A 475,821-nucleotide genomic window follows, 5' to 3' on the forward strand; every position below is an offset into this window, starting at 1 on the left:
GGGCCTGCTTGTAATAATAATAATAATCTGACTCAAACCATCTTACTCTTGTTATCTTATTATAACCACCTGACTCCAATCATCTTACTATAACCATTGACTCCAATCATCTTACTATAACCATTGACTCCAATCATCTTACTCTAACCATTGACTCCAATCATCTTAATATAACCATTGACTCCAATCATCTTACTATAACCATTGACTCCAATTATCTTAATATAACCATTGACTCCAATCATCTTACTCTAACCATTGACTCCAATCATCTTAATATAACCATTGACTCCAATCATCTTACTATAACCATTGACTCCAATTATCTTAATATAACCATTGACTCTAATCATCTTACTATAACCATTGACTCCAATTATCTTAATATAACCATTGACTCCAATCATCTTACTATCACCTTCTGACTTAAACCATCTGACTTAAACCATGTTACTATAACCATATGACTCAAATCACTTGACTCAAGCCATAGACCACTCAACCATCTGACTCCAACCAGTTTACAAAGTAAATCTCAGCCCCCCCCCCCCCCCCCCCCACTACCCACCCCGGCCCTTCATGTCCTCCAACCCACAATACCCCACCATTCCAGCCCCTACAAGACATCTCTACAGATATTTCCAGACTATCAAGTCCCACACCATCTGCTACAAAACATCCTTCTATTCAACCTACCAAATATTGTTTTGATCATGTGTCAATCCTATGAATACCTATCTTCAAAACACCTCTTTACATTTCTAACTATAGCTTTTTTTATCATACAGCCATAATTTGCAGGCTTAAAAAATTCCTTACTTCAACACGGCATTCATTTAAGAGTGTCTATATATTGTGCAAATATGGCAACCCCACTTCGACCCCTGGGCATTTTGACTGCAGTTTTTTTTTATATTTTTTTATTACTGAAACTGTTGACAATCTGGGTGTTGCAGGAATTCAAAGGGAGGGAATGCGGCGAAGGGGAGGTAAGAGATAGTTATCTCAAAGGTAAGCCCAAAGTCCATATATCTATCAACCAATCGTGCCTCTCCCCCCCCCCCCTCTCCTATAGCCGCCCACACAGAAAAAAATAGAGGGGCCAACTGGCTTATTGAAAGGGCGAGCTTACGGATAAGCGATCCATCATTCTTTAAATCGGAACTTGAGTTATGTCATTTGTGTTTAACTTGTAGTAGTTTTCGGTAATTTATGAGTTGGGTGGGTGATAACGTGGGCGAATAAGGTAGGCAGTAACAGACGAAAGATGTAGGCAATAACAGACGAAAGATGTAGGTAATAACAGACGAAATATGTAGGCAATAACGTGGGCGAATAAAGTAGGCGAAGTATACAAGTACGTATGTACATACACCACACACTTTAGTGTACACCCCCCCTCCCGCCCCCTAACACACACACACACACGTGCTATTTTAGTGTTCAACGTCCCCCCACCTCTAACACACATTTAAGCTAGTGTCCATCCCCCACTTTCAAGCCTCCCCCCCCACACACACACAACGGTACCCCACACACCAACCATAACCCCCATATTTTAACCTTCAGACATCTCCACACATACCCCACTTCACCAGACTTGCTGTTGTAGTAATATTCACCACAGCAACCACTTTACCATACAAATAGCTGCCAACATTCTACCACGGCCGTAATAAACCTATAGCAATACAGAAAATGCACCAGTTCGTTTTAAAACTATTTTAACAGCATGCATTAACATAGAAACACTCTTCAAACCGGCCCAAAAAAAAAAAAAATCCACAAAAACAAATTAAAATCGTACAATAGGCGGTGTCGTCTGTGGGGATTCCCCTTGAAATTCTGCCCTAGCGGTGTCCCACTATCGTCCCTAAACAAACATCTTGTCCACATCTTTGCATATTTTAATCCCGTGTAGGCTGTAGCGTATGTTTACGAACGAACATTCTCGATGCTCCCAAATTTAATTCTGGATATACTAGGATTATGTACTGGTATCTATTCTTATCATAAATTGTGCATTCAATCCAGCACATTTTGGGGGCGTTATAGAGTGGGTGTGGAGATGAATTTGATATTTGTAGCACCAAAACCTAATAGTTGTTGTAGGCTACATTAAGATTTGTTAGAGGATAGAGCATTGCTGTTGGGCGAGGGTTCGAATCCTCCGAGGGATATAAACATTAAATGGATCAAGATAAGATTGTCAGTAGAGCGGCTGTTTGTTCTTTTCTGTTGACAAGAGTACGTACATGGGAATACTAGCATGGGAAAACTGCTCACCCCATATCCCATCCTCATCCCCAGAGTTGAGGTTTGATCAACGTTTTTGTTTAAAACCATGTTGGTAGATAGTAACAATATAGTGGTTTAGCTCATAGATCATCTCCCTTTCTCGCTCTCACTCTCCCCCTTTCTATCCCTCCCCAATTCCGATCAGTGTCTCACCCTACGATACAAGATTAATTACATACATGTGGTGTGCTATACACAGACAATACAATGTCCAATTCTACAAGCCCTACTAGACTTTTCATGTTTTCACGCCTTGGTTTAGTCGTCCTGGAGTTAAACATTACCCTAACCCAGCTTGACGTGGTATAATTGTATGTGATTGTGGTTGATGAATGGCTGTGGTTGTAAACACAGGGGCTAAGGTTAGAGTTTTCCGCATTACAGAAGAAATGTAAACGTGGGGTGTGAAGACAACACCCTTGTAGTGTAGGACACCTCTGTGGTGTGATATGTCAAAGACAACACGTCTGTGATGTGTCTAATGCACAAATGTGCAATATACTCTACTCCCTCTAGCGCACAAATGTGCAGCCTACTCTCCTGCCGTTAGCACACAAATGTGCAGCCTACCCCCTCTAGCGCACAAATGTGCAGCCTACTCTACCCCCTCTAGCGCACAAATGTGCAACCTACTCGACCCCCTCTAGCACACAAATGTGCAACCTACACCCTCTAGCACACAAAAGTGCAGCCTACTCTACACCCTCTAGCGCACAAAAGTGCAGCCTACTCTACCCCCTCTAGCACACAAATGTGCAACCTACCCTCTCTAGCACACAAATATGCAACCTACCCCCTCTACCACACAAATGTGCAGCCTACTCTACCCCCTCTAGCACACAAATGTGCAACCTACCCCCTCTAGCACACAAATGTGCAACCTACCCCCTATAGCACACAAATGTGCAACCTACCCCCTCTACCACACAAATGTGCAGCCTACTCTACCCCTTCTGCCACACAAAAGTGCAGCCTACTCTACCCCCTCTACCACACAAATGTGCAGCCTACTCTCCTGCCGTTAGCACACAAATGTGCAACATACACCCTATAACACACAAATGTGCAGCCCACGCCCCTGTCCACCACACACAGAAACAACACGTCCCCACAAAAATACTCTGCACCTGAATCATACGTCGCAGCGAGCTATGAATCATAAGTTTCGTCCCTTACCTGAGAAATATGAGTCAACAATCTAAAACTATTCCACGCATAAATCTGGTTCACCTTTTCAAAAAGTTGATAGCTTGTTGCTTTGGAAGACTTGAAATCTTCAGCCAAAGAAGTTTTAAAAGTTTATAGATCTAGTATTGTGGTCTGTAGAGCTAAGATCCTTTTGGCAAGAATTGAGTCAATAGATTTATGGGAGGTATAAATGTTTATAATCTTTAGAGTAGGAGATCAACAACTACAAGTAATAAAAAATAATACGTACGAGCTTTTGATTAGAAGCATTAAATACTTTTGAAAGTTTTAGGTTTTGATTTTTACTTTCTCGTATATACGAAATATAGAGAAAGTTGTAATCGTGCAAAAAAAAAAAAAATCGAGATTTTTACAAATCTCGACGTTTTACACCTCACTGATACGGAAAAACATAATTTTGCAATCTTGTCCGTATGTCTGTGTGTCTGTGTGTGTGTGTGTGTCCGTGTGTAAACACGATAACTTGAGTACCGTTACAGCTAGGTTGATGAAATTTCATATATAAGTATTTTATCAAAATCGTAGATCCGTATCAACTTTTGAGCGATTTCCGATAACCGGAAGTGGTACTTTTCCTACTTTGAATTTTTCAAAAGCCTATAACTTGAGTACTATTTCAGATAGATAAATGAAATTTCACATGTAAGTAAAAGATCTAATTTTCTACCTTCTGTTAAATTTTGAGTAATTTCCGTTGACCGGAAGTAGTAATTTACGCTACTTCCGATTTCTCAAAAAACTAATGTAAATTTTTAAAGTACTAATAATATTGCGCACTATTATGCACTTTTTGATTTGGCGTTCACTTGGTGTGCAATAAATTTGTCTACGAGATTTTATTCTATTTTTAAAACTTTAAGTATTTAAAATGGGTTAAAAATCATGTCTATAGCCCGAGTTCCCATCCCCTGTTGTTTTATATAAGAATATTCGAGAAAGTTTAGGGGAGATCACTCCCGGTTTATTTTAGTACAAAATTGTATTTTATTTTGAACATGCCATTTGAATAATCTTTCGATTGGTAAAGTTATTAATCTATCTGTATTAAAGTTCATATTCTTGTGTATAACGCATAAAAGACTATGAAATCTGGACATAAAGTCTTGCAATCTATAAACTATAAACTCTGTGCATTAAACCTTGCAATCTATGAACTCTGAGCATAAAATCTTGCAATCCATCAATCTTAAAGTTGCATGACGTTATTGATTGAAAACTGCAAGTTTATAAACCTTTTAACAAAAGAATGTAAAACTCGAAAGACCGCTACGCTAGCAATATGCAGTTTAGCTAAACATCAACACAGTGAAAATAATAACGGACATCAGCCCTAATAAAACGCAACCTAGTTAAACATCAACATAGCGAATTTATGAAAGACAACAGCCCTAATAATACGCAACCTAATTAAACATCAACATAGTAAAAATAATATAAGACATCAGCCCTAATAATACGAAACTTAGCTAAACATCAACATAGCGAATTTATGAATGGACAAAGCCTTAATAATACGCAACCTAGTTAAACATCAACATAGTAAAAATAAAATAAGACATCAACCCTAATAATACGAAACTTATCTAAACATCAACATAGCGAATTTATGAATGGACAAAGCCTTAATAATACGCAACCTAGTTAAACATCAACATAGTAAAATAAAATAAGACATCAACCCTAATAATACGAAACTTATCTAAACATCAACATAGCAGAAAAATGAAACCCCCACAGCCTTAGTGCTAGTAAAATGCAACTTAGCTAAACATCTATAAAAACGAGGTATCAACTTTCTTGCACTTTATTAACTCCGCGGATTACAAAGTGTTGTTTTCTTTTTTCGTTTTTGGGGAACTTGATACGTCGCGTTATGAGTAAGCTCAAAGTTAGGATTCCTTTTATTGCGGCGTTTTCCACCTTGTCGAAAATATTATTCCAAATGTCGGAGAGTGCATTTTAATAATCACACACACACACACACATATACAAACACACAGAGACTTTTTAGCCCCCACACACCACGTACTAGCAAGAAAAGCGAAAGTTGGCTTAAAAAACTGATCCCTAGTCGTTGTATTAGCATGATGAATGATCCAGGTACTTTTCACTTTGAAGTAGACTTACAACCTAGCCATAAAAAAAGCCTAGTTATAGTGTAAACTACGTTGTGTTGATTAGCATTGTGAATTTATAACTTCATAACTAGAACTGGGTCGAATAAGTCAGTCTATGTAGGCCGATATAGGCCATAGATTTTATCTTTAATACCCTCTACCCTGTTTTCACTTAATACAACAAAATGCTAGCGTCAACCTGAGCTAGGTCAGACGTTCCAGAACAGTCTTTTCTACTGCTTGCTCCTTAAAATAGCTTTTTCAAGTCGACAGGTTTTTTTTTCTTAAAGAGCCCAAAGCAAATCCTGCTTAACGCCCTTGGTTCCTGGCTAAAATAAACTGAGCTAGATTTAGTAACGAAAAGAAAAGCGTGTAGGTTATAAATAATAACTGTTTGATGATGTTAAAGCTGTTCTTTTGTTTTTTAATAAACACATTTTTTACACGTCGCCATGTGCTTTGGGTACAGTTGCACTTGAGAACCTTTAGCAAACAACATGGCGGACGGGGGCGGTGTCACATGATCAATCCAAGGGAAACCACTGTCGTTGTAACCGGCTTCCTCTTCAGTGGGGGAAAAAAATATGTGTGGGCTTTAGTAAGAGTTCGTGAGAAAATGAAGGGGTTGAATAGTGGGGTGGGGTTGGGGTTATAGGTGGGGGAGGGGGTAAAAAAAAAACAACGCGCCCTAACAAGGTTATGAATTACTGAAGGAAGAAATATGTGTAGTATGACATCTAGTGTTTTCTAGGCGTCTGTTCTTACAATGAATGCAGGAAAAATGGGATCAGTATTGGTCGAGGCGAGTTTGTCTATGGTGGTTTTTTTTTATTCAAATAGACGCAATAGGTGGCTTTTATTACAATGGTTTTGAAGCTGTAGCAAAAAAATTAAAACTAAATAATTTAAAGCCGTCTATTATTATGTCAGCCATTTTACGGTTGATGAAACCAACTAAATGATTACAGCGGCTTTCTTTGTTCTGAAAATTTAAGAAAATTCTATTTTCGTAGGTCTTTTTTTTTAAATAGGAGATTGGTCAGGATGGTCGGGTGGTAGGGTATACAACTGCTTGCTGTAAAGCATCAGTTCGATTCCAGGTAGCGGTTTGTGAAAACGTCACTGTCTTCCTAGAGCCAGTCGGTTGTGGAGTCCACATAGTCTTCACCTGTATCATACAGTGCTTCTTTCAGGCATCTCTTCGAGGGAGGAAAATATCTGAAAGCAACGCTGATATCGAACTCCAAGAAACAGACGAACTCTTCGTAATCTGTTGTATGGAACTACAGGTTTGAAAGAGTACTACAATACAAATTTTTTTTACATTAGTACAGAACAAAATGCGCTCAGTATAGAAAAATGAATCAAATATCTTTGGGGTCATCCATAAATGACGTCACACTCGTAGGGGGGAGGGGGGGGTCCGTAATTTTGTGACGATGTGTGATGAGGGGGAGGGGGGGGGGGGGTCAGATGTTGCGACGTCACATTTTTGCATTATAAAAAAGCAATGTTAGAAAACGAATTTTAGACGTTATTTCGCGTTTTAGATAACTGTTTTAATAAATTGTAATAGTTTAGACAAGATTTTGGAAAAATATCGATGTTTAAAAAAAATTCAACTGCGATTTTGAGGGGGGTTGTAGGTTGAGGTGTGACGTCATTTTAGGGGGGGGGGTCTGACTTTTTGTGACGACGTGTGACGGAGGGGAGGGGGGGAGGTAAAAATCGTCAAAAAAGCGTGACGTCATTTATGGATGACCCCTTTCTGTCATGTAAGAAACTAGTCTAGAAAACTGTACGATGCTACAGAAGGAATGAACACGAATATCAGCGAAGTAGACTAGATATCGACGTGAATACTTTATAAACTAAGCAGTGACTGTAGAATAGATGAAATAAAACCTTCTTATCTTACATCGATGCAGTTTTACTTATCAAATACCTGAAGAAGGCAATGTAAAAGTTACCTCCTGTTGGTGTACGCCCCTGATTAATTTGGCCTAGTAAACAATCACTCCACCTACCCTTCCCCCACCTCTTTAGTTTACGCCCCTGATTAATTTGGCCAAGTAAACGATCACACTGCCCTCCCCCCCCCCCCTCCGCCCACCACTTTCTTCCCACGATAAGTTTGGCCAATAAACGCCATCGTTAAATAGCTCAAATATGACATCATTTTGTAAAAAATTGTTTGGATTACAGTTTGATCATAACAAATGGCTCATTGTAATGTCGTGATAGACTTAAGGTGATTGGGTTTAAAGTGATTCGGTTGTAGAGTGGTGTTACAGATTGATTTAAAGCAAAGAGACTTGTAAAAGGCTTGCTCGTTATTTTTTTAAATATGAAACATACGCAATTATAAACTATATAAAATAATAATATACAAACACATACACACCTTAGCAAAAACGTATCTTAAACTAATCTCTTAAACTCCGCTGACTCACCAGTCAAACCTGAACACACATTGAACACTTCAAGGTGTGTCGTTTAACGTGTGTCTAGGTGTGTCGTTTAAAGTGTTCACACATCTTAAATTACACATCTAGACACACATTAACTTACACACGTTAACCTGCACACTTCAACACATCGTTGTTTTCTTTACAGAAATAGTTGTAAAATGTAGAGGAACTTTTTTTTCTTTTTCCACACACAATATACAGCATACACAATCTGCATACAACAACAACATACAACATCAGCATACACCCTCGGCATACACCATCAGCATACAAGATACAAACTCAGAATACAGCATACAACATCAGCATACACTATCTGCATACAACAACATCAGCATACAACATCAGCATAGACCACTCGTCACTTACACACCAGCATGTAATCATCTACACAATACCGCGTGACGCATCAATTATGTAATTCAAGCAAAAACTGTATCTACTTGCTAATCGTGTAGTTTTTAGCCAATCAAATCGTGACGCGCTGTTCCATGACAGAGCACTCGAAGTCACTCAATTATTGGTGCCATCTGCTGGTATATGGTCCATTGATTGATTGATTTGTCTTGTTAAAGATACAGCGAAAATCGAGTCTCTGTACGATGTTACTTCTGTGTATTTTTGTATCGACCACTCGCCCTAATTTTGTTCGTAAATACTTTGTTAAAGACTTTTGAGCCACTGTACGATTTATCTGTAACGTCAGAACCTTGATTAGAATTTCAGAACCAATTTTTTCAACGTATCAGAATTTTAGGACCCAATAGTTTTATCGCAACATCATACCAGGGACAAATGTTCCTTCGTTTAAAAAAAATGTAGAACCCACAATTTTATCGCAATTCTACGCACAAACCCGAAAACTTACATTAAATTAATTCTAAGTATACCCAACAAAGTTGGCCTTTTTCTGTGAAAGCCCTTGTATACTGATTTCTTCCTTTATTTTCTTACTTCGTTTAATTAAGTAAAAACGCTAACCAAAAGTTCAGGAACGAAAAGTTGATGCCTATATTATTTTGGCTGTAGTTGACGCCTACGTTAGACCACCTGTAGTTGACGCCTACGTTAGACCACCTGTGGTTGACGCCTACGTCACACTACCTGTTGTTCCACAATCGCCTACGTCTGCCAAAAACAGGGTGGGCGACTTGTCACAAAACTTTAATGACGTCATGTGTTATCTACCGGTTGTCGTAATGACCAGGATTTGCCGAGACGAATTCAACTTTTTTTTCAGGATAAGGGATATTTACATGTCCCCCCCCCCCCGGTCTGGTGTGACGTCAGAGTGTATCTCATCCTATCCCCACCCCCTTTAACGCCTGCTGTATTTAGTTAGGCGAGACGTCTACGGTCTAAGCTAAATATTGCATACAACTGTGTATCTTATTAGTGCGGCGCCCACCTTCAAAATGCCTGATGTCATTGCGTCGCACAAAATATACTTTTGGCCCAAGACGTGTTGCATCGTGATGCGCTATGGTGCACGGTGGTGCACGGTGGTGCACGGTGGTGCGTCCGTGGGTCACGTGAGCCCCGTCTCAACAGACAATCTTGTGTGAAACTTCACGTAACTCTTACATTACGTTAACTGTCAGGGGGAGGGGGAGAATGGAGGTGTTTAATGACGTAAAGTTATAAGCCGTGATTGACATAATTATGTCAACACGAGATTTGAGCGAAATGGTACCTAGAACGTCTAGGGCTGGAGTTTTTTTTTTCTATTAAAAACACGATGGTGGTAGACACTATATATGTACATACTAGCCGTCCCGGCCAGGCTCAGCACTGGCTTCTGTGGAAAAAAAAACTTATGCAAAGAACCGTGTCTTGTATGTTTATTGAACAGCATAGACCCGGCATATATATATATATATATATATATATATATATATATATATATATATATATATATATATATATATATATATATATATATATATATATATATATATATATATATATATATATATATATATATATATATATATATATATATATATAGGGAGACCTTCCCAGTTCACACGAGGGGCTAAATATTGCCTGATAAAAAGTTGTTTGTCCAAACACTCGATTTTGTCTACCCGCAAGTGATGACGTCACGTACGTATAACGAGTAAGGCTGAAGTTCTCGCGTCGTGTCTTTAATTACAGAAGCGCTACCTGTGTGTACACACTCACCTGTATCAATGTGTGACAACATCTTTACATACACGTGTTTTAAGAGTGCGGGGTAAATGTGTGTGTGCATACATTTATGTCTGTATGTGTACATTTATGTCTGTATGTGTACATTTATGTCTGTATGCGTACATTTATGTCTGTATGCGTACATTTATGTCTGTATGCGTACATTTATATCTGTATGCGTACATTTATGTCTGTATGCGTACATTTATGTCTGTATGCGTACATTTATGTCTGTATGCGTACATTTATGTCTGTATGCGTACATTTATCGCCATCTTGTTCTGAATTACTCTGATGACGTGTATTATCTACCGACGTCTGTCTGATGTACCTGTGACGTCAATTTTACGCAGGTGCAGTAGATTTTATCTGTTTCGTTGACTTGGCACTCATGGCATAGTGTGTGTGTGTGTATACTCAAGCCGTCTTTACTTTCCACCAATCGAGTCAAGTATGAACGTCCTACAGACTCGAACCCGTGAGCACAGCTCGAGGCGTGGATGCTCGTACTTGTTCGTTCTACTACTTGACCACGTTGAAGATGTGGTCAGCCAAAAACACATTGACGACAAGAGCTTGCGGCGGATACCATCAAGATGGATCACATGTGGTACCATCTAGAGAAGACCTTTGAGAAAGATAACTCTTCATCTTGCGGCCCACGAGATACTGGGTGTGGCAGGGTATGATGGTGAAGACCCAGTGCTGGGGCTGTGGGCTGAGACAAACCTGGATCAGTTGCTCGAGTTTAGCTGGAGTCAGGTATAGCATGATAAGCCGTGTGAACATGCTGACGACCCAACAGTGACGTGAAGAAATGACCCTCAAACACCTGCACACACCCTGGAATGTCGCTCCGTCAAAAGCTTGTAAATCTAGAACCTTCAACACCTTTTTACTATATAATCTATTCCTCCCCCCACCCCCATCATTATCAGATTACAAAATTTCTTTACATTTATACAATCCATTCAAATGCAGCCGATGCATTTTTCTAAGTGTAACCAATCTAATCCTATTGAAAACGACGACTGAATGCATTCCATATGCAGCCCTCGTCTCGCCAACAGTTCAGATTTCACACCGATAGCAGTTTAGTGTCGGTCTGGTCGTAAACTGCATGTTGCTGACCTAAGTTGTAGCGATGTTGCTGATCCTAGTTGTAGCGATGTTGCTGATCCAAGTTGTAGCGATGTTGCTGATCCTAGTTGTAGCGATGTTGCTGATCCTAGTTGTAGCGATGTTGCTGATCCTAGTTGTAGCGATGTTGCTGATCCTAGTTGTAGCGATGTTGCTGATCCTAGTTATGGTGATGGGATCTCGTCAAACTTGGACATCGTGCAGGATTTATTGCTGGCTGGTTTTCATATTGCCAGGCTAGAACTGAGGCTCAGATTTGGCTTTAGATGGGTTTTATGTTCGTAAATCTTCTTAGCTTTGGTTCTAGGTGGGTTTTAATGCGCGATGATCTACAGGTGGCTCAGTCATACCTGGATCAGGATAATTCAGGGTTTTGTCATCGGCTCAGGTATCGGGTCGTGGCTTGTTCCTGCTGTCTGGTGCCACCAGAGCATGCTGGGAAGGTGACATGCCTCCACTTCCCCGGGGAGGTGTGTGGGAGGTGAGGGGGGGGGAGCTCGCTTCATATAATGTGATGGAATTTCTTTAGGCAGTTTGCATCATCTAGTATTACATTCACAGAAAAAAATTCATAAAAAACGTTTTAATAACAAGCTTTTATGTAATCATGCACTAAAAAGTAGAAAATAAATTATAGACTACTATTTAAATAACTATAAAGAAAAGCGTGGGTCACTTTAGTATCTATTGGATACCTTTACTAATGTTAAGGAAGACACCCACGCTTTTCTTTATAGTTATTTAAATAGTAGTCTATAATTTATTTTCTACTTTTTAGTGCATGATTACATAAAAGCTTGTTATTAAAACGTTTTTTATGAATTTTTTTTTCAGTACTTTACATGTTTTATCTACAATAGAGTTACATGACTAAAAACCATTGCGCGCCTACTGAATATCACGTTCAGTAGGCGCGCAATGGTTTTTGAACGCAGCCATTACGTGGTCGTGATGGCGCAGCTATTGATGACGCGTGTGGTGTGGTTGGCTAGACATGCCTACTAATTCGGTCCAAATTTTAATTAATTCATAAAAAATTAATTAGGCATCCAATTAAGTCAAATTTAGATTCAGATTGCATTGTCTTCATGTCTTGACCCACGTGCCAACTGTGAATCGTATCGGTCAAGTAGAACTGTCCGAATTTTCACTCCTGCGTTTCCGTCTAGACAGACAGACAGACTGTCGAGGAAGTGAGTTAAATAAAAGCTTGTAAAAACTAGCTCTAAGTTTAGCACCGAACGTAATCCACAGCATTCCTTTAGACTACACTACATTACAAAGGTCATGAGAATGATCACGATGCATGGTCAACCATGCTCTGTTTATCTAATGCCCTTGAAGGCTAATGTGTATACACCTGGAGGATTTTAATTCTCTGGACACACCCGTTGCCTCCCTAGACAAAACAGAGCTTTATAGGTACCAAGCTCAAGATCACCCTCCGACCTAACTGAATATATATATAGTTAGAGTGTAGGTCTAAGTGTTACATACGTTGTTAAGCAAAGACTACCCTATGCAAACACAGTGAGCTCTTGAGTTTGATTCCTGACTGGCTTGTAAAGAACAGCAGATAAAGCCAGCAGATATTGGTCAGATAATATATTCATCTGCTGTATAGGTAATGTCTTGGTTCCATCCGCTGTGGAGAGAGGGGGGATATGTGGAGAGAGGGGGAGAGGTGTGTGGAGAGAGGGGGAGAGGTGTGTGGAGAGAGGGGGAGAGGTGTGTGGAGAGAGGGGGAGAGGTGTGTGGAGAGAGGGGGAGAGGTGTGTGGAGAGAGGGGGAGAGGTGTGTGGAGAGAGGGGGAGAGGTGTGTGGAGAGAGGGGGAGAGGTGTGTGGAGAGAGGGAGAGATGTGGAGGAAGGAGGAGAGGTTTGTTGAGAGATGGGAGAGAGGGGGGAGAGGTGTGTGGAGAGGGGAGAGATATATGTGGAGAGAGGTGGAGAGAGGGGGAGAGGTGTGTGGAGAGAGGGGGAGAGAGGGTGAGAGGTGTGTGAAGAGAAGGGGCCCAACACATGAACAACTTCTGGCTTCTAACTTGCTGCCCTTTTGTTGCTCGGATCCAATCGTCGATCATTTATTTTATGCTGCAGCACCAGAAGCAGATCAACTAACCTCAATATGATATGGCTAGAATGGTATGGTAAACATTAGATGGTTAGATATGGTAAACATTAGATGGTTAGATAAACATTAGATGGTTAGATAAACATTAGATGGTTAATGATATGGTAAACATTAGATGGTTAATGAAATGGTAAACATTAGATGGTTAATGGTATGGAAAACCGGAGCTGAATAAAAGATTCTGAAAGTTGTGAGTGACACCATTCTAAACGTTGAGTGAAGTTGATGTCACAGATGTTACCATGACAGTTTTATGTCCCGACCCCAACCCCCCCCCCCCCCCCCCACCCCAGCTCCAAAGAGGTCATGCACCGACCACACACCACCCCATCCCCACCACCACTGAAAGTGATCACGCCCCTACCCCCTAAACTAATACATTGGTCATGTCCCGACCCCCATCACTGGAAAGTGGTCGTCCCGAACCCTACCGTTGGAAGGTGGTCATGTCCCGACCCCCCCCCCCCTAGAATATGGTCATATCACGCCCCTTCCTCCCCTTACCCCACCATGTCATGTACCGACCCGCCCTCTCCCCCCCCCCCCCCCCCCCTGACCCGTGAATATGTTCCTCACTTTGTGTTGTACTGACCAGAATCTCGACATGGACACAAACCCATCCAGTATTTTCAAACGCCAAACAGCCCAATAATCCTGTTAGTAGTCCTGGGTCGTCGCAGCTCTCTGCCACAGTTCCAGTCTGTTTCTTCAGCCTACGTGTCAACAGAATGGCAGGCCTCTGCCTAAAAATCATGCCCATATTTGGGTTAAAGATCTGACGGTCTTACATTGCCTCAACAAGCTACCTGGGTTGGGGCGGGGCAGGGAGGGGGGGGGGGAGCGGGATGGGCGTGGCATACCTTTAAAAAAAATATTATTAATCACCGATGCGTGCAAAGCCAGCCTTGTTATGTAGGACACGACACGCTCGCGTAGGTAGAAACTATCGATTGTATATGCAGAATGATAGGTAGGTCAGCCATCTTGGTACCTTGTCTATTTTTAGAAAGTCACAACTAGGTCAGCCAATGTATACAATTTTATACGTATAATGATTAAAAAACCTCTTGTTGAGGATATTTATTTTCAACAAAACAACAATACATATGGCCCTTAGGGTTAAGCAAATGGCGTATCTCGTTGATAAGATTCTAAAAATAGCTTTAGGAAAACATCGTTTCCTTGACGTATGTTTAGTGAAATAATTTATGGTGTAGTGCGGTAGTTCATGTCAGCCATCTGCCTCTTGTTGTAGCAAGCCCACACAGTTTAAACTTTGCTGTCTGTTAAACTTGTGTAGTGACCAACTGTCTAAATGTCCACCCTTGTCCTTGTTGTAGCAAGCCCACACAGTTTAAACGTTGCAGTCTGTTAAACTTGTGTAGTGACCAACTGTCTAAATGTCCACCCTTGTCCTTGTTGTAGCAAGCCCACACAGTTTAAACGTTGCAGTCTGTTAAACTTGTGTAGTGACCAACTGTCTAAATATCCACCCTTGTCCTTGTTGTAGCAAGCCCACACAGTTTAAACGTTGCAGTCTGTTAAACTTGTGTAGCGACCAACTGTCTAAATGTCCACCCTTGTCCTTGTTGTAGCAAGCCCACACAGTTTATACGTTGCAGTCTGTTAAACTTGTGTAGTGACCAACTGTCTAAATGTCCATCTTTGTCCTTGATGTAGCAAGCCCACACAGTTTAAACTTTGCAGTCTGTTAAACTTGTGTAGCGACCAACTGTCTAAATGTCCACCCTTGTCCTTGTTGTATTAGGTCCACACAGTTTAAACTTTGCAGTCTGTTAAACTTGTGTAGCGACCAACTGTCTAAATGTCCACCCTTGTCCTTGTTGTAGCAAGCCCACACAGTTTAAACGTTGCAGTCTGTTAAACTTGTGTAGTGACCAACTGTCTAAATATCCACCCTTGTCCTTGTTGTATCAGCCCCCCTCAGTTTAAATTTGCAGTTTATTAAACTTGTGTTGACCAACTGTCTAAATGGCCACCCTTGTCCTTGTAGTATCAAGCCCACACAGTTTAAACTTTACTGTCTGTTAAACTTGTGTAGTGACCAACTGTCTAAATGTCAATTTTTTCATTGTTAATGCAAGCCCACACAGTTTAAACTTTGCTGTCTGTTAAACTTGTGTAGTGACCAACTGTCTAAATGTCAATTTTTTCATTGTTAATGCAAGCCCACACAGTTTAAACTTTGCTGTCTGTTAAACTTGTGTAGCGACCAACTGTCTAAATGTCCACCCTTGTCCTTGTTGTATCAGACCCACACAGTTTAAACTTTGCAGTCTGTCAAACTTGTGTAGTGACCAACTGTCTAAATGTCCACCCTTGTCCTTGTTTCAGCAAGCCCACATAGAATCAAACTTTCTGTTGTCAAACAGCTACAACCTATTCCTACCTTGCTGACAGATTTATGGTTTGTTGGATCTAGCTAGTACCATCTTTACAACACCAAGAACGTTAAATTTTGGTGGAAGATTTGAACCCATTTCGTCTGGGAGATACCACGACATCACATCGAGTAATTTGAGCCGCAAGATTTTTTTAGTTAGAATTTTTCTTTGCTTTTAGAATCATACAATCCACTGATTTGCTAAATATGAAAGATAGTCGAACTAAGCGAAAGATAATGACTTGATGGACTCCTGGCCATCGCATTTCCCCAGTCTTGTGTTTAGTACTCACTCTATTGGACACAACCGAGAATAGTCTCGAAATTATTCGAAAAGCCCCTCAAATATTTAAAATATCATACACGATGTTATTAAAATAAACATGGTTATAAAAATCTGACTTTTTTTTAGTTAACTCAATAAAAATGTTAAAAGAAAAGTCAAAAACTAATTGTTTTCTTTGATAATTTTCTTTGATAAAAATGTAAACAAAAATGGCAGAACTATGTCATTTGGTATAGAAAACAATAATGTTATTAGAAAACTTTATCAGCAAAGTTTTAAAAATAAATGACTATGAAGTGTGGTTTTCAGAACACCTATGTTCCTGCTTTGTGTTTCATTCTATTGCTCTATATGCCTTACTATAGTTCAATGTTTCATGTTATTGGTTTTCTGGATATTTAAAAATAAACGTGAAATTCCCTTTCAGGAACAGCAGGTTCTAGGGATAAATTAAATATAGCTCGTGTTTTCCATGCATCGTCATATAGATAGTCACCACTAATACCAGACGGCATTTTTTTACGAGGCAGGAACTTACCAGAACTGAGTAGACTCAAGCAGGAGAACCGAACTCGCGATTCTCGGGTGAGTATTCATTCGCTCTACCCCTCTACCACTCTGTTGTTGTTTTCTATTCTATAATTGATACCAAACGTGTTAAATGTTTGGGGTGAGTTCTGTTTGTCTGGCACAGTTTGGCTGGAGAGGAAGTGAATACTTAGCGTGACCCGGAAGTATCACCCCGACATGACCTCCCATTACTTGCAGACACCCCAGGCTCGGATGGGGTGCAGACGACATTTTAAACCGTTTAGTTCTAGCTCTCTATGTCAGAGCCAGGCTGTCACGAATATGTTTATATGGTGCGTATTGGGCGTGGATAAGTCTGACACTGGCGTTATTTGGGACTTTAAAAATAGCTGAGTGGACATGCAAGGGACGTAGGTCAGGTTACATTGTACCATATCCAGCCCCCCCCCCCCCCCCAACCCACTCCCCCCCTACACACCACACACATACACACAGCCCAATCGCTTCATCCTTTTAAAGTTCAGTAACATTATTTTACCCCATACCCACCTCTCAGTAAAGTAAAGCTCACCCCGATTCTACTAGTAAAAAATCGAGTTTCGTACACCTTCATAAGACCATAGTACAGATGCAGTAGAGTTGAGCAGTTTTTTTAACCATTATGGCAACTGCCAATACTTTCCACTTGGGCTGCTGGTCACTCTATCTGTGATTGTGCATAGTGCTGACCACACTATTCCCTGTATTCCGAGGTCACTGATACTGATGAACTCTACTTCCTCTGCCGCATGTGTTTTGGGCATTAACTGGTAAAGATAATGAAATGAATCGCCTTTGCTGAAAACACCATGAATTAGCTTGCAATTTTGACTGAGAGAGAGAGAGAGAGAGGGAGAGACTACCATTGAACAACCTAGACAACTGATCAGCAATTTCTCTAGAACACTAGCCTGTGACCTCCGACCCCGAGGTCACAGAGATTAAAACACAATTCCTTTGGGTCAGGTTACTCCAGCAGCTATCAGACGATTTGTTCCAGCCTTCGATAGCACCGGCCGTCCTGATGAGCAATTAATTATTCCCAGCCTGCCAGGGAATCTGTGGTTATGTCATAAATGTATGCGACAAGTGGGGTCAGGGTGGGGGGTCAAGGAGGTCATGGGATTTGTTCGCGTGTCGCATAACGACCTTGAACTTTTATGATATGCGGATGAGTCTTGGCATTTGCATGTCAAAATGTCATCGCCTGGCAGGATGGAGCTCATCATTTTAGAGATTCCCAGCCGTCCCACCCCCGAACCTACCCAGCCTCCCCGAACCTAAAAAATCTCCCCACCCCCCTCCACAGAACCTCCCCAGTCCTGCTACCAAATCTCCCCACCCTTCCCTTGAACCTCCACATCCCTCCTTTGAACCTCCCCACCCCTCCCCCTGAAACTCCTCACCCCTCCCCCGAACCTCTCAACCCCTCCCTTGAAACTCCTCACCCCTCCCCCGGACCTCCCCACCCTCCCCCAAATCTCCCCAACCCTCTCCTGCACCTCCCCACCCCTCACCTGAACCTCCCAACCCCTCCTACCGAACGTCTCTACCCCCCCCCCCCCCCCCCAAACCTGACACCATAACATGGAGGTGTCGGCAGTGAAAGGCTGTGTTGCCCAGGCAAGGAATAATGTGTCTGGCCCGGCAAGTCTGATATCAAAGGCAGGTGAATGCCCACCTTGTCCACGCTAATTAATTAATTAACACAATCTCCCGGATAGGTTTTTTTTTTCTCGGAAGAAAACAAAAAAAGGCATGTCTCCAACTTGTTGGTTGATCAAGCTGTTACTATTTATACCTGGGCTTCAGCCAATCGTTGACAAGCTTCAAGTCACGCGATGACGCCATCACGCTTAACCGATTGAAACTTACAGTAACATTGTTGTACTTTAATTACAAAACACCAGCAGTAAAAGCCACCAGCTTAGCTCAAGTTGCCTCCACTCAACGACTGCTGGGATGTAAAAAAAACAGAATTACCCACCATTTTATAATGAGACAATCTGCTGCAGTTGAGTCAATTGCATCCCGTTTGACCTCAATTAAGGTCTAAAAATAGACCAGTGTCATCGCGCCGTTAGGCAGACAAAACAATGTCTGACAGTTACAACACAGTTGGTCATGTGACCTGTGCTGGCCAATGGGAGCTCTGGATATGTAAGCCACGCCCCGGCTGTGAAGATAGTGAAACAATGTTATGTTACGCCCTGGTTGTGTACGTGTGACGTCCATAGTTGTGTACATGTGATGCCAATGGTAGTGTACATGAGACGTCCATGTTTGTGTATGTATGACGTCAATGTTTCTGTACATGCGACCTTCATGGTAGTGTATCATGCGCACACTAGCATGTACGTGTAAGATACACAATTTGGTGCCCTTAAAATCAGCGCTAACCTCCAACTCAAGATAACCTTTAAACAAATACTACCCACTACTACCCCCTGCCATACCCACCCCTTACAATCCCATACGCCTACCATTTATCTAAACATTCGTTTTATGTCTTCCTGTATGTTAAGTCCTAACGGTATATACCGATGTCACACATATGATCCTATGGACTATGACGTCTCTTGTATGTCATGTATTCAGTTCCGACATTTTTCAACAAAAACCCGATAATCCTAGGCCACGACATTTTTCAACAAAAACCCAATAATCCTAGGCCACGACATTTCTCAACAAAAACCCGATAATCCTAGGCCACGACATTTCTCAACAAAAACCCGATAATCCTAGGCCACGACATTTTTCAACAAAAACCCGATAATCCTAGGCCACGACATTTCTCAACAAAAACCCGATAATCCTAGGCCACGACATTTCTCAACAAAAACCCGATAATCCTAGGCCACGACATTTCTCAACAAAAACCCGATAATCCTAGGCCACGCCTTTTTTCAACAAAAACCCGATAATCCTAGGCCATGACATTTCTCAACAAAAACCCGATAATCCTAGGCCATGACATTTCTCAACAAAAACCCAATAATCCTAGGCCACGACATTTCTCAACAAAAACCCAATAATCTTAGGCCACGACATTTCTCAACAAAAACCAATAACCCCATACCAAGACATTTCTCAACAAAACCCAGTGAGCTGATACCAGTCCGATAACGCCACAGTTATTTAATCTTATTTCAAAATGTGTGTTAGGATACTGGCAGTAAACTATAAACTTATCCAACTTTTAGCGCTAACACTATCCCTAACCTAACCTAGATCTTACCCTCGCCCTAGCCCTAATTACGGGAGCCTACAGATCTTACCCTCGCCCTAGCCCTAATTACGGGGCCTACAGATTACCCTCGCCCTAGCCTAAAACAGATCTTACCCTCGCCCTAGCCCTAATTACAGGGCCTACAGATCTTACCCTCGCCCTAGCCCTAATTACGGGGCCTACAGATCTTACCCTCGCCCTAGCCCTAATTACAGGGCCTACAGATCTTACCCTCGCCCTAGCCCTAATTACAGGGCCTACAGATCTTACCCTCGCCCTAGCCCTAATTACAGGGCCTACAGATCTTGCCCTAGCCCTAATTACAGGGCCTACAGATCTTACCCTCGCCCTAGCCCTAATTACGGGGCCTACAGATCTTACCCTCGCCCTAGCCTAAAACAGATCTTACCCTCGCCTTAGCCCTAATTACAGGGCCTACAGATCTTACCCTCGCCCTAGCCCTAATTACAGGGCCTACAGATCTTACCCTCGCCCTAGCCCTAATTACAGGGCCTACAGATCTTACCCTCGCCCTAGCCCTAATTACAGGGCCTACAGATCTTGCCCTAGCCCTAATTACAGGGCCTACAGATCTTACCCTCGCCCTAGCCCTAATTACGGGACCTACAGATCTTGCCCTAGCCCTAATTACGTGGCCTACAGATCTTACCCTCGCCCTAGCCCTAATTACGGGGCCTACAGATCTTACCCTCGCCCTAGCCCTAATTACAGGGCCTACAGATCTTACCCTAGCCCTAGCCCTAATTACAGGGCCTACAGATCTTACCCTCGCCCTAGCCCTAATTACAGGGCCTACAGATCTTACCCTCGCCCTAGCCCTAATTACGGGACCTACAGATCTTGCCCTAGCCCTAATTACAGGGCCTACAGATCTTACCCTCGCCCTAGCCCTAATTACAGGGCCTACAGATTACCCTCGCCCTAGCCCTAATTACGGGGCCTACAGATCTTACCCTCGCCCTAGCCCTAATTACGGGGCCTATAGAAGAGCTAATGTGTGAATTATTCTAACAACTTTACACACATATTTTTGGACAACAGCAACATGATTTAAAAGCGATACTCATGATCGTAATAATTTAATTCTTCGTTATAATTCGTAAATTTTACGACATGGTTTTATCAAATTTTCCAAGATGATATGCTAGAATATTTTGTCGATTTCAGAAATTTTCAGCCTATTGCCCCAAAAAAAAAATATTTTTACTTTTAACCTATAACCCGTTGTGTTGACCTTAACCTACTTCCCAGAAATAATCCCCGTCCTTATTATAATATCGCCTAACACTCATCTTCCTACGACTTGACTAAATGAGAATGTTTTCATGCGTGCTGTGTTTTTTAAACGGTGTCTTCTGCAGCTTTCAAAGCGAGGTATCATCGGTTCCGTCGGGTTGTGGGGGGGGGGGGAGAAGATGGGGTGCCTAAAGAAACACGACGCCTACACCTCAGGGAGTCGGGTGTATGCGGACAAAATTACCGGGCCATGAGGATGATGGATTCGAGAAATAATTACCGGGCTGTGTGAAGAAATGTCCGTTAAATTTTTTTTTTGTCGTAACGCTTGCAGGTTTTATCTGGCTAAAAATGTTTAGAAGTTAATATCAGATGCGGACAGGCATGCCAGATAAGAATCTCACGCAGAAGATAAGTTTTAAATACGCAACAAGTGACCCTGAAATTATCTTTCCTGATCAAATACAGCGGGTGATGTTGGTTTTCGCTTTTAAAAATAAATGCAACAAATGACCTTGGCATTGGCTTTCAAACTTCGAGCCTGTAAAATAAATATTTTATTTATTACTTGATCACCGTCATTAGCTGAGATTTGTAGCCACCAATATTGAGGCATTCGAAAACCACATTTAAATGTTATAGTACTCGTGTTCTTCTTTGTTTCGCCGTGTCGGCACATGGACCGCCTTAGACGATACCCCAGAACGACGACAACAAGTAAATTAGCTGTCGTCGTGTCGGTTCATGGACCGCCTTAGCTAGACGATACACGAGAACGTCATCAGCCAGTTACCTTGAACCCCCCCCCCCTTCCCCCCCCCCCCCCTCAGCAATAACACTGAGCCCCAGCTAGGATACAATTTCAGCTGGGGTGAGGGACAAACTGCCCTACCCTATCAGGTTACTGTGGATCATGAATTAGATTCAAACAATTTGGTTCTTCATGTTTACTTTTTAAAACATTTTTCTTTACATACGACACTTTCTGTATGACGTACAAATAATTTTGTAGAGCGAGTAAATATTCTGTTTAAAACATTTAGATTTAAACTTCCCAAAACAACCTGTAAATCCTAAACATTTATGTAAACCTTACAACACTTTAAAGTGTCCCGTTACCTTAAAAGAGTCTATTGACGTAAACATTTTATCCCCGAGGCTTAACAGCTACTCATTTTTTTCTCAAATATTTTGTTATCCTACATTGTGCTGTTACCCTAACCCTAAGCTGTAACCAAGGGAGGGGATGGCCCTAGCGGTAGAGAGCTTGACTGCAGACCCGAAAGTCTCGAGTTCGAATCCGGGTTCAAGTCAGTAGACCGTCCCTGAGTCCACCCTTCCCTGATGGGTACCTAATTTACGTTAGGGAAGCAAGGACGGCTAACCCCAGTATCCCTTCATATGCCGAGATCACAGAAACAGGTGAATTCTGCTTCACTTGCCTCGTCCGATTCAAAAGGGAAATTTTAATATAACCACCAATCTCACTGTAATGTTCAGTTGAGACGCTTATGTTTTGTTTACATATTGTTTAATTAGTGTGTTATGGCTAATTAAGACTTTGGCCACGCCCATATTTACTCCTTTTTTCCACAACCGCCGCAAGTTATGCAATTATCGAACGGATTATCAAAGTAAGCAACGGATAAAAGCATACACATACATTTACATGAGCTTTTGTTTTATTGATAAAATCTTGGTAAGTACTACAGCCAGTTAAGTATTGCCTCAGGAACAATTACGTACCCAGCATATATTAACATTCAGCTTACGACATGTGTTGATCAGATTTTAGTAGCAAGAAACTGATTTTAAAAGGACAACTCTAATATGTGTTAGAATTTGAAAGGGGGAAGGGGTGGTAAAAAAATAGACGAAAATTTCACCTTCAATAATGGAATGGACGAAGTTTTTGTCGCGAAAAAAAAAATGTTTTTAATTCACTTTTATGTTAATCCCGCTTTAATATCTGATGTTATCGCCTCCTGAAAATGTATTTTAAACATTCCTTCCTGCACATCTGAGGCTTAGGTTTGAATTCGTGCCTGGAGTTCACTAGCTTTAAATTAATCTAAAAACATTTTGGATGGATGGGTGCTATTATTAGCATTCGTTTACATCAAATTCTTGGGTTACATTTTGGAATTAAATAGTGCTATAATGGTTGGGTGATACATCTTTTTTCTAGTCGGGAACTATCCCTTCTAAGAATGATGAAAGAATTAGAACTAACGGTGGGGGAATTAATCTTTTCTTGAAGCGTCGGGAAATATTAATTCTAAGAATGGTTTAAGAATTATTTGAACAGAAAAAACAATATTTTTACGTTTATCTTTCTAAATGTCTTGTGTCTTAGTTTTAGCGTAGGGGCTGATATAATATCATGATAAATACCCTGTTGTATTGTTATCATAAATATCAGCTACCTCTAGCTCTAGTCAAAAACCCTAAACTCTACTACCATTTGACTACAGCGCCCCCTGTTGGAAGAGTTCACTGTCAACTTCCGGCAAGAAGAAGAAAAAAAACACTACAGCCTTTTTTAACGTCACCAGAGCGTGGAGAATAAATCCAAGTGCTGAAAAATCTGGCCAATAGAAACACCCACAAGTAGTAGGACAATATAAGCAGATCAAAGTAGCCTACATCGTTTCAGGTGAAATAAGGTATACGGTGAATTAACCACATCCCATAACAAGACGGGTGCATCAGCTAGTTAAAGACTCGATACATCCCGTAGCAAGACGGGTACATCAGCTAGTTAAAGACACATTCCGTAGCAAGACGGGTACATCAGCTAGTTAAAGACACATTCCGTAGCAAGACGGGTACATCAGCTAGTTAAAGACACATCCCGTAGCAAGACGGGTACATCAGCTAGTTAAAGACTCGACACATCCCATAGCAAGACGGGAACATCAGCTAGTTAAAGACACATCCCGTAGCAAGACGGGTACATCAGCTAGTTAAAGACACATCCCGTAGCAAGACGGGTACATCAGCTAGTTAAAGACACATTCCGTAGCAAGACGGGTACATCAGCTAGTTAAAGACACATCCCGTAGCAAGACGGGTACATCAGCTAGTTAAAAATTCGACTTGCCAATCTGGCAAGCCAGTTAATTATTTCAGAGTTTTAGGCCGCAGTCCTGATCTGGTTAGCGCAGATCACATGATCGCTGAGATAGAAACCAAAACATCAGCAGTTTGTCTACACATTCGGCAGTTCATGGAAGCTGGCTCAAGCGTGACGCGTTCGACTCCAGTGACTCCAAGCTCCAGTCAGTGCCAATAAATAACTCGCTGACTCTTCAAAAAAAAAAATTTGGACTCGACTCCCCAGGGAGAACCTGTCAAGCGGGTGACAGCTCTAAAGTAGGAAAAATGTCCGCCTGTTGTGACGTCACTGTATTCGTTGAATGGTACGCGTTATCTGGTCATGGGATCCATGCTTCAAGTTTTTGTCAACAGTGACAAGTTTGTGATCAGTGCTTCAAATGTTCGGCAACAGGGTCAAGTAAATTTAACCTGTCTTGTGTTGGGGGTGGGCGGTTCATAATAGACTGGTTAGCATGTGGTCTATGTGGTCTCATATGGTCCGCCTACACGAGTCTTACAGGGAAGTCGGCCCTGGGATAGTTTCTCCAACCGTCCCCAGTGGTAACAATAGTTCATGTACTAGTGGTAACCCATCTTTCTTGTGCCCAACTGTCCCCAGTGGTAACCCATCTTTCTTGTGCCCAACTGTCCCCAGTGGTAACCCATCTTTCTTGTGCTAGTTTCTCCAACTGTTCCCAGTGGTAACCCATCTTTCTTGTGCTAGTTTCTCCATCTGTCCCCAGTGGTAACCCATCTTTCTTGTGCTAGTTTCTCCAACTGTCCCCAGTGGTAACCCATCTTTCTTGTGCTAGTTTCTCCAACTGTCCCCAGTGGTAACCCATCTTTCTTGTACTAGTTTCTCCAACTGTCCCCAGTGGTAACCCATCTTTCTTGTGCGTCTCACCAAATGTCCCCAGCGGCAACCCACTTTTGTGGTAGAAAGGGGGGTTCCATCTCACGCTGGGTTGGACTGACATTTTTACACACTTTGTGGGTGAGTACAACTCCGTTGATCACGCAAGCCAACATGGCGCTTGGCCAACATTCAAGTGAGGAAACTTAATTAATTGACATTAATTATTATTAATTTTCCTTTTTTTTTAAATTTTAAATTTACTTTGTTTTCTCTCTCCTTCACATAATCGATTTTTCTCTCACCTCGCAAGATAGTTGCTGTTGTCGTTAATGCCCCCTCCCCACCCCCACCCCCCTCCCCCACACACACTTCTCTATTAGAATGGTGATTTAGCTGGCACGACTTTGGTGCAATGCTTTGTCTCACGTTAAAAATGACATGTCATTGCTGACAGTAATGACACGTACTTGATGTCACATGTCATGACGTTATAGCTTCTCGTCATATTTGTCCGTGTTAATGTCCTAAAATATTTCTACGTGAGTGGATGAATTTCTCACTTCCGCCTGGGTAGGTTAAAATCTAATAAATTATTAACATCTGAAAAATACCTAAAATATATGCATGTCTTTTCTAAATTAAATCTCTAGACTAAATCTACAGAAAGATTACACTTAAAAAACTGCGTCAGATATGCAGCCAGTGTTTCACACAACTAAAGCGAACTACAGTCAAATCTTTTATTAAGTGCAGACCGTTCAATCTTCGCCCCTATAGAAATTGACATATATTTTAATTTAAATCTTAGGTTTAGGCACAACGTTTTAATTCATCTAGGGATAATGGGTTTCTGTTTTTTTAGAGACAGCTTAGATTTCTTTGGATAAAATGTCATTTGAAGATTGAAAGGTAGACAAATCCGTTAGCAGCACTAAAGGTAGACAACCCTATTAGCATGTCAAAGTAGATACTACAGCAGGACTAAAGGTAGACAACTCAATTAGCATGTCCAGTTAGATACTACAGCAGGACTAAAGGTAGACAACTCAATTAGCATGTCAGAGTAGATACTACAGCAGGACTAAAGGTAGACAACGTAGCTACAGTATTAAAGGTAGACAACTTAGCTGCAGTATTAAAGGTAGGTAACTTAGCTGCACTAAAGTTAGACAACTCTGTTAGCAGGACTAAACGTATACAACTTAGTTGGACTAAAGACAGACAACTATTTAAGCTGGACTAAAAACAACAACATAAAACAAACCTCTCGCTGACCTACTGTTGTGGTGCCCCTATAGATTTATCTTTTCTTCTTCTTCTTCGTTCTTAATTTTAGTGTTGGAAGGGATTCCCTCCAACACAATTAAGTATACGTGTCAACTGTTTATGCGCCATTGGGGCCTCCAATTTCAGCCTGCTTTTCTTTTTAGATTTACTTCCATAGACTTTGTCCAATCAAGAACAAACTACACCTTCTTATTCAGTATTTCATAATCCTGCCTGTTTAGAATCAAGACTGAACATTTTGTCGAGTTATTTTCACAATGGCACAAGCATTTAAAAGATTCATCCCCATGTTTGATAGGGTGCTTGTTGAAAGATTTCTCCCCGAAGTTAAAACCAAAGGTGGTATCATGCTTCCAGAGAAGTCGCAAGGAAAAGTTGTAGAGGCCACAGTTGTTGCTACAGGAACTGGTGCTAGGAAAGATAATGGTACTGTTGTGCCACCTAGTGTGAAAGTTGGAGACAAAGTTTTGCTTCCAGAGTATGGTGGAACTAAAGTTGTATTGGAAGAAAAGGAGTATTATTTATTCAGAGACAGTGATCTTCTTGGGAAGTTCGAGAGCTAAGGATAGGACGTAAATGGAGTTGTGGCTGGATTTAACTATTATGTATACATGCTTGACTTTGATGTAATCAGTTATGAAGTTCTACAATACTTCACTGACCAATGTGTTCTGATATGAGAGGCATTTATAGATATTTGCTAAATGTGATTTGATTATCCAAATGATTAGTCTGACTGTGAATATTTTTACTTTTGTTTTATTTGACAATAAATCTCAGATTTAAAAAAAAAAAAAAATAAATAAATAAATAAAAAAAAAAAAAAAAAAAAAAAAGAACAAACTACAAGGCAGCAGTTGTTTAATTTGGAGTTGTCTCTTCTAGAAGAGTGGCTGTCTCCAGCTAAGGAGCCTCATCTGCCAGATGTTTCGAACTAGAGACTTTTAGGTTAAGCAACCATGAGCTTTCACCGACTCGACCACGCCGACCCCATTTATCTTTTGACAACCAGCATCCTCCGCCATCCTCCCGTCAACAAAGTCCACATGACCACACAAAGCGTGGCATCAAATTGTTCTTTACCTCAGTAGTTTTCTCCATGAACTCAAGACATGATCTGTGAGTAAAGCTTCAAGCTGAGCAGTTGTTGTTTTGTTTCTAAACTGAATGTAACTGTTGGTGTTTTCTGTGACAACTTATTCCATGACTTATGTGACTGTAATACCTTCATGAAGATTTGGGAAATTTGTCAATTTCAGCAGACGTGGGAGGGCAGGTGAGCTCAGGAGAATGTGCATGGGTGTGACTGTAAATGTTACAGATGAAGTAGAGTTTTCTGTATAATAGTAAGTGAGCTAAAGAGAATGTGCATGCCTGTAATAGTAAATATGACAGGTGAAGTAGAGTTGGACTGTTTGATAGTAAGGGAGCTAAGGAGAATGTGCATGCATGTAAAAGTAAATATGGCAGATGAAGTAGAGTTGGTCTATAAGCTCAGGAGAATGCGTATGGGTGTGACATTAAATTGTGGCAAGTGGAGTAGAGTTGGTCTGTTTGATAGTCAGTGAGCTAAGGAGGATGAACATGCATGTAATAGACAGGTGAAGTAGAGTTTATATGTGAGCTCAGGAGACTGTGAAGTAACGTGCCATCTCCAGCAAACCCTCCCCCCTCCTCACCTTTTTGTCAGTGAGCCGGCCTGCACAAAGGCGTCAACTGTCAGGCACACGGTGACATGCGTGATGACAAAAACACGTGCGTGTCGTGAGTGCCCAGAGAACAAAAGACATCAGCAGACAAAAGGTGAGCAGACGACTGGCAGCTCACAGCTACAGCAGGCATACGTCAGACATGCAGCAAGCATGGACATACAAACCCCGCATGCATACAGACATATACTGCAGAATCTACAGGCAGAAAAACATGGCAATTCCTAAACGACTAAATAAACAAACACAATGCTAAAGGCAAACATCGGCAAAAACATACAAATCGAAACATACAAACCCACATGGAGCCATACAAAATAAACATTAAAGAGGCATCCATCAATATACAATGTGTAAGAGTTGAAGCAGGCGTCGTTACTGAAATAGTAATATTGACAGGGTTATTTCAACGCCAAGGGTAGACACGGGTACAGAATATAGTCCAAGTAGACAGAGCATATGTTTGAATGGTTGTTGTTGTGATGGTTTGTGTGTAGGATTGTTGGTGTGTATGCTTGAATGTTTGTTGGTGTGCATGTTTGAATGTTTGTTGGTATGTTTGAATGTTTGTTGGTATGTTTGAATGTTTGTTGGTATGTTTCAATGTTTGTTGGTATGCTCGAATGTTTGTTGGTGTGCATGTTTGAATGTTTGTTGGTATGTTTGAATGTTTGTTGGTATGTTTGAATGTTTGTTGGTATGTTTGAATGTTTGTTGGTATGTTTGAATGTTTGTTGGTATGTTTCAATGTTTGTTGGTGTGTTAGTGTATGAGTGTATGTCATTTTGTTTGCTCACATGGCTGGGTGTTTGTATGTTTCTATGTTTTCAGGTGTGGTTTTATAGTTTGTTTGCTTGTTGGTATGAATGTATGTGGATACGTATGTCGTGTTGTATGTTTTATATGGATGGCCATACACACACATTCGCCACGCCTCACATGCATCTAGTCACAAGTGGTGCCGTTTGATTATACACACCAACATTCAAATAAACAAAACACACTATCCTATATACAAACCAATACACCAACAAACATTCAGACATACACACCAACAACCCTACACAGAAACACACCAACAATCCTACAAACAAACACACCAACAAACAAACACACCAACAACCCTACAAACAAACACACCAACAACCCCACAAACAAACACACCAACAAACAGACAGACGTCAATAGTTCAACCAGTCCAATCCCTCACGCTCTCACCCTTGATAGAATCTGCTCGTGCGTGATATACATAAAAGGATTAATTGATTTCTCCCCCACCCCCCTTTACATCGTGCCCCGCCCCTCCCCCGTCCCGGTACAACATGCAAGCTGGAACGTACAGCTTACACTTTACACCGGTTACCATAGCAACGGCTGCCGGTGACAACAATCACTGGGGCTAGTTTTTAAACTTTTGTCAGAAGATTTACTTTCTTCTCCGTAAGGCTTTGGTGTGTTAGAAATAGTTGTATGTTTGTGTTGTTGAAGGTATGTTTGGAGATGAATGCGGTGTTTTGAAAGTTGACTGTGGGTGTGTTATGGTAATTTAAGACTTTGTTTTTTTTCCATAACGAAATAAAAACCGCACTTTAAACCTGTTCACGTTTTGTGTCAGGCTGTCACGGGTACGTGGGTCACGTGATGCTATAAATAGGATTATATTTATAGCTTTTTAGATAAGGTTGTCCCGTGCCACTCCATCATTGGATGGCTGTATCGATTCGTCAATAATCGAGACGGTGCTGATGATGTTTCGATCCTACGTGGGACACTTGGTGCCCTTCATTGTGGTGGAGCTTCGGAGGAAATGTGTTCGTCGATGACCGGAAGTGTGTAGAAACCTGGAGATGACCGGAAGTGTGTAGAAACCTGGAGTTGACCGGAAGTGTGTAGAAACCTGGAGTTGACCGGAAGTGTGTAGAGACCTGGAGATGACCGGAAGTGTGTAGAAAACTGGAGTGGACCGGAAGTGTGTAGAAAACTGGAGTGGACCGGAAGTGTGTAGAAACCTGGAGTTGACCGGAAGTGTGTAGAAACCTGGAGTTGACCGGAAGTGTGTAGAAACCTGGAGTTGACCGGAAGTGTGTAGAAACCTGGAGATGACCGGAAGTGTGTAGAAACCTGAAGATGACCGGAAGTAGGCAGGAGCTCCATGTTGTGCTGATTGGTGAAACGATTACAACAGTAACAGGTTACTGTATGTGCAACACTAATAAGCATACACTAACAAGCCCACACTAGCAATTCCACATTAACAAGCCCACACTAGCAAGCCCACATTAACAAGCCCACACTAGCAAGCCCACACTATCAAGCCCACACTAACAAACCCACACTAACAAGCCCACACTAACAAGCCCACACTAGCAAGCCCACACTAACAAACCCACACTAACAAGCCCACACTAACAAGCCCACACTAGCAAGCCCACACTAACAAGCCCACACTAACAAACCCACACTAACAAGCCCACACTAACAAGCCCACACTAACAAGCCCATACTAGCAAGCCCACACTAACCAGTCCACACTAACAAGCCCACACTAACAAACCCACACTAACAAGCCCACACTAACAAGCCCACAATACTAATTCCATATTAACAAGCAAGCCAACATTATAAAGCCCACACTACCAAACCCACAACCCACACCACTAAGCCCACACCAAAAACATTATATAGCACCACAACAGCATCTGTTTGTGCTCATTTAATCAAAGTTCCCTCCTCAATGTTCTGTGAAACAGTTACCATGGTTTGTTTTTTAATCTCCATTTGTGACCACCAATCTCCAACTTATCGAGAGTCATTTAAAGATTGAAAGTTACAAACATTTTATTCGTTCGTCTCGATTGTACTGTAACCAATCCAACCCAGGTCAGCTAGGGGCAGTTAATCTATTGGAATCTCACCATTAATTGCGGGCCTTGAATAAGGGGCGACTACCGGCAGTCCAGGCTTTATACCATTCGCGTCTGTCAGATCCAACTAATTATTTATGGCCGTTGTTCACGCTCAGTCGGGTAGCAATTTTAAGGCAAGTTTAAAACAAGTGGAGTTCGATCGATTGGAAAAAACAGCGAGAGATGAAACAGTTCAATATTTCAAGTCCATTTAAATAGAACAGAAAACGATTTTTTTAAGGTTGTGATTAACACTTGTGTGATCAATTAACTATGATCTACTAGTTTATGTGTAATCAATCAGATTTTGAAAACTAAAGCTCTAGTGTCTTTGATCAATGGACTAGATATCGATTATTTACTGATCGTTTTGCCAAGTGATCGATTGGTTTCTTACCATTTGTTAATCGCAATTAGGATTGGAGATCAATTTGTTTAAAATCAATACGACAAACGATCGATACGCCCGATCAGAAGGATAATGAATCGATGCATTACCCAGAACACTGTGTCAGGAGCAGACAACTAGAATCGCCTGGAATTCCTGAACAATGGCTGAAGACGAGTCACTTCTGCTCATTACATGGCGGTAATTTGATCGCCCGATTACACATCGATCTTAGTTTTATTCAATTGTTTATTTTAATCACAGCATCGAACAAAAACAGCAATAAATATTTTATGGACAATAACAATACTGAATTGGATTTATTAATTTTTTTCTTAATTTTCCAATTAAACAAATTTTCATCATGTGACTACAAACTCTGCGATGATTGGTCAAATTTCCATCGTTCTGGTGTGTGAAGATTGGCGTGCTGAGTTAGAGATTATCTGTGTGAAGATTGGCATGCTGAGTTAGATTTTATCTGTGTGAAGATATGGCGTGTTATCTGAGTTAGAGATTATCGATGTCAAGATATGGCGTGCTCTCTGAATTAGAGATTAGTTGTGTGAAGATTGGTGTGCTATCTAAGTAAGATATTATCTTTGTGAAGATCGGCGTGCTGAGTTAGAGATTAGTTGTGTTACGATATAGCTTGCTATCTGAGTTAGAGATTAGTTGTGTGAAGTTTGGCGTGCTAAATGAGATAGAGATTAGTGGTGTGAAGATTTGCGTGTTATCAGAGTTATAGATTAGCTGTGTGAAGATATGGCGTGCTGAGTTTAAAGATTATCTGTGTGAAGATTTGCGTGCTATCTGGGAGATTAGCTGTGTTCAATTCTTCGGCTTGTTACACAAGAAATATCTAAGCCGATTACGGATTGCACAAGGTACAGATGCTAAGGCATGTGAAGCCTAGACCCACAACAATAAATTCTACTTTCGTTTTCATCGATTGTATATTCTAGTTTTAAAATTGGATTATCTTGTATTCGTAACTATAATTTTTTTACTTTCTCATATATACGAAGTATAGAGAAAGTATTGTAATCGTGCACAAAAATCACTTGAAATTTTAACTATTTTCACCGTATTATACCTCAGTCCTTCATCACATCCGAAGTATAGAGGACTTATTTTAATCGGACAAAAAATTATCAATCCAGATTTATCAAATTAAGAGGTTTTATGCGTAATCCAGTCTGAAAAACTGGGCTTTGCAATTCTGTCCGTATGTCTGTGTGTCTGTCTGTCTGTCTGTGTGTGTGTGTGTCCGTGTGTAAACACGATAACTTGAGTACCGTTACAGCTAGGTTTATGAAATTTCATATGTAAGTATTTTATCAAAATCGTAGATCCGTATCAACTTTTGAGCGATTTCCGATAACCGGAAGTGGTACTTTTTGTACTTTGAATTTTTCAAAAGCCTATAACTTGAGTACTATTTCAGATACATAAATGAAATTTCACATGTAAGTAAAAGATCTAATACTCTACCTTTTGTTAAATTTTGAGTAATTTCCGTTGACCGAAAGTAGTAATTTACGCTACTTCCAATTTCTCAAAAAACTAATGTAAATTTTTAAAGTACTAATAATATTGCGCACTATCATGCACTTTTTCATTTGGCGTTCACTTGGTGTGCAATTCTTTTGTCTACGAGATTTTATTCTATTTTTAAAACTTTAAGTATTTAAAATGGGTTAAAAATCATGTCTATAGCCCGAGTTCCCATCCCCTGTTGTTTTATATAAGAATATTCGAGAAAGTTTAGGGGAGATCACTCCCGGTTTATTTCGAAATGTGCTTATTTTTCAAATAGTATTGTGTTATTGTTGTGCATTCTATTAAAAAATACGAGGCGTTGTACAAAATACATAAGCAAATATAAAATTAAGTAACAAGTAACAAGCAAAAATTCCCTAAATATTTTATAGTGCATTATAAGATTGGCTTTTATATTATCATACTTTTAAAATCACACATGTTATATCCGATAACGAGATGACAATAAAAGTTCATACACTTTATTTAAGTCATCAGATTCAAATGTTATACTGACCATCAACTCAGCACTGACCATGACGTCATCAACTCATCACTGACCATGACGTCATCAACTCAGCACTGACCATGACGTCATCAACTCAGCACTGGCCATGACGTCATCAATCCAGCACTGGCCATGACGTCATCAACTCAGCACTGACCATGACGTCATCAACTCAGCACTGACCCTGACATTATTAATCGAACTCCGACCATGACGGCTGTAAAATTGAGGTCGGGTGTTAGCGCTCGACTACCTACTCCAAAGTCTGGAGTAAGAATCTCAGTCCGGAATCCGACCTACTGAACGTCCCTGAGTCCACTCAGCTCTAATGGGTATCTGACTCTAAGGGAAAGTAAAGGTGACTAAGCATTGTGCTGACTACACCACTCTTTCATACACTGAGGTCAAGAAACATCAACTCTACTTCATCTGCCCTAAGCATCGTTTGGTTTGTAAGGGGAACTCTACTTATTGTATGTGGCCTCGAGTTACTTTCTAATTAAGAACCCTAACGTGGCCTCTAATTAATATCTAATTAAGTACCGTAGTGTGGCCTTTAGACTCCATATAAAAACTGTTTTGTGTCTTCTGATGATTATTTAAGAACCTCTTCTAAGCTCGAGGATAAAGTTCAAGGTCACATAATTCCGACCATGTTCCGGTGACCCAATCGATGTCTCAGAAACTATCGAATTCAGCTTTGGTGAGAATAATTTGCTGACTCAGCGGGAAATAAATCCCAGGGAAAACCAAACCTTGTTTTTTTTACTCACATCGAAAACACCAGCAGTAGTTTTATACGTGGAAATTCTTTTGTTCAAATACGCGGGGAACGGACAAAGTAGAGGATTATGTTAAAGGCAGTTAGCTCCACAAGAAATACAAAGTACTAAAATTTTCTTTTGTTCCGTTATCTCTTCTTTTGCTTTTTTTTATGAATTATAATTAATTGAATTTATATCAAGCAAATGGTTCAGATCCCTCGTATTTATATTTTAAAAAACTAATCTATAATAACTTAGAAAACAAACAAATGTTGTTTTGAGTTTAAGTATTAGTAAAACAAGACCTTGCAAATATTACAAAGAAATGATTGATACAATTGTCGATTCGAGATCTTTATTTAATTAAGCTAGTAGAGTACATTCAGTGCAAAGTGTGGAAGATTGTCTCCATCCATTGGATGATGGATTAGTAGAATCCTTCACGTCTCCTTGCATTTTAGTTGTGGTATTTTTGTAGAGGATCTAAGGCATTAAAAGCTGATGTGTTTTCATTTCTCGCGACTTTAGCTAGGTTATAGGTGCAAACTACAGCTCTCCAGAGTTCTCTGTCCTGCCGGAGTATGGGTCACCAACTACAGCTCTTCAGAGTTCTCTGTCCTGCTGGAGTATGGGCCACCAACTACAGCTCTCCAGAGTTCTCTGTCCTGATGGAGTATGGGCCACCAACTACAGCTCTCCAGAGTTCTCTGTCCTGCTTGAGTATGGGCCACAAACTACAGCTCTCCAGAGTTCTCTGCCCTGCTTGAGTATGGGCCACCAACTACAGCTCTCCAGAGTTCTCTGTCTTGCTTGAGTATGAGCCACCAACTACAGCTCTCCAGAGTTCTCTGTCCTGATGGAGTATGGGCCACCAACTACAGCTCTCCAGAGTTCTCTGTCCTGATGGAGTATGGGCCACCAACTACAGCTCTCCAGAGTTCTCTGTCCTGCTGGAGTATGGGCCACAAACTACAGCTCTCCAGAGTTCTCTGTCCTGATGGAGTATGGGCCACCAACTACAGCTCTCCAGAGTTCTCTGTCCTGATGGAGTATGGGCCACCAACTACAGCTCTCCAGAGTTCTCTGTCCTGATGGAGTATGGGCCACCAACTACAGCTCTCCAGAGTTCTCTGTCCTGCTGGAGTATGGGCCACCAACTACAGCTCTCCAGAGTTCTCTGTCCTGCTGGAGAATGGGCCACCAACTACAGCTCTCCAGAGTTCTCTGTCCTGCTGGAGAATGGGCCACCAACTACAGCTCTCCAGAGTTCTCTGTCCTGTTGGAGTATGGGCCACCAACTACCGCTCTCTGATGGGCCACCGACTACAGCTCGCCAGAGTTTTCTGTCCTGCTGGAGTATGAGCCACCAACTACAGCTCTCCAGAGTTTTCTGTCCTGCTGGAGTATGGGCCACCAACTACAGCTCTCCAGAGTTCTCTGTCCTGCTTGAGTATGGGCCACAAACTACAGCTCTTCAGAGTTCTCTGTCTTGCTTGAGTATGAGCCACCAACTACAGCTCTCCAGAGTTCTCTGTCCTGCCGGAGTATGGGTCACCAACTACAGCTCTCCAGAGTTCTCTGTCCTGCTGGAGTATGGGCCACAAACTACAGCTCTCCAGAGGTCTATGTCCTGCTTGAGTATGGGCCACCAACTACAGCTCTCCAGAGTTCTCTGTCCTGATGGAGTATGGGCCACCAACTACAGCTCTCCAGAGTTCTCTGTCCTGCTGGAGTATGGGCCACAAACTACAGCTCTCCAGAGGTCTCTGTCCTGCTTGAGTATGAGCCACCAACTACAGCTCTCCAGAGTTCTCTGCCCTGCTGGAGTATGGGCCACAAACTACAGCTCTCCAGAGGTCTCTGTCCTGCTTGAGTATGGGCCACCAACTACAGCTCTCCAGAGTTCTCTGTCCTGCTTGAGTATGGGCCACCAACTACAGCTCTCCAGAGTTCTCTGTCCTGCTTGAGTATGGGCCACCAACTACAGCTCTCCAGAGTTCTCTGTCCTGATGGAGAATGGGCCACCAACTACAGCTCTCCAGAGTTCTGCTGGAGTATGGGCCACCAACTACAGCTCTCCAGAGTTCTCTGTCCTCATGGAGAATGGGCCACCAACTACAGCTCTCCAGAGTTCTGCTGGAGTATGGGCCACCAACTACAGCTCTCCAGAGTTCTCTGTCCTGATGGAGAATGGGCCACCAACTACAGCTCTCCAGAGTTCTGCTGGAGTATGGGCCACCAACTACAGCTCTCTGGAGTTCTCTGTCCTGTTGGAGTATGGGCCACCAACTACAGCTCTCCAGAGTTCTCTGTCCTGTTGGAGTATGGGCCACCAACTACCGCTCTCTGATGGGCCACCGACTACAGCTCGCCAGAGTTTTCTGTCCTGCTGGAGTATGAGCCACCAACTACAGCTCTCCAGAGTTTTCTGTCCTGCTGGAGTATGGGCCACCAACTACAGCTCTCCAGAGTTTTCTGTCCTGCTGGAGTATCAGCCACCAACTACAGCTCTCCAGAGTTTTCTGTCCTGCTGGAGTATGGGCCACCAACTACAGCTCTCCAGAGTTCTCTGTCCTGATGGAGTATGGGCCACCAACTACAGCTCTCAAGAGTTCTCTGTCCTGCTGGAGTATGGGCCACCAACTACAGCTCTCTAGAGTTCTCTGTCCTGATGGAGTATGGGCCACCAACTACAGCTCTCCAGAGTTCTCTGTCCTGCTGGAGTATGGGCCACCAACTACAGCTCTCCAGAGTTCTTTGCTGGTGCCATTTTCTTTATTCTATTTATCTTAATTACACCCCACTTTCAATTAAAATACATCTTATTTCATAAAAACAATTTCTTTGGCTTCTGTTAATGTCCGCCGTTTGAAAAATAAAATAAACTCTCCACTCCTTATAAGGTTTCCCTTCCCTCACCACCCCTCCCACCGCCTACCTCCAGCCCACATCCCCACCTCCTGGGATGCCATTAAAGCTGAATCCTTATGGAAATGACCGCAACAATTGGCACGGCAAGGGAAGAAACAAAAATTCTTGTCCATCAAGGGAGCTAATCACTTTAGCCTTTAGATCTGGGCTTGGAAATTCCCTGCTGACTTAGATATTCGACCTTTGACCTCTCTCTAGAAATACATCTTTATTTGTTCGTCTCCTGGACGTTCGCGCCACTCTGGGAGTACATGTATGTTATTTACACTCTAAAACAGACACAACAACCCAACAGGAATAGCCTGTTACAGCTCGTCTATATATTGTAAGGTCTAACAATGATGTAGCCTCTTTCTCGTTTTCTTAGAGTCAGTTACGTAACTGAAAAATCCCAAAATTCTTCTCCCATGACCACCCCCTCCAGCCCCCTTCCCTCCTGCTAATTCTCTATTTCCCCAGCACTTCCGGTCTCAATCGCGTCACTTCCGGGTCGTCAGAGGTCATCAGACTGCTAGACATGGGGGGGGGGGTCTCTGCTCAAATTTAAGAATTTGTTATAACACTCTCAGTCTCACACTGTCACTCTGACACTGTCAGTCTGATACTGTCACTGTGACACTATCAATCTGACACTGCCACTTCAAAACTGTCAGTCTAATACTGTAATTCTGATACTGCCACTCTTACACTATCGTCTGGCTGAAGACACTTGTAACAACCAGATGTGTTCGTGTCACGTCTCACACACATCTAGACATACAGTCACGTTTAGTGTCACGTCTCACACATATCTAGACATACAGTCACGTTTAGTGTCACGTCTCACACACATCTAGACATACAGTCACGTTTAGTGTCACGTCTCACACATATCTAGACATACAGTCACGTCTCACACATATCTAGACATACAGTCACGTCTCACACATATCTAGACATACAGTTACGTTTAGTGTCACATCTCACACATATCTACACATACAGTCACGTTTAGTGTCACGTCTCACACATATCTAGACATACAGTCACGTTTAGTGTCACGTCTCACACATATCTAGACATACAGTCACGTTTAGTGTCACGTCTCACACATATCTAGACATACAGTCACGTTTAGTGTCACGTCTCACACATATCTAGACATACAGTCACGTTTAGTGTCACGTCTCACACATATCTAGACATACAGTCACGTTTCGTGTCACGTCTCACGCATATCTAGTCATACAGTCACGTTTCGTGTCACGTCTCACGCATATCTAGTCATACAGTCACGTTTCTTGTCACGTCTAACACATATCTAGATATACAGTCACGTTAATTGTACACAAGATGCCCCAAGTTAGAGGCTACTGAACAAACTTCTGGACATCAGAAAAAAAGTGCAATAGAAAAAACGCACAAAATAACTTGCGCATATAGAAAATTGTGCTAAAGAAAATTCTGTACATAGTTAAAAACGCCCAAAAATGCGCATACAGAAAATTAGGCAATACGGTTTTTTGCAATAACTTAATAAACCTGGCTTTTGGTCCCAATTCTGAATGTCCTAAATGTTAACACAAAGACCTGCTTGTGTTTACTTAATCCATTGACTCATGTTGAGTCAAGCATCATCATCATCTTCATCATCCCCATCATCGTCATCACCATCTTCAACATCACCCAAAATTAAATTCACTCTAAAGATTCCCTGTGCTTGAGACATATATAACATACGTGCAGCATGCGCAAGTGAAGAAAAAACAACTTTTCTGTGGCTTCGCCCAGGGCAACAACAGAGTTTTAATTATGCTACATTATGGAACATGTTATGCCGTCCAACTAGATCAGGGGTCTCCAAACTTTTCAGCCCGAGGGCCGCATTAACTATCAAATATAAGTTCGGGGGCCAGAGTTTCTTCCAGGTATATCATTGGGGTGGCATTTTTCCGCAGCCACCTACAACAAACATTTTTTACCGTGGACAAGAAGCTCTCAGAGGGCCGGAAGAGAGGACCTCGCGGGCCGCATCCGGCCCGCGCGCCGTAGTTTGGAGACCCCTGAACTAGATGAAATAAGCAGCTAAGCCTTGGTTTTCTCATAGATTATTAGAAGATAAATTAATTACAATTTACAACAACGGAGCTGACTGTGTTCCTGGTGTAAAGCTGGAGCAGACGACTTAATGTAAAGATGGAGCAGACGGTGTGATGTAAAGACAAAGCTCGTGCCGTCTGCTACAAAAAATCGTTAATCACCTGACCTTCTCGTGCACACTGTCGCATACGTCACGACCACATAAACCGCACACGTCACCAGCACATAAAAAGCACACGTCACCACCACCTAAACCGCACAAGTCAACACCAAATAAACATTCTCTTTCGAACACCTCGCTCCTATCACGGCCTAGCGGTAGAAAGCTAGACTGCTAACCCGAAAATCTCGAGTTCGAATCCAGGTTCAAATCAGTAGAATGTCTCTGAGTCCACCAAGCTCTGATGGGTACCTAACTCACGTTAGGAAAACAAAGGTGACTGGGCATAATTCTGACCACATTATCCCCTTGTATACCGAGGTCATTGAATTACATGTACTCTACTTCATCTGCCAATTGAGTCGTGAGCACACACGGAAACACACGCCACCCCCAAATAAACATACACTTTCAACGCCCCACCCCTAAAACTTCCCCTCCTTCCCCTTATTCCCCCCGTTCCCCTCTCTCAACCAGAAAACTTAATAAAACTTTTTTCCCTCTACCTTTACCATTTTCAACGAAACAAAATCACGTGCCGGCAAACTTGCAGTAAGTGGTGACGTCACCCGGCGCGCGCGTGAATCATCGGAAGCGGAAATCGAAATCTAGGCATCAGCGGGGTCAACCTGACATTGGCCCGGTACTGTAAGCCCTCTATTGATCAGATCGTCTGCCCAACTCCTGCATCTACCGCCAGGTTGGCCTGTGCCAGATAAATATGTACACACAGCTACATAAATGTATACACATCCCTACGTGACCTCATGACCGGACCACCGCCTCTCTCCACCCCCCCCCTTACTGTGTAACGAATGGCTCTCGTCATAACTGACCAGTACACCAAGCGATGACCCCATCAGCAAGTGATTTGACCTTCCGGTGACCTTGAACCGCAAGATGCTATGCTTTAAGTCTGCTTAAAAGATCTGTAAAAAAAAAACAATGTACCTCCTGAAACGTTGACGATGATATATTTCTTAGAATCACTAACCATAAGTTTCAAATTAAGCTTATCTGTAATCCTGGCTATTCATAGCCAAAAACCTAACCCTAACCTCTAACATCACTCGAGCCCTATATCACATGACAAGTCCTTACTCTAACCCCAGCCATAGCAGAAGTCGAAACTAGCCTTGATCCTAACCCTAACCCCAGCCATAGCAGAAGTCGAAACTAGCCTGGATCCTAACCCTAACCCCAGCCATAGCAGAAGTCGAAACTAGCCTGGATCCTAACCCTAACCCCAGCCATAGCAGAAGCCGGAACTAGCCTGGATCCTAACCCTAACCCCAGCCATAGCAGAAGCCGGAACTAGCCTGGATCCTAACCCTAACCCCAGCCATAGTAAAAGCCGGAACTAGCCTGGATCCTAACCCTAACCCCAGCCATAGCAGAAGCCGGAACTAGCCTAGATCCTAACCCTGTGGTACCTGCACAGAAAAACTTCCATACGATACGGTGTTGTCCGGCAATTGAAAACAAATGTGTATGTGACCAAATCATGTTGACCTCAAATGTCAGTACACGCTGACCTCATCGCTCCCACCAGCCTCTTTGTGAGAGTGAGTGGCCTCGGTCCACTGACACGAATAAATGCACATGCATGAGTTAATCTCACGTGACTTACCGGCAGTAAAAATCCATTGGCTGGAACAAATCACTCATCCCCCCACCACCACTCCCCCCACCCCACCAGACCCTGAGCTCATTGTACAGTGACGTCACGGCTGAGCGGATCTGGTCACCAAACCGTGACATGAACACTGAGACAAAGACCATCAGGTCACGGTGACCTGCCTGTCATTGGTGTCACATGACGTCACTGATGACTTACTCACCTGGCATCTGTTATAATAGTTCTGGGGTTTGTGAAGGGTTTGTGCTTGGTTTTGTTTTACTGGGGATGGGAGGGGATGGGGAGATTGTTAGGGTTAGTGAAGGGTTAGTAGTTGGTTTTGTTTTACTGAGATGGGAAGATTGTTAGTTAGGGTTAGTGAAAGAATAGTAGTTAGATTAGACTATGGAAGATGGGTTAGCGATAGGGTTTGTGAAATGTTCACGGTTAGTTCAGTGTTACTGTGGGCAGGGTGCAGTTAGTGTTTGGATTTTCGAAGGGCTATGAGTTAGTTTATGGAGAGTGGAGATTTAGGGTTGTGTAACATTAGTTAGTTCTACAGAGAGAGAGAGAGAGAGAGAGAGAGAGAGAGAGAGAGAGAGAGAGAGAGAGAGAGAGAGAGAGAGAGAGAGAGAGAGAGAATGAGCTGCCTCCGGTTAGTGTTGGGGGGGGGGGGGAATGTTGCTGTTCTTTTTTCTTTGCAATCTGTAAAGATATTTATGCTTGACGCTAGAGTTTATTGAAAAATTGTGGAAAAGACTTCAAGTTAACATTTTCTTTAAATCTTTGGACTTTATTTAAGCCTGTCTATATCGTGTGCTGTACAATTCAATGGTTTAAAAAAAAAAAACATACAGTCATACTTTTAAAAAAGAAATTACCCTACTCCAATCCACGTTATTTTTCAATTTAAAACTCTCAGCTTTTGTTAATTAAAAATTTTAAAAACAAAAGTGAACTGATGACGTGCATCTATTATTTATCTTACGCCATGTCCAGCGGAAACCCATTCTTCCATTTTTTTATTTACTTCAGCCAGTATTGATCGTATGCCGCCCGAGCTGTCAAGGTCATCATAACCCGGCTGTCTAGCAGACGATCGTTCGCTTGCTAGATGTCGTCTGCTGGATCTCTGGAACCAGAAAACTTTTTTTTTTACTTGACGTCACATTGACACGGTGCCGATGGTGGAATTGTTAGAAGGGCGTAACTAAGGGGAGAAGGGGAGGCTGCCCCGGGTAGTGGAATGGTAAAGGTTGCGAAATTGAGTTTCCGTCACTTCCGTATACACGGAAATATGTCATGGATGGAACGGCGTAGTTGGGCAGTAGAACTCTCGAGTGCTAACTCGTAAGTCTCGAGTTCGAATCTAAGGACTGTAGGAGGTCCCTGAGTCAACCCAGCTCTGATGAGTACCTGACTCAAGTTAGGGAAAGTAAGCGCGGCTGAACATAGTGCTGACCACACCATCCCTTCATGTGATCAAGAAACACATGCACTCTACTTCACTTGCCCTATGGAATGTCAAATCCGAAAGGGCAACTTTACATTCTGTAAAATTACTCATGCATGATTTAATATAAATGCAATCGTCTATTTTACATCACATTATTCATACACAACTATATTTAGTTTTTTTTTTTTTTTTTTTTTTTTTTTTTTTTTTTTTTTTTTTTTCTTTCGCCAAAGCCTTTTGTTGCTTCTGAAAAACGTTGTACATGCCATATCTTTTTTTTTTTTATAAAATATGCATATGATAAAAAGATTATTTTAAAATCACCATAATTAGATGCTACTGAAAAAACTTGCAGCAGGTGCAGTAGAACAGTCTAAGTAACCCAGGGGAAAGGGTGTGGAAGAAGAAAGGGCTGCAGGGCATACATGGGGGGCTCCACTGAAGAGATTTACTTAAAACAAGGGTCTGGTGGAGAGGGGTAGCTGCAGCTCGTTGCTTCTCGGGAACGTCACGTGATTAAGTAAAAGACAAATAGAACCACGATCAGCGTATATCATAAACCATACTTGCATAAGATTGTAAAAATGTACCACAATAACTGTCAACTGTTCCAAATGTTATAAAATTGTACCAAAATGTGTAAAGCATAAGAACTGTGTACCATTATAACATAGAACTATAAGATTGTACAATAAAAACTCAGTATGATTGTAATGCAACATTATAAAGACTTATATTGCGACAGTTGAACAACTGAATACCATAATAACCATCATCATTAGGATGTAGTATAAAATGGTACACCATAAATACTACACATCATATGATGTTTGGTTATTATGGTGTTGAACGGTACTATTACAATGTAAACCAGATATTGAACGCGATTGAAATAACCTTGTAAGTCGATAACCTTGTGCCGTAATGACGTTACATACCGGACAGTTAGCGCGACTTTTCTGCACGATATAACAGTTTCTCACCGTCGTATAGGCTACTAAAAACTCATTAGCATAATTTATAGTGAAAATTTTACGTCTCAATGGTTTATAATGTGAGAAAAAAAATGTGGACTATAAATCGTGTTTTTTTTCAATAAAACTTTTAACTCATTTGCATTAGAACTGGATGTTTTTAAAACTGAATGAAGCGAAATCTGTTCCCTTCTGAGTTTTGGCCTATTTTTACACAATTGGCCTGATCATGTGACGACGCTTGCACTTTTTTAGCCAATCCTGGCTGCCGATACAAGTCGTGTCTGTTTCTTATTGGGGCATGGCGAGCAGGAGTTTTCTGAAGTACAAGTGGATGATGGTATACAGTATCTGCCCAAAGATTGGATACAAGGGGCTGATAGTCTAAAGTATATGCCCAAAGATTGGATACAAGGGGCTGACGGTCTAAAGTATCTGCCCAAAGGTTGATTACAAGTGGATGATAGTCTAAAGTATCTGCCCAAAGATTGGATACAAGGGGCTGACGGTCTAAAGTATCTGCCCAAAGGTTGGATACACGTAGCTTATGGTCTAAAGTATCTGCCCAAAGGTTGATTACAAGTGGATGATAGTCTAAAGTATCTGCCCAAAGATTGGATACAAGGGGCTGACGGTCTAAAGTATCTGCCCAAAGGTTGGATACAAGGGGCTGACGGTCTAAAGTATCTGCCCAAAGATTGGATACAAGGGGCTGACGGTCTAAAGTATCTGCCCAAAGGTTGATTACAAGTGGATGATAGTCTAAAGTATCTGCCCAAAGATTGGATACAAGGGGCTGACGGTCTAAAGTATCTGCCCAAAGGTTGGATACAAGGGGCTGACGGTCTAAAGTATCTGCCCAAAGGTTGGATACAAGGGGCTGACGGTCTAAAGTATCTGCCCAAAGGTTGGATACACGTAGCTTATGGTCTAAAGTATCTGCCCAAAGGTTGGATACAAGGGGCTGACGGTCTAAAGTATCTGCCCAAAGGTTGGATACAAGGGGCTGACGGTCTAAAGTATCTGCCCAAAGGTTGGATACAAGGGGCTGACGGTCTAAAGTATCTGCCCAAAGGTTGGATACAAGTGGCTGATAGTCTAAAGTATCTGCCCATAGATTGGATACAAGTGGATGATGGTCTAAAGTATCTGCCCAAAGGTTGGATACAAGGGGCTGACGGTCTAAAGTATCTGCCCAAAGGTTGGATACAAGGGATGATGGTCTAAAGTATCTGCCCAAAGGTTGGATACAAGTGGATGATGGTCTAAAGTATCTGCCCAAAGGTTGGATACAAGTGGCTGATAGTCTAAAGTATCTGCCCAAAGGTTGGTGAAGTCCGTTAAAACAAAACTGCAACCAGGGGCTCTCAAAATACCCGAGCACTCTAGGACTAGCAATAACCAAATGTGGCCAACAGGAGCTAAATGTGGACCGAAAAGAGAAAACTGTGGACTGTCAAGAGACAATTATGAGCCAACATGAACCGAATGTGGCCCAAGTGAGGAGACAACTAGGCTATGGAGCCAACTAGAAAGAGCCAACTTGGCCAGGAAGAGCCGCCCAGATATCCTGGATCCTCCACGCTCCAGTAGGCTCACGTCAATGAGATCCTAAACCCGTTCGACAGGAACATCAGTCACGTGACTGACATTGGCTGACCTTACGCTGTTGAATTCAGTCCCGACGGCAAACAGGTCGTGTAGGGGGGGGGGGGGGGTGTAAAAGGGAGGGGCGGTGACGGGCGAGGGTTAAGGCAATAAATAATTTCATTTGGAAATGTCACTTTGCTGCGTCCGCACATTTCCACTTGCGACATTCTTGGCTGTTTACGCGAAACTACGCATGCGTATCAAGGCTGAAAAGATTTTTTTAAAAATATATTCTTGAACAGATCGTTGTAAAATTGAAAGGATTTCGGCAGTGTTGAATTAAGAAACGCGAAAGTTCGCTTGGCTGGTTTGAATTCAAGCTGTCTACGGAGCTAGTATGGTCTATTTGGTTTGGAGAATCGCTACTTCCCTCAATTATGGACGCACATTAATGCTGGCTTCATTCTACACCTGTTATGTTTTTCATTAATTATTGAACTAGTTTAATCGTTATTTTAAAAAAAAGTGTCTATTATCATTAAGAAGTTTGGGAACATTGTAGAATATTATTGTGCCCCATCTACGGAGATTTTTTAACTTTCTAGATTACATTTTAGTATGGGATATCAAACGATTTTTTTTCTCTCTCATGGTTTACGTGGAATATTAAATTTATATTTTTTTATGTCTCGAGTTTGTTGGTGAATAGTTGTCTGTTTATACCACGATTCCGTTTTCTACATTTTTGCTACTTGGCAACATGAATGTTGTTTATAATATGTAACATGAAATAGTCAGTTATCACATAGACACATATGACAATTCACATGCTGTTTTACCCAAACCTCCATCGAATGTCTGGTGCCCACAAAATATCAGAAGACCAATATAGGCCACACGGAGGGAGGATTAAACCAAAACTATCCAGGAAGAGATCTTTATCAGGTAGATCAGGGGAGGCTGGAATGACATGACCGAAGGTAAAAAAAATAGCGATCTGAATTTGTTATTTTTAGATGTCGTTTTGGTTCAATATTCCTTGGCCGACGAAAGAATTAGCAAGAAACCAGGACCCAAGTCTCGCTGGTAGTTCAGTGGATACGTATGGCATTCTATACAAACTATAAATATGGTATAAAATAGTTTAAATTATGGCATTTGACTACCATTTAGAGATCAGTCCAGAGCTTAGAAGGCTGGGCTTTAGGATAATAGGGCTTGTAAGTAGGTCACAACTTCTCGTTCTCGTACTTGCCAGCTAGTAGATTTCGAGACCGTAGACTTACAAGCCCTATTGTTAGGTTCTAATGCAGACATCAAGACGCCGTAAATTGTTTATATACAACCCAAGTCTGACCGGCGTCAAGTACAATATTCACAGTTTACTAACATCTGTAGTTGTTGTTTTTTTTTTTTACCTCAAATAGCATGTTGGAAAGACGAAGTTACCAAGAGAGCTAGGTGTAAACTTTGATATGTCATTTTGTGGATACATGTCATCATTTTCTCATCAGTAAATGTCAGCAGCTTTTCTTGTTTTGTGCTACTTGCTACCTGTCAGATGCTACAATACAAACACAAAGTGCTACCTGCAAGCTACCAACGGCTACCTGTCAAAGCCAAACTGAAAACTACTGATAGTTTTCTTACCAAATAAATCCTTTAGTAACCCCCACCCGTAAACACATACACCCAGGAGCTCACATATGCACACATACTCACACACACAGACACTCACACGCAGACATACACACATACATACAGACAGACATACAGAGCCACTGAATAAAGACCCCCCACCCCCATGATCGTGTCTGCCAAGTCCCCGCGATACCATATTACAGATAGTCCCGCCCCCTCCTGAGACCATATTACAGATAGTCCCGCCCCCTCCTGAGACCATATTACAGATAGTCCCGCCCCCTCCTGAGACCATATAACATACTAAGAACGATTGAATACAGACCATAGCTCATCATGATTGTGTTTAGCCAAGTCCCCATGAGACCATGTTACATAGTCCGCCCCCCCCCTTCCCCATGAGACCATGTAACATACTAAGAACGATTGAATACAGACCATAGCTCATCATGATTGTGTTTAGCCAAGTCCCCATGAGACCATGTTACATAGTCCCCCCCCCCCCCATGAGACCATGTTACAGACTGAGAACCATTTAATACAGACCAACCTCACCTTGATACCATGCCATAACGGTCTATGGTCCCGTCCCCCTGAGACCATGTAAAATAAAGCGCCCCCCCCCCCCCTCAGAGAACTATGTAGTAGACCACCAAACAACACGGCCATGATGCGCCATTCAATCGATCACCATTGATCTCTACCAGCAAATGTGTACCACTGTAGTACGTGGGGAGGTAGGGGGGGGGAATTTCACTTAATCCATACTCACGTCATCTGGATATCATCACAGCCTGGATAACATCAGTCACGTAATAACATCACAGTCACGTGGATAACATCACAGTCACGGGGGTAACATCACAGTCACGTGGATAACATCACAGTCACGGGGGTAACATCACAGTCACGTGGATAACATCACAGTCACGTGATTAACATCACAATAGCTTGACACAATCATGTCCATCCGTTGAACTGAGTATGTCCTACAGTCCTTACCTTGTCCCACCTGTTATTAACAGCAGAACTGTCCTACCCAGTCCTTATGCTGTACAAACTAGCCCAACAGCCAAACTTTACAACACTATACTACTTACCATACATTGAAACTTGTGTTTAAAGATCACTCATTCACATCCGTGATTAATTTTGTAAAAATTGGATAATTTAATTAACAAAATGAAAAAAAAAATTTTATATTTAAAAGTTTCATTTATCTTAAAAATAAATTCGTTTTTTTTTTCAATCAATTGTCTTTCAGGCGATTGGAATTTGGCAATTGTCGTAGACCTCATGAAAGATTTATCTTCCCCTGCTTCACACATTGATCAGGATAGGTGCTCAAGGGACGTAAGTCTAGAGTCCAGGCATTGTGCGTGTTAGATTGGCTGAACTGAAACTTTGATGTTACCTAGGGATTTGTGCTGGCACGAAGACCGGATGTGTGGCTGGTTGTACGGATGTGTGGCTGGTGGTACGGATGTGTGGCTGGTGGTACGGATGTGTGGCTGGTTGTACGGATGTGTGGCTGGTTGTACGGATGTGTGGCTGGTTGTACGGATGTGTGGCTGGTTGTACGGATGTGTGGCTGGTGGTACGGATGTTTGGGTGGTTGTACGGATGTGTGGCTGGTTGTACGGATGTGTGGCTGGTGGTACGGATGTGTGGCTGGTGGTACGGATGTGTGGCTTGTGGTACGGATGTGTGGCTGGTTGTACGGATGTGTGGCTGGTGGTACGGATGTGTGGCTGGTGGTACGGATGTGTGGCTGGTTGTACGGATGTGTGGCTGGTTGTACGGATGTGTGGCTGGTTGTACGGATGTGTGGCTGGTGGTACGGATGTTTGGGTGGTTGTACGGATGTGTGGCTGGTTGTACGGATGTGTGGCTGGTGGTACGGATGTGTGGCTGGTGGTACGGATGTGTGGCTGGTGGTACGGATGTGTGGCTGGTGGTACGGATGTGTGGCTTGTGGTACGGATGTGTGGCTGGTTGTACGGATGTGTGGCTGGTTGTACGGATGTGTGGCTGGTGGTACGGATGTGTGGCTGGTGGTACGGGTGTTTGGGTGGTGTAGGCTATATGATGGTAGTAGGCAAGTAGGCAGATGTTTGTTGTAGGCAATATGGTGATAGTAGGCAAGTTGGAAATGTTTGTCGGCAAGGTGGCAGGTGATTGTTGCAGGCAATATGATTTTAGTAGGCAATTTGGGAATGTTTGTCGGCAAGGTGGCAGGTGATTGTTGTAGGCAATATGGTGATAGTAGGCAAGTTGGGAATGTTTGTTGTTGGCAATATGGTGATAGTAGGCAAGTTGGGAATGTTTGTTGTTGGCAATATGGTGATAGTAGGCAAGTTGGAAATGTTTGTCGGCAAGGTGGCAGGTGATTGTTGTAGGCAATCAGGAAGGCACGATCTGAAGGCATTTTAACGGTGGGGGTTGCGATATACGGTCTTTAAACATGATAGGGAAGTGAATTGACGCTCGTTATACATGAGGTGACGTGTGCTTTTAAACAAATGCACAGTGCTCAGCCGTCCAATAGTCAGTTGTCTAATGCCCAACCGTCCATTGGCCAGAAGTGTAATCTCCAGCCATCCATTGGCCATTTGTCAAATGTCCAGCCTTCCAATGTCCAAACGTCCTATGTCCAACCGTTCAATGTCCAACCGTCCCACGCTTAGACGTCCAATGTCCAACCGTCTATTGGCCAGATGTCCAACCATTTAATGTCCAACCGTCCAATATCCAACCGTCAAATGTCCAGCCGTCCATTGCCCAACCGTCCAATGCTTACATGTCCATTGCCCAGCCGTTCAATTTTGGTCCAAAATTCAGTTAACGAATCTTTCAGCAATTAAAACGACAACATTCAATCTTTGATTGTTCAACCGTCCAAGACTTTTCACACCTGCACTTTATAGCCGTTGTCAGAAAGATCTCGACTTACCTGCCCTCAAGTTTTAAACCCCCTACCAGCAAGCGGAACGAAATAATTTGTCGTCAATTTTAGAATTTTTTTTTTTTACTTTTTTTACCCCACCCTCTCCGCTAGAATACTTGCAAAGCTGTTAACATTTAACGTTGTCAAATTGTACTCTACCCACTCCACCCCAACGACCTCTTTTTATTCTCTTCTTCCACCCCCACCCCCCCCCCCCCCCTCCTCGCGGCCTGTAAAAATGAAATGTTTTCTCTTACACATAATATCACATCTTGTTGAACTTTAACTTCAAGAACCAACTACAAAACGTGTGTGTTAACGTAATTTAATGAAGCCGAAGAAACAGATGAGATTCTACTGTCTGCTTTCTTTAAGCTCTGCTGAGAGTCTCCTGTCCAATGTCTTTAATATCTTTTGGAGAATCTATTGCCCGCTGTCTTTAAGCTATGTTGGAGAGTCTATCGTCTCCTGTCTTTAAGCTCTGCTAGCGAGTCTATTCTGAGCTATCTTTAAGCTCTGCTGAGAGTCTCCTGTCCAATGTCTTTAAGCTCTGTTGGAGAGTCTCCCGCCCGATGTCTTTAAGCTCTGCTAGAGAGACTCCTGTCCGCTGTCTTTAAGCTCTGCTGTCCTTTGTCCCTAATGTCTTATGGAACATCAGACTCTTTACTTTATTTTCTTGTTCATGCATCCAGTTTAGTTGCACATACCGCATGGTAATCCCATTCTTTATGATCCCATTCATTATAATCCCATTCATTATAATCCCATTCATTATAATCCCATTCATTATAATCCCATTCACTATAATCCCATTCATTATAATCCCATTCATTATAATCCCATTCATTATAATCCCATTCTTTATGATCCCATTCATTATAATCCCATTCATTATAATCCCATTCATTATAATCCCATTCATTATAATCCCATTCATTATAATCCCATTCACTATAATCCCATTCATTATAATCCCATTCATTATAATCCCATTCATTATAATCCCATTCATTATAATCCCATTCTTTATAATCCCATTCATTATAATCCCATTCATTATAATCCCATTCATTATAATCCCATTCATTATAATCCCATTCATTATAATCCCATTCATTATAATCCCATTCATTATAATCCCATTCATTATAATCCCATTCATTATAATCCCATTCATTATAATCCCATTCATTATAATCCCATTCACTATAATCCCATTCATTATAATCCCATTCATTATAATCCCATTCATTATAATCCCATTCACTATAATCCCATTCATTATAATCCCATTCATTATAATCCCATTCATTATAATCCCATTCATTATAATCCCATTCATTATAATCCCATTCATTATAATCCCATCCCTAATCCCATTATCAGCTTCACAAAATGTGTCTCACTTGGTTCTATCAGGACGAAATTCTTCAACTAGAATAAATGGACGATTTTTTTTGGGTCTAAGAAACAACTATGTTTACATTAGATGACCTTCACCTCCCACAATCTATGCGATGGCAGGAAAACGTGATTAAAACAAGCTAGTTTGCATAATTGGAACACATCTTGTCCATTCCTTTAATTTCCGATACACAGATATCCGAATGTTTCTCGAAAGATTACCATCGGGGTGTGTGTGTGAAGGGGGGGCGGGGGTGGGAAGCGGGGAGGGGGGTTGATAACCTCCTCATTACATCAGGGGGAGTTTGACAACGACATCTTGTAATTAGCCATCGTTCAAAGAACGGCTCGCCAGGCGAATAGGCTGTTTTTTCACAATTTCGCGACAAAAAAGTGTCTCCCTTTATTTTAAATATGGAAATATTGTAATTACAGAGCGTCTGTGTTTTTTTGCAAGCGTATTTTTACTTGGTGTGTTTGTTTCATGGATGTGTTAAAAGTGTTTTGTCTTGTGTATTATCTGACGAAGACCTAACGTCGAAACATCACCTGTTTTTTTGTTAACTTTTTGAAATACACCTTGTATTTGTATGCATTTTCAAATATTTGTTAACGTTTTCCTTTAATCAATGACGGAACACAATATAAAGAAATTAACCATTGGTATCACATAATTAATTGAAATAATTTACCGCTTCTTTGGGGTCGGCGAGACCACTAAATGACACGTCAAATTTTTGTGGAGGGTGGGAAGATGCGGACTTAATGATAATATGTGTTAAATTGTTTGAGGGGGGGGGGGGAATGTTTAAAAAATCTTTTTAAAAAACCATGCTGATTCTCATTAGAATTAAGGCTATTAGGGATGGTAGAATGTTGAGATGTTATATTTAAAGGATGCTTATAATTTATCAAGACTACTTTGATAGTAGGTGACTTGGGGGTGGTAAAATTAAAACGTGGGGCCAGTATGTGAAATCTAAGAATGTGGCGGGGCGGTATGGTGGACCACTAAAGCATATGACTGTTAACTCCAAAAGTCGCGACTTCGGACCCCCGGGGAAATGCCCATTTGCTGGGGACAGCCCTACGGACGAAAGCGACCAACATGTAAGATATAGACGAACACCTATGTTGGCTCCTTTAACCGGAATTTACCATATCGAGGCGTGCCTGGTTGATGAGGGTGGAGGGCTGATCCGGAAATGTCCGTGTTTTTGAAGCCTGGGACAGTAAACTCCAAACTCTAAACTCAAACAACTGCTGCCTTGTAGATTGTTCTTGGGTGAACAAAAGCTATGGGGAAAAAATCCAGAATGAAAAGCAGGCTGAGTCAATGTGCCACATTGCGCATAACATGTCGACACGCAATACTTGAATGTACTGGAGGAAATCCCCCATCATTATTACAAGTAAGAAGAAGGGGCTTTTCAAAATGTACGTCGCATAATACCTTATGATACCGTTAGGAGCGTGATCGTTATCATGAATCGGATGTGACCTGCACCGTCAACACAGACAATCATTCCAAGGTCATCTGAAGGTCAGCACGACCCAGAGCCTTTGATGGTGAGGTGTGAAGATGTGGATTAAGATAAGCGCACGTGCGTCGTCAGGTGAGCAGTGTAACGTGACGGTAAATTGCGTCATACCTGATCCACCGGATGACCCGAGGGGCGTCCAGTCTCCGTGTCACAAGTCTATCAGTAGAAGGGTGTGGGTGTTTGGGGGGATGGGGGGGGTCTGTCATAATCAAAACTTAACCGTTAAGGTTTAGAAAGTAGGGACATACATCATTGATGAACAATTCAAGGGATATTTCTCTAAATAATGGTTATGTGTCATGCCAAACTTCTATATAATTAATTCGTCCAGCACACCTAATTAGCATGCAGCGACAGGTGTCTCCCCCTGTGATGTCAGCCACCTGTTGTCACGTGCGTGTTTACCTGGGTGAGCAACCACCTGTGTCTCACCTGTGTTGTTTGACCGTGATCTCATGCTAGAGGCATTGAGTGCACGGTTGGTTGAGGGGGTTGTCACGTGATCTCATGAGGGGGTTGTCACGTGATCTCATGCTGAAGGCATTGAGTGCACGGTTGGTTGAGGGGGTTGTCACGTGATGATCTCATGGAGCTATTGAGTGCACGGTTGGTTGAGGGGGTTGTCACGTGATCTCATGCTGGAGGCATTGAGTGCACGGTTGGTTGAGGGGGTTGTCACGTGATCTCATGAGGGGGTTGTCACGTGATCTCATGAGGGGGTTGTCACGTGATTTCATGCTGGGGGCATTGAGTGCACGGTTGGTTGAGGGGGATATACCGTGACGGGACCTGGGGGTCGGGTCTAGGCCTTACCCCGCCGTCCCACAGTTACTTTACTCTATGGTAACTACCTTTCTGAAAAGCATGGCAGTCGATAGAAAAGGTTTAATAGAGTAACCTAACCCTAGCCCTGGCCCAATTCTAGCCTTAACCGTATACCGAGTTATTTAGAATGGGCTAGGGCAAATTTATAATCGAAAGAGTCGATCTCGTCTGATCTCACCTGTTCTGTATGTTTATTTGTCACCCACCCCTTTCCGTTGTAAACAAGTTGTGAAAACTTTCAATGTGAGGTCATAATGTACCCGATGTTGTCATTTCCCACTGTCTTAATGTTCCCATTTTAAAAATATTCCCACTGTCTTAATGTTCCCATTTAAAAAATGTTCCCACTGTCTTAATGTTCCCACTGTCTTAATGTTCCCACTGTCTTAATGTTCCCACTGTCTTAATGTTCCCACTGTCTTAATGTTCCCACTGTCTTAATGTTCCCACTGTCTTAATGTTCCCACTGTCTTAATGTTCCCACTGTCTTAATGTTCCCACTGTCTTAATGTTCCCACTGTCTTAATGTTCCCACTGTCTTAATGTTCCCACTGTCTTAATGTTCCCACTGTCTTAATGTTCCCACTGTCTTAATGTTCCCACTGTCTTAATGTTCCCACTGTCTTGATGCCCCCATTTTTCCAATATTCCTGTTACTGGCATACTCTCTCGATCCGATGCCGTTAACAAACTTAACCAACCAAACCACTTTGACCGTCACTGCTTACTAATTCAGCACTTAACACAGTGCACTTTCAAAAATAAAAATTGCCAGTAAAACGTTTTTATTTATCTTTTGTTGGAGATTTCAAAATGTCATTGAATAGTTTTTTTACCTCCGAAATTAATGATCCCTGAAATAGTTATTTTTAATTTTTAGACCTTGTCATGACGTTTAGCGAGTTGCGTGGAATACCCGCCGTGAATAAATTAAGTCTGAATCAGACCCCTGTGGGATTTTTGACAAATATGTTACAACATGCGATAGTTTATTTTTACCCGGATACACCGCACCTCCACACACCACCCCCAACATCCCACACTACAACATCATACAACCCCATCCTCAACATCCAACAGCCCCACCCCCAACATCTCATAATACCCCCCAGTACCCCCACTCCCCACCCTCTTTACTACGAATAAATCTTCGCGTTGCTAGGTCTTCCAGTTCTCATGTAACGAAAATAGCAACATTGTGACTGTGTCTATTGAATGTCCTGATCCCTGTCTTGTCTAGCTGAATAGCACATACAACCAAGGGGTGGGGGGGTATACATTAGCTGGCTGGCTACTTTTGAACCTAAGGGTACTATATATACGCATATATTAAAATTATATATATATATATATATATATATATATATATATATATATATATATATATATATATATATATATATATATATATATATTGATCGTATAGACGAATAGACGAAGCATGTGGACAACTCATTTTGTGTTGACATAACCAAACACCTGTTGAACTTGTCGTCGGTTTTCTCCAGTCTGTTATTTTAATTCAAATTGTGTTGGTCACTTTCTAAACTTCTTTCAACACAAGACCAATGGTGACGTCAGTTTATGGGTAGGGTGACCTCCACCTCAACGCTTCGACCTTCGGATGCTATTAATAGTGAAGTGATGCTTGGAGAGGTGGTGAGGTGTGCACCAAAGGTTGCATCAAATGGTGCACCAAATGGTGCATCAAATGGTGCATCAAATGGTGCATCAAATGGTGCATCAAATGGTGCATCAAATGGTGCATCAAATGGTGCATCAAGTGGTGCATCAGTGTGCATCAAAAGGTGTGTCAAAAGGTGCGTCAAATGGTGCATCAAAAGGTTCGAGAAAATGCGAGACACAGCTGGGCGTCTGATCCCTCGCGGCGCTCAAAGGGCGTGGGATCAAAACCCGATCAGACGCCGTGGGACAGTTGACATTTGTGATGAGACTTGAGGTGTATGTCACATGACACCAGTTTTAATCCACTCGTCTCAGCTATAAAGTGAGAAACTTTCGACGACTGAGTTTAGTACACATTTAGAATTACGACCTTCCCCCCCCCTCCAATCCCTCCCCGACCTACCTACACCGATAGCGTACCCCGACCCGACAATGACCTACATGTAACCGGGTAAATGAGCGTCAGTGCAAGAGTTATTGGTCCTTAACCTGGGCGACTATTCGATCATAGGTGGCGCCAGGGCTGGGATTTGTGGGGCCCACTACTTCCTGGGCTGGGGTATGTGGGACCCACTAGTTTATGGTGTATGGTACCCGCTAGCTCCTGGGCTGGGTTATGTGGGACCCACTAGTTACAGAGCTTAGGTATGTGGGGCCCACTAGTTCTAGGGCTTGAGTATGTGGGGCCCAACAGTTATGGGCTGCGGTATGTGGGACCCACTAGGTCTAGGGTTTGAGTATGTGGGACCCAAAAGTGCTTAGGCTGGGGTATGTGGGGCCCATGAGGTCTAGGGGAGGGGACGGAGTGGTCTAGCGGTAGAGAGCTGGACTGTTTACCCGTAAGTCTCGAGTTCGAATCCGGGTTCAAGTCAGTAGACCGTCCCACCCAGATTCCACCTAACTCTGATGGGTACCTAATTCATGTTAAGGAAAGCAAAGGCGGCTGGACATAGTACTGTTAATTTTTAGCTTGATATAAATACGTTGTCTAGATCATCCACTCCAACATCTAACTCTTACGGAAACATAAGGCTGTAATTAATTGTCTATATTTCATGTCTCGCTATCCAGAATCACAAATGCAAAGATCTTAATCACTCATTATTTTTATTCTGATATCGTTTTTTAAATATAGCCTATTACATTGTGTAGGCCTGTAAACCAACTTGATACATTGTCAATAAATTTTACTATAACAAACTGAACGCATGTGATAAATTATGTCCACAATTGTTTGAACTTCGAATAAATCGTTGAGGATTTTTATCGGTTCTTACCTGGCCATAAAGCCACGCTCCACCTGGCTCCCTTCTGGTCTGTTGTAAATCTACATGGGTCTATGGTTTTACTGTAAATCTACATGGGTCCATGCTTTTGCTGTAAATCTACATGGGTCCATGGTTTTACTGTAAATCTACATGGGTCCATGCTTTTGCTGTAAATCTACATGGGTCCATGGTTTTACTGTAAATCTACATGGGTATATGCTTTTGCTGTAAATCTACATGGGTCCATGGTTTTACTGTAAATCTACATGGGTCCATGCTTTTGCTGTAAATCTACATGGGTCCATGGTTTTACTGTAAATCTACACGGGTCCATGCTTTTGCTGTAAATCTACATGGGTCCATGGTTTTACTGTAAATCTACAAGGCTCCATGGTTTTACTGTAAATCTACAAGGGTCCATGGTTTTACTGTAAATCTATATGGGTCCACACAGTTTTACTGTAAATCTGCGTGTGTCCAAGGTTTAGCTGTAAATCTACATGGGTCCACTGTTTTGCTGTAAATCTACATGTGTACAAGGTTTTGTTGTAAATCTACATGTGTCCACGGTTTTGCTGTAAATCTACATGTTTCCATCGTTTTGTTGTAAATCTATATGTGTCCACGGTTTTGCTGTAAATCTACCTAAATCCTACATGACCCAAGCCCTTGCAGGTAGCCTTAGTTCACCTATCATAAGGTTGTCTTCCTACAAATTCCCCATCCAACGTCTCCATTTCATGGTGTCTTGGTGTCCGTGTCCGTATAAAACACCACGTCTCCACATGGCCACCACTGGCTACATAACCTAAAACCCCAAACCATTATCGGCTAGCCATTAAACCACAAATTTTCCAACTGGCCAAATACCACCTAACCCCTATTTACTAACTACATCTACACACACAATACACCATAGAACCGGTTCTAAATGAAATCACTAAACAAGATTACGCCAAAAACTTCGATCCACGCGATAAGATTTGAGTCTAATCCTCCACAAACCAAACGGACCAAATTTTTTATGACTAACTCCGAGAGAGGGTAAATCTTGAAACCGGTTGTAACCGGTTGTTCCTGGCGTCTGTCCTACACTTGAGTGGTTATGGTTGGTGTTTTAGACCAACTTGGGTTGTGTACGTGTGTATGGTTGAGGTCATCAACCTTGACCTTGATAGTATCATGGGTGACCTTGCTAAAAAATTACATTTCTGGATGGTGGTGGTGTTGGTGGTGGTGGTGGTGGTGGTGGTGGTGGTGGTGGTGGTGGTGGTGGTGGAGGTGGTTGTGGGATTATATGGTAACCTTTAGCCTGCAAACAACACAGACCATAAGCCTCGAAACTTAAGAAACACCTTTTATCTATTGAAACACCTTTTATCTATTGAAACACCTTTATCTTATGAAGCACCTTTTATCTTATTAAAAATCTAACCTAACAAATTATAACTTATGAAACACCGTTCACCTTATTAAATACCTTAGAAGTTACGAAACACCACTCACCTTATTGAATACCTTAGAAGTTACGAAACACCATTCACCTCATGAAACACCTTACTACTTATGAAACACTACTTACCTTATGAGACACTCACCTTAGGAAACACCTTACCAGTTACGTAACACCCTGTCCCTGCCACAATGAAAACATACTCAGGTCACGGTGACCTGCTCCTGTCTGAGTTTGCACAAAGTAAAAAAAAAACGGTGAAATAATTTTCAATGGTCCAAAAATAGCCGCCTGTTTGCCTAAAACCCAACTGTTGACTTATCTGCACGAACACACCAGGAATGGTTTGGCCAGTTATCGGAAGCCAAATGTGCCTTTTTACAGCTGTATTTGCTACGTCAGTTTTTTCAATGTCCCTCATACAGTACGTGAAATTAGAGGCGATTTGTTGTATTCATCCATTCTGTAACAAGCAGGGGTAAAAAATAAATAGAAGAGGCTTCTTTTGTTGAGTTAGAATTCTAGAAGTAACGTAACGTCTAAGGGAACATGTAAGTGTAAAGCAATATGTAAGTGTAAAGGCGACATGTAAGTGCAAAGTCAATATGTAATGTAAAGGCAATATGTAAGTGTAAAGGCAATATGTAATGTAAGGCCAATATGTAAGTGTATAGGCAATATGTAATGTAAGGCCAAAATGTAAGTATATAGGCAATATGTAAGTGTAAATTGTAACTTGTTTGGTCCAAATCTCCAGCGTGTGTTTTGTTGTGTTTAGTGTGTTCTATCTTGTCGCTTTGTTTTTGTTTGTTTTTTCGTTTTTTTTTCTTCATGTTTGAATTTTTATTTATTTAGATTGCCTAATAATAGTGACTCTTTTGTTTTTAATAGCTAACACTTTCATTTTTAACAGGTAGCACTTTCTTTTTAACACTTTCGTTCTTAACACTTTCGTTTTTAACACTTTCGTTTTTAACACTTTCGTTTTTAACACGTTCGTTTTTAACACTTTCGTTTTTAAAAGATAACACTTTCATTTTTAACAGGTAGCACTTTCGATTTAAGCTGAAAATATGAGCTCTTCCAACGTGTTAGGTCCTGTTGGTACTTCCTGTTGACGTGGACCAATGAAAAAAAACCCCAGCGATAAGATCTAGCTAGACAGTCAGACATACACAATCAGACAGACACAAAAAAATTTTCTATGCTCTAGCTAAACAAATCGTCTATAAATGTACTGTTAGTTTTAAAACACCAAGCGAATCAAAGATAGACTCTATATTGAATTCAATAAACGTAAAAAAAATGTTTTAAAAAATACGTTCGACAAATTGTGCAATCGAACGGCAGTAGCGTAACTGACATGTATTGCATTTTTTGTTGGAGAGGGGAAAAGTCTCTGGCAGTGGCGATATAAACAGGTATTGTGAATAAAAGATTGGCCATAGTTCAAGCGCATTGACTGCTTTGTGTGGGTAGTATGGCTGCAAATGGCAAATATTTACTCTACTGTGTGGAATTAATGGATAAAGCTAGACAGTGTTCAATGGAAAAAAATGGCTAGATTTATTTGGTTGGTGAAGTCCTAGTATAAAAACAAGATGGCTGCTCCATGTACTAATACCCTGAGGTAAAAGCGTAACGCATCTTTAAAGGTTTTTTAAAAGTGTTATACATCCAGAATTTTACTACAAGCACATTGTCGTTAACGGTGGTTGAAGGCTGCTAAAATGTAATTAAGCTTTTGGCTTTAGAGCTAATTGTTCTTTTCGTGTTAAATATGGTTCGGGTACTCATTAAACCTGACTGTGCTAAGGAACCTTGTAAGGATTAAAAACTGGACCCAAAATGACAGTGTCTTCTCAAACCAATGCAAGCAGCCCTAACTTATTCACAAGCCCATCATGTATTTTATCCAGATCATCATTTATTTTATCCAGACCATCATTTGTTATGTCCAGACCATCATTTTGTCCAGGCCACTATTTATTTTATCCAGACCATCATTTCATTTTTTCAGACCACCATTCTTTGTCAAACATATCGTTTTCGAATAACCTATCCATATTATGTAACAACCCATCTATGCTAATGTACAGCCGACTTTATCAACAGCCGATCCATATTTAACCATCCATCCTTTCTGAACCACTATCAATTTTTACTTTCTCGTATATACGAAGTATAGAGAAAGTCTTGTAATCATGCAAAAAAAAAAAATCGAGATTTTTACAAATCTCGACGTTTTACACCTCACTGATACGGAAAAACATAATTTTGCAATCTTGTCCGTATGTCTGTCTGTGTGTCTGTCTGTCCGTGTGTAAACACGATAACTTGAGTACTTTTACAGCTAGGTTGATGAAATTTCATATATAAGTATTTTATAAAAATCGTTGATCCGTATCAACTTTTGAGCGATTTCCGATAACCGGAAGTGGTACTTTTCCTACTTTGAATTTTTCAAAAGCCTATAACTTGAGTACTATTTCAGATAGATAAATGAAATTTCAAATGTAAGTAAAAGATCCAATTCTCTACCTTCTGTTATATTTTGAGTAATTTCCGTTGACTGGAAGTAGTACTTTACGCTACTTCCGATTTCTCAAAAAAACTAATGTAAATTTTAAAAGTACTAATAATATTGCGCACTATTATGCGCTTTTTTATTTTACGTTCACTTGGTGTGCAATTAATTTGTCTACGAGATTTTATTCTATTTTTAAAACTTTAAGTATTTAAAATGGATTAAAAATCATGTGTATATCCCGAGTTCCCATCCCCTGTTATTTTATATAAGAATATTCGAGAAAGTTTAGGGGAGATCACTCCCGGTTTATTTTTTGTCCATATTTCTTCAGCAATCATCAGACGGAGGCGGGTCACATGACCCATATTTCACGTCCCTGTGATGACGACAGCAGACGACTTGTGACGTGTGATGTTCTTAGTATGGTTTTGATGAGCTCCGTCGGTGTGGAGGTGGGGGGGGGGGGGGGGGGGGGGGTGATTAGGGGGGGGGGGCGGGCAGATGATCGGTATGTGAATGGGGGACCTGTTGATTTGTCCCTAATCCTTATGAACGAGGCCCTATATGGGTTAATGCATCGTCGATGACTCGTGTGACGTTTCTCTAAGTGGGTCAGGAGGGGAGCGGCGTGGCGTGTATGTGGGTCAGGTCTGGCCCCGGGGTGATGGTATCTCGGAGCCAAATCTCTCGCGTGACTGACATTTTTTTCAAAAAGTCAGATACAAAATATTTGTTTTTTTTTTTCAATGCGAGTCGGTCAACCGTGACGCTGATCATTAAAAGTAGACGCTAAAATGCTGCAGGACTGGCTCTTAAACATTGAGGAGGAGGGTGGATTCCATTTGTGTTTATATCCCAATACTTTTGTCACATAGAAGGAATTTATTTTGGGATACAAAGGAAATAACACCAATAAAAATGGTGTTGAATACAGTGAGAAAATTGTACGGTCGAGTGGTAGGCTAAGTGCCTGCTAACCCGAAAGTCCCGAATTCGGCTGTTCTGATTGAGATAAATCAAAAGTTGGATGTGTAAAGAAAAATGTTTAATGCGATGACTTAACTGTATGAAGTTCACATTACTAAATGACTTAACCATATGAAGATTACATCACAAAATGACTTAACCGTATGAAGACAACATCACAAAATGACTTAACCGTATGAAGTCTACTTTACTAAATGACTTAACCGTATGAAGTTTACTTTACTAAATGACTTAACCGGATGAAGTCTACTTTACAAATGACTTAACCGGATGAAGTCTACTTTACTAAATGACTTAACCGTATGAAGATTACTTCACAGTTGAATGATCCCACAAACGAAAATGTGTCTTCTCAAACATTGGAAGTAGGACTCGAGTTCAAATCCCGTCAAGAAACCACAAAATGCCAGTCAGTCCGCCCAGTGACGTAGCGAGGTCGGGTATCACCCGGTGCGGCACTTAATGGTCTCACCCCCAGAGGCGTAGCGACCCTTCCCGGGGACAAACTTTCAAATTTTCGATTTGCACCCCCCTCAAACTTTCGATTTGCACCCCCCACTCAAGTTTTCGATTTGCACCCCCCCCCCCCCCCCCCCCCATCAAACTTTCGATTTGCACCCCCCCCCCCCCCCCTCAATTTTTTCTCTATATATTTTGCTATTTTTTGCCTTGGTGTCGCCCGGTGCGGTCCGCCAACCGGCGACAAAAAAGTTTCCAGAGAAATGCGTCCTACGGCGAGTCAATAAACTTACCAGCAGCAGACGTACTCATAACTCAGAAAAAAAACAACTGTAGATTTTTGTTGTGAGTAGCCATCTTGAACTAAACACCCTGGAGTTTTCAAATAGCTGTTTGAAAGTAGCTGTTTGATAGTAGCTGTTTGAAAGTAGCAGTTTGAGGTAGCAGTTTGAAAGTAGCAGTTTGAAAGTAGCTGTGTGAAAGTAGCCGTTTAAAACTAGCTGTTTGAAAGTAGCAGTTTGAAAGTAGCTGTGTGAAAGTAGCCGTTTAAAACTAGCTGTTTGAAAGTAGCAGTTCAGATCAAACACATTAGGTAGATAAGTGTATAGTCATTTAAATAACATATTTATCCGGTGCGCGATTAGAAAAAAAAGCTTAATCGGCTATAACTATAACCACAAAAGTATTAGTAATAATAATCATTTAAAAAGTTTTAAAAAACCCACGTTTTCTGATTGAACTAAAAAGTAGAAAATAAACGCTATACATCACAATAATGCAAGCGATCACTCTACTATAAGCGATGAAAACGTGGGTTTTTTAAAACTTTTTTAATGATTATTATTTTCTACTTTTTAGTCTTTGTTTGTTTGCATTAAAATCTTGCTATCGATTTTATCTTTTCACTTATTTTGGGTAAACGAAGACAACTCGTAAAAAGACAACTCGTAAAAAGACAACTCGTAAAAAGACAACTCGTAAAAAGACAACTCGTAAAAAACACGTTGTGTTAACACATAGATTTGAACCCGTGTCGAGTGGGATAGCAATCGTGTGCCCAACCACTCGATAATATCGTCTCCCCCAAACTGGCCTACCTCCTGTAAGTTTAAACTCGGTTCAAAAACTAAATTATCTGCCCCTAAGCCTGTGGCGATGTGGGATCGTTCGCTTCACTGCGCGCGAGGTACGCGTCGCTCGTTTTTTTTTCTAATGGCTCGCAGAGGAGAATTATATATATAGATTATATAGCGGTCTAAAATGCAAAATAAAATGTTTCCATTGATCAATTTAGTAATAATAACAATTGAATATTCAATGGTCATCCAAAAGAAAGCTTCCCTGAAAATTTCAGCGCGCTAGCTAACTGGGAAGTGCCAGAAATTTCGATCGCAAGATTTGATTGGAAAGACAAACACAAAAACACAGAAACACAGACACAGAGAAAGCAAGTTAAAGAAAACGTGGGAAAAAGAAAGGAGAACTAACTTTGAGCACATAGTTAGGGGAGGTAACTTTCAGTATACAATAAGGGGAGGTAACACTTCCCTTATCTCCGAATTTGTTTTCTCCCGTTTCCAGCACTCCCATGTTCCGTATTGATTGTCGTCATGTCTATTTTTAGACCAGCCGGCCTGGAGTTAGCTCAGAGGTCAATATTAGTCGAGCTGTCCGCCATTATCAGATGGTCATCTCATATCTAAGCGGGATGTCAGTTATGGACACTGGTCTTGTTTTTGACATCTCAGTTTTGTTGACATTAGATTTGTTGACATCCAGTTTTGTTGACATCATTTTTGTTGACATCAGTTTTGTTAACATCAGTTTTGTTGACATCCAGTTTTGTTGACATCAGTTTTGTTGACATCCGTTTTGTTGACATCAGTTTTGTTGACATCAGTTTTGTTGACATCAGTTTTGTTGACATCAATTTTGCTGACATCAGTTTTGTTGACATTAAATTTGTTGACATCAATTTTGTTGACATCAATTTTGTTGACATCAATTTTGTTGACATCCAGTTTTGTTGACATCAGTTTTGTTGACATCCGTTTAGTTGACATCAGTTTTGTTGACATCAGTTTTGTTGACATCAGTTTTGTTAACATCAGTTTTGTTGACATCAATTTTGCTGACATCAGTTTTGTTGACATCAGTTTTGTTGACATCAATTTTGCTGACATCAGTTTTGTTGACATCAGTTTTGTTGACATCAGTTTTGTTAACATCAGTTTTGTTGACATCAGTTTTGTTGACATCAGTTTTGTTGACATCAATTTTGCTGACATCAGTTTTGTTGACATCAATTTTGCTGACATCAGTTTTGTTGACATTAGATTTGTTGACATTAGATTTGTTGACATTAGATTTGTTGACATTAGATTTGTTGACATCAATTTTGTTGACATCAATTTTGTTGACATCAATTTTGTTGACATCCAGTTTTGTTGACATCAGTTTTGTTGACATCCGTTTAGTTGACATCAGTTTTGTTGACATCAGTTTTGTTGACATCAGTTTTGTTAACATCAGTTTTGTTGACATCAATTTTGCTGACATCAGTTTTGTTGACATCAGTTTTGTTGACATCAATTTTGCTGACATCAGTTTTGTTGACATCAGTTTTGTTGACATCAGTTTTGTTAACATCAGTTTTGTTGACATCAGTTTTGTTGACATCAGTTTTGTTGACATCAATTTTGCTGACATCAGTTTTGTTGACATCAATTTTGCTGACATCAGTTTTGTTGACATTAGATTTGCTGACATCAGTTTTGTTGACATTAGATTTGTTGACATTAGATTTGTTGACATTAGATTTGTTGACATTAGATTTGTTGACATTAGATTTGTTGACATTAGATTTGTTGACATTAGATTTGTTGACATTAGATTTGTTGACATTAGATTTGGTTCAATATTTCAAAGGGACGGCTTGGCCTAGCGGTAGGGCGCTTGACTGCTACCCCGAAAGTCTCGAGTTCGAATCCGGGATAAAGTCAGTAGAACCTCGCACCCAGCTCACGGCGGCTGGGCTTAGTGCTGACCACACCAAACCTTTCAGATACCGAAGTCACTTATACAGATAAATCCCATGTTTTTTGGGCACTAACTGAAAAAGATGATGAAAAATACTTTAGTTGACCTCCCCAATTACGTTTGACACTAGGATGTTAGCGAGAGTCTTGTGTGAACTGTGTCACGTATCACAACACAGCACTAATACACCACCAACACAATACCACCCCAACACACCACCACCCTGAGGCATTAGCTGGAGATATATTAACACTATATGGAATGGCAGCACTCACATTTCGGTGTAACATTCGTGTAAAAAATGTTATCGTATAACATTCATATAAAAAAGATGTTGTTCATGATATTTTTTTTTATTCTAGGATAAATCCGCGCTCAAGTATAAAATATCTAGTGGTTACGGGATAGACCAAACAGATCTCATCTAGAAAATTCGATCCGAATATTCGATCACAGGATCACGTGTTGAGGAGAAGGCCAAAAGGTGACACCGATATGTGTCACAAATTTCGGTGAGATAATGTCGTCAATGACTTGTGTCACATGCTTGATTGATGCGTGCAGTCATGTCTGCTGGATGACTGCTGGATAACTGTCGGACTGCCGGAGCCAGACGTACAGCAAGTCATCCATCATTACTGTGATATTTTTTTCTCTCACTGCGGACCTCTAAACGAAAGCGGAAATCTCTTTCCGGAAATTCGATATACCGGAAGTGGGGAGAAATGTTTTGTTTTCCGTGAATAATGGATTGATTGTTTTCTTAATGGGTAGCAGTGGGGGCTTTAAATTAGATTTGTGTTCGAGAAAACAGAGATATTAGGGGGGGGGGGGGTGTTAGCGTGGGGGTGGTGGGAGCTTAGGGTGAGACAGTTTGATATGGGTGGAGGGTGGGGGTGAGAGAGTTGGGTGGGGTTAGTGGTGACATGGATTGGTGGGAGGGTGAGACAAAGCAGTTCAATGGTGAGATGGTGTGTGAATAGTGAGATGGTGGTTGTGGTGACACAGGGTGTGAACAGAGGGTGATATGGGAGGGTGAGACAAAGTGAAATGGGAGGGGGTGTGGGTGGGGTGAGGGTAAATAGTGAGACGGTTTGGTTTAGGTGTATGATGAGAGGTGGGGGGCTGTGGGTAAAGGGCGTGGTTAAGTGACGATGGGGTGTGGATAAGTGACAATGGGGTGTGGTTTGTTGACAATGGGGTGTGGTTTAGTGACAATGGGGTGTGGTTTGGTGACAATGAGGTGTGGTTTAGTGACAATGGGGTGTGGTTTAGTGACAATGGGGTGTGGTTTGGTGACAATGGGGTGTGGTTTAGTGACAATGGGGGGTGTGGTTTAGTGACAATGGGGGTGTGGCTTAGTGACAAAAGTTGTGGTTTAGTGACAATGTGGTGGGGTGTAGTGAAAAAGGGCGTGCTTTAAGGGCAAAGGGGTGTTGTGTTGTGACAGTGGGGAGGTGGAAAAGTCTAACAAAACAACTGTATTCTGGTGCAATGAATTTGTTTTAAAATTATGCCTTCTCAATTTCCTCAAATCCAATAAACAAATTACATTATTTTACCCCAAATTCTAACAATGTCCGAACACTTTTTTTCACAGCCTGTTCAATTAAATCATCCATAGAACAACGACAAAAAATATTTCTTACCCAACAAAATAATTTTATTTCTACACATTTTTTTTCCCGAAACATTTTGCACACGAGACAAGTTAAAGATGTCCATTTTAAAAATGGTTTAACGTGAAACATTCGGGTGCTACAGTGTACGGGTGTCACATGTCTGCCCCTCTCCCCTCCCTACTCACATCCCCACCCCCTCCCTTGAAATATGTGTTGAGATTGTCTGAACGTCCAGTTAGACATTCGCATCAAATTTACTTGGATAAAAACTCGGCGATTTTATCTGGCAATATTGTCGTGTCTTGATCACTTGCCAGTGGCTTGTATCATAACGATGCTAAAAAAACTGGAAGTTTAGATAGCGTCCTTTGGTATTTGTTTAGTGTGTATTTTGTAGTTGTCTAAAATAAACGAATAGTTGCTATTTACCGTGTTTGTTGTCATCAAATGTTGCAAAAGCCATTCGTATGTTGTGTCCCATGTGAGCTGAGTTGAAAAATGTTTGTTGTTTGTTTTTTTATATTGTGTGAGGCCAATGCAAAATGTTATCTCAATGTGTACAGATGAAGCATACACAGAGGAAATATGTGTATGACAGATGCTGTAGAGTTGTATACAGAGGAAGTTGTCTGTAGCTTTGTACACAACGCAAGTCGAGCATTGATTTGTACACATCGCAGTTGACAGCTAAATAAAACTATGAACGACCTACATGTAGGCCTACACCAAAAACAACCATCTGACACTAATAACGACACAGCGATTTTCATCAAGCAGACGACATAATCTACTCTACATGACAACCTACACCGTCAATAACTGCCACATTACGTCGTCATTTCTTGCTTCCGATCAGGTAGTTCTGGAGAACTTAAAGAAAAAAGTTAGGAGGTGGAGTGGGTAGTTTGTGAGGTGTGGGGTGGGTAGTTTGTGAGGTGTGGGTAGTATGTTAGTTGTGTGGGTGCTTAGGTTGTGAGGTGTGGGGTGGAGTGGGTAGTTTGTGTGGTGTGGGGTGGGTAGTTTGTGAGGTGTGGGGTGGGTAGTTTGTGAGGTGTGGGGTGGGTAGTTTGTGAGGTGTGGGGTGGGTAGTTTGTGAGGTGTGGGGTGGGTAGTTTGTGAGGTGTGGGTAGTATGTTAGTTGTGTGGGTGCTTAGGTTGTGAGGTGTGGGGTGGAGTGGGTAGTTTGTGAGGTGTGGGGTGGGTAGTTTGTGAGGTGTGGGGTGGGTAGTTTGTGAGGTGTGGGGTGGGTAGTTTGTGAGGTGTGGGGTGGGTAGTTTGTGAGGTGTGGGGTGGGTAGTTTGTGAGGTGTGGGGTGGGTAGTTTGTGAGGTGTGGGGTGGGTAGTTTGTGAGGTGTGGGGTGGGTAGTTTGTGAGGTGTGGGGTGGGGAGGGTAGTTTGTGAGGTGTGGGGTGGGGATGGTATTTTGTGAGGTGTGAGGTGGGTAGTTTGTGAGGTGTGGGGTGGGGAGGGTAGTTTGTGAGGTGTGGGGTGGGGAGGGTAATTTGTGAGGTGTCGGGTGGGGTGGGTAGTTTTGGAGGTGTCGGGTGGGTAGTATGTGAGATGTGGATGGGTGGGTTGCTTGGGAGGTGTGGGGTGGTTAGCTTCAGAGGTAGAAAAGAAGAAGAAAAAACGATTTAAAAATTTGGATTCCGGTTCCAAAGATATGCAATCTTGAACGCTAATCCTACCTGAGTTAGCCGCGTGACATTGTTATGCAAATAAGTGAAATTGAAAATTTAAAAGGCTTTAAGGATTGGCAACTAGGAAATGGTTTTCAAGGGAATTTTTATTTTTTGAGTTACATGGGTAGGCCGAGAGAAATAATTCTTAGGACCAGCCACAAAGCACGGCCATGATTGAGATAATTATGGGATACTCTAGGCAAGTGATAGATAGATCTGATGGTGAGAACTAACATGTATAGCGCGTTTTGTAGCGCTGTTGTGGTTGTAGCGCTGTAGCGCTGTTGTGGCTGTAGTCTTGTTGTGGTTTTAGTCTTGTTGTGGTTGTAGTGCTGTTGTGGTTGTAGTGATGTTGTGGTTGTAGTGTTGTTGTGGTTGTAGTGATGTTGTGGTTGTAGTGTTGTTGTGGTTGTAGTGATGTTGTGGTTGTAGTGTTGTTGTGGTTGTAGTGCTGTTCTGGTTGTAGTGATGTTGTGGTTGTAGTGATCTTGTGGTTGTAGTGATGTTGTGTTTGTAACGCTGTTGTGGTTGTTGTGTTGTTGTGGTTGTAGTGTTGTTGTGGATGTAGTGCTGCTGTGCTGATGTGCTTGTAGTGCTGTTGTGGTTTTTAGTACTGTAGTGATTGTAGTGCTTTTGCGAGAGGCTAAATACATCCAAAATGTACGCACGGTTCTAATGCCAATCCTTTACACCATTACACCCTGTTGACTTGTTGGTTTTTTCTCCTTCGTTGTTTATAATTGTAATGTTGGACGGGATTTCCTCCAACACAATTAAGGATTACGTGTCAACATGTTATGCGCCATAGAGGCCGTTGACCCCGATTTCAGTCTGCTTTTCTTTCTGGATTTGCTTTCAAATCCTTTTTTTCCATCAAACTACAAGCTACAAGGCATCAGTTGTTTGATTTTAGAGTTTTCTCTTCTATATGAATAATGGGTTGCTTTCACAAGCGAAAAATCCTCATCTGCCTAGGTTTTTTTGTTTTTTGTTAATTATGTTTGAATTTGGCCTCGTAGTTGTTCAATTTTGACAAAACGTAAACAACAGCACTTGTTTGATGTGCTAGCTTGCAACAAATTCAACAGCACTTGTTTGATATGCTAGCCTGTAACAAATTGAACAGCACTTGTTTGATATGCTACCCTGTAACAAATTCAACAGCACTTGTTTGATATGCTAGCCTGTAACGAATTCAACAGCACTTGTTTTATATGCTAGCTTGTAACCAATTCAACAGCACTTGTTTGATGTGCTAGCCTGTAACAAATTCAACAGCACTTGTTTGATATGCTAGCCTGTAACAAATTCAACAGCACCTAACAGACTGCCTAGCCTGTAACAAATTCAACAGCACCTAACAGACTGCCTAGCCTGTAACAAACTCAACAGCACCTAACAGACTGCCTAGCCTGTAACAAATTCAACAGCACCTAACAGACTGCCTAGCCTGTAACAAACTCAACAGCACCTAACAGACTGCCTAGCCTGTAACAAACTCAACAGCACCTAACAGACTGCCTAGCCTGTAACAAACTCAACAGCACCTAACAGACTGCCTAGCCTGTAACAAACTCAACAGCACCTAACAGACTGCCTAGCCTGTAACAAACTCAACAGCACCTAACAGACTGCCTAGCCTGTAACAAACTCAACAGCACCTAACAGACTGCCTAGCCTGTAACAAACTCAACAGCACCTAACAGACTGCCTAGCCTGTAACAAACTCAACAGCACCTAACAGACTGCCTAGCCTGTAACAAACTCAACAGCACCTAACAGACTGCCTAGCCTGTAACAAACTCAACAGCACCTAACAGACTGCCTAGCCTGTAACAAACTCAACAGCACCTAACAGACTGCCTAGCCTGTAACAAACTCAACAGCACCTAACAGACTGCCTAGCCTGTAACAAACTCAACAGCACCTAACAGACTGCCTAGCCTGTAACAAACTCAACAGCACCTAACAGACTGCCTAGCCTGTAACAAACTCAACAGCACCTAACAGACTGCCTAGCCTGTAACAAACTCAACAGCACCTAACAGACTGCCTAGCCTGTAACAAACTCAACAGCACCTAACAGACTGCCTAGCCTGTAACAAATTCAACAGCACCTAACAGACTGCCTAGCCTGTAACAAACTCAACAGCACCTGACAGACTGTCTAGCCTGTAACAAACTCAACAGCACCTAACAGACTGCCTAGCCTGTAACAAACTCAACAGCACCTGACAGACTGTCTATCCTGTAACAAACTCAACAGCACCTAACAGACTGCCTAGCCTGTAACAAACTCAACAGCACCTGACAGACTGTCTAGCCTGTAACAAACTCAACAGCACCTAACAGACTGCCTAGCCTTTAACAAACTCAACAGCACCTGACAGACTGTCTAGCCTGTAACAAACTCAACAGCACCTAACAGACTGCCTAGCCTGTAACAAACTCAACAGCACCTGACAGACTGTCTAGCCTGTAACAAACTCAACAGCACCTAACAGACTGCCTAGCCTGTAACAAACTCAACAGCACCTAACAGACTGCCTAGCCTGTAACAAATTCAACAGCACCTAACAGACTGCCTAGCCTGTAACAAACTCAACAGCACCTAACAGACTGCCTAGCCTGTAACAAACTCAACAGCACCTGACAGACTGTCTAGCCTGTAACAAACTCAACAGCACCTAACAGACTGCCTAGCCTGTAACAAACTCAACAGCACCTAACAGACTGCCTAGCCTGTAACAAACTCAACAGCACCTAACAGACTGTCTAGCCTGTAACAAACTCAACAGCACCTAACAGACTGCCTAGCCTGTAACAAATTCAACAGCACCTAACAGACTGCCTAGCCTGTAACAAACTCAACAGCACCTAACAGACTGCCTAGCCTGTAACAAACTCAACAGCACCTAACAGACTGCCTAGCCTGTAACAAATTCAACAGCACCTAACAGACTGCCTAGCCTGTAACAAACTCAACAGCACCTAACAGACTGCCTAGCCTGTAACAAACTCAACAGCACCTAACAGACTGTCTAGCCTGTAACAAACTCAACAGCACCTAACAGACTGCCTAGCCTGTAACAAATTCAACAGCACCTAACAGACTGTCTAGCCTGTAACAAACTCAACAGCACCTAACAGACTGTCTAGCCTGTAACAAACTCAACAGCACCTAACAGACTGTCTAGCCTGTAACAAACTCAACAGCACCTAACAGACTGTCTAGCCTGTAACAAACTCAACAGTACCTAACAGACTGCCTAGCCTGTAACAAACTCAACAGCACCTAACAGACTGTCTAGCCTGTAACAAACTCAACAGCACCTAACAGACTGCCTAGCCTGTAACAAACTCAACAGCACCTAACAGACTGCCTAGCCTGTAACAAACTCAACAGCACCTAACAGACTGCCTAGCCTGTAACAAACTCAACCAGCTTTACAAACTTTGCCTCAGTGCCCAGCTAACTGTCACAGCGTTTAACCTACTGGGTCGTCTGCAACATTACAAAACGAAAGTAGACGTACCGGAAGTTGACGTTTATGTGCTTAGTCTACTTTGATCTCCGTGTCATGTGACACTGCTTGACTTCATTTGCATAAATAATTTTTTAGAAGTTTCTTTTTGACATTTGGATTATTTAAAAATAAACCAAGCATTACAGTTTTGTTTGTTGTTTTCTTTTATAAGAAACTTTATGCCATCATCTGCATTTTACTGCGTCAGCAGTCAATCGTCTGTGACTCCGTTAAATTTCTCCAAAAGCTTTGACTCCGTCAAATCTCTCCACTTTCTGTGACTCCATCACATCTCTCCACTGTCTGTGACTCCATTAAATCTCTCCACTGTGACTCCAACAAATCTCTCCACTTTCTGTGACTCCATTGAATCTCTCCACTGTGACTCCATTAACTCTCTCCACTGTGACTCCATTAAATCTCTCCACTGTGACTCCATCAAATCTCTCCACTGTCTGTGACTCCATTAAATCTCTCCACTGTGACTCCATTAAATCTCTCCACTGTCTGTGACTCCATTAAATCTCTCCACTGTCTGTGACTCCATTAAATCTCTCCACTGTCTGTGACTCCATTAAATCTCTCCACTGTCTGTGACTCCATTAAATCTCTCCACTGTCTAGCCAACCATTTCAGACGTCAATTAGTGTCAAGTGTGAGTTCCTCTACCAAAACTTTCATTCCCTCACAGTTCTAGTCTGGGCGGAACATACTCAGTGAGTTCCGTCCAGACTCGGCTACAATAAACAGGCGGAAGTGCCGGAAAACTGGGGTCGATACACTGAACTCTCAATTGATTGATATTTTGATCGATCTCTGCCGGAGTATCTGGTAATGCTGATTCAAAGCTGATGTACAAAGGTTAGGGGAGGTACCCTTAAGCTAAATCAATGTTATGCCCTGGGGCAAATAAAGTTTGAGTGGTTCCACCCACCCCTACCCCTCTCCTCTTTTTAACTATATAGCAACTGAATGGTGTTCAGTGATGACTATAACACAATGACCATTTATATACATATATATATATATATATATATATATATATATATATATATATATATATATATATATATATATATATATATATATATATATTTATAAATATATATCTTTATTATTAAAATACATATAAGGATAAGATAAAATTTGGGAGCCCTGTGTAGATTGCTTACCTTTTGGTAGCCATCAGGTGAGGGTCCGTGGTTCGAGTTCAATGGATGCCGACTTTACTATTATTGTTTACATTTTATTTATTTTGATAAATATGTTAGACGCGTAGGCAGAGGAGACAAACGCCAATTTAAATATGAACCTTCTGAGACAGTTTGAGACGGTAGACACACCTGAGACACAACTAGCACAGACACAATGAGACAAAGGCAATGAGACAGAGACAATAAGAAGAGACACAACGAGACAGACATAACAAGACAGACGCAATGAGACAGAGATAGAGAGATGAGACGGAATATGAAGACAGAGACAATGAGACAGAGACCTAGTGTTAACCAGTACAACCACGCCACCACCGATCCTCCCCCCCCCCCATCCCCCCCCCCCCCCCCCCCGATTGTTCTACTGTCAGCTGTACGTGACTAGGCACTCACACTGGGGTATAACCTAACAATACGGTCAGGCTAGATCCTCACACTGGGGTATAACCTAACAATACGGTCAGGCTAGATCAGATACAGAAGGTAAGTCTCACCGACGTTGTAAGGGGGGAGTTACTAGACAAGTGAGTCCCTCGGAAGTATTCAGTTGAGCAATACAAAAACAGTAACATTTCTAAAGTATTCAGTTGGGCAGTACAAAAACAGTAACATTTCAAACGTACTTAGTTGGGGAATACAAAAACAGTAACAACTTTAACGTATTCAGTTGGGCATTACAAAAAGAGTAACATTTCTAACGTATTCAGTTGGGCATTACAAAAACAAAAAAATCTCTAACCTTATATCGCTGTGTTTGGAAGAGCCATTTTTTGCTTAAGCGTATAGGTTTGTGTTTGGATGTGTAGTGCTCCAGGCTATGTTTGGTACTCTTGTGTTATGTGTAGCTAGCTTATCCTCTCGTGTTATGTGTAGCTAGCTTATCCTCTCGTGTTACGTGTAGCTAGCTTATCCTCTCGTGTTATGTGTAGCTAGCTTATCCTCTCGTGTTATGTGTAGCTACCTTATCCTCTCGTGTTATATGTAGCTAGCTTATCCTCTCGTGTTATGTGTAGCTAGCTTATCCTCTGGTGTTATGTGTAGCTAGTTTATCCTCTCGTGTTATGTGTAGCTAGCTTATCCTCTGGTGTTATGTGTAGCTAGCTTATCCTCTCGAGTTATGTGTAGCTAGCTTATCCTCTCGAGTTATGTGTAGCTAGCTTATCCTCTCGTGTTATGTGTAGCTAGCTTATCCTCTCGTGTTATGTGTAGTTAGCTTATCCTCTCGTGTTATGTGTTGTTAGCTTATCCTCTGGTGTTATGTGTTGTTAGCTTATCCTCTCGTGTTATGTGTTGTTAGCTTATCCTCTCGTGTTATGTGTTGTTAGCTTATCCTCTCGTGTTATGTGTAGCTAGCTTATCCTCTCGTGTTATGTGTTGTTAGCTTATCCTCTCGTGTTATGTGTAACTAGCTTATCCTCTTGTGTTATGTATAGCTAGCTTATCCTCTCGTGTTATGTGTAGCTAGCTTATCCTCTCGTGTTATGTGTAGCTAGCTTATCCTCTCGTGTTATGTGTAGCTAGCTTATCCTCTCGTGTTATGTGTAGCTAGCTTATCCTCTCGTGTTATGTGTAACTAGCTTATCCTCTCGTGTTATGTGTAACTAGCTTATCCTCTCGTGTTATGTGTAACTAGTTTATCTGCCCTCCCCTGCACACAGACGTAGGTTTATCTGACTTATTTTGTGTTTAGTTTGCACAGATTTTATCGTGTACTATATTTTAAAACAAGTGACAACGTTCGACCCCTCACGACATTGAATGTAATGCAAATAATACTGTTTCACCATAGCCGGCAATATATCCGACCCCCCCCCCCCCCTACATTATTTTTAGCTAATTTCAAGAAAGTACTGAAAACGTGAGGTCACGAGACGGCCTCCAGACATGCGCAGACGAGAGTACAGAGCTTCCGGGGGTCACGATTTAACGAGAAAGCTTTGCTGGCTAAAACTGTTTTATCCTAACGTGTCTTGCAAACTATATATATATATATATATATATATATATATATATATATATATATATATATATATATATATATATATATATATATATATATATAAGTTTATGTAGGTCTATATATAAACCTATTTGAAATAAATGTAATGTGTAATTAAGATGGTTAATATAGAGAGTAGAGCCTAGAACAAGGAACACATAACAAGGAACCTGGAACGTATAAAAGGAACAAGAGACGTGGAACATGGAATAAGTAACATGGAACATTGAACATGGAACATCGAACATGGAACATCGAACATGGAACATGGAACATGGAACATGGACCATTGAACATGGAAACACTGCCCTTCATTAGCATCGGACCAAGCCCTGGCCATGACGACTGCTTAAGCTTTTGTTATATTCATGAGCCGTCTATTATGTAACATGATTGGCAGTCGGTGACAGGACGTAATCAGCCATCGACTAATTAAAACTTGATCAGGAAATAAAGTACAAGCATTGATCCAGCTCCCCCCACACACAACAACCACCACAGCCACCACCACAGCCACCACCACAACCGCCACCATCACCCCCACCACCCCCACCACAACCACCTACCCCACCACCTACCCCACCACCACCACCACCACAACCACCACAACCACCACAACCACCACCACCCCCACCACCACCACCACCACAACCACCACAACCACCACCACCACCCCCATCACAACCACCTACCCCACCACCACCACAACAACCACAACCACAACCACCACCACCCCCGCCACAACCACCCCACCACAACCACCCCACCACAACCACATCACCACCACCACCCCACCACCACCCCACCACCACCACCACAACCACCACCACCCCCACCACAACCACCTACCCCACCACCCCACCACCACCACCACCCCCACCACAGCCACCAGCCCCACCACAACCAATCTGTGAGCTGACGACACCGTCATGGTTAGACCACACGTGACTGGTATTGGTGTATGTCACGTGGTGTTTATTTCCCAAATCCCGAGAAGCGACGTGTACATGCTGCTAGTCTAGTATATATACTAACGCTAAAATCGAAAAATTATATAATTATAAAATCACTAGGGAATAAAGCGGGAGTGATCTCCCCTAAATGTTTTCGTATATTCTTAAGTAACAGTAAGGGGTCGCACGCCCAGGGCCATTGAAATTTTTTAAATAATTTTTTTTACCTAATTTTTTTTTTTTAAACCGAATAGAATCGTGCAGAAAAAGAATTGCGCACCAAATGTGAACTCCTATCCAGCAATCAAAACAATGTAGGCCATTTTCTTGTCTGGCTCTCTAGCTTGGATTGTTCTCTTGGCTGCAAGATATCAGCTCCTTAAATGATCTTTGTTTCAACGTGTAGGACTGGAACTTCAGAGAAGTTCTCTAAGTTTGTTTTTTTATGTCCATGACATTAGTGGATGAGCTTCTAAATGAATAAGATTTTTTTTTTTGGGATGTCAAATTCCGGCTTTACAAGTTTCATCCAATCCTGTGGTATAAAACGCTGATTTGGGATTTAATTTCAAGCGTACACTATACGTGATATTTTTCTTCTCCTTAAAGGCAATGGGTGCGCCTCTAGAATTAATTTTTTTTTTTTAAACTTTTATTTGCAATTTAAAACAAGTGCAACAACATCAGCATATTTTACATTTTTCTAAATGTTCTTAAAAAAAACATATCAAGATGAATTTACAAATGTATACACCTTTTTTACTAAATTTTATCATCTAATGAAACCATTTTGTCCGGATGAGCGTATTAATAATAAGTATGTACATGGTTATCATATTTGTTTTATATATGTTGTTATACAAAATTTTAAGGGATAATCAGTAAAAGGGGTTAAAGTAAAATGAAAGTGTTGGAATCCGGATGAGGAGGGATTGACAAAACTTGTTTAAGTGGTGAGTACAGCGTGTCATATTTGAAGAGTTGTCCTTCTCGCTGTTTATGTTCTGTCGTCTGCATATATGTAAGAAATGGATCTGTCTGGGTTGAGGATGTAGAATATTTGATTGTGGCAGGGGTCGTTGTCGCGGTGCTGGTCGTTGAGGTGTTTTTCTATGTCGTATTTGGTGTATAGACTTGTTAGGCAGTATCCACACTGGAAGACAGCGGTGTCTGGGTGTTTTAGTACGTGGTGCTTTATTGCTCCTCTGCTTTTGATCAGATTGTTGCAATGCGGGCATTTACTCGTATCAGGATGGGAAGTTTTTGTATGTGTTTTACACTCGCTGGCAGTACTGAAACTGTGAAAGCAATAACCGCAGCTCTTGTCTTTTCCAGGAGTTAAAAGTTTGGGAATTTGAATTGGTTCAGTGGTAGTTTCTTGTTGCGGCTGGGTTTCTAAGGTGTTTGTCAGGCGATCGAAGATTTGATTCGCGAGTTTTTTTGTTAATTTTCCTTGTTCTGTGGGGCTGATTTCATTTTTTCTTTTCATTGACGTGGTGTAATCTATTTCTGAATCTGGGCTTTGTGTTTCTCCAGTGTTTTGGATTTTTGTTGATGTAGTTGGTGACTTCGGGTAAGCCGTACTTGGGATCGCTTTTTGGTTCGACAGGTTAGGGGTTACCAATGTTTGCTGCGGTGTGGGTGGTGCTCTAGGTGGTTCTGTTAAAATTGTCTGTGAGGATGGTTGTTGAGTTGGTTCCTGTATTGTTGACAGGTGAACAGTGGGTGTTGACTCTGGTGTTGATGATTGGCAGTGGTTGGTCCAGTGTCTGTCCGAGCCGCACACCTGACAGGCTTGGCGTCTTCCTGGCAGTGCGATGAGGATATTACGTGTTGTGTCTTTGTATGTAATTTGGATGTAGTGTGGGATGTGTTGTGGATTGTCGTTCTGGATGGTGAATCTGCGATTGTTTGTGTGCGGGATTGTGGTTATTGTAGGTGTAGATTTGCTGACTGTTTGCAGTGCCTTAATCAGTGTTTCGTTGCTCAGGGCTGGCGGGGCCCATCTAAGGGTTCCGATGATTTTGTCCTTGTGGTATCTGTCGAATTTCAAAGTGTATGGGCCGTGTGTTTTTGTGGTGCCGTCCAGATCCGCTACATCAAACTCGTTGGACAAGAAGTACCAGGTATCCCCTCGTCCATAGTTGAGCAGCAGGATCTGGTGTGGGCTAATGATATTGCGCAAGAGGTGGCCAGGGATGTTCTGGTGGTTGCTTGATTTGATGGTGACTTGAATTACTGTAGGCGAGTCGAAGAGCTCAGGAGCTATTTCATCAGACTTGTCTATTGTGATTGTTGTCTTGATATCTGAAACTGAAAGAGTTTGGGCCCAAGTTTTCATTAAGCCACCCGAACCGTAGCCCGGGTGGCTCCTCTCCGGATCTCTCGACCTAGAGGGAACAAAAATGGGCGCAACCCCATTGTTGACCTTCGTGATAGTTGCATAGTCCATTTCTAGTGCATGGAGATGAGGACTCTGTGCATTTGCTCAACGTCCCGGCAAGACCAACTTTGGCAATGTTCCCTAAAAGTATGATCTAGAATTAAACTACTGTTGTGGTAATCAGAAAGGTCCAAGATATGCACACAAATGTTATTAAGCAGATATAGTTTAGTCAATACTTGAATTATTTAAAAATTAAAATAGGTGTTAGTTTCGCATTTAAAATAGTGTCAAACAGTAAATCTAAAATTAAAGCATTTACATTTCGGAGAAAAAGTCATATACAATTTTTAATGTTTGTATTTTACTATTAAAACAAACACAAATCGGCTTTTTTATTTTATTACTAAGAAATTTCTTTGTGTTTTTATTACTTTTGGTAACATGGTTATTGGTTGTTTCCCCTCGTATTTTTTGTGTTCACTAAATGGGAAGTAACTATTTCTATTTTGCAATAGAAAAATTATTTATTTTTCGCCTTTTTATTGTGTTGACAATATGAAATAATCACGTTGTTCAATGAATGCAGAGGGGTAGCGATCCTTTCCGGCGCCTGGGGCGAACTATAAATTTTGCGCCCTCTCTCAATTCATTTTGTATCATGTTGGCGAAAATTTCTCCCTCCTCCACGAATTTGAAAAGTCTAGGAGCTTTTACCAGTCACTGTCCCGAAACAGTTTTTATTATAGTATCCCGTAATTGATGTAGACAACAGTCCGTAGAGCAATTGAATCTCCTTTCGTTTGAATGTGTGTGTGTGTGTGTGTGTGCGTGTGCGCGTGTGCGCGTGTGCGCGTGTGCGCGTGTGCGCGTGTGCGCGTGTGCGCGTGTGCGCGTGTGTGCGTGTGCGCGTGTGCGCGTGTGTGCGTGTGTGCGTGTGTGCGTGTGTGCGTGTGTGCGTGTGTGTGTGTGTGTTTTTGTACGTTAGCTAAAGCTAAAAAAAAAACTATCAAAAGTACTATATAACATGATGCCCCCCCCCCTTTTCGGTCGCTATCAAAACCATTTCTAGCTGCTCCATGTTCTCTGTCTTACCTTCACTCCCCTCCCCCCACCCCCACCCCATCAGGTGAGCAGCTCTGGAACGCTCACGATGACCTCTAGCGTGCCTGTGCAGCCTTGCCCATCGATCTCTAGGAATTATTCATCATTGAACATAGGGACGTATCGACCCCCACAGGGGTGTATCGACCCCCGTGTGATGAAATTGGAGATCAATCGAGGGGAATTGGATTCGCTTCACGGTCGTCCGCGTCTGACGTGAAACCGTCCAATCAAATTGGAGTGGAGCCTTGGAACTCTTCATTGATTGAAATGTACATTTCACATGTAGAACTTCGTATTGATTTACCTTCAAATAATAATCGAAACCGGTTTGTTGTAAGGACCCTTGCATTGTTTTTATTAAGACGACTTTAGAAGTTAGGTAAAGTGAAGAATAGAACAATGCATCGATTTGCGTCACGAAGATTTTATGTTACAGGCGAAGCTGGCTTTTTGTTTCGGTTAGTGGATTGATTTACATAACATGTTACTGGTGCAAGATCGTTTTCTAAGAAAGATGGTAATAGCTTTTGCCTAATGATCGAATTCGTAGAAAGGTTATAGTATTATCTAGCACCTGAAGATCGAATCGACTGAAGTATCTAGCGCCTGTCTTCTTGTTTTTTTTTGTCGAGGTGTGGGATTTACATCGACCTACACACGACTAAGTTAGAATTAGGCGGATGTGACGTAGTAAGCATGAAACCATAGCAACAAGGCTTGTAAGATCTCATTTTGACCTGTCACGAGAAGGAATTGATCCTTTTCCGCTAGTGGTAGTTGTCTGTAGTAGTGATTTGTATGATGGCGTTGTTCTGTTCATGTGGTCTGTTAGCGGTAGTCTATAGTTTGGTAATGGTCTATCCATGTGGTCTGTTAGTGGTGGTCTATTGGCTGGCAATGGTCTGTTCATGTGGTCTGTTAGCGGTGGTCTATGGGCTGGCAATGGTCTGTTCATGTGGTCTGTTAGTGGTGGTCTATGAGCCGGCAATGGTACGTCCATTTGTGGTGTTTATAGAACGTAATTGGTCTACTGTAGCACAGCACTGCTAAATAAAACCACCAAGTCAGCACTTTTAAAAACTGGTTTTAGTGGGTTTTTTAACCTACGATATTGATTTTTTCTTGATCGAATCGAGATTCGATCTCTGGAGCCTAGGGTCACCTGTTTATACCGAGAGGTTGACACTGTCTGGCTCTATACTCTATACAGGTAATTAAAGTGTGTCCGTACCTTCCAGAGCTCGACCTGTAATTACTGTGGGAAAATCGTGAGGTTGCACTCTGTGCTGAGGTATGCTGGGGTGTGCTGAGGTGTGCTGAGGTATGGTTAGGTATACTGAGGTGTGGTTATGTATGCTGAGGTATGGTTAGGTATGATGAGGTGTGTTGAGGTATGGTTAGGTATACTGAGGTATGATGAGGTGTGCTGAGGTATGGTTAGGTGTGTTGAGGGTGCAAGTTCTAAACTGTGTATAACGCTTTCAGTCACAGCAATGACATCTAAATAGTGACATACATTGGAAGTATTGATATCTAGAAGATGACAGATTGTCTGAAATGACATAATCGCAGGATTGGCATTTGTAAGATGACATAATTGCTGAAATGGCATCACTATAATTACATACTGACAGGAATGGCATATACATATGTATAAGGGTATGTGTAAGTAGCATTCATTCTGCAGACTCCCTGGATATTAAAGAAACGTGTGTTCTGGCATCTGTAGTCACACCAGTTTATTAAAACCTGCATGTCAACATATATCTTTTGGGCACAAATGGAAAGGTTTAGTCATGTAAAGAATAGAGGTTTTACAAGGTAAGAAGAAATAAGTGTTAAGCAAGACTCAAAACAAGAAAAAATATTTTTGAAATTCAGGTCATAGATAGGTGTAGTACGGTAGGTTTGAGTGTGATGACTTACTCCACAAGACCCCAGTTCGAATCCCGGGCAGATGAGGCTCGTTAGCTTGGGAAAGCAACCCATCTAGAAGAGACAACTCCAAAATCAAACAACTGCTGCCTTGTAGTTTGTTCTTGGGTGGTCAAAGGATATGGATGCAAAAAAAAATTCAAATACAGGCTAAAATGGGAATCAATGGCCCATAACATGATGACACCAATAGTCAATTGTGTTGGGCGAAATCCAACATTACAATTAACAAGGCTAGCCAGGAGATCATAGATTTTTAAATTAAATTTATTTTACGAAGATTTTATGTTCAGTTACAGTTAAGGAAATTTGTTTCGCTATATTTTCAAGTTCTCTGTGTATTTAAGTGCAACTATTTTATTCAATTGAATGAGCCATCATATTTATGTAATATTTTTGCCTTCAAATCCTCATCCAAAATAAAAATTATTTAAATTACTTTTCAAATCCTTTTAGCCAATCCTATCCTCTATTCACACGAACTCATGATTCAATTTTCAATTAACATTTCAAAATATGTTTTGCGAAGTTCGTCGATGGTTCTCCCCCCTTATCTGGGGTGGTCGTGCAGAGTTCCCTTCCTTTGAAGCAGCGGTTTCGTCCCCTTGGCGTGTTAGCTTTGTGGCAGGAGAAGACACTGAATGTTCTGTTCAAGATCTTAGTCAACACATCTGGCAAACAGCGCGGACCAATCTAGCAAACACAAGTTGCAGACAGGACGGCCATTCGGGCTTTCATATTCGGTCTTCTTTTTTTATGTAAGGGGGTCGTCCATAAATAAATGACGTCACACTAAAGGGTACGGACTTAAGTAAGGAGGTGAAAGTAGGGGGAGGGGAGGTGAATGTGAGGGGAGGGGGTGAAAGTAAGGGGGGATGTGAAAGTAAGCGGATGGTGGTGAAAGTAGGGGGAGGGATGTGAAAGTAGGGGAGAGAGGGAAGATAAGGGGAGGGGAGGTGAAAGTAGGGGAAGGGGTTGGAAGTAGGGGGAGTAGGGGGGGGGGGTGAAAGTAGGGGGAAGGGGTGAAGATAAGGGGAGGGGCGGTGAAAGTAGGGGGTGGAAGTAGGGGTAGGGGGTGGAAGTAGAGGGAAGGGGGTGAAAGTAGGGGGTGGAAGTAGGGGTAGGGGGTGGAAGTAGAGGGAAGCGGGTGAAAGTAGGGGGGTGGAAGTGAAAGTAAAGGGGACGGGAGCTTCAGAAAGTGTGACGTAGCATTTGATTAGAATTTTTTGAAGGACATAGACTATGAAAACGTATCAATGTTCTAACTTTGGTAAATTTATTGGAGGGGATGGGGGTGTAGAATTTCGAGTCGTTGTTTTACAGCAGGGGTGGGGGCCTAATTTTTTTTTAAAGACTCGGGACGATTCGTGTGAGCTACGGACGTTAATGTCCGGAAGTTTTCTTCATTATTTATTTATGGTTTTCTTTGTCTTGGGTTTGTTCTTGAAAATGTTTGTCTTCAAAACCTTTAACTGTGGTTGTTTTTCTTTTTTTTTTTACGTGGCGGGAGGGGGTGGCTTCAATTTCATTTAGCGTATGTTAGTGTTTAAATTTTCACCTTTTTAAAATTCTTCATATTCTCTTGGGTCATTTTCATATTTGCTATAAGAACATCTTGAACCCGTCATTATTGAAGCGAGCTGATTAATTAAACATTAACCTAGCACTTACACAACAGTTAACCCTGGCCACCAAACTCAATTATGAGTTATAATCAGTGGCGTAGCGAGGTCGGGTGTCACCCGGTGCGGCACTTAATGGTGAACCCCCCCCCCCCCCCACCCAGAGGCGTTGCAACCCTTCCCGGGGACAAACTTTCAAGTTTTCAATTTGCACCCCCCCCCCCTCAAACTTTCGATTTGCACCCCCCCCCCCCTCAACTTTTTCTCTATATAGTTTGCTATTTTTTGCCTTGGTGTCACCCCCCTAAATGGTGTCACCCGGTGCGGTCCGCACCGCCCCCCCCCCCCCGCCCCCCCCCCCCTCGCTACGCCCCTGGTTATAATTAGAAACCTGTTTTTCTTGCTTTCAACAGTAGCCATACTAAAAGAAAACAAGATGCATTATTTAATGTCCACATGAACTAATGACAACTTTAAATAAGATTAAAAATGGATTTTACAAGCTTAAACTAAATCATCTAAGACATTTTGACAACACTACCAGCATATAAGCTGATGGAAAATTGAGCCTAAGTCACACACTATAGACATGTAGACATGCAGACAGGTAGGCAAGGTAACCTGGGGTAAGCTTGGGTAAATAAAGTTACCTCAATGTATTCAAAACACACAAAATTGAATACCGCGGGGATCAAATTCAACGCGACTTTACAAGAATCGCCACATTAGCATATCTTTGGAGAAGTTTCCATACAAGGATAAAAATAGAACTCTGTGTGTATTTAGGTCCGCGCATGACATTACCATAATACACTTCAAAAGACAAGGTTGCAACATAACATCAAGGTTAAGGGATGAACGATTTGGATATTGCAAGTTATAATAGCATTAAAATCACAAGGTTATAGTATAAAGTTGACAATGTCAATTGTCATTACATGCTACTATTTATCATAGAGTCTTCAGATGTTGACTCTCTTGATAGGTAGTTGGGCTGATCGGGTGGGAGTGGATGGGGGGAGGTCATGTTGACATTCACTGGTCCAACAAGGATAAGAGATACAAATCTGACTTGGAACCAGCACAAAATATTCACATCAGCCAAACCGCTGGGCACCGCCAATCGATATCTGTTAGATTATTTATACTTTGTTTCGTTAATTTTCTGGCTTTGTTTTTAGTTTCTTTCTGCGTGTGTGTTTACGTTTTTAGAACCTTACAGCATCTTCTCGAGATATTTTTTTTAAATGCCGATTTCGCTTTTAAAAAAAAAATTAGGATTAACATTAGGGTCACAGCTAAATACAATGATAAGGATTAAGATGAGAGCTAGTCTTGGGTTTAGGATTAGGTTTAGGCTAGCAATACTAGTAATGAAATTTAATGAAACATTTTAGGCTAGCAATACTAGTAATGAAATTTAATCAAACATTTTAGGCTAGCTATACTAGTAATGAAATTTAATCAAACATTTTAGGCTAGCAATACTAGTAATGAAATTTAATCAAACATTTTAGGCTAGCGATACTAGTAATGAAATTTAATTAAACATTTAATGACGAGAAATTAAAAAATATAAAACAAGCAACTTGTAGTGTAATGCTGCAGTTGACTTGGTGCTCATGGAAATTACTGGTGAACAAGGCATACAAATATTCGAATCAATATTAATGGTTCGTGTAATTTGTTTTCTAATTTCACCCTGTGTTTTTAAGACGACAATCATGCTGTTGGATCTCGCGCATAATGTGTGAGTACACGCACATTGTGTAAACAGTGAGCAGTTTCAGCATGCATCTGAGTCAGAACACAGCTTAGCAGGCGGATCAATGAAGTTTATTTTCTTTAATGCTGTGCATAAGTCAAAAATACATCTCAGCAATATAACTTAAATTGACCATCTTTTTACTTATATTTATCTGCCATCCATCCACTATATATATATATATATATATATATATATATATATATATATATATATATATATATATATACACCACCCACACATGACTCCAACAATTCAACACCCACATATCTACCATCCACACCTCCACCCAACCTTTCACCACCCACCTATCTACCATTCACACCACCTCCCATTACCATCCATACCTTCACCAACCATCCACCAACCACCCCAACACCCTCCTCCAATTTCTCGTATTCTATCATCCACCAGCCACCCACCCTTCCACACACCCTCCCCCCACCCTTCCATCCCCCCTCCTCCCCCCCCCCACCATTCCATACACCTACACGTTACACTGGCCACTTTCCTGAATGAAAACAACAAACCACCCACCCCCACCCCCCTACGGTCTCACACTTGTAGAGTTTGGATGGAACTAAAGCCCCTAAATATTTCAGTCTTCTGTGACGTCAGTGTCAGGCGTTATTTTTGTGATCATTAGTCACGCTTGAGCTGGCACCGTGTCTGTAAGCTGGTTCGGTAGATCTGTAACGTGTAATCTGGTACAATAAGTAATATATTATATGTAAGCTGATATATGTAAGCTCATATTTGTAAGCTGATATTTGTATGAGTGCTCATGTATTGCCCGTGGTACCCAATGTTTTATGTAGTATCCCGAGTTTGTGTAGGGTCCCGAGTTTGTGTAGGGTCCCTTGTTTGTGTAGGGTCCCCTGTTTGTGTAGGGTCCCGAGTTTGTGTAGGGTCCCATGTTTGTGTAGGGTCCCTAGTTTGTGTAGGGCCCCGAGTTTGTGTAGGGTCCCGAGTTTGTGTAGGGTCCCATGTTTGTGTAGGGTCCCATGTTTGTGTAGGGTCCCATGTTTGTGTAGGGTCCCATGTTTGTGTAGGGTCCCGAGTTTGTGTAGGGCCCCGAGTTTGTGTAGGGTCCCGAGTTTGTGTAGGGTCCCATGTTTGTGTAGGGTCCCATGTTTGTGTAGGGTCCCATGTTTGTGTAGGGTCCCATGTTTGTGTAGGGCCCCTAGTTTGTGTAGGGTCCCATGTTTGTGTAGGGTCCCATGTTTGTGTAGGGCCCCTAGTTTGTGTAGGGTCCCATGTTTGTGTAGGGTCCCATGTTTGTGTAGGGCCCCTAGTTTGTGTAGGGCCCCTAGTTTGTGTAGGGCCCCTAGTTTGTGTAGGGTCCCTAGTTTGTGTAGGGTCCCGAGTTTGTGTAGGGTCCCTTGTTTGTGTAGGGTCCCCTGTTTGTGTAGGGTCCCGAGTTTGTGTAGGGTCCCATGTTTGTGTAGGGTCCCTAGTTTGTGTAGGGCCCCGAGTTTGTGTAGGGTCCCGAGTTTGTGTAGGGTCCCATGTTTGTGTAGGGTCCCGAGTTTGTGTAGGGTCCCATGTTTGTGTAGGGTCCCGAGTTTGTGTAGGGTCCCATGTTTGTGTAGGGTCCCGAGTTTGTGTAGGGTCCCATGTTTGTGTAGGGTCCCGAGTTTGTGTAGGGTCCCATGTTTGTGTAGGGTCCCGAGTTTGTGTAGGGTCCCATGTTTGTGTAGGGTCCCGAGTTTGTGTAGGGTCCCATGTTTGTGTAGGGTCCCATGTTTGTGTAGGGTCCCATGTTTGTGTAGGGCCCCTAGTTTGTTTAGGGTCCCGTGTTTTTGGTAGATGCCTAATATTTGGAGTAGGTGGCCAAGGTTTTGTGTAGGGTCCCGTATTTTGAGTAAAAAGTAAAGTTCCCTTTGCGAACCTTACCGTCCATGGGGCAAGTGAAGTAGAGTTCACCTGTTTTTGTAACCACGGCATATGAAGCGATAGATTGAGGTCAGCACTATGCCCAGCTGCCTTTACTTTCAAACAACGCCAGTTAGGTTCCCATCAGAGCTGGGTGGACTCAGGCACGTTTTACTGACTTGAACGCGGATTCGACCAACAAAGTTAGTAGCTTTCAAGGTAGCAGTTTAGAGCTCTACCGCTAGTCCCATGTTTTAAGTAAGGGGCCAAAGGTTTTATGTAGATAGCTAAGAGTTTTTTGTTTGTTTGGGGTGGGGGGGAGGGAGGATTCCCATATTTCATTTGCGGGCCCACATATTGCACTGTAACAGCGAACATGCTCACCATAGATATGTTGACTGACAATTCCAGCAGATTTGACAGTGTTGTACACTAAATTTTTTCATCGCAAGTTTTTTTCAGCAACAAATGCGCACTATCCGGTCACTGTATACCCCCTCCCCCCACCACCACAACCACCACCCACCACCACAACCACCATCACCACCCACACGCCCTTCCAGGAACCCGACTACGACGCATATGTTATATTTTAAGGCACTTTTAGTTCAAAAATGCATATCTTCACAAAGGCCGTATAATGAGTGGGGCATGGGGTGGCATTATTTCGTCGCGTAATTTCTGTCAACCACTGCTTGTAGGCCGAAATCTGTATCATTATCGTAACAAGGAGTGTCTCTATTCGTGTGGGGGTGGCAAGGTTACCTTCACCGGTTTGGGAGGGTCCATTTTTCACGGGGGTGTGCATGTATGCGGCTTGCAAGTCGTTCGTTTGTTAGCAAATAATGTTTTGTATAGGGGCTGGAAAGTTCGAGCATGGACCAGGGGTTCTGCTGATGTGGGGGCTTATCTGAAGTGTACAATAATAGTCGTGTACACGTGTGTACATATAAGTCTATATGTGACAGGAGGTGGGTGTTTAAATAAATTACAACAACCAGTTATGTAGGTCTGTGAAGGGGATTGGGCAAATAAAACGAATGTTTTTTTTAGTGTGTTATATTGTGTTTTTTTATGTAGTTAATGCTTATACTTCAAGGTATATGTCATTTATGTTGGTTGTGCAAAAAATGTAATGATCGTTTTTTAAACATAATATCAAGCTTTTTATCGCTCATGTTGTATGTGTATTATGGGATTAACATACTTGTATATAAACCGTAATAGAAATGCTTTAAAAAGCTACGTTTTATATGGTAGAGTATGTTTGAAAGTCTGAATACAGATCTACAAAACTCGTTATTGTGTGTTTAATGAATATTTGGCTCAATTCGGTTATCAGTGTATAACATATTTTTAATCTTGCTAGGATTGTGAGGTGGTATTTTTGGTGGTTAGATGAAGATGTAGTAAATCATTATAGGGAGTGTAGGGTGTGAGGGGTTTGTAGGTGTGTCTGGTTTATAGTGTGTAGGTATGTAAGGTGTGTATGTGTATAGGGTATGTACTTGTGTATGGTGTTATGGTGTGTAAGGTGTGTAGGTTTGTGTGTATGACTTTAGGTGTGTATGGTATGCACGGTGTGTATGTGTGTAGGGTATGTATGTGTGTAGGGTACGTACTTGTGTAAGGTGTGTAGGGTGTGCAGGTGTGTAGGTTTGTAAGTGTGTATGACTTTAGGTGTGTATGGTATGTACGGTGTGTATGTGTGTAGGGTATGTATGTGTGTAGGGTATATATGTGGGTAGGGTGTGTTGGATATGTAGGTAGATCAAAGAACATGTGCAGAGTCCCTCTAATGTTCTCGGCACCTCTGTATGTACCACAATCTTCACGATTTCCAGGTAAATTTCAATCCTTCCCCGCTGCAAATTGTAACCAAGAAATACGAACAAGCTGGTAACCCATATCTTTTCCTGACGTTTTTGTTTGATTTAAACCGGGTTTTTTTGTTTGCTTAAGAACAAAAGTTAGCAAAAAAAAAACGAATACATTTCTTATCAAAAAGTAAATTTCTTAGGCTACCGGTGCAGTACGTGGCGAGACACGGTCTGTTATCGTTTATTACGTCCTGCTAGGCTTGTGAACTGGCGCGATGACGTCACCAGTTTAGGAGTACGTTTTAGAAAAGCCTAGAAACTGTTTGAAGCTTAATGTGTTTTTTCCCTTATAATGCAGAATATTGATGTTAATAAATTACATACAAACGCACTCAAACGAAAGCGAAACAGAAACGTGTGTAATCTATTTTAAGAATAGTTTGAATCGGTGACGTAACCGTAGTTGAGGACGCTGGGTTTGTATGTACCCAAACAATAACAAACATAAAAGGATACTGTATGGGGGAGCTGTTGAGTATTTCCTGATTACATTCAACGGGTTTAACAGAAACCTATTTTAACACAAACACATGGGGGGAGGGGGGAATTACCAAATCTTTTTTTTTAATTTACTTTTTTACTTACTCGTATACAGAGTATAGAGAAAGTATTGTAAGTGTAGAGGAAGTATTGTAATCGTGCACAATAATTAAATGAAAGTATGACAGTTTTTGTGACCATTTTTTTTATATTGATGTGTTGATAAGTTTAGTTTTTCTCTCAAAGTCCTAAATCCTAGTGAGTTTTTCAGCAGATTTGTCATGTTTTCGTGAATTGTACCATTTGTATGTGGGTGTTCCTTGCAGCAGAAGAAGTAGAGTTCATCATCCAGTACCCACCTACAAGACAAAACAAAACAAAAAAACATGGTCATTATTGTTCTCTGGTCAAGTGAATCTACCCCCACCTCCCACCCCCACGCACACACCCCCACCATACACACACACACACACACACCAGTAGCGTAGACAGGATCGTCTCAAGGGGGGGGGGTCCAATTTTTACCCGGGGACAAACTTTCGATTTGCACCCCCCCCCCCCTCAAACTTTCGATTTGCACCCCCCCCCCTCATACTTTTTATATATACCGAGGGGTCTATGGGGGGGGGGGTCATAACCCCCCCCCTAACCCCCCCTGCCTACGCCACTGACACACACTGTGTTAAGATTTAGACATGTCATGCTGACATGCCAGTGTCATCTGCCTTACACCAGCCTAACATCTCCAGAGCGGAGTAATTTAATATTGTAATGGCCTCATAACGCCACTAACAGAGGGTATACCTCCACGTGTTAAACAAGAGTTTAACTGTCGTGGTAATAATTCATTCCGCACCGACACCTCAAGACTATCAGTGGTAATTTTAAACAAACATTAGGCCTGACCTGGGCTTGTGTTTTTTACCTATAATAAAACAAAAATTAGCTCGTTCTTATCCAGGTGTGGCAATAAATCCATTAGAATAGGCTTGAAAAACTGGTTTCAAAGGTCCCAGATGGTTCCAAATGGTTCCAGATGGTTCCAAATGGTTCCAAATGGTTACAGATGGTTCCAAATGGTTCCAAATGGTTACAGATGGTTCCAAATGGTTCCATATGGTTCCTAATGGTTACAAATGATTTCAAATGGTTACAAATGATTTCAAATGGTTACAAATGTTTCCAAATGGTTTCAAGTGGTTCAAAATGGTTACAAATGTTTGTTGCCAGAGAGCATATTTTCAGCCAAAAATATTTTATACATTTGTAAAAGTAGTACAAAATGACTAACGCTAGAAATATTCAACCCATTAGGCCTGCGAGTAATGTGATAGTAATTTAGCTTACACTTTTATTTTAATAAATTTGGGTTAGTAAACTCTGTGTGTTGTGGTGATAGTGGATGTTATATTTTTTTATAATAAATAAACTACCAGCTAAACCCCATCGACCGATATTATGTATTTTATTATGGAAAACAATTGTTGTGACTTTCCTTGTTTTACTTTCCATTGGCCACTCCGGTTGACTTCAAGGAGGGGTTGAGGGCAGTTGTTGTTTTTTTTTTAATATTTGAATATCTATATATATAATTCTCTTCTGGGTGCCGTTAGAAAACAAGCTGCAAGCGCCTCCTTGCATTCACCTCTCTTTCTCTCTATCACTATCACTACCACCCCCACATTGTCTGGTGAGCTGTGGTCACGCTAAATGTTTACAAAGCTAAATGTTTACAAATCGTAGAGCCGTAGAGCCAGGTTTCTATTAGGGGCAGATAATTTAGTTCGATTTTAAACTTACAGGAGGTAACTAAGAAATAACTAAGAGGAGGCTGCTTTCACGGGGGGGGGGGGGTGTAGGGTCGGGGCTAGGGGAAAGGGGGATTAGTGTTTTAAAGCAAATATTTTCAGTGGCAGCATTGGTACTGTCGAATTCACAAATTATGAATTACTGAAAAGTAGAAAATAAAACAACTAAATAGCGGCGTATGATACGCTGCGGGTCGGCTCGTATAAAATAATTCTAAACGACTTTTCGTCGACCTATATTCAATACAAAAATATGAAAATAAGTATAGTTGATGGTTCCCAAACAACTTTTTAAAAATGTAGCTATGATGTGATCGCTCGCCATATTTTTTAACGTTTTTTTTTAATATTTAGTATGATTACATAGACTTTTCAAGCCTATTGTACAAATATTAGCCGTGAATTATGTCAAATAGTCTCAGTGCAGTGAAGCTATTTGTTGTTGGTCTTACCTCATGTAAACAAACACTGTTTTAACTCTCAAGTCTAATTTATCTGTATCTTTGAGAGGTTTGTACTTGTAATCTCTTCGCCTTACTGGTTACCATGGATACGACGCATACCTTGTCCAATCAAATCACATCCTTTTGTTTTGCTACATTTTTGTATTTTCATCGATACTTTTCTCGAGCTGTTGGTCTCAAAATTTTCGTAGAGAATCTAGTACACATTGTACACAACCATACTCAGGCCTTAGTTGGTCACTTCAGCTTGACCCAGCAACGAAATGCCCAAAGACCGCCATAAAAAAAAGTGATGCATTGTCTGTTTGTTCCAGAGATTCATTCCCAGCACCTTTAGACAAGATTTCACATAAAGCCTTAAATCCAAGAAGAAATACTGCTTACTATATATGTATATATATATATATATATATATATATATATATATATATATATATATATATATATATATATATATATATATATATATATATATGAATTTCTGCTACAGTCTTGTTTTAGATCCACGGACCGTAAAAATACCGTGAGCATCGTTTATGTAGGATTATTAAACTAGGCTTAATGGTAAAAAAAATGTGTTAAAAGTTCAACAATCTAACTTAGCCCATAACATTTTTACAGCACAGAGGAAAGAATGATAAAGGTGCCTATATAAACCTGTGTTTAGGGTTGGATTCTTGAATGAATTAAACGAAAAAAATTGAGTGAATGGACAGAAAATTAACAGCCATCAAGGCGGAAAATATCCAAACAAAAATATATCAACATACAGGTACGGTGGTGACAATATTACTCAGTGATCCAATGTTTCTGTGACCTTTTGTGACATGCGTAAATCTAATTTAATCTATCACAGAGAGGAAAAACTGACAGACCAGCAGTTCCATTAGAGCCACCTCATTCCTCCACACTCGGCTCTACCCCCGAGCCGTTTAGCTATGCAGCCAGACTAGGCCATTGTCATTAAAATGACGCTATGAAAATAGCCGTGGAGAACTAGTCCAACAGGTTTCGGATCCCGTCGTGGCCCGGCAGGAAAGCGAGGGTGCGACAAGTAAAAACCTAGCCTCGCGTCCCCAGTCGTCGCATTCGTCCCTTGCTACTCTCCTCGCAAGCACGCACGTTTCTCTCTCTTTGCTATCTCGCCGGCCGGCTAGTTAGCGAACCACAGCTAAAGTATATATCCACTTTATTTCACAATTTTTTTTCGTGTATTTGATTGTGATTTAAATTATTTCTTGTGTAGGTTTTGTAATTATTTATTGTGTATAATTAAAATATATTTTTTGTCTTCGTTTTCCAGGAAAGTTAAAACATTCAAGGACCGTTAAAGCTTTGCTTTATTGGAACTTACGAGTTTTATATTTCTCTGAACCCGCTTCGTTAAAACCAGAATTCTCAAGATGCAGAAGAAAGAAGAAGAACAAGGAGGCCGCCAGAGCCATATTCAGTCCAGGAACATCATCATCACCCGTTCCGACCCCCGGGCGACCCGTGGCTCCGGAATTTACTCCTCCAGGTCCAGCAGCGTCAATGTCCGCAACTCCATCTCCCCCGGGGTCTACCAGCAGCTGTCAAGCTCTGGGATCACCGACTTCAAGGGAAACCGCGAGAAGGAAAAACGCGAGATGCAGAACCTGAACGAGCGTCTGGCCAGCTACATCGAAAAGGTTCACTTCCTGGACGCCCTGGTCAAGAAGTTGGAGGCTGAGAACGAGGCTCTGCGCAACAGGAAAACCGAAGATTTCGAGCCCATTAGGGCCGCCTATGAGAACGAGCTCCGACAGGCACGTAAAGTCATCGACGAGCTAGGCGTCTCCAAGGGACACAGCGAGGCCAAGGTCGCTGGCCTTCAGGATGAGATCGCCTCCCAGCGCGAAATGTAAGTTACATTCACTCACTCTCTCACCGTCTGGCAATGCAATGGAAGTAAAATATTCTTGTACCCCCCCCCCCCCCCCCGTGCTCAATTATGCTCACTACTTCTTACGTTAATACATCAATGTTTTACATTAGCTGATTTGTCTCCCCTATTGTAGATTTATCAAATTATCTACCCTTGTAAAGCTAGTCTTATTCCAGTTCCATAGCTCCCAAAATAAAAATCAGCCCCTAAATTTCCATCAGTAGAAGTATACTTTATAATATATATATACACCTCATAACAAACGGTAGAAGCATACTTTATAATATATATATACACCTCATAACAAACGGTAGAAGCAGATTTTATTTACCACAGTGCAGCAAACTATAAACTTACATGTGTTTAAAAATAAATTGCCTCCCCCACAAAGGTAAACTGGCGCCCACAAAGTTATGTCGATGTTTGCTGTTCGTGTTATGGACATAATTTCCTGTTAAACACAGAATGGGCGTGTCCAGTCTAGCTCTTTGGCTCCCAGTCTAGCTCTTTAGCTCCCAGTTTAGCAAAGATCCAACTCCTCCCTCTTCCTTCCTCTCACAACACAATACATAACAAAGATACAACCTCTACATCCTTCCCATAACAATACAATACACAACAAAGATATAACATCTACATCCCTCCCCTCACAACACCATGCACAACAAAGATAGCTCTTTCCATCCCAAAACAATTCAGATAGATGCACACCCACCCCCCTGACATCACCATACACAACAAAGGTCCAACCTCCCCCTCACAACAAAATACACAACAAAGATACAACCCTCCCCCCCCCCGACAGCACAAAACACAACAAAGATAGATCTTACCATTACAAAACAATTCAACAATAGTACAGCCTATCTGTTACCATACATTACTAGTTTTACATGTACATTGATCAAAGAAAACACTTTACCCTTATAACCTTCAAGAGATCCACTGAAACTGCCCCCCCCCCCACCTTTTAATATTTCTGTATACAAGATTCCCTATTACAACCAACTAAGCATAACAAGTCCACCGTGTCTTCAGCATGTTATAAAATCTCTATCATTTCTCGCCATGACAAATTCCTCAGCAGACACAAATGTGACCTACGGGTCATCTTCCCATTTAGCCGTCTGCTGAGGTGAAACATTAAACCGGTTTGTCGGCTGCTGGGGGTGTGAACTAACCCCCTACGACAGCAGGTTGTTTCCTTACATCCGGGCTAGCATTTCACACTTTAGGTGTTTTCATTGTTCACTTTAATACCTTATAAGTATGTGGTTTTATTTCAACAAGAACGACACAAATCCACACAAAAATAGTTGCATAAAATATTTATTGTATAGATGGAACACTTTAACAATAACATAGAAAATACTTATGAGAGCAGTTAAACACAGGAAATAGTTATCATATAGATAGCATAATGCAGCTTAGAAAATAAACCATATTATATTGTAAAGACAAGATTGTTTAACGAAGAAATTAATTAGTGTAGACAGCACATGTTAAGATATGATATGGTTATTATAAACATAGCATAGCACAACAGGATCCAAACTCCCTTAGACGTAATGGCACCCTATTTATGTTAACCCCCTTACAGTATATTGTTCTCATTTTGGAACATCTTCAACTATAAGTTGAATTATCACTGTGCTCCACTATTCCAAGCACTCTTAGCGATAAAATCAATATTAAACCACACCAATCTTGATTTATTCTTTGTAGTTCTCCGATTGTAAATCTAATAAAATATTTAATTAACTCTCTAGACGCCACATCTGTTGCAGGCAATGTATGGGGAAATTTTCTTTCAGTATTGGTGTGTTCTTTTCTCTCAACATTTGATAGTCTACGTGTGCTTAGCACAGTAGCGAGAGTCTACGTGTGCTTAGCACAGTAGCGAGAGTCTACGTGTGCTTAGCACAGTAGCGAGACTAAGGTTTGATGGAAAACACAAACAGAACATGTGTAAAGAGATTGTGATAACTAAGTCGGATAAAGTGATAACCTGGACTTAAATGTTGACTATTTTGCTCACTAGCATTAATAAATGGTCTATTAGGGTTTTACAGTAAAAAAAATCTTCAGCAAGTTTCCCTTATAAGGTACTGGTTGTAGCTCCAGGGACTGAGGTGTGTTACTAAAGGGTTTGTTGAAATGGTTCAAACTTAACATGTAAAGACTTGCATTTATTCTGGTCATTTGTAAATAAATGACTAATCAGACACATTTTGTATTGAAGAAAATTGTCTTTGGGTGTCGCTATAATGTCTTTAAAGTTATATTAAGGGGTCGCTATAATTTATAAAATTGTATAACTTAGGGTCGTTATAGTTTATAATTTGGGTTGATTTAAATTGTAATTCAGTTGGACTATATTTTATGGTCGCCATATTTCTGCGACCTTTCTCAGCCTTGTGCCTTCTGCTGTAGGCTGCTGGAGCAGCAGAATTTACCGGCACCATAAAGTGCTTTCAGCCGGCATGACCAGGCACAACTCGCTTAGTCGGCCAAGTGTGAATAACCCGACTTGCCTGGTTGGCTTTTATCAATGATTGAAATGACGGGGGGAAATCATTGAATGAATCGAACACAAGCAAGCGGACTAAAGAACAGTAATGAATGCAAGGGATTTCAATGTACTATAAATAGATCTGTTGATCGAGCTTGTCAGATAAAAATCCCACGAAAACACCAAGATGTCGGACTTGCCAAAGGAGAGTTATTGATATCTGACATGTTAGGTTGTTATTCATAAGTTTAATCCAGAACATTTCCCCTGCAAGTGGAAATTCATAGCAATGTGTCGCACCTAGAGCCTAGCAATGCTGTAATGCGATCGATTCTAATTGGATGTTACATTCGATAAGCCGAAATCAATGGTTCAAGGTGCTGACCCTTATATGAAGGTTAAAGACTGAAGGTTAATCGATAAGGGTCACAGTTGAGAGGTCAGGGAGTTTTTTCTGTCTGTGTATCTCTGGATAATGCAATGATGGTCATCAGATGTTGAATAGGCTGGGGATGGGGGGGGGGGGGGGGGGGACAGTGTGGGTGGGAGGGTTAAGATAAGATGGTAGGTAAGGAGGTATACGTGCATGTTAATTCAGGATGCCTATACTTGGTATATATATATATATATATATATATATATATATATATATATATATATATATATATATATATATATATATATATATATATATAATGTGTATGTAAATATGTGTATATGAGCTTATGGTGTATGCCATGTTAGGATATAAAGTAGGCCATGAGGGCATATGTATAAAATGTATGCTGTATATGTAAGTGTGGGCAAGGCGTGCCAGGTGTATGCTGGGTAAGCAAGTATATTTGTTGACTTTGGTGTTTGCGGACGGGACGGTCTCCTGCCCTGACACGTCACACGTACGTCAACCAATCCGGGCCATGAGTGTATCTTCCTCGCTTGAATGAACACACCAAAAAAGGAAAGCCGTCCGATAAGGAGGGGGGGGTGGATTTACGTCAAGCCGGCGGAGCATAACCCGTCCGTCTGCTTTTGTCTGTTTTGTAAGTTTTACCAAATATTACCAGCAGGTAGGGAGGGGCAGAGGGAGGGGATCTTGTTAGACGGGATCTTTGGGAGGTCATAGTCATGGTTGGTTGCACACACAAGAGCCGGCGAATAGCGGTGTGGCGGTGTGAACGGAATGGTGGTGTTTTGGATGGTGGAGTTATATGTGGTGTTTTGGATGGTGAAGTTATATGTGGTGTTTTGGATGGTGAAGTTATATGTGGTGTTTTGGACGGTGAAGTTATACGTGGTGTTTTGGATGGTGTTGTTATACGTGGTGTTTTGGATGGTGAAGTTATATGTGGTGTTTTGGATGGTGTTGTTATACGTGGTGTTTTGGATGGTGTTGTTATACGTGGTGTTTTGGATGGTGAAGTTATATGTGGTGTTTTGGATGGTGTTGTTATACGTGGTGTTTTGGATGGTGAAGTTATATGTGGTGTTTTGGACGGTGAAGTTATATGTGGTGTTTTGGATGGTGAAGTTATATGTGGTGTTTTGGATGGTGAAGTTATATGTGGTGTTTTGGATGGTGAAGTTATATGTGGTGTTTTAGATGGTGTTGTTATACGTGGTGTTTTGGATGGTGAAGTTATACGTGGTGTTTTGGATATCGATGTGGATTTTGGGATTACATGTAGTGTTTCAGGGGGTGGGAAAACAGGTGTTTGTTCAATTAATGGTATCACAGGTGGTTTTTTAATCAGTATGATTACAGTTGGGATTTTTTTATCAGTGGGCTTACATGTGTTGTTTTTTTTTCGATTACATGTGATTTTTTTTTTCAATCAGTGGGATCACATGTCCTTATAAATTGAGGGTTTAAGTTTAAGCTATTGTTGAATCGGAGGTGTCACCAGTGGTGTTACAGTGGTGTTTACACACCTATGGTGTCTAAAGTGGGGCCGTATGACAATACCCACTACCATAGTTGCCTGACATTCGTGTAGTCGGCTCTATGACCTAATCCACTGTAGACTGGAATCATTACATCCGACGTAACCTTTAACCCTGTTGTTACGTGTCCCCTACACAACACCACATAGCACATCACAACTAGGGGGGAATAGTTATTTTTTTTTCAAACCGCACGTAAAGCACATTTCAAGCAGACGACAAAATGGTGTCTTCCTGAACTCGACCTTGACATTGCACACTGTCATCGGACGGTGACTCTGTCAACATCCGGGTATTTTTGTTACGGCTAATGGAAGCGGATCTTTCTACCCGGCCTCGCTGTATCAGGTGTTTTAATGTCGGTTACTTCCCTTGTTTTAATGTCGGTTACTTCCCTTATTTTAAAGTCAGTTACTTCCCTTATTTTAATGTCAGTTACTTCCCTTATTTTAATATCGGTTACTTCCCTTGGTTTAGTGTCGGTTACTTCCTACTTTATAATCTGCCGGGTAGGAAAGCAAAACACAACGTCTACGTTTTTATCAAAACAACACAGCCGTCTACCAACGAATACTTGACGACTCAGCACAGCCTCGTCTGAAACCTGCTAGCTCATCTATTCTTAGCGTCTCCAAGGATTGCGCAAAAAAGGAAAATCGATACCAAAATACAAGAGCCGCTTCTTTCCTCCCCCCCCCCCCCCCCCCCCCCCAGTCCGTCAACTGACACACACCCCAACGTCAACATGATCTTGTTGGCAAAAAAACTCTCCCAACCAAACATTCGTCCCGACTTCCGCTGTGACGTCACACGGTCTTGTGTGTGTGTGTGTGTGTGTGTTAGCTGTTTTGTTTTTATTTAATTTTACACGTAACATGCAGACACATTGCTGTCCCCTTTTTACACGCTAAACGACCTTTAAGTTTTAAAAAAAAATGAACTTATTTTAAAATTACCATTTTTTTTTATGGCAGCGAAACAAATTTCGAATGCAGGACGTATTTTTTTTTTAGAATGAGTTCTCAGGGTTCAGAGGAGATATAATACCCCAGGGCTCATCTAGGGGCAGGCTGACCTTTTATTTGATTCCTCCGTATCTCGAAAATGTCAACAGAGCCTTCGATGGCTATCGGCACGGATGCTGTCTCCGTGTTGACCGAAGATAAGATTCGTGTTAAAAAAAAATCAATTCTGTTAAAAATGGGGTGTATTTTTAGTCAGGGTAAATGAGATTTCCTTTAGTCAATCTATTTTACTAGACAGAGTTTATTTACTGAGGTTTTTTTTTTGTTTTTTTTTTTACTGTACAGAGTTGCATTCCAATTAACAATTTCCTTCATGAAAAAAAGATCGCGAGGACAAAAATATCCAGACGTTTTGAGAAATATGAAGAAGGGGGCGGGGGGGTGTCAGGGGAGAGAACGCTGATAGACATAATCAATATTCTGACACAAAGCCACCAGGGTTATCTTTTCCTGGGTTGTCGTGTGGCCAAACCAACCGCGACAGAAAGTAGAGCCGGATATCGATACAATGTTCGTCAAGTTGGCTCTAATCTTTATGGTCCATTTATGGTCTATTAAATCTCTCAGAGTGGCTGGGGGTTGTGACATCTGACCCACAACACGACGTAACAGGTTAAGTTTAGGGGGTCTATTGACTTGTTGGGGGTTTTTTTTAGGTTTTTTTTAGGCAGGGGAAGGAAATGTCTCAAATGCCAAGACAGCAGAAATCAATCTCTAGTTCCAAGCTTCGCTGCTGTTAAAGATTTCTAGTCATGTTCCTCTCAGATACTGCTTGCTATTTTTCTCTTTATTATTATTTTACTTACGTTTATCCAACTAGCACTAAAGTCGTGTGGCTTTGAATGTTGGACTTTTTTTACTTTAATCACAACACAGCTTTGAAAGTCAAATTACAATTAAAACACTTTTTTTTATATTTTCATTTATTGTACTTGCTTAAACTTATAAACCACAGCTGTTATTTTACCGGGTATACACTGTACGTACCCCCCCCCCCCACTTCCCCCCTCCCACCTACCTCTGATACCCCACCCCACCAGCGATCATCCAATAGTAAATGGTAGCTGTGTAGGTTCAGGATTAGACAACTGTCTACTCACCCACCCTGCCCTTCATTGTTTGAATTATCGATCTTCTCAATGCTTCGTGTGTCAGAGGGCGATAGTCTCAGGGTCATCGTCTGGCTGGGTAGGGGGTGGGGGTGGTCTTAGTGACGTCGTCTAGCTGGGGAGGAGAGGGGGATAGATGTATATCGATCTATAGAAGACGCGTGTACAGGTTCAACACAATTCACAATGCCTTGAGTATCGTTTGATCTTCCCTCGCTTCTCTCCCCCTTATCACCGATACAACGTGTCACAGTGCAGTTTGAAAAGCATAAATAGATCTATTTTTATATACATCTACTCAAATATCTCATGCAATATGTAAGATGTATTCCGCGAACCAAAACGAAATGCTTGGTTTTGCAAATATCAAATCAAGATTCCTAGTTTCCTTTCGATTTTTCCCTGCTGTTTCTCACATGGGTACTATCGATTTGTGTAAGACTTAAATCTTCGCGTGTAATTATCCTGTACAAAAATGGCTGTGCTTTATCAGCACAGAGACCTACAGTCTGCCGGCAGGCATTGGTTTTTCTACAGGGAGGCCCACGGTCTGCCGCTAGACAGAGGTTTGTCTACAGCGAGACCAACAGTCTGCTGGTAGACATAGGTTTGACTACAGGGAGACTCACAGCAAGCCAGACATAGGTGTGTCTGTACCGAGATCCACAGTAATCCAATCCGCCGGTGGATTAGAGATCTGGCTATCCCGTCAAGTTTGTGCGACCGCCATGACAACGAGGCCACACGTGTAAAAATAACCTCGCTGTTTCTGGGCTGGTTTTTTTTAACCTGCTAAGTTATTGCATTGTTTGGGACGTGACGCCATTGTTCGTTTTAGGTGGAGGTGTATTTTTAGTCATCACGTGGTTGAGCTGAAGGTCACATGACAACTATTTTATTCCATTTTTTAAAGTAAAAAAACTAAAATAACTTCAACACAAAACTAGCCTAGGAAGTTTTTTGTATATTATTTGTTGCTTGATGTGTGTGTTTATCATGCTGTGTACATTCGTGTGACTGTGTGTGTAGTGTGTTGTGTTTATTCAAGCGAATTCTCCAGTAGTACCTGCTGTGTGAGTTATCGATCAGCCAACATCTGTTTGACAGATGCTGAAATAAAATAGGTCACAAAATATTCTGTTTCCATTCGTACCTGATCGCTAGAGTAATGTCCCCTCATTCAAACAAACTACCAACTACTGGCGTAGTTTTACACCGCTTTAGGCTAGGCCTATATATAAACTAGCGTAGTCTACACACAAGCAGTGGCGTAGGCAGGGGGGGGGGGGGTTAGGGGGGGTTATAACCCCCCCCCCCATGGACCCCCAAAATGACTACTTTTTTACGTTAAGCTATAGCTATTGACTTGTGTCAATATTGTTTAGGGCTTAAACACTAAACACTTAAGCCTGGCAGCCTCTAGAACAACAATGTATATCATTGTGATGAGAATTGCCTGTAGAATTTAATTATGAATTTTATTATCGCGCTAAAGTAAAGTATAATAATCTGGAACGCAGTAGGCCAAGGGAAAGTTGGCCAAGGTTAGATCAGTTAAGGAGTGTCGAAAGGGAGGGGTGGGCTACGTGGGTAGGCCTTTGTTGTCTAATATGATTGTAGTGCAATCGGAAAGCGTCTAGAAATGAAAAACAAACAAAGGAATTGATTATTATTCGCATTGAGGTTCTATAATGTGTATGTTTTTACTACTTCAAACCATTTGAAATTCATTTCACTTAATTTTTAAAAAGATAAGTAAACTGAAAATGATAAAGATGGCAGAGGGAGGAGTAGGCAGGGGTGAGGGGAGGGGGGGGGGGTAGAACCTTCAAAATGACAATCCTTTACGTTAAGTTACAGCTATTGACGACGATGGACTTGTGTCGCTATCATTCAGTGCTTAAACAACAAACACTCAGGGTCGCAATAGGCGAAGGGAAAGCTGAACAAGGTTATCAGTTAAGGGGTGTAAAAGGGGGTGAGGGTGGGATGAATATTGGTACGTATCAATTATAAAATACTACCGGATGCACATCTGGCAGGAAGGCGTGGGCTTGACCCACAATTGTTGACACAAAACTTTGTGTTGGTAGGCTATATAAAAAAAACTGCGTATTTGGTTAAATATAGATGTAAAGCCAGGAACCTACAGTAGTCAATTTAGACAGAATAGAAGACCAATAATAATTTGCTTTCTTCTTCGTATAGTCGTGTTTTAATGTGTATCTTTTAACTACTTCAAGCAATTTAAATTCATTTTAATGATGGCGGAAGGAAAAAGGAAATTAAAAACTACTTTATTAACTGATTTCTTTACAAAGAAAAGTAAAACTGAAAATGATAAAAATGAAGATGGTACTATTGCTTTTCAAAGTACATTACATCAAGAAATTTCCATAAATTCAGCACCTTCGACTGTTTCTTACGCAAATGATATCGGCAATTTTATCAAAGGAGTTATAACAGACGATACACGGTTGTATTTATTAGAAAACATCTGGCGTCCTGATGAACTTTTAAAATTTCCAGCAAGCGGACAAAGAAATTTAAAGTTTCAATATTTGTGGCTACTTAGGTGGAACTGGTTGACTTATTCCAAATTACTTGATGGCGCATTTTGCAAATATTGTGTTTTGATTAGTTTGAATTATCGTGGTGTAGGTAGTCAGCCTATGGATAAGCTATCAAAAATTTCATTTTCAAACTGGAAAAAGGCAACAGACAAGTTTAATGAGCACCAGCAATGTGAGTATCATAAAAGAGCAATTTTACTTTCCCAAAATCGTAAATCGGTGATGGAGAAAAAAAAATTAACTTATTAAAATCTCCTTAAATTTATCATAAGTCAACAAATTCAAGAAAATCGTTTAAGATTAGCGCCCATAATAGAATCTCTAATATTTTGCGGCCGACAAGGAAATTTTTAGTTGGAGAAAACTGCTGAAAATGATGGAAATTTGATTTTTATAATTTTTTTACGATAGTGTACATGTGTTACTTGTTACAAAACAATAGCTAATACTAAGATAAGTTAGTCGGTGGCACCCACGAGTTTCTATTGTCACCAGCCACCAATACTTTACACGCACGCACTTACACATGCATATGTACACACACACACACACACACACACACACACACATATATATATATATATATATATATATATATATATATATATATATATATATATATATATATATATATATATATATATATATATATATATATATATATATATATATATATATAAAATGCTGGAAAAAATTTGAACCCCCCCCCATGAGACGATCCTGGCTACGCCACTGCACACAAGAGATAAAAGGGAATGGCTCCCACACACCTACAGACGTTATACCATTTCATCTTTGACCCTTTAATTAAAACTACTAATTAGATCCTCTTCAGTGTGGGTGTGTTATCTCCCCTCTCGTCACTACACAACGTTCTATAATCCCTATTCACGAAGCCTCCTACAACCTATCCCTAATGTTAACTTTCTTACTGTTACAGCACGTTACCTGGACGTGGGCGAAGGGGGGGGGATGGAGGTTAATAAGTGCTAATTAAATTTACCCCTGTTTCGGCTCTGCATGACTGATTAGATCTACGTTCGTGACGTGGCATGTTTTTGACGTCCGTCAAATCACTGACCTGAATATCGTCTCCCCCCCCCCCCCCTGCGACACATGGTATCATCTGGTTTTATTTCTGTGTTGGTTAAGGGAGGGGAGGGGGGCATAAGAAAGACTTAAGAATCGCAACACATTCTCGCGTATACCAAAGATCGATACTGGCGTAGGTTGATAAATAAACCGGAAACGGGTCACTCTTCTGAATGATTTGTAGCGTCATAAATAACCGTATTCGATGTTTTTGTAGATTCGCAACAAGATAAACGTATTCGACTACTCCATGGGTTTTGCGTGTGGTTGCATTTAGAAATGCTATTCATTACTTAATGTTACATTTGTATAGGCCTACTCGAGTATATAAATTTTGATATACATGTTACTGAAAACCTTACACTAAAGTACAAGGTACAATTAGAAATCAAAACTAGATGTAGAAAATACCATTTGAAAATATGGAAGTTTTGTGTAAAGAGGATGGCTATGGTATATTAGTGGGTAATCTCTAGTAATTTATTTTTTCAGTTTTATTTCGTATTTTTCCTTTGAACAATTTTGTTACTGTTTTCATAAACTTGATCAAACTTACAGTATTCTCCAGAACTTGAAGAGTTCCCTTTTTCATCTCAATATTTCATTGACATGACGTCAAATGTATGTGTACACTCTCGCGACAAGACAAACTATGGCAGGGAATGGGGAGGGAGGGGGGGGTGGCGTCCCTGTTTGAAGTTGCCAGTGTACCACGTGATAAGGCTTAGCAAACAAAATTTTAAGATTAAGATTCTAAGAGATCGCTGAGGAGGATATTTTTTTCTCGGCACTATTTGCTTTGTTGAGGACATAAGTAAACACACTTACCCGTACAATTTTTTTTTTAAATAAAGCGGGGTATGACAGCCTGAACTGTTCTGAACGTAAGATTTGATAAAAGACTTAAGTTGAGCTGTCTGACAAGCCGGCAAGATAAAAAAAAAGTTTAATGTACGAGTCTGTGAAACCTGGCCACTAATTGGAGACGTAACTCGTTTTGTGCAGACTTACTACTAATACTACACAATAAATTTATGATTTTATATTCTCCGCGATATCTCGTGGTAATCAAAAAGTTATACATTTTAAATTGAATGGGCGTGTGGGGTACATTCCTGAACTTTCGGTTGAGCCGTTAAGCATTATCATAGGGCTTCTAATTAATATTTTGGCGCACGCAGCCTATTGGATGAATCATCAAGCTAGCCGCCCATTAAACATAATAGTTCTCCCAGATGTCTCCATTAGTGAATATACTTTTAAAAGTATAATTTTCGTATAGTATTTCACTCGCGGTCAACGTCTGTTTGATTACGTCATCGCCGCCCGCAGAGTTGGGATGAGTCCAACATGACTCAAGCATAATGTGTTTGTTTTGTTTCGCTAATCGTTAGTTGTTTTTTTTTCCCGTGCACATTTTTTATCAGTCACACCGTTGCTAGATGCAGCCACTTGAATTGTGATGCACACTTCACAAAATCCCACTCTTTACGGCCCCGGGGGGGGGGGGGCACAACTTAGGCAACAGGTGGTTTTTCACTAGCCGTGTCTAGGAGCGGGGGGTCCCCACCTATGACAGATGTCCGCGTAAAACTACATACATTGTGTCATCGTTTTGTCTCGTATCCCCATAGCTGCGAGCGTTTTAAACTTGTGCAAATCCGGTAACACTATAGCAAACTGAATCGGTCTACTTAGTTTATAAAACATAATTTATTACTCATTAATTGATTAGTTTTAAAAGTAATTTCCTTTAAATAAACTCTGTTTAGTTTCAACGCTGAATATAAATGTATGTTGATTGTTTCTCCTCCCCACACCCCACCCCGATCCCCTTTCTTAACACGACTCCTTCTTCCACTTTTTAACCCCCCCCCCCCCTCCCCCCAACAGTCTAATGAACCGGGCTTCCTGTTGTTAGGTGTAACACCAGCCATCAATGTCAACCTACCGCAAAGTTTTAAAAAAAAATGTAAATCTTGGGCTAAATTCTTGTCAAGCACAAGCACACACACACCTACACAAGTACACACACACTCATACATACACACATACAGGCGTACTTATACATTCCCGCAATTCCTAGTTAAACGCTGAGATATTCACAAACAGCCGAGATATTATCGGATCATTGTGTCACACGGCAAGTTTTTGATCGATTTTCTCCCCCCCCCCCCTTGCACAAATGTTCCTGCACATTCTTGTACGCGGTGTACTTTTGATGTACACAATGGCGAGATGGTGGTGATTATTTGCAATGGGCTTGTCACTTTTTAATCGGCGATGAATAATTTTACTTTTAAGTATAGTTATTGAGATTCAAAGATGCGAGAAATTTATTTTTGAACTTGGTTGTGCAATATAATAAATCAGAAACTTTAATGGCGGGAGCAAACACCATTGCACTCTATATCGTTATAAGTGGACCCTATACTATTTCAGCTCACTTCTGCATGCCTAACTGTAGACCTATAATAATGTAAACGACTATTACATTTTGGTATAAAGATACACAAACGCCATGATCGGCCACCAGATGCCAACGATCGCTAAGTTTAGGCTATTTCGAGACACAGAGAAGCCACGCTGACTTGGCAAGGAGTTATTGATTTTGTCTGGCTAGATATTAGCTAGTCTGGGTCAAAGGTGAACGGGCCGGGCGGAAACTCTTGAATCGGCCAAAAAAAACATGTCATTGCTACTTTAGAATTCTATTTTCTAACCAGCTAATGGGAGAATTGCGTGATTGGCTAGGTGTGTTCAACACGACAGCCCTGTGCTGCCTGTGGGAGGGGGTATGTGTAGGAATGTTTTCGATAATACATCACCACTAGGGCCTAGACATGTCAAGATTGACACCTAGGCTTCCGGGCGAATCGAGTAGTCTAGAGTTACTTTTTCCTATATCTTCTCAACGAGCTCGATTCGTCTTTTTCTTTTCCATTTACCTTCTGGTCATAAAATATAATTTTACTTGCGTTGTGTTTGCTTAATTGAATAACACTCATTACCTTAAAAAAATCTATGACCGAAACTCTAAACAGTTTTTTTAACATTATGACCTGACTAGTTTTTAATATTTACTCACTTAATATGGAAGAAAAACTCATCAATTTTTATAAAAATGAAAGTGGAGCCACCGTACGACATAAAATGCCATTGTAGTATGCCGGACGCCATACAAATAGCCACCTGCCAAGTCTGCGATGAACAGCCTTGATGCCATCTATACAATATTTCACTGTTTCTCCGCATGGACCAGCTTGGGGGAAGAACAAAAGCGACATTTAATCAATACTAATTAGATAGCTGGTGGCGCCCTCTGGAATAAAGTCTCGAGTGCTGTGTGAGCACGTTTGACGTCATATCAAGACAGGGGGAAATGTCGTGTTCTGGAATATTCGATGTACGGACTGACCCCGGCAAAGAGAAAACTTTTCTTTAAATTCTTCTTTAAGTAGTAACTTGTATGTCGTGAACTGAATACTATCGTGGGTTCAACAACAAATTTGTTTTTAAAAAAAAACTTAACCATTTGAATCAGAACTGTTGTATAATTACCCATATGAAAAATGTTAAAGCTATACTCAGAGCGCCCTTCAACATCCTCCCCATTCACTCTCACCCCTCCACCCACCCCACTCGTACACACACACACAATTTACATAATATTTTCTGCATAAGTCTTGCGGCCATTGGGTTGAGTAGGCTAACTCCAATTACTTACGATATGAAACCCAAGGGAGGCAATCAGTAAATTGTAATTACTCGTTTACTTTATTTTACTTCCCTTGCATTGCTCTATTAAAATCTAAATTCTAATCTTTGTATTAGTTAATTTAAACCAATATTTTAAAAAATATTTTTTTTCTTTTCAGCATTCTTACCCTAGAGAACCAAGCCAAAGACTACAGAAAGAAGATCGACACCTTCGGAAACCAAATTGGAGAGTACGAGGGAGAACTCCAGACCCTGAGACACAGAGTTGGCTCCCTTGAAGATGAAAATGCTAAGATCCGTGAACTCTTGGAGAAGGTCCAAGCACAGTGCAGACGTCTTCGCTCAGTACGTCATGTTTATACTTTCTCAAACTTGCAATGCTTTAAAACTTAAGGAAATCGATAAAAATAAAAGAAATTCTAAATTAATGGTGCTACAGTTTGTAAATCTAAACCACATTTTTATTACATTTGTGGCAACAAAAAAAAAATTTGTAACTTATAATTATAATACATATAATTTCCTTAAAAATTTTTTGTCTTGTTCTAACATGTTTGATAAATTTTATATTTTATTAATTTTAAGTATACATAATTTTTTTTATGCCAAATACTAAATAAAACTTTGTACTGTTTTTTTCTACTTAGGATCTGGATGCTGAGACAGCAGCTCACATTGAGGCTGATTGTCTTGCCCAGACTAAGACTGAAGAGGCTGAGTTCTACAGAGATCTCCTCGACCAGGTAACTATTGTTTCTTTGTTTTTAGTTGGTTTTTTTTTGCCAGATATTATAATTATAATAAGTAGACCTAATACCCACACAAAAAAAAATTATTTTATATGGCCATGTGTATACAATGTATCTAACAATTGGTTTTTTTGCTGTCCACCTAGTATGAGTTGATGAAGCCAGAACCAGTCCAGATCAAGGGCATGGACTATGCTGACTTCTGGAAATCTGAATTGGCCAAGTGCGTCAGAGAGATCCAGGCTGCTTACGATGAAAAGATTGACATCATCCAACAAGACTGTGAAGCTAAATACTCTGCTCAAGTAAGTCAACATCACTACAACTAAAGAAACCTTTACAAAAAACATTTTTTGAAGTAAATTTTAATGAATTTTGTCAATGTACATACGATATCAACTTTATAATTTTTCTTCAGATTAACCAATTGCGCTCCGGCAATGTTAAGGATGGCATGCAATTATCTCACAGCCAAGAAGAGTGCAAGAAATTGAAGGGTCAACTCCAGGAGAAGAATGCTGCTTATGCTGATCTTGCTGCCAAGGTAATTTATAATGCTATACTTAACTAATCCTATTGTTTTTGCTATGTGTTGTCGTTTTTTTTTTTTATATTTATTTAAATTATGCAGTCCATGTAATTAAAAAAAAAATTTAATTTCCGCTCATAAAAGTCTCCTTGAATTTGTCCGCAGTTTGCCACCATCCAAGCTGAGCGTGATGAACTGGCTCGTCAAGTGAGTGAACTGGAGCGCGAGTTGGAGGAGCTGAGAATCAAGTACAACCAGGACTGCGAGGCCATGGAGAGCGAACTCCAGAGTGTCCTTGCCCAGTTGCAGCACCTGATGGATGCCAAGATGTCCTTGGAGCTGGAGATTGCATGCTACAAGAAGCTGCTGGAGGGTGAAGAACACAGGTCAGCATTTTAACTTTCTCTTTCTTTAAACATGCTTCAAATTTTGAACTTTCTTTAATGTGTTAGATGAATAGTAAATTCATTTTAAGGATAGCATAGCTATTTATAAGACATGATATACATTCATTTCGAATAGTAAAGAGTGCTGTATCCTAAGTAATAGAGATTTGAAAAGGATTCAAACTAAACAATATAAGAGGGAAATTTTATTAAAGCATTTTAAATATAAATAAAATACTAGCTCCGATTTGTAAAGCAAGCTGCTTCTACACTGGTAAGTCAGTGTAGGCCTAGATTTGTACGATAAGAAATTTGAGGTAAGAATGCCCTAATCTGACTGAAGTATCCCTGACTTGTTTCAGGGTTGGTCTGAGGTCACTCGTTGAACAAGCCATCGGAGTACAAGGAAAAGGAGCCGCCAATCTGAAGGATGTCATCCAATCATCTAGTTAGTATGGCACCCAGTTGTGCCGAGAGCCTCCGGTGTTCCATAGTTCTGTTCTTCAGACTTCTCTTAGAAATTTACGCAAACCTTTTCAATCTTTTTAGAGGAAGAAACATTTTCCATGTGATCAAATAGAAAATCAAAACCTGCATACTGTTTAAAAACCTATGCAGTCTATTTTGTACCAGCTGTGACTAAATTTTAGAAATTTTAACAATTTTAGACTTTAAATTTTCTCCAACTAACATTACTGCAAGATGAAGACATGTCCAATGACAAGCTCCTACTAGACTATAGAAATTTCCAACAGAGCTTTGTTAGAATAATCTAATGCCTCGGCCATCTTTGTGCTAGAAACTTTTTTTTCTACTTGAAAGACTGCCATTATGATAACAAATTTTGAATATATGTTTAACAACTTATAGTGTTATGGGCATTTCATAATGTTCCATAAATAGAAGTTTGGTGCTTTGTACTTTTCTAACCATTGTAGTTGATCAGTACTTTGTACTTTCTATCATGGGTGCTGGTGTGCTCGGCTCTTGGTTTTGTCCTCACAATTTATTATTATACTTGTTCTTAATCTTGTACTATTAATTGTTTTTTATAGTTACTACTACACTGCTTGGATCTGTCTTGCTTCAGACTACTTTCATACTCAATTCAGTTCAGTCTTGTGTGATAAATACAAATGTCCACTTACAATGTGTACGTTAGTGTACCATAAATACTTGGACAGAAAATGTTTCCACACTATTTTTTTTTATTTACTGGTTAAGTTGGGTGTTGTTTTTTTTTACCTCCACCAACTATGAGGTTTAAAATTTTAAACAAAAAGGTTGTGAAATTTACTTTATATTTTTTGCTTGAGCGCTTGAGCTGTTAAGCGTGAGTGAAAAATCAGCATGACTGCATGATTTTCACCATGCATTTCAAGTAGTTTGCAACTGCTTCCTTGCTGCATGGAAGAATCAATAGCTGGATGATTAAATCTGACAAAAAGCTTTTATTTCGCACAAACAATATTTGCGTAAGGGCATTGATTATGGTAAAAAAATATCAGATTCTTGATAACATGAAGTTTAAAAATCAACCAAGTTACACCTTCATACTAACAAATCCTTTGACTGGAATTGTTATAGTGGAGACTACACCTCCGGTAAGTAAACTTTCAAATGTGCTTTGACTGATCATATCTGTCAGTATTCACTTTCCACTGTGCTGTGAGTTGTTTCTTGCATTGTTTCAAACAAGTGCTAACTACAATCACTTATTGATTGTGTATAATTATGTGATACTTTTTTTAAAAAACATTTTTGAGCAAGTTTTTTTACCTTGTCATTTCCCTGCTCCTTTTTATTTTATTCTGTGATAAATTCAAAAAACGTTCTGACAGTTGGAATATAATAATAATAATAGCCTAAAACCTCACAACTTTCAACAGAATTAGTTTACTTCTAATGGTGAAGGGAGATGAACATGTTTTAGCAAGTTCATTCCAAATACAAAAACTGCTTAACTTTCGTTGCTGGCTTACTGTTTGCTAAACATTCCATTTACTTGGAGACATTTTCTGTTCAATCTTATGTTTAGATAATAGAGATTTAGATATTTTCCATTATATCTTACGGCTTTACTGTAACCATCATAATTCATTTAATGTTTTCCTTAACTTATGAGTATAATATTAAAAATGTGGATTTAATAACCAACGAGACTAGCTTTTTTATAAAATAAATGTTGCAATGAATCACAACTGCAACTATTTAAGTACCACATTTTTTACTAATAACTTATGTAACCTATAGTATCTCCCCCAGTTTCAAATTGAAATCAGAAATTATTTTCCACAATCAAGAAGATGATTTCATATTTAAGTTTATTTTCTGATTTAACTACAAAATCTTGCTTTCACACATAAAAAAAATGTATACCCTTTTTTGTCCAATGTTAAGTGTTATATTTCTTATTTCTATCGACAAATGATCTTTATTTACAGAGTTATTTCCTTTAAGCAGTTTTGCTATGTTGCAAAGTCCAACAATAAAAGATATACATAAGACAAAAATGTTGGCCCTTTTTATTTATACTATATTGTGTAAATGCAAGAATCCACAGTGACTGCCCTTTGATTGCTGTGTTGCATTTAAAACACATAATAAAACAACTGTGACAAAATAGGTTGAAAATTGTAACATTTTGCCTACTTGAAAACCCTACACACTAAAACCCAAAACCCTAAAACACTACATTTTGTTATTTCCAAAAAAAATATTCATAGTTGCTTTTCGTTCCCAGAAACTAAAGAAGAAGAATATGAACTAGGTATGAAAACATAATTCATACAATCCTATTTTAAAATTTACCAATACTGAAAATCTTCTATATTCCTTTTGTGTTGACATTTAACAGCTTCATTATAATTTATAAATTATATTTAATTTTAATTGCACACGTTTTATACATGTTAAAATTAAATGGGATTGGATAAACAGTGTATATAACAAACAAAAAAATTATAATTAAGCTTACTCTAAAAATTAACTCTTAATTAATTAATTTTTTTGCCAATTAAAAAACAAACTTCTCTGGTAATAGGTTACATATCAATATTCCTCACTACTATCTGTTTTTAAAAACTAACACTAAAGATAATTACAGAGAAATGACATAAGAATCCCAAAACATTAAGCTTTTTAACAATTTAAAAGCTAAAGTCATTCAAGCATAAATTATTTGAGCTTTTCTAAATTTTATGAATGGCCCCAGGCCAAGTCTGCCTTGTCACCTGTCAACATTTTTAAAATTACCTTTATAAAAATTAGTGATCTTTAAGATGCTCAGCATAAAGTTTTATCTAAAAATTGAAAGTACTAAAAAGTTTTATTTTATAGGACTTTAAGTGCAGTGTACTGATTTTGAATAGCAAAAGTATATTATTAAATCATAAGATTATAATATTATTCTCTTTTTATTTTGAGAAGAGACAACTGATGTTAATTTAATCATCAATATCAAAATATGCTAATTCTCTAAAAAAAAATCATATAAGTAGGTCACAAAACAACAAAAGTAGGTCAGGAAATATTTTCTCAATGGAAAATTTTAATGTTAATGCTTCTTGGGCAGGATTTAAATTATCAATATTCCTCACTACTATCTGTTTATAAAAACTAACACTAAAGATAATTACAGAGAAATGACATAAGAATCACAAAACATTAAGCTTTTTAACAATTTAAAAGCTAAAGTCATTCAAGCATAAATTATTTGAGCTTTTCTAAATTTTATGAATGGCCCCAGGCCAAGTCTGCCTTGTCACCTGTCAACATTTTTTAAATTACCTTTATAAAAATTAGTGATCTTTAAGACTTAAGATGCTCAGCATAAAGTTTTATCTAAAAATTGAAAGTACTAAAAAGTTTTATTTTATAGGACTAAGTGCAGTGTTCTGATTTTGAATAGCAAAAGTATATTATTAAATCATAAGATTATAAGATTATTCTCTTTTTATTTTGAGAAGAGACAACTGATGTTAATTCAATCATCAATATCAAAATATGCTAAGTCTCTAAAAAAAAAATCATATAAGTAGGTCACAAAACAACAAAAGTAGGTCAGGGAATATTTTCTTAATGGAAAATTTTTATGTTAATGCTTCTTGAGCAGGATTCAAAATATCCATTAACTATACAACTTTATATAAACCTAGTAGAATGTGATGCATCCGTGCATTAAAAATAATATAATAAAAGAAAAGAGATACATCCTTGATAAGTCAGTGAGGTAGAGATTTAGAGATACAGTGTAGGTGACATTGTGCGAAGCCATGCGCATCGAAATACCCTACCCGCCGTACCCTCCTCAACCCCTTTCCCCCCCCCCCCCCCCAACAGTGTTATTTACCAAGTAGGCATATATATAAAACGCGCACTCTTAAAAACAAATCTCCAACCATCAGCATTTTTTACTGTAGGCTTGTACTTGTAGGCATAGAATTACCGTGTCACGTAGAGTGAAAGCCACAAGTGAACAGAAAAAGACAGATGCGTTGGCTCAACTTGAATGTCAAAATAAAATAGCGTCACGTTCACGTAGGGGCGCTAACCGCGTATGACGCATCTAAACAACAAGAGGGCACCTACTTCACGATCGCACCATACTTATAGGGTGGGCGTGTTTTAACAACAACAGGGGGTTGTTAAACGGTACAGTGGTTTTCGAAACTAAAGGGGAGTGTTTCGGTGTTGAGTTTACCTTTTGCCAGCTCCGGTTATTGCGAAAAAAATTATTCGAAACTAACGCTGAAAAGTGAAGAGTAGCTAATGTCATATGTGACGTGGGGGGAAGGGAAAGGGGGACCTATCTAATATAGATGAAAGTATTACGTCTACGTTGAAAAAATGGGGGTGGGAAATAGATCTTTGTTAATTCCTCCCTCCATGACTCTTATTGTGTAGGTTAGAACGTAAGTTTTGAAGCGTTAACGTGGAAGGGAGGATATCTGATTTATTTTCAATGGTGAATCTCTAGACGGCTTATTCATTTATTGACTTTAGTTGTAGGCCTATTCTTTGTGTGCGCTCAAGGATTTACGTCACCTTTTATTCTTTGCTCAAGCAGATCCTTTCAATAGCAAATGTATGTCTAGTTTCAATCGTTAAAAAAACTGCATACATATACAGATATTTTTTTTAAGAGCATGTCATTCATATTAGATGCTTCTTAAGTAGGTCTTGGTCTTTAAAAAATAAATCATATAGATAATTGTTACGTTGAATAAGGGTCTGATCAATTCGAACCAAACTTTAGAGGATAAAACACAGTGAAAAATAAAATGAAAAAAATCCGCACAATAATGTCGCTAGACCAGACATGATTATTGATTATGTAATGAGGCGTTTCTGGGTAGCTGGAAGAAACCAGACTAGAAAAATCAATAATTACTGGTAACTTTCCTCCATTAACAGGCATTAATAAACCGTAGTAATTTTTTCTTTCTTTGTCGACACGGCCTTTTTTAAATCCCTATTCTTTTTTTTTTTTTTTTTTTTTTTTTTTTTTTTGTAGACAGACTTGTATGTATTTGCCTTACGTGACAAACGTCGGTAGAAATAAAAGTATGTAAAATGTGGGTCAAAGTTCATTAGTATTCACGACTGGCGTAGTTTTTTTAAAATGATGCCTTATACTGCCTTATAGTAACCAACATATATTTTTAGATTAAGTTAATAAGCTCAGCCAACAATTCTATTTGAAAATAGCCAATCCCAGTTAATTATTTATTTTGATATCAATTTTTTAAAAAACCTGGCCCGTTTAGTTGTCAAAAAGGTGCACTTGCAGCTTACCTGGTATTTAAATAAATTATAATCTCGCATTCTTCAATCTTCTGCGAATAAAAAAAATGTACAATCATTTTTTTTTCTAATTAAATGTACTTTAGTAAAGCTAGAGTTTTCTTTCTCAAAACAACCCCATTTTGATTTCTTTTCCCACTATTTTTTTATTTCTTACACTTTTACTCAAATTTCTCCCTATTCCGTCAAACTGATGCTCCGTTTTAAATTTAAATTAATACTTAGGGCAGGGGCCTAATAAAGATAAATATCTAAACACATTTCCTTTAAGAATATTTTTATGAGAGGTGTATTTGTTTTTCATGGATGCATTATTTTTCATAATACAACCTCTTCACATGATTAATGGATATAAACCCGATGTTAAAGTAGGTAATAGATCTAGTTAACATTAAAGTAAAGCCGATTTCGCATTTCGATTTACTTCCATGATGAAACAGAATAGGAAAACAAGTTGCCGCGTTTTCCTATTCTCCTTAGCTTTTGTTTACTATTGATCTGAGCATCATTTTTTTTGGGGTGTACCTCGGTGATTGGATGCTATTCTATCTCATTCGTGGGAAAGATCAGGATTTAAAAAAGATGAGTTGAACTTCATTTAATGTTTCACATTGCCAGGTTGTGACTTTATGGAAGACACTTATTGAACGTTTGCATTGTAAAGTTACCAGTATTTAAAATAATTACAAACGTTGATGTAATAATTATTCAAATATTTTTGTTATTGTTTACTGGCTTTTTAACGAGATTTTTAATTACTTCTTCCATCAACCAAGTCCCAGCCTGGAAAACAGTTTAAATTACTCATGAATTGTATTTGCTTGAAACGCCTTTTCTCACTTTTCCTCCATTGTTGTATCCTCAGAGCCACACAGCACCCAATAATTCTAACATATTTTATATTATATAATATATTTCATTATTTATTAATTCATCGCAATCGTTCTTCAAAAAATTATAAGTAAATTACCAAATGCTATTGCTCTATTAACTTTACTAATTTAATCCTGATAATCTTTGTTAAATAAAAAACGTCAGACCAGTATTACTTTTTTTAAAAATTCAATTTTAATATTGACTTAATTGCTATTGACTATAGACTGCACTCAAATCTTTTTTTTTTTCTGCTACCAAATAGAATTTCCAAATTCAGCAACTTGTTTTTCCACCAAAATAAAATAATTTAGCATTCAATCTGTTTGTACTATGCTCTTCTGAAAACTTAATGTTGGAGTTTCACAGTAACTCTTTCAGGAAATAATTTTACATTTCTCATTTTGAAATGCTGGCTGTATCTGACATCCAATAGTAAAGCTTTGAAATAATAGCAATAAATTTATTATTCACTTTGTTTACAATTGAGCCTTTAACATTTTTAGCATTTAGCTCTAACAGTAACAGAGAAACACTGTTGTTATGAAAATACCAATCTTTGATCTCTAACACCAATAACTTAAATAAAATGTTATATAAATAAAATATGCAATATATTAGTGTAGCTAGACTAGTTTTTTAAAGAAAAACTTATATTGACTTGTATTATTAAATCAATAATCAATCACTTGCATTGCCTATTTATTTTACAGTAGTTTACAGCACACCTAGAATTTGTTACGGTGAAACTTCATGTTTTAAAATGCAATAACTTTTTATGTACCATGCTTTTGACTGTGGCAAGTGTAAAATAACTGTTTACTAGTCTGTGTATTTATTAATTTTTAAATATAACTGCACAAACTACATAAACAGATGCTTATAAGAGAAAAAAACAATTTTCCAAAAATGAACATAATAATAGTGTAACATTGTTGTTTTCAGCTTTGAGAGAATCAACCGGAAGTTTGACTGTCCAGAGATCATCCAAGGGTCCTATTGGATTCGCCAGCCTTGACCACAGTGGTGGAAATGTTGTCATTGAAAACACCACATCAGGTGCTCGTGCAAAGGTAATTTTTCTTTACTATTAATTTTCCAATGTATTCATTTACACATGACTAGAGCATGTTCACAATTTATTTCTATTTCTGATGTGTTTTTATTTATTTTTAAACTTTAGAGCCAGAGTTTGAAGGGATGGAAACTGGTAAAGACATCTGGTGGAAAGACCACTTGTGAGGTTGACTTGAAAGATTTGGAACTGACAGCTGGTCGCCAATACACTGTAAGTATATTTTGAATTTTTACAGAGGCAATAATTGTTTTTAAAAATATCAATGATAATTTTCATGGAAAGTTATCATTTACTGCAAGCAATATTAGATAAACTAATGATAAACTTTGTGTTTATTTGTCTAGAAATCCCATGATTGGTACATGAACACAAACTAAGACAAAACAAAAACAATCTTCATATATCAAAATGTTCTTGTTTCTTTCTCCCAGGTATGGGCCAAGGGTGCCAAGGACAGGGCAACAGCTGATAACGAACAGGTTGCAGATGTTTTCTCATTCGGTGTTGGAACCTGTGTTTGGAAACTGCTGGATGAAGCTGGCAATGTAAGTTGTAATTCTGCTTATAGCAAGTAAACTTCTTTTCTTCTTCTTCTTCGTTTTTAGTGTTGGGAGGGATCGAGCCTTATCTGCCAGAGGGTTTGAACTCGAGACTTTTTTTCGAATTTATCAACCATGAGCTTTGCCGACTCGACCATGCTTCCATCACAATTAAGGATTACGTGTCAACTGGTTTTGCGCCATTGAGGCCATTGACTCCGATTTCAGCCTGCTTTTCTTTTTGGATTTGCTTCCATAGCCTTTGTCCAACCAAGAACAAACTACAAGGCAGCAGTTGTTTGATTTTGGAGTTGTCTCTCCTAGAAGAGTGGCTGTCCCCAGCTAACGAGCCTCATCTGCCAGAGGGTTCGAACTCGAGACTTTTCGGTTTAGCAACCATGAGTTTTACCGACTCGACCAAGTCGACCCTGCAAGTAAACAATTCTGGCCAATAAAGTCAGAACTAAAAATAAAAATATCAGGAAAACATCCACAACTATGATTTATTTTACATCAATCATAGTATGAATTATACTGGATGAAAAAACATTGTGCTTTTTAATGTAAATAATATTAAAAAATCCACTATTATTCTTTCTTTCCTACCTAAAATTTAAAATAACCTCTTTACTGTTTTGCAGGAGAAAGCCACTCTTACTGCCAAATTCAGCGGTTAAATGGAGTTAACTCACTACGCCTGACGTGGGAATGTAGACCACTCTTACTTCTCCATTTCCGTTTCGTGATTTGGTTGAATGGCAGCATTTACATTTCGAGGGCATGGAGACATGGGGCGGGTTAAGAGAGGGATATTTTTTAGAGTGCAGAAAAAATTAGATTACCGATACAGGTGTATTTAGACTTTTAAATTGGAATTTATTTGGTCAAGGCGTATGTTATATAAACTGAACATAAAAACTTGTAAGCAATTGTTTTTAAATAATTTTCAAACTGTTGTACAGACTGATGTTTCCAATATTTTTTTTTTTTCAAAAAAATTTTATACCTATCTTGCACAAACCATTTTTCTAACAACTTAATAATCACTGATACTTCAAATTTTTTAATCTTTTAAGTACGATCATTGATATAATTATATAATGAACACTGAAATTTTATAATATAGAAAAGATAAAGAGTAATAAATGATTCTAGGTTTATGTTTTTTACAGTAAAATGCCTGAATCTGTATTCTGCTGCAGTGAGTGTGATCATGTTTTGTCAATATTCCCAGCAAATGGTTGATTGTGTGCTTTTCCATTTCATGTGATTTTTTAAAAAATAAATTTCAAATTTTTCATTTCTCAACTTCAAATTCCATTTTTGCACAAGTAAATTTGGATTATTAACAAAGATTAACATTCCTAATTTTATTTTATTTTTGTAAATGAAAATACAGTTCAATATTGATGTCATCACCAGTTCCAAATAATCAAAGTCCCTTTATTTATGTGTGTATTGATAGGTTTTGTACGACCATGTTAGAAGTAGATTTTATGTAGTACAATACGTAGTTTGTATGCAATGTTGAACCCATTATTACAGAATGCCTGTATACATGAAAAAACAGAATGGGACTATGTGATAAAAATATAAAGATAATGGAACATAAAGATAACTAATTATTTGAGTTGCTGTATTTCAAATTATTACTGTGTAGTAAACTGTAAACTCAGGTTGTGATTTTTTTGGAGTAAGCTCAAAGGTTGTGACCTCGACATTGAACAAGCATGTTTTTAACTACATATTTTTTAAAACAACGATTGAAAATTCCAAGGTGTTTTCCTACATCTGTGCAAGTCTGGTAATTACACACCACAAGATGGTCATGATACACACCACAGACAGTTCTTTGCACGGCTATGTAAATATTTTTATGAATGATTATTTTTTCTGCATCCAGCTTATGCAGGCAAAACTTAAATTTTATTTGTTTCCTGCTGCCATTTTTTAAAAAATATTTTAACAAGCTGCTCTACTTTAAAAAGTAAATGACCCTGACAGTGTCATATATTTTTTTCAAATACATTCCTCTAGTTATAATTTTGTTTGTTTCACATTTCATATGCAAAGAACTTTTTTGGCCATCCCAAGTTGAATGTGTATTAACAGTATTGTGACAGAAAAAGCTTATTTTCCTTACTGTTTTTTTTTTAATTGTACACATCTCAGGCTTTTGACTGCAGAATGGGAGTGAGAAAGAAAATTCAAGTAGCTTAGACTTCAAGGTGCTCTGTGTATAATTAGGGTTGTTTTACTGCTTTCAAATGTAATAAATAAATATATAATAATATATATTCTATTAAATATAATGAGTTGTTTGCTTGGCATTTATGAGATTGTGGGAACTGTAGCCGAATTTAATTACAAGCCAAAGACTGGAAATGTTATTGATGTACTCAACCCAGTGTGTATTTCAACTACACTATTAAGAAATACTAAGCTAAGAATGTTTAGCACAGAATTTTAATCTAATTTGTGCTATGACTTGGAAACATGGAAGGTTACCTGTGTATTAGTAAAAGTAAAGTTCCCTTTTCAAACCTGACAGTCCAGGGGGGCGAGTGAAGTAAAGTTCACCTGTTTATGTTACAGTAACATGTGAAGGGATACAACTCATGACTGTTCTATCACAATCCAGCACCTACTGTTTGACTTGACACTCAATAAGGTGGATGTATACAGATAGGTGGACTTAGGTCAATCCTATGACCACAAGAACTGACCTAAAGATTTGACATGGCTGTCTCTAAAAATAGAATTAGAATTTGTGTGTGACCTCATCATTGTGTGGTCTGAACTAAACAATCCATGTTTACTATGATTGATTTCAGAAAGCTTTTAACTCTGATCAAAATTCACACTTATTCATACCAGTGAATTACACCATAAGAAAACTTCAAATATTTATTTATTAGATTTATAATAATAATTATATATCTTCAAAAGACAGTAAAAAAAATGTACACAAACATTTTTAAAAAATATATTTTATTATTTAAAAAAGTTTTCATCAAGATATCGCTGTTAATCTGTTGGCAGCTGTAAGCTTAGGTGTCAAAGCTGTGAGGGCTATCAACAAAGCCTCCTAAAAAATGGGGGGAAACATAAGAATGGTAGAGTATGCCAATATTTTTTTAAAACAAGTATTACACTAAAGTAACATTAATAACATACCAGGCAATGAGGTACACTTATTTTTATATTAGTTCCTTTTCAAATACAAAAAATATAATCTAGAAAGCTATTTCAGTCAGATGATTTTTTTATACTTGAAAATTAAAAAATGCTAAATTTGCAAGCTAGACTGTATCTACATCTATGTTAACTTTTGAAGCTGTAGAAAAACACAATAGGAATGATTCTAATATCTATACAATCTATAAGATCAGTAAATTGGGAGGCACAGAGGACATACATGCTAGAATTAATGTGCCCACTGTGCTTTCACAGATCTGCAACCCATTTGGAAAAAATCTGACATCACCAACACAACAAAAATTAGGATTCTAAATTCAAATGTTAAGGCAGTTTTGTTAAATGGATCAGAGATATGGTGAGTCTTCAAAGCAAGATATGGAGAGTCTCCAAGGCAAGCACAGAAGATTCAGAAAAATATAAACTAATATCTTAGACAGATTCTGAAATAAAGGTGGTAGGACAAAGACAGATGGAGAAAGACAAGCCAGAAGCCCATGACAGTACAATTAAGGAGGAAGTGGCACTGAGTGTGACACACTGTGAAAGGCTCACTCTAATGTGACATGCCAGACGCTGGAGTGGAACCCCCAGGGAAAGCAAAAGAGAGGGCGCCAAGACATACCTGGAAGAACTGAAGACAGCCTGAACTGCATAGCCCTAAAATATGCCTGCAATTTCTCTGGGTTCATTAGGGGAAACAACAACACCTTAGAAGATTTTATTTGTAATACAACATAATATCATATTGTTACCAGTCTTCCCTACTGAAATTAAATAGTTATAGTAATTCAACATTTCTTTTCACTATGGTGTTGAATCCTTTTGGTTGATTTTTTAACAATCTTCAGAAATCAAAAAGTAGTTTTATTCAAAGTATGACAAAAAATAATTAAAATGTTTTATGTTAAAAAACGTATGAAAAATCTTTGTGACTGACACCTGGAGTTTGTTCTTTTAGTTTTACTGCCAAATACCATTTTCATTTTTCAGTCAAATAGAAGTTTTTGGAATATTTTGTTGTTTTTTAAAATACTTTTCTTTTAAATTCATTTTAAAAATTAGAATTTTTGTATCTGTTAACTTAAGATGATGTAAAAATCCAAAACATATCAAAACTTATTGAGATGTTTTACTCATCTACCGAAAATGAAATGAACAAACCTGTTTTAAACCAATATTTGCAAAATATCCTGCATATTGTTTAACGCTGACAGGCTTTTGAATCTGATTCTCGAAGATGATGAGGGGTGTCAAAGGGGTTCAACAAGCCTGGAAAGATATTTTTATGTCTTCTAAAATAAACTTTCACTTAGATTTACCATGAGTATTATGTGCTTGTCATCAACAATAATGGATGCTAAATATCTTTATCAGGCTGGAAAAAGCGCAAAATCATTAACAGGGCAAAAGAGTACAAACTAAGAAACAAATGGCATTTATCATTAAATGTTTTACAAATTAAGGCATACAAAGGAGACTAACAAAGTATACTTAATAATATCTTGAACTAGATAAATTAACAGAAATAAAATAGCATGTATAAACAGGCCGTAAATTAATGATTAATTTAAAACAAATGTTTTCTAAGCTTAAGATAATAACCGCACAATATAGGCACAACAAGCAAACTGAAAATTATATACTGAAATGTATAAAATAACATGACGAGCACTTCAATCAAATACAAACTCACCTGCATGGGCTAGATCTGGGTGGTAAGGAAAAAATGCTTTCCGTAGATACTGTGGACACTCAAGATACTGAAGAATGTGGAACAGCTGTGTATTGCCATGACCTGGCTTTTTGAGGCCACTGAATTCAGACTTAACTGAAATTTGGTAATTCAATAGTTACAATATTATTAATAAATAACATTGGAGCAGGCAGTAGAAAGAAAAAGTAAGTGGTGATGTAATGTTCTAATAGTGGGAATTTTTAAAATAAATAATTACATTAAAAAAGTGTTACGCTAGTTAACCTAGTTTTTGTATTTCTTCATACACAATGATTTCATCAACATTGAAAACTGCTGCAGCTCTGGCAATCTAAATTAGAGGATTGGAAATCAATTTTTTTAAAGACAAAAGCAAACAATAATGTAAAATTTATAAAATCATATAGATAATTTCTGTACATTTTAGGACCTTTTATTAATGAAACTTAGATATATCTAGATCTATCTAAAAAAATTAACAAAAAGCATACTACATAAATCCCCTATCTTTCACTATGACTATGAGACTACTTTTAGTACTTTAAATTGTTAACTATTATCATCTATAATTTTAATTTATATTTCTTTATATTAATTAAAGGTTACTAGATTGTAGATAGTGATACATACATGCCCTGCAATTAGTTTTTCTTCTCCCCATTTCCTTTTGAATGCTTTTCCTGAAGAAAGGTTGAGAATTTATATTGTCTTGTATAAAAATTGTAGCATAACAAAAATTCTTTTTAACACGTTTTTATTAACTCAGCTTCGCGTTTGTGGATGTGTTTGTTGTTAAAATTGACATCGAAAATTAGCCCACTTCTGATTGCTCTATAGATCTGAAATTTGGCATGCAGGCTACTTTCGCCTAACAATTTCAGATGCAATCATAAAAACTAGCAATTAGAGACCGTAATTAGCTTAATTTAATTACGCCCTAAGGACCATAAAATTGAGGACGTGATTTCTAAAGATACCGACAAGACTGAAGGCCTACTGACACAGTTACTTCGGCCCCAATCGATGTGAGCGCGCTGGCCGTGATCGTATAGTGGTTAGTACTTCGCGTTGTGGCCGCGACAACCCAGGTTTGAATCCTGGTCGCTCAAGATTTTTAGTCCGTGTATTTATAAACACTTAGTCAAGTCATACTTAATCAAGTCATTGGATAAAGTAGAAAATAAACTATATAAAAAACTTTTTTTAAAAACCACGTTTTTCATGTGTAGCAACGGACTAAAAAGGAGAAAATAAAATACTTAAAAAAATCTTTTTAAAAAACCACGTTTTTCTTGTGGACTAAAAAGTAGAAAATAACTATTTACATACATTTGATGACAAAAAACGTGGGTCGGGCAGATGGGTCGGGAAATTTGATGGTGAACGTACCCACGTTTTTTGTCATCAAATGTATGTAAATAGTTATTTTCTACTTTTTAGTCCACAAGAAAAACGTGTTTTTTTTTTAAGTTTTTTTTAAGTATTTTGGTAATCCCTTAGTTTAGCGTCGGAAATTATCGGGTAATGTTTGTTGAGTCTCGGTAACTAGAGTTACGGTAAACCATGGTTTATTTGACCATTGAAATATAAATAAATTGAAAGTCGATTGTAGTAAATTAATGTTTTAATTTTTTAAGTTTAATCGACAAAAGGAAACAAGAATAAATATAATAGTAGATTTAAATTAGTAGATCTAAAAATTTAAAAAAAAACATATATTAATATAAATATAAATAATGAAGTCAAATGTAGGCTAATAAATAATTTAATGTTTTTTGCTTGCAGCGGATTTGCTACCATTAATTAATTAGATCTAGCTAGATATCTAGCTGCTAGGCCAAGTAAAAAAATCTAGATTACGAAAATAGTAAAAATGATTACAAAATGTAAAAATGATTACAAAAATAAATCTATCTAAATTTTAAACATTCTATAATAGATTGACGATAGAAGCATGTGGTTGTATATAACGTTTATTGGGTCTAACTACATGATGGTACCACAGAGAGGAAGGAAGTACAATGCACAAGGGACATCACTCAAGATAACAATATAAATATAATACTAATACAGAAGAGTGAGTTCCCTTGACCTCACAATTATCTCAATCTATTACATCCCTTTACCCTTAGAACACAATAACACATCTCTCAATAGAACAATTGATAGTATCCTAAAATCACCAATTATATTGTAACATGAACACTATGGTAGATTACATCCTTACAAACAATGCACAATATGCCACAACATAATCAAGATACAAAACAATGATGTCAAAGTCCTTTTGACCTTTAAAATCATAGGTCTAACTTATTTGGGACTTTGATTGTCCTGCTTGACCTTCTCAGTGGCTTTTGATTTGGTGACTCAAGATTCTGACCATCTAGATTCTCTATCTCAGGAGGTCTAGGATTTAAATCATTGACTCCAGAATTTACATTTTCTGACTCCAGACAACTTGGTTCACTCATATCAACAGAACTTGGTTGTGGAACAAACTGAGTTGGTGTGAACTGATCAGATTTGGTGGGATTGACAGATTCACACTTATTATCTGCACAAGTTATTTTTAACTGTATAAGGCACAGGTCCTGTACATTGAACAATTTGACCTGGTATCCATTTTTCCTTTCTCCCATAATTTCTTAGATACACATTCTCATTAACACCAAATTCTCTTTCAATGAATGTTTGTCATGATTTAATGGAACTATTTTTGAATTGGCATCTGAAAGTATTATGCTGTTATTCAGATCCTTGACTGACATAGATTTCTTTGATTGATCAATTTCCTCAGGTAATCTGATAGTGCTTTTTGGTAACCAAAAATACTGTTTAAAAGTAATATCCTGGACTATATCACTTTGCAACTGTGATCCAGTATTTGAAGTGGGTGTATTAAATGGCAAAAATCTTTTTTCTTTTCTTTTGATGTTACTCTTTTAGTTTCTGTAAGTGCTAATGATGTTAGCAAAGTTGTTTGATGATCACATTCCTTCTTACTAATGTATTCTCTTTAAAACATTTGAAATTGCCATATCACCATAATCATTTATTAAGTTACAAATACTTTGTTTAGGCAACTCTGACTGATAATGGACTGCATCTTCTCCATCTTTTAGATTATCTTCACAAAGGTTTTTATTTCTTATTTTATATGGCCTTAAGTCATCATTCACAGACTCTTCAGGCCAACCATTCTTACAGTACTCATATACTTTTATTAAGCACTCATCTTTTTGTGTTTCTCTTTTAATATCATTCACATTTATATTGGAGTTATCCATGATAGTGAAGAGAACAAATACATCTTCTGGTACATAGCTAAGGCTTTGGTTTTTTAAAGGTAATCTACTAAGGCTATCTGCACTATTCTCAGATCCAGGTTTGTATTTCAATTCATAATTGTATGCAGTTAGTGTGATAGCCCATCTTTGAATTCTTGGTGAGGCATGCTCAGGTAGGGTTTTGTTTTCTCCAAATAAACCTAGCAATGGTTTATGATCTGTAAAGATGGTGAACTTCCTACCAAACAGAAACTTATGAAATTTCTTAACACCAAAAATGATGCCTACGCCTTCCCTATCTAACTGAGAATAATTTTTCTCAGCCTGGTTCAAAGATCTACTGGCAAAAGCAATGGGTCTGTCACCCTTCTCATCCATGTGGGACAAGACTGCTCCTACACCATCTGGTGAAGCATCACATGTTAATATAAGTCTTTTCCCTGGGTCATAGTGAGTTAGTAAGGTGTCAGAAGACAAAGCCTCTTTTGCTGTATTAAAAGCAGTATCTTGTTGTTTACCCCAGTGCCAAGTTGCATTTTTCTGTAGCAGCTTGTACAGTGGTGATAGTTTACCAGACAGATTCCCTATGAACTTTGCATAGTAATTTATCAAGCCCAAAAAAGCTCTTAGTTGTTGGGTATTTTCAGGTTTGGGTGCTTCTTTAATGGCTTTTGTTTTCTCAGGTTGAGGTCTGATACCTTGCTTGCTTAATATATAACCAAGAAAACTAATTTCTGTCAGCATGAATTGACATTTATCTTTGTTTATCTTTAAACCTTTTTCACCAACAATTTTCAAGACTTTATCTAGTGTTTTAAGATGTTCAGTGTCATTCTTACCAGTTATGTACACATTGTCAAAGTACACACAAACATTTGGAATATCCTTAAAAATACTGTCCATGACAGCTTGGAAAATTCCAGGGCTAGATGATATGCCAAAACATAGTCTTTCATATTGGCAGAGTCCTTTATGTGTGTTTATTGTCGTATAGACTTTTGAATCTGGATGCAGTTCTAGTTGAGTGTAAGCATGACTAAAGTCTAATTCAGTGAATTTGTCTCCTCCTGCCAAATTCAAAGAAATTTCCTCAATGTTAGGTATCGGGTACCTATTTAGCTCTATTTGCTTATTCAGTGTAGTTTTATAATCTCCACAAATTCTTATAGAACCATCCTTCTTTAACACTGGCACAATGGGCGTTGCCCAATCGGAATAGTCTACCTTCTTTATAATGCCATTAGATTCCAATCTACTTAGCTCATTTTCAATTTTATTCCTCATTGCATAAGGTGGAACTCTAGCTTTGCAGTATCTTGGATTTGTGTCTTTAATGCTTAACTTCACTGTTCTATCATTTAGTAATCCAGAGTTACCAAAAACACATTTATTTTCAGATATAACTTTATCTAGTGAAGTAAGACTAGATTCTTTTGCATTGATCACTGAACATATACTCTTCCAATTTAACTTAAGATTACTTAACCAGTTCCTACCCAGTAATGGTGGTCCATTTCCTTCAACCACAAGAAGAGGAAGTTTAACACTTTGACCATTATAACTTACATGAACCATACACTCTCCTATTACCGGAACATTGTCACCAGTGTATGTTGTTAGACACTTGTGACATGGTTGTAGAGGCACTGATCCTCCTGTGACAGCGTCAAAGTCCTTCTTTGTGATGACTGTTAGAGATGCTCCAGTGTCAAGTTGGAAGCTGATGCTCTTACCGTTGATATTAACTGGTACATTGATGGGAGCATGACTTATTGATTTCACAGAGAACAGGTTGAAATCCGGCTGCGAATCAGTTTGAGCATTTTCACTGGTAGAGTGGTTCATTGGTTGGGTTAGGTAGTCTTGGTGAGAGTTAACATAGTGCTGCCTTTGGTTGCGGTACTGTCTTGACTGGCTAGATTTAGCAACAGACGAAGACTTTGCAAAGCAGGCCTTGGCAATGTGACCTTGCTTACTGCAATTATAACAAGTTGCAGACTTGAACTTGCACCGATGAGATGCATGGGGACCTTTGCATCGATGACATTTTTGATAATTATTACTAGATTTAGATCTAGGATTTGAACGAGCAGGCTGTTTAGCATAAGTTGGAATGCTCTGATGGGGTTGATGTTTATTGACTAACCTGCTGTTTACTGCATGGATCTCTGAAGGTGCTAAAGATCTCGCCACATCAGATGACTGCTGGAATGAAATTGCAAGTTGTATTGCTTTTTCCAATTTTAGATCTGACTCGAGCAGCAACTTTCTTTGAATATCAGGGCTGTTTACACCTGTCACAAACTTTTCACATAATCTGTCAGACAGCGTGTCTCCGAATTCACAAAATTCACTTAAATGACGTAAAGCAGCAACATATTCTGATATTGACTCGTTTGGTTGACGAGTCCTACTGTCAAATCTAGCTCGACATAGAAACTTTGATGGGGTAGGCGCATGGTGGTCTGTTAGCAATTTGCTCAGCTCGTTAAAGCTCTTGGTAGTTAGACTAGCTGGTGCGCATAAGTCCTTTAGTAGCCTAAATTGTTGAGGCCCTATGACTGTTAACAAAACAGCTCTCTTTTTGGCTTCTATCGTCACGTCGTTCGCTTCTAGGTAAAAGCTTAACCTATCTAGGTAATCCTGAATGATTTCATCATTCGAATCAAATTGTTTTATTTGGCCATACAGCGCCATTATTCTAGAAATACTTAGCCAATAAGCTCTAGCAAACCTCTTTTTTGCGTAAGTAGGTGCTCTTTCTAGTAGATCTTTATCCTCGTCGTCAGATATAATAGATTGACGATAGAAGCATGTGGTTGTATATAACGTTTATTGGGTCTAACTACATGATGGTACCACAGAGAGGAAGGAAGTACAATGCACAAGGGACATCACTCAAGATAACAATATAAATATAATACTAATACAGAAGAGTGAGTTCCCTTGACCTCACAATTATCTCAATCTATTACACATTCTGTATAAAAATAAAAGATGACACGAAATAAAGTATGGTTTACAGTACTTCCGGTGAATTCCGGAAGTGTGTGACAGACTTTGGCATTGTTTTACTGTTTTTTACTGCTATACGATTCCGGAATAACAACCGACGCTAAACTAAGGGATTACCCTTACTTAATCCTCATCACTCCCTGTGGAGTATAGGGCAACAACAAATCTCCGCCATTCCACCCTGTCCTGGGCGAGCCACTTTAGTTCATGCCAGGTTTTGCCAGTAGCCTGTACTTCTTCTTCCATCTCCCTCCTCCATGTTCCCAGTGGTCTTCCTCTACTTCTCTTTCCGGGTGGGTTCCACTTCAGCGCCATGTTGGGGAGTCTTTTTTTGCTCATGCGTAGGACATGGCCCAGCCATCTCCATCTCCTCATTCTAACTTCTGAGACAATGTCGTTTAATCCTGTCCTTCGCCATATTTCCTTGTTCGGGACTTTGTCGTCCCACTTTATCCTGAGGATCCGTTGGAGGGATCTTCTTTCAAAGCCTCTGAGTCGGCTGTCTACTTTCTTGTTTAGTTTCCATGACTCTGCAGCATAGAGGAGTACAGAACGTACATTAGACTTATAGATGCTTATTTTAGTTCTCTGCTGCAGTGAGGATGATTTCCAGATCTTAGCGAGTCTGTTGAAAGCTTGTGCTGCCATTGCTATTCTGGTGGCAATTTCTTTCTCCATGCTGCCATTTGCTGATATATAGCTGCCGAGGTACTTAAAGTCTTCGACCTCTTCTAGCTCTGCTCCATTCGCAAAGGTCTTGAGAGCACTTTTGGTTTTTATTTTCATTAGCTTGGTTTTTCCCGAGTTTATCTTTAGCCCAACGCTTTTGGCAATTAGCTCTATTCTTGTGGTTTTCGCTTGGATGTCTTTTTGGATATAATTAAGTAGCTTATTAATATTTGTTTTGTTTACAAAAAAATGTCTACAATCATAATAAAATATATTTTGGATCATCTATATACTACTAAAACTCAAGTTTGTTTACATGTTTGAATATTTATTTTTTTGTTTTTTTTTTTTGTTTTTTTTTTTTTTGTTTGTCTGATCGATTATTGTGAATACTTCTACTCTATCTGGAGAGCTGTAAAATAGTATGTAGGCAGAGAATAATTTTTTATTGCAGACAGACTGTTAATCACAAATTTATTGAAAGACGTTAATTAATGTATTGATTTATTCATAGGTAGATTAACCACATTTTTAAAAAAAGATTTGAAAAACCACTACACTCGACGGAAACAGTGACGTCACATGATGTGTTTATTTTTTTACATAATAATGGCGGCCTATCGAAGAAGATTGTGTTCCCATTCCAATGTTTAACGCGTTCTAAAGCTAATTTTCTGTCGGCTTTAACTTTAACAATACGTCCGTTTGCTGTATTTATTACGTTCCAACACTTATATCAATTTTCAACTGTCTTTTTCATTTAGTTATACGATAAATTTCTCTAGATCTACAATCTGTCCAAGAAAGTTATGTATAGATCTAGATCTAGAATCTAGGTCAAATCAAAGATTTATTAGTTATAAATACAATCCAAAAAAAAACGAGACTTAAGCAAACCAGTCGTAGATCTAGAATATAGATAATTATTTCTAGATTTAGATAATAATGAGTTTCTATATACTAAAATATTTTAGACCTTTATTATTTTGTTTAAATCTTTGTTTCGACTATGCTAATTTTGAAATGCTGGATCCAGGGCCTATTGCATAGCTTAAGATTCATACGCGTCTTCGATACCGGTAATTTTGCTAAATTATTAACGTAAATTCTAAATATAGCTCAGTCGTAGATCTAAAATATAGATAATTCTATCTAGATTTAGATAATAATGAATTTCTATATACTAAACTATTTTAGACCTTAATTATTTTATATAAATCTTTGTTTGGAATATGGTAATTTTGAAATGCTCGCTCCAGGGCCTATTAGCGTAGCTATTAGCTAATGATTAGATCTAGATTCTAGATCTAGCAAGAAAAACTAAACTTAAGACTTAAGCAAACGAGTCGTAGAATCTAGATCTAGATAATTCTATCTGGATCTAGATAATTTCAGACCTTCTTTATTTTATATAAATCTTTGTTTGGCTAATTTAAGATAAAATTTAATTTGAAAGTTACTACTACTAGACTTAGATCTAGATCTATGCGCGTAAATCAAGTTGCATAAGGAGACTCAAAGTATCAAACTATAGTATAAAAATTCACTTGTGACGTCACGAGTAAATAGCTAAGTTGGTAGTGTAATCGGCTCTCATGCGGGTGGCACAGGTTCTAGACCAATTCAACAATGATATTTTTTTTTTAGATGTGAATGATAAAGTTGCCTATCTGAACTTGGCCGGATACAGGGCGGGTAAAGTAGAGTTCATCTGTTTCTTTGTCCTAAGCATATGAAAGGATAGTGTGGTCAGAGACATGCTCGGCTGGAATCGTTTTTTAAACGATAAAAACATGTTGTCTGAGACTTGGCGGGACACTGGGCAGGTGAAAAAGAGTTGAGTAGGTCACTTGTGAAGTCAGTATATGAAGGGATAGTCCGAAATCGGTGTTTTCGGTGTTTTTAAAAGATAAAAAACATATTTTTGAATGTGGGGTCTGTTTTTTTGTGACGATAAGTGACACTGCAGTAGCGTAGCGAGGAGGGGGGGGGCGGGGGCGGGGTGGACATATGTCCCCGTGCGCCGACCTTAGGGGGCGCCAAAATGGGTTGGTAAAATAAATTGAAAGGTTGAGGGGGGTGCAAATCGAAAGTTTGAGTGGGGGGGGGGGGTTCAAATCGAAATCTTGAGGGGGGGGGGGGGCACATCACAAGTTTGGGGGGGGGGGTTGCAAATCGAAATCTTGCGGGAGGGGGGGTTCGAATTGAAAAGTTTGTCCCCGGGCGCCGGGAAGGGTCGCTATGCCTCTGAGTAACAGACGTGATGTTTTTTGATGGATGACCCTCGAAACCCACAGTTATCCAACGGATGACGGGTAGTCTAGTAATTAATAAAACATCGCACCCTAAAGCTTATGAGAGCAAAGTTAGTATAAAGCCGCAAAATCTTTTTGAATCATAGACTAGAGTAACTTTTTGAATCACCATTTTATTACACATTTGCATCTTAAGGTTTGTAAAATAAAATCGTAATTAGATGTTTTGTATTAGATATATGTATACGTAGGCTGCATGTAAGAAAGAAGTATTACTATCGTAAGAGAAAAAAACTTTAGTAATTCTTTATTTAACGTTTTCTCATTCATCTGTTGGGGGCAGATATAAGTCTTATCCACATTTTTTTTATCATTGTTTCTTCCAGGCTTATTTTTCCGGGGCGCTCCCTCCCCTCTCGCCGAAGAGATGCCTGAAAGAAACTCTGGTTTTTATATTCTTTTAACTAAATTTACCCGAGGTATTTAAATATATATATATATATATATATATATATATATATATATATATATATATATATATATATATATATATATATATATATATATATATATATATGGTAAACAATTACCCTAAGTTTCTAGACCGATCTTAAATCCTAAAGTCAAAAGGCCTCCGGTATAAAAGAGAGATGGCTGTATTTAGCCTGACAACTCAAGCAAAGACTACACTTGTGATTTAAGATCGATATGTCGGTGTTAGACGGTCTATGTCCAGCAGGAATAACACAAACAGCAGATGTACATGCGCTAAAGTGGACAGACAGGGAGACAGAACAGCGCCTCCAACATGTCTGGCGCTGAGCTAGGCGCTGTTAAGTCTGCCAAAAAGTAGGCTATATATCTAATTGAAAGTTATTAAAAAGTATGACGTTTAGGGTACATAACATGACAGCTTTTAATTCGTAGTTTCAGTAATGTGTTTGCTATTGTTGTTTTTTCTTCTTGTGTTGCGGGACCTGTTTTAAATGTTATTTAATTAATCTCCAAAAAGGCGCCACTATCCTTAAAATGTTCGTAGGCGCTCCCCCTGATCCGGCACCACCCACCTAAGTACATTTGCTAATATTAAGGAAGAGAACCTAATTTTTAAATAAATTGGCCTGTAGTTAGTTGGGAAATGAATGTTACCTTGTTTGGGAAAAAAACATGTTTCCCACTGGGATGTTGACCAAGCTGTTAATTTTTATACATAGGCTTCGACCAATCGTTGACTATCTACTGGTCACGTGATCACATCATTAAAGTTAGAACAATTGAAATTTACAGTTAAACTGTCGTATTTTTACAAAACTCCAGCATATAAAAAGATACCAGTTTAGTTCAGATTGTTTCCTCCCCACGACTGATTGGATGGAAAAACAAAATTGCCAAGCATTTAAAAAGAGACGAGTAAATTACATCCAGTTTGACCAAAAACTAGACCAGTATCATGGCGCCGTTAGACAGACAAAACAATGTCTGACATTTACAATGCAGTTGGTTATCTGACCTGTCCTGGCCAATGGGATATCACGATTTCTAAACCACGCCCTGGATTTGAAGCTAAGGAAACAGTGCTATGCTACGCCCTGGCTGTGTACTTGTAACGTACATAGTTGTGTACATGTGACATCCATGTTAGTGTACTTGTAACATCCATGTTCGTGTAATGTAACGTTCGTGTTAGTGTAATGTTACATACATGTTAGTGTAATGTAACATCCATATTAGTATAATGCAACATCCATGTTAGTGTAACATGCACACACTAGCATTGACGTTTAAGATACCCAATTAGGGGCCCCTCAAAATCAGTGCCAATCTCCAACTCAAAATAAAACAATTACAAATAACCTTTAATAAATACATTTGGCGTTAATTGGTCCCATCCCCTTCTCCCTTCCCGCCACAGCACACCAGTGGCGTAGCCAGGATCGTCTCAAGGAGGGGGGGGTTCCAATTTTTACCCGGGGACAAACGGACAAACTTTCGATTTGCACCCCCCCCCCCCCCTCAAACTTTCGATTTGCACCCCCCCCCTTCATACTTTTTATATATATACCGAGGGGTCTATGGGGGGGGGTTATGACCACCCTACCCACCCCCCCCCCCCGTCTACGCCACTGCAGCACACTCTCGAGGTCCGGTGGAACTGTTAGAATGCCAATGTGCGAACGTTATTTGGCTGTCAAATGTGGAGCAACGAGTCACATAAGGGATAAATCATTAAAATTTGAAGTTTTGTCTATCTCTTACACTACAGTTTGAGTAATTGTTTTTAATGCTTGTGACGAGCGTGGTATAGTGACAGTGGCGTACTTAGGATTTTCGGGCCCCTATGCAAAAAATACCAGTAGGTCCCTTGTCAACCGTTAGGCTACAACGGAGTGAAACGAAGAAATCAGAAGCAATTAAGCGTATAATACTCGACTAGTGTTAAATTATTTTTTTATGTTCGAATTTGGTCACTAGAATAATTCAGAACAAGATGGCGACGATAGTGTAGGATATCGAGCAATAGCATGGGACACAGAACCACAACATGAAACATACCGCAGTTGTATGTAGCACACAACTCGGGTAGAGCGATTGTCAGGATTTCATCAAGTCATTGTCTTTCACATAGTTTGACTATCTTTCACTCTGTAGCAGATCAGTGGATTGTATGATTTTTAAAAGAAGAGAAAAATTCTAATTGAAACAATCGTGTAGCTCCAACGACTCGATGTAATATCTTCTTGCCTCTCCAGGTGAGGTTCTAGATGTTGTAAAGATGGTACAGGCTCGATCCAACGAGCCATGACTCTGTCAGCAAGGAAAGAATTGATTGTAACTGTTTGACAACAGAAAGTTTGATTCTACGGGGGCGTGCTGCATCAATGACAATGGTGGACAATTAGATGGTTGGTCACTGCACAAGTTTAACAGACTGCAAAGTTTAAACTGTATAGGCTTGCTACAACAAGGACAAGAGTGGACCATTAGACAGCTGGTCACTGCACAAGTTTAACAGACTGCAAAGTTTAAACTGTATGGGTTTGTTGCAACTCTGCAACAAGGGGCAGACGGCAGACATAAACTACTCTACTCTACTACACCATAAATTATTTCACTGAACAAACTTCAAGATACGACGGATTCCCAAATCTATTTTTAAAACCTTATCAACGACAGGCGCCATTTTCTTAACCATAATGACCATTTATAATGTTGTTTAATGTAAAAAAAATTCATTTTGCAGGGTTTTTTTTATTATTTTATGGCCTATATATAAAACATTATAGATAGGCTGACCTAACTGTGACTTTCTAAACATAGACAAGCTCCAAGATGGCCGACCACCTTATCATTCTGCATTTAACAATCGATACAGTTTCTACCTGCGCGAGCATGTCGTGTCCTACAACAGGGCTAGATAAACAATATTTTTAAAAAAGCTATGCCACGTACATGTCGCCCACACCAGTGGCGTGGACGCCTATGTAGGTGCCCTGGGACAACTCAATGGGAAGATATATATATATATATATATATATATATATATATATATATATATATATATATATATATATATATATATATATATATATATATATATATATATATATATATATATATATAAGCTTGATTACAAACACATGGTGACCAAAAAGATGCGCAATGGAAAAAAGCGCAAACATAAAACCCGCAACAGAAAAAAGCGCAAACAGAAAGAGGCGCAAATAGCAAAAGCGCACACGGAAATAATTACAAACAGAAAAATGCGCACACAGAAAAAAAGCGCAAACGGAAATTTGCGCACACAGAAAAATGCGCAAAGAGAAATTTTAGCACAAAGACCTATAGGGACTAGATGACACATGTATACATGATTGTTAGGGCTGCTGTGACAGGTTGTATTTGACAAGACGTGATCTACTACCATTTAAAGAAGAACTAATATTCTCATCACAACGATACAGGCGATAATCGCTTGACACAATGCCTATTATTTTCTTGTTCAATATTTATTCAACAACTATTCTCGTTTAAATAAGCATAAAACTATCCTTGATATCGGTATTACACGGAGTATCTCTTACATTAACCCTAGTCCGAACTCCCTAGCTTGCATACCATAACAACCCGTTCCTATCGCAAAGCTTCACTTTCTTTCATCCGCTTCATCAAATATGCATTAGTTAGATCTCTCGCAATAACATTCATTCGCACCGAAATACCCTGATAAAACACACATCATAATGATGTATTTAATCTTATTTCATCAAGACGCACCTACCTACCTACCTACCTACCTACCTACCTACCTACCTACCTACCTACCTACCTACCTACCTACCTATCTACCTACCTACCTACCTACCTACCTACCTACCTACCTACCTACCTACCTACCTACCTACCTACCTACCTACCTACCTACCTACCTACCTACCTACCTACCTACCTATCTACCTACCTACCTACCTACCTACCTACCTACCTACCTACCTACCTACCTACCTACCTACCTACCTGCCTACCTGCCTGCCTACCTACCTACCTGCCTACCTGCCTGCCTGCTTGCCTACCTACCTGCCTAACTACCTACCTGCCTACCTACCTACCTACCTACCTACCTACCTCATATACATATATATATGCATATATATATATATATATATATATATATATATATATATATATATATATATATATATATATATATATATATATATATATATATATACGGGTTGGTAGGTAGGTAAATGGGTAGGTGAATAGGTAGGTTGTTATGTGGGTGCGTTAGGTAGGTGGTTGAATGTTTGTGTAGATTATATAGATTATGCACATTTCCATTTTACTCCATTTTTTGTCTGGCCAGTACAATGCATCGGCTTCTTCAGGCTAGTCTGGGATCGAAGTAACAACTCCTAGTTAGCAAAGCGCAGTCTTTGCTCAACGTGTTTAATACCTTCGCTCTAAAATTATTTATTCATTTAGGTCACAGCTTGATTTTGAGCGTGTTATCAAGATAGCTCCGCTTTACCTCGGGAAACAATTCCTTTCACATTACCGAGTGAAAGCTCCCCCCCCCCCCCCACCTCCCAGAGGCGTAGCGACCGGCGCCCGGGGCGAAATTTCAATTAAGGTTGAAAAGAGTTTAAAAAGTATGTAAAGGCTTGTAGCCATTACATTTTTAACTTAGACTGTATATAATTAAAAAGAGTAGCACAAAATCAGCTTTAAAATTATGTTCCCCCTTTTGCTCCCCTTAGGGTAGGCACCCTTGCCGGCAGCCCTCCCCACCCCTCCCTTCTCCCCCCCCCCCCCCGCACCCTCCTAGCTACGCCTCTGGGCATGTCACCTTCCCAGCTCTGGGGGCTCCAGACACCAGGAACGAGCCACGACATGAAAACGTGATCCAATCCAGGTATGACTAAGTGTACATAAAACCCAAATAAAACCAAAGCTAAGAAAATTTACAAACATTAAAACACACACAAAGCCAAATCTGAGCTGCAGTTCTAGCCTGACAATTTGAAAACCAGCCAGCAATAAATCCTGCACGACGTTTAAGTTGGCGAGATCCCATCGACACAACTAGGCGAAGAAACATGCAATTTATGACCAGAATGACAATAAACTCTCCGCGCATGCAGACACGTTCCCATTCTCTTTGCTGTCTCGCCGGGCGTTAAGTTGGCGAACTTCAGATAAAGTATATATCTGCTTTTCTTTATCACAATTTTTCGTGTTATTTGATAGTAATTGAAATGATTGTCTTGCATAAATTTTGTAATTAGTTATTGTTTATAATTAAAATAAATTTTGTCTTCGTTTTCCAGGAAAGTTAAACATACAAGGAAAGTTAAAGCTTTGCTTTATTGGAACTTGCAAGTTTTATATTTTTCTGAACCCGCTTTGTTAAAGCAAGAAGTCTCAGGATGGAGAAGAAAGAAGAAGAACAAGGAGGCCGCCAGAGCTGCATCCAGGCCAGGCATTTCACGATCTGCCGCTCGAATTCCAGCGTGAGCAGCCGTTGCTCAGGACATTACTCCCACAGGCACAGCAGCGCCAATTACCGCAACTCCATCTCCTCCGGGGTCTACCAGCAGCTGTCCAGCTCTGGAATACTCGACTTAAAGGACAACCGCGAGAAGGAAAAACGTGAGATGCAGAACCTGAACGAGCGTCTGGCAGACTACATCCAGAAGGTCCACTTTCAACAGGCTAGAATCAATAACCTCGAGGCTGAGAACGACGCTCTGCGCAGCAGGAAAAGCCAAGATTTTAAACCCATTTGGGACGACTACGACAACGAGCTCCAACAGGCACATAAAGTCCTCCTAGAGCTACGCGGTTCCGATGGGGAAAGTAAGGTCAAGGTGATCGGCCTGGAGGATGAGATCGCATCCCAGCGCGAAATGTAGGTGACATTTACTTACACTCTAAACTTCTGGTGATGCAATTTAAGTAAAATATTCTTGTTTCTCCATTCTCAATTATGCTCACTACTTTTTACATCCATAAATCATTTGTCTCCCCTATTGTAGATTTATCAAATTATCTAACCTTGTCTTGTCCAAGTTCCATAGCTCCCATAGTTTAAAAAATCAGCTTGTAAATTTCCATCAGTAGAAGCAGACTTTATAACATATTTACCATAGTACAGCATACTATAAACTTGCGTGCGTTTAAAAATAAATTGCCTCCCCATAAAGGTAAACTAGCGCCCACAAAGTTCTGTCGATGTTTGCTGTTACGGACATAATTCCCTATTAAACCAGTCTAGCTCTTTAGCAAAGATCCAACCTCTCCCTCCCTCTCACAACTTACAACACTAGCACAACAAAGACACAACCACCTTCTTACAACAAAGCCAAGATAAACCTCCCAATGACAACAAATATGCAGCCTTTCTGTTACCATAAATTACTAGTTTAAATGTATACTGATTTTTATAAAAAGCACTTTACTCTTATAACTTTCAAAAGACCAACTGAGACGGTTACTGAACGATCCGTGACGTCATATACAAGGATCAGTGCAAGTCAGGCTAAACCCAGACTGTTTAAATTATACCCTTAGTCTTAAGTAGTCTAAAATGAAACAAAAAGCTTATCAATTTATAAAATAACACTAAAAATAGTTAAAACACTTTATAACAAGAAAAACTGAAAGTGAAAAACACCAAATCGGACTACGAACAAACCTAAAAAGACTACTTACGTGAAAATCATATAAATAGTAAAGTGGTTCTATACAAATATGTAAATACTAGCTGCATTTGAAATGAACCAACTTGGGAAAAGAACAAAACTAAACACAAACAAAACAAAAACACAAACTCAAACACAACATAACACAAACACAAGCACAAACACAATGCAAACACAAAAGAAAACAGAAACACATACGAAAACACAAACGCAACACACAAACTCAAAAGAAAAAACAAACGCAAATAAAAACAAATGAAAACACAAACACAATGCAAACACAAAAGCAAACGCAAAAAAAACCAAAGCACAAAAACAATACTCATAATATAAACACAGCTTAAATGCAAAGATAAACGCATGGTGCTCACAATGTAGCCCGTGGCGCCAAATCGCACCCTGACCGAACGCTGGCGGAAGCGCCTGATTCAATTAAATGAACGAATAATCCGAATATAAAAAAAACAGCTTGTCCACAAACCGAAAGATAGAAACAATAATTAGTATACAGTTCGTTCAGTGTATAAAATAAATAAAAGATTGCCTTTTATCAATCCATGCTAATTATAATATTCTAACAATAATATACTCTTACACATCAACATATATTGCATTCACATTTTGCTAATTATATTATTCTCTACCTTCTGTTAAATTTTGAGTAATTTACGTTGACCGGAAGTAGTAATTTACGCTACTTCCGATTTCTCAAAAAATTTATACAGTACTAATAATATTGCGCACTATTATGCACATTTTGTTTTTGGCGTTCGCTTGGTGCGCAATTCTTTTTTCTATGAGATTCTTTTTTTTTTTTTTAAAGTTTAAGTAATTAAAAATCATGTCTATATTCCAAGTTATACAAGAATATTCGAGAAAGTTTAGGGGAGACTACTCCCGGTTTATTTTTTATTAGCATGAGTTGAATTTATTTTTAAATTACCTCCCTTGGAAAATTACAAAACAGTTTAATTCGTTTTTTCGACCCTTTTATTATTAAAATGTATCCACTTTTTCTAGGAATCTAAACGAAAATGATATTTGACATTGATCCGTTTACTATGTATTAGCAATGTGTTTGTGTATTTAATATTTTTTTTACGTTACGCAAAACAGTAAAAACAGTGACAACTATAACATAAATTTCAGTCGTTATATAAACAAACCCTACTCTATTACTAATAATAAGACAATGCGATGTACTGAAAAGCACTGCATGGTGCGATGTTTACTATAATGGTTCCAAAACCTATAGCGATGACACGAGGAAGGAAGGAAGGAAGGAAGTAAGGACTGACACACTAAATGCCCGCTTATATTATAGATATAGCGACACATGAGTGAAAAAAGGATATATATGCAAGATCTAATTTAAGAAATGAACAAGTCTGAAACAAGTTGAACATTCACGCTAGGGGTGACAAGACCCAATCTTTATTAGCAGCACACATAAAAAAGACCATGACTAAAATTGATCCAAAGTTTACAGTTTTGCAAATTTATATATCATTTTGTCATTTTCAAAAGATCAGAAAATCCGCTGTATGTGTAGAATTTTAAAATGCATATTAATGTAGAAAATATTGTTTTTTATTTTTCTGAAATCATCGATGTTTAATCTTGTCTAAACACTGTCAAACAGATTATTTTAGTCAATATATCTTACAATTTATTAAAACAGCTCTCTAAATGTTGAAATTACGGTTAAAATTCGTATTATAATATTTCTTTTTTATAATGCAAAAGTGTGACGTCACACCAACTGAACCCCCCCCCCCCCCCCCCCTAATTACACACCTTGACAAAATTGTAAGCACCAAAATAAGTTTTTGGATAAAATTAACTTTTGGCGGGTTATGTATTCTAAACATGTATAGTATACATGTCGCAAGTGTAAACGTTGTGTAACACTCTAACAGCACTAGGAGACTGATCAAGATTGACACTTAATCTTCCTGTTGAATCTAATAGTCAAAAGTTACTTTTCCTAAATTTTTTCAACAATTTCGATTGGTCATTCTTTCTTTTTTTTTCTTGGCCTTCTGTTGACAAAATATATTATTCTTACGCTCTGTTGACTAATTGGGAAAAAAAACTCATTACTTTAAAAAAAATCTATGACAAACTCTAAATAGTTTTATTTAATATTACGACCTGACAAAGATTTTACTTTTTATGCCTATTCATAAAATTTGGTGTTTTAAATTAAACGGAGATGATCTCGTGAATTTTTTTTTATAAAAATGAAAGTGGTGCCATCATTCAGTTTCTCTGCCTTGTCAATCTTTTGAGCAGAACAAAAGCAACATTAATCAATACTAATTAGACAGATGGTGGCGCCCTCAGGAATAAAGTCTCGAGTAATGTATGAGGACGTTTGACATCATATCAAGACAGGGGGAAATGTCGTATTCTGGAATATTCTATTTACGGACTGACCCCGGGCAAAGAGCAAACTTTTCTTTAAACTCTTCTTTAAGTTGTAACTTGTTATGTCCCGAATTGAACAACGAAATTTTGTTTTTTTTTCTAATCTTTGAGTTATTTAACTTGGGCCGTTATTTTTATAAATGTTATTTTTTTTCCAGCATTCTTAAACTAGAGAGCCAAGCTAAAGACTACAGAAAGACGATTGAAACCTACGGAAACAAACTTGGAGAGTGCGAGGGAGAACTCCAGACCCTGAGAAACAGAATTAACTTCCTTGAAGATGAAAATACTAAGATCCGTGAGCTCTTGGAGCAAGCTAAAGCCCATTGCAGACGTCTTCGCTCAGTAAGAAGAGGTCGTCCATTTATGACGTCCACAAAAAAATTGGAATTTTATAAACCACCACCCCCTCCCCGCCCTCACGCGTCCACTTTCGGCACCCAACCCCCCCCCCCCCCACTCCGCCCCTTCACTCCGCCCCCCCCCCAAACACACACACACACACACACAATTTAGTAGACCTCTCGAAATATTACTAATTCATTAACATGTAATGTGTACCTTGCTATATTATTAATTATAACCGAAATAATTAGGTCTAGAAAAAAGTTAGGAATTTGATTTTAGAAATAAAACTTGTCCACGATGACCGTAAGTCTAAAGCGTGTAAACTTCCTGTGAATGTGTCAAGACTAGAGATCTATCTAAAATAAACCGGGAGTGATCTCCCCTAAACTTTCTCGAATCTTCTAATATAAAACTACGAGGAATGGCAACTCAGGACATAGACAATATTTGTAATCCATTTTTAATTACTTAAACTTTTTATAATAGAATGGAATCTCGTAAAAAAAAGAATTACACACCAAGTGAACGCCTAGTAAAATGTGCATAATAGTGCGCAATATTATTAGTACTTTATAAATTTACATGCGTTTTTTGAGAAATCGGAAATAGCGTAAATTAGTACTTCCGGTCAACTGAAATTACTCAAAATTTGAAAGAAGGTAGAGAATTAGATCTTTTACTTACATGTGAAATTTCATTAATCTATCTGAAATAGTACTCAAGTTATAGGCTTTTGAAAAAATTCAAAGTAGAAAAAGTACCTTTTTCGGTTATCGGAAATCGCTCAAAAGTTGATACCGATATACGATTTTGATAAAATACTTATATATGAAATTTCATCAACCTAGCTGTAACGGTACTCAAGTTATCGTGTTTACACACACACACACAGACACGCCGACAGACACACAGACATACGGACAAGATTGCAAAATTATGTTTTTTTCCGTATCAGTGAGGTGTAAAACGTCGAGATTTGTAAAAATCTCGATTTTTTTTTTTGCACGATTACAAGACTTTCTCTATACTTCGTATATACGAGAAAATAAAAAAATTATTGAAATAGTGATCGCGCCTTGACGCTGTGTGGGCCGACCTCTGGATTTTAAAGGCTTTTAATACCCACAACTTTTCATAAAGATAGTCAAAGATTGCAGGCAGTCAAAAAAAAAAAATTTTTTAAATTGTTTTATGTAAATATTTTGTTATAAAAATATTTTGTTATTAAATTCAACATGTGAAAACCCTCCCCCACCACCACTGAGAGTCCACAAGCGTCCGCAAATGTCGATTTTTTTTCACGAACCCCCCTCCCCCTCCTCTGTGTGGACGTCATAAATGGATGACACCCCTCCCCCCCTCCCTCCAAGTCATATTTATGCTTTTTTTTTTAAACTTGTAATATTTTAAAACTCAAGGAAATCAAGAAAAATGTATCAAGAAAAGATTCTACATTAATGTTATACTACAGTATGCAAATCTAAACCACATTTTAATACTTCTGTGACAAAAAAAAAGTAGCCCATCTATTTATTTCCTTAAGATTTTTTTTAAGCTTAGTCTCACATATTTAATAAATTGAATATTTTAAGAAAATATAATTTTTACTTTATCGTATACAGAGCATAGATGATGTATTGTAATCATGCACAAAAGTTAAATGAATTTTCGACAGTTTTTGCAGTTTTACACCTCCCTATTTAGAGGGGTGACACCAAGGCAAAATATTGCAAAATATACAGAAGAAAATGCTTTCTTACCAATTCCATTGATAATTAATTAAAGTTTAATAGTCTTTAAAGTTTACATCGACATTTAATACAAGGGGGTGGGAGTGACACACATTGTTTTTGTTGTTCTTGTTGTTGTTTTGGGGGTGGGGGGTGGGGTGACACCACGGAGTGCCGCACTGGGTGACAACCAACCTAGCGACGCCACTGCTATAAAGTGAAAATTACCCATTTAAAAGTATTTATTAAAAAAACATTTTGTTGCACTTAAAGTGCCACCCCTTAACTGTTATATATGAATTTACGAGAAAGTTTAGGGGAGATCACTCCCACATTATTTTATGCTAAAAACAATGTTTGGACTTTTTTTAGGATCTGGACGTTGAGACAATAGCTCACATTACGGCAGATTGTCTGGCCCAGACCAAAAGTGAAGAGGCTGAGTTCTACAGAGCTCGGATTGAGCAGGTAACTCTTGCTGTCTTTTCTTTGCCAAAAATAATAATAATGAGACGTAAAACCAGGCGTGGACTGGCCAGTTGGTCTACAGGGAACAATCCCGGTGGGCCCCCTGAAAAATCTGGATGGGCCCCCAGGAAAAAAATTCAGTGGAACGGAGATGTAATATTACCAAGGCGTAACATTTAGACATTTAAAGAAAAAAAAAGAACAATAAAAAAGTTAATGTGGGTTTGGGGCAGTGGCGTAACAACCATTTAACCAAGGTGGACAAAGTTCGCGGATTCCATAGGTCCAGATTCCACTACGTCCAGGGCCCCCCGAGCTTTTTACTTTGATAAATCGAGTAGTTGGAGGCTCGATATTTATCATTTTATTTCTTTATTTTTGGAAAAAAAATACACTGAATGACATACTGTGAAAAACGGGTCTACGACAAATTCCTGAAAGACCCTTGTCCGAATGCCGTTTGTCCGATGACCGTATTTCCGAATCCACTCTTGCCCAAATGCAACAAATGTCCTAATGGGCACTTGCCCGAATGCGAAAAATTCCCGAAAGGACACTTGCCCGAATGCAACATATGTATGAATTAACACTTGCGACAAATGCATGAAAGACACTTCTCCGAAAAAATAATTACATTATATTTTACCGAATAGTAGTTCTTAATCTTTTAAATTTGAAATTTTGATAATCAATGCATGTCTAAGCAAAAAGAAAAGGACAAAAACATTATATCATTGATTCTAGAGTTTTAAAAAGTTCATTAAAAACGTTTTAATAACAAGCTTTTATGTAATGACGCACTAAAAAGTAGAAAATAATTCATGCACTACTATTTAAATAACTATAAAGAAAAGCGTGGATACATTTTAAATGTTTTAAATTTACAATAGAGTTGCATGACTCAAAACCATGCGCACCTAAAGAGCGTGTTGACGCGTGTCTAGTGCGGAATAGTTTGACGAGACAGCCTACTAATTTGGACACAATTTTAATTCATTCATAAAAAATTAATCAGGCAGCCAATTAAGTCAAATTTAATGTCTTTTTGCATTGTCTTTATGTCTTGTCCCACGTGCCAACGTTGAAACAAAGCTGTCAGTTAGAAGTGCCCGTAATTTTGCTCGGGCGTTTCGATCTAGACTGATGACTAACGACAAACAGAGATAGTGAGTTTATATATATATATATATATATATATATATATATATATATATATATATATATATATATATATATATATTTATATATATATATATATATATATATATATATATATATATATATATATATATATATATATATATATATATATATACTCGATTTAAAAACTTCCGCCAGTCCATCCCAGCTTAAAACTCTTTACAAACAAAATTATTTTGTATGGCCATATTTATACAATTTATTTTTTGCTTTACCCTTAGTTTGAGTTGATGAAGCCTGAACCAATCCTAATCAAGGGCATGGGCTATGTTGACTTCTGGAAATCTGAATTGGCTAAGTGCGTCAGAGAGATCCAGACTACTTTTGACTATAAGGTTGATCAAATGCAACAAGAATGTGAATTTAAATACAGTACTCAAGTAAGTAAACATCATAATAGCTAGGAATCTAAGCCAGAATATTTTTGGCCATTGATCAGTTTAATATATTTTAGCAATATGAATTATTTTTAAAAATTTCATGTTCTTTTTTTTTTTGACTTCAGCGAAAAAGCAGAAACTTTGCCAACTATCTAAAAATTTAAGGCGTTATATAAATAAACACTACTCCAATGCTTATAATGAGACTATGTCATGCAAGTAATGCATGGCATGTGTTTGGTAACTTATAAGTTTCTAGATTCTTAGCGTTGACGGGAGGAAGGATTAGGACACTACCTAGCGGCTTATATTATACATATAGGTCTGGCACATAAAAATCTTAGTCTTAGGTATTTTATTGTTATACATTGCAGTCATTACTATATATAAAACATGATACCATTACTGTTAATCAATTTTGCATTAGCAATAAAACTTAGTTAATGTTCACCTAGTATCAACATTGCTATTATTTTTTTCCAGATTGAGCATCTGCGCTGTGGCTTTGTTAGGGATGACGCGCAATTATCGAAGCTCCAAGAAGAGTGCAAGACACTGAAAAGTCAAATCCAGCAGAAGAATGCTGCTTTTACTGAGGCTACTTCCAAGGTACTTTACAAAGCTATACTTAGCTAATCAAATTTTGTGCTATTTATTCAAAAGTTCACATTTCTCTTTAAATATTTATTTTAATATGGCAGTCCCTGTTGTAAAAAAAATGATTTCTGTTTTATAAAAGTCTACATGAATGTGTCCGTAGATTGTCGCCATCCAAAGTGAGCGTGATGATTTGATTTATCGAATGAGTGAACTAGAGCGCGAGTTCGATGATCTGAGATTCAAGTACAACAGGGACTGCGAGGCCAGGGACGAAGAGCACCAGCGCCACCTTATCCAGATGAATAGCCTTACGGCTACCAATGTCAATTTGGAGATGGAGATTTCAATCTACAAGAAGTTGCTGGAGGGCGAAGAACAAAGGTCAGTTGTTGCGGCATTTTAACTCTCTTTTCCTCTTAGCCTGCACTCACGGGAAACTTCACTTTTTAAAATTTTCTTTAATGAGTTAAATAAATAGTAAATGCATTAAAATATAGTATAGCAGTTTTGGAGTTATGAGACATATTATATATGTTCTTTTTGAACCGTTATTATTGCTGTATCCCAAGTAACAGATTTGAAAAGGATTAAAAGTAAAATTTAACAACGAAGAAACTGGGGGAAAATGTTATAAAAACTATTTTGAATATAAATAAAAACTAGCTGCTCACCAGTAATTAATTAATATAGGCCTATAAAATTTGTATTTTGATGATAAATTGGGGGTAAGAATGTCATAATCTGACTGAAGTATCCCTGACTTGTTCCAGGGTTGGTCTTGTTGGTTCTGGTGTGAGATCTTTCGTTGAACAAGCCATCGGAGTAGAAGGAAAAGAAGCTGCCAATCTAAAGGCTGTCATCCAATCATCGCGTTAGTATGGTACCCAGTTGTGCCGAGAGGCTCCAATGTTCTATACTTCTGTTCTTCAGACTTCTCTTAGAAATTTACAAAAAACAATTTCAATAATTTTAGAGGAAGAAACATTTTCTCCAACTACTATTACTTTAGTAGGTCCAATGAAAACTCCTACTAGACTATAGAAATTTCCAGCAGAACTTTCTCAGAATAATCAAATGCCTCAGCCATTTTTGTGCTAGAAACTATTTTTCCTAATTGAAAGACTGTCATTATGAAAATATTTTTTAATATGTTTAACAACTTATAGTGTTATGGGCATTTCATAATGTTCTATAAATAGAAGTTTGGTGCTTTGTACTTTTCTAACCATTGTAGTTGATCAGTACTTTGTACTTTCTATCATGGGTGCTGGTGTGCTCGGCTCTTGGTTTTGTCCTCACAATTTATTATTATACTTGTTCTTAATATTGTACTATTAATTGTTGTTTTTTTTTATAGTTACTACTATGCTGCTTTCATCTTTATTGCTTCAGACTATTTTCATTTCTCAACTCAAAATTACAAAATTGCACATATTTAATCATTTATATCACTTACATAAACAATTAGATATGGAACGTATTTGTGTATCTACATTTTAAGCATAAAATTGTATTCATAAATTAGTAATCAATATAGATCCAACTCGGTGTCCGGTCAAAAAAAACCTGGACAAAAACCCCATGGACATAAACCCCCAGAAATAAACCCCCTGGACAACCCCCCCCCCCCCCCCCCGCGACATAAACCCCCTGGACAAAAAAAACCCGCGACATAAACCCCCTGGACAAAAACCCCCCGCGATATAAACCCCCGGATAATAACCCCCGGACTGAAAAGTAAAGGCGACTGGGCTCAGTGCTGATCACACAATGAAGAGCAATGAACTATACTTTATTTGCCCGATAGATCGTCAGGTTTGATAGGGAACTTTACAACTAATCAATGACATGCATTACCTATTTACTATATACCTTTGCAGCACACTTAGAATTTACTTGTTTTAAAATGCATTAACTTTTAATGTACTAGGCTTTTGACTGTGGCAAATATAAGATAACTGTTTACTCGTCTGTGTATTTATTAATCTTAAAATACAACTACGCAACTACATAAACAGATGAGTATATGACATCCCAGCAAGGGAATAACAAGATTTCATACACTGGTCCTATTCGATTTGACTACTTTGATCAAAATGGTGGATATATTGTTATTGAAAACGATACATCTGTTTATGGTGCAAAGGTAATTTTTCTTTCTTGCTGAATTTCAAATGTATTTATTTACACATGACTAAAGCATTTACACAATCTATATACTACTAAAAGTCAAGTTTGTTTACATGTTTGAATATTTATTTGTTTGTTTGTCCGATCGAGTATTGTGATATGTTCTACTCTATCTGGAGAGCTGTAAAATAGTATGTAGGTAGAGAATTATTTTTTAATGCAGACAGACTGTTAATCACAAATTTATTTAAAGACGTTAATTAATTTATTGATTTATTCATACGTAGAGTAACCCTATTTTTTTAAAAGTTTAGAACGACCACTACACTCGGCGGGACCGTGACGTCACAGTTTTTTGTTTACTCTTTAGTACAATAAAATGGCGGCGTCTATCGAAGAAAATTGTGTTCCCATTCAAAAGTTTAACGCGTTCTAAATCTAATTTTCTGTCGGTGATAACTTTAACAATACGTCCGTTTGCTGTATTTATTACGTCCAACACTTATATCAATTTTCAACTGTCTTTTTTCATTTAGTTTTACAATAAATTTCTCTAGATCTAAAGATCAGCTGTCGAAGGAAAGTTATGAATCTAGCCTAGATCTAGATCTAGCCTAGATCTAGGTCACTAGACTCAATGTAAATTCTAGATCTAGACTTAATGTAAATTCTACATCTAGAATCTATTTCAGGCCTTAATACATCTAGAATCTATTTCAGGCCTTAATTATTTTATATAAATCTTTGTTTGGCTAATTTAAGATAAAATTTAATTTGAAAGTTACTACTACTAGACTTAGATCTAGATCTATGCGCGTAAATCAAGTTGCATAAGGAGACTCAAAGTAAAGTATAAAAATTCATTTGTGACGTCACGAGTAAATAGCTAAGTTGGTAGCGTAGTCCGCTCTCATGCGGGTGGCACAGGTTCTAGACCAATATGTCAATAATATTTTTTTTTCAATTTTTTTTTTTAGATGTGAATGATAAAGTTGCCTATCTGAACTTGGCAGGATACAGGGCAGGTGAAGTAGAGTTCATCTGTTTCTTTGTCCTAAGCATATGAAAGGATAGTGTGGTCAGAGACATGCTCGGCTGGAATCGTTTTTAAACGATAAAAACATGTTGTCTGAGACTTGGCGGGACACTGGGCAGGTGAAGTAGAGTTGAGTAGGTCACCTGTGACGTCAGTATATGAAGGGATAGTCCGAAATCGGTGTTTTCGGTGTTTTTAAAAGATAAGAAACATATTTTTGAATGTGGGGTCTGTTTTTTGTGACGATAAGTGACACTGCAGTAGCGTAGCGAGGAGGGGGGGGCGGGAGGGGAGGCGGGGGGGGGGAGGGGAGGCGGGGGGAGGTGGAGGGGGAACATATGTTGGGGCGCCAAAATGGTTTGGAAAAATAAATTGAAAGGTTGAGGGGGGTTCAAATCGAAAGTTTGAGTGGGGGGGAGGGCACATCAAAAGTTTGAGGGGGGGTTGAAAATCGAAATCTTGGGGGGGGGGGGGGGGTTTAAAATCGAAAAGTTTGTCCCCGGGCGCCGGGAAGGGTCGCTATTCCTCTGAGTGACAGACGTGGTGTTTTTTGATGGATGACCCCCCGAAACCCACAGTTATCCAACGGATGACGGGTATTCTAGTTTAGTTCTATTTCTGATGTGTTTTTATTTATTTTTAAACTTTAGAGCCAGAGTTTGAAGGGATGGAAACTGGTAAAGACATCTGGTGGAAAGACCACTTGTGAGGTTGATTTGAAAGATTTTGAACTGACAGCAGGTAGCAAATACACTGTAAGTATATTTTGAATTGTATATAGGCAATAATTGTTTTTAAAAATATCAACAGTTTTCACAGAATGTTATAATTTACCGGGTAATGCAAGCAATATTAGATAAACTAATGATAAACTTTGTGTTTATTTGTCTAGAAATCCAATGATTGGTACACGAACACAAACTAAGACAAAGAAATCTTCATATATTAAAATGTTCTTGTTTGTTGCTCCCAGGTATATGCCAAGGTTCTCAAGGATAGTACAAGACTTGATAACGAACAGATTGCAGATGTTCCCACATTTGGTAGAGAATCCTGTATTTGGAAACTGCTGGATGAAGCTGGCAATGTAAGTTGTAATTCTGTTGTTGTAATTTGGGCCAATAACGTCAAAATAAAATAAAAAGATGCCAGGAATAACAACCTTGATTTTACGACATCAATCATCTCTATATATAATTCTCTACGTGGACACCACCACGCACCCAAGGCGACTACCTGACCCTCCTCCCTACCTCTCTCCAGGCATGCGCATTACACCATATCGCTATCACTCCCACCACCACCAGTCTGATGAGCTGTAGTTCACGACGAATATTTACAATCGTAGAGCCGTCAATTAGTGACGGCTATTAGGGGCACAATTTACTTTTTAAACTATTTGAAACTATGGGGAGGTAACAAGTTCTGCTTGATCTTTTCATTGTCATCTGTAAACTTCTTCACGGACGGCTGATTTAATGGGGCGGAGAGGGTGAGGATAATCATCCTTCACAAGCTACTGATAGTGTTTTAAAGCAAAATATTTTCCGTCGAAGCATTGGTAGTAACGAATTCACAAATTAAGAATTACTGAAAAGTAGAAAACAACTAAATAGCGGCGTATGCTACGCCGCGGTTCGCCTCGTACTAGACGAAAAACCACTGTGCTTTTTAATATAAATAATATTTAAAATATGCTGTTATTCTTTCTTTACTACCTGAAACTTAAAAGAACCTATTTACTGTTTTGCAGGAGAAATCCACTCTGAATGCCAATGTCGTACGTTAAAAAGAGTCAACTTGCTACACCTGACGTGGGAATGTAGACCACTCTTACTTCTCCATTTCCATTTCGTTATTTGGTTGAATGGCAGCATTTACATTTCGAGGGCATGGAGACATGGGGCGGGTTAAGAGAGGGATACTTTTTAGAGTGCAGAAACAATTAGATAACCGATACAGGTGTATTTAGACTTTTAAATTGGAATTTATTTGGTCAAGGCGTATGTTATATAAACTGAACATAAAAACTTGTAAGCAATTGTTTTTAAATAATTTTCAAACTGTTGTACAGACTGATATTTTCATTTTTTTTTTCAAAAATTTTTTATACCTATCTTGCACAAACCATTTTTCTAACAACTTAATAATCACCGATACTTCAAATTTTCAACCTTTTAAGTACGATCATTGATATAATTAAATAATGAACACTGAAATTTTATAATATAGAAAAGATAAAGAATGATAAATGATTCTAGGTTTATGTGTTTTACAGTAAAATGCCTGAATCTGTATTCTGCTGCAGTGAGTGTGATCATGTTTTGTCAATATTCCCAGCAAATGGTTGATTGTGTGCTTCTCCATTTCATGTGATTTTTTTTTAATTCAAAGTTTTCACTCCTCAACTTCAAATTCCATTTTTGCAGAAGTAAATTTGGATAACAAAGATTAACATTCCTATATTTATTTTTTTGTAAATGAAAATACAGTGATGAAAATACAGTTCAATATTGATGTTATCACTAGTTCCAAATAATCAAAGTCCCTTTATTTATGTGTGTATTGATAGGTTTTGTACGACCATGTTAGAAGTAGATTTTATGTAGTACAAAACGTAATTTGTATGCAATGTTGAACCCATTATTACATTACATTATTGCCTGTATACATGAAAAAACAGAATGGGACTATGTGATAAAAATATAAAGATAATGGAACATAAAGATAACTAATTATTTGAGTTGCTGTATTTTAAATTATTACTGTGTAGTAAACTGTAAACTCAGGTTGTGATTTTTTTGGAGTAAGCTCAAAGGCTGTGACCTCGACATTGAACAAGCATGTTTTTAACTACATATTTTTTAAGACAACGATTTAAATTGCCAAGGTGTTTTCCTACATCTGTGCAAGTCTGGTAATTACACACCACAAGATGGTCATGATACACACCACAGACAGTTCTTTGCACGGCTATGTAAATATTTTTATGAATATTTTTTTCTGCATCCAGCTTATGCAGGCAAAACTTAAATTTTATTTGTTTTCTGTTTCCATTTTTAAAAAATATTTTATCAAGCTGCTCTCTTTAAAAAGTAAATGACCCTGACAGTGTCATATATACTTTTTTTAAACATTTCTCTAGTTATATTTTTGTTTGTTTCACATTCACTTTTTTGGCCATCCCAAGTTGAATGTGTATTAGCATTTATTTTCATTACTGTTTTTTTTTTTAATTGTACACATCTAAGGCTTTTGACTGCAGATTGGGAGTGAGAAAGAAAATTCAAGTAGCTTAGACTTCATGGTGCTCTGTGTATAATTAGGGTTGTTTTATTGCTTTCAAATGTAATAAATAAATATATAATAATATATATTCTATTAAATATAATGAGTTGTTTGCTTGGCATTTATGAGATTGTGGGACCTGTAGCCGAATTCAATTACAAGCCAAAGACTGGGAATGTTATTGACATACTCAAACCAGTGTGTATCTCAACTACACTATCAAGAAAAACTAAGCTCAGAATGACTTAAAACATGGAAGGTTACCTTTGTATTAGTAAAATTAAAGTTCCATTTTTGAACCTTGCGGTTCAGGGGGCAAGTGAAGTAAAGTTCACCTGTTTCTGTGACAGTAACATATGAAGGGATACTACTCATGACTGTTCAATCACAATCCAGCACCTACTGTTTGACTTGACACTCAGAAGGGTTGATGTATCCAGATGGTTGGATTTAGGTTAATCCTATTACCACAAGAACTGATCTAAAGATTTGAAAAGTTCCCTTTTCAAACCTGACGGTCTATAGGGCAAGTGAAGTAGAGTTCACTTGTTTCTGTGACCTGGGCATATGAAGAGATAGTGTGGTCAGCACTATGCCCAGCCGCCTTTACTTTCCCTAACGTGAGTTAGCTATCCATCAGAGTTGGGTGGACTCAGGGACGGTCTACTGACTTAAACCCGGATTCGAACTCGAGACATACGGGTTAGCAGTCAAGCTTTCGACCGCTAGACCACTCCGTCCCATGAAGATTTGACAAGGCAGTCTCTAAAACCCGAATTAAAAGTTTTATTTGTGACCTCATCAATTTTTTGTCTGAAATAAACCATCTATATTTACTATAATTGAATTCAGAAAGCTTTTAACTATGATCGAAATTCACACTCATTCATACCAGTGAATCACACCATATGAACTTCAAATATTTATTTAGTATAATTATTTTAATCTAATATATAAAGCTCAATTCTGTATGTTTGTAATAAGTTTGTCGTGGATACTTGGATGGATTTAAGTGTTAGATTATTATAGGTTTTATGGTCTAAATTTATGAGTTAAAAAATTAATACTGAAATTGTTGGGAAATAATTTTCATTTCTCAAACTGATAGTAATAATTGTCGGCATGTTCATTAAACACTATTTTTAAAAATTTTTCATAAAAAACGTTTTAATAACAGGCTTTTATGTAATGATGCACTAAAAGTAGAAAATAAATTATACACTACTATTTAAATTACTATAAAGAAAAGCGTGGGTCACTTTAGTACTTTAGTACCTATTGGATACCTTTACTAATATTTGAGAAGAGACCCACGCTTTTCTTTATAGTAATTTAAATAGTAGTGTATAATTTATTTTCTACTTTTTAGTGCATCATTACATAAAAGCTTGTTATTAAAACGTTTTTTATGAATTTTTTTTCAGTACTTTACATGTTTTATTTACAATAGTGTTACATGACTAAAAACCATTGCGCGTCTATTGAACGTGATGGCGCAGCTATTAAACCTGATGGCGCAGCTATTGAACGTGATGACGCGTGTGGTGTGGTTGGATAGACATGCCTACTAATTCGGTCCGAATCTTAATTAATTCATAAAAAATTAATTAGGCATCCAATTAAGTCAAATTTATTTCAGATTGCATTGTCTTCATGTCTTGACCCACGTGTCAAATGTGAATCGTATCGGTCAAGTAGAAGTGTCCGAATTTTCACTCCTGCGTTTCGATCTAGACTGACGACAGACAGACTGTCGACTGACGACTGACGACAGAGGAAGCGAGTTAAATAAAAGCTTGTAAAAATATCATCTTTTACAAAAAATTCTAATTATGTCTGAAAATTATTTATATTTAGTCCTTTAGCACTTACTTCCCTTGGATAAATTAGGAAAACACAATTACTTCCCTTTATAAAACATTGCATTAGTGGAAAAGAATTTACTTTTTATTACTTTGTTTTGGTGTTGGAAAAAAAAATAATTACATAATTAGCTGGGATTGATCAAGTGCAAATGCTGTAGGTATTTTACGGATAAGCTTGGAGTATTATAATTGTTCATTAAATTGAAACAGACACGTCCGCCGGCGCCCCACCAGGGTTCAATTTGGCGACCTGGGCTATCCTGTGAGCGCTATGGTGCATAATTTCGCTTTAAACAGTGCGATAGAGTATGGATAAGTAAGGTTACTATAGACTTTAAGTGAATCGAATCCGGGCGTCCTCTGGCGCCCAGACAGGGTGCTATTTGGGTCCCCGGACCTCCCGTGTTCGGCTTGGCGCCTACGTTCGTTTAAGTGAGTGCAAAAGACTATGAATATGTCGGGGTACTATAGACGTTTATTAAGCTGAAACATGCGATTCCGCCCCGGGCTAGACAGTGAGCACTTTGCGTTTATGTTCGCGTTAGTGATTTCTTTGTGTTTAGGTTGGGTTTGCGTTAGCGGTTGCGTTTTGATTTGGTTCGTTTTTGTTCTTTCTTTTTTCGCTTTCGTTTGTGTTTTTTTCTTAGGGTTTGTGTTTGTATTTGTGTTTGTGGTTCGTTTTGCGTTTGGATTTGGTTTGTTTTCGTTTGCTTTTTCGTTTGTGTTTTTTTTTCTTTGGGTTTGTGTTTGTGGTTGGTTTTTCGTTTGGATTTGGTTTGTTTACGTTTGCTTTTTCGTTTTTTTTCTCTTTGTGTTCGTATTGGTGTTTGTGGTTGTGGTTGGGTTTGTTGTTAGGTTTTTGTTTTCGTTTGCTTTTTTGTTTGTTTTTTCTTTGTGTTTGTATTGGTGTTTGTGGTTGTGGTTGGGTTTGTTGTTAGGTTTTTGTTTTCGTTTGCATTTGTAATTGTGTTAGCGTTATGTTTGCGTTTTGTTGTTTTGTTTTGGTTGGTTGTGGTTTGGGTGGGCAATGCCGGGTTTATGATGATTACTAAACACACAGGTAATGGTCTTTAACAGAAAGGTTTTTCACAGAAGCCAGAGCAGGGCCTGGCCGGGACGGCTAGTAATTATATATCTTCAGAATATATTTTATTATTTAAAAAAAAAGTTTTCATCAAGATATCGCTGTTAATCTGTCGGCTGCTGTAAGCTTATTTGTCAACGCTGTGAGGGCTATCAACAATGCCTCCTAAATAAACCGGGAGTGATCTCCCCTAAACTTTCTCGAATATTTTTATAAAAAACAACAGGGGATGGGAACTCGGGATATAGTTATGATTAATCCATTTTAAATAGCCTACTTAAACTTTTATAAATAGAATAGAATCTCATAGAAAAAAGAATTGCGCACCAAGCGAACGTCGAATAAAGATGTGTATAATAGTGCAGAATATTATTAGTACTTTATAAATTCACATGCGTTTTTGGAGAAATCGGAAATAGTGAAAATTACTACTTCCGGTCAATGAAAATTACTCAAAATTTGATAGAAGGCAGAAAATTATATTTTTTACTTACATGTAAAATTTCATTTATCTATCTGAAATAGTACTCAAGTTATAGGCTTTTGAAAAATTCAAAGTAGAAAAAGTACCACTTCCGGTTATCGGAAATCACTCAAAAGCTAATAAGGATCTACGATTTTGATATGATACTTATATATGAACTTTCATCAATCTAGCTGTAACGGTACTCAAGTTATCGTGTTTACACACACACACACACACACACACACAGACACACACAGACACACAGACATACGGACAAGATTGCAAAACTATGTTTTTCCGACTCAGGGAGCCCTAAAACGTCGAGATTTGCAAAAATCTCGATTATTTATTTTGCACGATTACAACACTTTCTCTATACTTCGTATATACGAGAAAGTAAAAAGACCAATGTGGTAGAGCATATACAGTTTCTATAGCTCTGCATATACTAGACAATGCACAGTCTATGGAGCTATGAGCTTACCTAGCAGGGCAGGTATGTATCTAGAGATCTTTAATTAATATAAAGAAATATAAATTATAGATGATAATAGTTAACAATTTAAAGTAGACTCATAGTTGCAGACTGGGAATTACTTATGTAGTATGATTTTTTGTTAATTTTAGACAGATATAAGTTTCATTATTAAAAGGTCCTAAAATTTACAGAAATGATCAATATAATTATATAAATATTACATTATTGTTTGCTTTTGTCGTCATAAGAAATTGATTTTCAATACTGTAGCATTTTTTAATGTTGATGAAATTATTGTGATTAATGAAAATACACAATCAAGGTTAAAGATGAGTGAACATTTGTTTTAAATTAATCATTAATATAACACCTGTTTATACATACTATTCTATTTTTGTTAATTTATCTAGTTCAAAATATTAAGTTGAGTTGGTTGGTCTCCTCTTTAAGCCTTAATTTGTAAAACATTTAACGATAAATGTAATTTGTTTCTACTCTTTTGCCCTGTTAATGATTTTGTGCTATTTCGTACCTAATAAGGATAATATTTAGCATCCATTACTGTTGCTGACAAGTACATAATACTCAAGACGATTTTTTTGTGTGTCTTTTTCTATTTGAACTAATAGTTTTTCTTCTCGCCGTTTTTTTAAAATGCTTCTCCTGGAGAAGGGTTGACAACTTGGTATATAAAAATTATAGCATAACAAAAAATCTTTGTTAATGGGACAGATGTTTTCTTAGTTCAAATTGAATTTAGAATTGAAAGATATATGAAACATTTATTTCTATTCATTGCCTTGATTTAATCAACTATTTTAATATTATAAATTTTTACTACAACTAAAACACATTAAAAAATTATCTAGTCTCAGATGAATTTACTATCTTTGTTGGAAAACCTTTGCTCTTTCAACGGAAAAAAATAATATGTTTGCATTATTACTTAATTATAGGCTTACTAAACAATTTTATAAAGGGTTGGATGTTTGGATGATAAAACATGTATAAATTGAATGAAAACCTGAATATAAATTTTTAAAAATGAATATCCTGACTATTGTTTACTAGATCTAGATCTAGATCTAGATTTATTTATATTGCAAAAGTATGTTTTTATATTTAAGACATTAACTTTTTTTGTTTACTCATTACAATAAAAAAATAATTGAATACACAATAAATAAAAATATACAATTACATTTTTGTCCTTCCACTCATTAAATTCAAATTTATTAAAATGATTTTATAACATCTGAATTATCCCGTCAGAAACTATCCGGCAATGTTTCTTGGGTCTCGTAACCTAAAGTTACGGTAATCCATGCTCTATTTGACTATTGAAATTATAAATAAACTATAAAAACTAAAACTACAGTTCACTACTTCCCTGAGTCGTAACGACCCCTCCCGGCGCCCGTGGCGAACTTTCAATTTGGCGCCCCCTCCCCCATATATATATATATATATATATATATATATATATATATATATATATATATATATATATATATATATATATATATATATATATATATGTGTGTGTGTGTGTGTGTGTGTGTGTATGTGTGTGTGTGTGTTTGTGTGTGTGCGTGCATGTGTATGAGTGCGTGAGTATGTGTAGGGGGTAGGGGTGGGTGTGTGTGTGCATGTGTGTGCGACAGTTCGGAAAAACATTTAATAATTACGGTGTATGATATTGTATTAAATTCCATTTCCATCTGTGTTTAAAAGAAGTTTGTAGCAGGCGCTAATTCGTTTAGGCCAGTCTTGTTATGTTCTATCTTTGGAAAAGTCTCTGGTATGGTATATGGAATATGTTTATACAAGTGACATTCAATAGCAAATTATCAAAAACATTTATGATTTATTGTACACAATGAATTTAAATTCATTGTTAAAAACATTCAGTGTGGATCTTTAACTAAATGTGAAGTGTCTTTTACAATATGGCTAGGAGCTTGATGGTTACAGACAGTGGAGAATGAAATAAAATCAACAAAAAGGTGGTAGTTAGGACAGAATTTTAGTAAGACAGTAAATAACATCACTAAGCAGGTGCTAGTGTAAAGTCCACGGGGAAGAGAAGGAGACAAAAAAGTCCTGAAGAAAATCGTTTGAAATAGAGATGGGGAGGCTCGATTATTAGTGTTCGATCGTCATAAAAATCAATATAGTTGACGAAGTATTGCCTACGTCTATGCTCCTTAGTAAGCCGAAAAGAAGAAAAAGAAGAAAATCAAAAGAGTTTAGAGAAGTGGTTAATAACCTTGTTCAATCGAACCCAAGAGGTTCGGTAAATAATTCTCAGAGCTTCGGCGGAGATCACGCACAAATCATATGATTCGCGATCGGATTTTGTCAGTGTGAACGATAAAAGTATTGAGAAGGGTTCGGTTAATGCGCATATGAAACTGATTGGGTTCGGTACCTCCAAAACGTTAAAGAACCACTGCTTCAGAGTGTAGGCCTATTTTGTAGAAGATGCAAACTTATTTGGTCTACTTTTGATCTAGTCTTTAGAACAATTTCAATAGTTAACAAAAAGTTTCTTTGCTAGTTAAAAAGTAGATTTTAATAAGGACATTGAAGAAGATGAAGACGAGGTGGTGTTGTGATCTATAATGAACTCTATGCATTCTTACCTGATAAACTGTTCGATGCTTCTCTTTTCTATAGTAATGTGTAATGTGGTGGATGGAAAAGGATGGCGTTGGCTTATTTTATCGGGGTGAAGTTTCATTTTGTTTAATTTTTTTTCAGTTGACAAGTTGATGGAACATATTTGAAGTAGATACGCAAGTGAATCAGCGCTGCCTGCAAAGACATACATAGTACTATCAACAGCGAAGGTGCAAAGCAAGGTCATTTATGTGTAATGAAAAAAGTAAATGCCCTAAGATTGAGCCCTGAGGAACTCCTATATATCAATATATTTCTGTAGTCTCGTGAATTTGTGAGGAATTTGTTTTTTATTCTATTGATCACAAGTATGATGTGATCAATAGAATAAAAAGCTTTTTTGAAATCGACGAACAGCGTACCGCAAAGTAGGTTTTTCAAATACTTTTCAGGCAGTTTCATTCATTTTTATCAAAGCTGTGTGACAAGAATAAAGCTTTCTAAACCCGAATTGGTTGATGTGGAAAAGCTTATGCTTTTCTGGGTTGTTTATATGAATTTCTAATGGTTTAGAGAGGGAAGAAAGTATAGAAAATGGCCTGTAGTCATTTGGATAATGGATGTAACATTTTTTGGTTATCTTTTTTCCGAACGAAAAAAAACATGTGTCCCACCAACATGTTGATCAAGCTGTTGTTTTTTATACCAATTGCTTCGACCAATCGTTGACTATCTACTAGTCACGAGATCACATCATCAAATTTAGAATTATTAAAATTTACAGTAAAACTGACGTATTTTTACAAAACTGCAGCATATAAAAAGACACCAGTTTAGTTCAGATTGTTTCCTCCCCATGACTGATTGGATGCAAAAACAAAATTGCCCTGCATTTAATAAGAGACGAGTAAATTGAATTCCGTTTGACCAAAAACTAGACCAGTATCGTGGCGCCGTTAGACAGACAAAACAATGTCTGACATTTACAATGCAGTTGGTTATCTTATCTGTCCTGGCCAATGGGATATCAAGAGTTCTAAACCACGCCCTGAATTTGTGAAGATAAGGAAACAGTCCTGGTTGTGTACATTGACGTCTGTGTTAGTGTGCTTGTAACGTCCATAGTTGTGTAATGCAACGTTCATGTTAGTGTAACAAGCACATACTAACATAGACGTTTAAGATATACAATTAGGGGCCCCTCAAAATCATCGCCAATCTCCAACTCAAGATAAAAAATTACAGTAACTTTTTAAATAAATAGATTTGGCGATAATTGGTCCCATCCCCCTTCTCCCTCCCCGCAACAGCACACTCTCGAGGTACGGTGGAACTGTTATAATGCTAATGTGTGATCGTGTTACCTGCCCATATTTGGCTGTGAAAGTGAGGATCTACAAGTCATTTAAGGAATAAGTCATTAAAATTTGAAGTTTATCTTTTACACTGCAGTTTGTGTAATGGTTTTTAATGTTTAACACGAGCGTGGTATAGTGACTGCAGAAAAGTAGTGTACGCAGTAGTGGAGCAGGGCATATATCTGTAATGTGGCGCCTTTTTTGGAAAATTATTGTACCAAAAGGTTTAAACAATGGTTCTTATCAGAAGTTTATTTTCGGTTGGCACATCAATGTAAACCACTTCTTTACAAGATGTCTTTTCATGCAGCATTTAAGCGTATAATACTCTACCAGTGTTAAATTATTTATTTGTTATGTTCGGGTTTGGTCACCAGAATAATTCAGAACAAGATGGCGACGATAGTGTGCAATTTTGAGCAATAGCATGGAACACAATTTTTAAAAAAAGAAACAGCAATTGTATGGAGCAACAAGACTGGGGTAAAGCGATGGTCAGGATTTCATTAAGTCCTTTTCCTTCGCATAGTTCGACTATCTTTCACACTTTAACAAATCAGTGGAATGTATACTTTTGAAAGAAGAGAGTAATTCTAATTGAAACAATCTTGCATCTCCAATGACTCGATATATTGTCTTCGTGCTTCCCTAGATGAAGTTCTACATGTTATAAAGATGGTACAGGCCAGACCCAACGAACAACAACTCTACCAGGCGAACCAGGGTCATTGCTACAACAAGTGCTGGACCATTTGATGGTTGGTCAATGCACAAGTTTAACAGACTGCAAATTGTTAAGGCTTGATTGAACAAGAGGCAGACGGCTGACATGAACTACTCTACTACACCATAAATTATAGCACTAAACATAAGTCAAGATACGAAGTTTTCCCAAATCTATTTTTAGAACCTTATCAACGAGAGACACTTTTCTTAACCATAAGGGCCATTTATAATGTTTAACGTAAATAAAATTTCCATTTGCCAGCGTTTTTATTATTTTATAGGCCTATATATATAAAACATGCATAGGCTGACCTAGCTGTGACTTTCTAAACATAGATAAGCTCCAAGATGGCCGACCACCTTATCATTCTGCATTAAACAATTGATACAGTTTCTACCTGCGCGAGCATGTCGTGTCCTACAACAGGGCTAGATAAACAATATTTTTAAAAAAGCTATGCCACGTACATGTCGCCCACACCAGAGGCGTGGACGCCTATGTACATGCCCGCGGCCAACTCAAGGGGAAGATATATATATGAATATATATATATATATATATATATATATATATATATATATATATATATATATATATATATATATATATATATATATATATATATATATATATATATATATATATAAAGCTTGATTACAAAAACATATAATTGTGTTTAAAGTTAATACAAATAAAAACCTTCAGGAAAATAAATTGCATAAAAAAACGTTTCAATAACAAGCTTTTAGGTAATTATTAACAAGTAGAAAATAAATGACATTCTTTAAATATATAATAATACTATAACGCGTCCTCAGTGGGGATTTGGTGTCATCATCACTCACTGTGGTGTAGTGTTTTTATGGGTTGACCCCAGTGGCGGATTAAGGAGGGGGGGCTGAGCGGGCTGCATTCAGGGGACCCCGATTTTTACGGGCCCCTCAAATTTTCACTTACAAATAATAGTAAATTTCACTTTACAACTTAGTTTTTGCTTTTTACTATAAAAAAAAACATTTTTAATGCATAAATCACGGAAGGACTTAATTTGAAAATAAAAGTATTTTAAAAAGTTCAAAGATCTAAGTTAATGGGGAATAATTTCCTTTCCAAAGAACAAAAGATAACACCTCTCTCCTCCCATTTGGAAACCCAATACATCTCCTCTTTTCCGCTTTCTACCTTTTTGGAACATATTGTTAATATTTCCTATTAATTTCTTACGCTGTTTATATCGTCAAAAATTCTCATAAAAACTGTAAAAACATTTAAGGCTATCATGGTAAAAATACTATTTTTGTATTTTGTTATTTCTAATTACCTTCATTTGAATTGTTGATCTACAAATCTTTTTGTTTAGTAATGTTCATCATTTTGCTCATGTAATTACAATTTTTGTAAATGTTTGAATTATGATACAGAATACCGCGCACACACGTGATATAATTATTTCTATTTGAAAATAAAAGTATTATATATATATATATATATATATATATATATATATATATATATATATATATATATATATATATATATATATATCTGAACATATGGGGGCCCCCAAAACATTTTCAGCCGGTGGACCCAATCAAGTTTAATCCGCCCCTTGCTGAGCCTGAGAGATAACACAAGCAACGACGCTTTTTGCTTTCGGATCCTTATTTATTGCACAAAATAGTGCAATTGCAATCACAAGTGCAAGTGCAAATACAAGTTGTAAAACGAGTCCTATGACAAGTTCAATGACAAGTTCATATTGCCCTAAAACCAATGTAAACAAACAATAAATCACATATTTGAATACACAACCACGTGTAGACTATAACATATATACACGGGTGCCGAGGCTCATCAAAAAAGCAGCCTCCTCATAAAATAATGCAGTAGAAGGTTACCCTCAGTATAATAATAACGCCAGCAAGGCGTATAAATATAATTCACTTCTCCTATCAAGTCCGCAACATGCGGCACTAGTATGATAATAAAAATCAGGTAATATAAAATTACAATACCTTCGTTGTTCCTATATACAACTTGGTTAATCTAGGTCCATTTTAGCAACTGAACTGTCGTGGTCATCCGCAGACTGGGGTTTGAATGGCGTGGACCCAACAACTATCCAGAGTCCCATCATAAATAATAGCACCAACACAGGCCGCAACCAAATAAAGCTTATATTATCTCCCCTGACTGGTAACCCATCGCAAACAAATGTAAAAAGTGTATACATAATCATTTACATTTGCAGCTAACAATAGTAATAAATAAATGAACTTTTACAATTACGGAAGAGTTGTAAAAACATTATAGTCCTATAGCTTACGAAATATTTTCTCAATGAACAATGATATAGACTCAGGTGTAGGCATACACATAACTGCACAGAATAGTACAACTGCAAGTACATAGATGCATCTTCAACCCTAAAATAATAAGAAGAAAAATAGATTACACTTTGAATACATACCACGTGTAGGCTATATCATACACGGGTTCAGACGCTTACCAAACTAGCAGTCAAATCATAAAATAATACAGTAGAAAGTTACAGCCAGTATAACAATATACTGCCAACAAATAATATAAATATACTTTACTTTACATACGACAATTGTCTAATAATATACACACAGATATTATAAAATCAAAATACCTTCATTTGGTCTATATACAACTCGTTATTCAATGCATTATTGCAGAGGCGTAGCGAACCCTCCCCGCGCCCGGGGCGAACTTTCAATTAGCGCCCCCCCCCCCCCCCCAAATACGTCACTAACTTTTTTACGGTTACACAATCGTAAAATACGCTTTAATACAATTGGTTTCTTTTATAAGTGTTAAAATTTGATCAACTCACCTATCCAGTCTAAATCCTTCCGATTGTAGTCGCGAACCCCCCCCCCATCTAGGAAAAGCTGGAAAGTGGTTTTAGCCGGTCACTGTTTCTCAAGGGTATATGTTAACAATTACACAATCAATGTAGAAATCAGTTAAATTAAATTACTATCCAAAGACATGCAACAGTAAAATTTCTTAACTTTTACTGTTTATAATTTAAAATTTCAGTTTAAATGAGTTTTTAATTATTTTTACCACTTTTTGCGCCCCCTAGGGTCGGCGCCCGGGACGCCCCCCCCCCCCTCCCCACAGTTACGTCTCTGATTCAATGCTCATGTCAGCAACTGTCCTAGTCACCCGCAGACAGGAGTTTGAATGTCAGTTGTCGCAGCCGAAACTAGTCCCAGAGGTCACATGACCCGGAAAACACGGGGAAACATTGCTCACCGAAAAGCATAAAAATTAACATCAACAGTTGTTGATCAACAGGGACAATTCTGCTAACTAATTTCAGAAAATTTTTATTGATTCATGAAAATTAATTAATCATCCGAGTAATTAAATTGTAATGTCATATTGCATTGTTATCGGGTTTTGAACCACGTGCCGAAATTTAGAAAATTGATTGGTTAGAAGTCCCCGGAACTTTGCTCTCCAGTTTTATCTAGACAGACAGGATTAAGACAGAGGAAGCAAATTAAATTAAAGCTTGTAAAAATTGCATTTAGCTAGATAAAATATGGACTTCGCTAAATCCCAAGGAATGAACAAATGTAAAAGTGTAACAATGGGTGGAACTTCGGGCGGGGAGACATTGTTTGCGGGGGGGGGGGATATATACCATGCCCCACAAAAGAGTCTCATCCGGTTTTGTATTACCGAACGGGACAGCGGTCACAAAAATGTTGGGTTCGTGTCTACAATTAGAGCGTAAGAGACGCCTTTATTTATAGACTGCTTCTCTCTTAGCCTGTTCGTGAATATCTTAAGGTGAGAGTGTACATTGAACGAGAGATGTTTCACATTGTCATCTCTAAACCACTAGGGCAAAACGTCAATCTCAAGCAATTTGATTATAAAAGAAGTGAACATTGGTCGTCCAAAGCTATTTGCCCTACCACACCTTATAACCTTAAAAAACGCTTCTACTTCCGATCTGTGTCTAACCATCCACTGTGATATGTCAGACACTGCCTACAGCTTGGACGTGTTTTCTCAAATTTAACACAGGTAATCATATCGAATTACTACCTGTCCAGTTCGGTGGGGGATACTCCACTAACGCTGAAAATGGCCTGAATTCTCCCCCCCCCCCCCCCCCAAAAAAAAAACAACAAAAAACAATATGTTGTTGCTTATTCTTGAAGGTGTCCTTACAGTCTGTCAAAAACAAAATGTGCATTCTTGTTCTTATGTACGCTCATATAATGCATCAAATTGAATAAATTCTAAAGGATGCCTCTACAATTTAACAAAAACCGAATGGGCTTTATTACACTACAAATGGCCATATATATCACCTAAGATCCCCCAAAGATTTATAATATTAACATGGGCATAATTAAAATGTATTATTCAACATATACATATAAACTTTAAAGATGCTCCCAAAAAAAGACACAACGATTATTGGTATATTCACTACAAATGGTAGTTGCAATTAGTAATAAAACAGATAGTGTTATTTGCCCCACAAGTTAAAGACAGTTACAATTACCGAAACGGTATAGGTTTGTGCTGACGAAGACCTTGGGTCGAAACGTCCATAGTATTTGTAACTGTAACTACGAATGTATTATAAAAATATAAGTGTGCGGCGTCAAAACGGCCAATGACAAAACGACCCAGCAAAACGTCCCCAACATAGGGGCTTCAGTGAATAAGGCTCCCGACCAAACGGCTCCCGTCATTGCGACTCACGACAAAACGGCTCCCGTCATTTCAACTATCGACAAAAGTGTACTTGTCGAGACGGTTTCCGTAGAGACAAAGTGTCCTGGCGAAATGTCCTCATTGAATATGATACCTGCCAGTGGGATACCTTCATCAATACTCTTAAGAGTTAGCATAACCAACACTCTTAAGTCATACAACTTCTGCATCTCTTGTTCTGCAGGCCTTTTTTTTCATTTAGTATAATAAGTAGTGTTTTATATTTAAGGTTCCTCTAACTATGACTCCCATAAATGAGTCGGTTGTAGGCTGTTTAAGTCCGTGTGTGGGGAGAGAAGCCCATGCTGTACATGCCTACCTGCAGTATACTTGTAGATTATCAAAACAAAATGTCGTTAACCTGTAAACATCATGTATACCATACATTTAAGCTTCGTGCTCGCTTTTAAGCAATATACTTTACTTTTGTAAATTAAACATTATCAAAACTTTTAGAATTGGTGGAATTTAGCTGTTAAGGACTCGATTTGTTTATGAATTGCTTTTGGTTCATGGCATTTTTTTTCAATCAGGCATTTAAAAGAGGTTTTAGTGGTAGTGGAGGTAGGACAAAATGATAACTGTTATGCCAATAGTGGTCATACGATTCATTTGTCTGGAGCCAATATGTCAGTAGCCCATTTGTTGGGAGCCATTATATCTGAGCCCATTTGTCTGGAGCCCATTTGTCGTTAGCCCTAATGCCGGGAGCCGTTTGTCGGGAATCCATTTGTCGGGAGCCCATTTGTTGAGAACCTATATGTTGCGAGTCAATTAGACGAGAGCCCAATCGACAGAAGCCATTAGGTCGGGTCCTTATGACGAGGCTATTTTGGCTGGGTCGTTTTGTCCGGGTCAATTTGACAGGGTCATATTAACGGGGCCGTTTTGACGAAGCCGTTTTTCCCAGGCAGTTTTGACTGTGCAGCGAATATCAGCATAATTAGTTTCAAGATGCTTTGAAGATAGGCGTACTTACTGTATGGATGCCTTTATAAGTGGGGATACTAATGGATGCTCTTAAAATAGAATGAATATACGAATAATTTTATTTTAAAGATGTCCCTACAGTGTATAAAAATAAATATGGATACAATTACTCTACGGATGTCCTTGAAAATCAGTAAAAAGAATATGAACATAATTACTTTAAAGACTCCCCTATAGTGCAGAGGAATTAAATGGGCAAAAGTAATCTAAAAGATACCCCTACACTACACTTAATGAATATCAAACACTTTAATATAAATACGCATTTATTACAGGAATATCAATGACTACCATAGAACTATCCTACACTCATGCCCGCTATTTCTATAAAAGTTTTGCGATACGGAAAGTATAATGTCAAAAAGAGTGATAGGCATTGAGATTGTCAAATTAATAAATCAGGCCTGCTCACCCCCCCCCCCCCCCCCCCCCCTCTGCACGCAGGTAGCTTGTTGAGGCAACGTAAGACCGGATCGTCAGATCTTTTACCCAAATATGGGCATGATTTTTAGGCAGAGGCCTGTCATTCTGTTGACACGTAGGCTGTAGAAACATACTGGAACTGTTGCAGAAAACTGCAACAAGTCCGACACGACCCAGGACCACTGACATGTTTATTGTACTGTTTGACATTTGAAAAACTGGATGGGTTTGGGTTTGTGTCCATATTGCAAATTATCACTTTTCAGTGGTAGTGTAAAGAGGTCGGGATACGACAAGTTTCAAGTGTTGTGAGGGGCGCATGTCTAGTTTCCAGCTGTAGGGTAAGGGGGGGGGGGTGACATTACCAGTTTCCACTGGTGTAAAGGGGGGTGGACAGGACATGATATCTTTTCAGTGGTGGGGGAGAGGGTCAGTACATGAAACTGTTATGGTAACATCTGTGACGGCAACTTCATATCACAGGACTAATGTCACTCACAACTTTTAGAATTTTACTCAGGTACGGTTTACAAAAAAATTAACCATCGAATGTTTACCATAATATTATAACCACATAAAATTAACCACGATGCTTGGCAAACGTCTTCATTGTAAGCGGACTATGTCTCGATCCTTTCCACTTGGAGAGTAGCCTACGAGGGAAAACTCCATACCCTGAGAAACAGAATTGACTTCCTTGAAGATGTAAAGTTTATTTGCATCTGGTGCAACAGCATCATATAAATAAATGGTTCAATTATCTGATCGACGATTGGATCATAGCAAAGCAATGGTAGCAAGTTAAAGCCAGACGTTGCCAATGTTTCGGACTCCTCTCTCCCTACAGCTGATGGATCAAGGACGAGGCATAATATTATCTGGACAGTACAAGGCTCGTCTTCCTAAAGCTAGTTTGGAATTAAACTCACAACTGATAGTTAGCAAAGCTCAACGTGTTAAATACTTACACCTACGCTCTAAAATTATATATTCATTTAGGTCACAGCTTGATTTTGAGCTTGTTATCAATATAGCTCTGCTATGCCTCGGGAGACAATTCCTTTCACATTACCCAGTGAAAGCCGCCCCTCCTCCACCCCCCCCCCACCTCCCAGGGGAAGTTGGGGCATGTCACCTTCCCAGCATGCTCTGAGTGCTCCAGATACCAGGAACGAGCCACGACCTGAAAACGTGATCCAATCCAGGTATGACTAAGTGTACATAAATCCCAAATAAAACCAAAGCTAAGAAAATTTACAAACATTAAAACACATCTAAAGCCAAATCTGAGCCTCAGTTCTAGCCTGGCAATTTGAAAACCAGCCAGCAATAAATCCTGCACGACGTTTAAGTTGGCGAGAACCCATCGACACAACTGGTCGAAGAAACATGCAATTTATGACCAGAATGACAATAAACTCTCCGCGCAAGCAGACACGTTACCATTCTCTTTGCTGTCTCGCCGGGCGTTAAGTTGGCGAACTTCAGATAAAGTATATATCTGATTTTTTTTTCACAATTTTTCGTATTATTTGATAGTAATTAAAATGATTGTTTTGTATAGATTTTGTAATTAGTTATTGTTTATAATAAAAATAAATTTTGTCTTCGTTTACCAGGAAAGCTAAAACATTCAAGGACCGTTAAAGCTTTGCTTTATTGGAACTTTCAAGTTTTTTTCTGAACCCGCTTTGTTAAAAACCAGAAGTCTCAGGATGGAGAAGAAAGAAGAAGAACAAGGAGGCCGCCAGAGCTGCATCCAGGCCAGGCATTTCACGATCTGCCGCTCGAATTCCAGCGTGAGCAGCCGTTGCTCAGGACATTACTCCCATAGGTCCAGCAGCGCCAATTACCGCAACTCCATCTCCTCCGGGGTCTACCAGCAGCTGTCCAGCTCTGGAATACTCGACTTAAAGGACAACCGCGAGAAGGAAAAACGTGAGATGCAGAACCTGAACGAGCGTCTGGCAGACTACATCCAAAAGGTCCACTTTCAACAGGCTAAAATCAATAACCTCGAGGCTGAAAATAAGGCTCTGCGCAGCGGAAAAGTCCAAGATTTTAAACCCATTTGGGACGCCTATGACATCGAGCTCCGACAGGCACGCGATGACCTCAAAGAGCTACGCATTTCCGATGGGGAAAGTAAGGCCAAGGTGGTCGACCTGGATGGAGAGATCAACAACCAGCGCGAAATGTAGGTGACATTTACTTACACTCTAAACTTCTGGTGATGCAATTGAAGTAAAATATTCTTGTTTCTCCATTCTCAATTATACTCACTACTTTTTACATTAATAACTAATTTGTCTCCCCTATTGTTGATTTATCAAATTATCTAACCTTGTCTTGTCCCAGTTAAAAAAATCAGCACGTACATTTCCATCAGTAGAAGCAGACTTTATAACATATTTACCATAGTACAGCATACTATAAACTTGCGTGAGTTTAAAAATAAATTGCCTCCCCACAAAGGTAAACTGGCGCCCACAAAGTTCTGTCCATGTTTGCTGTTACGGACATAATTCCCTATTAAACCAGTCTAGCTCTTTAGCAAAGATTCAACCCCTCCCTTCCTCTCACAACTTACAACACTAGCACAACAAAGACACAACCACTTTCTTACAACAAGACAAAAGATAAACCTCCCACTGTCAAAAAATATGCAACCTTTCTGTTACCATAAATAACTAGTTTTAAATGTACATTGATTTTTAAAAAAAAGGACTTTATCCTTATAACTTTCAAAAGACCAACTGAGATAGTTATTGAACGATCCGTGACGTCATATACAAGGATCAGTGCAAGTCAGGCTAAACCGAGACTGGTTAAATTATACCCTTAGTCTTAAGTAGTCTAAAATGAAACAAAAAGCTTATCAATTTATAAAATAACACTAAAAATAATTAAAACTCTACACAACAAGAAAAACTAAAAGTGACAAAATACCCAATCGGACTACAAACAAACCTAAAAAGACTACTTACGTGAAAATCATATAAATAGTAATGTGGTTTAATACAAGCCATAAAATTAGCGACACATAAGGACTGACACACTAACAGCCCGCTTATATTATAGATATAGCGATACATGAGTGGAAAAAAAAGATATATATGCAAGATCTAATTCAAGAAATGAACAAGTCTGAAACAAGTTGAACATTCAAGCTAGGGGTGACAAGACCCAATCTTAGTTACCAGCCCACATAAAAAAGACCATGACTAAAATTGATCCAAAGTTGACAGTTTTGTAAATTTATATATTATTATCTTTTTGTCATTTTCAAGAGATCAGAAAATCCGCTGAATGTGTAGAGTTTTAAAATACATATTTATATAGAAAATATTGTTTTTTATTGAATGTATATGGTCATCAATAAATGACGTCAAGCTTTTTTACGGTTTTTACCTCCCTCCCCCCGCCCCCACGTCCCTCCGTCACATATCAATACAAAAAGCCCGACCCCTTCCCCTGCAATGACGTCACACGACAGCCCCCCTCACCCCTTACAATGGCAGTTGAATTTTTCTGAAATCATCGATATTTTTCCATAACCTTGTCTAAACACTATGAACAGAGTATTTTAATCAATTTCTCAATTTATTAAAACAGTTCTCTAAAACTCGAAATAACGGTTAAAATTCGTATTCTATTATTGATTTTTTTATAATGCACAAGTGTGACGCCACACCAACTGAAACCACCCAACCCCCCCCCCCTCCCTCATCACACACCGTCACAAAATTGTAAGCACCATGGCTACACCATTTTCCTATCTATATATATAAAGCAAAGTGGTCAGGTGCCCGATAGGCCACTTCCCGACGCAGCAGGCGCGTCAAATTTGGCACGATGGTGCCTTGGGGCAATAGAACACGAGAACTGGGGACGGTTGGCCAAAAAGTCTACGGAGAGGGGGTTCAAAACTGAACATGACTGACCGGCGCCTTATATGGGCTATATTACGAAAAAAAAATTCCTCCGACGACCCCCTTTGAAATTTTGTGAGGTGGTAGGAGAACGCCTTGGGGTGTCACAAAAAACTCGCCATGTCCGGGAAAATTCGTTAAATGGGTCAAAACTGACCAGTCGTATTTCCTATATAATCTTTGTATTTTATGGGAAAAACATAGGGTAATTTGAAAACGGATTTTAGGGCACTTACCCTCTTTACATCTGGCTAATTTTTTGTATACACCTCTATAGATTATTACGCCGTATAGAAAAACTGTTGGTCAGACTTAAAACCCTCTAAGAGGGCTAAAAATGACCGCGAATGAAATTATCATTATACGAGATTTGGTCTATGAACAGGGTAGGTAACTTTTTAATGAAATAATTTTTAAATATTTTGTATACTCTTTTAAAAAAAAAACCAAAAATCATAAAGTATAGCATTGTTTTAATTAAATATTTTGTTATAAGTTAATTTTTGCATTGTACTGAAATTGTAAAAATTAATTGCGAAAGTTATTTATTATAATATTTGATTGATACTATTAAGAAACCCCTTGCAGTTCTAATAACCGTGCGAGTAATAAGTTTGCGAATATTCCGTCACTATTTCAGTAACATGAAATTACTCCACTGTATAAATTTAGGCCCTAAGCATTTAACATAGCAGCCAATCACCTATTAATTAAACATTCAATTCCTCAATTTTTTTGAAAACCTAAGCGAAGCTAGGCAGTATGCCTAGTAAAATAATAAAGTTGCTTGCCCACAATCTACGAGTTATTTTTTACTTTGATTACTCTTTCTATTATTTATCTAGGCCTATAGCAGACGCTATAAACGTTATGTTTATTTTCAAAAATGTTCGATAATATTATATGTTCTGTACGAGTGAACGGGCTTTGTATTCTAAACATGTATAGTATACATGTCGCAAATGTAAACGCGTTTTTTTTTTAGTCATGTAACTCTTTTGTAAATAAAAACATGTAAAGTACTAAAAAAAATTCTTGTCTTTCTGTTGACAAAATATATTATTCTTACGCTCTGTTGGCTAATTGGAATAAAACTCATTACTTTAAAAAATCTATGACAAACTCTAAATAGTTTTATTTAACATTACGACCTGACAAAGATTTTACTTTTTATGCCTATTTATAAAATTTGGTGTTTTAAATTAAACAGAGATGATCTCGTGATTTTTTTATAAAAATGAAAGTGGTGCCATCATACAGTTTCTCTGCCTTGTCAATCTTTTGAGCAGAACAAAAGCAACATTAATCAATATTAATTAGATAGCTGGTGGAGCCCTCTTGAATAAATTCTCGAGTACTGTGTGAGCACGTTTGACATCATATCAAGACAGGGGGAAATGTCGTATTCTGGAATATTCTATGTACGGACTGACCCCGGCAAAGAGCAATTTTTTCTTTAAATTCTTTAAATTCTTTTTAAAGTTGTTTGATTTTGGAGTTACCTCTCCTGGAAAAGTTGCTATCCCAAGCTATCGAGCCTAATTTGCCGACCCCTAACATGTTTTACGATATTTACGAAATTCTAAACGTGTCTAACTACTGACACTACTGAGACATATAACATAGCTTTTTTGATATTGCGGCAATGGGGCTCAATCTAACCATTCTAAAATGCAATGGTATGAATATAAAGGGAAGCAATGTGTAAATTGTAATTGCTCGCGTACTTTAATTCCCTGCTAAACGTGCAATCTAAATTCTAATCTTTGAGTTATTAACTTGGGCCGTTATTTTTATAAATGTTATTTTTTTCCAGCATTCTTAAACTAGAGAGCCAAGCCAAAGACTACAGAAAGACGATTGAAACCTACGGAAACAAACTTGGAGAGTGCGAGGGAGAACTCGATATCCTGAGAAACAGAATTGACTTCCTTGAAAAAGAAAACGCTAAGATCCGTGAGCTCTTTGAGCATGCTCAAGCAAATTGCAGACGTCTTCGCTCAGTAAGAAGAGGTCGACCATTTATGACGTCCACAAAAAAATTCGAATTTTAGAACCACCCCTCCCCCCCCACCGCCCACACGCGTCCACTTTCGGCAACACTCCCAATCCCCCCCCCCTCCCCACACACACACAATGTGGACGTCCACTTATTTTAGTAGACCCCTCGAAATATTACTTATTCATTAACTTGTAATGTGTACCTTGCTAATAATTGAATTAATTAGGTCTAGAAAAAGTTAGGAATTAGATTTTAAAAATAAAATATTCCACAATGACCGTATAGCGTGTAAACTTCCTGTGATCTTGTGAATGTGCCAAGACTAGAGATCTATCTAAAATAAACCGGGAGTGATCTCCCCTAAACTTTCTCGAATATTCTTATATAACACTACGGGGGATGGCAACTCGGGATATAGACATGATTTTTAATCCATTTTTAATTACTTAAACTTATTAAATAAGTTGTTGTTGTTTTTTTTTATCAATTGGAAAAAGCGTAAATTACTACTTACGGTCAACGGAAATAACTCAAAATTTGACACGAGGCAGAGAATTAGATATTTTACTTATGTTTGAAATAATTTCGTTTATCTATCTGAAATTTTGAAAACCCAAAAGTAGAATAAGTTCCACTTCCGGTTACCGGAAATCGTTGAAAAGTTGATACTTAACTACAAATTTGATAAATTACTTGTATTTGAAATTTCATCTACCTATCTGTAAAGGTACTCAAGTGATCGTGTTTACAGACAAACACATAGACATAAGGACCGAATCGTAAATCCATGTTTTTCCTTCTCAACTACGCATAAAACGCCAAAATTTTTATAAATCTGAATTTTTAATTTTTGCCCCATTAAAATAAGTCCCTTGTACTCCTTATATGATGAAGTACTGAAAACGATGAAAGCTGTCAAAATTTCATATGATTTTTGTGCACTCTGTATACAAGGAAGTAAAGATTTCTATATTGAAAGAGTGATCGCACATGGACGCTGTGTGGGCCGACCTCTGGATTTTAAAGACTTTTTATACACACAACTTTTCATAAAGATAGTCAAAGATTGCAGGCAGTCAAAAAAGAAATATTTTATGTAAATAATTTGTTATGTAAATATTTTGTTATTAAATTCAACATGTGGACGTCAACATTGACCTGCCCCTCCCCCCAACTTCCTCCGTGTGGACGTCATAAATGGATGACCACCTCCCCCCACCCCCCCCCCCCCCCCCCCCAGGTCACGTTTATGTGGGTTTTTTTTACTTTCTCGTATATACGAAGTATAGAGAAAGTCTTGTAATCGTGCAAAAAAAACAACAGATTTTTACAAATCTCGACGTTTTACACCTCACTGATACGGAAAAACATAATTTTGCAATCTTGTCCGTATATCTGTATGTCTGTGTGTGTGTCTGTCTGTCTGTGTGTAAACACGATAACTTGAGTACCGTTACAGCTAGGTTGATTGAATTTCATATATAAGTATTTTATCAAAATCGTACATCCATATCACCTTTTGGGCGATTTCTGATAAACGGAAGTGGTACTTTTTCTACTTTGAATTTTTCAAAAGCCTATAACTTGAGTATTATTTCAGATAGATACATGAAATTTCACATGTAAGTAAAAGATCTAATTGTCTACCTTCTGACAAATTTTGAGTAATTTTCGTTGACCGGAAGTACTAATTTACGTTATTTCCGATTTCTCAAAAAACGCATGTAAATTTATAAAGTACTAATAATATTGCGCACTATTATGCACATTTCATTTGGCGTTCATTTCATGTGCAATTCTTTTTTCTACGAGATTTTCTTCTATTTTAAAAATTTTAAGTAGGCCTATTTAAAATGGAGTTCCCATCCCCTGTTATTTTATATAAGAATATTCGAGAAAGTTTATGGGAGATCACTCCCGGTTTAGTTAACTTGTAATATTTTAAAAGATTCTATATTAATGGTATACTACAGTATGTAAAACTAGACCACATTTTAATACTTATGTGACAAAAATCGAATATGAATTTACGAGAAAGTTTAAGGGAGATCACTCCCACATTACTTTATGATAAAAACAATGTTGGACTTTTTTTTAGGATCTGGACGTTGAGACAATAGCTCACATTACGGCAGATTGTCTTGCCCAGACCAAAAGTGAAGAGGCTGAGTTCTACAGAGCTCAGATTGAGCAGGTACCTCTTGATAAAATATTATATATATATATATATATATATATATATATATATATATATATATATATATATATATATATATATATATATATATATATTATATAAAATATTATATTTTTTATTCTAAAGTAAAAATACAATTAGATATATTAATTAAATATAATTAAAAATCTAATGCCGAAAACAATACAAAATAATAATTACGTCATCGATATTTGATTATAAAAACACTAAAAACTACTGCCTAATTTATTTGTCTAAGCTTGTAAATGATCTGCATGATATAGGTTTAGCGGCCAAAAGTATGAAAAGGGTCTAGATTAAACCAGGTACAACTGGTACAACACTACTTCTACTGCTTTATTACTTTGTTCATCCTAATTGATAATTTAAAACCCTAATATACCTGTTTCAAATCTTTTCTAAAGACACGACCAAAAGTGGAACAAATACGTTTGCACCTTGTATGAACCTTCCTTTAAACAGAAGGTTCTTAATCTTTTTGAAGATACCGAACCCCACCATCATCATACATGCGCTTTCACACACACACACATATATATATATATATATATATATATATATATATATATATATATATATATATATATATATATATATATATATATATATATATATATATATATATTCGATTTTAAAACTTCCGTCAGTGCATCCCAGCTTAAAACTCTTTAAAAACAAAATTATTTTGTTTGGCCAATATACAATTGATGGAACAATTCATTTTTTGCTTCACCCTTAGTTTGAGTTGATGAAGCCTGAACCAATCCTAATCAAGGGCATGGGCTATGTTGACTTCTGGAAATCTGAATTGGCTAAGTGCGTCAGAGAGATCCAGTCTACTTTTGACTATAAGGTTGATCAAATGCAACAAGAATGGGAATTCAAATACAGTACTCAAGTAAGTAAACATCATAACAGCTAAACAAAATTTATTACAAAAACATTTTTTTAAGTCAATTACAATTTTGTTTTAAATTCAACTTCATCCCTACAACCTAAATTCATTGAATTCTACTACAAGGTGGTATTTAAGAATTTATTATTTAATATGTATAATTTTCTTGCATAACTATCTTATCAATATTACCTTGACACTATAATTATAGCTAACTAGCTGTATACCCGTGCTTTGCCATTGGTGTGAATGGAGAATAATATACCTCACCACCACCCGTACAAAACCATGAACCACACACCGCACCAAGTCGAACCATACCCTCAACCCCAATACCACACCCCATACCCACCTAATCACCTATCCACGCCAAAACATACTCCACCGATATTCTAGATGATAAAACACACACCGCTACCTGCGATTTCAGTGTCTCACACAGCATAACCTAAGTATCACTTCACACCACTACATTCACCCTTCACATCCAATAACTCATCTCACACATACACCCCATTTTCCACACACCACACAATTCATCATAAATCACTTGCAAACGAAGAACAATGACTGAATTTGACAACATGGAGAAGGCACTTAGAAAAAAATAGCCTCTGAGACTTGGCGGGACACATAGCAGGTGAAGTAGAGTTCAGCAGGTGAAGTAGAGTTCACTTGTGACGTCAGCATATGAAGGGATAGTGTAGCCAGACCCATGCTTAGCCGAAAACGGTGTTTTAATAGACAAAAACATGTTGCCTGAGTTATGACGTCTTTTTAATGTGGGGTCTGGTTTTTTTGTGACGATGTGTGACAGTAGGGAGGGGAGGGGAAAGATGAAAATCGTTAAACAAACTTGATATCATTTATGGATGACCCCCGAAACCCACAGTTAACCGAGGATAACGAGTAGTCTTGTAGATAATTTAAAACTAGACATTACTAAATATAAAAGCTGATATCATTACTACCAATCATTTTTGTATTAGCAAGAAAACTTCATTAACGTTTACGTAGTATAAACATTGTTATTAATTTTTTTTCAGATTGAGCATCTGCGCTGTGGCTTTGTTAGGGATGACGCGCAATTATCTAAGCTCCAAGAAGAGTGCAAGAAATTGAAAAGTCAAATCCAGGAGAAGAATGCCGCTTTTACTGACATTTCTTCTAAGGTAATATGCTATACTTAGCTAATCCTATTTTGTGCCTTTTATTCAAAAGTTCAATTTTTTTTTAAATATTGATTTAACAGTGGCAGTCCCTGTTGTAAAAAAAAAATAATCAAAGAGATTTCGGTTTTATAAAACTCTACATGAATTTGTCCGCAGATTACCGTCATCCAAAATGAGCGTGATGATTTGATTCGCGAAAGGAGTGAACTTGAGCGCGAGTTGGATGATCTGAGATACAAGTACAACTATGACTGCGGCGAGAAGGATAACCAGCTCGAGAGCGTGTTTAATGAGGTGAACAGCCTGAAGCTTATCAAGCTCTCCTTGGAGGCGGAGATTTCAGTCTACAAGAAACTGCTGGAGAGTGAAGAACAAAGGTCAGTTCTTGTAGCATTTTAACTCTCTTTTTCTCTTAGTATGCGCTCACATGGTACTTCACATTTTTAAATTTTCTTCAATTAGTTAAATGAATAGTAAATTCATTCAAATATTGAATATATTATAGCAGTTTTGGAGTTATGATACATATTATATCTGTTCTTTTTGAACCGTTATGACTGAATGTCATAATGTAAGAATGTCATAATCTAACTGAAGTATCACTTACTTGTTTCAGGGTTGGTCTTCGTGGATATAGGGATAGTATAGGGTCACTCGTTGAACAAGTCTACGGAGCACAAGGAAAAGTAGCTGCCATCAGCGATGCCATCCAATTATCTGGTTAGTATGGCAACCAGTTGTGCCGAGAGCCTCCGGTGTTTTCCATTGTTCTGTTCTTTGGAACAATAAAAGTAAACAACAGCACAAGCCGTGCATTTTACTTACATCGAATTGTCTTTTTTTAAGTAATAGGGTAGGGTTTATCTATATAACGACTTAATTTTTTTGAATAGTTGGCAGTTTTTACTCTTTCGCATAACGTAAAGAAAATATTAAAAACACGCACATTACTAAAACATATTAAACAAACCAAGTCAAATAATGTTATCGCTTAGATTCCTAGAAAAAAAATATTGATACATTTTAATAACAGTAGGGTAAAAATGTAATTACTTAAAATGTTTAATAATTATGCAAGGGGGAGGGGTGGTTATTTTTTTTTAATTCTAATCACACTAATTAAAAAAATGTAAATGCAAATTCCACGGATGTCCAGGATAGCATTATTGTTGGAACAATATAATTAGCATGGATAGATAAAGTGCAATATGGTAGGTAAAACACGGATACTTTAAATACTGATTTTTATTTATTTTATACACTGAACGTACTGTTTACTAATTATTATTTTTAATCAATGACAGTTTAGAAGCCGCTCCTAAATGTCTTCTATGTTTATTTCTAACTTTCCATTTGCTTGGGGTATTACAGTCGTTTCCTAAATTGAATCAGGCGTGGCCGCAGGGTTCGATTTGGCGCCCTGTGCTATCCTGTGAGCGCTATGATGCAAACGTTTGTTTTAACAAATGCGATAGGCTGTGAATAAAAAGTGTTACTATAGTCGAACACTAAATCGAATCCAGGGCGTCTTCTGGCGCCCCAACAGGGAGCCTCATGGCGCCTAAGTTCGTTTCAAACAGTGCGATAGACTATGGATAAGAAGGGTTACTATAGTCCTTAACTAAATCGAAACCGGGCATCCTCTGGAGCACCAATAGGGTGCTATTTGGCGCCCCGGGCATTCCCATTAGCGCTATGGCTTCGACGTTTGGTTTGAACTGTTGGTTAGCTTATGGATATGATGGGGTATTTTAGTTGTTTACTAAGTTGTATCAGGTGGTTCCGCTAGTGCCCCGGCAGGATGCGGTGTGACGCCCTGGGCTATACTGTGAGCACTATGCTTTTATGTTTGCATTCATGTTTGTGTTTATGCTATGCGTTATTGTTTCCATTTATGTTTGCGTTTGTGTTTATCTATGTGTTGGCGTTTGTGTTTGAGTTGCGTTTGTGTTTATGTTACCGTTTGTGTCGCGTTTATGTTTGCTTTTGTATTTGCTTTTGTGTCTGCGTTACGTTTGTGTTTCTGTTTTTGTCTGTGTTTGGGTTTGCGTTTGTTATGTTTGCGATTGTTTATGTGTTTATGTTTTATTTTTAGTTGGTTGTGGTTAGGGTTAATTTTAAAAAGTAATATATTTCCTAAACCCGGGCAAAGCGGGGTATATGCTGCTTGATAAACACAGAAATCATGGTCCTTTACATATAGGTTTTTTATAGAGGCCAGTGCATGGCCTGGCCGGGACGGTTAGTATAAACATAATAGTTTAATGTCTATATTTTCAGCTTTGAGAGAATCAACTGGAAGTTTGACTATCCAGAGAACATCCAAGGGCCCTATTGGATTCGCCGGCCTTGATCACAATGGTGGACATGTTGTCATTGAAAACACCACATCAGGTGCTCGTGCAAAGGTAATTTTTCTTTCCTAGTGATTTTCGAATGTATTCATTTACACATTACTAAGGCATTTACACAATTTATTACTATTTCTGATGTGTTTTTATTTATTTTTAAACTTTAGAGCCAGAGTTTGAAGGGATGGAAACTGGTAAGGACAGCTGGTGAAAAGACCACTTGTGAGGTTAATTTGAAAGATTTGGAATTGACAGCTGGTCGCCAATACACTGTAAGTATATTTTTTAATGTTATAGAGGCAATAATTATTTTTTTTAAATATCAACAGTTTTCACATAATGTTATCATTACCTGGTACTGAAAGCAATATTAGAAAAACTATTGTTAAACTTTGTTTATTTGCCTAGAACTCCCATGATCGGTACATGAACACAAACTAAGACAAAAAAGTCTTCATATATAAAAATATTCTTGCTTCTTTCTCCTAGGTATGGGCCAAGAATTTCAAGGATACTGCAACAGCTGACAACGAACAGATTGCAGATATTCCCTCATTTACTATTGGATCCTGTGTTTGGAAACTGCTGGATGAAGCTGGCAATGTAAGTTGTAATCCTGCTTAGAGAACGTAAACAATTCTGGCCAATAAAGTCAGAACTAAAAATAAAAATAACAGGAAAACATCCACAACTATGATTTATTTTACATCAATCATAGTATGAATTTTAATGTAAATGATATTAATAAATCTACTGTTATTCTTTCTTTCTTTCCTACCTAAAATTTAAAATAACCTGTTTACTCTTTTGCAGGAGAAAGCCACTCTTACTGCCAAATTTAGCGGTTAATTTAAATGGCGTTACTCACTACGCCTGACGTGGGAATGTAGACCACTCTTACTTCTCCATTTCCGTTTCGTGATTTGGTTGAATGGCAGCATTTACATTTCGAGGGGCATGGAGACATGCTGTATTTCAAATTATTACTGTGTAGTAAACTGTAAAATCAGGTTGTGATTTTTTTTTTTTTTTTTTTTTTTTGGAGTAAGCTCAAAGGTTGTGACCTCGACATTGAGCGTTTTAACTATATATTTTTTAAGACAACGATTTAAATTTTCAAGGTGTTTTCCTACATCTGTGCAAGTCTGGTAATTACACACCACACCAAGGCTATGTAAATATTTTTATGAATGATTATTTTTTTCTGCATCCAGCTTATGCAGGCAAATTTTAACTTTTATTTGTTTCCTGCTGCCATTTTTTAAAAATATTTTAACAAGCTGCTCTACTTTAAAAAGTAAATGACCCTGACAGTGTCATATATTTTTTTTTCAAATACATTCCTCTAGTTATAATTTTGTTTGTTTCACATTACATATGCAAAGAACTTTTTTTGGCCATCCCAGGTTGAATGTGTATTAGCAGTATTGTGACAGAAAAAGCTTATTTTCCTTACTGTTTTTTTTTTAATTGTACACATCTCAGGCTTTTGACTGCAGAATGGGAGTGAGAAAGTAAATTCAAGTAGCTTAGACTTCAAGGTGCTCTGTGTATAATCAGGGCTGTTCTATTGCTTTCAAATGTAATAAATAAATATATAATAATATATATTCTATTAAATATAATGGTTGTTTGCTTGGCATTTATGTGTTTGTGGAAGCTGTTGCCAAATTTAATCAAAAGTTGTGTTCACCTTAGAATTTAATTTTTTAACTGGGATAAGTAACCAGATTTTGAAATTCTGGTACATTAAATTAATTTAAATGTCTTTTAATTTAAGCCAGACACTTGGAATGCATTTAATATACTTAACCCAGTAAATATTTCAAATACACTGTCAAGAAATATTAAGCTCAGAATGCTTAGCACAAAATTTTAATCTGATGTGCTTGTTACGTTCTGGGTTCGTTTAAAATCAACAACAACAACATCAGGCAAACGTCAGGACAGCATCAGGCAAACGTCAGGACAGCATCAGGCAAACGTCAGGACAGCATCAGGCAAACGTCAGGACAGCATCAGGAAAACTGACAGCATCAGGCGAACGTCAGGACAGCATCAGGCGAACGTCAGGACAGCATCAGGCAAACGGACAGCATCGAGTCTTTGCTTCTACTGGCCACCTGTTGTTACGTTCTGGGTTCGTTTTAAATCAACAACAACACTTAGTGTATAACTTCACTACTTTTATTCGTCTCAATGCATTCAAGCGTACAAGAACAGCCCTCGTCCTAACCGCTACTAACCCGCTGACCGACCATCCCACAATCGTTCACTCGCCCTTTTATACCCGCATTCGACCTTGGGATTACAAGACATAAACACACAAGGGTAACTACACAGTAGGGTGAACTCCACTCACACCCGCACTCTCCCCTAGTTCTAGACTATTCTAACCTATTCTAATCTAACCTACAACTGACCCGTAACAGTGCTCTATGACTTAAAAACATGGAAGGTTATCTGTGTATTAGTAAAAGCAAAGTTCCCTTTTCAAACCTGACAGTCCAGGGGGGCCAGGGAAGTAAAGTTCACCTGTTTCTGTGACAGTAACATATGAAGGGATACTACTCATGACTGTTCAATCACAATCCAGCACCTACTGTTTGACTTGACACTCAAAAGGGTGGATGTATACATAGTGGCGTGCAGAGGGGGGGTGGCGAACGGGGCCCAGGCCCCGGGCGTCCACCACTATATCGCATCCAACGGAGGTGGAATTTTTTTTTTTTTGGTCATGGTGTCTCTTAACTTTCCATATGTTTGTCGATCTCACCCAAAACAAATTGTAACACTCAATCGTCTGTCACTCGTTTAGACATTACACTGTCCGTATGGCAAAACTTATATAGAAAAAGCGGGCATCAGTCGTATGGTAGTCATTGATATTCCCTTTATAAATGTGTGTGATATTTATTTAGTATAGTGTAGGGGCATCTTTTAGAGTACTTGTGACCAAATTATTCCCATGCACTGCAGGGGGGGGGGCGCCAAAATGGGTTGGAAAACAAATTGAAAGTTTGAGGGGGGGGGGTGAAAATCGAAAGTTTGTCCCCGGTCGCCGGGAAGGGTCGCTACGTCTCTGATAATACGGGGGGGGGGGGGGCACGAAAAAAATTGCGGGGGGGGGGGGGGGAGGGGGGCGCTTTTAATAAGTTTTGCCTAGGGCGCTAAATAACCTGGCGCCAGCACTGTGTGGGGAGGCGGTGTAGGTTTTCAGGCCATGGAAGCCGTTAGTGGATTATCTCCCACCTGAACTAGACAGGCGTAATCTAGGTGTTAAATTTGGGAAAACACGTCCAAGATGTAGGGAGGGTCTGACATAGCACAGTGGATTTTTAAACACAGTCCGATGTAGAAGTGGCTTTTTTTTAAGTATTAAGGTGTGGTGGGGCTGGCAGCTTTAGCCAACCAAGGTATACTTCTGTTATATTCAAGGTTCAGATAGTTTGAGAGTATCTAGCATCACCCATCTCTTTAATTTTAATGAGTTGACGTTTTGACCAAGTGGTTTAGAGAAAAAAATGCGAAACATCTCTAGTTCAATGCACTCTCATCTGTATTAGTTACACTATAGGAATGCTTAAACAGGCCAAGAGAGAAGCAGCCCATAATAAAGGCATATCTGACGCCCTAATTGTAGACACGAACGTTTTTGTCACCGCGGTCCCAGGCGGTAATACAAAACCGGATTAGACTCTTTGTAGTGCATCACAGCCCCCCCTCCCCCCCCCCCCCACCATGACACGTCCCCCAATTGTCTCACCGCCCTGAAGTTCCACCCATTCATTTCTTGGGATTTAGCTGTAGTCAACGTTTTCATATTGATTTAGACAAGTACAATTTTTTTTAAAAATGCTTTTCTATGTGTATTAACGTTCAACATAACTTATTTCTACTTTTTGTAACTAAGCTTTATATATATATATATATATATATATATATATATATATATATATATATATAATGTATTTATGGGGGCATCTTCTTTAGAGTTGGCCCCAGGCATCTACATAGGTCTGCACTACAGTGTGTATACAGATAGGTGGACTTAGTTCAATCCTATGACCACAAGAACTGAGCTAAAGATTTGACAAGGCTGTCTCTAAAAATAGAATTTGTGTGTGACCTCATCATTCTGATGAGGTTGTGTGGTAAGAACTAAACCATGCATATTCAGTATGATTGTTTTTAGAAAGCATTTAACTATCTGAATAAAATTCACACTCTTCCGAAGACAGTAAAAAATGTATACAAACATTTTTTTAAATATATTTTATTTTTAAAAAAAAGTTTTCATCAAGATGTCGCTGTTAATCTGTTGGCTGCTGTAAGCTTAGGTGTCAAAGCTGTGAGGGCTATTAACAACGCCTCCTAAAAAATGGAGGGAAACATAAGAATGGTAGAGTATGCCAATATTTTTTAAAACAAGAATTACACTAAAGTAACATTAATAACATACCAGGCAATGAGGCACAAGTATTTTAATATAAAAATGAATATATTAGCAAATACAAAAATCTAATCTAATCTAGAAAGCTATGTCAGTACAGATAATTTAAAAATTTAAAATGCTCAATTTGCAAGGTACACTTTATCTACATCTATGTTAACTTTTGAAGATGGAGAAAAACAATTATTCTATTTCAAGTGTTCTCTTTGTCGCACTTTTAGACTAGATCGTCTGAACTGTTGACATCCAACTGTGTGTTAAGAACACTTTGTCTATACAAGTTTTTAGTAACTGTTAACGTCAAATTAAATAACTTCAACAGAGGCTACACAATGCTTTTTTAGTCCCTAATTGCCATATCCTTATGCACACTTCTAACTATCACCGTTTCTACCCGCTACCTTACTACATAAAAAGCCCCCTCACAATAATTTTTTTACACACGGATTTTACCAATTTTTTACACACATTCCAACATGGGGTACTAATACATAACATAGGGAGTTAGCTCACAGAGGCACTACCCTTGACTTCTGGGCTATACTAACCTTACTTACATATGACCCACAACAGTCACCTTATCAGAATGAGAGTCAACATAACCAAGAGGCCCCAGTAACAACAGACAGAAGACATGTAGATGATGTGGAAGAATTCATCTACCTTGGCAGCAAGATCAGCAAATCAGGAGGCACAGGGGACATACATGCTAGAATTAATAGAGCCCACAGATCTGCAACCCATATGGAAAAATTCTGCCATCTCCAACACAACAAAAATTAGGATGCTAAATTCTAATGTCACAACAGTTTTGTTAAATGGAACACAGATATGGAGAGTCTCCAAGGAAGGTACAGTGAAGATACAGACCTTCATGTAGAAATATATTACATAGATTCTGAAATTGAGGTTGTAGGACAAAGTGCAGAATATAGACCGATGGAGCCCATGACAGTACATTTAAGGAGGAAGTGGCACTGAGTGGGACACACTGTGAAAGGCACACTCAAATGTGACACACCAGGCATTGGAGTGGAAACCCAGGGAAAGCAGAAGAGAGGGAGCCCAAGATAGATCTGGAAGCAAAGCCTTCTTGAAGAACTGAAGGCAGCAGGGAAGTCTTGGGAGATCACAAAAATAACAGCAGGGGACCATCAAAATGGAATGTTATGGCTGAGGCCCCCATGCTTCACAAGGAACAAAGAGGATTAAGTAAGTAAGAAAGATAATCAATTTGTTTTTAAATTCTTCCATACAGGGAGAGGAATCATTGTGTTTAAATCTGATGTAACACTCAGTCCTTAAATATTATAATCACACATAATATCTCTAAAATAAAAATTCTCACCTCTGTGCGTATTGTCCGGCTCCCCTGGTTGGGGCATACATTGACATAATGGTGAAACAGCTCACTAGGGTCATCTGTCTTAATTTTGTCATCAGATTCTACACTTGCCTCCAGCCCCTTCAGGCCACCAAACACAATCAGGGCGTGTCTAACAAATAGCAAAAACAACCAGACATTGAGTAATAACACACTAAATCTTAAAACTTGAAGAAAATGTACAGCTGTTTTAAAGCTGGTGAGCTATTTTACTCAGGGAAGTGATAAATAATTTTTGGTCACTTTGATTAAACATCTTATACATCTGATGCATAACCTTTTTTTTATCATTCCCTTGATTGGTAATCATGCCTTCTAAAAAAGACTAGGTGTCATTTTTTTGTTTTTATACAAAGTTTTGAGGTCATTTTAAAAAATATACTCTTATCATTTAAAAAATGAATGCTTAGTGTTTCTTGTGTACTTGTTATTTGTATTTTAATTGACGAAGCGCTTGGTAAACTGGTGCAGAAAATAAGGTAAGAGTTACATGTTAAATAGTATATAAAATCCTTAATGCTTTCCAACAAAACATTGTTGCTTTTAAAGATACTTCAATATTCCATAGTGCCAAAACTATCAATCACTAATGAAAGAATCTAAATACAAAGATAATTACTAAAGAAAATAACAATGACGACAGCCATCTAAGCAAATCCCTATTTATTTATTTTTATTTTTTTTAACAGTAAATTGGGTCAAGAGAACACATGAAAAAAAGGGAACACAGCATTAAAAAAGTATAGAGCTTTGTCTCGGAAACTATTTAATAACAAACAGCTTTTTTAAGAAATCATTTTCTAGGCTATCTTTAAACTTTGAAGATTGAACTTGGTATCAAATTAAAGGTTAAATAATCTAGTTTTTATTTATTAAGCTCTTTTTAAATAACAAAATTTGTTTTTTAAATCTCATCAATGTCTATTTATGAAAATAATTATTTTTCAAAAGCTGCTGTTTATGGCAAATTGTTTAAATAAAGGCTTTCTGATAATCGACTTGTATATGAATCAAAATTATTTATCTTTGGATAAATGTACAAATTAATTATTCTAGGGGAGTAATTCAATAGCTACACAGTACCTTTATCAAAAGCGGACCTTTTTTATTTTTTATTTTTGAGACGTAATTAGATTATTAAGAATATTTCTGAAATGATAAGTTGATTTCATGAAATCATGTCTTACTTAAATGCTCCAACTTCAACATCATTTGCAAGTTTCCCCTTTTCTGATGTTCCAATGGTCAAATCATAGTTCTCATCATATGGTGACATTGTAAACACTTCACTAAGACAGGATGCCAGTCGAACTGTATAGCCCCAGTATAAACCTGCAATTTCTCTGGGTTCATTAGGGGAGACAACAACACCTTGGAGAACTTTCTTTTCTGCGAGACAACAGAATATCATATTATTACCAAGGTATTCACTATTTAGATAAAATAGTTATAGTAATAAATATTAACATTTCTTTTCACTATATTGTTCAATTGTTTAGACAAACTTCAGAAATAAAAATTTACTTCTTCAAAGTATGAGGAAAAATAATCAAATGTTATGGTTATAATAAAGTTGACTAGTTACCTGGAGTTTGTTCTTTTAGCTTTACTGTCACTCTTTGGCCAGGTGGTACTACCATGTTGAGGTGAACTTCCTAGATAAAACAAAAAAAATCCCATTTTCATTGTTCAGCCAAATTGAAGTTTCTGGTATATATATTTTTTTCTTCTAATCGATGGTTTACTTTAAAATTCATTCTAATATGATTTAATATGTTAAAATAAAGTAAGTCTAAAACTAAAACATGTATTTTTTGTGTTAACTTAAGATGATGTAAAAATCCAAAAAATATAAAAACTTAATGAGATGATCTACTCATATGCCAAAAATGAAATGAACAAACCTGTTTTAAACCAATATTTGCAAAAGATCCTGCATTTTGTTTATTGCTGACTGGCTTTTTTAATACAACACCTTCCCTGTATTGACTTGTATCTGATTCTCGAAGATGATGAGGGGTGTCAAGGGGGTTCAACAAGCCTGGAAAGACATTTTTAAGTATGCTAAAATAAACTTTCACTTAGATTTACCATGAGTATCATGTGCTTGTCATCAATAATAATGGATGCTTAATATCATCTTTATTAGGCTGGAAAATAGCACAAAATCATTAACAGGATAAAAAGAGTATAAACTAAGACATGACATTCATCACTAAAATGTTCTGCAAATTAAGGCATAAAAAGGAGACTAACAAAATATCTTGAACTATAAAATGACTAGATAAATTAACAGAAATAGTATTATGTATACAAAGGCCATAAAATATTGATTAATTTAAAACAAATGTTTTCTAGGCTCAAGATAATCACAATACATATTAGGTGCAACAAAGAAACTGTGAAAAATATATACTGAAATGTATAAGTTGACATGACGAGCACTTCAATCAAATAAACTCACCCGCATGGGCTAGATCTGGGTGGTAAGGAAAAAATGCTTTCCGTAGATACTGTGGACACTCAAGATACTGAAGAATGTGGAACAGCTGTGTATTGCCATGACCTGGCTTTTTGAGGCCACTGAACTCAGACTTATCTTGTCTGAAATTGGTAATTCAATTGTAACAATGTTATTAATAAATAATCCTGGAGCAGTTAATAGAAAGAAAAATTAAGTTGTGATGTAATGTTTTAATTAAGTGCCTTATTTTTTTTTATTAAATAATTACATCACAAAAAAAGTTTTACGTTAATTAACCTTGATTGTGTATTTTCATCAAACACAATAATTTCATCAACATTGAAAACTGCTGCAGCTCTGGCAATCTAAATTAGAGGATTTGAAATCAATTTTTTTATGAAGACAAAAGCAAATAATAATGTAATATTTATATAATCATATCAAGCATTTCAACACCTTTTTTGACTATTTGATAATGAAATTTATACGTGTCTAAAAAAATTAACAGAAAGTATATTACATAGGTAATCATCTATCTGTCACTATCATGTAAGCCCACTTTAAATTGTTAACCAATATCAGGTATAAATTCTTTATATTAATTAAAGATCTCTAGATACATACCTGCCCTGCTAGGTAAGCTCGCAGCTCCATAGACTGTGCATTGTCTAGTATAGACCCAGGCAGCGCTATAGAAACTGTATATGCTCTACCACATTGGTCTTTTTTCTGTTTCTCTTGCTCTTCCTCTTTTAATTTTTTCTCCTTTTCAAGACGAATTTTTTTGTCTTTTTCCATTTGAGCTAGTAGTTTTTCTTCTCGCCATTTTCTTTTGAATGCTTTTCCTGAAGAAAGGTTGAAAATTTGTATTACCTTTTATGGGTATATAAAAATTGTAGCATAAAAAAAAAATTTTGCTAATGAAACAGATGTTTGCTTAGTTCAAATTAAATTTAGAATTTAAAGATATACGAAATATTATTTATTTCTATACATCGCCTTGATTTAAACAACTAATTTAATATTATAAATTTTTACTACAACTAAAACACAGTAAAAAATTATCTAGTCTCAGATGAACTTACTATCTTTGTTGGAAAACCTTTGCTCTTTCAACTGAAGAAAAGAATATAATGTTTGCATTACTTATAGGCTTACTTACTAATCAATTTTGTAAAGGGTTAGATGTTTAGATGATAAAACATGTATAAATTGAATGAAAACCTGAATATGAATATCTTTACTGGATCTGGTAATTTTGTAAACTTATATATAGCAAAACCATGTTTTAATCTTTAAGACACTGTCTTTTTTTGGTTTACTGATTAAAATTGAATACACAATAAATACGACTTCAATTACATTCCTTGTCCATCCACTCATTAAAGAAAAAGATTTTATTTTATTGAAATATTCTGTTAGGTTCTTAAACTAATGTTGAAATTTCTTTGTCTGGAATGATAAACAAAATCGTATTGGTATTAGGCCTATTGTATGTTAAAATTCTTGTTTCAATCATAATAAACTAGTTGAAATTTAGTGAGCTGATTGAAAGTGACAATCCCCACAAAACTGTGTCACAAACTTAATACTTATCTATGAATGCTTACAAACTTGGGGGGGAGGGGGGGGTGGGGGGGGGTGTGGCCATAGCTAACAATAATATGGCTACCAGACCTTAGCATCTATTGAATGATTTTTCCAGCTTAGTTCAACTAACCATTTCAACGTTAAGTTTGGAAATACCAGCCACTCCAAAAGGCGGGTATTTTTGCGTCTTTTATGCCTACTGTAACCGATGTTATTTGTGGCAGGAAAAAATATATTTGCTTCCAATAGTGTGGGTCAACGTAAAAGTTGGTGAAGTTTGGACTATGTGATTAATGATTATCCTGCCTTTAGATTATATTTTTGTCACTGCATCACAGTCATACTTCCGCACTTTTTAAGATTCTCAACCCTAGCAACCTCTTACGACTTACATACTAAATTACTAATACTTAATACATACACTACTAATACTATCACTGACACCCTCTTCTTAACGTCCAGTTGTGCTCATTCCTTGTATTGTTGTAACATCTAGATCTAGATTTAGACTAACCTAGAGTCTAGATTAAAATTTTAATTTAAATGCCTAAAATATCTAGAATCTAGATTTATTTAGCATTCTAGTCTATCAATTAATTCAATTATCTAATTAATTATCATCATCATCTGATAAATTAAAATTAATGATGATTCATTGCCAAGCCAATCAGAATCATTAATTGCGTGACTAAAAAAACAGATCGCAACTTTAAAAAAAAGCCTAAGAAGTAGCAGAAATTACATCACTAGCAGAAGCGGGTGTCCTCTTATACGATACTTCTTTATTTTTCCCAAGATGGTCTTGCGACTGAATGTTATTTGAATGAGACATGACGTTAAAGAATAAGCAAAATACTTCGATAGGCCTACCAATGCTGCAGTCAATGAAAATTTGGGTATCGCCCTTATTCTACACGCCAGCAGTTTAAAAAGCGTTGTTTACTTGCTCTTTCTTCATCTACACCTAGATCTAGAGCTAGACTAGATCTAGATCTATATCCAAATTTAAAGTAAATGAAAATGTGGGCATTATCATCTACTGTTAGATCTAGATCTAGATCTAGACTCTATATTGTACAATAAATTATTAAAGTCTTTAAACATTTATTGTTTTCCTGAATAGAATATATATATATATATAGGATATATTTTATTTTCACATTCGTAAAACCTAACTTGAATTAAAGTAAAAATCGGAGGGTCGGAGACCCGACAGTAGGGTGCTTTTAGCACACAGAGTTCCCCAGCAGCTATCTTAACACTTGGGTATCCTTTGGTTGTGCTGCCAGCGTTTCTTCCATGCATCTCTTCGGGGGGGGGGGAGGGGCTTAGTCCCGAACGAAATGAAATTTATATAATTTATATAGAAAATATAAACTTTTAACAGTGTCCGCCCCCCCCCCCCCGAAGAAAGTCTACCGCCCCCCGAAAATTTCAAGTGCCCCCCCCCCCCCCGGAGAAAAAAGTCTGGAAGAAACACTGTGTGCTGCCTGCACAAAGGCAAGGTCACGCGTCTAAAAATACGTGATTTGTAATTTAACGCGTTTGTTAAACCCTTATAAAATAATACGTTGGTCTGTGAGTAGCACTAGATCTCAGCAACGCGCGCAAAGAGTACGCTAGTAACTATAAAACAAGAAGGTGAGTATAGAGATATGTGAGGTGGCTTAGAATTATTTTTATGTTTTACTACAGTGGTTCTTAACATTTCTGAAAGTACCTAACCCCACCTGCTTTATAGGAAGAATAAAATATGTTTTTTTTTTTTTCAAATTCAAAACTTAGGTAGGCCTATATATTCTATATCTACACCACTGTACTCAAAGAACAAAACCATTAAAATATTATTTTCACTACATAATGAATATTTACAGCAAATCAGTGTTTGTGCTGTACGCTGTCTTTAAGAAATGGTGGCTTCATCTTATATCAGCGTGCGCGGTGTTCTTGTCTTTCCCATCTCCGTGCAGCTTAAGATGTGTTCTCTTAGTTTTGTCGGCGCTATACTAGTATCGCTCTACTTGGCATTGCAAATTATTATAGATAGTTAGGACGCAGACCCCCATTAAGTTCACTTACGCATGTGAATCAATACCGTTGTTTTTTTTTTTCCCTCACTTACCATCACGACAGTCACAAGTCACTATTGGGCAACAATAAAAATTATCTTTTTCACAGCGTGTTTAACGCGCGCCTGTATAGGTGGCGTTGACACAATTCGTGAAGTATGTGTGTCGTGATGTCAAGGGTTCTACGATATAGATACTGATAGGCCTACATGCTACTGCTATCTAGCACTTTATTACTAGGTCTATGTCGCGCTGTTGTAATTGAACTGTCATCGGCTGCTAGCTCTACCGGCCGCACTAACAAAATCCGATCGCAAATCATTTGAGTTGGATGTGTGTCTTAACCGCCGAACCAGAGGCGTAGCGACCCTTTCCGGCGCCCGGGGCAAACTTTCAGTTTGGTGCCCCCCCCCCCCATATATATATTATATATATATATATATATATATATATATATATATATATATATATATATATATATATATATATATGCGTGTGTGTTTGTGTGTGCGACCGTCTGGGAAAAAATTAACAATTACGCTGATTGTCGTTTCCTAAAACTTCACTGGACGCCAATTAATTCCCCTTAAGATGCCGAAACGAATAAAAAGTATAAAATCAAAAGAGCTTACAACAGATGTTCGGTAATTCAGTCTCAGGGCTTCCGCGGAGGTCAAGACACACAGCCGACTCATAGGATTCACGATCGGATTTTGTCAGTGTGGACGATACAACTATTAAGGAGGGTTCGGTGATTGCGCATAAGAAACTGGTGGGGTTTGGTACTCCAAAAAGTTAAGAACCACTGCTTTAGAGTGTATTTTGTAGAAGGTGCAAGCCTTATTTGGTCTACTTTTGGTCGTGTCTTTAGAACAATTTCGATAATAGTAGGCCAATATTGCAATTTTGAATTATCAGTTAGGTTGAACAAAGTAATAATCAGTACAATTTACTCATTTTCTTCTCTCTTAAAATTTTGGCAAAGAGTGTCGCTTCCCATCCCCCCGCTCCGACAGTCTGCTATTTTACTGATCGGATAGCGATACAAGAATCCGTTATATTTTTTTTTAATAATGCAGTGATCCAGGCAAGATGTTATGCAATCAAGTAAAAGTATCTGATCTATCTCGATCAAGTTGAGAGAATCGTAATAAATGTTCAAAGAACTAGTCGCGTTATTACTTAGCAAAACTGGGTAGTGAAATCGTACATTAAGTGTTAGCAACCGATCTAGTACAAATCCTGCGATTTTTGTTAGTGAAAAAGCGCCCCACGATCTTGGACAAAAATGGTAGAGCGGATTTTAAACGTCACTAACTCTTTTTTATGTTATATAATCGTAAAATACGCTTTAGTTCAATGGGTTTCTTTTCTGAGTGATATCGGTTATTTATTCCTTAATCCGTTGTAAATTTTTCCGATTTTAGTCTTCGAAAAAGCGCCCCACCCCCTCCCCATCTAGGAAAGCTGGAAAGCGGTTTTTCCGGTCACTGTTTCTTAAAGATATACGTTTTACAGTTACACAATCAAGGTAGAAAACAGTTAAATCAGTATGCAAAGTCTCTCAGCCGTTAAATTTCTTTACTTTGACTGTTTATAATTCAAAACTGCAGCTTAAAATTAGCTTTTAATTTTTTTTTCTACCCCTTTTGGCGCCCCCCTAGGGTCGGCGCCCGGGGCGGCCGCCCTCCCCGCCCTCCCCTAGCTACGCCTCTGCGCCGAACCCCTGAGACTGACTCCCCGAACCCCTTTAAGAACCACTGGCCTACTATATCAATTTCTGTAATAGACATAATACATTTTAGCAGTATTAAATTAATTTTAGGTTCAAAACTTGAATAAATAAATCTAATTGTCACTTTTAGAAATTGCTGCGGAATTAATTATACTTAGTGAAACACAACCATTTGTATCCGGTATTATACAGGAAGTTAACTCACAACAAAATTTCCCGATCTAGGTCATCTGTTCCACGGTAGCTAACAATACAACCGTAACGGGAAAATCGTCGACTTATTTGAGTCATTTTAAAAACTGTTTAAGTAAATTATTTTGTCACAGGTAAATCTATTGGACATTGGGAAATACAATCATCAAACCACTCTGTTACAATTGAGTTATATTTTAATTATTTAATTTCTTAACCTTTCCTCGTTACTTGTCACTTGAAGTTGATTGTGTGTGGTGATTCTAATTTTTTTGTGTGAGTGTTGTTGTGAGTAGATGTCATGTCTACATCTAAGTCTAGATCTAGACCTAGTCACGAGTGAACTTGATTCATTTTACTAAATTTTACTTGAATCTAATGACTAGTTTAGGTCAAGAAACATGTTCTTTAGCCAAAGTTATCAAATTGTCATATTTTATTATTATTTTTAAATATTTTTATTTGGCCGAACAATTGTTTTGAATAGGCCTACTAAATTTTTTGGCCGATGCTAGCCGGAAAAAGATATGCATACGCAATGGAGAGAAGCTACGACTTGCCATCGTGGCAATGTTTTCGATGGTACTGCGCATGCGTGCGTTTACAACCGCAGAACCCTATCCCTAATCGGATCCTAATCCTATCCCCAATCCTAACCCTAGCCATAGGTCACTGCGCATGCGCAGAACTATCTTTTGCAACTAAGTGGAGACGGTGGGGAGAAAAATCTTTTTCCGAGTAGTCACGTCGAAATTTTTTAAAATTAAAGCTGTCTAAATTCTAAAGTCAAATGTGCATGCTTCACAGTACCTGTGCTGAGTATAGTAAAACTCCAAAAATATAGATCTAATTGTAAAAAAGTAGGCTACACTACTTTAAAAAAGACATGGATGTAGCAGTGAATTGTATGGGGGAATTTTTATACAGGTGTCCGATAATGGAATCTTCTTTAAAAGAGGTGTTAGTTTACTGGTAGTTAACTAAATACACACATGGCTGGCTCACGTCAATGCTAACCCTGTCCCTAACCACAACCCTGGTCCTACATAATGCCTAACCCTAACTTCAAACATAAAATTAGTCGAGATTACAATACTACTAACAACCTAAAACACCTATTTTATGGAAGAGTCTATTATAGGACATAGGTATCTAAAATCATCCAATAGTATTAGTACCGAATGGTTTATAAATATTTAAACGTTAGGGCCCTAATAAAATAAAGTAAAAAATGGTGTCATAAAAACTTTTGTATGATTGAGTATACCTATGTCCCATAATATGCTTCCAAAAATAGGTGTTATGCTAGTATTGTAATTTGACTAGTTTTTATGGTTAGAAAATAGGGTTAAGCGTATAAGGACTCAAGAGTTGAGGTTAGGGTTAGCATTGACATTGGCTTATCATGTGTATTTAGTTAATTACCAGTAACCTAACACCCTTCTTTAATGAAGATTCTATTATAGGACACTGGTATAAAAATGTATCAAACATTGTGAGATTTTTGTCAGATATAAGTTTGTCACTTAATGATTAGATGAAGAATCTAGATCTATTTGATATTTTTAGTAAGTATTTTCTTACTACAGTGAAACTTCAGGTTATAATTAAGGGTTGATGAAAATAAATAGAAATGTTGCCTTAAACTCAAAATATTATTTTGCAACTTTTAAAACATTGATTATAAAAAAAATGATTTTTTATCAGGTTTTTTGTTTTATTTATGGCTGCTTTGATAGCAAATCTTTTTTAAAAATCATGTTTTTTTACCATATTAACTATATTGATAGTACCCATCCCATCAACTTGGCAGTTGAAGAGTTATTTATAGTTTAACATGTTTGGAAATTTTCATATATTTTTCAAGTGCTAATCTACAACTCTAGAAATCAAGCTGCTTTATAAGACCATAACTCTGGTTTATCAACAGTTTTCTTTTCCTGTAGTCCTACCAACTCTTTTTAAAATTTCTAATCCTGGCCTTAACACTGGCCGATTAAAACAATTCAAAACAATACCATAATATGCGCAATAATATGATATTGCAATTTATCACCAACTGGCAAGGTTACATGTACCTGTGTTGATTAAATGCCAGCTACTCCATTCTTTTCCACATTCTTTTCACTCAAAACATGTTTGAAATTTGAAACTATTGAAAACTAACTTTGAAAAACATGGGGTTGGGTGGGAAGAAAAATAAGGATCTAATTCAATTATTATCAAGGACTACATGTTAGAGGTTTCTAACTTTTCAAATTTTTATAACCAGCCCAATTTTTAAAAGATTAAAATTTTAACTTTATCTAATTATAATTGATTTATTGATTAAAATTCAACAGATGTTTTAAGTCAAGTGTTCTCTAAGTTTAATAACATCAGGTTGAGTTGTAAAGTAATCTTTAGGTGCTAAATAAATGAAGAGGTATTTATAGTTTAACATGTTTGGAAATTTTCATATATTTTATGTCTGTATTTCTAGCTCAGAAAGCGTGCCAAAAATTGTATGACAGCATGGCGTCTGAGTCAACTTCATCAGGTGCTATGATAGACATAACTGTCAAGACATTGGATGGTCAAAATCGCACCTTCACAGTACCAGAAAATGTATGAACAGCTTTTTACTCTGCTAGTTTTCACTTAAATAGATTACACCATTTTTTTTTCTCTTTAAGGTCTATTTCATGTTTTGTTTCTTATTAATCTAAGACAGAAATAGTTATTATGCCTTATTTATTGTTACAGATAAATGTACGCCAATTTAAGGAAAAGATTAGTGGATCAATTGTAAGTAAAGTGCTTTAATAAATTCCATTAACAATTATTTGTGTCAAAAGAATATAGCTTCAAGTTGCATTGATTTGTTTCCGAAGTTTTAAGTTTTTAAGCCATTTGTTGTAGTTAGGTATAACAACTTTTATATTGTTAGGAAATCCCGGCAGACACACAGAGGTTAATTTTTCAAGGGCGGGTAATGCAGGATGAAAAAGTTTTAAAGGATTATGGTAAGATGAATTGCTAATTTTAGTATATTGTTGGTTTATTGAGAGCATTTACCCTTATTTCTATTACTGGTTTGTTTGTTTTTTCCATGTTTAACAAAGTAACTGAATATAATTATGCTATTCAGAAAATATTTTTACTTCAGATATTCATGGAAAAGTTATACATTTGGTCCAAAGGCCACCACCTTCAAGTTTGCCATCTACAAGTACATCAACTACTGAACCTTCTTCAACTGGACCAGGGAGGCCACATACACATATTGTATGTCTTTGGTTTTTTTCTTCTTAAATATATTAAAAGGCTTAGTGATGTTCAAAGCTTTTGGTTTATTAAATGTCATTAAATTGGGATAATAAATTTTAATAAATATCTTCTATTTGTGTATGGTGATTTTTGGAAAAAATTAAAAAAACCAGAAGAAATTGTTTGTTCCCTAGGATGGTAATTTGTTTGATGTTCAAATTCACCTTGGCCGATTAAGTCAGAATGTACCTAATTCAAGAGAGGCAAGAGCACGGATTAGACAAGCTGACTTTAACCTTGGTCTTATAAATAGTGCACTGACAGCTCTGGAGGTAGGTTTATTCTACTTTGTAATGGATTTTAAGTTAAGTGTAAGTTAATTGTTTGAAATTAGCTAGTTTTAAAAATTATGTACAAATGAGTTGCACACATATTTTGTTTACACAAATTTTCAAATTTTTTTAAAACCTACAATTCCTTTCTAAAACAGCGTGCGCAGAATAATTGCCAAGGGCAGGAGGATGCTTCCCAAGCTGGATCCTCTTCTAGTAGCCAGCCAGCAAAAAATGACAACCAACCAGAAGAGAGTATGGAAACTGATGCTGAGAGACCTGATCCTGAAGGCAGCAGCACTCAGAATCTTAGAGCTGCAGAAAGTTCTGGATCTGTCACAGGCGAAGGGTTAGTCAACACTAAACATTCATAAATGCTGATTTTTCCTAAATATAGTTTCATATAGTTAAAGCTTAATATTGTTTTTATTAATCAATAAGAATCAACAGTTAAACAAGATGAACATGGATTTGAATTTATATTCATTTTATATTTTATTTATTTATTTTTTTTGCTTTGCATTACATCATATAGGCCTATATTAAATATTTATTTCAGGAACTTGCTTGCAACTGAACTTGCAGATTTTTTGGATAGAGTATTAAGTACCAACAGGAGAATGACACCACACATAATCAGATACAGGGATTACTTAAGAAATGAAGAGAGCTTCTCAGAGTCCACAGTATGTTTCTTTACTATTATTTGTTCATGGGATGTTAAGGCAACACTCAAATAAATCACTTCAACCCTTTTTTTTTTTTTTGTGTTTTAAAGGAGTCACAAAATGCTCAGGAAGTTGTGAACAGAGTGACAGAAGCCCTGCATGCCATGAGTCACATGCTGCATAGCCTGAGTGATGTCACCGTGGACATGAGCTCAGGTCTTCCCAGACAAGCAACAGCACTTCCTTCATCTCCTTTTCCTATCCCTGGTACAACGAGCATGGCAATTCCAATTCACGTAAGAATACAAGTTATTAAACATACTTGTTCAGATTGCTTTATTGATTTGGTTAAAATGTGTAAACCGTTGTTAAAAATGTTAAGAACTTTATTTCATTGTCATCTTGAAACAGTGAATAAGTATTTTGTAACTTTTTAAAATTTTTGTTATTGTAGATAAATGAAATATACAGCTAAGCATTTTTTGTACCATGCTTCTTAATTCAGATGAATGTGCGAGCTAGGCAAAATGGCAATGGCAGTAGACAGAGACCAAGTCAGTCGGACCAGACAACAACAGCAGCAGCTGCCACAAGTTCCACATCCAGTTCAGGGGCTCCTACACAAAGCTTTAGCGGTGGCACAACCACAGTTAATTCTGCTGGACCTAGTATGGGTCTTGGGTCTTTTCAGGTACTATTAGCGAGATAAATATCATTAGCTGTAAATAACCAATGAAGAATTTTGCTTGTTGCTTGTTTTTATTTTTTTAATGTAGTCAGTGATAATTAACATTTTAAAGCTGGCCTTTTTATTCTTTTTTATTAATACTGTATTTAAGCAAACATAAAATTTCATTATTTGTGGGGTGTTTTTTTTTAGATTCCCCAGGTGTCTATACCTTTGCCACCTCACTTAGCTTCAACAGGTGATCCAACTGTGATGGTAGAGGTATTTCCAACAGGTGTGACAGTTCATGACATTAGGGCTGTTGTCACTCAGGAAGTACCAGATGATGATGATGCTCACAGTGAGTATTCAAAATTTTACCATCATCTACTGTCAGACTAGTATTTTATTTGAGTTAAAAATGAATGGTGCCAGTTTTATTTCCCTTCTATTAGGGTCTGTTTACTTTCATGTCAGCCTTCTATTTTTGAAGATTTATTGTCAACTAAATCTTTTACATCGTTTATTGCCTTTTTATCCAAAAACTCCAGCTTGAGAAGACTTTGAGTGTTAACTACCTTGATTATATCAAATAAATCAGCTCATTTTATTTCTTTATGTTCAAGGATGTTTTGGAAAACAGAGTTTAAAAATTTGAAATAGACTTAAAGTGACATATTTCCCCAGATGACCCCAATAATGGATCAGGAAATATTACTGTGGTTTCTGCAACTACAATTGATCCTGTCGTTGTCACTGCATCAACAAACTCTTCATCTGCCGCTTCAACCCCTTCATCAGCTGCACCGCCGCCGCCACCATCTACTCCACGAACTACTGACAATCCTCAGTTCACTTCAACCTCCACCACATCCACTTCAACTTTCACCTTTAGCCCAACCACAGGAGTTAACATGGCTGGTATGCCTGCAAATATTGGCATAGGCCAGCTGCCTAATTTGCCAGGCCTGCCACCAGGAATGCTGCAAAATATTTTGGGATCCATTTTGAATTCACATGGTATGTTGCCCATTTCTATTTTCTGTTTTTGAGTTTAAAATATGCACATTTAGTTTGTAATGGAGTCTTTACATTTTCTGACCATTTTTAACCAGGGGTGAGACCTGGCCAGCCAGTGCAAGTGAATGTGCAACAAACGACAGCTTCACCAGTAGTTGGTCCAAGGTTACATCGTCAAGCACGCCCACAACCAAATCCTGAGGATTTGCCAGTAGATGAAGACAGAGGTGGACCAAGCAGAGAGAATCACCATCACGTTGAAGGTATTGTCCACACCATGCTGTTCTACTTTACGATCAGTCTGAAATTGGTTGCTACCTATCAGCTTTTATATTTTGACCAAACCAATTTAAATGGGGTATTAAAAAAAATTATGATCAATAATTTTTTTGTTACAAATTCCTCTTTTATAGGTATGACAACACAAACGCGTGTGGATGCATCCCATCAAGTAACCCCCACAGTTAGTGCTGCTAGCACAGTAACACACAATGATATTGCAACAAACACATCTGACACCAATACTCCAAGTACCAGTGACTACAGCCCTCTTACAGGGAACCACAGTTCTAATGCTTCACCTGTCACTGTGAGTGGGGGAAGAGAGTTTGGCAATTTGCGGTAGGTCATAATGTTTCAATACCCAATGATTGTGTGGCAATAGTGAAAATTTGTTTTTATAGATTTCTAGATATTCTTAGCCTTATTATTAATGATAAACTTTCTACTGTTTGTTTACAATCGAGTTTAACAAATTTTGTTTTTAGAAATATGTAATTACCTCAGGTATAAATGACCTTTATTAAAATTATGATACATTGTCTTCTCAGAAACAACATAGGAACAAGAACGGATCCAACCCCAGCCGCCAACAGTCGCTCTGCCCGCACACATTTTCACATTCACAGACCACCACCTGGAGGACCCCGTGGTCAAGGCCCATTACCACCTCATGGAAGGTCTATGCCTGGGGGTCTTCGACCAAGTGGCACTGGAAATCTCCTAAATCGTGGCTATGTTGATCCTTACCTTCCATGCTCTTCCAGCCATTACAATTCAGAGTCTGCAAGAGCGGCATTCAGAACAATACAAAATCAAATACATGCTCGTGGACAACAGCAGGCGCAACAAGTGAGTCTAGGATTTTTTATTTTACAGTTTAATCAAATTAGCGGTTAAGATTTTGGTTACTTTTTTTTAATTGATGTAAAGACCTTTAGTTTAATTGACCCTAGCCTAAATAAAAAAAAATTCTTTCAGAAGTTTTTATTTTTTAACAAAACACATTTAGTAAAGTTTCATTATTTAAAAGTGACAGTTATTACTCTTTTTTTCTCAATGAAAGTATGACAGATATTGTTGTACAATACTTAGGTTATGAAAGCTGTTTTCATGCCAAAATTAATGAACTGCTTTTTCTGCAACAGGTCCCCAACCTAAGTACTATGGTTTCAGGAATGGTTGGTGATATCATAGAACAAGTTGGACAAGGTACGATATAATTCATCTATAGAACTAGATTTATATATTTATTTTTTTAAAAGTTGTAATTTTCCATTATTTTATATATTATGACAAGTAAAGGCAAAGCCTTAACTAATTTTGCGCTGTTGATTTCTAGTCTTGTAATGTGCTTTTATTTTTATAGCAGCACTCAATGGTGGTAGCAGAACTAGCACTACAGCAACTGGCACATCATCAACAACTACAACCTCCACATCTAACACAAGTAGCAGCAGGGACAGTGGCCCACGTCCTGTGTTAATTAATCCCATGGAGATGTTTTCCAACTTCATGTCTAGTGGGGTACTTGGTGGCCAGGGTACCTTTGATATAGGAGCCATGTTAGGGAACCTGCTACAACCCAGAGTAAGGATTTGTAGTTTCCATTTAAAATTAGTAATATACAGCATATATGCTTAATTTTGTGCTGGAAGTTTTGTATTGTTCTATCACGTTTTGTGTTAAATTTGGTAATTGTAATTGTACTTAGCAAAAACCATCATAGTTGAACTAAATTAGCAGTAAGAAAAGTAAAAGCAAAGCAAGCCTATTTTCATTGGACGGGGCAAATCAAATGATTGATTGGTCAACACTGTACCCAGCCATCTTTACGACAGAATTGTATTTAGATATTTGGTTCCTATGAGCTGAATAAATATGACTATAATATACAACCATAAAAATGAGCTCATTAATTTTTATTTTTTTTATAGTCTGCCCCTCCTTCTAATGAAAGCAACCCTGCTGCAAGAAATACATTGGCACATTTCTTCACTCAGTTTAGAACTGGTGATAGTGAAAGTGGTAAGTCAACAAAAACATATTTATAAATATACATTTGTAAAAGAAATATAATCTGTTGAGTAAATAAAAAAATTGATTACTAATTCAAAATGTAATAACAAGTCATTGCTTCATTCATTGAACAGATGGTGCAGAAACCAATGTGATCATGGGGCTAGTGGAGGCTATTGCTCCACACATGGGACTCCCTGATCTGTTCTCCCTAGTCACTGGAAACACACAGGTGTTATCACAACTTCAGAGGCCCCTACGCGAGTTTGTTAGAAGCAGGGTGACACAGTACACCTCTATTGACAGAGTAGTGGAAGTAACATTAGGTGATATGAACACAGAGATCCAGTTTTTGCAGGTACTGCTTTTTTATGTTAGTATTGTTAGTGATGGAAATTTTCTTCCAGGTGATAATAACTATTTTATGTAAACATTCTTTTATTTAGACATATATAACCCTGTATTAAGTTAACTTAATGAAGTTTATAATTTTCTTAACAAGCTTCATTGAGAAAATAAAACAAAAATTACTTTAAGTTAATGCTGAGAATTTATCTTTAGAGTCTTGTGGAAGTACGCAGTGGAGTTAATATGGCTGCATCAGTACGCAATTGCCTGTCAAACCATCTAACTACCATCTTTAACACAATCAATTCAGGTAATATTAGCACTGTTGAGATCATCAAAAAATAGCTTTGGTTTTAAATTTTTAACAAAATGCTGCAGATTTGCAATTATTATCAGTTAGGCTTTATTTATCTTTTAGTTTGTTTGATTTGATTAAAGTAAAGGGTATTATCAGATGACAAATTTTTTAAAGAAAAAATTTCAGCCTTTAAGCAGTACCCAACAGGAATTGTTCTTCTTTCCTTCTCGTGCTAACACTCTAGCAAGGGTCTCAAGAGAACACACATACTTTATTGTGCTTTTATAACTAATTGAGGATTTAAATATGTGTATCCTAATTTATGAATATCCTACTTCAATAGATATTCCTGCAGATGAATTTGGCAGGCAGCTGTATTCTCTTTGGATGAAAATGATGGCTGAGACTATAGGACTTTGTATTTACTGTATTCGTAATGGACAATCAGGGTTTTCAAATATGCTGACACGTTATATGGTAAGTAGGCTAAATAGAATGGATTAGTTTGAATTGTGCCCGAATCGTTGTTTTTTTTTTTTACTGGAGAGAAAATTTTAATGCCCATCAATTCTCCATTTCAGTAAGTAAACACAAAGTATTTGTTTTTATTCTTTAGCCAAGGATGACACAGGGAATGGATCCAACAATAACAATGTGGATGACTGGATCATTGCAAGAGATCCTTGGTACCTTTCATCAGAATCACCCAGTGCCAGAGTCTGATATCATGCGTTATATTGTTAGGTCTGAACTTGGTTTCATTTTGTAAATCTAATTTTTAGTAGTTTGGAATTAAAAATGGTATTTGTGTGAGCAACAATCCTAATCATAATTCTAAAATAACGTACAATATTTTCTGTAACAAAAAATAGAAGTGATGAAGCCTCTAATACAGTGGAAAGAACAGTCAGTGCAGCCGCACCTGCAGGCAGTCAGACTCCAAGTTCGAATAAAGCCGGCACCAAACAAAATGCAGATTTACAAAAGTCACCTCCAGCCCCTATGGATTTAGGAGAATCCCCTTCATCCCAGCCACCTAGGGCTAAGGTTTGTTGAATATTCTCTAAACCTAAGACATTTAATTGCATTCACACATACAGTTTACTTACATTAAATATTATTTATTAACCCTTTAGTTTTGCGTATATGGCTTTTTATTTTAATTTTTTAACGTAAGTGGTTATTATTTTTTTTTAAAGTGCTGTGGTTAAAAAATGTGTTGTCTTTTTGCCCGGCTTTAGGGGAAGTAATATAGTTTTGATGCCCAAGCCGGTAAATGGTTAAATATACCTGTTTTCAATCTAGCACTGGATTTTTGATAATCAAAAATGTAGTTTCTAATATGTAAATAAAATTGTGCAGAATTTAGTAGCACAAGTTATTATGTCTTAATCTTGGAATATATATATGCTTAATTTGTGAATTATTTATATTATAATTTAATAGGTACCAAGGACTGCTCCAGAATCTGAAAATGATGCAAATGATATTTTTGTTGATGCCCAGGAAACACTAGTCAATCAGACAACTAGACCAAGCACCATCACATCAAGCAGTCGAACTAGTGTGTCTAACACAAGGCTGAGGAGCAGTAGGGTTTCTGATGACTGGCAGTCTGTGATACCTCAGGTTCGTTGGCACCTTTCATACATCATTACAACTTTTGTCCAGATTAACTGTATCCAGAATAAAATAAACTTCCACTTCTTGCATAATTTCTGTAGGATTGGATTCCTGTAATTAGTCAAGATATTGTCAGGCAGCAAGAGCAGAGAACACAGTCACCACTTAGTGATGCCTATCTGCAAGGTCTCCCTGCAAAACGCAGACGTGTAAGTACACACATCACCACACCATATCCACCCTGTATGGCTCTACATGTAAGTTATAAATTCCCTTGCAACTTATTAACTGCAGGCCATATGAATCTAACTTTTATTTTAAAGATGATGACACTTGAACACTCAGGGGAAATGGGAAACATGCCTCAGTACCTACCAGCATCCTTAACTCGTGCTGCAAGAGCTGCAGGTGTTGAACCCATCAGCAGTGAGGAAAATCTCATACAGGAGGCTTCAGATAATATAGAACTCCAAGCAGACCTTGAACAAGAGGTGACTGCTATTCTGGGTGCTAGAATTGCTTCAGACAGGGATTTCAGTTCAGAGAGATTCCCCAACAGCAAAGAATATTTTCACAAATCCAAACAGCACTAAAACTAAAAGACCTGAGTTCCAGAGTTTTGTAATTGTAGATACTAAATATTGAAAGACTTTTTAACAGCAAATTATGTTGTGTATGTCTGTATGACACAAAGTAAGAATACACACATTTTTCTTTTTATTTTATGGTTTGGTAAGCTTTATTTTAAAAACGGTCTAAGGAAAGAAACTATTATACCATTAAGTTTACTTTAGTTTCTTATTTACTACTGTCAGTTAATTTTAAAAACTAAACTTTTTCTCTGAAAAGCTACCTTTAATTTTTATTTCTCATTAAATGGATGTATTTATTTATCTTGGTGATTAATAATAGTATACTGGATTTTCAATAATATGAACATCTTGTATATTTAGCTTTGAAATGTCTCATGCTACAAGGACACCATTTATTTTCTCATTGATTTTAAAATTGTCTTAATATAAAGTAAAGTAAAAAATTATGTACTGTGTTTTGTTAAACATGGGAGCACAAAAATTAACCTTGCTGTAAGTGTAAATTATGTATGCCAGCCAAAGTTCTTTTATATTTAAACTCTAATTACTTCAATGAATTATCAAAGAACATGGGCAGTAATAAAGTAGGCAAAGCCATCCAATGGTCTTCTGACATCGTGCAACTGTAATTTAAGTAATGGTAGGCTACCTACTCGATTGTGATTACTTACTCCAGTTGTTTCTGGAGTTTGAAGGTATTTTATTAAACTTTTAAAAATCTATCTTGTCCAAGTTTCTTTGAATTTCCTTGCAGAGTCAATATTCACAAATGGTGTGTGTGTGTATATATATATTTATGAATGGCTTTTTAAATGCTTACTTACTCACTAATCATAAAATTCAAATTGTAGTTGTAGCAAACCTGACCCAGGTTTTTAATTTTAAAAGTGATTGAGCATTTTAAAATGGCACACATTTTTGCATCTCCCTACACATTTTTAATTATGCTTTGTATTGCAGTCTGTGAAAAAGGTTGTTTAGAAAAATCATACATAATTTGCACATGGGAATGAGAAAAAAACACCCTGCATTCTGTGCTGTATAATAACAATGCCCCTAGTGGTGTAGTAGCAAGATGTTGGACACCTTTTGAAAAAAGTAATTATTTATAGAAAGTTATGAATATTCTGAAAGGGCTGTAATTATGAAAATATTACCTTAAGCATTTTAGGTGGGTACTATAATAAAGTACAAAATATGACAATTGTTCGATAACCCATTTCATCCGCATTATGAATATATTACATATCAACCATTCTGTACTTAAAAACTGATTTATCAAATCTCAGAATAATGGCTTAGATTAGAATTTTTTTTAAATGAAAATTATTCTAAAAGTATGGAACAAAGTTTAAATTACTGCAAGAGAATTCAAAGAAAATAAACATAGGCCCTAAACATTACTTTGATAATTGTATGTTATTCTACTCTTTTGTTATTCACAACTGTAAAGTCAGTCTTAAAGTATAATAAGCCATTAATTATATCAACAGTTGAATTGAATTAACGATAAATTACATTGAATTTTAATGTTTAAATATTAATACCAGTAGGCCTACTTGGTATAAAAATCTAGCATTGGATTGTTGGTACCATAATCTAAATGTAGTTTGCACTAGCAATTACCCACTGGTGACTATAATAAGTTTCTGAATACGCAGAAATATGAAAAAGCCAAGTTTTTTATTTGGCAAATTTTCATATGCTACCTGTTTCGGCTGAAGGTCACAAGACAACACTAACATCAATGTAAAAAACTTGAAATAACTTTTAATCTAATCTATTATTACTATTTACACTAAAACGTCAGTGCCCTGGACCTGATTAGCCATTACACTATACGCCTATCTTTAAAAGAAAAAACATGGTTATAAGTAGGTATTCTAAATGAGCCGAAAAAAACGTACTGCGCGCAAAAAAATTTGGTCGGGTTGCGCCAACGCTCGGAGATCCGATACCATAATACATACGCTTACACTAAAAACTAATATAGAAAGTAGAATGGACGCCCTTTAAGATGATATGACTTTGCCCGCTGTAAAATATAATTTAATGCTAAAAATAATAGATTTAAAAGTTTCAAATGATTTTTTAACACGAAAAAAGTATTTTACAGCCGGCAAAATTATATATTCAGATCGGGCGTCCAATTTACTATAAAAATGTTATAATTTAATTAACACTTAATGTATGGTATCGGATCGCAGAAATAAAAACGAACGCATACGTATCGTGAAGACCCGCGCTAACTTTTGCCGGCTTAAATCTAGTTTTGCGTAATGTCACGGAACACCCGGCTCAAGTTCAAAGCAGGATTTTGTGTTTATTCGCGGATTACCATGGATTTTAAACAAGGTCTAGGTAAGTTAAGTGCTTTATAAATTATTAGCTATATTCATTTTATTTATAATAAACTGCTGCTTTAAACTATTTGCATTTTAGTGTCCACTTATCGGTAATTGCTACACGCTTAAAAAAACATTTACCAAAAAATTATCTAGACCTTTTTAAAAGTTCTTTGTATTTAATTTACGATTACCAAAATAAAAAAGGAATGCACAATTAAATCAAAAAGATGTTTAAAAGAGTGATAGAATTTAATTTGTATTCGTGAATTTTATTAATTACTAACATCGACCGATTAAACTATCAACATATTGTCGATATTTTAAGCCGCTTGTCGGCCATTTTTTTTTTTTGCCTTCTCGTAATGTTGGATTCAACTATTATATTACGCAGGGTTAACAGCATACTTTCAATTTATTGTAGCATTGTTTATTTTGTTTTTCCTAGTTTAATAGTTAACTATTCTATATAATTGCAGTAATTACATTAAATTTTAGAATACTACGATCGTTAATGTTTCTTATCTCTAGGTTTATTGAACTGACGACATTAAAATAAAATGTACCCCCCTTCCATAATAGTTTAACCCAAAATTGTTTCTAGATCTACTTAGATTAGTTAGATTCACTATTGCTTTCATGTTAATATTTATTTAGTAGTAGAACTATCTAAAGTGTTTACATTTAATATCTAAAAAAGCATTGAGCAGCCTTACTTTTAATATTATTCTATTTACAGAGCAAGATATTAGCAAAAGAAAGGGGAAACTGAAAGGCCTGGCAAAAATGTGTAAGCACCAACAGGACTACTGAATACTTTTGAAGGAAACCATATGTCAGATGTTAGTATTTTCTTCACTTTGCTTATTAGTTATAATGATGTAATGTTACATGATTGATATCTAAGTAGGTATAAAGATATACAGACCTACTATATAAGTCAGTATATTGGAAATGCTAATTAATTGTTTTTATTCACAGACATTTTCTATACTCTGGACCAATGGAAAGATCCCTTACTAGTTTCCATAATTTGATGTGTGCTGCCAGTTCACAATAATTTATTACAATGCTACTCCAAACCTTGAAGAAGAAGACTAACTCAACCAAGATATTGACTATTAATTACAATGCTACCCAACCTCATAGAGAACTTTCCCAATCAGGATATTGACCTGTCTTTTTGAACCTGCTCTAAGATTTCTGATAATTGTATAAGTTAGGACCTAGACATTTCCAGAAGTTGACATTGATTAATAACTAACTAGAAGAAATAAATTTACTGATAACAAGTAAATTTAGGCTAAGCATGTCATGATTAGGGAGCAGAGTAACAAAACTAGATGAACATCACAAAGCTAACAGTTAGGATCATTTATAAAGAATTTTAGTTTAATTAGTTATCTTACTTCATCAGTGTTTAAAAGGCATGAAATTTCTTCTTAGTAAGTATATAAGTAAAGTAATAGTATAGGTATTTAATTTTTTATAACAAAGTAATGCTAACATGTTTCCTACACAATTTATATTACTTTCTTAAAAGTAAGGACACTTTTTGCAAGATGTTAGGTAATGAAAATTCTTGATTTTAGGCATTAAGGAAGGATGCTTTATATTGTTTTGCAGAATGATTATTTTATGTTTCTGTGTTTATTATATATTAAGAACATCATGTGCTTTAAGATGGTGTAAAATTTATTAAGATACCTTACTTTGATATTTTTTAATCATTTTTTGAAAAAGGGTGAAATTTCTATTTTTTATAAACTGACCTTGCAGAATCTGGTCTCGCTAATTACTTTCTTTATTAATTCTTTACCTGCTTATTTCATATTAACATGCTTTGAATTTCCTTTCTTAGAACATTAATATTATCAATGTGGCTTAATTAGTTTATTTTATATGATTTTTTAAAAATGACTGTAAATTGACTTTTTGTCTCCCTTTTCGTACTTTTGTAAAATTGTGCTTTGGCTCATTTTTAAGTGAATAAATTTTCCATTTATATCTGTCTGACAACCTTGAAAAAAATTGGGTTTGCTATTTGTATTACTGGCTGTGTGTGCAAGAAATTTGTGAGTTCTAACTTAGTTATTTTAGAAGTTAGTAGGGGTCTCAAATAGACCCTTTACTGCTCGAAAAGCGAACACATTTTTCGAGTTTTAAAAAATTCATAACTTTTTTAAAAATGGACATACATCAATAAATTTGGTGTTTCTGTTCTGATGAAAGCAATCCCTATCAGGTGGAAGTGTTAAATTTTATTTAATTTCATTATGAAAATTTCATTTAGAATACCTATTATAAGGTAGAATCCTCATTTTACTCTTTGTGCAATGTTTTATTGAGTGAAAATGTTGCTTTCAAATTGAAAAGTGTTCCAACAACTATGGCAAGAAATATAGTAAGTAGCAGAATTATTTAGTGTTTTACTTGTTTTAGTCTTGGGAGAAATTTCAAGCTAAAAATTTATTCTACTTACTTTTATAGATTACATTTATAATTTAAGAATTCTACGAGATTTAAGTATTCTGCATATAACTATAACAATGAGTGAGGTCAAATTGTTTCCTCCATCCTAAGCAGTGGAAAGCAAACGCATAGTATTATTTACTTTGTTGTTGTACCTACTTAAATACTTTTTAATATAACTGATCTCAGACTAACAGAAGTAATAGCTTGTTCTTAATTATTATGTTGGGATTTCCTCCAGACCTTTTTCTCCAGGGGGGTGGTACTTTCTTCAGGGGGGAAGCTCCCCACCTAAGAGATGCCTCGAAGAAATTCTTATTTCCTCCTACACAACTATCCACGCCATTGACTTAATTTCAGCTTTTCATTCTTGATTTGCTATTAATAACCTTTTATCACCCAAGGCCGCAGTTATTGTAGTTGTAGTTTTCTACTTCTAAATTGGTTGCTGTCTCATCTGCCAGTAGGTTCTACTAGTTTTAGTAACCATGAGCTTTACAAACCAACCACATTCACCCCACACAAATGACAAGTGCTCAACACAGAATTCATAAAAAAAATAAACAAACCACTTAGTTTTACATGAATTTTATTGAACAAGAGTACCTTTAAAAATTCCTGAGGAAAAAAAGGACAGGAGATTAAAATTTTAATACAATGTAACCTGTATGTATAGGACTAAACTTTATATATTAAAACTATTATTATTATAAAAATTGCATTAAACTTACTTAGTTATGATGCCATCTCGTTTAGCCAGTCTAATCAATGAATCATCAGATTCACCCTGTGAATATAATTAATACTTGTATATAAACATCGGCTGGTAAACCCTTTTAAAGGTAATGAGAAGATAACTAAGGCTGGTTAGCCTCATTTATAATTTAAAACAAAAGTGTTCAATGTAATAATATACAAGCTTACCATTCGTCTGATTGCCCCACAGATAGCATAGGTCTTATAAGATCCAGTCATACGGCCTGTAGTCTCATCAACCTAAATATAGTATTTGAATTGTACTTAAATGTAAACAAACAGGTTATCATAATCTAATTTTAACAGCAAGCTGAGAAAGAAACTGCACCAACAAATTATAGTAGTCTATCAGGCTATTAGAAAAAACATGACAAGAGTCAAAGAAGTGTTATGCAGGGAGATGTAAAAATGTATGCTAAGTAAAATAAGGAAAAGAAGAAAAAAAGATGTAAGGTGGACACACTGCATGAAACCTTAGGAGACAAGATATATATGTCCCTAATGCCACAAATAACCCCAGCCTCCATACAGAGGTAGAGACAGCCTTAAAATCACTTGATAGCAGCAGGAGTGGACAAAGTACCAGTGCTACCAGCTGAGTTAGTGGTAGGAGGAGAAACAATATCTGCAACAAAATCTAGCATTCAGGGGGGAATGGCCCAAGATGTGGACCCAATCTCTTATTGCTATCCAAGAAAGGCAACTTACAATTCTGTAAAAATAAAACTACTGTACCATCAGTTTTTTAAGTCATCCACACCAATTCCTATTTAAAAATTACTAAACAAACTAAAGTCATAAGCTGAAAAACAGGATGTGGCACAACTGGAAAAGTAATCTTAAATTACTTAGCGAAAAATAACTGCTGCAGTTACTGGTTTTCTGGTAAGATTGCGGGGCATAAACGCTCAACGCAGACCTCTCGAAAAGAATCAAGGCCCTAGAAATTTTGTCTAAGCAAATTTCTATGGATCTCATATCTAATGAAGAAGTCTGTGATACTAATGTGATTGGTCTACTAATCATAGTTAAAAAGAAGAAAATTGAGATTGTATATTCATGTCACTCAAAGCAACAGCTTATCCAAAACAGCACCAAGAGGGAGGAGAAGAGGAAAACGTTATTGGATGGAGGACATCAAAGATTGCACTAGACTGCCTGTTGCAGATCTACTCACAGCAGCAGAGGACAGAGACTGAAAACTGAGAAAATCAACCCAACAAGGGTTACGGGATGATGGATTAGAACTAACAACAAAAATTATTACAACTGAATTACCTCTGCAATGTTGATCTGGATAGAAGCATGATCCTTAGCACCAATGATGCGGTTACTGGCAGAGCTGTAAATAAAAATACCATTTCTAAATTTAGTTATGATATGTACAAAGATTTAAATTGTAAACCAATAGGACCTATAAAAAATAATCAACATTGTACTAATGTAACTTAAAAGGGAATGAGATATTTATAAAAACCATTTTGTCCCTATATTTTGATAGAATTGAATTGTGATTATGACCATATTAGCAGTTAAGAAGTTATTAATTATGAGGCACTTTACACACACACACACAAATGTATTTTCCTTAAACCTTTAGTCCTATGCACCTGCTGCATCCAGAGAATATTTTTATGTAGTAGGCCTACAGTCTGGTGGAAGTCTCATTGGCAAACAGGAAATAAGTTTTATGTAGGCATAAATCATTTTTTTCCCTACGACTTTTTTTCTAATTAAATTTCTTTTTTTTTTTATAATTACAGGCAATTAGGTGAAAATAAATCTCAAAATGTTTTTTCTGTTGAATCAGACTTATTAATACATTGATATTGAAAAAGAAAGTGGCTCCAGTATGTTTAATTTTTTTAGCATTTTAAATGGCTGCAGCTATGAGTTCACTACAAACAGCCCTATTCGTACTCTAACCAATCAGAGGGAGGCATTTTTCTGTGATTCTTAAATTCCCCTATTTATGCAACATGTAGGCTACTGTTATGTAGAACTAACGTGTTTAGATCTATCCTTATAAGTATAACTTAACCTGAACTTTAACCCTAATTTAGTAGTACTTGCTACACTGGAGGCATGGTTGGTTGCTAACAACATGGCGTACAGACCGGATGCATAACTTCAGACGATTTTTCGTCCAGTGACATTCTTAGAATTAGTCTATATTTTAAAATGTTTACCACTAGCAAAAAGGGCAGGTTTTTACAATTATTTACAATATAAAACATCTTTAGGCCTAGGTGGTAGGGCTAAATATGCCAGAAAATACATGACGCAATTTGACCACCCGAACAGTTATCAGATTGCTAAAAAGACTAGTGTAATATGCAAGATAGTTTTTAAAATATAGATCTACACGCATTTGTTTGGTCAGCTAAAAACTGCGAACTATAAATAGCCGGCTGAGAAATATTTGTAGGCCTACTTCAAAACTTTTTAAAAAGTTTTTTATAGAAATATTAGAATTATTATTTACATTCTAGTTAGGGCCTAAATTTTTTTTTTGAGAGGTTGTTATTTTCAAATAGTATTAGTAAATGATTATGCTAATAATCCGATGATTGCGCAAATAAAAAAAAATGTTTTAGCCTATAAAATTAAAAAAGGTTGATTATCGATAACAGGACATGTTACCATTTGCGAGGAATCAACAGATCCACGAATTCTCCTGCGTCGTTTTGCATGATGATGAAACCTTTTTAAAGATCTGTGGAAAATAGTATATTATCTTTATAATATTGGAAAATATAAATAATTTAAATGGGCTTATCAACCGCAAGGGTTTTTATTTGAGAAAACGAGATTACACATGCCTCTTGGTGTAGAGCGGAAGCCGAAAAGGAAGAAAAGGAAACACGATGTGCGCATGTGCGAGTAAGACCTCAAATTAACGTAAATGCAGAAAAATAAAACTGTAGGCTTAGGCCCTATAGAGTCCTTTCATATGACGTCACGTCCGTTCGTGATACCTACACCCGCCGCCACAGTGGTGTACACCAAACGTAAACACAATCAGCTGTTCGCCAGCGCTGGACGTGTTCACCAGCGCTGGACGCGTTCACTGTATGTAAAGAACCGCACCCGCGGAAAAGGAAAAATACGTTAAAAAACTTGAACTCTTAGGAATTGAAGATCCTTATACTGTTATTGACAATTTCGTATAAATAAATATGTGGACAAAATTTCTAAATAAAAATACTGTTAGTAATACTGTTTGCGTTTAGAGTTAAAGTAGCCGAATCTGATCAATTGCAGTTCTCGATACTTTGTTTCAGGTAAGGACAGTAAAATAATAAACTTCATTTTAATTATAAAAGATAACTAATAATAAAACAAATATGCTCGACCTTCACAAATACTAATAGTAAAAGACAAAGTCAAAAGTAATAATAAGAATAATAAGATCTAATAGTAGGCCTAATACCTGGCTCCGCTGGGTAGACATAGAATCTAGTATATACTTCTTTACTTAAATTTAATTACTTTAGATCTACATTCGATTCAAAATACACCCATAATAAATCAAAAGTAGTCATAATAGGCCTAATAAAGCATTTAATTGTCTCTAAGATCTAAAATCTCGCTCTATTATCTAATCATTTTTTTAGAAAACGAAATTTTCTGAAATTGAAATAGATTGTATGACTAGACTTAGATCTAGAATCTGCTACTTAAATTAAATTGTAAAAACTTCATACAAGTATGTAGTTGATATTATTGTAGTAGAAGGCTTTAATAAATTACTAAGGCCTACCTACTTTGTTGTCTTTTTACAGCAATATGTATCTGATACTGGACTGAGTTTAATTAAATTCAAATTCATATCTAGTAATTGGTCTACTAAGTTTTTGTAGCCTAGTAGTACAATCTAGATCATACCAGCCAACAACAAATAACAACATTATTATTATTTGGTTAATGATTAGGCTAATTTTTTTTTAAAATCCACTGTTTATAAAAGAAACAAATCAAGCTAGATCTAGAAACATTATAAGTGAGATGGTTTAGAATAATAACAATGGACCCAGTCTACAATTGATACAATTGCAGGTCTACATAGGGCCTACAGTCTAGTAGTTTACAGTAGGCACCTAGTGTGTAGCTAGTATACTAGTGTGTAGCTGTCCAGAGTTAAGATTCTTAATGCCTTAGTGCTTTCCCCTGATAAGCCATGTGTGCTATAAATGACATAACATGACACCGAGGTGAGAAGTGTTGAGGGGAGAGCAGTGGGACTTTCCCCTTTGTTCTCCCTGCTGGGCCCTGAGGGTCAAAATTATATAAGAAATACTATCTCTGTGGGGCTGGGTATCACGGAGGTGAGACATTTTCAGGGGAGGGCAGGGCAGACTCCTCTTAGGTTTTATTGTGGGCTAGATACAGGTGGGGGCAGCCATCATGAGGGTTGAATGTCAGTATTAATGTGTCTGATTACTTCCCTGCTGGATTATAAGGGTCTTAAATTGTATAACATGCTACCCAGATTGGTTATTACCCATGGATTATATTAGCCGTTGTAGTGTGGGTTTTGTAGGAGTTAAGTGGTCTCACGTTTGCTACAGTAGATAACCTATAATATATTACTGCATTTGATCAGCTTCGTCTACTTAAACTCTAAACGCAAACGGTATTACTAACAGTATTTTTATTTAGAAATTTCGGCCACATATTTATATTATCCACGAAACTGTCAATAACTGTATAATGATCTTCAATTCCTAAGAGTTCAAGTTTTTTAACATATTTTTCCTTTTCCTCGGGCGCGATTCTTTACATACGGTGAACACGTCCAGCGCTGGTGAACACGTCCAGCGCTGGCGAACAGCTGATTGTGTTTACGTCTGATGTACACCACTGTGGCGGCGGGCGTAGGTATCACGTGATTTAGGTCACGTGTTTGCAAGGACTCTATAGCCAGAGTTTCTTCCAGGCATCTCTTCGTGGGGGCTAAGCCCCCCCACCCCCACCCCCGAAAAAATGTTACCTACAGCATATAAAACAGGCCGTACGCCGAAAATTATTATTTTTTTAAATTATGCCAGAAACCTAGCCAAGGTTTACTCAACAACTTCCCATAGTTTCCATGGTGATCGCAAGCAGTTGCTTATACTGCGGCTGGAGTGCTGGGCCGTACGATTTAGTCACGGATTGTAGTAGTCCACGTATCCATATAGTATGGTGCTCTTTGAAACAAATGTGGGCGTCTTAAATTAATGCTTATGTGGGAGCCAGGACACCGTACGCTTCGGACCCTTTACGACTAATTAAAGTGATGGAGGAAGCCCCTGCCATTGTGCACTTTGACCCAGTGGCGTGCAGACCTATGTAGATGCCCGGGGCAAACTCATATATATATATATATATATCTATATATATAAAGCAAAGTGGTCAAGTGCCCGATAGGGCACTTCCCGGCGCCGCAGGCGCGTCAAATTTGGCACGATGGTGCCTTCGGGCGATAGAACACGAAGGCCGGTGACGGTTGGCCGAAAAGTCTACGGAGAAGGGGTCAAAACTGACCTCGACTGACCGGCGCCTTATATGGGCTATATTACGAAAAAAAATTTCCTCCGACGACCCCCCTTGAAATTTTGTGAGGTGGTAGGAGAACACCTTGGGGTGTCACAAAAAACTCGCCATGTCCGGGAAAAATCGGGAAATGGGTCAAAACTGACCAGTCGTATTTCCCTATATAATCTTTGTATTTTATGGGAAAAACAGAGGGTCATTTCAAAACGGATTTTAGGGCACTTACCCTGTTTACATCTGGCTAATTTTTGACATGTTTATAGGTAAATGGCTTGACCGTAGGGCTGACCTGTCGGTCTTACTCAAAGCCCTCGACGAGGGCTAAAAAGTGACCGCGAGTGAAATTCTCTTTATATGAGCTCTATTACGAAAAAAAATTTCCTCCGACGACCCCCCTTGATATTTTGTGAGGTGGTAGGAGAACGCCTTGGGGTGTCACAAAAAACTCGCCATGTCCGGGAAAAATCGGGAAATGGGTCAAAACTGACCAGTCGTATTTCCCTATATAATCTTTGTATTTTATGGGAAAAACAGAGGGTCATTTCAAAACGGATTTTAGGGCACTTACCCTGTTTACATCTGGCTAATTTTTGGCATGTTTATAGGTAAATGGCTTGACCGTAGGGCAGACCTGTCGGTCTTACTCAAAGCCCTCGACGAGGGCTAAAAAGTGACCGCGAGTGAAATTCTCTTTATATGAGCTCTATTACCAAAAAAATTTTCCTCCGACGACCCCCCTTGATATTTTGTGAGGTGGTAGAAGAACACCTAGGAGTGTCACAAAAAACTCGGCATATCTGGAAAAACTTCGGAAAGCGGTCAAAACTGACCAGTTGTATTTCCCTATATAATCTTTGTATTTTATGGGAAAAACAGAGGGTCATTTCAACGCAGACTTTAGGGTACTTAAGCTCAGTATATCTGGCAAATTTTTTGCATGCTCCTTGGTCAATAGCTTGACCTTTAGGGAAAACTGTCGGTTACACTCAAAGCCCTCGACGAGGGCTAAAAAGTGACCGCGAGTGAAATTCTCTTTATATGAGCTCTATTACGAAAAAAAATTTCCTCCGACGACCCCCCTTGATATTTTGTGAGGTGGTAGAAGAACACCTAGGGGTTTCATAAAAAACTCGGCAATTCTGGGAAAACTTCGTAAAGCGGTCAAAACTGACCAGTTGTATTTCCCTATATAATCTTTGTATTTTATGGGAAAAACAGGGAAATTTTAACACAATTTTTAGGTTACTTAATGTCTGTACATCATGCTAAGTTTTTGCATACACTACTATAGATGACTAGGCCGTATGGAAAAACTGTTGGTCAGACTCAAAGCCCTCGACGAGGGCTAAAAGATGATCTTGAGTGAAATTCTCCTTATATGAGATATATATATATATATATATATATATATATATATATATATATATATATATATATAAATTGACGAACGATCCCCTTAATATTATGTGACGTCGTAGACCGACCATGGAGGGTAACAAAAAAACTTTATTCCCGTCGGAAAAAGCCATTATAGTCGTTAAATAAGTTCATATAACGTAATTTCTTATATAAGCAAACAATATAAGTAAACAATGACATACGTCATACGTTCAGTTTTCAAGGGAGGTAACGTTTTTAAAATTATTATTTTTCAAATAATTGTATACTATTTTAAACAGAAACAGAAAATGACGAAGTATAGCATTTATTTTAGTACAAAATTAAGTTGTTAATTTAGTTAAGTATGGTAATTAAATTAATTAATTAATTTCAATAGGCAATGTAATATAAACTATGAGATATACTGTTCATGAAACCTGTGTAGTTCTAATTCCATTTTAGTTATACATTGCGTACTTTCCAAAATTCGCTACGAATCTGCATGTAAATGACTAACAAAAACATTTTTTCTAAAGTTAGCATTACTGTTTAAATTAAACTTATTAAACTTATTAAAGCACTCCACACCCAATCCATCGCTAAATAATTAAGTATTCAAATTCTCAAATGCCTTTTAAAAACCTAAGCGAAGCTAGGCAGTATGCCTAGCTTCGTCTATATATATAAAGCAAAGTGGTCAAGTGCCCGATAGGGCACTTCCCGGCGCCGCAGGCGCGTCAAATTTGGCACGATGGTGCCTTCGGGCAATAGAACACGAAGGCCGGTGACGGTTGGCCGAAAAGTCTACGGAGAAGGGGTCAAAACTGACCTCGACTGACCGGCGCCTTATATGGGCTATATTACGAAAAAAAATTTCCTCCGACGACCCCCCTTGAAATTTTGTGAGGTGGTAGGAGAACACCTTGGGGTGTCACAAAAAACTCGCCATGTCCGGGAAAAATCGGGAAATGGGTCAAAACTGACCAGTCGTATTTCCCTATATAATCTTTGTATTTTATGGGAAAAACAGAGGGTCATTTCAAAACGGATTTTAGGGCACTTACCCTGTTTACATCTGGCTAATTTTTGGCATGTTTATAGGTAAATGGCTTGAACGTAGGGCAGACCTGTCGGTCTTACTCAAAGCCCTCGACGAGGGCTAAAAAGTGACCGCGAGTGAAATTCTCTTTATATGAGCTCTATTACGAAAAAAAATTTCCTCCGACGACCCCCCTTGATATTTTGTGAGGTGGTAGGAGAACGCCTTGGGGTGTCACAAAAAACTCGCCATGTCCGGGAAAAATCGGGAAATGGGTCAAAACTGACCAGTCGTATTTCCCTATATAATCTTTGTATTTTATGGGAAAAACAGAGGGTCATTTCAAAACGGATTTTAGGGCACTTACCCTGTTTTCATCTGGCTAAGTTTTGGCATGTTTATAGGTAAATGGCTTGACCGTAGGGCAGACCTGTCGGTCTTACTCAAAGCCCTCGACGAGGGCTAAAAAGTGACCGCGAGTGAAATTCTCTTTATATGAGCTCTATTACGAAAAAAAATTTCCTCCGACGACCCCCCTTGATATTTTGTGAGGTGGTAGGAGAACGCCTTGGGGTGTCACAAAAAACTCGCCATGTCCGGGAAAAATCGGGAAATGGGTCAAAACTGACCAGTCGTATTTCCCTATATAATCTTTGTATTTTATGGGAAAAACAGAGGGTCATTTCAAAACGGATTTTAGGGCACTTACCCTGTTTACATCTGGCTAATTTTTGGCATGTTTATAGGAAAATGGCTTGACCGTAGGGCAGACCTGTCGGTCTTACTCAAAACCCTCGACGAGGGCTAAAAAGTGACCGCGAGTGAAATTCTCTTTATATGAGCTCTATTACGAAAAAAAATTTCCTCCGACGACCCCCCTTGATATTTTGTGAGGTGGTAGGAGAACACCTAGGGGTGTCACAAAAAACTCGGCATATCTGGGAAAACTTCGTAAAGCGGTCAAAACTGACCAGTTGTATTTCCCTATATAATCTTTGTATTTTATGGGAAAAACAGAGGGTCATTTCAACGCAGACTTTAGGGTACTTAATCTCAGTATATCTGGCTAATTTTTGGCATGTTCCTAGGACAATGGCTTGACCTTTAGGGAAAACTGTCGGTTACACTCAAAGCCCTCGACGAGGGCTAAAAAGTGACCGCGAGTGAAATTCTCTTTATATGAGCTCTATTACGAAAAAATTTTTCCTCCGACGACCCCCTTTGATATTTTGTGAGGTGGTAGAAGAACACCTAGGGGTGTCACAAAAAACTCGGCATATCTGGGAAAACTTCGTAAAGCGGTCAAAACTGACCAGTTGTATCTCCCTATATAATCTTTGTATTTTATGGGAAAAACAGAGGGTCATTTCAACGCAGACTTTAGGGTACTTAATCTCAGTATATCTGGCTAATTTTTGGCATGTTCCTAGGACAATGGCTTGACCTTTAGGGAAAGCTGTCGGTTACACTCAAAGCCCTCGACGAGGGCTAAAAAGTGACCGCGAGTGAAATTCTCTTTATATGAGCTCTATTACGAAAAAAAATTTCCTCCGACGACCCCCCTTGATATTTTGTGAGGTGGTAGAAGAACACCTAAGGGTGTCACAAAAAACTCGGCATATCTGGGAAAACTTCGTAAAGCGGTCAAAACTGACCAGTTGTATTTCCCTATATAATCTTTGTATTTTATGGGGAAAACAGAGGGTCATTTCAACGCAGACTTTAGGGTACTTAAGCTCAGTATATCTGGCTAATTTTTTGCATGCTCCTAGGTCAATGGCTTGACCTTTAGGGAAAACTGTCGGTTACACTCAAAGCCCTCGACGAGGGCTAAAAAGTGACCGCGAGTGAAATTCTCTTTATATGAGCTCTATTACGAAAAAAAATTTCCTCCGACGACCCCCCTTGATATTTTGTGAGGTGGTAGAAGAACACCTAGGGGTTTCATAAAAAACTCGGCAATTCTGGGAAAACTTCGTAAAGCGGTCAAAACTGACCAGTTGTATTTCCCTATATAATCTTTGTATTTTATGGGAAAAACAGGGAAATTTTAACACAATTTTTAGGTTACTTAATGTCTGTACATCATGCTAAGTTTTTGCATACACTACTATAGATGACTAGGCCGTATGGAAAAACTGTTGGTCAGACTCAAAGCCCTCGACGAGGGCTAAAAGATGATCTTGAGTGAAATTCTCCTTATATGAGATATATATATATATATATATATATATATATATATATATATAAATAAACTGACGAACGATCCCCTTAATATTATGTGACGTCGTAGACCGACCATGGAGGGTAACAAAAAAACTTTATTCCCGTCGGAAACAGCCATTATAGTCGTTAAATATGTTCATATAACGTAATTTCTTATATAAGCAAACAATATAAGTAAACAATGACATACGTCATACGTTCAGTTTTCAAGGGAGGTAACGTTCTTAAAATTATTATTTTTCAAATAATTGTATACTATTTTAAACAGAAACAGAAAATGACGAAGTATAGCATTTGTTTTAGTACAAAATTAAGTTGTTAATTTAGTTAAGTATGCTAATTAAATAAATTAATTAATTTCAAAAGGCAATGTAATATAAACTATGAGATATACTGTTCATGAAACCTGTGTAGTTCTAATTCCATTTTAGTTATACATTGCGTACTTTCCAAAAATTCTCTACGAATCTGCATGTAAATGACTAACAAAAACATTTTTTCTAAAGTTAGCATTACTGTTTACATTAAACTTATTAAACTTATTAAAGCACTCCACACCCAATCCATCGCTAAATAATTAAGTATTCAAATTCTCAAATGCCTTTTAAAAACCTAAGCGAAGCTAGGCAGTATGCCTAGTATATATATATAGCTTAGTTGCAACAAAAAAAAACAAAACAAAAAAAAAAAACAAGTTGTGTTGGACGTTAATATACATAGAAAGGCATTTATTTTTTAAAAATGTACTTATCTTAATTAAGATGAAAACGTTGACTACAGCTAATTCCAAATGGAATGAATGGTTGGAACTTCGGGGGGGGGGGGGGGGGGGTGGAAAGGTGGAGACAATTGCGGAGCGTGTCGAGGTGGGGAGGGGGGGGGGGCTGCGATGCACTACAAAAGAGTCTCATCCGGTTTTGTATGACCACCCGGGACCGCGGTGACAAAAACGTTGTCCGTGTCTACAATTAGGGCGTAGGTTACGCCTTTATTTATGGCCTGATTCTCTCTTGGCCTGTTTAGGAATTCCTATAGTGTAACTAATACAGATGAGAGTGTGCATTGAGCTAGAGATGTTTCAGATATATTATAATGAATATACGAATAATTACTTTAAAGATGCCCCTACAGTGTATAAGAATAAATATGATCAAATTACTCGACGGATGTCCTTGAAAATGAGTATAACGAATATGCGCATATTACTTTAAAGATGCCCTTACAGTGCATGGGAATAACTTGGCAACAAGTACTCTAAACGATGCCCCTACACTATACTTAATAAATATCACACACATTTATTAAGGGAATATCATTGACTTCCATAGGACTACCCTTCACTAATGCCCGCTTTTTCTATATAAGTTTTGCTATACGGACAGTGTAATGTTAAAACGAGTGACAGACGATTGAGTGGTAAAAAAAAAATTTTGAGTGAGATCGCAAAACAAATGGAAAGTTACGATGACACCATGACACGACATATCGCAACAATTTTTAAATTACTTTTTTTTTTAAATTTAAAAAAAAAAAAGAATAAAAAAAAAATGTCCACCTCCGCTGGATGCCCCCCAGTGGTGGATGCCCGGGGCCTGCCCCCCCCCCCGCCCCCCTTCCCCTCTGCAAGCCACTGGATTGACCATTGGATTAAGTAGTACCCCCTACCCCGATGTATGGCATCCAAATAAGCGGATCTCAGGTTCTAAGGAAGCCGCTGTGAAAATCAGGACGTCCAACTGCAGACTACTGCCGGAGCGCCATCGGGCCTTTATTTAAAATTGATTGTGCCAGAAAACTTTGCGCAAAAGTGGAAGAATGCATAATTGACAAAAGGAAATAATTACTATTTTCTCACAATCGTCTAAGCTTGGCTATAGCCCTTCATTCTCAATTTTTTGGGTCCGGGAGTCGATATTTTAAAAGTGTATATGGCAGAAGGACTGTTCTCAACCTCTTAAAGTTTTTATGGAGATTGGACAAAAGACACATGGATGCACAAACAAATACAATACATGGTACATTTCTAAGAATTCATGAATTGGTATAATTTTAGATTTCTGAAAGTGTTTTGGCAAAGACCAGAGAAAAGTGAGAATCAGGACGTCCGACCGCACAATATTGCCGGAGCGCCGCCCTGCGATCGATATTTTAAGATCAATGTTTCTTCCAGACTTTTTTCTCCGGGGGAGGGGGGGGGGCGGGAGACATGAACACGGTCTGATATATATTGTGTATGATATAATGGGTGTCGACTTGGCCGTAGAGCCTTAGGTACGTCATCACATGCTGACGACTCTAATCTTCAACCATCATCGGTGCTGAACCATTCACCTTAAAGCAGTGGCGTAGCGAGTTCGGGTGACACCCGGTGCGGCACTTAATGGTGTCGCCCCCCCCCCCTCAGAGGCGTAGCGACACTTCCCGGGGACAAACTTTCAATTTTCGATTTGCACCCCCTCCCCTCAAATTTTCGATTTGCACCCTCCTTAAACTTTCGATTTGCACCCCCTCAAACTTTCGATTTGCACCTATTAAAAGACTATTTAACACTCGAATTATCATTTATCTCTATATATTTTGCTATTTTTTGCCTTGGTGTCACCCCCCTAAATGGTGTCACCCGATGCGGTCTGCATCCCCCGCCCCCTCTCGCTACGCCTTTGCCTTAAAGTAGTGTTTCTTTCAGACATTTTTTCATGAATTAGGGTCACTTCAAACTTTCATGGGGGGGGGGGGGAGGGGGTGGACTGGTTGATGTACATAGTTTCTATAAATTATATATATTTTTTAAAATTTCGTACGTGCTTTGCAGATGAAGTAGAGTTCGTCTGCTTCAGAGACATCGGCATATGAAGGAATTACGGTCAGCACTATGCCCAGCCGCTTTTGTGGCTTGGGTGGACTCATGGACATTCTACTGACGAACCTGAATTCGAGCTCGAGATTTTCGGGTTAGAAGGGCAGCTCTCAACCGCTAGGGCCACGCCCCCCCCCCCCACACACACATAATAGGTCCCCAAATTCAAACAAAGCAAGTATATTGAGACTGGCACCCTACGGAAAGGTTACATTTGTTATCTTCTGATGACTGCGGCACAGGACGATGAAGAACTGTGGTTGGCGACACATGCCCGTCAGGTATGACGGAAAAAGCAGTCGTAAGGCACCAATTTAGTGTTTCTTTCTGACGTTTTTCTCCGGAGAGTGGCGTGGGCACTTAAAACTTTCTGTGTAGGGGGGGGGGGGGGCTGGCGGTGCTAAAATTTTAATATTTTGCATGAGCTTTTGGTTTCTAATAAAAATTATTGAAATAAATAATATATTTATACTTCGATATTTTCAACATTATAATTTTTCCTCCCTACACTCAACTTGTCAAGGGGTCGTCCATAAATGACCTCACACTCTTAGGGGGGAGGGGTCCGTAATTTTGTAACGGTGTGTGATGAGGGGGAAGGGGGGAGTTCAGATGATGTGACGTCACTTTTTTGCATTATAAAAAAGCAATGTTAGAAAACGAATTTTAGCCGTTATTTTGCGTTTTAGAAAACGGTTTTTAATAAATTGTAATAGGAATTTATCAAAATACTCTATGTTGACAGAGTTCTGAGAAGATGTTGAAAAAATATCGATGTTTTAAGAAAAATTCAACAGCGATTTTGAGGGGGGGGGGGGGGGGTGTAGGCTGAGGTGTGACGTCATTTTTTTGGGGGGGTGGGGGCTCTGGCTTTTTGTGACGACGTGTGACGGAGGGGACGTCATTAATGGATGACCCCCCCCCCCCCCCCCCCAAAGATTCCACTTTGGAAATTTAGAATTAGGCCTAATAATAAACATTTAAATATTAAATCCGTATATCACTTAATAGTTACACAATACACGTTATTAAAATAGTAAATTGTTTGATCTAGTAAGATTTAAGACGTCTTAAAATTTACATGGATGTCCACATTAGGGGTGAGGAGAGTTTCGTTGAAAGAGGGCACTTTAGGGGGAGGGGGGGTGGCGGTAAGGGGAGGGAATCTAAAAAATTTGTGAGCATCATAAAATAAATGGATGACTTTTTATTCGGATGTTTTTAAACCTGCTGTGTTACTAGCATAAAAAAAAAAATAACACCCTTTTAATTTTTATCTTCATTGATAATAATAATAAATGAACCTTTTTTTTTCGTATGAAAATACTAGATCTAGATTTCTAGATCTAGATTTAGATCTAGACTTCTAGACGTGTTTTGAATAAATCAGTAACTCTTAGGTCATAGGGTCTAATTATTTTTAGGTTCTACAATATAGATCAAATAACCGATTAGAAAATATGATAAATCGAACCCCGAAGGGATTTAAATTATAATTTTAGGTCAAGAGGTCACTGACGTGGCAGAGAGATATTTTTATCATTGTTTTAGTCCTCTTGTCCCAGACATCATCAATTTTCTACTCTCATAGACTAGCACAATTATTACATCATTTCATTTTATATTTGCAGACATACCGGTTTTTTTTAAATTATATTCTAAGAAAGGGAGATCTAGATATCTAGCTAGTAGTTTGACAACAGTGTGCTGTATGCTGGAGTTAGGTAGCCAACACTCTGCTGTTAAAGAGGCCTAGCTGTTGTAACATAACTCTGCGTTACTTCCGGAAGGAAGCTGTTGTCTGCCTTACTTTCTAATACTACGTGGACTCGAGGTTTCACGGTGGTAAATAAAGCACGGCAAAATGCCTAAACAAAATGAATTAATCGACAAAGCTGAAGATGTTGCTGATCAGGTAGTAGTCTAATTGTTAAACTAACTAGTCAGTCAGTCTCAGTTTTTGTTAGATTCTAGACTATTCATTTTATCATATGTACGCAATTTTGAATCTCAATCGTGACAGATTTTGGCTTTCGGATTTCTTTGGGGAGGTTGAAGAGATTTTCTTGTTTGGTTTTTTTTAAATTTATTTAGACTAGGCCTCATATTTAGCCTGTTTCATTTTTAAAAAATGATAGTTGAGTCAGATTTAGATCTAGATCTGTCAGTTAAAACTTAAACATTTTAAACATTAAGGGTATGTAGTATGTGGAACTTATTGGCAATGGACACCAGCGAGAAAAGTCTCAAAGGTATTTGAGAGGTGTATAAATTCATTTAAAAATCTTGCACGGCGTAGTTACAATTAATATGGTTATAAAATCTTGTCTGTCTGGTTTTTTTCGGACTTTACTAAAGATTGGATGTATTTGATGTTTTTAATATTTTCGGTAACTAAATAAAAATTAAAAAAAAAGAAAAAACAATTTGGTTTTCACGTGTAATGGCGACATAAACAATGGCCGACATAAATTTTATTGTACACATTGTAAGCTAAAAATAGAAACAATAGGTCATGGTGTTTAAATTTGCATAGTTATTTAAAAATTTGATCTGCAAAGTTTTGTAAACAAAATAACTATAAAGTGGGGCTGTCAGAAATCGATCACGGAGTTCCTTTACAGCCAATCAATGTTTGTCTTACGAAAGTGAAACATCGGGTTATAACTTAGGCTTGATGAAAATAAATAGAAATGTAGCCTTAAACTCAACAAATTATTTTCAAGTTCTCTGGATCTGCAACTTGTATGGCATTGATTCTAAAAATATTACATTTCTGAATTAATTTTAGGCTTAAGTTTTTAATAAAATTTTATCTTTTATTAGTTTTATGGTCCTAAATCTAAAAAAGCACATTTTTATTCCATGTCAACAATATTACGGAAGGAATCTCGTCAACTCGCTGGTGTCCATTGGTTGAATGACATGTCTGTCACATATTTAATATTTATTATTTAATATTTACTTTTATTTAGGCCTATTGGTAGACTAATGAAAATGAGTAGGCTATAGGCCTACTATAAACTATAATAGATAAAATTGTTCTTAACTTTTTGGAGGTACCAAACCCCACCAGTTTCATAATGCGCATTCACCGAACCCTACTTATTTTACTTAATACTCATGCGCACAGACAAAATTCAATATTGATATTGATTCATGTGTCTATCTTGACCACTGAGACTGACGTACCAAACCTAAGGGGTTTGATTGAACTCAGGTTAATAACCCCTGTTCTACACGCTAGGTCAAGTTTAGCTCGTCCTATTTACTCGTTTCCTCATTCATCAAATATTTAATTGGAATAAAAAAGAAAGGATGATTCTATTGTAAAACACTTTCACAAATAACGCCCTGATTACTAATAATTAAATTGCAGCAATTGTAGCCTAATAATAAATATCCTACATGTACATGCTATATTTTATCATCTATTTCTCACATTATTAAAATGACAACAGCATCAAACCAGAACTTGTTTAGTCTTTTGTATTTTATCAGTTCTTAATTTTTGAAAATGTTCTATCTTTCAGGTCTTGCGTTACTCCAAGCATGTTCTTCCCCATTTAGCCAGGTTCTGTCTCATAAGCACATTTTTGGAGGATGGCATTCGAATGTGGACTCAGTGGAATGAGCAGAGAGATTATATGAATGTATCTTGGTCTTGTGGGGCTTTTCTAGCCACCATGTTTGTTATCACAAATTTGCTTGGTCAGATAGTTGGATGCGTTATGGTCCTTAGCCGCCAGAAAGTACCTATTGCTTGTGGTATTCTTTTTGGAATAATTGCTTTACAGGTACTATTTACATAATTATACAGCCATTATTTTAGGTCAAGTAGCATTTGGATTAAAATTATCACGCAAAAGCTAATTCCATGAGTAGAAAAATTGTAGTCAAGTATTGTATTTTAGTTACAGAAATTAATTACCCATATTTAATTGTGAAGTATGACAGTAAAAAAACAATACTTAAAAGTTTGCAGCTGTACATTATATAATACAGTTATTGTTTAAGTACAATCAAAATTACATGTTTAATTATTTTATTATTTTCCCCAGACTGTTGCCTACAGTATAATTTGGGATATCAAATTTTTAATGAGGTATGTTTTTCTTTCACTATAATATATTTGTATTATAATTTAAAATATTTTGAAATCAAGTTATTTATGCTCTTTATGATAAAATATCACTAGCTAGACTGTTCTAAACACATTTTCAAACATACAGTTGTAACTTATTAAATTGCTATAGCGTCAGCTGATTTTGGTGCTTACCATTTATTTTAAAATATTCTTTTAGGAATCTGGCTTTAGCAGGTGGTGTACTGCTGCTGCTAGCTGAAAATAAAGCTGAAGGAAAATCATTATTTGCTGGACTTCCTTCACTAGGAGAGAATAATCCAAAGCAGTACATGCAGCTGAGTGGAAGAATTCTCTTGGTCCTTATGTTTCTCACACTTTTACGTTTTGAAATGTCTGTTATGCAGGTAAAGAAAAATGATAACAGTCTGTTTTTTTTAGTTTGCCTATCACATTTTGCAAAAATTATGCATTTTACTGGAATGATGAATTAATAGCAATGGAAAAAAAATTGTCTTTAAAAAAAGTTTTTTGCAGCTGTTAATTGTCTTTGAGATGCAGAAAAAAAGTGGTGAATTGCAAGCTTTCTTTCAATTTCAGATTATTCAGAACTTGATAGGAACAACTCTGATCATCTGCATTGCCATTGGTTTCAAAACAAAACTCTCTGCCCTCGTTTTGGTACTCTGGTTGACATGTCTCAATGTTTACTTCAATGCCTGGTGGAACATTCCAGACTATAGACCCATGCGTGACTTCCTTAAGTATGACTTCTTCCAGACTATGTCAGTTATCGGCGGTCTCCTTCTAGTGGTAGCATTTGGACCTGGAGGTGTAAGCATGGATGAACATAAAAAGAAATGGTAACATAGATCATTTAATGAAGCTCACATACTAGGAACACTTATATAAATATCAATAGCATGATAAAGTATTTTTAGTTTACATTTTAAAGTAAAAAAATTGATTTACAAAAATCAAATTTTTAACTTTGTAACTTTACTGTTGTTATGAAGATAAACTAAGAGGAAATTGTTAAACTTTACACGAATAATGTATAACTGCATTACAGAGAGAATGACAAAAATACCAACCCACATTTTTTGAACAGATGAAATGTTTTAATCTTTAATTGTTTGGCAGTTTGCCATCTTCAAAAATGTATAGAAGTCGTTAAAATATGTCTGTGTGGTTTTAGCTGTTTAAAACATCTGTAGTTTCTTGTAATTTTTATTAAAATGTATTTTTTTTAAATAGCCACATTGGTTCCCTGTTATAATGTTAAGTCTTTTACCTTTAATTTATTATCTTCTCTGATAACACAAGTAATTTTTCTCTCATTGTAATCTACCGTGAACATTGGTTCTACTAGACTAGATTTCATTTTAGTACAAAACCCTTTTCACACACCTGAAATGAACATTAAAACCAGGGTGAAATCTAATACAAAGATTATTATTGAAGTTGTTACATAAAGTGGGTTTTGATTTAATGAATTCATCAAGAGTAAATACTTTGTTAGTTTGTGTATTTCTGCTGATATATTTTGCTATAACTTCATTTAGTCAAATTTCTTTATTTAACTGATACAAATTTTGTTACTTTATTCTGTTGTCCTTGTGATGAATTGCATCAATTAAGTTGGTTTAAATAGTTATATTATACATTTCATTAATTGAATAAAAAATAATCTTTGAACATACATTCTTTTAAACAGTTTTTTTTATTACTGTGCTTGTTTACTCAGAAAAGTAATTCGGAGATGCAATAGTAATTTTACCAGTATATACTATTGAAATGGGCTGTGATTTTATAACAAGTAGCTTAAATAGCCTGGTAATTTTCTTATCACACTGACATTAACATATTGCATCTTGTTTTATTAATTTATAATCTGGTTATGGTTTTAAACAAACCTCACCAGTTGTATTCTTGCTTTGGTAAACCAACAGCGGTTTCTACAAATAGCTGGTGTTAAATTTAATAATCATGGTCAGATTAAAAACAAAAAATCCAGTCATATAACTTATTTATTTTTTTATTCTGCAGTAAATCATGATGTATAGTAAAAAACTTATTTAAACTGGAGTGATGTTAATATCAACTGCTTGATTTTAATTTGTCATTGAAATCACATGGGTGATCAGCTTCTTTGAGATTTACATAAAGTTTCATTTTGAATTCTGAAACTTTTGATACAAGGCTTTAAAAACCTAACGGCTTTAGAACTGCTTTGCAATCCGTTGTAAATGCATGTACACATAAGATTATAATTTCAGAAGTCTATTATTATTTATATTTAAAAAAAATTAAAGTGGTAATACCTGAAAAAAGTTTTTCTGATATTAAGTTTTTTTTTAGTTTATTTCTCCCACTTTGTTTCATATAAGCTTTTTCATAGTTCTTTTGTTTCTTTCCTCAATTTGTTTTTCATTTTATACCTACTCCATATATATATATATAACACTTTGTTAACCATGACAAAAGACAAAAATTAACCTAATTACATTGTGAATTTCTATATTGCTGATGTGGATTAATTTTGGCTTCCTTGAAAAAAATTAAATGTTGTATGCGTTATCTGTCTATATGTATATATGTTTATAGTATATTCAAAAGTTTGCTAATGGTGTTAGGAAACAAATGTAGTATTAAATGACTGATTGCATGTTTTGACTTTGTACATATATAACTTGTTATTAAACTGGACCTAGGTATACCATATACCTAGGTCAACTTTGTTACGTTTTCACCTTTCACTGTTTTGTTGTTTTTATGTTTAGTTAATGCTTTTTAACAATTGATTTCTTCCTCCCTTGCCTGAAAGTTGCTATCCCCCTTGCATCAATAAATAACTGATAAAATTTTTTTGTAGGAATGTTTTGTGATGTGTGCCACATTTTTTTACACTAATATGTTAAAGACAAATAAAATTACCTTTTTTTTCTATACTGTTTCATCCCTGTAAGTTTGGTGGTTTGTGTACTTTGTTGACTTAAATATTTTTCTTACCTCAATTTAGTGTAGGGTGGTGGCTGTCAGTAAGATATGACAGAAGTGTTTCATTTTTGTTATAAATGTGGTAGCATTTACAATATTAAAAAATGGTGCTAGTTAGTGAAGTAAACATTCAGATTTCATCAGTTGTCTTGTTGAGTTGTAAGGTAACCTGATGGATAATTTTTTTTTTAAACTGGAAAAGGTAACACCTTACTAACGATGTTGAGTTTTTTGTATTATTTTAACAGTGTATGCATGAGGCCATATCAGTGATTTAATACCTGCAGAAGCTAATAATTTTTTCTTGTGCCAAACAGAAATGTTTTTTACTTCCCAGATAAAACAGTTATATACTTTGCAGTGGATTTAGCTTATAAGCAGACTTTTTTATTTTAAAACATTTTCACAAGCACGTGCATCTAATCCATCACTTGATAATGGAGTATCATATCATTATTTACATTTATTAAATGATTTACTGCTCATCTAAAAAGTGTTTTATTTTTTTTAAAGATACACACTCTTTTCAGCATAGTTTTGACTGTAACTTCATATATTTTAATTTACTAGTTTAACCACATCATACAAATTCTTATCCAGCTTGTGCTAATGGGAATTCTTCATATGATATAAGACATGGAAGATTTTACTTTCTAATTTTATTTTTAAAAAAACTAATTCACTTTGTCAGGAGTCAATAATGAAAAAGAGCGCCTAATTTATGACTTACAGTTCATGCCCAACAAATGGCCAGTATCATTGAGGCATATTGGACTCTGGGCAGTCCAAAAATCCCCAGATAAAAAGTGACTTGTACAAGGCCTTTTAATTCTAGTCTGTTTGGATTTTGTATTACTATTTGCCAACTAGTTGGTGGAATAAATGCTTAGAAATGGTGTACCTTCACTGGAATACTTCAAGCTATTGATATACTAAAAACTTAAGTGGTAGTGGTCTGAGCATTCCTTGTTTGTATGGTATAATTACAGCAAGATTGTTCTATACCATAACCACCATTGGCTTAATAATTCATTGTATTTTTTTCCTTTGCTATGGCTACTTTCTAAATCTTTATTTAGATGTTTTGTTTAGAATATCTAGAGTACTTCCTTCGCAAACTGTCTTTTTTGATGATTGAATAAAGTTAAAATGATTACTTGATCTTTCAATTTTTTATTATAGTTATAGTGTCTAATCAGATACATTTTTTTTTGTTTTACTTTTAAAATTTAAATGAATTTTTTTTTTTTTAAAGTAACAATTTTTTCACTATTTATATAAAAAGTATACAAAAAATGATCCTTGCAGACATGCAAGAATGAAAGCCCTGCCTAGGCATACTTTTATATTACATGGTTCCATTGGATTTTAGGGATTGACAACCAAAAAGGGACTCTGGGTCAATTACAGCATTCATGAAATTAGTAGTGTAGTAAATATTCTTAAGCATAATGAACTGGATGCTAGCATGTGAAAAATATATACTTTACCTGCATTACGACATTTTCCGGGGCTGTTACTGAAAAGTATATGTTTCTAATATTACGAGCCGACCCGCGGCATATCATACGCCGCTATTTAGTTGATTTATTTTCTACTTTTCAGTAATTCATAATTTGTGAATTCGACAGTACCAAACACTGTCAGTAGCTCATTAAGGACAATAACCCCCCTCCTTTCCCCAACCCCTTACCCCCCCCCCCCCCCCCCCCGTGAAAGCAGCCTCCTCTTAGTTACCGCCCCTAAGTTTAAAATAGTTTCAAACAAAATTATCTGCCCCTAATAACCATCACTAAACCCGGCTCTACGATTGTAAACATTTAGCGTGAACCACAGCTCACCAGACCATGTAGGGGTGGGGGCGGTAGGGAGCGCGCTTACAGCTTGTTTTCTAGGGTCTCCAAGAAGAGAATTGTATGTATAGATAGATGTTTTCTATACTATATTAATTCCATTTCGTTCAAAGGGCAAAGCCCCCCCCCTTCCCCCCCCCCCCCCCCCCCCCCCCCCCCCGAAGAGATACCCAGAAGAAACTTTTTTTTAAACTAAGGGGAGGTAACAAACTATGCTTGATATTTTTATTGTCTGTAAACTGTCGTCATGGACGGCTGCGTTATCGGGGGGGGGGGGGGATGGAAGGGAGGGTGAGGATAATCGTCCTTCACGAGTAACTGATAGTGTTTTAAAGCAAAATATTTTCAGTTGCAGATTTGGTAGTGTTGAATTCACAAATTATGAATTACTGAAAAGTAGAGAGAGAATAAAACAACTAAATAGCGGCGTATGCTAAGCTGCGGTTCGGCTTGTAAAAATTATAATTAGAAGTTTGGCCTAAAATGCCGAAGTTTCTGGCTAATCTGGCCACTCGGGAAAAATCTAGTGTAAACATTGAAACAATAATAAATAAATTTTTCAGACTAAACTATTTTTTTTTTAAATACTCCTTAATAGTAATACTAGATCTACTATATCTAGGTCTAATGAAAACTATTTGTATTAGATCTAGATCTAGTACTCCCACTTCTAGACCTTATTTGGAATTATTTTAACTAGATCTAGATTTAAATCTAGAATAGCTAGAATCTAGATCTAGATCTGAGATTTAGATCAGCTCAGCTAGTCTGAGCTAGAGTATAGTTATAGAGTTCTTCTAGATCTAGCATCTAGAAGTTCTAGATCTAGTCTAGATTTAGATTTACTGATTTAGATTTCTAGATTTTAGCGTGTAACGTATTTAAAAAATTGGTGGGTTTTTTTTTATAAAGCTGGATCAATTCCTTTAAAGTATTTAGTCTATTTACTACACCTGACCAAACAACGTAATTTGAGTAATCCCAAATCGGTAATCTATCGTTTTGGGTACGTAAAATCGCCCGCGACTAGTAATGTGAAAAACAGGTGACTCCTTACATTTTAATAATTATTTCACATTTTGAGGAGGATTTATGTTTTAAAAATACAAAAATGTTTCCTTGTTTCATTTATGTACCTGTTTTTAAACAATTGAATTAAAACTTTTCAGTAATACATAACACCAGCGATGTTTCCAACAGATGCAACCATGCTCATTTACTATAGCAGCCATCTTGTTAAAGTTTTATTTTTATAGACTTATAGCGAAGATTCAGGCGGAAGTCACTCTATTTTACAAATGGCTGCTGTTTATATAGCAAATCTTGCTTGCAGACACTGCTGTTTAAAGTTAATTTCTGGCATATATTGATATATTTAGCCATTGATTTAGGTTTATTACTCATTTATCTATAATATTTGACACAAACATATCACAATATACTTCTATTACAGCTTTGACAATGAGGTAACGTTTTCGCACATTAATAGCCGCGGGCGATTTTACGTACCCAAAACGATAGATTACCCCCAAATCAATAATGATAATCTGATAGAAAATCCAATTGCCATGTTAAATTATAAATTAAAAATTAAAAAGTACAGTAGGTCTACTTGAACTGATACTCATACTGTGATACTGATACATGTTTATTACAATTCAGAAAAAAAACCTTTTAAAAACAGTGAAGAAACAACTAAAATTCAGTCTCTTAACACAACTTTTTAAAATGTGTGTCATTAATCTTATTATCACACTTACTGAACCCCTCTTCAAACAAAAACATGATCACAAATCTGGACCCATAGTTGTGTGATGCTTTTGAATGACCCCTAATTAAAAGTAACTATTTCTCTTTAGATTAAACAATTTATTGGGCGGATGAAGTAGTGTTCATATGTTTCTTGACCTCGGCATTTGAAGGCAAGGTGTGGTCAGCACTATGCCCAGCTACCTTTACTTTCCCTAACATGAGTTAGGTACCCATCATAGTTGTGTGGACTCAGGCACATTCAACTGACTTAAACCCGGATTTGAATTCGAGTCTTTTGGGTTATCTCTCAGCGCTCTATTGCTAGGCCACGCCATCCCTATGACCTTTAATTGCTTATCCATTATTTCTATTTTATATACTGTTCTTAAAAGAATATTTTAAGTTGGCTAGAATAATTCAAATAAGAAACCTAATCTCAATTGATATATTTGTCTAATTTTTAAATTGGAATCATGCATTTTGAAACTGATCTAAATCATTGAACCATTAATATTTTCTATTTAGCAACTGACAAAAATTAGCTCAACCAGCTGTCGTTGATATTTACTGCCATGGGAGGCTTCTGGCCCAGTGGGGTTAATGTTAATAAGCCTGTTGTCTTTGGGATAATAGTCTCTATAGCAGCAATTTACTTTATTTACAGGTAGGCTACAGCAAAAACATTAAACCACACACAAAATAAACTGCATAACTTTAGTTTATATGCCTCATATATGAATATCAAACTGCAAATAAAAGTGTTGAAATCATTCTGTATGTTTGGGACATTGCCTGAGAGTTTAATTAAATGACCTAATCATACATATCTGACTGCCTTGCTGTGTGGAAATATGTTATTGCCTCATTTTTTTTTTTTTAAAAAGACACTTTTTTGATTATATCTAAAAAGATTTTTTTTTTAGATAATTCTAAAAGGTATACAGTCCTAACTTCGATTTAGCATTTTAAAACATAATTTTTGTGATAAATTTTCTTGTGCCAATTTATTTCAGCAGATATGCCACAACAACAACAGTAGAAGCAGATATTATCACATCTGAACGTACAATGCCAGCGTTGGATAAGGCTGCTGTGAGAGATTTACGAAGTGAGGCTAAACTGGTAAATGTGACTGTCAGAAACAAAGTAGGTTTTTCTTATGTTTAATGTTTAGCAAATTTAGCTTAGTTACGTATATAAAAATTCTTACTTCATTTGTAAAACCTTAAATAGCAAGCGCTGTGAGGATTTTTTCTTGTATTGGTATATATGTGGGTGGTGGAATTTTGAGAATATTCCATAATATAGGTCTACATACGTAAATTCTACTACTTATTCCTTTACACTTTTTAAGGAGAGAAGAGCCAGTATTTGAATCTACATTGGCTAATTTCCTCCTGTAAATTGGCTAATTTCCTCCTTCTTGACAGATTAAATTTGATGTTCCTTTTTCTCTTGTGGGTTCCAACTTGAATACTTGAAGTTGTTGTTAAAGTGTTGTTTTTCTTAAGAGTGTCCATAATATTTTACTTTTCTTTCAATTATTCTTATTTTTTAAAAAATGTTATTTAATTTAAATAAATCTACCATTGGCTTATATTTTGAAATTGTATCTTTACTGAACCCTGTAAATTAAAAGTAAATTAAAGTAATGAAATCAGTTTTTACCTGATGGTCAAGAGTGCAGGTAAAGTAGAGTTCACCAGTTTTCCTCACCTCAGCATAAAAAATGAAGTACCCATTAGAGTTATGTGGTCTCAGGGATTGTGTTCTATAACTCTGAGCCCAAGACTTGAAGATGAGACTTTTGGTTTAGAAGTTTGGGGGGGGGGGGGGGGGGGGGGGTTTAGTTTTGATGTTCACTAGTACCTGTAAAAAGGAACCCCCCCCTCTTCCCCTAGTGCTAAATAGTGTTACGCAGCCACTTACAAGTATTGCAGTTTTTGTTTATCCTCTTCTATTCATCAGCTTTTGAGGGTCTATGTAGTGCAGGTTATGAAAAACTTGGGAAAAGCCAAACTGGATGTTCTGTTTCTTCATGGTCAGAAATTTTCTTCTGAAGACTGGATACGAAATGGATCTTTAAATCATGTGGCCAACTGGGGTTACAGATCAGTGGCCATAGATTTACCAGGTGAAATAAGCATTTTTTACTGAAACATTCTTTATAAATAGCAATTTTATCAGATTATACATAATTTTTTACTATACATCTAATCGAATAAGAAATTTTAGTTTGTGGCTACTACATGTATCTTTACTATAGATACACCTTTTTTGTATTTGCTAAAGGGTTTGACAAATTCTAAAGCATAATAAAAGTTTGATATGGCTAAAATAGTTTAATATGTTTGTTTACTTTTGATTTTTATAGTTGTTTAAATTAAATGTTGAATTGATGAACTAAAAATTTAATGCAATGTTTATTTATACATTTAGGACATGGCAAGACTACAGATACTATTGATGAATTAGTTGTTGATGAGTTTCTGAAAGCTTTGGTTTCCAGCTTGAAAATGAAAGAAAATGTTGTTATAATTGCCCCATCTGCCAGTGGTAGATATGCTCTGCCGTACTTGTTCAATAAACCAGAGACAAGCACAGACAGAGCCAAAGGATTTGTGCCTATAACCCCAGTGGGCACAAACAAATATGTTGATAAATTTCCAGCAAGTCAGGTATATCTTATATAACTAGATTCTTCTGAATAGATCAATATTTGAATGCTTGAACCAATGTTTATTGAAATTTGGCATAGGTCATTAGCATAACCTTTAGCCACCTCATAAAATTTATTGCCATGAAAATAGAAACAGTTTTTTTTATATTTCTAAAATTTTATAGAGGCTATGCTAGTCTTAGATGTTTTCTTTAATATAGGGACCATTTGAGTTTAGCATTTTTTTTACCAGCTTTGTTTTTTTTTTTTTTAATTTTCTTGGAAGTGTGGAGAAAGAATTGCAGGGTTTGCTGGGGGTATTTTGTTTGTGTTTAACAAAATACTGTTTGTGGAATAGATTTTCATCTTATATAATATGAATTTTTATTTATTTTTGCTCTTAGATTCCAACATTAATAGTTTATGGTACAGATGATAAACAAGGAAAAGAAGTTGCTGAAGATTTGAAAAAGCTGCCTAAAAGTGAGACATCACCAATCGAAGGTGCAGGCCATGCATGCTACCTTAATAAACCAGACGAGTTCCATAATGCTTTATATAACTTTTTGATAAAGTTATCTTCATGAGTTATCATCCCATGTTATTTTGCCTGATGTTGAAAATTGCAAAAGATTTTTTTTATTGGTGAAATTATTTCATATCTTTTTTAATTATCTGATTTCCAGGAATTTTTCTGAGGGGAAAGCAATATCTGGATACTTAAACTTATTGCATTTTTCTTGTTATATTTTTTAATGACTTATGATATTGTTATTTAGTCCAAATCTGTTAATACATGAATATTTGTGCTCATCTTTTAAAATTGAAATATTATATTTTGAAGAACTTTTCTAAATTTGATGCTTTCACTGAGGATGCTTATATAGTTGCTTATTTTTAGACACAGTAATATTTCATAAGATTTACTATTTCAACCTGGAAATAACTGAAAATACATTATCCTTTTCCTAGAAAATAAATAATTTTCAAGTACAGAACATTAACATAATCTGAAATTAAAAACGTCATTGCCTAGCCAAAGTTAAAACAACAAATAGTTGAATAACAGAAACCAAAGAAACCAATAAACAAAATTGCAGTATGGTGCAATTAAAATTTGCTTATTTGAAAGTTCTATTTATTTTGTCTTTCAACAAGGTAAAAAAATTTGATAATCTGCTTTGCACATTTCAGATAATTTATGCTTGATTTTGTGCAGTCTACTCGGTTCACATGCACTAAGCTACTGCTTGTTAACATAGTTTATATTTTATATTTATGATGTATATACAAAAATGTAAAATATGTATATTATGTTAATCTGCCAATTACTTGACTTATTTATTCAATGTTGCATGTTTTTATCACTGGATATTATGACTTTATGGATTAATTTTGCTTAGGAATATAATTATTTGTATTGAATTCACAACCATATGTTTTGTGGTATTATTTATTATTAAAATTTAGATTATTTTTTTCCATTTTACTGATTTTCAAGCTGAACTTTGTTATTAACCTACCGGCATTTAATAATTTCTAACCTGATTATTTTATTTTAAATCATCTTGCCTGTTGATGACAAAGATATTTTAAATGTCTTATAAAAAAACATTATGAAAAATGGTTTTTAAAATATTGCATTGGTGTTTGTTGTTTACGTCTTCAGAAAAAAGTGATTAGACCTATTAATTAAGCAAACTAATGCTGACACTTACATATTGAACTCTTGAGTTTGGTGATTAATTGCTTACCATCTAAACCAGGGGTCTCCAAACTTTTCAGTCCGAGGGCCGCATTAACTATCAAATTTCTGTTCGGGGGCCAGTTTCTTCCAGACATGTCTTTGATTTTTCTGAGCAAAGTTCCTCAGCCATCACCAACAAACGTTTTTTCCGTGGACAAAAAGATCTCAGCGGGCCGGACGAGAGGACCTCGCGGGCCGTAGTTTGGAGACCCCTGATCTAAACCATGATTACTTATTTCATCCAATATTCTACATTCATCATTGTCATCATTTGCAGTTCCTACCCAAGACACATGGACAGATGAAGTAGAGTTTATCTGTTTCAATGGCGTCTGCATACAAGGAGATATTGTGGTGAGCAGTATGCCCAGCCGCGTTTGTTTCCCTAACTTGAGTAGTTACCCATAAAAGCTAGTAAGACTCAAAGACGTCTTAGAGTCCAGGATCTGAGCTCAAGACTTCCATGTTGGCAGACTTTAGCTTTAACGCATCCCATATATTCTACATTAGTTTTATAACAAAGTTTCAGACGAGGAGTTAAATTCCTCTCTGACACTGGTAAAAAGAGGTTTATAAAATGGGCTAGCACACATGTGGAATTAATGATCACCATGTTTAAATTTTCTGGATTAGTGGGATGCTTGCTTTCTTATTATCTGCTCTTCCCCCCCCCCTCTACTACTTTAATAGAATATTAGACTGACAAATATAGCTTCAAATTCAAGACTCCTGCTTTAACACATTTAAGTAGTGTTAAAATCGATCCTTATGGATGGAGTGGCCTAGATGGAGAGGTAGGCTGCTAACCCGTATGTCTCATGTTCAAATCTGGGTTCAAGCAAATAGACTGTTCCTTAGTCAACCCAGCTCTGATGGGTACCTAACTCATGTTAGGGAAAGTAAAGGTGGCTGGGCATAGTACTGACCACACTGTCCATTCATATGCTGAGGTCACAGAAACAGGTGACTACTTCCCTTGCCCCATAGACAGTCAGGTTTGGAAGGAAACTTTGTTACTTAATATGGATCCAGTTTCCTGTTTGTAAAGTTTAACTGAATAAACACCCAGGTTAAATTTAATAGATCAGCATGTAATTGTAAGACAATTATAAATACTTTTCAGATGGTGTTCCCAGTTTTAAATTTGGATAATCTTGCTGTCTTACTACACTTACACACTAACAATATATTTAATTGAATGTTAACATTTTTTGTATCTATCCAAATCTAAGTGGGTTGGGGTGATGTCTTTTTTGTTTTGTTATATGGGATAGGGTTTAGTATAGACTACTATAGACCTATGTCAATTAACATTGCATTTGATTATCTTTACTCCTAAATTTACTAAATGTTTTTTTTTTCCATTAGAATGGTCTGATGCATTTCAAACCTCAAAAATTATTAATTAAGGCTTAGGCCTAACAACTAACAACTTGTGTAATTAGTGATTTTCCTAAAATTTACATGGTTTTGCATTCATTTTTAAAAAGTCAAATTTTTGTATTAAATGCAAACAATACTTTATAAAATGAATACATATAATCAGTGGCATAGCGAGGTCGGGTGTCACCCGGTGCGGCACTTAATGGTGTCACCCCCCCCAGAGGCATAGAGAATCTTCCCAGGGACAAACTTTCAAATTTTCGATTTGCACCCCCTCCCCCTCAAACTTTCGATTTGCACCCCCCCCCCCTCAAGTTTTCCATTTGCACCCCCCCTCAAGTTTTCCATTTGCACCCCCCCCCCCCTTAAACTTTCCATTTGCACCCCCCCTCGAGTTTTTCTCTATATATTTTGCTATTTTTTGCCTTGGTGTCACCCCCCTAAATGGTGTCACCCGGTGCGGTCCGCACCCCCGCCCCCCCCCCTCGCTACGCCCCTGCATACAATTGTTTATTGCAAAATTCATTATCCCATAGTGTCATTCACACTAAGCCACCGTACCGTTACTAAAAGATGCGGACTTCATGATTAAAAACGAAAAATATAAATTGTTTTTAAATATCAGGGACAGTAATTGTGTAATATTAAAAGTACTTATAATTTATGTTACTTCCCTTGATGTCAGCAAAAAAATAATTAGCCAACTAAAAACATGAATACATTATTTTAACCCTTAACTATCTGATACTTTCCATTAAGACTAATAGTATAGAATCTCTAGATCTAGATAATCATATTGTATTTGGAGTTGACAGATCTAGACTCTAGGCCTACTCGCTGATTAAGCTAGTTTATAAACAAATAAACATCGATAAAAACATTCTTTTTAAAATCCTTGTGTTGATTTATTTCAAATTATGGAAACAAAACCTACGAAGTAGACAGAAATTTAGTTCTAAATCTCTTGTAATTTGTTAATTTTTTTTTAATTAATAGTACAATAACAGAACAAATATTTAAATATATCAAAGTGAGCTACAAAGATGAAGTTAAAGAAAGATAGATAAAGATAGATAATTCTCTTTACTTTCTTGTTGGCGCGCAAGTCGATCTCTATGACATGCGCATGTTATTGTTAAAAGTTATCGCAAAATAAATGAATGACAATTTTATCTTTTCATCATAAGTTCAACATAACAGCATCATCGAACCAAAACGTTATTATTTTTACGGAGAATGACAAGATTGACGCATTTTTTTCTGGTAAGCCAGCTACTCTACTTTCTAGATTTAACTGTAAGATCTGTAATACTAGATTCTACTAGACTAGATCTAGACTAGAATCTAAAATTAGCCAATATATTCTGTTTATTCTATTGTCACTATTTAAAAAGTATTTTAGGCCTAACTATTAAACTAATCTAAGACTATAGCTTGCAGATCTAGATCTAGATCTAGATCTAGATTTTAGATCTAGAAATCTCAGTAGCTAGCTAGCTAGACATCAGATAGACTGGCCTTTTTTAAAGTACTAAATTAAAAATTAACTAAACTAGGCTAGACTCAAGAGTAGTCAAGAGTCAAGTACCGTCCTACATTGACTAGATTCTAGATCTAGCTTCTATCTAGCTAGTTAGTAGTAGTTAGCTAGATCTATCTATATTCTACTTGTCAGTGGCGTAGCGAGATCGGGTGTCACCCGGTGCGGCACTTAATGGTGTCACCCCCCCCCCCCCCCCCCCCCCCCAGAGGCATAGAGACCCTTCCCAGGGACAAACTTTCAAATTTTCGATTTGCACCCCCCCCCCTCAAACTTTCGATTTGCACCCCCCTTGAGTTTTTCTCTATATATTTTGCTATTTTTTGCCTTGGTGTCACCCCCCTAAATGGTGTCAACCCGGTGCGGTCCGCACCCCTCGCTACGCCCCTGCTACTTGTTATTTGAAGATTCTATAAATTAAATTAGTGACTCTGCTAGATTTATAATTGTTTATGAGGCAAATTTAGACTAATTATAATAAATAATAATTATTAAGTATTAGTAATTAAGTAAGGGCTTACTTCCACAGAGAGGAGGGTGGACACTGGTCAAAGTGTATGTTTTTAGATCTAGATCTAGATATCTATATCAAATATATTTTTTCTATTCTGTTGTGGAGGGGGGAGGGGAGGATGCAACATGGGCATGTAAACATCTAAAATAAAAAAAAAAATACTAAAAATAATAATTAAATAAATTGAACTATTAATATGACTTTACAAAGGTGTTTGAATGGTAGAGCGCTCTACTGCTAACCTGGAGACTCTAGTTTGGATCCCAGATTTGGGTCTGTAAAATATCTGAGTCCACCCTGATCTGATGGGTACCTGACTAACATCTGGGAAAGTATAGTGGCTGTTCACAGTGCTGACCACACTTTCTTTTATGCAGAGGTCACAGAAACAGGTGTAGTGCTTATACATGTATGTATAAATATAAACACACTATACATGTGTAGAGGTGTAAATAAAAATAATCTAGAGGTGTAAATAAAAATAATCTTAAGGCCTGTATCCCCAACTTCTTTTCCCACTTGGGGGGGGGGGGTGGTTTCCAGTTTAACATTTGGATTATGGTGTTACCATTCTCTCTTCTCAGAGTGTGCCCAATCCATCCTTATTTGTGGCCTTTAATATCCCTGTCTATTGGCAGTTATTTGACATTTTTGCTGGCTGTTTTATCTTTAAGATTCATCACACACATCTATTTGTCAAGGACTGTTAATATTGTACCCCTCCAGTCATTTGTTCCATAAAGCAGTACTGCCTTGACATTTGTGTTGAAGATTCTTATCTTTCTCCAGGATGACAAGCTGTGCAAATCCATATGAGGTGTAGATAATCACACTTTTAAAATGTTAATCTAACAGCTGTTTTTCTACAAGACAAATTTATTTTTTAAAAATAATTAAACATTTTTTATTAATTTGTCTTGTAGAACATCTGTTAGATTTACATTAAAAATAAAAACAGAATTTATTTTATCTTGATAAACTAAAACATTAAACACGGTCATTAGACATAATGTAGGCTTGTACTCTGGCATTGAAATAAAAGGCACATATTAAGCAAAATATTCAGCAGCATTGGGTAACAAAAACAAAAATGAATTAGTCCATGTGTTACCAAGTCTGTCACTCATCAAGTCCACAGCTGTGATGCTGTTGTGACATCAGGGCCTGTAGCACATGGCAGCAGGGCATGCCACAGATAGATTTCATTGTTACAACTTAAAGTGTGTTGGGGTTGCATATTGTTATACTCTATTATTTTAGGAATGTTTAGGCTTAGTATAATGCTATTCAGACCTACATATCCATGAGTTTGGGTGGTAGAGTTCACTACTGGTCACCTTAAAGTCTCGAGTTAGGTTCCGAGTTTCTTTCAGGCCCCCCGCCCCCTGTAAAAAATCTGAAAGAAGCATTGTTTAGGTTTCTGGGAGCCAACCAAGCTCTGATGATTATATAACTTAATGAAAGTAAAGGTGACTGGGCATAGAACTGACCACACTATCCCTACATATGCAAGGGTCACTAAACAGTTGAGCCTGGGCCCTACTTAATCTGTCATTTTTTATCCTCAAGTTAAAAAGAGTAACTTTTCTTCACTATCCAAGGGGGCAGGTGATGTACATGTTATCTATAGGGTCAAAGCAGATAGTGGAATCAGCACAATGCCCAACTGTACCTTTCCTTAACTTTCACAGATTGTCATGTAATCATTTGAGCTGGATAGACTTAGAGATTTGCCATAGGTTTAAAACCAGGAAGTATCCTCAAGACTATATTTCATGTTTTCAAGAACACTGTTGGGTTTATATTTATATCTTGAGGTTTTTTGATGATTTATTAGCTGAAATCTGTGTTGCTTGCAGCCATACTTTGCATGCATACTAAATCAGTAAATGGCTAGTGGATGGAAGAGTGAGAATAAGGGAAAGTACAAATAATTTATTCTTACTTCCCCTTACTTTCTGCTTATAGGTTATTTCTATAATAATTTATTAATCTTTTAAGAGTTACTGATAGTTGTTTAAAAATCCTTATTTTAATCAGTGGTTTAATTAATCATCACTGGTAATTTAAATTAAAAAAACTCAACTCCATACTATTTTTAGTGCCTTTCCTAATAATACTAATATAGTGAAGATTCATGTACATCAAAACTCTATCTCTTTAAACCAGTTGACATCAAGGCCCAATCTAATCCCTACCAGTATCCTGCTTGAAATGAGTGAGCTATAAATAATGTTCATGATTCACTTTTGATCATTGCCTTTCCTTCTGTAGCTAAGTAATCATACATTGAATTAATAAAATAGTAAAAATGGTAGTTACATCAAAGATCTTTTTTTTTTATCTTTGTTTTGGGAATTTTTTTTTATTTTTCCATTCTTTGCTGAAATAGTAAAAACAGCATGTTTATATCAAACAAGAAAGTAATTTAGTTTTTTTTTCTTTTTTAGCTCCCTTTGTTCTTGTATAATGTCTGGGAGAAATACTTGGTTTATGTTTTTACAACAAAGGCTGTGCTGTAGGTTTATAACTCCGCACAGCTTGGAGACAACATTACCTCCCTTGTCCGTTAAGTTTTCCCCCCTATTAGCTCAGTGCATATAGCAGTTGGGAGTTGTCCTATTCTCCAGAGCAGGTAGGACATCTCTACCGTGGCTAGTGATGTATCACCTGTTGCTGAATAGCTAAATATAGCTATTTTTGTCAAGATTAGGAAACCTTCTTGGGATTTGTCTCCCTTTTGCAATTTTCAACCCATGTAAAATTTAATGAAAATGTAGAAATCTCTTTTTTTAACATTTTAAACTAATTATAGTTGATTAATTTGCCCGCATGATTCATTTTCTTGTCACATCAGATTCGTGTTAAGGGAGATAATGTCAGTGTGTTGTCACACTTGGTCAGTGGTTCTCAAAATGGGAGTCACACATGTAGGGGAGTGATGCGCGTCTCTTGTCTCCCATCCCTTCCCTGGGACATCACTAGACGGAATTTTATTATCAAAGTTTATTGGCCTATTTGGGAATGTAATCATAATTATATTCCCAATCCTCTGACAGTTAAGTTTTTTTTTGTTACGAAATAAGCTAGGCTTTGGAGTAAGCGCCACTGTTTTATTTGTAAAACTGGAGGTGTGGTAGGAGAACAGTTTGAAAACCGCTAGTGTAGAGTGTACATTTGGGTAGGTCACTGTCTGGCTGTAGAGGTCAACAACCCTGTCACAAGATTATATTTCCACACTTTTCATCGTGGTGCTTGTTAGCCTGTGGTGTAGCCGGTCTGGAATAATCTAGAAGGCACGAGTGATCTGGGGCAGCCTGGCATCCTACGTGCCGTCAACGGCCCGGTGACGTCACGCCCTGGTGACGGAATGAAGCAGTTAAATCACTGCTGGGGTCTAACGTGCGCCTGTATTTAAGTTTAATTAGGGGGAACTGCTTTAAAGAGGGACTGGGCGTGAATAAGGTTGAATCTGTTCCGCTACCTTAAAGATGTGTTCTGACCCCAACAGGCGAGGTTATAATCCCATGGGCTTTTAAATTTAAGGTTAGGGATTAATTATACACATTAGCAGGATTGCGATTCATGGGAATTGTTTGTTCAATTATATATCCACGCTTGACTGAATCTGACGACAAAATATCGGACAAAAAAAGTATTTTTTCGCCTACTTGTTCTGTTCATTAGAAAAAAAATACCACATACAAATCTGTGTTAGATACACCCCACCCACCCACCCACCCACCCACCCACCCATCACTCAATGTATGCTGTCATCCATTTTTCTTAACACTGGTGTAACGCTAGGATCTCAAAAAAATTGAAATATGAAACCAAAGCTTCTTTAGAAATTTAACTCCGGTAAGGGGGGGGGGGGGAATTTGAAATTGGTTAGCGGGTAATTATAAAAATAGTAAACTGTAAAAGGGGGTGGGGAGGAGGGTGTCTGAAAGAAAAATAAGTCATGTGTTGCTATCATGTCCTTAAGTACACATGTAAAAGTAAAGTTCCCTTTTCAAACCTGACGGTCTATAGGGCAAGTGAATTAGAGTTCACTTGTTTCTGTGACCTCTACCTATCAGAGTTAGGTGGACTCAGGGAAGGTGTACTGACTTGAACCTAGATTCGAACTTGAGACTTACGGGTTAGCGGCCCAGCTCTCTACCGCTAGACCACTCCGTCCCTACACAAGTACTACCAGGCATTTAACTCCTTCCAAAATTTGAATAGGTTTTTGTGGTTGTTAAAGACTATTTTGACAGACTCTAACTTAAAGTCTGCAGCCCAGGTCAAACAATGTAACGGCAGTCATCCCCCCATGTGTTGCCTACTTCTGCTATGGTGGGTTCATTGCATAAGAACACTGTCAAACAATGTAACGGCAGTCATCCCCCCATGTGTTGCCTACTTCTGCTACGGTGGGTTTAATGCATAAGACCACTGTGTTGGCTTATTCATCCCTGGCCGTGACAAGCATTCACACATGATTTCTTTATCACTGGGTTTTTTTTTCTATTCATGTTTAATTGACGTCACTGGTTGAAAGGGCGCTAGTCGTAAAACCAGTCTTGTTTGAAGATTTGACATACTTGACGGTGGAGGGCAGTTGTGACTAGTGTTTCTTTCAGACTTTTTCTCGTGTGGGGGGGGGGGGGGGAACGACACACGACGATACACTGTTAAAAGTATATATTTTCTATATCAATTCCAGTTCGGTGGGGGGGGGGGGGGGGGCGGTTGTGACGCCAGTCATATTTTACTGGTTAAAAATATCATCGATGGTTTTTTCAAATGAACATCTGTAAAAAATATATTTAATAAACCGGGAGTGATCTCCCCTAAACTTTCTCGAATATTCTTATATAAAATAACAGGGGATGGGAACTCGGGCTATAGACATGATTTTTAATCCATTTTAAATACTTAAAGTTTTAAAAATAGAATAAAATCTCGTAGACAAATTAATTGCACACCAAGTGAACGCCAAATAAAAAAGCGCATAATAGTGCGCAATATTATTAGTACTTTTAAAATTTACATTAGTTTTTTGAGAAATCGGAAGTAGCGTAAAGTACTACTTCCAGTCAACGGAAATTTCTCAAAATTTAACAGAAGGTAGAGAATTAGATCTTTTACTTACATGTGAAATTTCATTTATCTATCTGAAATAGTACTCAAGTTATAGGCTTTTGAAAAATTCAAAGTAGGAAAAGTACCACTTCCGGTTATCGGAAATCGCTCAAAAGTTGATACGGATCTACGATTTTGATAAAATACTTATATATGAAATTTCATCAACCTAGCTGTAACGGTACTCAAGTTATCGTGTTTACACACGGACAGACAGACAGACACACACAGAGACATACGGACAAGATTGCAAAATTATGTTTTTCCGTATCAGTGAGGTGTAAAACGTCGAGATTTGTAAAAATCTCGATTTTTTTTTTTGCACGATTACAAGACTTTCTCTATACTTCGTATATACGAGAAAGTAAAAATCAAATTCCACACGCGTTAAGTAGCAGATTTTATTTTCGGGCTTTTGTCACATATAGTATGAGTAGTTTACACGAGATGCTAAAATTTTACAAGTTCTTGTGTTATATATTCAGGGGTGCAGTCTAGTTTTAGATTTGGTTTTAAAAGCTCTGTTAACATTGAGACATTTTTGTATATGGTCAATTTAGCTTCAGACGTTACATAGGCTTTGTTAAGTACTTATAAATGTTTCACATGATTTCTCTAGACTTCATTGTCTAATTAGTTAAGTTTCCCAGGATTTCTCTAGACTTCATTGTCTAATTAGTTAAGTTTCCCAGGATTTCTCTAGACTTCATTGTCTAATTAGTTAAGTTTCCCAGGATTTCTCAAAACTTCATTGTCCAATCTGTGAAGGTTCACAGGATTTCTGAAGTTTTTATAGTCCAATCTGTGCCAGCCAGTCAGTACCCACTGGAGCACAGCTATCGGTTTTAATTTCCCAGACCGTATCCCGGGTGACCGCCCCTGATCCTTCTCCTGAGATTGGCATTAGTCATAAAGACTTATAAAAGAGCAGTAGATATTCTAAAAGAAAATACCAGTGGTGTATATTTAAACCTGATCAAACCCCCCACCCCTCCCCCATATACACACCCATCGTACATATTGTAATGAAATAATTTTTGGTCCACCCAGCCTAAACTCATCGTTCAATAGGAGGATGGTGTGTGTGGTCTGGCCCTGATATTATTGATGCATCTTGTGATTCCTCTACTTATCCATTCACAAAGCCCTTCTTCTACCACTGGCCTGCGTGCCGCCGATAGATAATCTGTACATGCATAATTCAATAGGTCAGAATTAGACGGGTCCCTTGGGTCAAAATATGCGGGGATTGGTCTAGCGTAGTAATTGGGCTTTTGTCTAGCGCAGTAATTGGGCTTTTGTCCAGCGCATTAAAGTGTGCATTTTTCTAACACATTAAAGTGGGCTTTTGTCTAGCGCTGTCTGGCGCAGTAATTGGGATTTATTTCTGGTGCATTATAAAGTGGGCTTTAGTCTAGCGTATTATAGTGGGCTTTTGTCTAGCGCATTAAAGTGGGCTTTTGTATAACGCAGTAATAGGGCTTTATTCTAGCGCATTAAAGTGGGTTTTGTCTAGCGCAGTTATTTGGCTTTTGTCTAGTGCAGTAATATATTGGGCTTTAGTCTAGCGCAGTAATTGGGCTTTTGTCTAACGCATTATAGTGGTCTTTTGTCTGGCGCATCAAAATAGGCTTTTGTCTGCGGGAGTATATTGGCCTAGAATTGTTGTGAAACCACCATTTGGTCACTACGGTGCTATTGAACGTATCAGATTGATAACACCCCTTCATCGATCAACGTCAACCACAAATGGTCAACAATACTCGGACCTGCGCTGCGCTGTACAAGTAACGTGTGATTTGATATTCCACCTGCTATCTGTAGAGTAAATATCTGTGACCTTCACCTTGGCGAGCTAAGCACAAACATCGTGTTTAGCCTGTGACGTAACACACCGAACACCTCAAGGTCACCGAACTAGGCCGTGTTTGTCCGTGTCTTATCCGTGTCACCCTCAGACGACAGTTGCCCCTGTGGATTAGGCTTTAGCTCGGCTTTAGGGATTAGGACGTCGCCTCTAACACCGTCACACAGAGAGGTCGTTCATCATTGACATACAGATGCATATTTCATTGATATGTAAAATAAAGTTCCCCCCTCCCTTTTTCCCCCACCCCTCCCTTTTTCCCCACCCCACCCCTATACACACATTACAGTTTCTAACTACAGATAACTCCCATCTCAAAACACGGCAAACACTGTTAACTGGGTTTGAATAAAAATGTGAGGGGGAAGGTTGTAGGTATCTCACACACATACCCTATCTATCCATACAAGTGTACAGTCGACAAGTCAACACACACACCCTACCTATCCATACAACTGCTACAAGTGTACAGTCGACAAGTCAACACACACACACCTATATCTATCCATACAACTGTTACAAGTGTACAGTCGACAAGTCAACACACACACCTATATCTATCCATACAACTGTTACAAGTGTACAGTCGACAAGTCAACACACACCTACATCTATCCATACAACTGCTACAAGTGTACAGTCGACAAGTCAACACACACACACCTATATCTATCCATACAACTGTTACAAGTGTACAGTCGACAAGTCAACACACACCTATATCTATCCATACAACTGCTAAAAGTGTACAGTCGACAAGTCAACACACACACCTTATCTATCCATACAATTGCCACATACAAGTGTACAGTCGACAAGTCAACACACACACCTATATCTATCCATACAACTGCTAAAACTGTACAGTCGACAAGTCAACACACACACCCTATCTATCCATACAACTGTTACAAGTGTACAGTCGACAAGTCAACACACACACACCCTATCTATCCATACAGTTGCTACATACAAGTGTACAGTCAACACACACACACCCTATCTATCCATACAATTGCTACATACAAGTGTACAGTCAACAAGTCAACACGCGTGCCCTCTACTGTGTACACACGTCCCTTTTATCCTTGGCGTTTCGTAATTAGAAGAAGATTAATTATACTAATAACAACACGTCAGAACAACTTCCACATATTAAAAGATAGGTGTGTTCATTTACGTCATCAGATAAAAAAAATCTTGATGTCTTTTGATGTGTTGAAATTGGATATCTTGCGCACCGTCTTGTTCATTCAACTAGCGAGCCAGTCCAATAACGTCATTTATTAAATCGCATATTAAAGCTCTTTACCTCCTAAATTTTCTTTGTAAAATGACGAAGTCGACAGTGTATATGGGTTTGATAACCAAAGCGCTTACAAAAAGCAGGCGACGGAGTGTTCTAGCGGTAGAGAGCTGGACTGCTAATCCATAAGTCTCGAGTTCAAATCCGGGTTCAAGTCAGTGAGTCCACCCTGTGGAGTTCACAGAAACAAGTGAACTCTACTTCACCCACTAGACCGTCAGGTTTGAAAAGGGAACTTTAACAAAAAACAACTGTTGTTTGAACAAAATATTCATTAATAAAGTCAGTGTTGCAAAGTGCGCGATAGCATGAAGGGGAGCGCAACACTACTTTTGATAGTTTATCATGTGCATTTAACTCAGGAAACTAAAGTAAGCAGTGTCAACCGTTATGGTTTTAATTTAGATTGACCCTCATTCATACACGTGTTTACAATAAGATATCCCAGCCCATAGGTCGTAAACAACACTAAACTACGGAGACCATAACGATCAATGTGGCCGGTACAAAATATTATCCCTGGCGTTGTTTTTATCGCCTCCCTGTATGAAATGGAATCTTAACACTTTATTGTTTGTTGCCTCCCTGTAAGAAATAGAATCGCCAGCTTTTAGTTGCCTCCCAGTACGCAAATAAACAGCAGAACCACCAGCTGACCAAGTGAAAGAGGGAGGGGTATCTGTTGCATCCCCGGGACTCTCCAAACAAGCCATGTGCCCCCGCCAACAGAAGCAGCATCCCGAAAAACAACCGACCTGCAGAGTTCGCATCAAGAAAACAAACCCAGAGAAGAGATACCTGTGTCTAGGCCGGCATTCCGTGCTTGGCGGTGTTAGATAATGGTTGGAGCAAAGCGAAGTCCTCTGGCATTTGCCTTGTGCTTGTCGGTGGCATTTCAGTGGGTTCTTCTTTGATTGCATGGGAATAAACAGCACGTGACTGGCAGAAGTGGATCTGTTGATCTGTTGGGAAGGGGACGCCGATGATTGTTTTGTCGTGTGGAATGTAATATGCCATTAAATGTCATAGGCCCCGTGAAGGTTAAAGGTCATTGAATGACTTGTAATGTTGTGAAGAATTTCTTCATTACTCTTACGTTCCCGCGGTGGTCTTCGCTCGAAGGTTTTTCTATCCTAGTTTAAGCACAGCAGAGCTGGTCTATTTGAACTCCCAGAGAAAGGTCAGCCCTCATTAGTGTTCCTGGTTGGTAGGCGTACTCGTGGCTCTTATCGTCCTTAGACCTTGGCTCTATTATGGAGTTGTGCAATTCTTTTTTTTTTTTAATGTTTGGCTGTCTTGTGTCGTCTGCTACGCAATTAACTAAGCGCCTGCAACCTGTGTTTGTTATTTAAAGGTCTGTTCAGTTAAAAAAAATTCTTACCATTATCAAAATGAGACAACATCGATCCATACTTTAAACATCAGGATATTACTAATGTATAGCAAGTAGAACAACACATATTCACCATTGTGTTGCAAACATAAAACATTTGACAAATATTAACCTTAGCCCCACGGCGAGATTAGGCTTGGTTCGGGCCCCTGGGTGATACTTTTTTGTTGGCCCCTGTGGTTAAAAATTCCTACTAGTAGTTATTGGGACGGCGCATTCTATCGTGTTTTAATATAATCGTATGAATTTACCCACTTATAAGTATTTTTCAAAGATAGAATCAATTAGATCTATTGTTTAGGTCCTATCGTTACACCAGTCACTCGCGACACATGTAACAGGGGGCGTGAATTACATTGTCATGTATAGAATAGAAGACATTCAAGTGGAAACATCGCTTACAGTCTGTATTGTAACACAAGGTGTAAGTCTAGCTACAAAATCTGGAGGTCACTTGTCTTAGTTGCCTGAGAAAATATCTCGACTCCCAACTCGTATTTACATCAGTTATTGGTAAAATTTTGACCAATTCCAGAAACACAAGATCTAGAGAGAAAAAAAAACTTACGTTACATTACGTAACGTTACACTTTGGTCTTCTTTTTAAAAATTTTGCTCGCTTTTTTTCCTTATGCCACAATGCCTGCTTGAGTGGGTGTTTTTGGTCAAATTTTACAGTTCAGTTTCGGCCCATTTCTTAAGCAGCTATTTCTTTATAAAGCTTACTATACATTTCCGATGACAACACAAGAATATATAATTTTCAATCAAATTTAGGACAATTTGAAAACCATAATCCAACATGGCACATCTGGTATTTGGATTCGTGTCGTGAAATAATTTTGCCTACCACGCAGCTTTGTTTTAGTTTATAATATGGATTGATTAATTGCTCATTTTATGGCTGTGTAACACGAAATTCTTTAGCAACCCGCGCAAATAAATTATGACAGCTGGTTCATTGTAATGAGCTAGGGCATATTTAAAAAAAACCCATTTAGAACAGCACGTTCGTCGTCAGCATACCCACACAAGAGGAATTCAGTTTTGAGACTGATTGGGGGATCTAACTAAACACACCGAGACAACCAGGACCACTCTATATAACCCCATCAGTTATCTGGGTCACTGTTATCGGAAACCATAAAATCGGGAGCCCTTTATTCGGGGGTTTCTTTTAAGACTATTTTCTCTGCTCGTGCATCGAGTACTGCTGTACTGCTGTACACAGTTGTTTTTGTTTTTTTTACTAAAGTGTGCTGTTTGCTTCCTTCGCTGACAAAATCCCAGCACCCTATTGAAAAAACACATAAAAACGATTCTTACAGTTTGGTTTTAAATTAAATCTATATCTCCATGCCGCTTGTTTTGATTAATTCAAACAAAGCACATTTTTATAAAGAAAGGATTAAAAACAAATGAGTAGGCGGTAAAAAAAAAATTCGCCATTGTTAAAAATACAAATAAGGCTTTAGAGCCAAAGCCCCTGGGCTGTTGCCCGATTAGCCCTTCCCCCCCCCCCCCCTTTCTTTCTTCGTTCGTGTGTACTGTCGCCAGCCTTCATTAATGACTTGTTCTGAGCACTAAAACCAGTTGTAATTTCTCGCTCGCAAAAACAAAGTCAGTTTCCGATCAGTTATTATTTCAGCATCTTATGTTTTAAAATTTAGACCGCGGTTGTTTTTTTTTTCGATTGCGAAAAACAAAAGTAATCCTGTTTCTTAGTGCTTGATATTTCTTTAACCTGTTTCGTTCAATGGTCTTGTCGTGCTCTTGCACTAGATTTCATTTCCGTACCGGCACCACAAAAGACAGGCCCACCGATTCAGATTGATCTGTATCGATTACATGAAGCATCGGTTGCAAAGTGGCTTAGCCTACTCCGATGTTCTTCTAGGCATAACTCGGCTCCTCGTTCTTGGCCCACATTGAAGGAATGTGTCTTTTGTTAGTTGGGCGTTTCGATGTGTCAAAATTGATCGGGTAAGATCAGGGCCTGACCACTGGGTTTACCGTCTGGTTCTAATGTGTCTTTTGTTACTTGGGCGGTTCGATGTGTCAAAATTGATCGGGTAAGACCAGGGTCTGACCACTGGGTTTACCGTCTGGTTCTGCAAGTTTTCTAAAGCCATCCATAAAAAATTAGTGTCTGTTGTTGTGCCAATATTTAAGCTCCAAAACAATGACCATGCCACTCACAGATAAAATCGACTAAATTATACGTCGCTGTTTAATATTTTCTCTTGGTGTCTCAAACCCGGGTTCTTTCTTTTTGAACGATTAGCCAATATTTTCTGTTGTGGTTTTAAAAGCTGACGTTGCTATATTAATATGAAGCTACTCATATTTTGAGTTAGTTTCTAACGCCTACGATTATTATATTATTATGGCTGGCCAATATTTGCTGTTGTGGTTTAAAAACTGGGGTTATTATATTATTATGACTAGCAATATTGTCTGTTAGTTTCCAACCTGCAATTATTATTGTAATATTATAGATCTAATTACTTAGCCAATATTTGCTGTTGTAGTTTTAAAAGCTGGCGTTATTATATTATTATGACTAGCAATGGTCTGTTAGTGTCTAGCCTGCAATTATTATTGTAATATTATAATTACTCAGCCAATATTTGCTATTTAGGTTTAAAACCCGCCGTGCTATAGTCGTATGGACTCGAACAGTACCAAACTTTAATCTTTTACACAACATTACGGTGGGCGTACATTAACAACTGCACGGTGTGATTATCGTTGATAGACCCCCACCTCACATGCCTGAATACTTTGATATTGACCGGGTGACCTTCTAGTTAGTTTCTTTGTCTCTTTGTTTCTGTCTGTTTTTACTTACTTGGATGTTGTTAAACGTAACAAGTTTCGATTGCCGCAGTTTTCTTTGTCCGTGCCGGGAGTGGAACGCTGCTGGGAGTTTATCGAGCTCAGCCATCTCGGTAAGATAATCGGCTTACAATTAGATGGCTCGTCACGGCATCTAGCCACACCCTTGGTGGAACACTTTAATGTGATACTTGGTATAGGTGGTAGAGGAACATGGCACAACTTACAGCCTGGCTCACCTTACACAGAAAGCTGAAACACCTTGCAGAGAAAGCTGAAACACCTTGCAGAGAAAGCTGAAACACATAACAGAGAAAGCTGAAACACCTTATAGAGAAAGCTGAAACACCTTATAGAGAAAGCTGAAACACCTTACAGAGAAAGCTGAAACACATAACAGAGAAAGCTGAAACACCTTACAGAGAAAGTTGAAACACTTTACAGAGAAAGTTGAAACACCTAACAGAGAAAGCTGAAACACATTACCGAGAAAGCAGAAACACCTTACAAAGCTGAAACACCCTACAGTTACAGAGAAAGCTGAAACACCTTACAGTTACAGAGAACTCTGAAACACCTTGCAGAGAAAGCTGAAACACCATACACATTTTAAAGACATTCGAACAACGATTTGTATTGTACCCCAGTCTGATAGCCCCCCTCCACCCCCCTCCCCCACATCATTCATTTAAATTAACAATTGAATGCACAATGCAGTTAGCTGCCCCAATCTACTTGTCTCATGTAAATGAGAAGCTTTCAGCCCTGCTTCGATCATCCTTTCACGTCGCGATTGATCTTGTAATGATTTTGAAATCGATTAATCTCCCCCTTGATTAAGCCTTTCTCCACGCATCCGTCGGATTATGCCTTGAAGCAGGTTCAATCCGGATTATCGGAGCAGATGAGGGAGGATAAAGAAAATTAACTCACTCTGTGTTTAGCGTTGGCGAATTAATTCTACATTTGTCTATTGTTTATAAAATTACATCTTTTTAAAATTTTATTCGAGCAGTTATTTAAAGGTTAAAGTAGTTAAACAAGAATCACCGAATCCATAGGAGAAAGGGTAATTGAAGAAAAAAAAACCATCGATTTATTATCCTGTTTTTCCTATTAAAAACACAATCCTCGCCGTATTAAAAAAAAACGTGTGTATCTCAATGCGCATGTCTGTCTGTATTTGATGCTGTTGCGCATGTCTGTGTGTATTTGATGCTGTTGCGCATGTCTGTCTGTTATTTGAGGCTGTTAGACGGCATGCCACAATCTATGAATAGCCCTGTCGCTAGGCGGGCTCACAGGCTTTAGTTTATAAATAGTTTAAAAATAGATCCCTTATGCACGTGTCAGACCGGCCTTATTGAAGGGGGTCGTGAGTTCTGGTTGGGTTCTAATGGCGGACACCCACGGGGTGTGCGGCCCGTATCAAGTTCTAGTCACAGAGTTTGAAGGTAAAGCAGCACTGTATGCAACATTTAAAAAACCTTCTCTTGGCTTTGTCATGTCTTCTTAGCTGTTAGTTATACCGTACGCCGGGTCAGGCTGTTGTATCATCTCGACTCCTACAATAGTACCATCTGACTCCTACAATAGCATCATCTGACTCCTACTATAGCATCATCTGACTCCTACAATAGTACCATATCGACTCCTACAATAGTACCATCTGACTCCTACAATAGTACCATCTCGACTCCTACAATAGTACCATCTCGACTCCTACAATAGTACCATCTCGACTCCTACAATAGTACCATCTCGACTCCTACAATAGTACCATCTCGACTCCTACAATAGTACCATCTCGACTCCTACAATAGTATCATCTGACTCCTACAGCAGTACCATCTGACTCCTACAATTGTACAATATCCACTCCTACATCACTACCATCTCGAGTCCTACATCAGTACCATCTCCACTACTACAGCAGTATCATCTCCACTCCTACATCACTACCATCTCGAGTCCTACATCAGTACAATCTCGACTCCTACAATAGTACCATCTCGACTCCTACAATAGTACCATCTCGACTCCTACAATAGTACCATCTCGACTCCTACAATAGTACCATCTCGACTCCTACAATAGTACCATCTCGACTCCTAGAGCAGTACAATCTCGACTCCTACAATAGTACCATCTCGACTCCTACAGCAGTACCATCTCGACTCCTGCAGTAGTAATGTCTTGGCACCTGCCCTAGTTACATTGAGCCACAAATTGTCTACAGGACACCAAGTTGTCAGGTATCAATGTACTAGCATGACGTGGTAATTCTCCCGGCAACATACTCCAGGTATGTGTGTGTGTGTGTGGGGGGGGGCAACTTGTGGTGTATACAGGGGTCGTGCGGCTTTGTTGAACAAGTCTGCTAACAATTTCCTCCTCAGTTTAGACGTCATCTAACATGGCGCCAGCTTGATGCGTGAGGGGGCGTGTCTGCTAACAGGGGTAGATAAGTAGATTGGTATGAGTAGTGGTACTTGTTACATTTTGGTGTTCCGTCATACCTCGAAAAGCTGTGTGTGATACTTTAGTAGAGCATCTGACAGAATGAAACAACGTAAAGGGTGTGAAGTAGCCTAGCCACATGTGTTTGTTCAGTGATACCTCGGTTTTCGTCGATAATCCATTAAAAAAAATGATCGGTATAAATCAACGAAATGCCAGGAAATTTTTTAAAAATCCAATAGGCCCTCCATTGATTGATTTACCCTGGACCAAAATACACAAATTAAACACATTTGATAAAAACAAAAAGTATTCACTAATACTAAATAATTAGTACAAAAATTAAATGTCTTAAAGGATAATTAAAGATTTAGCATGGCGTTTATGTGTTTGATGAATGTGTTTAGTTACGGTAACGTGATAAGACAGACAGGAGGGAAGAGTAATCCCTCGATGATAATTGATTTAGGGACTTTTCTTTGATTACACGATTAGTTCTGTCCGTGTACACTCAACACTTGTTTACCAGCAACACAAAAATGATGGAGTAGATCAGGGGTCTCCAAACTTTTCAGTCCGAGGGCCGCATTAACTATCAAATTTCAGTTCGGGGGCCAGTTTCTTCTTTATTTTTCTGGTCAAAGTTCCTCAGCCATAACCAACAAACGTTTTTTCCGTGGACAAAAAGATCTCCGCGGGCCGGATGAGAGGACATCGCGGGCCGCATCCGGCCCGCGGGCCGTAGTTTGGAGACCCCTTGAGTAGATCAACAATTTCAACATGTTATAACTCGCAGTAATTTCATTTGGTGCATCTCTTCAGAGCCTCCTTTCCCTCCCCGAAAAACGGAAAAACGGCTACCTCCCTCCCCCCCCCCCCCCAACGAAAATAGAATTTATATAGAAATGTATACTTTTACCAGTGTCGCACCCCCTGAAGAAAAAAGTCTGAAAGAAACACTGTTTGGGGCTAACTGTACTGTTAGCTCCTGTCATCAATTAATGACATTTAGGTTAACTGTACTGTTAATATATGTTATCAATTATGACATTTAAGTTAACTGTACCTTTAGCACCTGTCATCAATTAAAGCACATGAAAACACGAGAAAGCAGGGATTGTTTTACTGCACGCACGGCCGTCGCTTACAAAGTGTACAAACGTGAGCAGGACATCACGTGATCTCCTGCTCACGTGAGCCGTCCTTTGTTGACGCTATTTTAGGAAAGGTCGCGTTGCTCGTTTATTACACCGACGAAAACCGAGACATAAACTAGGGATACCTCAGGTATTACATAATTTGTATTCACCCATGTGTATTACATTGGTGAATAAAGTTCACTTTGAGATCTTACGTTAGTGACCATTTGTTTCTGTGACATCAGTATTTAAAATGACTGGGTAGTCAGCACAGTGTCCAGCCGCCTTTACTACATTAAATTCCAGGTAGGTATTCATCAAAGTTTTGTGAAATCATGTGTTAAGGGTCGCAACAGTATGGACTCCAATCGGGGTATCGAACTTAATATTCTCGGGTTAGCATTCGAGCGCTCTTGCACTCGACCCTTACATGAACATAGATAGCAGATGGTATCTGGTACTCTACTGTTTATATCTGCAGCATTCTGATGCTTTCTAGCTGAAATTGCGCACATAGCATATTAATTTGGTGTATTGCATGACATTGGCCTGGGCAGCCTTATAAGAAAACACCTGTGTATTAAATGATATTGTCCTGGGCTGCCTTATATGAAAGCACCTCTATGTATTACATGACTTTGGCCGCCTTATATGAAAACACCCGTATGTACCGGCCTATCTGTTACGCTGCTCACACCCCTACTTCGACCTGATTCCTTCAGGTACCACATGGGAAAACATTCCTGAGAGATCATTGATTGGGAGGTACCGGGGGAGGGAGGGGGTGCTTTGTCTTTTGCTTTCACCTCGAACGTGCAGGAATGCTGAGCAGTTAGCCCCGTGGGTCAAGGTCGATGATATTAAAATATGTCTGACAGTTGACTCATATGGGCTGATTGTAAACAAACGCCGGAGCACTTTATCGAAATTAATAAAATATGCAGGCAAAAACAATGGCATGCACACATATCCCAGTATGCAAAAAATCAACGAAGCATATTTGCACAACAAAATGAAAATATTGCTTGTATAGAAATTTCTTAATGTTGGTACTAAAATTAATGCAAAAAATTAAATCATTATTCCTGTGTGGTCATATCAGAATGATAACAGTTTTAAATTAAATACTGCAGTTTCGTTCCAAATAAATTCTGTGTATTGAATAATATTTAAACGTATTTTATAACTAATTTTTAGTTATTTTTATTAAAGTTCTTTTTATACTACTTCACTCTGCATACATTGTTTTGAGGCAGTATTCTTTATTTTTTATTGCAATGTAAAACGAGTGATGCGTTTTCCATGTGTACTAAGTTTTCAGTGATGGAAAGGGCTGATGAAATCACAGACTGACGTATGTAAACATCAGTGAACATTAGCACGTTTGATCTCATTGGTTGGCGCAATCACAGAAGTGTAACCAAGTCCACGGAGTTCGTGGTACATCTGGTGCCAATCTACGTCTTCAGCACGGTCTGAACTTGCAGGGTTGATGGTGCCAATCTACGTCTTTAGCACGGTCTGAACTTGTAGGGTTGATGGTGCCAATCTACGTCTTTAGCACGGTCTGAACTTGTAGGGTTGATGGTGTCAATCTACGTCTTTAGCACGGTCTGAACTTGTAGGGTTGATGGTGTCAATCTACGTCTTCAGCACGGTCTGAACTTGCAAGGTTGATGGTGTCAATCTACGTCTTTAGAACACCTTTAGCACGGCCTAACTTTAGTTTGATGGTGTCAATCTACGTCTTTAGAACACCTGAACTTGCAGGTTGATGCACCAACTCCGTCACAGTTTTGGCCTGGTTTTATATCTCCCAAAACTTATTGTAGCAACATCTTTTAGCTGAGCTATCTACCCCGTCTATCTATATGCTGAATATGTACTTCATTTTCTCAACCACATACCTCATCATTATATCATTATTGATCAACATTCACCATCATATCTCATTATTGACCATCACACCCCATCATATCGTATTGTTAAATATATATACCCCCATCATCCCACTTAGACCACATACCCCATCATCACCTCAATGTTCATTATCCCAGCAGTGTCCCAGATCCCCTCCTTATCCCAATATCGACCACGACCTCATCAATACCCAACACGGGCCACACCCTCCGATTACTCACACCGTTGTTTACTGTCATTTGTTGTAGTCGTGTGTTGGTGTACTTTCCTGCGTGTACACGATGACGTAGCGTTGTCAATGACAACCCTGGCATCGACCGGCTCTAGAAATAGCTGAGCTGGCTCAGGGCGTGTTAAAACTTTGGAGAGTTTGTGTTTGACTTTGTACAGGTGTGGACTGGAGGTGTGGGCTGTACACTGTGTGTAGGTGCTAGGTCACCACTGGCTAATTGCTAGGTCACCACTGGCTAGTTGCTAGGTCACTACTGGCTAGACTAGGTCACCACTGGCTAGTTGCTAGGTCACCACTGTCTAGACTAGGTCACCACTGGCTAGTTGCTAGGTCACTACTGGCTAGACTAGGTCACCACTGGCTAGTTGCTAGTTCACCACTGGCTAGTTACTAGGTCACCACTGGCTAGTTGCTAGTTCACCACTGGCTAGTTGCTAGGTCACCACTGGCTAGTTGCTAAGTCACCACTGGCTAGTTGCAAGGTCACCACTGGCTAATTGCTAGGTCACCACTGGCTAGTTGCTAGGTCACCACTGGCTAGTTGCTAGGTCACCACTGGCTAGTCGCTAGGTCACCACTGGCTAGTTGCTAGGTCACCACTGGCTAGTTGTTGGCTAGATTGTGTCACTACTATTAGCTAATTACTGTAGGCTAGTTCACCACTATGAACTAATTGCTGCCTTGTATGTATCACTACAGTAGGTAGTTGCTGCCTAGAGTGTTTCACCATTGATGGATAAGTCCCCAGTATCGGCTAGTTGATGTATGGTGTAGACACCTGCCCGAAGAAACAATGTGTGTGTCTGGGAGGGGGGGGCGTTAACTTATATGACATCTGACTGTACACTTTACATGTTTTTATTTGACTTCTGGATGTACACTTTCTATGGCTTTATATGACATCTGACTGTACACTTTATGTTTTATATGACATCTGGCAGTACACTTTCTATGGCTTTATATGACATCTGGCAGTACACTTTATATGTTTTTCTATGACATCTGGCTGTACACTTTATGTCTTTATATGACATATGGCTGTGCTCCGGAAGTGGCTACATGTCATCTGGCTCGATATATACACGTCTCTAGGGACTCAAGCCATGGCTGGCTGCAGCCAGAGATTTCTGCACCAGTTAAAACCGATCTTGCCAACCAGCCACGAGTGTTTCATCAGCCAAGTCCCATGGGGACAGGCCCATTGCGTCAGTGTGATTTTTTTTCTTGGCCAAGGAACAGAGGTAATCTGTTCAGTGTTCTTTTGAAATCACGTAGGCTAATTGAATGCAGTAGGCTAATTGAATACATGTTAATGAAGAAAGAAACCACACACGTGAATTAGATCACCATGCCTAAATTACGTGTAAAAGAATTAACGTTTTTATTTTTATGACTGGAGTTACCTTTAAAAAAAATCATCCCGGATTTTACTGTTTGGTAAAAAAAATTACGCAGGTTCTTGGAGGTGGTCTCATGGTCCGTTCTCTATATCACCGTATGTTTATTTCTCGCCAAGGACGTCTAGAATCTTGCTGTCTGCTTATCATTTGTGTGTGTGTGTGTGGGGGGGGGTCTTGTGGCATGGCAAAGGGAGGGGGATGGCAGCCGCCTCAAGCACAGTGTTTCTTTCAGACATTTTTCTCTGGAGAGGGGGGCGAAACCTGTTAAAAGTACACATTTTCTATATAAATTCTATTTAGTTGATGCCCCCCCCCCACCCCTTCCTGAAGAAAAAGATGCCTGAAACTTAGTAGGCATTACAAGTTGTAGGATAAAATGAAACAGCGAATTATGAGCTGCATTAAAGTTGAGACCATTGCACAGATACATGGGTGGATGATGGGATGGGATTGGGTGCATTGGATAGGTTGGGTTGGATAGGTTGGGTTGGATAGGTTGGATTGGATAGGTTGGATTGGATAGGTTGGATTGGATAGGTTGGATTGGATAGATTGGATTGGATTGAATGAACTGGATAGGTTGGATAGGATAGGTTGGATAGGATAGGTTGGATTGGATAGGTTGGATTGGATAGATTGGATAGGTTGGATTGGATTGAATGAACTGGATAGGTTGGATAGGATAGGTTGGATAGGATAGGTTGGATTGGATAGGTTGGATTGGATAGATTGGATAGGTTGGATTGGATTGAATGAACTGGATAGGTTGGATTGGATAGTAGGCACTTTAAAGACCACCCCAGGCAGGTACTGGATGTAGCTACTCCCCTGACTTGTTGTATTAGATACACGCCACCAAACAGTGCGCTGAGCTCCTGTGTGTTGATTTATTGGCCAGTTGGTTTTGAAATGTAAAGCTCTAATCTCTCCAGCCGTGAATAATTGAGTTAGAAATAGGAAGCTGCGGTTTGTGGTGTCAGGACGCCGCAGTCTGATGGCCAATTTGGTATCTGTGTCCAAAGGTTTGTGGTTTAAACCACTGGGTTTCGTTGTGGTTTAGCCACTGGGTTTTGTGGTTTAACAAGGTTTGGTGGTTTAACCACAAGGTTTAATGATGGTTTAACCCCGTAGTTTTTTTTTTTGTATTCTGACATAGTTTGCTTATTTCAACCCCAAAGTTTCGACACGTTTAGCCTAAACGTTTTCATAGAATAGGGCTGGTAAGTAGGTCACCAACCAGTTCTATGGCTCATGCAGGTTTTATTGAGCCGTAGAACTGGTTGGTGACCTACTTACCAGCCATATTTAGAACACCCGTATATTGATGAAACTCATGTTTTTTTTTTTTTGCATTAGCCTCACTGTTTCATATAATGGTTTTCGCAGAGCTGTTGTCGTTGTTTAACCTCTGTTTCGTGTAGTTAAGTTACAAAGGTTAACTTGTAAAAAAACGACATAGTCTTAAGAGTTAGATGCCTATGTGCAGACTTGTACGTTTGGTGCTAAGGAACATAATCTCACCAGATGGGTACTTGTTGGGTTCATCCCCCTCAATGTCTGGCTTTACTCTGGCTCAAGGGCTTTCAGGAAGTTGTTGTGGATTAACGAGCACGCCTTACCGAGGGTAGCAAATTGCTAATTAACTCCAGCGGCTGCTAATTAGTGTCGCTGAATTCGAGCCAACTCGAGGGGTATGGTTCGACAACCCAGTGTAACTCTTAGGCCTTTGATTAAAGGGGCTCTATGTTAATGTTTTGTTAGATTGTGGTTATTGATTTCTGCACTTGAGTTTCCCCTACCCCGGGGTGTATCCCCCCACCCCACCCCTCATGTGGCAGGTAAACACCCCTTGTTGTTCGACTTGTTCAACAGATAGTTACCGATCAGGCGCAGATCTACCTTCCAGATCCTTCCTGCATTTCTCTCTCACCATTTTTTTCTGCGACTAAATCGAACAAATAGTTCACGATCAGGCGCAGATTTACCTTCTAGAACCTTCCTTCATATTTCTCTCACCATTTTTTTTCTGCGACTACACCGCCCGCAAGTTTTTTTCTAAAACTATACTGAAGGTTATATAACCGTGGGGTAATTTCGTCTTAGTTCCCTGCCAAACACTCCCTTCAGGCACCTGGGCCAGCGGAAAATTTTTCCAGATTTTTCTCCTCCCTGCGTAAATGAGTGCATGACTGGAGTTGTAAATTGCATCATCTTCTGAGCAGGTCGCGAGCTCAAGGTATCTGAATGGGGAGTCGGTGGGGTGATGAATGGCACCTTAAATACCTGCGTGGGCAGGGGTTGGAGTCTGATAAAGTTGTCTGAGAGATTGGTGCGTGTGGAGGAATGTAAGAGAGATCGATTTGTGTGGAGTGATTGAAGAGTGATCGATTTGTGTGGGGTGATTGAAGAGTGATCGATTAGTGTGGAGTGATTGAAGAGAGATCGATTTGTGTGTAGTGATTGAAGAGTGATCGATTTGTGTGGAGTGATTGAAAAGAGATAGATTTTTTGTGGAGTCATTAAGGAGAGATCTATTTGTATGGAGTGATTGATCAGGAAGATAAATCGATTTGTGTGGAGTGATTGATCAGGAAGATAAATCGATTTGTGTGGAGTGATTGAACGTCATATAAGTAAAACAAAATGTAACAAAGACAAAACCTGCTGAAGTCATCAGATTCTTCTAGTAGGTTCTGTCGGTCTTGATGAGGTAATAGTAGTTAGCTGTGATACATAGCTGCTTGTTACTGCCGTGTCTACCTGTCTTGTGGTGTATAGGGCCTACCTGTCTTGTGTCTACCTGTCTTGTGTCTACCTGTCTTGTGTCTACCTGTCTTGTGTCTACCTGTCTTGTGTCTACCTGTCTTGTGTCTACCTGTCTTGTGTCTACCTGTCTTGTGTCTACCTGTCTTGTGTCTACCTGTCTTGTGTCTACCTGTCTTGTGTCTACCTGTCTTGTGTCTACCTGTCTTGTGTCTACCTGTCTTGTGTCTACCTGTCTTGTGTCTACCTGTCTTGTGTCTACCTGTCTTGTGTCTACCTGTCTTGTGTCTACCTGTATTGTGTCTACCTGTCTTGTGTCTGCCTGTCTTGTGTCTGCTTGTTACTACCATGTCTACCTATCTTGTGGTAGCAGTTTGTTACTACCATGTCTGCCTGTCTTGTGGTCTTGTTGCTACCATGTCTACCTGTCTGTCTCGCTTCCTGTTTTCTTGTCCTCGACGTTTTTTCTCTATCCAACAGCAGGTAAAGGTTATTCCTGTAATTGATATGCTAAGGTTTTTTAAATGTATCGACACTGCACTGTTGCAATTTATGTACGAAAGTACTCGTGTTTAAATGTGTCTTTAAGTAATCACGACCAGGGTATCGACACCTGTCGAAACATAGTTTAGATGGTTCGATTTTTTTCGATACCGTAATGTCGCTACATATGTCTATACTCGGGTTTTGAATTGTATCGATACTGTACTGTTTAGAATCCAACATTATTGAGGGTGGCTTACCACAAACTACTAAACAAAGAACCCCGATGGGCATAAAGTATCGTACAGATATTTTTCCTTCCCATGTTGTTGTTATGGTTGGGGGAACGATACTATATTTTTGTTTTAAACTGACTTTCGATTTACGTCGATTTGACGTTTTAATAAGTAACAGAACAAGTTTCCAATTTTAGCCGTGAAATGACATGAGGTAAATAGTTCACTTCTGCTGGTGGTGCAGGTGGGAGCTGATCGTCTGCTGATGGGCGGGTTAAAAGCTTTTGGCTGCTGGCTGTACACACTGGTCATGGTGTGGTGTACACACCAGTCACGGTGTGGTGTACACACTGGTCATGGTGTGGTGTACACACCAGTCACGGTGTGGTGTACACACTGGTCATGGTGTGGTGTACACACCAGTCACGGTGTGGTGTACACACCAGTCACGGGTGGTGTACACACCAGTCACGGGTGGTGTACACACCAGTCATGGTGTACACACCAGTCACGGTGTGGTGTACACACCAGTCACGGTGTGGTGTACACACCAGTCACGGTGTGGTGTACATACCAGTCACGGTGTGGTGTACACACCAGTCACGGTGTGGTGTACACACCAGTCATGGTGTACACACCAGTCACGGTGTGGTGTACACACCAGTCATGGCGTACACACCAGTCACGGTGTGGTGTACACACCAGTCACGGTGTGGTGTACACACCAGTCACGGTGTGGTGTACATACCAGTCATGGCGTACACACCAGTCACGGTGTTGTGTACACACCAGTCACGGTGTTGTGTACACACCAGTCACGGTGTGGTGTACATACCAGTCACGGTGTGGTGTACACACCAGTCACGGTGTGGTGTACACACCAGTCACGGTGTGGTGTACACACCAGTCATGGTGTACACACCAGTCACGGTGTGGTGTACACACCAGTCATGGCGTACACACCAGTCACGGTGTGGTGTACACACCAGTCACGGTGTGGTGTACACACCAGTCACGGTGTGGTGTACATACCAGTCATGGCGTACACACCAGTCACGGTGTTGTGTACACACCAGTCACGGTGTTGTGTACACACCAGTCACGGTGTGGTGTACACACCAGTCATGGCGTACACACCAGTCACGGTGTGGTGTACACACCAGTCACGGTATGGTGTACATACCAGTCATGGTGTGGTGTACACACCAGTCACGGTGTCGTGTACATACCCGTCGTGGTGTGGTGTACACACCAGTCGTGGTGTGGTGTACACACCAGTCGTGGTGTGGTGTACACACCAGTCACGGTGTGGTGTAAACACGTCACGGCGTGGTGTACACACCAGTCATGATGTGCTGTTGACTCCGTGTTAGTAGGGGCGTTGGTTAACATTGCGTCATCGCTTGTTGTGGTCGTTTGGGGCTGCGGTGATGTTTACTTCGTGGTGAAGGATATGTTAACATCTTGGTGTTAAGGTGATGTTAACATCTTGGTGTTAAGGTGATGTTAACATCTTGGTGTTAAGGTGATGTTAACATCTTGGGGTTAGGGTGATGTTAACATCTTGGGGTTAGGGTGATGTTAACATCTTGGTGTTAAGGTGATGTTAACATCTTGGGGTTAGGGTGATGTTAACATCTTGGGGTTAGGGTGATGTTAACATCTTGGTGTTAAGGTGATGTTAACATCTTGGGGTTAGGGTGATGTTAACATCTTGGGGTTAGGGTGATGTTAACATCTTGGGGTTAAGGTGATGTTAACATCTTGGGGTTAGGGTGATGTTAACATCTTGGGGTTAGGGTGATGTTAACATGTTAGGGCTATGTGTATCGACTGCCATTACATGATGAATGTTGATACACCACAGGATGAATGTTGATGAATGTTGATACACTACACTACGGGATGAATGTTGATACACCATATGATGAATGTTGATACACCACAGGATAAATGTTGATACTGTAGTTACCAGCATAAAATAAAAACATGCCATGTTGTTTACCTCCCCGATATTACTTATGACGTCACTGCTATTGATCTTCCACCATAAAATAACATGAACAAATTTTGCTTTAAGATATCTCCGTAATGTAACTTATTTTAGCATCGAATTTTTTTTTTTTGCCATACATCTTCTGCTCATTTGATTGTCAGTAATTGGTAAGGTAGCATCCTCGAAGGGGGGGGGGGGTATAATTGGAAGCCAGCAGGGTAACGACAGCAGTGAGACAAACTGTCAAACTCAGCAAAACGGGAACAAATGTCACGGTCGTCCGCCGTCTTGCCACCCCCCCCCCCCCCCCCGAGGCTGTGAAAGACGAGTGACGTCAAGCCCCGCACCACGTGGTCTGGGGATCAGCCAATGGTGGTGTCGTTCACAATCTGGGTGACTGCCGTCCCCTTGAGCGGCCCTCCCTTAGGCGTGGTGCCATTGATTTTTTTTTCTCCCTCACACACACACACACACCCGCACACCCACACCCTGGGTCATCATAAAGGGGACTTCACCGGAATGACTAATCACAGGGATTTCATGTTTCAAAAGGTACGTCCACTTATTCTCTGCCGTGTGTTACACGCTATGTTCGTTCGGTCGAGATAGATTTATCGATTAGACTAGCTTGACCTTGGTTTCTGCTGACAGCCCTGTTAGTGGAGGGGGGGGGGGGGATTAGAGGTAATCTATTATGTAACAGCCCGTAGCTATCACTTGAACGTATTAAGGTTTGTTAGGGCATGCATTATATTTACACCTAGTTCTTAATGGACTTATTTTACTGCGTTGTACCGCTATCTCTAATTTTACCATAATGAATGCATATATGTATGTGTTTATTTATTTATGCGTGTATGAATGTATAACTTATCATATATATATATATATATATATATATATATATATAGATAGATAGATAGATAGATAGATAGATAGATAGATAGATAGATAGATAGATAGATAGATAGATAGATAGATAGATAGATAGATAGATAGATAGATAGATAGATAGATAGATAGATAGATAGATAGATAGATAGATAGATAGATAGATAGATAGATAGATAGATAGATAGATAGATAGATAGATAGATAGATAGATAGATAGATAGATAGATAGATAGATAGATAGATAGATAGATAGATAGATAGATAGATAGATAGATAGATAGATAGATAGATAGATAGATAGATAGATAGATAGATAGATAGATAGATAGATAGATAGATAGATAGATAGATAGATAGATAGATAGATAGATAGATAGATAGATAGATAGATAGATAGATAGATAGATAGATAGATAGATAGATAGATAGATAGATAGATAGATAGATAGATAGATAGATAGATAGATAGATAGATAGATAGATAGATAGATAGATAGATAGATAGATAGATAGATGAGAAGGTCTAAGTAGTGTTCGCAGGATGAGATAACTTTGTCTATGTAAGATGGAATCTTTATTGCTAAATAAACTAGAAGCTAACGATCCGAGCCAACAGTGTTTTACTACCTAGGCACATCGCGAGACCTCATTAAGATCCACCTAATTGATCTCTTACTGTACTAATGCACCAACTTGGGTAAACTAACATGTACATGCCTTGTGATGGAAACTGCGAATATGGGTATCTGTACGTAATTCGTGCATTGAACAAGGCGATTATGACTGTTTGAACATGACTATCCTGTCCACAGTCCTCTGTCCTGTACCATCCTGTCCACAGTCCTTTGTCCTGTACCATCCTGTCCACAGTCCTCTGTCCTATACCATCCTGTCCTCCGTCCTGTACCATCCTGTCCACAGTCCTGTACCATCCTGTACCATCCTGTCCTCCGTCCTGTACCATCCTGTCCACAGTCCTGTACCATCCTGTCCTGTACCATCCTGTCCACAGTCCTTTGTCCTGTACCATCCTGTCCACAGTCCTCTGTCCTGTACCATCCTGTCCTCTGTCCTGTACCATCCTGTCCACAATCCTTTGTCCTGTACCATCCTGTCCACAGTCCTCTGTCATGTACCATCCTGTCCTCTGTCCTGTACCATCCTGTCCACAATCCTTTGTCCTGTACCATCCTGTCCGCAGTCCTCTGTCATGTACCATCCTGTCCTCTGTCCTGTACCATCCTGTCCACAATCCTTTGTCCTGTACCATCCTGTCCACAGTCCTGTACCATCCTGTCCTCTGTCCTGTACCATCCTGTCCTCTGTCCTGTACCATCCTGTCCACAGTCCTCTGTCCTGTACCATCCTGTCCTCTGTCCTGTACCATCCTGTCCACAGTCCTCTGTCCTGTACCATCCTGTCCACAGTCCTCTGTCCTGTACCATCCTGTCCACAGTCCTCTGTCCTGTACCATCATGTCCACATTCCTCTGTCCTGTACCATCATGTCCACAGTCCTCTGTCCTGTACCATCATGTCCACAGTCCTCTGTCCTGTACCATCCTGTCCACAGGCCTCTGTCCTGTACCATCCTGTCCTCCGTCCTGTACCATCCTGTCCACAGTCCTCTGTCCTGTACCATCCTGTCCGCAGTCCTCTGTCCTGTACCATCATGTCCACAGTCCTCTGTCCTGTACCATCCTGTCCACAGTCCTCTGTCCTGTACCATCATGTCCACAGTCCTCTGTCCTGTACCATCATGTCCACAGTCCTCTGTCCTGTACCATCCTGTCCACAGTCCTCTGTCCTGTACCATCCTGTCCACAGTCTTCTGTCCTGTACCATCCTGTCCTCTGTCCTGTACCATCCTGTCCACAGTCCTCTGTCCTGTACCATCCTGTCCTCTGTCCTGTACCATCCTGTCCACAGTCCTCTGTCCTGTACCATCCTGTCCACAGTCCTCTGTCCTGTACCATCATGTCCACAGTCCTCTGTCCTGTACCATCATGTCCACAGTCCTCTGTCCTGTACCATCCTGTCCACAGTCCTCTGTCCTGTACCATCCTGTCCACAGTCCTCTGTCCTGTACCATCCTGTCCACAGTCTTCTGTCCTGTACCATCCTTTCCACAGTCTTCTGTCCTGTACCATCCTTTCCACAGTCCTCTGTCCTGTACCATCCTGTCCACAGTCTTCTGTCCTGTACCATCCTTTCCACAGTCTTCTGTCCTGTACCATCCTGTCCACAGTCCTCTGTCCTGTACCATCCTGTCCACAGTCCTCTGTCCTGTACCATCCTGTCCACAGTCTTCTGTCCTGTACCATCCTTTCCACAGTCTTCTGTCCTGTACCATCCTGTCCACAGTCCTCTGTCCTGTACCATCCTGTCCACAGTCTTCTGTCCTGTACCATCCTTTCCACAGTCCTCTGTCCTGTACCATCCTGTCCACAGTCTTCTGTCCTGTACCATCCTTTCCTCTGTCCTGTACCATCCTGTCCACAGTCTTCTGTCCTGTACCATCCTTTCCTCTGTCCTGTACCATCCTGTCCACAGTCCTTTGTCCTGTACCACCCTGTCCACAGTCCTCTGTCCTATACCATCCTTTCCACAGTCCTCTGTCCTGTACCATCCTGTCCACAGTCTTCTGTCCTGTACCATCCTTTCCACAGTCTTCTGTCCTGTACCATCCTGTCCACAGTCCTCTGTCCTGTACCATCCTGATCCCACATTGGAGTTACGTGACTGGTGGCTTTCGTGTGGAACTCTCTAGACTAGAGGTCCCTGTTGTCTTTATGTTGATGAAGACAGCTCTTCTCTGCCTTGCCATTCATATGATTCTGCCCCCCCCCTTTGTTTACCAAGATAAGTAAATGCCTTCCGTCTAGCATGACATGTTCCTCACCCTAGTGATGGAAGCTAAAGCTGGTCACTCTCATTTATAGCTTAAGCTTATCCAACATATTTATAAGGCTGACGTATCGTAACCTTTTTTGTTCATTCTCAGACCTAATAAAAACCTGGATGTGCCCTTCAATTAACATTACGTGTTTTAGTTCAATTTTAAAGCTGACCAAATCAGCATTGACAACCCTATTGTTTAACTATTTTGTCCTTTTGTTATTTTTAGTTTTGTCATTTTTCTTTGTTCGTTTTTTTTTATGTAACAACCCGTTTTGTTAATACTTCTAATTATTGATCTGTCCGCCTTTTCTATACGGAAGCCGTTATTCTATAATCGTCATACGTACCCACTTTAAAAAAAAACACAATTGAAACATTTTTTAATAACAACTCGAGTCAGATTGTCTGTTGAATGTTCTCAATGTGTCTAAAAACGAGGACATTTCTGTGTGACGTAATGCCAGTTGACGTTGACTGCCATCAGGTACACTGACGTTGTCACTGCCTAACCCGTAGTTAGCACTGACATGTCAATGGATGACGTAATCGTACCCAGCCGACACGGTCAATTTAAGTTAATTAATTCTGTTCAAGTCTTGGTTCGACGCCAGATCAGAGGGGCAGAGTGGTGGGGGGGGGGGGGGGGGGAGGGGGTGACGCTCGACTTTACAAATCTGTTTCCTAGAAATGTGTGGCCGTTAAAATGAGGTTGACAAAACTGAAAGTTACACGTTGTGTACAGCGTTGGCCCGCTAATGTGTGGTGTTTATGAATTGGGTGGGGGGGGGGTGAGGATTATGTTTATCGGGTGACGTGTGGTAGTGTGTGTGTTCATTGTGTGTCCATAGCAACTGGTGACGTGACGTGTGGGGGGGGGGGGGTATAACAACATCAATTAAGTCTCCGTGTCAGGTTGTGGGTGTGTTATGCCACTCAATGGATGACGTGGGTGGGGGTATGGTGTGCCTATAGCAGCTGGTACCAGGTTAAAATCACTCACCCATGTCATGTGACCAGATGTTAAACAAACGACCAACCAGATGAGGCAACTGCCCCACCCACCCGATGAACTCTCGTCAGTAGTTTTGGCACGGTTATGGGAATTAATGGAGTAAGACGGTACAAAACTCATGAGACAGGCAATTTCTTCACACCGCTGCGTGTGAGTTAGCTCACAATTCCATGTGGCAGGTCACTTTCATCCCCTAATAAAATGTTTTCGTGTTCATACTGAAGGTTTTGTTCTTCGTTGACGCTATGGTAAAAAGTACATGCGTCAAAGTAATTTTCTTTTATAACTTCAATGTTCAAAAACTTTCAGAATGTTCACATGCCGCCCATGGGTGTGTCTTGTGTATTGTCTTGTAGAAACGATGACCATGTATGGTAACGATTCGATCAAATCTCATTATATCGAGCTGCTCTATTACCGGTTTGATCAAGTCCCGTTGTATCGAATAATTGTGGCTAAGCACAATGCCTAAATTAGTAGCCGTTAATTGCTATGGGTCGATGACGGGTCCAGTTCTAGATCAAGAGTGTATCTTTAGTTGGCCTATTTTTGCCATCGTCACACTGTCGGTCTGTTTGTTTAACTGTGTGTTCGTGTGTTTGTGGTCGAATCCTGGCACTCAGTTTTGACCTGATTCTAGTGGTCGGCGTGGTCGGGTCGGTAAAGCTCTTGGTTTTAAGTTAACCGTTAAGTCCCGAGGCTTGAAAGCTTGGGACAGCAACCCATTCGGAGATAAAACCTCAAAATCAAACAACTGCTGCCCTGAGTGGACGAAAGATATGAATGCAAATCCAACAAGAAAAGCAGTCTGAAATCTGATTCAACGGCCTATATGGGCGCGTAACAAGTTAAAGGAAATCCCGTTCGACAAACGAAGATTTCTAACGGTGAAATTTCTTCTCCACCTTTACATGCAAATGGATCTCCGACGACAACGCAATCGTATATGATTTTAAATTTAAATATATTTTAAAGTAATATGCAAAAAAAACGTGTTTTAGAATTATTATATTCAAAGGTTAATTAAGTAGATTAACTACCACAAAAAAGTCAGGTGAGCTGGTATTTCTGAAGGACCTATCACTGAACACGTTCCCCCCTGGTGTAGCAATTTGTTTACTGTCAACATGTTAGCCTAAGTAACTACTTGCAGATACCATCAGCACATCGGCCTTTAATGTCGGTCTCCGGGTCATCGTGACACCGGAAGGAACGTTGATTAGTCAGATAAGACCACGTGGTTAGTGGATGTCATGCATATTTAAATCTCACCCAACCGCCGGCCGCCGTAAAAACACTGCACGTAACTTTGTTTGTGCTAGTTAATCAGAGGTTGCCCTGTACACAGACTTCGTCTCCGGGCAAGATCTCCATAACTTTAAACCCATTCGATGCGGTGCACGCTAATGATGGAACAGCTCAAGATTTCCATAACTTTAAACCCATTTGATGCGGTGCACGCTAATGATGGAACAGCTCAAGATTTCCATAACTTTAAACCCATTTGGTGCGGTGCACGCTAATGATGGAACAGCTAAAGATTTCCATAACTTTAAACCCATTCGATGCGGTGCACGCTAATCATGGAACAGCTCAAGATTTTTATAACTTAAAACCCATTCGATGCGGTGCACGCTAATGATGGAACAGCTCAAGATTTTTATAACTTTAAACCAACAGTAGCCCATTCGATGCGGTGCACGCTAATGATGGAACAGCTCAAGATTTCCATAACTTAAAACCCATTCGATGCGGTGCACGCTAATGATGGAACAGCTCAAGATTTTTATAACTTTAAACCAACAGTAGCCCATTCGATGCGGTGCACGCTAATGATAGAACAGCTCAATATTTTTATAACTTTAAACCAACAGTAGCGCATTCGATGCGGTGCACGCTAATGATGGAACAGCTCAAGATTTTTATAACTTTAAACCAACAGTAGCCCATTCGATGCGGTGCACGCTAATGATGGAACAGCTCAAGATTTTTATAACTTTAAACCAACAGTAGCCCATTCGATGCGGTGCACGCTAATGATGGAACAGCTCAAGATTTCCATAACGTTATACCAACAGTATCTCATTCGATGCGGTGCACGCTAATGATGGAACAGCTCAAGATTTCCATAACTTTAAACCCATTCGATGCGGTGCACACTAATGATGGAACAGCTCAAGATTTCCATAACTTTAAACCAACAGTAGCCCATTCGATGCGGTGCACACTAATGATGGAACAGCTTAAGATTTCCATAACTTTAAACCAACAGTAGCCTATTTCATGCGGTGCGTGATGGAACAGCTCAAGATTCCCGTAAGCTTTAAACCCATTGGATGCGGTGCACGCTATTGACGGAACAGTTCAAGATTTCCATAAGCTTAAATCCATTCGATGCGGTTCACGCTAATGATGGAACAGCCCGATCCTCCGATAGTGTTTACATAGTCTGATAGAGAAGTGTCAGGCCGCTGAGAGGTTGTTACGTTACGGTGTGGGAAATCAATAGCTGATAGCATCGTGTCATGTTCGAATTTTGGGGAAATCAATAGCTGATAGCATCGTGTCATGTTCGAATTTTGGGGAAATCAATAGCTGATAGCATCGTGTCATGTTCGAATTTTGGGGAAATCAATAGCTGATAGCATCGTGTCATGTTCGAATTTTGGGGAAATCAATAGCTGATAGCATCGTGTTATGTTCGAATTTTGGGGAAATCAATAGCTGATAGCATCGTGTCATGTTCGAATTTTGGGGAAATCAATAGCTGATAGCATCGTGTCATGTTCGAATTTTGGGGAAATCAATAGCTGATAGCATCGTGTCATGTTCGAATTTTGGGGAAATCAATAGCTGATAGCATCGTGTCATGTTCGAATTTTGGGGAAATCAATAGCTGATAGCATCGTGTCATGTTCGAATTTTGGGGAAATCAATAGCTGATAGCATCGTGTCATGTTCGAATTTTGGGGAAATCAATAGCTGATAGCATCGTGTCATGTTCGAATTTTGGGGAAATCAATAGCTGATAGCATCGTGTCATGTTCGAATTTTGGGGAAATCAATAGCTGATAGCATCGTGTCATGTTCGAATTTTGGGGAAATCAATAGCTGATAGCATCGTGTCATGTTCGAATTTTGGGGAAATCAATAGCTGATAGCATCGTGTCATGTTCGAATTTTGGGGAAATCAATAGCTGATAGCATCGTGTCATGTTCGAATTTTGGGGAAATCAATAGCTGATAGCATCGTGTCATGTTCGAATTTTGGGGAAATCAATAGCTGATAGCATCGTGTCATGTTCGAATTTTGGGGAAATCAATAGCTGATAGCATCGTGTCATGTTCGAATTTTGGGGAAATCAATAGCTGATAGCATCGTGTCATGTTCGAATTTTGGGGAAATCAATAGTTGATAGCATCGTGTCATGTTCGAATTTTGGGGAAATCAATAGTTGATAGCATCGTGTCATGTTCGAATTTTGGGGAAATCAATAGTTGATAGCATCGTGTCATGTTCGAATTTTGGGGAAATCAATAGTTGATAGCATCCTGTCATGTTCGAATTTTGGGGAAATCAATAGTTGATAGCATCGTGTTATGTTCGAATTTTGGGGAAATCAATAGCTGATAGCATCGTGTCATGTTCGAATTTTGGGGAAATCAATAGCTGATAGCATCGTGTCATGTTCGAATTTTGGGGAAATCAATAGCTGATAGCATCGTGTTATGTTCGAATTTTGGGGAAATCAATAGCTGATAGCATCGTGTCATGTTCGAATTTTGGGGAAATCAATAGCTGATAGCATCGTGTCATGTTCGAATTTTGGGGAAATCAATAGCTGATAGCATCGTGTCATGTTCGAATTTTGGGGAAATCAATAGTTGATAGCATCGTGTCATGTTCGAATTTTGGGGAAATCAATAGCTGATAGCATCGTGTCATGTTCGAATTTTGGGGAAATCAATAGCTGATAGCATCGTGTCATGTTCGAATTTTGGGGAAATCAATAGCTGATAGCATCGTGTCATGTTCGAATTTTGGGGAAATCAATAGCTGATAGCATCGTGTCATGTTCGAATTTTGGGGAAATCAATAGCTGATAGCATCGTGTCATGTTCGAATTTTGGGGAAATCAATAGCTGATAGCATCGTGTCATGTTCGAATTTTGGGGAAATCAATAGCTGATAGCATCGTGTCATGTTCGAATTTTGGGGAAATCAATAGCTGATAGCATCGTGTCATGTTCGAATTTTGGGGAAATCAATAGCTGATAGCATCGTGTCATGTTCGAATTTTGGGGAAATCAATAGCTGATAGCATCGTGTCATGTTCGAATTTTGGGGAAATCAATAGCTGATAGCATCGTGTCATGTTCGAATTTTGGGGAAATCAATAGCTGATAGCATCGTGTCATGTTCGAATTTTGGGGAAATCAATAGCTGATAGCATCGTGTCATGTTCGAATTTTGGGGAAATCAATAGCTGATAGCATCGTGTCATGTTCGAATTTTGGGGAAATCAATAGCTGATAGCATCGTGTCATGTTCGAATTTTGGGGAAATCAATAGTTGATAGCATCGTGTCATGTTCGAATTTTGGGGAAATCAATAGTTGATAGCATCGTGTCATGTTCGAATTTTGGGGAAATCAATAGTTGATAGCATCGTGTCATGTTCGAATTTTGGGGAAATCAATAGTTGATAGCATCCTGTCATGTTCGAATTTTGGGGAAATCAATAGTTGATAGCATCGTGTTATGTTCGAATTTTGGGGAAATCAATAGCTGATAGCATCGTGTCATGTTCGAATTTTGGGGAAATCAATAGCTGATAGCATCGTGTCATGTTCGAATTTTGGGGAAATCAATAGCTGATAGCATCGTGTTATGTTCGAATTTTGGGGAAATCAATAGCTGATAGCATCGTGTCATGTTCGAATTTTGGGGAAATCAATAGCTGATAGCATCGTGTCATGTTCGAATTTTGGGGAAATCAATAGCTGATAGCATCGTGTCATGTTCGAATTTTGGGGAAATCAATAGTTGATAGCATCGTGTCATGTTCGAATTTTGGGGAAATCAATAGCTGATAGCATCGTGTCATGTTCGAATTTTGGGGAAATCAATAGCTGATAGCATCGTGTCATGTTCGAATTTTGGGGAAATCAATAGCTGATAGCATCGTGTCATGTTCGAATTTTGGGGAAATCAATAGCTGATAGCATCGTGTCATGTTCGAATTTTGGGGAAATCAATAGCTGATAGCATCGTGTCATGTTCGAATTTTGGGGAAATCAATAGCTGATAGCATCGTGTCATGTTCGAATTTTGGGGAAATCAATAGCTGATAGCATCGTGTCATGTTCGAATTTTGGGGAAATCAATAGCTGATAGCATCGTGTCATGTTCGAATTTTGGGGAAATCAATAGCTGATAGCATCGTGTCATGTTCGAATTTTGGGGAAATCAATAGCTGATAGCATCGTGTCATGTTCGAATTTTGGGGAAATCAATAGCTGATAGCATCGTGTCATGTTCGAATTTTGGGGAAATCAATAGCTGATAGCATCGTGTCATGTTCGAATTTTGGGGAAATCAATAGCTGATAGCATCGTGTCATGTTCGAATTTTTGGGGAAATCAATAGTTGATAGCATCGTGTCATGTTCGAATTTTGGGGAAATCAATAGCTGATAGCATCGTGTCATGTTCGAATTTTGGGGAAATCAATAGCTGATAGCATCGTGTCATGTTCGAATTTTGGGGAAATCAATAGCTGATAGCATCGTGTTATGTTCGAATTTTGGGGAAATCAATAGCTGATAGCATCGTGTCATGTTCGAATTTTGGGGAAATCAATAGCTGATAGCATCGTGTCATGTTCGAATTTTGGGGAAATCAATAGCTGATAGCATCGTGTCATGTTCGAATTTTGGGGAAATCAATAGCTGATAGCATCGTGTCATGTTCGAAATTTTGGGGAAATCAATAGCTGATAGCATCGTGTCATGTTCGAATTTTGGGGAAATCAATAGCTGATAGCATCGTGTCATGTTCGAATTTTGGGGAAATCAATAGCTGATAGCATCGTGTCATGTTCGAATTTTGGGGAAATCAATAGCTGATAGCATCGTGTCATGTTCGAATTTTGGGGAAATCAATAGCTGATAGCATCGTGTCATGTTCGAATTTTGGGGAAATCAATAGCTGATAGCATCGTGTCATGTTCGAATTTTGGGGAAATCAATAGCTGATAGCATCGTGTCATGTTCGAATTTTGGGGAAATCAATAGCTGATAGCATCGTGTCATGTTCGAATTTTTGGGGAAATCAATAGTTGATAGCATCGTGTCATGTTCGAATTTTGGGGAAATCAATAGCTGATAGCATCGTGTCATGTTCGAATTTTGGGGAAATCAATAGCTGATAGCATCGTGTCATGTTCGAATTTTGGGGAAATCAATAGCTGATAGCATCGTGTCATGTTCGAATTTTGGGGAAATCAATAGCTGATAGCATCGTGTCATGTTCGAATTTTGGGGAAATCAATAGCTGATAGCATCGTGTCATGTTCGAATTTTGGGGAAATCAATAGCTGATAGCATCGTGTCATGTTCGAATTTTGGGGAAATCAATAGTTGATAGCATCGTGTCATGTTCGAATTTTGGGGAAATCAATAGTTGATAGCATCGTGTCATGTTCGAATTTTGGGGAAATCAATAGTTGATAGCATCGTGTTATGTTCGAATTTTGGGGAAATCAATAGTTGATAGCATCGTGTCATGTTCGAATTTTGGGGAAATCAATAGCTGATAGCATCGTGTCATGTTCGAATTTTGGGGAAATCAATAGCTGATAGCATCGTGTTATGTTCGAATTTTGGGGAAATCAATAGCTGATAGCATCGTGTCATGTTCGAATTTTGGGGAAATCAATAGCTGATAGCATCGTGTCATGTTCGAATTTTGGGGAAATCAATAGCTGATAGCATCGTGTCATGTTCGAATTTTGGGGAAATCAATAGTTGATAGCATCGTGTCATGTTCGAATTTTGGGGAAATCAATAGCTGATAGCATCGTGTCATGTTCGAATTTTGGGGAAATCAATAGCTGATAGCATCGTGTCATGTTCGAATTTTGGGGAAATCAATAGCTGATAGCATCGTGTCTTGTTCGAATTTTGGGGAAATCAATAGCTGATAGCATCGTGTCATGTTCGAATTTTGGGGAAATCAATAGCTGATAGCATCGTGTCATGTTCGAATTTTGGGGAAATCAATAGCTGATAGCATCGTGTCATGTTCGAATTTTGGGGAAATCAATAGCTGATAGCATCGTGTCATGTTCGAATTTTGGGGAAATCAATAGCTGATAGCATCGTGTCATGTTCGAATTTTGGGGAAATCAATAGCTGATAGCATCGTGTCATGTTCGAATTTTGGGGAAATCAATAGCTGATAGCATCGTGTCATGTTCGAATTTTGGGGAAATCAATAGTTGATAGCATCGTGTCATGTTCGAATTTTGGGGAAATCAATAGCTGATAGCATCGTGTCATGTTCGAATTTTGGGGAAATCAATAGCTGATAGCATCGTGTCATGTTCGAATTTTGGGGAAATCAATAGCTGATAGCATCCTGTCATGTTCGAATTTTGGGGAAATCAATAGTTGATAGCATCGTGTCATGTTCGAATTTTGGGGAAATCAATAGCTGATAGCATCGTGTCATGTTCGAATTTTGGGGAAATCAATAGTTGATAGCATCGTGTCATGTTCGAATTTTGGGGAAATCAATAGCTGATAGCATCGTGTCATGTTCGAATTTTGGGTCGTGTAAGGTGATCGTCTTCTCCATGTCGGGGTCAATAGGTTAGAGGTCTGTTCCATTTTTAGGACACTTGGATCACCACACCTTCCTTACAGAAAAACATCAAACTCTCCTTATCCTTCCATCAAACTTCCGTTACAGCAAACATCAAACTTCCGTTACAGCAAACCATCAAACTTTCCTTATAGCTAACCATCAAACATTCCTTATAGCTAACCATCAAACTTTCCTTATAGCTAACCATCAAACTTTCCTTATAGCTAACCATCAAACTTTCCTTATAGCTAACCATCAAACTTTCCTTATCGCTAACCATCAAACTTTCCTTATAGCTAACCATCAAACTCTCCTTACAGCTAACCATCAAACTTCCCGTCAGATAACCATCTAACTTTCCTTACGTATAACCATCTAACTTTCCTTACGTATAACCATCTAACTTTCCTTACAGCTAACCATCAAACTTCCCTTACAACTAACCATCAAACTCTCCTTACAGCTAACCATCAAACTATATTTACACTTACAGCTAACCATCAAACTTCCTTACAGCTAACCATCAAACTATACTTACACTTACAGCTAACCATCAAACTATACTTACACTTACAGCTAACCATCAAACTTTCCTTATAGCTAACCATCAACACTCTTCTGATCCTAACCATCAAACTGTCCTTATCCTAACTATCAAACTTCCCTTCAGCTAACTATCAAACTTTCCCTACAGCTAGTTATCAAACAATGCCCTCATATCACTCATATGCTGTAAAACGAAGAAATACAACTTCAGCAATATATTACTGGGCATACTCTCGCCTTTCTTCTAATGCCATACAACACCCTACAAACAAATTTAATCGCTCACACAAAAAAACACTTGTTTTATAATCTAAAACCCGATTCGAAATTTTATGTCGTAAACAATAGATAAACAAATCTACCGGCGTACGTGCATGTTACAACGTCTAATATACACATAACTGTAATCCCTGAGTGTTGAATGGGCAGTTATAATTAGATTGTTATTGTTTATATTTTAGTTTCGAACAACAACACGTTGGTACTTGCCACCGTAAACATCTGGTTGATATTTTGATCGCTGAGTGAGTCAACGTGGCAATGGATGGAAGTCTTGGTGGTGGTAACTCCCCCACATCCCCCACATCAAGTGGTGGTAGCCCCCCCCCACACACACACACAAATGGAGATAGTTCCCCCACGGCCCAGGGACAAGTTGTCTAGCGGTAGAGAGCTAAACTGCTAACCTGTAAGTTTCGAGTTCGAATCATGGTTCAAGTCAGTAGACCGTCCCTGAGTCCACCCAGCTCTGATAGGTACCTAACTCATGTTGCGGAAAAATAAAGGCGGCTGGGCATAGTGCTGAATACACTATCCCTTCAAATGCCGAGGCCACAGAAACAGGTGAACTCTACTTCACCTGCTCTATAGACCGTCAGGTTTGGAATGGGAACTTCCCTCCCTCCTTCCCCCCCCCTCTTTCCCCCCCTCCCTCCCCTTCCCTCCCTACCCCTTCCCCCCTCCCTCCCCTTCCCTCCCTACCCCCTCCCTCCCCTTCCCTCCCTACCCCCTCCCTCCCCTTCCCTCCCTACCCCTTCCCCCTCCCTCCCCTTCACTCCCTACCCCCTTCCCCCTCCCTCCCCTTCCCTCCCTACCCCTTTCCCCCCTCCCTCCCATTCCCCCCTCCCCCCTCCCTCCCCTTCCCCCCTCCCTCCCCCACGGCCCGTACATCAATCACGTGCGTGTTGTTTTCATCTGGCCACATTGTTGACACGACAGATACACGTGGGATCGATTCTGGAGAGCACCGGTTAAACCTGGTATCTATATCTGGGTCAGGTGTTGTCCATTCACGGCCCTGACTGTTGACTAGTCCTGTGTGTCACCAGGAAATATGCCATGAATCTGTGTACACGTCACATCTTGCCCACCGCCGCTAATTAGCAATCAATCTTGTAAGTGTTTGAGTGGTGATGTCAACAACACATTTGGTTTTCAATCAAGTCTCCGTGTCAGGCTGTGGGTGTGTTGGGTCGCGCAATGGAGCTAGGCTTGTGTGTTTGTATGTGTGTGTATGTGTGTGTGTGTCTTAATGTAGACGTTTGTTTTGTTATTGTTTCACCTTGCGCGTGTGTGTGTGTATATGTGTGTGCCACAATTTAGATGGAACAACAATTTGTGTTGTTGTTTTACAGTGTGTATGTGTGTGTGTCTTAGTGTAGACGTTTGTTTTGTTGTTGTTTTACCTTGCGTGTGTGTATATGTGTGTGCCATAATTTACATGGAACAACAATTTGTATTGTTGTTTTACCCATGTGGGCTTACTTCAGTAAACAAATGTTATTTATTTAATTCTATTGTTTTTATCTACTATCTTTATTGTATCGTCCTTATCGTACTTGATTGATTCAGTCAATACTCAGCTCTATCACGCTTTACCATATCGCTTAAAGTTTGAACTGGTCAGTATGGTCAAGACTTTCCCCTCCTCCCCCAACTTACCTACTCCAATGTTTACCCACATCCATGTTATTGGTTGGGGCCCATTTATGGATGCCCTCTTGGAAGATTAATTAGTGTTGCCCTGTCAAAGGAGGCACTGTTAGTCATGGGTCTAATTATCAAGGCCGATTAATCACGGCAGTTTTCGCTAGTCACGGAGCTATATATAGCTTTTTTTTGGGTCATAGTCATGCTATTCCAGCGTCCTTATTTTCCTTCTCGAATGATCTTCTCCAGGCATTGGTCTTCTCGTTTATCTACTCTCAAATTCACTCTGTAGCTTGTCTAGTTATGTTCTGGTTTTTAAACTTTTTTACTTTCTCGTATATACGTAGTATAGAGAAAGTATTGTAATCGTGCAAAAAAAAAAATCGAGATTTTTACAAATCTCGACGTTTTACACCTCACTGATACGGAAAAACATAATTTTGCAATCTTGTCCGTATGTCTGTGTGTGTGTGTGTCTGTGTGTGTGTCTGTCCGTGTGTAAACACGATAACTTGAGTACCGTTACAGCTAGGTTGATGAAATTTCATATATAAGTATTTTATCAAAATCGTAGATCCGTATCAACTTTTGAGCGATTTCCGATAACCGGAAGTGGTACTTTTCCTACTTTGAATTTTTTAAAAGCCTATAACTTGAGTACTATTTCAGATAGATAAATGAAATTTCACATGTAAGTAAAAGATCTAATTCTCTACCTTCTGTTAAATTTTGAGTAATTTCCGTTGACTGGAAGTAGTAATTTACGCTACTTCCGATTTCTCAAAAAACTAATGTAAATTTTTAAAGTACTAATAATATTGCGCACTATTATACGCGTTTTTATTCGGCGTTTGCTTGGTGCGCAATGTTTTTTTATGAGATTCTATTCTATTTTTAAAAGTTTAAGTATTTAAAATGGATTAAAAATCATAACTATATCCCCAGTTACCATCCCCTGTTGTTTTATATAAGAATATTCGAGAAAGTTTAGGGGAGATCACTACCGGTTTATTTTCATTCAAACAGTATTTCAAATTATTTTTCTAATTTATAGATTTTCCACGGAGAATACTTGTCAGTATTCTGTAAATTTCAGTTAATAGCAATTAATTTATTAATTAAGCTTCAGAATGGGACTTCGTGGACTAGCGTTAGAGCGCTAGACTACTAATCTGGGTTCAAGTCAGTAGAATGTCCCTGAGTCCTCCCAGCTCTGATGGGTACCTAACTCACGTTAGAGAAAGTAAAAGCTGCTGGGTATAGTGCTGACCACACTATCTCTTCATATGCCGAGGTAACAGAAACAGGTGAACTCTACTTCACTTGACCCGTGGACCGTCATCAAGTTCATAAAGGGAACTACTTTTTTTTTAAACAGCTAAGTATCCGAACACATAGCTTACTACAGTCACTCATGTTGAGTTAGCACATTGTAGGGAATGTGTTGTCACTATAGTGTAACACCCAACCTTTCTGTTGTAATGTATTACACGTACAGCTGTACTTGGCCACACTTTAGAACATACAGTGACATGTCATTTACCTGAGTTTCTCGGGTTCATACCCGCGCCACTAGTCAGGATTTATTGATCCTGTCACTGGCATGTCAGTAGTGACAGCACTGACGGTGACCTTGAGCCAGATTAGAGAGCAGACGTGCAATAATTTGTACGTAACACCAGGAACACAAATGGACTAATCGCTACTGAGGCGGTAGGTGCTGACACGTATGTAGGGGAGGGGAGGGGGTGGAAGGACGAACGAAACCTGACGTCTGTTGTTTTAACAATATACGTAACAGAAATTCACACATGTATATTTACATAAAAGTATTAACAAACTCCATGCAGATTCAGATACACATTTGTGACCTTTTTTCCTGTGACTTTTTTCTGTGACTTTTTTCTATAATCATTGTCAAATAGATAGCTGCCAATTCTACATATCACTGTCTGTTTGAAATTGTGTAATTAAGTTGATAGGTTTCGTGCTGTGACGTCATGTTTTCTAATGTGTTCTAGCGCCGTCACGCACCCTTATGTGTGTGTACCGTGACGTCATGTATTCTAGTGTGTTCCAACGCCGCCTTGTGTCATGTTGCCTTTTGTGTGCCTGTACCGTGACGTATAATCACCGCCCCCACCCGGCGACCTGCTTGGTTTAACTTTGAACTGACCTTAAAAAAGAAGGAAAAAACCCCACCGATTTTGTTGGCACTTCAGCATGGTCGGGTGACACTTGTCTGATCTTACCGTGGTCTTAACTTGAAACATGTAGGCTGTTTCTTATGTAGCCTATTTATGCGACGCGGCTTTGATAAGGTGTTCTAGTTTTTAAAACCTCTTGACCAGGCCGTTATTTCTCAAGATTGGACACTGATGTATCTTCCATACTTAATTTGAAATTATTTTTTAATTATTAGAAAAATTAATGAAGTCCGTCTGCTTTGGTAACTACTTGTGGAGTCTTGTGATTGGTGTGTCATGATTGATGTATGATGATTGGTGTCTGATGATTGCTGTATGATGATTGGTGTCATGATTGGTGTCTGGTGATAGATGCATAATGATTGGTAGCTAATGATTGATGTCAAGTGAGAACCCGATCATTGAAACAGATGAACTCTACTTCATCTGCCCCATGGTGTCTTTGACACGAACGGGAAAAGATGAACTGTTAAACGACAGCTATGTCAAATGACTGTTTGAAGTGATAGCAGCGTCAAGAGATGGTTGTCAAATGACTATGGCGTCAAATGACAAGTGTGCCAAACGTCTACCTAGCGACTGTAAACCTTATGTTTAAAAACAAATCGTGTCCTCTGACCCTCTGCGTCGTGGTGGCCTTGTTGTGGTTGTACAAACAAGAATAAATCACCGAGGAGATAATCTCGTTAACATCAGCGGTGAAGGCAATTAGTTGGAGATTATTTTTTTGTTTGTGTTTGTTGATGGATTTGATTGGTGCATTAACAGGCGCCATTTTATATTGGGATCCCTTCATGAAACGCTGTGGTGGTTTTGTGTGTAGGTTGCAGCAGTAAAAAAAAATAGTTTGTTCTTGGTCATGTGATGTCAACCAACAGTATGAATACACGCTCTTGGTGTGGTCGTGTAGGATACGCTGATTTATTAGATGTTACATTGTATTGATTGTTGATCGCCACTGGTTGACCCAATCATTCAATGCTACAGTGCATTGATGGCTGACTCAATCATTCAATGCTAGCTTGTATTGACGGCTGACCAAATCATTCAATGCTACAGTGTATTGATGGCTGACTCAATCATTCAATGCTAGCTTGTATTGATGGCTGACTCAATCATTCAATGCTAGCTTGTATTGATGGCTGACCCAATCATTCAATGCTACAGTGTATTGATGGCTGACTCAATCATTCAATGCTAGCTTGTATTGACGGCTGACCAAATCATTCAATGCTACAGTGTATTGATGGCTGACTCAATCATTCAATGCTAGCTTGTATTGATGGCTGACCCAATCATTCAATGCTACAGTGTATTGATGGCTGACTCAATCATTCAATGCTACAGTGTATTGATGGCTGACTCAATCATTCAATGCTACAGTGTATTGATGGCTGACCCAATCATTCAATGCTACAGTGTATTGATGGCTGACTAAATCATTCAATGCTACAGTGTATTGATGGCTTACCCAATCATTCAATGCTACAGTGTTTTGATGCCTTACCCAATCAATCAATGCTACAGTGTATTGACGGCTGACCCAATCATGTCTTGAGACCGATTCATTAAACAACTGACAACGAGACAGCACTGCCATATGGTATGTGATAAGATTATCCACTTTTAAAAAAACCTGTTATCTGTCCCCGCCCCTTCACATTTTCCCAACGAGTTCATCCACCTCCAATAATGTCGTGTAGAAATAGTTTCAGCACTTCCATCTTTTCCCTTGTAGAAATAGTTTCAGCACTTCCATCTTTTCCCTTGTAGAAATAGTTTCAGCGCTTCCATCTTTTCCCTTGTAGAAATAGTTTCAGCACTCCCATCTTTTCCCTTGTAGAAATAGTTTCAGCACTTCCATCTTTTCCCTTGTAGAAATAGTTTCAGCACTTCCATCTTTTCCCTTGTAGAAATAGTTTCAGCACTTCCATCTTTTCCCTTGTAGAAATAGTTTCAGCACTTCCATCTTTTCCCTTGTAGAAATAGTTTCAGCACTTCCATCTTTTCCCTTGTAGAAATAGTTTCAGCGCTTCCATCTTTTCCCTTGTAGAAATAGTTTCAGCACTTCCATCTTTTCCCTTGTAGAAATAGTTTCAGCGCTTCCATCTTTTCCCTTGTAGAAATAGTTTCAGCACTTCCATCTTTTCCCTTGTAGAAATAGTTTCATCACTTCCATCTTTTCCCTTGTAGAAATAGTTTCAGCACTTCCATCTTTTCCCTTGTAGGAATAGTTTCAGCACTTCCATCTTTTCCCTTGTAGAAATAGTTTCAGCACTTCCATCTTTTCCCCTGGCAGATCTCCCTGTTTTCCTCTGGCATATTGTAAATCTTTCGCTTAAACAGAGCTTCACTATCCGCCACTGTCACACAAAGAAGGTGAACAGCACTATTTAAAAAATAATAAAACAACTAATTCTGTAATAAAGTTGTTAACATGTCATATTTTTTTGGCGGCTAAACCCCCTTACGGCTCAGCATGAAAATAATAAAAGAACTAACTCTGTACTAAAGTTGTATAAAATGACAGGACTGTAAACATTCGATGCTGTTTGGCGGCTAACATCCCCCCCCCCCCCTTATGGCTCAGCATCAAACGCAGAAAGCACTGCATGTTTTGTGGCACTGCTCGGCACCAGACGACGGCTTGTGATCTCTTGGACGGGAGACACGTGGTAACAAACGGCTGCATGGGAGCTCAATGTATAAATAAGCTCCGAGCTTAAGTAGTAGAATTTACATCAGGGCGATGTTTATTTGTGTGGGTCTTCTTTTGAAACTTTTGTCCTTGTTTATGACTGTACATCTTTATGGCTGTCTGTCCATGTTTATAACTGTTCGGTCGCATTTTTATTGGTCCATGTTTCTGGTTGTTCATAGTTACGGCTGTTTGGCCCATTTTTATGGCTATTTGGCCCGTGTGTTTGGCTGTTTGGCCCGTGTGTTTGGCTGTTTGGCCCATGTGTATGGCTGTTTGGCCCATGTGTTTGGCTGTTTGACCCATGTGTATGGCTGTTGGTTCATATCTATTAACACCGTGGAATCCAAGTACACTGCCGTGCAGATGTACGTGCAATAGTCACGTGCAATAGTCACGTGCAATAGTCACGTGCAATAGTCACGTGCAATAGTCACGTGCAATAGTCACGTGCAATAGTCACGTGCAATAGTCACGTGCAATAGTCACGTGCAATAGTCACGTGCAATAGTCACGTGCAATAGGGACGTGCAATAGGGACGTGCAATAGTGACGTGCAATAGTGTCGTGCAATAGTGACGTGCAATAGTGACGTGCAATAGTGACGTGCAATAGTGACGTGCAATAGTGACGTGGTGTAGAAAGGGACTTGGCTGGGTAACAGAGCTCCAACGTGTCGGGATGGGCAAACGATGTGTCTGTGTTTCAGGCATCTCTCTGTATGGGCGGGGGAGGGGGGTAAACACCCCGATAAAAGTAAAATTGTTACATTCAAATGTATGGACAAAGACCTGCAAACAATACCATCGTGACCTTTATACAGTCAGTTGCAGGACCCTAATTTTGAACTAAAATATGTGTTTCTTCCAGATTTTTTTCGAGGGGGGTGGGGAGGGGGCACTGGTAAAAGTATATATTTTCTCTATACATTCCATTTCGTTCGAAGAGATGCCTGGAAGAAACTCTGACTGAAATATTTAGGCCCATCGATGACAAAATGTGAAGTTCGAGTGAACTCTTGTATCAATTAACCCTTTTTAACTGTATTACGCGCAAACCCTTGTATTAATTAACCCTTGTGACTGTATAACACGCTTACAAATTATTCTATTAATCAGCTCATCATAAGGATCCTGTATTAGTCACCGGCAATTCCCCACCTCGTGATTATCTTGGGTAGATCCGTCGATGCCTCAGATAATAGGATTTTCTACGTTGATACATTGCACGCAGATTAAATAGATAACTCCATTCGCCACGATACGATGGTTACCGTATTAGATAAGATTACATTATTTCACGCAGTATCTCATTTGGATCAGTTGTATCTCGACTAGGCTGCTATCTTATACATATGGATTGTTTGATAATCGCTTATTAATAGACATGAACAATTACTATTCAGGGGTACATCCCAGGGGCGTAGCGAGGGGGGGGGGCGGGGGGTGCGGACCGCACCGGGTGACACCATTTAGGGGGGTGACACCAAGGCAAAAAATAGCAAAATATATAGAGAAAAACTCGAGGGGGGGGTGCAAATCGAAAGTTTGAGGGGGGGGGGGGTGCAAATCGAAAGTTTGAAAGTTTGTCCCTTGGAAGGGTCTCTATGCCTCTGGGGGGGGGGGGGGGGTGACACCATTAAGTGCCGCACCGGGTGACACCCGACCTCGCTACGCCACTGGTACATCCATTTGTATCCAAATCTTTTTAAAGATTATTTCATCAGTCGTCTTTAAAGTACATTGTAAAAATCACGTACTCCTGTTGTGATTGGCTCATTTCTAACCACTGCATGTTTATAGTGAGTTTTTTTTTTTTCAACGCCAACGAGACGCGTTCGCCTAAAATAGAACATCACTCAGGCTTACACTAAACAGCTCAGTTAAACAGGAACCCACGTTTCTCTTATGTAGCCATGGGAGTACACAGCTCGGCGGATCAGGCATTTTTGTACTGCTTGAAGCTGACACTAGACCAAGTTATTTTTATCAGACCTTAAAAAACCTCCATGTTGAATTAGTCTAGTTGCACCTCGTAACCCCTATTATTATGAATAATTAAAATATTTATCCTACTATAACTATGGTAAACAAAATTAAGATGCTGTTTTTCCTAACAGTTAAGCTAATTATTATTTTATCGTTTGTATAATAGTACGCGTTTAATAAACAATATATTTATTATATGTTAATAGTGTTTTGAATAGACATGAGGACCATAGTTTAAATGGGCGACAACATCGTTCGCCATCGTGGTCCTGCGAACCCGTTATTCACCGACCTCGCTGCCCCTATTGTAAACACACAGTAGTCGCACAGCGTTAAATGAGGTCAACGATCTCCGGATATTTCACGGCCTGTGGCGGGAAAGTCTGCATTGCTCTAGCGGTGTGGTGGCTGATTGCGCGCGCACAGCTAGGCTAGCCTATGGTGTACGTGTGTGTGCTGAAACGTCATTTGAGTCTACAGATACACGTGGTATTGTACCGTCGGATATGTTATTCAGTTAGTCGTGTCTTAAAATCTCCTTATGCCCAACATAACGGTGAGTTTTTAATCTAGTCTAGAACTAATAATGTTATCTTTTTATAGACCTATGTATCCTAGGAGGGCCTATCATCATTCAATGGCTACTGTTGTTGAGAGAAACCTTCCTATTCGGTATTCGAGACCGCCATCATAATAATAAAATTAGAATCCAAAATTGGACATGATCTTCCTTCTTTCTTTTGTTACAGTTTCCTGTGTTTGCATCTGGGTACACTGCTGTGTTCTAAATCTAATATCTAGATCTAGATTTAGCTAGACTAGTCTAGAAACCTAATCTAGACTAGATCTTGAATCTAGATCTAGATTCTAGAATCTAGATCTAGATTTAATTTTAGGTTATAAATCTAGATCTAGTTTTCTAGATTCTAGTTAGATTCTTAATCTAGATCTAGACACCACTTTGTCCATTTCAGTTTCACTGTGACTGTCACTTCATTACTCGGAAATGGAATCTAGAAAATCTAGATTCTAGATCTAGATCTAGATTAGTTTCTAGGGGCCTATAGATTATAGATATAGATATAGATCTAGATTCTTTCTAGATTTTCTAGAACTATCTATCTAGATCTAACTAATCTAAACCCTAAGCCGGCCTAAGCTAGGCATCAGGGACTGATCTAGACATCTAGATCTAAAATCTAATCATTGATTAATAATACTCATATTAGACTTAGTCCATATATCATAATATATGAGAATAGCTACACTATTATAAATACGTTCAGTAATTTAATATAAGTTTGGGTTAAGCCTTGTCCCTTGAATACATGTAGTCATGTAGTAGATTCTAGTATTGCCTTCACTACAGGAAAATGTTAATTCAATGCTGCCAAGGACGCCATCTGTGAAATGTGTCACAACTGGTCAGCTGTGTTCGCTTGCACTCAGGGAATGACCTTGACTTAGGCCGGGTACACTCGTGTGACACAAGACCCCAGTGTCCCACCCCTTGTTTAGGCGTGTCACGTGCTGTATGCGGCAGCTAGTGACCTTTTGACTGAATGGCCTGTTGTGATATGTGTAGTGGTTTTCACAAGACTTGTTCTTTGTTAGAGCTACTGGAACTTGCTTGATAATTTTATATCTCGACCATTTATTTAAATTAGATCTAGATTCTAGATCTATATGAAATTACCGTTCTTTCTGTTGGTATATTGGAAAGATGCTGTGTACAGTGACAATTTAAAAAAAAATAATTGGGGATTTGTCTTTCTCTGCCAGTTTAAAGTGTTGTTTAATTTGTTCAATTTGAATAGTTTTCAAATGTATGTTGTAAGCTTCTCATTTTAAATCTCTTTCCTTTGAGTAAACTGAATACATTTTATATTTGTTACATCCGCAGGAAATAAGTTTTATAAAAATGAATACTGATTGCTTTATGATTTAGCCTTTTTGCCATGATATAGAATACAATACAAATAAAATTTTGCCTTTGCTACTTTTTGGTTTATCACATTGGCTGTTGATTGTTTTGTGGGTTTAAAAAAAAATATAATGAAGAAATTAACATTAAGAATGCTGCTCAGTAATTGTAGCAACAAAGTATAAAGGAAATAGAAAAGTGTGCCTGTGTGTGAGGGAGGGTTATAAAGACTGTTAAAAGGTCTGTTTTTACCCCTTTAAATGTCTGTCCATGGTGCAGATGAAGTGTAGTTTAATTGTTCCTATGAACTTCAATTTATGAAGTGATAGTGTGGTCAACACCACGCCCAGCCACCTTTACTTTCACAGATACCCTTAAGAGCTGGGTGAACTCAAAGACTTGCTATGGACTTGAGACTTTGTTTGCAGTCATGCACACTACAATATCATTAACTAGAATATCAAAATTTTATGTATCTTTTTGTAGAGTAAGAATGTGAAAATGTATTTTTAAAGCTAACTTGTGATCATTTCTTTTAATTACAGGATTGTACTGTAATCTATGAAACTACTAGAAGATAGCAACGGGTCACAGACTCCCCCTCTAGAGTCAGCGAAAATGTACTTGAATAATTCCAAGTTGTCCTCCACAAACCCTAACCAAGGGGATGGCGACAGCACCCAGACCAGATACACATTCCCCAAGAGGATCTATCAAAACAATGGCAAAGAAGAAACCCCCGAACCTTTAGACCTGGATAATCTTGAAGGAGTTTGTATGGAATTTGTTGAACCCAGCCACTACTCCTTTGTCTTGTCTGGTATTGATAAGCTGCGCAAACAAGGACATTTTTGTGACATAACACTGGTTGTTGACGACCATGAGCTGCAAGTGCATCGGGCAGTGCTGGCTGCATGCAGTCCCTATTTGTTTGACTTTTTCTCCTGCTTAGAGGAGACCACTGAACCCCAGCCCACCTATAAGCTGAAGAATATCCCTTACGTTGGCTTCTACTATTTGCTGGACTATATGTACACTGGCAGGTGAGGAATAATAATTTATTTTGTTTCTCATTTCTTTGTTCTTTCAAAGTTCAAGATGTCAATTTATGTTAATCTTGAAATAATTATCTGTGTAAGCCACTTATTATAAACTACTTTCATGATAAACTGTGTACATTACATCAAATGTTTATTTTCAGGCTTCATGTTCCACTGGAGAATGTGCCAGTTGTCTATGCCACAGCACTTGTCCTCAAGATGGAGTCAGCTGTACAGATCTGCTCCAGTTTCCTGGCCACTCACCTGACAGCTGCCAACTGCTTAGGTATCCTCATCATTTGTAACTTGTCAACATTCTTTCCACCACTTCTAGAGCTAGGTTTATGAAAGGACGTCCAACATGCCCAAGATTCTGTTCCTCACCCCACACACCCAGGGGATTGTGTTGTTCCTTTGTTCCTTAACAGCCGTTGACTAAAATTAACATTAACCAGCTTTTGCCATCAAATTTTCAAGTTTTACATAACATATCTTTGTAATTAATACTAATTTTTAATGTTAAATTAACATTTGCTAATAGATGAAGACAAAACTTGTTTAAAGAGCAAAACTATTCTAGCAGTATGTGGTCAGTTTAAATAAAGATGGTAAATGCTGGACTTGTTCAATGTTGTCGTTGAGCAATACCGATATACCAAAGTCAGTGATCTACTAATCAGACCCACCCTCTGAATATCCTCCTAAACAAGCAGATGAGTGTAAGTCTGAATGCATTCAAAGGAGAGGAAGCGAGAGAAAAGGAGGATAATAAAGAAAAGAGACAGCATTACACTATGTTGATGATGATCCAGTTTGGTTAGAACATCTCCTTCTCATATAGATCCTAAGGTGAGGCCAGTCATTATACAATAATTTTCCCGAAACCTGTACACCTCCCGAGGCTAAGGGTGACTAGCATCTGCCAATATGTGCAGTTGATGGTAACTTTTTTTTTAAATGGATTTTTTCCTAGCATTTGTGCAATAACCTGCGCATTTCTTTAAATTAAATGTCTACTTTCAGAGGAAACTTACAGTTGCTTTTTTTTTTGTTTAGGGAGTTTGAAAGCCACTGGCCTTTGCCTTCTGGGAGCCTCTAGTAATTTAAATACTTAAGCATTGTGTAATGAATCTTTTTAGGTGCCTGGGAGCTTCTAAAAGCTTGAGTATTGTATAATCTCTTTAGGTTGACCTGAAAGTAATCTTTTTGTTTATTTTCTAGCTCAGTTTGTAAGCCACAGTTTAGAACAGAATAGCGCGTGTTAGCTTGCTTCCTTGGGACACTGGTGGAAAGGCATTATTTTAGTGTTGAATACTTTGTCCGGAATTTCTTTTGAAATTGATATTTTTATCATCAGGGATTCGTCGCTTTACCAAGGACAAAGCTTTCAAGCAAGCAGTGGATGAGTACATACGGTCTAACTTGCAGGACATCATGCAGAGCAAGTCTTTCTTTGGTCTTACTGATCTCCAGGTTGAGGTTGTAGGTAAGTGCGCTTAGTAAACATCTTATGTTATTTTAGTCTGATTTTATTGAAGCATATAAACCTTCATGATATATGATTTCTTGAAGTTTCTTCTCTATGTGTTATACCTGGGTAAAAGTTTTGGTTAGGTTTTTATTCTACTCTAATTTGCACCTATATGTTATAAATCAAATTATTACTGTAGAGAACAAGTTTTACTACTAGCAATATTTGAATTGACAGGTCTAGATGAGCACATTTCAAATGAAGCCATGGAGCGCAGACTTTTTTCTCTGGTCCTGGACTGGGCTAAAAATAACTTGAATGATTTAAAACCAAAGATGGATCGTTTACTTGAAAAGGTAATTTAACATTCTTCTTTCAAAATCTTAAAGCAAAGTGTTAATGAAAATAAAATGTTTACTAACTAAAAAAAAATAACAATTTCAGGTAAATGTTCTGTATTTGGAATCTGATAACACTTTGAGAGATTGTGCTGAAGTTGAGGATACAGTTTTGAGCAGTGATGATGATATGGTTCAGGATTACAAAAAAGCACACAGAAGGGTAAGGATTGAAATATCTGATGTTGTAACAAAACTACTTAAACCACAAACTATTATGACTGCTTTACATGATAGTGAGACAAAACCTTCCTCTCCCTAACATGGCTAGACGAAGGCTGACTAAAAAATTGATACTCCTTTCTAGCAGTCATAAAATGTCACACCCCCAGATTTGCCTCAGTCACTTTCTTTTATTAGTTTAAGTCCTTTCACGTCCCTTACCATATACAAGTCACTATATTTATCTAAAGATATTTAAAATATATTACATTTTCTTAACCAACAAATCTTCTTGCTTCTATAGAGATGGTCATCTTGTTGATATCAGCATGGTAGACATAAAACTAAGCTTCACCATTTTTTTCCTTTTAGGACAAGGTTCATAAACTCAATAGCCCACGCTCATCTAATGGCAACGGACAGGCATTTCACAAGTTCAGTTTAAATCCTGAGGAGGCTGTGTCTATTGCAGAGAGAGAATGGTCAATTGTTGCCACTCGCAAAACTAGTGGTTAGTTATGTGGTTTTATTTTACACAGGATGTGTATAAACAAGTTGGGACTGTTGGTTAATGGTCTCTGACAAGTTTTTTTATATACCCAAAGGACTTTATGAATTCTTAATAATCCAATCTGTTTTGTTAGGAGAAATTTTCTGATAAAATTTTAACACTGTTAACGGTACAGGAGTTTAACTAGTTGTGCTTCAGTGTTGATTTCAAACTTAAGTCTGCTTTCATTAACTGTGTTTTTCAAATGTAACTCATTTTAATTGTAAAATTTCAATTAATTACATTTTCAAATTTGTTTAAAAAAATAGAAAATGCATACCTGGCGATTGCCCTGCTTGATGGACGCTTGATGGCAATAACAGTTCATGTACGTCCAGTTGTACTGCCCAATTCTGAATCAAACGGGAGCAAGCCTGTACCAGACTCCCCACCAGCCACACACAATGGTAAAAACAGACTTAGCCCCATTCTGAGAAAAGCCACCATTACCCCTCTACAGCCTATGTCAACTCCAAGATGTGCTTTGGGAGCTGTAGAACTTGATGGGAAATTGGTTGTCTGTGGTAGGTTAACTTATCTGTTTGTTAAGTTTGTACATATTGATATGTCTTGGATAAACTGTATAGGCCTACACACACAAATGTTACACATGAAAATATTTTTATAGGTGGCTACGATAGAGGGGAATGTCTTCAAAGTGTTGAAGCCTTTTCAATCAAGGAAAACCAGTGGACTAAGATGGCTGATATGAACAGGGCCAGAGGTCGTTTCAGTGCTGCAGTATTGAATGGCTTTATATATGTTTGCGGCGGTTCTGATGGATGGAAAGAACTTTCATGTGTTGAAAGATATGACCCTAGCACTAATAAATGGAAATATGTTCCTAACATGCTTAAGGAGAGATCATCTCATGGTAGGTTATTTTTTTTTTACTGAATTATTCTTTAAATTAAAGAATTAAATATGTATAAAATAATTTTAATTGAAAAACAATTTTTGTACTAGGTGTGGTAACACTTTACGGCAAGTTGTATTGTGTTGGTGGATGTGAAGGACAGAGAAGCATTGCTACCTGTGAGGTGTATGACCCTGCATTAAACAAATGGTCTCGTATTGCATCTCTAAATATCGGTAAGCCTAAGTATATTTAATATTTATTTGGGAATGACATTTTGTGTCAGGAAGAATATGTGTTGCTTTACACTTGGCCTTTTTTTTTCTAAAAGCTCGCTCACAGGCTTGTGTGGTTGCTGTAAATGGGCTGGTGTATGCTATTGGAGGCACAGACCTGTGGAATTCACTGAGCTCTGTGGAGGTGTATGATCCAGATTCTGACAAATGGACTGTACATTCTAACCTCAACTCTGCTCGTAGAGGAGCTGGTGTGGGTTTGGTTGATGGTAAGTTTCAAGTTTTCTAAAATCTCATAAGTATATGTCAAATTTTACTGATAATTCTTATAGACATCATGTAGATTGTGTCTAGACTTGAAATTTTTAGTTCATAACACGTTTCAACTTTAAAAATTGTTGTCTATGTAACAATTAACATTTTGAACTTAATGCAGCATAGAATAAATGTGGCTTTAAAATAAATTGCACATTGAGCTTACCTGCTAGGAAAGTTTGAATTTAGTTGTTAAAAGAATATTATCATCACCAGGTTTGATGGTGGTGGTTGGTGGCAGTGATGGTACCCAGTCTCTAGTGACATCTGAGATCTTTGACTTTGAGAACAACACCTGGGGTGTTGGGCCATCTTTGATTGCTCCCAGGGCCAACCTCAGCGTTGTAACTATAGACAATCGCCTGTTTGCTGTGGGTGGCTTCAGTGGCAAGAAATTTCTTAGCAGTATTGAATGGCTGGACCATGATGACATGGAATGGTTTGGACATGCACCCAAGCAGTCAGAAAATGGCCTGGTCAAAGAGAAGGCAGAAGGTGCACATTGTTTCACAGCATGCACAAATGGGGAGCAGAATGGAGATACTGAGGAGTCTGTCAAAGTTGTGGAGAACTTGGACAGTTCTCAAGTTGTTGATGTTGAAGGCAGCAGTAGCACAAGTGATAGTCAGGCAAATGGAGACACAGAGGTCAAGGGAGCCTCATAGTAGAGGATGTATGGGAGATATGGTGGGGAGATGTCATTCAACAGCTTGTGCTGGCTCAGGTTTTTGTCATTGACATTTTATTTTGTGTTAATTGGTTTTAATATTTTTATATTTGATTATAGTGCATCACACGTGGTACATTTTCCATTTTTTATTAAGTCCATGTTATGAGCATTAAGACGCTACTTACTGGAATAACTCCTATGGATTTAAATTTTGCAGGTGGCATTCTACATTCTAATACAAACTTGCACAATTTTTCAGTTAAATTTTTTTTTTTTTACCTAGGCAGCAAAATGGCTTAGGCCTGTATTGATTTACCGTGTAACAGGTAAAGAAATTTTAAAAGATTTCTGGTAATTTTCTAAAAGAAACCTAATGTATACTGAATCTCTCAATTTTGATGATCCATTTGGGATTTAATAGTTAAAAATAATAGAATTCTTTATGCATGTTCTTTACAATTTGTATATAGAAAGGGCAATTAAATTAACATTTGTATGGCAGAAAAGTATGGTTTACAAAATCAGCACAAATTGTGTTCAGATTATAGGACTGCCATTTATTTCATAACTCAAGCAATCTTCTTTAAAAGTAAGACTTTGATGATTATAACTAACCTCAGTTTTGATTTTTTTTTTCAATTATGTTGTTCAAAATTCAATTCTAGCTAATTTTGTCTGTAACAAAGTTTATTTATTGTAAAAATGTATGTTAGAGTAACAAAGATTTAAAGGGAACAAAAGTAATGCTCAAAACATAGTGGTTCCCAATTAATGTGTACCTAACCATCAAATAAATTTTCCCAGAAGTAAAAGCAACCTACAGTTAACTTACTAAACATTTCAGTTGTTTTTTCTGCATGAATTTTCAGTGAAGTAACATTTAAAAACAAATTTATGACATTTAAGTTTGACTGTTTTATTCTTGAATTTGCTCATGGTTTTATTTCACCCACTTCATTAGCTTAGACAATTGTGTGTTCAGTGTTAATTCTGAGTGTTCATTTGCACTTACGAGCATTAGAAGTGAGACTATACTTTATGCCATTGTCACTTGGTGTATACACCAAATTTTGCCATGTTTTTACTTTGTTTTCTTCATGCCTATTGATTTCTTTGAAATGATTGGGAGGGGGGGGTCACCTTGTTTTCAAATGGTAAATTTTGTCAATTTTTAAAAAGTGAAATATCTTAGTCCAGTGTATGGAGGCATTGATTATACTGAAAGTGAAATAAAAGTAAGCTTGTAGATCTCTGGGGGTTTAAAGCTTTGTCTGGTTGTGTGTGTGTTTAACTCACTGGATGCTGTGTGCAGCACACAAAACACCAGATTTCAACTATTGTTTATTTTGTCCAGGCAACTTTCAGCCTATATTTTTATGTTCAACTTTTTAAAAATTTGACACCCATTTTATATTGTTATATGATGACATGTTTGATGCTATGTTAAAGATATTTGTGGAATCCTGTACATATAATTTTTTTTTCTTTCCACATCTGTCCCCTTACAAGTCTGGAGAACAGGCTAGATGTTTTGTTTCCTTTCCATGTTCAAAAGTAAATCTACCCTTGTTCTTCATGATTGTAATCTTGAAAAAAGATACTAGTAAATAGTGTTCCTTCCCCAAAAATTATTTTGTTTCTTTTTTTGTTGTTTTGAATCTTATTACAGTTAAATTATTTTAAGTTGATTAATGAACAGTTGTGTTAAAAGGTACTGTTGCATTTCCCATTGGTAGATATGGTCTACAAAGGTAGAAGAAGCAATGAGCAACCTAAACAAGTTGTGTATGAAGTACTTTTACCAACCTTTTGTCCATAGTGAAGTATGCTCATGATAGGATAGTGTGGTCAGTACTATGCACAGCCACCTTTACTTTTCTAGTCAGGTACCCATCAGAGCTGGGTGAATTCAATGACGTTCTACAGATTATAGCCTGGTATCTGAATTCGTGACTTTAGGGTTAGTAGTCAAACACTACCGTTAAACCATGCTATCCCTTATGTACAGGTGAGCTCATATGTTGGCATGCAAGTTGCTTACACCTGATGATTTTAACCTGCCTGAGAGTCTAAATTTGAACCCTGAACTCATGGGCATAACTGAGTAGACACAGCATTATCCCTTCAATCATGAACTCAATTACAGTACTTCATTTGCCATATCGATCGGGAAAGGCAATTATTTCTAAATCTAAGCAGGTAAAAGTACTTGATCTCACAAAATTTTAATAGTTTAATGCGTTTTATTTTTTACAAACATTCATGTACACATTAAACAAGCACCGATAATAGGAATTGATCTACAACTTCTGTTTTAAAGCCTTAAGTTTAAGTAACATTGTGTTTACAAACTTTAATGAGGTAGATTATTTTTACATTTAAAAAAAAAAAGAATTTTTGTGAGGTACTTTTAGCTGGGCTGGTATTTAAAGAAAATGTTTAAACTTTCATTATTAGTAAACACATGCTAAGATAGAACATGTTGAAGAACATCAGAACATACTTCCTTCGCATTAGGATTAAATTATTCTAACATGAATATATAATTGAATCAGTTTATTCATCTGTGTAAGAATATTGGCTTGAGTGGCATTGATAATGCTTATCGAATTTGAAATATTTAATTTGACTAATATTCAACACCCAATTGGCAAGCCATCAAGTGGACAGTTCATGCTCGAATTTGCCAGCCATTTGTCAATACAGTTGGAATGAAAATTGTGCTCACAGGGTAAAAATTTTCTTTCTTGTCCAGCTATGTATGGCTCCATGCAGATTGTGCAAAATAGAATTTCATCGGAGTCAAGTATACTTAGTTCTATTTTTTCAGTTTTTAGAGTATTTATAACACTTTTGGCTACAGTTTTTGGTTTGACAGAGTCGTCCAAACGAAGTAGCATATCGTAATCCTCTGGCGTCAGTTCGCGGTGTTGAAGGCTGATAAGAAAACTGGCCAGTTCCGTTTCCAGGTGGCGTGGAGCGTTAGTCTCGTGTAGGGCGTGTTTCAAGTTTTGGGCCGGGGGTGGGCGGAGAGGCTGTAACATATTCTTGTTCGCCTTGCAAATCTCTTTCGCAGCTTTCAAATCAACAAATATTGTTGTCATAGGCATTGACCGTGGTTTAACTGCTTGGCGAAAATCTAAACATAAATTGTGCATTTTCACTAATCTGTGGTGCATATATAATAATTTATGTCCCTTGTTGTTGAAGATGGAGTTACAGTTCTTTGATTTGACGGCCTTGTGTGCCTTCTCTACACGTCTGTCCCTGTCTGCCCGGATGTAAACACGAGCACTGCTTGCACATTCAAGGTTGTGTAGTTTGAACACGTCGCATCTTTTAATAGGGAGGAAGTCGTTTGAATACGGAAGACGTGTGCTAGGCAAACATTTTGCTGATTTGTTTTGTACGGAGGAAGACTTTGTCTTGGTGTCATTGGTAACTTTAGTGGGTAGATCTAAATGCCTAAAACAATGAACAGGTACTTTCCTCTCTAAAACAATATAATCCCAGTCGTTGATATCCATTTCGTCTGCTGTTACGTCATCAGAATTGTCATTAATGTCAATGCCAAGAGAAGCAAAGAACGTTGCGTCATCAATTTGACTCTGTGTCGTCATGTTGTTCGCCGTATGCTCAGACGACACCTCATCAGATGCTGAATTTCCCGCGGTAAAGAGAACATTTAACGGTGAATTGTTTTTTTCAGACGACCAATCTTCAGTTTTTGTTATCTCATTGTCTGTTTCTTCTTCACAAATTTGGATTTCTACAGAACAAGAAACATAAAATCCCAACTCGCTCGAATCAACTTGCTTCCATTTTTTGAAACTTTTCCGTCGAACCTTGTGTTTTTTCTTGCGCCTTCTCTGCACTGTACTGTCAGTCTGATCGTCAGCCATCACACTTGCACCTAATCCTACAACATCGCAATCCTTAGCTTCAACATCTGCCGGCTTAGTCATCATGTTGCTATAAGTAGACGCTTCGTCTACTGGTGATTCAAATCCTCTGCTAAGCTGAAGCGGATGTTGCTGATGTAAATAATCCGAACGGGTATTCCCACCGTTTGTATGCATGTCATTTTCAAGAAAAGAAACCAGTTCAGCTGCTTCCGCCAATGTGTAAGCATTTGCTTTTATAAATAACTGTTCAGTATTGAAATACTGTGAATCAGCACTTTGGTTTACACAAATAGCGCTGTCCGAAGTTATTATCGTTGATGTATAGCCCAAAGCTGGCCACTCATTTGTGCTTGGATGTAGATCTAGATAAGATGAGCAGAACGACCCTGCGTGCATAGCCATGTCTGGGACTTTATTGCCAGAATCTTGCAACAAATCCGATGATTGAAATATAAAATTTTGGTACCTTAAAAATGATTGAGTTCACAGTTTTAAAAGTCGAAATAAGAATCCCAACACAATCACCAACTGTTGTCCGTAGGCCTAACTATAAAGTATAAGTAGTGTCCAGTGGTCGGTTGGACGCACCGTGTCCAGCAGAAATAACGAATGTAGATTGTTGTAGATCTTACTGAGCTCGATGGTATTTCCACAGACACCTAAAGTATAGCTAATGTCACTAATAGGTTGGGAGACTATAGATCTAGATTTAAATGCCGTAGAGCTTCAACACATTTTAACCTCTTGCACAACAATATCGAAATCTTGGTTACTAAAAATAGAAAGTCCGCAAAACTATTAGGGGAGACTGCTCAAACTTCGACCGATTCGTTTTCGTCCGGTCCGTAGGTTCGCTTCTCTTCGTTGTAACTCGTAAGCTAATCAACATAGCGGTTTCATTTTTTCACTATTAAAAACGTTATCATTTGCTGATTGGTTCAGTATAAATAGTTAACCAATCACAAGGGAGAATATAAATGCTATATGCAAGGCTAGACACTGACCCCACTTCGTTCTGTTTGGTTTTAACTTCGACCGGGTTGCTCTAACTTCGACCAGCGGCTTGCTCTAACTTCGACCGCTATAAGCCTATATATACATTATTGTTTTATTCATATGGGAAAAGGCTTAAAATTGTAAATAGATTAGGGCATTATAATAAACAATATGCAGATCTATATTATGGTACAAATGATATTTAATTTGTAGAAAATAGAGACGCAATAATGATATTTAAACCAGCTGGAGATGGGACAGAAAGGGCAGGATGGGGACATAGATCGTTAGGTCCTTCAATAATTATGTCATCTTGTGTTGTTTTTAGTTATATTTAAGTATAATGAAAAAGAAATGCTCAGCTGATTAAATTATTTAATAAAACTATAGATAAATGTGATAGTACATGCAAAGTTATGTTTTAGGGTCAAGTTTTTCAGTCGGTCGAAGTTAGAACTATGCCAATTTCAAGTGGTTTTAACTTCGACCGATTTATTTTTCAAATTTATTTTTTACATTTTTGTTTAAATGTAAAAAATAAAAATACACACATATAGGACTGCCTTTTTTACAAACGCTTTTTTAATTTTTTAAATTTTATTGTATGAATTAATTGTAATTTGAGCATTGTGAAGCACGACACTCCTAAGACAGCAAAATCTCAATTCGTGATTTTCACGTGATAAAATTCACTGACGAGTTGTGCCTTATATTTGCCGATCAGAAGCGCAGAAACGGTTAAAAATAGACATGACCTTAAAAAAAGAAAATCCCCCACAATTCAAATATGTTACTAAATATATAATTTATTTTGTCCAATGGCAATTATTAAATTTTTAATAATTTTTTTTTCTGACCATACTAAGAAATCGGTCGAAGTTAGAACCCGGTCGAAGTTAGAGCAGTCTCCCCTAATAGATACTTACTTGTGTCTATAAATAGCACTAATGATACATTTGTTTGAATAGCTTCCCTTTAGTTGTTATTATTCTGTATTAAAATAAGTAAAATATAAACTATCCGAAATTGTCATTTCTTGTATCTGAAGTGGGAGCTCCTGTTTGTTGTTAGCTCTCATAACCTCTGTTTTTTCCCCAGTTGATCTGTAGTTTAAGAATATCTTAAGTGATCTGTGACCTGTCAGTGTCATACAGTGTGATGTTGTCGATGTGAAAGGAGGCCGATGCCATCCGCAAAAATTTGAATCTAGGTCCTCCAGCTATTTAGTGAGAATCCCCTGAATTTCAGCTTTTTTTTTTATCTGAGGTTTATTTAATTTTATCTCATAACCCAGTCTGTGGCCATCGAAACATTGGGGAAAGCATGCAGCTTTTTCGGCTTGCCGTACAAAAAAACCCTTTAAAATGGGCTAGTTAACTTTAGTAATAATTTATGAAACTGTCCAATTTACTATCCTTTTTTAAATAAGTAAATGATAAAAACGACACTGACATTTTAACGATTAGCTTAATTTGCAATATTTTTTTTTTTAATTACAGAAATTTTCGGAACATTGGTTTATTTTTCGGTAATTAGCGAAACCTTGAGTACAATCCAGATTTTTATCTAGAAATAGAAGATTAGGCCGAAATTTAAATGTTTATTGTCAGCGTAGGGACGACGTCAGTGTAAGCGTACGTAAACTCTCATACCTAGATTCAGAATTAGATCTAGAATCTAGATATAGATCTTCATAGAAAACTGTTGCAATAATTGGTTAAAATTTAATTGTTTGTAGGCCTAAACTCTTTCTTTTTTAATACCGACTGGCGAGATCGATGTCTGAAAACTGAAAAACAGACTTCTGAGATTTCTCACCCTCTCCTCCAGCAGGAGTGTGACGTATAATTTTAAAAATAATTTAATATCATTTATGATTTAATTTATAGTTTATAGACAATTCATGCCTACTAGAATTACAGTGTAGGCCTAATGCTAATAATTATTAATTTGGCTAATAATACTATTACTAAGGGTAAATCAAGATTCTAGATTTCTAATCTACCTCTTTTGTCAGAGAGAATTAACAAAAACAGATTTTAAGGCAAGGCCATGAGCCCAAGTCACTTGGGCGATAGGATTTTTTATAGCCTAAATTCTAAATATTAGGCCCAAATATTGCTTAATAATAATATTGCCTAATAAATAATTGGCCGATGCTAGCTGGAAAAAGATACGCATGCGCAATGACTTGCCTTCGCGGTGATGTTTTTGATGGTATTGCGCATGCGTGTGTTTACAACCACAGAACCCTAGCCCCAACCCTATCCCTAATCATAGCCCTAAGGGGTCATCCATGAATGACGTCACACTTTTTTTGACGATTTTTACCTCCTCCCCTCCGTCACAAAAAGCTAGACCCCCCCCCCCCTTAAAATGACGTCACACATCAGTCTACAACCCCCCTCATCACACACCGTCACAAAATTACGGACTCCCCGACCCCCTTCGAGTGTGACGTTATTTATGGACGACCCCTAACCCTTACCCCAGTCATAGTTCACTGCACATGCACAGAACTATCTTTTGCCGTTTAGGTGGAGACGTTGGGGCGAAAAATCTTTTTCCGAGTAGTCACTTCGTAAATAATTATTAATTAATAAGCAGGATGTCAATTAATAATAATAGGCAGGATGTCGTCTTATGAACTTAACATACATGACTTATTATTGGCCTATATGATATTATTTCCAAACGAAAAATAAATGTTGAATAGGCCTAATAATACTAGATCTATAAGGGGATTAGGCTATAACACTGAGTCTTATTTGGTATGAGAAAAAATGGATGATATTTCAGAAATATTTCGAGTCGAGCCTTTGTATCCCTGATAGAACAAAACCCTGTTGTGGCCTCAATCAATTGATGGGCTTGTTGTATTAAGTTAAAACAAATAGTATCAACAATTTCTACTTTACCAAAAATAATAAATCCCCTAGGCCTATATTGATTAAAGTAGGTCTATCAATTAAATGGCATTATATGGCACAAAATACATGTTACAGAACTGTCTAAAATTCAAGTTTTTTGTGGATGTCATAAATGGATCACACCTAATGTCAATCCTAATCCCAACCTTAGTTATACCATACACCCAAACCTAATTTCTTACCATAAAACTAGACAAGATTTCAATACTAGCCTACTAACAACTCAACACAGTTATTTAACTACCATTAAATCTAACACCCCTTTTTAGAAGAAGATTCCATTATTGTGGCATAAACAGACACTGGTAATGGTATAAATACTGTACAACACCATAGCCCCCTCCATTACTCATAACTGTGACCTGTGTAACTGTAGTGCAGAGTTTCTTCCAGAAACCTTCCAGGCCTAACTAAAGTATTTAGTAACTATACTATAAATCTACTATGATACTGTCACTGTACTCTGTAGTACTGAACTCTATGCAAGCTTATTTTTTTAAGAAGTGTAAAAAGTAAAGCATTTTTAAGACATGGTTTTACTAGATTCTAGATTTAAAAATTAATTAATTAGGCCCTATAGATAGAATCTAGATTAAATTTAGAATGAAGGTAGGCCACGGTGATTAATAGTAATAGTTAATTGCAAATCTAGATCTAACTGTAGCAATTTTTTTCTGAATTCCTAACATTTTTAATTCCTGATATAGAATTTCTTCAGCCACTCATGTTCTTTAGTGACTACACTGATTGAGAGTCTTTTACCTAATGCTTGACTTGAAAGCAAATTGTAATAAATGGCAACAGCTATAGAAGAGGATGTTTCAGCATTAAGGAGACACAGGCACCCTCTGGTAAATTCTTTTTTTTTTATCTAGATTCTGGGTCTAATCTATGGTTTTTCATGATTAGGAAGAAAAATATGTTATTCACATTGATTCTTCAGTATTCTTTCGCTAATAAACTTAGAAGTATAAAAAGTTAAAAAAACATTTTAATATTTTGGTCTAGCCAATGTACACTATATGGACCTGGGTCCATTCAAACCTGGCCTTTAATTTGGTTTAGGTGCCCAATGCTGTGGTGATGTGAAAGGTATGTATGTAGAGCCAAGTGGTGTAAATAGTGTGTACTATAGCGAGACCATATGATATCTTTGTATTTTGATACTGCAGGGAGACTGAGTGTGTTGTGGAGGATGAATGAAAGGGCACTGGGAGAAAGTGGTTTAGTGTTAAGGGTTATTGTAACAGCACAACAGGCTGAGGATCAGAGGTGTGAGGAGTTTTATACAGGAGTAAAGGAGAAAAGTTTAACAGACAATATTAATAGTCAACTGTTGGGATCCTAGAAATCATCTCTCACAAATACCTATTAAAATGTACACCTTTGATGAATTCTGTTTGCTGTTGTGACTATTTTCTGGCGGATTTGCCAGATCCTAAAAGCAAGACATGTTTAAATGAACCTCTGCCTAAATAGTTTAAGAGTTTTATTAACAAGAAAAAAAAATAAAAAATACAGGCTAATTACATTTTGATTACCAGATATATTCCAAATTGTTAAAAAACACTGCTTGCACCAACACATCAATCCTTCACAAAAAAGACAATATGAAATAAACTGCAAATAAAATGTGCACATAAATCTGTATCGTATCTAAATCCATCTATTTACCTTTTTTGTATTTTCAGTACTTCTTTTTAAAGATGTTCACAAACACCCACAGTTGATATTTATTTTGTTGATGCATAACATTTTTGTTTTAATATATATTTTTCCTAATACCTTTGATTGAAACATTTACAATTTCTCTTTATTCACTTCTTATACTTACTTTCAAAATGTTGCAAAGTTTAGTGTTTATTTAATCAAGTTTTTCTATTATTATTCTATTATCCTATTTAATTAAATATAATTACAAATTTCAGTTAGAGGACTTTTTGCTTCAGTACCCTGGGTGTGACGAGGATGTTGCTCAAAGGGCATTTCTTATTTATCAGGATCTTACAGAAGGTAAACATGATAACAATTTGGTTGTTTGATAACTGTTTATACTAGCAAGTCTGTCTTTAGTGTTTATTTATAAATAGTTCTGAACACCACATGAAACTTCAATTAAGCCTAGAAACTTCTGGAATTCTCCTGAAATTGTTTAATATGTCCTGAAATTTTAAAAATATCCTTAGCTTCAAATTGTAGGACAGTCCTGGTAAAAACGAGAGAAGGAAAACATTTCCAGCAGTTATTTGGCAAAAAATATTTAAGATTAACAAAATGAGTATTTTTGTGATCTTGCTTTATGGTTTGAGCACATGCACTGTCGGTACTATATCACTTGCATTCATGTTTCTGTTTATAAACTGCTGGGTTAGACTAGAGTTGTCATCCCAGGGACATCATTTGTTCAGAAACCTAGAAATTAATTTTGAATATTTTGTAATATAAGGATAAAATAGGTGTCAAAACCTAAATTTTGAAGTTAGAGTTTGGTAATACTTGTCAGTTTTATTTTTTTGCCATAGCTAGTTAGGTACTCTTTAATCTTTTCAATCCTGAAAAATGAAAAAAATTTTCTCAGCAAAATATTCTGAATTGTCTGACCTATAAGTAAGTCTTACTATATAACTTAATTTGTTGAATGTACTGTTAGAATGACACGAGTTTATTTTCTGCAGTAAAAAACTGGTGGTTTACAGAGCTTGCTTACAGTGAACTCTTTGAACGGCCTTACGTTGTTGGGCAACAAAGCAGATCGGAAGCACGTCAAGCAGTTTTGCCACTGGGCGTCGAAGAGAAAGTATCTCTCAGTGAAATTCAACAGTATTTTTCTAATATCTATGTTGATGAGGAAGCCATTACAAAGTAAATTCAAGATTTTATAAATTATATTTCTTTGTTAGTAAAGTTTGCTAAGCATGTTCATATTTGTGTATGTGTATTTATCAGATGTCCATTTTAATTATACAAATACTCAAAATGTTTTCTCTGTGTTCTATCAAACTATCACTATCTTGTTAAATTTTCCAGCATCACAGTGGCTGTGAATGAGCTTGACTCCACTGTTGTCTACTACAAGTTGACCTCTGGCCTTTCACCCCCTGACTCCCCTGAAACTGTGTCACAGCACAAGAAAGAAAAAGACCAGAGAATGAGCCGGAAAAGGAAATACTTGGCCTCCTGTGTCAGACAGTTCCAGCAGAGCACCTCAAAACCTACTTGATGCTCGGCTAGCTCAGGACACAGCATGCTATAGTGATGCTGCTACTCTAATGAAGGAAGAGTGTCTGCCCTTGACAGGAGTTAACAACAAACCCCACAGTTATTGCCCCTAGAGCAGAACAGTATATGGAATTTATGATTAAATTCAGTAGAGAAAGTCTCTAGGCAAATATTGGACTTGGTGAAAACATTTAATATTCAGCAAGTAGTTTATGGCGCATTGTGCCAGTTTGTTTACCTTTTTTTTTATGTTGTATGATTTTTTTTAAAAATTGTTTACAGGATTATTTTGAAGGATACTAACTAAAATGCACTCTACACCAATATACCTTTTTTTAATGGTAGATAATGAGCTTACAGTGTTAAAATGTTTAATAAGAAAAGCAATTTTATTAGAATAGTAACATAATTTTAAAAGCCAATACTTCTGATTCATGCCTATTGTTTTATGATTTTTTAATTGTATACTCCAGTTTTCGTGATCACATTCTTCATAATTGTTGACTTGTTCTTTGAACTAATTGAAATAAAATTATAAACTGAAGAATAAAAAACATTCATTTTTGTGTGACAAAGGGAAGAAGTGTTTAATTTTTATTTTATTCAACCTTTGACACTGCTGAAAAAAACATATAATGGTATGGTCAGAGAGCAAACTGGAAAACCCGTAGAGTTGTCTCCCATATTCCTTACAAAAATAGCACCAAAAATTATGGTACAGTAAATTTGAATAAAATCTTTGCACCAAGTGGCTTTAGTTCCTAATACAAACTTTAAAAAAAAAATTTTGACAGTAGACCAAATACAGTTTCCACGCACTTTATGTGGGGGGGGGGGGGGGGAGATTCATAAATGACGTCATACTTCTAGTGTCACTACAATGACATTGGCACTCAACTGGTCCTAATTCCTTTCTACTCTACTAATAGCTCTACATGAATTCTATGACAGCGTGAAAAGTTTACTAAAACTATATTTTAAATTTTCAACAAGAGTAGTCTGTCTTTACTTTTTAAAAAACGAATTACGGGCCCTTGAAAGTTCACAGATCCGGTGACAACAGAATATCTCAACTATTTCCAACTCAACTCTCTAAATACTTTTTAATACGAAGAAGCGATCATAAAATCAATATCTGTTTTAGAAAATGCCAATAACTCATTCAAAACACGATCGTTCAGTTAAACTTCAACCCTACTTTTGTTATCAACGCAAGTAAACCACTAAATCCCATTCGGTTAGCTCCCTTATATTTCTGCTAGCCTTGGGTCGCGGTGCCACGAGGTGGCGCTGTTTAAAAGATAGCCAGTTGTCGGGCACATGAAGATAAACACACTCAATTCACAATAATAAGCTCGAGTAAATGTCGTTTCTATACGGGGATTAGCGAGAAGAAAGCTTTTTGGGGTCAACGCGACCTTTCGTTCAAATAATTCACAATTTTAATACTTGATTAAGAAATCTATGTCCGTGTATAGGTATCAGCTTTTTTAAATAAAAAGGGAGTATGAGGTGACTAAAACTTTGGCCTTTTGATTTACACATGGTAAAAAAGATTATGCAGCAGATATAGCGTGCGTTCAAGCGATCTTGTGTGCCTAGTAAAAGTAGTATCTTCGGGTCTTGCCCTTCTCTCTCTCTCTCCCCCCTCCCCTCTCCCCACACCCTTTACCCTCAGACAAAAATTCATCAACTGTCGAGCTTGATACAGGATACAACTTTGTTGGTGTGGGAGGAATTGTCCGCGAATGAGGAGAGAGCTAAGCCGTGTGAGTCTTCCATAGATGAGATAGGGCTAGGTTTTTGGAGTCTTCCATAGATATGAAAAGGGCTAGGCCCTAAGACTTTTGCGATGGACTATGTGTTACGTGGAGGACGAAGGGGGGGGGGGGGTCGTAGGGGGAAACATTTTTGTCAACATGGTGGTAATTTTTAGGAGGAAATAATTGAGCTTTGTAACTTCATTAAGACAAAGAGCCTGGCTTTTGTGTGTGTTGAGGTGGGGGAGGGGGTTTACATTTTATTTACTCTCAACCTTTACATTGTTGTGTGCATATGCTTATAAAGACACTGAGCATTTGTTTGAAATAGTGTTTCATCCAAGATGTATCTGTTTTGGCACACAAACAGAATATTTATCTGCCTCAGTCTGGCGTCACTGCATGTCACTGTCAGCGGAAATAACAAATCCACGTGAACAAATGAGGTCATGACTGTGGTGGCGTAGATGCAGGTGTAGGATAGACAGTGTACGTGACGGAGACGATCGACGAAGCACGGGTTAGAATTAGATTGTAATTACGGGCGACATCATTGTGGGGGGTAGGTGTAGCAGACACGTATCTAGTTAGCCTTGGTGACCGGAATGGGGGTAGTTTATTAGCAGGGTCTGACATTTTAATCAGGTACGACAGAACTGTGGCGACATGCAAATTAGGTCAGACCGGATGGGGAAGACAAAGAAGTGAGGACGATGTGGGTTAGGAGACAGTTGAATCTAGGCAGTCGAGGTTGAGACCATTGTAGTGAGAGGACGGATTCAAGTGTAGAGTTAGGGAACAGTGTAGGGACAATAGTGTAGGAAACCTTGAACAGTAGGTGTAGGCAACAAATATATATTGTGTGAAGCATCGGATGTATAATAAGTAAAATATTGTGAATCAAACTGATATTCGAATTGGCTTATTTACTGTACGGATATGAGAGTTCTCGTCCTCGTCACAGTAGTAACTATATGTGGAAACTAATAGAAGAATAACAAGAAGAATAGAGAAAGCAAGCAATTTCCTCCCACCACAATGACGTCTTATCTTAGCAAAGGAGCTTAATGTGAATATTGATTAGCCCATATATTTAAAAAAAACAGAAGCAGACTAAAGGTATTATTTAAACACAAAACTAAAACCCACAACACATGACAGATTGTACATTTAAAAAAAAAATCAAAATGAAAATTTTCTGTCCCTCGGCACACACACACACACACATAATATATATATATATATATATATATATATATATATATATATATATATATATATATATATATATATATATATATATATATATAATTTTTTTGTGAAGAATTGAACAGTTAAAAAAAACACGTAAGTATTACGCTCTTCCGCACACGTATCCACCCACCCCTCCCCTCCAGCCTTTGTGAATAATTAAGCACTGACTCTAATTACTAATTTAAATGCTAGAAGATTGAACTAAAACACCCACTGTGTATAACCTTTAAGGATATTGTTTAAAATTCTATTTCCTGCGATTCCTTTTTTTTCAGAATTAAATTAAGTTTTGACAATAATGCATTATATTCTTGCCAGGTTTTCTCACGAATAAAGCCAAAAAAAAGATTACTTGAGGACTATTTAATTAATTTTTTGTGGTGGTAAAAAAACCATTCAATATTATTTCGAGACCGACTCAGTGTCGAGTAGACGGGGCTCTATGCTGACGTTTTAAACTGTCGTGAATAGATCAGGGGCGATAATCTTGACACACTATTTGCTGTGATAAAAGCGAATTCAGGGTTTCCAAAACTCTGCTCTAGTTTAGTGATACGACATGGCTGTCGCTATTTCAATAGCGTGTATAGCATGACATTTCTGTTGCTGTTTCATAAGTGTATAATATGACATTGCTGTCGCTTTTTAATAGTGTGTACAATTTGACAATGCCGTTGATGTTTCAGCAGAGAATAGGTGCACTACAAAGCTTTTAAAACACTATTTTTAAAAAAAAAATGCTTTTGAAAGGATATTGATGTTGCCACGAGCCACATCGAATTACTTGCTATTCTTAAGCCTTAATTAAACAGTTGGAAGAAAATATTTAAAATAATTACCCATCCTTCCCCACCCCACCCAACCGTATGCTGTATCCAGTCAGTCGCAATAAGGACAAAAATCAGGATAATATTCTGACGCCCTTGTCAACAGAGTTTCTTCGAGGCATCTCTTCAGGGGGGGGGGGGGGGGCATTCCCCCGAAAAATTTTACCCCCCCCCCCCCCCCGAACGAAATGAAATTTATATAATTTATATAGAAAATATATACTTTAACAGTCCACCCCCCCCACCCCCCCCCCCCACCCCGCCCCCGAAAATTTCAAGTGCCCCCCCGGAGAAAAAAGTCTGGAAGAAACACTGCTTGTCAACATTTACAATTACAGGAGATACCAGAAATAAAAACAACAACTTTGTATTATTTTTTTTCAAATTAAAGTACATGAACATTCGTTACGTGGTGTATCAGACACCTCCACCCATTGCCACACATGTATTAACACCACCCCCACCCTCTCAAGCCTCTGTCATAAACCCCGTGTTTACTAATCCATGGACGACCATATCAACACTCAGTAAACACATAGATTATTTACACAGAACATGCACACACATATTCACCACCCACATACAAACGTTGAAATCCGATCGATTTTATTTTCCCGTGAAGTTTTTCAAGTACACAACCATACGCGTTATGGTTTTGTTATCGACTGCGTTTTAATAACGGATCTATTTTAAATCGGCGGACACGCCCTACTGGCGGTAAAGAGATTTAATGATCTGGCCAGATAAAAATTCCACAAAGTCTTTCATAAACTTTGATGTGTTTATTTTTTAAGTTGGCCGCGCCCAATCGAACTGCGTCAACATATAGAAATACAATTTCGCCTTTTAATGACTATTATTTTTAAAATGTATCTGTGTTTGTGGCGTATGTGTGGGAAAAGGCGGATCTTTTTTCTTATAGAAAATATAGAGGTGGTGCTGCTATAGAAAACCTACCTCCCTTAACGCTTAGATTTATGGCTACACCTCTGATAGAATAAAGTAACCTACTTGTTTCTCTACATTTAGAAACTTAATATGCACCTTAAAAGACATATATGTAAAGCAATTTAATGACTGTATGACGTCAGTAAACAGACTAATTTTCCAAAATAGACATGAGAAAAAAAAAGTAAGACATTTGTGCGAAAAAAGTTAAAACCAGTACAACGATAGACATCACAAAGAGATTCTTTCTCCTTACTGTTTCTACAAAAATTTACAATTCTTCAATATTTTAATATTATTACTGCAATATTATTGCATATTGAAATAAAGCTTTTAAAAACCCCAAGGAGAACTTGTGTTGGGCAAAAGTGCCAGACAGAATTGATCTGAAGATTAGCCTAACACCCACAGCACGATATCCAAACCTTTCAAACCTACGACCTTGTTCCTGGATATGCCAACAATTGCCACCGAATTTTAAACCCCGTTTTTATGTTCACTAGAAAACGATTGCACTCTCCCCCTCCCTCCCCTCCCTTAATGGCACCTTGTTCTGATAAGTACTTTGCTACTGACGTAAGTTAAAAACGTTTAAGTTACCTGTAGATAAATTGTTCCATTTACCTAATCGCAGACGACCAGATTTTTTTACCCCCGGGTGGCAAGATTTGAAAGAACGAACCAGGCACTTGAAGTCAATGATTTAAAAAAAAATCGTTTCAGTCAGGGCCTAGCAGTTAGCTCGCGGGTGGACTGGGTGATCGTCGCCTCGGGCCAAGCTTGATAAAAGTACTTGATCGTTTTTTAATAGACGATAATAGAGGACGAGGGAAGATAGGGGCTGTGTTGAAGAATGGATGTGAATTTCTGTGGTAAAAGTTGATACATTCGTGGACGTTTTGATTGTGGAGCTACATAGGCATCACACGAACTTACAGAGGAACAGCTGTGTCAGTTAGCTGCAGGTATGTTGATAACATGTGTATGTCAATGTTATGTTTTGTTTTGTTAACATTTCTATGTCAATAATGTTATGTTTTTTACTAACATTTCTATGTAAAAAAAAAATCATATTTTTAATTACATTTCCGTCAAAAATGTTGTGATTTTCATGAATAATTAGCCAGCGAGTGAATTTGTTGTTAATTACTAATTATAGGCTTTCGTGGAAGAATTAAATATTCAACCGTTAGTGACGTCATGCCGTGTGGCGTCACACAGTGATATTTTTGTTGTTTATTTGAACAATTTAGACGGTTTAACTGACAATCTTTTCCGATGCTTAGCAAAGTTTTTATTTTTAGTTCCGATTGTTAGGCTCACATTTAATAAAGTAGTCCGTCTCATTTTCTAACAGTTAAGTTAGATGACGGCTTTGGATTAGGTTTAGTTTAGGACTAGTGTTAGCTAGAATTTAAATTTTATTTATATTTGAAGTATATGTAACGATCATCAGTCTAGGCTTAGATCTACTGGCTATTAATATTGCTGGTGTTTCGTCTAGGCCTAGGCGTACTAGAGAATCGGGATTGTCGTTAATAGTCCCATATAAAACGACAAAACCTTTCCGATACACAGGCGAAATAGTTTCAATCACAGGACGGATCGATAGGAATCCATTACGACGGCTACTCTAATTACCGGGAAAATGGTGAAGAGTGAGAGTGGACCGAAACACGTCTGTAATCGATAGCCAGGCGTGGAGTTTCACAAGCCAAACATTACACAAGGGCGGTAAATCTTTCACGTGGCTTCAAGGTGTTCAGGAATGTTGTTACCATGGTAACACGGTTTCGTGTTTTATTGTCACGGGCGTTGTGATAATAGATCGCCAATTTTTTTTTCTTTTGTGGAAGGGAGAAATATTTACCTTACCTAAGGCACGTAAACTTTCCATGTTTACATAGTAAGCGTGCGACCACAAAAAAAAAACCGACAAAACGGCTCCCAACATAATGGCTCCCGTCAATATAAGCCCCCTCAAACGACTCCTGTCGTATATTAAATCTCGTGATAAAACTCGCGGAGGATAGTCATTGTCTCCCCTTAGATACCAGTGCTTAAGTTCGCTTACGTCCCCTTTTATTTTTTGAAAGATGTATTACTTATCGTGCGACTCATACTTGCGTTAATTTAATTTAAATAATTATATTTTTAAAAAAAGAAATGTGTTTACAAATAAAGCCGGAGGAATTGGTGGTGGGATCCGCACCAGGTGACACCTAATCGAAAAATCTTAAACTTTTTTGTCAAAAAAATGTTTTATCAAGATAAAATAATTAAATAGTATGGGGGAGGGGTGACACCTGTGACACCTGACCAAAAAATGCATTTTTATTAGTAAAAGGGAGTGGGTGAGCCACTCAGTTACCGCACCGGATGACACCCAACCTAAAGACGCCCCTGTGTTGTAATGTAAGTTCTCATTCGTGCAAGATAGATTTTAATCCCTGAACTATTGGCTTAGACGTACTTCGACCTCATAATAGAGATTATAATTACAATTTAGAATCCTTGTTAGGTCTCATGCTTCACAATTTATTTCGGCGAAACAACGCTGTTCAGCTTAACTGATATCAATAAAATAATCAATGGTGAAGGTCCGTTTATTAAAGCTCTAGTTGTGTAGTCTTTAACCTGCAACATTTTGAAACGAGGGGGTGGGCTGTGTGGTGAGGGGCTTAGGGCGTGTTTGCTGGGGTATACGGGTATGTGGTTGTGTGGTGAGGGGCTTAGGGCGTGGTTGCTGTGTTATAAGGGTATTTGGCTGTGAGTTATAATGATACATTGAAGCAGAGTTTATTTAAATTTGTTGGTTTAACGACACCATTCGAATTATGGCCCATGGTTTTCCGATAGCTCTAAACATAGTTAAACGCGTTCTGCTGTTTAAAGTTGACTGTCCATTCAGTGGTGGAGACAGGGCTGTGTTAGCTCTAAGTTACAGCCAGTGTTCCCTGGTACAGCTCTTGGTGACAGCGGGCTCGTCACGCCTACAATGCTTTTAGTTATATATATATATAATATATATATATATATATATATATATATATATATATATATATATATATATATATATATATATATATAGACATATGCGTGTGTGTGTATGTGTTATTAACACCTCACTCCCCCATTAAAACAAAATCCTGCCTACGCCACTGGTCTTTGTCTCATACCTCTAGTCAGCATCAACACAACAATGGCTTAATTTTCACATTAGAAAAACTTTTTTTAAAATGCCATTTTAATGTAATTTACATTTTCTCCCCCCCCCCCCCCCACCCCAACCCCTATATCAATTGTCACTATTATAAAATAAACTCGACAACGTTTTTCCGATAACCGGAAAAGACTCGCGTAAATCGATGCGATCAGTGGGTCGTATCTCCGCTAGAGTGCTGTCAATTTTATCCGACTTCCGTACACGTTCAATATCCGATAAATGCAGGATTCTTAGTGGAAATTAACTTCAGATGGGGGCGGAGGTGTGATTTAAGCGAACAGAGAATAACATCATAAATACTTTACACACAACTACCACTTTCTACCAATAGTTGAATTCATTTTCATAGATCCCTATTACTCATAGACCCCTCTTAGACCCCTATTACTCATAGACCCCTCTTAGACCCCTATTACTCATAGACCCCTCTTAGACCCCTATTACTCATAGACCCCTCTTAGACCCCTATTACTCATAGACCCCTCTTAGACCCCTATTACACATAGACCCTTCTTAGACCCCTATTACTCATTGACTTCTGTTACTCATAGACCCCTTTTGACCCCTATTACTCATTGACCCCTCTTAGACACCTATTACTCATTGACCCCTATTACTCATAGATCCCTCTTGGACCCCTATTACTCATTGACCCCTATTACTCATAGACCACTCTTAGACCCCTATTACTCAAAGACCCCTCTTTGACCCCTATTACTCATTGACCCCTATTACTCATTGACCCCTATTACTCATAGACCCCTCTTAGACCCCTATTACTCAAAGACCCCTCTTAGACCCCTATTACTCATTGACCCCTATTACTCATAGACCACTCTTAGACCCCTATTACTCAAAGACCCCTCTTTGACCCCTATTACTCATTGACCCCTATTACTCATAGACCCCTCTTAGACCCCTATTACTCAAAGACCCCTCTTAGACCCCTATTACTCATTGACCCCTCTTAGACCCCTATTACTCATTGACCCCTATTACTCATAGACCCCTCTTAGACCCCTATTACTCATTGACCCCTATTACTCATAGACCCCTCTTAGACCCCTTTTAGTCATTGACCCCTATTACTCAAAGACCCCTCTTAGACCCCTATTACTCATAGACCCGTCTTAGATTCCTATTACTCATTGTCCCAATTAACTCAAAGACCCATATTACTTGTAAAGAAAATATATTATAGCAAAGTAATATTTTTTAAATTCTGACGGTAAAAAGAAAACAACACAACACATGCGGTCTATCCTACACTTAAATGTAATTTAATTTCCCTTAGAGTAAAATCTAGTAGACTAGAGACTAGACTGGATTGTGAAATCTTTGTCACAATCTACGAGTGGTTAAAGTCATTGGCAGCAACGGTCTAATTACCGAACCGAACCACGTGATCTCATTAGCATCGCCTCGTTAAGTGAGTAGTGAGCCTGGGGCTAGATGAGGCAAATCTAATTGGCTAAAAATTTAGGGGAGGGGGGGGGAGATTTCGATAAAGAGCACAATGGCATGGTTTTAATATTATTATTTTTTTTTTTAGCAATCGTTACCATTTTATTTTATTTTAACTAAACAAACAGACCAACAAGACCAAATTGACCAGAATTCGCTAACAGTTTCTTCCCAGAACGAAATGGAATTTATATAGAAAATATATTTTTTAACAGTGTCCACCGCCGCCATAAATTTCTATTCCCCCCCCCCCCCCCGAGAAAAAGGTCTGGAAGAAACACTGTTCCCTAATTGTTTGTTACAGAGAGCCTTGTTATCAGCTGTTTCTAATAAAATATTCAACGACTTGCACTGTGAGATGTTGATTGTTGTGGTACAGTCTGTAGAAACTACAACACATTTGTTATGATGTTAGTCTATAGAAACTATAACACATTTGTAATGTTGTTACAGTCTATAGAAACTACACTTGTTGTGATGTTTCAGTCTATAGAAACTACAACACATTTACTAGGCATAAGAAAATATAACACATTGTGCAAAGGTGTCTAATAGGCCAGGAAAACTTTTAAAAGATTGAAAATTTTTCGTTGTGCATTTTTTTTCTATATCAAAGCTTGAATTTTATGCCTCTGCATGACAATAAAAGGGTAAAATACCAAATTAAAAAAAAAATGACACCCGTCTTCGTGAAGACTTAGATTTACATCCGTCTCTGGTTTTACCTACAGAATAAATACTTCAGAAAAACCTATTAAATAAAAATAAAAAACAAAATAAAATTACTTCCTGTTTAAAGAAAAAAAATGTAATAATACTTTTGTACAGTGGCGTAGCGAGGTCGGGTGTCACCCGGTGCGGCACTTAATGGTGTCACCACCCAGAGGCGTAGCGACTCTTCCCGGGGACAAACTTTCAATTTTCGATTTGCACCCCCCCCCTCAAACTTTCGATTTGCAACCCCCTCAAATTTGTCTCTATATATTTTACTATTTTTTGCCTTGGTGTCACCCCCCTAAATGGTGTCACCCGGTGCGGTCCGCACCCCCCGCACCCCCCCCCCCCTCGCTACGCCTCTGCTTTTGTATATGAGTATTATTGTGGGCTGTGACAATTGCCGGTGACCGACAAAAGTGAAGGGAGCTTTGTGTGGCGGCCCAACGTGTCTTGGGCACAAAAAGGAAAAGATGATGATGATGATGATGATGATGGCAATGTCCCATCGTTTATTACTGCTATGTTTGCTGCTGTTTTAAATATAGCGTCAAAGAATTTGAAATAGCGATCTGCTATTTTCAATCTTACTTATATGTCTCTCTCGAGTAAGGAATTAAAATATATTGAAAATATATACTTTAACTAATGTCGATTGTCGACGCCCCCCCCCCCCCCCCCCCCAATCTTGGCTATTTTTTTTATCCATTGTAACTCATTTTAATTCCCTACTAAATTATAAACTATCGTCTTTTTAAATTAAGTTTCACGAAATCGATTATTGAAAAATGTCAAAATCTTTTTTATCAAGAGCTCTAAATACGACATTATTTTCTTCGTGTAGTCGTCATGGCAACTGATACAACAAAACCAGTCACGTGAGTTCAGGTCAAGAAGCTTACTAGTAAATAAATGTTAGTTCGGCAGGCACAGAAAGGGGCGATAATGAAAACAAAACAAAACAGAACAGTCTCCCTTTGTCCGCGTTGTTTCATCGCTCTCGCATGACGGTAGACGGTATCGATTCCAGGGACACATGTGAACACGAGTGGCCATTGTGACGGGTAAACTCTTTCTTCTTGTTAAATATTTCATGCGCGGTAGCGAATCGATACCCTAACGACCGGTAATCGAAGTAACCATGCAGGGAAGAAAACAATGCAGTTCAGTTTCAAATTTAAATGTTTCTTGCTGAACGGTGTGTGTGTGTTTGTGTGTGTGTGTGTGTGGGGGGGGGTACAATCTCGAAGGGGTGGGGTAGATGCGGCAGGGTGGGTAAGGACTGGAGGAGAAAACGAGTATCGACGAGATTCCGTTAATTCGATCGTGCGTATGTTATATAAAAGAAAAATTGGACATTTTCCCGCATCGAAAAATAGTAAAAATTTAAATGTCAATACAAACAGCCTTATCCCAATATCCAGTTTAAATGTTGTTTTTTTTTTAAATTCCGGAGATAGAAAATTGGGCAGGTAAGGGGGGGGGGGGGGGGGGGAAACTGCGTGATGTCCTCAGTTACTGCACCGGGTGATACTCGTCCATGTGACGCCACTATTTTTAGGGTCGTGTCTAGCACGGAGATTGGGCTTGTCGTTAGAGGCAGGTTAGTGCTTACACCAGCACTAACATGAAGTGCTTACACCAGCACTAACATGAAGTGCTTACACCAGCACTAACATGAAGTGCTTACACCAGCACTAACATGAAGTGCTTACACCAGCACTAACATGAAGTGCTTACACCAGCACTAACATGAAGTGCTTACACCAGCACTAACATGAAGTGCTTACACCAGCACTAACATGAAGTGCTTACACCAGCACTAACATGTAAATTAATTTACTAGCAACCTAACCCTGCACTGCAATGAATCAGTGGCGTAGCTATGGGAGGGTTGGTGGGGCGGCCGCCCCGTGCGCCAACCCCAAGGGGGCGCCTAAATGGGTAGAAAAATTAATTTAAAAGCTCGTTTCATGCTGAAATATCGAATTATACACAATCAAATTTACGAAAATAAACGACTACAAAGTTTTACACTGAAAATGTTAAGGGATAGTAACTGGTAAGAAGCGCCACACACATTTTTAACGAGGGAGGGGGGCGCTTTTACACAGACAGGAATGTATAGAAATTGGAGGGGGGGGGGGCGAAAAAATTGATAGTCCGCTCCAGGCGCCTGATTAGGTCGCTACGGCTCTGAGATGAATCAGGGTTATAGTGTTGTTATAAAAAAGACGAATAAACCTTCTTTAGGATTTGTAGAAAAAAACATTAACACATATGGCGCAGAATGGGATGGCCTTTCCACCTGATTCTGGCGCTGCCAGGATTCGAACCCCCAGACTCTGGCTAATGGGCCAGAGTGGTTGTTAAGTTCACTAAACTGTACGTGAGTGTTAGCGTGAGCTGCAGTTTTTAACGTCTCGTCACTGAAACAAGCGTCACTGAAACAAGCGTCACTAAAACAAGAGTCACTGATACAAGCGTCACTGATACAAGCGTCACTGAAACAAGCGTCACTAAAACAAGAGTCACTGAGTCGAGCGTCACTAAAACAAGAGTCACTGAAACAAGCGTCATTGACGCTGATTTCTCTCCGTGGGAGTCACCAATCAGCTGGCTGTATTTACCGTGTCAACAAACCTTTCCCCAGCGAACGTAAAATTTCCGGTTCGTATTTTACATCCCGTCACCTACAAAGGTGTTTGGGGATCAAGCACGTTCTCGTTAATTACATCAGACCGCTGATCGTGCCACGGGTTTTGATTGGCTCATACAAGGGGAGGTAACATTCACGCTTTTTTAAACTGTAAGAAAGATTGCAGATCTATAAATTACTAGCTGAGGTTACTTTCAAACATTTTTCCAAGGGAAGTAGTGTGTATTTGAAACTTCCGGAGGGGGGGGGGGAATTATTGTTATGGTATACATTTTCTATATAAATGTAATATTTGTTTCTTTTTCGTTCGGGGAAGAAGGGGGTAGGGGTGTTGGAAAGGGGGGGGGGGGCGGAGGGGTACGTGACAGAAATATTTTTTATCCACAATATCAATCCCTTTGAGTTTTTTAATTATAATAAAACGGGAATAATCTACCCTAAATTTCTCGAATCTTATATAACACTACAGGGGATGGGAACTCAGGATATAGACATGATTTTTAATCTATTTTTAATTGCTTAAACTTTTAAAAATGGAATAGAATCTCGTAGAAAAAAGAATTGCGCACCAAGTGAACAGCAAACAATCTGTGTTTAATAGTTGGGAATAGTACTTTGCAAATTCTTATGCGTTTTTTCCCCCGGTCAACGCAAATTACTCAAAATTTGACAGAAGGCAGAAAAAATTAGATCTTTTACTTATATGTGAAATTTTGTAGAATAAAAGTAGAATAAGTCCCGCTTTCGGTTATCAGAAATCGCTGAAAAGTTGACACAGAACTACAAATTTGATATAATACTTATATATGAAATTTCATCAACCTCGCTGTAAGGGTACTCAAGTTATCGTGTTGACATATATACACACATACATACACACATACACACACACAGACATACGATTCAGGGAGGTGTAGAACGTCGCTGTAGGTTTATGTTACACCCTGTGTGCTGTAGGTTTATATTTACATCCTGGGTGCTGTAGGTTTATGTTTAAATCCTGGGTGTTACAGGTTTATGTTTACATCTTTGGTGCTGTAGGTTTATGTTTACATCTTTGGTGCTGTAGGTTTATGTTTACATCCTGGGTGCTGTAGGTTTATGTTTACATCCTTGGTGCTGTAGGTTTATGTTTAAATCCTGGGTGTTACAGGTTTATGTTTACATCCTTGGTGCTGTAGATTTATGTTTACACCCCGCGTGCTGTAGGTTTATGCTCTGGGTGCTGTAGGTTTATGTTTACATCCTGGGTGCTGTAGGTTTATGTTTACATCCTTGGTGCTGTAGGTTTATGCTCTGGGTGCTGTAGGTTTATGTTAACGATCTACATGACAGAAGTGTCAAAGTTTATTAGCTGTTTCCCTCATTGTGGGATTTTACGACGCAAGAAAGAGAAAGATCAGGTTATAGAGCCACTTCCTTGTGTGTTTTTAGCAATCAGTAGGTGTGTCTGGTACACTCTTTTTGGTCTTAAGGACGCTCATAAAGCTGTTTAGACAGTGGTTCTTAACCTGGGTTCGATCGAACCCCAGGGGTTCGGTGAGTCCGTCTTAGTGGTTCTGCGGAGGTCAAGACACATTTTTTTCTCATGTGATTCATTTTCGGATTGTGCTAGCGTGGACGATAAAACTACGAGAAGGGTTCGGTGAATGGGTATGGGAAACTGGTGGGGTACATCCAAAAAGGTTAAGAACCACTGTCTTAAGGACACATCATCCACATCATCTAGGTCTAGACTCTAGAACAAACATACTAGGACTCACCTGTTAGTCGTATTGCCATATTCAGATAGCGATAGCCATGTGTGGGTTAGGGCTAGGTTTAAGATTAGGATAAAGCGATAGAAGTAGAGAAAGCGTGGTTCAGCGATAGAACCTAGGATTGTTAACTCGTATGTAACAGGTTCGGTTCTCGGGACGTCCATGAGACCACCCGGCCGTGATGGGAATCTGACCTGAGGCTGGGGGAAGTCTACGGTTGAACTCTACATCTGATCACACGATCACCTGCATTTGACGTCGAAACAAAACTCTACTTCACCTGCAGCCATCGCCAGATGTAAAAACGTGGTGTGTCATTGTATAGTGTTTATGGTTAAGAACCCAGGCGGGACAAATCAGTTTCATATTGCATTAATTAGTTAATTAATATTCCACCGCTGTTAGGGGTTCAATCAAGATTATGGTCATAACAAAAAATTAATAGTGAAATCATCGAACAGTTGTTTTTATACTTTAGTCTCGTTAGGGTTGGCGAATCCCACACGAAGATAAGTTAGGTGTAATCAGTTAGAACAATGGGTTTTGTAATCAGTTGATAAGTTAGATTTTTAATTAAAAACGAGTTCTGTAATCAGTTATAGTAGGAACAATGTGGTTTGTAGTAAGCTATATAAAGAACTATGGGTATTGTGATATAACAGATTATGTTATAAGCCACAATGGGTTTTGTCAAATATGCTATGAGGAACAATGGGTATTGTCAATGAGCCGATTATGCTAATATTTCAAAAATATGCAAATCAGCGTGGGAAACAAGTCAACCATCAATCTGGCTGGTAATTATCACGTCACTTTCTAGGATTAAATTGGATGGGCGAGGGCTGGGGTGAGAAAGGTGGGTGGGGGTGTACCTAATCCAGCAAAGAGTGACGTCACCGCGATAAGTTTAATGAAGTGACCGTGCAAATAGCCATGGGAAGGGAGATAAGAACTGGGACTCTACATTGGGCCCGGGTTACAGCGAGTCGAGATACAGGCTGGGCCGTGACGAATTTATCGTTGACCATGTACTGGTGGTTCAGGTGTCAGGAACAACAACTCTGTTTGCAAGAGTTTCTCGTCGCGCGCTTTCCTCGCGATGTGGTCAAAGACAGCCTAATAATAACTCAAATTATGACATGCTTTACACAAGAGCCTATACTTCTACAAATATACATTATATATTGTTTAATCAACGTATTGACTATTCCATTATCTCCCTTTAAAAACGTCAAACTGTGCTATAGAATATAGATGTTAAGATTTTTTATACATTCATGGGCATCATTTATTTGACTGATCGCTGCTTACTAGTTATTTTCCTTAATTTTATTTTATTTTGTATTCCTTATTTTTAATTTTTAGTTAGTTTTAAATTTCCCATCTCATAAGATTGATATTTATATATCATTATCATTGGACATATTATGAAATATAAGCAAAGTTTGAAAGATATCACTCAATTAAAAAAAAAAATTCTAAATTAAGTCTCAAGATTACAACCTAAACCAACTACTTATATACATAGTGACATTAAAGAAAAATCTGGTAAGAACAGTCTTTTTTTTTCTATTTCACAAAATGAAGGGTATTACGGTAAACATAACCGCCTGCGGAGTGATTGCCGGTTACGTAAATCATGTCTGGCCAGGTACATGCCGGCAGTAACGGTCGATAGCCGCTAAATCCCATTGGCTGAGCCGTGAAGCAGCCGACAAGTGAGTACGAGGGTGGGCGATGCTTTGATCTTCCGGTATCGTTAAAAACTTTCTTTGGGGAATTAAGACCTCGAAATCATCAAGATCCTTTGTATAAAGCTCTAGGCCCTATCGGATTCTAAAGGTTTTCAATGCAAATTCGTAAACGTTATTTGAATCTTTGGTGGAGTTGTTTGTTTCGGGCGATCACATTTTTTAATTTGAGTTCACTTTGTGCGGTCAAAAGTTAATTTCACTGCGGAGTTTGTTTTATACATTTTTTTTGCAACTTTGATTAAGTTGTAGCTTTTTCAACCCTGTGGGTATTTAATTTTTCCCTCCTTTGTATCACACGTTAATAGCTGTTTGAAAAGCTACTAGTTTTTTATTTGCACTATCTTTTTATATGGGTAGAAAAAGTTATATTGCTTTTTGGATTTATGAAATATTTAGGCATGTCGGTTTAGTTATATTTTAAACTTTGTTGTGATAACATTGTGCATTTTAAAAAGAAAGATTTATAATTCGTGAAGCTTGTGTTTGGATTGTAATCTAAAGTGTTACAAGATTCTATCAAATAAATGAGATCTTTTGGAAATACCAACTCTTAGCAATAGGACTTTACATTTAGAAAAATTATGTTGGCCTAAATATTAATGAAATAAACTAATTCGCGGAGTAATTAATTGCTGAAAATAAAAATACTGGTGTTACTTTGGAAGGATTATAAAAATAGATTTGGACCCCGGATTAAAAAAAAAAAAACATGGATGCGAAATCTACAGAAAAGAAACCTCAGAAAACTAAAGCTCCGCCTCATAAAAAAACTGGCAAAAATAATTCTAAGAAAAAGTCCCAAACGAGACCAGATTCGTCTGGTAACAGGTCGGATTCGTCCCGCCATATGACGTCACCAGCTGATGACCTTGAACCCCACCGATTAGAAGACCAGACGAATAAAGATGAAAACAATGACGATAATAGAGATGAAACATACGAGGATAACAGCGATAGTGTACACAACGAAAACAACGATGACAAAAAAGAAGCCAGTGATAACGATCACGATGACACTGGCGACGACGAGAAGAACAATAACGACGATGACGACGAAATATTCTTTGACGATCCGATACTTTCCAGAGAATTCGAAACCAGATCGGGAGCGCCATACAACGGATACTACGGAGCAGACGCCGCCAATCCTGGCTTGTCAACAAGACAGGCCAAAATAATAAAAGATATTTTGGCCAACTTTGACCTCGAAAAAGTCATGGATAGGTACCGGGGTGAAACTGTGTATAGAAGGTATTTACTCTCTTCAAATAGATTTCACTAAATAAGGTATTTACTTTCTTCAAATAGATTTCACTAAATAAGGTCTTTATCTTACTAAAACATACCCTCGCAATGATACTGTATTACAGAATCTATGGGTATTTTTAATATATCAAGCTATTTATATAACAAACCCCGGATGTAGTAATTCCAAGCTTTAAGTAAAGAAATTGAATTAATGTCGTCTTTTCTAACCACTGTGAGCAAAGGGCAGTAGCCCTCCGTCCCTACAACATTCCAGTATCTTTAGATATGATATTTATTTTTGAGGTAGAAGCTAATTTGCTCAACATATGGGCCATACATTCGTATTGTATGGGCTGTACATCCACAAGGTTTGGCTTACTACACATACGAGTGGCAAACTATTTCCGACATCATATTTCAGAAACAGCGCAGCACATAATTTAAACCACACAACTAGGCGATCTCTGTGCGGAAAAGAAAGATCAGGACATAACCTACCTATTTTATCCTGGTGTGTGTGTATGTGTGTGTTTGTGTGTGTTTGATACTTCAGTCATTATTGAGGGTATTGTGTTGCTATGTCTGAGGAGGTGTTTCATTTAGAAATATATCCTGGGGGGGGGGGGGGCACCTGGAGCATGTCCATCCCCTCCCATACCAGTTTCAAATGCCCCCCCCCCCCCTCTGTAAGATCCCCACTATCTCTGTTTCTTTTAGACATATATACTGAGGGATTTGGTAGTGCCCCCCCCCCCCCCCCTGGAGCATGTCCATCCCCTCCCATAAAAAGTTTCAATGACCCCCCCCTCCTGTAAGAACCCCAGTATGTCTATGGTGTTGACGTGGTTTTGATGTGGATAACTGTGTTCGGTTATTAGAAATAACAAGCCGGGTGACAGCTGTATTCAACATGACGTATCGTTATTATGGCAAGACTCTCCGATTGTTTTCCTTATAACACACGTGTTAAATTTGTTTGAGTGAATTTCATTGGCACATATTTTAAAATAGGACCTTGTTTATGTTGGCTAGAAATAACCTCCAATCAGAATACAACAACAAACACGACTAGCCACAACTAAAGTATAGCTAGCAAGAGCTTCAGAGGGGAAATAACTCCCATTTGATTAATAAATCACAACATCCTATCATAAGTTCATTACAGCCGTGGTTTTCATCTAAATTGAGGTGAATGAAGATTAGGTTAGTTGAGTAATGGTCTAAGGATCATAACGGACGTCATACCTGTTGCTAACCTGAAAGTCCCGAGTTCGAACCCTCGGGCAGATGAAGCTCGTTAGCTTGGGACAGCAACCCATCTAATCTAGGATAGAAAACTACGAAATCATACAGCAGTGGAGCCCCTTAGACGATTGTATTACCAACTCAGCTGTGTGGAGAGAGAGATAGGGGGGTCATGATACAGGGGCAAAATCTGGACTCATCTTATCTTACCGCCCCTGTCTCTGTGCTTGTATTTTCCAATGCGCAATCCCCCGGTAAGTATAGGTCACTAACCAGTTCTAAGGCTCAATAAAACATGTAAGAGCCGTAGAACTGATTGGTAACCTACTTACCAGCCCTATACTAGACTTTGGAGCCATAATATATTATTACAAGTGGATGTGGAGTCTTTGGTGACGATGTGTGACGATGGAGGGAAAACGACTCCCCCCCCCCCCCCCCTCAGCATCTTTATGGATAAATGACATTCATTTTTTTTAATAGGCTTTCTGAAAAACGTGGAAGCTAAAGACAAAGTGGTCCTATTTCAACATGAAAATATTTCATAATCTGTTTTTATCGTTTTTCCCCTCTTCAGTTTGAACAAACGAAATCGCCGAGTGTGGCTGGAGGGTATGATGGGAAACGAGAAGGTTCCGTTTAACGACCGGAAGTGGAATGAAAGCGTTCAAGCAGAAAGTCATGAACGATCTCGAGGTAATGAAGAAATCATCTTGTTTTGTTTTTTGTAAATCAGTTTTTGGTTTCGGTGAGGAAATGGGTATCTTTGATGTGTTCAGTGGGCGTCGCAAGGTGGGTGTAGGCAGGCGAGTGTGGTGCGCACCGGGTGACACCATTAGAGTGTGACGCCATGTCGAGAATCAATGCTTCATACAGTTAAAATAATAAAATAGTACGAGGAGAAGGGTGACACCAAACCGAAAAACAGCCCCTGACATACAAATATAATCCGAGAGTGATCTGCTTCTTTAATCACGTGACAGGGTTCGGCGTGGGTCGAGTCGGTAAAGCTCATGGTTGCTAAACCGAAAAGTCTCGAGTTCGAACCCTCGGGCAGATGAGGCTCGTTAGCTGGGGAGAGACAACTCCAAAATCAAACAACTGCTGCCTTGTAGTTTGAGTTTTGTTCTTGGTTGGACAAAGGCTATGGAAGCAAATCCAAAAAGAAAAGCAGGCTGAAGTCGGAGTCAATGGCCTCAATGGCGCATAACTAGTTGACACGTAACGCTTAATTGTGTTGGAGGCGTGGTCGAGTCGGCAAAAAGCTCATGGTTGATAAATTCGAACAAAGTCTCGAGTTCAAACCCACTGGCAGATAAATCTCGATCCCCCTTCAACACTAATAATTAAGAACGAAGAAGAAGAAGAAGAAAGAATCACGTGACCCTCTCTCCCTCCCCCCCCCTTCCCAGAGACAACAGGACGAGAGGGAGAGGAGGCTGGCAGACGCCGAGACACAGAGGATTCTCAAGCTGAAGCTGCAGGGTGTCATCAAGGACGAGGAGCAGACGGACAGGGGGGTTCAACCATAATAGACAGGTAATGTAGGCAGGGGGGTTCAACCACAACAGACAGGTAATGTAGGCAGGGGGTTCAACCACAACAGACAGGTAATGTAGGCAGGGGGTTCAACCACAACAGACAGGTAATGTAGGCAGGGGGTTCAACCACAACAGACAGGTAATGTAGGCAGGGGGTTCAACCACAACAGGACAGGTAATGTAGGCAGGGGGGTTTCAACCACAACAGACAGGTAATGTAGGCAGGGGGGTTCAACCACAACAGACAGGTAATGTAGGCAGGGGGTTCAACCACAACAGACAGGTAATGTAGGCAGGGGGTTCAACCACAACAGACAGGTAATGTAGGCAGGGGGTTCAACCACAACAGACAGGTAATGTAGGCAGGGGGACAACCAGACAGGTAATGTAGGCAGGGGGGACAACCAGACAGGTAATGTAGGCAGGGGGACAACCAGACAGGTAATGTAGGCAGGGGGTTCAACCATAATAGACAGGTAAATGTAGGCAGACAGGGGGTTCAACCACAACAGACAGGTAATGTAGGCAGACAGGGGGTTCAACCATAATAGACAGGTAATGTAGGCAGGGGGTTCAACCCACAACAGACAGGTAATGTAGACAGGGGAGGGGGGGACAACCAGACAGGTAATGTAGGCAGGGGGGGACAACCACAACAGACAGGTAATGTAGGCAGGGGGGACAACCAGACAGGTAATGTAGGCAGGGGGTTCAACCACAACAGACAGGTAATGTAGGCAGGGGGGGGGGGACAACCAGACAGGTAATGTAGGCAGGGGGGACAACCAGACAGGTAATGTAGGCAGGGGGTTCAACCACAACAGACAGGTATTGTAGGCGGGGGTGGGGGTTCAACCACAACAGACAGGTAATGTAGGCAGGGGGGGGGGACAACCAGACAGGTAATGTAGGCAGGGGGGGGGGGACAACCAGACAGGTAATGTAGGCAGACAGGGCGGACAACCACAATAGACAAGTCAAACACCTGCTCATGACAGGCATCCAAATTGCACCTGGCATAAAACTGTGTTACATATTACAGAACATACAGCCGCAAATGACAAATAGCCATGTAGGCCTACCACCCTTCTACATATCACTGTTAACCAAATGCCACATGACTTTCACTCCTTAGATATGGGACAACACACACTGCATTGCTCTATGTACTCGGTGCTATTTATTACACATACTCTTAAATATCTTTTTTTTTCTTAATTTCCTTTTTAGAGCGTGTCAGAAAGAAAATTTGAGAGAAGAAAAGCCAAAAAAACACGAGTCTCTGTTTTAAACCAACGGTAAGTTATTAGTTAGTGTTTGGTGAATATGTAGAAACATTGTGACTGTAAAGTACAGACTAGCAGTAGCCTGAAACGTAGACATTACCAGAGTTTCTTTCAGGCATCTCTTCGGGCGACACCCACTCTCTTAAAGCAAATCTACCCCAGCTCCGAAAAAAAGTAGAAGAAACAAAATATAACTTACATAGAAAATATATACGTTTACCAGTGGCATCACCGCCCCCCCCCTCCCGAAAGCACGTTTGCTGCTCTTCCCCGAACGAATTATAAGGTAAATGTATCTTTTACCATTCTCTCCCTCCCCCCCCCCCCCCCCTCCGAATTTTTACATGACCCCATTTTTTCTCATGAATCTCCCTAATGTTACTACCACACTAACCAAAATCATACCAATACCAATTCAAATCATACCAATACACGTCATTATGTGCCACCAAACCAGGCACATCTGCCTTGTTCAGTACGTAGCTTTGTTAGCCAGGGGGAACTAACCGCCGCAGTACATTAGCCAGGGGAACTAACCGCCGCAGTACATAAGCCAGGGGAACTAACCGCCGCAGTACATTAGCCAGGGGAGCTAACCGCCGCAGTACATAACCCAGGGGAACTAACCGCCGCAGTACATAACCCAGGGGAGCTAACCGCCGCAGTACATTAGCCAGGGGAACTAACCGTCGCAGTACATAAGCCAGGGGAACTAACCGCCGCAGTACATTAGCCAGGGGAACTAACCACCGCAGTACATAAGACAGGGGAACAAACCGCCGCAGTACATTAGCCAGGGGAATTAACCACCGCAGTACATAAGCCAGGGGAACTAACCGCCGCAGTACATAACCCAGGGGAGCTAACCGCCGCAGTTATTAAGCCAGGGGAGCTAACCGCCGCAGTACATAAGCCAGGGGTGCTAATCGCCGCAGTACATTGGCCAGGGGAACTAATCGCCGCAGTACATAAGCCAGGGGAACTAACCGCCGCAATACATAAGCCAGGGGAACTAACCGCCGCAGTACATAAGCCAGGGGGAACTAACCGCCGCAATACATAAGCCAGGGGAACTAACCGCCGTAATACATAAGCCAGGGGAACTAACCGCCGCAGTACATAAGCCAGGGGAACTAACCGCTGCAGTACATTAGCCAGGGGAACTAACCGCGTAAATTTCAAGTTGTTAAAATTTCTTGTCTGAGTAGGAGGACATAGAGAGTCAGATGGAGATACTACATCGTGACGAGAGTGACGTCAGAGGGAGACACAAACCAGCCAGCGAGAACGGTGACGACGAAGAGAACGGAAACAGCGACGAGAACGGAAATGACGACATCCCAGTAAGAATGCATGACATAGTTTAGTTAATTGTGTATTTCATTTAATAGTAGTTCTCTTTTTAACCAAAATATTATTGTATACTTTGTGGTTTAAAGTAGGGCCGGTAATAATTGCTCATTGTCAAGCAAATTAATTTAGAACCTTTAACTTACTCTAGTCTTTAGGTATGAAAGGGGGTCGTCCATAAATGACGTCACATTTGTAGGGGGAGGGGGGGTCCGTAATTTTGTGACGATGTGTGATGAGGGGAGGTGGGGGGGGGGGGGGTTCTGATGGTGCGACATCACACTTTTGCATTATAAAAAAAGCAATGTTAGATAACGAATTTTAGACGTTATTTTGTGTTTTAGAAAACGGTTTTAATAAATTGTAATAGGAATTGATTAAAATACTCTATTTTGACAGAGTTTAGACATGATTTTGGTAAAATATCGATGTTTAAAGAAAAAACTCAACTGCAATTTTGAGGGGGGGGGGGGGTTGTAGGCTGAGGTGTGACGTCATTTTAGGGGGGGGGGGGTCCTGGCTTTTTGTGACGTGGGGAGAAGGTAAAAATCGTCCAAAAAAAGAGTGACGTCATTTATGGATGACCCCAAGTGTGAGATCAAACTTTGCATTTGCATTTTAAAAATTAATTTTTTAAACATCATTTTTAAAAGTAATTTCGAAGTTTATTATTAGAAATTTTGTAAATTATAATTACAAAAAAAAAATAGACCATTGCAACTTAATATAATAAAATCTCCAATATTTGAGGCACAACCAACCTAGCTAGTAAACGGTGGGCCTACCTGTTTCTCGTTTAAGTGTGATGTCATTTTGTGGGGAGGGGTCTGATTTTTTTAATGACGAGTTTCAATGGGGGTAAAAATAGTAAAAAAAACTACACCTTTTATGGATGACTTCTACAAATAACCGGAATTAGTTTTATTACGCAATCTACCATAAAAAACAATTTTTGTTAATGCCTCCACCAAGCAAGTTAACAATTTTAACACAACCACCATCTTACAACACTGAACTGAAATTGTTTCCTTATGCGCAGACGTACAAGAGTGAACTAGGTCGCACATGCGTAGAGAAACCGTTGGAGGTCCACCCTGACCTGGAGAAGCTGTACAAGGAGGAGGTGAGTCACGTGATCTACTCAGCTCTTTCTAAAATTTTGTAGTCACTGGTTCAACAGGCTGGTTACTTCAAATTCCATCTTTGTATTAGATTTTAATTGAAGTTTTAACTAATTTTTTTTTGTTACTCAAGGACCTGAAACAGTTGTACATGGAGGCTGAATGCCTAGTACACCTGCCACCCGCACGACACAAGAAGTAAAGAATGACAAGCTGCTAGACACCTTACACCGCAATTTAACAAGCAACTGTGATAAACACTATCATTTCTACTTAATTTTGTCGTTTTTGTAATGACATACATTGTTTTATTGTTGATGAATACTTATATTTTTTAGTTTTCGATGTTGAAGTTTTATAAATACCCAAGAAATGTTTTCTTTTGGGATTTGGTGTAGATTTGTTTAACTTGTATGTTTAACAGACAAATTATTTTTATATAAAAAAATTACCGTCTTTCTATAAAGTTATAAATCAAGTGTAAAGAACACTTCTATGATTCTCGTATATGGCTAAAGATCTTTCGAAAAATATAGTCCATGTTAATTTAAAATCTTACATTTTTGTGCAAGTACCTTTTAAAATTATTTTTGTACATTGAAAATAAATTCTGATAACATTTTTAGTTTTTTTGTTTATGTTAAATGTAATAAATATTTTCTCATCCGCCAGTGGACATATTCACATAAGAAATGTTGTACGGCTTTAAAAAACAAGCAACACACTTGTGAGATATTTACACTTTAATACCAGAGAAGAAAATTTACTCCATGTCCACATCCTCCCACCCCTCCTCTTCCTGAAACATTTTCCCTTCACTGCCTCCAGCCTGCTCCGCTGTTTTCTTTTTGTGTTTCTTCCCTCCTCGCTTCTTCTTTCTTGATGATGAGGACGATGATGGTAGAGCTGGAGGTGTAATCTGTGTGCCAGTGACTGCCTCTTCTCCAGCATCCTGCATTACCTCATCCTCTGGCTTTAAATCTGATCTGGACGTTTTCTCTGCGGCCTCAACTGGAAGACAAGAAAATTTATACGACTTCAGTGTATTTAATTTAAGTCCCCTATGAATCCTGAGAAAATAATAGGTTTCATCTGGATTTTTTTAACGGGAAATTAAGATGAAAAAGTTTCTTTACAATGGTTTAGACTGTTTTAGGTCCTCTATGAATCCTAATGAAAAAATAGTTAAATCTGATCTAAATTGTTTATCTGTGGCCTCAACTGGAAGTTAAGACAAGAAAATGAACACTTGTTTGGAGAGTTTAAAGTCCCCTATGTATCCTGACGAAGCAACAGTTACCAAAAACCAAGGTTAAACAAGTTGTTATACTTATGACCCTGTTAAATCTGCAGGATGTAACTACAACACACAAGTGATCTAAAATTAGCAGGTTTTCAAAAATATTTTTTAAATAGTATAAAGTAAATACAGAAAACTGTCAATAGTTCATAGTGAATAGATGGTTTCTTGTGTACGTCTTTCCCCCCATCCCAAAAAAAAAGAAGACTACGATTTTGTTAGTAGTAGATTGATACTGCTTTTAACATAAGGAAAATAAAATAATTTACACAAGCACAAAAAAAAGTTGTTTAAAATCACTTACTCTCCATCTGTGATTTTTCTCTAATTCGATGCCCCAGTCTTTTTGTCAGTCTCCTAAACTTCTTGCCAGAGATTTTTATGTTGTTTTTAGGATTTTTCCTGAAATCATTATTCAAAAAGCAGAAGTTATGTTTAAAATTTCCATTGACGTACTAGTACACTTAATTAAATATAACTATGACCAAAAAAAACAGTCTTTACTTACAATTTATTTTTTAATTTTTCTTTGCTAAACAAATGGATATTGTCTATGTCTAGTGATGCAGCTGGAAGATTTTTCTTCTTTTCTGCTTTGCACTGTCTTTGCCATCTAGTTGACTTTTGGCTTTTGAACTGGAAAAAAAAGATAACATGGTTGATACTTATGTACGTCCATGTTGTCAAGCATGGCCCGGTATTACCTCTTTTTTCCCTAATGAAGTAGGACCCTATTATGCTTTTTTAAAGAGGGATCATATGAATCCAAAGACATAAATTTCAATAGTGTCAGCTACAAAAGTAAACAGAATAATTTCCTTTAAATATTTTCATATAATAGGTTTCCCACCTTTGACTATTTTTCACACAAACCAAATGTTTTAAATTAACTTATACTCACTGCTTTCTTGTTATTGTTTTGTAAACCTATAATTCCCATTTCTGTGTTGCTTGAAAAAACTGTTCAAATAAACTCTTGCTCCCTGTTGACATAAGAGATATCAAAAGATTATGAGTGGCATATTATTAAGTACGAGCCGACCCGCTGCGTATCATACGCCTCTATTTAGTTGTTTTATTTTCTACTTTTCAGTAATTCATAATTTGTGAATTCGACAGTACCAATGCTGCCACTGAAAATATTTGCTTTAAAACACTATCAGTAGCTCGTTAAAGACGATACCCCCCTCCTTTCCCCAACCCCTCCCCCCCCCAGTGAAAGCAAACTTCTCTTAGTTACCTCCCCTAAGTTTAAAATCGTTTCAAACTAAATTATCTGCCCCTAATAGCCGTCACTAAACCCACAGCTCACCAGACCATGTAGGGGTGGGCGTGGTAGGGAGCGCGCTTACAGCTTGTTTTCTAACGTCTCCAAGAAGAGAATTATATATATATATATATAGATATATATATATAGATATTTTTGGCAACATATAGTTCAAAACTTTGTATATAATTTGAAGCTATTGGTATTATAAAAATTAGAATACCATATTGGCATATTTTAAATGAACTAGATTTAGATTCTACTTCTAAGACCATCAAATTTAGTGTTAGATAAACAGATGGGTGGAACACTTTGAGGAACTAAATAGACCAGTACCTCTGAACCCACCAGACATAGACCCAGCTGAAGTAGATCTCCCTATTAACTGCGAGAAGCCAACTAGAGAGGAGGGTACTCTTGAACAGGATGAGGAATGTCCTTGATCCAGAGGTAAGAGATGAGCAAACCGGATATCAAAACAATAGATCCTGCACAGATCGCAACACTCTGCATCATAATTGAGCAGTCAATAGAGTGGAATTCACCACTGTATGTTAATTTAATTGATTATGAAAAAGCTTCTGACAGAAAAGCACCTGTCAATAGGACATTGAGGTTGAAACCACAAAGATGAGCTTCAACTGGAGACAGTTGAGAAAATCTCACAGCGCAGAGGGCTCTTTGCAGGGGTGAGAGGCAGTTATAATGGTTAAAAAAATGATCAGAAGTAGGTCTGTTTTCAGTTTGAAGGGGGGAGGGGGGGGAGGGAAAGAAAGAGAAGTGAAGATGATCTCATCATTCTATGATGTATGCTATAGGCCTGCTCAGCTCACAGTAACCCCATCGACCATGGTTGGATTTTCGCACGCTGGCTAGAAAACGTAAGCAAGCAATCACGCGATACTTTTTTTTAGAATGCTTCCTACGGAATTCAAATAATACTTGAAACGCTCTGCGATCTGTTCAGTCACTTTGTTTATATTAGGTCTAAGTAGAAACTCAAGATTATTCTAGATTCTAGTAAGAAACTACTTATTCTACAATACTATATGCCTGATTAAAAAAAAATACACTAATAATAATATTAGGTCTATAGGCTTAACCTATTAATTATAATAAACAGCTAGAGCTAAAATATTAAGAATTAGTCCTACATTAAAGTCAACATTAATTAACGTTTAAAGAAAAGAAAGATTAAGAATTTTAAAAAAGAATGAAGAATTGAAGTTGAATATCTATCTAGGGCCTAGGGGCCTATACGCCCTATACTAGGTCTATTAGGGCTCTAAAATATTGTTAGCCTAATTATTATTAGGCCCTAATTTACTTATTAGTTAAGCCTAATTACTAATTAGTAGGCCTATTAGGTCTATAATTAATATTAATTAGGCCTACTAATTTTTATTAATTAGTATAGCAGGACTAGTTATTTTTTTTAGTGTTAGTGTACTTAAGTGTACTGGTCTGTTGGGTGTTAGGCTAAATGATCTCAATCTCTTCTCCTACTTAAAAAATCTGTAATATATCATTTTAGGTATGTAAAATCGGCCGAGGCTAGTAATATGAAAAAAGGGTGACTCATCAAATATTTGTTATTATTTTACATTTTTTGAAAGATTTATGTTTTAAAAGTTACAAAAATGTTTCAAACTTTCATTCATGTACCTGTTTGTTTTAAATAATTGTATTAAAACTTTTCAGTAATAAATAAAGATAAGCAATGTTTTCATCAGATGCAACCAAGCTCAATTACTTTAGCATTCATCTCATTTGAGTTTTTTGGAAACATTTTAGTTAGAGATTCAGGGGAAACTACTCTAATTCATAGATGACAGCTGTTTATATAGCCAATCTTGCTCGGAAGAAGGCTGTTAATTTCTGGTCTTTATTAATGATAGACATTGCTTTTGGTTTATTATTTAATTATCTATTATATTTGACAAAAATTTTGTATAATATACTTGTATATATATTATTAATTATATATATATATATATTATTAATTGGCTACCTTTCTCACACATTACTAGTCTCTGACGATTTTACGTAGGCCTACCTAAAACTACGATAGATTACCAAAAAATCTAATTTAGGCCTAATGGATGCGAGCGAGAAGGTATTCAAGAGGCCCATTAATGAATTTAAAAATCATGCACGGCGTAATTACAATTAATATATTATATATGGTTATAAAATCCTGTCTGTCTGGTTTTTTTCGGACTTTACTAAAGATTGGATGTATTTGATGTTTTTTATATTTTCGGTAACTAAATAAAATTTTTAAAAAATCAAAAACAATTTGGTTTTCACTTGTAATGGTGACATAAATAATGGCATCCTGCTTTTCAATAGGCTGTCATAAATTTTATTGTACACATAAACTTAAAAAAGCTAAACTAAAAAAACGAAAAAATAGGTCATGGGGTTTAAATTTGCATTGTTGTTTAAAAACTTTCACTGCAAAGTTTTGTAAACAAATAATTATCGATCACAGAGTTCCTGTACAGCCAATCAATATGTGTCTTACGAAAGTGAAACATCCAGTTATAACTTAGGATCGATGAAAATAAATAAAATGTAGCCTTAGGTTATTTATTATTTATCCAACTTTTTTACTTTAAACTACTAAACTCAACAAATTATTTTCAAGTTCAAGTTCTCTGGATTTGCAACTTATAAAGCATTTAGGCGTATTCTAAAAATATAAAATTTCTAAATTAATTTTAGGCTTAAGTTTTTATTTTTACGGTCACTTTGTTAAATCTAAAAAAGCAGGTTTTATTCCATGTCAACAACAGTTGAGTCAACATGATGATGGAAGGATTCTCCGTTCTTGTCAACTGACGTCAACTCAACTCGCTCGCGTCCATTTTAAAATTTAATAAAATTAAATTAGGTCTAATGAATTGTAGATCTAGACTAGAGTCTAGTTGTAATTACTAGTAATCACTTGATTTTTCTTTAACTTTAATTCTTTTAGGTCTAGATCTAGACTTAGATCTAGTGAAAGAAAACAGATTCTATTTGACTCTAAAAGAAAATAAATAAAAATAATTACTAAGTCAAGCACGTTTTACCAAGTGGTAGCAGCCAGCAGTCTAGTGTTTGTCAATATGCCACTTTGCAACATGTAAACCAACTTTGGAAATGCTAGGCCAGTGAATACGCTAATACAAAATAATCATTACTATAAAAATTTGATTAAAAAAGCAGGGAAAAATTCTAGAATATTCTATTTCAGTAAGAGACACTGAACCATATGCTCAAAAAATCAAAGAAGAGAGTAAAACAATCTGTACATTTTCAAAGAAATGCCACAGTAAATAAAATTTCTAAAAACTGGTGCAAAGACAAGAACCATCGGAGACGGGCGGAACTACAGTGCCGCCAGACCCCGCAATGCGGGGGGGGGGGGGGGGGGGGGGCACGCCAGATAGGGGCCCATAGCCGACCATAATAAAGTTTTCATGGTTAAAAAATAATTTTCTTGCATTTTTTACTTGATGGTAAAAGCTTTTGTTAATAACAAACAGATCTACTACATTAGTGATGTTATACAGTAGCTAACACATGCTGTTGCTTTAAAAAAAATATGCCTGAGCTGTAGTGTGAAAGATAGGCAAACGTTCAAAACACGTGCGTGGCTTATTTCCCTTTTTTAAATAGTTAAAAAGGGTTGCTCATAAGCTCCTTTTAATATATGTGTACTAAACAAATTAAAGCAATTACTTCTCTTACTTATTATTTAAAAAAAAATACATACTAAAACTGACAAAACATAAAAAGGAAATATATTTAAAACAAATAATATAATAAAAAAAACACATAAAAATAAACATAACACGAGAAACCATTACACATACAAAGCTTTCATGTTTTATAGTATTTTGACCGGCTACTAAGCAGAGGATAGGCAGCATTACCGCAAAGTAGTTCTAAACCTAGAAAAAAAAATACGAAGCAGACTAATGAACTCACACACATAATATATTGTAATTTGTTTAAATATATATAAACCGATAATTCACGTGTAACGGGTACCAACGGCTAGTTCATATAGAACGTCCCATCACATAAATTATTTACAAAAAAATGAAAGTTCATGTAAGATAGTAATATCACTAAGCGTCGACAAAAAATAACTTTGGCGGACGTGTGTGGATTGAGAGGGGTTGAGGGGGGGGGGGTTGAAAAAAAAAGAATTTTTTTTTCATATATATATATATATATATATATATATATATATATATATATATATATATATATATATATATATATATATATATATATATATATATATATATATATATATATAGGAGGGGGGCCCAGAATTTTTGTTTGCGGGGTGGCCCTTTTTTTCTAGTTCCGCCACTGATCGGAGATCAGTGTTTCTTTCAGGCATCTCTTCGAGGGTGGGGGGGGGGGGGGGGTGCAGCGCCGAGATGTGTATCAAATGGCATGGAGGGGCGGGGGGATAAATCGTTTTAAAACACGTGATTTCGATTATAGTATTTATAGATTATCCCTTATAAATAATTACAGAAAATTCGCTTTAATGCAGGGGTCTCCAAACTTTTCAGTCCGAGGGCCGCATTAACTATCAAATTTCAGTTCGGGGGCCAGTTTCTTCCAGGCATGTCTTTAATTTTTCTGGGCAAAGTTCCTAAGCCACCACCAACTAACGATTTTTCTTGGACAAAAAGATCTCAGCGGGCCGGATGAGAGGACTTCGCGGGCCGCATCCGGCCCGCGGGCCGTAGTTTGGAGACCCCTGCTTTAATGTATTGTTTTTAAATATAATTTTTATTACATCACGGAAGAGCTGGACGCGTTAAACAAATTTTTCAAATGCCACGAATAAAAAATTAACGATAGTCCTATTTATTTAGCTATTTAATTTGTCCCACATGACAATAAAAGCTTTTTATTACAAAAGCTAAATGACAAGAGTCGTCAATGTAAAAAGTTGAGCAACAGTAAAATAAAAATATATGGCAACGGTAAAAATTATCTGAAAATTTTGTATAATAATTTTTCATGTAGATTTATTAATCATTTTTTAACATAAATTTTAGGTCAATATTTAAAAAGTGTTTGGTTGTACGTCAGGAAACTAAGAAGACAAAACACGTTTTTGGAACCCTGTCAGTCCCAGCCAACTGACTCATTTTATTTTTAATCGCATGATCTCGGTGTTTAGGAAAGACCTTTTATAGCAGTGTTTGTTTTCAAACTACCAAATAGTAAAATACCAAACCTGAACTTCACAATTTTTGTTCAATAAATAGATCTAGATCTATCTAGATCTATATTGATTATTCTATTTGTACACACAATAAAATAATTATTTCAGATACCTATTTATTTAAAAATTGAGGAGGTAAGCTAAAGAAGCAGACTGTATGGCGTTGCTTGTCATAAAAGTTGCTTGCTACACGAGTACACAACACACGTGCACAGATGATCATGACACTCACTCTCTCAGTCTTCTCAACACTCAACTGTTTTGAACTGCTTTGCTCTTTAAATTGGTACAACAATCACAGTCAGCATCCAAGTTGATTTATTAAGAAATGTCAGTCAATTCAGGTGAATAAAATAACAAGTACAGAGTAGAGACAGAGTGTGTCACAGTGTGTGTGTCGTGTGTCATCTGCACAAGGTTGTTGTAGTAACAAAGTTACAATTATATTATTGGTAAAATCACGATATAGCGTCGGAAATTATTGGGTAATGTTCGTTGAGTTTCGGTAACATTCGTTACTGGAAACCATAGTTTATTTGACCGGTGAAATAAAAATAAAGTCAAGTGCATTAAATTGTTTTAACTTAATTTACAGTTTAATTGACAGAAAATTAATAACAGATAGAAAATCTAAATATTATTAATAAACTCGAGTGTAGTAATTAATTATTTTTTTTTAAGAAACAGAAAAAACTTGCAGAAGATTTGCGACAACCAGCTCTTGTTCTGTTAGTAAATAAGACGATTAGATTAACTAAAGTTAAAAGTAGTAAGAATAACTAGAATAATGTTTAGTAGCAGCAATAATTAGCACATACACTTAAAATAATTAGAAATACAAAATAATTAGCTAAACAGTATTTAAAATGCAACTAAAATCAATCCTTGCACATTTTTAAACATTATGTATTAAAAATAATATGGCGGCAAATAAATGATGGTTTACAGTATTTCCGGTGGTTTCCGGAACGGCTCGACAGACTACGCCATGGTTTTACTGTCTTTTACTGCTGTACAGTTCCGGAATAATAACCGACGCTATATCGTGATTTTACCATATTATTATTATAATAATGTGGTAAAACTCCATTTTAGCGTATTTTATTCTCCATTGCTTGTTTACCTCCAGTTGAGCGTATTTTATTATAACAACCGAAACACACCAAAACATTAGGAAAACACGATTTATTTTTTTTATTGTATTTTTGTTTTAGCAAATGAATAAAAATGAATATTTAAAAAACACGACTTGTTTATTTGTATTGTATTTTTTTTTTTAAAAAGGCATTTGTCTCATGGTGAAACTGATACACTGTTAATTATTCTGTTTTATATTTTTGTATTTATGCAATAAATGTACAAACTCTGTTTTTTAATTTGACAGTTTTGCCAAAACTGAAAAAATATTTTACTATAGAGTTGTATGTTATTTAAATTCATAGTAAATCTACCATCCTTCCCAATATTTTGATATATGTATCAAGTATGATTTTTTGTATGAGTAAATTTCTGACTTTTAAAAAAAATTGATGTGGGGTCGTCCATAAATGACGTCACACTCGTAAGGGAGAGGGGGGTCCGCAATTTTGTGACGGTGTGTGATGAGGGGGAGGGGGTGGGGTTTCAGATGGTGTGACGTCACTTTTTTGCATTATAAAAAAGCAATGTTAGAAAAACGAGTTTTAGCCGTTATTTCGCGTTTTAGAAAACGGTTTTAATAAATTGAAATATTAATTGATCAAAATACTCTATGTTGACAGAGTTCTGACAAGATTTTGGACAAATTATCGATGTTTTAAGAAAAATTCAACAGAAATTTTGAGGGGGGAGGGGGGGGGGTTGTAGGCTGAGGTGTGACGTCATTTTAGGGGGGGGGGGGAAGTCTGACATCACACATTGTCACAAAATTACGGACCCCTCCCCCTTCGAGTGTGACGTCATTTATGTACGACCTCTAACATTATTTTTTTTTTTAAATGACAACGTGAGTTTTCACACTTTCTCTAACACTCCAAGCCATCCCTCACCAAATTCCACCTCCCTCACCAAATTCCACCCCCCCCCCCCCCCCCCCGGCCCACTTTCGGCAGCATTATTGTGCCTTTTAATACTTTAATTCAGTTTAGTTGAAATTGAAACACTTAATTGTACAAATTGTGCATCTCTATTTTTGTAACCAACAAACAAAGCACTTCAGTCAGTCTCTTTGTTGTTTTTTATTCATTTGTTAAAACAAAAATACAATACAAATAAATAAATCGTGTTTTTCTAATGTTTTGGTGTGTTTCGGTTATTATAATAAAATACGCTCAACTGGAGGTAAACAAGCAACGGAGAATAAAATACGCTAAAATGGAGTTTAACCTAATAATGTTATATTAATTATATTTATATAGTATAATTATAATAGTCCTAATATTATAACATAACAATACAGTAATGACTAGTTACTTGACCTACCTTTTTTTAGATGTTTACTGTCGTCATGGTATTGATGAGATGGTTGCCAAAAACAATAGACTATTAGACCGGTCTTCCTTTTTTTAACAGTGTTTCATAGTTATTTCTACAACACATAGGGTCCTACTTTTAATAATTATTTCTAAGTGACTACTCGGAAAAAGATTTTTTGCCCCAGCGTCTCCATCTGGTCGGCAGAAGATATGAAACCCAATAGTTCAGTTCTGCGCATGCTCAGTTACCTTAATAGCTGCGTGGTGTTAGGGTTCTGCAGTTTGTTTGTAAACACACAAATGCGCAGTGCCATAGAAAACATCGCTGTAAAGGGAGGCTGTAGTTTCTCTCCATTGCACATGTATATCTTTTTCCGGCTAGAATCTGCCTAATTATTTTTGCGTTTTATTTTAGACCAATCTATTTTTAAGAATGGACAATTAGTGTAAAGTTGCCTTTTGTACATTTTTTTGCCAAATTGCTGAGAATATCAAGCAGATTATATGTTAAGAATAATGTTATAGGCCTTATTGTAATTTTAATTTAATACTTTTGTGACAATGCTCAAACTTTGTCTCTCAAATATGAAATTATATATTAAATAATATTAATCGTCTTAACTAATGTCCTTAATTTTATAAATTCATCAGGGTAAAAATCAAATTCATTTAAAATATAACTTGATCGAGGCAACATCCAACTAGGCCTGCCCATTTTGCCTGCTTTTATATTTTGAATGGGATCTTTTCTTTTGTCTATTCTATTTATCTTTATGTAATTTTAGATGTAAGTAATATTTAAAACTAAATAATAGCCTACTAATACTACATAGTAAATAGTTTACTTTCTTTTAAAAACGTAGCATATTATCTATTTTACTTTTTAAATTCTTAAGGTTAACGCAAAATATTGAGATGAAGCTGCTTACACATAACATGCTCACATCAAATATTATAAAAGGTGTAACTAAAGGATTCCCTCTGAAAATTGTGGTATGTAGGCCCAATTTAATTAAGATTAAAAAAAAATTAAAATTTGAAACTGTTGGTTATGTTTTTGCCTTTTACAAAAGAATCAAACTAGTTGTAGATTTGATATATGATATGTGCCTATCTTTAGCCTACGCTTAACTTTTTTCTAGCCCAAAAAGGTTGAAGTAAAAGAAGTTGATTACAACCAAGCCTTCATTGTGAGAACATTAACCAAGATAGACTGGGATGCACTTCACCAAGCTGCTGTTGAGGTGATATTATAAGACCTATTTATGTTGAATTTGAATTCAATTGCTTTTTTTATTTATTTTTTTCAAATGTTTTTTTTCTTCTTTTTTTTTTAAAAGACTGGCCATGGTGATGGTTTGCCCAGTGCACTAGGAGAAAACTACCAACAGGATGAGGATCTCCTTAAAAAAATTCATAATGCTCTATTACAGGTTTGTTTCATAACTTTTTTTTGTTCTAAAACTTTACTATATTCTATTTCTGGAAAATATGTTATATCATAGTATCTGTTAATCAAAATATTTAAACTTTGTATCTTAAAATAAAACGTTGAAGTTGATATCAGGCATTTCAAAATGTTTTGGCAGGTTGAAGTGATTGAGGGAGAACTGGTCTGTCCTGAGTCTGGTCGAAAGTTTCCCATAGCAAATGGAATTCCTAATATGCTTTTATTGGAAAATGAAGTTGGAAATTGAACTTATTTCTTTTGTATGATTTTTGTTGTGTTCATCTTGTAAATAATCATTATGCATAAAAATATGCATTTCTCAGTCATATTGAGCCATGTAAATTCATTTTGTTTTAATTTTCAGTGAAGAAAAAGTGGTATTCAGTAAAAAAAAATTCTTTGTTTTCATTTATTTCTAAAATATGCTTTGACAGCTTGATTTACTTGATTTCAATAACAAACAACTTTAAAATTAGTAAATTTATTAGATGAAAATGAAACATAAAGACCACACAGGCAGAACATTTAGAGAGCTTTAGAAATCTTTTTAACTGTAGATCCACACTGTACCATGATGCATTGCATTTAAATTATCTACCTCTTTCAGAATAAATAGAATAATAATTAAAACGTACACTTGAATGTAATTAGCATAATTAAAAAGTACACTTAAATGTAATAAGCGTAAAAATGCTTAGGATTACAACACAAATATTTCACATGTATTTACATTTGTAAAAAAAGTATTGCAGTTAATAAAAATGAGCATTTCATTTACAAAACTGCTTCCTCATTAGAAGCATTTGAGTGCTTGAAATATTTGAAAATCTATGATGTTGTAAAAAGTTAAAAGACAAAATTAATCACAGCCAAGAAAAAAAAAGAATGAAATCTTTTTTTATTCAATAGCACAATCATCTTTATGTAGGTATCAAAATAATTGTAATCTAGTTGAAGAAAATGTACACAACATTGAACTTTGCATATCTAATACAGTAAATAAACCTTCATTTTATTAATGGATGAAGAAATGTAACAGGGCTGCCAACCCTAAAGAAATATTTTCAGAAACAAAAGCGTATTTTTTTTTAAAAATTGGATGTTGTCCGTAACATTTAACATCTTTTAATATAATTACTAGGTAAATAAGTCCAAATTCATATTAACAAAACTTACTTAGCATAATGATGTTAATTGTCTAAATTACTTATAGTATAGTAAATTTATTTCAAAGAAATGGACAAATTGTTACATGTCTACATCCTGGTGGGCCACAATCTAAAATAGCAATAACTGTTCATGACATCTAAGCTAATGATTTAAGATTTTTCTCCTACTGACAAGAATGGGGCCACACAGGTTGTGATATTTGGAATCTGCATTTTTCTTGAATATTTTTTTAGAATTAGATCAAGTTAGGAATTTTTAAAAATAACATCCAGGTAGGCCAACTTGTTCAGCTGTAAACTTTAGTCTTGCACATCTACAAAAAAAAAATCTCTTGCTTTTTACCAGTAATTCCACTGGTAAGATCTCACATTTTTACCCATACCTTGATGAAGACTAAAACATCAGCCTATATTTCATGAAAAACTACAGATCTAGGTTTCAAAAGATGTTTATGCTCGATCAGTCTTTCATCTATAATACTTATTAGTGTATAACCACAAAGCATTCACGGGGGTTGATGAAAGTTCATAACATAGACCTGATAGCCCCCCCCCCCCCCATGACATTGGACAGGAAGGAATCAATACATAAGGTAGCTGTAAATGAGAAATTCCACATTAAACAGTGGAAAATTTAACTGGGTGAAAATAAATAAAACTCAGACCAGTATCTGAAAATAGCCATAAATTTAAAAAAAAAATACACCACACAAATTTACGCTAATGACAACTTACATTTTTTTTTAGAATAATAACAGTTAAGGCATAATTGTAAATCCATAACGTAAATGGTAAACATAAAATTACAGGCTAACTAAACTGTACAAGTAGGCAGCCCTGATATAATAAGGCTTAAAAGAATAATTTTTAAAAGACTAAAGAGCACATGATTTAAGAAAATTACAGTTTTACAAATATGTTCAACCTAAAGACGAGTTCCAGTAACTAGAATACTGGAGGCAGCATGAATATCACCCAAGGAGTTATCTCTCCTGGCCAGTAGGAGAGACATTTGTGGTCCACATCTTAATGTTGCATCTGGTCCTGTGCTGCCCTTTGGTCCTGAAACATTGCTGCGATCTGGTCCGCTAAAGTTATTTTTATCCGGACCATTGGCTTGCGTATAATCCGAACTGAGTGAAATATAAAAAATATTTTTAAGAAAAAAATAAGCATAATTAGCATAACTAAAAATTAGTATGTATATCATATAAATATGATTTTTTTAAAAGGCCTACGTCAGTAAAGAACTATTTGGTCCCTTGCACAAACTGGCATCTGGTCCTTTAGACTCCATTCTGAGTTTAGATGCAAACTTCTGATGGCTAGTTTCTGTGGGTGGAGGGGAAGTAACTTTGGCTGGTTGAGTTGTCACTACTGGCTTCCTTGAAGTGTCATCTGTCTTGGCAGGCCTTCAGAAGCAATACAATACATTTTTAAACAGGCATCTTAAAGAGAGTATCTTTCTTTTAGAATAAAATATATTTCAGCTTGACTTAGCTGAAGACCAAACATGTTTAATAATGAAGACTGACAGGATGACTGAAAGTTGTGAAGTAGAAATCTGCCAGACTCAAGGCAGAGTAAGCTTCTTAAAACCCACTCAAGCATTACATCTGAAGTTGGTTACAGTTTACAGTTGTACAACACTTTACATTATCTTTTCTTTCTAGAGAAATAATTATAAACAAAGCATGCAAGCAACAATTACACTGAATTTTAACATCTGATATCAATGCATTCAAAGTTAGTAACATGCAAAATTAATATATGAAAATATAAATTCAAGCTGTGAAAATAATGACACAAAAAATTGACCACAAAAAATGTAGACCAATTACATTTACAGAATAAAGACATGCTTTTGATGACAAAAAACTAAAGATTTAGACTTGCCCAGAATGTTATAAATCAAAATTATAGTGGCTTTGCTTTGAACAATTGATCTAGAATTTCAATTTTGAGAAAGCTTATCAATAGTACAATTTATAGAAGCAGTTGCTGTGTTGTTATTTGAAGTGTAGATCTACTTATCACAAAAAATGTGATGAACCAACATTGATTTCAAAAAGTTTATTCTTTACCCTTTAAGTGTAGATTGTTGCACAAAACAATGTTAATGTAGAGTTTTCCATCTTATCTTTTTTTTTAAATCTTTTTTTTTGTGAGGTAAAAACTACTACTTTTACTACCACTTTCCACAAGCTGATAATTTGGAGCTTTAGTTTTCCCTCCTCCACAGTAATATTTCCCAATTAACAGTGATGGAATAAATACCGGCAGCATTCCACACAACATGCTTAAAATCTGATGACCCAGGTAAAGGTGGGGCAGGTAGGTTGTTGTCAATGCCTCTTCATTTTACTGTTTGATTAAGCTATTTTTAAACAAGTATCAAAACGAAAATACACAAACACAGATTCAATTTGTATGGTTAAAAAATTAAAGTATTGTCAACTTCAAATGAACACAAGTAAAAAAAAATACTGCGTGTACTAAATCTACAAAATCATTCTGGTTAATGACAGCTTGTGATTATAAACAATCAACGATCATTTAGGTGAAAGATAGACCTTGTCTCTTCAGCTTCGTGAAGGACTTCTTCATCCTGATTGGCACAGCAAGTTGCTGTTGTGGCCAGATGGTTTAGTAGGTCATTTGTCGTGTTAAGAAGCTGCTCACTCATTCTAGCATTGTGATAAATTTCATTAGTGATAAGATAAATAATCATATGTCCTCTGACTATCAGAATTATTTTATCATGTAATTTAATAAGAAAAGGCTCAACCCATTATTAGTATAAAAAATTATATAACAGAATATTAAAAATTCTACAATATTTTTTAATTTAATAAAACATGGGTTTATTTATTAATTTTATGGGACAATATAAGTATAGCAAATATAAATAAATCAGTTTTTAAAAAATGATAGAGCTCAAATTCTGATGGTCAAACATATCAATTTTTTGTATTGATTGTTTTAAGATAATTTGAAAATGCTGCTATTAAAGAGAAAACAAGTATTTTAGGTTTAAGGTAAAAATTATTAAATCACAAATCCTTCATGTTTACTGCAAAATCTCTCACATACTAGCAACCTCTATTGTGTAAAAGTTATATAAAAATTTACGACAAATTCTACAAATTGTCGAATTCTGTGACATACCTCGTAACATGCTGAGCACTGGCATGATGGTGTGATGAGCCAGCAGCAGACTCACTGCCTGTTGCATCACCCCTGCTGCCATTGGTTTCTTGTTTGCTGTGAGAAGCTTCAGTGGATGTTTTTTTAGCATTAGGCCTGTGTCCTGGTCGGTAAGCATTCGACTGGGTAATACCCCTGTTTAGATAGAGGTAATCAAATAAAGCAAAGTTATTTCTATCAGGATCAGGCATGTCTGATTTAGAAGGATCAAGGGAAATTTACTAGACAAAAAGTATTCAAGATTACAAGACCAAATAGTAAAGGATACAATGTGGTCAAATATTTATCACAAAAATATAGCAGAACTAGTTTACAAATACACAAATAATTCAGTGAATAGAAACAACTGAATTTAAATTGAACTTTGTTTTCTTCTAAAAATACTGTAATTCACAACTATAATATTAAAATAACAGTTATGGTTCATGACTACGAGGTTAAACTTGAATTGGCCAGATTTTAGCAACATGGAAGTTCAAAGCAATAATGTAATACTAAATGATCTAATAAATAATAAGCTTACTGAGGTTTGTTGGTAGGAGATTCATCCATCCCAGCAGGTTCAAGATTCTGAGGCTGAGGTACCACACTCGGAGTTGTGGAGGCAGTGCTGTGGCTGTTGGCTGAACAAAAGGAAATAATGTACACAGACAGTAAGGTCGCTAGGTTTTTACACATGTGGATATAAAGTAAAGATTCCTCTTTAGACCTAGCGACTCATTGGGTAGATGAAGTAGAATTCATGTTTCTTGACCTCTGCATATGAAGGGATAATGTGGTCAGCACTATGCATGTGTGGATATACATTATAAAAAATTATAGCAGCATCCTGAATTGTTACTTTTGCTAAAAATGTAACTGTTGCTCAAGTTAATGGTCTAGATATAATTATTGGCTAAGTCGATCTTAAACATAAATTCTAATTCTACTTAAATTCTGCTAAACAAAAAGCTGTCAGAGTTAATGACCTTTCTCCATAAAAATTTTTTTCGTGTTCTGAATTGTTGAAGTGTTTCTGAGTGACAAACCTTTAAGCTAATTACCTGCACAAATTGCTAGTCACACACAAATTATCTCTCATGCACAATTAAATAAAAATGTGAGCCCTACCTTTTGCCTTAGCCATTTTAGCTTCCTCCTCTCTAAAAAAAAAGGTTTTAGTTTGTTGATTTATTGACCAATACAAATTTTTTAAAACTTCACACTAGTTTAAGCAACGTATGAAACTATTTGTACACATTATGTGAAGTCACAAACATCTTTAACCTATCTAGAAATATCAAACACTAACCTAGCTCTAACCTTTCCCAAGTTGAATGTTTTAAAGTTTACCAATCAAACTCAAACACTAACCTAGCTCTAACCTTTCCCAAGTTGAATGTTTTAAAGTTTACCAATCAAACTCAAACACTAACCTAGCTCTAACCTTTCCCAAGTTGAATGTTTTAAAGTTTACCAATCAAACTCAAACCCCTGCAACCATCCATGAGGTTATAAATATCTTACTGATTTTTTTCCCATGCAGAAACCAGTACCATTCCATCGTCAAGGTCATGATGACAGTGGGTCAAGGCAATTCTAAGGACATCAGTGTCTACATTAGGGAATGCATTCTTCAGTTGGTTGAAAACTGGTGCAATAGAAAAATCAAATTAAAAACGTAATATTTACAAATATCTAAAACTTAAGAAACAAGCTTAACTTTAAAATCTAATAATTGAATGCTAATTAAGTTGCAACAATAAATAGTTTCTATGTTAATAGAATTTCCTATTACATTTTGAATATTTTAATTCGTTAATTGTTACCAAATTCTTTAAAGCTAGCACAAACAGAAATAAAAATACATTTATTGTGACAAGTTAATTCTCAATAAAAATAATTTCAATGTTTCCACTGGTAATTTTAAAAGAAAGAATTTTTAATTAAAAAAAAAAGAATAAATTCTAAGGGCGCACCTCTTGATTTATCAGCCTCTGAAAGCTCCGCCTTAGCCGCTGGTTGTGGGGGCTGCTGGGATTTGGCTGGTGTATGTGAATGATGGTGGCTGCCTTCCTTTTTTTTGCCATTTCTGTGTGGAGATGCGGCTGAACTTCTTGACGGAGATGCAGCAGTATTTCTTGATGGTGATGCAGAACGTTTTGCGGGTGTGGAGTTTGTTCCTAGTGTTTTCAATGGATGAAAACCCAGATTCTGGAGTTGCTCTTTTGTAAGACGTTCATCGTTTTGATAGCTGAAACATTTCCAAAACTGAATAAACACCCTAAATAAAGTGTGCGGTATTTGGTAAATAATAACATGTTTTTAAACTACCTTCAACAAAATAGTATGCCTAGCTGTTAAGTAATAATTTAAACTAACAATGATTTAAGTAAGCAGCATTTATACATAAAATATTGTAGTGAATATAACAAAACAATAGACTTAAATTTTTATCCCATTTTGAAGACAACACAGGCTGTGCTGTTTCTCATGTCCTATTTGATCAAAAGATTACTTTCAAAAAACATTTCAACTTTTGTTTTCTCTATTACAATGAAATGCACAATCCACAATATGTCTTCTAACTTATTCTGAGATTACAACTTCTTGTTTAAACTCTTTCAATTAGATAGTTTGGAAGTAGTTTCTTTTCAAACCAACACAGCCAAAGAGACTGCTCTTGCTTCCTGTACTGATGTAAGTTACTAGGTAAGTTGTGTGGACTATGTGAAGTCCTCAACAAACAAGTCCACAATGAGGGTAAGTCAACACTCAAATAAGTGCCAGTATAGAATAAAGATTGGGTACAAAGTTCACCAACAAACTTCTTACAGTGTGACCATGTCCACAGTAAAAGTAAGTCCACACTAAAATAAGTGCCAGTATACAGCAAAGATTGGAGCACAAAGTTAATTTAACCAACAAACTTCTTACAGTGCGAGCATGTCCACAATAATGTCCCTGCCTGCGCTGGGGTATTCAGCCATTAACTTGTCCACTTTGGCTGCATTGATCTTGTTCGTCAGACTGGATTCTTTCTGTGGATATATTTGACCAGTCTAGATAGCAATCTTTATCTATGGAAGCTAATATTTAAGATAAACATGATTCATAAACATCTGTGCTTAACTCATGTCTGCATGGAGTTTAGAGCAGTATTTAACTAAGTAAGCAAAATAAGCTCTTTAAGAAAGCAAAATTACAACTCAAAAAAACAAACTTGCTTTAACATGCTTTAAATTAAACAAAACAAATATAAGCATCCATTTAAAAAAATGTGTACACCTGTGACCCAGTCATGCAAGTTATTAAGTGAACAAATAGTCAAGTGGATATTAACAATATTATGAATGGTAAACATAGTAGTTAGAATCATCATAAGTAAGTTTAGTCTGGGTTTAAAAAGGTTCTTATTATAATTTCAGACAGGGACTGAGACTATGCTAACCTATTCTCATCCCCTTATGATGCACTATCACAAAATTAATGGGGTGAAATTCCCCAAAAGTGAATGTATAATTCAAGTTTACTGCATTCTTTAATTAAATAACCATGTATAAAAAAGAATTGTGAATGAATTAATTTACTAGTGTTATATTCTGTTAATACAATATTTACAAGGGATGAATCTGTGTCACTATCCTGTGAACTGGCAGAATTGGGTCTGTTCATGTCTCGTAGAGCCACACTCTCATAGCTTCTTACACTGTCACCTATTTGTCCTAGAGACTGGAACTGGTGAGGTTTGTTCAATTAATTCAAGTTAACAGAAGGCCCTTGTGAATCAGGGTCCGTAAGAAATAAACAGCTTTAATTTACTACTTTTTGTTCTCAGTTAATTTCATTTGGTCATCTCAGTGCCATAAAACACTGTCTAAGTTTTTAATATATTAACATTGACCAAACAGGTTTTCTACAAAATAATAGATTAACAAAGTAATTTCAATATTCAGCAAGAGTGATCAATATTTAAGAAAATGTGTGTATGCAAGTTAATAAATAACCCTGATTCACTAAATGAGCAACTTAAACAAGCAAAGAACTAACAAAACATGGAATATCAAGCAAGCAATACAATAAAACATAACATGTAAAATTTAACAAAAAGTACATTGACACAATACTAAAAGTGTGATATTTTGATATAACTTTAAGTAAATACTTTTATATTTATTTAATTAAATGTACAAATAAGAAATAAAGACAGTGATATTTATGTTTAATAATTTCTTGAAATTTAAAAAATAAACAACTTGTTTTCTATAACATTCTGTTATCTGATTAGATATCAAGCACATAAACTGTCTTATACTTTGATGTTACAGCCAAAAGAAGTTAATTATTAACTAACTTAAAGCCTTGATTAACTCTATGACAACAGAAAAACTTTTCTTTATAGTAACAGACAGTGTTTTTTAAATACACTGTACATTGAGTCTATGTTATGATATTTATTTTTTTAATTATTTTAATTATATAGATTCCAGTCTTATTAGCATTACTTTTCTGTTAAGGAATTGAGATTCAAAGGTTTTATAAAAATTATTTTTTTTGCACTAAAACTTCTAAGCAATAACCAAATAAAAACTAAGCACTTGTTCTGGTTAATGCCAGCTTATCCAACTACACTAACAGGGTATCTGTAAGAGAAATGCCTTACTGCAGCAGCTGCGGCCGCACTGGACTCTCCCTGCTGGTGCCGCGGGGATGCTGCAGGCTGCTGAAATCTTGGATCCTCCCATTGGGTCGTGCGAGTCTTGTGGTTAATAAAGAAGCTGTTTCGTTGTGAAAATGAGTTAAGTGCAAATTGAGAAGCTAATTATGTGTTAGAGCATTTAAAATGAAAGTGTTTCGAATTAAAAGGCTTTCACTTTAACCAGTCATTTTGTATTTATTTGTCTTTCACACCTCTTTCTGATGTTAATATAATTATAATTTCAGTTAGTACTGAGTTAGAATTAGTATATGTTATAGTAGTGACACCTATATATCCCTTTTCTTGGATATTTCAATTATTTATTTTATAACTGATTTATTGTGTAATTTCTTCAGCCTGTAGTAAATAATATATACATATCAGTGACCATACCCCAGGAATCTAACATTTCTTAACTTCAAAATTATTACTGTTTAGGAAAAAAAGAGTAAGGATACATTGTAATTTAAATTAAATTAGCTAGCTTGACAGAAGTGAAACATTAAATTTTTTCTAATTTTGTTTGTCTGCCATGAAATGAGTTGAGTAATTCGGTATTCATGTAATGGATATATTTTGAAATGAAGCAAAATGTAAATAACACACACTGACATATATTTATCATTATTTGTATAAATCATGCTCAAGTTTATAGAAAATCCCTGAGGCCATCTAAACTCTGCTAAGTACCTGACTCGTTAGGGAACATAAATGTGGCTGGGCATAGCGCTGACCATACTATCTCTTCATATGCCAGGTCACAGAAAAAGGTGAACTCTACATCTGCCACATGGACTAAGAAATTAGAAAGGGTAATTTTACTATAGGGTAATATAAATGACACAGAACTCTCATGGATGTCCACTCAAATTTTCCCTTCCCAATGATATAATGTGAACCACAGCTGAACAACTAATTTTCCCAGGCGTCGGCACCTAGGGAAATGTTGAAATGCTTGACTCAAACCACACCTGCGAAGAAAAAGTTGCTATACTGATGACTGATGGATGTACAGTCACAAGGATCCCCACTTATATTATAAATATATAATAATATATATGTATATATATAGTATATATATATGACATATGATAATTAATAATTATCAATACTACAATCAATAGCCTAATAATAATATTTTATTTTTATTAGGAATATTTTAGGCCTTATTTTATTAGGTCTATTAAAATTAATCACATCACTGATTCTAATTCATTAATAATCAGTCAGAGCAGAGGTGTTGTACAGTTGTTAAATCAATGAATGTAGAGTACGCAGATAAAATTATTTATATCTTAATAGGCCTATTAATAATCTTACATTCTTAGTCTTGTTCTTAGCCTACAAAAAAAAAAATGACAAATGAATCTTCATCACAATCTTTTATTTATTTTAATATTTTTATCTTAGGCTTACTAGGCTCTTTTTATTTGGTCATATCTTGCTTCCCAACCCGGAGGCAAGGGGGGAATCCACTTTACATTAGGAACATTTGCTGCCATAGTATTTGATGTCTGTAGATCTAGATTAGTTTCCGAAGATTAGTTCATGTTAGATCTATTCTTTTGCTATTATTTTTGTTTTTATTTATGTTGATATTTATATGTGGCCAGATTTTTAAAAATCTGAATCTCGAATACTAGAATCTAATTGTAAAACTAAAAGTGTGTGAATCAATAATTTTATAAATTATAAAAACAACTGTATCAAAAATACAATTACTTGAATTAACCTTAAAATTTTAAAATTATTTTCAATCTTTCTATTGCATTTGCATATAAGCTCCAATAATAACAAATTGTTTTAACGATACTATAACATAATAAATCTAAACTGGCATTCCAATTCAACGATTATTTAATTGATCACCCGACTTCTTTAAAATAAATCTTTATCAACTCTGCTCATAGAGTTTAGATCTAGATCTAACCGTTTCTCTGGTGTGTTCATTCGACTTTTTAATTGTCAATCATCGAAAAAAAACCTGTGTTGCGCTAGGCCTATATGGCATATGGTGTTTGTCCGTAAATGATGTTTAGGCCTACTCCATTAGAGAGCGACTGAGTGTGGAATGGGGGGGGGGGGGGGGATTTTTGAGGTAAGGATAGTAGGTTGGGGATGGAGGGAGGAATTGAGAAACTGCAATGTCACATTTAGCATTAAAAAGAGATTTTGAAAACTTAATTTTAGAAGGTGGTTTTGTTTATTTATTTATTTTGTAAGGGTGTAATTCGGGCTTTTGGTGACGTTCGAGTCAGCTATTGCACGACGCTACAACGTTGTATTTTAAAACGAATTTTAGACTGAATTTTCGCAGTCATTATGATTTCTTATTTGAAGTTTTGAAAATTATGACTTGAACCTTTGAAGCCCTTGGGGTCTGGGAGCAAAGTGCTGCAGCTACACCTGTCAACCGGACTCCGTTTTGGACAGCTCTCTTTAGTTGAGCCGAAGTAAGCACTGCCTTGCTTTATACTTTCCTTCTCCAGATTGCTTTGGTCGGCCTACTTTTCTTTTCCGCGGGGGTTTCTAGTCCAACGCGATATTGTCAATATTGACTTCTTTCCTTCTCATGGTGTGCCTGATACACTCCCATTTGCGGGCTAAATTCTTGTCAATTATGTCTATTGCTTTGTGGTTTGACACGTGTCTTCGTTGATTATTTAGTCTGTCCGTGTAACGCGCCATTATTATTAGGCCATAAGTGTAACCCATTACAGCCGACGCATTACTATAAACGTGTTAACAGTGTAGTGAATTTGTTAGAAATTAGTCAATTGTGCTTAGTAGAGCAAGAAGAAAAGTCATATCTTAATAAATAGTTGGTATTATAGCATGAAAATTGGATGAACTATTAGGCCAAGCTTGATCTTTAATTAGAATATCTTAGTGTTAGTTAGGAGCAAGCCGATATTATTGAAATCTACTTTAATTAGGTGTATTTGATTATATGTTTACAATATTTGCATGCTTGAAGTATTATTGTTGAAGAACAAATTATTGATGTTTATTGTAATTGGTATCATTGTAAAGGGAATTGTCTGTGGTTTCAGAGGATAAGCTTATTAGAATTTTAGGAGATCGCGTTAAGTTTTTATATAGGGTTATTTGGGGTCGGTTAGCACAAAAGCGGGGGAAATTTTCACAGGTAAGCGTTAGAATTCGTGCCAAGAGCAAGGTGTCATCCGAGACGCTCGCGGGTGGGGTATATAAGCCGGTGCGTTAGCCTTAGAGGGGATGGAGAAACGACGGCCCTAGCCAGTAATTTATGCAGCACACGTATTGGCGCTATAGTCTTGTTAGATGCGCGCTACACAGACAATTCCCGCTCAAGAAATATAGACAAATAAAGATTTGCAGAAGACGGCTTATTCTTCATTCTTGATCGTCTGTGACTGTGACTGAGAGTGAGAAATAGAAGAAGAACGTTACAATTGATAGAAGCAAGAATATTACAATAGAACAGTACATTTGACATTTAGTAAAAAAAACGTTACATTTGGTGGCAGCGAAAGAAACGATCTTTAACACGCAACCAGAGAGACTGACAGCAGGCCAGTTAATACAGAGGACAAAAATGGCAGAGATTGAACTACAGGCTCAAATAAGAAACCTGCAAGAAACGATTAAAGAACTCAGAATCGCTAGACAAGATGAGCGACCATTAAGTATGAACCAGGCGTTACCACAATACGACGGTTCAGCGCCATTCCAAGTGTTTTGGAACAAGTTTCAAGCGATATCTCGCATTAACAGCTGGAATGAAGATAGACAGCTACTGCATCTACCAGCTTGTTTGGAGGGGAGTGCGGCCAACTTTGCATTTCTTGAACTCACTCAAGTTGACCGAGCAACGCTTGGAACGTTTGTCGCAGCACTGAGCGCGAGATTTGACACCAGGGTGGGCACCGCTACACATCTGACCCAGTTAGAAAATAGAAAGATGTCAGCAAGGGAGACAACCGCTGAATATACGTCAGATGTGAAACGACTGACGGCCATGGCTTTCCCGTCAGCTGACCAAGCAACTAAATCAACAGTTGCACTGCGCTATTTTCTCAAGGGGCTACAAGATCCTCACCTCGCAGGTATCATTGCCGCCCAGCGCCCAGTTAGCACAGATGAGGCCAGAAACATTCTGGACGAATACCTCAGTGCTAGAGACTGCACAACAAAAACGAAAATGTGTTCGGTGCAGGAGCAGAGCCAGATAGATAGCCTACAGCAGGAGGTGAAAAGACTACAAGAGATGGTCAGTAATCAACGTAGGCTCAGCGACTCGGGATGCTACACTTGTGGGGGCAGACATTTGGCTAGGAATTGCCCAAGAAATAGTAGATTTCAAGAAATGAACCAACGTCGGTCTACTAATAGAAACAGTTATCAAGCCCGGCCAACCCAATCTACAGCCAGAATAAATGAAATCCGACAGAATGGTACAGATAACAATGATGAAAATCTTTTAGGCCTTAACTTTCTGAAAGTAAAAGCCGCGGCAAGCAACAAGCAAGTGGACGTGCCAACAGAGATTTCAATCCGTAGTGTTGCCCCTGGGTGTTCAGTAGTGGTGACTGTAACGGTAGCAAGACACAATATGATGTTTCTGGTAGACACGGGCGCTGCTGTCACTGTTATGTCCACAAGAGCCTTCAACAAGTTACCACAAGCCATTAGAAACAAACTTCAACCCTTGGACAAGAAGGTCACACTGCAATCTGCAGGGGGTGACAGAATAAACTGTCTAGGCACATGTACAGTAGATATGAGAGCTGGCAATGTTGTCACAAAGTGGACAACAGTCATAGCTGACATTGAGGAAGATGGTTTCTTAGGGATGGACTTCCTAATGAAACATGAGTTTCAATTTTCGGCTAAAAAGGGCTTATACCTCAATGGTAGAAGGGTCCCGACACAGACCAGAGGCAGAGAAAAGATGTTCAAAGTAGAAGACCAAAGGTGGCGGTCCAACTTCTACAAGTTTAATGACGCAGTTCCAAGAAGCACACAAAATACGCATAGAGTGGCACCAGTTGCCGCAATATTGAAAGCTTCTATTACAGACCAGAAACATGATCGATTCTATCTGCGGAAGGGTCTACTGTTCTCCCAGCAGGAAATTCGGAAGGCACAAAATGGTGATCGTATTTTGAAGAAGTGTATTTCCTGGGTGCAGAACGAACAGAGACCTGAACAGAGGGAGTTAACCGCAGAAGGCCGGGAACTCCGCTATTACTGGCTGAATTTTAACAGACTGAAACTTGCAGATGGCATATTATGCTGGAAGTGGGTGACAAAAGAACGGAAGACAAATTTAAAGGTGATTGTGCCACATCTCCTAATGTCTAAGGTTCTAGACAAGTGTCACAATAACAAGGGCGCCAGACATGTTGACATTCAAAATACATTAGCCAAGGTACAAGAATATTATTTTTGGTTTAGAATGAAACATGAGGTCACCAACTGGGTGAACTGTTGCGAGAGATGTCAAGTTAGGCAACAACCTGTCGAGAAGACAGGAGGCCTACACGAGAGGAACAAAAGAGACTACGACCGCAACATTGTCTCTAATGACTACAATGTTGGAGATGTAGTGTTGTGTCTAAAGGAGGCAAGGAAAGTAGGCGTGAGTAGGAAGCTTGCTCCCAGACACTGGAAAGGTCCATACGTCATCATAAGGAAACTAAGTGACCTTCTCTTTGAGATAGAGAACAAGGACAAAAAGACAAAAGTCGTGCACCACGACAAATTAAAACCATTTTACCAACGGGAACCAACGAAATGGATCGTTGACTTACAACTCAAACTTCATCACGATGGTGGTTCACCTCAACTGTCGGAATACTCAACGGACGATGAGACAGGCGACAAAGGTCAAGACACAGAGAATCAGCTGTCAGAGAGAGGCGATGATCACAGGGCTGATGAAACAAGCCCAAAACTAACTGTTACCACACAGAACGACGTAAGAGGAAATACAAGACCCCGACGAGAAATCAAACGACCTCGTCGACTGTTGGATTAACAAAAATAGAGCCTGTTAAATTGATAAGTATAGACTGTGTGCTGGATTATTTGGATACCGTGTGAATTCTTAAAATAGTGTTCTGGATTATTAGGATACCGAGTGAATTCTTAAAATAGTGTTCTAAATTACTTAAATATCGGGTGAATTCTTAAATAATGATCAGGATTATTAAGATACCTTGTGAATCTTTAAAATCAGGTGTTTTTCATTACATTCCTGGATGTGAATGTATTCCAACGAAATGTAAGTAGATACAGTTTAACTTTGTGCTAGGACCAATATAGAAGCTTTAGAAGCATTACAATTATGCTCATGGTTTGGTCTGTGAACATACCACAGGAACATTGAAATTATAAGATGTACAGATCTAACCAGAAGGAACGTAGACATTACAAATGCAAAACAAGACTGTATAATAACTTCATGTTAATCGATATTACAATGGATCCAGTTTCTGGTTGTTGTTTTTTTTTATTTGAACATTATGTTGCATTTTGATAATTATAATTGATGTTGATGATGTATCATGTTTATGAAGATGTGATTTAAGATGTTGAATATACAAAGCCTTTAATAAACTAAATCAATTTTGAGGACAAAATTCTTAACTTTGGTAGGGTCAAATGTAGTGAATTTGTTAGAAATTAGTCAATTGTGCTTAGTAGAGCAAGAAGAAAAGTCATATCTTAATAAATAGTTGGTATTATAGCATGAAAATTGGATGAACTATTAGGCCAAGCTTGATCTTTAATTAGAATATCTTAGTGTTAGTTAGGAGCAAGCCGATATTATTGAAATCTACTTTAATTAGGTGTATTTGATTATATGTTTACAATATTTGCATGCTTGAAGTATTATTGTTGAAGAACAAATTATTGATGTTTATTGTAATTGGTATCATTGTAAAGGGAATTGTCTGTGGTTTCAGAGGATAAGCTTATTAGAATTTTAGGAGATCGCGTTAAGTTTTTATATAGGGTTATTTGGGGTCGGTTAGCACAAAAGCGGGGGAAATTTTCACAGGTAAGCGTTAGAATTCGTGCCAAGAGCAAGGTGTCATCCGAGACGCTCGCGGGTGGGGTATATAAGCCGGTGCGTTAGCCTTAGAGGGGATGGAGAAACGACGGCCCTAGCCAGTAATTTATGCAGCACACGTATTGGCGCTATAGTCTTGTTAGATGCGCGCTACACAGACAATTCCCGCTCAAGAAATATAGACAAATAAAGATTTGCAGAAGACGGCTTATTCTTCATTCTTGATCGTCTGTGACTGTGACTGAGAGTGAGAAATAGAAGAAGAACGTTACAATTGATAGAAGCAAGAATATTACAATAGAACAGTACATTTGAGAGTAGTAAAAACGTTACAACAGTTAACACTGTTAAGCCTCCCGTACAGTACCCCTCCCCTTGCGTACTGCATTGCAATATCGTATATTATTATCATCATCACTCTTTGTGTTTTCATTGTCTTTTTCTTTATAAAATTACTAAACAATCATCATCTTGGCCAAAATAAAATAAATAAAGATATAACCGTCATTAATATAACGTGAGCTACTTGATCAACTTCATCAATGTGTAGTATAATAATTAATAAACCTAGATCTATAATTCTACTAGAATACCCGTCATCCGTTGGATAACTGTGGGTTTCGGGGGTCATCCATCAAAAAACATCACGTCTGTCACTCAGAGGCATAGCGAGCCTTCCCGGCGCCCGGGGACAAACTTTTCGATTTTAACCCCCCCCCCCCCAAGATTTCGATTTTCAACCCCCCCCCCAAACTTTTGATGTGCACCCCCCCCCCCCACTCAAACTTTCGATTTGAACCCCCCTCAACCTTTCAATTTATTTTTCCAAACCATTTTGGCGCCCCAACATATGTCCCCCCGCCCCCCCCCCCCTCCACCTCCCCCCGCCTCCCCTTCCGCCCCCTCCCCTCTTCGCTACGCTACTGCAGTGTCACTTATCGTCACAAAAACAGACCCCACATTCAAAAATATGTTTCTTATCTTTTAAAAACACCGAAAACACCGATTTCGGACTATCCCTTCATATACTGACGTCACATGTGACCTACTCAACTCTACTTCACCTGCCCAGTGTCCCGCCAAGTCTCAGACAACATGTTTTTATCGTTTAAAAAACGATTCCAGCCGAGCATGTCTCTGACCACACTATCCTTTCATATGCTTAGGACAAAGAAACAGATGAACTCTACTTCACCTGCCCTGTATCCTGCCAAGTTCAGATAGGCAACTTTATCATTCACATCTAAAAAAAACAAAACAAAAAAAAAAAATTGAAAAAAAATATCATTGACGTATTGGTCTAGAACCTGTACCACCCGCATGAGAGCGGACTACGCTACCAACTTAGCTATTTACTCGTGACGTCACAAATGAATTTTTATACTATACTTTTGAGTCTCCGCGCATAGATCTAGATCTAAGTCTAGTAGTAGAATCTAGTAACTTTCAAATTAAATTTTATCTTAAATTAGCCAAACAAAGATTTATATAAAATAATTAAGGCCTGAAATAGATTCTAGATGTATTAAGGCCTGAAATAGATTCTAGATGTAGAATTTACATTAAGTCTAGATCTAGAATTTACATTGAGTCTAGTGACCTAGATCTAGGCTAGATCTAGATCTAGGCTAGATTCATAACTTTCCTTCGACAGCTGATCTTTAGATCTAGAGAAATTTATTGTAAAACTAAATGAAAAAAGACAGTTTAAAATTGATATAAGTGTTGGAACGTAATAAATACAGCAAACGGACGTATTGTTAAAGTTATGACCGACAGAAAATTAGATTTAGAACGCGTTAAACTTTTGAATGGGAACACAATTTTCTTCGATAGACGCCGCCATTTTATTGTACTAAAGAGTAAACAAAAAACTGTGACGTCACGGTCCCGCCGAGTGTAGTGGTCGTTCTAAACTTTTAAAAAAAAATGGGTTACTCTGCGTATGAATAAATCAATAAATTAATTAACGTCTTTAAATAAATGTGTGATTAACAGTCTGTCTTAAAACAAAAAATTTTCTCTACCTACATACTATTTTACAGCTTTCCACGATGAGTGCAACCATGCGAGATAGTCAATCAGGCAAACAAACAAACGGTAAAATAACGATATAGCGTCGGAAATTATTGGGTAATGTTCGTTGAGTTTCGGTAACATTCGTTACTGTAAACCATAGTTTATTTGACCGTTGAAAGAAAAATAAAGTCAAGTGCATTAAATTAATGTTTTAACTTAATTTAATGTTTAACTGACAAAAATTAGCAACAATTAGTAAATCTAAATATTATTAATAAAGTCGAGTGTAGTAATTAATGATTTTTTTTATCGTGATTTTAGCAAACAAACAAACAAATAAATATTCAAACATGTAAACAAACTTGACTTTTAGTAGTATTAAGATTAAGATATATGCGAGGGATTTCGTAATTTAGTAGAGAAAAGCTTAAAACATAAATTCGGAACTAGGTAACGAAAAACGCCAGACCATCCGACAGATTATTATTTATTCGGCTCATTGGTCTAATACAATACACTACACTTAGACTAAAAGTAGCCTAATAAATGATGGAAGAATCATCAGAAAATGTGTTTCATTTTAAAGATGAAAAACCAACTCCAGATATCATAAATGATTATCCCAGTTCATTGCATGATAATGGTGTGCCACTAGTAATCGACAATGGTAGGCTTTGTTTCATTTTTTTTGTTTGAGCTTTAAATTAAATTTAAAAGCTTATACTTATTATTATTATTAATTAATATTTAATATTATTTATTACCTAAATTATTATAATATTTTATTTAATATTAATACTGTAATAGGCGTCTATCTAGATCTATATATTCACTATGTACTATATTTATTTGACTTATTTTCATTTTGTAGTGTATAGTTATTTATTAGTTAGTTAAGTATAGAAAGTACTTCAAAGTAGACCTTCCCTGCCCTGAGTCCGCCCAGCTCTGATGGGTACCTGACGTTAGGGCTAGTAAAGAGTAGGGGCGGCTGGGTTAGGGTATAATGCTGACCTCACTATCCCTTCATTCTTCATCATTCATATTCGTCATTCGAGGTCACAGAAACAAGTGAACTCCACTTGCCCCATCCATAGACCAGCAGGTTTGAAAGGGGACTTGACTTTTTACTAGATTCTAGATCTAGATCTAGCATAGAATTTGATTGAATAAAAATTTGTTTAAATGCTCCATTCCTTTAGGTACTTATCAATGTCGCGCTGGCTGGGCCTGTGCAGATAACCCAAGTCTAATTTTTAAAAACCTCACTGCAAAACAAAAAGGGAAAAAAAATCAAAATGTAAGTGTAGCTTATTCAAGTATTAACTAGATCTATATTGTATCATTTTATTCATGTGGATTCAAAAAATTTTTGAAATAACTTTATTAATATTAAATTAAAACTTATTTTTTGTAAAAAAAAAAATTGTTAATGAGAGAATTTTTATTGAACTGTTAAATATACAATATTCTTCTAGGAAGTTGAAACACTTTTAGGAAATGATATAATGAGCATGGAGCCAGCAAAATGGATATTGAGATCACAGTTTGATAGGAACATTGTCACTCTTTTTGATATTCAGGTAAAAAGTTTGATTAGCTGAGGTCATTTTTTCAATAATACTTAATTTTTTATTTTAATAGATCACAAATCTTCTTACCTTACAGTACACGCATAGTTGTCTTAAAACAAGATTTCCTATTTTATTTAGCTTTATCAGTTACTGATAGGGTCTCTTTTAATTTAATATGTAAATGATTTACTAAAATGAAATCAGCAACAGTGATTGATTTAGTTCTTCTCAGCATTAAAACAATTGTTTGACTTGTTTAGGAGCAGATGTTTGATTATTTGTTCTCTCATCTGGGGATTACAACTGAAGGATGTGTTGATCATCCCATAGTGTTAACAGAAGCAGTGTGCAACCCTAACTATACCAGACAGTGTATGTATGAAGTATAAATCTAATTTTAAAACAATGTCAATTTGGTCAGGGTGTTCTCTAATCTATACTTTAGTATTGTCGTATGAACAGTAAAACTTCGTTATAAACTCATTTTTTACTGGTACACTTTTTCCCTCAATCATTGGAATTCCTCAGTGATGTCAGAGCTGTTATTTGAATGTTATCATGTGCCTCAACTGTGCTATGGAGTAGATTCTCTCTTCAGCTTTTATTATAATCATCCAAATCCAGGTTTGTTGAATAAGCTAATTAAGTTCTAATTTGGTATTGTGCTTCTAAACTCATTTTTCCTTTGGTAAACAAAATATCAATGTAAAGATTTTAAAAATTGTTTTGATATAAACATGTAACGTTATTGTCAAAAACCTTGGTTAGACTTGTAGTAGCACTGTTATTCGTCAGTGACTGCAACTGCAAAGCTGTATCTGTATTTAAGCTGTATTTTAAAAAATTATTGCATTAAAAAAATTAAATACATACAGTGCTATATATTTTTCTTAAAATGGTAGAAAAGAAATTGTTGAGTATAATCAAGATATGAAACATACATACTTTTCAGAGACTGCTGATGCCCTGATTGTTGACTGTGGCTATCAGGCAACTCACATTCTGCCTGTGTTGGATGGAAGAATTTACCCAACCCAGTGTCGCAGAATCAACATTGGCGGTGGCTATGTAGACTGGTTTCTACAGCGTTTGCTACAGTTAAAGTATCCAGGCCATGTAAATGCTATTACCATTAACAGAGTAGAGGTCAGTTCTTGTGTCATTATCTTTAGAAGTAAACTGTTTACTTTTTTAAGAATATTTTGTAATTTAGATTTTAAGTGACTTAAAATACTTCCAATATGTAAGAATAATGCGGGGAAAAATTGCTATATCTGTAGTAGACAATAAACCCCATGTTTTATTTAAATAATGATTAATATCATGATTGAAAATGATCTCCCTCTTGTTTAGGAAATGATAAAAAACCATTGCTACATGGCCACAGATTTCCTCTCGGAACTAGCCCAGTGGGACGACAATAACTACTTTGAAAAAAATGTTAGAAAAATGCAGCTTCCAATGGCACTGGTATTAACATTACATTCTAAAATTGTAAATTGTACTATTTTGGTTGTACTATTGTTATTAGCTAATATTTTCATTTTATTTTCTGTAACTAGTCTCACCATCAATGTTCCTAATTAAATGATAATGCTAATTAGAATCACCTGTTTCTGACTAGTCAATGATAACAAAGCACCCATTAGTTGTAAAGTTCCCAGTAATGCTTTGTCTGCCCTGTGCATTGGTTGCAGTAAATGATGTATCATTATTTAAAATAATACACTAATAAACTGGATTTATTACATCTTGAGCATGAGGTTGGGGGGGGGGTTCCCACATACTTGGATCTTCCCCACAAGCTTTGTCCCAAGATAAGTAAGATACTCAAGTAACTAAATAGTTTAATCAAGTATGTTAAACATTTTCTGCTATGTTCCTTTAGCAGGCAGCTGTTTCACAAATGAATGCAGAACAACAGAAAGAAAGAAGGAAACAGCAGATCTCACGTCTCCAGGAGGTAAACACTAAGAGAAGGCTTGAAAAGGTAAGTCATACCTGGGTGTTTGTTTAAAGTATCTAGGTAGGCTTGTAAAGGTAATTTATAATTATGTGGCAGAATTCATATAACGCACTCTCTGAATTGTACTAGAATCTTAAGGTAGCTATCTACACATTTTCCTCTCTTTGTAATGATTTTTTTTTATTTTTCTCAACTTTTTTATTTTTATTAAGTTTAGTGTCTTACTGCATGCTAATGAAATTTTATATTTTTTCTAATGTTCAGCTGCAGTCTGATGAAACAGAGCTACAAAAGTTGCTGGAGATCCAAGAATTAATTCTTACAGAGGAAGATGATGATGTTGTAGTGGTAAGATAGAATAAAGTGAATAAGTTAGTTTGGTTCAGTTTGGTTACAAATGTATGGCACATAGAGAGGTTAATTCAAAGTTCAAATCTACAAAATATATCTCTTAATTATGATGGTTTATTTTTTCATTTTAGTATGTCTTAATGTTTAATTTGTATTTTATAATTGCAAAAGCATTTCCACCTATAACACAGGGAGCATTATCTGAAGTGGGTTTAAACAGAGTTGAGGATTTGCAAGAGGCTGTTGACAGACTTTCAGCTAGCATTCAAAGAGCCAAAGCAAAGATCTTAGGACAAGAACCTGCACCCATTGAACAAGAGGTGGCTAATCATGCCTTTCATCTTTGTATCCATGGCATGTTACTGAAAAGTAATTCTTCATTTCTAAAAATGGATTGGTTTTCAAAGATTTTCTTTCCCTCTCTATTTTAGAGCAAAGAGCCCTCCTTTCCTCTGTTGGACATACCAGATGAAATGTTGACCCCAGATCAGCTAGCAATTAAAAAACGACAAAAAATCCTCAAAAGTGCGAGAGAAGGCAGAAAAAAGGCTTTGGCACTTCAGAGGGAAAAAAGACTGAAGGTAAAAAACAGTAGCCTTTGTCTGCACTGCTTCCTTATTTCCGAAGCTATAAGGTTTTGCTTTATCTAAATATATATATATAGTAGAAATATTTTGAGATAATGACTATATGAAGTAAAAAATAATATTAATACATGTACCTGTAATATAGTACCACTATTATAGTACATGTTTTAATAATCTGGGTAAATAAAAATGATATTTTGTAATAGATAGACATATTTTAAAAGAATTAATTTTTATTACATAAACAGCATGAAACATTATTTAATTACTATACAGGAAAAGGAGGAAGAAAAAAAACTTGAAGAAAGAAAGAGGGTAGATTTCAATGGGTGGCTAATGGAGGTCAGGGCCAAGCGACAAGTAAGTTACGACATTTGTCTGGGTTGTTTTTTTTTAACCATTATAGTTCTATTTTGAACAAAGGATTACTCTTTGAATAGCTTACAAAGACGAGCTGGTTAAAGTTTAATACATAAAGTTGTTCAGCAATGTATAAAGAACTGTTTATTTTTACATCAAATGTCTGAATAATTATGTTACAAAAATATGTTTTTTTTTATTATATATGCAATGATTAAGTAAACCTAATGGTTTAAAATATGTTTTAGAAAATTTTAGATTCTCGTAATGCAAGGAGACAGAAGAAATCTGATATGACAAAAAGAAGAACCTATGCCTCGCAACAAAGAATGAGAATAATATCACAACTTGCTGCACGTATGTTCATTCATAGATAAATCTTAGTCCTGTAGTTACCAATATGTAGTTGAACTTGAATATGATTGTGTTAGATAATTTTTGGTTTACTAACATGTTAAATTAGAGATTTTATTGTGCACCACTTTTCTTTTGAAATTTTTATTAGAATTCTAGTAAAATCTGACCAAACCACTAGAAAATTAATGTACAAAATTTGTTAATACAAAATCAATCCTTTTTCTTGATTACATTCCAAAATAATTTGATGCATCTTGCAGAGCCTTCCAAGAAGGGAGACAACTTTGGACAAAATGATGCAGACTGGGATGTGTATAAAGAAATTGTAAATTTATTTTCTATCTCTAATTATTTTACTGTTTGACATTTATATAAAACAACATTTTTTTAAATGTACAAAGACAAGAGGGTTCCACTGATTATTTAGCTTTTAAAAATCATGGATATATTGATACCATATTATTATTATACTTATTTGTAGATTAAGTTTCATTACTTCATTAATTGAATGATCTTTCTGAAGAATCGAGAAGGTGGAACCAGCGACTCTGATGCCGAAGAAGAAAAGTTGGAAGAGTTGGAGACAATTTTAAAAGAACATGACCCTGAATTTCAAAAGTAAGTCTAAAAGTATTACTAGGGCTTTTTTGAAAAATGACCAGTTATTTCTATGAAACAGGTGAGCTCTACTTCATCTGCTCTATTGCATGTAAGGTTTACTTAATAGTTTACAAATTTCTATTTACTGCAGCTTTTCTCGTTATAAAAAAATTACATGTACACCAATAGGCTTATACTATCATATTAAGATTTTTTCTGGAGATATTGCTTTCAAAAAGTGTGGGGTTGGACCAGTACTACGATCAAGATTTGAGTATGGAGACTTTACAAAATAGTTGTTTTATACAACCTACCAGTGTTTAAATATCTAGACATCAGATTTAATTTTAGACAAGTCAATCATGATGATGATGGTATAAAATAATGATATATTGTATTCTTCAGAGATCTGGATATGGGAGGACTCTCAGGAGAATTTGATGTTGCTGAGTACTACAGACTCCATCTGGGTGTTGAGCGGATGAGGTTTGTTTGTTTACAGCAGTCTCTCCCTTCCTTTTAAAGCAGTATATGTGTCAAAAAATAAAAAATTAGAATATTCAGAACATCGAGATATTTGATGTTTTTGTCTATTATCTCTTGTGTTTTTATGGGACATCAAGCAAAAAGTATTGTTTTAAGCTTCGTTTTGGAAAAAGGAAATAACTTTTACATAGAACTTGTCTATTTTCTTTTGTGGCTTACACACACATGGCAGAGGCCAACTAATCTTTGTTTCTAGGTGCTTTTTGTTGTAATGCCTCCTTCTGTCTTCCCAGAGTTCCAGAGCTTCTCTTCCAACCCTCCATGCTAGGACTTGAACAGGCTGGCCTGACTGAGACAATGGAATTTATCCTGGGAAAACTCAGTGCAGACATTCAAGACAGAGTTGTGAAGGTACATCCCACATTAACATTTTTGCATCCCAGTCATTAAAACTAATAATAAAACAATTATTGATAAATTGGGGCAGCAAAACATGTAACATATAATCTATTTTTTAAAATTATTTCAATCTAATCTTTGATTGAGAAATTTTTATCTCTACAATACAGTATGTGTTTCTAACTGGAGGAAATGCCAACTTCATAAACTTTAAGGATAGAATCGATAAAGAATTGTTACAAATGAGACCTTTCCAAAGCTCTTACAACATTTTTTCTGCAGGTAAGTGTTATTTTACACGTTTTGTAGTTTTGTCAAACTGTCATATGTGATTAATTCAAGTGGGTTTTTTTTTAGTAGCAGATAGCCTACCATCCCACTTCTAGGTAACCTTCCAGATAACTCATTCATGAGTTAATTCTATGATTGTGTCAATGTAAACTTTATTGTGTCATCCTTGTTGATCTGATTTCAAAACTTTAGTGGCTGTCACCAGTTTACTCTATTAACTCTCCTAATGGAAGATTCCTCCTTTTTTCGGGACGAGTTATCCATATTACTCTTTGTCTCTGTAGCCATTGGTTAAAGAGTTGTCAGCCTTTATCCCAACCCACCTCCTCCCTGCCAAATGCATGGAACCAGCTACATTTAATTATATAAATTTACAATGGAAATATATGCAATCTTTTTTTACATATTAATTATTATCTTTCTCTTGAATTATCTGCGAATTTTATTTCTTTACAATTTTGATTAAAAAGGAATGCATTTTAACTCTGACTAAATTATTTTAATTAAATTTTCCAGCCAATCCAAGTTTAGACGCCTGGTATGGTGCTCGTAAATTTGCGCTGTCACCCCAGTTTGCAAATAGTTGTATCACAAGAAAAGAGTATGAAGAAATGGGGGAAGGCTATTTCCGTGAACATGTGGCATCCAACAAATATTTCCCAACACCTATAGTTACAACACTTTGAAGTTTTGTCTTGTTACTGTTAATTCTGGTTTTTTTTTTAATTACACACTTTGTACTGTAATTGTAATATAATAAATGTAGCTTTAAATTTTTCTTTGTTGACTTAATTTACCTGTTGCCTATCTTACGATAAATTTAAATTAGAGTACATCGACACATTTTAAAAGTGACGCTGATTCTTTTTTATATTGACAAATAAAAAATACTCCCACTAAAAGTAATAGGTAACTACTCACATATTGAAATTGACAATATGTTGCATGCCACCCTTTGGGGTATAGTTTTGTGTAGTATTATACTATACATTTTGATTTTTGCCTTGGGTGCAAAATTAAATAAACAGTATAATTAGACTTATGTAATGGGAACATTTATTTCAGCAACAGTTTTTAAATTTTAAAAGGTAAGTTTAAAAATATGCCCAATGGGCATATTTTAAAACTTACCTTTTAAAATTATAGTCATTTAAATAGTAGTGTATAATTTAGTTTCTTCTTTTTAGTGCATTATTACATAAAAGCTTGTTATTAAAACGTTTTTTATGAAATTTTTAAATGTACCAACTTGGGAACAGAACAAAACCAAACACAAAAGAAAACAATGCAAACGCAAAAAAAAAAAACAACAAAAAAACGCAACACTGAAAAGTAAACAATGCAAACAATTACAAACAAACAAACAACAGACAAATACTAAAGAAAACACAACTCAAAAGAAAATGCAAAAAAAAAACGCAACACCCAAATGCTAACACATAAGAAAACGCAAACGCTTTATGCCAACAATAATGCTATCAATGACGTCTGCGCAATTTACATTAACATTTTTTTTAACTTAAATAGCAATATTTAGCTGGAGTTGAATGTCTTTTTTAAAAATTACCTCCCCTAGCAAAATTATTAAACATTTTAATTAATTCGAGGGTTTTTTTTTCGACCCTGCTATTAAAATGTATCCATTTTTTTTCTAGGAATATTATATAAGCGAAAAGTTTATTTGAAATTGATCTGTTTAATAAGTTTTAGCAATGTGCGTGAATTTAATATTTCCACGTTCTTTTGTTGACGTATGCGAAAGAGTAAAAACTTTGCCGACAATAAAAAAAAATTAAGTCATTACACAAATAAACTCACGACATATTGCAATTATTGGCTCCCGACAAATGGACACACGACATATAGCCAAAATTGTATGACTATGACTTTCGACATAGATGCAATCATTTTATCTAACCCACCAATTTCCTACCGCCAATACCAATATAATCCCTTTTATTTGCCTGAATGGAAAACTTATTCGAGAACAGCAATTTATTAACAAATGGATCTCTTAACAGCTATATTCCGCAATTTAAAAAAAATGATAGTTTTATTTACAACCGTGAAACTATGTGGCTAAATTCGAGAACATGTGTAAATGTATACTATAGGCCTACATGATGTTAATTGGATACACAACGTTTTGTTTTGATACCCTACAAGTAGCCTATACTGCAGATATATGTACAGAGTGGACCTCTCCCCACACAATGAATTGTAACTGTCTCTACAACCGACTGATTTAATGGAAGTCATAGCTAGATGGCCCATTTATAAAATACTAATTCGTAAACTAGATTTAAAAAATAAGGCCTGTCAAACAATGGTGTGGGGTTTAAGCTAACTCTAAAGAGTATTGATGAAGGGGTCCACCTAGCAGGTGTCATATTCAATTAGACCGTTTCACCGGGAGACTTTGTCTCTGCGGAAACCGTATTGACAGGGGCCCTTTTGTCGGGAGCCAAAATGTCGGGAGTCGAAATGACTTGTATCGTTTTGTCGGGAGATCAAAATGACGGGTGCTATTTGTCGGGAGTTGTAATAACGGGAGCCATTTTGTCAAGAGCCTAAGTGCCTGGGGCCGTTTTGCCGTAAGCCAAAATGGCGGGAGCCTGTTTGTCGGTAGTCGTAATAACGGGAGCCGTTTTGCCGGGAGCCTATATGTCGCGAGTCAATATGACAGGAGCCCATTAGACGGGAGCTTATATATATATATATATATATATATATATATATATATATATATATATATATATATATATATATATATATATATATCAGGGCCCTTTTGACGGGGCTATTTTGACTGGGTCGGTTTGTCGGAGCCGTTTTGTCACCCGCCGTTTTGACGGTGCACCGAATAAAAGCTTACAGTTATAATTTTAATTAAGGAGTGATGCTGCAAACTACAATAGTAGGCCTTTAGTCGTGGGTAACTCACTCAAGTTACACTTTATGTGTAGCGTGGTCCTATGGCCTCTACACAAATTAACTAAAAGTAACGGATCTTACCTATGTTAAGTAATCGGTTTTTTAATCTGCATTCGAGTTTTAATTTGATAAAGAAAAAAACTAGTAGTTTACCACTGTTTTTAATAAATGGCTTCAAATATTGACACGAAGATGTACAAATCTTTAAAAGCTAACCTAGTCGTGTGATCTAATTGATAAAAGATAATAAAGTAACGATAGAAGTAAATATAAAAATAATGCAGCAGAACGATCTCCAGTGACTATGAGAAACAACGAACAAGTCTCATTTAGAATCCTTGGCGCTAACAGGATGTTGCGTAATTTATTCTGATTAATAGGTTGCAAAATACATCCGTATTACTTAGTATTAGTAATTTATAGGTACACTCCTTAAAGATACTGACATGATAATTGGACGTTTGTTCAAGTCATTTTAGAGATCGTGCATTAATTAATAACTCGAGGGTTGCAGTGATCAGTGGCGTAGCGAGGTCGGGTGTCACCCGGTGCGGCACTGAGTGGTGTCACCCCTTAGAGGCGTAGCAACCCTTCCCGGGGACAAACTTTCAATTTTCGATTTGCACCCCCCCTCCTCAAACTTTCGATTTGCACCTCTTAAAAGACTATTTAGAGCTCGAATTAATCACTTAATTAAGTAGAATTATCATTTTTTTCTCTAAATGGTGTCACCCGGTCCGTTCCGCACCCCCCCTCGCCACACCTCTGGCAGTGATTCATTTGCAATGTTATGTGGGGTGGTGGTCAATCGAGCCGTGTTATATAACCCTATGCAAAACAGGGTAATACTTTTAAAAATAAATAATGACAAATGTTTCTACTCTATTATTTCCATATTATTTGAAGACATTTAATTACATGTGAATAACTATTTTAAAATTGCACGCGAGTAGTGGCGGCTGTTTGAAATAACAGATAGATAGATCTGTGTCCCAAGAGTTCATTATTCGATTGCAGAAGGGGGTGGGTGAGAAGTTGGATTGATTTTTTATGGGGCCTTGACTCCTGTGGATGTTATTAAAATTGTTTTGTAACGTTATGTGGTTAAGGGTTGTAACGTTCCCTTTCGAACCTGACGGCCCATGGGGCAAGTGGAGTAGAGTTTACCACCAAGCACGTAAGCCGATTCTCTAGCCATTAACTTTAAGTAGATGCTACCAATCAACTCCTTCTTGAGCTTATACGCGTGCTGCTCTTAGGGGCGGTGTGGCTGGTAGAGTTTCTTCCAGGCATCTCTTCACCCCCCTCCCGAACGAGATGGAATTTATATAGTAAACATAAACTTTTACTATTGTCCCCCCCCCCCCCCCCCCGAAAATATCAAGTGCACCCCCGGAGAAAAAAGTCTGGAAGAGACACTGGTGGCTGGATAGAGCTTGCGACTGCTAACCCGAAAGTCTCGGGTTTGGATCCCGGGCTCGAGTCCGTAAGACTTCTTTGAGTGCACCCAGTTCCAATGGGTACCTGGCAGACGTTAGGTGCAGTTTTGACCACACTTTCCCCTTGTATGCCGAGGTAACTAAAACATATGTTTTGTTTGGGTAAAGATAGATTAATTAATCAATTAGAAACATCTCAAATAAGTGGTATCAGTAATAGGCTACGTTCCATTGATGTGGTTAGTTAGTTTTCAATCAGCAGATGATTTATTTTACAATTAATAGATCAAGATCAATAAGTTACTTGATCTAATATTAGACTACTATCTAGAATCTAGTAAATTTTTCTATTAAATAATTAATAGTTTCAAAATGCGTCAACTCCACATAACATGCGATTTTTCATTTACGCATTTCTATACGGCATACGGGTTATAGGTAATGTATTTTGCATATTATGTTGCTAATGCGGGGCTTTGATTATTAATTTATTTTTATTTGAACAATAAAAGTACATTTGGATCTTGCTGCTCGGTAAAAATGTCTTTTAATCGATCTGTGCTGAGCTAGGCTAGTTCAGGGTGGTTGGAACCCGAAAAAAACCCTGACCCAGTTAGGGGATGCTTTATCGAGTACGATAATTGTACTGCCGCGATTCTGATATTAATACTACAGGAAACATTTAAGAATCGAATAGGCCTCTTGCAAAAATAGCCTACGATACTTATTTACAACTACTTTTTACTTGCCAGGTAGGAACTCCCATTATTTTTGTTGTCACATTATTTTTGTTGTGAATAATTATTAAGAAAAGTTTTAAAGACAATCACTTGTTTGCCTAATACAATTGAAGTTATTTTCGAAAATGCTTGTTTATTTGGGAATATGCTAGAACTGTGATTTGAGATGTTGTATAAAATAAATAAAGTTCTAAGCTTCTTTTTTTGACTTATGATGACCAAGTTATCCTTGAGCCTGGCATTCACTGAGTGTCAGAAGACATCCATATTTATGTCCGGTTTCTAAATGTGGGATGTTGTTGTTTTCTCGAATTTCATTAACATTTTCCATTTAATTTGATGAAAAGATATGGTATGTTATATTATTTAAAATAATTTTTTCATACTTGATTTAATAATTATATTGTGTTCCACACGTATTTAGAAATGCAGCAGATTCTAGTGTAGTCTAAGATTGTGATTGTGAAAGTCAACTTCAAGAAAACTTCCGATTCAACTTGGAACTTTGAGTTTGAGCTGAGACGCAAAAAAGTTGCACCACGCATTATTATTTTTGTTTATCATCTAAACTAGTGTTTTTAAAGTGTTTTAAAGTTCTGTTTGACTGTAGTTGAAGTGGCTTCCACATGTTAATTTGACTTGATTTAAAAATAATTATGATGTAGGCCTAGGCTACATTCTTCTAGATTAGCTAGCAGTCTTGTTAGAAGTCAAAGTGAAAGACAGCCCATTCTCTCTCTTGGGAGAGAGTTGGGGGGCTGTGTGGGGGTTTGAAGGAATGATCTTGGGCATGAGCATCTGGTTGTGTTAACATTTGTGGGCATTTAATTAAATTGTCCTAATTTCAAACAAGACTTAAGTAGTGTAGGGCCTATACACATAGATGACTTAAAAAGTTCTAATATTTTGTAGGCCTTTTTAGACATTAGGCTGCATAAGCCTAATTAATAATTATTTGTCAATCAATGCCATACAGCTTAGTCTTAGCCAGCTCATATAATCTAGTCAAATATCAAACAAATGCTAAAGAATACTTGAAACTAAATCGTAATGTGGTAGGTAACCTGTTAATGACATATTTATTCATTCACACTTTTTTTTCTTCAGTTTTCTTATGGATTACATTGTAAATGTGCAAGTCTTCTTGGCACATCAAAAGTGCGGAAGAAGATGCAACTCTGGATTAAGTGAAAATTGAATTTCTTCTGAAATTGTTTATTGTACAAGTCTACGATAAATCACAAATTTAAAACATTTGCTTGTGTTATTTCTTAAGAAAGAAACACATCTTTAGACATATTTTTTAGACATTCAGTATGCCTTTTCAAGGATTACCTTGGACTGAATTCATATCTTGTCCAGTTTGTTTTATACTATTCAATGAACTGCAGCAACGGCCTATTTCATTAGGGTGTGGGCACACAGTCTGTAAGTCCTGTATTAGAAGTCGTCTAAATGATAACCGGTAAGTTTGCTTTACTACCTGGTTGTTACTATCTAAATAAAATAATAATTCAATTTTAGAAATGATTGCTTAGAATTTTTGTCCCTAAGACTAACAGTTTTTATCATGTTGACTAAACAATGTGGCTAAGTGTTAATTAAACATTATTTTTCAACAGCTGCCCTTTTGACCAGATCCTTTTGCCGAATGATGTAGATAAATTGCCTGCAAATTTTGCCCTTATGCACCTTGTGGGTGCTGCGGTACCAGAACAGGAGAAGGAAGCTGTTAAAACAGTTTCTGATAATCCTAAGTCATATGAGCAGGCCAGGAAATGTATTGAAGAAATGGCTGTTCATCTGAAGCCTCTTGCTGAAAGTTAGTAGATTACATCATACATTGTTTTGAATTTGTTTTTACTAATATAATCCATTATTATCAATAGAAGCAATGCGCTGTATGTATGTTCAAGTGAATATTTTATGTATTTTGTTTATACCATTAATTTTAGATACTTCAGATGATGACAGTTCTACTTGTAGTGAACCACTGCCCATTAAAGGAAGTCACAGCACTGGCAGTGGGGGCAATAATACTCCTTCTAATAACTCAAAATGTGTCTTGAGTCGCCCTATGCAGCGCAAGCTAATCAGTTTGATACATTGTCAACTTCTCGAAGAAGAGGGTAGGTCACGTGCTGCCCGCATTGCACGTTCACTCGGGGAGAGGATTGTATCAGAGCTGCTTATTCTACATCAGTACCCTCATCAGTTATCTGCCAACTTATGGGCTGCAGTAAGGACAAGGGGATGTCAATTTTTGGGTCCAGGTATGTAGACCATGATTTTATATTAACCTTCTTGGGACTGGTTTTTATTGGAACACTTATATTGCTAATATCTCAATATTTATTTAAATGAGTTTCCTGATTTAAGTAGTTTATGCCTATAAGTATATTAGATACACTTACAAAATTTTAGTGATGTTTTGGTCTAATGCATAGGCATCATTTTGATATTTGTTATTATTTTACTATTAGAATTTCTTATAAATACATATTTTATGATTACTTACACAGCAAGTACAAAAGCCCATGCAACATCTGTCTCTTCCCCCTCCCCTCCAACAACAGGAAATGTGTAACTGCTATTATAAATGGCTGGATAATCTAAACTAGCAGGAAGCATTCTTGATTTGACTTATAACCCTCCATTTTTTTTACAGCTATGCAGGAGGAGGTGCTAAAGTTGATTTTACTTGCATTGGAGGATGGTTCATTTCTTTCTCGGAAAGTCTTGGTACTGTTTGTTGTTCAAAGATTGGAGGCAAGATACCCTCAAGCTTCTAAAACAGCTATTGGGCATGTTGTTCAGCTATTGTACAGGGCTTCTTGTTTCAAGGTAAAACCTCAATAAAATCAAAATCAATACTTGTTTGTCTTAGTCACTTTATTTTTTTAAGGAACCATTTTTTGGTAAGATGACCATAAAGATACTTGTTACTTAAAAGATAGTCATGTACTGTATAATTTGGTTTTTCTTATGTTCATAGGTATTAAAACGTGAGGAAGAGTCATCATTAATGCAGCTGAAAGAAGAGTTCCGACAGTATGAATCATTACGCAGAGAACATGATTCACAGATTGTTCAAATAGCCATTGAAGCTGGGCTAAGAATTTCACCTGAACAGTGGTCTTCATTGTTATATGGAGATCCAGCCCATAAATCTCATATGCAATCTATTATTGATAAGGTAATGGAGTTGAATACATATCTTAATGTTGTTCTTGCACAGCTAATAGATGTTGAAAGTATCTTGTGTGTTTTAATATGTATATTGTTTCTGTTTGTAGCACCAGAGTCCACAGTCATTTGCTCAGAGCATAGCTGAGTTGATGTTGACTCTACAGAGAAGCAGCGACCATACTGGTCTACAAAAACTACAGCCACAGTTGGAGTTTCTCTCTAATATAGACCCCAATCCAGGTAACACAATCTAGCCTGTTTCTATTATTTTTTTACTTATCTCATTACATTATCCTTTTTAGTGAGGTTCTGTTAGTGTCTGAGCATTATTTCAGCTTTATTCTCTCCCCATTAGATTGTCCTGCTCCTTCTTGGGAAAATCTGGAAGCGATCATGAGATCCCTGAACACAGTCATGTCAACTTTTGTTGAGTTTCTGTCAAATCCGGATCATAGGTCTCGTTTAGAAGCAGCACCTATTCAAAACACTCGCTACAAGACCTCCATGTGTAGAGATTTTTCAGCAAGAGGAACCTGTCCTCGGGGGAACACTTGCACTTTCGCACACTCTCAGGAGGAGTTGGAGCGGTAAATTGTTTGATTTAAAAAATATTTATAAAATTACATGGCAATCTTTGCATCTTTGTTTTTTGTGGTATTCAAATAACTACAATTTGGACTTAAACAATGCGTTATTCTCTAGTTACAGATCAAGATCTCGAAGGAATGGCAGCAGAGGAGTTGTGGGTATTTCAGAGAAAACATCATCATCTTTGACCCCTTCAGAAAGTGACCAGTTAAGACAAGTACAACTAATATCCAAATTGAAAATGGAAGCAGTTGCCAAGAGCACTTGTCTCAAGCCACTGGTGAAGTCTCATTCTGTTGTAGAGCTGCTAGATCCTAAACTTTCTCCCAGGTACATTCTTCACTGTTCAGGCTGTAAAAATACTCTTTTAAAATGATTGTATTATAAAATTTTTATTTTTTATGGTGAACTGATTGTTAATTTATTTGTACAGCTCTACAGTCATACCATTGGGACAGCCCCCTATGGGAGTTATGTTACCTCATCAGAAACCTGGCATGCCTTTAATTGGTCCTATGGATCCAAGGCTTGCCACCAAGCAGCTGGACCCTGAGAAACCACCATTTATACCACCTGTCCCTACTCACATCACTGATACACATTTAACCTTCAGTCGTTCTGTTGTAGATTGTAAGTATTCATAGTTTTAACTGGTGTATTTGTTTATACTTAATTGTTTGCATCAGGAAAGTATCTTTAAGTACGTTTCCTAATTTATTTCCAGCCTCTGATGGAACCACACTCTCAGCAATAGGTCCTCCAGGTTGTCTTTATCCTCACACTGCAAATGGATATCCTCAACTTCAGGGCCCCCCACCATCCAGCCCATATGGTGGTAACCTACCTGTGCCTCAGTTTCCCACACACTCCCTGCCCTCTAACCCCGCTTTAAGATCTGCAATACCATCCCTCCCCCCTCCCATGACCCCTGGGCATATCCCCAGGAACACAACTATAACAAGATCTTCAAATGTTCACATCTCCACTGAGGCTGGTTTACCATCTATGACCATGGATCCTACCAGCATGTGTACAGGAAGTGTACCATGTGCTATGGCAGATGGTAGTGATGCTGTACTGCGCACTTTGCCACCAGGCTACCATACTTTGCCATACAGTTCACAGGTGTGTTGATTTCTCATTAGTTTTTAATAAACCGTTTGAACCTTTATGTATAATTTTTTAAAATAAGAAGATCCTCCTCTTGCTGATGACCTAGAATAATGTATTAAATAGTTTATAGTTTAGGGACAGTTGCAGTATTGGTTTTGATAAGCTTGTTCTGTAATCTTTTTAAAAAAGTCTTGTTAAAAATTATTATAGAGCTGGCCTGAAATTAAATAATTTACCTTATAACATAATTGCAGGGTGCTACTATAGTGGGGAGAAACATTTTATTCCAAGGTCATTTACCACTTTTACACAATATCTACAAGCCAAGTGATAAAATTAAATATTCATGTGACATCACTATTTTTCCAAGGATATTTTCTTTTTTGTTGCTGATATACTTGGTAAACAAGAATCAGTCAAATTGGAAAAAACCCCAAATTTCAAGTTTGAATTAACTATACCTTGGTCAATAGTGTTCTGGTAGGCTACCATTTTCTGGGACTGAACATTTTAGATATGTGTCTGACTAATTATTATTCTGGCCTGTCTCTTTTTTGTTATAGCCCAGGGCACATGGGGCAGGGGAAGTAGAGTTATTCTTTTATGACCTATGCATATAAGAGGATAGTGTTATTAGTGCAATTCCCAATAGCCTTGGTTTTCCTTAATATGAGCCAGGTACCTATCAGAGCTTGAGTTCATGATCTGAAAAAGAAACTTTCTGGTTAATAGCTGTGTTCTACCATCCCACTATATGGCCTTTGTCTACCCAACATTTTAACATTTAAAAGGCTTATCTTCTTTAGTAATACATTCATCTCTATTACATTGTTTTTATCAATGAACACAAATAAAATTAATTAGATGATTTAACTTTTTCTTAAATAACAGTTGACATATATACCTTACTTGCCAGGTATTTACTGGTAACATCTATTTCCTGAAAGATTTCCTTAATTCTTTTTTCAAAGAAAGTAATTGCAAATGAAATGTGTCCCTCCATTTTACTTGATATTTAACTGTTTTGTTGTGTAGATGTTTTTATAGAACCTGTTATGGTAAGTATCAAGTCAGTTCCGCGGGCAAGAAGTTTATGATCTCTGAAGTAAGTAGTTGAGAGGCCATCCTGTAGGATGTTTTGGTATAGCCTTAATAGCCCGCCTTTTCATTATGGCGGTGTTTCAGAATCTTTCAGAGTTTTCATTCTTGATGAGGCTGAGGTTCATCTGCGTTTGAGTGTCACCATCTGAAAGCTCAGGGAACTTAACTCTGAAAGTTTTTAAAAAGTTGACAGGTATTTGCTTTCACTAATTCTCATAGTAAAGAGGTTAGGGAAGAAATTCTTCATCACATAGTACATGAGCAGGTTCTTGAGTTTTAATTCCAATATAGGTTGTAGCATACTTTTGGTCTGCTACTCAAATAATTTTGGTTTCTTAATGTGTATGTTCTATCTAGTAAGGCCATACCAAAACAAAAGCGAGTTCACTTTCATCTTTTTTTTTTCCTTGAGAAAAAGTCTGACAAAGTACGCCATACTTACCTGTTAAGTTAATCTTCATGTTTTCAGGATTTTATTTTGTATCGTCCATAGTGAGGTTACTGACGAGGAGAAATATATTTTAAAAAAAAATCATTTTGCTCTTGTTGGGTATGCCGTTTTCATTTAATTTTCTCACGATGTATAAAATTTTGTGTTAGCTATCACAGGGAGACAGCCTTGAAGATCTCACCAATCGCAAACAAGAGATCATCTCCCACCTGCAAGAAGAACCAATGTTCATGGATGCCACCATCTACAATGGAAGTTCTGCAAAAGGAGGCTATCCTGGACTTACATCAGTTCTTGCCTCCAACGCCAAGAGCAGGAGTGTTGAGTCCATGCCTAAACATGTTTCTGACATGTATGTTGTCACACGATCAACACAGTTTCTAGACGACTTGCGTAAGTTTCATTACTTTGTCACAAGTTACTTCTTTAAAAAAATTCATTACAGCTGTGTCTTGTTATAGATGTAAATACAATTTAAATACAGCTTACGTTTAAAACATATTAATATATTTCACACTTTGTATAAGAATTATCTTTTAAATTGACCTTAGTGAATGAAGATAATACCCCTTATTCAACGAGATGGTCTAACGGAGATGATAGTGCAGGTGCACCTGATGACCTGTCTTATGATCCCTCAGCCAGAGGATCTTTACCTGATAGTTCAACTACCAACAGCATTTCTTTCTCTACTGCTGTCCCTACCAGTACAGCCTGTTTGAATGAAACAGTGAGTATTCATTTTATACCTCTCTAGTCCTCTCCCTGTAGTTCATTACTGTTTATTTCAAAGGCATTTATTCTGAACCTTGTCTTTACCAGCAGGCTGGTACAAACAAACTGTACAACTCATTTAATTCAGTGCCCAACTCGGAGCCCAATCTCCCTGTACCTGGTGCTGGGGGTGATGCTGAGTTTTGCAGGTATGTTGTTGTATTTTTTTAATACCTTCATTTAACTGCAGAAACTAATCTTGATTTTTTTCCATGTATTGGGACTTATAGTTTTAGAAATCCAATATTAAATCTGCTTATAAAATTTAACTCGAGTATCACTCAGTTTAAAATTTGAAGTGCAAGTTTTTTTTTTTTTTCAGTTTTCCTGGTGATGATGGTGATGAAAGTTTCATTCCTTTTGAGCACACGTGTGTGTCCAAATTTGGGCCAATATCTCGCATGAACAGGATGAAAATGCTCAACTCAGCCCCAGTTCAAGTCACTGCAGATGTAAGTCCTCTGTTTATTTCATTGAGGGGTTTGATGTAGGACTCCTTTATAGTCTATGTTTTTTTATAAAGATTTTACAACCTGTCAAAACTGTTGCTGTTGAGATTCTTTGAATACAATAGTCCCATTCATCCCAACAGATGACCCCAGTAGTGGCTGTAACGCCAATGGACAGACCAGTGACCTCCTCCATGACAGCCCCAAGCAGGTTTTCAACACCTTCCCAGATGGAAGGTATGGATTTCTCTGTCAGGCCTACACCATCAGAGATCCCGTCTATCTGGAAGTGAGTGTCAAACATTTTGCCCATTGCTCATTTTAATTTGGTATTGTTTATTTAGCACTCTATGATTAGTAATGTAAAGAGAGTAATAGTAAAAAAAAAATATAAAAATTATTATGAGTTTTGTATTCTTCCTTTTGTGAGATATTAGCATGTTAAAAGATTTAAATAATTTCTTTCTTTTGTGAAATATTAGTTAGTTAAAAGCTTGAAATGGTTTCTTGAATTTGATTTAAAAAAAAATGTCCTCAGCAAAAGTCCTCAGCCAACATATTCCAACATAGCTCGTCTGAAAGCTGGAGCTGCAGGAGCTGTTTCTCATAATGAGAGACTCGCTTATGAACTTCAGGCTATTGAGCTGGAGATATCCTTGGTCAGTTTTTGTAGTTAATTACGTTATTGAGAATTTCAGGCATATCATCCAATGATCTCACTAACTTTTATTTTGTATAAGTTTATTCAATAAAAGAGTACTTACTCTCAGTAACATTTAGATAAAAATTTTTTTTTACAGAAAACTGGTAGAGAGCCTGAACCTGTGAGGAAAATTATACAAGAGGCAGTGATGGCTTCATCAAATCATGGCATAGGACAGAGGGGTTACGCTGCAATTGATTTTAACAGGAGCATCAGTGTCCCTGCTGTCATGTCAAAACCAGATCGCTCAAAACCGGTAATTATGTGGGGCTGCAAAACCATGAATATTTTTTTATCTAAATGTCTACAGTATAATAAAAAAAAGCTTTTTTAAAAACACTTTTTTGGCACTTTGGGGTCAGCGTCCAGTGTGGCTGTCCTCCTTGCCCCCTGGCTTTGCCACTGGTTCTAACATAAAATTAGTGGGGTTGTTTGTGGTGATAGTGATAAACTTTATGGAATAAGAAGTTGTATTCAATAAAATTGTGTTCAATCAACATCCAAGCTTATTCCTTGACAAGGCGACCCTGATTGGTTATCACTGGTCATATAGTTAGGTTGTCCAAAGTTTTGTAGCTCTCTAGCCTTGCTATATTTATAACATTGCATCATGCCTTGTTTTTTTTTTAAATTGCAGAGCATGAATGCCCAGAGGACTGCCCAGAGATTTTAGGAAGATTACAATAGATCTTGTCATGGTTAGTTTGGTACTGTATTTCTTTGCAGTTTTGTACCTAAAGCTTTGGTAGATATTTATAGATAAATATCATTTATCATTATTCATATAGATAATTTATCATTATCATATAGATAAATATCATTTTTCTTATTGTCTTCATTTCAGGTGTGAAGAAATAATTGGTGCTGACAATAAAGTGTATCACTTTGCAAAAGCTGAAAATCTCTTGAAGATTCCTTTTTAATGAGGGAGGAGAGACATTGGCCGTTACATATGATTGGTTGAACTGAAGAGAAATGTAAACAACATTGTGGTTGCTCTAATCACCAGGAGGAAAGTCAACAACCACATGTAGTTTTATAGACACCACATTTAGAGATGAGAGTTGCTTTGTTTTTTATTTAAAATATTACTTTGCTTTATGTTTTTATAGAGCACAATAGTTAACATGAACGCAAGAAGAAAAGCAAGGCTGGGTTAACTATGAAAAAAAATGTTGCTAGGAGGTTTCTGTAAGGTTCTTCATATTGAAGAGATTTATATTACACTGTATAGCAATATGTTCTCAGGATTTGCCAGCTTTTTTAGTTACCAAATTGTTACTGAATTGTGATTGTCCTTGCTTTAAAATGCTAAATAGCTTGCAGCAATATTCTTTGCTTTTCTTTCTAATTTCATGTTATTTTGAAATGTAACATTTCCTGGAAATTTGAGATTGTTTGGGATGGGAAATTTCCACAAAGTTATCAGTTTCATTTTTTTTAAAACTGAAATTTTTTAAAAGAGGCATTTTTGGCTGATGTTCTGATTGTTTTATTGAACCTGTGTTGTTCCAGCCTGTTTTACGTTCTATTTTAGTGGTAATATTCATTGTAACCTCTGCTAAATGTTAGTGATTTCTGTAAATATTTTATTCCTTGTTTCTTCATAAACATTTTGATTACAACCTTTGACCCATGAACCAAGAGTTCATGTTTTATTTTCTACTTTGTGATTCCATTGTAGAATCTGTTTTGCCTGTAACATTCATTTTATAATGCTGACTTGTAAGTTTCTTGCGAGTTTGTATGAAAAGGTACAATTTTCTGCATCAATGTTATACTGTGATCTTGTGTAACTAGTGATTTATTTCTGTAACCTGTAACTCACAAAGCTCTTCATTTAAAAAGTAGTTCATATTTATTTTACCAGTCTTGTTACTTATTCCTTGCTGCTATTTTAATTCTTGTAGTTGTAATTATGTCACTTGCTGAAAATAATAGTTATCATACTGCAAATGTTTGAGTATCAAATTACTGTTAATTTGCCTACTGGCTGATTATTATATTTTTCAATCCTGTTCATTAATTTGCTGTTGTCTAGGTTTTGTCAAGGTAACAAATCATCACCAATAGTTTTATAAGTTAACAATGGTGAGGTTGTTTCGCCATTTATTTTTTGTTTTTTTCAATTGATTGCACAAGTGGTAGATCTGCAGGTTCTGTTCGACTAATATTAGCTTTAATAAAGCTGTGTTCAGTTTGTCAACGGATAATTTTTATTTCAAGTTTCCCTGAGATGGCTTCTGTCCTGGAGAAACTGCTCAGAAATCATAGCCCTTTTAATTGTTTATTTTAATTAAGAACCACTAACTTGTTATACAAAATTATTTTTCGTGTGTAAGTTGTGATTTTAGTTTTTGCAAAACAATATTTTCATTGTTTGTATTACAATTTTTCAACTCTAAACAGTGTATTAACATGTATTTAGTCTTATTAACATTTAATTCTGTTAATTTTTTTGCTCATTTTAAGCATTTTTATTTTAACATAGAACTTTGCTAGAACAGTTATGCTACACCATGTTTGTGGAGATTTTAAGGTAGTTTAGTATTTGCTTGCAGTAAAGCTGCAGTTACTCATAATCAAGCCTTTGTATCCTATGCTTCTTAACCCCCAGTACTATCATATCTATACGCTTAGCTTGTTGTATACTTCAATTTAAATTGTTGTGCACTATTTTAAAAGGCATTTTTCATCATGGGCTAGCTGACTCTCATTTACTTTTTACTTAGCTCTTTAATTAGAAAAAACATTAATTTAACCAATTTATTTTTGGATACTGTACGTGCTGTTTTAAGCATCACTTTTTTTGTCTAATTAAATCACCTTTCAGTATACGCACGCCCAGATTTTTGTCTAATTAAATAACCATTTAGTAGAGGCATGCCTGGATTTTGTGTAATTAAATAACCATTTAATAGAGGCATACCTGGACTTTGTCTAATTAAATAACCATTTAGTAGAGGCATGCCTGGACTTTGTCTAATTAAATAACCATTCAGTGAAGACGTGTTCAGATTTGTCTAGTTAAATTATCAGCAGTCAGTTTAAGCATGGCCAGGTATCCGAGTTTTATAACAGGTCAATTTTCTGACTTCCCCCTCCAGATGTGCTAAACTAAGCTACCATTGCTGACATGTCCTCACCTGCTGTCAATCTAGTGACGTTGCTTGTGTGTATACCTGCAGGATCTTTCATTTTTTTTTTTGTTGAATTTGATGAATTGTTTATACAAGAGGCAGTATCTGCCAGTTAAGAATTTTGTAACAAAATGTAGGTTTTATGTCTTAAACAAATGATAATCATTTCACAGACCCATGCACAACTTCAACTCTTTAAACATTTTAAAAAAATTTCTAATTCAGCAATTCTGTTCATTTTATTTTAGTTCTGTAAATCTCTGAATGAAAGCTGTATTGAATTTGTGCATGGGTCTTACCTATACTCATTGAGTGAGTGCTTGATTCTATGAATCTTTTGTTGGTTTTTTAATATCCAAACTGGATGTGACTTATTATATTACTGTAGATCCTGGACATATTAAATTGATCTTGGAGTTGTTCAATAGATATTTAGCCTGCAGTATTTTCTTGTTACCCCCTTCAGTAATTTGTGATCATTCGTTTCTTCACACACGGGACATTTTTGGAAGAGTTCAGCTGTAAAGCCTGGTGTGTTGATCTTTAACATCAAACAAATCATGTAACCTTTTGCTTTTATAACTTGGTGTTTTGGTGTCATGTAGCGAATTGTGCAGTGTACATTTTACATTTGTGAAATAAACTTTTGCCAACTGTTGTCAGTGCTTCACTTGTATGTATGTGGTGTTAGAGTGTCCACTATTTCCAACTCCTGGTCAACAAGTTTTTTTATTGTGTGCACAAGAAAACAAAGTTATTGTTCAATTAAGTTTTTTATTAAATATACAGAAAGAATACAATAAAAATATTTACAACGCTTTTAATAAAACAATTGAGCTGAAGTAAGCCTCAACCATAGTTGTCTCCCATGTAACATTACTGGTTTAAATAAAGAATAAGGCACATAATCATGGCAAAAAATAAATGTTGAAAGACAAGCTGTTAGGACTTAAAATAATACAGAAACAAGTGACTCTTAAATAAGCAAAAGTAAAATTGGTACATAAATGAGGGTATTAGTGAGAGAATAAACTTTTGAAGTTGCATATTGACGTTTTCTTCTTGAAATTGTGCAGTTTTTACTGAAATAAATTCGGGCTAAAATCAGTATTGAACTAAAACAATTAGGTCATACTTGTTAAACTGGTTCATGATATTTGTGGGTCATGTTAAACTTCTGTCCCATAACCCACTGGTACATATTTGTGGGACATGGAAGCTAAACCTCTGTCCCATCGTCCCCAGGCACCTGATATTTATGGGATAGCAGCGTTAAAATCTGTTCCAATTTCTCCACCCTGTCCCTTCTTCTGGCGCCCCACCCTTTCTCCCCCCACATCACCAACATGTGAAACTCGGGGCATGCAATCTGTGAGAGCTGGGAGTCCTGGGTCATCTGTGACATCACGGCCTGGCCTTTAGTCCGAAACAAGATGCCATGGGATGCGATGACGCGCGCGGTGTCCAGGTGGGTCAGAAGGACATCGATGGCGCTGCCCACCGGGTCAAGGCCATGTTCCCAGAAATATTCCAGCAGAACTGAGTCTACGTCACGCTCCAAGAGTAGGCACACAGGTGTGATGTAAGGAATACTTTCGTTGTTCAGGGGCAGGTCACTGCTGCCGTCGTTTAGCGATTTATAGAAGGGACGTAACTTAGTGTCGAAATTGTATGCATTGCGAGTATGACTTTGTCTAAGAATGAGCCACGTGTCAGATAGTCTGATAATTTGGGTGCCGGTTAAAGCTGACATTATTGCCGAGAAGCTGTAGAGATTCCCCATGACTATTTTTAGTTCAAAGCAAACTTGCACCCACAAACTCAACATTTTAACCCGCTCCGAAACGTTTTGCGAGGTAAGTAGTGTTACCATAGTAAACAACCGGAGACACTCCCATCTTTCTATAGCATCCTGCCGGAGTTGCTTCCCTTGAGGAAGGGTAAGTAACTCTAATCCTGAGGTGATGCCGAGCCCAATATCTTTTTCTTGAGTTACGTTTAACATATTTAAATCGTACTCAGTCAAATGTATGGCGATGTCTTTAGCACTTTTACCCAACAGGAAAGATTTGACACTCAACAACACCGCCTGGTCTAAAGCCTTATGGCCTTTAGGCAAAAAGCTGCTCTGGAAATTTTCCGGGACAATTTTGGTGAGTGAAACTTTTGGGGGCGTGGCCAGAGTTCGATGTTTGATGTTGTTAAAGCCGAACAAGTTGTCAATGACGTTCTCGCGGGGTATGTCGTAATCCCCGTAACCTTTGACCTCATCAGCGTCAGACTGCTTGCCTTGCTTTAAGCGCGATGACTTGTGAGGTAGAGTCTGGTAGCCTTTGTTTGCCAGATTGTTCGAGTTGGTGTCCAAGGTCGGACTGTTGGGCGTTTGAAACGACCGGCTGCGTGCGACTATTTGGTACGTCGGCGACGGCGGCGGGTTGTCGAGGTCCATTCTCCCAAACTGTTGACCAGCCGGAAAAAGCCGGGAGTTGAGGTTCTGTCCGGGGTTCTGTCCGGTAGTTGGCGTGACCGCGGATTGGTTGACGTTTTGGGGTGGTTGGGTCACTTGAGCCGGGAGGAAAAGTTTCTCCCTGTTGACGCGGTTGGCTTGTCGCCCTTTCTGCGGCTCGGCCGTTGTCGGTCTAAGCATGACTTCCGGTTCTTTATCAACCGGCTGGCCGCTCCCATGCAGCCAACTCGGGGACTCCCTGGCCTGGTAGTAGTCGGAGTAGTCCCGGTCGTCGTCGTCGAGGTTCAAATTCCGTACAACGACCGTCGGCTTCTGCTTGTACTTGACAGATGGTATCCGGCTGGGTTTGGGTGGTGGGGGGTTGGTGAGTTCACTCTCAGAGCTAGCCGACACCAACTTCCGTCTGCCGAGCGTGGAGAACTTTCTCGGTCCGTTGGTCAAGCTGTCCGGCATCAGCGCAGGGACGCTGCCTGCCCGCATGTGAGAGATGCTCGGCTTTAAGCTGTCGTTTTTGGCGTGGGGGTGAGGGGACTCAAGCCCCGACCCCGCGTTAGGTGGGGTAATGTTTATAACTGGTAAACTGTCACATCGGTCTAGAGATGACGACCGGCTTTCACGTTTCCGGTTCGAGTGGGCGTCTTCTTCACTTGAAGTCACGTTTAGTATCGGCTGACTTCCCGTCCATCTGGTATCTCGTCTGTTCATCTCTGGACTCGAACCTGGGCTGTCCGCGGGAGTTATAAACGGACTAGATTTCGGACTTTGGTTAGGCGTGGCGTAAACCCCAGCAGCGAAGTTAACCAAAGCGCCGTACTTGGTGTCGTAGTAGCTCAGGGGCATCGACCGCGGGACTGGGCTGCTGAGAATCGCCCCTGAGACTTGCGTGACGGGCTTGCTGTGTTGTTGGTAGTGTAGAATCAGCTGCTGGATCGTGGGGAAGGCGTCTTCTTCAAACTGGTACGAGACGGGCGGGAGGTTCCCCGGAGCGCAGTCCCCCACAATGGAGTTGATCATAAAACTCAGGGGCGTCCCCTTCCAGCGGCACGTCAGGACAAAGTCCCCTGGTTTAGAGATGCAGTCACGGACTAGGAAGTCACCGTTGTTGACCACCAGAGCTTCGGCCCTCTGTCTGGAGATGTTGCCGTGGTACCAGGGGCGGCTGCGGAGCTCGAGCGGGTCCCCAGCGAGTTCTCTTTGGAGGTCTAAGTTTAGCTTTTCAGGGGAGGCAATCACGTGTTGGTAATCTGGATACGGGGCGGTGGGTGAGTTAGGGGCCCTGGAATGATAAAATAAACCAGTTTAATAATAAATCAGAAACATTACTCATCTAAATACTTAAATTGAACTGCGCATCAATTCAGCAAAGTTTTTAAAATTATACACACTCATAGTTACCACAGATAAACAGTTCCCGGCGAGGCAACTGCGCTTGTTTAAACTTACGGGACACTTCAACATTCACATTGGCAAGGGACTTGTGTTTTTAGTATAATAGCTAAGTAACAAATGTAATCTGACGTCAACTACTGTGTTATGTGCGTTCGTACAAGTGTGTTCATACATGGGTCAACAAAGGGGAAGCCACTCCGAAACATACATCCGTGAGTGTGTGGAACTGTATTAAATGTGGGGTCAGAAACTGTAACTTACGATGATGTGGTACTCGGTGTCCGTTGAAGGGAGAACAACCCACTTCCGGTAACTCGACCTGCAAACAAACAGCAGACGTCAAACTGTTGTAAACCATATTTTAAACCCTACATTTAAAACAGACGTTTGTAGTCTAATAGGGTGAATGATAGAAGACATTAAACTGTTGTAATGTAAAGCATACACTTGAAACAAACGTGTTAGGTCTACTAGGGTGAATGATACAAGTGGACTCTATATCAGTTTACTGTGGATCAGGTCTCATTGCTGACTCTCTAGACACGAACTGATATAAAAAAAATTAGTCTCGTCACAATCTTTCTAGGTTGTGAGCGCCTCAACAGAACTGTTCACCTCCCATAGAGACGCCCCATAATGGACTTATCCGATACACACAGCTGGGTAGTGTACACATGGCATTACCATTTAGAGCAGGGGTCTCCAAACTACGGCCCGCGGGCCGGATGCGGCCCGCGATGTCCTCTCATCCGGCCCGCGGAGATCTTTTTGTCCACGGAAAAAACGTTTGTTGGTGATGGCTGAGGAACTTTGCCTAGAAAAATCAAAGACATGCCTGGAAGAAACTGGCCCCCAAACTAAAATTTGATAGTTAATGCGGCCCTCGGATTGAAAAGTTTGGAGACCCCTGATTTAGAGAGTAGCCTACAGTTGTTACAATTTCAAACAAAGAAACACATCGTTACAACTAATGCCGCTACTACTAGCCTGCGCAAATTTTCTGCGCCACAAAACTTGGTGACATGAGAGCACAAGGGTTCTAATTCAACATTTCCAACACCTACAGTTAGAACACTCTTGCTCTTGTATAGCGACTAGGTTTCACGAACCAAGTACAATCAAGAAAGAACTTATTCTTTAACTGTTGGAAGTTTCTTAATTTCCTACTGCTAATAGCTTTTCTTCTTTTTTGTACGCTACTGAATGAATTAAAACAGTAATTTAAAACTCTAAATGGTATGAGATTAACGTAAAATCAAAAGGCGTTAATCCCGAATTAACTCACCCTTCTCGTACTTGTCACGGAGGATCCTAAGACTTGAGATAATCTTGGCTCGGTGCGCGCCGATTTTGATCCCCAGATTTCTTATCTCCGCCTCGCTGGCGTAGATCAGATCCTGGATGGTTGGAGAGGTTCACATACAAGAGTTAGTATACATATATGCACACATACACACGTTTTCGTATATACACATCCACACAATTTTTAGTATACATACGTACACACATACAGAAGTTTTCGTATATACACCCAAATACGCACAATGTTTAGTATGTTTAGTATACATATATACACATATACACATGCGCACAATGTTTAGTATACATACGTACACACTTACGCATACGCACAATTTTTAAAATACATTTTTACACACATATACACTCTGTCAATTATACATATGAATGCACACTTGTCAAACATGCATACACGTTACGTACACACAGCCCAGTCTATAGATAATGTACACATATACACATAATATCCACATAATATACCGACACATGTATCAACATAATAATATACCAACACATGTATGAATATAATAATATACCAACACATGTATCAACATAATTTTATACCAACACATATATCAACATAATTTTATACTAACACATGTATCAACATAATAATATACCAACACACGTACCAACATAATACTATACCAACACATGTATCAACATAATAATATACCAACACTTACCAACATAATATACCAACACATGTACCAACATAATAATATACCAACACATGTATCAACTTTCAATCAACATAGATCTAGATCTATCTACCCACGTTCAAAAGAAAGTGTCACTTCTAGCTCGCCACTCAGCAGACGATAACAAGCAGACTATCCCGTGTTTTTGGCGGTTAGTTGTTGGTGAGTACTTATGACGCACACACAAGCAGGGGCGGACCCCGCCAATTAGCATACATTTATTGCGTAAATAACCAGTAAAGATACCATACACGTTCCTTCCGTTTTTACCATAATAAAAATGTTTCTAGATGTTTATATGATCAAATATGAAAAATAATACACTAAAATATTTGAAAACCCTAGATTTCATTGCCTCTACGTGTAGAGTTTGTTTTATTGAATAAAAAACAAGGAAGTTGAATGACAAAATTTCAATTAAAGTTTAGCAAGATGAGACCACTGATAGAGAAACGCCCATGCCAGAGGCAGACGGATATAAACACTCGTAGAGACACGATGAGTAAGTGGTCAGTGCAGGGGGGAGGCTGTCTCGCGAGTTTGAGGTGGTGGAGGGGGGGGGGGAAGGGGGGGGGAGCAATGATACAGAGCGGCTTATTTAAATTATGTTCACTTCTGAAACCAACTGTAAAGCTCTTCTACAGAAGAGTTCCTTTAACGAACCCTCACACAATCCCATCTCTAACAACCCCCCCCCCCCACACACAACGAACCCTCACATATAACTCATTTCTCAAATCCCCCGGCTTTATACGATCCCTACATCTAATAACCCCTGCCACCCTGAACCGCAAGCTCTAATGACCCCTCACACACACGACCCCTCACACACACGACCCCAGGCTCTAATGACCCCTCACACACACAACCCCTAGGCTCTATTAACCCCTCACACACACGACCCCTCACACACACGACCCCTCACACACACGACCCCTAGGCTCTATTAACCCCTCACACACACACACGACCCCTCACACACACGACCCCTCACACACACGACCCCCAGGCTCTATTAACCCCTCACACACACGACCCCTCACACACACGACCCCTCACACACACGACCCCTCACACACACGACCCCTCACATACACGACCCCTCACACACACGACCCCTCACACACACGACCCCCAGGCTCTAATGACCCCTCACAAACACGACCCCTCACACACACGACCCCTCACACACACGACCCCTCACACACACGACCCCTCACACACACGACCCCCAGGCTCTAATGACCCCTCACAAACACGACCCCTCACACACACGACCCCTCACACACACGACCCCTCACACACACGACCCCTCACACACACGACCCCCAGGCTCTAATGACCCCTCACACACACGACCCCTCACACACAAGACCCCTCACACACACGACCCCCAGGCTCTAATGACCCCTCACACACACGACCCCTCACACACACGACCCCCAGGCTCTAATGACCCCTCACACACACGACCCCCAGGCTCTAATGACCCCTCACACACACGACCCCTCACACACACGACCCCTCACACACACGACCCCCAGGCTCTAATGACCCCTCACACACACGACCCCCAGGCTCTAATGACCCCTCACACACACGACCCCTCACACACACGACCCCTCACACACACGACCCCCAGGCTCTAATGACCCCTCACACACACGACCCCCAGGCTCTATTAACCCCTCACACACACACACGACCTCTCACACACACGACCCCTCACACACACGACCCCCAGGCTCTATTAACCCCTCACACACACACACGACCCCTCACACACACGACCCCTCACACACACGACCCCCAGGCTCTATTAACCCCTCACACACACGACCCCTCACACACACGACCCCTCACACACACGACCCCTCACAAACACGACCCCTCACATACACGACCCCTCACACACACGACCCCTCACACACACGACCCCCAGGCTCTAATGACCCCTCACAAACACGACCCCTCACACACACGACCCCTCACACACACGACCCCTCACACACACGACCCCTCACACACACGACCCCCAGGCTCTAATGACCCCTCACACACACGACCCCTCACACACACGACCCCCAGGCTCTAATGACCCCTCACACACACGACCCCCAGGCTCTATTAACCCCTCACACACACACACGACTTCTCACACACACGACCCCTCACACACACGACCCCCAGGCTCTATTAACCCCTCACACACACACACGACCCCTCACACACACGACCCCTCACACACACGACCCCCAGGCTCTATTAACCCCTCACACACACGACCCCTCACACACACGACCCCTCACACACACGACCCCTCACAAACACGACCCCTCACATACACGACCCCTCACACACACGACCCCTCACACACACGACCCCCAGGCTCTAATGACCCCTCACAAACACGACCCCTCACACACACGACCCCTCACACACACGACCCCTCACACACACGACCCCTCACACACACGACCCCCAGGCTCTAATGACCCCTCACACACACGACCCCTCACACACACGACCCCCAGGCTCTAATGACCCCTCACACACACGACTCCTCACACACACGACTCCTCACACACACGACCCCCAGGCTCTAATGACCCCTCACACACACGACCCCTCACACACACGACCCCTCACACACACGACCCCCAGGCTCTAATAACCCCTAACACACACGACCCCTCACACACACGACCCCTCACACACACGATCCCTCACACACACGATCCCTCACACACACGATCCCTCCCACACACGACCCCTCATACACACGACCCCCGGGCTTACCTCGACTCCCCCGTACTGACTAAAGAGGTGGAGGTAGTCCGACATGTTGAGCGCCTCCAGCCAATGATCGAGGGCGATGTGACGTCCCGACATCCTCTTCTTCCTCCGGTAGTCGGAGTCCAACACCTGCCTGTGGGACACAAAATGTCACGTGGTTACATCTAATTATAGACTTGTCATGTGGATGCCATTAAAGACATGTGTGGGCCACAAACAAAATGTCACGTGGTTACATCTAATTATAGACTTGTCATGTAGATGCCATTAAAGACATGTTGTGGGCCACAAACAAAATGTCACGTTATCTACAAAATGTGGGAAACATGTCATGTATTTCTTCTATTTATACTATCATAGCAATAGATGTTTCGACATCAGGTCTTCGTATGAAAAAACAATAATGAATTGTTAGTATTTTGTAATGTGTGTTCTTAGTGATGTGGTTTGATTGTGAAAACCCCCAGTGTACAATGTACACCGTGTGTACACTGTACAGTTTATTGTGGTTTTTATAGAAGTAGTGACGTCATCTCACAGTATGGGGTTAGTTTAGGAATGCTTACGTCATATCCGGCCATAAGCATGAAACACTAGATCTAGACAGTGTCTTTAGAATCTTTGGTTTCCGGGTCTAGTTTAGTTTAGAGTCTGATTCAATCCAGGATATGATTAAGGTCATGGACTAATTAATCAGTTTCTGATCGAGGCAAGGACTTAATTTAAGGTCATGGCTTAATTAAACCCATCAGAGCAGGGTGGACTCAGGTACGTTTTGGGTTAGAAGTCGACCGCTAGGCCGTTCAGTCCTGTGTGATAAGTTGAACATATTTGGCACAGTTTTTAAAACATAGTATACTGTATGTGGGTAATACAACAGTATATGTAGGTACTACAACAGTATAAGTTGGTATTATAAAAGAGTTTTGAAAATAAAGAGGCATTATCGCATCGTATAGGCGGATTTCTTTGCCAGTATTTCTGTTAGGATTAGAGTTAGGATTTGCGTTAGAATTAGGGTTAGGATTAGGAATAGGGTTAAAGCCACATTCAGCATCAGATTAAGGGGTAAAGCTAAGTTTGCAAAAACGGCCTGGTTTACGGAAGCTGAAGTAGCAAAAAGAAAAATCTTTAATACGACCAGCAGACGCACCAACTTGTATTGACAGTGTATGAAGACCAAGTTAACAGAAGAAGTGTTCAATAAAAGGTGACGTTTGGTAGAAGACATAGTATCATAACAAATTGAGTGCAACAACCTACCTGAGGAGGTCACGGTACGGGAACGAATCAAATTTGGAGCCTGGGGCAATCATTGTTTTTTGTTTGACACACCTGAAGTCAACTTAGACAAAAACATCCATCGCCAGGCTAACTTCTGACAACCATTTCATCCAGAGGCTAAAGTCTGCCAACCATTACATCCATAGGCTAAAGTCTGCCAACCATTTCATCCATAGGCTCAAAGTTGTCAACCATTACATCCATAGGCTAAAGTCTGCCAACCATTTCATCCATAGGCTCAAAGTTGTCAACCATTTCATCCACAAAATCAGACTTGCCAACCATTTCATCCATAGCTCAAAGTTGTCAACCATTTCATCCACAAAATCAGACTTGCCAACCCATTACGACTACGGGCTAAAGTTTTCAATCATTCCAATTACGGACACACATTCGTTATTGAAATCTGAGTTTTGTTCACATGTTCAACTTTCACTATGTACCTCTGTAATCAATTTTTTTTTAAAACATGAAACTAACATAGATGCACGACTTTATAACGATTTGCTGTCAATAGTGTTAAAAATTCTAAAGTAAACAAAAATGTTTAGATCGTTATTTTGTTAAGCTAACACGAGTTTGGCGTAAAAAAATAAAATAAAAAACTTTTCAGGAAGTGGTCGACTAAAGTTCAGGCATTTTGCCAAAGTTGTCAGTTTAATAAAAAAAAAGGAAAGTGCTGTTTGATCAATTCGCCATCTGTACCCCCCCCCCCAACTTATAAAAACTCAAGCTGATACTAAATGTATATTAGTGTCTAGCGCGAAGGGGAGCCAAAGGGTTAAATCAACTTTAAAAAAATGCTACTATACTACACCAGATTTGATCAAGTACTTGGTTTTTCTAAACTTGTACTGCGCATGCGTGTAGTTGGGCAGGAACTAAAATCTATTACCCAGCAGCAGGGAAGCTAACTCTGCCTCGCGTTAAATATTTCTTACATCACGGTTAGATTAAGGGGAGTTAAGAATGAAATAGTGCTGATAAAAAGATGATTTATAACAAAAGCCGAGAGAGCGAGTCAGGTCACGGGTTAGATATTGTTTCATTTCTGCTTATAATGTTTTTTTTCCAGATAGATCTTCATGTAGCCCTTGTATTTTTCCTAAAATTCAAGTTTTTCAAAAACACATTTTCTACTCAAAACAGTATTGTTAGAAACTCGTGGAAATTTCCGATTATCATTGCGAATTTAAATCTGGCCTAATAAAACAATGGTATACAATTGTTCCCCGAACTTATCAGTAATGTACATGGCCAGATTTCTTACAAACTCTCTTGCTTATCTCAGGTGATTGCTCGACTCCAAACGCCAATTTGGCAAACATTTTCGTCGAAACAGCTAAAATTGGAAACATTCTGAGATTAGACCAGATTTTTGTTTTATCTATTACATTTTGTAAGATCTTAACGCACTCGATTCCACTAAGAAAACAAACAACTAAAAAATTCAACGATCGGGCCTATCGAGATTCTTCAAGGAGGTTCGCTAGTGCGAATATTTTTTGTTGTTACATTAACAAAATATGACTTTACAACATTCATTAAACAACATTGCAACCCTTCCGAATTTAGAATATTGGATACATCTGCCGATTCACTTTTTATTTTATTCGAAAAATAGATTGAGCTATTTTTGGTCACATAATTTTGTAATCGGTAGTTCAAGCACAAGTCAGATGGTAAACTACACCATCACACCCACTCGGAAGCCACCTCAGGTTGTAGCCCCACCCCCCTCCAATCCCCCCACCCCCGTTAAAAAATATTTAAAAATAGAAAATGTGCCATTTGTTTACTCTACCTTTCCCAATATTACATGTGGCAATTTTACAGACGAGCATAGAGCACAGGGTCACATTCTTAAAACACCTTTTTCGAAGTCTAACCCCTTCCCCCCTTTTCAACAATTTAGCCACTTTCAGTTTACTTATCTTCAATACCTTTACTTCAAGTATTAGCTAGATCATATATAGTAGAAGTAGCATTATACGTGATGCAGTTTTTTACGCGTGGGTTAGATTAAATACATTATTAAAAATCTTGAAAAGTGAATTTAGTCATATGAGTGTCGCTGGTTTCCAAGTCTGTCATGAATAAAAAAATAAATTAAATTGGTATCAGGAATGTGCAACACGTGCTTTAAGCATACTGGTGGGGGAGGGGGGGGGGTCGATTTAATCAGCACTTCAGCGCTCGTGCCGTGGGGAGAGGGAAGGCGCATGTTGAGATATTTTTTAATGAGATCAGGAAAATTAAAATAGTAACCCAACCACCTGGTTTGGTTAGGAGATGCAGAGTTTTTTCTTTTATCTCTAGTCATCTTCAACTTAATGCCTCACCGTGTCCTACACGCCTAGAGTGAGCAACTTAAATTTCTTCAGATATAAAAATCATCAACATGCCTGCGTGCTACCTCTATAAGGTAAATTAAACATTCAGTATACACACTAATAATTTTTATTATTTATTTATTTATTTATTTTGTGTAGGGCCTACACATTTTTTTTTTTATTTTTTTTTTTTTAATTTTTTTTTCGGATAAAGAAATGCTTTTTATTCATTTTTGCAATTACATTTTAAAACTTGGAATAGAAATTATAATAGAGAATTGCAAACCAAATGAACGTATAATAGAATCGAGTACAAAAGGTAAAAGCGCACCAAATGACCTAAACAATGTGAGCATAATATTGCGAAAAATTAGAACGTTATAAACAAACTATAATTAATGTTTTTAAAATAATTTAAAATCTAATTAAGTCACATTTTATGTCATCTTGTCTTGTCTACACATTAATAAATTAAATCTAAAGCAGTGATTTGTAACTTTGGCCCAGTAATTATTAAGCAACTTATTAAGGTAATGAAATTCTTGACATTTAAAAGCTTTATGGTTAAAACAATAATTTAAAATATAATTTTTTTAAACAAAAATAAATATAATCAGTGTTAGGATTTAATTTAAAACAAATATTAAAATAGTTAAGTTTTTAAAAGAAATTTAAAGTCAGCAGATCTATATCCACCTTTTGAACTTTTGACGATGCTTAAAAAAAAATTCTAAATCGATACAAGCCCTTGGCTTCATTGCCTAGCATGATTATTTCCCTTGTTAAACTAGTTTAACTGTAACGAAATTGCATTTTTGGTGCTATTTTGTTATATTTTTTTTTACACAGATCGTTAAATTTTAGCGTGTAAGTTTGAGAAGTTCAGCTGTTTAAAACTGATCGGTAACGACAACTTTGGATAAACACCATATATCGGTGACAACTTTGGCTAAACACCATATATCGGTGAGAGTCGCGTATGGCTGACGGCAACAATAACAGAAATAAACAATACACAGTTTATAAAAAAGTCATCCGGAGAATCTATCCCACTCATCAACGAAACAAACCAAATGCACGCAAGCAAAGACCTGCAGCTGCAGAGAAGAAAGGAAATGTCATCGAGTAATGAGCCAATTTCACATTCAGGCAGGGGACTTCACACGGTGGGACGGGGGTCGCTGGTGTTGGGGCGGCGACCCTCAGTTTTGTGTGGGTGGGTCTTGTTGTGTATGTGGGGGGGGGGGGTCTTGTTGTGTATGTGTGTGGGTCTTGTTGTTTATGTGTGTGGGTCTTGTTGTGTATGTGTGGGTGGGTCTTGTGTGTGGGGGTGGGTCTTGTGTATATGTGTGGGTCTTGTTGTGTATGTGTGTGGGCCTTGTTGTGTATGTGTGTGAGTCTTGTTGTGTATGTGTGTGAGTCTTGTTGTGTATGTGGGGGGGGGGGGGTCTTGTTGTGTATGTGGGGGGGGGGGGTCTTGTTGTGTATGTGGAGGGTCTTGTTGTTTATGTGTGTGGGTCTTGTTGTGTATGTGGGGGTGGGTCTTGTTGTGTATGTGTGTGGGTCTTGTTGTGTATGTGTGTGGGTCTTGTTGTGTATGTGTGTGAGTCTTGTTGTGTATGTGGGGGGGGGGGTCTTGTTGTGTATGTGGGGGGGGGGGTCTTGTTGTGTATGTGGAGGGTCTTGTTGTTTATGTGTGTGGGTCTTGTTGTGTATGTGGGGGGGGGGGTCTTGTTGTGTATGTGGGGGGGGGTCTTGTTGTGTATGTGTGTGGGTCTTGTTGTGTATGTGTGTGAGTCTTGTTGTGTATGTGGGGGGGGGGTCTTGTTGTGTATGTGGGGGGGGGGGTCTTGTTGTGTATGTGGAGGGTCTTGTTGTTTATGTGTGTGGGTCTTGTTGTGTATGTGGGGGGGGGGGTCTTGTTGTGTATGTGGGGGGGGTCTTGTTGTGTATGTGGAGGGTCTTGTTGTTTATGTGTGTGGGTCTTGTTGTGTATGTGGGGGGTCTTGTCGTGTATGTGTGTGGGTCTTGTTGTGTATGTGGGGGGGGGTCTTGTTGTGTATGTGGAGGGTCTTGTTGTTTATGTGTGTGGGTCTTGTTGTGTATGTGGGGGGTCTTGTCGTGTATGTGTGTGGGTCTTGTTGTGTATGTGGGGGGTCTTGTATATGTGAGTGGGCCTTGTTGTGTATGTGGGGGGTCTTGTCGTGTATGTGTGTGGGTCTTGTTGTGTATGTGGGGGGTCTTGTATATGTGAGTGGGCCTTGTTGTGTATGTGGGGGGTCTTGTCGTGTATGTGTGTGGGGTCTTGTTGTGTATGTGGGGGGTCTTGTATATGTGAGTGGGGCCTTGTTGTGTATGTGGGTGGGTTTTGTTGTGTATGTGTGTGTGTGTGTGGGGGGGGGGTTCTTGTGTATGTGGGTGGGCCTAGAGTATGTGTATGTGTGTGTGTGGGGGGGTCTTGTTGTGTAAGTGGGTGCGGTGTCGTGTATGTGTGTGTGTGGGTCTTGTTGTGTAAGTGGGTGCGTGTCGTGTTTGTGTGTGTGGGTCTTGTTGTGTAAGTGGGTGCGTGTCGTGTATGTGTGTGTGTGGGTCTTGTTGTGTATGTGGGTGGGATTTGTTGTGTATGTGAATGGGTCTTGTGTGTGTATGGTTCTTGCTGTGGATATGAATGTTTTACTATTAGATAATTCAATGTTTATCGGGTATCTTTTTGAGATTTCTCAGAACTAGGGTCTGGTGTAGAGACAGACATACAGAAAGACATACAGACACTGCAGGAATGGAGTATTTGTATCTAGACCCCCCACCAACACTTAAGTGACGCCCTTGGGACAGCTCCCCCCACCAACAGTTATAGGCGACGCCCCTGTAACAGCTGTACCAAGACAGCTATTGTAGTGTGCCCGCTAATGTGGCGCGCCATGCACGTAACTTTCCTATTTGTCATCTGGCTTAGGTAATTAAATCGCCGACTCGAGTTCAAATACTGGTGGAAAAAAAGTGGCGGGGGACTGTTGGTTTGTAGAGGGGGTGTTTGTTCAGGGGGAAACTATGGCGGGGGGGGGGGGGCGGAAGGTATTAGTGTTAGTGCCTATTATATATTTATGCAGGAATATTTTTTGAACATCCTGCAAGAGTTGTAGACATCTTAGCAATGCTGTTAGTCTAAAACTTTAATTCAAGTTTACCTCACAGATCAAAACCACTTTAAAACAGGGCAGATTTCAAAAGTGTGTTAAATAACTGAAAACAAAATATCACAACTAATACACTATAACAACTACACCCCTCCCCATAGTTTCGGTGTTGAAGCAAGATAACCAGAACTGAAAGACGAGTTGAGTCAGGTACCCATCAGAGCTGGGTGGACTCAGGGACGTCCTGCAGATTCAAGTCCGGACCGAGATCTGAACTCGAGGCTTTTGGGTTAGCAGTCGAGCGTTCTACCACTTGACCACCATATTAAAATACAGTACCTGATGTAAAATCAAATCTTAATTTTAAGACTCATTCCATGAATGGGTCATTACTTAAGCTATAACCAACTGATGAGATTTTGTGTGTGTGTGCGTGCGTGCGGGGTGTGTGCGTGCGTGTGTGTAAGATCAACCGTTTCCCTAACGCGTGTGTATGTGTGTGAGTGTGCGTGTGTGTGCGTGCGTGTGTCTGTGTGTGTAAAAGATCAACCGTTACCCTAAGGCGTGTTGTCGCCATGTTTGTTCTGCCTCGTTTAGAACTGCAGCATCACGCATGTCAAGTACCCGCTAAACACAGGTGAGGTGTTAGTGACGCCCCAGGGGCGGCAGTGGCCTGTCACAGGTGGGTGGGTGAAACAGTGGTCCCCCTTGCTGTACCCCACCTCCCCCTACCCCTTAAAGAAAACTGGAGCACAACACTTAGACAACTTTGACGGTTCTCTAAACTGTGATGTAACATTGATTGTGAGTTGGGATGGGGGGGGGGCATGTTTAAACAGAGGTCACGGGAACATTGTGATGACCTTCACCTTGACCTCGAGTGCCAGAGGAAGTGTATACGATCACCCAGACCAAGTCACGAGCTGATCAGTCCATTTCTTGTGCAGGAGTATCATATGGAAATGCGAACACCGTTGCGCACATGGGACTTCGAAAACTCTGTCGGTACTAAGCTCATCATTTGACTCCAGAACAGTTGACTTGAGCTAAATTAGCTTAATGCCAATAAATGCTCTTGTTGCACTTTTGGTGGTTAAAAACAATAACACAAATTAAACAAGTCTAGTTCGGACCATCATTGGTTAGTTCTGTCCGTTAACTTTTGGTTGGTTCAGTCATGTTAGACGGGTTCGTCCCAGAGGCGTAGAAAGTGGGGGGGGGGGGGGGGTTGCTACGCCTCTGGTTCGTCCATCCAAGTTAAAATTGTGTTCGTCCAATAATCTTATAATTAAATTCGCCCATCCACATCTGAATTGGGTTCGTCCAGCCTCCTTACGACCACTACACAGAATAATTAAGTTAGTCTTGACACGACATGTCGGCAAAATTACACAGATGATTCCAATGAACTAGGAGATAAGCGACGCCATGTACAGTGGAAGATGAAAGGACTGGATGGATAAAGCGAGCGTTAAAAAAGTTGCTTTTAATTAGTTACTAATTTGTTTCGTCCCAAACTTCAAAGGTAAAACTCACGTAGGAAGCTAAATCACAGGAAATCATAAAGATTAATTTTTAATTAAAATAATCTGGATTAGCAAGTTGTGATAGGTTTGTGTGATGCAGAGGGTGGTATTATGTAGGTACTGATGTATGTTCAGGGTGATATTATGTCGGAGCTGTTGTATGCAGGGGGTGGTATTATGTAGGTACTGTTGTATGCAGAGGGTGGTATTACGTAGGTACTTTGTATGCAGAGGGTGGTATTACGTAGGTACTGTGTATGCAGAGGGTGGTATTATGTATAGGTACTGTTGTATGCAGAGGGTGGTATTACGTGGGTACTTTGTATGCAGAGGGTGGTATTATGCAGGTACTGCTGTATACGGAGGGTGGTATTATAACATGTTTTGAGGTAATTTAGGTGATGGAAAAAAATATCGAGCCGACATGATGGTGTTTAGCAGTTTAGCAGCTGATGTATGTGTTGTGATGGCGGTGTTGATGGAGAGTTACTCATTTGTGTTGTTAAGATATGTTGGTATCTGACACATCTGTTGTTGGGCGACTTCAATCATTTTTCAATCATTCAATCAAACAATCAATCAAGTTTATCTACTCCACATTGCTGACAGTACCTACCTATACACTCTCAACAATCGGTTTTCCTTTTTTTCTTAAAATAGTTCTAGACATTGTTTTTTTTTTTTCATTCGCCTTTTTCCCCCTGTAATGTCTTTCCCACGTGATAATGTTGAGTCAGCACAATGCAACGAACGGCTGACAAACGGCTGACAAACGGCTGACAAACGACTGACAAACGGCTGACAAACGACTGACCGCCCCCGTGAAGGTATGACAAAAGCCACGATTGTTGCCCTAAGGATCTACCCCCGGGCTATCAGGGCGGCGGCGCCCGTGTAGCCAACAATTTGTCGGCCACTAACTCAGAGCCTGAGTACTTCTCATGCCGGGTCAGAGTGGGTCGGGGGAGGAGGTTTGGGGTGGGGGAGAGGCGGTGGAAGCTCGTAAGTCTGGAATTTGATTCATTCGCCAGAAAGAGAACAAAAAGTAGGTCGGTGGTGCTATAATCAAGTTGGTTTATGAACTGCGGGGGAGATAGGGGGTGGGGGAGAGGAGGGGGCAATTTTCAAGTCTTAAAACGTACGTGTAGGTCAAGGTCGCCGGTGCCGACGGCGCCACCAAGCGGAAAGTGAGTTATTTTTATCAAGACGTTTGTTTGTTTTAGATAAGGAAAGTTTAGGTAGTTGGTCGTCCATAAATGACGTCACACGCATTGGTTGTTCGATCTTTTGTGACCAATTGTGACGATACAGACAGTGCGACGTATTCGTATACTGTCACGGCATTTTTTTATGCATTTAAAAAAATTATTTTACAAACCAGAAATATAGCGTTTTTTTTTTTTAAATTTGTTTAAAGACATGTGACATGTAATAGAAGTTAATCAATATATATTCTAATGTAGCTCAGTCAGTGGCGTAGCGAGGTCGGGTGTCACCCGGTGCGGCACTTAATGGTGTCACCTCCCCCCCCCCCCCAGAGGCGTAGCGACCCTTCCCGGGGACAAACTTCCAAATTTTCGATTTGCACCTACCTCAAACTTTCGATTTGCACCTCCCCCCTCAAGTTTTTCTCTATATATTTTGCTATTTTTTGCCTTGGTGTCACCCCCCTAAATGGTGTCACCCGCTGCGATCCGCCCCCCCCCCCCCCCGCCCCCCCCCCCCCCTCCCCCCTCGCTACGCCTCTGAGCTCAGTTAATATTCCAGGAGAGAAATTCCTGCTTCAGAAGACACAAATGGAAGAAACAAAACAATTAAAATGTGATCACTGATACAATGTATTATAGGGGAAGAAATTACCGCACAATTAAAGCTTGACTAAGTTACAAAGATTGGATAACTTAATTACCTAAAACACACCCGATTCTCCATTACCTTTTTAAAATTTGAGACAAAAATTAAATTGGGCCGATAAACTGTTCCACTTGACACTGCCCTGGCCCTACCTTCCCTGCCCCACCCCAGATAAAATACATCAACTTTTAACCAACTATTTCCCGAAAGTGATATTTCCGCTAGTGCGTCTAGTTAAATTGTTCGTTTCAGCTAAAACGAAAACAACCTGCCTGCAACTAGACACGAACTGTCTCCGACTAGACACAAACTGCACACTAATCAGCGCGTGGATACAAACTAGCTCAGACCAATTAGCGTCAACCCAGTCACTCGCCTATCCTCTACCCTTCTTAACACACAGAGCCGCGCTGTTGCGCTTTTTGCGCACAGGGAATTCCCGTTAGACAGCGTCGGCGCGTAACAAACAGGATGTCGACATTTCGGCTACTGCACAGAAAAAAACTTGTATCAGTGTTTGATATAAAGACTCCCCTGTTCTTATCGAGGCCTGCGGAAAGTTTTCCGTTGAAACTGTTTTAATTCTAATGAGATCAGGTACTACGTATCAGAGTGAAGGCGTTAAGAATCAGGCAAAGCCCCCCCCCCCCCCAAGTGATGCCAGGAAGAAACTCTGTACACAGTGACCACACAGATTGGATTTCTATCTGACGAATACAAACTTTAAACAAGAAACAATTTGTTTAAATGTTGACATTTTTGCACTCGAAGATTGAGGGTTTTCTTAGCGTAGAGTGCGTCAAATTACAGATGGCAAAAATATGAAGTTTGGGGGGGGGGGGGGGGGGGGATACTTCAAAGTGATGGGGTGACACGTCATGGAGGTGAGGGTGAAATCAGGGTGGCGGAGGTGACACAACGGGTTATTGTGATGTATCACACCGTGTAGGTGGAGGGTGGGGGGGAGGGGGGGGGGTCGCACATCACAGATGTGGTGGTATACACCAGGGGGTGAGGGGGACAGCATGGAGGTGGGGGTGGCACTCAATGGAGGTGGGGGTGGTAAACAATGGAGGTGGGGGGCGGCACACCTTAAAAGATAAAATGAAGTAAACACAAGCTTAGATCCCCGAGTGTCTGACCTGCGCTGACATGAACACAGAAGGTATTCGCTAAAACACCGTGAGACCCAAATACATGTAACCAAGTGGCCAGGGGCCATCTGGTCTCTTACTGGGCCAAGGCCATAGCTTAAGTTTAAGATTGTGAGGGTGGGTAGTGTGGGGTGTGGTGTGTGGGGTATGGGGTGTGGGGGCAGGTAAACTTGCCTGGGAAAAGTGCAGTAGACGTAAAAGAGACACGGGACAGCAGATATTTTTGTTGATAGAGGGAGCAATGTTTACCTCGTAGAGTGGGGAGGGGGTTGAGGGAGAGGTAAACACAGGGGAGGGGGGAGTATGGGGATGTGGACAGAGAGAGAGAGAGAGAGAGAGAGAGAGAGAGAAAATCTGGGAAGGGAAGGTCTGTAAACCTACTCACTATATGTGAGGTTCTGTAAACCTACTTTATATAACGATGACAGGTTCGGTCTCTGCGGCGCCGGACTATGTCAGCCATAATTAGCCGGGACTCGGTGGATGACTAACAGTTTCAGTACGGCATATGGAGCTTGTGGAGCCGGGGGGGGGGGGAGGGTTGAAGGGAGCTGGGGGGTGGGGGAGAGAAGGGAGAGGGGGTAGGAGAATCGAAAGAGAGGAGGGAGCAAGGGCGTAAATAAGAGAGGGAGAAATGTGCATTATTCAGACACAATCAGACCCAAAATTGTGAGATACGAACTGCATGGTTTTAAGACTGAGCATCATGTGCCCAAGACACATGGTGCAGATGAAGTAGAGTTCATCTGTTAACCACTGAGCAGTATCATCTTTTTCCGTTCGTGCCCAAGACACATGGTGCAGATGAAGTAGAGTTCATCTGTTAACCACTGAGCAGTATCATCTTTTTCCGTTCGTGCCCAAGACACATGGTGCAGATGAAGTAGATTTCAACTGCTTCAGAGACCTCGACATATAAAAGGGATAGTATTGTAAGCACAATACCAAGCAGCATTTTTACGCTAACGTGAGTAAGGTACCCATCGGAGCTGAGTGGACTCAGAGACTTTAACCCGGATTCGAACTGGAACAGAATTATTATTTCAAAATTAATCCACCTCAACAGGGATTCACATTTGGTTGAGTTTTTGGTTTTATAGGAAAATTATTAAGGATACAATAATGTTTCAATGGATAACAGTTTCGGGATATTATACGGTACTACTTTAATAAAACACGAGTTTATGTGATTTTAACTTTAACAAACATTTTAATTTGGCATTGGACAAGTTTGTGGTTTTGGGCTGGCTAATTGGATCACAAAACATGAATAATTTAGAACCTCTTGAGGCCAAAAGTTGACAAATTTTGAACCACTTGAAGCCAAAAGTTGACAAATTTAGAACCATTTGAGGCCAAAAGTTGACAAATTTAGAACCTCTTGAGGCCAAAAGTTGACAAATTTAGAACCGCCGAGTACCACTGACACAATCGTGAGTTCACCTTCACCAGAGCGTGAGATAACTGGCGCTGTGAAACATCAAGGTCAAGGTCACTGTCGTGCATGTCCTCCTCCTCCCCCCCCCCCCCCCCATTATCCCACCCTAATCTGGTTGTTTAAATTTGTCCACAAGATAACGGATTTTTATTACCCATGCAGGGTACTCTAAAAACCACACAACGGCAAGGTGAAATGGTGTGTATGTGTGTGTGTGTATGTGTGTGTGTATGTCGTCAAGCTACTGGTGGTTAAATTGATAAGCCATTCTTTCTGTTTTCTCAACGTTATTATACATGACAGTGGTTTCTGTATCAAAGTGGTTTCTATGTCTGGTATTTAGTAACATAGGTAAAGATCTCCATAACGAGATGCAGCGAGCTGACTGATGAAATACACTTTGCACATGCTTAACGTCTAATACATGTGGGTGGTGAGCACTGGTGAGTACCAGAATCTGCCCTCCACTCGACACGTCATAAATGCGATAATTCGAACTGTTTGACGTCATAGTTCCAGAACATTCCGTCGTTTTGACTGGCGGGTACGTTAGTACAGGCCATGTCATAGGAAAATACCTGTGGGAACTTTCATATACTTCTGGAAGGTGCGGGGGTGGGGGGGGGGGGGGAGAGGTGCGGGGGGGGGGGGTGCGGGGTGGGGTGGTGGTGTATAACCTTAGGCACCTAAAAAGAAATATAGAAATGTTACGTAATGAAGGGAGAAGTGTGATATGTTGCCCAGAAATAAAGGGATAAAAGTTGGTCAAAAGATGAAAAAATAGTTGTAAATATAGTGTAAATGTAAGACGTCACAGGTGCTACCCAAGACTAGACCGCTCGTCATTCAAGCTACTCCAGCTACAAGCCAATCATATTGTAGAGTGCTACTATGCAAGCCAATCAGATTGTAGAGTGCTACTATGCAAGCCAATCAGACCCTAGAGTGCTACACTACAAGCAAAAACCAAATTGTAGCACCTACACTACAAGCAAGCACCGTAATGTAGTTTGCTACATTAAACACCGGGAATAGATACTTTTATAACAGGCATACAAGTTGCAGGCAATTTTAGATAAGACACAAAGACGTAGACACTTTTAGAAGACACACTAATTGTACAGACACCCTCAGACACAAATTGTTGACACTTTTAAACTGCGCACAAAAATTGTGTGTTAATAGGATTCTGCAAGTTGTTGCAAGATTAACTTCCAAGCTAGACTGATAACATTGTAAAAAGTTTTAAATTTTCACCACGCAGCAGAAAAACTTATCTGGCCACATGGCGAGTTCCCAGAGTAAGTTTACTGAGCATCAAAGTCTGAGGAGTCATGTTGGAAGAAAAAAGAATAACGTCAACAAAACATAAAGCGCCCATAAAAACAACATCGCGATGCTTACAATTATTTTACGTAAGCATCAGACAAAAATGAGAAAATTAGAAATGTCTTTTATGTCTCTGAGCGTTTTTTGTCGTGTAAATGTATTGGAGAAATATGTTTTTGAAACGGCGTATTGCCTGCGCAAGTAATAATGATAATGTATACCAAATAGAAATAACAACAGACGCGAAAGACAAAGGCTTGATGATGCGAGCTTTTAGGCTTTGAGAGTTCTATTGTTGAGCTTTTTCTAACTGCAGGCGAAGATTTCTAAAGATTTACTCGTTAATTTAAAAAAAAAAAAACAATCTGTTACCCATAAACATGTGACGTCACTGTATGCACTCTATTCAATGACGTCCACATTTTTTTAGAATGCCCTGCGTAGTGTGGAGAGATGGATCCCCACTGGACCCCCACTGTATCAGCCTAATGTGTCAACACCGAGATAAGATTATAATGGAACAGTCTGGAGAAACACGGTCATGGGAAGCTGAAGGGTAGGGTGGTCAGCCATAGGGTCAACGGGTGCCACTGGGGGGGGGTAGGGTGGTCAGCCTTAGGGTCAACGGGTGCGGTGCCACTGAGGTTGTTACAATAAGGTGGGTGAGTCAATGAAGTCATCACAGGTGAACAAAAACAACCATAAATGAACATCTTAAGTAAATGTTGAGAACAGGTTAACGAAAACAAATGATGATATCAACATCTAAAGTAAATGTTGATGACATCTGAACTAAATCAGCGATAAAATCAACGTCAAACACTGACACGAAAACAGAGTTTACTTTTTCTTGTGTGAATTTAAAAAATCACAGCTTAAATCGGGAAGTTCCGGTAAGGAAGTTCCGAAGACCTACGAGGTCATTAAGTGTACTAATTTGACCACAAGAGCTGTTGTTGATTGTTTGGTTGGCGACGTGGGGAGGTGGTGATTTATCACTTTCAATAATTCTTAAGTAAGAATAAATAAGTTTATGAAGAATATAAATAATTGTATACATCTTTGAAGTAGAAGATTGAAAATAGGGGTGGTGCGGTACAGCGGTTACTGAGTCCAGTCGGCTAAGGTGGTACCCAACTCTCAAGTATGATGGTACCCAAATTTGATGGTACCCAACTCTCAAGTATGATGGTACCCAACTTCCTAGTACGATGGTACCCAAATTTGATGGTACCCAACTCTCAAGTATAATGGTACCCAACTTTGATGGTACCCAACTCTCAAGTATGATGGTACCCAAATGTAATGGTACCCAGCTCTCAAGTATGATGGTACCCAAATGTAATGGTACCCAGCTCTCAAGTATGATGGTACCCAACTCTCAAGTATAATGGTACCCAACTTTGATGGTACCCAATTCTATGTTGGTACCCAAAATTGATGGTACCCAACTCTCAAGTATGATGGTACCCAACTTTGGTGGTACCCAACTCAAGTCTGATGGTACCAAAATTTGATGGTACCCAACTCCCAAGTATGATGTTACTCAAATTTGATGGTACCCAAATCACAGCTTTGATGTTGCCCAACTATGGTACCCCCCCCCCCCCCCCCATCTCCCCTCTCTCGTGGTAGCTAACTTGAGATGGGAATGAATTAAGGCATATAATTGATCAATGAGACACTATAGAACAAACTAAGAGAACGACCTGTCTAGCTTCTTAATTTAACTCTTAACCAATACCTATTCTAGCATGTTGGGGGTTAAGGTTTGGGCAGTAACGGTAACCCGAAAGAGAGTTTCGAACCAAGACCACCAACATGAGTTGCGAGTCGCGCTCAAATCAACCACTCAGTGCTCGACTAACTCATCCAATCTAAAAATCCCATACACCGATTTTTTTTTTTTTAAAACAAACTTCTATATTATTAACTTACCTTAAAAAATACGAATTAAACTTTTTAGCTTGTAGGTATAAACGATGTTTTGTGTGTTAAAAAAAATCCCAGAAAGAAAAACAGCGGCAACATATCCTTCGATTCCAGCAGTAATTAAAACCCAAAGAGTGAGCAATCTGCAAGGTAACAAGGTCATGAGTGCCTGCAAGTGTGGACTCGCTTACGTCTTCAACTCACTCGTCGTTTTTATTTTTTACTGCTAGCCCAAGGGAATTAACTCGTGAAAGGGGAAGTAATTCGGCAGCGCTGGGAGAGAATTGATACGCGATGTGGGAAAAGTTTGGGTTAAAGGGAGTGAGTAACGGAAGAAACAGAGCTGTTTGGTACTTGACTCGTACATCACCAGAGTCGATCTGTCTTCAATGGTTTTTTAAAAAACTTTTTGTTAACAGATTCAATGTTAAAATACGTTGAATCTAGTACTGTAATAAATAAAAAAAAATAAAAAAATAAAAAACCCGACACAAATAAATGACAAAAAAAGTTAAAATAATTTAAAAAACCGACACGCAAAAAATGACCAAAAAAAGAAGATAAAATATACAAAGATAAAAAAATAATCGGAAAAAAATGAAAGAGTAAAAAATCAACTTCTGTAACATTCGACGACTTGGGGGTCTTCTTAAAAATGTTTTTCTAGAAGAAATAGATACAAACAAACAATTTTGGAGAAGATACAGAAAAAAACGTAAAAATAAATATTTACTTTAACTGTTAGGAGTAGCTGTTTTAATTTATTTTACTAATGTCCGCTAATACTACAATAGTTGAATCTACTTAAAAGGGGGGGGGGGGGGTGTTAGCTTATTATTAATTAACTAAATACAAATATGACTTGCTAATGTCACAGGTAACCCTGTTTCTAACCCAAACCCTAACCCAAGTCCTACCATAGTAAAACCTTATTTTTTTCCATAACATTAAACCTAAGATTGCAATACCATAAACAACCTAACACACCTATATTTGGAAGAGTCTATTGTCGAACATCGATAATACCAATACCCCAGATATAATTTTATACTTGAGACCCATAGAAAATTGTCTTGATGTGATCGTATTGTAACATTGAGCGATCCCATCAAAAACTCCACCCACTATTTCTCTGTACTGAGCGTGCTTATCTCGAGATCTGGCGGAAACAAGAAAAGTTGGATCGGACACTTTTAACGGCCCCCGCAACACGAACCCGCTGCTAAGCTGCACACGATTGTAACACGAACTCCCCTAATCGCGCATGTCTCTATTTATGTAAACACAAATCACGTGACCTATCAGCCGCTTCTGATCGCGTGGGAGCCAATTTATGTTTATGTGTTTCTAAAAACACGTGCGAGTTCCCCAAATCACGTGATAGGGGAATTAAGAATTTTTTTTTATTCGCAAGCTATTTTTACTACATAAATAACAAAAAAACTAATTGCAAAGAAAACTTGAAAAAAAAAAGAAAAAAAAAGTTTGTTTCCCTCTACTTAACAGTTTGTAATCAAACAATGAAAAACATAAAATAAACAAAAGAAACGAAATATTCACACCTCTCTAAAACAACGCAACATCCGGTTTTGTAAATCGCCTATGATGAAAGCTGCGCCTATTGTAACAAACACTCTCCCTTATCGATGTTTGTCTAACCAGCAGACGTAGCTAAAGTGTTCTCAGACAGACTTTGGCACCGGGCCCAAATGTTTGACAGACTTGACCTGGTTTATGTCCACCCCCTGTCAATCAGACGGGCGCATTAAGTCTGTAACGTGTTGCCGACAGGGAAATCTCTGAGTACGTTGACAGCTGAGGCAGTTCGACAAGACTGTTACATACACGGGGGGGGGGGGGGGGAAACTTGCAGTATGGCTTATCGTGAGGGGGGGGGACGGGGCTTGCAGCATGGCTTATCGTGGGGGGGACGGGGACTTGCAGTATGGCTTATTGGGGGGGGGGGGGGGCTTGCGGTATGGCTTATCGTGGGGGGGGGGGCTTGCAGTATGGATTGCCGTCGCCTTACCGAGGGATTACCACTAAGCCTATGGCCTTGTTCTCTGGGTCGTTTACCATAATGCCCAAATTCACAGCGAATTATCAAAACACCCATGACACTTACCATAATGTCCATTACCAAAATACCCAAGACGCTTACCATAATGTCCATTACCAAAATACCCAAGACGCTTACCATAATGTCCATTACCAAAATACCCAAGACGCTTACCATAATGTCCATTACCAAAATACCCAAGACGCTTACCATAATGTCCATTACCAAAACACCATGAACTTACCATAATGTCCATTGCCAAAACACCCATAACGCTTACCATAATGTCTATTACCAAAACACCATGACGCTTACCATAATGTCCATTACCAAAACACCATGAACTTACCATAATGTCCATTGCCAAAACACCCATAACGCTTACCATAATGTCTATTACCAAAACACCATGACGCTTACCATAATGTCCATTACCAAAATACCCAAGACGCCTACCATAATGTCCATATTCACAGCGGCTTATCAAAACACCCATAACGCTTACCATAATGTCCATTACCAAAACACCACGACGCTTACCATTTTGTTAATGTTCACACCTGCTTATCTACACGTCTGGTGGTCGGGTAGTGAAGCTTACAAACACTAACCGGACATCTCGAATTCGGATCCGTAGGGCATTCCTGAGGTCTCCCAACCGTTATGGGTACCTGACTCACGTTGAAGAAAACTAAGGCGGTTTGGCATAATACTAACCACACTATTCGTACAGAAACAGATGAACTCTACTTCATCAACTCCTTGCGTCTAGATTCATAATGGCTAGCAAAAAGTTGAACTTCCCGAGGACTCATTAAAGCGTGGTACAGTTTCGACAACGTGTGCACCAGAAAACACAAACCCCCCATTCTGTGGGGTGGAAGCAAGTTCGTCAGAGATTACCTGGAGATTAGCTTAAGATAATCCGTGACGTGAAAGTCGTTAGCACCGACACGTGACCCGCCCGCTAGTAAATTACTTGGGGTGTGGGGGGGGGGGGGGCTCCGTCTGGTTTATGGGGAGTTAAGTACCCGTATATGAGGACTGGGAAATAGGTGGATGGGGGGGGGGGAAATATCGGTGGGTGTGGGGAGAAATATGGGTGGGTGTGGGGGGGGGGGGAATATGGGTGGATGTGGGGGGGGGGGGGGAACGGGGGTGGATGTTGGGCGAAATATTGGTGGATGTGGGGAAAAATATGGGTGGGTGTGGGAGGGGGAAAACTGGGGGGATGGGGGGGGGGAAATATAGGTGGATGTGGGGGGGGGGGGAGTACGGGTGGATGTGTGGAACAAAGGGTGGATGCTGGGGGGGGGGGGAATAGGAGTGGATGTGGTGGGCACTATGGGTGGATGTTAGTCTGGGTAAAACAAGCATAGCAAGTAATGTGGGAATACAAAACATAAACCACACAACAAAGCACGAAAAACCACAAAACAAAGCACGAAAAACTAAACAACAAAGCATACATAACTCCACTCACACAACAAACCACAATTTGGTTAATTAGTTGCAAATGGCCCGGATAATGCCCACGTGCAAACTTACACGTGTAGTCGAGTCACGTGACTTTGTTTACGATCGCGCGGCCAAGAACGACAACTCTGAAACATTCACCTTCTGGTACACAACAAACAGATGAGCTGGCGTGGATAATGTGTGGTCGTCATTCGGGTCGCCACGCATGCGTACTTTCACGGAATGCGCACTAAGGTGTAGAACACGCAGTACAACTTCAATATGTGGATATGTTGGCAAAGTATTTTTTTTAAATACATCAGGGATGTAAAAAAAAAAAACTCGCGCGGTAACTTATGACAACCAGATGTGGATTACCTTAGAGGTGATGAGGGAATAATTATAAGAGTCTTGTGGGTAATTGGGGGGGAGGGGGGTATAGATAATTATGTCTTTAGGCAATGAAGAGGGGACAGTCACATAGATCGGACTTAGTTGATAGGCGTGGGTGGGCTAATAAATCTATAGGTGTCCAGTAAAATATCGGTAGGCTGATAGAACGATAGGTCCGGGGGGGGGGGGGGGGCTGATAGACCTCTAGGTGTTGAAAGTCGCGAGTGATTACGTAACTAAAAAGGTCCAGGTGAGGGCATAGGTTTTTCAACATCCCATTTTGAGTATATAAAATGTGCACCCCCTCTTACCCCCCTCCCAACGCCCGAAAGACTTGCGAGGTGACCTACTTTAGCGTAAAGTAAACTTTAATGTACCATAACGGTAACGTGACGTGTAGCCGGTAGTTTAAAAATATTACCCTCCGGTGTAAGAACATTCCGGAAAGAAAAATGTAATCCCAGTCTAAAGCTGTCGGCAGAAGAAAGTTACATATTTGAGAGATTTTTTTTGGAATATATTGAAACTAGATCGTGAATTTGATTGGCACATCATAGAGCTGTTGAGGGGGGGGGGGGGGGGGAGTTAAAACAAACATAAATAAAGCTAAACAAACTCTACCTCAAATTTCAAATTCAGAAGTCGGGTTTATATAATACGAAGGTTTTTAGGAAAGGATTTATATAGACTTATAATTTAGTTATAAAAGGCGGGTATTGCTTAAAGCAATGTCATGGGATACTAGCTTTGATTTTTGAAATTCCCGTTTTCGTACAAGTGTAGCTGTTTAAGATGGCTGAACAGACTGACACGACAGAATTGACTTGCATTTATTTCTAAACTAAAAAAAAAATTTTTTACAACAATTTCTTACGAGCTATTTATATTTAACGAAGAAGTCACGATGAACGCTGAAATAGTGTGATTATAATGATTCATTAAAACAATCACATCTTTTACTACGAATTTATATCACAAATGGAATGGGGTGGGTTGGTAGGTTCCTTAGCTTGTACAAATTTGGCAATCATACAGTCATACGCAGTGGTTCTTCCAGACTTTTTTCTCCGGGGGGGGGGGGGGGGCACTTGAAATTTTCGGGGGGGGGGGCGGTAGACTTTCTTCGGGGTGGCGGACACTGTTAAAAGTATATATTTTCTATATAAATTATATAAATTTCATTTCGTTCGGGGGGGGGGGGCGGTAAAATTTTTTCGGTGGGGCTGACCCCATCAGATGCCTGGAAGAAACTCTGGTCATACATGTTTCCATTGAGATGAGATTGATTAAAAAAAAAAGAAAAGTCAGTTAAACTAAAACAGGTGTTGATTCACTAAATAAATCGTTCGACCTTTTAATAAGCTCGGTACTTATATTAACCCCTCCCCCACCCAACCCAAAAAAAATCTTAGGAAAAAAAGCCAAGACTGATAGAAGACAATACAAACCGTTCTATAAATAGGCAGATCGGTACGTCCTTTGACCTGTTGTGAAAACGTGCTGATTAATCATTTATTCAAATTAGGTGTCATGTCTTTAATTTATGCTGCACACTCGGCCTACTGCAGCCAGCCAGTTGTAACCCTAACCCATGCAGTAACCCTAAACCATGCAGTAACCCTAGCTCCCGCAGTAACCCTAACCCCTGCAGTAACCCTAAACCCTGCAGTAACCCTAACCCCTGCAGTAACCCGACACGCGTGTGACGTCAGCCTGCGAGTTGTGGGCCGTAGTTGCCAGATCAATTGACATTGGTACTGTGTAGCCACATTGCATAGGCCCTCGCAGACGAACCAACTTTTAGTTGTCTGCAAATTACAAAATCGCATATGTGTTTATCTTGCTGAAGTGGGTTCCTAAAAATTAAGAACAAAAACAAAAAACGAACGGGGAAAAAACTGTTTTCTTCAACGTACCCTCCATCTATTTAGAGCCACAAGTTAATTCCCCTAAACTTATCTGAAGATAGAAATTATCGGCCCTTAAATTATCTCCCCTGCCCATTTACACGGAAATTCGTGCCCACGTAAATTTTTTTTGTTCCGTGTCTCGGCGCTACTGTCTGGTTAGGTTCATGTTTTTGTTGATTTATGAGGTTAAGTTTTATAGTTGCTTACATACGCACACATGTAATAAAGCATGTTACCTTCGCACTTTATGTTCTCTGCTCAACTGAATCATATCACGTCACAGTCTATTTAATTGAATGCACTCAATTAAGGGATATCTAATTTAAGTCTGTAATTAAGTTTAAAAAAAAAACAACGTTTGTACTTTTCCATATATCATCTTTAACGTGGCCTTCGACCCCCCCCCCCCTCTCCACCCATTATCGTTATGGTAATTTAAAAAGTTGCAGTTGAAAGACTACTGTAAAGGTTAAATATTCCTGGAAGGAAGTTTCGAGTTAATGAATATTAACTTCTTCATTAAGTTACCCGTAGTTTCAAGCTCACCTGTCTCAATTTGTTAAAAGACCAATTTTCATATCCGCATAACCCCTCCCCAGCCCCCCCCCCCACCCCCCATGCGTTCATCGCTGCATTACTCGCAGAAAGAATTAACTTTTCAATTAAATTTGGCTCTTTCATGGGCAAACTGCACTGAGTGTTTTATTTTTTTGGCTTTAAGATTTGGATTAAAAAAACTACATCTGGCATCTTGGAGCCAAACTGGTTGCTTCAGGTAGAGCCGTTGACAATCAATTAAAGAACAGCTGGGCTTGAGGGAGGGGGGTGGGGGGTGGGGTGGGGTGGAGTAGGGTGAAAACGTGGACTGGACAAAAAAATTGGATAAACTTTAGACAACTAGGGATTGTTTTTACCGGTGCTATAAATAAAACTTCTTTAAAAACTAACAATAAAAAAACATTTAGTTAAAGAATATAATATTGTCTAAAACAAAAAAATAAACAAAATGGAAAATAAGGGTGAAAAACAACGTGACTCATTTAAACTGAACTAGTTCAATCTATTTTTGAAAAAGTCGAAAGGTTCGTCTAACTTCCCGAAGCGAATGTTACAGAGAAAAAATTCCCAAGACACACCTAAACAGATGCAGTACCTCGTCAGTCGAGATTGTGTTTGAAATCGGAGATATTTGGATTGAAACAGACAGACGTTGAAATCGGTCGCAAATCTGTGCGTTAATTAACCGTCTCACCTTTAATTAGTCTCGGCCCTGCAGCATTTGCCCTCTAATTAGTGCCCGAGGTAAACAACGCTTCTGTTCTTGTCCACAACTGGTGCACATTCCAAGGATTTGTGCAGTTGTAGCAAATTTTTAATTCGTAGGATATATATATATATATATATATATATATATATATATATATATATATATATATATATATATATATATATATATATATATATTTATTTATATTTATTTTCCCAAAGTAGGCCTACTATGCATTTGCATATTTTAATATTTAAATATGGACAATAAAATGTTAAACCTATTTTAAATTTCTACTTGAATATGTTTAAGTTTAAGGCTACACAGGAGAAGATAATGAAAACAAAACACATTTTTTGTCTCTGTACACAGTACGAAGATACAAATGACCCCCCATTTACACTATTGTTTGTTGTCGTTATGATAGATTTTAGTTTTAGTTTTTAAACCACTTTCATTAAAGATGGCGGCAACGTCGCCAGGACAAAAAAGTGAAGTCAAATAACATCAAAAGTGTTCTCAAAGGCACAGAGGCATATAAAAATGACGTCATCGTAGACAAAAAAAAAAGCGTCAACAAAAATGACATCAAAGACATCAAGACCAAGGATGACGTGAAAGCCACCAAGACAAAACAACGACACAGGCATCGAGACAAAAAAAAATGACGTCACAGGCATTGAGACAAAAAATGACGTCACAGGCATCAAGACAAAATATGATGTCACAGCGAGTCACAGGCAGGAAGATTTTAAAAAATGACGTCAAAAGCCTTCCGCAGAAATAAATTGGCACCACTTAGAGTCTGTTTATTCTGACATCAAGACTCTTAGCTTTGTTTGCTGTGTAAAAAACTCAACAACCAAGTTCCTCAGCAGACGGCTGAAACTTTTCATCTTCTGCGAGAGGGGTTCTGCTCGTTAAAGGAATCACTCTCGTGATGAAGGGAGAAGATGCAGTGTCAACAAAAACAACTCATAAAGATTAGACAGCAGCCGACAATTTACCGCCAAAAAAAAATTGGGTTACCTACACGGGGCACTCGTAAACTTTGGGGTCGAAAGAGCGCAAGTAATCTAACGTGCAAAACAATATGTTTACACACATTCTGTTGTGGTTATTTGCTTATTTAAATACGTTAAAGATTTCTTTAATCAGGAGAAATAAACAAATGAGAGGTTTACGACAAGATGTTTGGCCAAAGTTTTATGAGTATGACGTCATTATACAGTGTTTTGGTTATTTATCACACGGTCTTTTTGTAGGTTAACAGCCAAGAACTCATTATATATATATATATATATATATATATATATATATATATATATATATATATATATATATATATATATATATATATATATATATATATATATATATATATATATATATATATACACACACACACAACTTATTATTTTCAATATTTTCAATAATATTGCACATATGTAACTTTATGTTACACTGAAAAATAGACCCCATTGTTTAACAATTTATCTGTGATCACTACCTTCCATTACAATAGCAAAGGGGAAACAACTGGCAATTTTTTCCAAAATGTCGTTGAAATGCAAATAAGTTTAACTGTTAAAAGAATAATAAAGAAACTTATTAGATTTTTTATTGAGCTAAACCCGAAATGTGTTAGTTTTATACTGTTTTGTCTATTCTTCATAGTTTCTTAAATATAAAATTATTTTTTTGACTACAGTTGAATTAGAAAACCGTTGGCTTCATTAAAAACTGGATGTGTAGCGATCAGAATGTTCTTTTAATTGGTGTTCTGTAGTATTAGCGCACATCTGTTTTAACAATAAAATAAATATTGAAATATAAACTGAGAGTGATCTCCCCTAAACTTTCTCGAATATTCTAACACAGGGGTCGGCAACCTTTTGAGTCGGAAGAGCCAAAAGTTACAATTTTCACAATTTCCTAGCTTTTAAAGAGCCACTAACATTTTTATTTTAATATTATGATCTTTGATTAGGATTAGGTATATATATATATATATATATATATATATATATATATATATATATATATATATATATATATATATATATATATCAATGTATGTGGTCTGTGTCTGTGTGTGTGTGTCTGTTTGTCTTTTATTCATTACTACACCTTTCATCCGATCGCCATGAAACTTTAGGAAGCTGTTGAGAATACTCATGGGCAGGGGTCGGCAACCTTTTGAAGCGGAAGAGCCAAAAGTTACAATTTTCAATTTTTCCCTGGTTTTAAAGAGCCACTAACATTTTTTTTTATTTCAAATATTTTATTTTTTTATTGAGATTATTAGTATTTGTAGAATTATAGTATTATTAGTATTTGTTCAAGGAGCCGGAGAGCCGCATCTTGGTATCAAAAGAGCCGACCCCTGCTCATGGGGAGATATTTGCGAAAATAAAATGTCAAATTCAAAATAGAATAGCGAGTGTTTATTGTTTTTATTTATTAAATCGTTCATTACCGAGTGTTGCAGACTAATATTTTTATTAGTTTCAGGAAGAAAATATAATTATTAATATTTGTCCATTGAACTGAAGAGCCGCAACTCGACTTCAAAAGAACCGCATGCGGCTCGCGAGCCGCAGGTTGCCGACCCCTGTTCTAACATAACACTACGCCTACGGGGTACGGCAACTCGGGATATAGACAATGACTTTTAATCCATTTCTAATTACTTGAACTTTTAAAAATTAGAATAGAATCTCGTAGAAAAAAGAATTGACACCAAATAAACGCCAAATAAAATGTGTATAATAGTGCGGAATATTCATCATCATCATCATCATCATTCCTTTGTGGCCCCTGGAGAGCAAAGGGCTGCAACCACACATCTCCAGCGGACTCGGTTTTGGGCTGCTCCCTTTATCTGTGCCCATGTGAGCCCAGCTTTGTAATTCATATGCGTTTTTTTTTTTTTTTTTTTTGAGAAATTGGAAATAGCCTCTCTTCCAACAGGCTGTCTCTGGCATTACCCCCCCCCCCCCCCCCCATCAACAGACCGTCTGTGACACTACCCATCCCTCTCCGTCTCTGTTCTCGTGGATGAACCCTCTCCCCACCCAGGGTCTGGGTTGTGTATTTCAATGTGTCAGTGGGTGTCAGGGGTGGAGGAGGGAGGGGGGAGGAACCCGCGGTACGGTAAACAAAAACACCTTTTCGAGGCCGCGGGGTCAAAGGGTAGTTCATGTTAACGTTAATTTGTTAAACACGGGAACTAGGGCGGATTCCAATCCCAGCATAATCAAATTAATCTTCAATGAAATAACATATCACACTTTCCAGTAGTTTACCTTTTAAGGGGGCAGTACCACCCAGACTAAGGCAGAAAAAACAAAAATATAAAAAAAAAAACCAACTATTAGACATACACATGTCAAATTTTTACAGTTAAAAAAAAACAACAACCTAAAACTTGAAAAGAAACCCCAATAATTTAACAGCAAGTAATGATTTGGCCTATGATCATCAACACCCAGTTCTACAACATTTCAAAACAATAAAGCAAATAGTAAATTTGTCGAAGTAGTTTTTGGCCGTAGTTATGAAGACATCTTAAATAATTTTTCATCGACCGATCTAGATCTATGAAATATTCGCCATTTTTGTTTAGTATGGTATACGACCTTATGCGACTTTATGATGGGGTTTGTGTGTATGTATGCGAGGGGGCGTCTAGTCTAGTGTAAATTAACGACACACATTACTTTAAAGCAGTGGCGTAGCTGGGATTTTTGGGCCCCTATTCAAAAAGTGTTAGTGGGCCCCTCAGAGGCGTAGCGACCCTTCCCGGACACCGGGGACAAACTTTCGATTTGCACCCCCCCCCCCTCAGACTTTCTATTTGCACCCCCCCCCTCAGACTTTCGATTTGCATCCCCTCCTCAAACTTTCGATTTGCACCCCCTCTAAGACTTTCGAAAAAGGGCCCCTATTTGCCTTGGGCCCCTATGCCTTGCTTACGCTAGCTTTACGGTAGCTACGCCACTGCTTTAAAGATACACATTACATTAAAGTTACACATTGACAAAATAAATGGTATAACGTTATATAATTAAAGTTCGAGTTCAGATATTTAAAAAGTTTGTGCGTATAGAGGTTTGAATTCAACAACTTTAGAATCCCTTGAAATTGATCTTTTACAAAACGAACACGTTTAGATCTGTTGCACATAGCACATGTGACATAAAGATTTGGTGGTTTTCCAAAATAGGTCAGTTCTATTCTATCTTTATTTCTTCGTTTTTTAATATTAGTGTTGGAAGGGATCCCCTCCAGCACAATTAAGTATACGTGTCAACTGGTTATGCGCCATTGAGGCCATTGACTCCGATTTCAGCCTGCATTTCTTTTTGGATTTGCTTCCATAGCCTTTGTCCAACCAAGAACAAACTACAAGGCAGCAGTTTGATTTTGGAGTTTTCTCTCCTTGAAGAGTGGCTATCCCCAGCTAACGAGCCTCATCTGCCCGAGGGTTTGAACTCGAGACTATTCGGTTTAGCAATACCCAATTTACATGTAATCATTTTATAATTAAACGTCAATTCTCATTCCTAGGAATTCTAGAATTATAGGATGTCGTATGAATTACTTCATGTTACCGGTTATTATGGTAAAGATGTGTACCAAAAACATTGTGTAATATGGTACAGGGTAGACTATAATGGGGGAGGGGGTGATTAAAACAAAAAAAAAAAACAAGTTCACGAGATGCGAAAGGTGAGACAAGAAGTAGGTTTGTGAGCCCCATGGACCCGTGCAATCGTCTGATCTTACGTCACACGCAGGAAAAAGATGAGAAACACTTCCGGTCTGCTGGATCTCACGTGATTAAATCTCGCGCGCACACACGTGTTTCAAGTCGCGGTACACGTGTAAGGTCAGCAAGGTCACACGAGCACAGGCCCAGGATCAAAGTTGGTGAGGGGGAGGGAGGGGGGGGGGGGCGTCAGCAGACCGTGACGAGGTGCATGGACGAGTTTTTTTTTTACCTGTTTTGTTAATTCATCACACGTGTGTGGTTAGCTTACAATACAGACATATGTGTTTACAACATAGACCTGTATTCACAACACATAGACCTGTATCCACAACACATACACCTGTATCCATAACACATACACATGTATCCACAACACATGCACCTGTATCCACAACACATACACATGTATCCGCAACACATACACCTGTATCCACAACACATACACCTGTATTCACAACACATACACCTGTATTCACAACACATACACCTGTATTCACAACACATACACCTGTATCCACAACACATACACATGTATCCACAACACATGCACCTGTATCCACAACACATACACATGTATCCGCAACACATACACCTGTATCCACAACACATACACCTGTATTCACAACACATACACCTGTATCCACAACACATACACATGTATCCGCAACACATACACCTGTATTCACAACACATACACCTGTATTCACAACACATACACCTGTATCCACAACACATACACATGTATCCGCAACACATACACCTGTATTCACAACACATACACCTGTATTCACAACACATACACCTGTATTCACAACACATACACCTGTATCCACAACACATACACATGTATCCACAACACATGCACCTGTATCCACAACACATACACATGTATCCGCAACACATACACCTGTATCCACAACACATACACCTGTATTCACAACACATACACCTGTATCCACAACACATACACCTGTATTCACAACACATACACCTGTATCCACAACACATACACCTGTATTCACAACACATACACCTGTATTCACAACACATACACCTGTATTCACAACACATACACCTGTATCCACAACACATACACCTGTATCTACAACATGTCACCTGTATCCACAACACATACACCTGTATTCACAACACATACACCTGTATTCACAACACATACACCTGTATCCACAACACATACACCTGTATCCACAACATATACACCTGTGTAGGTAACTCTTTTCCTTTTTTTTTTCATTAAAGAATGTAGATCTTAATACATCGATTAGTAAAGGCTATCAAATTTTAAATATAATAAGGTGGCACAGTAATTACTAATTTGTTACGTATAAAAAAAACAATGTCGCGAGAGGGTTGAAGTGCGAAATCTTACGATGGGTGGGGATACTAATTCTGCAAAAGTGTGACGTCAATTATGGAAGCACCCCCCCCCCCCCCCCACACACACATACACAACATACTAAAAACATTTTTATTTTTAATGAAATAAACACATAATACTGAGGTGCCTGTTCTTTTAAAAAGTTGTATGTTAATTAATTGTTGCTACGTGAATCTCGTGCGTGCAATTAAATTGGGATTGCCATTGCCTTCTCATAAATTGTATTATAGATTAAAACCCGTAGGTGGGTATACGGGAGGTAAGGGCCATGCCCAGATATGTTGAGACGTACATCATCGTGTCTAGATGTTAGATACGGGTGGCATCAGCAGTGATTGGCAATGATATATATATATATCTGTGTGTGTTTGTGTGTATGTGTGTATATATTTACGTGTGTAAAAGAGTGTGTATGTGTGTGTGAAATATCAAGTTTACACTAAACCCCCTGCATCTATTAGATCTTTGGTCGTGTTGCTTCTATTGTTTTATCAGTACCAAACCAGAAGTGACGTCACAGAAAACCCCCAGCTGTGAACCCCGGGGGTCACCAGCAGACGACCCGGGGGTCACCAGCAGACGACCACTTGAGTGCAGACTCCCAGCGTCTTATCTCCCCGTACCCAGGGGGAAACAATCGGAGGAGCCCTGCAGGTCTGACCTTTTGTTACCTGGTTCTGTGTGGGGCTGTGTGTGGCTGTGTGTGGTTGTATGTGGCTGTATGTGGCTGTATGTGGGTGTATGTGGCTGTGTGTGGCTGTGTGTTGCGGCTGTATGTGGTTGTATGTGGCTGTGTGTGGGTGTATGTGGCTGTGTGGGTGTGTGTGGTTGTATGTGGCTTTGTGCGGCTGTGTGGGTGTGTGTGGCTGTTTGTGGCTGGATGTGACTGTGTGGGTGTGTGTGTGGTTGTATGTGGCTTTGTGCGGCTGTGTGTGGCTGTGTGTGGCTGTATGTGGATGTATGTGATTGTATGTGGCTGTGTGTGGCTGTGTGTGGCTGTGTGTGGCTGTATGTGGATGTGTGTGGCTGTGTGTGGCTGTGTGTGGCTGTGTGTGGCTGAATGTGGCTGTGTGTGGCTGAGTGTGGCTGGGTGTGGCTGTGTGTGGATCTGTTGTTTCTAACGGCGGAACCCGAGTCCGTTAAGTAGGTCAGAGAATCGGTTTAGTAGGTCACGTCTGCTGTTTGTTTTCAGTACTGCCGAGTCGTCTGGTATGTGGACACGTGATCTGGGGCAGGGAAAACAACAGATGGGAGATCAGGTGATCCCGGGGGGTCTCAGTACCAGACACTTTGGGTCCCAAGACAACCACAGGCAGGCTGGGTCCTAGGTATCTAGATTTATAAATCTAGTTATATTTAAATCTAGCTTGTATCACCAACTTAATGTATAATCAGTGTTTCTTCCAGACTCTTTTCTCCGGAGGGGGGGGGGGCACTTGAAATTTTCGGGGGGGGGGGGTGGTAGACTTTCTTCGGGGGGGGGGGGGGGGGGCGGCGGACACTGTTAAAAGTATATATTTTCTATATAAATTATCGTTCGGGGGGGGGGGGGGGGGGGAAATTTCGGGGGGGGGGGGGGAAGAGATGCCCGGAAGAAACTCTGTATGTAATTAGACTAAAATTAGATATCCTTGCACTGTCACTGGAAACAAGTTTATTTGTAAAGGTTCGAAATTGAATTACTAAATTTGACTACAGCACTACAGACAGACAGACAGACATTGCGACATAAGTAAAATCTTGTAAAAGAGTTACTTACCTTTGAAGTGACATCTTCGACCTCTCCATGATCAGCTAATTAATTAAATCCAGGTCTCAAGAATACAATCCAATTGTTATTTCCCCAGCACACACTACCACTAGTTAAAAGCCTCCGCCTAGCAGGCTCCAATCAAATAGTTCCTAACTGCGAGTAAATCCCTATGTATCATTGCGCCCGATGCCCTCGTATATTCCTCATATCAGATAATTATTGTCTCGTCCAGCGGGACCAACGAGTCTGACATTTGCTTTATCGTGACGTATTTCCTGTTCTAAATATAGCTAGCCAATAGCGGTCCAAGTTATGTTTTTCTATTTAAAAAATTACCTGGTATTCTAAAAATTGTCGAAACAAATTTCTTGCTCTTCCAATGTGTAAAATCTAAATCTTCACACCCTAAAATGGATGTTGTCACAGAAAATAGAATTAATCAGACCGATAACGAAACAAGGAATGATCGGGAAATTCCGAAAAAAAAACCCACTAATTTACAGGAAGTGTTCACTTAATTCCAAATTTAACTTCCACCTACCCTAAGTAGATCTACTGCCGTTTTTTTTATTGCGTAAGTTCAAGCATTGGAAATTAATAAAAATAAATGAAAGCCCTCGAAGTTGAAGACATGAAAACGGTACCGACAGTGGGATATTTATAATAAGTAATAATAAAAAGCTGCTGAAAATTGCTCAATCTAACAACACTTTCTTCCTTCAGTGATGAACGACAAGTAATTAGATGATAGTAAGACATGATTTAGGTGAAGATTAAAGCCATGTAACAAGTAAAGATAATATTTCGAGACCTTCATTGTATAATGTTGATATAGAGAAATAAACTTTTCCTATATTGTGTTAGACGGTACACCCACAAGAAAAGGTTTAAAAAATTCCTGGTTTACAAAGAGAAAGGTACAGTTCAAGATGTTAATAATTCCACTCCGCCTATGTTAACCCTACTCCCCTTTTAATGGTCGCACCCCCCAATTTGATAGTCAAACTCTCCTTTCGGTAGCCCCCACCACCCTTTTATGAACTCTCCTCTGTTCATTGTTCTACTCCCCACTGTGTAAAGGTACGAAAGTGAAAAAAATAACAACAGTGTTTGGCAGGTACGGTCAGACATGCCTTTGGAATAGCCAGAGATGAAAATCTATCATGATACTCTCTAACTGTGGAGAGGGGGACTGACCTCGTGATACAAGAACTGTATTGTTTGGTCAGTTCCTTGACCTTCAACTCCAGCCCCTCCCCCCCCCGTAGCTCTGGGCAGCAAAACTAAAAACTTCCAGTCATCTACGATAATCAATGCTAATTTCCAGAACTTTGCCTACAGCTAACCAACAAAACATTGCCTACAGCTAACCAACAAAAACTTTGCCTAAAGCTAACCAACAAAAACTTTACCTACAGTAGAAAAACAAAACTTTGCCAACTGTGGCAAACAAAACTTTTTTTTTTTAATCACAACAAGGGAGACAAGTATCCCGTCAATGTGCTCACACCTGGCCCAGGTAAAGCACGTGAAGTTTGCTCACAGTCTATCAGACATCGCGTGCGTTCGTTAAAACTACAAGAAATAGCGACCAGAGGCTGGTCGCGACAGGGTCAAGGTCAAGCTAAATTCAACTTTTTTTTTTACCTTGTGAACCAAATTATCTTACTCCTAAAAATTAAAAAAATAATAATAGAAAAGTTGAGAAAATGTACTAAAAATAAAAACCCAAACGGCCATACAAACTAAGTTGTTAACCCCCCCCCCCCTCAAGTAAAATAGAAAATGTAACGTGAGAGAAAAATAACGAGCAAGCATCCCGTTTTAAAGTTAAGAATAAAACAAACACGTTCGAGTTTTTAAAAGTAAGTAATTTTTTAAAAATTAGCTTAAAAAAACTGTGAGAACGTAGATAAAACTTTTAAATTAAAAAAAAAACGGGTAAAAAAATATTTCAATGTTCGCGTGTGACGAATGACATAATGTTTTGTATTGCTGTAAGTTTTCTTATCATCAAGTGACTGACAGGCACACGTGACCAGAACAATCTGACGTCATCTTCAATAAAAAGAATCAACGGAAGATTACATTTACAACTAGTCCGTATTTTCCTGAGCTGTTAAGGGGAAATAACTCTAGCGTGAACAAAACTTTTTAAAACTTTACGCCACAAGAGAAAGTGAAATACAAGCAATTTTGGAGAGGTGAGTCTATTTTTAGCTTGGAGGAAAACAAAATCCGAGGTTTTCTCTTCTAGCGTTCCTATGGTACTGGGACATCCTGCAAGATGTGTAGCAACCTGAAACGTAACCTTAAGTTAAACCAAAATCTAATCACCCAAACCCTACCTAATCTTAACGTCGATCAACCACTCTTTGACCCTACACGTTTCATCTGTTTGAGGTCCAGCCATTGACGCCTGATACCTTATAACGGAAAAGTACATTTTCCTCCCTACCCACTTGAACGATACTAGAAGATTCTTCTCACCCAAAGACTTTAACGAAACCGGAAATGGTATTTTTTCGAAACCGGAAGTTACTGCCGATGTAAGTTTTTCAACGAACAGATCTGTTCAGGGTAAACTATGAGAACCGCAATATGCTATATAGGTTTCAGAATGTCAAGGGCACAATAGGCTAGAGTTTAGGGTTTCAGAACGTCAAGGGCACAAAAGGCTAGAGTTTAGGGTTTCAGAATGTAAGGTCACAATAGGCTAGAGTTTAGGGTTTCAGAATGTCAAGGTCAAAGTAGGCTAGAGTTTAGGGTTTCAGAATGTAAGGTCACAATAGGCTAGAGTTTAGGGTTTCAGAATGTCAAGGTCAAAGTAGGCTAGAGTTTAGGGTTTCAGAATGTAAGGTCACAATAGGCTAGAGTTTAGGGTTTCAGAATGTCAAGGTCACAATAGGCTAGAGTTTAGGGTTTCAGAATGTAAGGTCACAATAGGCTAGAGTTTAGGGTTTCAGAATGTCAAGGTCAAAGTAGGCTAGAGTTTAGGGTTTCAGAATGTAAGGTCACAATAGGCTAGAGTTTAGGGTTTCAGAATGTCAAGGTCACAATAGGCTAGAGTTTAGGGTTTCAGAATGTAAGGTCACAATAGGCTAGAGTTTAGGGTTTCAGAATGTCAAGGGCACAATAAGCTAGAGTTTAGGGTTTCAGAATGTCAAGGTCACAGTGGCTAGAGTTTAGGGTTTCAGAATGTTAAGGTCACAATAGGCTAGAGTTTAGGGTTTCAGAATGTAAGGTCACAATAGGCTAGAGTTTAGGGTTTCAGAATGTCAAGGTCACAGTGGCTAGAGTTTAGGGTTTCAGAACGTCAAGGTCACAATAGCCTAGAGTTTAGGGTTTCAGAATGTAAGGTCACAATAGGCTAGAGTTTAGGGTTTCAGAATGTCAAGGTCACAATAGGCTAGAGTTTAGGGTTTCAGAATGTAAGGTCACAATAGGCTAGAGTTTAGGGTTTCAGAATGTCAAGGTCACAATAGCCTAGAGTTTAGGGTTTCAGAATGTAAGGTCACAATAGGCTAGAGTTTAGGGTTTCAGAATGTCAAGGTCACAATAGGCTAGAGTTTAGGGTTTCAGAATGTAAGGTCACAATAGGCTAGAGTTTAGGGTTTCAGAATGTCAAGGTCAAAGTAGGCTAGAGTTTAGGGTTTCAGAATGTCAAGGGCACAATAGGCTAGAGTTTAGGGTTTCAGAATGTCAAGGGCACAATAGGCTAGAGTTTAGGGTTTCAGAACGTCAAGGTCACAATAGGATAGAGTTTAGGGTTTTAGAATGTCAAGGTCACAGTAGGCTAGAGTTTAGGGTTTTAGAATGTCAAGGTCACCGTAGGCTAGAGTTTAGGGTTTCAGAATGTCAAGGTCACAATAGGCTAGAGTTTAGGGTTTCAGAATGTAAGGTCACAATAGGCTAGAGTTTAGGGTTTCAGAATGTCAAGGGCACAATAAGCTAGAGTTTAGGGTTTCACAATGTCAAGGTCAAAGTAGGCTAGAGTTTAGGGTTTCAGAATGTAAGGTCACAATAGGCTAGAGTTTAGGGTTTCAGAATGTCAAGGTCAAAGTAGGCTAGAGTTTAGTGTTTCAGAATGTAAGGTCACAATAGGCTAGAGTTTAGGGTTTCAGAATGTCAAGGTCACAATAGGCTAGAGTTTAGGGTTTCAGAATGTCAAGGTCACAATAGGCTAGAGTTTAGGGTTTCAGAATGTCATGGTCACAATAGGCTAGAGTTTAGGGTTTCAGAACGTCAAGGTCAAAGTAGGCTAGAGTTTAGGGTTTCAGAATGTAAGGTCACAATAGGCTAGAGTTTAGGGTTTCAGAACGTCAAGGTCAAAGTAGGCTAGAGTTTAGGGTTTCAGAATGTCAAGGTCAAAGTAGGCTAGAGTTTAGGGTTTCAGAATGTAAGGTCACAATAGGCTAGAGTTTAGGGTTTCAGAATGTAAGGTCACAATAGGCTAGAGTTTAGGGTTTCAGAACGTCAAGGTCAAAGTAGGCTAGAGTTTAGGGTTTCAGAATGTCAAGGTCAAAGTAGGCTAGAGTTTAGGGTTTCAGAATGTAAGGTCACAATAGGCTAGAGTTTAGGGTTTCAGAATGTCAAGGTCAAAGTAGGCTAGAGTTTAGAGTTTCAGAATGTAAGGTCACAAGAGGCTAGAATTTAGGGTTTCAGAATGTCAAGGTCAAAGTAGGCTAGAGTTTAGTGTTTCAGAATGTAAGGTCACAATAGGCTAGAGTTTAGGGTTTCAGAACGTCAAGGTCAAAGTAGGCTAGAGTTTAGGGTTTCAGAATGTAAGGTCACAATAGGCTAGAGTTTAGGGTTTCAGAATGTCAAGGTCAAAGTAGGCTAGAGTTTAGGGTTTCAGAATGTAAGGTCACAATAGGCTAGAGTTTAGGGTTTCAGAATGTCAAGGTCAAAGTAGGCTAGAGTTTAGGGTTTCAGAATGTCAAGGGCACAATAAGCTAGAGTTTAGGGTTTCAGAATGTCAAGGGCACAATAGGCTAGAGTTTAGGGTTTCAGAATGTCAAGGTCACAATAGGCTAGAGTTTAGGGTTTCAGAATGTCAAGGTCACAATAGGCTAGAGTTTAGGGTTTCAGAATGTCAAGGTCACAATAGGCTAGAGTTTAGGGTTTCAGAATGTAAGGTCACAATAGGCTAGAGTTTAGGGTTTCAGAATGCCAAGGTCACAATAGGCTAGAGTTTAGGGTTTCAGAATGTAAGGTCACAATAGGCTAGAGGTTGGGGTTTCAGAATGTCAAGGTCACAATAGGCTAGAGTTTAGGGTTTCAGAATGTCAAGGTCAAAGTAGGCTAGAGTTTAGGGTTTCAGAATGTAAGGTCACAATAGGCTAGAGTTTAGGGTTTCAGAATGTCAAGGTCACAATAGGCTAGAGTTTAGGGTTTCAGAATGTCATGGTCACAATAGGCTAGAGTTTAGGGTTTCAGAATGTCAAGGTCACAATAGGCTAGAGTTTAGGGTTTCAGAATGTCAAGGGCACAATAAGCTAGAGTTTAGGGTTTCAGAATGTCAAGGTCACAAAGGGCTAGATTTAACCGTTTTATATTGTCACTGTAAAAAGATTTTATCGTTTGAGAATGCCAGTGTCACAATAGGCTAGAGTTGACGGTTTGAAAATGTCAAGGTCAAACCACGATAGGTCACGCCTGGTCGGGGTGATGTCTAAACTGACAGACTGCAGGTCGTGATGACCGGAGAGTAGAAACGGGGGGGGGGGGGTGGGGGGGGAGGGAAAGTAGGGGTATTATATCCCCCCTACCTCTCCACCTCTACAACCATCTTGTCTCTTATTTTGTATGACCGCACCAAAATAGACACAAAGTACCAAAAAATCTCATTGTTTTATTTGTACAAACACCCCACCCTCCCCCACTGGAAGAATTAACGCACCAACGTATTACAAGCAACGAATTAAAATTTTACGTCGTTGTTTCGATGACTCATGCGCTTGTTATTTTTGTTATATTGTGGTGGTGACCACATGACCACTGCCAACCAATGGGAAATTGTTTATCTCTTCAACAAAATTTCTCAATGAGAGTAATGCGGCTAGTCGCAGACTTAAGCTGTCTACAACTGAACAAGTTAGTAGCAGACTTAAACTGTCTACAACTGAACAAGTTAGTCGCAGACTTAAGCCTAACATAGTCTCAAAAGTTAGTTTCAGACTTTAAGCTAAGCTATCCACGTTAGGGCTAGTCACAGACGTTGCCCAAAAAATATTTAGAAAAAAATATTTTTATAGAATGTTAAGTGTGGGAGTTTGGATTATCGAACAAGATTATCTTCCTATACTGATGTTTACCACAGTTAACGTAGGAGAGGATTTCTTAACAATTTTTAAAATAACAATAATTAGTGTTATCATTTCTAGCCCATTTCTGACACATCGTAAAACAAGAACATCGTCAAAGAAATATTTTGATTGATAGGTATCGATTAGCTTATCCGAATCGGGAAAATCGAGAAAGTAATGTTTATTTTTAGATTTTATTCAACCAAAACGTAGACTAGGAAGTTTAGACTACTAAACGATCGAATGAAACAGAGGATCGTTGGGCAACTTCACCATTGAGGGGCTAGGCTCTATAGGTTTAGCTTGGTAGATCTATAGTAAAGATTAGCTTAAGCTCTTTCTCTCTTACACTATAGGGGCCTATATCCGTAATTATCAGAGTAGCCGTAATCTTAATCTTAATCCAAAGCTTAATCACGAGTTCTTGTATTTCTACGCCAGCTTTGTTTATACATTTTTGTATCTTATATAAGCACTTACAATACTAGCATTTGGATCGTTGTCAAAAAGATACACACAACTTATCCGTTGAATAATCCACACAACTTATCCGTTTGTAAAATCCACACAACTTATCCGTTTGTATAATCCACACAACGTATCCGTTTGTATAATCCACACAGCTTATCGGTTTGTATAAACCACACATAATTTACTCATCGATTAACACAGTTAACCACACATAAATGTGATGTAAACTCCAGCAGTAGAAAAAACAAACACCAAGCTACACAGAAACAGGTGGTCGGCTGGCAACAATAACTCCAGCACAACTACACATGTGTTGTGTGCCGACACAGACCGACATACTACCTGCGGATAATATTACAGGTTTATAATTGTGACCCTGCTACTCATTATCTAGTCTTCCGGGCAGTGGTTCTCAAAATATCATAAAAATGGAATTTTAATTTTTAGAAAATTCTGGTCAAGATGTAATGAGTTTTAAAAAAAGGTTTGTTTTTTTCATGCATCAATGGTTTCGCTGTTAATACCTGAAAAGGATTGTGTTTACAACTTTATGTGAATAGTGGAAGGGGTCGAGCGAGTAAAAGAATGTGAGAAGCACTGATCCACGGTCTACACGCTAGGTACCACGGTATAATCACTTATGTTTAGATTAAAAGGAAACGATTATCTTAATGCGTCTTTCACAGCCGTCCAAAAATAGTGGGGAGGGTGTGAGGGGAGGGAAGATATTCCAGTGGGGGAGGGGGATAAGGAATGTAGGAGGGGCTGGGTAGATTTATTTCTTTCATAACGGTATCATCCTCGGCCCGCATTCCAGATCTATGTGTGTGTGTGTGTATGTATGTGTGTGTGTGTATGTATGTGTGTGTGTGTGTGTGGCAGGGAAGTATGTCTTCTAGGACATGGTAATAGCACACCGTGTAATAACGACACACTGTGTAATGACGACACACCGTGTAATAACGACACACCGTGTAATGACGACACACTGTAATAACGACACACCGTGTAATGACGACACAGCGTATAATGGCGACACACCGTGAAATGGCGACACACCGTGTAATGACGAAACACGTGTATAACACAGCACATGGTGACAACACCGTGTAAAACAAGCGTAAAAATAACGGCACACCATATAATGTTGACACACCCTGTAATAACTGTTAAATAACACATTGTATTGAGACAGCACACGGTGTACCAGCACACAGAGTCTGTCTTACAAAACGTTAATTAATTAATGCTCTAAGCTCTCAGGCAGTCGTTTAATTAATGATGTAAGGCTGCAGAACGTGGACCATGGTGTGACCTTTCAACTCTTAGAGGAAATTTGGGACGTGTAGCCTCGCATGATTTCATCAGTGTGGCATAGAGTGCGCCCCATGGAAGGCGCCCCATTGAATGCGCCCTATAGAAAGTACCCCATAGAGTACACCCCTAGAGTGAACCCCATATAATGCACTCTATAAAGTGCACCCCACAGAGGGTACCTCATAATTGCACCCTATAGAAAGCACCCCGTATAGTACACCCATAGAAAGCTCCCATATAGAGCATCTAAATGGAGTTGCCTCAGTAAAAAGCACCCTCAAAAACAATCCAACAAAATCTTACACAATCAATTCAATAAAACTACACAGAAACTACCCTAGTAAATAAATCTAGGAAACAAAACTTACAGAACACACACGATTGATACCAACTAATACGTCTGGAAGAACTGCAGATTGCAGCAAAAAACTAATCCCTTGACCCCCCCCCCCCCCCAATCTAAAAGTGTCTAGAACTGATTGCAGGCCCAGGGCATAATTTAACGTCTGCTGTCTAGGAATAGCCCTGCTCATGCTGTGTGCAGTAGCTGGGTACTGATAAAGCCCTGAGCCTTTCATCAAAGCTCAGTATGACGCTACAGGAGATAGACGGGTCTGGATCTATGACGTCACAGGTTTTTTTCTTCTGGAGGGACTTCTAGGGAGTGAATTGGGGTGGGTGGGGGGGGGGGAGACGACAGGTAGGTGAAGAAATCGTATAAAAGGTGGGATTTATTTTTACATTTACTCAGGTGGGTATGGAATATGCTGGGTGGTATTTGTGTAAACTTCTGGTGGGTAATGGATTCATATACAGGAGAGTTTTGAAAAAAGTGGTTAATGGATTAATATAGGCCCACTAGAGAGTTGAAAATGGTTTATGGAACTACTATGGGGTTGATTAACATTTGGGTGGGTAATGGTAACATACATTTTATAGAAATGATGGGTATGACACCTTAGATATGTGATGATGGTATGACACCTTAAGTAAATGATGGTATTACATTAATTCAGACTTTATATCGACGTTCACTTATTTAGTGGGATGACCTTTTGGGTGGTATTCTCATGACCTTTGGGTTTACCACCAAATGCTGGACACAGCATACACCACATAGAAAATTCGGTTAAAACAACTCCACCAAACCAGACGTCACATTTATATTTCACGTTGATAGCGCTATAAAAAAACTCGTGCAACTTTTTATTTATTTGGCAACCTGAACGATTGCCAGAAAAGTTTCCAGTTAACGAAGCAAAAGCTGATATAATATTATTGCCACATAAAATTTAAAGTCATGAAAATATGCACTCGATATTTGTTCATTTAAAACATGTTCTAATTAGGTTAGTTAAAATTAAGAATCAGAAATTTTACCAAAGAGAGACTTAAAGACACATGGGGCAAAAACGGCAAATACAAGCCAAAAACTAACCCTAACCTTACATAACTAATCAATGTCATTAAGATGTTGCTTTACATCGTTTGAATGTAAAGTTTTAGGGCCTAAAATCATGCTTGTGCTAGCGGCTTGACGTCACGCGTGCAAGCTGATCACGTGTTAGCTAAAGTATGCGCCTGTCGTCACATCCGGTCTGTTATTTCTTGCCAGGTAAATTAGACAAGTGATGTATAAACACGTTTCAACAAATTATTTTTTTTTACCCGCGCGAGGCGACTATGGCTGACATCGGGGAGGGAGTGGGGTGGAGGGCGCGGGGTCAAAGTTCAGATTTAAGAACAAGGTTTTTATTTTAACGTCTAAACCAAACAAGGAAGGTACGTCTTGACATGGAACAACAATTCTCAGAAACGTCTCTCCCTCCTCCTATACGTTACTCCCTCCTCCCACACATTACTCCCTCCTCCCATACATTACTCCCTCCTCCCATACATTACTCCCTCCCCCACACATTACTCCCTCCTCCCATACATTACTCCCTCCTCCCATACATTACTCCCTCCCCCACACATTACTCCCTCCTCCCACACATTACTCCCTCCTCCCATACGTTACTCCCTCCTCCCATACGTTACTCCCTCCTCCCACACATTACTCCCTCCTCCCACACATTACTCCCTAGTCCCACACATTACTCCCTCCTCCCACACATTACTCCCTCCTCCTATACATTACTCCCTCCTCCCATACATTACTCCCTCCCCCACACATTACTCCCTCCCCCACACATTACTCCCTCCTCCCATACTTTCTCCTTTACTCACAATGCCACACCTTCCTCCCATAAAGTCCCTCCCTCCTCCCAAAAGACCACTCCCTCCCCTCCCATAACCACACCCCTCCTCACAAATTCCTCGCATATCGTCGCTTCACTTTCCTGGAACCTACCATTTCCCACTCCCACCGCCACTCCCCCCTGTCCTATATCAAGCCTCAAACAACTAAAACTGCTTGTAATGCGTATTAAAAGTTATCAGATTAGCGAGGATTGAAATACAATACATTAGTGTAAATACAAAAAAGTTTGTTCGAATGCCTTTATCTGTAAAGCTCTGGGAAAACTTCCGGTACAAAGTCGTGTTTAAATACATAGGTTATAGGTTACTGCCTTGTTTTGATGTCGGCTATATATGTTATTCCATTTTTATACTATTCCTGTCGCTATTAGTCGCCTATAGTTTGTATACCATTTTTATACTGTTTCTGTTCTGCTAGAAGCTGTAATGACAGCAGAGGCGTAGCGATGGGGGGGCAGGGGGGGACATATGTCCCCGGGCGCCGACCTCAGGGGGCGCCAAAATGGGTTGTAAAAACAAATTAAAATGTCAATTTAGCTGCATTTTTGCAGTTTGAGGGGGGTGCAAATCGAAAAGTTGAGGGGGGGGGATGCAAATCGAAAATTTGCTCCCGGGGGGGGGGGGCAAATTGAAAGTTTTTCCCCGGGCGCCGGGAAGGGTCGCTACAGAGATAGCCCTGAAAGTTTTCCGACGTTCGGATAACGATCTTGGCTGATTAGTTTTATAAAATATGTATAAAATATATTTCTTCAAAATAAAAGTCAACCCCGCAATTGAAACAGCTCAATTTAAATAAATTAAAAACTGGTTAATTATCTAGTCAAACGTTTAACAGCAACCTTTTTGAAATTCTTAAATAATTTCTCGAGTGCGACTACAACATAATCACCTAAGTAAAAAATACATACAGTGAAATTGTTGAACACGAATAGAGAAAAACGATAACACACACAGTAGTCCATGCAACACAATTTGAGAATCACTCTCTATTTTATGATGAACTCCTTCCGATTTCTGTTTCAGAAATCTTTTTAAGAAATCCTTTTTAACTCCTGATCATTCAAGTTAGATAACTCGAACGCAAGATGCAACAACTGAGGTGGCCATAATACAATCGCTTTACCGCCTCCAATTTTAAGGTCAGAGCGACAAATGACAGTGATAGTTTCACACAAGTTGTCGGACCTAACCGACAAATGACGGTGATAATTTCACAGATGACGGTAAAAATTGAACATGGAGGTCCCGCACACGAAAAAAAAAAATAGACGCGAAACACATGCGTTTAAACACAAGCACCCAGGGCACAAAGAAACACCTGACTCACACGGGGCAGCAGATGAGGAAACAAAGGGACAGAACCTCCATTGACATCACCCCCCCCCCCCCCCCCCCCAGTTACACCCCCATCACAACATTAATTGGTAATTTAGAAAAAAAACCTATACGAATTTAAACAGATTTTAGTGGATTTTAGATTATGATTGTGTGTGGGTAATACAGTGACGTCATTCGATGAATGGAATCTTCATTTAAAAATAAACACGTGTTTTATTCGACTGGTGTGAATAGGCCTAATGTTTAGTCTTAGCTGAACTACATACCAAACATCACAGATAGCATTCACCTAAAGAGATATAAATAGCTCAATGACTCGGTAACCGGAGCAAGGCGGATGTTAATTTATATACCTGCTATTTTTATTTGTGTCTACGTTAAGGAAAAAGATAGAACGTATACATTATATATCATTTGGTTTGTACATCAGAAATATAGGTGTGGTACTTGTGGGTTAGCCGTACCTACATAAACATTTCTAAAATCGCAACGAAACGGTTTTGATTTTTGTACGATCTATGTGACTTTATTTGGCCCATATTATTTAAGGCATATTTGACCATAAGAATAAGACGGCCCATAATTCACTAGTAAGCTTGCTTATATATTCACATTTTCAAAGCATATCAATAAATATGCGTCTCTTTTTTTTTCTAACTTATGTTTTAATTAATCAGCCAGGATTTAATTACAGGTGTTGTTTTCTTTTAATGTAACAAATCATGTACCGACTTAAGCACGACTGTACTGCCCTTTTGCCCAGTGTTATTTTAAAAACAAAGCGCAGTGAACTATTACTGAAAGACTCTAAACGTGCTACAGCGGCAGGTCAAACTGAACTTTGAAAACAAACTCCTCTGTTGACGCGGTGAATTGAGAGTGATCTCCCCCTGCCATTTGTTTGCTTCTGGTGGCGTGTGTAATCACCGGCCACCGTCAATGAAGTTGTTAAACACATTTTCATTGGCTGACACCCAGAGGTAACCAATGTCTTTAATCCTTTGTACTTTACTGGGCCCAAGTCTTTTGCTATAAATAGCATTTTTTTTTTTTAAAATAAAGACCATTCATTGAGGCGGAGTTTAGCTTATGTCCGTACCTGTTATAATTGAATTGTGTACACCATATAAATTAGGACATTCTCCATTAATTTAGCCTACTTTTAATGCGTGCCACAAAGATAACGTCGCCTACTTTTAATGCGTGCTACAAAAATAACGTCGCCTACTTTTAATGCGTACTATAAAAATAACGTCGCCTACTTTTAATGCGTACTATAAAAATAACGTCGCTATTTTTATAAAAACGCAGGTAGGACAACTACTAGATCTATAGACCGATTGAATTAACCTTTTGTTGATGTCGCTGTTAAAATTAGGGTCAGGGCCCAGGGCTAGTGTTAGGGCCAAAGTATGTAGCGATAATAGCAAAATAAAATGCAAATTTATGCATCACTTCAACATATTGCTAATATTGACATCTCATGGTTAGGTTTAAGACGGGATGATTTGTCTACGTGCCATAACCAACATTTGTACCCTAATGTGTTTTTAAGGGAACCATAAAAGAAAGATAATAATCAAGAAAATCTGAGGTATGTTAATCAGTGGCGTAGCGAGGTCGGGTGTCACCCGGTGTGGCACTTAATGGTGTCACCCCCCCAGAGGCATAGACCCTTCCCAGGGACAAACTTTCAAATTTTCGATTTGCACCCCCCCCCTCAAACTTTCGATTTGCACCCCCCCTCAAGTTTTCGATTTGCACCCCCCCCCCCCCCTCAAACTTTCGATCTGCCCCCCCCCCCCCTCGAGTTTTTCTCTATATATTTTGCTATTTTTTGCCTTGGTGTCACCCCCCCCCCCCTAAATGGTGTCACCCGGTGCGGTCCGCACCCCCCGCCCCCCCCTCGCTACGCCCCTGATGTTAATGATTAGCACTGCCCCCTCCCCCCACCCCACCACATGACACTAAAAACGTGATGAAAGTTCATGTTATCATGTCAACCACGTGATGTCATAACAAACGGCAATGGGCTGATATTAGGTCGGGTGTGTAGGCCAACTAATTGCCAGATGGGGTGTCAAACTTCTTGGATGCTCAACTTCTGTGTTTGTATATCATGATTTTTGTATGGTCACAAGGTGTTTATGTATCTTGATCTTTGAATGATCTCTCAAGGTGTGTTTAACTAAACAACATGATCTTTGAATGGTCACAAGGTGTCTATACACCATGATCTTTGAATGACCACAAGGTATTTATACACCATGATCTTTGAATGGTCACAATGTGTTTATACACCATGATCTTTGAATGGTCACAAGGTGTTTATACACCATGATCTTTGAATGATCTCAAGGTGTGTTTAACTAAACACCATGATCTTTGAATGGTCACAAGTCACAAGGTGTTTATACACCATGATATTTGAATGATCTCAATGTGTGTTTAATTTATTGTAATTATTAATTAATTGTAATTATTGTATTTAAAATATTTATAAACATGTTTTTTTTAAAAATAGACATTTTAAAATTGTTGTGTGTTTATGTCTCTGATTACACTAATGTACGTGTGATTTATTACGTGAAAGTGTGTATAAGTGTGTAAAATATTCTGATATTGTGTGTGAGAGAGAGAGAGTTAATGTATGTGTGTGTGTGTGAGTTAAATATATGTGTGTGAGAGAGTTAATGTATATGTGTGTGAGAGAGTTAACGTATGTGTGTGTTAAAGAAACATCCTAGAAATAAATTCTTACTATTTGTGTATGTGTGTGTGTGTGTGAGTGTGCATGAGGGTGTGTGTGAGTGTGCATTAGGGTGTGTGTGTGTGAGTGAGTGATTGTGTGTGTGAGTGTGATTGTGTGTGTGAGTGTGATTGTGTGTGTGAGTGTGATTGTGTGTGTGAGTGTGAGTGTGAATGTAATGTGTGTAACCCCCAGAATTAGTACTGACGTCATGTTTCATACACTGCACGTGTTGTCGTGAGTACTAGCCCCCACCTTTAGAGCCCAGATGAGTACACATAGCTCACCTTGGTAGCGTGTGAGAGTACAAATATAATGGTAGCAGAGAAATGTCACAATCAAGAAACAAAAATCACTATGATAATATTAAACGTGTTTCCAGAGTGGCCAATACACATGTCACCAAAATTAGTAACACATGTGTCACCTTGTTAATACATACGTCACCAAAATGTGTAATACATGTGTCACCACAATACATGCCACTAATATATATCCCCACCGTGTTTATAGCAAGTGTCACCTCTATACGTAACTTTCGTATCACCAATGTATTTAACTAATGCCTATATCACCACTATTGATAATACGTGTTTTATCACTTCCATAAAAATGTCTTAATAATAATACCAACTAGATTCTATTACCTACATAGGGGCCTACATATAATTTATGATATATTCTAATGGCCTGTAGATTGCCCATACCACTATCGTAGTTAGTATCATGGTGAAAATATTAAGCTCGTATAAATGTAAATTGTAAATAACAGTTGCAAAAGGAATCTAGATCTAGAATCTAGATTTCTTACTATAGTAAAAAAATTCAACTTAGAAAATGTTCTTCTTACCTCCTGATCTATACGCCGAAACAGCTCAGCCAAGTGACTCAAGGATTTAGTATCCATATGATTAATCCATCACTATAATCCATGAATTCACTACCGTATGCCCTGTAATGTGTGTGTTTGATTGTGTTATCCACATAAGCCGATACCACCCCGACACACTGGAGACATTCATCAAATAACGATAACTCTATTCACTTAGCAGGCGACTTGCGAACGATGTGTCAAAAACTGGATCAAGGGTAGACAACCGATACACACTATTCACCATATTGTAAACAACAGATCGCTGACAGTGGTTGTCCCCCTTAATTTAATTCAACACAGGAACGCGTTCAACATTCCGTGCCATCACATTTCCAAACTCTCAAATGCAAAATGTTTTATAATCACATGACAAAGATAACCAATAAAAACATCGCAGTGTCGACATAAGAATAACACACTGGGATAGTTCACTGGTAAATCCTTGGGTATGGTGGGGAGGGGGGAAGGGTCACCTCTGTGACCCGTGTCACTACCCGTTGGGTTGGAGAGTCAGGTAAGATGTGTGTACTATGGTACAGGTAAAGTTACCGTCTGGTGTCGTGACCTAGACAGGTAGCTATCTATGTCAGTTCTAAGTGTGGCGAAAGTTGAAGTTTGATTCAGCAGGATTGGGTGTTTTGTTGTACAGGTAGTCAAGCTTTGGTAGACAGTCAAGTTTTGCTACAGTTAAGTTTTGGTACAGTCAAGTTTTGACAAACATTCAGGTTTTGGTACATGGTCAAGTTTTAGTGCAGTCAAGTTTTGGTATACAGTCAAGTTTTGGTACAGTCAAGTTTTGGTATACAGTCAAGTTTTGGTACAGTCAAGTTTTGGTACAGTCAAGTTTTGGTACAGTCAAGTTTTGGTACAGTCACTTTTTGGTACAGTCAAGTTTTGGTACAGTCACGTTTTGATAGATCAAGTTTTGGTACACGGTCAAGTCGAGGTTGGGTACAACACACTAATATGTGTATATACACACACAAACACACACACGCACGCACAAACACGCACACACATGCACACGCGCGCGCGCACACACACACACACACACATATATAGAGAGAAAACGCTTTTTCAAAACTCAATTTTTGTAGCTTCTAATGTTACAACAAGCGCTCATTCATATTAACCGGACACGATTCACCTAATTAACCCTACAACATCCACCTGATTAACCCTATCAGGTCCACCTAGATATAAATCTAAATATTTCTCCACATCCGTCGTGAGTTCAGTCCAAGTGCTCACCTGGCCCTTCACGTGCACGAGTGTATTAGTCTAGAACCGCTCACCCTCTGTGATGATTGTTATCTCATGTTTCACAACACCTGGTGACCATGGACCAACTTCGGTTCATGCGAGTTTTACAGTAATTTACGTCTAGTTATGTGCATTGATATTTAGTCCCTTGATTACAAGCTTTTATAGTTAACAACGTCTGCTTGTGGCAATCTAGTAACTCTTTTTGACCCACTTTTAATACAGCGATTTCTTTTCAACTATCGACGACAACGCAAGGATATATATATATATATATATATATATATATATATATATATATATATATATATATATATATATATATATATTAAAAAATAAATATATAGATGTTAAATGTGTCATAAAAAATTAATTAAATGATTTCGAAACGAAGGGAGATAACAAGATTAATTACTAGCGATGCAGAGGCGTAGCAAGGGGGGGGGGGGTTACACATGTCCTCGGGCGCCGACCTTAGGGGGCGTCCTCGGACGGTTGCTTTCACGCCAAAAAAACGGCCACGGATGTTGATGAAATATGTTTAGTCTTAGCCGACGTCATTTAGAAAGGAGGCCTACCAAGTGGGGAAAAAACATAAAAACGTTTATGGTAACAAGGATTTAAATTAAATGCACTGAAAATAAAACTAATTTGCTCTCTTTAATATGTAAGAGAATTTTTCAGCGGCCAAAGCTCTGGATTAATGGTATCTCAATTAATTTCAAAGAGGAAAGTTATTAGAATTGCGTTCAATTTGACATACGAGCAAGGTTACTGAATTAAAGTCGTACCTCGAGGTAAAGAAAAACATTGCGTCCACCTCTTTAAGCACACTGTGTACATGGATAAAACAGTCATTGAAACAGTATGAATGTAAATGGTAATACGCTATACTATAGGCAATATTATTACCTCCCATATATTAAATAAAATAAAAGTAAGGGAAAAAACTTTCAACTTACTTTTATTTTTAAACTTACAAACAAAATTAAAGCCTGTAAAATAAAATATGAACTTTTGATTCTCATCGTGCTACTGTAATTGTTATATTCATGTACTGTAATTAAAAATTATAAGTCTTTTAAACTTTTGTTTTGATACTTTACTTATATATAATTCTGAACACGACAGCTAATTTATTTTAATATATTATTATATAGAAGAACTAATCTAAACAATTAATAAACATTGCAAGGTGTCTGGTACTATATAAAATAAACCACTCTTTTACAACACTAAAAAAAGGATAAACAACTCGAAATATATTGTAATATAATTGTTTTTATTAGATATGTGATACACTTTGGTTCAAGATTCAACATTGAATTAATATGCATGTGAACATTCACATTTAGAAAATCAAAGCGGAGCGTAGTAGAAAGAAGAAAGGTTTGTTCACATCATTTGTGTATGCCAAGGGACACAACTACACCTTTAACACTGCAGTGCGCAGTCATTGCTTCCCTTGCAAAATGGAGTCAGAGATAATGTGTAAAACAGAGCAAACATATTAGTGATATCACCACAGCAGCAGAATTGAAACATGAGTAAAATCAAACAAGCCGCTAAAAACTTGCTGCAAATTGAAATTATTACATTATTGCATTTGAATATTAATCTCATTGTAACAGATCAACTGCTAAACACACTTTTCATTAAAAAAAATGAAACAGATCTTTCATGCAAACTCTCAAAGAATTGAACTAAAGGACATTTAAAAAAAAAATGATAATGAGATTCTAAAATTAGTAATTTAGTAACTGAAGTATTAAAAATCTTTTGATTCACTGATCTACAACAATTTCAAAAATTATTAGAGAGTACTTAAATGGAATGGCAAACTAAAACATACATAAATTCTATTTAGAAATTTTTAATATGCATCCTGGATAAATTATTTTAATATACAGATCAAGAGTTATTGTTCCTGCTTATTTGTTGTTTGTCAATACTGACCTTTTTTTTTATACTCAAAACAAAACAACAAATCAGTAGAGGTACTATAAGATAACATTTAAAAATAGAACAAAGAACAGTAGCTATGTAGGCATGACATTGTTATTAAGAAATTTATTTTAAAATGAAAAAACCTATTGAAAAAGTAAAAAAAAGTGTCATAACCTTTGTATATTAAATTAATTTTTTAAAGACCATAAAATCTTTTTTTTTTAAATAAGGACTTGAGAAACTGTCCATAGCAAAGAGAGTTAAAGCAAAACTTTTTGTTTTATAAATCTAAAAAAAAATCATATTTGAAAATGTTTGCATTTTGTATATTATGGTTTAATAAATTCCTAAACAGAATATACACCAGGTTAAAATTTAAAAAATAGCTTCTTTGGTCCGTGTCAATCACTAGTTGTAAACAACAAACATTTACAGATGGACTAATACAAAGAAGACACTAAAATCTCATTCTGGATATTTGGAAAACTTGAAATAATAATAAAATACTCCACCTAAAGTGTATAAAACAAAATTTTGAGACAAGAATATTTGTCTCAACAGTAAAAATTTTTTTCTCATTATGAGTTATACATCTGTTCAGAATATTTGTCACAACTGTAACAAAAATTTTCTCATTATGAGTTATACATCTGTTCAAAAAAAAAATTAGTATGGAGGGAATTTAAAAATAAGGTTTATGATAAGACTTTAATAAAGAGGATTACAAACAAAAAATAGATTAAAAAAAGATGTCACTAATACTTCGTATTGGCAAGAGAATGGTAAAACTTCATAAAATCATGTCATAAAAATCTGCATAGTTATATGTAGGTTATGTGGCACCTTAACATCAGCCAAGCACGAGCAAATTAAACAGGCATAAACATTCATGTCTTCTTAAGTCAGCTTAAAAAAACACATAGCTTACAACTGTTATTATAAAACAATTATAATCAGAAATAATTTTTATGGACTGGATTAAAAATACAATTGTTTTCTAGTATGAAAATTATTAAAAAAAAAAACAAAACTGTAAGGCTCATTATCCATGGCCATTTGAGCTCTGTAATAATGGTCTAAAAATCTTTAACAAATACTTCTAAAACATGTTAACATGTCTACCATCAACCATTGTGAAATGAAACAGCCATTTTGGAAGGGTGTAATGTTAAAAACCATCATGTTCTTATCACACTGACTGAAGATAATGTTTAAGGGCCTTTTAGTTAGCAATGAAATGTATGGGTAAACATTATTCTTTATTGAAATCTGTAGGTAAACATTATTCTGTATTGAATTGTGTGGGTAATGTTATTCTGTATCATGGCCATGAGCATAAAACATGAGAAAATCTGAAATTTTATTTTAGCCTACTTCATTTCTAACTACAAAAGAAATAAGGATATTCTGATATTTATTCCATTTATTTTGGTTAAAAAAATTAAATTCACTTCGGTGATTGTGATATGACTGAGGCAAAAGGTTTAAAAAATAATTGCGTAATAAAACATATACATGTTCCCACACCCAACCTTGGTGCAATAGTACACTGTGTCACTTTAAAAAGTTGAATTAAAGAAATCTCTTTCAACCCTGGGGAATGAATGCTTCAGAGTCCTTGAAACCCTGGAGCTAAATCTTGATCATTTCAAGTAAGTTTGTTCCACAAGCTACCCTTTAGTACACAACTAAACAGGGCATGAGTTAAAAATCTTTATATTATAATGCGTTTTAAATTTACTGTTATTATGATTGTTTAATACCATTGCTTATCAACAAAGTAAAATAAAGTTATTTTTATAAATTCTAACAGCTGGGAACCTTCTGGTACATTGCACTCACTGTGCAGCCTGCTGTTTTATCTAGGACAAGGAAAAAATATAATTAAAAAATTTTTTTTTATCATAATAGGAATAATATTCTGTAGTCACTATATTAGTAATATATTAAAGTAACAAAAAAAATGAAATGTATAAAACTTCTTCTTCTTCTTCGTTCTTAATTTTTTAGAGTTGGAGGGGATTGAGCCTTATCTGCCAGAGGGTTTGAACTCGAGACTTTTTCAAATTTAACAACCATGAGCTTTTTGCTGACTCGACCATGCTCAAATTTAACAACCATGAGCTTTTTGCTGACTCGACCATGCCTCAAACACAAGTATACATGTCAACTGGTTTATGCGCCATTGAGGCCATTGACTCCAATATTTCAGCCTGCTTTTCTTTTTGGATTTGCTTTGATAGCCTTTGTCCAACCAAGAACAAACTACAAGGCAGCAGTTGTTTGATTTTGGTGTTGTCTCTCCTAGAAGAGTGGCTGTCCCCAGCTAAAGAGTCTCATCTGCACAAGGGTTTGAACTCAAGACTTTTCGGTTTAGCAGCCATGAGCTTTACCGACCATGCTGACTCCTTATAAACCTAACAAAACTTAATTTACCAGAGGCGTAGCAATGGGGGGGGGGGGGGGGCAGGGGGGACATATGTCCCCGGGCGCCGTCCTTAGGGGGGGTGCCAAAATGGGTTTGAAATGGTAATCAAAAATTTGAGGGGGGGGGGGGGCTGCAAATCAAAAGTTTGAGGGGGGGGGTGCAAATTGAAAGTTTGAGGGGGGGGGGGGGGGGGTGTGAAAATCAAAAGTTTGTCCCTGGGCGCTATGCCTCTGTAATTTACTTTTCCATGATGTTTCTTTCAAGTCATTAATTTACCTTTTACATGTTTCTTTCAACTCATTAATTTACCTTTTCCATGATGTTTCTTTCAACTCATTAATTTACCTTTTCCATGATGTTTCTTTCAACTCATTAATTTACCTTTTCCATGATGATTCTTTCAACTCATTAATTTACCTTTTCCATGATGTTTCTTTCAACTCATTAATTTACCTCTTCCATGATGTTTCTTTCAACTCATTAATTTACCTTTTCCATGATGTTTCTTTCAACTCATTAATTTACCTTTTCTATGATGTTTCTTTCAACTCATTAATTTACCTTTTCCATGATGTTTCTTTCAACTCATTAATTTACCTCTTCCATGATGTTTCTTTCAACTCATTAATTTACCTTTTCCATGATGTTTCTTTCAACTCATTAATTAACCTCTTCCATGATGTTTCTTTCAACTCATCAATTTACCTTTTCCATGATGTTTCTTTCAACTCATCAATTTACCTTTTCCATGATGTTTCTTTCAACTCATTAATTTACCTTTTCCATGATGTTTCTTTCAACTCATTAATTTACCTTTTCCATGATGTTTCTTTCATTAATTTACCTTTTCCATGATGTTTCTCTCATTAATTTACCTTTTCCATGATGTTTCTTTCATTAATTTACCTTTTCCATGATGTTTCTTTCAACTCATTAATTTACCTTTTCCATGATGTTTCTTTCAACTCATTAATTTACCTTTTCCATGATGTTTCTTTCATTAATTTACCTTTTCCATGATGTTTCTTTCATTAATTTACCTTTTCCATGATGTTTCTTTCATTAATTTACCTTTTCCGTGATGTTTCTTTCAACTCATTAATTTACCTTTTCCATGATGTTTCTTTCAACTCATTAATTTACCTTTTCCATGATGTTTCTGTCAACTCATTAATTTACCTTTTCCATGATGTTTCTTTCAACTCATTAATTTACCTTTTTTATGATGTTTCTTTCAACTCATTAATTTACCTTTTCCATGATGTTTCTTTCAACTCATTAATTTACCTTTTCCATGATGTTTCTTTCAACTCATTAATTTACCTTTTCCATGATGTTTCTTTCAACTCATTAATTTACCTTTTCCATGATGTTTCTTTCAACTCCTTAATTTACCTTTTCCATGATGTTTCTTTCAACTCATTAATTTACCTTTTCCATGATGTTTTTTTCATTAATTTACCTTTTCCATGATGTTTCTTTCAACTCATTAATTTACCTTTTCCATGATGTTTCTTTCAACTCATTAATTTACCTTTTCCATGATGTTTTTTTCATTAATTTACCTTTTCCATGATGTTTCTTTCAACTCATTAATTTACCTTTTCCATGATGTTTCTTTCAACAATGTCTGAAAGCTCTGATGCGTACACAGTGACATGAGCGGGGCAGAAAATCTCCTCGGCTGTGCCTTTATGGGTGGAGATTTTGGCTTTGGCCATTGGCTTGACCTTGGTTCCTACCCTGTGGCCATTGAGTAAACAAACATTTAAATAACAGCACACACACTTCTCTATAGATCTTTTACCTTCAGTTCATTAAAGGTACATGGTGTTAGTACAAGAGGTCACTCAGCCCTGATGGGTACCTGGCATTAATTGGAGGAAAGCAAGATAGTTTTTGTCTTGTGCTCTCTTGGTTCATAGAATAGATAAGCTCTACTTCATTTACTCTAAAAGACCCCATCACCCTATACACACAAATAAATTTGATAGTTGCTTCTAAGAGTTGCTCGTTACATGTGAATAAGTAAAATGGTGAGGGAGGTAAGTTCTTAAAATCTCAAACAGGCTGAATCACACTTGTGTGCTGATGAAGATCTTGGCTCAGGTCTAAAGAATTTATAATGGTAGACGTCCTTAATGTGAGGCTACAAACACTATTTACATCTGTAAACAATGATATGTTTTGGTACTTGGACTTACCAGATGATGTAAACAAACTTGACAGTTGTGATGTCATCAGCATCAGTGTGTGTGACTCTATACAAGCCATACATGGGAAGAGAATCATCTAAACAGCCTTTCAGCTCATCCAGGCCGCCCTCGCCACATCCCATACACTGCACGGGACCTGCCATGTTAACATTTTTTAACATTTTGTAACGATGTGAATTTGGTGGATATTATACTGAGGGAAATAGTCAACACTGCTGCCCCAGCTCTATCACAGATTAGTGGTGTAGGGTTGGTATGGTCCTGTGATATTCTACTAACCTTAAAGTCTCTCTGGCATAAGTCTAGTATCTCCCCCCCTCAACCCAGCTCTAATGAGAAACTAACATAAATCAGGTAAACACCACAACATTCCTTCATGTCAATATTGCAGAAACAATTAACTCTATTTGCCCTTTAGCCCTTTATTTGCCCTATAGTCTTGTAGAGTTCTTTACTTTTTAATAAAAATTTAGGATTTGTTTAAGGTGGGATTAGAATTTGTTTAGCAAGACTATTTTTAGTCCTACAGCTACAATGATTAAAGTAGTGGTATAGTTAATCTGGCAGAATCAAATACACACTCATTAGAATTACAAAAAATTATTAGGATTGTATGAAATGAAGGACAACCTAATAATATCTGGACCAAAAAATAATAAAATGAACACACTTTATAAATGGAATCAATAGTATAGATTTACAAAGATAGCTGTGACATAAATTTTAAATCTAGCAGTTTTTTCATGATAACCATAACAAATTGTGACCTTGCATGTTATCATCACAAGCTAATAGATAATTGATAAATGCTAATACTTGATATCAGTTGTTTACAAGAGAAATTTAGTTAGAAAAACAAGTTTACCAACATACTATTTGCCTTTTTAATTTTTTATAAAAAAAGAGTGGAATGATAATATTGGGATCATATCTGACTTAAAAGCTAAAACATAGTCACCTCTTGGATTAGCATCCTTGTATCCAGCAACCATCCACGTGGCTGGGTCACCGTCCAGTCTAACCCTGGCCACAGCTTCGGCCACGTCTGCTAGAATCTCCACCTCAGCGCCTTTAGCAGACACGGCAGAGACGCCAAAGTTGGCCTTCCTGTCTCGCTGGGGAACCTGGGTCTGGGTGAAGCCTCGCATCTGTCTCTGGGGCAGCTGACCATCGTCCAGAACTTTGGACTTGGTGCCAGCTGTCTCCATCAGCTGATCCAGTACAAAACATAAACCATGTTCTCACAGTATATAAAAAGTATAATAAAGAAGACCAAAAAAATAATCAGAAAAACAAGAACTTACAGTATGTAAAATTTTTTCACTATTCAATTCCTCAGCTGTGCTTGCTTCAACGAGCAGATGGTACGGAGAGAACTTTGACTCAATGCTGCCATGCACAACTCCATACCTTCCCTTCTTAGCTACAGGCAGGCTATCTCCAATCCTGGGGAAAAAAATTTGAAATGTAGTGGTAATGCACTGTTAGGCTGATAAAAACAAAATGTAAAAAAAAAGTTAGTAAAAAGAAGTTTAAAAATAATAACAACATATAAAACTGACACAAAGTTGCCCACTGAATGTTATTAAAAAATGATTCATAACCTACACCTCTTATTTTCCCTAAATTATTTATTTTTTTACTCATAAAAATAAAAATAAGATCACATCTAGATAAGTAACTAGCCTGAAAAGAAAGTTTCAGCATACTTGTGAAAAATAAAATATTAATAAAAAATAAAGCTAAATTAAAGTATGATGTCTTACCAGTGAATGTAGACAAATTTAACAGTTGTGGACAAATCAAATTTTGTTTCGTATCTTGCTAAGCCATACATGGCCTCGGAAGAATCCATTTTTGAACCTATTTCATTGACATCTGTGCCGACATACAGAACTCCAATTTTGTTAGGGTTCCCTTCAATATGACCACAGATGACATAATTTGTGTCATTACTGTCATTTCTGACATCCAGGATGGCTGCAGTGAATGCTGATTCATCTTCAAAGCCTACGTCAGTGCTCATCTGAATAAAAACAGGTGTCAAATTAAACATGGGTGAAGAGTTATAATGAGCATAATCATCTATATATATAATTCTCTTTTGGGAGCCGTTAGAAAACAAGCTGCAAGCGCCTCCTTGCAGTCCCCTCTCATTCTCTCTATCACTATCACTACCACCCCCACCCCACCCCCACATTGTCTGGTGAGCTGTGGTCACGCTGTTTACATTTTACAATCATAGAGACGGGTTTGGTGACGGCTATTAGGGGCAGATAATTTAGTTTGAAACGATTTTAAACTTAGAGGAGGTAACTAAGAGGAGGCTGCTTTTACATGGGGGGGGGGGGGGGGAAGGGGGGTTTAGTGTTTTTAAGCAAATATTTTCAGTGGCAGCATTGGTACTGTCGAATTCACAAATTATAAATTACTGAAAAGTAGGAAAAAAAAAACAACTAAATAGCGGCGTATGATACGCAGCGGGTCGGCTCGTTAAAATAATTTAATATACAAATTACTTTTACAATGGGTAGAAAAAGAATGAATAAACTTTAGAAAATAAACAGTATTTTCTTAGCTTGGTGGATATAATAAAAACAATGACACACTTCTCAGAAAACAAATTTGTGTATAGCACGAATAATACTTGAATAGGAAATCATACAGTAAAGAATAATATGGATTGAAAAAATACAGGTGGTAATTAAATAGTTATATTTAAAAAGTGGCCTGTGAACAATGATGTCACTCATATTAACATTACAACATTTTATTCACAGCAAAAAGGTGCAAGCTGATGTGTTTTATCACACTTAAGTGTTAATTGGGTAAAAAGTGCATTACAATAAATTAACAATTTGCATAAACTTAATTTTGAGTAGCTTAAGTATCTAGATTTAAAATAATATTATTAGGCTAGTTATTCAAATAATTGTTTTAATTGTCAAAACAGGGAGGGAAGTGATGTGGCGACTATAAAAAGAGTTTTGCAGTTAAACATTATATGTGCAGCGTTAGACCCTGTATCTACTTTGTAAACATCACATGTCTATACTCATCTAGTCATCTATTATCTATGTTGAATCTATTTCCATGTCTGATGCTAACAGATGAATGGTAAACACAACATTTTATCTACAGCTAAAGCAAGAGAAATCCAAGCATGGTTTGACTGGATGCTGACTCAAAGCACACACAATAGTCAAGCAGTCCTACCTGAGATTTTTGTGAATTATTATTTTCTTTTGACATCTACATCATCATGGAAATTAAAAAAAAAAAACAAAAAAAAACCAAATCAATGAAATCATATTTTCTAAAAATCACTTAACAAAGCTTGGATTTTATAAACTATTTTCTTAGCGTTCGAAAATGTTTGCAGCCAAGTCTTAAACAATTAAACACATCACAGACTGATTTTGATTTACTGAACTGATAACTATGCTAACAGGTGTCAAAGTAAATAAAACTTTATTTTTTTGTACAGAACTTACACTTACAAGATACTAAAATAACTAAAATAGCTTTATAAATTAAATTTTGACACAGTTGTATATAACTATTTACATTAGCAGGTACTTTTATGTATGTAAAACAATAATTGTTTAACCTTTTTTGAATTCAAAATCAATTACTTTAAAATAATATAAAATAGGCCTATTTTATGGTAAATACGATTTTCAAACTAGCATCTCTTTAAGCTAATGCAAAAACAACTTATTTTATACTGCTTGAGCTTTCCTTTTCAGGCTGCTTTCATGGATAAAAATAAAGTGATTACTATAATCTATTATTAGAAGGCATCAACAAAAATAGGCCTATAACATACTACTGATTATAATTTATGATCAACTGATGATAAAGATGAATAGCAGACTATAGTTTTGTCCTCATCTCTGTATTAGTAAACTAATTTTTATCATCATAACAAATAACTATCATTACTAAGTAGACCCTATTTCTTACTTTTTTTAAATAATGAGATGTACAATAAATTACATCATACACATGAGGGAGGGTTGGGAGTTTGCTCTAATTCAGAGGTCTCCAAACTTTTCAGCCCGAGTGCCGCATTAACTATCAAATTTCAGTTCGGGGGCCAGTTTCTTCCAGGCATGTCTTTGATTTTTCTGGGCAAAGTTCCTCAGCCATCACCAACAAACGATTTTTCCTTGGACAAAAAGATCTCAGCGGGCCAGATGAGAGGACTTCGCGGGCCGGGTGCGGCCCGCGGGCCGTAGTTTGGAGACCCCTGCTCTAATTAATATTCCATATGATGAGCTTGATCTATGATTTGACATCCCTAACTAAACATATTTCTAGATCTACTTGACTAGGTAAAATAAATAAAATCTGCAATTGTAAGTTTTTAAGAAAACAAGCTATTTTTGTGGATTGCAATAAAGAAGGTTAGGACTGGTTCTGTCGAGAGTTAAGAAATAATTTTAAAATTTAGGAAGCCTAGCTAAACAATTTTGTTAATTTTTATTTTAGAGGGTCTACTATTAGCGAATTAGGCCAAAGTAAAAATCATGAAAATTAGGGCCTACTTAACAATTCAATAAACTTGACAAAATTCCAGGTGGTTGTTCTAAACTCAGTGGTAGATCTAGAATCTAATTTAGTTCTAGTCTTGTACTACTAGATTCTCTAGTTAGATCTATAATCTACCCAAGTACTGAGTAGTATCAGATAACCAGGTTCATTTTGGGTATTTGTGAATTTCAATTCCAGTTGTTATAAGTTATAATTTCTGTCTGTAAGACTACACTCAATCAACAAGTGTAGAATCTCCCCCCAAAAAGAAGCCTGGAAGAAACTCTGTATGTCAGTGTGAGATATTTAGAGTAGTATTTAAGACTTGAGTTAAACTCAGTGAGTAAGTGTAGGTTATTTAGGCCTATAATTTATTTATTAAGTCTGTAGTAGTACTCAGTGTAGTCATGAGACGTAAGTAATAAAGTATAGATTAGTTAGGGCCTACTAGTAGTATTATTAACTAAGTTTAAAAGAGGAAAGTAACAGACATCATCGTGAGTAAGTACAAGTGCTAAGTAGTCAAGTAGAGTTTAATCTGAATGAAGTATTAATTACTATAATTAGTAGCCTAATGCTAATCTGCTAATATTAATAATTTAATAAATATTAATATTATTAGGAATATTAGGCCCTAACTAAATAAATAAATTTGAAGAGCCAGTTTCTCAGTTTGTTTTGTTTTAAAATTAACTTATTAAATAAAATGAAACTTGTAATGTTGAGCAAAATTCTAAACATTCACCTTTTAAAACACAACAGGATTTAACGCGATTAAATAGTTAAGAAACTAATCTATCAGGTAAACAAATCGATGAAATTAGGGCCCTAATCAGACCGGCTTTTTGTTGTTGACTGGACTACTAAGATAGATGATTTATATCTCTAATCGCTTCCTGAAAAAGGGGAAGTGCCACGCCTATGTTTAAATTTTCCTGTTTACTTGAGTGTCCTCCCTTAAATAAATTGAAAAGAAAGAAAGTACCGCTTAGCCTAAACGTTCTTTGCAAAAGTAATGTCTAGATTGTAAACTCCAGTAAATTATATTTTGATCATAAAAACATCATGAGAAAATAATGAATTTAGACCTAGATTTCCTAAATAGGCTTAACTTTACAATGTTGAATTTTTTTTTACAGTTGATGCGTGAATACCCCTTCCAAATTTTTATTGGCCATGCAAAATAAAAACAATAGTCTAGTTTAAATATGGCAGCGCCCATGGAGTAAAAATCTAGATCTAGAAGATCTAGATCTAAGTTTAGAATATCTATTTTTTTAAAAATATAAAATAATCTAGATCTATATTTAAAACAACAAACTAGGCCGACTTCTTACTAGAATTAGATCTAGCAGCCCCCTTACAAAGGTGGGTACACACTACTCACTACACATACCAGGCTTAGGCGGCTTAGGCTTAGCCGCTTAGGGCTAGGGCCTAGCTTAGGCCAGCTTACTGAGCTTAGGCCAGGGGCTTAGCCGGCGGCCGTTTAGCCTCATTATTACTCATTATATTACGAGTCATTAGTGAGTCATTGACTCATTAGGCTTAGCCTCCTTAGTAGTCCTTAGTCCTACCGCCTTATTAGACAATACTAGATAATTATTAGGGCCTAAGGGCGCCCTAACTAAGGGGTCGTCCATAAATGTCAAATGACGTCACACTCCTAGGGGTGAGGGGGGTCCGTAATTTTGTGCCGGTGTGTGATGGGGGGGGGGGGGGGGTTCAGATGGTGCAACGTCACACTTTTGCATTATATAAAAGCAATGTTAGAAAACGAATTTTAGATGCTATTTCGCGTTTTAGAAAACTGTTTTAATAAATTGTAATAGGAATTGTTTAAAATACTCTATTTTGACAGAGATCAGACAAGATTTTAGAAAAATATCGAAGTTTAAAAAAAAAATTCAACTGCAATTTTGAGTGGGGGTTGTAGGCTGAGGTCTGAGGTGTAACGTCATTTTTAGGGGGGTTCTGGCTTTTTGTAATGACGTGTGACGGAGTGGAGGGGGGGAGGTAAAAATCATTTTAAAAAGCGTGATGTCATTTATGGATGACGCCTAATCACTGAATGAATAAATTGAATAATGCCATGGAAAGTATTTGTAATTTGAAAATTTCATTTATTTAATTTTTATTTTTAGGGCAGGGCTTAGCCTATATATAAATCTGTTTTTGAAATAAAATTGCATTGTATAGCAACGATTTACAAAAGACAATAATTCTATTAGTTTTGGCTTGTAAAATGTAGGCCTGTATATATATATATATATATATATATATATATATATATATATATATATATATATATATATATATATATATATATATATATATATATTTTAAAGTTTAAAGCCGTGCCTTATTAGTATAATATATATTTATAATATATATAATAAAATAAGGAAAAAATATTTTCTCAAGTTCGTATTTAGTATTGTACTCGAAACATAAATTAAATTAGCTAGGCCTCAAGGAGACCAAATCAGGAAACCCAAAAAGAAATTCTAGACAGATTTTACTGAAAGTTATCTTCCCTTGTTCCCCTTATTTAGTTTACATACTAGCTTAGGGCAAATGCCAAATTTTAAAATCAATAAATAAATATGCCATTGCTGCAAAAATTCTAGATCTACTATAATTTTTACTGTCTAGTCAATTGGTCTGCTGGAATATATAGCCCGAAATGAAAAATTTCCGACCATATTATTAATCTATAGCAGGGGTCTCCAAACTTTTCAGCCTGAGGGCCGCATTAACTATCAAATATCAGTTCGGGGGCCAGAGTTTCTTTAAGGCATCTCTTAAGTGTCACGGCGCCCCCCCCCCCCCCCCCCCAAAGAACGTCTACCACCACCACCCCCCCCCCCCCCCCCCCCCGATTGTAGGAAAAAAAGTCACAGGAAAAAAAAACACAGGAAAAAAAAAACACAGAAAAAAAGTCACAGGAAAAAAAGTCACAGGAAAAAAAGTCACAGGAAAAAAGTCACAAATATATATTTGCATGATATTTGTTAATACTTTATGTATTAAATATTTAGAGAGTGCAAATTAACTTAGGATTAATTAAATGTAATGTAATGTGTGTAGGCTGTATAAGCATAGGAATTTTTATAATTCATCTAAAAATATTTATTATGAAGTATGTAGATTGTAATTATTTTAAACTTAGGATTAGTAGCATTTAATAGAATGCTCCAAAGTCCACGGTTTTCATCGTGTTTTTTTTAAAAAAACCAATATTAAATTACCGTGAAATAGTAAGTTCATCTGACTTGCTGCCCTCAACTCATGGCAACAATAGTTATGTTTAGTTCAACCACCTTTACTGCCCACATTTATCACGCTCATTACATAACAAAACTTAGGATCAAAACAGAAAGCCGACAAGGTTCAAAGGCTGTCATTGACGCGTAACGTCAACAACACTAAATATGTTCGGACAATGCCTACTGAGGAGAGGCCGACCAGAGAATAGCCTACGGCAAAATTTGCCTAAATTTCTTTTATAATTAACTTTTCTACCGCGTATTTAACTAAATACGTAACAAGTTGAGATTGTTGTGCAAAAACGTATGAAAACCCATCTGCCCTTCTATGAACGTGTCTCTAAGGAAGTCATTTTCCTGCAATTCAATGACCTCCAGCTGCAGTTCATCTTTGCAACTGGCCACATTTGCTTCAAATGTGCTTTGAAACAGTCTCACTTCTTCTGCCTATGAATCCAAGTCAGAAAACCGTTACTGAAACTGCAGCTGAAGGTCTTTAATGATCTCGTATGTAAATGACGTGAGGAACTCAGTGGTTGTTTCAGCCGTAAAGACCTTGCACTGCTGAAAGTGTGTCAAGTTGTTAGCCTGTACTTGTTCCAAAAACATGACAAGTCTGGATCTAAAGGCCTTTAGGTGGATGTATAGATCAGAAACTAGATTTCACTCTGTTGCCGTTTTAGGTTCAGAAAATTTAAATGACTAGTTATGTCTGCAGCAGAGGCCAATTTCTATACCCACTCTTCATCAGACAAAAATGGCTGTGACTTGCCTTTACTATCAGGAAGTCACCTATTTCTTTTCTTAGATACTCTGCTCAGAATTTTCTCGCAAAATTAGCAATCTTACTGATGCGAAATATGGTACATCTTGCGATTTTGTGTTTGTCTCTGAACTATCTATGGTTAGATATCCTCTCCGGTAACAGTGTCATACATTATATGTAGGGAAGCCAGCTCTTGTGTTATGTTCAGGTCTTCACCCACACGGCTCTAATGAACACAAGAAGTTGAGAAGTGGAACAGCTGCCCAGCGACTCATCCATTGCAATTGAAAAATGGCAAAACTTGCTTGAATTTTTTGCTATTTGAGTCGCAATGTTTTCACTAATGTCTGCAACACGGCGAGTAATTGTATTTGCACACAAAGCTACATTTTCAAATAGTTTTGAATTTTCTGTGCAAAGCTCCTCAGCCACCTCCAACAAACGTTTATTCAGTGGACAAAAAGATCGTCGCGGGCCGGATAAAATGACCTCGCGGGCCGCATCCGGCCCGCGGGCCGTAGTTTGGAGACCCCTGATCTATAGTATAGGGCTCCATTCCCAATAAACTATAACTTTATGCCATTTACCACTGTGAATAATATCTTACTTAGACTAATTAATATTAATAATAATATTCTAGGCCTACTGAATCTGCAAAAGGAGGTAGCCGTAGATTTTGTGAAGTTTAGTTGACTGTTAGTAGTGTTAGCCTAGCTAGGCCTAGATCTAAATTTTTATAAGTATATAACTATAAGAACAAATATTAAGATTTAAGTTAACTCTCATTCATATCTGCAATGCTATGTAGGCCTTAATGTTAATTACCATAATTATGCTCTTTTATTAATAGGCCTAGTAATTTTTAATTAATAATTAAGCATCACATTTTTGTCGTCTCAACTCTTTGGATACCCTGAAGGTAGATTTTGTATTATTTTTTTCATTACGTTAATCAACATTTGTTTTTTTAAGATGTCAGTCCTACCAAGTGACACAGGGCTGGATAAGATTGGCATAGCTACAGGAACTCACTTAAATATTGCCCTCACTACATCCACTGATCCGTTGAGTGCTATTCAAGAATTTCAGAACCTCAATGGTATCGATGCAGAATCTCTGAAGATCGCTCTGCCTTTCCTGGACTTGCATGGGGTGAAAAGGCTAACTCTCAACCTGTCGATTTTTGAAACTGTCAGAGAAAGGCTCTTGCAGGTGAGGCAGTAAATGCTATTTAGGTACAATTTGTTTGGGACTTCAAGTTGAAGTTATATTTTTTTATGTTAACAATAACCTAACAATAGTCCTAGCACAAAAAAAAATTCATACTACACCGTAATACCCTGTTGGTAGTTATTGATAGAGAAGCACTCAATTTAATTTTTAATTGACTTTTTTAATTTCAGAAAATTGCAAAGCTAGCTGATGAAACTGTATTGTAATGTTGGTAATGATAGAGGCGCCCAATTTAATTTTGAAAGTGATTTTTTGAATTTCAGAAAATTGCGGAGCTAGCTGATGACACTGTATTGTAATGTTGGTAATGATAGAAGTTCACAATTTTAAATTTTAAATTTTAATTTCAGAAAATTGCGGAGCTAGCTGATGACACTGTATTGTAATGTTGGTAATGATAGAAGTTCACAATTTTAAATTTTTAATTTTAATTTCAGAAAATTGCGGAGCTAGCTGATGACACTGTATTGTAATGTTGGTAATGATAGAAGTTCACAATTTTTAATTGACTTTTTTAATTTCAGAAAATTGCGGAGCTAGCTGATGACACTGTATTGTAATGTTGGTAATGATAGAAGTTCACAATTTTTAATTGACTTTTTTAATTTCAGAAAATTGCGGAGCTAGCTGATGACACTGTATTGTAATGTTGGTAATAATAGAAGTTCACAATTTTTAATTGACTTTTTTAATTTCAGAAAATTGCGGAGCTAGTTGATGACACTATATTTTAATGTTGTTAATGATAGAGGCGCCCAGTTTAATTTTTAATTGACTTTTTTAATTTCAGAAAATTGCGGAGCTAGCTGCAAGCAGTGAGCCTGATGCCATCCAGAAGCTTGAGACCCTGCTGGACAACAGCTTTCCTGCCATCAAAAACAAGGACATCAGACCTGTGGTCCTGGCCGTGATGAAACATCTCCCTAAAGTAAAAGATGAGTACCTGCAGCAGCTGCTAGATGACAAAGTAGGTCACTTACAATGGTTGCTGGCTTACTAGGTCATTAAAAAAAATTAAAATGTAGGTCAAATAAAACAGCTGGATGACAAAGTAGGTTGCTTACAATGGATGCTGACTTACTAGGTCATTAAAACAATTAAAATGTAGCTAGATGACAAAGTAGGTCACTTACAATGGTTGCTGGTTTACTAGGTCATTAAAAACAATTAAAATGTAGGTCAGATAAAACAACTAGATGAAAAAGTAGGTCACATCAAATAGTTGCTGAATTACTAGGTACAACTTTTTTTCAAAAAGCTTAAATAAAATATATGTCACATAAAACATTAGCTAGATGGTTAAATATGTCGCTTAAAATAGTTAAACTGGCTAAACACAAATATTGACCTAAATATTTAGAACTTCCATATTGCCATATAGCTAAATGGTTAAATATGTCACTTAAAATAGCTTAACTAGCTAAAACACAAATATTGACTTAGATATTTAGGACTTCCATATTGCTAACATGCTTCCTTATCTTGATAGGAACTGTACAATGAAGCATCCACCGAAGTGAAGCGACAGATCTGGGAAAATAATCAAGCCCTGTTTGGTGACGAAGTTCAGCCTTTGCTGGCCAAATACTTGAAAGAGAAAGAGTGGTCTCTGTATCGTCATGACAGCCCCGGCCTCACATTTTTCTCCTCAAACCCAAAGCAGCGGAGGCAGAAAGAAACTTTGACGCAGCTCCTTGAGATGATTGGCTCTAACGTGAAGTTGTACGACATGGTGCTGCAGTTTCTACGGACACTCTTTTTGCGAACAAGAAATACGCACTATTGTACATTAAGGTGAACATTGTTGCCTTACTTGTACCATTACTTTTTTTACTAGTATATGATTAATTTTTTTTAGAGAAATGCACAAAGTTTAACAGTTGCTTCTTCAGCAAACATCTGTCAACCATGTTAAGAATGAATAGCTGCTAGTCTGCCAAAACACCGACAATTCAACTATGTTAAGTGTAAAACATTGACAAGGAGTTATTTTGTTATGGGTATCAGCACTTGGGGATGGAGTGGCCTAGCGGTAGAGAGCTGGACTGCTAACCCGAAAGTCTCGACTTCGAATCCGGGTTCAAGTCCCTGAGTCCACCCAACTCTGATGGGTACCTAACTCACGTTAGGGAAAGTAAAGACGGCTGGGCATAGTGCTGACCACACTATCTCTTCATATGCCGAGGTCACAGAAACAAGTGAACTCTACTTTACTTGCCCTATAGACCGTCAGGTTTGAAAAGGAACTTTACTTTTTTTTTATCAGCACTTGTCAGTGAGGAGTAAATAATCTGTATTGAAAAATGTAAGTTTTATGGGGAAAAAACTTTGAGCTGAATGTGGTTTATGTCATACATGACTTTGAGCTGAATGTTGTTTTGACCAGGGTGGAACTTCTGATGGCCATCCATGACCTGGAGCTGAACGCCATCTGCTCCAAAGACCCGTGCCACAAGTTCACCTGGTGCGTTGACGCCTGTATCAGGGAGAAAGCTGTCAACACAATGAGGGCTAGGGAGCTGCAAGGATTTTTAGATTCCGTTAAAAAAGGGCAAGAATTTGTTTTAGGGTAAGTGTGAATATTTTTTTCTTTTGCTCTTACTTTTAAATTGTAGCGTCTTAGACATGACTGGCTACATGGTATTTTTAGGTCATTAACTATTATTGGATATTTGTCCCATTTAATTTTAAATGTTTTTTGTTCTAAATGTTCTCTAGGTTCTTGGTTTGATGATTAAATTGTAACTAAATGTTTTTCAGTGACCTGTCTATGGTTCTGTCTGACCCTTATGCACTGAATATCATTCTACAGTCCTTGATGAAGATGTTACAAACTTGTGTCAACACAGATACATTACCTAGGGTAGGTAACACTTCTTGTTAAACTTTAAGTCAAATTATATTTCCCAACAGACCTACAACCCTCTGTTTGTTACTGTCCTATAGGACAACCATAACCTACAACCCTAAACCCTCTGTTACTATCCAACAGGACAACCCTGACCTACAACCCTCTATTTGTTACTGTCCTACAGGACAACCCTGACCTACAACCCTCTATTTGTTACTGTCCTACAGGACAACCCTGACCTACAACCCTCTATTTGTTACTGTCCTACAGGACAACCCTGACCTACAACCCTCTATTTGTTACTGTCCTACAGGACAACCCTGACCTACAACTCCTGTGCAGGATGACAGCTCTTGGCCTCAATGCCTGGGAGATGATTGACAGTGGAAATTTTAAAGAGCCAAAAATTGTAAGTTTAGCTTGTGATAAAGATTTTATTGTTTACATATTGATAAACCACAAAAATTGTAAGTTTAGATTGTGTTAAAGGTTCTATTGTTTAGATAATATAAGACCACAAAAATTGTAAGTTTAGCATGTGATAAAGATTCTATTGTCTAGATATTGATAGACCACAAAAATTGTAAGTTTAGCATGTGATAAAGATTCTATTGTTTACATATTGATAAACCACAAAAATTATAAGTTTAGCTTGTTGCAAAGATTCTATTGTTTAGATATTGATAGACCAAAAATGAACTGTCCTTAGATCCCATTTATTCAATTCAGAAAACTATTTTTAGATTTTACTTTTTATGAAAATATATTCCTTAGAATAAATAATAAGTTTTAAAGTATAAAATATACATTACTTTTTGTGATTACCCAAAAATAAAAAAAACAAGTTTAGCTTGTTGCAAAGATTCTATTGTTTAGATATTGATAGACCAAAAATGAACTGTCCTTAGATCCCATTTATTCAATTCAGAAAACTATTTTTAGATTTTACTTTTTATGAAAATATATTCCTTAGAATAAATAATAAGTTTTAAAGTATAAAATATACATTACTTTTTGTGATTACCCAAAAATAAAAAAAACAATTTATGTTAAACTAATGAAGATAAATTATTCTTATTTTTTCAAATATGGTTTCAATCTTCACAAAGTACCTTGTTTTAATTCTACAGGAACCAACATTCTTCACAAAGTACCTTGTTTTTACAGGAACCAACATTCTTCACAAAGTACCTTGTTTTAATTCTACAGGAACCAACATTCTTCACAAAGTACCTTTTTTTACAAGAACCAACATTCTTCACAAAGTACCTTGTTTTTACAGGAACCAACATTCTTCACAAAGTACCTTGCCTACATTGTGTCCCTGATGGCTGAAGATCAGATCAGGTTTTTCTCCTCCAAAATCCCCGGGGAGAAACCTTTAATGCCGCCCATCCCCCCAGACATGTACGCCAGCTGGATAAGTCAGAGTCCCCTGGCTAGTATGGTTGCCATGTACTACTGTTTACAGGTGTGTACATTTTTATTTGATGTCTATCAATAATTAATTTATTACCCCATTCTCTGATTTTGTCACACAACATCACAAAATCTCAAAGATGAACAACTTCACAACTTTCCTACTCTACCTGAATGACCATAAAGTTTGTGAAAACTAACCAAATCTATTGAACAGAACTAGAAATTTTTCATTTTAAATATTTAAATAAAACTATATTATTTTTTTAATTATTATTTTTAGCCGTTAAATGATTTCTTGTATGTTTTAATAAAGATGAATTTGAATAGTATGACAGCGGTACACATGTGTTTTATGTTTTAGTGTGCTAGGCTGTAAATTTGAATAGTAAGACAGCAGTACAGATCTATTTAATATTTTAGTGTGCTAGGCTATAAATTTGAATAGTATGACAGCAGTACGAATGTGTTTAATGTTTCAGTGTGCTCGGCTGAAGGACAGGCCGGCACTGGTTCAGATGCTGCCTACATTAATTCACTTTCAACTTGTGTTTAATGTTTCAGTGTGCTCGGCTGAAGGACAGACCTGCAGTGGTTCAGATGCTGCCAACATTAATCCATTGTGACAACGACCGGGCTTTCAGCGACACATTCCTCCATTGCTTGTCCTCGTACCTCATTCACATGAAAGATGAGTTTCAACATGAGGATTTTTGTTCAGCTGTTCTAGATGAGTTTTTCATGGTGAGTACTATCTAAACTGAGGCTTCACAGGTTATTTGTAGTTGTTAGTGTTTTTAGTGTACTACTTTTTTTTTATGGTGAGTACGAACTTGCTCAGAGTTTATAAGGATTTGCAGTCTGTGATTCTAGAGTAGCTTTTTTATGACTGCGTTACATGAGTCTTTCCTTGATGCATCTTGCAAGGATTTTTGCTATTCATGATGGGGGGTTCTTTAATGGTATCTTTCCCAGGACTTAGCTTGTTATATTTTGTTGTTTTGAAATACTAACACACAGAACAGGTCTCAACTCATTTTAAAATTGTAGTTTTGTTTGTGGACAAGTCCATCATAGCATTCAGTGACCACCTATTTGGCCAGACAACAACTGGACAGATCATGTGACATGTTGAGCTACAGCTGAGGTTAAACTTAAGAGCTAAGCTCTAATATAGATTTGGTCAGCTGCCAATGATGTCATTCATAGAGATATTCCTTAGCATTTTAAAAATCTCTTTTGCCAGTTTGTTAAATTTTCATAGTTGTGGTACCATTAGACCAATAGAAAAATATGGCCTTTAAAAATTACTTTTTAATACTTTGCCTTTTGTTTCATTAAAAATAGTCATAGTTAAAAAGGAGTAGTTTCCCTTTGTTTTGTATTCATTCATACATGCAACACAGAAGATTATAATTTAAAATAAAAAAATAGACAATTTTATTTCATAGCCAGCATCCTCGAGAGAACATGTGTTGCGACATTTACTACGTCTGCTTATGTACGTGCACCACAAAATGTCTCGGCCCAGGCTGGAAGCCATCATAGAAGATTTAGCCTCGGACAAAGATGTAAGTCATGTGAACGCTCAATTTAATCTTATAATTTCCTTGTGTCCAAAACTGCCTGCCTTGAAAAATTTTCCAATTCAGGGGTTTAAATGAAAAACAAAACAAATTTAATAGATTAAGTAAAAATTGTAATTTCCTATGTAAACAATATGGTAAAATTCATTGCCAACATACCGATGTCAGGTCACACTCCTTTTGTTGCCATTCTGAAATGTTTTCTACAATGATCCCTGTCCTATATATTACCCTAATATCTATATATATAATTCTCTTCTGGGAGCCCTAGAAAACAAGCTGCAAACGCGCTCCCTACCTCCCCACCCCTACATGGTTTTAGTGAGCTGTGTTCACTCTAAATGTTTACAAGCAGAGCCAACGATTTTAAACGTAGGGGGAGGGGGGGGGGGGGGGGGTTATGGTCCTTAACAAGCGCTACTTATAGTGTTTTAAAGAAATATTTTCAATGGCAGCGTTGTTACTGTCGAATTCATAAATTATGAATTACTGAAAAGTAGAAAAAACAACTAATTAGCGGTGTATGTTATGCCGCGGGCCGGCTCGTATATTTATATATAAGGCAAGTTTTGAGAGTTAAAGTAAATTATACTGTGGTTACAAGCTGTTTGTTTGTCACATTAACTAGATGTCCAAGTCATTAAGTTTGTTCTATGTATATCTAGATGTCAGTCACTTTGTTCTATGTATATCTAGATGTCCGAGTCAGTTCGCTCCACGCTTGAGATTTTGCAAGAAAAAATCTCCACCTTTGAGCCGAGTCCGATGCCAAGCCCAGAAAAACTAGACTCGCCTTTGATGAGTGTACCAGCCCCGACCCCAGCGCCACATCGGTGATGGACACGGTTGATTGATCACCAATTTATCACCATCATCCTCTCATGCCATATTACATGTTTCATTGCATTAGAAATAAATTTCATACCAAAATAAAATGTAGTTTCATTTTTTTTTACTATCAATATAAAAAGCGAGTAGATATCCTTTTAGATCTGATGAAGTAGAGTTCACTTGTTTCTGTCACCTGAACAATAAATAGCACAGTCAGTTTTGTGCCCAGACATTTTTCCCTAATTTAACTTAGTTACCCACCTGAGCTGGGTGGACTCAAACCCAAGATTGATTGGCAGTTGCATTCAACAGTGAATTTGTACAAATAAATATCACAAGAAATATCACATTTTCTATTTCCATTGCAAGCCCAATTTTAAATCCAAAGTAAGAATAAATCCATTTTCTACACTATAGGCCTAACACATTTCTAAGTTTACACAAGTGATCCAGAGACAACATTCCAGGAAATAACTGAGATTCTAATATTAAACTTCCTAATGAATATTGGCCAACTCTTAAAAAACAACCATGGACATAAGCAAACATTTTGGGACAGCTTTATTACTCAAAACTTTTTAACATTTGCCATGTAAATAAAAAAACTGAATTAAAAATTACAAAACAAAAGATCTGCCATTTTTTCTAGTGTACTACACATAGGACACACCACACTTGATCATTCATCACTTTCTGGTCAACCACAAAAATTTACATCAATGGAGAGATTTTTATCTGGCTTGTTTTAACTGAGTTTTAAGTACATCTTTGTAATATAATTCTTACCCCCAGTAGCTCCTCTACATTAGATTTAAAAAACATTTGTTTACCTGTGTGAGTTTTAAAGTGTGGGGATAGCTTGTAATTGTACTGACAAATTACCTAACTTGCTGTGTATAGTGTGTTGACACATACTTGACATTGTGGGAGTGTTGTAATTTTTCTGCTGACTAAAGGAAATTAACGCGACAACCACTCACAATGATGCGGGTTATTATACCAAGAAAGAAAACTTACAAATTTTTAGCATACTGTTGCAAATAACAGCGTAACTTGATACATTTTATGGTGGATTAAGGTGGAGAGGGTCTCTGACCCCTAACAACCCTATGCAACTGCTTAAGTAAAGGCATTTTAAGACCTTCATGCCATTGTTCTACCTCAATAAATGCACATTGCTCAGTTTTAATTTCTTTTCTTACATGCATGTACTGTGGTCAGTAAAACTTCTTACAAGTTTTGAATCTTGAACTACTTTAAGCAGGAAATGTTAGTCATAACAATAAAAACAAAATTTTTAAAAGAGTATACAGTAAAATACTTTATGAACAGGTTATGAACAATTCCTGTGGAATTTTTTAAACTACCAGGTTGGAACATCTCCAAGTAGAGAAGATTCTAGTTTGGCCTACATTTATTATACACCTGTCAAGCACATGGTCTTTTTTAGGGAGTGTGGGGTAAACATTTATCATTTACTTTTTGCTGTACTGCTTCATCAAGAAAGACAGGACTTTAGGCTGGAAACAAATACCACCTGATGCACACATACATACACAGCCAGCATACAAATGTGTAGAAATACAATCATAAAATACACTGATATATTGTAACTATACATTATCACAAGATTTATCCCCATTGCTGCATTTAAAGTGCTTAAAGGGAAATAATTCATATGAAAGCTGAGAAAATATTTATTACATAAATTTATTATTGCAGAATAAAAACACATTCATGCTGTTAATGTGATCAGAATGAAGTTTTAGTACAAATGCAGGTTTAACTATACGCCCTGTGGCTAAGTGATGCATGGGATTTTTTTTCTTCTTAAATTGATTGATTTCAGATTAAATTAAAATTAAGTTCGAAAAAAAAAAAGGCACAAGAAAAATAGTTTCAAGGGGAAATAACTCACTTGGGCCAGGGGTGCAAAATGATAATTTAATGCCAAAAAAATCTTTCCTTGAATGTGACCAGAAAATAAATTACTTCGCTTGCCAGATTTAAAAGTGAAACAATTTTCATGCATCAGCAATGCCATTCACAATGTTCTTGCACAGTGCTTTATCTTTGTTTTCTCTTGGGCCTCTTGCTCTATCGGACTCATGTTTTTTTTTAACAAATTAAAATAAGGATACTGTATTAAATTTTATTTTAAGTGAATAAAAATAAACCAGAAAGTTAAAAATAATGATAAAATACAGCATTTTTTATGTAAATCGTACAGAAAATTTTATTCTTGAGCTTAGACTTTGACTTGCTTCAATAGTGACAGTTTTTTCTACATTAAAAAGTAAATATTCCTTTGAGAAATTTTAAAGATAAATTTTTTAGGGTTCCATAATTTTAATCCTTGCAGAAAGAACTTTTAATCCTTTGTTTTAGTTAATTTGAATGGATTTTGATGTTTGTGGCACATGATATTTTTTAGTATGTGGGAATGAGATAGAACTTAATGACTAAGTGACTGCAAAAAAAAAATGTTTTTCTGGCCCAAAGAAGTAAACAGCATTTAGATTTATTTTAAACTTCAAAAAGTATGGGCTATGGACCTATCTAAAGTAGGCCTATATCCACTTCCCGTACCTTAAAATATGGCCAGATAAATTTGTGTCTTATCCCAAAAAAAAAGAATACTATCACCATGAAAAAAATTAACATTTCCCCATGATGATCAACAACAAGCATTGATGTGTACAAGTAAAGCTCACAAAGGTAAAATGTCATGATGCCACATTTTCTCAATTCAGACAACCCAGCAAAACTGACAATAAATCCAAGCTAAAAAATATCAATTGAAACATTACAGATAATTGTTTAAAAATTAAAATATACATTGCACGCATGTCAAATAACCTGATTTGGTAATTAAGCTAATTAAAAACATTGTATAATATTAAAAACAAAGGATTTTAACAAGTGCTTTTAAAGGACTAATTAAAAATGATAAACAATTATTTAAAGTTTTATCTTTTTTATGTGTGCTGTGTAAATAATGGTATCTAGTGCTGCACTCAAGGCACTAAGATTGAAGTGTGACCTCAGTTAAGATAAGAACAATCTAACAGTGAAGTGTTACCTCAGTTACAATGAGAACAAAGGCTTAAAATTCCTACACTTGTACCAGTTAAGGCTCTGAGCCCCCCCAGGACCAGAGTCAATAAAAGTATCACATTTCTTTTACACCCGGCTATTCTATTTGAACAAGGATGGTGCTGATGATTTATAGACTATATTTACATCCCTGATAAGACAAAGATATTCCTAGAAAAATTGTAAGCTACCATTTTATTTAGTTTTATATTTTTAAATGAAAAAAAAATTCTGCTCATAAAAAAGGGGGATTTTAAAAATATTTTTGAAAAAAAATTGAGAAAGTGACAAGCTCTTTTTTTTTTAACTAGTTCACCATAAATTTTAAAGTGCAGTTGGGGGTGGGGGGGGGGTCTAGGTGAATGGGAGCAGATATAAAAAAAAACAACAACCAACAACTGAGCTTTCCAACACTCATTGGTTTAATGTAGTTTAAAAATTTCAAGCAAGGATTTACTGAACAAATCTTTTACAAGCACTGCATTCTTTTAAACAACTTGATCTGTACCCTGAATCCTTTCACACTATGTAGATTAGTATTTACAGTCATTATGCTAAAGGTCCCATATGAGAGATTTTTAAGTTGCTATGGCAATGGGTATGACATCTAAGTCACCACAAAGTAACAGAATAAAATGTGATTTTTTCCCCCTAGATGTCACTGCATGAACCAAGCTTGACCATCCAATCACAAGAAATAAAATTATCCAATCGTATTACAGTCCAGATCCTTGTTTTTATTTACATAACCTTTTTGCATTATACAGCAATACAAACTATGCAACAGAGTACAGCCTTGTTGAAAATATCCAAGAACAAATTCCAGTGAGAAAACTTTGGATGTATAACATTGCTGTTTGACTGAACACTGTCATTCCCATGTCCAATGTGTTCAAGACTTCCACAAAGACGACATCCGTGAATTTAAATATTGCAGAGCATCTTGTTTATCAGTGTGTATATTAATTAAGTACACAATTAATGGCCTGATTAAGTCACCATCTTAGCATTTTTGTATTAAAAATTTCACTGCTATACTGAATCAGAAATTGTTTATATAAGTAATCATCTGTTTAAAATCCAGGTCATGTTACGCTGACCTTATCCTCTGAATATATTACACCCAAAGTTCAAGGTCAGCTGTCATAAAATCAATGTCTGAAAGCCTCATCAACAGAGGAAACTTCTGATTGCTCCCCAGATGTCAGATATTCAGCGCCCTAAAAAATAGAAAACTAGATATCAAAAAAAGTTTTGAGATCTTTGTGGATTATAATTGTAATATGAAACTAATTGAATTCTTTTAGAATAAAATTGGTCATTAAAATGATCACATTGAAATAATTCACTAAACCACCAGGAGATTATTTAACACAAAATTTTTTAATCTCCATTTCTGTATCACTGAATGGTCACCACCCATTTGCATCTGTTACTTTGTCAGATAGAATGATCTAATTAAATGAAAGTAAAATAGAGCTCACACCTTTTCTATCTTCTCGTCCAACATTTTGAAGAATTCTATCTGGCTACTTGTAACACTGGGGAAGAAACATATTTTTTACAGTTTCTTTAAACTATTCATATTTCATGCCATTTAGACAATTACACATTTATGCATATTTTATGTTTATTCAACATTAGGTATCAATATGGAGCATGCGAAATAGAAAAAAAATTAAAGTAAATTTCTTTAAGTTTTAATTTTGTGAACATACTAAATTAACCAAATACAAAATTGTGAGAAGTAGCTGTGAAACAAACCAGGTTTTATTCCCACCTTTTGCATTGGTTGGCAATTTAGCACCCACAGTCAATTTTAAAAATAAAAATGACTTAGGGCCTAATCATAAAACTGAGGTAAAATATAGCACATTTTTTTCCCTTAAAATGGCCGTAATGCAAGATTTTTTTGCAAAGAAAATGTCAAGTCCAATCTCTATGTATCTAGATCTAGAATTTATTTACGAATCTTCCATTTTAAAAAAAACAAAACATCCATTTCAAAATGCAGGGTAGTTGAATCTGAAATTTAAGCTTTCTTAGAATCTGGATCAATCTTTAAGGTGTTTTTTGTTCCATGATATAAAGTAGGCTAATAAAATGTCATCCCCAATCTTTGCATAAAGAAGGCTAAAAAAAAATTCTTTTATTTTTTTTTTTTCCATGTGACTGAGACGCTTCATGAAGTGAGGAGAAACCACATCAATGCCTGACTTTACTTAATGGATATTTTCTCTGGATCCATCTCTCTCCCACAGTCTTGGGGCTACCTGCTCTAACTAGGCTGTCAATCAAACTACCTAGGTGAAGGTCACCGGATACTTACTGTATGATCTTGGAGGCCGTTAAAGATTTAAAATCTCTCATGGAAGTTTTTGATTGGGTTTCCTGGAATTGAAATATACACTGACTTAGCTTTAATTTATAATTTTATTTTCATTTCATTTTAATTCGAAAATAAGACAAGTAGAAATTTGTTATGAGATCTTTTCATGTTCAAATCACTCAGATTAAATGTGTAAGGGAAATAAGAAAGCAGTGTTTCTTCCAGACTTTTTTCTCCGGGGGGGCACTTGAAATCTTCGGGGGGGGGGGCGGTAAACTTTCTTCGGGGGGGCGGACACTGTTAAAAGTATATATTTTCTATATAAATTATATAAATTTCATTTCGTTCGGGGGGGCGGTAAAAATTTTTCGGGGGGGCTTTGCCCCCCCCGAAGAGATGCCTGGAAGAAACTCTGTAAGAAAGGTCAAATAATACATGAAAAATATAGCACTTCATTGTAGAGTGGCTTACAATTGCAACAGTTATTTATAATAAACTACATAGACTCTAGATCTAGATAGATGGGCTATGCGTTTAAACATTAGACATTATGGTTCGGTTATAGCTTTGTTTTTATATGAGCTATTAAGATTAAGTTATTTACTTAATGGCAATAAATGGTCGTCTTGTTATTTCAGAAAATTGCAATACTAAAAATCAGCCAATACATTCTTTTCAAAATAAATTTTTCTTCTTTATATATGGGCTAATTTGAGCTTACAGGCTTAGACATTTCGTTTGGAACTTCTAGCAAGTACGCTTTGTTCTGGGATTTAGTAGCACCATTTGATTTATCAACACCTCCAGCGGCAGCAGCAGTGGCGCCACCACCTGCACCTTTTGGGGAGGCATTCAGCGGTACCCCAATCTCCTCATTCCTTTCTTTCAGCTTGGACTTTCCGTTGGAAATTTTCTTGATAGAGTTGGATCTTTCTGGAAAAATTAGATTTATGAACATTACAACTGGTAATTTAAAGTGGATCAATATGACTATTAGGTTATTCATTGCTTCTCAGTCTAACGTTCTAGTTAATTGTTTCTGAAATTTTTAAATAAAAAGTAAATTAAATTCTTCCTATACTAGGTGATATCCAGTGGCTAATAGTGAGTATGGATAGAGTATGCGACAGAAAAATGCGCATACAGAAAAATGCGCATACAAAAAATGCGCAAACAGAAAAATGCGTAAACAGAAAAATGCGTTAACAGAAAAATGTGTAAACAGAAAAATGCGTAAACAGAAAAATGTGTAAACAGAAAAATGCGTAAACAGAAAAATGCGTAAACAGAAAAATGCGTAAACAGAAAAATGTGTAAACAACTCTGGTTGACTTGGAAAAATAAGTCATTTAAATTTTGGATGCGGTGATAGAAATAGTAACCACGTATGCCCATTTATATTGGTGCGAGTCTAATAAAAGTCTTAAAGAAAAACGAACCAATTATATTGATTCATTACTAAACTCTCGGTAAGAAATGAAATCAACCAAGGGACATAACCCAGTCTGGTATAAAATGGGCGATAATTTACAATCCTCGGAATAAGCCCGAGAGTGTGTGTAAATTAGCTGCCAAAGGGAACATTAGCCGCCATTGATTAGAGCCCCCAGCACATGCCGTGCAGTTCGCTAATGGAGTGACACAGCGGCAGACAACTCAAGTCCCGTGTAGGTGTTACCCCGCGCTACATCGATTCATCTCTTTTTAAACCCGACACAACTTTTAGATGAAATGGACATTTTTTCTCCCACCCCAGGAGTCCGGGTATTGAGTAAATAACAGCATCCTTGACCTTTGTAACATCGGTTTTGTTTCTGTCGGACTCATTGTAGTCCCCCCCCCCCCCCCCATTCCGCTCACACGGGTTTGACGGCGTCTAAATACGTCAGACATTGAACGGTCAGGCCTGACGAACTAGGGAGTTCATTAAGACTTGATTGGTCAGACAATTAACTGGCACCAGAGAGAAGTCTTTTGAACCCTGTCTCACGGTGATAGGTACTGGAGGTGGGTGTGTGGGTGGTTGAGTGGGATGGGGTAGGGGGGTGATGGTGGCTGGGTGGGAGTGAGGCTTGTTAGGTGGGGTTGAGGGTGGTTTGATGTAGTTGAGGGTAGGTGGGTGGGTGAGGGTGGGGTTATAGTCACACTTTCACGAGTGCTATTGAAATATATTATTGTAATTTTGTTATTTTTGAGACAATGTCTAAACCTCTTATCGTCATTATGAAGTACTGAAGCTACTGTTTGCAGTTATCACTAAACTGTAGCCTTTATCCTAAGCTTTGCCCTAATCATTTTCCCCGAACTTTGCAGACAGCGGGAAAACCATCGAAACGATACTCAGAAAAACCTCGCTGATGTACTGAATAACAGCAAAACAATCTCGTTACGATACTCAATAATACCAGCAGAAAAACCTCGAAACGATACTGAGTAACGGCAGGAGAAAAATCAACATTCGATACTTTAATCGACTGCTTGTCGGCGATGTAGGCAGGTACAAGAAAAAAAAATTCAAAATTTACATCACGTCTTGTTAAGTCTGTTAAGTGCGATTTACGGGTACAGCTTTAAGATGCACCAATAGAAAGACCCATATGCTTTAAATTTAAGACGGGTAAAACGTCGTTTAAATTACTCGAAATTTTATAGAGAAAGGGGCGGGGGGCAAAAATGTCATCAAAAGTGCTCAGAAATAGGTTATCTAAGTTGTATGTTTTATACTCGTTCAATAAAAGCCTGCTAGTAACCTTGAGCATTAATACCTGACTGTCACTACGAGACCCCCTCCCCCCCCCCCCCCCCCCCCACCCGTTCAGGTTCCTGCACGCCATTCAGGGGAAACGTTACCAGTTATCGATCAGGCTTACCAGTTTCCGATACAAGCACTGAACGCCCACGTCTCCCACACATATTTAAACACTGTGCATTTATGGTAACAGCCCCATCAGGGGGCGAGAGAAACGGGTCTAATTATTACAGAGAGCAACACCCCCATCCACATTTTACCACTTTATGAGGTTACCCCCTTTATGAGGTTACCCCCTTTATGAGGTTACCCCCTTTATGAGGTTACCCCCTTTATGAGGTTACCCCCTTTATGAGGTTACCCACTTTATGAGGTTACCCACTTTATGAGGTTACCCACTATATGAGGTTACCCACTTTATGAGGTTACCCACTTTACGAGGTTACCCACTTTATGAGGTTACCCACTTTATGAGGTTACCCACTTTCACTAGGATGGGGCGACAGAAGAAAGTTTAATTATTTAAGAGCTCTCAGTGCAAATGGCGGGCCTGGAAAAAAATGTCCGAGAATGGAAAATACTCACGTCTGCGGGGGCGTTCATAAATGACGTCACACTTTGATGCAACGCCACACCTCGTCCTAAACGTGTTACCCCCACTTCCCTTATGTAGGTTACGTCATTATGGACGACTCCTTGACGACCCCTGGCACGTGTGTATAAAACCCCACCCCCTAACTTACACCAGCGTCTCGCCACATGAACAATTTGACGAAAGTTCACTTTTTTGGTTGCTGGTAATCACGCACATATTTTAGGGGTGGGAGGGGGAAGTGGGGGGGGGGGGGGGGAGTAGTTATATTGTGTTATATCGGGTAGGGTAGGAATATAGAGCTAAGATATAGGCCTGTAATGCTGCTATTGATTTTCTTTTTTATTGAATTTTTTTTTAACCTAAACATAATCTTCGCTATTTGGAATGTCTGGATGAATAAATTGACATAAATGGCTGATGCATTTTTCCTTTAATCGTAAATTAAGACCCGGCAATGATTTTCTGCTACGATGCAACAAGAGATTTTAATTAAAAAAGATACATTTCCCATAAAGTAAGCATTTACAAACTCAGTTTTTGCGATGTATCTATAATATAAGCGGGCTGTGTCTGTCCTTCCTTCCTTCCTTCCGTCCGTCATCGCTATAGATTTTGGGACTATAAAAGTAAACACTCGCACCATGCTGTGCTTTTCAGTGCACCGCAGTGTCTTATTATAAGTAATAGAGTAGGGTTTGTTTATATAGCGGCATAGAGCTATTTTATAATTGCCACGGTTTTTACTCTTTCGCATAACGTCAAGGAAATATTAAATACACGCAAACTGCTAAAACGTATTAAAAAGATTAATGTCAAATATCATTTTCGTTTAGGCTCCCAGAAAAAGTGGATACATTTTAATAGCATAATAACAGCAGGGTAGAAAAATCAAATTAATTTAACTCTTTTCTAATTTTGACAAAGGAGGTAATTTAAAAATACATTAAACTCACGCTAATAAAAAATGTGAATGCAAATATACGTTCGTCATAGAAGGAATTAGTGTTGCAATAATATAATTAGCAAAATGTGAATGCAAATTATTCGGATGTGTAAGAGGAAATTATTGTTAGAAAATTATAATTAGCATGGATTGATAAAAGGCAATCTTTTATTTATTTATTTGAATGTAGGCCCTACTGTTTATTACTTATAATTTTTAAACAACTATTCAGCACTATTATAGGCGCGTCATCACGTTCATTAGGTGCGCAATGGTTTAAGTTATGAAACTCAATTGTAAATTTTTAAAATTTAAAGTACTGGGAAAAAAAATGCGTGAATGGATAAAGTGAAATATTGTAGGTAAACACGGATATTTTAAATACTGCCTATTATTTATACTGTTTTCTAATTATTATTCTATCTTTCGGGTTTTTATAGGAGAGGCGTAGCGAGGGGGGGGGGGCATATGTCCCCGGGTGCGCCAAAGTGGGTTGGAAAAAATTTGCGAGGGGGGGGGGGGTGTGTGGTGGAAATCGAAAGTTTTAGGGCGGGGGGGGGGAGGGGTGCAAATCGAAAGTTTGAGGGGGTGCAAATCACCGGAAAGGGCGCGATTTGGCGCTACGGGCTAGACTGTGAGCAATATGCCTTTATGATTGCATTTAAATTGTGTTTATGTTATGAGTGTTGTGTTTGTTTTTTTCGTTGTTTTTTTTTTTTGCGTTCGTTTGTGTTGTATTTAGTTTTGTTCTGTTCCCAACTTGGTATATTTAAAAAAGATTTACCGTGTGTTGTGGTTGTGGTTGTGTTGTGGTTGCGTTGTGGTTGTGTTGTGGTTGTGTTGTGGTTGTTTTGTGGTTGTGTTGTGGTTGCGTTGTGGTTGTGGTTGTGTTGTGGTTGTGTTGTGGTTGTTTTGTGGTTGTGTTGTGGTTGTGGTTGTGTTGTGGTTGTGTTGTGATTGTGTTGTGGTTGTAATGTGGTTGTGTTGTGGTTGTGGTTGTGTTTTGTTTGTGTTTGTGTTTGTGTTGTGTTTTTGTTTGTTTTGTTCTGTTCCAAAGTTGGTATATTTTAAAAAGATTTACCGTGGCGGAGCACGGGATGCAGCTAGTATAATTATGCTGTTGCTTGTGCACGTGTGTGTGTGTGTGGGGGGGGTGGTAAAGGGGGTATATATCGAAGGGAGACCGTACAAAAAGATGTTATATTTGAACGATCCCAAGTGTACATTTAAAAAAAAAAATCTCACTCTCTGTACTTATGCATTCTCTACAATTAACTTGGGAGTAAATCTTACATGGAACAGAAATAAGTACTTTTCACACACGTAATATTCTATTTTTGCCTCAACTTTAAAGTCCCAAAAACTTATGCTCATTATCTTCCCTGAACATTTTTTCCTTCGATTGGCTAGACATGAAATTATTTCCATCGATTTTTTTCCTTCCGTTGACTTATTTTCTTCGGAGTTATTTTCTCCTACACGAGAGTTGTTGCTCATTTGAGCGGCCAAATCTAATCCAAGTCGCTCCCGGGGGGTTTAAACAATGCGGCACTTACACCACTTACGGTTTATTAAATATAAAACTGACTAGCTCACCCCCACCCCCTCACCCCCTACCACCACCAAAATCACTACTGGCTCGACCCCACAACACTGGAAACTAATACAAATAAAAAAATCAGGTCTTGATTGGCTAGTGAGCCGCAAGGTGGCTTCTACCCCCCCCCCCCCCACCCCCCCCCCCAACCACTGACCTACAGCAGACA

The 475,821-nt window shown here is 37.9% G+C and overlaps 22 protein-coding genes across 54 annotated transcripts; 14 read left to right on the top strand and 8 right to left on the bottom strand.

Annotated features, from left to right (window-relative positions):
- Positions 1–26,737: 26,737 nt before the first annotated feature.
- On the top strand, positions 26,738–27,316 carry LOC131935560 (10 kDa heat shock protein, mitochondrial-like). Its single transcript, XM_059292023.1, has one exon. The coding sequence runs from the start codon at positions 26,807–26,809 to the stop codon at positions 27,110–27,112; it is 306 nt and encodes a 101-aa protein (XP_059148006.1). The 5' UTR covers positions 26,738–26,806; the 3' UTR covers positions 27,113–27,316.
- Positions 27,317–92,293: 64,977 nt separating this feature from the next.
- Positions 92,294–119,422, top strand: LOC131935883 (retrograde protein of 51 kDa). 2 transcript variants are annotated; one of them, XM_059292613.1, is made up of 13 exons: positions 92,294–92,449; positions 92,577–93,155; positions 107,310–107,496; positions 107,799–107,894; positions 108,047–108,205; positions 108,319–108,444; positions 108,595–108,815; positions 109,178–109,263; positions 111,559–111,585; positions 116,439–116,566; positions 116,677–116,781; positions 117,003–117,116; positions 117,752–119,422. In XM_059292613.1, exons 2-13 carry the CDS (start codon positions 92,677–92,679, stop codon positions 117,785–117,787), a joined length of 1,764 nt encoding a protein of 587 aa, XP_059148596.1. In that variant the 5' UTR covers positions 92,294–92,449; positions 92,577–92,676; the 3' UTR covers positions 117,788–119,422. The 2 variants fall into 2 exon arrangements, with proteins under 2 accessions (XP_059148596.1, XP_059148605.1); XM_059292622.1 differs by lacking the exon at positions 111,559–111,585.
- Positions 119,423–136,802: 17,380 nt separating this feature from the next.
- Positions 136,803–151,159, top strand: LOC131935902 (retrograde protein of 51 kDa). The gene is made up of 12 exons (XM_059292649.1): positions 136,803–136,955; positions 137,083–137,663; positions 141,045–141,231; positions 143,337–143,432; positions 144,854–145,012; positions 145,496–145,621; positions 145,773–145,993; positions 146,383–146,483; positions 147,631–147,758; positions 149,429–149,533; positions 149,752–149,865; positions 150,532–151,159. Exons 2-12 carry the CDS (start codon positions 137,182–137,184, stop codon positions 150,565–150,567), a joined length of 1,755 nt encoding a protein of 584 aa, XP_059148632.1. The 5' UTR covers positions 136,803–136,955; positions 137,083–137,181; the 3' UTR covers positions 150,568–151,159.
- A 17,104-nt stretch (positions 151,160–168,263) lies between these two features.
- LOC131935895 (non-neuronal cytoplasmic intermediate filament protein-like) lies at positions 168,264–181,030 on the top strand. Its single transcript, XM_059292636.1, has 12 exons — positions 168,264–168,345; positions 168,472–169,049; positions 172,601–172,787; positions 174,885–174,980; positions 175,744–175,902; positions 176,946–177,071; positions 177,228–177,448; positions 177,688–177,791; positions 179,352–179,479; positions 179,590–179,694; positions 179,912–180,025; positions 180,236–181,030. Exons 2-12 carry the CDS (start codon positions 168,568–168,570, stop codon positions 180,269–180,271), a joined length of 1,758 nt encoding a protein of 585 aa, XP_059148619.1. The 5' UTR covers positions 168,264–168,345; positions 168,472–168,567; the 3' UTR covers positions 180,272–181,030.
- Positions 181,031–183,697: 2,667 nt separating this feature from the next.
- On the bottom strand, positions 183,698–190,219 carry LOC131935913 (putative methyltransferase C9orf114). Its single transcript, XM_059292660.1, has 10 exons — positions 190,056–190,219; positions 188,809–188,839; positions 188,348–188,568; positions 188,021–188,088; positions 187,724–187,863; positions 187,164–187,300; positions 186,845–186,914; positions 186,447–186,648; positions 185,224–185,371; positions 183,698–183,796 (listed from the first exon to the last, which is right to left on the bottom strand). Exons 1-10 carry the CDS (start codon positions 190,143–190,145, stop codon positions 183,722–183,724), a joined length of 1,182 nt encoding a protein of 393 aa, XP_059148643.1. The 5' UTR covers positions 190,146–190,219; the 3' UTR covers positions 183,698–183,721.
- Positions 190,220–193,306: 3,087 nt separating this feature from the next.
- LOC131935924 (large proline-rich protein BAG6) lies at positions 193,307–205,132 on the top strand. 3 transcript variants are annotated; one of them, XM_059292671.1, is made up of 26 exons: positions 193,307–193,443; positions 195,792–195,916; positions 196,055–196,096; positions 196,239–196,314; positions 196,458–196,576; positions 196,753–196,890; positions 197,049–197,239; positions 197,450–197,576; positions 197,669–197,854; positions 198,064–198,249; positions 198,439–198,586; positions 198,913–199,245; positions 199,341–199,508; positions 199,659–199,866; positions 200,076–200,376; positions 200,673–200,736; positions 200,894–201,114; positions 201,462–201,552; positions 201,678–201,901; positions 202,105–202,201; positions 202,533–202,666; positions 202,806–202,933; positions 203,062–203,236; positions 203,636–203,818; positions 203,914–204,021; positions 204,136–205,132. In XM_059292671.1, the coding sequence occupies exons 2-26, from the start codon at positions 195,824–195,826 to the stop codon at positions 204,403–204,405; spliced, it is 4,011 nt and encodes a 1,336-aa protein (XP_059148654.1). In that variant the 5' UTR covers positions 193,307–193,443; positions 195,792–195,823; the 3' UTR covers positions 204,406–205,132. The 3 variants fall into 3 exon arrangements, with proteins under 3 accessions (XP_059148654.1, XP_059148671.1, XP_059148662.1); XM_059292688.1 differs by having other exon boundaries at positions 200,897–201,114; XM_059292679.1 differs by having other exon boundaries at positions 193,312–193,443; positions 195,823–195,916.
- A 4,662-nt stretch (positions 205,133–209,794) lies between these two features.
- Positions 209,795–212,862, bottom strand: LOC131935984 (small ribosomal subunit protein eS21). Its single transcript, XM_059292767.1, has 6 exons — positions 212,801–212,862; positions 212,622–212,694; positions 211,257–211,320; positions 210,147–210,218; positions 209,954–210,009; positions 209,795–209,840 (listed from the first exon to the last, which is right to left on the bottom strand). Exons 2-6 carry the CDS (start codon positions 212,669–212,671, stop codon positions 209,831–209,833), a joined length of 252 nt encoding a protein of 83 aa, XP_059148750.1. The 5' UTR covers positions 212,672–212,694; positions 212,801–212,862; the 3' UTR covers positions 209,795–209,830.
- Positions 212,863–220,427: 7,565 nt separating this feature from the next.
- On the top strand, positions 220,428–238,006 carry LOC131935952 (putative protein-lysine deacylase ABHD14B). Of its 6 annotated transcripts, none has more exons than XM_059292748.1 (6): positions 220,428–220,446; positions 234,233–234,371; positions 234,721–234,853; positions 235,676–235,841; positions 236,147–236,385; positions 236,771–238,006. In XM_059292748.1, exons 2-6 carry the CDS (start codon positions 234,280–234,282, stop codon positions 236,951–236,953), a joined length of 813 nt encoding a protein of 270 aa, XP_059148731.1. In that variant the 5' UTR covers positions 220,428–220,446; positions 234,233–234,279; the 3' UTR covers positions 236,954–238,006. The 6 variants fall into 6 exon arrangements, with proteins under 6 accessions (XP_059148731.1, XP_059148703.1, XP_059148712.1 ...); XM_059292720.1 differs by lacking the exon at positions 220,428–220,446 and adding an exon at positions 232,447–232,483; XM_059292729.1 differs by lacking the exon at positions 220,428–220,446 and adding an exon at positions 232,752–232,847.
- On the top strand, positions 224,642–228,616 carry LOC131935941 (surfeit locus protein 4). The gene is made up of 5 exons (XM_059292701.1): positions 224,642–224,933; positions 226,552–226,815; positions 227,080–227,123; positions 227,323–227,509; positions 227,703–228,616. Exons 1-5 carry the CDS (start codon positions 224,883–224,885, stop codon positions 227,967–227,969), a joined length of 813 nt encoding a protein of 270 aa, XP_059148684.1. The 5' UTR covers positions 224,642–224,882; the 3' UTR covers positions 227,970–228,616.
- A 2,598-nt stretch (positions 238,007–240,604) lies between the features above and the next one.
- On the top strand, positions 240,605–297,825 carry LOC131935993 (influenza virus NS1A-binding protein homolog B). 4 transcript variants are annotated; one of them, XM_059292788.1, is made up of 12 exons: positions 240,605–240,759; positions 291,225–291,722; positions 291,881–292,005; positions 293,077–293,205; positions 293,428–293,546; positions 293,635–293,751; positions 294,123–294,261; positions 294,570–294,824; positions 294,929–295,174; positions 295,267–295,392; positions 295,488–295,661; positions 295,924–297,825. In XM_059292788.1, exons 2-12 carry the CDS (start codon positions 291,241–291,243, stop codon positions 296,370–296,372), a joined length of 2,361 nt encoding a protein of 786 aa, XP_059148771.1. In that variant the 5' UTR covers positions 240,605–240,759; positions 291,225–291,240; the 3' UTR covers positions 296,373–297,825. The 4 variants fall into 4 exon arrangements, with proteins under 4 accessions (XP_059148771.1, XP_059148778.1, XP_059148761.1 ...); XM_059292795.1 differs by lacking the exon at positions 240,605–240,759 and adding an exon at positions 267,166–267,265; XM_059292778.1 differs by lacking the exon at positions 240,605–240,759 and adding an exon at positions 289,151–289,311.
- An 835-nt stretch (positions 297,826–298,660) lies between these two features.
- On the bottom strand, positions 298,661–301,027 carry LOC131936018 (uncharacterized). Its single transcript, XM_059292815.1, has one exon. It carries the CDS (start codon positions 300,682–300,684, stop codon positions 299,014–299,016), a length of 1,671 nt encoding a protein of 556 aa, XP_059148798.1. The 5' UTR covers positions 300,685–301,027; the 3' UTR covers positions 298,661–299,013.
- LOC131936021 (tRNA-splicing endonuclease subunit Sen15-like) lies at positions 300,397–307,967 on the top strand. Of its 3 annotated transcripts, none has more exons than XM_059292839.1 (5): positions 300,397–300,501; positions 304,916–305,059; positions 306,137–306,221; positions 306,884–307,070; positions 307,236–307,967. In XM_059292839.1, exons 2-5 carry the CDS (start codon positions 305,003–305,005, stop codon positions 307,426–307,428), a joined length of 522 nt encoding a protein of 173 aa, XP_059148822.1. In that variant the 5' UTR covers positions 300,397–300,501; positions 304,916–305,002; the 3' UTR covers positions 307,429–307,967. The 3 variants fall into 3 exon arrangements, with proteins under 3 accessions (XP_059148822.1, XP_059148812.1, XP_059148832.1); XM_059292829.1 differs by lacking the exon at positions 300,397–300,501 and adding an exon at positions 302,827–302,912; XM_059292849.1 differs by lacking the exon at positions 300,397–300,501 and adding an exon at positions 302,831–302,906.
- Positions 307,968–312,895: 4,928 nt separating this feature from the next.
- On the top strand, positions 312,896–329,118 carry LOC131935565 (AP2/ERF domain-containing protein PFD0985w-like). Of its 2 annotated transcripts, XM_059292036.1 has the most exons (5): positions 324,496–325,044; positions 326,864–326,982; positions 327,699–327,797; positions 328,317–328,343; positions 329,058–329,118. In XM_059292036.1, exons 1-5 carry the CDS (start codon positions 324,503–324,505, stop codon positions 329,078–329,080), a joined length of 810 nt encoding a protein of 269 aa, XP_059148019.1. In that variant the 5' UTR covers positions 324,496–324,502; the 3' UTR covers positions 329,081–329,118. The 2 variants fall into 2 exon arrangements, 1 of the variants encoding a protein (XP_059148019.1); XR_009385952.1 differs by lacking the exons at positions 324,496–325,044; positions 328,317–328,343; positions 329,058–329,118 and adding an exon at positions 312,896–313,181 and having other exon boundaries at positions 327,699–327,803.
- Positions 329,119–332,322: 3,204 nt separating this feature from the next.
- LOC131936133 (uncharacterized) lies at positions 332,323–337,310 on the bottom strand. 4 transcript variants are annotated; one of them, XM_059293064.1, is made up of 5 exons: positions 337,229–337,310; positions 333,786–333,867; positions 333,393–333,520; positions 333,189–333,286; positions 332,323–332,595 (listed from the first exon to the last, which is right to left on the bottom strand). In XM_059293064.1, the coding sequence occupies exons 2-5, from the start codon at positions 333,822–333,824 to the stop codon at positions 332,348–332,350; spliced, it is 513 nt and encodes a 170-aa protein (XP_059149047.1). In that variant the 5' UTR covers positions 333,825–333,867; positions 337,229–337,310; the 3' UTR covers positions 332,323–332,347. The 4 variants fall into 4 exon arrangements, with proteins under 4 accessions (XP_059149047.1, XP_059149032.1, XP_059149024.1 ...); XM_059293049.1 differs by having other exon boundaries at positions 337,210–337,272; XM_059293041.1 differs by lacking the exon at positions 337,229–337,310 and adding an exon at positions 337,092–337,198.
- A 2,027-nt stretch (positions 337,311–339,337) lies between these two features.
- On the top strand, positions 339,338–343,681 carry LOC131935573 (multifunctional methyltransferase subunit TRM112-like protein). Of its 2 annotated transcripts, none has more exons than XM_059292052.1 (5): positions 339,338–339,531; positions 342,746–342,842; positions 342,992–343,093; positions 343,190–343,282; positions 343,439–343,681. In XM_059292052.1, the coding sequence occupies exons 2-5, from the start codon at positions 342,765–342,767 to the stop codon at positions 343,544–343,546; spliced, it is 381 nt and encodes a 126-aa protein (XP_059148035.1). In that variant the 5' UTR covers positions 339,338–339,531; positions 342,746–342,764; the 3' UTR covers positions 343,547–343,681. The 2 variants fall into 2 exon arrangements, with proteins under 2 accessions (XP_059148035.1, XP_059148044.1); XM_059292061.1 differs by lacking the exon at positions 339,338–339,531 and adding an exon at positions 339,599–339,740.
- Positions 343,682–345,165: 1,484 nt separating this feature from the next.
- Positions 345,166–353,951, bottom strand: LOC131936034 (E3 ubiquitin-protein ligase Smurf1). 3 transcript variants are annotated; one of them, XM_059292858.1, is made up of 12 exons: positions 353,770–353,951; positions 352,318–352,432; positions 351,276–351,392; positions 350,592–350,695; positions 349,634–349,908; positions 349,182–349,305; positions 348,786–348,817; positions 348,199–348,298; positions 347,637–347,810; positions 347,042–347,155; positions 345,707–345,880; positions 345,166–345,601 (listed from the first exon to the last, which is right to left on the bottom strand). In XM_059292858.1, exons 1-12 carry the CDS (start codon positions 353,853–353,855, stop codon positions 345,394–345,396), a joined length of 1,623 nt encoding a protein of 540 aa, XP_059148841.1. In that variant the 5' UTR covers positions 353,856–353,951; the 3' UTR covers positions 345,166–345,393. The 3 variants fall into 3 exon arrangements, with proteins under 3 accessions (XP_059148841.1, XP_059148858.1, XP_059148851.1); XM_059292875.1 differs by lacking the exon at positions 351,276–351,392; XM_059292868.1 differs by lacking the exon at positions 347,042–347,155.
- Positions 353,952–361,890: 7,939 nt separating this feature from the next.
- LOC131936052 (actin-related protein 5) lies at positions 361,891–369,178 on the top strand. Of its 2 annotated transcripts, none has more exons than XM_059292889.1 (19): positions 361,891–362,099; positions 362,635–362,732; positions 362,911–363,015; positions 363,267–363,378; positions 363,535–363,630; positions 363,959–364,152; positions 364,360–364,476; positions 364,895–364,996; positions 365,237–365,320; positions 365,515–365,643; positions 365,755–365,904; positions 366,187–366,270; positions 366,519–366,627; positions 366,888–366,952; positions 367,151–367,245; positions 367,633–367,713; positions 368,007–368,124; positions 368,283–368,394; positions 368,920–369,178. In XM_059292889.1, exons 1-19 carry the CDS (start codon positions 361,979–361,981, stop codon positions 369,087–369,089), a joined length of 2,142 nt encoding a protein of 713 aa, XP_059148872.1. In that variant the 5' UTR covers positions 361,891–361,978; the 3' UTR covers positions 369,090–369,178. The 2 variants fall into 2 exon arrangements, with proteins under 2 accessions (XP_059148872.1, XP_059148881.1); XM_059292898.1 differs by having other exon boundaries at positions 364,898–364,996.
- Positions 369,179–373,582: 4,404 nt separating this feature from the next.
- Positions 373,583–385,682, top strand: LOC131935544 (roquin-2). Its single transcript, XM_059291996.1, has 20 exons — positions 373,583–373,868; positions 374,624–374,981; positions 375,139–375,338; positions 375,472–375,789; positions 376,185–376,360; positions 376,512–376,712; positions 376,813–376,945; positions 377,061–377,292; positions 377,408–377,623; positions 377,727–377,923; positions 378,018–378,418; positions 380,108–380,351; positions 380,510–380,688; positions 380,781–380,881; positions 381,055–381,184; positions 381,325–381,470; positions 381,720–381,840; positions 381,982–382,140; positions 382,522–382,582; positions 382,729–385,682. The coding sequence occupies exons 2-19, from the start codon at positions 374,833–374,835 to the stop codon at positions 382,555–382,557; spliced, it is 3,339 nt and encodes a 1,112-aa protein (XP_059147979.1). The 5' UTR covers positions 373,583–373,868; positions 374,624–374,832; the 3' UTR covers positions 382,558–382,582; positions 382,729–385,682.
- A 118-nt stretch (positions 385,683–385,800) lies between these two features.
- On the bottom strand, positions 385,801–440,267 carry LOC131936060 (breast cancer anti-estrogen resistance protein 3 homolog). Of its 5 annotated transcripts, none has more exons than XM_059292926.1 (5): positions 439,975–440,267; positions 393,680–393,809; positions 390,166–390,277; positions 389,142–389,199; positions 385,801–388,767 (listed from the first exon to the last, which is right to left on the bottom strand). In XM_059292926.1, the coding sequence occupies exons 2-5, from the start codon at positions 393,770–393,772 to the stop codon at positions 386,244–386,246; spliced, it is 2,787 nt and encodes a 928-aa protein (XP_059148909.1). In that variant the 5' UTR covers positions 393,773–393,809; positions 439,975–440,267; the 3' UTR covers positions 385,801–386,243. The 5 variants fall into 5 exon arrangements, with proteins under 5 accessions (XP_059148909.1, XP_059148901.1, XP_059148917.1 ...); XM_059292918.1 differs by lacking the exon at positions 439,975–440,267 and adding an exon at positions 424,686–424,987; XM_059292934.1 differs by lacking the exon at positions 439,975–440,267 and adding an exon at positions 409,670–409,795.
- A 2,261-nt stretch (positions 440,268–442,528) lies between these two features.
- On the bottom strand, positions 442,529–453,300 carry LOC131936091 (uncharacterized). 7 transcript variants are annotated; one of them, XM_059292978.1, is made up of 8 exons: positions 453,134–453,300; positions 451,069–451,104; positions 449,619–449,878; positions 449,157–449,298; positions 448,811–449,063; positions 447,841–447,988; positions 447,238–447,379; positions 442,529–445,070 (listed from the first exon to the last, which is right to left on the bottom strand). In XM_059292978.1, the coding sequence occupies exons 2-8, from the start codon at positions 451,102–451,104 to the stop codon at positions 445,047–445,049; spliced, it is 1,005 nt and encodes a 334-aa protein (XP_059148961.1). In that variant the 5' UTR covers positions 453,134–453,300; the 3' UTR covers positions 442,529–445,046. The 7 variants fall into 7 exon arrangements, with proteins under 7 accessions (XP_059148961.1, XP_059148933.1, XP_059148969.1 ...); XM_059292950.1 differs by lacking the exon at positions 453,134–453,300 and adding an exon at positions 451,466–451,566 and having other exon boundaries at positions 451,069–451,105; XM_059292986.1 differs by lacking the exon at positions 453,134–453,300 and adding an exon at positions 451,528–451,545.
- A 300-nt stretch (positions 453,301–453,600) lies between these two features.
- Positions 453,601–464,432, top strand: LOC131936203 (negative elongation factor B). Of its 2 annotated transcripts, none has more exons than XM_059293120.1 (11): positions 453,601–453,756; positions 457,396–457,635; positions 458,447–458,623; positions 459,146–459,450; positions 460,043–460,225; positions 460,417–460,519; positions 460,821–460,916; positions 461,790–461,978; positions 462,491–462,670; positions 463,378–463,497; positions 464,209–464,432. In XM_059293120.1, exons 2-11 carry the CDS (start codon positions 457,396–457,398, stop codon positions 464,347–464,349), a joined length of 1,734 nt encoding a protein of 577 aa, XP_059149103.1. In that variant the 5' UTR covers positions 453,601–453,756; the 3' UTR covers positions 464,350–464,432. The 2 variants fall into 2 exon arrangements, with proteins under 2 accessions (XP_059149103.1, XP_059149110.1); XM_059293127.1 differs by lacking the exon at positions 453,601–453,756 and adding an exon at positions 453,843–453,914.
- Positions 464,433–464,887: 455 nt separating this feature from the next.
- On the bottom strand, positions 464,888–470,701 carry LOC131935553 (uncharacterized; the record flags this gene model as incomplete). Its single annotated transcript, XM_059292009.1, has 4 exons — positions 464,888–468,659; positions 468,926–468,980; positions 469,769–469,830; positions 470,490–470,701. Coding segments are annotated over 4 exons (398 nt in total), but the record flags the coding sequence as incomplete, so codon positions are not given.
- Positions 470,702–475,821: the final 5,120 nt, after the last annotated feature.

Source organism: Physella acuta, unplaced genomic scaffold, assembly GCF_028476545.2.
Source record: "Physella acuta isolate Inbredline_101_S28 unplaced genomic scaffold, ASM2847654v3 ptg000013l, whole genome shotgun sequence".
NCBI lineage: Eukaryota > Metazoa > Mollusca > Gastropoda > Physidae > Physella > Physella acuta.

Excerpts from the sequence above, each read along its gene's own strand:
- LOC131936052 (XM_059292889.1), top strand. The coding sequence starts at position 361,979 with ATGATGGAAGAATCATCAGAAAATGTGTTTCATTTTAAAGATGAAAAA. Across the intron at positions 362,733-362,910 it reads AAGGGAAAAAAAATCAAAAT|GAAGTTGAAACACTTTTAGG; the intron begins GTAAGTGTAGCT and ends ATATTCTTCTAG. Across the intron at positions 365,321-365,514 it reads AAGATGATGATGTTGTAGTG|GGAGCATTATCTGAAGTGGG; the intron begins GTAAGATAGAAT and ends CCTATAACACAG.
- LOC131935941 (XM_059292701.1), top strand. The coding sequence starts at position 224,883 with ATGCCTAAACAAAATGAATTAATCGACAAAGCTGAAGATGTTGCTGAT. Across the intron at positions 226,816-227,079 it reads TTGGAATAATTGCTTTACAG|ACTGTTGCCTACAGTATAAT; the intron begins GTACTATTTACA and ends TATTTTCCCCAG. Across the intron at positions 227,510-227,702 it reads TTGAAATGTCTGTTATGCAG|ATTATTCAGAACTTGATAGG; the intron begins GTAAAGAAAAAT and ends TTTCAATTTCAG.
- LOC131935573 (XM_059292052.1), top strand. The coding sequence starts at position 342,765 with ATGAAGCTGCTTACACATAACATGCTCACATCAAATATTATAAAAGGT. Across the intron at positions 342,843-342,991 it reads GATTCCCTCTGAAAATTGTG|CCCAAAAAGGTTGAAGTAAA; the intron begins GTATGTAGGCCC and ends ACTTTTTTCTAG. Across the intron at positions 343,283-343,438 it reads TTCATAATGCTCTATTACAG|GTTGAAGTGATTGAGGGAGA; the intron begins GTTTGTTTCATA and ends ATGTTTTGGCAG.
- LOC131935560 (XM_059292023.1), top strand. The coding sequence starts at position 26,807 with ATGGCACAAGCATTTAAAAGATTCATCCCCATGTTTGATAGGGTGCTT.
- LOC131935902 (XM_059292649.1), top strand. The coding sequence starts at position 137,182 with ATGGAGAAGAAAGAAGAAGAACAAGGAGGCCGCCAGAGCTGCATCCAG. Across the intron at positions 145,013-145,495 it reads AATTTAAATACAGTACTCAA|ATTGAGCATCTGCGCTGTGG; the intron begins GTAAGTAAACAT and ends ATTTTTTTCCAG. Across the intron at positions 145,994-146,382 it reads CTGGAGGGCGAAGAACAAAG|GGTTGGTCTTGTTGGTTCTG; the intron begins GTCAGTTGTTGC and ends GACTTGTTCCAG.
- LOC131936018 (XM_059292815.1), bottom strand. The coding sequence starts at position 300,684 with ATGGCTATGCACGCAGGGTCGTTCTGCTCATCTTATCTAGATCTACAT.
- LOC131935895 (XM_059292636.1), top strand. The coding sequence starts at position 168,568 with ATGGAGAAGAAAGAAGAAGAACAAGGAGGCCGCCAGAGCTGCATCCAG. Across the intron at positions 177,449-177,687 it reads CTGGAGAGTGAAGAACAAAG|GGTTGGTCTTCGTGGATATA; the intron begins GTCAGTTCTTGT and ends TACTTGTTTCAG. Across the intron at positions 177,792-179,351 it reads CGATGCCATCCAATTATCTG|CTTTGAGAGAATCAACTGGA; the intron begins GTTAGTATGGCA and ends CTATATTTTCAG.
- LOC131936060 (XM_059292911.1), bottom strand. The coding sequence starts at position 394,992 with ATGATTGCCCCAGGCTCCAAATTTGATTCGTTCCCGTACCGTGACCTC. Across the intron at positions 390,278-393,679 it reads GTCAGTACGGGGGAGTCGAG|GATCTGATCTACGCCAGCGA; the intron begins GTAAGCCCGGGG and ends CCAACCATCCAG. Across the intron at positions 389,200-390,165 it reads CCGTGACAAGTACGAGAAGG|GTCGAGTTACCGGAAGTGGG; the intron begins GTGAGTTAATTC and ends GTTTGTTTGCAG.
- LOC131935883 (XM_059292613.1), top strand. The coding sequence starts at position 92,677 with ATGCAGAAGAAAGAAGAAGAACAAGGAGGCCGCCAGAGCCATATTCAG. Across the intron at positions 108,445-108,594 it reads ATGCTGATCTTGCTGCCAAG|TTTGCCACCATCCAAGCTGA; the intron begins GTAATTTATAAT and ends ATTTGTCCGCAG. Across the intron at positions 117,117-117,751 it reads TGCTGGATGAAGCTGGCAAT|GAGAAAGCCACTCTTACTGC; the intron begins GTAAGTTGTAAT and ends ACTGTTTTGCAG.
- LOC131935952 (XM_059292748.1), top strand. The coding sequence starts at position 234,280 with ATGGGAGGCTTCTGGCCCAGTGGGGTTAATGTTAATAAGCCTGTTGTC. Across the intron at positions 234,854-235,675 it reads ATGTGACTGTCAGAAACAAA|CTTTTGAGGGTCTATGTAGT; the intron begins GTAGGTTTTTCT and ends TCTATTCATCAG. Across the intron at positions 235,842-236,146 it reads AGTGGCCATAGATTTACCAG|GACATGGCAAGACTACAGAT; the intron begins GTGAAATAAGCA and ends TTATACATTTAG.
- LOC131936021 (XM_059292839.1), top strand. The coding sequence starts at position 305,003 with ATGGCAACAGCTATAGAAGAGGATGTTTCAGCATTAAGGAGACACAGG. Across the intron at positions 306,222-306,883 it reads TTATCAGGATCTTACAGAAG|TAAAAAACTGGTGGTTTACA; the intron begins GTAAACATGATA and ends TATTTTCTGCAG. Across the intron at positions 307,071-307,235 it reads GATGAGGAAGCCATTACAAA|CATCACAGTGGCTGTGAATG; the intron begins GTAAATTCAAGA and ends TAAATTTTCCAG.
- LOC131935565 (XM_059292036.1), top strand. The coding sequence starts at position 324,503 with ATGGATGCGAAATCTACAGAAAAGAAACCTCAGAAAACTAAAGCTCCG. Across the intron at positions 325,045-326,863 it reads GGTGAAACTGTGTATAGAAG|TTTGAACAAACGAAATCGCC; the intron begins GTATTTACTCTC and ends TCCCCTCTTCAG. Across the intron at positions 326,983-327,698 it reads AAGTCATGAACGATCTCGAG|AGACAACAGGACGAGAGGGA; the intron begins GTAATGAAGAAA and ends CCCCCTTCCCAG.
- LOC131935544 (XM_059291996.1), top strand. The coding sequence starts at position 374,833 with ATGCCTTTTCAAGGATTACCTTGGACTGAATTCATATCTTGTCCAGTT. Across the intron at positions 376,361-376,511 it reads ACAGGGCTTCTTGTTTCAAG|GTATTAAAACGTGAGGAAGA; the intron begins GTAAAACCTCAA and ends TTATGTTCATAG. Across the intron at positions 381,471-381,719 it reads GAGATCCCGTCTATCTGGAA|CAAAAGTCCTCAGCCAACAT; the intron begins GTGAGTGTCAAA and ends AAATGTCCTCAG.
- LOC131936034 (XM_059292858.1), bottom strand. The coding sequence starts at position 353,855 with ATGGCAGCAAATGTTCCTAATGTAAAGTGGATTCCCCCCTTGCCTCCG. Across the intron at positions 347,811-348,198 it reads TCTCCTACCAACAAACCTCA|GGGTATTACCCAGTCGAATG; the intron begins GTAAGCTTATTA and ends CTATCTAAACAG. Across the intron at positions 345,602-345,706 it reads CCAAATAGTTCTTTACTGAC|TTCGGATTATACGCAAGCCA; the intron begins GTAGGCCTTTTA and ends TATTTCACTCAG.
- LOC131935924 (XM_059292671.1), top strand. The coding sequence starts at position 195,824 with ATGGCGTCTGAGTCAACTTCATCAGGTGCTATGATAGACATAACTGTC. Across the intron at positions 196,577-196,752 it reads GGAGGCCACATACACATATT|GATGGTAATTTGTTTGATGT; the intron begins GTATGTCTTTGG and ends TTTGTTCCCTAG. Across the intron at positions 201,902-202,104 it reads CAGAGATCCAGTTTTTGCAG|AGTCTTGTGGAAGTACGCAG; the intron begins GTACTGCTTTTT and ends ATTTATCTTTAG.
- LOC131935984 (XM_059292767.1), bottom strand. The coding sequence starts at position 212,671 with ATGCAAAACGACGCAGGAGAATTCGTGGATCTGTTGATTCCTCGCAAA. Across the intron at positions 211,321-212,621 it reads CTGTTGATTCCTCGCAAATG|CTCTGCCAGTAACCGCATCA; the intron begins GTAACATGTCCT and ends TTTTATTTACAG. Across the intron at positions 210,219-211,256 it reads TCCAGATCAACATTGCAGAG|GTTGATGAGACTACAGGCCG; the intron begins GTAATTCAGTTG and ends TACTATATTTAG.
- LOC131935993 (XM_059292788.1), top strand. The coding sequence starts at position 291,241 with ATGAAACTACTAGAAGATAGCAACGGGTCACAGACTCCCCCTCTAGAG. Across the intron at positions 291,723-291,880 it reads GACTATATGTACACTGGCAG|GCTTCATGTTCCACTGGAGA; the intron begins GTGAGGAATAAT and ends GTTTATTTTCAG. Across the intron at positions 293,752-294,122 it reads ACAAAAAAGCACACAGAAGG|GACAAGGTTCATAAACTCAA; the intron begins GTAAGGATTGAA and ends TTTTCCTTTTAG.
- LOC131936133 (XM_059293064.1), bottom strand. The coding sequence starts at position 333,824 with ATGGGAATTATAGGTTTACAAAACAATAACAAGAAAGCA. Across the intron at positions 333,521-333,785 it reads AAAACAATAACAAGAAAGCA|TTCAAAAGCCAAAAGTCAAC; the intron begins GTGAGTATAAGT and ends TTTTTTTTCCAG. Across the intron at positions 333,287-333,392 it reads GAAAAATTAAAAAATAAATT|GAAAAATCCTAAAAACAACA; the intron begins GTAAGTAAAGAC and ends TAATGATTTCAG.
- LOC131936203 (XM_059293120.1), top strand. The coding sequence starts at position 457,396 with ATGTCAGTCCTACCAAGTGACACAGGGCTGGATAAGATTGGCATAGCT. Across the intron at positions 458,624-459,145 it reads AGCAGCTGCTAGATGACAAA|GAACTGTACAATGAAGCATC; the intron begins GTAGGTCACTTA and ends TTATCTTGATAG. Across the intron at positions 459,451-460,042 it reads ACGCACTATTGTACATTAAG|GGTGGAACTTCTGATGGCCA; the intron begins GTGAACATTGTT and ends TGTTTTGACCAG.
- LOC131936091 (XM_059292978.1), bottom strand. The coding sequence starts at position 451,104 with ATGTCAAAAGAAAATAATAATTCACAAAAATCTCAG. Across the intron at positions 449,879-451,068 it reads ATAATTCACAAAAATCTCAG|ATGAGCACTGACGTAGGCTT; the intron begins GTAGGACTGCTT and ends GTTTTTATTCAG. Across the intron at positions 445,071-447,237 it reads AAAGAAACATCATGGAAAAG|ATAAAACAGCAGGCTGCACA; the intron begins GTAAATTAATGA and ends TCCTTGTCCTAG.
- LOC131935913 (XM_059292660.1), bottom strand. The coding sequence starts at position 190,145 with ATGTCTCATTCAAATAACATTCAGTCGCAAGACCATCTTGGGAAAAAT. Across the intron at positions 188,569-188,808 it reads AAGGTTTTCCAACAAAGATA|GAAAAGCATTCAAAAGAAAA; the intron begins GTAAGTTCATCT and ends ACCTTTCTTCAG. Across the intron at positions 183,797-185,223 it reads GCCGGACAATACGCACAGAG|GAGGCGTTGTTAATAGCCCT; the intron begins GTGAGAATTTTT and ends TCCATTTTTTAG.